The sequence below is a fragment of the Ochotona curzoniae genome, unplaced genomic scaffold (genome assembly GCF_017591425.1).
Source record: "Ochotona curzoniae isolate NIBS_2020 unplaced genomic scaffold, NIBS_Ocur_1.0 scaffold_3835, whole genome shotgun sequence".
NCBI lineage: Eukaryota > Metazoa > Chordata > Mammalia > Lagomorpha > Ochotonidae > Ochotona > Ochotona curzoniae.
Window position 1 is genome coordinate 417057 of NW_024467114.1, and position 576716 is coordinate 993772.

Sequence of the window (576716 nt, forward strand, 5' to 3'; positions counted from 1 at the left end):
GGCTGCAGGCATCTTCACTTCCTTTTCTCGGTTGCCCGGCCTCCCACATCCAGGTTCATTTGTAGGCCTGATGTTGTGCTTCATTCTCCCAGGGCTGGGGTGCTCTAGGCCCCCCTTTTTGGGATGCTTTCCCGTGAATGACACGGAGCACCAGGCTGGACTCTTCCTGTTGGAGACCTTAGAGCCAGGGCAGCCCAAGATCCCATCCCTGTATTACTCTCTGCTGTTGCTGCTCAAACAAGTTGGGCGTCTGGTACCACACGTGCCCATGCCCCTCTCCAAGCCCAAGAGTGTGTCTGTGGTACCTGGCCAGTCACATGATGTTTTGTTTTGTGACCTATCCATGCAGTAAGCAGCATGGCTTTATATTGGGAGGACCTGTGAGATGTCTTTGGTTGCAAGTGAAAGTATTTGATTATTTGTGATTTTATTTTATACAAATTACATGTGCATTCTCATAGTCAAGAATTTGTCTTCCTTGAGATGTGAGCATCTGGGGAGTCCAGGCTGGAGAGGTCAGCAGTGTAAACCCTTGCATTATTTACAGGAAGCATTCATTATTGATCCACTGGCTTAATTGATGTGAACCACACTCAGAATGAAGCATGTGGCCTCTGTGCAGGAGCTCAAGGCCTGGAGAGTTCAGTTTCATGCGTGTTGTCATGGGTGACCTTTGTTTCCTTTCACTCTGTCTGAAGCAAGCATAGCCCGAGAAAGACTTGGATATTAACTGCCAATGATTATGCTATTGAAAAGCCATGCAAAACACACATAATTAAAATCATTATTTTATGGCATCCTTAAGTGACCAGAAACAGAACTGTCTATTCATTAATCTGAATAAGACAGAATATATATTGAATAACACTCTACTAGGTCCGCTTTACTTTTCCAGATAATTACATGTTGATTATTTGCATTTTCTTTTTTTATTCATTAGGTCTTGCCTATTAAGTGGTGTATTTCCCACAAACATCATTAACTTAGGCAAAATGATAACATTAATAATTTTTTAAACCTCCTCAGGTAAGATGCAAGCAGAATTCACATGTTTTACACTTCTAAATTAAATCTGCTTCAATTTGCTATGAAGCATTTTTTTTGCAACTTCTATTTTATTGAGTACCCAATAGTCAATACATAATTTATCAAACAGTCTGCAACTTCCTTTATTAAAATCTGAAGAAAAATGTTTTATACTTCAATTTTTCTTTCAAATCTTAGCTTCCTGACGTGCCAGCCATAACACAACAGGGCAGTCAACATTGCTAGTGATCCACATCTGAATGGACCTCAGGTTGTCACCCACATGTGATACCACCACACAACACAGCCCCGTGGTCTGATAAACAGGACAAGAATCCCTATGGTAAAAAGATCCGTGAAGTAGCCTGCGGAGAGGAGAGACAAAAGGTTTACCATTTCAGCAATATTTTTGCTTGGTTTCTCTGAAGAAAGAGACTCTTAAGGATGTGCTGTCTGCTGATGTTGGGGCGAGTTCCTATGGGGCAGCCTTCTCTCGTGGAAGTGACTGCAGCTGTGCTATCATGCTGTCCAGGATGATCATGTGTCAGCTAACAAGCCCTGTGAGGGGGGCTGTCCTGAGCCCTGTGAGGGCGGCTGTGCTGAGCCCTGAAGATGCCATCACATTTGATTTATAAAATACATATTGAGCTACCTTAGGGACCCATAGAACACACACGTGCACACACACACACACACACACACACACACACACACACACACACACAGAGGGAGGGAGAGAGGGAGAGAGAGAAAGACTTCCATCTGTTGCTTCGTTCCCCAAATGCCAACAACTAATGGGGCTGCCAAGAGCATGGAAGTCAGTCCAGCGATCCTCGTGTGGGTGGCAGGTGCCCCGGGTCTTGAGCCATCCCTTGATGCTGTTCGGGGTGCACATCAACGGGAGCTGACTCAGAAGCAGAGCCAGGACTGGAACTCAGGCACTCAGACAGGGCAGAACCTGTGCGCCTGCAAACTCCTCCATAAGTAGAGATGACGTGAGCCCCAGGGGCCATCATACTGCCTGCTGGACACTTCATGCACATGGGCTTGCTGACCCTCCACTCCCCCCACCAACAGATATTGGTGTATCCTTGAATTTTAAGCTCTGTATATGATGTGATACTGTGAAAAATACTGGTCCATTGCACCATTTTTCAAAGGGTAGTTGATAGAGCGTTCAGTCGGACACACTCTTAATAATGTTTAAAGAAGATTAATAGTTTTTAGGCACAGTTGGGGCCTAGTCACAGATGAATGGGCTGTTCAACCCATATCACTGAACTAGCAATCCCTTCTAGGTGCTCAGATGTAAATAAGCATCTCTCCAGTTATTTAGAAATTTAAAAAATGTTGCTAAAGAGAATAATCACACAGAACCAATCCATCTCCAGTGCAAGAAATAATTTAATCAATATTTTTTTAAACTAGCAATTACAAGAGAGGATGTGAAACTAATATGGCCTTGGATGCAAAATAGTTGAACACGTATCATTGTGTTTCCTGACACTCTGAGAGACCTGGAAACAGTGACTTGTGGCTGATAATGTGATTATGCCGCGTGGAATGATGCATGTGTCAGCAATGTCCTCTTGTTTGCTCTGGAGTGCCGGTGGAGCTGGTATGTGTTCTCAGCACCTCTGTGATGCTTTGTGTAAGAGGAGTGGAGTTGCAGCATCCTTGTGAGGGTAAAGCAGACAGAAGAAGAAAGGAAAGGGGCAGAAGGCCAAGGAGCTAGGCCAGTTCCTGTGTGCACAGAAGAGCCACAAGGAGCAGGGACTTGGCAGAGGGGAGACAGGCATGTCACTTACGTAATTACTGTTGGTTTTTGTGTAACTCATCATTTGTAACAAAATGCTAGTTCACTTAAGAATGCTAAAAATCTATTGAGCTTATGAGAAAAGTAAGCCCACTTCATTCTCTTAACTCACCAGAGTTTGACATCTCATCCACTGTGGGGAATAACTGCTGACCCTGATAGATTCCAAAGAGTTTGAGGTCCTTGGGTGCCTCTCATCTCCCGTGTCCTGGGGTGGGACAACCATGTGTGGGTGCCCACTTCTGCCCTGGGTTGTATCTCCCACCTCGGGCTCTGCCCGTGCAGAGTTCACTGACTTGATTGAAGCTGATCTCAGGGAGGAACAGAGGGTTACCCTAGGCTCCCACTGCGTCTTCCCCATCCAGCCTGAGCCAGCCTTGCTGGAGGAGTCAGCTAGTGCAGAAATGGTAAGAAGGTGGTGAGCACAAAAGCCCCTGCGACCTGAAGAATCTTCTCAGCCCAGCTGGGGAACTGGCCTGAGCTAGGAAGCCACTGTGATAATACAGTGCGATAACACAGTGTGAGCTAGGAAGGCAGTGTGATAACAAAGGAAGCATAAGAAATCTTTCAGCCTGGTCAAGACACAAGCAGGCTCTGTGTCAAGGTCACCCAGAAGGCCAGGGGCCAGGGGCCTGGACCTGGCCAACCAGGAGAGGGTGGAGGAGCCCACTGCTGCCCCCATAGGCCCCAGGCTAGCAGAACCCACTGCTGCCTCCATAGACCCCAGGCTGGAACTTGCTGCTCCCCTGCTGTAGCCCTCACAGCCAGGAGCAGGAAAAGCAGGCAGAAGGCAGAATGAGCACATTGCACAGGACCCGGTATGAGCTTTGCAGCCATCTTAACCCCCAGGTCCCCTTCTGTCCAGGACTGATGCCCCTGCAGCAGTCCCTCCCAGCTGCTCTCCTTCCGTCCTTTTTATAAGGATCTTCTGCTAAAAGCCGGTTCCTCCGCCAGCACCTGTGGTGCCTCCTCTCTGGACCCATTTTCCCATCAGCTCAGAGACACCAAGTATGCTGGCTTTGCTCCTGCTCTCCCAATGGCCCTGGTTCACCCCGTCTCAGGAGTGACCGGCTACCTCACTGCCTTTCAAATTACATGAAAATAAATGAAAAATGTAAAATTGAATATTTCTGGAAAATATCCTGCAATAAGTTACATAGATTTCAAAGAGTTTTTCACCAAAACTTATCTTTCAATTCCATTTTCCCACCAGGTTTTTCTAGTATATCAGAATGGTGTCAGAGAGAGGTCTTGGCAATGTTAATTCTTTGTCACCTTCAATGAAGACTCCTCCTTCTATCAAACTGAGTTTTTGAAAGAAAAAGAAGCATAGGAAAGAAACATTTTCACCTATACCTGCATATATTCATATGGTCAGTGGAAAGAGAAATAAGCAGGTATATATATATACACACACACACACACACACACACACACACACACACACACACACAGACATGTGGATTGGTTGGTAGAGATACATGGGAGAGGTAGATCACTTGGTAGATGGCACATAGACAAGCAAAAAGACATTTAGATAAACTTCAGAGATGCAGACAGATGGGTCAATACAATCTTCGGAGTAAGCGATTGAATAAGCAATGGCACACAGCATGGATCATCTTGTGTCTTTAGGGTAGTGGTGAGGGTCAGTGGCATCTGTGGTGCCTTTCACCTCTTGAGGAAACCTAATCCTGGGAGAACCCAAGTGGACCCGGCATGGAATCTGTACATGGTGGCCTGGAAGGAGCAAACCCCCATACCCGGAATGCCTGAAACATGAGGTAAGCTGGTTAGCAAGCAGAACACCACTGGGGGAAGCTTGCTCAACTTGAAGCTAGGATTGAGGCAGTTACAATCACAGGTGAGCTAAAATAAGAAGTAGTGTGTATAAAGTGTGTGCACTCTTGAAGAGAGGGTCCTGTGCCGCAGGCCATCAGAAACGACAGATGGAAGTGGCATGACAGAGGACAGTGACGCTGCTCCTACTGTAACGTGGCTGCAGGATTTGTCATAACTCAACTTTCTGTATTTGTATAACCTGATAATTCTGCAAAGAAGTGATGAGTTTCCAGTTGGGTTGACTGGAGTTCCTGTCATTGTTGCTGCTTTGTAAAGAAAAGGCCCTCGCTAAAAGAGAGCAGGAAGATCAGGTTAGATGAGTGCACCGGGGCAGCACACAGGGTCCCATGCTCAGTCACGCCAAGTGCTGTGAGGAAAGATGCCTAGGATGATGGGTGCAGAGTGACGCTTGCTGTCAGCAACAAGAAGCTGTAGGGGAAATTCTAACTCCTGGGAAGCTGGAGTTTTGTAAAGCAAGGATGCATCTTCTTCCAGGAAATACAATGAAAATGCAGTTATTTACACATCTCTATAGCACATGATACAGAATTAAAAAGCCAGAAACTGAAGAATTGCAGACCTGGGAGAAGCCAAATTAGACTTAAGATCTAGGTGCCAAGCTGGAGCTTGAGTTCCACAGGTGAGTAAGGACAGTGTCCTCTGTTTCTGAATATAAATGCGAATACATGAGGATGTAGGCCAGTTTAGAAGAAAACACTACAGGGTCATTTTGAATTGAAGAAACAGGTTAATTCTAAAGGGATTAGGAGTGAGGTTGAAACAGAAAGCATTTTCAAGAGTCAGAATTGCCCTAAAAAGTGTTTTGAAATATTTTGGTGAGCGAGACTTCATGGGGAGAGTGGAGGGGCAACAGCCAACATGGCTTCCTCACCCATCTTTCCGACTTCCAGCGGACCGGGGTTCTGACTGCCACAGCCCTCTCATTCACTGAGGTCGTAGAATCGCACCCTATCGTACCTCAAGCTCATATTCAGAAATTGACAAGGATGTTTGTCCTGCTTGCCAGGGACAATGTTCTTGATGGGAACATTAAATTCATCTACATTTAACATAAATATTTAATCAAAGTTGCCAAGTGTGCTTTGAAGTGCCAAGCAACATCATTCCTCAACTCAGGTGTCTAGACTAATCAAGCCTTAAGCAAAAGAGCAGCGTTCATAATGACACCATCATTTTATTGAATCATTTCGGTTAAATTTGATTTCAGTGCAGGAATCACAACATTTGCTTTCCCCTGATAGAAATGCAGCTCAGAGCTGTAATTTTCATCTTGATTGACAGGTTTGCAGCTTGTGATTCTTGGGCTCCCACTGAAATTCAAAGCGATGTGGCTTTCACTCCTCTCACGTTCTATGACCCTTCCTTTATGCTGAGAACAGGAAGCGGAAGTGATCTCCACGCTGTTCTGCCAACTTGTTGCTCTTTGAAGATCATCTTTTTGCTAATTTTTATATTTTAAAAGCAGAGCAACAGAGAGAAAGGGAGTGGCAGAGGGCAGACACGTGCATACGGGCGCGTGCATACACACACACACACACACACACACTCACACTCAGAGCGAGCGAGCAAGAGAGAGAAGCTGGAGGGGTGAGGTCTTCCACTGGCTGGTTTACTTTCCCAGCGACTGCAGCGCCAGGGCCAAAGTCAGGAGTCTGGGACTCCAGCCAGGTCTTACGCATGAGCAGCAGCTATGTATGTACTCATGCAATTTCCTAGTCACACTTGGTGGGATGGTGGATTGCAAGCAGAGCTCCCAGGGCTTGAAGATGGGAAGTCAACACTGCAAGCTTTGATTTAATTCAGTGGGCCACAACAACTGTTCCAAGAAGGGTATCTTTTGCCAAAATTTCTAATTTTGTAAGGTAATGTCTGCAAGGTATTATCATTGAAATACTGAGGAAATTTTGTTAACAATTTTACCACCCCTTGCTGACTTCTGGAGTTGAGATGAGAACCGAGGCCCTAAACCATCAAACCCCATACGTGGGTTTGCTTTCTAAAGTGTCGGTTAACTGTGTTTAATGATAGTCCCAAGGTATTAAGGTTTGGACTCTTTAAAAATTTATTTGTTTATTTGAAAACTAGAATGAGAGTCAGAAAGGGAGACAGAGAGCCATCAAGTGACTGCTAGAGCAAGGCCAGGCCAGGCTAAGTCAGGTGGAATATCTGGGCTGACATCAGCAAATGTGACACTGTCTTGGTCTCCATATAGGTGGCAGGAACCTTAGCGCTTTTTCAGGCATAGGGATGGGGCAAAGAGCAGGATCGGAAGCAGTGAAGCTAGCTCCACATGCCGCTCAAGTACGGGAACGCAACAGGGCAAGCAGTGACTTAACTCACTACCACACCAGGTTCCTGTCTCGACTCTTTCAAGAGAATGACGACATTCACAGAATTTATTATAATACCTTGTATGTGTAATTTTTCTGTTTATTGTTAGTTATTGCTAACTGCTTGATGTCCTTAATTTCTGATAGACTTTATCATATAGAGTGTTCGTATTGTTCAGTACTGATCACTGGGTTTTAGAATGCATTCCCCCAAGGATGGGGATTCAGCTACAGGACAGAGTGTATTGATTTACAAGTGTACCTTTTCTGGGCATGCTTTTAGTGTGTGGACATGTATATACATGCGGTGACTTCAAGAAGTTCATGGAAATATGAAAGTAATTAATGCACACTTTTCAAGAAGCTTCTGGAGGCCCTTTGTACATGTAGTCCACGAAACACTTTCAATGTTCATTCACTTACATTTATTCCCTAAAGTTCCTGTTAGCAGTTCCTTGAGAATAGAATTCTTTATTACACTATGTTGGTTAATACATTTGGTACTTTGTATTTAATGCCAACCTATTTCTAACTTGTGATCTACTACTATTTACTGGAAATGAGATATGATTCTCCCCATTTGTCCACAACTTTAAATAAAATGTGTTTCTCAACATGAAATGAGAATTTTTAATGTTGGCTTTGCACCTGATCTTTATAAAATTGGGTCTCGGGATTATATATTGTCTGATAAAGATGTTGATGAATCTTAACCAAGAACATGCACCAACTCTAGGTGATGGTGGTGGAGGAAACCTTCCTGCATGTTTACGACTCCTTCCCATGGATTTTGAACATGAACATAGCAGCAGCAATAAGAATATGTGAGCATCAGAACGCTGCTGTCCCGTTGTCTGAAAGTCCACCCATTTCCTTCCTGTCATTCAACAAATAAGAGCTATACTTCGCTGAAAAGCTAAGCTCCAGAAAGAATGTTTCCAAGAAACACTGCAAATTGCTGGTTAGAGGACCTCAAACAGTGCCAAGATTGCACATTACTCTGTTTCAGCAACAACCTTATGTTTCCTATTGTCTAAGAGGCGTAAAAAATGAATGGGAAGAAGCAAATGTAAATGATAAGCTTATGTTCATTGAAATGTTGACAGAAGATGTGTGGAATCTGATGGACATCAGGTGCCGGCTGCAAAAGATATGAAGTTTATTACAGTTTTCTGAATGTGGGATATATATGTGTATGTATAAATATTATATACATGTATATATTATACATATAAACAGTTATGGTGTAGGAAATGGAAGAGTCCCAGCTTGGGCAGGGCATGGAGACACTTCCTAGTATGTTCTCTGAGCTTTGCACCCACTCTCAAAACGCCAGTTTGCATCAGGATTTGCCCTGGCTGCTCCCTCTTCACAGACTCGATAAAGTCTTCTGCAGGTTTTTCTGCCATTTGGAGCTAACTGCCAACTATAAGCCAAGCATCCCTGGCACCCCCATCTCTGCCCTTAGGCCAGACCCACATGGCTCACCTTTGTTTGCCATCTTCAGGGTAGATGTCCTCGGCCGGGCCATGTTCACAATGTAGGAAATGTAACTCTAAAACCCCATTTGCCTCTCAATTACATGATCTCCGGTCTTAATTCACCCCTTCCACACATGTACACATGTGTAATGCTGTCATGCAACTTGGATTGAGAAGGAATAAAAGTTTAACAAGGAAAAAAGGCATTCGTGTTGATTAAATTTTATTACCTACATTTGTACATACAAAGCAAAATGACCAGTCACTGCTCAAGTGACTGATTTGGATTACGACAACATTGGAGACAATCAGAAGACACTCACAAAATTCCTGTATGCTCCAGACCATTCCAGGCTTTCAAAGACTTAACGCAGAAGTTAATAGTGACTGCCTTCTCTGGTCCAAGTCTGTTTAATTTGGGAAACAGTGAAGACAATTACGGTTATGATTGTATTGAGCAGAGAGGGGCCTCAATGTGTTGTTGGCCTTAGTGCCTCCTCCTGGAGCTCACCGAGGCACCTGTGCTGAGGCGAAGGCGCACCAGCTGCACCTGGCCTGCAGGGCCTTAGGTGCCGGCTTTCCCACCAGGTTGCCTGGAACAGGAAACTCCCTCGTGTCAGTTGCTTTTGTCTTTGTGTATGTGTGAGGTTCAAAGGGTCTGGCGCTTCTACTGGACAACATTATTGGTGGGTGTAGTTGGGGCCCCCCAGTATCCTCTCCCTGGTTGTGGAGGTCAGTTGCACTTGCAAAAGCACTAACTTTGCAGTAGTTTGAGCCATTGATTCCAGTATCTTTTACATGTCGTGAAGTGGGAAGCCCCCACTGAGTGCTTCGCAGCAGTGGAACAAAGCAGGCTGTAGGGAGACTGAACAGTGAGCTGGACATGGCTTTCTTGGGGACAGATATTAACACAAACAAGCCACTGCAAGCTGTTTCCTTGAAAGTAAAACACAGAGGGGTGCCTGCTATGCCACGGACAGCCTTGCGTGGTCAAAAACAAGCATAAATATTTGAGGCAAAATTAGACTTTTGGAAAATGTATCTGTACTGGCTTTCTAAAATTTGAAGTGATACTTGAAGTGATGTTAACAAATGTGATTATATGTACAATACAACTCACATACGCTTACACATGCTGTATATATACATATACATACTTGCACTCATAGGAGACAGAGAGAAACGTATCAAATATATCAGACTTGAGACATCTGTAGAAATCTGATTTTTATTTTCAAAATTATTAATATGAGGTTATAGAATCATGAAGTGGTAAAAGATCTATTTAGAGTGCAAGATAAAAGGAGGTTATATGTAACCAAGTGTGGGATTCCATATTTCATTCATCTTTATGCAGCAACCCATGTAGTTTAAGTATAGTATCAGAGAAGAATATCTGAAAGGCTGTTAAGATCTTCCTGCTTTTCCAAGCTTTCTCCCTATCCCATGTCTAACACACCCTATGGTGACGCAAGCAGACAGTCGTGAGCCTCCAGCCTCCTCTGATGCGAGCAGATACGGATATCCACACCGTAAATTAACGGTCTCTACTGCTTCAACGTCTTTGTTTTAAAAATCAGTTTTCATAAAATATGTCAATGTGACATGTAATGCCTTTATTATTATTTATAAACAAAAACATTTTATGTACTTCCTTGTTAATTTTGACTAAACATCAGAATTATCTCTGGCAATAAATCTCATCAATAAAAGGTTATTTTAGTTCTTGATATTTTATGGTACTACAGGATTCTCGGATCAAATTGTTTGATCAGTTCTCGTTACCTAGTTGTCTCTTCCCACTGGAAAGTGAGGGTGATTAGCATGGGGTCTGCCCGGCAGCACTGACAAGCATTTCCTTGCTTTCCCTGTGGGAAAGGCAGACCTTGAGTTTGCCGTGTGCTCCAGTGCCGCGGTCACCTCCATCGACGTATTCTCTTCTGCACTACCCACAGCCTGCAGGAGAGCAGCGGAGCCATGGGACACGGGCAGGGCACATTTCGCTCTTTATAAATGTGTCTGTTGATAGCGTGTCTACATCTGAACACTTTCAAATGAAACTCATCATGAAACTCAGGCTCTAGGAAGGATTTCTTTCTTTCTTTGAAAGTCAGTTGCACAGATACAGGAAGACATCTTCCATTTGTTGGTTCACTGCTCAAATGGCCATGGCATCTGAGGCTGGCCAGGTCAAAACCAGGAGTGTGGAGCTTCTTGTAGGTCTCCCATGTGGATGCAGAGGCCCAGGTATGCGGGGCCATCTTTCACTGCTTTCCAGGTGTGCTAACCAGGAGGCAGATTGGAAGTGGAGCAGCTGGGACCCAGCTGGAGTCCAGATGAGGTGCTGGTCACGGACACGGCTTTAACTGGCCACCACAATGTTGGTCTCTGCTGGAAGGATTTCTAGCAGTCAAATCTATCTGCCAAGATATCATCTATGTTGAAGATCCTACTTGTATTTGCTACCACTGTATAGATCACGAGTTGATAATGATTGTTATTTTAAGAACTATCATTTCTCCTCAGCTGAAGCTTCACTTCTGAGATGGTGGAGTTTGTCTTATACTGCTTTTCAAGTGTACTTTGCAGAAGGGTTATAAACACAATTAATTGTTTGCAATTTGATTTGAAATCTGCAGGTGGAAAAGGTGAAATGTAATTTCCAAGTAGTTATGCTTGCCATTACGGTTTAATGACGTATATTAGCCATACAGACCCAGAGGGCACACAACCTAGGGACAGGATTCTAGTATTTTCTGCACAGAGGCAGTCAAGCGGTTCTCATTAATGCTAATAGGAGCCAAGCCCACTCTAAGCCTGAAGGCAGTGATTACAGCACATTGCCTCTGTTGTCAGAGGGAAACACCACCTAGGAGAGAGCTGTTTCTGCAAATGCATTCTAAAATCCACTCTGGCCACATGCACACAGCTCAGAAAAAGGACAGGGCCTACACCCACTTAGTGTTGGTCAGTGGTCACCAGTGAACTGGTAAGGAAGTGAGATGGAGGCATGGCTGGTTAGTACTGTTTGAAAGGCTACAACTCATTAAAGACCATTAAAGAAAAATAATGACTGGAAAAGCAGCAGTACATATTTACTGCAGCTGCAAATGAGCGCTACAATGTATTTATTTTCACTCTTGAACTTGGAATATTGAAAGAATTTTGTGAATGAAGTAAATGTGAAGGGGAAGTTGCAGTTATGGTCAGTTTCTATCTTTTGAAGCTTCAGAGCAGACTCTTTCAGAAAAGTCCCATTTATAACGTTTTATGTACTTTGAAGGAGATGGGATTCTAGCCTTTGGCCAGGCCTGTAAAGAACTTCGAAGTTGCTACTCAGTCCTGTCAATATGTGAAAAGCCAAAGACAGTGCAAGTCAACAGCTCTTTCTCCACTGGGAAAGTGAGGTAGGTGGGCAAGCAGCTACTGTTCTCTGCAGTGGAGACAGAAGTGTAGCTAAAAGGAGTCACAAGTAGGCAAAAATCCCTCGGGAAACAGGATCACAGCAAAACACACAATGTGATGAGATAGAGTAAGCATAGAACCATGTGTTGGATGTTTAAAAACAGGGCTATAAAATAATTGGGATTAATATGCCAACTGGAAACAGCCCATGCTGTTTCTCATTGAACTTTTTGCAAAATCTGAGGAATCATGTCATTGAGACTATATTTGCAGTCAATTCACAGAGAATTTGACTGTAGGATTCCTTGTAATTTTGATAATGTATCAGGGAAAGACTAAAGTGAAGTTGGGGTTTTATAGAGCAGGTGCCTTGGGGCAGTGGATTGGCTGTTGCCAGGACACCAGCGACACATGTGGCAGTGCTGGTTCCAGCCCCGGCTATCCCACTGCAGCCTGCTGCCAGTGTGCCCGGAGGGAGTGATGATGGCTCATGTGGGCCCCTGCCACCCACACGAGGGGAGATGGTGGACGGAGCTCTTGGTTCGTCTCTGCCTCCTGTGGACATCTCAAGAATAAACCAGCAAATGGAATATTTTTCTGTCTGTCACTCTGCCCTCCAGCTTATGAAAACAAGAAATAAACATAAAAACGAGAAACAGAAAGCAGTTTACAACTGAGAAACACTCGAGTGTTATGTTATTCACACACAAAAAGAAAACACGTGTTCGTGGGACAGAGACCTGAGTGTGGCTCCAGCTACAGTTTGGCCTTCATTCCAGCCAATGGGAGTTGTGCCGGAGACAGGAATCAGAGGATTAACTGGTTGTCTCTTTTCCTGCTCTTCAGCTGGCTAGACTCTTCCTCCTAAGGAGCAGGTGTTTCGGAAGTGTCAGAGGATAGCAAAAGGCCCCACGAGGGGAAGAGAAAGTGTCTCCTGTCCTGGACCTTCTCTCCCATTACACAGTGCCTTTTCATGGCGTGTCCACCTTTTGACAGCACATGGGTCCTTAATTCAAAAATGTACTGAGTGCTTCAGGAATAAATTGTAGAAAAAGAGGATGCGTCCAGAGCATCAGTAGCAGATATTCTAAGTGCACGGACTATTCTCACATGGATTTCACGTGTTCACAGGAGCGGACTGGATTATCCTCCGTGGGATCAAAGCAGAAACGCAGTCTTGTTGCCGGGACCTTTATTTCATCTTTTTTAAAAAAATGATTTATTTATTCTTATTGCAAAGTCAGATATACAGAGAGGAGACGAGACAGAGAGGAAAATCTTATGCCTAACAATTCACTCCCCAAGTGACCGCAACAGCCAGAGCTGTGCCAATCCTAAGCGAGGAGCCAGGAACTTCCTCTGGGTCTCCCACACAGGTTCAGGGTCCAAGGCTTTGGGCCACCCTCAACTGCTTTCCCATACCACAAGCAGGGAGCTGGATGGAGAGATGGGTCTGCCGGAATTAGAACTGGCACCCATATGGATCCTGGCATGTTCAAGGCGAGGACTTTAGCCGCTAGGCCATTGCACCAGGCCCCTTTGTTTCATCTTTTACAATGCCAGCATCCCATCTGAGTGTGTCGTGTCTGAAGATGCTCTTAGGTATCACAGACACCGTGACAGTAATGTTGCACATATTTTCAAAGCAAAATAGCATCTACTTATTATTTCTCTTTGGGCAAAAAAGAGTAAAGCCAAGATTCTTTCAATTCCTTCTGAATTCAGACAAACATTTAATGATTACTGCATGTATAAAACAGGACCACATACAATGTTTTATTTTTTAACTATTAAATTATTTCTTTCCATATGCTTTTACTATTAAAATCTTGTTCCATCTTCTGGAATCCACAGCTCTTTGCTTTGTGTTTTCTGCTCAGTTTTTTTCAAAAGCAAATGCTAACTGGGGCAGCATGTGGTCTCCCAACTCCACCGAACTCCCCTCTGCGAGCCTGGGGTGTGCCAGTCCAGTCCCATGGAAGTAAGAGGCTTGTGTCACAAAAGGAGGCCGAATAAAACATGGATTATCTGGGGAATGAAACATTTTACTTCTACATACGTGTTCAAAATGCTGTAAAGTTGACTTTGCTTTTGTTTATGTCTTCATTTTGGTGGAACATGGGCTTTTGTTGTCTTTGACTGAAGCAGTTAACATCTTTTTTTTAAAATTAATTAATTAATTAATTAATTAATTATTTAATTGTTGCTTACATTGTATTATGTAGTACAGTTTTATAGGCGCTGGGGATTCCCCCCACCCCTCCCATACCCCTCCCCCCATGGTGGATTCCTCCACCTTGTTGCATAACCATAGTTCAAGTTCAGTTGAGATTCATTGCTTGCAAACACATGCCTAGCATAAAGTTCAGCGTCTTATTGTCCAGATAAGTTCAGTGGCCTCTTGGGGAGACCTTGCATTATTTTTAACATATTGTTTACTCAATACTATGTCAATTAATTCCATAATGTTGTATATTGATACTGAGGCCTTGTTGGGGCTTTTAACTGACCGGATCTTTACTCTGTTAGACCTATCTTCAGACCATAGCAGTTAACATCTTAATGAGTCCATTCCCTATATTCAGTCAAAGACAACAAAAGCCCATTTAATCTCTAGATTTTGTTGGATGATATTTTATGTAAGAAAAATAATCATTTTTGGATTAGGATCTGATATAAAAGAAGGGAGAGAAGAAGGAGGGATGCTTTTATGTTCTTAAATTTTTATCTAATGTTTTAAATATTAATTACAAATTACAATAAAATATGAAAAAGCATATCTATTTACCACTTTTTAGGAAAGAATTGCAGGCCTACCAGTGAGGTGCTAAATTAGGGTAGGTGGTTTCTTCAGACCAAATGTTTGAGAGATTTTTAAAAGGCCTAGGGTAGCAGAGATCATATCTGCAGGACAAGTTACAACCACGGTGAGTCTAATGAAGTTTCAGGAAGCTGCAGCCGAACACAGGCATTAGGGTCTTTTTCAAAGAATAAACTTGTTTTCTCAATCTCAAAGAGTGGGACTAGCCCTGGAAGGAGGTGGGGTCTTCCCTGCAGGGACGGCTGTGTGCTTGTCCTCTAGGCACACACAAAGAAGGCTTGCCCAGCTTTTACCAAAAGCACTTTCAGGAAAATTAGTCTCGGGTATGTCCCAGTGAATGTCCCTCTTCAGAAGGATATGGACAGTTGAATTGTAAAATGGCAGAACAAGGAATTTTTCTGGTGATAAAACAGCCCTGACTTCCTAGATACCCCACTAAGACAGTGTGCTAATTCAGTAGCTTCTTATTCTTGCTTTCCATTATCCCAATACTCCCACCCCAGGAAACCATTGCACTGCCTTTAAAACTCGGTGGGTTGCATCCTCATGTTTGACCAGTGCAGAGAATCCCACACATGGACCCACAATATGGGCTCATCTGATGTTTTTACAAAATCCCTCAGCTGGTTCAAAGAACAACCCAGCAAAGATCATGGGTCATTATTAAAAATTATAATGGTAGGAAAAGAAGACACTTCTAAATATTTTCAGAAAAACCGAAGGCATTGTATTTAAAAGCAGTAACATCCTATTAAAAAGTGAAACCAAGAAGAAAATTATCTGCCACACTAGAACACTGGCAGTAAGAAAACAACAGAAATGTTTTTTCTCTAAGTTGAGTCAAGGATGGGCAAAATCAAACGGTTATGCTTTGGAAGACCTTGGGGTACTAGCTCGAAATTGGGAGATAAGACTAAAAAGGAAACAGCTTTCGAGAGCTTGGTTTTCAAATAAGAGAAACGCGGCAAAGGCAACCAGTTTGACCTGGTGTTAGCCTCATATTTTGGCACTGGATTTGCTTACTCCTGTGCTTTAGGCAAAGATGGGTTTAAGTTACATTAGCCGAGGCAACAGGAGTCCCTGGCAAACAGGAAGCAGCACTGCAAGCGACGTGCCTCAGTGGTCTAACACGGCCTGGCAGGTTCCGCGTGCCTCAGTGGTCTAACACGGCCTGGCAGGTTCCCATCACCTGTCTGAGGCGCTGTCTGCAGGATTCTGTTGTGTTTCTTTCCCACCACACTTTTTCTCAATAAAAGCCTTCAACATCTGACTATAGTTCTGTCTTACTTTTTGTATTAAGCCAATTAGATAATCCATTAAACAAATGGGAGGAAATAACATCAATGATATGTTGCACTTGCATTATGAAGTTAATTGGATTAGCTAAATTAGCTCTTTTACATTCAAGTCTGCACATACTTTTAACATTTAAGGTAAAAAGTCAAGAGAACTCAGATTTCTGTGATTTTCTGTTATAATGTAGAGACAGACGAGACTACCTGTTACTAATAAGCCTAAAGTTTAAGAAAAAGATGGAGGGAAAAACATAAAATGAATGAAAAAGAAACAAAAGAATCATAGAAGCTTAAATAAGACATAGAATTCTCCAATGCAATATAATCTTCCTGAGAAATAATATGACAGGGCCCAGCGTGATAGTGTAGAGGTTAAAGTCCTCACCTTGAATGCACCAGGATCCCATATGGGCACTGATTCTATTTCTGGTGGCCCCGCTTCCCATTCAGCTCTCTGCTTCTGGCCTGGGAAAGTAGTCAAGGATGGCCCAAAGCTTTAGAACCCTGCACCCTGAGCCTGCCTGTGTGGTGGGGGTTGGGTCCATGAGTCCTGGGATTGGGGGTTCCGGTAGGTCCTGGGTTGCATGACCCAGGGTCATGGGCCTACCTGTGAGGTGGTTGCTGGATCCGTGAACCCCAGGGTTAGGTGTTTCAACATGGCCCAGGTCACCTGACTCAGGTCCATAGGCATTAAGTTGATTTTGCTTCCCTGCTAATAAAAGGTACGTAGTTGCAGGAGGTTGGCTTCCCTGGTAAGCTGCTGGTTGAGACCCCAGTGTTCTGTTTTGGAGCACCTGCATTCAATATGCTCCTCCAGGTTTAAATTTCAGCTGCCAGGTAACGCTTACCAGGATGGCAGCTGAAATGGCCCAGGTGATGCATTTCCTGACACTCCTGCGGGGTACTTGGATCCAGTTCTGGTTTCTCACTCCCCGGGAGTGATCAAAGCCGTCTGTCTGCCTCTCTGTCTCTTGTACAAATACGTTAATTAGCCAATTAATTAATTAATACCTAAAAATGTGCTCACCAGATGGCCTTTTTCTCCCCTGTGTGCAAAAGTATTTTGAGATATCTACGTAGGATGGACGCTGAGAGACTATTTTCTGGGAACAAATCAGTCACACTTTCAAACTGCCTTGGAGGCCTCATTTCCTTTTTTTGTGAGTAAAGAATTTCGTGAATAAAAACTTAATTTGTCGAGACATTAGGCTGACATATTTCTTGGTGAAGGAAGCTGTAAGGACACTAACTTAATGTTTAAAATTTTATCTTAATTTCTAATGAAGTTGAGATTATTTTACATATAAACTGATAATTTGCGATTCCTATTTATATAATTTACCATCTTTATAGCTTAATTATTAATCCATATACTTTTTAGAAATTTAAAAATAAGTTTCCAGTATCCTATAATCTATTTGCCTTGAAAATATGTTACGTGTAAGTACACATACAAATGTTCAAATGGGCTACTTTTGCAAAGTTCTTTTCTTAAGTAAACTTTCTGTCCCGTTTCTCTTTTCAGTCTTTTAATATAAAACATTGGATCTCTTGGTATTAAATTCAGTAAGCTTTCATTCCTTTGCATTGCTTTTTTTTTTCTTACAATTATGTTTTCAAGTAACTTAGAGTACACATTTTTTTTCCCTCTTGGGTAGATTTCGGTTGTAACCCTGTCTTGCATTTTATTTAATTTCGGGTGTTCCTGAGCTCCAGAATTTCTGTTTCATTTTGGTTTTATGATTTTCATCTTTGTTGAACTTTGATACTGTTTATGTGTTATTTCCCTGACATTGCAGAAAAGGTTTCTGTGTTGGAAGTTCATGGAGTTTCCATATAAGAATCTAGAATTCCTTGTTGAGCAGTTAGTGGATCTCTGTTTCTTTGGGATCAGCAGTGAGAAGCCTGATGTGTTCTTTTGCTGGGGACAAACTGGCTTGGACATTGATGCATCGCATTGCCCTGGTTGATGTCTGCACAGTTGCTGGAGCAGTTCCTTGTTCCAGCCTTGTCCTACACGTGGTTGTGAGAGAGCTGGCTGCGTGGGGGTGGTGCAGTGGCGTGCTCCCTGTCCTCCCTCGCTGAGGTCTGCACTGGCGAAGACTGCAGTCAGCTGCTGCCATCAAGACAGCGGTGGGGGCAGCTGGATGCCTGCATTCCCATCTTCTTCTCCAGGGAATCTTTGGCCCAGGAGATTGCTCTTGGCACTTGGTCCTGTAAGGTGTACCCAGGAGGGCGATCATGCACAAGGCCTGGGGGCATCCAGGGAATCAGATTGCCTTGTGCTGGGAGACCCCTGGAGTAGGTTAGTGAGTGTGTGAGGTGTGTGTGCATTGGAGCAGCTGGGAGCTGCAGTTCAGATGAAAGGAAGCAGCAGCAGGGGATGGATGGGGCATCAAGGACCATTGTCTGCTGGGCTTGAGGCATGGGTGCCTGTGCTGCAGACCAGAGCACACCACAGAAGGCAGTGAGCAGGCCGCCTTGTGAAGGAGACTCAGGTGTCCACAGCACTGGCTCACTGGGAGTGACAGTAGAACTGCATTCCAGAGAGCATGGGGTCTCCATTGCCAGGGCAGGGCCAGGCAGCAGACCCCACGGCATCTGTGTCTGAGGCCTGTGTGTGAAGAATGAGGGATCCCGGGGACGGGACGCGAGCTATTCAGGCACGGAGGAGGGAGGACAAGAACCAGTTTGCACGAACATGGAAGTGCAGTTAAGACGCTGGAGCCTTCCCAAGGTGACACAGGTTGGAGAAGAACAGCGCTGCACTGCCCTGCGGAAGCAGGGTCGCACTGCGCTGCCATTGCCGCTTGGCAGCCCTCTGTGTGGCTGCTGCTGCCCCTTGCCTGCTGTGCGTGGCTAAGGAGGATGTGGGGGGGGGGGTGAGGCAGAAGCAGAGCACAATGAAAAGTAGCATTTATGGTTCTTTTAATATCAAGACATTCAGAGGCAAAGAGGTTACACTATCATCATGAAGTTTAATGCTGAACTAAAAAGCATGCCATGTTGACAGCAAATGAATTTTATTTTTTCTGTCACTCCATGTTGTGATTAACACAATTTAATAGAAAGAAATATATTCTCCCTTTCAATCATGTGTTCATGCACTTGGAAATGTTTTTGAATCACTCATTATTCTTGAATTGAGTGTTATTACATTATGAATAAGAGATAAGGCTTAACAACCATTTCAATTAGTTTGATATTAGAGGAACTAGTATTAGTAAAAATGAACATCAGTATTGTCAAAGTCTGTCCCAACAAACACTGAAGAATTTAGACGTGAAAAAAAACATAGAGCAAAAAGTTATTATTATGAACCTAAAAGCTGGGATCTTGCGTTTAAGTTCGAAAACTTTCTGACTGTCCTTTCTCTTTCTAAAATGCCAGATTTTCATAAAGCCCTGTGTTAGGAAAGTGGTTGTGGCTGTCAGGATTGTTACATATTCTTTGCTTTAGGTATTTAAACCCTTTCTGTGGGTTTCCTTTCAGTAGTAACAGAAAGCATTCTCTTCTTATCCTGTGAAAAGCTTCAAAAATGCCCTGGTGCATTGTTACCAGGACCGTTAGTATGCTGATAATGGTGGAAGAATAACTTTGATTTTGAAACTCGGTTACTTAAGATTTTCTTGCATTCCTTTAATGTGCTGAATACTGAAACATGTTAGCACAATAATTGCAAACATTTCCTTGAAGACATTTTAGTTGTCCACATTTCAAACAGACAAGGGAATTGGAATCTGAATATATATAGTACTGGTACTTTTGATTATCGTTTGAATGCTAAATTTTAAGGCAACTTTTATGAAATCCACTGGAAGCTTTTCTTTCTGATACCAATTCATTTTTATTTTGACTTGATAATGAATGCTCATGCTCTCACGATGAACTTGAAGCAAGGTGCTTGAATGCATAGCTTAAATATTTTGTGAATTAATAGCAAAGACAAGAATTGCAGCCTGCTGTTGTATGAATTTACATTTAAAACAAATTGGTACCTATTTAAAACAGATAATTATCTCTTCAATAAAAGACCTTAGTGTAGTAGTAATCAATTTTCTTAAAATATCATTCCGGGCTGCTCTTTATATCCCTGTGCCAAGTGATTTGTGACATAGCAAATGTAATTACAGGAGGTGACTTATTTTGTTGTTTTGCTTTCAAAACTCTGACTTCTGCCAGCTGGTGTCTCAGTGCCCATCCAGCCCCTGAACTTTCCCCATATAGACATTGCAACCTGGATGCCCAGCACACAGTGCAGCTGTGTGCAAACTGTGACTTCCCTCCTGTGAAGGGTGAGGAAAAAGTAGAATATCACCAAAATAAAGAACATGGAGGTGAGCATTCCACCTGCTTTCACACTCGGGGAGGGACTCCACCCAACCAGAGCAGGGAAAAAGCACAAACCCTAATGTCATCTTAGCTGCCTGGGGGCTGGACCCTCTGCAAAGCAAAAATTTCAGCGTGTAAACAGGTAAGGTATCGTCCTCTAGGCCTCCAGCTCTGCTCCAGGAGAACAAACCAGGGGCCCCGCCCTCCCATGCCGGGTGGTGCCCACAGTCGAGTCCTGTGTTCCCTGCCACACACATGGGGCCATTACTAGTGATGGTGAGGACTGATGGTGCTCAGCTGCACCCCGACGCCCAGGACAGACTCCAGGAGCACCTGGAATTCCAGTTATGTTGTTGACTATGGCTGGTCTCTGGAGAGTTGTTGGAATGAATTTCATTTGTAACCATCACAAGCTTGTAATGCAATTGTTGCTTTTTTCTTTACTTGTCCTTAATTCCAGTGCTTGCTCTCTTGTGCTGCCAGCAGACACCACCTGCCAGACATTGGCGCTTGGCCTCAGCACCCCATTTGTCACCCCAGTGTTTGTTCCTCATATTCTTTGTTACCTGCAAACACTGTGTGTACTAGAGTTCAGGGTGATGTGGTGAGGAACATGGGCCAGGTGAGGAGGATGTGTGTGTGTACATGCATGTCTGTGTAGGAAACTGTGTGTGCGCACATGTGTGTCCGTGTAGGTATTTGGTGCGTGTGCACAGGCATGTCTGTGTAGGTGCTTGTTGTGTGCACACAGACATGTTCATATAGGGTTGGTGTGGGCACAGCATGACCGTGTAGGTGCTTGCTGCGTGCATATGTGAGTGAATTTGCACATGCATGTGTTTGTGTTCACTTGTGTGTTTGAACGTGTGTATGCACACAAGAGCACATCTGCATGTGTGTGTATGTGTGCACATATTTCCTAGTAGAGGCATTTTCCATGGTTTTCATTTTGGTGGTTACATCCCAGGGTTTGCCAGGCCAGCAGCAAAACTTAGTCCACACAGGAACCTGCTCCATGAGTGAGTAATGAGGGGCTGTAGAGAGCGAACAGGTGGTATGAGAAATGACGAGCTGTTGCCAAATCGAGTCTGGTATCTGAGCTGGCAACAAGAGAGCACTTGGTGTTAAACAAAGGTTAACCTGAAACATGTGCCAAAGAAACTGTAGTTATTGGATGCAAGTCTACAGGGGCTTTGAAAGTGTGCTTAAAAAGAAGTAGCAGATTGTGTATGTGAAAATATGCACGCCTGCTGTGGATTTCAGTCAGTATGCAGTTATAGTTGATTTTCTATTTTCTTATGACTTTTTGTGGCTCTAATTTTCTACTGAAAGAATAATTATTTTAGAGGTCAGTATGACGACTCAACTGGCAGACATCTGCCTGCAAGTGAAGACATCCACCCTCCGTTTATGGCCTGGGAAATCAGCAGAGCGTTACTGGAGACCTGGGATCCTGCTCTGGCATGGCACGCCCAGAAGAGAGGTCTGGCTCCTGGCTTCAGATTGGCTCGGCCCCAGACCCTCTCCTGTAGGACATGGGCAGTGATGCCTCTGGGAGTCTAGGACAACCTTCTTCATACCCACCCTGCAAACCGTCTAAGACTTCGCTCTGCTCTGTCTTCCCTGCAACCAGCCTGGATTCCTCGTGTGTTTATAAGCTGTTCATCACTGCAGTGAGGTAGCAATGAGAAGCAGATAACATAGCTTACAGTTTTGGAGGCTCAAATGCAAAACTGAGTAGCTCTATCCTCTCGGCTCTGATGAAGCTGGCTGCTGGCAGTGGTGGGGCTCAGGTAGGGAACAGAGTGGAGGCGGACCAATTGTGTGCTTTTCTAATGATTCTCATTCTTTCTCTAAAAGATTTACTTATTTACTTTTACTGGAAAGTCAGATTCACAGAGAGAAAGACAGAGAAAGATATTCCATCTGCTGGTTCACTCCCCAAGTGGCTGCAATGGCTCGGAGATGAGCTGATCCGAAGCCAGGAGCCAGGAGCTTCTTATGGGTCTCATATGAGGGTGCAGGATCCCAAGATTTTGGGCCATCCTCTACTGCTTTCCCAGGCCACAAGCAGGGAGCTGGATAGAAAGTAGAGCAGCCAGTGCATGAACCAGTGCCCATATGGGACCCTGGCATAAACAAGGCAAGGAGTTAGCCACTGGGCTACCTCACCAGGCCCACAGCTCTCTATTGATCACCACCTTTCAGCCACCCAAGGACTTTCCACCTGCCCATTTCCTGGAGGTCCAGCTCCTCCCACCTGAGGAATAGTGTAGCCTTATTTGGCAACCAAGCCTTTGGGAGACATTGACCACCCAAACTAAGATCTGAAGCACAGCGCCATTTGAAATAAGAATGCTCACAGAGAAGGAAGAAGGGGGAGACAGAAGGAGAAGCACAATATGAAGGGCCAGCACCTCTGCTTCTTCACTCTTCACATGTAAAGGTTGATTGCTCACAAGGACTGTAGCCCTGGGGCTTGTTACGTTACAGTGGGCCGTCCACACATCACGCCCTTGGAGAGCGTCTGCATGCCCATTGACACATCATCCAATGGCACTATCATCTCAGCTCGGCTCCAGTGCAAGCTCATTGACGCTCTGAGCACGAAGCAGGTGTGAAATGTGAAGTACGTGAGGACTGCTTCAGCAGTGTTTGGTCTATCTAAGCCAACACACAAGAAATTCAGGCCTCGTCTCTCACTGCTGGGAGCATCTCGCCAATGAAGCGCGGAAGGTGGAATAACACCGTGAGGTGGGATGCACCTGCCTACCCTGACTGGGAAGTCAACTACCTTCCAGAAACAAATTTCCTCATGACATCCTCTGTCTTTGTATCTTGTCAATAAAGAAAGAAAGTGTTTTAAAAAATTCTGCTTGAGCTATCACATGACCAGTATAGCTTACACAGCTAACGCTGACAGTCAAGAAAATTTTACATTTGTAAAAGTAACATCTGAGTTATTATCATACAGTCAAAACTAGGTCTTGAAATGTTGATTTAGTCAATAGAAATTTTTATTTTGATTAAACGTAAAAATAAACAATGTGCCCAGCGCATTTAAACATCAAGTAAGCTTATATTTCTTGAAAATCTTGGCCTCCTTATCCACCTTCAGAAGTATTTCTCTGATTAGCAATCTTTTGCACTGATTTTTATTTATTTGTTTGCAAACACCTAACAATTAATCATTTCTTTCTTTTACACCTTTGTTTAGCTCTCTGCTGCTTTTGTTCATTTTTTGTGCTTGGTAAAAACTTCTTTTTACCTTGTCATGTTGCATATATGTATACATATATGTTTTTGGTGCATTTCATTGGCACTCTTCGCAAATTATCTCCAGTCACAGTAAGCTGTACACATATTTGCCCCAGTGAAAGAACGGGGCTGCTCTCTAGGGTCTGAGAATTGAACTGTGGGATTCAGAGAGTATTTGTGTGTTCACATGTCTGCATATCTGTATGTTTTCATGAATAACATGCTATTTTTAAAAGATACGTATATGTATATATACATACGCACATATATATACATATATATATATAGAGAGAGTGCAAAGGTGAGCTCCAGTTCTGTTACTCACTACCAAATGCCCACAGTGTAGGCTGAGGTCACCGTTAGAATCAGGAACACAATCCAGGTTTCCCATCTAGGTGGCAAGAATTCAGTTACTTCATCCATCACCACTGCAGGGCCTGTATATACAGTGTAATACAGTATCTATACAGTATATAATAGCATGAAGTTTCTATTAAAAGCCACAATCAGGAACTGAGTCTCTTGTGCTCTGTGGCCATTTCTATGGCCAGGCTAAGCACCCACTCACATGTTTTAATTTTTATGAAACTTTGGACGGTGTGAAGACGTAGGTATGATAAGTTTGAATAGGTAGGGATAACAGGGATGGCTTAAGGGTCTACATAGAGTCGTGGATTTTTGAGCTGAGATAAAACAGGAATAGGCAGTGACAGAGTATTCTTAGAAGACAAAAGTATCAAACGATGTAACCTTAAAGTACATCAGGTCCTGGGAGTAACTTGAGATAAGTGGAATTTGGAGAACAAAGGGTACAGATAGAAGCATGTTGAAATGCAATGTAATAATAGTAATAAAAATTATATATATATAAAGATCAAGTATTTTTGGATTACTAAAATAAAACATGCCCAAATTACAAATAAACTTAACAAAAACATGTATATTTTGTGAGAAAGCACAAAAAGAACAATAAATAACTTTATATTCCCTGCAAAAAAAAAAAAAAAGAAAGTCTAGAAACAAGAAAGACATCATACAGAAAACTAGGGTATTGCAAGTAAATTTGGACTTTGTCCAAATGAAGTGATAATTTAAACAAGGAAAATATAAAAGGAAAATATAAAATTGTAACATTTAGAAGTTCACTGTATTTGAAGAGTGCAGGATGGAAAAGGAATGGTTAGAGACAATCGTTGATAAGAGAAAAATGTGGGTTTTGACCTAGAACACGAAGTGGGGATGGATGAAGGAGCCGGGGCTAAAACATGGAGGCCAGCTGAAATCTGCCCCGAAGAGTTCCGAGACTGCATGGAAGGAGGACTCTGCACTGGACAGACTGAGAGGTTAAGATGGACACATCCATAAAGCAGTAAACTGGGGGGCAGATACGGAATTCGGTACTGAGCAAGGGTAAGGCTGATATTGATGTAGAACTCCTGAGTTTGAACCTTAGGGAACTTATAGCATTTAAACTTTGGCTTTTATTAAAAGGCAATTTCATACAGAATGATCTAAAAATATTTGTGTTTATGTTCTGAAGAACACACAAACTTAGTACTTCGATGTGCTTAGATTAGTTATGTTTCAGTGCTGGAGAGTCACAGTTCTGCAAGAATTGATAAAATGATCTAGTTAGCACAGCAGGGAAATGCATAATAAAATTATAATTCATCAGTTAGAAACAGAAATAGAGTGTAATTTGCATAAAATGTAGGAACTATTTACTGGAATTTCTGCGAAGCTGGTGTAGCTGTCGTTGTTACTATAATAACAAAGGCCAGTGGACTGTCACCACTTTTACTCAACAGAGTGTGTTATCAGGAATAATTCGGGAAGAGAAAGAAATGAAGGGCTTCAAACTTGGAAAAGAAGAAGTAAAAATATCCATTTTTACAGATGACATATTGTACATGGAAGAAAGACAAACACTCCACTAAAAGACAGTTGGAACTGATAAACTGACTCAGTAAGGCTAAAGATTATAAATGGAATATACAAAAACAGAACTTTTTAACATGCTAATGATGAACTCACTAAAAGAGAAATCAAGAAAGAAATCCCACCCACAATAGCTACGAAAATAATCAAATTTTTAGGAACAAATTTAACCAAACAAGTGAAAGATCTCCATAATGACAATTATAAAACTTTGCTGAAACAAATTAACAAATACATCCTAGGAAAGCTTTCACATTCTGAACTGTGCATCTTTGGTAAAATAAATTCCCCAGTATCAAGTCCCAACAACCCCAGAGGCAGTTGAAATTGCTCAACTACCAAATCTGAGTTGGCTCATCCTTCCTTGTCCTTCTCTCCTGGGAAAGCCGCTCCAAGGCTTCTCCCAAGTTCTTGCCTGTGCATCTCTGCCCCCGACACACTGTACCGCTTCCCTGGGTGTGTCTGTGCTGTTACTGCTGCTGCTGGGAAACTCCAGGTAAGTACCTTCCTTCATGGTATCATGCCCATGTCTGTGTCTTACTGTGTGTGATGCTTTAGCCTAAAAGTCCAGAAATAAACCTGACGAACTTGAATATTTTCATGCTTTAAATATCCAACAAATTAGGAATAAAAGGGAGTTGTCCAAGTCTTCTAACCAGCATCTGTGTGAATCTGTAGCCAATGTCATACTCGAGGTTAGAGATTCAATTGTTGTCCGTAGGATCAAAAACGACAAGGATGTCTCCCACTTTTCTCGAAATACAAACTTGGTCAGCTGGAAAGTAACAGGCAACCGCATTAGAAACAAATGAAAGTATTTCTGTTTGCAGCTGATAAGATCTCCTGCACATGAAATTACAAACGATCCACCAAAAAGCCTCAAGATAAGGAATCAAAGTGCAAAATCCTTCCTATGTCCATTTGTTATTCAGCTGTCAGCTTTCCACAGTGCTGTAACAAATCCCCTGACTTTGGAGCTTTATGGCAGATTAAACTACCTTTGATTCCGTAGGGCCCACGCATGGCCTGGGTCTCCCTTGAACTCTGCTGAGTTCTTTTCTGGAGGTTCTTCCTCTGCGAAAGTCGCTTCCTTTGTGTGCTCAGCTTCTGTAGGCTGTCCACCCCATGCTTGGACTCTTGGTTCCTTCCTGTGACTGTTTATCATTTGCTTCTGTCTGTATGTCTCCCTCTCCACTGGGGGCTTGTGATGGTGATGAGTGAGGGGGTGTGGGTCTTTGTGGAGTGATGAATATGCTTTTAGGCTCTGGAGTTGATCTGGCAAGTCCATGAACACACTGCAGACCGTATATTTGTACACTTTCAACAACTGTAGTGATATGTAGAGTGCAGGTCAGTCTATCTTTGGGAAAATAAAGGAAGAGGCAGATGTTGCGGTCCTGAGTACTTGCATCCCACCTCAGTGAGTCTAGGGTCGAGTCCTGCCTGCTCCAGTTCCGATCTAGCTTCTTGTTAAAGTGCCTTGGAAGGCAGTGGGGCGTGACCCAGGCCCTTGAGTTCCTGCCACTCACATGGGAAACTCGGATGTTTCTGAGGTGGCGGTCACTTCAGAGCTTGGATGACACTTCCCCCTCCAGGTGTTCCCTCTTGCTCACCTGTGATGCTCTCCTATCATCACCTGGAACCCGAGAGGCCGTATTGCGTTGTTGTGTAACCACTGCCCTCAAAAGCCCCCATAGAGGCCCATGATAGGGAGGACCTCACTCTCTTGGTCTTGTACTTCCATAGCTCTGGCACTGCAACTCCTGGCTTCATCAGGACCTGCTTGCTCTCTGGCCTCCTGGACAGACTCTGAGGACAAGTAGCCCCTAGCATGGCCCCTGTATGTCTATATTCCTCATTGCCTGGGAGGGACAGTAAAGACAGCAATGCTAAGATTGCTTCGTATTTCTAATTTGTGTACTTTCAAGAGCCCCAGGAAAGGTGAGACCTAGCAGTACTGGAATGTGGGCAGAGAAGCTAGGGAAAGGTGAAAGTCTGCAGTTTTGTAAATGTGTCCAGGTTGTTTGCTGCATGTTCCTTAGGATAACTTATATCGCTGGGGATACTGGGACACAGATCTTCAGTTGAATGGATGGAGTTCAGGATAATGATCGTTTGTTCTTCTTGGGGTTTTGATTAGCTGGATTGGCTAATTTCTTGTATTCTAGTCTCCTGGCATTGCCTGGCCCACTCCTGGCTTTTGCAGCCATATTAAAGTGAACCAGGAGATGGAACATCTCAATTTTTTTCTCTTCCCCTTTCAAATAAACAAATCTTAGAGAAAGAAAAAAAAAGTAAAGTAACAGCTTCTACAGATAATGAAATGATATTGTTCCTTTAAAATACTGTTTTCATATAACTTAAGTTTATTTTTAACCATTTCATTATTTCTTTTTTTCCCCAATTCTTTTATTTTGGTAATCTTTACATAGTTGATTAGGGCACAAAGGGTCAAGGGCTACAGGAAAGTGGGTAAGACCATTGTTTTCACATTAATATAAGATTTTTTCTTTATCCAGGGTAAAGGAAGAGATAAGGGAAAAGCCCCACCCAGCCTCCTACCCATCCCAGGTCCCTGACGTGGGGCACGCTCCAAGGGTCTTGCTCATGCAGTTTTGATAGTTCAATAGTTCTGAATTTCTGCCAATCTCACTTTGGTGACCGCCCTGCTCTTTGACTAAAATAATTCTGGGCTTCTGTATGGTCCATAGAAAGGAATGAAAGCCTTCCAAAAGGGTAAGAGAAGAGCTTTCACTCAGCCTGTTCCTGCCCTTCTGCAGTAATTGGACACAGAGCCATCCTGAGAGGGAACCTCATAGATCCCATGTCCTGCAGTTGGAAGACAGGGCTGGGGTATGGGGATCTGGGCTCCCAGTACACTGAGGGTTACAGGGATACATGATATGGCTGGATTCTATGAGGTCAGCTAGAGAGAGCAAGGACTCAGAGCCTGTGGGACCTCACTCCCATTTGGGTCTTGGCAGCACCCTCAGGGATATCAGGAGGAGCTGAGGGGATGGGGTGGACAGTAGGGGCAGAAGGCAGGGGGATGCCCTGGGGGGACTGGTCCTTTGGGCTGGTCTCTCCCAGTGGTTAAAGTGAACCATGGTTCTCTCCCATGGTTGTGCAAGATGTTACCACTGGGAGAGACCAGCCCAAAGTCTGGGGCCTTTGGGTTACCTCCAGCATCTTAATGCAAATTTATGATGATTTCAAAATAAAAAGCTTAGTTAAAAATCTTCCTTTTCCAATGTGTATCTACATGAGGCTGAATTTTCTTCATATGTTTCAACCAAAACACCATATGGCAAGCAATGGAATGCAGAAGCAGATATGTGAATCCAGCTGACTTCTCTCCCACTAGGCATTAAAAAGCTTTCAGACAAATAAAGCAGTAACACTTTTCTTTTTTATTTATTATTATTATTCAAAAGGTAGAAGAATAGAAGGAAGGAGGGACAGAGACCATGAGCTAGTTCACTCCCCAAGTGCCCTGAACAGCTGGGACTGGGCCAATGTGATGCCAACAGCTGGGAATTCAGGCTGAATCTTGCCCGTGGGTGACAGGGACGCACCTGTTGCCCGCCAGGGTGTGCACCAGCAGGAAGCTTGGACTGGCAGATCCCAGCCTGAACCTGGCCATTCCCACACTAGATGCAAGTGGTGTCTCAGCCACGCCCCACACATCTGCCACATGAACACTGCTCTGATTAGATATACTTCAGGCTTCTGTAGGATATGTTTTTGAGCAGTACACAATGATTTCCTTAACTTTTAAGAAATTATCAATAGCAAGTTTGAAAACATATGTGTTCTCTTTTCTAACACAGTAAATACTGACAAAGCCTGGCATTTCAGTCAAAAGAGTTCAGGTCTCAGGATTGCTAAATAAGGCAAGGGCTGGCGTTCACCACACACCTGAGGTGTGAGGACCAGAGTTCACCACACACACACACACACACACACACACACACACACACACACACACTTCTGAGGTGTGAGGGCTGGCTGGCGTTCACCACACACACACACTTGTGAGGCGTGAGGGCTGGTGTTCACCACACAGCTGTGGTGCGAGGGCCCACAATCACCACACACACACCTGAGGTGTGAGGGCCAGCACTCAGCAAACCCGCCGAGGTGAGAGGCCTGGGGCTCACCACAAACCCGAGGTGGCTTAGGCACACTCACACGTGTCATTGCTTCCAGCACCAAACAAGCGGAAGTACCAGAGGCCTCAATGTGGAAGTGGCAATTGCTTAAACAGGCCCACAAATGTTCCTACACAGAAACATCACTAGCCTGTTTTTAAGATGCTGTGTTAAACTTTAGAAATCACGGACTTCATAAACCTTTATTTAATTCTTGTGAGTGTTTGGCAGAAATGCTCAACAGCAACAGATTTTCCTGGAGGCAGCACAGAAATCAGCGTCTCTTGGTAGCAGGTATCGCTGATGAGGTCTTAAGTACTGAGAGCTTGTTTAGTTATTATGCAAGAATCCTCTATTTTCCTCTCAAGTCAATAGGCAGAGAGACTGCAATTATTCCACCCCGGGCACCAGTTTTTCTGCCTGCATGTTCCTCTGAGTATTAAAAATATCCCCATCTGTGATTTTACCATTCAAATATTTCCCCTTATCAAAGATAATTTATACAAACACAGACGTCTTAGGCACTCGGTGTGCAAGTGTTTAAGTCACAGCCTCGTCAGGTCGTGGGGAGCCCACGGGTGCAGCCCTCTCCCCTGAGACTCCCACTTGTAGCTGTCACTGCTGCTGTGGCCCCAACTGGGCTTGCCCTGTGAGTGTGCGACACCTCTCCTTTGCTTCAGGACCACAGCAACAAGCAGTGTGGAGGAGTGGCCAGGAGCTAGCCTGTTCCAAGGCATCACCCTGGAATAGCAGCCCTTGGTGAGAAAGGCCCATGGGGTCAGGAGTGGACAGAGTCACAGCTCCTACCAGGACACAGGAGAACTCTCAGGGGACACACATTCAGCTCTGGGGCTTCCACAGTTTGCCTCCTTCTGCATGTTGCCTGCTCCTAGGACACTTGGCACTTCCCACGGCACCTGCGGGAACCTTGGAGAGGAGCACCCTACGGCCCGAGCTTCTGAGCATCAGGAGGCATGTACTAAGTGGACAACGATACTTTCACCATCAGCAGCATAGCAGCCTTCAATCACCTTTTAAAAGTAACACATTAATTTTGTCAGCATAATTTCTTGAATAAGAGTTTCTATAGCAACAGTTCTGAGTGCTATGATCTATATTTTTACGTGAGATGCTGGAATAATGCAGAAACTTCCATGCACTCTTTCTTGGATTGTTGCAATAGATTGCAAGATTGGAGACACTCTATGATGAAAGTGACTACATTTTTACATTGATAATGAAACCTGCTATGCAGCTGCCGCTTCATTAAGTGATGGTATTCTCGCCCACAGTTCACTCTGGCAGCTCAGCGGGCTGTGTAATCCTGCTGAACCCCCTTTCAATGGGGGTGTCTGAAGACTTCAGAGAGATTGGAAGGAATGGAAAGCGACCCCCGTTGCTGCCTGAAGGAGTGCAAGCAAACGGAATCTCTTAGCTCTGTCTATTGTGACTTCAAACGTAGACACCGAGCAGAACATTCCTTTGACGGAGCCCTGCTCACTGAGCTCTTTGCCGTCCAGGGGTGCTCCCAATTCCTGATCAAAGAGGAAGAACACAGGCTGGGGACTGCCGGCACAGTGGCCACTGTGTACTCACTGGCCTGCGGGAAGTGTGAGAAGTCAAGGGCCAAAACCCCAGGCTCCTTGGTAAAACATCTCCAACTGTGGTGCTGTCAGGGTTGAATGTCTCAGACAAAAATCAAGTGTGTGTACCCAGCAGCATGGAGAGGGACCGGCAGATTAGCAGTAGTTACCTACCTTTATTTAAAAAAAAAAAAAGGTCAATAAGAACAGTAGTTCTTTTCAATGCTCTTTGGAAATGTGTTTACAAGTGCATCTGTGGCAGTCAAACCTACGTGGCAGAAGGCTGCTCACTGGGCTGGGCTCCAGCACTGGCTCCCTGGACAAGACCAAAGGCAGTCACTCACAATCAAGTGCCCGTCACCCATGGGAACCCAGGATGCTCCTCTAAGTCAGAAGAGAGGCAACAATCGAATCCCAAACAAGACAAAGAATCCCCGTTTTCTGTAAAGCAGTGAAGGGGTGAGCAGCCTGCAGCTGGTTCTGTGTTGCTTCCTCATTTCTGCTCGGTCTGCGCAGTCTGGCACTTCCGTGTTTCTGGGTGAGATGCGACCTCATTCTTCCATGCTGTCATTTAGCTAAATGTGCTGTAATTGTGCCTTTAGTCAAGATCAAACTATGAAAATAAAAGCAAAGCATGCTGTAGTACTGAATGACTGGATGTTCCTGATAGTTATAAATGTGTTTGTTTAATGGTTGCCAGTTTTGAGAAAGAACTTTGTTAACTCTGGCACTCTGACCTTGAAAATCAATCACCTCATTGAAAATGATCCCATCAACAAATGTGCGTCAGAACTTGGAAGTGACCTTGTGAAGCATGGTGCTTCGCTGCTGCATCCCGGAGCATGCCATGTACCCAAAGAGCTGCGTGGCACTGCAGAGGTGACAAGTGATACTCCCACCAAAGGACTGCACGTGGACACCATCTTAGCATAGCAGTGCCAACCCATGCCTTCAAACAACATCACTATTCATCTTACCGGCAAATTGTTCTATCTTTAGGAAAAACAGTATCTTAAAATTCGAACGAATTGCCCATACAAATATTCTAGGATAATGCTATGTGATGCAAGAATTTTTACAAAGTCAGCTCAAGAGAGGATAGGCTGGTCATGTGTGGGGCTACAGCACAGACGCATTGGAGCCTGTGCCTCTCTGCTGGATGCACAGGGCTTAAGCATTCATAGGTGCTCGGCTTGAATCTGTAACGACAGTGCCACAATCATAGAAGACAGAATTTTTAAAGAACTCTATAATGTTTGCTAAACGTCAAGCTAACCTTTGTATACTACCGTGTACATGGCTGAAGTGGAAACGAGTAAGAAGGAAGACCCCACCCGGACGAGGCTGCCAGGAGCACCCGCAGCTCACGGGCAAGTGTAACTCTGCATGCTCATTGCCAACTCTGACCTTAACTGAACGGTAAGTGCAAGGCTGACAGCCGCCCAGAACAGCAATTGCTTGACATATTGAGGTGTTTTGATTTGACAGATGGGAACAAGAAACATTTTCTTTAATAATAATGTAAACTGTCAGCGAACACAGGCCAGCACTGACCCCTGAAGATGCACCGTTCATTCCGAACAGTTCGGGGCAGGGCTGGGGGCCAGCAGAGGCTCCACTGACAGGTCAACCACAACGAATCTGGGATGTCTGAGGCAGGCAGTGAGAACGGGCTCACTGCTGAGTGCTAATTCCCCAGCAGCACACACGTGCCTGTGGATCGTCGGGTCCTCAGGACAGAGGGCAGGGGGACCAGACTCCACAGACACAATGCAGCAACCTGCCCAGGTTGAGAGAGAGCTGGGCAGTCTCATTACAGAGGAAAGACTCACCAGCTGCCGGAGCTTACTGTGAGGAACCAGGCGAGAAACTTAGAGTGCGGCAGGCGCTCTCCACAGTGAGGAAGAGCTCTGGATCCCTAGTGGAAGTGACTGGACCCTGAATGCAGCACGGCCCTTGCTTCCATGGCTGGCCCACTCGGAGCCTGTCTCCTTGTTTCCTGCCTCCCTGGCTTGTTGCTCCCTCTACACTGGGTGGGTCAGGATCCTGCTGGGTCAGCAGAACCCAGCTTCCCCCTTAAACCCGGAAGAGTTCAGTATCTTCTCCTTGTGAGTGAATCGCAGTGGATCCTGTGGTCACAGTCGACCCCTCGCTCACGGTGGGCCTGAGCCACATCTGTTCATTTATCCACTTCCATGCTTTAAGCAAACCACTGGTAATTTGAAGGCAACAGTGTGCTCTCCAATGTCTAGAGGTACCTTCAAATCTTAGCATTGATTGAAATGGATTTTCTTCATTATATCATGACATTGATCCTTATGAACAGGAGGAATTGAGACAATAGTCAATATTCAAACAGTAGTTTGACTTTTAAAGACTTCCTGGAGAAACAAGCCCACCTCCCCAAAAGTATAGAAAATGAATTAAAAACAAAAATAAACCACACAGAAAAATATCTTCCATAAACATTTCAAATGTGAAGCCAAACTCCCATGCACGGATTTCAAAATTGTTTTGCAGCAAAATAAATTTATCTTTTAAGTCTATTTTCTATTGACTGCTCCAATGCTCTTTGCAGGCTGGCTATCCATTGAAATTGACCATCGGCATAGTCTATAGATATGCACCTGAACCAGAACCGTCTTTCTCCCATGAACAAAAGCACATTGCTCTCCATCCAGGGAAGCCAAGCTGGTGTGTGAGTGCCTCAGGTCTGCAGGAAGCCAGCTGTAGCTGCAGAGGCAGCTGGCCTTCCCAGGCCAGTGTGACCAGATGTTACGGTTTGCTGTGGCAGATGCAAAGGAGTGGAGGCAAGCCAGGGCTCCAGGCTGAGTGGGCTTTGTGCCAGCCAACAAAACACCGGAATCTCAGCCCAGCAATCACTGTGCTTCTTTCAGACCTCCATGAAGTGGGTGTCAGGCTTTGCCCTGCCTGTGGTAAAGTCCAGAGCACTGCACCTGTGTGGTCAGACTTGTCACACCCAGAGCCTCTGGAAAATCCCAGGAGTGGCCCCTCAGCAAGACAGCAGGTTTGAGATGATGGACTAAAATTTCTTTTTCTTTTTCCCTAATTATAGGGACTTCTGCTGATAGGCATGTAACAGGGCAAAATAAGAGTAGCATCCTTCCATAATGAAAATCTGAGATTAACACGCCCCAGTCTGGCCCAGAATGAAAGAAACAGGCAAAGAAGAAAGCCTAATTGGTCAGTAACAGTTTTTAAATAGAACATTCAAATTCCACTGTAATGTTAGGCAATAACGAAGGTATATCCATTCCCACAGCCTCTCGTACCTGGAGCGTGTACAGGGTTTATGAAAGGTGTGTCCACTCCCACAGCCTCTCGCACCTGGAGCGTGTACACATCTGTGGGAGGTGTGTCCATTCCCACAGCCTCTCGCTCCTGGAGCATGTACACATCTGTGGGAGGTGTGTCCACTCCCACAGCCTCTCGCACCTGGAATGTGTGTCATGTACCCTCAACCCAGCCTTGCGCACACAGGCACTTCTGAATTAAACTGAGGAGCAAAGTGTCTGAGCATCAGGCAGTATTTGAATCCCATGAGTTAGGTTAAAGTTTAAGACATTTTCTTTCTACTTTTCAGAACCTTACAACTGTTAAAACTGCTTTCTACCCTCAGTATGCGTGGGGAATTGCTTTTAATGTTATCATGTTTCATATGTTGTGTGGTTACTTTTAAAAAACAGAATTTAAAGTTTTCTATACAATCTGATCAAATTTATATGTATCTTCTTATCATGTTAAAAGAAATGTAATTATGGAACATTCTTTTACATATTTAATTTTTACATTTTAATCTATGTTGAAGAATACATTGCACTCTGAACTAACAGAAAATCTTCAGTGGAATAGAAATTCACACAGCTAGCCCTTATTTTATCTGAAATTCACATAGGAAGTCCCTCTGCTCACATTTATGTTGAGGTAAGCCTGTAGGAATTCTGTGTCATTGTGTAGTGCTGGTTTTCTGAAGCAATAAACTAGACCCTTTTTGCTGACATGATTTTCACCTGTTCTACTACAAGGAGATCATGATTTGGGTCTCTGACCCTGAAAGTAGCCAGCAGCTGTGCTGGACTGACCACTGTGCTGAAAGTGGACAGCCACTAAAACAAAGCCACACATCTTTTTGGCCACAGTGTGGGCTTGTGTGGAGACAAAGTGGACAGACCAAACCCAACTGCTGGCCACGGTGAGTGAGCTGAGCGTGGGGCTGCGGTCTGCACAGTTGCAGCACAGGCCTTCACTCAAGGTCGCATTCTATTGTTGCTAGAGACCTCACCATTTCCAGTCTTAGGACCGTGTTGCATGTAGCGTCATTTGAAGAGGCAGCAGTAAAAATCTGTTTCTGCACGTTCTAGAGTAAAAACATTGAACAGCCCTTTTCAAAGCAATTATCTCATGACCAACATAATTTTGTTTCCACCTTCAGTTTCCCGAACCAGTACTGTTAGCTGACATAACTGGTTATGATGTCCGGTAGCTGTCTTAGTTTCTTCATTGCTTTCCAGTCTTGATTTGTCATTTATTTCACCCTTCTTCTATTGAATGCATCCTACTGAGTTAAATGTTTGAGGAGGGGAGCAGCATGCTAAGCCTCCACCTGCCATGCCAGCAATCTATGCGGTTGCTGGTTAGTGTTTCTGCTGCTGCACTGTGAGTCAGCACCCTACTTGCAGGCTGTGAAAGTAGTGGAGAACAGCTCAAGACCTTGTACCTCTGTATCCACGTGGGAGACCTGGGAAAGCAGTGGAGGATGGATGAAGGTCTTGATACCCTGTACCTGCGGGAAAGAACCAGAAGAAGCCCCTGGCTCCTGGTATTGGGTCGGCTCAGCTCTGGCTACTGCTCTCATTTGTGGGTGGTAGACCAGTGGATGCAAGCTCTCTCTTTCCTTCTCTCTGTAACTCTGCCTTTCAAACAAGCAAAAGTTAAAATAAATCCTAAAAAGAAGTTTGAGGTGCATGACAGGTTTTAAACACTTTATGTAATCGCTACAAAAGAAATATTTACGTAGAATAGTTTTACATGTGCCTACTTTTTCTTTTTTCAAAGTAAGCTACAGAGATCTGAAGACCTTCTGTGGTTAGTGAGAAGACATCTTTAGAAACTGGCCAGTCCTGCAGGCCCTGTCTTATCCACACATGTACATGGACATGGAGGGTGCACCTGTGCTGTGCTCACGCAGAGCCTCCTGCAAGGAGTATCGGCTTGGGAATGTGGTGTGCGCAGATCTGTCCACGAGTGGGAGTGACTGTTCTCTCCAGACACCATGGCTTGCAGCCCTACACCATACTTCTCATTTTAGAGACGTGTTTCTTACTTTCAACAGCTGAAAATCATTTGGTGGGAAGATGTGAATTTTTAAGCGATTTTTCTGAGATAATTGGATAACCAATTAGAGAAAATACTGTACTTCAGTTTCACAATTTAGAATAAGCCACAGACATTTTTTTAAACTTCAGAAGACATCTGCCATTTTAAAGTAAAGTGGTTGGTTTTTATCCATCCCCTAATGGACTACTTAGCTGCACTGCTGTCTGTTCTATTGTTTTTACTTCATTTTGGAGAGTATTTGGTTATGCAATCCTGTCAAGTACAATTATCAGTTTGAAAGTCTGTTTTCAAAAGAAAAAAACTCCTGAGTTTTTTCCTATTGTCTTGGTAACGCATCTAGAAAAATCAAGAACTAAATTTAGGGGGAATATTTTTATAGCCTTTAGCATGTGTGAGGTCAGTTGTAATTTTGAATGTACGTTTTACATTTAAAGGATGTGTATTTCAAATTATTAGATATTATTGAGTGAACATTGGTCCAATTTGTTTTGGAAATTTGCTTGCGTATCTGTAACTCAAATGTCTGTTTTTTTCTAATTAGGACAAAATACTTTTGTATTCATACCTCTTAAAAATAATTAATATTTGTTGGGAGATACTCAGACACCGTAAGAAGTACTGTAGCAGCGCCACCACCATCACCTCAGCCAAAGCAAAACTGTCAGAACAACGTGTATGTTTCAACTTTTTATGAAAGGTCTGCAAACATGAAACTCATCAAATATGAGATTTTCATTTTCAACTTTTTATGCACTGCTTTTAAATAAAGACTTATTTGTTAATTTGAAAGGCGGAGTGACCGAGAGAGGGAGTCTTCGTATGCTGCTTCATTGGCCAGGTGCTTGCACCATCCAGGAGTGAGCCAAGCAGGAGCCAGAAGCCCAGGAATTCTATGGCGTGTCCTGGGAGGCTGGTAGAGACTGGAAGCAGAGCAGCAGAACTTGAACTAACCACTCTTGAGTTTGACACAGGTGTCCTAAATGGTGGCTGCACCTCGTGCACCACAATTTCTACATACACTTATATTTTGATACAAGTATGTTCTGTGACCATATATTCTTCTAAATATATGGTCTCCCCTTGTCATTTACATCGTAGGTTAATGTTTCTGTTCATTGGTCTATCTTGCTCACTCTTTTAACCCAAAATGGAATGTTTATGTGGTTTCAAAATGGGGAAAAACCTCTGTTTGCCTGCTTGTCCCACAACGGTCAACATGGAGAAGGGTGTAGGCAGTAGAAGCTGGGAGTTAGTGTCCACATGAGCTCAAACACAGGTTCATTGAGAGATGAGAAAAGGATAGCAGTTGACTACAAACCAAAACAAATGAGTGCTCTCAGCAACAACGAGAAGTAGCTAAGTGGCCCAAGTCTGGATGGATTTGCCTCCACCTGTGAACATCTGGATGACACTGGGTCCCCTTGCAGAGGCTGTTCCATCCTCCCCTGCCCGAGTGCTGCAAACACTGCATGCTTATGCCTCCTCAATCAAACAGGGAATGGAACTTCTACAAAAGTGTTGAAGAATTAAGCAATTTACAGAACAGCTTGCTGACAATGTGACATTACTAATGCATAAATTAAACAAAGATCAGATGATTGGGGCTGGGAGAAGAAGGGCTACGAAGTGTGTTTTGCACTAGATAATTTATGAAATCAGTCTTGGATCACAGCAGTAAATGTCAAGACTGATAATGGAAAATAAAACAACACGCGTATTAATGGAAAAGTTGTGGAACAGCAGCAGGGCTGCCCTGAGGAAATGTTAACTCTGTGATACTATCAACAAGAATGGAGAACAGCAAGTCAAGAACTTAACATTGAGTGAGCTGAGAAACCAGAAGAAAAAGTAAACTTCCATGGAGAGAGACACAAGCTGGTTAGGGTCAGTTCAGAGACCAGACCGTGGGATGAGACAGACATAAGGGATTTTGCACCCAGGCAGGAGACCAGGAGCTGTGGGGAAGCAGCCGGCAGTAGGAGGGTGGGGGTCAGAGAGGCATGGTCTCCTCTTGGTCCTCATGTGGTCCTTGCTTGATTCGGGTTTGGCTCCATGTTGCATTTCCCCAGGGAGTTTTAGCACCATGGATGCTTCAGTCTTGCTTCCAAGATGGGCTTTGGGTGTGTCTTGTGCACTGAGTATTTTTCCTACAGTTTGCAATCAAGGTAAATACTACTGATGAAGAAGCAGGTAACTGAGGAGGATCTGACAAAGGTAATACAGGTGAACTAAGGAGAACCAGGCAAGGGTGACATTCTGCACATCAGGGGAGGGAAGTGACTAGAAAAGTAGAGGCATTGGCTGTGCCCAGTGCAACCTTGGATCCAAGAAGGTAAGAGGTGCTGTGACCACTGTCTGTCCTGGCAAGAGCTGCATGTTTGAGTGGTAAGGATGGGATCCTGGTGGATGTGGGTTCAAGGGACAAGAAAGGGACAGAGATGGGGCCACTCATCTAAAGAACTTTCCACACTGGAGGAGGCTCTGCCGCCGGGGAGAGGCGTGTAGGTGTGTTAATCCTTGGAGGGAGGGCATGCACTGTGTGTCTAGGGGAAATGACTCAACTCTAAGTACTCCAGAGACTTGCTTAGCGTCCAGTGAATGCAGTGTAAGTTCTTGGTATATGAATGCACAAGTCAAGAAAGAGGTGGAGGGGGTAGCATTCTGGAGGGAAGCTTGGGAGACCTGAGATGTGACTTATGGCCCTGTCAGGGGCCTCCCTCAGACGAGAGCCCAGACCCGTTCCATTGCTGGTCTTGGTGATAGGAAAAGAAAGAGTCCTGGGAGACATAAGGACCCGGTGAGGGTGCTGTCTCCAACTTCCTGTGGGACCAGCCAGCAAAGCCTTGTGTCCTTTTCATGGTCATGGGTCAACATGTCTTCTTCCAATGGTGAGATAGGGCAGCATGCTACAGAACCCTTCTAGTCCCCACATAGAGTTCTCCCTAAACTCATTGTAATAAACCTACATGAGTTTATTACACGAGTTCCATTACACGAGTGCACAGATGATGACTGAACTGTTTCTGTCTTTGGCACCTGGGGCAGGTATTGTGGTGCTACATGTTGAGCAGCTACTGGTTCGAGTCCTGCCTATTCTGTTCTGATTCAGCTTTCCACAAATGCATCTAGGAGGTATCATCTGGAGGTTTGAACTCGTGGGCCCTGCCACCCAGCTGGGACTCTCAGATGGAGCCCTGGCTCCTGGCTTCAATTTGGCCCAGACGTGGCCCTTGTAAGTATCTGGGGGAGTGAAGCTATGGATGGAAGAGATATTTACTTTTTTTTTTTTTTAAACAATGGTTTGTTTTAAAAGTGAGAGTTACAGAGAGAGAAGGAGACACACAAAGGGAATTAGGCCCCCTCTTTCTCTCTTCATCTCTCTCTTGTTTCCCTCACTCCTCTGCCTTTATGCCTTTCAAATAAATACACAGCCTTAGAGATAGCACAAAACACGGCATTTTTGTATTTATGCCATTGGTAATTTCGCCATGTCTATTCAGGAAGCACATACCTTGGTTTTGCTAGTTTACTTTCACTGCAGCAGAAATGCTCTCCCAAGTGGCCCCAGGGCAACAAGCACTGGGCCTCACACTACCCAGGAGGCTTCAAGCCTTCTCTGTTCCAGCCTCCCTTCTGTCACCATCCCAGGTATGGGCAGCCTGGTCCCCATGTAACAGAGACCATTCAGACCTCCATAGGGACTTCTGCTGCTACAGCTGCTGGCTGACCACCCTCCATTCTGCCCCCTTCTCACACCCCTCCAAGGTGACAGGGAAGTATGGCTCCCTCAGATACAGCCAGCTGTACCTCCTTCAGCTCTGTCAGAAGCTAATCACCATTATTTCCTCTGTAGGGGGGATCAGGGGAGAAACAAAGGGAAAAGCCCCACCCAGTCTCCCTCCCATCCCAGATCCCCAATGCGTGGTGCTCAGAGGGTCCGGCTCAAGCAGTTTTGATAATTCAACAGTTCTAAATTGCAGCCAATCTCGCCATTTCAATCACAATGAAATCTATTCAGAATCCACTGGCTGACATAGTTTCTTCACAGTTGGGGTTTTGAGACCAGCAGTTCTTTGGAAGTATCTCCAAAGAAACTTTGTCTGAGGTGATCCCAGACATGATTCCTGTGTGTGCTTGCCCGTACAGGGGTACAGGGTCAGGCACTGTCCTTCGCCCCAATCAGCCTATGCACATGTTGGTCGTTTTTCTTTCTCTCTTTCTTTCTCTCTCTTTCTCTCCCTCTTTCTCTCCCTCTTTCTTTCTTTCTTTCTTTCTTTCTTTCTTTCTTTCTTTCTTTCTTTCTTTCTTTCTTTCTTTCTTTCTTTCTTTCTTTCTTTCTTCCTTCCTTCCTTCCTTCCTTCCTTCCTTCCTTCCTTCCTTCCTTCCTTCCTTCCTTCCTTCCTTCCTCTCTTTTCTTTGAGAGAGAGAGAGATATATCTTTCATCTACTATTTCATTTCCAGAGCCAGGCTGAAGCCAGGAACTTCATTAGGGCCTCCCACATGGCTGGCAGGGACACAAATACCTGAGTTATATTCAGCTCCTTTCCCAGGTCATTAGCAGGGAGTTGAATGGAAGCGGGACAGCTGGGACATAAACTGGCACCCGTATGGGTGGAGGCTTTATCTGCCTTGCTGGGGCGAAGGCACCACACCTTCTGGAACTAAGTCCATATTTTCTTGACCAGATTAAGAGAGCAAACTACATTATTTCATCGAATTTATAACTTAACAGATGACATGGAATCTCAGGAGTTAGATAAGATAATCCTGAAGACATGACCAACAGATGAGATCCAGCTCAGATTAGGGAGTGTGCTAGGAAATCTTATTTAATGATTGAGAATATTAGATCGCTCTCATTTCCTTTCTGCTACTTACAAAAGCTTTATGGTTGCTAAAGGCTCTCACCTCACAAAAATTTGCACAACTGTGTGAAACAGTAAAACCAAACTAAAAATTGCATTCTGCTTACCACAAAACTATCAGATGGAGAAAATGGCTCCTGTGATTTCATAATTTAAGATATGCCCTTGCAAGAGATGTTTTTTGTCATTTCTCTGCTGTGAGTTCACAGCAGAGTTTAACGTGTCATGACCACTGGGGCCAGGATCAAAGGGCATGGCATTGTGTGGGAGGAACTCAGGGTGGCATTGTGTGGGAGGAACTCAGGGTCAGGTGGGGAAGCTTGGCTTCAGTGTGGTCCACTTCCTGCTTAGGCACTGGTCAGTCAGCAGGCACCTTCTGGAGGCGTTGGGTGCTATCTGGCCAATGATGGCTTCATGTTGTTCAACCTGGTTATGGGAACACAGACAACAGGCAAACTCCCTTCTTAACTTTTTTGTTCTGGTGGGTGCAAATGCATACATCAGACATATTTCTGGAGAGGGGTGGCATTTGGTGCTATGAAAAAAATATTAGTTAGGACAGCCATATCCAACATTGTTTACTTCAGGTCCTGATTCTGCTTCTGATTCCATTTTTCTGCTAACGTGCATGCTGCGGGGAACAGGTGATAACGCCAGTGAGTGGGTCCCTGTGCCCGTGTAGGGGAGCCAGTCGGAGTTTCAAGCTATGGGGTGCAGCCTAGTCCGGTCTCAGCTATTGAAAATATTTGGGGAATGAACTAGGAGACAGTAGCTCTCAATCTCTCTCCCTTTCCCTTTTAAATAAAAATAGATACGCTAATAAAACTTAGTGAAGAACAAAACCTAGGAAGAATTCAGAGTATTAAGCTTTTTCTTGAGTATCCTTCTTTTTTCCTAAAAAATTGGTTTATAAATTATTAATTACAGAATTTCTGGTTGATTCCACTTGTCGGACAGGATGATGCAGTGATGCTCAGTAATTTACAGGACACTTTACATAATCATCTCCTTTGTGTTCCCCAGTTTCCCTGTGACCTGTGTGTTAGCATTGTATATATTTTACAAGGGAAGCTAAAATCCAGTGTTACCCAACTTTGCTCATTCTAACTGTTGGACTACAATGCTACCGTTTGAAAACTCAGCGAGGCAGGTTTCTGATCTTAACCTCATATTTAGATGAGAAAACTGAAGCTGAAAGAGCCTGTACCTCTGCCCTGGGTCACGTTTTCCACTCTGTCCCAAATCTGTCCACAGCTGGGTCTAAAATAGCTTTAAATGTCAAAACAGTGATCTTTCCCTTACATACATATTGAGCCCAAAATAATCTGTTGGCTGTTTCAGTTGCATCAGAGGAAAGACCTTAATTATATGTGATTCCATAGTTTCAATTTGTCAACTGGGGCATTTTCATGTTACAAGTAACTGAATACAAATGGCAGCAAGAAAGAGATTGCCTGCAGTCTTATAAACTGTGTGATCCACAGGTAGAGCGTGCTGTGGGGTGGCTTTCACTCCAGCGCTGCAGCTTGGCAAAGATCTGATTTTTTTCTCTGTGCCCGGTGTTTCCATTTCTCCTAAGGCTGCGTTTGCACAGTGGTAGCAAAATGCATGGTTACAGCTCCAGCCTTCATGTTCATGGCTTGCAGTAGTTCTTTTGAATGACCAGAAAAAACAGTTTACAAAAGATTCAACACATGCACTTGTTTAGTCAAGCTGGGTTAGGGTCCAATCCTGCTTCCCCTGATTCTGCAAACTGAAGGTTTAGTCTCCTGATGGATATAGTAGTCCAGGCTTTAACTAGGTGCAATACCTTAATTTGTTGGTAGCAGTCATGCTCAATCATGGAGCCACATCAATCCTACCCGGCCCCACCAACACAACAGACACTAAAACAAACAAAAGACCAGAGCTCTAGCTGACAGGGCCAGGTGGTGTTATGAAGAGTGAGGAAGGTAGGGCTGCTGGTGAGACTCAAATGCCAGCAAGCCCAGCGGCCTTGGAATTCTGCTGCCCTGAGCGGTCTGTGTGGGTGGGTTTCTGTACTTTAATTGTATCTTTGAAAGACAAGCCGAGAGGGAGAGGACAGACAGAGAAAGAGAGAGACAGATGTATCTTCCATCCCCTGGTTTCCTTCCCAAATACTCATCACAGCTGGGGATGGACCAGGCTGAAACCAGAAGCAGGGAACTGCATCGAAGTACCCAGGAGGGAGGCAGGAACCCAAGGACTTAAGCTGCCATCCTTGCCACCCGGGGTGCTCAGCAGCAGGAGGCTGGATTGGCAGCTAGTCCCTGGGGCTGCAGACCTGGCATGGGCTGCAGTAACCACTGGGCTGCAATGCCTGTTCATCCTATAGCCTTTCAGCTCTACAGCCACAATTTGTACAGTGAAAAGTCTGTTCAGCACAAGTATATGGCATCATTACTCAGTGTCAGTGGGACACTGGCATGAGCTTTAACCAGGACAGAAACCACCTGAAAAACGACACAAATTTCCCCTAAAACTGTCATGTCCCTAAGGTCAACATTAGCATCACTGCTATAGTGCACACTGCCTTGCTTTTTACCACAAAAGCATGCATTTTGAAACACTGTGATTTTGCTTTGTTCATGTGTGGAATTGAAGCATGTTTTGTGGGTGGTGTGTTCTGGATTTTGTGAAATGTCTTCACATTGTGTGTGTGTAGTCTTGGCTCTGCTCTGTGTGTGTGTGTGTGTGTGTGTGTGTGTGTGTGTGTGTGTGTGTGTGTGTATGTAGTCTTGGCTCTACTCTCTCTGTGTGTGATGTGTGTGTCTTGGAATGAAAACCACTTTTTTTTTTGTTCCTTTCACTCCTGAGGGACTCTGGGGTTCTCATGACCCGTCTGTTGGTGCAGCCCAGCCTTCCTTCCCAGGGACCAGTCCTTGCCCAAGCACTGTGGCCCTGAAAGTGTAGCTGTGTCATCTGTTGGATGCTATGGCATGTCTTTCTGAAGCAGCTGCAATTCACAGCTCCAGCAAGAGCTTCTCTTTGTCCACATCTTGCGCTGACATCCCATCTGGCCCTTACAGCTGGGCTCTGCAGGACACTGCCTGTGGTCAGCCTGGCACCACCTCACATGTTTATTGGTTTCTCACAAGGTCCCCTAGGAAGTGATAGTTGGAGTCTTTTATTCTTTTTTTAAGGTTAAATTGTCTGATTGCTCATGTGTTTATCAATATTGATACATTCTAGTGTGAACTACTTGATAATTTTTTTGTATTGCAAATATCTTCTACTCTAAACTTCATGTTGACTTTCTAAATAGCTTAGTATTGAAACTATTTGTTCTCTATGTATGTAACAATCTTGAAATTATTATCTGTGTAACACATTTTTTTTTCATAAATGGATTGCCAATTTCACAACATCATTTAATGAAAAAAGGTGTTTTTATGCTAATCTGCTGTGACATCTGTTTTCATAAATCTGTTTGTGCCTGTGTCCACACACACATGTTCCTGCATGGAAGATGGAATCAAAACTTGTTCATTTTGTGCAAAAATGTGTATAAAAACTTCATACGAGAAAAACTACAAGTGAGTTTCAAACTGTTTCCCAGTGAAATGCACTCACATTTTAATTCTATTATTCCATAGACATTTTGAAGTGCCTTCACATGGAAGATGAGCTTGCACATCTTGACAATGCTCAGGGTAGTGAGATTCTTGCTGAATTCATGCATATTGCTGTAAGACAACGTATGTATATGGACATGCTCAAGGACAAAGCAGACATTATTTGTACAAGAAAACTGAGTTTCATGTTTTAGAGACTAGAAAGGAAAACCTTAAGATGCCTATAAACTAATTTAATCATCACCAGCACTCCTCATTCCTTTTCTTCTAAACTGTATGGGTGTTGTGTTTTATGCTCACTTCTGCATATGTGTCCAGGGTAGTAAGTCAGGGTGTCAGTCTGACCTGTTACATGTCAGGGGTGGTAAGTCAGGGTGTCAGTCTGACCTGTCACGTGTCAGGGGTGGTAAGTCAGGGTGTCACTGTGACCTGTCACATGCCAGGGGTGGTAAGTCAGGGTATCACTGTCATCTGTCACGTGTCAGGGGTGGTAAGTCAGGGTGTCACTGTGACCTGTCACATGTTGGGTATGGTTAAGTGAAGATATTAGTATGAGGTGCAGGAATAATGGGACCCGTTTGGCTTAGCTGTGTAATGCACATCAGATTTTCAGTCATGTTTTTCTTCCATCTTAAGAGCCATATTGAATTTGGGCACTCTTAATCAAACAAAATAATGAAAGGGTTTATTTTTAAGCTACTTCCATATGGCGAGTGTTAAAAATTTATCAAGCCTGACGTATAGAATTGGCATCACATCCCAGTTCAAAGCGAGGGAGTTAAAGATTTGCTGCACTCTCTGAAGACCATCAGCTACAACAGCTGATCAAGGATGCATGTTTGTGCTTCTGTGAAGAGTTCTCTGACTCTGGGAACTGTCCCCTCCATGAGCAGATGTATATCAAGGCTGCATGGAGGTGGTCCTCACGTCATTTGTCCACCAAAGGCCCTTCCAAAGGTGCATTCACAGTGTTTCTTGCAGCTCACCGGGCAGTAGCAGTCACAGCATTGTCCTCTGACAGTATCCATCATCATAGACATGGTGGATGTTTTGCTAGAACATCAGCAGGGTGAGACGCAAGAAAGCAGCTGGTTCTTGGGCTCTCTCACTCCCTGTGCTCTTCACGCTCACACACACTGCACTCCGTAAGGTCCCTTGCTTGTCCTTGAATCTTTTATATCTTTCTCTGTCCTCATGTCATTGCACCAGATGTTTTCATATCTGATTTTCTTATTGGGTATTTGAGTTCCTTGTTTATTAGAACTGCTGCCAACACAGCAATTTTTGGAGTAATCTTTCAGGTCTGAATGGCCCATGTGCAATTTGGACAGCATGAGGATCGTGCTTAGTGTAGACTGGAAAACGAATGCAGTTTCTTTGAAGTTAATTGTCAGCTCTTACAGCTATAGTGACTGCAGAATAGTCAGCAAAATGCTGCAATCACCATCATTAAGAAATTTTGAATGACTGTTTTTAGATGCAGCATAAAGCTTATTGATGTGGGGAAAAAAGATCATTTCAAAAAGCTGAGCACTTAGGACTGTGTATTGCCAAGTTCCTAATTATATCTTAAGGCATGGTTTTTGGAAAAAACTGCACAGAACTGAATCTACCATCAAACTCCACTGCTCTTGGTTACAGGAAGTGACAGCACAGCACAAGGTTAACATGCACATCATCGGCTGTTGTTACAGAAAATTCAATAGATTTATTATTGAAAAACCTCTCAATAACAACTCAGGAGACAGCAGTGAGAGTTTGAGTAGCAAGGAAACTGCCAGTCCTCATAGGAGAGTGACTATCCCTTCCTACTCTCAGCACCGTCTGAGTATGGGCAGACGCAACTGCTACTCTGAATGTACAGCGGGAACTGGGAGTCGGCACTAACAAGGGGCAAGCCTGAATGGAAACACTGCGTCATAAATCATACAAGACACACAAAACTTTCCTAACTTCCACATGTGCTGTCTCTAAGAAATACTGGAAGCATCTGTTTAATAAAATATGTGCTCAGTGTGCATCCTGTGACAGGGTCACCTCTTGACATATTGTCATAAGCACTGTGGTCTAAGCCAGTCAGTGACATGGATCCCTGTGCCACCTCGCACTGTGGTATTAACCGGTTACTGACATTGGCTCCTGTGCCATCTCAACCATGCTTGTGCTTTTTATGGTTTAGCTCTTGGCTCATGTTTGTTTGGTATTGAACAGACATGCTTTGCATCTGTGTGTACATTCCATTTTTATCACAACATTTTCAATACTTATTCAGATGTTGAGCATGCCAAGGTTACCTCAGCAAATCCTTTAGTTGCTTGTGACTTAGAGCCTGTTGTAAATCCCACTGAATATTAAGCTAAAACTTCTGAAAAGCTCAACTCCGGATCAGTGGGATCCTTGTTAAATGTCAGGTTCCACAATTGTTTCCAACATCTCCTCAGTCCCTGTAGCCCACACTCGTAGGAGCAAACCCTGCCTTGATATGGGGACTCTGCAGGGCAGGGGGTGGCTGGTCTCAGGTGTTGTGGCAGCGATGATGGGAAAGCCATCTATGGAAATGAATAGTGTTCATGAATTTTGCATTTACAAGTGAAATAGGAAGAACCTGTAATCTTGTTGTAAGCATTTAATCACCAGTGGTCTCTGCTTTGCTGATGAAAGTGGGCATTGCCCATTCAGGATGTCAGAGGACACCTTGAGAGGAAAGAGGACACCTGGCTGGGCTGTCCACGTCACACACCTGGGGGGCTGCCCACGTCACACACCTGGGGGGCTGCCCACGTCACACACCTGGCTGGGCTGTCCACGTCACACACCTGGGGGGCTGCCCACGTCACATACCTGGGGGGCTGCCCACGTCACACACCTGGCTGGGCTGCCCACGTCACACACCTGGCTGGGCTGCCCATGTCACACACCTGGCTGGGCAGCCCACATCACACACCTGGCTGGGCTGCCCACGTCACACACCAGGTTTCCAAAGGCAGACAGGTCTGAGCTTTCATTGTCAGCTCGGCTCCTGAGTGTGCACACATGTGACATGGTGAGCAGAAGCTCAACAGGCGAGAGGCCCAGGCAAGCAAGCAGTCATTCTGGAACCGGGTTTGAGCTCTCAAAGTTGCTGCACTTCCTATGTATTTCCTCAGTAATTAATACCTGCACCTGTACTGTGGGTTCTTAAGTTGCTGTATTATTTACTGAGCACAACTTGGTGCATCTGTTCACATACACACAGCTTAGTCACTGCTGCTGCAATCGCCTGCCCAAGTCACCTTGCATCCTTTTGTTTTGTTTGTTCTGTTGCTTTTCCTGCAGTGTGGACACAGGACCTGAGGTCCATCTTCCTGGTGAATGTGGTGTGTTCACTGAAGGAACAGAATTTCAAAGATCCCTGGAACTTGCTCAGTGAACACAAGTGAGGTTGTTGTGCAGTCAGTTTTCTCTAGCCCTGTGCCTGGTAACCACTACTGCATTCCTGCTATGACAGGCATGACTACTGTAGATATTTCGTGCAAGAGGAATTGAATCTGCTGTCCACAGCAGTTAGATTTACGGACTGGGACATGTCACCTGCATGCTTTGTGCAGCTCATGTGTCTCAATACCTTGTTAAGAAGAGATTAAATTTGGTGTGCTTGTTGTGATGATATAATGTAGCATGATAAATTTTATGTTTTTTTTAAACTAAATACTAATAAAAATTCAGTCTGCCTTGATAATTGGGCTTTCATTTGAAAGGGGATGATTTTATCTCATGGTGTGTTATATCATATCATTTCACCCTTTTTGTGTGTTGCGATTAGCTTTGGCAACTATGGGAGGATGCATATATCAGCCCCTCTCTCTGCCTGTCCATGGCTCCTTGCCCTCACCTCCTTCCAGCAAGGCTTCCACCTGCTGCAATTCCTCTCCTGTACAATGTGCTCCCTTGCAATAAAATGTGCTGTTCTTCAGGACTTGATGAACCAAGAGTTACACAATGCACATTTTTCTTTACTTGCAGGAAAACTGGCAGCTCCTTGGTCATTGCCAGGTTCATGAGATGCTGCTGCAACCTGAGCTCATCTACGTCTCTGCTCTCTAACTTGTCTCACACCTGTCATGCTGCTGCCTGCTCTGCCCTGTCAGAACTCTGACTCAATGTGGTTGACACGACGTGATTGTCAATGCTTCCGGCCAATGCCTTTCAGAGCATTTGCCTCCAGCTGACACGCCAGAACTCTTGTGCTGAGCTCCAGACTTGGGTGTACAGCAGCAGCCATGGAGTTCCACTTGGGTGAGTGATAGGTATGTTGCGTGTAGCACATCTGAAGCTGGGATTTTTGTTTCCACTTCAAATTTGAAGAGTCTTCTAAAATGTCTTCCCTGGAAAACATTTCTTCTGCAGGACAATGCCTTTTTTTTTTTCATCTCATAGTCCTTAATTTTTCCTAAGGATTTATTTTATTTTTATTACAAAGTCATACAGACAGGAGGAATGTCAGGGAGGAAGATCTTCTGTCGTTGGATCACTCCCCAAGCAGCTGCAATGGCTGCAGCTGAGCCAATCCAAAGCCAGGAGCCTCTTCTAGGTTTCCTTCAGGGATGCAGAGTACCAAGGTTTTGGGCTGTCCTCTGCTGCTTTCCCAGCCACAAGCAGGGAGATGGATGGGAAGTGGGGCCACTGAATTTAGAACTGGCACCCATATGGGATCCCAGCACATGCAAGGCAAGGACTTTGGCCACTAGGCCATGTTTTAAAATCACTTCCTTTGTGATATTCCTGTATGTGGTGATGACTGGAGAGGAAAGATCCTGCTGCTCATTGCCCTTTAGCACCTCACCCTGTCTGTGGAACCGGGAATGAACCTGTATTGTGACTTGCAGCTGTGATGGCTGTACAGGCTCGGGAGCTGCTTCCTGCCTCCTGATAACTTGGTTGCAACTGTAGTCACCTCAACAGGAGGCTTGGGTGGAGCCTTCCAGATGACTTCCAAGTGTCTGGTGCTTGGCACTACTCTGAACTGAGACATGCCTGTATTGTTCCTGCTGCTTCTCTTGGTTTGCCTTAGCTGTGTCACTGCACTTCTCCAGGGAGTATCCCCAGCGCCAGAGACAAAAGTGACTAGGACAATCAGTTCAGTACTTTACAGCAAGCCATAGGACCAATGGGCAGAAAGGGAATGGGAGCAGGCGGACTGCCTACTGGGGCAGTGGCTGTGAGCTTGCACCCACAAGTCACTCTCTGATCAGCTGGTTCCCTTCCTCCCTCATGCAGAATACTTAGCTGTCTACAACCCCTTGCAGTCTCATTTTGTATGGCACTGTGCTGGGGTTCAAGCTTATTCTCTGTGTATCTTTGCCTAGTTGTAGCAGATAGCTCCAAAAGCTACAGTTTTATGAGCAGTTGAGGTGGTTGAGGCATCTGTGTTAGGACTGGACCTTGTCAATCATGACTTGTTCTGGCAGGACAAACAAGAGCACCCAGGGATACAGGCACATGCCAGCCAGCAGGAGAAGTCACAGGGAAGACTGATTCTGCCACCATCTTGATCTTGGGCATCGGCCTTTGTAACTCTGGGACAATAAACTTCTTTTGCATGTGTCATTGCCCAAGCTCTGGTATTGCATCTGGAAACCATAGAAATCTCACTTGGGGAAATATGTGACACAGAACTGAAAGTTTACCTTGCAGGTCCTGGGGAGGAGAGTAATAGAAAAGAAATGGGGGGTCGGTACTCTCATGGGCTACTTGACAAAGCTTATTTCCAGGGTTGCAGTTTATATGCATTCAGCAAAGCAACAGTTCAAACACAATTCAGCTCAGTTCAATCTTAGGTTATAATGATCAGCTTTGTTATACAACTCATGTCATGTGTATAAGCAGGGAGTTCCAGGACAGCTGACAAGGCACCTGGGCCAAAGCCCCACTGGTGTGAGATATTGATAAGGAGCACTACCTCGGGATTGCAAAACTCTAAAATCTGTGGTTTGATACAAATGGTGAAGATTCTGAATGAGGTGGAGTAGAAAACAACAAATTACATAGAAGAACATTTTGTTCAAGATTATTTGCTTAAATTCCTGGATCCTGAAACTAATTTCTGTGAACTAATGATTGGCAGTCTTATTGCATTTAGTCTCACATTGCAAAAATGCATTACCCTCATGTAACATCTCCATTTTATTCCATTTTATTTTCACTGTGCTTTTTTCCATTTTATATTATTTTAAACAAAATTTGCCTTTGGTTTCCTCAGGAAGAATTTTTTTTTGTATAATGAGATTCTAAGATTTCTGGGAAAATGATTTAAACTGAGAACATCACATTTTATGAAATTATTCAAATCAAAATGTTTCTAATCTAGTAAATTATGATTTATGGCTGAGAGATGCATTTTGTTTTTATATTAAATCTCATTGGGAAGTGATTGAAATCCAGTGGAGATCCAGGTTAGATAGGTCCCTGAAGCACTCGGCTGCAAGGTGCCAAGACAAAAGGAGACTCTGAGTCTGCATTGCTTTTTCATTTCTGTGAACTAGCACATCTTCGTTCCTAAAAATGGAAGATGTCACAAACTGTCAAGGGGCTGGGATTTTACTTAATGCACAAAATAAAAACCCAGTGTCTTGGATTCTGGCAGAAGATAGAACAACCCTGGCTTGGAAAAAGGACCAAGGCAACAGCATAGGCAGCCTATCAGCACTTTCATATCCATCTTCCTGAGCCTGAGGATCCAGAGATGAGCAGAGGGACCCATGACACCAGTGCCTGCAGCTGCCTGCCAGTGTTGGAGAATTCCTGAGTTTAGGGAACCTAGATATTTTATTTAATGAGCAGTCAGCCTGGCTGGCTTTGCTCTCGAGGAAGACTCTCTTTCTGATTCCCCTTGTTGGCAGCAGGGCCAACATTCTCAAGAAACATTCCAGAACAAAGAGTATGGGCAACTCTACTGGCAAGGTATGCAGAGAGGCAAGGGATTCATAGAAATTATTCCCCAACAAGATGAGATTGAAGTGGCACAGAATGAATCAAAGCAGTATCTATACTTTTTCAGAATTTCTATGATTTTTTCAGAATTCTTTATGCATGATGTTTCTCTGCTTGCATCTTTCAGGAGATTCAAAACTTAGATAAGCTAAGGCCCCACTGCTACAGGAAGGTCAGATGGATTTCCAAATCCAGACGTGATCCACATCCAGTGTTCCCCGTCACCAAAAACTGCACCTGACAAGCAACTTTTTCCTTCGTAAACAGGTTATTTTCTCATTGTTCTTCAATCCTGAATCTTAGGTGCCATCTCTTCTTCCCCCTTACCATTTCCATAGACTTCTGCAGATAAACATTGTTTTATTTTTCTGAATTTATTATCCTTTAAGCCATTTATATCATTCTTTTCATCATTACATTAAGAAAGAAGCTAAACCACATGGAAAGCATTCTGTGTTGATGCTGACCTAGGAAAAGCCACCAGAAGCTGATGGCTTCAGTGCTGGCTGTGCTGCCACACTTGATCCCTCGCTACTCTCATGTCACATCGCACACCTCCCTGTCTCCCTGCATAGAGCACTGTGCTGCTCAGTCACGCTGTACGAAGTGTGAAAATGTTTCCAACTTGGGGGTTTCAATCTTCAATGAGCTTTGGGAAAGTCACCCCATCGAAAGTTGAGCAGCTTGTTGATGGGTTGCAAAATGATTTAGAAATCAGAAGACACAATTCTAGGAGCTATATTATTCCAAGACATAGTGATGTTACTGAAGCAAATCCATGTCTATTCAAATATACATCAACAGATGGACCGCTTAAAATGCAGATTGTGGAGATACATGCCGATTCTGATGTTGGGGAGGAGTCATTGCAAGACTGACTTACACAGTTCATAGGAAGCACTCGTTCATAATACCTGTTCTTAGCTACAGGTGCTCATGTGTCAGAGTGAAATGATGCCTTGTTTGTTTGTTGCTGTGGGTTTGTTTGCTCTAGAGACGGAAGCTGCAGCTCATTTGCAGTAATAGGATTCCTAGGCACTCAGATTACTGAGAATTATCAGTTAAAGATGCTTCTCTTTATGTCTGCAATTCAACCACTTTCCTAACACCATACACTATCTCACAGATGCGAACTTTTTAGTAACTTGATGTGAGTGTTCTAATAAATTACACACACAAATCCACAATGCTTTAAAAGTGTATTTTATGATGAGTTATTTTTTGAAAATATAGAAATGATTAAGAAGAAATATTCATCAATGATTATTATACTCAAAAACATATTGCAAATGCTGTGTTTCATTTCGTTTCTGTTGGTGTGGTCACACAGAAACACAGACACATTCAACATTAGAGGTGCTTATCTTTTGTTTCACTTATCAGTTTAAAAACAGAGTCAATATTTTCATTATTAGCTCATTATGTCCTCTATTATCCATTATTGGGCATGAAATAAATAATATGGCCATATAAAATGAATTTAAACAGATTATAAATGTTGTAGAATGCTTATTTCCAAGATTTTATGTCAATGAACCATTTCTGGATTAGACACTGTATGTAAATCCTATCTCAGTCGAACAGCATCTACGTTTTGAAAAGATTTGTTTACTTTTATCTGGAATTCAGAATTAATGAGGGGGAGAGATAGAAATCTATCTATCTATATCTATCTATCTATCTATCTATCTATCTATCTATCTATCTATCTATCTATCTATCTATCATCCATTGAGAGATCTTTCATTCACTGGTTCACTCCTCAAATGGCCACGATGGCTGGGAACTGGGCTGCTCTGAAACCAGAAGCTTCGTCCAGGTCTCTCATGTAGGTGACAGGAGCTCAAACACTTGAGTCTTTTCCTGCAGCTTTTCCAGCCTAATATTTAAGGAGCTGGTTAGGAAGGGCAGCTGCCAGGAATTGAACCAATGCCCAGATGGGAGCAGTATCAAGAAAGCGGAAAGTTCCTAAGTATTAAATTTAACATTTGATTGAGTTTTTGTCATAATTCACAATATGGATTGGCTCAGGTTAAGTACATGGAATTGATACTTTATGCTTTAGAAGACCATTTATTATATAAATTACCATATTGTGTTTAATTTTTGCTAAAATTAGACCAATGTGTGCATTTAAGTTGAACAAACATCCCAGTGTGCATGAGACATTGAACAGTAGCAGCGTCCTTGCTGGGATCTGTGTGTGCTGGAAGGAGTTTTACGTAATTTTGCCTCCCCTCTTTCCTAAACACAGGCTCATAATAGTTTCCCAAGATAAGCCATGAGTTTGACAAATTGTGGATATATGCTAGTATTTGGCCCATTTAAACAATAGCATTTTACACTTAAAGTAAACCATGAAAGTGAGGTACAGAAAACTCCTTGAAATTTGTATGAATAATTTGATTTCAGTAAATCAATTATGATGTTATTCTATGATTTGTGTAATGCGTTTTTCTTTAATTGGATTAGTTTTAACTTTACTATCTTTAATAAAAATGTGTAAAAACAGCGTCTTTGAATTAGGTTCAAAAGTCGACATTTTGCTTTGCTATGATGAATTATGAATCATTTTACTGGTTTAATATGTATTATAATATAGCCCAGGCTATTTATCTTCATTTTTCTTTATAAACATACCAAGGACAAAATATAGTACATCAATATATCTTTGGCACAGGGCATTTTATTTGTTTAATTATAATTGAGCTATTTCCAGGGGACAGGAGTTCTTCATGAGTTCTTTCTGACTCATCTTGAAAGTCAAGCCAACACGGAAGGTGAACAAACGTTGACAAGCAGTGGGGAGGAAAAGCCTCGAGACTGGCGTTCTCTGCTTTGGGGTGCATTTATGTCTATGCGTTTGTCATTTTTCATAATTGTTTATAAATGATTTTTTTAAATTAACAGTTAAGATTTTCCTTAGCTTTTTTTTTTTAATCCCAAATGTGATAAGCCATGATCAAATGTTAGCAGATAAACTTATGGGACAAATAAAATGCTCACACTTTCACACTATACCAGTGCAAGTGTGTTGATGGTCTCAGTGTCTTAGGCGAAGAGTGCCTAGTTTGCTTTCACTTCTCTATCACAACAGCTGTGTAAACAAACAAACAAACAAACAAACAAAAAACCAGCTCTAATCACACTACCTGTCAGGAACAACTGATCAAATGTAAGGTATAAAAGGCTCAATGGATTCCTGATGGTCCTGGGTGAACCACAGCAGGAAACTGGAATTGGTAGTGGAGTCATCATTTTAACCTTACACAGAAGCCAGTTTCAAGTACCTGGAGCACAGGGTTCCTACACTTCTGTAAGCCTGGGGTTCGTACAGACCTCACCGCTTGGTAGTCTACCGGGGCAGTTCACAGAACTGAAGGAAATACTGCACGAGCTGTTATCCCTGTCTTCTGGAGGACACCACAAGGTTGGGTGGATAGCTGGACACTGAGCGTGTCCCTATCAGGAGCTCTGTTCCTTGGGCTCCTCTCTCGGCCGTGTTTGACTCATCCTTCTGGAAGCTCTCCGGCCTTGCTATCTGGGGTTTTGTGAAGGGTTACTTACAGACGACAGATCCAGGGTTCATTAAATCCTGGGCCTCTGGTGTTTAACTCCACCTCCAGCCCCTCTCCCCTCTTTGAAAGTCTGTGGGTGAGGCTGAAAGCGCTTGTCTCCTGAAGAGGCCTGTCTCTTCCTGTGACTTGTGCTGTGCTGCCGCAGGCTAGGGCCCCAGTATCCAACCACATCATTGGCAAACAAGAGACAATGCTAGGATTTCAGAAAATCTTGTGTCCGGAGATTGAGGTTTAGAGGAAATATCACAACAGGCATTACTCACACCCACCCCGACTCAGAAAATGGAGAGGGTTTTAGAGTCTGTGCCAGTTGCAAGGGGCAATATTTGTGTTTCTCATTATGTTGAATTAACACCACCACAAAGGAAAAGTTCTGTAATCACTGTTGAATGAGAGTGAGGATGACATCAGAGTAGGTAAATGTCACATTGCATCACATTATTTCTCCTCCAGAATGTTGCCATCCATAAGCTATTTACTTACTCAAATTTATAACTGGATTTTGACTGTTGCAGTTCATTGGGTTCCTGTTGTAGTTTTGCAGTATCACCACTGACCACAGTAGATTTGGGATGGTTAGGTGCTTTTCCTTGTTATTATCGTGTCTTCTCTTGACTAAGTAAATCCACGTGGGATTATACCATGTCATGTTCCAAGTTATATATCAATTAATTAAACTAAGATAATAAGAGGATTATCAACACACTTGCATATTCCATGATTCTTAATGTTAAATTTAGTGATATTAACTTTAAATTATTTCTTCAATTTTCATGACTGCTTCTGTCTTCTATTATCATACGCTTTTGCTTCTATTTGAAGTCTAAATTAAAATGAATCTTAGTTAATTTAGAAGCAGATTAAAGTGTAATTAATTCAAGTGCATGATGTAGTTCAGGTTACAGCAGAAACTATCTTTGAACACTAGACAAAATTAGAGTAATAACTCCAAAAGCAGAACTATGAGTTGCTGTGGCTTGTAGCCCTAATTCAGAGAATGAAGATTCTGATTTAAAATTTTAAAAACTGCAAAGAATAAAAGCTCACTGGATAGTACATGAGTGATTTTCCAGGTACCATATTTTGTAAGTTGTCTGTTGTAGAAAACACTATTTGTACATTATTTTTAGTTTGTAAATGTTAGCTTTCTGTTAGTTTTGTTTATTTCCTCCAAATGTAATCCTTGCATTATTTTAAACTATGACTCGTGGTCTTGCACCTAGTCACCATGACCTGAGACTCGCAGGAGTCTTTTTGATGCAGTTTCCTTTCTCGTCACCCAATGGTTCTCAAGGCCTATTGAAGCTCAGAGTCACATTGATGTAAATGACTGATTCTTCAGTCATTATATTCTTTGTAATTAGTAATTGTTTCAACCTATGTTCTACAGAAAACAGATTCCAAAATCAGGGCTTTAAACTACTGTCGTGTTAAAAAAAAGTTTAATCTTGTGGTTGGAAAGAGGTAAAAAGGAAACATGACTGAGAGCAGAGGTAAGCCTGACATACAACCCTTTGTCCATTGCCTCCTAATGAGATGCAGACCTGCTGGACACCATGCAGTCCCTGTTCCATAATGGACACCTGCTAGTGGACTCTACAGGATGCCCATGCCTGAGAAAGCCCTGCTGAAGAATGGACAGGGCAGCAATCTTCCTGACCCATTGTGCATTGCGTCTGATCCCCTGCTCTGCGATATTCGGCTTCTTGGAGGCAGTTCATCAGAGATGTGCCCATAGCTTGCCTGCCAGACCCACTCCCAGCGCCTGATCTTGTATGCATCAGGTGGTTCTGCAGTCCTGCTTGCCCCCAGTAGATACAGTCGGTTAGCCCAGCCTGTCTTTCCCAATAACCCATCTCACATGCAGGTCAAGAGGTGTTGTAGCCCTACCCGCCTGGTCTGTGCCTGGTTCCAGTATTCACACTCACCAGTGGGAGCAGTAGCCTAGCATGGGAGTCCAGTTTTTAATTTCGTAAAATGACTTTTCTAAAGGAATACACTGGTGTGCTGGCCTAGTGGCTAAATTATTACGGGTGCAGGCCCAGCTCTGGCTACTGTGGGCATTTGAGTAAAATATATAAATCAAAGAAAATCCTGGTCAGTGTCTCCAGTTCCCCAGTCTGGCCTTTGTCTAACTCTCTAAACTAGTCTCAGAGTATGCACACTTGAGTGGTTTTGACTTTCCCTTCTTCCAATGGCCCATTCCCTGTATCTATACCACTGTCATGCTTTGTCTACTCACCTTCCAGAAGTCTGCAAATACATGCCTTGCTCCTAAAGGGGCCTTGGATCCCCATCTTGGTATCCCTCACAGAGCCTTGTTGCCCTCCTGGTCCCCATCTCAGGTGTTCTTATGCCGGGTTATCTGTTCATCCCTCTATGTGCTGGTAGCTGCCATTCGTCATTGCATCTTCAGCAGCTCAGCACTGGACACACACAGTGGGAATGAGGTTCACAGTGAGTTGAGCAGTGACTTTTGGGTGTTTATCCATGGCTGTGTTTGCCAGTGGTATAGGAGTGTTTTCCTTGGAGGATCTGTTTGTACTGTGGTGGACTCCTTGACTGTTTCTGCAGAAAGCAAGTATTTACTTTAACTATCAGGAGAGGCATGTGACAATGATTTGTTTCTGTAAGACCTGCCTGGAGACCGCAGGCTCCGTCAATGTGAAACTATTTCTGACTTTCCCAGGAGAGCAATGTCAGAGGTGCAATTGAGTGAGCGTGACACTCACTCTTCTTGTACATTCTGAGGTGCAGTATTTCATCCAGAAGATTATGAATGTTCTTCTTGTGGTACTTCAGCAAATCTAGCAGAAATTGCAGCAGCTTCGTTGCTGGTGTCTGTATTTGTAGCAGTTGCTTATAGTAAACTAATGGAAAGATGATAAGATGAGCAAAGCAGATTTCTTAGCCTAATAGTCACCGATGTAATTTCTTGTTTCACTGTCTTCTTTGTGTGTGTGTGTGTGTAGCACTATTTTTTCTGCTTCTAAAATGCATTTTTTTCTGTGTGTGTTTTTGAAGTTGCATTTCAGAAGGATATAACAAAGTGAATGAGGTCAATTTAAAATCATTGTCATGCCTCTACTTTGAGGATTGGTCCTTGTAAGTGTTCATGCAGAATCTCAGTGGCTAGACATAGTTCACCTTAAATTAGTCATTTGCAGCTAATAAAAATTGGCAGTGGAAGGAAAGGAGCCCTTGTAACTTGTGGGGAGAGTGTGGCTCATAGCTATGATTGGAAATCAAAATACAGAATTTAAAATTACTACAGCACTAAAACTAATGCTAAAACATTTATGTCCTCAAGCAGGTCATCACTGTGGCAATTCCAAAGCATCTACCCCTGAATACATTTAAGTCACTAAAATCTCATTAACCATTAAGGAAAAGCAAAAAGGCAGTTAGGGTCTGTTGCAAATTATTTTTAAGTTGTTTAAATCTCTTGACTTTTATGGATTCTTGATTCACCCTAATGTAAATTGTGCAAGACAACTGATGAAGAGTTGGTGTGCAGTGTTGTCGACCAGGCCTGCAGGATGCAAAGTGCAGTGCATCAGAGATTACATGTGTGTCAAAATGGGAGGCAGACTACACGCACTGCAAACTGCAGGCAGAGCCCAGGCCACGATCTGCACAGGGAAGGTTCAGTCGACCTAGAGAGAAAGCAAAGCCTGTGCCTGAATGTCACCCAAGTCCTGCCCAGAACAGGCTCCTGGTTTCTTTGACAGCTGCAGAATTTAACAAGTGTCTGGGCATCCCTAAAAGGGGCAGCAGAACACAGTGGCTTTGCCTCCTGTTGGCTGCCTCTTCCAGCATAGCAGCCTTCCACAACCCCGCCCCTCTGCCTCTTGCCTGATGCCTGATGGAGTATGTCTTCCACACATCTCCAGCAGAAGCTAGTCTGGGCTGCCCCCCTGCTTGTCTCCTGCATGCCAGGTACCATCTCACTGGCTCCATATGTCTTCCAGGTGTCCATAAGCATCCATGCTGCTTCATGCTCATTGGTTTTCCATCTGTGCGGGCATGCCTACCTCACCCATTGCTGCAAGTGACCTATCCACTGCTATGGTTAAGACCTGATCTAAGAATCTCTTTTCTCAGTAGAGGCTCTAAGATCACCTTGGTCATGGTTGTATTCCTAGCCTCTACCATGCAATGCGTGACCAAAGATCAAATTCTTAACAACCGTTGGAATATGGAAAGCACCAGACCAGTGCGGGCATGAATGTCCTCCAGTGACATTGGTGGCACACCTGGATGGTGTGAACTCTGCTGTGCTGAGTGTAGGCTGGGGTCTCAGATGGAGGGCAGGAGCCTGGCTGCTACGTAAGTAATCCATCCCTTAAGACCACACTTGATGAGCCGGAAGCGTGAAGAGTCAGCTCTGCAAGGCACCGCTTGCTGTTCTAACGCATAAAGCTCCTAGAGACACACCCGTCCTTTTACATTTCAGTGTGTAGAATGCACAGATGGGTTCCGGCAAGTAGCAAGTCCTAATATTGGAAGTGGATTATCATGGGTGTATTGTACACCGATGAGGTCATCGAGAAAAATGAATATTTAGTACTCAGAACTATTGATTAAAATATTTGGAACTAGTGAGACTATACAATGTACATTCAAAATAACAGCTATCTATAAATGGTATGGTAAAAGCTAAGGGTCTACTTCCAGGTTTTTATGAGATTTATAAATCAAATTTATGAAAATGTTATTACTTTGAGCATATCTTTTATCTTAATACATTTTTCTCCCTGAATAGTCTGATAAGACTGATGAAAGTAATATAAGTTTCTGAAAGAGCAAATATTTGATGGAATTATTAATATTAAATAAAACACATTTTCCCAGTGTGTCATCAAGACATGCAACCTTGAGAATAGTATTAGATTTAATATTTGCTGTCCCAGTCTTCGTAAGCATTATTGATCAAATCTCTGTATTAGTAAATTTGAATGAATGATGGGCTTGGGTTTTCATCCTACATCTAGTATTATGGTTTTTTTTTATTAGAATGTAATTAAATAAATTCCATAGTTAGTTCAGTTGACTAATATGTTGTTTTCAGAAAGTTATATCTGAGTCTAATTTCTTTGCAACAATTGTCAATTTCATTGTTGGCAGTGGCCTACTGGTCTTGCATTTCCAATGGCAACCTGGGAACCTGGAACAGTGTGGCTGCGGTGAGGCACCAGGGCAGTCTGTCCAAGGGAGATTCATAAATGATTGCCTTGTGAATGTGTGAGTTCTGTTGCTGAAACTTCCATGGAATCAAGTTACATACAGTTACATTCAGTTTATTAATTTTATAAACTAAAATCTCAAAAAGTCACCTTGAATTATCTCACGGTGACCTCACCAGTGCAGACTTCCCCCTTGTAGATAAAACACACAAGACAGTCAAACCTGAATTTGGTGAGTATGTCCAAGAGACAGGGCCCATTATTACATGACTGAGAGCTGTCTGACGTCACATTTGAAGTTGGCTTCACTCCCCACTATGGAAATGCAGGCAGAGCAGGAGTGAGTGTGGGGCTCTGTACCACCCTTGTGTGGCAGACCCCTGTGACAGTCTCCTTCGCCCACGTTGACAGTGTCCACTCATGTACCTGATGGATTATTTTTCCATATTTATCAGTTGAATTATGGCCCTTTCTTGCTCTGTTTTGATAAACATATATGAACAAATTATTTGCATGCTGACCATCAGAAAGCACACTTTTCTTATTTCCACATGTTTAAAAGATTTTTTTTCCTTTTATTTGAAAGAGATTTACAGAGAGAAGGAGACAGAGAGTAAGATTTTTTGTCCAGTAGTTAACTCCCCAAGTGAGCCGAACAGAGTCTAGGATCCAGGAATTTCTTCCAGGTCTCCCACATGGGTGCAGGGTCCCAAGGCTTTAGGTCATTCTCCACTGCTTTCCCAGGCCACAAGCAGGGAGCTGGAAGGGAAGTGAAGTAGCTAGGACAAAAACCAGTGCCCACATAGGACCCTGGCATGTGCAATGTGAGGATTTAGCCAGTAGGCCATCACGCCAGGCCCTATTTCCACACTTTAAGGGGCTGTGCACATGAGCCTGGGCCGTCTAGAGCTGGGGTGCACTGCTGCCTCTTCAGCTAGTGTCCACTGATGCAAATATGTTGACAGCACTGAGGCTCCCCCAGTTGTCACTGGGGAGTGAATCATCAGACAGAAGATCTTCCTTTCTATCTCTCCTCCTCTCTGTATATCTGACTTTTCAATTAAAAAAAAATTCAGAGTTAGTTTATCACATCACAAGTAAGTTCCTAGAATTTTTATTAAATTGGATTTAATCTATAGATTAATATCAGGTAAGAATGGACATTGAGGCTTTCCATCAACAAACACGGGGTGTTTATTTATTTACCTTCTTCTGACAGAATTCAATTTTTCATATAAATTGTCTTAGGACTAATTTTCTTGTTTTCATTTATTTTGTTTCTCCTTTTTTGTCACTAGTATAAATGCTCTTTTCTTTCTAATTTCAGATTTCAATGGTGCATTGTCAATAGGGAAGACTGATTTCCATTTCTAGATGGAGAATGGTTACTTCTGTACGTTGACCTTACACCCCACCATCTTGCTTAGTTGTTAGTTTTCTTTGCTCACATTGATGGTATCTATCAACAAGGGCTGTCTCAGTTGCTCTCCTGCAGTTTACTGTTCAGTTTACTCTCATGCTGCATTCCAGTAGCTGGATGCTGGGAGGGAGGGAACATCCTTACCACTCACAGGAAGGGCCTGTCCAGTGGGGTCTCTCCTCCACCCCTGGTTTGCTGGTTTTCAGTGTCTGTGTCTGCATCTGTGAATGTGATTGTGTGGTTCTTGATCTGCTAATATGAGGGTTACATTAATGCAATTTTAAATGCTGAGTAAGCCTTAAGTTCTTGGAATCCATTCTGGTTCTTTGTGTTACAAAGCTTTTCAGGCACTAGTGGGTTTGGCTTTTCAGTATTGTTAGGACCTTTGAGTCCAGGGGGATCATTTACCTGTTGTTTCCTTTGCTTGCAATGGCTTTGTATGGATGATATTAGGATAAAGTTTCTCTTTAGAAGATGCAAGAGATGTTTCTCACACTAATTACATTGTTGATAATTCAGCTCAGAGTTGACAAACTCCAACCTTTGTAGCAAATTATTATAGATCACATCTGAAGTGACTTACATTGGTACTTAATTTCTTCAATTCTTATTTTGTTTTTCCTTTCATCATAAAAATTCAAAGTGTTTACTGTGGGGAGATCAGAAAATTATCTTTTGTTTTCAACACTTACTAAGGACCAGCTGTCTGATCTCGATAAAGCACTGAACCTCTGTAAACACCAGCTTCTTAAAGAACATGCCAGGTGAGATAACTGTGTGGACACTGGACCAGAGCATGCAGGCTGCCATCACAGCTCCTGCTCTAGGATAAACAATCCTGAGGAGAACATCGGTAAGATCACCCCAGGCCCGAAGTTCTTGTCATTTTTCTGTTCATTGTTAAAAGGTATTAGAATTTGGATGTGGATGTGGTATTTAGGTTTCACAAGTGGTCCATGGTGAGCAGAGGGGCTGGGAGCAAAGACTGCATCTTTGCTCAGGCTCTGGGGGGACTTCTTTATAGAGGGCAGGGTACAACACTGACATTCCGCCTCTGTCACTGCAAACAAGACCAGAGAGGCGCCAGGATACTGGATGTAGATTTTAGTGTTCTCCAGCCTCGCCCTGGCATCCAGCAATAACCACCTTGCATATAGCACGTCATGTATGCACCATTTAATCCTGCGGCGTCAGGGCAATCACATGGCCTCTTCATGGTGATGTGCTGATAGAGAATAAACAGATAATCTGGCTTTGCGGAGGAAGATAAATTGCTGCTCTCAGCTCATGTTATCTGAAGAGGCGGAAGTACCAGAAAGGCCCTGCACGCAGGCCTTAATCAGAGGGATGTGTCTTCGGTTCTCCCTGGTTACACTGATGCATTGTTCTGTTTTACAGTATATCCTTGCTGTAAACAATACTATGTGCTACGAATTTCAAAATAAACTCCTTGGGACACTTCATTTAACATCCATAAAAAAAAAGTGAAACCTGGAAAATTTTTATTTTCATCACACATGGACAGATGCAACCTTTTTGCTGAGATGCAGGGGAGTAAGGTCAGGAGCACAGCCCTGAGACACAGGTGCTGATCAATTCACAGCCTGGTCCTGGTCCTGGTCCTGGTCCACCAGGTCAGGGAGCCCTTGGGATCCAGGCAGCCCCCTTGCTCTCCTTCCCTGTCCCAAATCAAACTCATCACCCATACTGCTATTCTCATGGTTATCCATGTATTCTGAAAGCTGGCAGTGCCTCTTGCATTTTAAGTTTGCACAGATTGCTCTAAGTTGTGGTTTTCTGTCTTCATTTTTTAGCTCACTGTAATGTTTTTAAGATAGTCCATTTAGTTATCTGTGACTTAATCACAGTTTGCTTGTTCTTTCACTCTTGTAATGACACAAATTTTACATCAAGATTTTCTGTCTCCAAAAAAGAACTGTAGTAGACTTGTTTTTCCATGTCTGTGTGTCTGTGGATGAGGGTTTATCTGGAGTGTGTACTGAAGAGCCCGTGTGTGCGTGTGTTCACACCCAGACAGTGAACACATGGTTTGGAAAGCCATGAATTCAGGATGGTTTGGAAAGCCATGAATTCAGGATGGGACCACAAATGAAGTGATGACAGAGGATTTAATGGAGAGTTAAAAAAGCAGGAAACAGCTTGTAAGAAAGATATCTTATTTCAATGAAATAAATGAAGCAACATCTGTAGAAGTATGTGCCCATGTTTTTTCTGTGCTATGCAAGATTCCTATATATGATTTTCAAAATCAAAACTTATTCTTAAGGTTGACAAATTTGTGATCTACTAGAATTCATAGAAAATACTTTACATCTTCATGAAAGAGCATGGTAGCTCACACAGCTGAAATACTACCAACCTACTTCATGTATGTGTGGAAGGGTTCTTAAGGAGGGCATCCTAAGGTGACCTGAGTGACAATTGTTCCCACGGGTCATCACAGACATGACCGAGGGCAGGGTGCTGCTGTGCCAGTTATGGGGGAGACACAAGGCCTTCAATGGAATGACGTTGTGAAAAGTGCAGCTGGAAAACATTTACCCATTTCAAACAAAATTATATTTGGATGTGATGGAGGCATGGTGAAGGGGAAAGTGCAGCTTGGAGCTCTTCTCAGCCCAGGGCGCAGTGCAGGTCTGTATTTCACCCCAGGGGTCGATTAAGGAGTCAGATAAGAGATTTTTGCATATCACTGCCCTCTTCCCCACTCCCAAGGGATGCCTCCTCCTATGTTGGAGGCTTAGAAGCTGGTGACAGTAGCCGCTGCCAGAATTCACCTTGAAGAGAAAGGAGGCATCCTGGCTCAGGATGACATGTTCGTTGGTCATTCTGTTCCAGAGCCTCTACAACAGCCGTGCTTCAGACAAGTGTGGTGTTCACACAGGGCTTGCACTCACTTGTACCATGAAGGAGGTATCCCTGCGGGGGGGTGGGCTGTAAAGGGACATCTTTCTTGCCCTTGAGGACAAGCCATGCTGAAGGACATGATGCTGCATTTGGAGTGAGAGCCTCTATTACCTGTCTCCTTGTCTGGGCCTCGAGGCACACCAGGAGAGAAGGGCTCCAATGTGGCAATCCACGCTGGTTCTATCTGGAATTCAGTGAGTATTGATAATGAACGCCCTTTATTGTCCTGAATGCTTTAGTCAAAGCTGCAGACATTAAATAATGAGGTGGGCACTTGAAAAGCAGAAAGAAAAAGTCCTGATATTTGGGAGAAGTCTGGTAAAACACCGTGAATAGAGTGGACTGTAGGATATACCCCCTGCTTCTTAGAGGGCCATGCAGATTACCTTGGAAATCAGAGCATCCGCCAAAACAAGTGGTCTGATCATACTTGCTTCTGGTAGTGGCATTTTAGAGCCATGTTTAACACTGGTGAACGTCAGCTGGCATTGATTATGTTGAACACGACCTGCCCTCTAGTTTGTCTTAGCTCTCCAGATTCACACTGCACTCAGAGAGGATGCTTAGCTGGATGGACACACTGCTGTGTGACACACACACACACACGATGTGAGAGTGAAAAAGTCGGACAGAGAGTTTTAGATTTTTATAATTCTTGAAGTAATGAGTCCAGGAGAGCTGTTTGACACAGACACATCATCCGTGTTCACTTCCCAGCTGAGTCACAAAATTTTAACTCTGGTAAGCTCGATAAATTTGGGGAGAAAGTAAACACCATGTTTTACTCTAGATCTCAGGATTTATGTGAATCTCAAATCTTTTAACAATATTTACATTATTGAAATAGGATTAAATGGAAACAGAAAAACATGTTGTAGGCCATACTGAAGCTTAGTCATAACACATACAAATAATTTGCTTAAGAGATACAGTCTTTAGTACTTTATAAAGCAACTTATCACCTCATACAGAATTAATGAAAGCATGTTTACCTGAAGAGCTCCATGTTAGGAGGCGTGTCAGCAGAAGGGACTTACTTGTTAACAGAACCAGGAGTACATGATCAAACTGAGCTTAAAATGCAAAGCACTAACACCAACCAAAGATGACATAGAAAACCGAGATGAGTTTAGGGTTAACAATGACATTTTAGATACATCAGAGCCCTGGCCACAGAAACTGAGTAGTCGCATGTTTGAGTAATTGTCAGAACTGGTGCCAGCCTCCCGTATGTATGTATGTGGCAGGACTTGAGACACAGCAGCCGCAGGGAATCTGTACATGCCTCTCAGACAGTGGGGAAGCCAAAGCAGGCACCGGGTGTGCATGGAGGCAGCACAGGCCTGGGTGCCCTGCCCCTGCCTATGGCTCCCGAGGTGGGCGTTTGATCTGAGCTGCACATTTCCAGGACTTCCTGCTGGGACAGCTTCTGGGGTGAGCTGTGATTGTTTTCAAACACAAGGGAACCTCCTTGGTTGTTGGGATAGTTATCCCCATACTGCTTTTGAGGATGGTAGAGGACAGTGGGTTCCTGGAAAGAAGCTGGGACTTCTGTAGGGACAGTGGGGCTCCTGGACAGGACACTGGAGCTCAGAGACTGGGTGGCTCCTGTGTCAGCAGTGGGACTCTTGGTCCTCTCTTTTTCCTTCTGTCTTATAGAATCATTGTGCAGAACCTGAAATCTGATTCTGTTTGCACTCCTATGTCTAATGGAACCAGTGATTTTTATGATTTTTCACAAATTGATTTGATTCCAGTTGTTAGAGGTACATTTTTCATGAAAGTATTGAAGACTCCTTATGTTTTGTTGTTGATCAACAACATAACCTCCTGCCACAGTTGGTGTATCCGGAACATCAGATGTCTGAGAGTTTCCTATTCTTTCCTTTTTTTGAATGTCAAGTTTCAAAGGTGAAGATTGTGGTGTCGAAGGCTAGGGCCTCTGCAGGGATGTGGGGACGTGGTGGACAAGCAGAGTATGGCAGACTTCCACAGTCCAGGTTGAGCAGCGTCTCTGCTTCCTGCCTTTCCTGACTTCTGTGCTCTTCAGAGTACAGTGCCTTAGGACAAATCCCCTGAAATTCACATTCAGGTGGTCATGGTCCCTGTCTCTGTGCTCATCTACATTCGTGCTAACACATACTGAAGTATCTCTCTGTGTCCTCTGAATATGTATGGTCATTTGTCATTAAAAAATAAAACACAACATTTAAAGAAAGAAGAAGTAAAAGGCATTGTATGGTATAGAGCATAACTGAATCACAACCTTCTGAAATACATGTTATTTTTTCCACTTCCTAAGGCAAAACTGTGATGGTTGTATAGCACTTGGGAGACTTGGCATGGAGGGGATGGGTCAGTAAAGGGGTTAAAGAGGTACTGAACCCCAGCAGCAGCAGGGGCATGCAGGCGCTCAAGGCAGAGCAGAGCACAGGGTGAAGATCAGTGTGGCCAAGAGGAAGGACCAGCTGATATCAGAAGCTCAGCACACCTCGGAATTTGAATGAAGGCTGCAAATGAGCCCTGTGTCAAACACCCACCACCCTGTATGCCCACCGCTGTGCCCATCATGCTGTGTCCATCACCCCTGTGTCCATCACCCCGTGTCCATCACCTTGTGTCCATCACCCTGAGTCCATCACCCTCTGTCCATCACCTTCTGTCCACCATCCCTTGTTCCTCATCAGCTACACATCTGTACCCATGGTCAGCCAAGCACCTGCAATTGCTGCATCCTGTGATGTGAGCTGGAGTCCAGGGACACAGTGGAATCACCTTGGTTTGAGAGGACTTGACTAGCAGGAGGTGGGCTGCCCTGGTTAAGGCTGCCTCTGCTCTTTTCTGCTCCCATCAGGTGCAATAGCCTACAAATCCACACAATTGCTCTTGCTTCATCCACTGGTGTGAGTGAAGGACTTGGGACAGGAAAATAGCAGATTTTCACACCAAGAAAACGTGCCCTCCACTGGGGTTTCCTCCCTTCTTTGTACTCTGTCCTTCCTGATCCCATATAAATCCTATATACAATTCACGGTCGTAACTGTCTGTACTGGCTCCTTGGTTCCAATGAAACTTTGTCTGAACTGCAGCATTACATCCTAAAATACATAAGGATAAATTATTCCATGGCTTTTCTTTTTATATCCAAATTCAGATCAACGATCCTTCAAGTTTGTAGATTAAGATATATTTTAAGTCATCTTTGCCATTATTGAAAGGAAAGATTCCCATTTAGGATGATTTTTAAAAGTCTTGTGGAACAATTCTAATTTCCTCTGATGTGGGAACTAGTCTAAATACTATTCACAGGGTATTTTAATGTGCATTTTTGTCCATGAATCTAACACTACATTTCTAATCATAATGTTAATGAAGTTTTAGAACAATACCACTATAAACATTTTAACAAATTGCTTTATGTTGCATAAACTCTGCAACCCTGACACCTGCAAAACATTTATTAAAACAATAGATCAGATACAATAATACAAAATTATTTGAAAATTAGCTTTTAAGAGCAAGTCAATTGATGTGGGTTTTGTTCTGAAATAAGGAAATTGTGACAGTGTAAAACAGCCCAACTCATACTTGTTTATCTCAAAGAGTAATTTTATAGTATAACTGAATTCATGATTTTAAATTAAAAGTTTGTATGAACGACACAAAGGGGTTTGATAATGCGAAGGGGAGGGATGGAGAATTCGGTAATTTTTGTGGAGCAGAGAGAATGGCTATTAGGAAAATGAACATTTTGTTATTACTGTAGCTGGTAATTTAGTGAAGAAAAATACGAATTTGGTATACACATAAACTTTCAGAAAAGTTAAAGTATTTGTGAAAACTCTTAAGCATTGCTTAAAAAAATGAGTTACATAGATTATTTTATTATAATTATCTTGAAGAATTTATTGTTGACTTCTATAATAAAGCATATATTTTCAAAGTGAAATGTCTGAAAAACAAATTGTTCATCAATTCTAGCAAGAAAAAGCTAGCTTTTAAAATTGAAACTCAGCATAAACAACCTGCAATTGCACAGGCTTTTGGATCGAACAATCATTGGGGTCAATATTCTGATCTCCTTCAGGCACAGCACAGTGTGAGAAGCGGCCGGTGTGTGGCAATCACCAAGGCAGTCGTTCCTTTCTGTCTTGGTGCTTCACTAGAAAACTGCTCCTTTGAGCCTGCAGAGGGCTGTGCCTTGAGATAACAGGGTTATCTTTACAATGCTATTCTTGAAATTGGCCTTCTGACGGGAACGTCTCTAGGATGCAGGTGTCATGTCTAAGTGTGACCACACAGACATTGAAACGCTATTCAAAAGGAAGAGCTGGCATGGCCTTCCCCAGAGCTGCCTTTCCTGCACAGGGCCTGTCAGGGCAGAGGGGCAAGGCTCCTGGCTCAGTATACCTCTGCTTCTGCAGCAGCCTTTCTCTGCAGCACTTGGTGGCTTTGACTTTGGCTCCTGCAGGAGGTATGAGCCACATCCAGCTCTCCACAAAACACTTCCCTTCCTGCTGGCAAATTCCAGCTCACTTACCAGGCCTTGGTGATCTAGCCTCTGCTTCTCTGTGGATCTTTGCATCAGCAAATCGATCCACAGCAGTGGGAGGTGATTCCTGTAGTGAATTTCCATTCCTTGATGCTTCCTGATGTTCTCAACTTCTCACTCCCAGTGTTCACTGTGTGCGAAGGTTTACGTGTCACGAAGGTTAAGGCTATCATGGTTGGAATACCCCAATAGCTGGGTTCTCTCATTGCTTCACTTTGTATGTGTTGTCTGTTCCTCAGGAAGACAACAGGGTGTTGTCTCATGCAAGAGATGGCTTGTTTACATAAACCAACAAGTAGCTATTTGACTTTATCTTGATGTTTTCCTTTGTTGAAATGTCCAGCTGTCTTATTGCTCAGAGGGATGAGTTCATAAGAACATCTGGAAGCCACAAAGGTCAGGTCTGGTTGTTTGCCTTCCAGGACTGCTTGGTGGCTGCAAACTGATCGCAGCAGGAGATTCTGCTGACAGACAAGAAGGGGCAGGAATGCTGCGTCATCCTGTGCTAAGAAGCAACTCTATCACCTCAGCTGCCAATAAGACATTGGCTTCTCAAAACTTCGTGGAAAATGTGTGTGGTGAAACAACTGCACACAGACTTCAAAACTTTTCTGGAAAAAACAAGCCATCTCTGAACACGTATTTCCACATACTTGAGTTGCTGGTGTGTTCCATATCCTCTTCAGTAAATGTATTGGAGAGAACTGTGTGGCAGTGGATGGTTTTTTTCATCATCACCTCATGCTTTACAGAGAAGCAGGTGTTATCTGAGAGAGATTGGGGCAGATGTGTGACAGATACGGATAGCAGCCACTCACCTGAGTGTTGTTGGTCCCTTCCCGTGCTTCTTCAGACAAATCTCAGTTTGATTTCTGTGATCTGTAGCAGTAAGGCCTGTGCGTAAGGGGAGCAGATGGTGGAGAGGAGAGATGGGCTGGCTGTGGCTTTGCAGGTCACTGACAGCTTCTGCCAGCCCGAAACACTGCTCGCTAAGTGAGGTGCCACTGTTTCCTTCCACACTACTAAGAAGCAATTCACAAACTACACAAGGCATGCTGGGAGTGCAAAATGCCTGCAGGTCGACAGTTTCTCAGTTGCTCAGCCTAGTCAGAGCCGTATTAAGAACTTCCCAATAGCCTCCAGGAGGTCTCCCCATCTGTGAGTCACTGAGTCACTCTGCTGAGCTCATCCTGCAGCTCCTATATGGGCAGCTGCTGCTCTTCCTAGAAGTGATGTCTATTATGGAGCAGAGTGATTATGCAGGACACGAGTGCAGAGCACAGTGACAGCAGCTGCCACAGCACTCCAGGAACCACCCTGTCATGTGATTCAAGTCAGGGGTTTTTAAGATCCCAGTGGCACATAACAGCCAAACCACCCAATCAGTGACCACATTCTGGTTGGTACATAATACAAATCAACCAATCAACTTCAATTCAGACAACATTCTAAAAAGTACATTTACTTGTTCTGTCTGAAAGGCAGATTAGATTTGCAAAAAGAAGGAGAGATAAGGATCTTCCATCCCTGGGTCATTCCCCAAATGGCTGCAATGGCCAGAGTTGATCCAATCATAAAGCAGACCGGAAATGAACTGGTACTTACATGGGATCCCCCTTAGCCCTTGGCCCATCCTGCTGGGTCCCCAGATACATCTCCAGCCAATCAGATGGCAAAGTTTGTTTACGGAGGCAGATAGCTGTGGTCAGCTGTACTTGAAACACAGTCAAGAAGCCAACACGGAGTCACATCTGCCAACTGTTATGAGTGTCATAACCTGGCATGTACCCGGTACTGTGGCCCACTCAAGGTGTGCCCAGGTGGTGAAGGCTGCTGGTGAGCGACTGGGCATAAAAGACACTTTGCCCACTCACCCACCCCCCAGGAGGCACTCCTGGGTGTTACACTATTACCGTGGAGTCCAGCTGGCAGGTCACTGTGTGATGTGTCTTTCCATTTGCATTGGATACATGATTGGGAGTGGAATTGTTGAGTCATAGAAAACTCTGCTTAACTTTAGGAAACTTGCACACGCAGAGAGACTATATGGGCAGGTGCGTATTTTAATATCACAGTGAATGATGCACTTCAATCACTGGGACTAGAATTCAAATTCTCTTTGAAATATTTTAGTTCCAGTCACTCATTGCACAAAGGAAAAAGAGCCAAGGAACATGGGATGTGACCACATTTACAAACCTAGAGGTTAATGCTGACCTGATCCTTTAAGAGTTATTGAAGTATGCATAAGAAACGAATACAGGAACTATGTAGTATCACTTAATGACTTTTAAGGATATATTTCTCTTGACATTTCCTGGACTGTCTGTCTATCTATGTCTGCCTGCCTGCCCAGTCAGTATGTTTCAGTATCTGAATACATGTGTGCTTTATTGTTTTGAATTATCTGGAGAATGAACAATTAAAAATAAATAAAAGCACTGCCAGTCTAATTTTATCTACAAAGTGCTTGTGCGTGCACGTGTGTGTGTGAGTGTGTGTTATGGAGTTGTGGAATTCTGCAGTGTCCTGGGCTGTGGGCATATGGACACTGGTGAGCAGGTGACCTGTGTGAGCTGCTGTCCCTCAGAGGTTGCTGGACCTGACCCTGAGTGTGGCTTTTCACACACAGCAGAACCAGCCCTGAGGTGGTTTCACTAATGATTCCTGTATCCAGACATGAAAATTGCATTCCAAATTAATCAGAACTATTTTCTCCTGTAATTGTGTTTAGCACAACAGTCAGCCATGGCTGCCCGTTATTTACTCACACTTCCTTTTGGCAGGCTGGCTTTTCTGACACCCTCATTGTGCTTATCAGAGGAAGCACATCGCATCAAGGCTGAGTTGGACAAACCCCATGATTTCTTTCTCAGAGCGAGCGTGTCTGAGGCTCTCTGGCTCAGCGGAGCGGAGTCGGTTACAGCACCCGTGAGAAGACGGAAGGGGCATGAACTGTATGGGAAGGGACACACACAAGTGGTAGCAGCTGTTCTGCACACAATTTCTTAGCCTGGTTCTGAATAAGCAATCAAAGGATGTGTGCTTTCATTGCTAATGACCACATAAGAGGAGACAGCGTTTTTATAAGAGGGTATAGGTGTTGAGTTCAGCCGTGTGCCTGGTCCTGCTCCAAGTTTCTGTTCCTCACAGTAAAGTTTGTGCTGTTCTTACCTTGACAGCAAGCCTCAGTGAGGATAAGTCACTTTGTTAAGTCATGCACCTTGGGAACAGTTAAGGACTGGATTCAGCCTCAGTTTTCATAGGCAGCAAATTCCTCAGCATCGCCCTGTGGCGTAGATGCCCAAAGGAGATGGCTGTGACAAATACGGCCATTACTTTGTCCCATATGGGCACAAAAATGTGTGTTGGAATTAGAAACACAGACCTCTCCGGCCCCTCCTGTTGGGCAATGGGTCTTGTGGAGACGTGGCCCCTGTGGGGTTGCTCAGATCATCCAGTTGATGCAGCCAGATCCAGGCTTGCCAGGATCACTCACCTTATCAGCTGCTTCAACACAGCCTTGTGGGAGGAGGTGCAAGGTCCTTGACGGTGATTTGACTAAAACTGGAGAAATTTAGGACAATTCCAAATGTAGGTGACAAAGATTATGCAGCACTTTCGAAGGCTGGCAGAAGATAGGATTAAATGATAAAACTATCTTGGAGCAAAAGATCTTGAAATTCATGCACGACGCATCTTTCAAAAGTTCTTGGAGGGGGCTGCTGTTGTGGCAAAGTGAGGTAAGCTGTGTCTGACTACTCCACTTCGAATCCAGCTCTCAATGGCCCGAAGAGAAGTGATGGAAGATGGTGCAGGCTACATGGGAGACCCACAAGAAGCTCCTGGCTCCTGTCTACACCTGGCCCCGCTCTGGCTGTTAGGGCCCTTTGGGGAGTCAACCAAGAAATGAAAGATCTCTCTGTCTCTTTCAAATAAATAAATCATTTTTTAAAACATCATGGAAACGTCAGTGATGATGCATTATGTATTTTTTTCAACAAAATAACTGCTTTTGTTCTATGTTCCCATGCACTTTGTGGCCCACTTTTATTGGGGCTTTGATTCTCAAACTTGGCTCCACATGGAGGGAAGCAGCTACAAGTCATTCAATATCTGTTTGAAGTGGGTTTCTTACAGAAATTTATTTTTGTGTAGTTGAACAACTTAAACCAGATGAATAGGCCATCTTCCCTCATAAGGATTATAAATGTGCTACTGCCATGGATTTATACTCCATGGAGCCATATTAATGCACATCTCATTTGTTACATATTACATAGAGATGACAGCATTGCTGAGAGCAAGCGAACGAAAACTCAGCAATCAAATCAGTGTCCTGTGTGCCAGTGATTCCTGGAGTCATTTGTTTATTTATTAGGCAGTGGGTATAAAGTCTAATTAGAGCTGCATTTTTCTCTCTGTACTAGGTTACAAGAACACACACTTAATCAGTATTTGGTACTTGTCTAAAATAGGCTAAAATGGGTGAAAAGTAAGTGATTTATCCATTAGAATCTGGTACTCAAGAATGCAGAAATGTGATACTGAGACCCCCAGTAGGCGCGTGGCAAGCACCAGGAGGATGGGTCTGTCACCCAGAAAATTCACAGTGAAGAGGCAATAAAAAGCACACACATGAACAGGAGTATCACATGAACAACTGCATGCATGTGGAGAACAAGAGCACTGGAAAGTGTCCTGAATACAACTGGGATGCAGGAAGAGTGATCATAGACAACCATGCAAAAAGGACCTCAAAGAAACACAGCAACTCAGTTTTACACATGGATCAACAGAGAATCCTTATTCCTGTGATTCACGCTCCTAGGTAAGTAGGTGGAAGTTAGCGAGCCCTGGATGCTCTTTCCAAATAAACACGAAGCAGCCCACCTCAAAGCCTCCAGAAAAAGCAAGTGCGCCATTCGCACCTGATCACAGCATACGGATCTAAATGCATCCCTGTGACATCGTGTGATGTAATCGCCAACAGCTAAATAGCAGGGGACAGCGATTCGTCAGGCACAAGGAGGAAGACCAGTGGAATTTCGGTAGAAATCACTTGGAGAATAAGAGAGCAGTACTATAAATTGAAAGTGCTAAACACAAGTAGCTAATCCAAAATGCATCTCTGGAAAAACCATCCTCACGCTGTGTAGAGGGAGTCCATCACAAGATCTGTGCCAAACTCGCAGGGATGGCTCACGTCAGACACTCGGCATTGGCAATGATTAATGAGTACGTATCACATCACTGTAATGCACACGAACAAATGCATGCTAATTCCAGGTGACACTAAGTTCAGCTGAAACCTGGGGTCCCTGTATGCGACTTGAAGCACTAGGAGCATGAAGTGTGGAACGTCCTACACCTGAGCTGTTCCATCTGTCATCTGTGTGAAGTCACTGTCAGGGGTTGCAGCCCAGGATCCATTTGGAAACACATTTGGTTTTGAGACAGACAAACCTGCGAGTTACAGTGCGAGCTTAAAGGATACCTGTGGTCACATTTAGATAGTAGGAGTTATACTCCCTGGAGCACTGTAAGGGAAAATCCAGCTGTGATTAATAGTGATTCTCTTTCTTGTTGGTTTTCTGATTTTTACATTTTTAGCAAGTCAAGACATGGCAAAAGGAGGAAAGCAGGCCCCTCATTGCATTGTACTGTGGTACTGCCAAGGTCACAAAAGGCCTCCCCCTTGCCATTTCTTAGCTCATCCCCTGCAGGATGAGACACTGAGAGGGTCCGTGCACAGAACTCCCTGGCCCCAGTACAGGAGCCAACGCATTTCACCCCATCTCAATCCAGCCAGACTGTTCCATGCTCAACACAGAGGCCACCCTGTTCCTACATTAAAAATGGGGCATGGTCCCCAGGTGGAGTGTCTGTGCTCAGCACAGAGACCTCACTCTCCCTACGCAGCAACTGGAGGAGGGAACAGGGCATTGTTGATGCTTGGTCCCAATGCTTGTTTTTGACTGTTTTGCAAAGTCACAGCATGTTATGATGTGCACTAGTTGTGCTTGGAAACTAAAGAACACACTCTACTGTCCTAAGTCCAAGCTTCACACATTTCTCCTGTGAAATGTTCTAACGTCTCAGGTACCTCGTCCCTGAAGTTCAATGTACACTATTTTGTTTAAAAGGCTATAGAATGGGGCGTCTCTGACAGCACAGCTTCTGCATGTCTGCTGTGTAGGAAGACTCACTGCTTCTACCTTTCCTGTTTTGAAACCTCTATGTATATACACCAGCAATATCCTAACATTTACAAAGCTGTATCCAGCATGGATGGAGGGCGGCCTGATGAAAGTCTTGATGGGGAAAACACAGGGTAAATGATTCTTGCATTGGACTATGGCACTGCCAAGCCAAGGCTAGGGAACAGGTGTGTGGGGCCCTCAGTTCATTTTAGCAGGGCCACTTCTGCCCCCAAAGTACCTCCTTGGCCACCCAGCACTTTATGGACATGGGCTAATAACTCCTGGTCTCCCACCAGGAATTCTCTGTTGATCAACGTGTAAAATTGAGTTTCACAAGTTACATGAGTTGTTATGCTCAATCCAGCTGTATTATAGGAAATGACCATTTGCTCCAGATCACATGAGTTTAAAATATACTTGTGGTGTGTATCACACCATGATGAAATTCTTATGCAGAACGCCTACCAGTTTCCAGCAATATGTTGTCATGGTGATTCAGTGGTCTTGCTGACCCAGCAGGCACGGTGTACATGATGGCAACCAGAGAAATGGTTTCTGTGGTGTGAATTCGGCCCAGCCCAGAGGCCATTGCTCTGGCCACAGATTATATGTTTTCAGCAAGTGGTACCCGCTGGGAATTGGAAGCAAAGCAATTAAGCAGAATGATCTAAGATCTCACATGGCTGCATTTGGACACTATGAGCTATATAAATATTTTATAATGCTAATAATACCCCTGCAGGCTCTCCATAACTCTTGCAGATTAATATATCATGAGGAAGGAGTGGGAACACAGAAAGCTGCCAGTGGTACCTGGAGTTGCTGTTGACGGCGTTCATCCTGGAAGTGGACTCTTCATGAAATCCACGCGTCCATGTGTTTTGCCGTTGGACCAGGTCAGCATGCTGTTTCTCCCCTGAAGCGGACACACACTCGGGTGACAGGGTTCTTGTTTCTCCCTCAGATGTGACAACAGGTGCCAGGAGCATGTGGCAGTTTGCCTGGACAGCAGTGCAGTCAAGGGACAAGTGATTAATGGGACAAAGTGTGACCTGCAGCATGCTAACCCTAACCCTGTGCCAGGCAGGGAAGGGAATGGCAATGAAGTGCTCAGATGAAAGTTGCTGATTGATCTTGGGAGGGAAGGAAATTTGGTCTAAAATCCTAGTTTTGAAAAGTTTCTGGATGAATCGGATGGTTAAGACATGAGAAGAACTAACAAATACATTCTCCATTGCAAGATGAGTACAAGGGCCTGCAACCAGGGTTACAGAATGCAAAATTCATGACATCTCTGGCAGTAAGAACGTGAGAGTAAACCAAGCAGGAAAAAAGGAAGGTCATAGATAAATAAACATCAACCCCAAGTAAGAGGGACCCCAAGGAGAGACACCTTGGTGTGAATGCCTGTATGCCTCTAAAGTCTTGCTTAGAGAGGCAACCTGGTCAGGAACATTGCAAAACTTCAATGGGCTGGATCCAAGGGTGTGGTCTGGGCTGGAGTGGGACCAGAGGCCCAGGACCATCCTTACCCTGAGGAGATACCACACGCAGTCTGGGCTGGAGTTGGACTGGAGGCCCAGGGACCATCCTCACCCTGAGGAGAAGGCCACACGCAGTCTGGGCTGGAGTGGGACCGGAGGCCCAGGACCATCCTCACCCTGAGGAGAAGGCCACACTCTCTGCTGGGGAGCAGAGAGCAGCTTGCATTGCACATGGAACCTGCCGATGCCCTAGTTTTAGACTTTGCAGCTTTGAGAGTGGTGAGAAATAAGCCTGAACAGAGCAAGAGAGGAGGTTACATCACAATAGAGCTTACAGAAGCGAAATGTGTGAGAGGTAATTGATGAGAAGGAAAATAAGAATCAAGAGAAACATCCCTAGCCCAGCGGTTGCCACATTGGCAGGGGTGTGAGCAAGCAGCTCAAATCTACAATTATATCCATGTCAGGTTCTCTGCAACAGCAATCTGGTTTTCTACTCTCAATATTATTCTGCAAAAACAACATTAATCCCTGAAACATATTTAGAATGCAGCAGTCGAAGTAATTAAAATCTGGGTGTATTTGGCCTGGGAGAGAGAGAAAGTGGACAAAAAGTGGAAAAGTAGCTTCTTCAAAGGACTGCTTATGGAAAAGGCTCTGACCCCAGGGGAACTGAGGGGACTGATTGCATTAAAATTAAATAAAGCTCTACTGAGAAATACTCTGAAGGGTTCTCGAAGTTCTGTGCTGTCTAATCCTGAAGAGAACCAGGAACATGGGCTCCTCGGGGGTGGAAAGGGCAAGCCAGAAGTCACCCGTGATCTTCACACTTGTTAAAAATCTATGTGATTTCTTGTGCTCCAATTGGCTGGGACTGCAACATGGTAGTTCCCTGGTCCCCTAGAAATGGAGTGTGCAACTGTCAAACATGATCTGCTGGGAATGAAGGGCTCCCAAGATGCTGTGGAAACTGGAGGTGGAACTGAGTGATTGACATGCATCTGCCCTGTGCCATCCCTCCAGCACTCCAGACTAAGGACTCCTTGAAACTCGTGCTGTGCTGTGGATTTAAAGGGAACCTGTAAATAGTAAGAGCTTACAACTGATAGGTAGACCATAAGAAAAAAAAATCCAACAATCGTTTATAGAGATTTTCTCTTTTCTCTGGCTTTCTGACTTTCAAATTTAAATATTCGACATACTGCGACATGGCAGGAGGAGAAAAGTGGGTCCAAATTTTCAGAAAGTAGGAGCACACCACCTAGTTGCAGCGAACTTTGTGCCTTCAAGTCCCACAGCCAACTTCAGCACAGCTTACTCCTCCATCCATGCACTCCAGCAGAAGCAGCATGCTTTACAATGAGACACAGCATCATTGATCCTGTCTGTTTGCTGCCTTGCAACATGACTAGCACAGCATTAGCATGGGGTGACTTAGCACAGCTTCATCGAGTCGGGTAGGGGTTACGTGCATCTACTGTGTTGGAACTATTTCACTTTTCGCTAGAGGTTGCAGTGGAATGAATGGTGGCTCCTGAAAGGTACACCTACACAGAACCTGTGAACATAGCTTCATTGAAGTGTCTTTGCATATGTGCTTTTGAGTGACAAGATCAGATCAGTCTGGGTGTTTGCATGGACACCCAGGCTAACGGCAAATGTCCTTGCTAGAAAAGGGGACGCATGCACAGAGGGCAGGGTGTAGGACAGTGAGGCTGCCACGGCTGGAGAACTGTCTGGGGCAGCAGCTGCTGACCGAGACCAGGAGGGCAGGACTGTGCTGCTGTGCTCCATGTGGTCAGCAGAACTGGACAGTGGGCATGAGCATGTCCAGTCTCTGCAGACCCAGTCACTAAGAGGGCTTATTGTGCAAGTTGAAAAGTAGCCCTGACTTCTGGTCCTGCCGCAGGTAGCATGCAGACTTACAATCTGTTTGCAATCTGCTATTTTAAACTCAATTTCTAGGCAGAGCAAGTGAAACTTAGAGTGGTTAAAATAAGCCACTTCAGGCATGTTTTCATGAAAGTGATTCAGTCAGCATGCCTACGTGTTTCAGCCCTGTGGCCAGTCATCTATCACACAGCTGTGGTGTCACTTTAAATATTAACGTGATGGAATTTGGAGCAGATGTGGCATGGGAATAGAATTGGCAATGGCAGTGGAGAGGGATGGCGGTTGATCTTGGGCATAGACTGATTTGCCTGGCATACAAATGTCAGAATGAGTAGGAAGACTGCTCCTGAGGAGGTGATGACACGGATGTGTGCATCGAATTTAGAAACATATTTACATAATATACTATAATTATATAACGTATAGAATACAAATATATTCCTAGGTTTAACATCACATTATTCTAAGTGCATGTGTAGAATCCAAAAAATAATGACATGGTGGAGACTGGCATTGTGTGGTGAGTTAAGTCACTGCCAGTGACACTAGTATCTCACATGGTTACTGGTTCAAACCCAGTTGCTCCACTTTCTATCCCGCTTCCTGAAAATACTCCTGGGAAACATGGGATGGTGGCCCGAATGGGGGACGTGGATCAAGTTCTGGGCTCCTGGCTCCAGCCTGGCCTAGTCTCAGCAGTTTCAGTCATTTGGGGAAATGAACCAGTGGATGGAAGATCTCTCTGTGTGTCTCTCTTTCTCTCTCTGTGACCCTGCTATTCAAATAAACAAATTAACTAAATAAATAGCCACATGAATATGGTGGTGAGCTCTAGGTGAGCATCTGCATGGTTTCCGAGAGTCACACAGTTTTCTGGGTGACTGTGGGTTAGCATCCTTGGGGAGGAACTTCTGAGCCTGCACCTGCCCTGTCAGTGTGGGGAACCTCACACAGCCAGCAGGGGGCGGGGCTGAGCCACAGTAAGACGCAAGGTCTTCTGCCCTTCAGCTGAGTCTTCTGCGGCTGACCTCCTGGCGCTCAAGGTTGAGGACTTGGCCAGCCTGCGGAGGATACGCAGTGAGATGTCCAGGAGCCTTTCTTTACGATGAATCTCTGTGTATGTGTACGTCCTGCTAATACCTGCATCACCTGTTCATGTGCAGACAAAACCATCTTCTCCAATACCTGTGCATGTTACATGTCTGTGTACTGTCTAAACCAAGTCTACCTATACCCATAATACCGATGCCTCTCCGCCTAGATACACCTCTGTGTACAAATGCACACAACTCTTCTTGCACACCCGAGACATGTGTACACTCTAAATCAAACCTACCTACGCACATAAACATGTACCAAGCTCTCTTTAGGCATACCTGTGGATGCAGATCTTCTCCCATATACCTCTGACATGTGCTTATACTTCCTAGAAAGTTACTCTGTTTATACATAGAAAAGTACCGCATCTATACATATGTATGTGCCTTACCTATATAAATCATACAAATCTTACATAAACTTATATACATTTATATAAATCTATTTATGCATCCAAATGTATATCTACAAATTGTACATCATCTATACCTATACAGATCAATACCTCAATCTATACCTATACAAATGTATGCATGGTGTGCATTACCTGTATTCACAACTCAATTAACATGTACATATCAATGTTTATCACATACCTGTGTCTATAAATCCACATTTGCACATACACACTGCATACAACTCTTGTTCAGAGTTTTAGTAGGAGTTTTAGAGTTCTAGATCTGTGACTAGACCAAGGCTTCCACGATTTTATGTCCAATGAATTTTTTGATAAAAAAGAGCAAACAAGAGTGCGGGAGCTTAGGTAATAATTCCACGTGAAGGTGTGAGCACAGACTGTACAGTGAAGTGTTTCTTGCAAATAAATTTTGAAATCAATTTCCCAAGATACATCATAAATAAGCCAGCATTTTGATTCACATGACATTGTTTTTATGATCGATATTTCTTTGCTTGAGAATACTTAAAATAACGAGTGGATATTGCATTCCCTTGGCTGATGTTTTCACATTCATCATAGTGTTCACTCTCACTTCTTCTCCATGAGCTGAATGGTTCCTAACCTGACAAGACACCTGCTGTGATTCCTCTAATTCCTGCTGGGATGTGGAAGGTGCTGGGGAAGAGAGCTTGGCTGCTGCTTTTCTGTTTTTGTTTTAGTTTAGGACTAGAGGATTTTTAAAGTATTTAATTATTTTAAAGGTATAGTTACAGAGAAGGAGAGACACACAGAGAGAAATCTTCCATCTGCTAGTTCATTTCCCAAACGGCTCCAATGGCAAGGGCTGAGCCAGACTGAAGCCGGGAGTCAGGAGCTTCTTCTAGGTCTCCAGCTGAATACACGGGCCGTCTTCTGCTGCTTTCCCAGGTCATTCATTATCAGAGAGCTGGATCGAAGTGGAGCAGCTAGTACTCATTCTGGTCCCCATGCTGGAGCACTGACTCCACGCTCTGCCACCATGCAGCCCCCACAGCCTTTTCTACATTTGGTCATCTTTACTACATCTTAGAAACCCACTTAAAAGGCTGACATTGAAAGAAAGTGGGTAGAACCACCACCCATGGCACTGGCACCCTGTCAGGGAAGAGCCACCATCCGTGGCACTGGCACCCCGCCAGAGTACAACTACCACCTGGCATACCATACTGGCATCCTGACAGGGTAGAGAAACCACTTGTGACTGGCACCCCAGTCGGGAATAATCACCACCCATGACACTGATAAACTATTTGGGTGCTTGTTGGACTCTCACCCAGTTCTCTTCTGGTGGTCTGAGAAAAAAAACTGAAAGATGTCCAAAGTTCTTAGACCCCTGGTACTTAAAAGTGGAGACCTCTTGAAAGCTCCTGGCTCCTTCAAGCTGGTCCAGCTCTGGTCTCTCTCTCTCTCTCTGAAACTCTGACTTTTAAATAAATAATTAAATCTAGGAAAGGAAATCCAGTTAAGTGTATACAGCAAAGAATTGAAGAGCAAGTTATTTAGGCCTATAGCTTCTAAGAATATAACTTGGTTAGGACTCTGAGTCCGGTGTCTCGACTGGGGAGATCCTCAAAGAAATTTTGAGGTATTCCCAGTCCAGATTCCTGCGTGTTCTAGTAAGCATAGGGCCCGGCACAGTCCATTGCCCCGATCAGCTGGTGGTTGCAGTTGCTGGGTCGGTTCTGTCTCCACCCGTGTCCTCTTGCAATCCGGCCTGGTTCCGCCCTGGACGCACTTGTCCCTCGCACGTACCAGTAGGAGTTGCAGCCCAGTCAGGGCGGCCCACAGTAACCCCAACCAGGCCCACCCCCTACCCTGGCTTGCCAGTATGTATGGCATACTAGTCCAGTCTGTCCCAAATACCCTTCTGTTCATATACTTGCCAACAGATGTTGCAACCTACTTCCATCCAACCATCTCCTCCAACCGTCCCTAACGGATATTGTTGGGTGTCTGTCTAGCCACCAGAGTCCTAACCAAGAAAAGACAGAACAAGTCAAGCAACAACCTCAGCTATCTGTTGGCAGCAAAATACTGGGCAAATGGAGACTCTGGAAGGGACTGTGTCAATCAATGGACTCTTCAACGACCACATCGTGCTTGGAGTGGCGAGACTGGCAGAGACCCATGAATGGTGAACTATTGGAACCACTTGATCAAGTATCTCAGAGCATGCCCCACATCCGGGACTTAGGGTGGGTGGGAAACTGGGTGGGGCTTCTTCCTCTATATCCCCCTTTAGGCCTTGAACCTTTTTTACCCCAATTAAATTTGTAAGGATTGTCAAAATTAAAAAAATAAATTTAAAAAAAGAATATAACTTGCAGAAGTTTTAATTTATTTTTTCATTTTAAAAATTGTTGTTAGGCAACTTTGATCATGAAAAACTTTAGAAAATTTGTTTTCATTTACAAAGCTTCATAATGAAAGTGATGAATAGCCAGATGGCTGTTTCTTAGAGTGACTACCCAGTTCACTAAGTAACTGACCAGAAGAACATGAACAAGGCGTCAACTCTCATTTTCTTTCAGGATTGATTTCAAGCTCCTTAGAAGTGGTTAAAATATGCATAAAGGTTTTTAAAAAACAAGACATAAATCACTCCCCAACAGTAAAAAAGCAAGCAAAGAAACAAAAACCTAAAAATGTAGGAAACAAGAAACAAGGCAGCTGTGTCTGCACAGTGAGCTAGCTGAGCAGGTGGCTGTGAGAGCGGTGTCTGACTTTGTCAAGTGTGTGTCCTGTGGAGGCTTGGGGAAGGCTGCTCATGTGAATGAAGCTGAACAGTGCAGGCAAACTCCACAACAGGAATAATTTGTTCAATCAGAATCATGTCTGTAATCACAAAAATATCATCGCCAGCACTTTAAAATGTAAGCTATATTTGTTTGGAGTGTGGAGGTCCATTGTTGCTTCATTTGCCCAACCACTCAGGCACAGAACCTGCTGATGGGATCCTGATGGGATGGAGCTGCCGTCAGGGCTCTCAAGTGCCCAGGGGATCTAGGCTCAGTGTCAGCAGGCCACCGCAGGAGTGAGCCTCAGGGCTGAAAGGCAAGGGGAGTGGAATTTCAGAAACAGTTGACATTACATATTAAAAACAATGTAGGCATCAACTAAAACATTTTTTCCTGTGTGTTAACTTGTTTTGTTCACTTTACTGAGGCAATAAGACAGCAAATGATTTTGTCTTAAAAATTCAGCATCTAGAGGCTAGTGTTTGAAGGAGGTTTAATCTGCCATTTTTGCTACAGCACATTGGAGTGGAAACTTGAATCCCCACTGCTCCCCTTCCAGTCAAATTTCCTGCTCTTGTGCCTGGGAACCAGCAGGAGACAGCTCTAGTGCCCACGTACCGTGAGGGACATGGATGGGCTCTTTGCTTCAGTCTTGCTCAGCCCCGGCTGTGCAGCCATTTGGGGAATGAAGCAATGACTGGAAAATCTCTCTTCCTCCCTCTTTATTGCTCTGCCTTTAAATAAAAAAAAATCTGAATCTTAAAGAGTATTATCAAGATTGATGTGAATATGAAGTTTCTGCCAAATAGAAGTGGAAGTAAAACCATTGATGGGAACATGAGGCAGCTTCTTTTCTCCCTGCACAAAACACATTCAGTTGCAGGGCATTTTTTTGAGGGGGGTGGGAACAACGTATATTATTTGAAATAAAATATTTAAGGATTCAGGATTGCCTCTGCTAAATGAATGAAAGTCATGGAGTTATTTGTGAAAAATGCATGAAATATGTGAACACCCCAGTACATGTGAACACATACCTCACCCACCCCAGTACCTGTGAGCACACACCTCACCCACCCCAGTACACCCACAAACACACATCTCAGCCACCCCAGGACATGTGAGCACACACCTCACCCACCCCAGTACATGTGAAGACATTCTCATACAGACACAGGTCAAAGTGTGTCAACCTGTACGCACCACACAGATACATTTCAATACAAGGTTGCAGGTGATTTTGTAAAGAACATTCAGTAAGAAGCGTTTGTTGTCATTTGAGGGTGGTGTGTGTGTTAAGCAGTGTTAAGCAGCTCTGTCTTTCTCTGTCTTTCCAAGCTGCAGAGTGCTGGTTGGAGAACCTTAGGGTCTTCATCAGTTCAGTCATCTAAGGGCAGAGATCAGTGCTTGAAAAATTCTCTCACTCTGTCTGTATTTTACTCTTTTTCTCCCTGTCTCTCTGTAACTCTTTAAGTGAATAAGCACATGTTTAAAAAAGTAGAAATATAGCTGAGAAGTCTGAGGGGACTTTGATCCCTGAGGCCCAAAAACAACTGTCACAGAGAGGATAAATTCAGACAAGACTCATTGACAGACACTGGATGGGAGGTAGGCTGTATGACAAGTCCCCATTGCTTCACATTAATTGTAATAGAGAAAATGGCGAATGGGAGTTCAACAGCAACGACGCCATACAACCGCTGTTGGATTGTCAAGTGTGATGCCACCAGGAAATGGCTGGATTCCTGCCCCTCTGGATGACACAGGGAGGATGTGGCTGTACTTTTCCAGCTGATCCTCACAGTGGGAGAAGGATCAGAACCAGGCAGCTGGGGGACAGTCCCCACAGCAGCCTCCTGTCCTTTTCCCAACACCCGTGTTATAAAAAACACGGAGAGGTTGGAATGTGCTTCTCACGGGCAGGTCCCACAGAGACAGAAAACTGCGTGGGTTGCACAGTTCTGAACTGAAGCCCTGGTGGAGCAGACTGCTTGGGGCACCAAGTTGGCCATGTGAACTCTTGCATCTGTCTGGCCTGTTCTGGCTGCAGCAGACATGTAGGGAGTCAGACAGTGGATGGAAAACGTGGGTGTGTGCCTGCATGGGTCTCTAACTTTCAAATTAGCAAATAAGAATTCTTCAAAGAATTAAGAGAACTTACATGTTCTATTATTTAACACTGGAAATAACAAAATAAAATATTTCTTAATATAACCTGGTGAGCTGCTCTCTATTCCATGTGGGAAAGTGATAAAGACAATTTTGTAAGATGTTAAATTTTGGTAAAGCTTGATAAGGGGTTGTCTGAAGTCATAGACTTTTGCAATATTAAAATTATTACAAAAGAACATATTTAATATAAGGCACAAAAAATCAACAAAACTAATCTCCAAATGTATTTTAATTATTAATATATGATGAGATTTTACAATTCATTCCATTGGAACATACTGGTAGAAAAGGAATGCATTATGAAAATGAAAAATTTATTAAAAAATTCTCAAATGTATATATGCACTATGATGATTTTTTCTCATGAAAATAAAATCGTGTAAAAATAAAGGTTTATTTTTTATCAGCATTCATTAATTATTCTTTCCTTTTTAATTGCTGATGAAATGACTTGAGCAGATTATATGTTATACAAGGTCCTTTAAGAAATTCAAGGAAAAGTAGAATTCAAAGATAGGTTTATATTGATGAAAAAAAAATAAAATTCACATGCAGCTTTTTCCATAATGTGTTGTCTTCAGAAACTTTGTGCAGCACACTGGCAGTGCTGTGGGAGCTTAATCTGCTACAAGCTTTGAGGAAAGCAATTTGACAATATTTATATGGGTCATTAAAAATGTTTATAAACTCTAGTCCATTAAGTCTGGTTCTGTAATTATATTTTAAATAAAATGATCTAGAAGGCAATCAAAAGTTTGTATATAAAGATGTTCACTGCACCACTTTAATCATGGGAGAAATGAAAATACAGTATTTGTTTATGGGTCATCTTGTTCTAGAATGATGTAAAAAGTAGAGCAGATTGTTGAGAGGTGAGGAACACATTCTTAAGTAAATTGTTTAGAGGAATACTAAGAGCAGTTCTTGCCGCAGGAAAACTACGCCTCCATAAAACAGTTGTCTGTGTTGATGGGGACAGGGTAGGCAAGCAGCCTATGCCAGGTCACTTGACCACAGTCTGGAGAAAGGTTCCAGGATGCAAATGAGAACTTCAGAAATACTCAGCAGGCAGCAAGTTAGAGCTCACAACCTCAGGTGGCCAATGAGAAATACAGCTCCAAACCAGAAGGAAACACACCCACCTGGGCACCTAATGGAGGACACACCCACCTGGGCACCTAATGGAGGACACACCCACCTGGGCACCTAATGGAGGACACACCCACCTGGGCACCTAATAGAGGACACACCCACCTGGGCACCTAATAGAGGACACACCCACCTGGGCACCTAATGGGGGACACAGATCTTGGAATCAGCAAGTGAAACAAGGAGCAGTTATTACAGCTGCATCCAGCTTGTTCTGAATGTGTTACAGAGACCTGACGAATATTCCAAATGTCTAAATTAGACAGAAATAAAAATCTGTGATGTCTGCTCTGAGAGGCAGGCTGCAAGAGTAAAGCGGATCACACATGGGAGCAGTCCACGTTAGTGACTGTGGTTGGTTAAGCACCGGCCAGCAGCAGAGCTGGACACACACAGCTCCTTCATCGAATACCAGTGGGGTGGATGTGAAGATGCCTCAGCACACACCAAAGCAGGGCAGAGTGCCCAGCATCTCCCCACCAGTGTTTCCTCTTTCCAAGCCCACACCTGGTACACACACAGCTTGTAGACTGCAACAAGCTGGGAGCAGTAACAGGAGGGCAGGTTTAACTCTGTGCATCACACAATTTTCCTTCGAAATCAGGGAAGCTTAAGCCAGGAGACACAATATGACCCAAGTGAACTGTAAGTGCAAATTGGAGTAACTTTTGGAATTTGCATTATCAATTTTATGAAAACTTATCAGTAATGGGCATCCTTGGTACAGCCTGACTCCTTTAGGATTTTCCACCCATGTTTGATCCTGGGCGAGGCTGAGAGGGGGGTGGTCTGTGTTGAATGTGGCAGTTATTTCATGGGTCATTGATCACAAGCTGAGAAACACAAATCTTCGGCCACACCAACTCAGTACTGGCCTTAACCGGGGTGTGGAGATGAGAAATCATTAAGGCTACTAAGTTTTAAATTCAGTTTTTCCTCTTTCTGACTAATCATTGTTATTTAGAATTTACAAGTAGGTTTTAATATAAATACAATTAATATCCACAAACATTTAATTTCTTAATATGGTTAAGTGAAAACTTGTGTAGCATTCAGAGATTCTAACCATGTTTTCTTAGGCTTCAGTCACTGGTGAAATAACAGCACAGGGTCAGGTGACAACGCTGCCCAACATGGAGACCCAGAAAGAAGTAGGTAAATGGTTGAGGAGCCATTGGGCCACACAGTGTTCCAGCAGAAAGCCTACGTCCCCTCCTAGAAAGCCTGCTTTCTGACCCAGTCTCAGCAGCAGAGGACTGGCTTGTTAACTTATACATCGCCGTTCACCTGTGTGTACTTCCTCTCATTATGCATGGGGTTTTAAGCTTGATGCAGCCTTTGTTTTGATCACTCTTCATTCTCCATGTGAGTAATGTCTTCAATTTAGAGACGGGAGTATCATTCGGAGTTGGGTTAATTTCCATAAAGAGGCTTTCTATGATTTCCCTACACTAAGGCCAAGCTTACAGGGCCAGTCCCTGCCTAGGAAGCAATCCCACTGGGAACCATCCACACCCTTGTACCCTTGCTGTGAGACTCAGAGCAGCTCCCTATCATGATTGGAATTCCAGGGATCTAACGCCTGTGGCCTTCATCCATGGTTGTTTCCCAGCTCCCAGTCATGGCTACTTGTCCTGGTCCTTGCAGGATCAATGCCTGTCTCCAGGGAGATGTGCTCATAGAACTGAATTAAGAGTTGTCATAGTTCAGGCTGTAATGATGTTTGCCGCCAAAGGCTCATGTTCACATCAGTTTAAAAGCAGTTTTTTATTCTTGGGCAATTGGTCAAATGCTTCTTCCGGCTATTTTCTTCATAAGTGGATTCTTTTCATTTACGAGGAACCCATACTCACATGACATACTAAGAAGCTACATTTTTATATCCATAAAATCATTATGAAACGATACCATACACACAGACATAGATTGGAATTTGCAAGGGCTCTGAATTATCAAGATGGGTTTGACTTTTATTATCATTGTGATATTTTTAGTGATCTCTATAGAAATTGAACAGATGGCTTCACATTATAATGGAAGAACAATTATCATCAAGTGGGTAATGATCTACAACATGTGAGAAGGAGGAAAAATGGACTCTTTTTTATAGGCTGTGATGAGACCTTCCCTTGGTGTGTAGATGACAATTCTGTGTACTGCACCACTACTTTTCTGAGGAGAAAAGCAGCCCAGCCTGTGGGAAGTGACACACAGCATGGCTCACTGCAGTGTGAGCTGCTGCCTCAGCATTGTCACACCCTCCGGGCCCCAGATGATGTGACAATGCAGGACAGAGGGGCAAGCAATAGCGAAAAAAAGGTTCTTGGCTGGGAGCACATCACAGAACAATTAGAGGGTTGAGTGACTGCAAGTGGCTGGACATCAGTCTCGGTGGGAGTGAGAGCAGATGCCGCTGTGGCAACTCCATTGCCAGTGTCCTCACGTGCCCCGTCTTCCGGGGAAGGTCTCAAAGCCCTGACCTCCTCTAGCCCTGACACCGCCATCACACACCAGAAATGATTCCAGAGCCTCCAAGGCTCCTAGAGCTGTGGGCTGGCCACAGCTGCAGGCTGGGGAGAATCTTTGCTTGAGGCCTGAAAGTGGCAGTGTGGTAGATGGAGATGTGACCAGGAGCAGGTGGAAATGTTTATTGCTCCCAGTGCGGGAGAAGCTCCCGGTGCTCTGGTCTCCCGCGCTGCCACAGTTGGGCACTGTCCAGGCCACACACTTGCAAGAAAACTCACAGTTCCTTCCTAGTCATCTGAGCACATGTGGCTCTTGGTCCTTGCCCAGCCTCAGTCCTCTGGGAGGACAGCTGAACTCGGAACAAAGCTCCCTAAACTCTTACCCTTCAGCAGCAAGCGTAGGAGGTGCTTAGTTAAGATTTCATTTGGATGAAGACGCTTGACTGTAAATGAGGCTGCTTTTCACTCTGGCCTCTCCTAGGAAACTCTAGATCTAGTGAGGAGCCGCTCCAGGGGGCTTAGTGGACATACCTGCTGGTCCACTCCAGGGGCCTGATACCTCCTGGTCCACTCCAGGGGCCTTAGTGAACATACCTGCTGGTCCACTCCAGGGGCCTTAGTGGACATACCTCCTGGTCCACTCCAGGGGCCTTAGTGGACATACCTCCTGGTCCACTCCAGGGGCCTTAGTGGACATACCTCCTGGTCCACTCCAGGGGTCTTAGTGGACATACCTCCTGGTCCACTCCAGGGGGCTTAGTGGACATACCTCCTGGTCCATTCCAGGGGCCTGATACCTCCTGGTCCACTCCAGGGGCCTTAGTGGACATACCTCCTGGTCCACTCCAGGGGTCTTAGTGGACATACCTCCTGGTCCACTCCAGGGGGCTTAGTGGACATACCTCCTGGTCCATTCCAGGGGCCTGATACCTCCTGGTCCACTCCAGGGGCCTTAGTGGACATACCTCCTGGTCCACTCCAGGGGCCTTAGTGGACATACCTCCTGGTCCACTCCAGGGGGCTTAGTGGACATACCTCCTGGTCCATTCCAGGGGCCTGATACCTCCTGGTCCACTCCAGGGGCCTTAGTGGACATACCTCCTGGTCCACTCCAGGGGCCTTAGTGGACATACCTCCTGGTCCACTCCAGGGGCCTTAGTGGACATACCTCCTGGTCCACTCCAGGGGTCTTAGTGGACATACCTGCTGGTCCACTCCAGGGGCCTTAGTGGACATACCTCCTGGTCCACTCCAGGGGGCTTAGTGGACATACCTCCTGGTCCACTCCAGGGGTCTTAGTGGACATACCTGCTGGTCCACTCCAGGGGGCTTAGTGGACATACCTCCTGGTCCACTCCAGGGGTCTTAGTGGACATACCTGCTGGTCCACGTGTGGTTGTCCTCAAGGACTCGGGCTTGGCCTCTGCAGCTCTACCAGCCCTCCTCTGAGGTGGTCGCACTCATCCATTCGTTATGATTCCCTGGGATACATGACCATTCTCCCAAACATCTTTTGATTCAAATTCCCCTAATTAGTTTAACCTTTTTCCCCAGTGACAGAAATTTTAAAAAATAATAATTTACCTGTACAAATAAGAAGTATCTTATTTGTACACAAGTCAGGCTGACCCAACATAAAAATTTAACTTGGTAGAGATGAAAGAAGGAAAAGCACATAATCACGTATGTCGACGTGAACAAGCATAAAAATGCAACATCCACTCATGATAAAAGCTCTCAGCTGACTACAGAGAGAGCTGGTCTCAATTTAATAAATATTGTGTATGAAAACCTCCAGCCTCATTGCACTTAGTGGGAAGGAATTCAGAAATTCTTTGTCCATGCCAGGGCCAAGGCAAGGGCCCTTAATAATCATCTCCTGCATCAGAATGGTAGTGATAGCTAATGCTAGAGGAAAAAGGAGCAATGGACAGTTTTGAAAACAGAATAATGTTTTCTTTGCCAAAAAGGTTTGATAATTTATGTAGAAAATCTGAGGAAAAAAATCAAGGAAGAAAACCCAGAACATAAGAACCCATCACTGCAATTATGTAGGTAAAAGGTTGGGACACAGAAGACAGCATCTTTCCTATACAGCCGTGCAAACAAGTGGAATTTGAAATTCAAATACAGTGCTATTTTACATTAGAACTCACACACAAAACAGTAATAAGTCTAACAAAATAAACATAAGAAGTATATGAGGGAAATTACAAACTCTGACGCAGGAACATTCCATGTCCATGGATAGGAAGACCACTGCTATGAGAGCAGTCGTTTAACCGGAATTGACCTGTTGATTCAGTGCAATCCCAACCAAAATCCCGCATGGATTCTAAAGGCCACAAAGAGCAGAAACAAGACTGACCAGGCAAAATTTCACTTACAATAATAATGACAGTGCTTGTTAACTTTTTCTATCATGGGCAATTGTGAATTCCTTTTTCATTTTGTCATCTTACACAGGATATTTTAAGATTTAGCTTTGTTAAAAAGAGTAAGATTCAAAATGTGACAGCTCAAGGGTGTTTCCAAATGGCCATGTTTCCAATGGTCATAATACATTTATTTTGGTGCCAACATTTTAAAATTGTATATACAAGGAGTCTTCAGAATTTTTATGTAACTGCATATTGTGAAAAATCTATGCAAGACATTCAATGTTTGCACCATTATCATTTAATTCCAGTTTCTAACTTTTTAAGTACCCCATGTATATTAAATTAGGAAGTAGATTAAAATTAGTTTTTCAAAAAATTTGTTAGATGAAAGAAAATATATTTGACCATTAAGAGGAATTAGCTATTAACATATCAGTGTAATAAATTGAAGAGTTGTTTAGTTGACCTGCCACATAAATGCTTAATAACTAACAATATCAAGTAATTAACTGAATAATCTTTTCATATAGTTGGTAGCAGCTGATTACCTAATACTCTAGTGGAGGACTCAGTTACCGCTCTTTCCTCACGCACGTGTTCAATGAACATTGATTTGCAGCCGAGGCTCAAGCTTGGATTCGTTCGGCATTTTTCAGTGGGGAATATGAGCCATGTGACCCTGCTCTACTGCCAGTGAAACTGGCTATTCAGCTCAGGGATGTGGCTTCATTGGCTACAGGAAAGGAGAAACAACCTTCTAAGCCAACCTGTCTGGTTCGACACATGAGTAATACTAGCTTCATCTGGATGCAGCCTTTCTGTTCCTGACAGTAATCTCTATTGCTATGGGTTAGGCCATCCTCTCACCATCACTGCCTCTCTTGCCCCGCCCTCCAGGCAACATTTGTTAAGTTAATGTTAGGCTGTCCTATCCATTCCACACCATGTCCTTGCCTGTCTGCAAATCTCAGAGTGACAATAGTGTTGGGATTTTTGGTTAACAGTTACAAGATTGATATTATGTAAGAATTAAGTTTTTCAGCAATTAGAAATTTCAGAGCCAGAGTTGTGTTGCCTGTCACTGTATGCAGATTCAGTCTTCATTCTTCGTTTTGGCATTAGCCTACCTTTCTCCTGCCCCCTTTCCCGTTGAGCTGTTCAAGTTCAGCTTATCTGCTTACTTTGATATTTGTAAACCATCACAAATCTGTCTTTTGTTTCAAGATGTGTTATAGAGCTGAATGAATAGTAGGATATAATTGGATAGATATTGTCACCATTAAATCCAGTTAAACCAGAACATATCCTAATAAGATGCCGCTAATTAACTTTCCTTTTGAGAGAATCACAAGTCACATTTCTCATCAAGTGGCATCTAATCTCACTCCCTGTGGCTATGCTCAAGGACCATTCTCTTGAACATCACAGGCTCAGCTCCTCAGATGCTGCTGTGTATGTATTTTCATTCTGCTTACATTTTCAACAGTGAGAATGAAGCAAACTTAGTGGGTTCATATTTAATTAATTAATTTAAAAGAACAACAAAAGGGGGGACAGAGATCTTTTATTCACTGATTCACTCCTGAATGGCCAGGACAAAGTCCGGAGCTGGGAATTACATCCTGAACTCCTACGTAGTGGCAGGAGCGCCAGCGGCTGGGTCAGTTCCTGCTGCCCTCCAAGGTGCACGAGCAGAGAGCTGCATTCATGGCATCCCAAATCAGCTTCTCCAGCACCAGCTTAACCTATTCTGACACAACTCCAGGACCTCCTGTTCACATTTATACATGTCAATCAAATTATTGATGTAGTAAGCAGTATACTATGAAATGCAGTCACAAAGGTGTGAGTATGGGAATGTTCATGCAATAATAAAAATGCATGATGCAATCAAATATATGTTGTAGAAGTAACCATAAGCTGACAGGCTTATTAGAGAATTTACTATAAGTAAGAATGACAATAGTGTTTACAAGCTTAAAAAGCCAAGGAGTGATAGAGGAGATGAAACACTTAATACTCAGCATGTGGGGGGTTTGCACTGCGGTCCAGTCAATGAAGTGGCTGCCTGTGATGCCAGCATCCCGTATGGGCATCAGTGTGAGTCCTGGCTGCTTCATTTTTAATCTAGCTCCCTGCTAATGTGCCTAGGAAAGAGGCTGAAGATGACCCAGGTACTTGGGCCCCTGCAACCCGCATGGAGACCTGGAAGAAGGTCCTGGACTCTGGAGAGTAATCCAGTGGATGGAACATTTCTGTCTCTTCCTCTCGGTTTCTCTGTAAGCTTTTCAAAATAAATAAGCAAATTTTCAGAAACAATAAAAGCAGCATGCAAAAAGAAGGAAAATCTGTAAGAGACAATGTTGGTGCAACCATGAAGAGGAATTCCAGAACAGAAATGCAAGTATTTTAAACCAATAGATTTTATGCAGCAGCATTATGTATTTAGCATTGCTCTTAATAGCAAATTAAGAATGCCTGAAGTAAACTATAAAAGTTTGATTAAATGCAAAAGACGGAGTTCTTTCAATTTCTACCTGTGGAAATGCTAAAGCAATTTTTAAAGGCATAACAGTGCATTAAAATAAATGTGCTCTTTGCATAACCAATTTATGTCCTAGGAAATCACCCAAATAAATTGGCTGCACAAAAATAATTTATGAAATTGGCTCTTGACCATAACTGCAAGTTGGAATCCCCTGGAAGCCTCAGATGTTGTTGATGCTTGCACCTCATTCTGATTGGGCCAGGCTCTGCATAAGGACTTGTGAAAATCCTCGTGGAAGTCCAACTCTGAATCTAAGCATACTTCCCATAAAGTCTCATTTATACTAATGAGAGACTTGAGGTGTGGTGAGTCTTGAGAGGGTGGTTGAATGTTGCAAGGTGGCAGCGTGATAAAAACAGACTGAATCAACGCAAGGTGGCTGAGACACAAATCACTGTGAATCCAGAAAGTTAGAGGCAATGGCAGGTTTGTGGCATTCAAATTCTCCAGCTGGGAAGCGATTTGCCATTGATGTATTGATTAGTTTTCAGCATGAGCGCTGCCTTCATTGGCACTGGGGAGGATGGTTTATGCTCCTCAGTTACTGCGTCTGATAAGCCGAGTGGCACAGAGTCAAACCGTGATGATGTTGCCTGAATGATTCCTTTGCCTCTTTTTTGCCTTCTAATTCTTGGGCAGACACTTTTAAGCAGCTTTAGTTTAAGTGGTCAATTATGTTGGCCTCACTTTCAAACACATGTATCTTAACCAAGTATATAGTTCATATTTTGAGACACATTTTCTGTGAGATTTTGAAAGCTGTATCAACTCAGCGGAGACTTTGATTGAGTAGCTGATTATGTATTGATCATCTGGTAAAATATTTACATTGTAATGTTATAATAATCAATCTTTTATTATCATAATCGGAAGTAATTGCTATGATGTTGGGTAATTTTTCAGCATTATTCTTAGATTTTACTTCTTAGGACATTTTCAAATTCTAACATCTGTGTTAACAAATTACATTGTCAGTAGCCTTAATTTATTGTTTTTTTCTTCCAGCATTTTTAATTTAGCACTACAATTTCATTATTGATACAGCTTATCATTAAGCTTAAAAACATGAACTTTTTTGTTTGAATAATTTTCCCAATGACTATGTATGGATCTCCACCATTATGACATTGTTTTTCTTGTCCCCTCAGCTGGGGTAGCAGCCCTGACCCCTCTCTGTGCTGCACGGATCCCATCCCTGCTGGTTTCTCAGTCCTGATTCGATCTTGCATTTCCTAATTTTCTGACTGAGGGCAAGACCTATCCTTCTCTTGGCTGCTTCTGAATCAAGACGAATACTTCAGCCACATCATCTGCTCCCAGCACCTCCAAAATTTGTGTAGCTTTCCTTCACACGATCTACACTTGCAACACCTGGATGGCTATAATTGCAAAAGTTGGTGAATTTCTCGTTTTACAACTCACATTCTTGCAGTGAAATTGATGGCCTTTCACAATGAAAGCATGGAAAATAGCTTTTCAGAGACAACTGGAAATATCCCTTTTGTTGAAGAACATGTCTGTATGAGCATGACCAAGCCCCAAAATGTTCTCCTCCACAACATCCACGAGTGATACATTTTGAGGAAGACACAGAATTTCTCTGGTCTGGATTCTGGGAAATATAAAGAGCAATTAAAATAATTGAGTTTGTCTTCTGTTTGTTTCAGTTCCTTTTTTGGTTAAAAGATTGGTTTGTCATTGTGTCCATTTCAAGTGTGTCACATAACCATTCCATTCTTCTAATTTTTCCAATGCTATCACCTGTTTTTATTTTTTGTATTTGTCTCTCTGTGTGTATTTTTTAAGTTTATTATCTTTAAACTCATTTAAAAGAGAGAGGGGGAAAAGACAGAGGTTTTCCATCCAGTGGTTCACTCCCAAAATGCTAACAAAAGGCCTGGTGGGCCAGGCTGAAGCCAGGGACTACAAACTCCTCCTGAGTCTCCCTCATGGGCCCAGTGCTGGAGCTGCACCTGCTGCGCCCGGGGTGCACATAGGCAGGAAGCAGGGACAGAAGCAAAGCCACCTGGACTCACACTGGGTACCCTGCTATGGAATGTGAGCCTCTGTGCCAAATGCCTGTCCCACCCTGCACGGTCTTTCTCTTGGATGACGTTAAACCAGAATTAACTTGATATGTGGCTTCACACTTTATCTTCTTCCTGAAGTTCCTGTATGTCCACCTGAGAACTGTGATTCTTCACAAGTACTCAGGGGGTTCTCTGGGGGCTTTGGGGTCCTGGCGCAGCAGGTGGAAGTGCCTCCTGACGTAGTGGTGTCCCATATAAGGGAGCCCAGCTGGAGTCCAGCTGCTCCTGTTAGAACCCAGCTCCTGAGAATGTGCTTGGGAATGCAGCAGAAGAGGACTCATGCCTTTGGCTTCCTGCCACCTGCGTGGGAGATCAGGATGGAACTCCTGGCTACTGACGTCAGTCTGGCCCAACCTGGGTTGTTACAGTCCTTGGGGAGGTAGGGAGGGTTAATGATCTCCCTTTTTCTCCCTCTTATGTGCCTCTCACTCTGTTGTTCTGACGTTCAGTAAGTGAATCTTTCATTGTTTCAAATAAGTTCTCCGACAGCTGAGTACACCTGATATGTGGCTGACACACTTTGGAATCTGAATGCAGTTAGCGGAATTAAAAGTTGTGTAGAGTTAAAAATAATTTACATGATTTCCTCTTTACTGTGAACAATAAAATAAGCTCTCATTCCTCTCAGATTCCTTGGAATACAATTTTCAAAGTGAAAGGGGAAGAATATTTAAAAACTGTGGGTAGTTCATACATTCAAATCGATTTTAGACTTTGCAATAAATGATGTTACAGTAAATGATCCCTTACAGGGTAGGCAGCAAGGCAAAACGAAAATGGCACTAGTTTTGTAGAGGAGTTTAGGGTGTCTTGAGTATATATCAGCACACTAAAAGATCGGTCACAGTATTTAGCTAGACTAAGTAAGTGTGGCAGAAAGGTTAGGTCATGTTTATTTAGGCTGAATTTGGAGCACAAAAGGATCATGGAAAATGTTAGCACAGCTTCAGAAATGTGTGCATCGTTCCACGCATGCTCGAGCTTGGCTGTTTGACACAAGGACTTTCTTACAGCCTTCGGTGTGTTGGAATTATTTGGAAGTTGGTGAAGCCTGTATGTTTCCACAAAGTCACATTTTCTTATTTTCTTCTTGATATTCACTTCACACTATGTTTGGTATATGCTAAGAGACTGGCATTTATTTATGGGCAATACCGTTAAAATTGGAGAGATGAACACTTCATTAATGGTAGCCTTGCGATAACCAAACGAGATTTAAATAAATACAGACAGAGAAGACCATGGGGGCACTTTGCAATCGTGTGGAAGCCACTCATCTCAGAAAATATGTAACAATTACAATGGCATGTGATTGGAGTATACATTTTTAAGTGCGTTAGTTTCCTTTTGCAGCATAACAAATTACCACAAACCTAATGAAATTGAATGCTTATCACTCCGGGCAGCTAGAAGTCAGAGGTCCAGGGATCCTTCAGGCCTGACGGAATGCTTGCCTTGCTCCCTGCTGGGTGTCAGCTGCCTGCCAACCTCTCCTGCCATCATCACTTGTTGGGCCCTGACTGCGACCTTCCTGCCTGACGCATCTAGTGAGGCTGGACTCACGCCTGTGTTCCTGGGCAATCTCCAACACTACGTTGTGGTGTGAGCTCAGGCATTCTCTGGCTCTGTAGGTTTCAGTATGGACATATTTGAAGATAACCCTGTCCCATCACAGAGCCCACGTGTATGTCCCATGCATTGTTGAATGAAGGCTTGAGAGGTATGTGGACTTGTGTGTTATCGCATTGTGATAGTTAGATGAGAGGAAAATGACACATTCATAGAACTTGATTTCATATCTCTTCCAATACTGTTTTCACATGTTGTTTTATTCTTTTTGATAAGCTCTTAAACTTCTAATTTGTTATTCACCACATGTAGATTCCTAATGAAAACTCATTATGCTATATTGATCAAATCACAAATGAGAAAAGGGTGAATTTGTGAGAATAAACAAAGCATTTATAAAGCATTCAGTGCCAGTAATGCCAGTATTCTTGTTATGTTTTTAAACTGCAACTAATCAGGTTTGCAAATCTTGGAGACACTTTTGCCTTGAAAGTGGCCAGAATCTAAATTACAATAAATGGAAAACAATTCATTGCAACATGCAAGTAAAGATCTTACCTTTTAAAAAAAATGGTATCAAGTTATTGATTCATAGTTAACTTCATAACTGTGTTGTTTTAGAAACACTCACTAAATCCCCAGTGTCTCGCAGCCTTAAGGAGCCACATTGTAGAAACTCATACTTTGAGTCCCTGGATGTGCTTTGAGCCGCCTGCAGAGGGGAGCACAGCTGCTGCCCACACAGGTGGTGCTTTGCCCCTGCTGCACCTGAGTCTGCCCCAGAGCTTGGCTGATGCTGAGACTGCTTCTTGAGTAAAAAACACTAGGTATTATCACAATGCCAAATAAATATTTCTTTAATCCCATTCTCATTCATCATTCATTTGATAAAACACTGGGAAATAAATCGGGTACTGATGAGTGGATGTACATTTCCTTAAGGAGTTTTTACTAAAGAAGTCAGTGGTATATCCAAAAGGATTCAGTATCAATGCCAACTTTAAATAATTAGGTTAAAATTGTGTACCTAATTCTGCTCTTCCTGTTGAACAAAGAACAAGTATTTGCTCGATATAATCACAATGTCACACATGTAAGCATGTTGACATATGACCAACATGCTCAGCTCACTGTATGCTTCTGGACTCTTAACTGATAAGATGCAAGCAAATGCAAAATTTGGAGCTGATATCCATGTTTGCAGATATTCCAGTTTAGCATAGATATTGTCACATGCAGCGGGACAAATCTCCAGCCCTCTCAGCTACGTGGCTGGACCTTTTACTACCAGTGAAGTAACTGGCAAATCAAGCATTACCAGTGCGTGGTGTTTGTCATATGCACACTCCAAAAATAATAACTCCAAGGCAGTTAAATAGATACTTCCTCCAAAGCCAGACCTCCGTTATTGTGACCTGCCTAGGTAATGAAGACTTTGGCATTTTGTTTCTCTTCCCTTTACACATAATGGTGCATTCTAGAACTTTGTCCTGTTGCCTCTTGGAAAAAAAGTACACACTGTGTTTAAATATGGCACTAATGAAATAAACAGAAAAATGGTACTAAATTTAATTTGTGTCACTGTAAGGGCAAGAAGTAAATTGGATGGGTCAATTTCTCCTTGAAATGATTTACTGCAGAAAGTGAGAGCTTTTTTGATTTAAGATTTAAGTTGTTATAGCATTCCAAGGACAGGAAAGTAAATAAAGATGGATTAAGTATAGAGCAACAAGTCTTGAGGCCTCACTGGTGAGTTGGTGAGTAGTGTTGCCTGCCCAGACAGGTTTTTGTCTGTGGTCAGATCCACTTCTCCACATCAGGGCCACAGTGCAGGCCATTGTAGTCTGAACAGATGGGGTTGGTGTTCCACGGGCAAGGGTGTCTGTGTGGACCTGCAGAATAACAAACACTGGGCCCTGTCAGATATTGGCCACCTGGTACTCATGAAGGCATGGGCGGAACCATGGATATCCTCCTCCCTGATGCCATTTCAATCACACCGTGTGATTACAGTAAAGAAGAGTGACAGTTTGACTTCAAAACCTGCACTTCATTCTACACTGTGAATTTCAAGGCCTGTTTGATCCGAACCTCAAGAGACTTGTCACATAAGATCTCAAAATCCATGAACCAATAGGAAGAATCAATAATTCCTGAACTAACCTGGCTTCTTTCATACTAAATATGTTGGTGTTATAGACCCAGTGGGTGATCCAGTTGAAATCCAGAGATGCTGCCCACCCCCCAGTCAGAGCTACTAAGTCAACACCAGGGGCCTCAACATGAGAAGAGGGGATGTGAGGCCTGAGGGAGCCAATCTGAGGAAGACTGCAGACACTTGTGATGGGCATGCCCATCAGCTGCACTGAACGGTCCTTTGCAAAGCAGCATGCTTGCAGGGAGGGTTGGCTGGGGAGAATTCCTAGAGCTACCACTGTCCGAGAGACTGTGCTGGCGGCACATAGTTCACATTGCCAGCTGACCCATGACCGCCTGCCAGGCCCCGACTTGTAAGCTGCTCTTTCCAGGACCTACATGGGACCTGAGAGGACACCTTCACTGCACAAGCCCAAAAGTCACTCTTCTCTCCACAAAGCCTCTCCCTTGAGTGCTCTCTGGGGGTGCAGGGGGGTGAAGAATTGGCATCTGAAGGTGATTCTGGCCTCAGACCAATGCAGAGGCCTCTGCAGGTCAGTGGTTCTTCAGGGACACTTGCCTGGGGGAGCTGACTGGGAACATGTGAGAACATGAGGTTGGCAGTTTGCCTCGCACCAGGAAGCATCCAGCTAGACTCAGCTGTTTGTCCCGATTGACATAGGACGGTCAGGACTTGTCCTACAGCTTGACATTTCGCTGAATTCAGCCTTGATCCACCGATGTCTGAGACATGCTGTGTGAGTGCGGTGCCATCCTTAGGGGCCAGGCAGTACCAGAGGAAGTGGTAGAGCCACAGGAAGGCCCCAGGCTGGAAGTAAGGGTGGCATAGCAGCACCATGCCTGGGAGTGGGGCTGCCTTGCCTCAGCCATCCCCTCAAGCACTCTAGTAGAGTTCATGGTCTGAGACCACAAAGTCCTGGGGACTGGCCCGGGCACTGCTGATCCGGCCACTGCTACTGTTTGGAGGGGTGCACCACCCCCACCTCTGACCCCAGTGTCCTCATCTTCTGTCAGTGTCCAGGAAGCTGGCCAAGGCAGATAAGCACCATGTAAATAGCTTGAACTCTCCAGTTCTCTTTTCCTATCAAAGAGGAATTCTCAGGATGGAGAAGTACATTTTAATTTTACAGCAGGAGGGTAGAGGCAATGTGGTTGACAGCTGTTTAAATTATGGTAAGAAATGTCCATCATCTGTGCTTGGGCCTACAGTCTGCACCGTGGTGGATAATCATGGGAGAGATGTGTCTATTTGGGTGTAATTCCTTCTTCTGCTCCCCTGTCCTCTCTGCATGAGCCCAGCCGGCGTTACCAAGTCCTTGAAGCACCACACAGGGTTCATTCTCTGGTGTGACACAGTACCCGTAAACATGTCCTTGCTTTCCAGCAGACATAAAGCAAAACCTCTGGTTATCAAAGAGATCTTGGGCACTTTTATTGAAGAACTGGCAGAGGAAATGAAGTCCTGGCAGGAGACTTGACACAGAAGCACAAGAAGTGGAATGTGTTCAGAAACAAGAATATTTTGAGAAAATGACTGAAACTGAGGAAGGAGAGAGCTAACCATGTAGAGAGAACATGGTGCTTAGCAGGTCAAATGCTGCAGCAAGGACAATTAATGAAGGACACCAAGGGGCCAGGGGGTCAGCAACTAGAGGTAGCCTTGCAAGTCACCTCATAAGTCAGTTAATGAGACAGAACTGTCTGTCTCCCAGGGGGCCATCGTATTGGCCCCAGGGTGAATATTACCCATAGGGTAACAGTTAATGATGGATGGTATTGCAATTAAACCGCTGTGGGATACCAGTGGGAACGTTCATAGAACCCTTTAAATACCAGCAGATCCATTAATACTCCTGAACAGACTTGCAAGAAATAGATAGTGGTTTGCAGCTTAGATCACTGTCAGATTTTATTTCACCCTTGAGGGTTTGTTGGTGTGAAATAAAGTGCATTTATTCAACTAGAGCTGGTTCTACTTTATAAGGAATAGTCATTAAGATGGGTTTACATAGAGAGAAAAAGTAGAAAATATTTAATGAATGTTATGGTTTAATTGTAAGTCATTGGTTTTATAATTTGGAATATTCTTTTTAAAACGATTTTGTTTATTTTTATTAGAGAGGTAGTTACACAAAGAGGAGGCACAGAGAGGAAGATCTTCACTGATGATTCACTCCCTGAGTGGCCGCAACAGTCAGAGCTGAGTCAATCTGAAGCCAGGAGCCAGGAGCCTCTTTGGGGTCTCCCACATGAGTACAGGGTCCCAGGCTTTTGGGCCGTCCTCAATTGCTTTCCCAGGTCACAAGAAGAGAGCTGGATGGGAAGTGGGGCTGCTGGGATTAGAACCAGCGCGCATATAGGATCTAAGCTACCGTACCGGGCCCTGGAATATTCTTAAAAAGAAGGACAGCAGTAGTTCTTAGGTGTTGCTTTGCAGTCACTTAGACGAAAGCTCATCGCAAGTGTTTTCTAGCTTAGGAATGTAAATCCATCTAATTTGGGTCCAGTCTTCTACTGTATTATGAACATGCTCTTTCTCATTCAAAACTGCAGTAATGGCCAGACTACACAGACTATCTTACATTTATTCTCAAATTTTTGGAGAATGATATTTGCTAAAACAAAGCAGACAGCAGCAAATTGTCAAATAGTGTTTGCTAACATTTCTTTACTTTTTGATTTCTATGATTTTATGGAAAACAGAATTAAAGATATTATTTTGGTGCAGAAAATCTTGAAATCTATAGTTTTTCTCATACTATGCATTTTCTGTGAATGTTTGGACTCCTCATACACATGGATTTTAAAGATACAGCTTATTCTTGAGAAACTTTTGAGTGCCTCAAAAGACTCTGTGTGTGTGTGTGTGTGTGTGTGTGTGTGTGTGTGCATTTGATGTGTTATGTCTTTAATCAAACTTGGAAAGTTTGTTATAAATGGATGAACAGCACGTACTTGCACCATTGCCAGCCATGGTTGTCTGCCACACTGGCCTCCATTGATATGACAGTGTAGGAATCAGGACAGATAAGATGTGAGTGGGCTTCACTGGGTTCTATCAGCGATGGGTTTGTAAACGCACACTTCCTGCCCAGCAGGAGGAGGGGTGCTGTGAGGAAACGTGGTTTGCAGATCCATTGTAAATAGTGGCGATTCACTTTTCACTTTTACTGTTGTGTGATTACTTTAAATTTTCATGTTATTGAAAGGCAGCAAGTGGGAGAAATGGATACAGAAGCAGCCCTGCTTGTCCCAGGCATCTAGAGACTGAAGCTGCATAGGCTACGCTCTGGCTTGAAAGTTTCTCCAAGTGTCTTGTTGGAACCTGCAGTCTCAGGGAGGTGGGGCTGGGACCTGGAGCCTGCAACCCACTCCTGTGATGGGTCAGGGCTGCTCCTGGAGGGTGGGATGTGGGTGATTAGAGCAGCAATCACAGCTTTACTTTGCTGAGGGTCGTACCAGAACCAAGCAAATGTCAGGGGTGTATGTGGGGAGTTGCTAGCCTTCAGAAATGTGAGCCAAGCCAAGTATTTCCTCTAGTAATTTAGCATCCTGGGATATTCTGTGATAGCCATGGAGACAGAACAAGACAAATTCAGGCTGAGGTGGAATGGACACTGCATTCTGAGAGTGAGAGCGAGTGTGCACATTGCAGCGTGTGTGTGAGTGTGTGTGTGTGTGAGTGTGGACACTGCAGTCTGAGTTTGTGTGTGTACACTGCAGGCTGTGTGTGTGAGTGTGTGTGTGAGTGTGGACACTGCACATCAGTGTGTGATCATGAGCAGTAAAGTCTGAGTGGGTGTGAGTGTGAACAGTGCCATCTGAAAGTGTGTGAGTGTGCACACTGCAATCTGAGTGTGTGAATATGTACACTGTAATGTGAGAGTGTGAACACTAGAGTCTGAGTGTGTGTGAACGTGCACTCTGCAGTCCCAGAGAGTGGACGTGGTTGGGAGACTGTGAGTGTCCACGGTTAGCCAGAGTCCTGCACGGAGCAAGGCTGCAGACTGCATTTACTCCCCGATACAACTGTGGACCTGTGAGAAAACAAGCTTCATGTCTAATGTTGACTTTGTCGTCATTTCTTATATCAGCAACAGGAAACTAATGCGGCTCCCAAAATTGTTTTGGAACAAAATGCTATAAAACTATTGAACCTAAAACAAAGGTGCTTAGCCCTTCCTTCCAATCTATCCCCAAATCGATTTTGTGATTGACCACATGTGGGGTTCGTGTGTTTCCAGGACAAGAATTCACAATATCACATTTCAATCCCGATTCTGCCAGATTGGCCTGAAGCCACACATCATGGTTAACATCCTGAGTTTGATGGGCATGTATTGGTGCACATGTCAACGTGGGCAAATGTGTGTTGTGAGGTGCATGCATGTGTGTGAGTGATTCTGTGTCCATCTGTGCTGAAGTGTGATTGTGCATTGTGCACAGCTATCTACATGGGCATTGTGTGTGTGAGAGTGCATCTGTTACATGTGTGCTGGAGTGTGTGTGTGCTCTGTGTCTACATGGGCATGGTGTGTGTGTGTGTGTGTGTGCTCTGTGTACAGCTGTCTACATGGGCATGGTGTGTGTGTGAGTGCATCTGTTACATGTGTGCTGGAGTGTGTGTGTGCTCTGTGTACAGCTGTCTACATGGGCATGGTGTGTGTCTGTGTGTGTGTGTGTCACTGTGCATGCTAGTGCATTGTCCAATTGTGCACCTGTGAGCGTGATTGTGCATTTCTGCCTGTGTGAGAGGATACTTGAGCCTGCATGCCTAGATGTGCATGTGTGAGTGGGCATGTATGTGTGCAGCCACTGCACGATGTGCACTTACTGAGGTGTCTAACAGAAGACCTGACCACGTGTACGCAGGCAGTGTGCTGGACCTTTCCTGGGTTTATTTGAGAATCGTGATGGAGACATCCCTTTCACCCTGTAGGCATCTTTCTCACTTAGCTAAATCACATCCTGCTGATCTCTCCTGGTCTTTCAATTACTTTTATTGCTTGCCTTATTCCTCTCTCCAAATTTTTTTGGTTCATTTGCACTGGAAAATAAGCACATGAATTGAATCTGCATCTGCTGAATTGAGAGGGATGGTGGGGCAACTTGCCTCATTCCATTTTGTTGCATCAGAGCTAAGCTTGCACTTTATCTCATCACCAAAGCTCATATGTGGCAGCCACATGCTGTCTCCTGAAGGGGGCCCATCAGAGGAGGTGCTGCCCCTCACAGTCACTGCCTGCTTTCTGCCAGCTGCATCTCCTGTGTGGCCCCCACCCCAAGGGTTGATTGCTTAAGCAGGTGAGTTTTGTTAGCAAGGCACAGATCAGCTCACTGTGTACAGGAGCGAAGAGTTCAGTCAGTCCTGACCCTGAGTCCTACATCCACATTGAGAATCCCAGCCAGGGGTATCAGGGCTTCTGATTGCCACGTTGCATTTAGGATCCGGTATTCAAATGCCCTATCTCTCTTGGGTAAAACAGGTGCTTTCCCTCACCCGGTAGGACCCTGACTCTTTCAGGGTGTTCAGGGGACCCCCCAAGCTACTGTCTCAGGCCTCTGGATGGGACTGGGTCCCAGACTTGCTCTCTGGGGCCTCTGTGTGCACCAGTGAGGGAGTCAGCAGTGCTGAGTGGTCTTGTCCCAGCAGGCTTGGGTTTCCAGCAGTGATGGACAGATCTTGGGGCTCCAAGTGGGGTTGGGCCCAAGGCCAAGAGAGGGTGGTGTACCATGCTGCAGCTGTGGGTACATGGCAGCTTTTGCCCATCCTCTACCTGCCCACAACACACATATCATGCCCACACAGTACTGAAGTCAGGATTCGAGCAAACGTGGCCCATGGTTCTCCTTGATCTGCATGTCCACTGTCATTTGTCTGAGCATCTCTCAGACCAGAGCAATAAAGGAACCTCCTAACAGATGGCGGGGACCTGTGAAAGACACACATCACTAACTGGATGCAGAAGGTTCACAGAAAGATAAACAGAACCATAATGGACAGACTGAAGGAAAGGATCAAAGATGGTAAATGCAAGGCAGGTCTTGTCTTTCAGGCTGCTAAGAAGGGGAAAAACCAGAAACTAAACCCTGTTGTTTTTGTTTGTTATTTTCATGCATGGGGCCAGGAGATGGAGGAAAAAGGTAAGTAACAGTGGCTTCTGGTTCTTTCAAGAACAGAGCGCAGGCAGCCGTGTTGGATGGCAGGATATGTCAGTGAGGATGGTGGAGACCACCGTCACAATCACCATCGGCATGCCAGGCTCAGCCTGGCGCAGGTGGAGGCTGTCCTGAGGTGCTCTCTGCTGCCCTCAGCATGCTCTTCACTCTCACTTCCAACAGGTGTCATCCGGGGACACACGTGGGGTCACACGTGGGGGACACACGTGGGGTCACAGCTTTGTCTTGCTCAGTGTGCATCTGTGGACACTGCTTCACATAAACCGCTGTTCTCAGGTTTGTTTCTTCAGCTGGCTTTTTATTTAAGGTAATATCTACATTTGATTTATAATTGAAATTTAAAGCCTGGATTTTCTCATGTTTTCATTATCCTACCCTGCTTGAATCCATTGTTTACTCACACACATAACTCATTTGACACACACTGCCTATTTATCCTTTTGTAATCGTGGGTATCTTAATCATGTGGACTTAACGTTCAGCTAATTGATTTGTTTGTGCATTGCTGCTGCTTCAGTGAATGGTTGCTCCCAATTACTGTGGATTAAGGGAGTGGGGGACTTGGCTCAGCCTCAGGAGCCTCCCTTCCCTATGAGTGTTTGCAGAAGATGGCAGAGGAGTCTGCACCTCGGCTGGCAGAGGGCGTTCTCGAGTGCTTGGGGCTGTGGAGCGAACAAGGGCTCCTGACTCACAACTCTGTCTTAGCCTTCTCCCTGATCATAACCCACAGGCTCTTGAATGGGCTTGCCGGAGCTAAGCTTTAGCCAAGAGTGTGGATTGCTCTGAGTTGGCCAATGGAAGAACACATCCAACATTGCAGGGTGGGGGCCCTTGCTGCCTTTGACCTCACTTGCTGCAAGGGTAACACTCAGCTTCTCCCCAGGCCCTGACCTGAGCGGGCTGGCTCAGGAAAGGGTCCCACTTTGGCAGGTAGAGGCTGGGAGTACAGGACACACCTTTGTTTCTCTCACCTTATCTGTAAATTAGCGTTGTGTTTACGCTCATTCCATGTGTAAATTAGCGTTTCCACATACTCACACCCCATATGTAAATTAGTGCTTTGCTTACACTCAGCCCATGTGCAAATTAATGTATTATTGACACTCAAGTCATGCACAAATTAGTGGAGTTTATCACTGAGGCTAAAGGCAAGTGATCTGGCACATTGCAGAACTCCCCTCATCAGCAAAAACTCCACCTAGCCAACAGAGTCATCAGTGATTTTCACCTTGATATTTTTATGAATGAATGTTCTATATGTAATATGTGATGTCTTGCAATATTAATTACACCATTTAAGAGTCTGTGTCAGTATCATCTCAAGAAAACCCAGAGCTTTGGTCTTGGTGTGATCTGCAATGGGACGTGTGTTTAAAAATCCACTTAGATGTAGTAGCACCCATTGCCACTTGCTCTCATCGCAAAGGCAAGAGGACACAGTCCCCGGAGAGGGTGTGATGGGTGTCTGTTGGCCTCTTGACCTGCCTGCCCCTTACACGTTCTGCCTGAGGTGTTTGCTTGCACATGGGGCTCACAGCAAACTGAAGCCATTGTTACCCTCACAGACACCTCCGGCAAGGCCTGGAAGAAGACAAATGCTAGTCCCCAGGTGCCAGTCCCCAGGTGCCAGTCCCCAGGTGCCATACTGAGCTTCCAAGCAACACAATGTTGTTTTCCTTTCAAAGAGGAATTATAAATAAGTTGTGAACCAAATCTTGTCAATAATGACTGGTGTTCCATTTCGAAGGGGGATGAACGAACTGAAAGTTGAGCTGAAGGAAGTTTTCGCAATCCACCCAGCTATTCAGAGTCCTCGAGAATTGTGCACAGATTCTGGAAGAAGAAACACATCTAGGGAATTGGGTGTCTTTTCAACTTGTTCTTGAAAGAGCATTAGCCTTCCCTGAGATGCCATGGGTACAGAGGGTTCCTGCAGACCCTTCACCTAGATCTGCTGATGCCCTCAGTTTTAACTACAGAGCAATGATCAGTCAGACCGTTAGCATGCTTTCCCCCCATTGTCCACAGGCACCTTCCTACAGTGAGTTCCTGTTCAGGCTGAGGACTCACTGGAAAATGTCATTGATACATTTAGCTTTTAGAGGCCCCAGAGCCAAACTCAGCATTCACCTTCCTGGCCACTGGTCCAGGCTGCCTGCTCACCCCTCTTTCAGAGGAGAGGCCTATGCCCTGCGCTCTCCTGCCATGGCTCTGCACCCTTAAGGGGCAGGCACCACAGCCTGTGAGTTATTGATTCAAATCAGCAAGGAAGCAAAGCCCCACCCAGCGCTCCTTGTTTTTAAAGCATGTACTTGGTGTGTGAAACCCCCGCAGGCCTTCGAAGCACAGTCTGATCAATCTCAAGGCATACACAGATGTTGATTTTTGCAAATCTTCAAGACAGAGCTCTTTCTTCAGTCTTCTCGCCAGCAGCTTCACAGCCAGTCCTCCCTGCCAAGATCAATCTCTCCGGGAAGACGTAAGTGCTGAGATCCCTGGGCGTTTCTTCAGCTGTGTGGGGCTTGCGCATCTCCTCTGAGGTGTGGGTGGAAGCTGTATACACTCCAGGACCGCTGTGTCTCCGTATCAACACTTCCAGTGTTAGGAAATGTCTCCTCAATCTATAGTCTGTCGCTGTGATCTGTTTGTGATGACATGCTGGGCACAGGTTACCTGCCATAGTGAAGCCTGCCTTCCACACTCAGTGACGATGTTCCACACACCCTGCATGTACCTAGTTCCCTGACATGGGGGTCAGGAGGCAGCAGCTGACGGCCCATGTCCTTGAGTCCCTCATACCACAAGGTTCCTTGTGCCTGGCTTCATCCTGGCCCAGCTAAATGTATCTATGACCACAGTTGTTCCAGAACTTCTGACTGTAACCAGGGGATGCTCATGTTTGCTGTGTGTTCATCACCACGTTCCTTGTGTCTCGAAGTCCCATCCTTCCTTTTCTTTGTCCTTGTCTTCTTTTTCCTTTCTTCTTTTGGGGTCAGTGACATATTTTCATAGCAGCCTCATTTCAAGTCTTCTAATCTTCTTTCTCATTAAAAGTTATATATGTCTCTATATAAGTCGTGTGTGTGTGTTTTATGGTATAAGTTCTGAGAAAGAGTTTGTTATGTATTCTTATATAATTGTGTCAATATATTTGATGTTCAACCAATGCTATATTTCTAGGAAAACTTGAATGTGCCATGATACATAGTCCTGTCATATATTGCTGCATTTGTTTTGCTAATGTTCATTAAGAGCTCAGCTTCTGTTCATGTTGGACTTTGCTGCAGTTTCAGTTCCATGTGGAGTGTCTGTCTGGCTTGACGTCAGAGACACGGCTGCAGGGTTCCCCTCGTCACACCTGCTGCAAGAGCCTGGGAGATGTGCTGACTGTCTCTCTACTTGATGTCAGCCAGCAGGCCGAGAAGCACCATGCTGGCCGACTTCTAGAGTCAAGCCATCTGGGTGTGAGGATGTGTAAGCCGTTCTGCTCTCTCGTTCCAGTTCACCATAACAATATCCATTGCATTTCCTCTCAAGCCTCAGTTTCCACAAGGTCAAAATTAGTTCTACCATTCATGAACTGGTCAATCTGTGTGCATTCTCTCTCTTCTTTATTAACCAGAATTAAGATTTTGTCATTTTTTCATTTTTATATTCTACTAATTTTCCTGATCACTGTCCTGTATTACATGTCAAATTTCATCTCAGCCACATTTGTGTCTATGTAAAATGCATTAGGCTTTTCTTCTGTTTGCTTTGGGTTAATTTTTCTCCTTTTTCTAGTTACTTAAGGTAGACGCTGAAGTTTGTCTTAAATTTTTCCTGAAAGTGGTGTTCATGGCTGTACAAGTCCTGACACAACACCTGTACCTTCTGATGAACTCTAATTTTTGCTTGAATTCCTTTTGAATTTCTTTCTTGATGCACCAGCTATTTTAAAATAGCTTAATTGTTGGTCCTGGCACAGTAGCCTAGTGCAAGGGTCATCTTGTTGCTCATGCTGGGTTGCCGCATATGCTATGGTTTGTATACCGGCTGTTCCACTTCCCTTCCAGCTCCCTGCTTGTGGTCTGGGAAGATAGCTCAAGACCTTGGGACCCTGTGCTCTCGTAGGAAACCTGGAGGAGGCTCCTGGCTCCTGGCTCAGTTCAGCTCAGCTCTAGCCATCCTGGCTGCTTATGGAGTGGACCAACGGATAGAAGATCTTTCTGTCTCTCCTTTTCTCCGTAAATCTGACTTTCCAATAAAGATAAATAAATATTTAAAATATCTTAATTATTACCAATGTTTGGAGATTTTCCAAGGATATTTGTATCATTTATTTACTTTGGTTTTGATCAGAAAACATTCCTTATAGAGCTTGAATCCTCTGCAAATTCCTGAGATGTGTTACTATAGTTAAACCATGGTCTGTTTTGGTGAATGTTTCAGGTGCTCAAACATTGTTAGAGAACCTTGCTTGAGGTTTTTAAAATCTGCAGCACCTTTGTTGATTTTTCCGCCCACTTGTTCTGCTAATTATTTAAAGAAGTTTTTCAAATCTCCAGCTCTAATTATGGGATTTGTTGATTTCTCCCAGCAATATTGTTTTTGCTTTCTGTGTTTTGAATTGGTATAATTAGACATATAAATATTTAGGATTATTTTATACTCTTGATTAATTTATCTGTTACCATCAAATGAACTTCTAATCCCAAGAAACATAATTTGCTCTGAAATCTTTTTGTATTACTAACATAAACATTTTGCATTTGTTTAGACTTGTGCTCACATGGTGTGCATTTTTCATCCTTTTGCATTTGAAATGCTTGTGCTGGTGTCTCACGGCTGTATTTCACACTGTGCAGTCTTTCATCACACCAATTCTCTGTGTGATTGGTGTCATGATGAAGGATCATGTTGCCATATTGCCATTTTTTCTATTTATTGTTTTCCCTTTATTGTATTTTTCTTTCTTCTTTTATTCTGCATATTTTAATGACTTATTTTATGATTTTATTAGTGTATTGGCTATTACTATCTTATTATTTCATTGTCTAAGATTGCTTCCTTAACTTTATCATAATTAGCATTAAGAGAATGTGATTTCACATCCTGTGAGCCTTATAAAGTCTCTTCCCGTCCACAGGTTTTTATCGTCAATCATTGCAGTCTCACATTTCACAAAAATCAAACCAATATTTTACTCTCATTTTGTGCATAATGCATATCATTTTTCCAATTCCATGCCTCAAACCTAGTAATGTGAATTTGGAAATGTGAGTAGGATCTCAAGATGGGAAGAGAATTTCCAATCAGCTGGATGGTCCTGATGCTGGTTGGGAAGGACCGAGAGGACTGCAGGCCTCCAACCAGGCTTGGAGGCAGCTCTGCTGCGGCTGCTCCCGACTGTGAGCTCACTTGCTTGGTTGATCTGCTCCCCCCGGACCACAAGAGCTGTAAGATACCACGGTTGTTTTAGAGCACTGCCTTCACAGTGAGCTTTTCAACATCAGGAAGTCAAGAAGGAAGCTCAGCTGTACTCACATAGCTGCCCTTACTGTGGTCCACATTCCCTTCAGGGATCTGAGTTTACACATAGCTGCTGGCTTTACTTTGCCTGAAGATTCCCCCGGCAGGGTTTGTGTGAATCAGCCCTGCTGTGTAGTTCTTCCAGCCATATTTCATCTCCACTGTAAGAAGTATTTTTGCTCGGCCCTGGGATTTTAAACAGATAGCTTTTCTCTTCCTTCTGGTCTTCTACAAATGTTCAACTGTCTTCTTGCTTGCAGAGTTCCAAATGAGAAGTGTTTGCCCTTGTGTTTTCCCGCATACATGGCATTCTATTTTTACTGGGTACGTTCAGTCATGGTCCCTTCAGCACCATTTTGAAGACGTTTGGTTGGTTTCTGTACACTCCTTTATGCTGTTGTCCCATAATGGGCAGTAGCCACATCAGTCTGGCTTTTCATCTCTCTTCAGTTTATGTCCATGCGTGTGCTATGTATGACCACAAAGCATCTGCATGGATTCTGTGTATGTTTGCTCTTCCTGTCTGACACCATTTCAAGGATTTGTGCTGTCGCTTTGCTGTCCACTCATTCAGTTAGCAGCATTGTTCCATTAAGTGCTTACTGCCTTTAAGTTTCTACATAACTTGCTCTCTTTCTAGTTCCTTCGTTTGTTTGTTTCCAAGAATGTATAACTAACATCTGTTATCTATTAAAAAGTTAAACCAAACCCCAATGTCCTGATAAAAATAGCTTCCTATTACATCTAAATTGAAAAACTGAGATATGGTTGAGAACTGGTCCATTAGTGTTCTTCTCTGCCACCCTTGCTTGAGTGAGTTGGCACTCAGACTGTTACCCCGTGGGTGGCTGTGGATGCCATCATTCAATCTCTTGGATTCAGAGGACAACTTGTTAGCTGCTTTCCCTGAAGTTGACACTCTACCAAGGAGCATGTTCATAGTTATCTTCACGTCAGATTCATGACTAGAGCACACAAGATTTTCCTAGCTTTCCGAGCTTTGCACTTCCATTGTGGTGCGCATGTCACTTCACAGCAGCCTGCGCTCCACCTGGTGTGACTGAAGGGCTGAGTTAAACCTCTGGGATGTGATAACACTACCACACCTGAGCGCGTTCCATAGGCGCGTTGTCAAGTCATGATGCATTTCAGCTTGTTTTGCAGTTGTGTGGCTCCACCTCCCTCTTCTGTGGACTTGTTTCACAGTGCTGGACTGGGGAGGGTTCTGTGATCCAATCCTGCGTCTTTGTGGCTGATCTTGTGATAAAGGACTTCAGGAGTCCTCTCCGTGTTCCGAAACCAGCTGCGGGGAGCTCCGACAGTGCCAGGTGGGCTTGGCTCCTTTCCAAAATTTGAGATGCTTTCTGTTCCCTGTCCTGAAATGTTGGGAGACAGTCAGCGCGTGTGTAAAGGTTGTGGAAGAGCCCCTCGTTGTGTCAGTGTCCATTTCCAGAGAGAACTGTGATGTTCCGAACCACATCACCCACCCTGGCAGCTGGTGGGGCAGACTTCACTGTGTGCAGCCAGTACAAGGAGTGTGCTTACAGTTCTTCCTCCTTTTAGTAAAAATGCAGAGAGAACAAACTGGGAACATTTGTTAACCAGCTGCTCATTTCTGCTTATGAATTTTGTCTCAGACTTTAGGAGAATAATCTGCTGTATTTATGAAACGAAGCTTAATTGAACCCACCCAAATGCTGAGGTTTGGACCTGCTCCTTCTGACCCTCAGCCAGTTATTTTTAACAGTCTCATTCCCTCCAGGGTAGCGCAACAAACAATCCCAATGATTGCTTTCCTTCTGGGGAACAGGGTGGCATACAGATACAGGAGGGAGGCAGATCAGCCAGCCAACTCTGTTTTCTCATAAAGCCCAGAGGCAGAAAGCCTTTAGAACCTCTCCAGATCTTCCAGAGGTCAAGGTTTTACGTGTGTGACCTCCTCCATTGCAGGTGTCTTACTGAACTCGTTTGTTCTCAATTCCTGTATTGGCTTTTACAATTGATTAAATGTTGTGCATACATACTGCTCATTGTGGCGCTTTGGAATACAGAGATAAATCCTGTTAGAACACAGAGTGTGGAATTAGCAAGATGACCTTGAAGGCACGTGTGTCTCATGTCTTCTCCACAAGACTTCCTCTGCTTTTGCACTAGGGTTTTCCCTGGAGTCACCCTGGCTTCTCCTCTGGCTTCCATCGCAGCCTCTCTTCTGCTCTCCCTCTTCCCTTTGCTCTCATCCTTCTTTTTTTCGTTTTGTCTTTTCTTCTGCTTTTGCCTTTATTTTTTAGAAGAAAGAGAAATTTAAAGAAGGAGGTCATCTCAAATTATTTATACAGTTATTAATCACAATGCTAGCACTCATTTTTTCTTCTAGGCTTTTACATTACCTCACCTGTAACGTGATTCATACATAGTGGGTGTGTGTGCATGTGTGTGAGTATATCACTGCATGACCCTGAACCGAGTGCTTTGCGCATTCCAGTAAGGGACGCAGTGCATTGTATTGGTAGGTAATTTGACAAAGGAAAACATGGTGTTTGAGGCTACCAAGACAACTTCTGTAACTCGAATATCTCATTTCAGCTACTGTTTACTAATGACCCAAGGGTAGTTCTCGGGTGTGCTTGAGGAAGTGTTTTCAAAGTGTCAACATCTTTGTAGGTTCCTTTCCTAGGAACCACTATCCGGTTAAGGTGTGCCTTTTCAATGAACTGTCTCTGATTTTATAAGATAATTACAAATGATGGTGAGGAAAAATGAAATGTTGTGACTTTTGATTTCATTTTCTTCTTTTAATATAACTTTGAAGAAAGAACTACTCAAGCTGTCAGTTGTCAGCTGTTACGTTACTGATCGTAATGCTTGATGACAAACCACGTGCCATTTTTGGCATCTGACTCAGAAGCAATTAAAGAAATTGAGTGATATTGGACAGACACACTCCTTGCATGCTTACCTGCTTGTGTAATCATTCAGAAAGTACACTGTAAAACTGAATGAAATGAAAAATAATAATAATTCTGGGGACACAGAGCGGGAGAGACAGAAAGAGTGAGAAGGAGCGATCTTCTATCTGCTGACTTGTCCAAGTGATTTCAACATCCAGGGCTGGATCACCCTGAAGTCGGAGGCAGAAGTTCTGTTGGGCCTCTAAGTGGGTGCCAGCAACTCAGACACGTGAGCCGTTGGACGTTAGCAGGGAGATGGATCAAGGAGGAGTGGCTGGGTCTGGATGAGAGCCTCTGCCTTGAACTTTCACCCCCACCACAGGATGCATGCAGCTGGCCCTGGAGCAGTGCACAGTTCTCAGTCAGAGGCGCATGGGAGGTCTTCGCAGTCAATGTTGACAGCATGCACCGAGATACACAGATACGGCGACATCAAATTGCATTTTACATTTAGCATTTGTTCGAAGTGGTAAAATATTTTTCAGTCAAATTTTTGGTCATGGTTAATATAATAAGTCAATGCAGATTATTCTTAATTTAGAAGTACAGAAGTACAGGCAACTTTTCAGGAGAGCAACTTCCAATACCTAAATTTGTGGTGGAGATATGTGAGAGTGATTCTTAGAATAAATCAGAGCATAAAATGCATCTCACTAAAATCTTTCAGAGAAATGGAATGGATGTGCATCAAAGGAAACAGACAGCATGTGACTACTGGTGTCTGAAGGCAATGCTGACACATTGTGGAAGTCAGGAAACTAATGCTTACTTTCTTTCAGAAACATTTCAAGTGGAAACGTAGCAGTGTTGTTTGTTAATATTGGAACCTGCTGGGCCCAGCACAGTAGCCTAGTGGCTAAAATCCTCTCTTGCATTCACTAGGATCCCACATGGACACTTATCCCAGCTGCTCCACTTCCCATCCAGCTCCCTGCTTGTGGGCTGGGAAAGCAGGAAAGGATGGCACAAAGCCTTGGGACCCTGTACCCACATTGGAGACCCGGAAGAAGCTCCTGGCTCCTTGTTTCAGAACCACTCAGCTCTGGCCATAGTGGCCATTGGGGGAGTGAACCAGTGGATGGAAGTTCTTTCTCTGTATGTCTTCCTCTCTGTAAATATGACTTTCAACAAAAAAATAAATAAATCTTAGAAAAATTATTGGAATCTTCTGAAGTCCTTGTGTTTGTGACTCCAGCAGCTCTCCGTGAAACAACATCATCCACTGATTGGAAGACGCGGGAGGAGGCGCTCACGCTTTCAGAATCCTCTGCTGAAAACAGCGGAGGTGGCAGCGCTCTGCAGTGTGCCTTTGCGTGTTTTTAACAGTCTTTTGCTTTTAAAGGTTTTCTCTTTTTAGTGATTTGTAATTTTTTTGCTGGTTGTGCGATGCTCATGATGTTTGCATGGGGTCTGACTGACTTGTTTATTTCTCTGTCATGCGGCTGGAGTTTAAAGCTGTGATACTTGGGAGGTCCAAGATAACCCACGTTTTCTGACTTTAAATCATCCACTCACAGAATATCACAAGTCCTACAAGGAAGAAAGAACACAGAAAATTCAATTCAAGTAGAGTCCAAGAGAGTGAAAAAATGGCAATCTAGCTGTAATGTCAGCAGAGGAAAGAATGAATGAATGACAACAACGTTATCAGGAACTTGGAAAGAATAAAAAGCCAACACCACAAAAGTGACATTTTTAACTATGTTTTTCAAAGTTTTGTAAATCTCTTGCAAGAGGGATTTTGAAAAAAGGAAGAAAGAGGAAAGGGAATACCAAGACTTGGAATGGAATTTCAGAGCAGTTGAGAACAAGTCAGAATGAACTCTAAGAGGCCAACACAATTTACATTCTTCGCAAAGAAGGAAAAGTGCTCAGGGTGAGCTCAGCACACTTCCTCAAGTTTGGATCCTCTGCAGATCTCAAAGGGGATTCAAGGCTCCTCCAGGAAGCAAGGACCTTGCACTGCCAGACTGCTCCGGGTTCCAGCTGCCTGATAAGGAGGTTCTGCAGAGGCAGAGTGGTGGGCCCACGCTTGGGCCTCTGGGGTGGCTAACAGGGTGCCTAGGTGGAAGACAAGTGGCAGCAAAGCCTGCTGGGATGGGGAATGGACGCCTTGTGGGCTCTGTGGGGCACACTGGGAGCAGTGTGGGTACAGTCAGCTCAGAACAGGAATGTCAGAGTGGGACACTCTGAGCCACACTCAGGATTTGGACCTGGTGCAGGTGTGGCTTCATGGTCTTCCTCACGATTCAGACTGTTGGTTTTCTCAGCTGAAATTCAGCCTTTCTGGGAAATTGACTCATAGTCTCAGCAGCTGGCTGATGTCTGTCGCTTTCCCCCAGTTTTCAGGAGTTTCCTGAGAAATCGGGAGAATCAAGACAAAGACTAACACAGACAGTATCAACAACTGAGTCTGTATTGATATTTCAGCTCAAATATCTGCACACAAATATTGCCTCAAGTTTCTAGGATATTTTAAACATTTAACAGTCATGATACACTGAGGGCTTGAAATGATTATAAGTTATTACTCTGTTAATTTAAAAGGACAGCACAGGCATTACACACCCCTAAAGATAACTAACGGGTAGTCATTATTTTCATCTCCCCTCTGGATTAACATCTTTATCTCTCTTCTGTGTAAACAACTCGGAGTTCATTATGTGGTGGTCTATCCTTCAATGCTATCATTATTATTATCCTTTTATTAGTGTATGGCAGGTTGCTTGGCTTAGCTTGTAAGAGGCTTTTGAATTATTGCTGAAGCCACAGAGAACTGAGCAGTTGGGAGTCATCAACTAAGTGACTAGAAAGAGAGGGTGTCCGGGGCTTCCCCAGCTCGTGCTGCACAGCAGAAACTGGGCTCTGCTCTTACACACGCTGAAATGTGACACATGTCTGTTCATGTTTCCACAGGTCCTAAAGCGATGTTGGGAATACCTTAGCTGTAGCATGGCAGGTGAACAGCCTAGTCAGTCATTTGCACGCTCTTCCAAACAGAAAGCTCTTTTCTTGGTCTAGCTACAGTCTCATGGATGGGGTTACCTCAGCTAAGAAGGAGTCCCACTCATCCTGGAATCTCTCACGTCAGGCCTGTTATTTCAGCTCCCCAAATATTCACAACAGATACAGAGATCAGGAGCCAAGAATGTCTTCTGAGTCTCCCACATGGGTGTGGGGTCTCGAGTTCTTGGACCAGCTTCTACTTCCTGCCACCCCCTCAGGGGTACTGAGCAGGGAGCTGGAACAAGTGTGAAGCAGCCAGGGCTCACACTGAAGCCCCTTTGGGGTGTTGGCATGACGTCAGAGCGAGCAGTTTTACCCTTTAACGCCCAGTTCTGGGCCAGGCCTTTTCATTTTCCTCATAGGACTTGGGTCAAAATTGCTGAGTTGTCTTTCGTTCAGATCCTCCTTGATTTTTCTCCTGTTTTCTATAGTTTTAGTATTTGTTCGTCTTGGTGATAGCATCTCGCTGTGCGTTTTGTGCTTCTGTCATTTTCGTCTTCTATTTTTGTCCTCATCAGCCTGTCTGTAGATATGTCGGTTTTATTGATCTTTTCAATGAAATCTGTTCCAGCTACATTTCTATAATAAAATTTATTGATTTGTACTCTGCTGTAAGTTATTCCCACTCCTCCTTTTGCCTTGGGTTTACTTTGTACCTCTTTCTAGAACTTTTAGCTGAGATCTTAAATTATTTTTAAAGGAATTTTGGTCCCAAAAATAGTGCTAAAATTTTTCTTTCCTGGTGCTGTAACTATGTCTAAATTTGATGGATTTGCCTTTTCCTTTTCATTCCTTACAGCAGCTATCTGGATTTCATGAGACTTCCTCTCTAACCTGTGCATTAATTGGGATTTTGATGTATGACTTAAGTTTGAAAGTTTTCCTTTTATCTTTCTGTTATTGATTAATAAATGAATATGATCACAGAACACATTCTCTATTATTTTAATTTAGACATATCTGTGAAGCCTTGCTCTGTGGTCTGGTGACCGAGTATGGGAGTCAGTGTTGTCCTGCCCCGGCTTTGCATCACGCAGTCTTCCTGAGAGACTGCCTGTGTCATGTAGCCTCCGCATTGTGTCTGTGTTGTCCCACCCCATTGCCTGCATCGTGCACTCTTCCTGAAGGAGCCTGTCGTGTTGCTCCATGGCATGCATGGTAAATTCTGAGTGAATCTCTGTTGTCACCCATCTTTGCATCACGCAGTCTTCCTGAGGGGGCCTGTCGTGTTGCTCCATCTTCGTGTCATGGAGCCTCACCATGGTGTCTGTGTTGTGTTGCTCCGTGGCCTGCATCCCACAGTCTTTCTGAGAGAATCTGGGTTGTGCCAGCCCATCTTTGCATCACAGAGTCTTCCTGTAGGAGCCTGTTGTCTCATCACCAGAGCCCCTGGTCCCTCCATTGATGTTTTATTTCAGTCACTGTGCTTTCACTGAAACTTTCTGTCCTTTAGTGCTTTTTTCTTTTTCACTGAAATTTTTTATATATTTTGGGAGATGCTATGTTTTCTCATTTAATAAAACTCATAATTTATTGCTGAATATTTTATGATATCTGCTTTAATGGCTTTGAGAAACATGTCTGGCCTTTTTGTAACATGGTGGTAGCATGTGGTAACAGCCATTTCCATTCCATTTCACTTTGTTTTGTTCCCGTCATGATGAGTACTGCTCTGTTAGAACATGACTTAGTAGCTTGGCTGATTTTCTCAAAGCCACAAGGACGGACCCTGGGGTTGGCCGGATCAGGTTGAAAAGCTAAAGGCTGGGCTGAGACTCACGTCCTGCAATCCTTCTTTTTTGGTAACAGTGATGTTTTCTTTGTTCACCAGTGACGTCCCGGTGGAGATTTCATGTTCACTTTTTGAGCTCTGAGCCGATGGCTCAGAGACTGTCACTTTCTTACTGCCTTTATTTTCAAGATATATTTATTTTCAAAGCCAGAGTCAGAGAGAGAGAGAGAGAGACAAAGAGAGAGATCTTCCATCAGTTGGTTCAATCTCCAGGTGGCCACAGTGGCCAGTGGTGGACCAGGGCTTCACCCAGGTTCCCCAGGTGGGTGGAAGGAGCCCGAACAATTGTGTCATTCTCTGCTGCTTTTCTCAGGCCATTAGCATGGAGAGTGACCCAGCACTTGTACAGGATTGCTGGCACTGCAAGTGGCAGTCTTTCTTGCTATACTACAACATTGGTGCTGTAACCCTCAGAGCTTGTACGTGAACACAACAGTGTCTGCCTTGCATTCTGAGGGACAACGGGGAGACCAGTTGGCTAAGGAGGGACACATTTTTGATGTGGAGACTCTTTGTTGTTTTCTGGGTCATGTTCCTGACCCGAAGAGTTGATGTGTTTATATAGAAGCTCCTTTTATGCCCTGATGTTGTTACCTGTTATTGTCCTACTCAGTGTATAATGGACTGAAATCAACTCTGAAGCTGAAAAGATTGAAATGGGTAAAACAGCACAAGAATAGGCTAAATATGCTTGACCCAGAATCCAAAATTTAGAATCAAAAATATAAAATTTAAGAGCAAATTACAGCAGTTGATATTGATGGATAATGCAATGCATGCTATAGGAATACTGCTTTGTTGTTTGATCTCTAGGAATGCTGAAGCACTTGAGATTCGCAGACAATGACTGCCTGTGCCCTGCCTCCCACTGGCATTTGACCTCCTTGCCTCAGCCCTCTGCCATGATGGTGCTCGCATGGTACTGTTGTCGTCCTTCCTACCTGGTCCACAAACATGTCTGCTGATCTTACCCAATCTAATCACTTCCCAGTTCCCCGCCCCCTTTACTACCACAAAGAGATCTAGAGAATAAACTCTGACATGAATTCAGTTTCTGTAGTATTGTGTAGTAGACCTCAGCACCCTCTGTGGCACAGTCAAAGAAACAAATTCACGCTTGACAGTGCCCCCCCACCAACACTGTGACTGGGACTAGGCCATGAATTCATTTCGACTTGGAAAGCTTTCACTCTGCAAGTGCTGGCTGAGCGGTGTGAGTGGGGCGAGCTTGGAGAGACGGTGTGAGGAGCAAGGCTGTATGTCTGCCCTGGAGTGCATCCACAACCCAGTGGTCAGGGCGGTGTGACCTGTAGGAAAATTTTGTTATAAAAACGAGATCTGGATGCACTTAGCTCGAAATGCAGAACCATTAAGGAGGATTTAATAACACTGGGATCACATGAAGGCTAGCAAAGGGGATGCATTAAACTCAATCACACTGAAGACCTAAAAAGCCTATTAAGTACCATATGAAAAGTACATTCTATAAATAGCTGTTTTTCAGAACTAGATTAGCATAGGGTACACACTTATTATTCCAATGCTATTTCAAATTAAAGATGAATCAGCTTGCACATCTTTTTCTTACTTGGGACTGTGTGAAAACAAGTGCATATTTTGTGATTTTAATTTCATTGGTTCTTGACAGTAAGTCCAAAATGCTTTGTGATTTATTCTTGATATGTGTGATGTAAACTTGAAAATGAATGATAGTATATAGCATAGATCTTATACAATTCATAAGACTTCAAATGCTGCAACTCAGCACTGTCCTAAAGATAAGGGGAAAGGCATTCCTACTCCAGGGCTTATGCATACATTCTCTGACGCCGCTTTACACTTCAACAAACAAGATGAATTCAGACCTTTAGAAGTGGTGACATTTGCATATAAATTTGAACTCTGCCTCTGAGCAGTAAGAACAAATTAATAATCCAATTTAAATTTTTGAAAGACATGTCTTATAAGAAATATGATATTGAAAAATATTGTAGAAATAGTAGAAAAGATGTTCTTCCCAATAACACTCAATTTTGCCGTTTCAAAAATCATGATGTAAAGTCCATGCCATTTGTAAGATTTCTAAAATGCACATCTCTAATTAGACACCTGCCTTGGGCAGAAGCAATTCTCTCAAGGCAATCAAGATTACTTGTTGAATTTAGTAATAGAGAAATAGCAGAGTCCTGTTTTCAAGAGAAAATTGGATAGCGATCCAACCTACAGGAAGACATTGTAGTGTGCGCCACCTGGAAGCTTCCATCCCAAGGAAGTGATAAACCACCACCTGGAAGCTTCCATCCCAAGGAAGTGATAAACCACCACCTGGAAGCTTCCATCCCAAGGCCATGTGCCTAGATGGAGTGCCACCTCTGTGTCCAATTGGCTTCCTGCCATGGCAGACCCTTGGAGGCAGTGGGTCATGCCTTGGGTCCTTGTGCTCCTGGTGGAGCTCCAGGACCCTGGCTCAGCCCTGGCTGCTGAGGAGTGGAGGTGTGTGTGTGGAAGACTCTCTCTCTCACACACACACACAAGCGCACACACACACAATACGTTGATTTTTTTCAAAAATAGAAGAGAAAGCAATGGAGAGTGGCTCTAGACAGAGACACAGTGGAATTGCCCGCTTCACATGTGCTCATCATCCAGGACAAGCAAGGCCCCTGGCCCTGACTGAGTTGGGATTTCCTCCGAATGAATCAGGTTGCATAGAAGAAGAGAGTGATGCCACACTGGTTACACTCAAGGAGACGCAAGAGACTGTGTTGTCAGCAGGCGCTGTAACAATTTGATTCATTTGTTGATGTGCTGGCCAATCAATTCTCATATCAATAAACTTGTTCACATTGCAAGTTAGTTCACTGAGTAAATGAACCGTTAAGAAACCTCAATACTATTTCTGTATTGCAGCCTGACTTGTAGCCCTGACTTTATATTGTGGTTTCACATGCCTCTACCAGTCAGTTCTTGCAGGGATCTTCAGAAGTATGGCTGCGACATGAGCTGAGAAGGGGAAAGCAAAGATGGGCGTGCAGACAACCCTTACGTGAATGCACAAGCTTTAGCTGAACTCCTGTGACTCCTGTCTGCCTTCCTCCCTGCTCTTTTCCACTTGCTTACTCAGTACCATGAGAGAATCTCTTCTGTGTCCTGTGAGCTTGGCTCCAATGCTTCTTCCGTGTTCTCTGTAGACAGGAAAACTTGGCTGTGGGACTAGTGTTTCACGAGCTTTTTTTGTTTGTTTATTTGATCATATATCCTGAACTAAGTGAAGCCATTGTGACACATGTGTATGCTTCCCAGATACACAGAGTAGAACAGGACTCATGCCATGGGTGGCTCTGCCACAGCAGCCAGATGTCACACACACCAGCGCATGGCCTCAGGGATGCCTGGGGCTGACACTCACACGCTTGAAGAACACAGGGCCACTTTGAGGAAGGTTATAAGTTTGCTTTAAGCAGCTGTTATCTAGGATCAAAGAGACACAGAGTGCACACGTTTTTAAAAGAAGACAAGAAATATTTAGGGCTTTCCATCCAAATTGTACTCCATTTTGTTATCATCTGCACTTATACAATGCAATGTATACCGTGCCAATCACATATGCCAGAGAAACACACAATCGCATGGTCCTGCCAATCATACTGGAAACCAGAAATGAGTAGTATGGGAAGTGCCATGCCCTGGAAACCAGTGATATCCCCACAGAAGGATTCGATCCTCCATGCTGTGGATTTCCTAGGAATGATGCAAATCAAGCTCAAATTATGGGGTGTCAGTGACTACTGCATCAGGGACACATAAACAACCACTCTTTTTGGTTCCAGAGACCAATATCTAACTTAGGAACTCTCCTAACACAGAGGAGCCCCAGGCTTGTTCTTATCATTAGCATGTGGAATATGAAATGATATCCACGCTGGAGCTGTGCTTGTGTGTTTCAGCCTCAAGTTGGCTGCAAATTCAAGAGCTTGTCCAAGGCCAGCGAACCCTTCTGGGAGAAGGTAAAGGCTGCACTGGATTATCAAATATAGCTTACATTATCGCTAAAAGCTGCTCATGTGTTATATTAGTGCATTTTATGCTGTTTTGTATTTTCCCCTGACAACTAACTGATAAATACACTTGCCAGTATAAAGACATGGATGCAAGCAAGTGCACCTTAATGGCTCTGTCTACCTCCCTAGTAGGGGCAATGGCCACACAAGAAAACAGAAGAATGAACCATGCCCTGGGTCACAGACTCCAAGCCAAACCCTGATCTCAGGGTCAAGGACCAACCAGCCACCAGCAGAATCTGGAGTGTGAATGAGGTTCATTGCCTGCTGTTGCCTTGTTTTTGTAATATCCGTGTGAAAATCAGGATGTTCAACGGAAAATTTAGTCCCTACCGGATCAGCATCGGCGGGACAGTGAAAATTTCCACTTCCAGGTTCTGTCACCTCCTTCTAGACAAATCAGAACCCAGGAAGACAGCGCCAACCTCCACCCCAGCTCGCCGCCCTGGCTCCATCAGAGCCTGGTTGGGGTGGTGCAGAGAGCATCATGAGCGTAACATTGTTCACAGGGTATAGTACACAGGTGGCAGAACCCCTATTCTTGAGGCGACACTGCTGCTTGCCAGGCTCATGTGACAGTAATCTGGGGTATGTGATGTGTGGTGTGTATGTGTGTAAGTGTGTAAGTGATGTGGTGTGGTGTCGTATATGATACATGTGTATGTGGTTTGTGTAAGTGGTATGTGTCTGGTATGGTGTGTATGCATTGTACCTGAATACCCATTTGTGTAACAGAGCACGGCTACTGCTTCTGCTTGGGTTACTTTCAGTGTTTCTGTGAATTGTGACAGTAGTGTTAGTTGGTGTATGTGACTGTGTCTCTGTGTGTGCCTGTGTGTGTGAGCACCTATGTCTATGTGTGTGTCTGTGCGAGCGTGTGTATATGTCTGAATGTATGTGTGTGTGGTCTGTGTGCATTTGTATGTTTGTGTCTCTGTGTCTCTGTCACTGAGTATGATTGTGTCTATGCCTGTCTGTGTGTGTGTGTCTATGTTCTGTGCTTTTGCCTCTGTGTGTGTCCATGTGTGTCTAGGTTTCTGTGTTTGTGTTTGTATCTAGAACAATTTGTGTATGTCAGCACTGGCTTACTTCTTGGCAGTACAAGATGTCCCAGGTCCATTTTCTTAATATGTTGTGTTCCTGCTGTACAATTAGTCATTTCTCCCAGAAGCCTTGTTTTACTTTGATTAAAAGACGCCAACAGAAATATATGTCTGGGTGTGAGGCATGTTAATGTCACTAAGATGCATTCTTTGTAACATTCATTTTGTTCATGACCACAGGTTCAATAATGAATGTGTACTTTGTAAGGAAGTTAAATGAATTTGTAGGGCTTGCTCACTGTTATCTATGAATCACTTTCAGGTTGCTGTATTTCTCTCTCTAACATAAGACAATAGGAAGTAGGTTGTTCTGCCTCTGTACAGGGCTGAGGCATGGACTGCAGGCATCACATCCTTTACAACAGAAAACAGATTGTTCTGTCTCTGTTTAGGAATGAGCCACCAACTGCAGGAATCACACTGTTTACTTGTGCTTTGGAACATGGTCTTGTCCAGGAGGCTCACAGCTGCTCTCAATGACCACCTATCCTCAGAGGGTTTTCCACTGTGACCAGCAACATGAAGCAGCATGCCAGGCCACCACTTGCAGTGTTGGCATCTTGTAATACCAACTACTGCTCCTCTTCCTATCCAGTCTCTCGATGACTCACCTAAGAAGGCAGGGGAAGATGACTCAAGTCTGGAGCTCCTGCCGCCCTTGGGGGAGAACTGGATGAAGTTTCTGGCTCTGACTTTGGACTGGCCCAGACCTGACTACTGCAGGCATTTGAGTAGTGACCCAGCAGATGGAAGTTACCTATCATCTATCTACCTATCTATCATCTATCTATCTATCTATCTATCTATCTATCTATCTATCTATCTATCTATCTATCTATCTCTGTATCATCTGTCTATTCATGCCACTCTTCCTATTGTTCTGTTTTAAATAAAGAAATTAATAAATGAAGAAAACAAAACAAAACAAAGCAAAGAAACAACAAAAACAAAAATGCTATCTCAAAGCCAAGGATGCTGTATAGGCTGCTGTCGGATGGATGCTTTATCCAACATGTTGATATAAAAATGTTTTTGCAGCTCAGGGACTCTACAGTTGCCAGTGTAGCTCTTTGATTGTCCACACTTTTGCCTTTCCCCAGGAGAAGACCCTTCCTCTACAAACACTAGCCTTCTCTTTTGTAAACACATTCCAAGGTCTCTGGTAGAACCATAGGTTTTGAGGCCATGCTATGTGCTCACCAGAAATCCCAGTTGTAAATGACTCACGCTCAAGCCCTTCAACGTAACTCTTTAAGGTTGCTCACACCTTGATCTTAAAAGATACATGATTTTACCAATACAGCAAAGTTGGTGAGCAGTAGTCATGAAGGCTGTGAGGTCATGAGGCTTCACCTTTGGTGTCAGCCAGCAAACCAGCCTGCCAGTGTGGCTTCCATCTGGTGAAAGTGGCAGCTGGATATGGGCATCATGGCCTTGTTGGCCCTGCATTCCACAGACGCAACAGCGAGGTCCCTTCTGGCCCTGAGTGGAAGGCAGCAAGAGCTTAGGGGTTTAAGCTTTAGCAGAAGGAGGAACATGCCTCTCTTTATCTGAGCACTTGGTTTTCCTCAAAGAAGCAAACTTAAGTTGGCCAAGGCAAGACACAGCGAAGCCTTGCCTCTGTGGGATCCTAACTATGAATGAGCAAGGGATGCCCAAGGTCACAGCCAAGTGACATCATTTGGAGAGACCTCTGGTCCCTTGGGTTGGAGAAGGAAAGGGGGGCTGGACCAAGATGGCTTTGTCTGAATTAGGGTCTCACGTTCCCTTTGTCTGGGGTGTGAGTGCTGAATGTCAAAGGAGAACACATTTCTGGTGGCCACAAGGCTGACAGGGTGAGGGAAGATGAACTCCAGTGATTTTTCCACCTGTATCGTCCAGGCCTTCCAAAAGTAAGCTTTCAATAAGAGGACAGAAATAACACAGGAAAAAAAAAAAGAGGTAGAGATGTCACAGGAAATCACCCGATGTCATTTCCACTTTGCATGTCCTCTCACGTTCCCAATGATACTCACCTAGGCTGACCCCTGTCCCAGAAGGAAAATTGAATCATTGCCTTGAAACAGTTGGCATCTTACGGTCACTGGCATTCAAAATAGTAACAGATTCGGATATTGGTGGTGTCCTGCATGTGTGCTGGTGAGTTCGCCATGACATACCTGCCATCAGGCTTTCAGGAAGGTCATATCAACCCATCAGTGACATGCTCAGCTGAATATTCTTGTTTTGTTGCTAGGTAGCTTAGAAAAACAGGGAACAATGAATCTGGCACATTATCCACTTCTAATTCCTGAAAGCAATGCTTTTGATAGAACTCTGTGGGGAAGTATCTGGTAATTCTAATCAATTACCATCAGTGTCAGCACAGGTTTCAATAGTGCATAATAATCATCAAGCTTACTCTCATTTCCTGTGCAACCAAGAAACCCTGCAACATAATTAGAGGTATTTGAATACTTGGAATGTAATACAGCTCATGTTGTTACACAGCATAGCCACAGAGTCCTGAGGGCCCGCTTTGTGTCTGGCCACTAATGCCATTTTGATGGCAAGAGCAATGCTTGTGTTCATTTTGGAAGTCACCATTGCTCAAGTTTTGCTTCTTTGATCCCGATGTGAACTGGTTGTGGCTATGGGTTTGTGATTCCTGCTGTTGATGTTCCTGGAAGTTGCAATGATTCCTGTAAGTGATGCCTCCATTCTGGGCCTCTGATGCACACTCACCCTCTCTGGAGATTTGAGTGGTTCCAAACAGATTGCGGATGCCTGTACTGCAGTCTCTGCATTCCTGACTTTGATTCAGCAGTGGAAAGCTGTGGGTAAAACCCCCCAAATAAGGAGCAGGCTGAAGTGGCGGCTGCTCTGGGGTTGTCTCCTGGGTCCCAGCCCTGCTGTCCTCTCTGCAGTGCACAGGGCCTGCCTCACTTCCTTGACTGAGGCATGTCTATTCTCTCAGTGAACACAGCCTCCTGCTGTTATCTTGACTCTGCCAGATAGCGCTCAAGCTACAGTGTGCTTTAGATGGGCAGTGCAGGTGGCCCATCTGCCTCCTTTCTGGGCAGAGGGAGACAGCTCTGCCTTGCTCTCCCATTTCTACTCCTCTCACCATTACAGAGTTTAAAATGCCTTTTCACAAATTCTTTGAGTAAAACAAATCACCAATTTGCTTCACCCAGATATCAGAAAGTAAATTTCATAAGACTTATAAAAATTTTTAAAAAAGAAGAAAGAAGAAAGCTGTTCAATCTTTTATGCTGAAGAAATAGAAGCTTTCTGGTTTTACAGAAAGCAAAATTTAAAAAAAATCACAAAGTAATTGAGCAGAATTGTTTAGCAGGAAGGAGGACAAAATTCTGTGAAGAAAGAATTTTTAAATGTCAGAGTAAAAAAATTTTCCCTGATAGAAAGGCCAGTTAATTAAAACTAATGAATATGATTAATTTCATAGAAAGGATGATGAAGTGTGTCCCAAAGTGACCAGCAGCTACTGCAAATCCCTTTCAGTTAATTTAGTAAGACTGGAAGAAGGGGGTCAACCAGATGTTTGAAGGAATCTGCACCCACTGCTCAAATGAGGCCATTGCAGTATTCCTAGGTTCCATTCTCAATCTCTTTGCAGCGGATATGTTTGGAAAAGATAAATTGTAATCTCATGGACTTCTAGCAAGTCACCGATGCTGCACAGCTTCCCAAAGATGAAGGCATCATTTGCAGGCAACTCTGGAGTTAAATCTTCGCAGAGGGGAGATTTAATTACACACAAATTGATATGCACACACACACATTTCAATCCCTGGCAATGCTGGGCAGCCTAAAGTTTGTAAAAAAGAAATCAGCATTTCTAGTCATCAGTAACACATGCAGTTGAAGGCTACACAGGAGTGGATTGCAACAGAGTCCTGGCTTCAAACATCCAGACTTGAGACACCTGCTTCTAGAGTAGAATTGTTAAAGATATCTGTCAGCGGTGTGCATGGTTACTCACAAAGGCAACGGAACCTTGGTGCTACTTAGATAGGCAATGCAAGGCTGTCTATTAGCAATACGGCAGCACGACATGGAAATGTCTAAACTTTGGTCTTACACCTTAAAGTGACGTAAGTGCTGAATTTATGTTACTGTTCTGGAAAGAAAACGGATGAGCTCACAGACTGTGTGAAGTGTGAAGCCTGATGGCAGCAAAGCAGAGGGGTCCCCTCTGTCCACGAGACGTTCTCAACCATCCACACAGAGACACATCCCCAAGTAAGATTGTCTAATAAATGCAACAAGAAAAAAATAACCAGGAAAAAAAAAACTTAGAAGTAAGATAAACCCTGTGTCCACAGTGCGGTCAGTCGTGCTGGCCTCAGGCTGTTTGGAGAGGAGGATCAAGGAGACTGGGCTCACAGAAAGATGGAGACCCACCAGTGCTGCAACTCGACCTCCTGATCTGTCACTGCGCAGGGCGCGGTCACGAGCAGCTGCTGCAGCTTGCTGCGCTGCTGGTGGAGCCTGAATGTGTTGAGGGTGTTCTCCATGAGGCTCGGTCGCGCAGGCTGGGCACTGTGGGCACTGTGTCTGGGAGCCCACGAGGGATTGAGGCTGCTGTGCACGGACACAGCATGAAATGCACACATTGGCTCTGGCAGCAACCTGAGCCGCCGTTTCCACTCTGTGGCCCTGCTTGGACCTCCGTGCTGCCTGTGGCTGAACACAGCCCAAGGTCAGAAGCTCCTTGCACTGCTCTGGGGGATCCTATGCAACTTCTGAGCAGGAAAAAGAGGAATTGAACCTGGGGAATACATGACAGAAGGGTGGTGTTTACTTGACGTATGTATGTTTCTAGTAACTTTGGACTATAAGAGCTTTCTAGGGATGTTACAATAGCATGATGATTATGCAAATTGGAGCCAAACAGACCTCCAATTTAGCATTTCCATTTTTACTCCAGCATCTATCATTGCAAGAATATACTTTCTGTAATTCTATCCCAGCCCCCTGCAACATATTGAGTGGAAATCTTTGTCACGTTTTTCCTGCTAAAGAACTCCCTCTTTTTGAAAAAAAAAATTATTTTTATTTGAAAGGCATATCAGATTTACGGAGAAAAAGACACAGAGAAAGATCTTCCATCAGGCCCGGCACGGTGGCGCAGTGGTTAAGGTCCTCCCCTTGCACGCCCCGGGATCCCATATGGGCGTCGGTTCTAATCCCGGCGGCCCCGCTTCCCATCCAGCTCCCCGCCTGTGGCCCGGGAAAGCAGTCGAGGATGGCCCAAAGCTTTGGGAACCTGCACCCGCGTGGGAGACCCGGAAGAGGCTCCTGGCTTCGGATCGGCATAGCATCGGCCCTTTGCGCTCACTTGGGGAGTGAATCATCGGATGGAAGATCTTCCTCTCTGTCTCTCCTCTCTGTATATCCGCCTTTCCAATAAATAAGTAATAAAAATAAATGTTTTTTTTTAAAAAAGAAAGATCTTCCATCTATTGATTTACTCCCCAATCGGCCATTGCAGCTTGAGCTGAACTGAACCAAAGCCGGGGATGAAGAGCTTCCTCTTTTTATCTGATGTGGGTGCGGGGTCCCAAGGCTTTGGGCTGTCCTCTGCTTTCCCAGGTCACAAGCAGGGAGCTGGATTGGAAGCAGGGCATCCAGGACATGAACTGAAACCTATCTGGGATCCCTACACTTGAAAGGTGAGGATTTAGTCATCGAGCCATCGTGCAGGACCAGGTTACAGAACTCTTTTTGTGGTCTCCATACCTGCTTCACTGTAAGGGACATGCACAGGGCATACAAGAGATCCCCTTATCCGAGAAAAGCAGAATTCCGAGGGGTAGCAGAAAGAGACAGGAGGAACGTCCTTCATGTGCCCTCCTAGCTTCCCCCCCATGACCCTGAATTCAGCAACTAAAATCTCTTAACAGGAGAAACACGGAGGCTCACATGAGCTTGGCAGCCCATACAAGGGATCTGCACACAGAAGCCAACAACAGAAGTGGCCATGTGTCTCCAGACTGAAGCTGCCCTGTGTGGGGAGGTGGAGCTTCTGCGGAAAAGGGCTAGGGTTTCTTGGGGAAGGGGCATGTCTTCAGGAGAGCAGTGTGGAGTTAGGACGTCCTCAGGGACAGGGTTGCCAATGCAGGGTCATGGATTCTTCCTCCTCCCGATTGGTTCTCTCTCCTCCTGGTTCAGGAAGGGTGGCGGTTACTCGTCTCCTGAGTGGGATTCATAGCCTCCAGAGAAGAGGAGTTCGGCTAACTGGCTGTGTGCTTGTACACATTGTGCCCGATGTGTCATGTTTGCAGGGGTTAGTATTTGCTATGTTGGCATCAGTACCTTCAGAAAGCACTTCAAACCAATCTATGCTATGAGGACCTGTAGCTAACTAGAGTCCATCCACTTTGCTGCTAGCTTAACACTCTCAAGTCTTATTGAAATAATCAGGGAAGAGGATCTTGGTCCCACCCCGAAGGTGCGCCCTCTCCCGTGAAACACTGCACAAGGCAGCAGCTGGTACAGAGGCCCCTTCACAGGAGCACCTGTTGGGGACCCCCGTCCCCAAGGATACAGATCCAGCCTGGGGTGACCACCCTGACCAGGGCCTCCTAGCAGATAGGGGCCAGTACTTGTGCTCCCACACATATCACAGCATATTCGTCAGCAAGACCTGTAATAAGCCTGCTGTGTTGTAGGTATTTAAATTCCAAATTGCCTGTCAGTGCCCAGGATCATAAATGGGTCAGAAAAGGTTAAGGCCTGGGAGTGGTCACCCTGGGTCCTTGGTGGACTTGGGTCTGGAGTATTGCCACTGGGAGGGCTCGAGGCTGGGCTCCAGTTTGGGATAGGCACACTTGCTTTGTAACAGCTTCTTGCATGGAGCCCACTTCATCCAGGTCTTCAGACCACTCTGCCGTGAAGCATCTCCTGGACCCTGAGGGTGTTGACTGCTTGGTCATTGGTCTTCTGTCTCAGTCATAATGTGCCGTGCTTTTAAAATCCCACTATAATCACACCATACTATCCCTCCCTCTTGTGTAGAAGCAATTTCTTCATGAGCGTGGTGTCTGTACTGCTGAGGGGATGCTAGCTAATGACTTCCGTAGGGAACAGTACCTGCTTTCTGTTGACATGGGCTCACCTCAAGTCTCCCATCAGTGTCAGGTGCTGAATTCACTTGAACTGATTCCTAATGCATAGTTTGTTGAATGCAGGTCTTGTTTCCTTTAAGATCAGAACTCAGGCAGAGTCTGGGTCCTGTCATTCCCCGTGCCTCCTGGCAGGATTCAGAAGACAACAGGTGAGTCCTGACAAAGGCACCTGCCATCTGCAGGAGTAGGCGTCCCCGTAGAATGGTTTTTAGCTAAGTTTCCATCTGACTCAATTCCTGGATGTTGTTCTTGAGCAATTGCCAGCCTGTGAAGTGAGCCTCTGGAGTGATCAGAACCCCTGGCAAGGGTGGGCCAGGGGACCATGGCCTTACCCCTCAAGGACAAGTGGTGGGCCTGGGAATCTGACCTTTAGGACAAGTGGAATGCCGGGGGTGGGGCATGACCGTATCCCACTAGGGCAAGGAGTGCGAGGAAGGTCAGAAGTTCTGTGGACGTTTGTCTTTCTCTGCTACCTGAGAGCTGTTATGTGCCCTGGAGACTGTTCTGACTGTGGATTCAGCTTTGTCGGCAAATCAACTTTCGTGTACTCTGGCCATGGCTCTGGGTTGTTGTTGATTGTACTGGACCCCGGGGCATTATTGATCTTGGGATTCATTAGCTGAGCTGTGTTTGGATCTGCAGGTATCCGCAGTAACTCCTGACCAGGGTTCCTTGAGTCCTGGCCTAGGTGCAGCCGCACAGCCCCTTGCAGATCCCTGCTGTCTTCTGCTCATACCCCGGGCTGAGTTTATGTTTGGATCACTTTTTGGCCTTTTGGCTAAGATCAAGTGTAGTATTTTATGTTTAGAGTATTTAACTAGTTTAAAGAATTTTTAATTAGCTGAAATTGAGTGGAGAGAGAAGACTCTGATTCACTTTCCAAATGCCTGCTAGGCTGGAATTGGGCAGGGTCAACACAAGCAGGGATTTGTGGACTCAGTTCAGGTCTTCCATGTGGGTGCTGAGAACTCAAGCACTTGGGCCACCACCAATGCCTCTTGGGATCTGCATTAACAGGCAGACAGCCAGAGCCGGACAGAAACTCCAGGAACGCAGGCATTTCAACTGGCATCTTAACTTCTGGGCCAAGAGCCTGCCCCCATTTGATTTTTTAAATTGAAAGTTAAAAAAACAAGTTAGAAACCAAAATGAAGATGATATAACCTCTGAAAGTCAGGCCTAACATTCTAAAATGAATCTAGACTGTGTCTTGATTGTAAAGGGAAATCAATTTAGAAAGTATTGACTTGGAGGAACTTAATTGCTCATAAAATTAATTTATGGATGACTCTATTTGATGTTTGGAAACAGGAATACAAATGAACTAATCTGATGTTTATGAATTTTCAAAGCTAGCCAAAAGTAACTGACAGGAGTAGAAAATTGAAATAGATGAGAAAGTGGTGGCTGTCTGTACTCCTGGATGTGTCCCTCTTACGCCATGAGCAGGGGACAGCTGTAAAGCTACTCAGCAGTACAAGCTGCAGATGAAGCTAAAATTGCAAAAAATAATCCATGAAAAATCATATTTTAATTTTTGCAGTGGATGATGTGTCTTCAAATCAGCTTAAGCACCTGTGAACTTTTAAATTGAACTAAATGGAATGCTGTCTTTTGAACAGATTACCAGGGAATTTGAAATCTATCCAAGCCTCAAGAATCACCAAAGCAGAATTTCTGTTCCTATAAATGACCGCATGGGCAGCCACCCGAAGGCAGCAGCCTACAGCACGTGTGTGTACACGTGTGTTTGTTCCCTTTCCTGGCCTACAGGAGCACAACAGTGGTAGAAAGGGTTGTGTCACGTGTATGTTTTCATTTTCACTATTTACGCTTTTCTGCATTTGCATAGTGAATGAATGCAGCTGGACATGAGAGTATCTTAGACACCTGGTACCAAGCATGCATTTCTGGTTGCTGGAAAGTGGCTGTGACTGCCCTCCCTCCAGGGCACAGGGCTTGGTGGCACACTTGTCGGGATTGGTGTGTCTGATTGATGTCTATCTGACTAGCTGCCTTCATTCCTATAATGTGAACTCTCCCCTTTTCCTGCGAAGCATGTTCTTCCCATGCCTTCAGTTTCATAAAACACCCAAGTCCCCCATTGTGAGCAGCAGAGCTGGGCCCTGCAGGTTCCCATCTGCTGGTGCAGACCGCAGGGGAAGAGGTCAATATTGAGAAGGAAACCTCTTCATCCTTTACCCCTGGTGGCCTGTGCAGTGTGCGAGCAGGTGTGACTGTGCGTTATGTCTCAGAGGGAAGTTAGGGGTCAGACAAACCCAAAGGTAAGAGTTGTTCATTTTTTAGGCAGAGACTGAAACGCTTTCTGGGTTGTTGTGGCAGTAGACAGTGTTGCATTCCCACTTTGAGGGAGTGGGGTCCATTCAAAGAGGAAGTCAGGCACCCTGAGAACGCATGGAGAGGCAGAAATGGTCACCACTGTGCTTTATCGGCTCAGCAATCTCCCTGGTCGGGCACTCGTTGCATTCACACTGAGACTCACTGAGCTAGACCCACAGTCTGTTCTATAAACTCCTACTTACTTTCAACTCACTGAGCTGTTAACACAACAATTCAGCCTTGTTTATTCCTACGATTGCTAGGACACTCTATTTTAGCGATGATTTTATAGCTAAATTAAATTGCTAAATGATAAGAACATAACTATGATTTTATGAAGCCCATATGCATTAATTCAATTATGTAACTGGGCTGCTAAATGCAGAAAATTAGTTAAAGTACTAAAAGTTTCTTCTGATTCTTCACTTGGCAATTACTTGAGAAGTGTCATTAGGCTTTGCATAGATGTTTTTAAAACTTTTTCATTAAGAAACATTACACGTTTGGAAAAGCTGGAAATAGTGTAAGCTGCTCTCTATTCTATATGCACTTCTTTGAGTGTCATGACTTCTCCATCACAAGTCGTCTTGTTCCAGCCTCACTCCTCTACATGTCTCCACTGTCTTTGGATTGTTTTGACTTAAATACCACACTCTTCAAAATATCTGTGACCTAATGAGTACTCTCTGCTTATCCTTTTCCTGGTGCCCTAGAGTTTTATGGTCCCTGCGTGTTGAGCCTGTAAGGTACTGATTGGCATACAGATTCTCGTCATCCAACTCTACAGGATTCCCAGACTGCCCCTTGGGTGATTGGTTCCTGAAGTGAAGGGCGTGTGGAGGGCAGAAGTGATGTAAACATAAATGTCCTCCCCAGAGGGGGTCTCTTTTATCCTATATCAGTGCGCATGGAGCCATAATTTAGGAAGCACATACATTCCATTTGGATTTATGTCATAACCGATAATAGAATGTTTACCTGGGGATTCCAAGTTAGAATATTTTTTCATCTATTTTCAGTCTTTATTTTGCATATTTTGATGTTACATATTTTGATGTTACATTTCATGTCTAACATTATACATATGATAATCATTTTATTAAAAATAAAATGTGTATCTTAATATTGAACTATTTTATTTAGGAAAGATTTGTGTCATCCACATATTTTTTCAAATTCCATGTATACCTTTTATAGGATAGCTATAGCTTTAAGTTTCCATTCTTTTTTATTTTTTTTACAATGTATTGTTAAAATTGGTGCAAAGCTGATATTATTTATATTTTAACTCTACAGAGGAAGATTTAATTTTTAAAAGAGATAGGATAAGATGTAGATTCTCATCTTCTCCTGTAGTCAAAAGTGCTGGAACTGAAATCCTGCCTCAATGAAAGCTCACTGTTCTGTAGAGAGAAATAAAACCTGTCAACTATTCACACTTGGATGAGCAAGTCTGGCCACGCACCACAGAGGGTGGGAGGAGGTGAGAGAGTGGGCACACCCACAGAGGGTGGGAGGAGGTGAGGGAGTGGGCACACCCACAGAGGGTGGGAGGAGGTGAGGGAGTGGGCACACCCACAGAGGGGGGAGGAGGTGAGAGAGTGGGCACACCCAGAGAGGGGGAGAGGGGAGGGAGTGGGCACACCCACAGAGGGGGAGGAGGTGAGGGAGTGGGCACACCCACAGAGGGTGGGAGGAGGTGAGAGAGTGGGCACACCCACAGAGGGTGGGAGGAGGTGAGGGAGTGGGCACACCCACAGAGGGTGGGAGGAGGTGAGGGAGTGGGCACACCCACAGAGGGGTAGGAGGTGAGAGAGTGGGCACACCCAGAGAGGGGGAGAGGGGAGGGAGTGGGCATACCCACAGAGGGTGGGAGGAGGTGAGAGAGTGGGCACACCCACAGAGGGGGAGGAGGTGAGAGAGTGGGCACACCCACAGAGGGGGAGAGGGGAGGGAGTGGGCACACCCACAGAGGGTAAGAGTTGAGGGAGTGGGCACACCCACAGAGGGTGGGAGGAGGTGAGAGATTGGGCACACCCACAGAGGGTGGGAGGAGGTGAGAGAGTGGGCACACCCACAGAGGGGGAGGAGGTGAGGGAGTGGGTACACCCACAGAGGGTGGGAGGAGGTGAGGGAGTGGGCACACCCACAGAGGGGGAGAGGGGAGGGAGTGGGCACACCCACAGAGGGTAGGAGGTGAGGGAGAGGGCACACCCACAGAGGGTGGGAGGAGGTGGGGGAGTGGGCACACCCACAGAGGGTGGGAGGAGGTGAGAGATTGGGCACACCCACAGAGGGGGAGAGGGGAGGGAGTGGGCACACCCACAGAGAATACAGGAGGTGAAGGTGAAGGACTGACAGGGGAAAAGCATCCAGGGCCACCAGGAGGGTGAGGACAGTGCGTTGGGCCCCTGCGCTCCCAGATCAGGAATGCTATTGAAGAAGTGGCCCGTCAGGGAATGCTAGGTCCAGCCCTGAGTGGAAGTGAGTCCTGCAGGAAGTCCTGCACGGTCTGTTTCCTCCCCTGGGATGATTCCAGGTAAGAATATTCACTTACTGGCTCATGTAACAATCAAAACTAGGGAAGCCAACCTTATCGTGGCCCCTTATTCACTGGCTGACCCCAAACAGAAGCGACCTTAATCCAGTTCACCGTTAACTGCATATGAAGGTCATTGGAGTAAATGGTGTGGGATGCTTCATTTAGATCGCCACACTGCCGGCTATCTTGTTCTCTTCGAATTGAGTTAGGAACTTGAGGGTGACCCCATTAAGCCAAATGCCTTACACATATTAGAAGCAACACCCAGAGCCCAGCAATGTGAAGTGCCAGAAACTGGAAAAGCCTAAATGACATTGGAAAGCCCTCCACTTCCCCAGGGACACTCCTCTTTATTGTGGAATTGGTGGGTGATCGCTTCCCATAATGTGAGGCCCAAGTCAGGGCACACACAGCGTAGAATGCTCCCTCTTTCTGATTCCTTTGGCCTGTTTTGATGACAACACTCATCACCTTCTCTGATTGTGTTACAGCTTCATGTCCTTCCTGTTTGACGTCCATGTGAAAATTGGTGCACCGCCACCACATGCTCTGGCCTGACATATTGACGTCCAGTCTTATATTTCATCATCTCCATCTTGGTGTAATATAGGCATTTCTTTTCAGCAGAAGGTTCTTTTAGCCACCCTGACAATCTTAACTTTCTGTACTTCACCTGAGAACTGGAATCAATGTGTTATACCCAGTGCCATTCGTCCCCTTCTCTGGCTGGCAGAGTCTTGGTCAACCCCAGTGTCCTCTGGTAGCCTGTGACTGCTTCTGACTTGGGCTTCTTAAATACCTATGAATGCTAACATTCCCAGGGAATTCTGCACTTGTGATTGTGTGCTGTTACTGCTCTGTTTCCCACTTCTGTTCCCTTTCACTCCCCTCCCCTGTTCCCTGACTGGGTATTTCAGGGAGATTCCAGACACACACATCTCGGTTAGATGTCAGTGCCCTGACCTGGACCTGACTGTTGTGGGGTCTTCACCATCCTTCTCTGTGATTTTGCCCTGCTGCATTGTGCTGGGATGGTTTTCTTTCTCTCTGCCCTCCCTCTCTAGCCTGGAGTTTGCAGCATACTGGCCAACGAGCGCTGCCCAGGCTGAGCAGTGCCCCAGCTCTTGTGGCCTCATGCCAGCAGTGTTCTGCCTCCCATTGTCCACCTTTTCTCCTTCGAGTGTTTCTTTGGAGCTGTCTCTGGCTTTTTCCTCCCAGTTTTGTCAACTCCATGAGATGTTCCGTTTCTTCTCTGGGTTTCCATTCAGTCGTCGTCCTGTTTTCCCGTTTGATGATTTGCTTCTTAGGTTTCCTTTCTCTAGGTGAGTCCTCCATTGTCCTCAGGTCAGCAGGCCAGGTCACACGTCACAGGGCCCCGACTGTGTGAGAATCTCTGTACGGACCCAGATTGAAACTGGCATTGGTCCAGAGCAAATGCACATGAAGATAACTCAGACATAAACTATTCTGATCTGCTCATGTCTCAGAGGCCAAGAGAGGAGCACTAATGTATATAACAAAAGTATATATGGAATAAGTAAAAAAATATATAATAAATCTATATATAAATACTATGTATGGTTCATAATTTTTTACACTATCTTGGCAGAATTAAGCCTTTTATCACTTTAAAAGCTCTTACATAGAGAATCAGTAGTATTTTATTTTCATTCACTTTATTCTTCTATTTATTTTAATGACTTCAATCTCTAAAATGATGTTGATTTTAAAGATAATCAAGTATACTCTTAACCAGCTAGTAGCTTCTAATAATACTTTTCCCAAATGTCTACTAAAATATCTGTAACTGTAGAAAAAGATGCGACAGCTGACAGAGGGGAGCCAAGGTGCCCTGTCAGATGTTGTCAAAATTCGGGAGAAATGTCTTCTCACTAAAGCCGATGAAGCTCCAATAAGAAACCTGTTCTGCAGTGGAAACAAGCTTCCAACCTTAAAACAGAAAGATGGGAGAAGAGTCTCTCTCTTTAAGACTTTTAGAATGCACTTTGAGAAACCCTGTACAAGTGTGTTCAGAGGAACCCACAGGACGTCTGCATGAGCAGAGCCCACGTGAGCAGAGCCCACAGGACCCCCGTGTGAGCAGAGCCCACGTGAGCAGAGCCCACAGGACCCCCGCATGAGCAGAGCCCACAGGACCCCCTGCATGAGCAGAGCCCACATGCAACCCTTCTATCCCTGACGTTGGAGGGCCCAGCTCGAGGGATGCTGGCCTTCTTGCTACCTCCCAGGGCCTAGTGCTGAGCTTCCTCCAGGAAACGGCACAGAGACAAGAGGCTGGGACATGAAGAGACAGACACCCAGAATGAGGTATTTCCCTTTTTTGCCATCTGTAACCTGCGAGTCCCAGAAGCTGAAAGTTTAACTTCCAAGTCCCGGGGCCAGGAAGCCTTGGGGGCATCCTGATCTCAGGGTCCACGGCTGGCATTTGGGAGAGAGGGCGGGCATGGTGTCCCTGGTAGCCAGACAAAGTTAGGGTCTCTGTCCAAGCCTCCACTTCTTGATTTTGGGTGTGACATCAGTGTTTCAACCCAAGCGACACACAAATGCCCGGTGTTCACTCTTTGTTCCTTCATTCCTGATCCATCTTCCCGAGCCTGCTCCGGTGTTCAGCTTTGGACTTCTTAACTCCTTCGTGTTGTCATCCCCATGCTCGACTCACCCACGAGCTTCCTTTCTGAGTCTTCGCTGTAATGGCTCTTGGTTTCCTTGTAGTTCTCTAATGACCCCAAGTGTAGTCTCTCTTCAAATTCACTCAGTTTCTATTAACAAGAGGGGAACTATAGCATTGCAAATATGTGGCAACCTTGTGAGCCAGAAGTCATCCTAAGTCAAGACCCCTTGGTGACACTTCTGTCTGCTGCTGTGTGGGTGCAGTCACATCTGACTGTGCCAGACATGCAGGTGTGCTCCTGCTGGGCGGTTAGAACGTGCACTTGTTTCACACAATGGCATCACGGAGCTCAGCTTAAGAAGAAGCCAGTCAACACATGTTTTGAATCACGTGGAGATGTTTTACATTTCTGGTATGGCACAGCACTCTTTATGGTAATTATAAATAACACCTTTATTATCTTTGCCTAGTTATAAACACGTGAGTTAGTTTGTAAATGCTGGTGTTAGTCACCATGAACACTGAGCATCCTTGAATGTGTCTGTTTTGCCACATCCTGCAGACTGTCCTTAGCAAAGATAAAACGATCACTCACCGAGGGGAGATGTGCTTTTAAATTTTCCCAACATGTGGGCATCTGTTTGCACAGCTGCAAGTTGAGCATGGCAGCATTCATCCTGTCTCTACATTTGCTCATATAGAACGATATCAGATGGTTATGTTTTGATGACATGGTGTGTATCTGAATTTGATTTATCAACCAGAAAGTGCTAAGAACTTCAAATTTACAGTTTACCTTTGTAGTCACTTTAAGATTTCAGAACCTTCAGAGCACCTGGTCTCCAGGTGAGAGCTCCAGGCCTACCTGACAGTGCTGTGTATGCATGCCCATGCTAGTTGCCACAGCACCAGTTCAAGGGCAGCTCCTGGCTAGTGGCCTTCTGAGTGCCTATAAGGGTTGGGGTCAGCTTTGCAGAAGCCCCCATCACCTCCTTGCGGTCTGTAAGGGTTGGGGTCAGCTTTGCAGAAGCCCCCGTCACCTCCTTGATGCCTGTAAGGGTCGGAAGCCCCCATCACTTCCTTGTTGCCTGTAAGGGTCGGAAGCCCCCGTCACCTCCTGGGAGGCTGCTCCCTCTAGAGCCCTCCAGCTCAACACCTCACTTTCTTCTCTTCATTTCTGTGAAGTCAATGAATGTGGTCTTACTGTTGCTGGTGGTACTGAGCTTTTCATTCCATTGTGTCTGCCCACTTACCTGCTTTCTTTGGAGAAGTGTATGTTCAAGTCCTTTGATTGCTCTTTAATTTATTCACAGTCATTATTGACTTATGAGACAATTTTAATTTTATATTGAAGTTATCCATGGTATTGAGCTGTCAATCATGCAAGATTATATTATCAGTAAAATTAATATGCAGGATTTTTCATAGTTCCTATTAGCACTATATATGATTCTCTTTGTTGGGCATTTTGGAAATCTCTTGGCAATGATGCTAACGCATGTTTCTGAGTGTGTGAGGAAGAGAACAAAGCTTTGTTCTTAATGAGTGTGTGTTCTATCAAAAACCCATTCTGTGCTGTTCCCCTTTCATTAAAATCTGCTTTTTGTTTTTTCTTTTCTTTTAAGATTTATTTACTTATTGCAAAGTCAGAATATAGAGAGGAGAGACAGAGAGATCTTCTGTCCAATGACTTATTCCCCAAGTGACCGCAATAGCTGGTGCTGTGCCAATCCAAAGCCAGGAGCCAGGAGCTCTTCTGGCTCTCCTGTGTGGGTGCAGGGTCCCAAGGTTTTGGGCTGTCCTCGACTGCTTTCCCAGGTCACAAGCAGGAGCTGGATGGGAAGTGGGGCTGTTGGGATTAGTCTCCGGGGCTCTGTCGCACCCCAGGGTCACCTCTGTGTGGTTATTGGGTTGGGGAAAACCTGCGTGAGTCAGCTAGTCCTTCCTTTTCTGAAGACAAACCCAAACCATGCTGGAAAAATGCTCAAAAAAATTAATGAAATGAAGATTAGAGTAATTGCATAGGTACTGAGAGGAAAGGAGTATGTCAGCATGCTGACTACAGCATCTCTGTTTACTTGACTACCTGAGTTAATCCTAATCCCCGGTGACCCTAATGGGGTGGGGAGAGAGAGGAGGGGCAGGCAGGAAAGAAAGGGACGCACACACACCGGTGTTTATCGGCCACTGCATTCTGCAAGGTTTGCGTTCTGCAACAGGTGAATTGCAGGCTTGGGATCTGAAGACTAATCTCTGAATAGGGGAAGATGTAATCCACACAAATAAAGCGGTAAGTAGAGGCCGGTGTCTGCTCTTCTCTGCTGCCTGCCGTGTTCCTCATCCCACTCATTGCAGCGCTGAGCCCTCTGCTGTCCTGTGGACTGCTTGCCTCTCTGACCCGACAGCCTTGCCTTGTCCCCTGCCTGCTGACATTTTTCTGAGCTTCACTCTTTACCCCACGAAGTCCTGATCCAGGCTTACCCAGGTCCTGTGGCATCAATTTCTGGTACTTTGGCCAACTGAGTCTAACATTTGATTTTAAAGCCTTCTTTCTCTGTCCATTCCTTGTCTGCTGTGATTTTATTCATTTACAGGAATTAAAATATTGTTTTTGTTAACATGTTTTGAGATGAAGTTATCACTCTAGTCTTGATTGCTTTCTTGAGCCACAGACCCTTTCCAAATTCCCCGCAGCTCAGCAGATGTGGCTAGGATTTCCAGTGAGCTTTGTAGCTCCACTAGCTCTCAACTGTACATACAGTCCCTGCTGTGCTGCACTGCTTTCTTCTTTCTTGTAATATTTGATACATCAATGTCATAAAACTCTACTGTGAACAGTCCTGGAAACTCACATACAGCCCCTGCAGAGGCCGGAAATAGATGAGAGGCCAAAGAGGCTGCAGACAGAAGACCCAGACAGAGGGCCCTGTGTAGTTGGGCTAGCCAGCGTTTCTGCCCAGAGCGTTGTGTCCCCTGAAGATTCTGTGCCCCATGAGCACCTCGGCCGTTGCCACAGTGGCCACCTCAACGGTCACTTTGGCAGCCCTTGTGGAGACCCTGCATGTGCAGAGCTCTCTGAGGACTCTATGCAGACATCATTCAGTCACGTGAGTGCTTTGGTCCCTATCTCGCACAGATGTCTGTATCCCAAACACCTAAGGGTAATGGCTCTGTGGCAATGCGAACTTGACGCAGTGATCCTCTTGGGCTTCTTGGGCAAGTCTGGGTCTGTCGTCTGCATTCTCCGCCCTCCTGGCTTGTCCGGGGGAACTCCTGCTGCCCCACCCCTTAATGTTTGATGCACCCTGCTAGCAAGAATGCCAGCACCAGGGCCAGACCTCACACGGCTAGCCCGGCCACAGAACATCTGTCCTGCTTTACTCAAGCAGTTTCTGGTATTTGGTTAATGGAGAAACTGACTAATAGAATGAGGAACCAAGACTCAAAGAAATTGAATATTAGCTGCAGTTTGTGCAGCTCCGAGTTACACTTAACTGCGTTCAGTCTTTCTTCAGCAATGGGAGAAATGATTATCTCGCAGTTCCATCCTCGTTTCCTGAGGAGAGATTGCCAGCCTGTGCTCTCAGTCGCACAGTCTTCTGAGAACTGGTACAGGAGCCTCATGCAGACCCTCTGCATCGGCTTCCTTCATCCTCCTCTCACATTTATTTGCCTTCCATCTGCCTTACACTAGCAAGAAATGCAGTGGAACCAACTCCCACAATCACCATGATGCTGACACGGCAGCCTGCCCACCTCGGCGTCCACACTCCCAGACGGGTAAGAACCGCAGATCACAGTGAAGGGTGAGTTTGAAAACATTCCATTGTCGTTGTTTGTTTTTCTTTTTTTAAAAAAAGATTTATGTATTTTACTTATAATTCAGAGTTACAGAGAGAAGGGAGCAGAGACAGAAAGATCTTCCGTGTGCTGGTTCACTCCCCAGACCGGTCTGAAGATGGGAGTCAGGAGCTTTGTCCAGGTCTCTCATGTTGGTGTCCCAGGTCCTAGGACATCCTGTGCCGGTTTCCAAGTCCTTAAGCAGGGAACTGGATCAAACGTGGAATGGTCAAGACTCAAAGGCTGCCACTGAGGAGCAGCCTGTGCCAGCCCTAGCTCTCTTCCTTTCTTACATATTGTTCTCTCTTCTTTAGGGTTTACAAACTGCCATCACACACACACACACACACACACACACACACACCCCTTGTGGGAAGGTGAGTACTAGCCCCAAACATTTGACTCCCCACATTTGTGGAACATGATAACTCAGTCTTATGTAACTTTTGGCAAGCAATGCATTTTCTCTGGATTTTGTGTCCTCATCTTCAAAGTAAAAAAGCAGAACATGAGATTTTAAATGTCCCTTGCAGCTCCACCACTTGGTGAACTAACCCACTGTGCGTTAGCGCTGTGTGCAGTGGTGTGGCATGTACGGCTACCACAGTGAAAGACGATAGCTGGCATGGCTCGTCTCTTGGACACACTGAAGTCAGCCAAGGTGTGAGCACTGGTGCCATTTAACACAAAAGTGTCAGAGAAGAAAGAATTGGACCCAATGTTTGATATGTATCATTGCTGCTTCTAAAAACCCAGGCCAGTAACACGAATGTGATAAATCCCTTTCCGTGCCTCTCGGATTCACAGTGGTTTCCAAGGAGACCACAGCAAAGCTGTCCGTAAAAGTAAATCTGAAAGTGAACCCGCAAAGGTCACGGGGAAAAGTCTGCTGCGTTTCCCTGGAGTCAGCCTGCTGGGGATCTCTAAACACTGGTGGGAGCAGAGGAGTGTGAGGGACATGGGCTCTGGCAGGCACAGCGTCCCTGTGGGCGAGAGAACCATGTGCTGTGCCATGAGCTCCGTCTTGAGACGGGCGATGATGCACATCCAACTAATGCTAGAGCCAGGACCAGGGCTTCAGGCTGGGGGCAGGGGAGCTGGTCTGCGAGCATTCTGCAGGGTGGAATGGGGTCCCAGAGCTCTCAGGTGGGAGCTGAGGCGGGGGCAGCAAGTATGTGGTGTGTCAGGCTCCCTGCAAAGCTGAGAAGGGAAGGGACACACCTGGAGCCACAGACATCATCCCTCACCAATACTACTCTCAATTTCCTCAATTCCCACTTGTGAGAATCCTGGGAGGTCAGCTAGGCAGTGCCCACCCAGGGGAACAGCTCAGGGATGTCCCCAGGTCTCAGTACCTGTAGGGCCTGGGGCCTGAAGATGCATGCTGGATCCCCAGAGGTGACCATGCTGGGAGCAGAGGTCTTGGTTGGCAGGTCCATAGGGTCGAACTCAGGCTCCATGGCGACCTCTCCAGCAGCAGCCATTCACTGCAGCAAGGACTCTTCTGGCATTCACGCTACGTTCATTCAGAGGGAGGTGTAGTCCAACAGACACCGCGCCTCTGTATGTGAGGAATTTGAGCACATGCCAGTGTGGCATGGAATGGTGTGTCGGGGAGGTTTCCACATGAACTCTGCTGGGGTGGGGGTCTCATTTCCAGATGCTGGGTGCTGGGAGCTGCTAGAAGCTACTTTGTGAGAATGAAAGACTGAAGCCAACTGCAACCTGCCCTGATGGGGGAGGTGTAGGTGAGTAGCCATACTGCACAATGACTCGTCCGGCCTGCCTGCCTTGCTTGCTTCCCTCCTCCTCCCTCCCTCGATCCCTTCCTTTTCTCTTTCTTTCTTCTCCTCCCTTTTCTTATCTCCTTTCTTTCTTTCAGATTTATTTGTTTTTACAGTGAGGAGAGACAGAGATAAAGATTTTCTATTGTTATGGTCTTGGGCAGCTAGTTCAGGGTCATGAGTTTGGAAGCCATGCCTCCCCCCCCAGTGTAATCCTTTCTGCCCACCTGTCATCATTTGGAACCTGAGGTGGGACAGTCCCGTGCTGTTGTATACCCACTCCCCTCTCAAGCCTTCCTCAATCCCGTGATAGCGACGGGCTCACTCTCTTGGTCACGAGCCTTTGTTTCTCCCACGCTCCACTCTAGGCCTCAGACTCCCAGGACAGAGGTAGGCCCTGAACGTAGCCCCTGTATGTCTGTATTCCTTACCCTAGTTCACCACTGGGCAAGTCAGCAAAGATACAAATGTTAAGATGCTTTGTATTTCTAATTTGTGTACTGTAAAGAGTTCCAGGAAAGTGAGGGCTAGCAGTGTTGGGATGTGCACACCGGAGCCGGGGAAAGGTGAATGTCTGATGTCTGCAGCTCTGTGTCCAGGTCGTTCCCTGCATGTCTCTTAGGATAACTTTTTAACTTTTTCCATTGTTTAATTACATTTTTGGCAATCTTTAAGGATAACTTATATTGCTGGGGAAATAGGAACATAGGTCTTTAATGTAACACATGAGTTTCACAGTAATGACCATTTTTCCTCTTTTTATTTGCTAGTTTTTGTTATGACAATGATTGCATTGTACCTGCAGCTAGCCGGAAGCTGTGACACAGAACATGCTGGCAAATTCTAGAGTAGTAGGAACAGCCTTCACCAAGCTTGGCTAATAAAGACTCCTCAGCACATCTTATGCTTGTGTCTGGAATGAGCATTTTTGCACCCCAAAACAGCAACTGCTGGTTCACTCCCCAAAGGTCACACTGGCAACAACTGAGCCAACCTGAAGCCAGGAGCCAGGAAGTTCTGGGGGCCTGCCACATGGCAGCAGGACACCAAGGTTTTAGGCTGTCCTCCACTAACTTTCAGGTAATAAATAAGGAGCTGGAATGGGATCTGGAGCAGCCAGGTCATAAACCAGTGCTCAAATGTGATGCCTGTGCTTGCAGGTAGAGCATTAGCTAGTTGAGCCATTGTGCCAGTATTTCACTCTGCTTTTCTTCAGCTCCTCCTAATGCAGTGTGGCCAGAGCAGTGACTCAGCACCTGCCAGCTCCTCCTGATGATGCAGTGTGGCCAGAGCAGTGACTCAGCACCTGCCAGCTCCTCCTGATGATGCAGTGTGGCCAGAGCAGTGACTCAGCACCTGCCAGCTCCTCCTGATGATGCAGTGTGGCCAGAGTAGTGACTCATTCCCTTTTTTTTTTTTCCTGAGTTCAAACTACTAGTCTTTAACTGGAGTTTGTTTCTTCTCTGTTGTAATTTCAAAATGCCACATTGCTAATTTAATAGTTCAACCCACTTTTTATGTCAGCTGATTGTACTTTTCAGGTTTGATCAATTTTTGTATAGATTAAACAGAATAAATATGTAGAATCCTTTGTGAAAATGCACATACTTTATTTAGTTTTTACATTATTATGTGTTATATAAGGTTAATAACTTTTACATACTTGTTAATAAAATAGGAAGAGCTGGCAGGTGCTGAGTCGCTGTGTGCCCTGGCAGGTGCTGAGTCGCTGTGTGCCCTGGCAGGTGCTGAGTCGCTGTGTGCCCTGGCAGGTGCTGAGTCGCTGTGTGCCCTGGCAGGTGCTGAGTCGCTGTGTGCCCTGGCAGGTGCTGAGTCGCTGTGTGCTCTGCTCACACTGTGTACATCAGGAGGAGCTGGCAGGTGCTGAGTCACTAACCTCCTGGTCACACTCAAAACCAATGTCAGGTGACAGCAGCATCATTTTCTGCAAGAAGGCTCTTGATTTTCTTTTTCCTTTCTTCAGCTACATGTCAGTCATTTAGTAGCATGTTACTTAACTTCATGGTGTTGCTAATTATTTTTTCTTCCTGATGTTGATTTTGTTTTGTTGCTTTTCATTTAAGGGGATGTATAGTAGCCATGTAAGGGAGACTGTCATATCTAGTAGCATGTTATTTAACTTCATAGCATTGTAAATTTCTATTTTTCTTTCTATTGTTGATTTTGTATTATGACTTTTTATTTAAGGAGATGTATAGTAGCTGTGAAATGGAGACTAACATTTCCAGATGTGACAATACAATGTAGTATGCATTTCTACTTCCAGACAAAGCTGGACTTACAATGAAATTGTTTACTATTTCTTAACAGTAGGATGCTGGACTCCGCCATTGTCCATTCTTGCAATGATAAACATATGACTGTGTATGAAGAGCTATACTTTAGTAATGATATAGAGGAACTAGGTGAGGGAGGGAAATTGGGATGCAGATAAGGGAAATACCAGGAGCCTATGGAACTGTATCATAAAATAATAATAATGATAAATATAAAAAGTAAAAAGAAAGAAAAAAAAAGACACAAGGGAAAATCAGATGTAACCCAAAGCCCAGGTGCTTCCCAGAAAGGTTGAGAATAACATTTGCAAAGAGATCCAGCACACAAAGGGGACACAAGAGAAGACTCCATAGAAATATGTCCAAGACCAGCCTAGGATGACACCAGTGGAGAATGTGTTTAGGACATGACTGCAAACATTTCAGAGAAAAAGAAGGTACAGTGTGGGAAAAAAATCTTCACAGTCACAAATAATGTCTAGAGCTTTCTCCCAGAACAAGGATAGAAAAGCAAAAAGTTAAAATAAAGTAGAACAGCATCAATCCATGAGACTGGTGTCGAGTGAGGGTGTGCTATGTCGTATCTGTCCTGCAGTATGCAGGGGTGGGGCTGTGCTGTGTCATGATCCACCTGCAGTGTGCAGGGGTGGGGGTGTGCTGTGTCATGATCCACCTGCAGTGTGCAGGGGTGGGGGTGCCTGTGTCATGATCCACCTGCAGTGTGCAGGGGTGGGGGTGTGCTGTGTCATGATCCACCTGCAGTGTGCAGGGGTGGGGGTGTGCTGTGTCATGATCCACCTGCAGTGTGCAGGGGTGGGGGTGTGATGTGTCGTGATTCACCTGCAGCAGTTAAGAGCTGGGAAGGGAACACTTGGGGAAAAGATATTTGCAAGTTTGAAATTAATATGAAGGTCTACCAGAAAGTCTTTAACATATAATTAAATTGCAACATTACAATTAACTTTTAGGATAAGAAAGAGGAATTTTTTGGCAGTTAATTATGCCTTGAATTTAATTTAGGGAATTATTGAAGTTCATTAACTCTTTTAACCACATGATAATATTACTGCACTTAACACAAAATAAGGTCTTCTAAAACAAATATTGTTTCTTGCATTAAAAAAATCTGTGCATTGAAAAGAATAATCCAAAGATTACATTAAGAATAGACATTTCCTTGTGTCAAACAGTATAGTATGTGTTTATACGTATACATATACATATATATACATATACATATACGGGATGACTATCAAAAAATGTCACTGGACATTGGCCCTGCATATTGTTGGTCTCTGCTTAAGCATTGTCTATTGTGCATTGTGCATAAAGTAACAATTTCCTTGTGTGTTCAGTAATGGTTTCTCAACCCATTTTACAGAGCTTGTACGCAACCAGCAAATTCCCCAAGGAGGGCACTCAGCTAATTTGCATGTCAGCTACAGGCGACTCTGCAATTGTGGAGTAGAGTGGTCTTCATGGTGTCATAGTGGGAATGAAAGAAAAGCAAAGTTAGGAAAGCTCCATACTCAGAGTGACTGTGGTCCATGTTCTGGGAGCTGGCTAAGAAATTCAGAGGTCACAAGTGCCCAATAATAATGAGCCCAGCAGCCCAGGCAACCTCAGCAGGAGGCAGACTCGAAGCCAGGCAGGCTGTGTGGGACTTGCTGGGGGTCTTTACAAAGCTTTTTTGAAATTCAGAATTATTAAAAATTATTGTGGCAAGGATACTGACTGGTTTAATTTCAGGGACCTGCTGTATTCTCAAAATGCAGGAGTCTCTGTGACCCCATTCTCTCCGTTACTGAGCACAAGTAGATTTTGTGTTGCATTCCTGAGACTGTCCTTTATGGAAATATGAGCATCCTCACCAGCTGCAGTGACACTGGTGCTTTCTGAGCTGTAGATGCAGCCCTGGTGCCTCTTTCATTGAACATGACTTGCGAAGAATACATGGTGCTGTGTGATTTACAAAGCAATGGCTGAGCATGGGATAGTCTGAGTTCCCTGCTGGCCACACTGCTCAAAAGCAACCAGAACCATGGACAGCTCCCTGTGCCTGTGCCCTTCCCCTGTCCTGCAGCACCAGCCTTTATCCTCAAAGCGATAGGTTGGAGCTGAGCTCTCCAGAGAACCCTGGGGTGAGCCAGAATCTGAAAGAAGCTGTGTATGTGCCCTTGAATATTCACTGAAGTGGAAGATGTGCCAAGTGCACAGCAGCTGGAGCCAAAGACGTCAGAATGCATCAGCGACAGAAGCATGAGTAATGCGGAGGTGAGGACTGAAAGAAAAGCAGCCTTAACCAAGACGTTGGTACTTCTGCAGGAAAATGCATGAAATGCATGCATTGAAGACAACTCCATTTCATTTTGCACCGGAGTTTTCTATCAATCTGGTACATACATGACTGTGTCACACAGAATGATGTTATCGTGCCCTTCTCTGGAAATCAGAGCCTGATGAAAATGACCACTCACTGCTGACCCCTGTAACCACCACCTCTCCCAGCCTAGTCCTTGGTCACACAGAGAATGACCGTGTGCCATGGGTAGCTGCTATTGAAGTTGGCTTCTGAGATTAGATCACACACTAGTTCTCTTGTTCTTAAAAATGTTTCAGATATATTGTTTGATATGGCCTCTAATCCTCATGAGATTTTCTGTTTTAACTCACTGCACACTGTAGTCTGTTCTTCAGCTAAAGCAATTACAACAGAGGGCGACTCGCTGCACGCCAGGTTCCGTTTCATCAGATGTGTGTTCTTGTTGAACATATTGACCTTGCTGGAGCAATGTCAGCGATGCCAGAGAGCAAGGTTCCGAGTTGGGGACACTAAATCCATGTTGGGAGCTGATAATCACTGAACACATAAGGAACATGGAGATGCTGTGGAATAAAATGATTGTTCCAGAATCAAGTAACAAGGCCTGCCTAGAAGCTCAGGCTGTCTTCCAGGGGGCTTGGAGCCAACGACTCCTTCCAATCAATTCACCTGACCTCTCTCCTTGTTGCACTCACATTAGAAAAAGTGAGTTTTTATATTGCTTGTGGTTACTAGATACTCAACTCTGTATTTTACATGGTACATACAAAAATATAATTTGACAATTCTCTGATTGTTAAAAACTATTATTTAATCATTATATAAATGTTATTTCTCATTAAAAATGAGTTCAATATACTTACGTATCTGTAAATGATAACAAAAAGCACATATGTCAGGAAACAAAATATGGAAGTAGACAAATTCTGAAGCACAATTAGGAGTGCGTGAACCAATACCATTATCTGCTGCGTGCACCCAGGTTTCTCTTCATTCAGTAATTGTCAGTGTCTAAAATCCTTGTCTCCCTAACAGACACTTCGTTAGCGGCCGGTGGGCGAGGTAGATGAGGAGCAGCCAAGCATCGGTATCGATCTCCACCCACGTCCATGTGAGTCCTGTGACGGCTCCGGAAGTGGCCTCCAGGGTCACTGTTCCCCACTGGGATCAAAGTGAGAGTGTTCTTCAGCAACAGAGATGGCCTGGGGCCACAGCCACGTACATCCAGGCACACCCCATGATGGGGCACAGGTACGTATGTGGCCACGCAGCTTTTCCACAGACAGCAGCTGATTCAGCAGGAGAACGTGCACATGTCACTTGAAAGCCCAGTCCCAGTGCGAGAGTGACAGCCCAGCATTCACAGACTTAACCCGGGGCCACACAGGTGAGAATGATACAGCCTTGTCCTCCCAGCTGAGAGCCCAGTATCCTTTCATGACCATTAACAGGAGAGATGACTGATGACACCTACACAGCCATAAAAGGGAAATTCCCATGAGCTGGAGAGACACCAGCAAACGTGGCGGACAGGAATAAGCTGCTTCGGCCACATCGCGATGCTCACAACGGTTATACAGCATCAGCAACAGCACACAGCTTAGCAGTCACATCTGTGCATCTTCACAGCTGTTCCCCGGCCCGGCTTCAAGCAAACCATGAGTGTAATAAACAGCTATCCTGATGCGGTCCCTTCCAAATCGTAGCTATGCGGTTACCAGGGAGACAAGCTTGTGAGGCTACATGCTGGCTCACCTTGCACTAGGGCCAATTGTTTCATGTAAGAATCAATCCGTTCCTCATTTTCACCCAGTCTTTTACAAAGATTGGAAAACAATTAAAGTATAAGTAATCATGGCCCATGCCCTTAAGAGGTTAATTCAGGCATGTGGTTCAATGCTGACAGTGTAGTTGGCATGCCTCTGCATTTGAGTCCTGGCTCGCTTCCTAGTGTCAGTTTCTGCCAGTGCAGACCCTAGGTGGAAATGTCTGTCGCTAGAGTGATGGGGTCTCTGCCCCCCATGAGGAAACATGCATTTCCCATGAATTTTTGATTATTGTTTACTTATATGGATTTCATTTTTTTTGTATCAAATAAGCTTTTCATTTAATTTCCTTTCTTCCTGAGGTTTGAGGGCACATGCAGATGTAGTGACTGAGAGGAGCAGAGAAGAACAACAGTAGAAGTGCAGCCACAGCTGCTGCCAAAGGCTCTCAGGGCTCATGTGGGTGCTTAACAGACCTCACAGGAAGCAGGTGGACACCCAGGGTACCTGCTGACTGCAGCAGAAGGGGTGGGAGCAGCAGTAGCTGCTCCTAAGGTTACAGTGTGAATGGACAAAGGAGAGGAGACAGCCTGGGGGTGGAGAACCTGCCTATCGGAAGCCCAGTGTGGTTTCTAACAGGATGTTGGGCAGGATTGCATGTGTCCACATAGTTCCAGGTACCCCTAGATGCCAACTCTGAAAAAGCAGTAGAAGATGGCCACTTCTGTGCAAGAGCCAGAAGTTCCTCATCCCTGGCTTTGGCCTGGCCTAGCCCAAGCCATTGTGGCCATCTGGGGAGTGAACTTGCAAATGGAAAATTTCTCTCTGTGTGTCTCTCCCTCTCTGTAACTCCGAGTTTCAGATAAGTAAATATTTGGAGATGAGAAAAGTACTCTCTGTGGATGGCTTGATACATGTAGGGAGTTGTTCTTTTAGTAAGATTTATTTGTGTTTATTGGAAAGGCAAAACAGATTTGCAGAGAGGAGAGATAGAAAGAAAGGCCTTCCATCTGCTGGTTCATGTCCCAAATGGTTGCAATGGCCAGAGCTGTGCTGAACTGAATTCAGGATCAAGGGGCTTCTTCTAGGTCTCAAGGGTGGATACAAGGTTCCAAGGCTTTGGGGCATCCTCTACTGCTTTCCTAGGCTAGAAGCAGGGAGCTAGACCGGAGATGGATCAGCTATGGCAGAAATCGACACCTATATGGGATCCTGGTACTTGCAAGGTGAGGGTTTAGCCATTGAGCCATCACACTGGGTCCATAGAGTGCTGTTCTGAGCATGCTGATTGGCACGTTGTGAAAATATCATCTCCAAACTGGTGGATTTGAGGCTTGGGCCCTCTCAAGATCATAGATAACGAATTAGACACCAAGGATAATGTCTCTGCCAAGTCAAGGAGAACCAAAGCCACTCAGTACTCATGTTCACTCTCTCGCACTGGTGCATTGTCTCCTGTGTCTGCATCCTGTTCGGTTTCATTTCTGCCTCTGGGGGAGGAGGCTTACAGAAGCATCCTCGCCCTCATGGGGTGGAACCTCCATTGTTGGGAGTACTGCCTGTCCAGGTGCAACAGGCCTGTGTGAGCTCTGTGAGAATATCAACTCTAATCATGTAATATCTTCACTCCTCACACAGCTCAGCCATATTAAAGGACCCCTGAGGAGAATACATACATTGTGTGGGGAGCATGTTGTCATCTGAAAAGTGAAATTATGTGGTACCCATCAATTGCACATAGACGTCAGTATGCCATTTAGAGATAGTTGAATCTACTTACCCAGTATAGACAAGTGAGCAGAATCCTGGAGTCCGAATTCAGAGGTTTACCTACCCCACCCTGTTGTGTTAGCAAAGCAGGGTCCTTCCTTGGTGCTATTGACAACACTTTTCAGCATGAACAAAGTGATGAGTTGTTTCCTTACATAAATGCAGTCATCCAGGGGACGTGATCTAGAAACACACAAAAAGCTGCGAATTTCATGTTTTGCGGGAATAAACCAGAACAAACTGCTGGCTGGCAATGGGCAAATACTGAAAACCATTCTTCTTAGCAGTATTGCATTCATATATTTTTAAAACTTCATTTCTTTCTTTTACTGTAAATACATCTAGAGGAAGGGGAAATTGCTCTGCGATGCCCGTCCGTTACTTCTCTCATACTTTGTCCCAGAAGCATGTTTCCATAGTCATGGTATAATCGCTCGCCTGTAAGCAATGACAGAGTCACCGTTTAGGATGCAGTAATGTGAAGAAACAAGCAGGAGAGCATGATGCAATGTTTCCAAAAAGTCAAGTAGGAGATTCAGTTATGTCCACAGACCCCCAGTGTGGCCAACTTAAAGTGTGCTTTCAAATTGTCCTGTAGCAAGATACTCAGTGATGCTTGTTGGGAATGAAGGTTTATCCCGAGTCGAAGTGCAGAAGATCCACGTGAGCCCTTATATCAAACCCTTCTCAGGAAACTACCTGCAGTTCCTGTCTTAAGGTTGGGATTCCAGCATAAGCAGCCGTGGACTTTGTCAAAGAGGTTTTTTTTTTTTTTTTTAAAGATTTATTTTTACTATTTTTTCATTGGAAAGGTGGATATACAGAGAGGAGAGACAGAGAGGAAGATCTTCCGTCCGATGATTCACTCCCCAAGTGAGCGCAAAGGGCCGATACTATGCCGATCCGAAGCCAGGAGCCTCTTCCGGGTCTCCCACACGGGTGCAGGTTCCCAAAGCTTTGGGCCGTCCTCGACTGCTTTCCCAGGCCACAGGCGGGGAGCTGGAAGGGAAGCGGGGCTGCCGGGATTAGAACCGGCGCCCATATGGGATCCCGGGCGTGCAAGGCGAGGACCTTTAACCACTTGCGCCACCGCGCCGGGCCCTGTCAAAGAGGTTTTGCAGAGAGACATCCACTCCTCCACTCTGGGATAACACCCCTGTCCCCTGGATCCACTCTGTGACATCACCCCTGTCCCATGGATCCACTCTGTGACATCACACCTGTCCCATGGATCCACTCTGTGACATCACCCCTGTTCCCCAGATCCACTCTGTGACATCACTCCTGTCCCCTGGATCCACTCTGTGACATCACATCTGTCCCCTGGATCCACCCCGTGACATCACATCTGTCCCCTGGATCCACCCTGTGACATCACACCTGTTCCCTGGATCCACTCTGTGACATCACTCCTGTCCCCTGGATCCACTCTGTGACATCACACCTGTCCCCTGGATCCACTCTGTGACATCACACCTGTCCCTTGGCAGGCACCCTGTGACATACCCGCATCGTGCCTCTCCCCATCAGGCCCATGTTGGTAGAAGGGTCCTGGGTTGGCCAGTCTCCTGGACCACACATTTCTTTTCTGGGTTATTTCTGATATTTCAGAACATGAGATAAAATTCAAATTTGCACAGCTCTGCAAACTCACCAACAGATTCTGATTATTGTTCCCTATGTAACGTTTCTGACCTCTAATTATTTGCTGTATAAGATGAATATCAGGGCTTAAATGCGCTCATTTTCAAACACTCTATTTTTCTGAAAGAGTGTTACTATGTGACACCTCACTTTGGGTTGCAACAGGTGAAATCCACCAAAAGCTGTGACTGGTGTAATGATGTTGCTTTTAAGCACACTGTCAACAGAAACCCTGAATCAGAGGTGTGAAACCCTAGATGCAATCCCTGTGGGGCCTTAAATGAAGGCAAACCTGAACCAAAGCAGCCCCAGAATCAGGCTGTAGGCTTGGAGTTTTGTGCAGACAGGTGGGCTCAGGTGTGACTGCATGCTTTGAGACATGGCCACTGGATTCTGGGTAGCAGTTGAAGCTGTCCTGCTGGGGTGTCTGTTGTTTATGGGGCCATGGATTCTGGGGAGGAGGTGGGAACAGTCAAGAATGAGTGAAGAAAGGCCTGTGGTGAGGGCTGTGACATGGTCAGTGCTGCTGGAAGAGCACACGTCCACCATGGGGAATTCTGGTGCCTTTAAGACACTGGCCAGCACAAACATGGGTGCAGCTCAGTAGCTGGGAGTGGTGGTTAACAGTAGAAAAAAATGGAAGTGACATTAAAGTTTTAACAGAAGCAAATGTGTAGCACAGCAGTGACGTCATGAGCAAGCCAATCACAAGAAAGAGTCCTGGCACATGTATTAAGAAAAAAATGCATAAAGTGAAGTCCACAGAAATGCATGGGAAATGAAAAAACCTGTAGTGTAACCAAGGGTATGTTAATACACCTTTCTCAGTGATTAATCAATCAAATGAGAAAACATTAGTTGCATGATATGCAATTTGAAGATGAGAGTAATTCAATTAATTTAATGGAAATACAAATACACACTGTCTGCTTCCCAAATCTGCAAAGTAGGGCATTTTATTGTAGATGTCTGTTGTAGAAGGGAACATAATTGAATTGAATATGTAATGCATTTCCACCTATACAAACAGGCAATGCTACAGGGACTATTGTTTAGAATTTGTGTTTCCATTTTCTATAAGTTATATTGAATTATTCTGTGAGTCTTACGTTTATAGACATTTGTATTCTGAAAAATTCCAAGCATCAATCTCATTTTCTCATGAAATAAAAGTATTTTATTTAAATGTCATTGAATTTTTAAAACACAGTAGAAAGGAAATCCAACAGCTCAAGAATGAGCGTTCGGCGCGACAGGAACGAAGCACTGAGATTCAAGGAGCACTTTTGATACAGCAAACGTAATCTCAGGGCTGGGGTACTGAAATAACTGAATAGATGCATGGTCAATAATTCCTCAAAGAAACCATGATGCTGATTGTTTTAGACAAAACAAGAGACCCACTGAGAGGAAGACCTGCTCCCATCACCAGTGCCTCCAAAACAAGAGCTATGTCCGAATTTGAGAACTTGTGATTTGTGTGGCAATGATCACCGGTGTTACCAGTTACCCTGTGTGACACCACATGCCTGTGAACTCAGACCTTCCGGCGTGGTGCCCGGAGCTGTAAGAAGCACCCCAGAACCTGGCACTTGGCCAATGTTCGCCCATCTGGGTCATGCATCTGGAAACGACACAAGGGAGTAATTGATGGTGTGAGCACAGGCTTGAGCAGAGCCTAGGTGTGAGTGCAGGCTTGAGCAGAGCCTAGGTGTGAGCACAGGCTTGAGCAGAGCCTAGGTGTGAGCACAGGCTTGAGCAGAGCTTAGGTGTGAGTGCAGGCTTGAGCAGAGCCTAGGTGTGAGCACAGGCTTGAGCAGAGCCTAGGTGTGAGTGCAGGCTTGAGCAGAGCCTAGGTGTGAGTGCAGGCTTGAGCAGAGCCTAGGTGTGAGCGCAGGCTTGAGCAGAGCCTAGGTATGAGTGCAGGCTTGAGCAGAACCTAGGTGTGAGCCTAGGTGTGAGTGCAGGCTTGAGCAGAGCCTAGGTCTGTGTAAAGCAGACACCTGGGCGGCCCTGGGGAGATAACAGAAGCTGTCTTTACTAATCCAAGCTCAACCACGGGCAACTTGCTTTCACCACCGATACGAGGCTGACCACGGGGGTCACACTCATCTCTGATAACACATGACTGACCTCTGGGAAAATACACTCATTTTTTCTAAATGCCAGGGGACTCCTCGCTGCATTATAATATCTCTGACCAAGGCTAAGGGACAGTGCAGCAGAACCCCGCCCGCGGGATCGCAGCAGAACCCCGCCCGCGGGATCACAGCAGACGCACGTGCACAGGTGTGTGCAGCTGGGTGGACAGTGTGCATGCTGATGTCTCCCCAAACCAGAAAACGGACACTTTGCTAGACTCCGGTTAACTAAGTTGCTTAACTGAGATGCTCAGTTCTTTTAATTTAAAAGTCCACAAGACTTGGCTCAAGGGGACAGATTCCAAGAGTGAGGACTGTAGCAGCGCCATTTTCGTTAACTTACCCTTTCTAAGGTCTCCATAGGAAGTTTTACTGTTATATTTTGAAAGATCCACATGCTTCTGTTATATGCATACCTGCAGATTACCTTATCTTTTATCACAGGCAATTTCAAAATGCAAATTCTGCCTGTGCATGTGACACCATCCACAGATGCCCAAGGCCATCATGCAGAATGTAGCATTTGCACGGATCTTAATGCACATCTTCCTGTCATTTCAGATCATCTCCAGATTATTTCTAATACCTGATGCAATGCAAATGTTATGCAAAGAGCTGTGATAACTCATGTTGTTCAGGGAATAATGACAAGCAAGGCAAAACTGTTTCTTTCAGGATTTCTTTGCTTTTAATCAGAAATGGTTATACAGGAATTTATAGAAAAGAAGGAAGGGCTATATTTGTGCATACACAAACTTTTAAATGCAATATTTCATTAATATGCCAACGTCCTGTTAACCCATAGTTAGTGTTTTAAGTCTGAAATCTGCAGCCAGGTATGTGAAAGTATGAAGTCTCAGCGAGCTGGGACACAGAGCTGCGCCTCCTGACTCAGGCCACAGACCACGTCCAGGGAAGACCATGCAGCAGAAAGCAGTGAGAGTCCCCTGTTCCCCCAGCGCAGCCTGGCTGTCCCAGGGACTGACTCACTTCCAGGCAGGGATGCAGGGGAGAGGCACAGCGGACTCACCAGCAGAGTGACATGCTGGAGGAGAGGGGACTCAGCATTCTGAATGCGATGGACCTCCAGTGCTTAGCTTCAGGAAGTGAGCCCGGGAGGCTGCCCTGCTGATAGGGTTGAATGGGAGGTAGAAACAGTAATCAAAGTTTCCACTCATTTAGTCGTGGGAAGAGACTCGTGAGACTGGATTTGAAGGAGTAATTTTCTGGAGGGCAAAATGAAAACCAGTTCTATAGTTTGAGAATTTTTCTGCAATTTTAGAGTTGAAACGCAAAGCAAATTATTAAACCCAGAAGCCACACTATACTTTTTTTTTTTAAAAAAAAAGATTTATTTATTTAGTTGAAAGGCATAACTACAGTGCAAGAGGCAGAGATTTTCCATTGTTGATTCACTCTCCAAAAGGCTGCAACAGCCAGGACTGGGCTGGCTGAAGCCAGAAGCCAGGAGCTTCTTCTGGGTTTCCCATGTGGATGCAGGGATGCAAGTACTTGAGCTGTCCTCTGCTGCTTTTGCAGGCCATGAACAAGTGCTGGATTAGAAGCAGAGTTGCTAGGACACGCACTGGCACCTGCGTGGGATGCTGGTGTGATAGGCAGCCATGTTATTGGCTGTGCTACAATGCCAGCCCCCACACTACTTCTGTATCTGGGAGTGGCTGCTGGTAAAATGGGAAAGCTGTTGATCTTGTGCTGGGAATGTAAAGGCACAGCCAGCACCATGGCATAGTCCTGCCCGGCTGCCTCTGCCGGGCTCTATTATCCAGCTGGTAGCACAGACAATATGACTTCTAAGAGTCTCAGGTCAACAACAACTAAATGTATCAGACTGTTGTATGTGCTCAATGCATAATCTTTTCTATGCATAGAATCTTTCATTTGAAATGAGATATAACAACAAATCATACATTCTACCCAAAGTATTTATGAAATTAACAAGACAAGGATCCAGTTTTGCAATAACACAAATAAAGCAATCTTCTTAATGGCTTCCATGTCCACAGAATCCACAGAACGTCTGCAATATAGTCAGTCCTGGGCACAAACACAGGGCCTGTCTAATAACACTCCACAGCGAAGTTAGAAATAAATGTGTTTATTCTGATGGAGAATACATCATTCTTTTCATTGCAGTGCACAAACTGTCTATGGGAAGGCTGACACAATGGGCCCTGGTAGCATGGCTATGTTCTGCAGCTTTTGAACACCTGTGTGTGAAACAGAAGGTGAAATATCCAACCTTCACTTCTGAAGTCATTGTGTAAATGTGTCCTTCCTTCTGGAACAATGTCCAGGTCATGGCCCTGGACAGGGCCTAGGTTTCCATCTTTAGAGATCTTGTGTCTTGACGTAGCAGGAAGCTCACCTCCCAGAAAGCACCATCAGAAGCTGAAGCCCATGGGCACGTCCTGAAGGAGTCACTCAAGGGGTTTGCCAGGAAGCGTGATGTGCAGGTGCTGCAGTATAAACTGGTGGCTCCTATTCTGAGCCCTCTCACTGGAACACTGCCTAAATCAATGACCTCTTCGGTTTTGAGTGTCGTGTTATCTGTCTGTCTGCTGTTTGTACCTGAGCCATGAATCTGCCTTATGATTTAAAATGTGTTGCAGGATATTAATATCAAGATTTCACAGCTATAAAGGTATTTCAGAAAGTTCCTGGAAGACGGAGCTACAAAGAAAGTTTACTGTGACGCAAAAGCCCTATGAAATCTATGTGACGTTTTTACTCTTTACCAAAATATATTTTATAATTTATAATTGTATCTATATGTGTTTTCAAGAATATGAAAATTTGGCCTCTGGTTTCATACTAATTACTCAAACATTTTCATCAAACACCATTTGTAGTGTTCCATACAGCTGCTTTCTCAGAACCCATGAAATTCTCTCCCTGGTGATCAGGGCCCTGTGCCTGTGCTGGGCATTGCCACAGAGCCGCAGCAGACACCCACCAGGGTGGCACTTGCAGCATGAGCAGGCGACTCTCTGTGGTCACGTGTCTGTGAGCAAGATTCAGAACTGCAGACCTTTGGTTTCTAAGCAGCAAACACAGTAGGGACACCAAGGTCGTTTGTGGGAGACACTTGTCACTTTCCCAATTTATCAACAGACCAAATTGCTTAATCTGCTCAGTGCTTTATTTATTTATTTGGTCATTATACCTACTACATTATTGAGGCAAGAACTGCATAGTGTAGAATTACCTTGTGTGATGCGTAGTCTGGCAGAGGTTGGGGAGTTTGCCATCTGGCTGGACAGCCCTCATGAATGCTTCCCCCATCTACCCTTGGAATCAGTACTTTTCCTGCACTGTAGCTATGCCTTTTCTGGATAACGACACAAACGGAATCAGCCATCTGCAGCTGGGCAGAGTGGAGCGTCTGGAATGTCTAGGGCCCTGGGAGTGTATTAGCTGATTCCTACCTGGTGAAGACGGCTGTTCTGGCCTCCCTGGACTCATTGCGTGACTTCAGATGGTCTCTGGAAGCTCCCGTCTGAGTACAGCCCACCCTCCTCCACGCAGGATGCCTCTGGATGCTGCTTCCTCTCCTGGTGGCTGAAGAGTCTCAAGCCACTCTTCATCATCTGCGATAATTATTCACAAATCAAAACTGAAATCAACGGCTCAGCCATAAGCCCACTCAATGCCACTCCACACTGGAAATGCTACAGTTCCATTATTGTCCACAAAAGCACCAACTTTTATACCCTTAACTGTCCACAAAATTTTCCTTGAATCTATAAAACATTCATTTTTTATAAAAGTCAAGTTTAGAAATCAGGCAATGTCTCTACTTTATATTCAGTGCAATCATCAGTTATCTACTTAAGTCAAATAAAGAAAATGAGATAAAGGAAATAGATACCAATTTATACCAGCTATTAACTCTCCCAGGGGTATGCCGTTAGAACCAAAATTAAGGTGTGTTGAGATTGTCCTTCAGTTTAATTTCATTCAGTGATATCACTAATGACCCCATTAAGTTCAATGAAAGTTTCCTTTTCTGATCAATCTTCAGAATATTGAACTCCATGGAATATCTACTGGCTAACCAGTTAAATAAATCAAGGTTATTTTTAAGATGCCATCTCATGCTAATTGGGGACAAAGACGTGTGGGTCTGACTCTCATCTCAAGGTAGTGATTTTCTTTAAGCCCTGTAATTCCGTCAGCAGAATGATTGCAGGTTGCGGCCTGTTGAGCAGTCTGTTCTGAGGGCAGATTGACTTAGGGAGAAGGTCAAGATGAGGGTACAGCTTCTTCGGTAACACAGATTGCCGCAGCGGAATAACAGCCAGGGTTTGTTGGCATCTCCCTGGCTGACAGCACGTGAATAGTAGGCATTTCCCGTGTTTTCCCCTGATCATTTTCCATGATTTTCAGGTCGGGGGGGAACTGGGATAGCCAGTTTGGCGGTGTGCTGGACAGTTCTGTGAGTGACAGAAGGTCGATCATGGTGCTGAAATTCAGACTGCTGTTCTTCTCAACGCAATCTCCAGGTACCCTCCCTTTTCTCTGTCTCACAATGATCTTTTATATTGAAACTTTCTCTCTTCATTTGTTTCTGTGTATTTTCAAAGACTGAATATTGCATAGCTTATGGGTCTGAAAATATGCACTGTTGTGTGATTAATTTCTGTGGCTCAAACACTGCCATTTTTGAATCGCTAATGTAAAGAAAACAGATTCAGCTCTAACAGCATAGCAAAGCTTCCCTCTGTTCCCCCCTCTCCTATCCCTCCTTTCCTCCCCTTCTTTCCTTCCTTCCTTCCTTCCTTTTATTATTACTTTTTTGTGATAACACATTTTCAACTTCTAAATTTTTTTAAGCATAGGGGATCCACCTATAACCACAGGGCTAGTGCTCAACAAGTTAAAAAGTAGAGAGAGCATTGTTCCACAGGAATGCATGTCAGGAAGTTTTGCACGAACCCACACTCCAGGTGCAGTAACTCACAAGGAGGTCCTTATTGCAGCTAAGAAAGGTGGCCCTGGAGAAGAGAGAGACTGACGGTTTGCTCCCTGGTGGGATGCAGCCTGGGACCACTTCCACATGGCAGAGTGACCACATGAGGGAATGGCTGATGAGGGCATACCGCACTGGGCTTTTCACGTTTCAGGTCTGGGGAACAGGGAATGCAGCAGCTCCTCAATGTGCACATGCTTTTGACCTTCATGCATCATCATGGTGGGCACTGATCTGCACAGACGGCATTCCAAAGATTCCTGGCTGGGAGTGTGCTTGACCTTGGCAAAGACAGCACTGGGGTTAGAGATGCTTTCTTCTGCTGTTTATGGCCAGGGGCAGGCAGGAAGGGGAGACTGGGACAGTCTGCTCTGTGGTGTTCCAAGGTTCCCAGGTCTTATTGTTTGTGATAAGTTTCCTTTCCCTCCAGTGCACTCAGCTCCTTCAGGGGTCACTCACGCTCAGCCCAACCATATAGACAGGGCATAAAAACAGTAATCAAATTGTAGGCTGCCAGCTTCATTCTTATATACTCTTCTTTTCTCATGCTTTCTATAAGCTGCCATCCACCAGAGAAAGCACGTCTTTGTGATTTGGGCTCTGGTGTGCCTCACTCAGCATTTTATAGACACCGTCATATCCCCCCATAGTCTTGAGCGCAACTCTGCAGTAGCACGGACGATTCTGCAGGCTTCCCTAGGGACCCTCAGAACACAGGGACTCCCGGAGTACTTCCTGGGAGTATCAGCTGGAAACTGCATGCTGTAACCAGAGGCAGAGGCCGAGCACTTCCTGTGTCAGCTGGGAGCAGTGTGCTGTATCCAGAAGTTGCAGTAAGGTAGGGACGCGTGGACGTGGCCATTCACAGTCTCCCTGGAAATCGAGCATGTGAAACACAAAATCTAATCTGCATTCCAGCTGAGGGTGTGATTCTCACCTGGACAATTGGATTCAGGACGGCCCTCCTGTCTAAATCATTCTCGCTGGGGCAAATGCTAGACTGAGTAACAACATGAAGAAATCATGTGAGCGAAGACAGTGATGTAGTTTGGGGATGTTTTTTTCTGAAAAAAAAAATGTTGTGTTATGCTATTTGAAAATCAGTGATGCAAAATTTCTTGAAATAACATGAGGGCAATTCCAAGTGAATTGCTTTTTCCTGTAAGAAGAATTGACTGTACTAGTTTTGTGTAAAGGTGGTGCTGACTGGGGCCAGTGGAGAGAATACCTCAAATGCCAGTAGAGTTGGCTCCTGCGGAGGCCAGGGGACGGAATAAGACAGGTTCCCCTCCCTCCTTGCTTCCAGCTTCTGGGGTCTGACCCACTCCCATCTCTCCTGTTTTATAAGGAGGATGTAGCTTCCACGACCAGGATCTCACCTGTCCTCAAACCTGGGCTCCAGGTCAGTGGCACTGAACATGGTGGGATCTGTAAGGAGTGGAGGGTTTCTGTCTCCCATGGAAGGGTTTCTTACTGCTCTCAGAGTGTGGTTAGGTCTCCCAGGAGAGAGTGAGCTGTTAGAAAGATGAGCCTGGCCCCTCCTTGGTCTGGCCATGTGATATCTCTTCACACACACTCTTGGGAGACCTCCTACTCTGCAAGGTCACACAACACCTTGTGGTGTTTCCAGAATACCCAAGAATGCCAGGGTGCATCTGCTGATCTTGGACTTGGCTTCCATGTTGGGAAAGAACCCCTTTCGTGACAAAGTGTTGAAATAACTTGAAGGGGCACTGGGACGCAGACATATGGGACTACCTGCGCCAGGTGTGGCCCTGACCTAACACATCACATCCACAAACACGTCGTCCCATGAGATGCCATGGGGTCCCATGGGACATCAATTCTAGCAGGGGCTCTGCAGCCTCCGGTATACACATTTCCTCTTCTGCTTCTCACAGCAGCTAGTGAAAAGAATCAGCAGAAGACATCAGCTTTTCCCCACGAGTACATATTTATACCTGAGGTTCATTCTTGACCATATGCTTATGATTTCTGTCTCACAAATGCTATTTGTGTCTGCCATTGTATCAGATATCATTTCAGAAACGTGTGGGCACAAAAGGAGAGAGGAACTTGCATTTAAGTACAATCGAGGTTGTTTTGTTTTTTCTTTTGCCCTGGAAATATCAGAATCTTAGAAAATGATTTAAACGAGTCACAGCTCTCTAGAACACTGAATACAGAAGTTTGATGCTGTGTTATCCTTTTGTTTCTAAACATTTGTTTATTTTTTTTCCTCCTGGAGCAGAGGAATTCTAATGCATTCCTTTGACCTCAGGGTTGTCTCCTAGTGATCTGTGGACATTCTCTAAGTGCTTGCTGTTACTTCTGTCCCCTGAAGATGATGTTTTTAAATGTAAAACGCGACCTGGTGTGTATGTCCTTCCTCGTTCTCATTTCCTGATGTTATTCAAAGCTGACCTCAATAGCTGACCCTGGAAAGTTACTAGGAAACTGGTATTTGCCTGTATGGATTGGTGACCCAGCCCTGGGTAAGACTCAAATGCCTCCACAATTAACTCTTGGATATCAGGGTAGAATTTTTTAATTCTTTAATTCTTTAATTCTTTAATTCTTTAATTTTTTAATTCTTTTTAATTCTAATTTGTCAAATTTTTTAATTTGACAAATCTGACACAGAGGCCCATGTAGCCCAGCAGGAACACTCAACTCACCCAACATATATTTACTTGGAAATAGAAAGCCCTCCTGTGACTTCAATGAGTACATTTTTAGCAGAATTTGGGTTGGCTGTTGGTTGGATAAGCCTGTTCTCCCATTATGTTCGGGGATTCTTGAGGTTGCCAAAACTGTCAGCTGAAATTTAAGTGGATTACTTCACAAATGGATGTTACACTCATTCCTCTGTGTGTGGATACACGGATGGATGATGGGTAGATGACAGATTGGTGGAGATGTCTGTACAGAAGGACTGATGATGGCATACAGGCATATGATATGTGGATAGATAGACGGGTAGATGGGCAGATAGCAATAGATGACATCTCTGCGGAGGGGTCGATAGCAATAAAGAAGGAATTAGGACACTAACACCAGAAACAACACTTGAGCAAGATCCTGAGATAGGCATTTGCCTTACTCTCCTTGACTTGTGAGAAATTGAAGGAGACCAGAACTATTGAGCCAGTGTGTGAGTCCTGATAATTAGGTGATAAAATCACTTGGGGAAATGGCCTTGTGGTTGTCTTGAGGTAAATAGAAGTTGACATGATGAAGATTGCCATGTTTGAGTTGAAAAAGCACCCATTGTTAACATGAACAGTAGAGACATCAAGAAAAGCTAGTCAAATGTGGAAAATATCCCCTGGAGCTCTGCGTGCTTGGTGTTGGTTATCCCAGCTGTGGAAGTCGGTGGAGTTTGCATCAGACCTCCAGCCAGAAGCAGAAGAGGTGATGTGGATCCAGGACATCACCAGCGCAATTGCCCTGGTGGACCAGTGATGCACTCGGGCTGGCATTTCCTCTCCTAAAAAGGACCAGAGCAGCACCCGCTCTGGGTTCCACGTCAGGAGAGGTATAGAAGTCTCCTACACATGTCTTTGTGCGCCTTTTTGTCCGCATGGACTTCCCCCCAATAAATGGACTTCACCCCAATAATTGGACTCCCCCCTCCCCCCCGATAAATGCCTCTGTCAAACAACCGATTAAAGTCTTTCTTTCCCTGGTGAGTTCCCACCTAGTTTGTGTTCCCAGGCAGGGATGCCTTCCTTGTAGCTGAACTAGTCATGAGCCCCTCACTGGGGACAAAATAGACAAAATAGACAATACAGCATCCCAATCCTATGACACCTAGACTCAATTAGTGCCTATTGACCAATATTAAAACCTGGGTCTGGGCTGGGTCCTCTGCCACAAGCATCTTGTTTTTTACTCGACTGTGGTGTGCCCTCAATATTCCCTAGGAATAATTCGAAATGGCCAAGGAGGATATGTTTAAGTTTGATATCTTCACAGAGTTGGAACATTTCTATGGCACAAGGGCAAATGCTGCGAGTTGGCTTATGTACTGGCCTTTTGGGAGCTCTGGTCTTGCCCTTCCCGTGGTTCCTCTTGCTCTGTTTCTCAAGTCCTCCCGGCTAAGGCCAACTCTTCCCGTACCTCTGTGGATTTTCCAGACCCGGTGCCAGACCACACTTTTCTGAGCTACCTGAACTCCTGGGGACTCTCTCCTGCTCTCCCTCCTCCTCCGACGTCATCACCACCCTCTCTCCTTACTCCCTGTCCTTATGTTAACTCAGATTCTAAGATCTGTATTAAAGAGTTAAGATACCTTTCTCAGGCTTTTGATTTAACCTGGCAGGACATTCACATCTTTCTTACTTCTTCGCTCAACTGTGAGGAATGGGCTCACATCCTGCAGCCAAAGATCATGTGAACCAGCATTGCCTTTTTAGTACTAAATAAAATCTAATTATTTGCATGTATCCAGGCTTACCTGGATCTGTAGAATGGTTTGCTATCTCCATGGTTGATGTCTGATTTTGGTGATTAGGAGTACAGGTTCTATAAACATCCGTATTCAAGTTTCTTTGTGAATGCAAGTTTCAACAGCAAGCTATTATGTAAGGCATTTTTATTCATTTCACACTCAGAATCAAGAAAGATGAGTATTGAAAATGGCATCTTTGGTTATTGATCTGCATGCTGCAATAGGTATTTTTGGGCTCACTGAGTTTGTGAAGAACTGGAACCTGGGGAACTTGGCTTGGGGCCTCTGCAGGCAGTGTGTCCAGACCACATTGGTTTCTGCAGTTACCATTTCACTTCCCAAAGTACACCGTACCTGTGAACACACACACAACACACACACACACTAACCTTTTATACTGCTTTTTAAACTTTCAAAGTACACTTGTTCATTGCTACCATATGTGAAAGCAATTGACTTTTGTAAGCTGACGTTGCAAAGGACTGGTGAGGAGATAAACCTACTCTGGGATTTATTTCAGTGGGAACACTCTATTTCTCCCACGAAATGCAATGTCAGTTCAGGTTTCTTTGTATCAAAGCTAGAGAATTGAGGCAAAGGAAATACAAGCATGTTGCTTGCCTAGTTGCATGGACACGGATGAGGATGCTGCTTTCCATCACTCAGCGGCCCTGGCAGCCCTTCATGACTGTCACAGGGTGCTCACTAGTTGTGCTTGGGCCAAGGGGAGCTCCTGCTCTAAAGTTGATCTTTTGCATATTCCTTGTGGCTGTGCTTGTCACTGAGTTCCCGAAAGGAGAGAATCTTGTAGGGACTTCTGAAATACTCAAAGGTTCTGCTGATGGACTTTGCAGTATAAACATTTAATGGTGAGAGAGTGTGAAGAAATAGCGGCACAAACAAAATAAGACTTAAGGAAAGACAACATTGAAGAGTTCGTCAAAATACTGCTTACAATGAACTTTGTAGTGATGATTTTAGAGACCTGAATGATCACAATCGCCAGCTGCGTGACTCTGCGATGTAACACGTGCCAGGCGCCATGCTAAAATGCCAGGTTAGCTTCTGCTGGAAAAATCACAAAAAGTCACAGGTTGGTAAGATGGCTGTTTCTGTCTTAGACATAAGCCATGGTTTGTTTCTTTCCTTTTTTTTGTTGTTGTTGGTTTTCTTATTCTTTTTGAATATTTCTTTATTTTTATTGGAAAGGCAGATCAAATTCATGGAGAGAAGGAGAGACAAAAAGAAAGGTCTTCTGTCTGCTGGCTCACTTTCCAAGTGCCTGCAATGACCGGAGCAAAGCTGATCTGAAGCCACGAGCCTCTCCTGGGTCTCCCACACACGTGCAGGGTCCCAAGGCTTTAGGTCATCCTCTACTGGTCGCACAGGCATAAGCAGGGAGCTTGATGGAAGTGTAGAAGCCGGGATAAAACTAGTGCCCACATGGGATCCCGGGGCTGGCAAGGTGAGCCCACAAGCCATGATTTAGAATGGGCAGTTGTGCCATTTGTTTAGAATGCAGAATTGGGGTGAACTCACAATTCAGACCAGAGACTGAAGGCAGCTAAGAAGATGTCCCTGCAGAGTGTGAACTTGTGCTTGCTTCTTGTCTTGGAGGAGAGCATGAACTTGGAGCATGAACTGGGCTGCACCAGTAACTTGTGGCAGCAGCCAATGCTGATGAGGCACATGGGAACTGTCAGGGTCCTTGCTGTGTGTCTTCATTTCCAGATGGGGCCGTCTGGGCTGCAGTGATTGTACCACGGCCATCAGACGGCAGCAGGAGCTTCACTCTCAGGTGGGGGAAGCTGGCTGTGCCTTGCTGCTTGAGGCCCAGGGCAGAGAGTTGCACTGTGAGCAGTTCGTAGAGGTTCCCCAGTACAATCCCCAGCAGAGGCTGACTGCCTGGCTCTGGGACCTGCAGGCCGCATGTGCCCCTGGAAGATGTGCTTTTGCTGCATGGATTGCTGGTTATAGGTAGCTGTGCATTTCATTTCCATTTCATGGATGGTAAATTATGAAATCTACAGAGAAACAGGTGATGTGATGTTGTAACTACGAGTGATATACCAGTTATCATTGCTCTTGTATTCCTCTTGCTGAAAAGAATACTTTACCATATTCAGAAGGCATGCAAAAACTCCGTGCCATAATGGGCAAAAACGTCCTTTCTTCAGAACAAAGAGAATCAGTGAACAAGATGATTTTTGATGTGTGTTTTAGATTTTTATTTGAATTTGATTGTCCTCTAAGTTCTTGTGGGAAAAATCATATGCTCAGGTCTTGGAGAGGCAATACAGATAATGCATTTTGAGACAGTGCAAGGAAATTTCACCTAACAGCCATCTTAACAACCTCCTAAAATTCAGCCTCAGGAAACTTCTGAACACAGGTAGCTGCATCACGCTGGTGTTTTACAGGCTTTTCAGGACATTTTCAGCTAAATGATCCATTCTCTGACATTTCAGGAATTGTAAATTAATCAAATTTGTAACAAAAATACCTTTGTGGAAGAACTACATTTCTAGAAATGTCCCAGCAATTATTAATGTGTACATTTCAGTTCCATATAGAAGCATTAAGTGCAGAAAACTTGCATCGGCCATTTAAATCTGGTTTTACACCCTTGGGACACCCAGCTCAGAATGTACAGTGTGACCTTGATTACTCCAGGGTGTGGGACTAGCTCAGAGCATGTGCATCCACAGACTGATGGCAAAGAACCCAGGGTCGCAAGCCCATGCACTCCATGAGCAGAAACCCGGGCTTCCCACCAAGTCTCCTAGACCCTCAGTGATCGCTTCTCAGCATTGAAGTTGTAAGTGTTGTGGGAGGAGCCACAGAGTCAGGCCCAGCTGCGCTAACACAGCGTGGCTGCAGACCCTCGGTGCCTGGACACCCCCAGCACCAGAACTTCCTCACTACCTGACCTCTGCTATGACTTCCCAGGACTAGAACCTCCTTTTCAAGAAAGCTCTTGCTCTTCAGTTACCTAATGGCAGGGTCTGCCGCCCAGAGCTTCCCCGGGAAGTGACTCCATCAGCTGACTCGAGAAAGGACAGTGCCTGGAGCTGTGTTGCTCTCTCAAGCTCTGCTCCGACTGCAGCTAGCCTGATGCTGCACTTGTTTTTCATTTGTTGCAGTTTCTTCTTTGAAACATGCTTTCAACATTAATTTATTTGAAAGACAGGGAGCTCTTGTATTTCCTGGCTTTCTGCACAAATGCTCTCAACATCCAAGGTTGGACCAGGAAAGTCAGGGGCAAGAAGGCAATGCACGTTTTGCGTACGAGCAGCAGGGAGTTCAGCCAGCACCTTTCATCTGCACATTAGCAGGAATGTGGGGTTGGGGGCTGAGCCAGGACTTGAAGCCCACCAGGGACCCCCGAAGTCATGCGTGTCCTCTGATAAAGCTCCCTCATCAGTTTCCACTTGTGTTGTCCACACCGGGACCCATTCTTTCCTGTCATCTCATAGAAAGCTGCCATCCGTCAGAAATCATCCTGTACTGCTCTTCTAAGAAGATCAGGCCAGTAACCTGAATGTTAATAATGGAAATAAACCCATTTGTTTTTGGTTCTGGACATCAGTAAGAAGTAAGTAAGCTGTTAAGAAATATAATTACTGAAAACCATGATCCAGCCTATGAAGAGAGAAGCTGAGGCTGAGTTATATCAAGAATAAAGAACCACAGGAATCTGTAAAGCTGGGTAGACTGAGATCAGGAGCATTTATGGGGATTTTCCAAAGTCTCTGGTCCCAAGATGAGCTCCAGAGGTGCCAATCCCAGTGTTGGATCCTAGTGGGAATAGTAGAAGTTACTAAGTCCTTCTTTTTAGCCATTTGAAGTTTCAATTCAAGCAGAGCTATGGCTTAAAGCAGAGAAAGAATAGACTCTGAAGAAATGTCACGTTTGCAATCAGCAAGGAACAGGTCTGAGTCGTATTTTCCTATTCCAAGACACAAGTGTGCCCTGCGAGAAGGAGTTTCCAACAGCCAGACCACACCTGGCCTGAGTGTGGACCTCTAAGCTCCAAAAGTGCGGCAGGCAGGTGGCTGCTTTTCACATTTCAATACCCTGAAGTGGAAAGATCCGGGAAATTTCTGGACCTCTGACCTGGTCTTCCTGGTCACTTGTTCTAGAGCAGCAGAAAAACAGCATACTTCTCCATTTGTTCACAAAAGCAGAAAATACTAGTAGTCCGATGATTCATCTTATAGTCAGTGCTGAGAACACTGTGGCTCCATGCAAAGCAGATCTCAGCTATGCGTTTGGAGAAAATTAATGTGATTTGCTCCATTTCTCCATGGTATGTTTAAAAACAAAGCACCCATACATGAACATGGATGTAACACGAACACGTGCATAAAGTGGCCATGTATGTGAATGGAGCATGTATGTGAATGGAGCATGTATGTGAAGTGACACATGTATGTGAATGGAGCATGCATGTGAATGGAGCATGTATGTGAACGGAGCATGTATGTGAACGGAGCATGCATGTGAATGGAGCATGCATGTGAATGGAGCATGCATGTGAATGGAGCATGTATGTGAATGGAGCATGTATGTGAATGACGCATGTATGTGAATGGAACATGCATGTGAATGGAGCATGTATGTGAATGGAGCATGCATGTGAATGGAGCATGTATGTGAATGGAACATGCATGTGAATGGAGCATGTATGTGAATGGAGCATGTATGTGAATGGAGCATGCATGTGAATGGAGCATGTATGTGAACGGAGCATGTATGTGAATGGAACATGCATGTGAATGGAGCATGTATGTGAATGGAACATGCATGTGAATGGAGCATGCATGTGAAGGGAGCATGCATGTGAATGGAGCATGTATGTGAATGGAGCATGCATGTGAATGGAACGTGCATGTGAATGGAGCATGCATGTGAATGGAGCATGTATGTGAATGGAGCATGCATGTGAATGGAACGTGCATGTGAATGGAGCATGCATGTGAATGGAGCATGTATGTGAATGGAGCATGTATGTGAAGGGAACATGCATGTGAATGGAGCATTATGTGAACGGAACATGTATGTGAATGGAGCATGTATGTGAATGGAGCATGTATGTGAAGGGGACATGCATGTGAATGGAGCATGCGTGTGAATGGAGCATGTATGTGAAGTGATAATGTTTGTGAATGACACATGTATGTGAAGTGGCTGTGGATGTGCCGTGAACATGGATGTGACATGAACACGGATGTGGTGTGAACACAGATGTGCAGGGCCCCTGCTGCACGAGGAAACGTGTGCAGGGAGGAAGGCAGGCCCCAGGCTCTAGCTCAGTCCTCTGTGTTTCCAGTTACAAAAGCTTTGATGCGACAGGTGGCTGTCAGCAGCAGCTCAGGCGTGACTTTCTGCAGGTCCTGCTCCCTGGACACTGAGTCAGAGACACATCCAGGCCACTGCACAGAACAGATCTGACGCATCTTCCTGGAATGAAGAGGAGGCTGAGGGGTGGGGACAACTGTGCAGCTGACAGTGCTGTGTGTACTTAAATGTGGCTGCAGCACTGATCAAAGCCTTAAACTTTCCACTGATGCCTGTGACGCACGGGCTGCTCTCACTCCTTTGTAACCCCAGCAGTACGACTCAAGAAGGGGACAAAGGAGGTCTGTGGGTGAGCAGCAGACACCCAGATGCCCAATGACTCCTGTGGCATCCGCCGTCCTCTGATTGGGAAATCTGGCCACCATTCAGAGGGACACGGGGTTTGTTTTCATTGTTTGATCAATCTGGCCAGGGGAGTTTCTGTTGGAAAATTTTACTCAGCTGTGTCCGCTGGCTAAATATTATAAGCCGTCCCTTCCAGATGAGCACCTTGGGACAGGACACACAGTTCCAGCTCCGCTCTCTGCAGCTTGAATCAAGGTACGCTGGCTGAGTAAGGCTGAAGGTGTTAACATCATTCAGTTCATAGACAGTCTACCCGCCAGGCATGCGTCTCTTATACATCACCCCCAACAGTTAACTTTCATTGCCATCACCTCAGGAGTGGGTGTAAATAAATCCTAGGGATCTTGAAAAATGACAATTTTAAAATTCAGACAAGCTACAAATTGCAGTAGCTCCTAGAGTTTGTGTACATTTCTTGCAAAAAGATGCAGAAGTAAAAAAAAAAAAAAAGGCCTGTGTTCAGCTTTCGTTTGAAGACCTGGACTAGAAGTGGATTCACTACTGCCTGGCTACACTGCCATCCCCATTGAGCCTCGCAGCCTCAAAGGGTTCAGCTGTACTGCCTTCTCCAGTCGGCTCCCTTGTTAGCAATGCCTTTGTTCCTCCTAGCCTCTTGACACCGCCACCACCACCACCAACAACAAAAAGAATTGGTGTATCAACAGCCATTTTTAAGGTATGTCTCCTCTTTGCCTGGCTCAATGGTGCTGCATTATTAATTTAAAATGTTAGGTCATATTTCTGTATTTTGTTATCACTCTCAATATAATTCTTAATCTGAAGTCTCTGTTTAAATTTATACTGACTTATTTACTTCCTCCTGAGACAAATGGGTACGCTTCTGTTGGTGCAAAGCCCAGGGCTTTACACCTCTTGAGCTGGGGAACTGAAGCTGTTAGGATGACCGTGTTATTTATTAGGGTGTGTTATCCAATTGCACCATACCTGTCTGGATCAGAGGTTTGCAATAATGCAATGAAAATGATTTGAATGGGTCACAGGTCTAATGTGTTAAGCACATAAACAAAGACTGCCCGGGAGAGTGTTAATCCATGCTCATTAATTTTTGAATTCACATTCTGCAAGTTCATCCAAAAAATTTATGATGCGCGTCACAGTTTGGCTCCAGCAGCAATCAAGACCCACTGGAATCTGCGGCCTGGAGGGCAGGGGCCGGGGAGGGGGAAAGCGGAGTCCTTGGATCCTGCCAAGAACTGGGTGAGGTGGAACCCATTAGACCAGGCCGGAGGAGTCATCCAAAGTCTCCTAAACCATGAAAGGCAAAGCAGCCCCTTGAGGGACTCCCCAGAGAGACGCCCTCCCTTGCAATGAGGGCCTTGTCCTCACAGCTCGGCATTACGCCCTGTCACCTGAGGAAAGTGACTTCAAGGACCTGACTTTTCCATGTTCTGTGTTAACACAAAGATCACAGACACAAATACACACACACACACACCAACCATTACTCTGAATTTCTGACGATAAAAACATGTTCAAACTGACCTTTTTCACAGCGGAGGAGCGGCACGAATGCTTTCTTGACACCAGCATATTTTCTCAAGGGAAGACAGCACACAGAGAGACAGGAAAACATAGTTTTTCTTTCATTTGCTGATTTGAGCCCCAAGTGCCTGACATGGGGCCGGAACAGGTCAAGCCATAGGTTTGATTTGCACATGAGTGGTGGAGCCAACATCCACCGCCTCCTGGCTTATGCTGTAGGAGGGGGCTGGAATGAAAGCTGGTATCTGTCCAGAGCAGCAGGTGCACTCAGAGGCCCAAGAGGATTGAAGAAGGCTGTCTCCTTGGGTGAGGGCACTTGATGCATTCTTTCTGAATCTCTACGGTCCTCAGCACCGTCCTGACACAGAGTAGGCATCTGGTAGCATTCATTTCATTGAGTGAGTGGATGAGCTATTCTCTTCCCAGAAGAGAAATATCCAGCTAAGAATGAGCCCCAGATTGTACTGCTTTGTTCTTCTGGGGATCTGTCTGTAGGAACTGGCATATAAACTGTATTCTAATTATGGTTACTCGATAAAAAGATATGAAAAGCATTCGGCTATCATGATTTTTACACGTGCTGCCCGTGTATTCTTAGTGGCCTACAATTTTGTGTTTCCTTTGTCTCACACAAAATGTGTTTGGAAGTATGCTTTCCATTTTTATTGTAAAAATTGTTTTTAAAACTGTACTTATTCCCATGTCTGTGTAACTCACCCATGAAGCTATCTGGTCCTGGACTTTTGTTTGTTGGAAGATTCCTGATTCGTCTGGTTACACTTCTTGTTTCTTCCTAGTTTGCTTTGGATAGGCTGCATATTTCACGGAATTTGTGTGCTTCCTTCATGTTATTCAACTCCTGCATCTCCTGATTGTCACATGAAATCCTTTCTACTAACTAGGTACATGTAAATTCTCCTGCTTCACTTTTTTTGTTTGTTTATCTATAGTGTTGTTTTTCTAGCTGAAATTGTGTCACTTTCCTTTATTCTTTCAAAAGAAACCCTTTAGTTGTGTAGATGTTATTTGAAATCCCCTGTTCTCTGTGTGCTGTGTTTGTGCCCAGAGCTTTATGACTCACTTCTCTTGTGTACGTGGGGCTCAATAGTTTTTCTGGTTCCCTGGTATACAAAGTTGGGTGTTGTGAGATCTTTTTCCTTCTCATAGGTGTTTACTTTTCTATAAACTTCACTCAATACTTCCTTACTGTCTTTCATAATGTTCTGTATGTTGTGTGGGAAAAATTGAATCACTCTATAAAATAAATAGAGTGACAGAAGTACAAATTGCACAGGACTACACATTGGATCATGGAAATATGCAAAGTGGATGAAGATTCAAAGCATATAGAAGGATAAGATGGCAGCTTGGACTTTTGCCTCCAGTAAAATAATGCTTTATTAGGGCAAATTAAAAAAAATTAATTTCTCAGATGAATAAAAATTGAGGAAATTTGTGATAGGAGGACTGTCTGAAAAGAAATTTTCATGGAAATCCTTCAGAAAGAAAAAAAGTTGTATAGATTCTAAATTCAGACTTATCTAAAGAATGAAAATACATTGGAGAATAAATCAACAACAGAGAAATGAATTGTTGCTTTTCATTACTCTTAATCAACAAACAACTAATCAAAATAATAGCAACAATGCATTGAGTTGTGGAGTGTTGGATAAGCAACGTGGATGCGAGCAACATTATAAGGGATGGGTGGGAAGAACTGGGTATTCTGTTATTTGGCACCTGCATTCTACTTGCAATGGAGTTCTCCTGGAGGAGTTGGACAAGCCACCGCCCTCCTCCCCAGCTTGTGTTTCCTGTGGTTAAAAGTACAGGGGCTTCAGTCCTTGTGGTGTCCATGTCCTGTCCTGTAGGAGAGTGCCCGGTTTTGTGTTCTGTTCTGCTTCCTGGTTGCCTCCGCATTAATCTGGGACAATCACCATCCTTGTTTTGTTGGGAATTTGAATACTATGACCTTGTGTGTTATGATGACTGCTATCATGCAAGGGAATCACACACTTTCCCTATTCTTCCTGGCTGATTTCACTTAGCAGAATGCTGTCTAGATGCACCCATCTGGCAGTGTGTCTGAAAATGCTGACTTGAGGCTGTCTGCAGCTCTTTTGCTGATTCGTGCATCCACCTGTGGGCACTGGGGTGTTTCTGTTTAGCTTTGATGAGTAATGGTGCTAAGGATCACAGAATATGACTTTCCAAAATATACCAATGTGGCACTTGCTTTTATTTATTTATTTCCTAAAGATTTATTTATTTTTATTGCAAAGTCAGGTGTGTGTGTGTGTGTGTGTGTGTGTGTGTGTGTGTGTATGCATATATGAGAGACAGAGAGAAATATCTTCCATCCGATGATTCACTCTCCAGGGACCTCAATGGCCAGAGCTGTGCCAATCTGAAGCCAGGAGCTTGGAGCCTCCTCCGGGTCTCCCACGTAGGTGCAGGGTCACAAGGCTTTGGGCCATTCTCGACTGATTTCCCAGGCCACAAGCAGGGAGCCGGATGGGAAGCGTGGCTGCTGGGATTAGAACTGGTGCCCATATGGCATTCCAGTGCTTTCAAGGCAAGGACTTTAGCTGCTAGGCCACGGCGCCAGACCTGTCAATTTGCTTTTAATTTGAAGGCTACTGAAAAGAAGTAGACATGGAAGCAGGTGTCTGTGGCCCAGGTCTGTGTTACAAGTTGTAGGCTTCACAATCTTGGAATGGCAATACTCATGACAGTTTCCAGTGTACTCTAAGACTTCTCCGTTCCCTGTGTTGGTGTGGTCAAATATCACATAACCACACTGCTCTCAACAGGGAGGTAGGCCTGGGCTGAATTCTTCTGCCATTTAGGTGGGTTAGGGTGCTACTTCTTTTTCCTGTCTTAAGCCGTTCTGGGGGAGGTGACAGCCATAGAAGGGAAGAACCACCTGGCCGAGCACCATCCAGTACCAAGTACTCACTTCACTGCAGAGCTGCCTCATCTCAGAGTAACGACCTCTAAGATAACCGCAACTATGGCATAAAGACACAAACACCTCACGGTCTGTGCTCCAGACGTGTTACTCGCATAACCCACAATCTCAGGCGTGTGCTCGGTACCATGGAGATCCTCTGTTGTTGCCATGCTTTACCTAATTTCTTTTAGAACTCTGTGCTTCTATTCAATGTCTTAGTTTGTAGATTATTCAATAGCCTATGCAGCTGTAGCTTGCAAAAAGAAAGCTGTGTTAAATAAAAGGAAAGATTTCACAAATGTTTGTGAATATCTGCTTAAAACCCGTTAAGAATTCAAATCTTGTAACACAAAGGCTTTGAGAAAATTACAACTTAAGAGCTAATAGGAAGTGGACTCAATAAGAATTTTGAGAATTGGCACATTACTGCAGCCTCTATAGGCTAGGGGTTGGTGAGGTGCAAGAAGCTAAGAGTGATGCCATCTTGACAGAAGCCTTCTTGAGCTGGTCCTTTAAATGCAACTGTTTATGGACAGAGAGAAATGAGAATCATCAAAAACACAGCTGGAACTGGAAAGGCAAAGCAGAGAATCCATTAGCAGTGACAGATGTTGCTGGAAGTTTCCAGCAGTGTGTGCACAAAGGTTCTGCATTCAGCGTAGCGATGTGTGATGTGCTCTCTCGCATTGCAGCACATGCTGTTTTGAGCAGCAATGAGGATACAACTCATTCATGTTTTGCAGGTAAGCAGTTAGAGGGTCCCATGTGGCCTGTTAGATCCCTGCACACAGCTTTCACTTTGGGAATCTGACATCTTTCAGTCTTAACCTCATCGAGTCTACCGACTTTAGACTTATGACATCACATTTGTATCTCCCCATAACATCTTCTTCTGCATTACAGATACATATTGGTAATTGACATTTTGATATAGCAGTCTTGAGATCTGTAAAAAATGAATGTTTCTAAAAAAAGTCCAGATTTCCATCTGAATCTGGCTCTTGCCACATTCTTCCTGTTTCAAGGAGTGTCCCAGTGTCCATCACTGCATGGAGCACATCTCGGAGTGTCCTCACCGTTCGTCTGCTTCACCTGGCATGCTGTGACTTAAACTAGTTCTCCAGATTCTGATATTGTGATTTCTTAATTCTGTTTCTTCAGCTCAAACTGCTCCCATCTCTAGCATCGAAGAAGCAGTGGCCTTGTGATTGTTGTCTCGTTGTCCATTTGGGTCTCTTTATCTGTCCAGAGTCTGCTTGAAGCAGTGTTATCTCTCACTGTTCTCCTTGAAACGTTTTGATGTTTTACTAATCAAGTGTGAAGGACAACGCTGTTCACAGCCACTTCAAGTTCTGTTACACTAACTATGGACAGATGTCCAGCTTACCTGGACACAAGCCCACACATATTCAGCATACCCATGTAAGATTATATAACCTGGCTCTAGCATGTCTTGCTTCTTAAGTTTCTCATGTGTCTCCCCTTTGGTAATTTCCAGTTCTTAATAAACATTATCTCCTCATCCTCTTTGCTAATGTTGCTTTTTTCATTCTTCAACAAACATGTTACATCTTAGCTAAATTCATTTCCTTAACTACTCCCTCCTTCCATCTCCCCAAATCACTTAAATTTATTAAAATTATGTTTTTCTTCCCACAGAACACATCTTCCTATATAGCTGCCTACATCCTCTGTTGTTTCCATATCTTGTGGATCCATCCACATGTCTTTATTTGTTTATAAGCTCTTTGCTTTCTTCTGACAGAAGAAATTGTTCATTGGCAAGTGCCTAGCCACTGGGATTGGATAAGGTGAGTGACGAGATGAACAGAGAACATGAAACAGCAGCAGACATTCTGGTTCTTTGGGGAACCATGGAAGTCAAGCTCAATTTGATTTCTGGGCTAATATATTCAAGAATATGATTTACTACACATGAAGCAAATTATAGTCATGCATGAAGGATACTCCGTCCTAGTTAACAATGCCCAGTGACATTAAAGCAGCTTGCAGAGCCTAGAAAGTCACCAGGGTAACGAATCCTTGCATTTTATCTGCCTAGAATCCTCTGAGATCTACATCAGGTGGCTGTGTATTTCCTAATATATATCAGGTTTGGATTCAAAGAACTACTAAATCGTACTGAGGACCCAGTGCTAGTAACACCAGAACTAACTTCAGTAAAATGATTCCACAAAACATCAACAGTCCACTGTCCTATGTGTCCCTTAAAAATCTCCATAGGAAGTGATCCCAAGTACAATCCTCAACTGACTGTATGTTTGCTTTTTAGTGAAATCTGCAAACCTACGCAGGCCTATAATTTGCAATGACATTAATTTTGTACATGGTAAGTAAATATTGCATAATACAGATCACGTTTGACTTTAAGATTTGTGTATAAACCCAAAAATGATTTGGTTTGTTCCTTGGTCTTCAAACATATCTAGAGGTGTGTCACGTGTGAATAAGTCATTATTTATTCAACAAAATCATTTAAATGAACACTTGTGTATGCATGGACGTTGAGCCATACAATGTATATACAATTATTACGTGACTATGGTGAGTCTAGCACTAAAGTGCATGAAGCAGCGCTACTTTCGCTGTCAGGGACTCCCGGCTCAGGGAGAGAGGTGGCATCAAAGTGGGAGAGGCACATGATGGGTTGGAGACAGCTCAGCTGCATTTTGTGAAGGAAACAGAAACCAAGTCGGGACAAAACAAACCCCAGGCAGAGCAGTAGCAGGCAAGGAAAGGGGCTCAAGCCAGAAGCACTGGAGAAGGGTGCCGCATACTTGCTCCTGAGAAATGTGGCAGCAGAGAGGCAGACCAGCTCTGGGTCTCAGATGCCCCTCTGTGGCTCTGGGCTTGACCCCTTGGCTAGCCCATCCCAGGGCAAAGTCAGTAGGGGCGAATCCGAGCAGAGTGGAGTAAGACTGCATCCAGGGTACAACGGGGGCAGCGCTGAGCCATGCTGTGTGCAGCAAGAGGTGGCCACAGGCACCTATCCAGTGGTCTCAGCAAGCCCCGTGGGGGCTGCGGGAAGGTGTGTGTTCTGTCGAGGAACTCTTCGTCTGCAGGCTGACGTCTGAGGGTGAAACTCTTGTCAGTATAGTTAGGACACAAACTGATGACCATATTTTCTTTGATCTCAAAGAATTATTAATGCACAGTGTGAAACTGACATACAACAGAATGATTCTCCCTTAAGACTCCTTTTTATTAGCTTCTTAGTTTAGAGGTAAGAGGGATAGTTAGGTTAGGATATGCAAAACGTATAAGAATAGCATCCCAGTAAACTCGCTAACTTGGTCTGCCAAAAAATGTAAATGACTCAGGTCGATTTAACCCTGAGTTTGATGAATAACCTCTATGTAATAGTTCCAGCCTTGTGCATATCACTCACTCAACCACTAACCATACCAAGGGCCCTGGTGGCTGAGACCGTGTGTGGGGCTCCTGCTCCCTGCTTCCTGCTTCAGCAGACCTTGGGAGTCAGTAGTGTCGGCTCAGGCACTGGAGTGTCTGCCACCCAGGTGGGGAAGCCAACTTGAACTCCTGCTTCTCGGATGCAGCCCAGCCCTAGCTGATCACCGGGACATTTATGAACCAGAGAAAACGCGTGGTCTGGGGGGCAGACACATCTGTAAATGAACGGCATCTGCGAGTTCTACACCGTCTGTTATTTAGTTTGTTAGAGAATCAGGACTTATCCTGAGGTGTCGTGCTCATTTCTTCCAGATATGTCCCTGCTGATTAAACCAGTTTCTGCCTTTTGAGGATCTTTTTGCATAACTGATTTTATTTAATTACTAAGTGATAGCTTTCTTTGTTTTCTCTGAAATTTTACTGATTTATTTGGAAGAGTTATGGAGACACACACATATACAGATTTTCCATCTATTGGTTCAGTCCTCTGATGCTTGCAATGGCCAGTTCTGGCCCAAGTGGAGGTCAGGAGCTGCATGAGGGTCACCCACATGGCTGTCGCGGCCCAAGCACTTTGTCCTCTTACTCTGCTTTTCCTGGTCATTTGCAGAGAGCTGGATTGAACGTGAAGGCGCCAGGACATGAACAGGGACCTCTATGGGATTCTGGCATCCCAGGCACTGGGATTTCTTACTAGTCCACAAATCAGGTCTCAACGCCTTTGTTTTTAATAGGTCGATTATGGCAATCCAGAGCTCATTACCCTCATCAAAATGTCTTCCAGGATCACAGTTTTCCATGCTCAACGAGGAGGCTCCGGGCTGCAGGGAAGTGGCTACGGTGACTCCCTTGGTAGCTGGTCATTTTCCCACACTTGTTTTGGTTGTTTCCATTACTAAATTGAATTAGGCATTATTAAAAGCAAGGCCTAATGAGAATGTAGGAAAGAAAACTAGTTCTTATGCTGCCTCAGTGCCAGCAGCATTACACAATGGGGTAAATGTGGATGACTGTGTTAGTTCAATAACAGTCTTAATTATAGTAGGCTCTCCTTTAGAGCTTGTGGAGTTTCCTGATGCAAAATCAGCAGCCTTGTGGCTCTCAGGTGCCTGGGTATAGGGCAGAGCATTGATAGCCTAGCTGAACCTTTAGCCATATAAGCTGCAACCCAGAGCTGCACTGTCAAGGGCATGGTGCTTTAAATGTGGCACTAACGCAATCATACTTGTGTCTTCTATGTTGATTAATGGCTACTAAGCAAAGAAAAAGATAACAAAAGAATGTGTGACACAAAGTATCATCTGTTTACCCGGGATGTTGGACGATGAAGAGTTAACAGCTGTTTTCTAAATCAATTTCCTCCAAGTCTTTCCACTTTGAATTCCTTAAATTTCATTCTAAGATGAACGTGGGAAGAATAGCTGCTGGGTAGTGCTTTCTCAGCCTAGTCCTGGTTTGTTGAGGGCTCTGTGGTATCACCAGGCTGGGTCCCAGCTCTCCAGCATCCACCTCTGCTTCCTCCTCCAGCCTGGTGCTGGAATGACACAGGAAGGAGACATTTTGCACCCTCATTTCCCTTGTGTTTTAAGGTTTGGGATGCAAGTACCAGGAACAGACACAGGGTTCTTCCTAGGCCGTGAGCTCCTGACCTTGAATAACAGAACATGCCCCTCCTGCCTGGGCTCTGCGTTTCCCACGCAGAGTGACACACAGAGCTTCTGTTGCTGAGACCTCACTTTTGCAGTTCCTTCTATTGTGGGCACAAATGGACAGCTGGCAGATGTCTGTCCAGACGTCCTGGGCAGCCAAGCAGCATGTAGGTGGGGCCAATAGTGCTGGGGTCAGCAGCTCCATCTTTCCTAAGCTTGAGATGAGCAGGACCCCCTCAGTGGCCAGGGTCCTCTCACAAGGCCTGGGGAAAGGGACAGAGAGCTGCCAGTTCCTTGTCCCCGACGTCCTATTCATTGGTCTGGGGACCACACACTCTGAAGACGTTGTTTCTGAGTGACACAGATTCAGAGTTTTGTCTCCGTGGGAGGAGGATTAGGCACAATATGTAGAACAGGTTTGCAGACAAAATCAGAGTCCCCGGAGCTGGTTAAATTCAGATGCTTTCTTCTGCAGCACAAACTCACTTTGTAAGGATGGTAACCTACCATCAACAGAGATTTCAAATGGAGGCTTTGCTTTTCAGGTTATAGTTCAAGGGATTCAAGAAATGCATCTTCCTGATGGTGTTTGCTTTCGCATACATTGGGCTACATATCGTGCTATCCTAGTGTTCAGGCGTTCTATGCATTCTTTGTTCCTCCCTGAGTCCAGGAAGGCTCTGCATTTCAGTGTAATAAATAGAGCACTCCACATGTGGCTCGCAGCACAATCTGTTAAGCTGTCTGAGCGAGGAAACAACTGCGCAACTGTGAAGGGGGAGAGCACACAGCAGAAATCCAGGGCTTAGCTGAACCCTTCTCACCCCAGACAGTTCCATCACAGCACAAAGGAAGTGTTACTCACACGGCCTGGTCCGGCTCAGTAAGCCCAGGAGCCACATGACACAGCATCTGGCCTTGATGGGGCAGCCTCAGAGAAAGGCTTCTAGCTCAGGGTCACAGTTGCATCCCCCTGTGAATTGCAACCCAATGAAGCTGGGATTGTCTGATGTAGGGGATTCAGGGGAGTAATGCCAAGGCGCCCTTCACATGGGGACATAGGGGATATCCAGAGATAAAAGTAGGCCGTGAATCAGTAGCCAGGTCAGCAGGAAAGCCAGCTCTGGAGCCAGGAACAGGGATTGGCAGCTTCTGAGAAGAATCCTTTAAACCTCGGCTGCCACAGTCCAGATGTCCTCTTGATGAAACCTCGGGGCTCACAGAGAGCGCGGTCTGCACACTGCGTCACGGAGTGGCCTGGTCTGCGAGACAGGGAGGGCATGGAAAAGATGCTCTGCCAGAAAGGGTAAAGAGGTGTGTGTGTGTGTGTGTGTGTGTGTGTGTGTGCGCGCAGAAAAGTGAGATGGGACAAAGAAGGACAGGAGAGAGAGAGAGAGAAGGAAAGGAAAGCTCAGAAAAATAACTGCAAAAGCAGAGGACAAAAGCAAGAAAACAGGGGGCAAGGACTTGAGAGCTGATGTCAGGGCTGGCACAGCGGAGGGGGCTGGAGAGGAACCTGCCGCAGCACTCACCTGCAGAGGAGCAGTGTGGCAGGAACAGAGCAAGCAGGGTGCACTGGAGATGGAAGAGCACATGCCCAGCACGGGCAGAGATTGTGCGAAAGCTTTGCTCATCTTTGCTGCAGTAGAGAGCTGGGATGTTGCACGCCCTCTTGCAAGGTACTCAAAGAGGCATTGGAGAGGCACTCAGACAAGCTAAATAGTTCCCAGTCCACACTGCGGCTCAGCAGGCTCAGCCCATGCGGAGTTCTAGTGCCTGGGTCCATGAAGCAAGTGTGATTATGTGGGTGGCAGAATAGCAATCACACTTCCTTCCTTACCAGAACATCAGCTGCAAAAGGCAGGTGGCCATTGGAGTACGGAACACTGAATGGAGTCCCATGATGGTTCAATGTGTAGAGTGAGGCAGCAGTCAACTTATGCACAATGACATAATGGTGACATGAGTTGGACAGTAAGGAAGAGCTCAAGCTGCTGATACAATGATGACATAAAGGGAAATGGTAGTAAACCTGCAAGCTGGTGACTCAGTGGTGACAAAAAGGGCAATAGTAACATGAAGATGCGTGCTGGAGGCACAAGGCTAAGGGATGTTTATGGAAACAAGCACAGGGACTCCGATGCTTCCAACCTTGGCAGATCCCATTCCTTGCTTTCTAAGAGTTTTGTTCTATGGTCTTCTATTTCTGTTTCTTATTAAATATTAAGTACATGCCAGACTGCTCAGTTTTGGCTGTTCCTTATGTTAATCCTACAGAGACTTCCAGAACCCATGCCTACATGGTAGGAGGAATAGCATTCAAATTATACTATTTCAGAACTGAAATGTAATGACACAAAGGAGGCTAAACAGAAAGAATGAGCCAAGAAAAAAATCGCATTTGGACAAAAGCACAATATGTGTGGCGGCAGGACTGGGATCAGTTTCCAGTCAACCTGTGAGATAGACTGTGAGACAGAGCTGACATCAGCAGGAAAGCAGAAGTGTGGGCAGTGTGCAGGGAGCTGCACTGTGTGAGGGCTGGATGCTGGGCCAGGGGTCGGGGGAGTGCGGGCAGTGTGCAGGGAGCTGCACTGTGTGAGGGCTGGAGGTTGGGGGGCAAGGGTCGGAGAGTGCAGGCAGTGTGCAGGGAGCTGCACTGTGTGAGGGCTGGATGCTGGGCCAGGGGTCGGGGGAGTGCGGGCAGTGTGCAGGGAACTGCACTGTATGGGGGCTGGAGGTTGGGGCAGAGGGTAAGGGGAGTGCAGGCAGTGTGCAGGGAGCTGCACTACCTGATATCTAGTTGCTGAGTAGGATTTGGAGGTTGGTGAGGTCTAGGAATGGTTTGTTTGCATATGCAGAGAAGGTGGGTTTTGACTGGCACAGGAGTCCTTCCTATTTCTTTGCCCCTTTGTTGAAGACTCAGAATAGACATGGCATTGGTGCATGGTGGTGGTGGGTGTAATTTCACCAGGAGCTAAGGCAGCCATACTCCTTGGTCAAGGTGCCACTTGTGAGCAGCAAAGCCTGTAGGGAAGGGAGGAGACTGTCACCTCTGGGCAGAGGATGCTCCAGTGTTCTTGTTGCTAGAGAGACAGAGCTCTGTTTGCTGATTCACTCCCTGCAACAGCCAGGGCTGAGCGAAGGCCAGGAGAGGGATTGCTATCCAGGTTATGAAAAGTGCAATGGGCAGGAAAATTTCCAACACCAAAATAGCCTTACCTTTAAATTTTGTTTCCCCAGACATTGGAAGTACTTTCATCATTCCTTACAGCCATCTAGATAGGAAAAGAGAGTAAAGAAATTGCTGAAACTTTACAGTACTTTTACAGAAGGGATCTGATACAGCTCATAATTGTAATTTTAATAGGTATTATATCTTTAGGATATATCATGGTAAATGTTGCCCAAATAAATGTGCTTTAAGAGTCAATTTGAGCTCCAGTGTGATACTGTTCAACTCTTGCTTATGCTCCTGTTGTATGCCAACAAACCTCCTCATGTAACTTATTTCATAAATGCTGGAAGTGAGGGTAACCATGCATCTCACTAGAAGCTGATGGGCTTAAAGGATGTGCTGAAGGGAGTGTGCTCAACAACAGAAGCCTGTGTCAATTAACAGCATTACTTAAGGACGGTGTGTCTGAAGCTGATAACAAATAAACTACCCAAGGTTTGCATCAGAACCTCAAGGAATCCAGGAGGGAACACAGAATTTCCTGTTACTGAACAGCTCTATGATGCACAGCAGGAAACATTCTCCCCACATTACTTCGACTCACAGCAAAATCTGACCAAAAGACACTGAGCGGATATGCCAACTCACTGTCAAGGTGGTAGCGAGTTGTGTAGACTGTCCCGGAAGAATCCTTCCTTCGCCTGTAACTCACGAATTAGCTGAGACAGGAGTGCGTGCACAGTCCCCTTTCCTGGACAACATGAGATGAACAAACCTAGTGGCTTAACTCTTCTCCAGAAATCTTGGAGAGGCATGGGGTGGACTGTTTAGGGCAAAATCCATGAGGGACATTTAGTTAGCAAAGAGTTGGTGAGGGGACCTGTGGCTCTGCAGGTGACATGGCAGAGCTGAGGCGACACCCTCAGGAGCCTGAAGAACTAAGGCACCTCTGAGTTTGACTGAATTTCTTTGGAAAAGATAAAGTACAATTTTAAAGCTCACCAAGTGGAGCTCCTGATCGATAGTTCATTAGAGGGATGGAAAGAGGTTCATTTTGACTTGTGGGTCTGAGGGGCATGTTTGGAGCTGGGCTGCTCGCCTGGAGGGTGGCCAGGCGACATTGAGCGGTGCAGTTCGGGGTCATCCATGGTTGCGTCTCTCCTTACGCTGCTCTCTGCACTCAGCCGCAGGAGCCACCAAGCTCCGCAATGGGACTTGGTGTTGCTTCCTCCTGCACGCACTGTCAGCCCAGGACTCGGGGCTGGACACTGCGAATCTGGGGAAGGAGTCCTGGGAAGGCCACAGCCAAGGCCTCATAGTCCTTCTGTTTCTGTTGGTCCAATGGGAGGTTTACCAGTAACACCGAATAAGAAATCACAATATTTAAGGTTTCACTGATAATGCCTTCTTTATCCTCCAGCGAAGAGAGAAAATAGCTGCAGAATTTGTTTTTAAGCGGTTTTTCATGGCAATCACAACCGCCAGCTTGCGACGTCTCACCTCCTCAGAGCTTTGAAGCAGGGGGATTCTGTGAATATTCCAGTCCGTTCTCTCCTGCAAGGAGAAAAGGAACACTGATTCCAGATTCAAAGGAGAGGATCTCAACTCTGATCCCACAACCAGCTTCCGCGGCTGAGAATCGGGTACAAACGCATGGGTCTGAGGGCAGGGCGGTGGCAGCAGTGTGAACCTCCGCCTTGAGGTCAGTCAGCTCAACGTGTTCCAGTGTCCCGGGTGCAGAGAGCCGACCTCGCTGGCAACCCGGAGACGTACGAGGATGCTGGTGGCTACTCAGGGAGCGGTTCGTCTCCATTTTCTTGTTCTTCATTGAGCTAGTCTGAACCCTTGCATGAAATGTAACACTGGCAAGAAAAGAATTCTGTATATTGAGATACAGAAAAAAGATCAAGAGTGAGAGGAAGCCACTGTGAGGCTGAGCTTTGAAACTGGGTTTCAGCTGGCTGTGGACTTGCTGGGCCTGGGGTAGGCAGTGTGCCTGCTCAGCACCCGTGGATACTCCAGGTCGATAAGCAAACACAGCCTGGGCCTTGGATCGCAAGCTTCTGGAAAGGTCCTGGGCTGCGGGCAGAGGCGCGGGTTGCAGCCAGGGAGCGCGTGTTGCCTCGGAGCAGCAGCGGCTGGACTTCAGAGGAGCTGCATCTGATTCTTGAAGAGCCGTGTTTCTTAGGATACCACTTTGAACAGCTTCCTTCAAGGAACTTGCAAAAACTGTAAGAAAACAATTCGTCACAAAGATTTGTGTTTCTGTTTTCATAAATCTTCTCTACTCTGAAAAAAATTGCATGCTTTTGCTAAACATATCATTGGTAATAAATAAAAGCTAAATGAAGCCAGAGGCAACTGCAGTGTAAAATTTTCTTTCCCAGCTAGGGTTCTTGGAATCTACCCACACCTTCTTAATCCGTAACATCTATAAAGTGAAAACTCAAACCCACCACAGCTTCGACAACTACCAGGGACCCTGGAACTCCATATTAGAACACTGGATTTGAACCATAGCTTTTCTGAATTTTCATGCAACTTCTAGCTACAGCATCTGCGAGATAGCAACTGATAAGATGAAAGCGGAGCTTGTGTTTCTGTCACTCACCCTGGGGACCCAGAGGGTGTTCAGACCCCTGACCTTGGCATGGCCCACAATAGCTGATGTGGGCATTTAGAGATTGAGGTAATGGGTAGAAAGTCTTTTTCTGCCTCTCCCTCTGTTTCTCTGTCTTTTGAACCCATTTTTAAAAATAATTTTTAAACAAAGAAATTTATTGAAATGGGATATATTTTGAGAGCCACAAAATCCAGCATTTAAAAAAATGAACCTGCAATAAAAAAGCAGAGATGGCTGTTTTCATAATTACGGTGCCATTTACATTTTCATGAAATTGTTATGGTTGGCTAGGTCAATATGCATATCTTAATCTGATGTAAATCTGTCTTGGTGAATGATGGTAAACATTATTTCCAAGGGAGTAGGTATCCGTGAACGCAATCTACACCACTGCTTGGCATGTGGGCATCCCATATTGGGGTGCCTGGTTTCACCCCTACTTTCCAGTTCCTTGCTAATGCACCCAGAAGGGAGGGGAGATGGCCCAGCTACTTGACTCTGGACACTGAGGTGGGAGATCTGCATGGATTTCCCTGGCTCTTGTTGTTTGGGGCGTGAAGCAGTGCATGGAAGCTCTCTTTCTCTGTTTCTTGGTCTCTTCCTCTCTCTGTTACTCTGCATTTCAAAGAAATAGATGAATAAACAAATATTTCTGCAAAGAACAAAGGAGTAACAGGTATGTGCATGATCTGAGGTGACTGATGCTTCTGTAAAGTGTGGTTCTTGCTGAGTGCACATCACATTGATCCAACAAAATGAAATCAAAATGAAGTTGATGCCAACGTTTCCATGAAAGTCATAAAATTGGTCACCTGTTACGTGAGAGGGTGACCTTGGTGTGGTGTGGCTGCCTGGTGCCTGTGCAAGTGTCTGGTTCAAACTCGGCTTCCTGCCACTGGGGACCTTCAGAGCCAGCAGGGCAGCTCAAGCCACCTGTGTGGGGAACCTGCCTGGATTCTAGATCCCCAGTTCAGGAAGGTGTTTGGGAGGTGAAAGAGCGGGTAGAAGACGCCTGTCTCTCTGCTTCTCCAGTTTTTAAATAAATAATATAAACAGACTTTTAAAAATTTACAGCCAGGGACCAGCGTGATAGCCTAGTGGCTGAATGCTTACCTTGCATGTGTGGAATTTGAGCAGAGGGGCCCTGGGAGGCTCTGCATGCTTGTTCCTGTCCCTCCTTGCCCCTGGCATTGCCACAGTATAGAAAACTGAAGTCATCTGGGAAGTCACTTGGGGTTTGACAGGCTCTGTGTCCCAGTGGAACATTCTCCGCAGGGACAGCATCTCACCAGGGTGAGTGTCAGCGTGTGCTTTCCAGGTGGTCCACGGCATCCTTAAAACCAACGGAACTGTTACATATGTCCCGGCAAAGGGACACTGGACTTACTCCATCCCCTATACCTACAATGTCAGGATACACTTAAACAGCAGAATGGAGGACTTGTGACTGTTGCTGAAAGACTAAACTGTTGTTACAGCATAGGGGGAAGCAGTGGGGGAAAGAGGGGGGATGGGAGGGGAAATCCCTGAACCTAAGCAACTGTATCATGAAAAGAAAGAATTTACTTTAAAAAATAAAGCCACACAAGGAGGTTGGTTATCTGATGAGGGAAATCCTGAGAAGAAACTCAATGAAAATAGAGGGATTTCCTCTGATTTGTGGCATTGCTGGTGCCTCATGCCAGGACCAAAACTTAGGAGACACAATGGAAAAGGGGGAGGAGGTGTAAATTATATTAAAACTAAGAAATTTTTAACAAAATAAAAAGACTTGGGTTAACCAGATGCAGTAAGAAATACACAGAGAAGTAACTAATGTGCAAACTATGTTAAAAGTCCTTTCAGATTCGTAAGAAAAAATGTAGCAAGCTCTGCGTGGATGCGAGACAGGGCACAGTACACAGAGGCAGTCCAGCTGGAGAGCTCAAGATGAATTCTTCATTTCTGCTTTAATCAAGGCTCTGCCAGTAAAACAATGAAAATTCAGGCTTTCTGAAAATTTAGTTAATTTCTAAAACAGATTGATTTTGTACAGCATTGAAAAGCAAGTGTGAGGGTCCCTTCTTTCTTGAACAAAATGCCTCCATTGGAAATGTGCTTTTTCAAAGCACTGTGACATCTGACAAAACAAAAGCAGCTATGTAGTTGGAACCAGTAAAACCGTTTCCCAGGGATTTTTTGTGCTTTACGATCAGTCGGAAGACTGGGAAGATGCAGTAAATTACTAATTACTTTTTGAGAACAGTTATTTTGATTTCAACAAATGGTACCAAACTTTTTGAAGAAATAGATATTGTAATCCAGTTGGCCTTCTACCAAGTCAGATATTAAAGAAACTGAGAATTTACAAAACTCATTCCATTTAAAAGCATTTAGTTAGCTCAAGGAAGAAAATAAAGAGACAGGAAGAAAAAGAGAGAGAGGCGGGGGGCCTCTCATCTTCCTCAACTTGGTACACACAGCTGGGCTTGGGCCAGGTTGAAGCCAGGAGCCAGGGGCTCCATTCTAGTCTCCCTTAGGAACCAGGGACCCAAATACTTGGGCCATCAGCTGGTACTTTCCCAGACACATCTGCAGGGAAAGCAGATCAACTGTGCCTGGAACCAACACACTCCTCCCATATATGGTTAGAGTGCAGGCACAATGCTGGGCACAAAAGGATGCCTACTGGAAGCAGTAATGGACATTAACGGCCACAGAACTAGCCCTGGTGGCAGCTGGAAAATGTGGACAGGTTAGTATTTGCCCGTGATGGAATTTGCAATCTTGATGAATAAATCAGTTTTCTGGCAACACACGAGAAGGCACCGGCTGCATTCATGAGTAATTTCTGAGGAGCTGGTCTGAGGGCATCGCAGTTTCTGGATCCCAGGAGACCCTAACTCATGAAGGAGTGAGGATGTGGCTCCTCTCAGAGCTGCCCCTTCCTGGTCTGCAATGAGGATGAGAATGGAGGCTTGCCACCAGCCTCAGGAAGTGTCTGGAACGGATGCCCCGGTGACCATGAGCTGAGGAGTCAGAAAGCAGAACAGCTGGTTGTGCAGCAGGGGTGGTGGTGGGGACGTCATCTGTCCGCAGGTGTGGAAGTTCCTGTGGTGGCTGGTATAGACAGACGATTGGCCTGACCGGCAGGCAGGGACCACCTAGCAGTGAGTGCCTCAACGTGATTGCATCTATTTTAGAAATTGGAGAATGGTATGCATTCTTATTTTTCTAAAAGAAAGAAAATTGCTATTATTTGTACAACATACTGTATATTTTCTCAGCATTTTCTCTTTTTTTGGCTGGGGTAAATGATTTTTTATTATTTTTATTTTTTCTTTAGATATCATTTTCCTTTTAAAATTATTATTATTATCATATTATTATCATTTTATGGTGTAGTTTCAAAGGCCCTAGGATACCCCCTACCCATTTCTCTAATCCTCTGCCCCTGCCACTGAGTTCTCCCATATCGTTACAGCAGCAGAGTTCCTCGTAGACAGTCATAAGTCCACCATGCGGGCATGGGCAATGGCAGAGTCCAGCATCCCAGTGTGATGACACATCCGACAGTTTCACTGGGAGCCCATTATCGATCTGGAAATACAGATGCACACTGCGCCGTATCCTCCTTAATCTGGACATGTCAGTCGCTATTACACAGCTACTATACATCCCTCCAAGTAAAAAGTCATAAAACAAAATCAATAACGGAAAAAAACCCAGAAATTTACAATACAATGAAGTTAAACAACATGCCACTGGATAGGAGAGTCTCCACTACAAAGTTACTGTACATCCCACAAGTGAAAAGCCGCAAAACAAAATCAACAACAGGAAAAAAATTAGAAACTTACAGCACGATGAAGTTAAAGAACATGCACTGAAGAAATGAAAATCAAGAATCTTCTGGAAGAAAATGATGCTACTGTATGATCTATGAGTCATTAAAGAATTTAATCAGAAAAAAAAGTATTTTGAAGAAATGAAACTAAAAACGAAAGCATCAAAATTCACGATATTTGTTGGTGAGATGCATCTCCTGTAGCCAACAAGCAGATTGGTTTTGTGTTTTTAATCCAGTCTACTGACCTATGACATTTGATTGATGAGTTTAAGCCATTTACATTCAGAGTTAGTACAAATAGGTGGTAATTTGTTCCTGTCATTTAGCAATGGGTTGTTCATTGGTTTAGGCTTCTGTTGTTATTTTGCTGGGATGTCTTTCACATTTGCCTTTGGTTTTGGTGGGCGTTGTTCCTCTTCTCTGTCAAGAGAACATCTTTAAGTATAATTTGTAGGGCAGGTTTGGAAGAGGCATATTCTTTCAAATTTTCTTTACTGTAGAGGATTTTTATTTCATTTTCAAAGACAAAAGAAATTTGACAATTTCTTGCTTTTAATCTGGAATGTGTCGCTCCTTTCTCTCTGGCCTGTAGTTTCCTGTGAGAGGTCAGCTGTGGGGTTTCACATGTAACATCCGCTCACTCCGCCCATTCTACAGTGAACCCCGAGAGCATTCGGCTGCTCGACGTGGAGCAGCGTGCCAGCACACACCGGGTCAAGGGTGGACAAAACCCCGGGCCCTCAGAGGTCAGTTCTGGCATAAGCAGCAGCTTCTGGGAGTTTGGCAGAAATGCACGCTTTGGTCCCGTTCAGGACTACTGAGCAGGGAGATCTGGGCTTGGGGCCTGGGAGACTGCATTTTAATATGTTCCCGGGGTTCAGCTTACACATGAGCGCCACCACAGGCTGGTGGTAAAGCATGAGATGGGTGCCTTTCCAGGGAACACTCTACTCCCAGCCACAACTCTCCCTGCTGCCCATGAAGAGCCAGGTCCTGGCAAAGCTAGTGACCCAAGCCAGCTACACAGGGAGAGGCCAAAGCTCTCAGGGTCCCAAAATGACTTGTGCAGAAGTCAGGGTTCACCTGGGGAGAACGTGTAGACCGGACATGCAGGCTGGGCCGGGACAAGTTGGACAGGAGAGGAAGTCCTGAGACGGAGTACCACTGTCCTAACACAACACTAATAAGGTGGAAAAAAACATCCCCTCACACAGCCCTGCTGCTGGACTCCATCCCCTCACACAGCACTGCTGGACTCCATCCCCTCACACAGCCCTGCTGCTGGACCCCATCCCCTCACACAGCCCTGCTGGACTCCATCCCCTCACACAGCCCTGCTGCTGGACCCCATCCCCTCACACAGCCCTGCTGCTGGACCCCATCCCCTCACACAGGCCCTGTTGAGAGCCCCACCAGCCTTGCTGGCTGATCTGGGGTGAAGGTGCTTTAATAGGATATTTCTCTCCCTTCTTGGGGCGCCTATCACCACATTTGGGAGATGGTGTTTCTCACAGGATGGGGGTGGGTGATTAGTTATCAGGTTAGGCGTACATCTACAGAGGCAGCTGTTAGTTCAGGGGTAGGCCTTACAGTCCGTGCTTCCCAATGGGGGTCTCAGAAGACCAAACCCTATGCACATATGTGAGATCTTTAATTAGCCTCAAACTTGTATCTCTGTTTCTTACTTTTATCATATTCTGTTCTAACTCAGAAGCTCCTGTGCTTGACAGAAGCATGTGTGATGTTAATAAATTGAATGATTGGGTGTAGGCAATTGGAATCATGAATATCAGGCAAGCCAACACTTTCTGTCTGGACACATTGGCCTACACTCAGGGTTTTTGATGTCTGTTCCTCTTGTCCGCTCATAGGTGAGACTGTGACCTCGGAAAGCCCCTGTGCAGCCCAGTTTATGCGTGTCAGGAAGAAACCGGAGGGCAGGGAGCAGCACAGCCCACATACGCTTGGCGTCAACTCCTGCTCTTTTGGCTTCAGCAGGACCCAGGCAAGCATGGTAAGGGCTCTTCTGGAAGCTGTCCACCCCCTGGATTCCTCCTTTTCACACACATTGACTTGCAGCCAAAGATTTACTCCTGTTGGCCTCAGTTACCCAGGAATTAATTTTACTGGCATGGTTAGTCGGTGCATACTTAAGGTCTAATACTCCAAGATTTGGGTAGTAATTCATTTATACTGTGTCTATTAAATAGACCTAAAGCTATCTTGAGTTTAATTGCTAGGCCAATTTTTATACTACTGACCAGGGAATCACCATCTCCTTTCTTAACAAGTTGAAAGCTGTCACATCTGTTACAATTATGGATGTTGTTCTGCACGTCCACAGTAAGAGGGGATGATCCACATCCTGAGGCACTGAAAGGGGTCTCTTCCTGAGCACCCCACTGAAGAAGGCAGAGCAGGTTCAGGTGGAGCTGTCCTCAGGCAGATGTAAAAGGTCAGCTCTCAGGCACCTGCCATGCCTGGACCGCAAAGGGCGATTCCCAGCCAGGGGGGATTCCACGGCCGCTGTCTCGTCTTCCTCTAGAACTAGCCTCTGAGGCTAGCCTGAGGATGGCTGGAATCTGATTGATTCCCAGGCATAACTGCGTGTGTAAGAATGAGGGCACACATGGTTCTGTGCTGTGTGTCACAACAAACCAAAGAATGAGACCTCAGTGAATAACACTTAAGGAGTACATGCTGACAGCATCACCAAGCACATGGCTGTTTGCTAACTTCAAGGGCCCATATAGATATAAACTTCGATTCATTTATTGGTGCTCTGGCTAATTCTATATTTTTAGGTACTATTAGAGAAATAATTAGTATATGCTTGCCACACACACCAATGAGTCCAATGTCACATACACATATTAACATTAGTGTGTTTTTATCAACACATTTTAAACACAGGGTACACATATTTTACAATAAAATAGAAAGCAAATTGTTCAATCAGAATGTGGAGATGAATTAAAGCTGAAGAATTTAAATCTTAAATAAAAGATTAAAATCTTAGAGATAACTAAGATGCAATGCAATATTTAAAAGTTATCAGGCACAGCAACCTTTCTGTGAGTCAGACTTGAAAGTAACATTTATCTGAAGCAGTCCAGGGTTTGCAGATGGATTTTTCAATGAGGAGGCTCCCTGAGAGAGAGCTTGAATCGGGGAAAGATTCTGTGGAACCTGCTTTGCCTGGGCTATGTGATGCACATTGCAGCTTGCAGCATCCAAGCTTTCTCAATCCTTGCCATGTCCAACTCCTATCATGTGGTGTCTTTTTGTTAAGCGTTGTTGTTGAATATTTCAGAGGAAGGCTGTCTGACACAGACAGCTAACTCTTTCTGGGAAAGGCATTGTCGTAAATGGGGAGCTCTTGGCCTCAACACACACTCTTTCTGGACATAGACAAGGACACTTCGTAAACTCATGGAAAAATGGGATTTAAAGATTGATTTATTTTGGTGCCAAAATTTTTGGAATGCATGAGTGAGTTTTTCATGTGATTCATTTTTCATGAACCTCCTGATGGTCACTCATATTTTTTCACTGGTTAAATTGAAAGGACAGCCATTCTAACATGAGAAGTGGGCATGCCTGTGGTATAGGGTCAGGGGGAGGTCGGAGCATATGCTCAGCCATCACTAGTGCTTCGACTCCACTGCAGGTCCCTGCTGTGCATCCTCAGAGGGCCTACCATGACTCCACTGCAGGTCCCTGCTGTGCATCCTCAGAAGGCTTACCATGACTGCTGGGGGCATTTGGAGAGTGAAGATTTTCTCTGCTTTCAATAAACACATATATGTCTATGAATATATGCATATGTGTGTATGTATATATATAAAGGTGGAGAGTGTTTGGGTTTGAACTTCCTTGTGTGTCTCTACAAACTTGTCAGGAATACCAGGCTAAAGCCAACTTGGCTGCATGGCTTTTGAGCATCTCTGGTCTTTTCTCAGCGGGAGAGTATGTTTACATCCAGACAACAAACAAAGCAGTGGCAGGTAATCTCAGTGTCTCCAGCCGAGATGAGAGCATAGGACAGGATACAAGTACAGCAAAGCTGCCTCGGAGGAGATGTGTTTACCTGGAGCAGGTGTGGTTTCCTGGCAACAGCCCACCTTGCTTGTCTCCCTCCTAAAGACAAGCACCAGTTGGGGGAGAAGCATCATTAGAAGTCAATGCTGAAGAAGATGGGCAAACACAAGTCAGGGTAAGAGGATACGATTGGGGAGCCCAAAAGAGGCACAGGATGGGAGCAAAGCAAAGAGCTGTGTTCAGACCTGGCTGTGAGGTGTCCTATGCAGTTATGGACTATGACACAACTTGGACCAGTCTAGGTGTTTCTGTGTAGGCTCCAGCTACAATTCTGGCTGCAACATATTTGATCTGGTTTTGTTAGAGACCTAAAAAATATGACCCAGCAGGTTTTTAGTAAAACATAACTATAATGAAATTATACGTTACTATGCAATGGGCAGGTGGTGATGTCATGGGCCACTAAAATGCTCAACAAAGGAAGAGGCAGACTTTCATCACCCAAGACTTCAGTGTAGCAAATTGTTCACCAGAGAGGGTTATTGTGTTAAAATACGGTAAATTCCTTGAGGCTAGAAGTGAGACAGAATGACAGACTAGAACCTCAGGCCTAGGAGGCAGGTGGGCAGCTAGCTTGGAGAAAGCATGAGAAGTGCAGGGTGGAGGGGAACGTGCATGGGATCCCCAGCTCCCTCTGGGCAAAAACCTAGGACCTTGCTCTCCTCACACTAAAGCCATTGGCTGGTGGGCAGGGTCTGCTGGACCATTCTTCCCACTGCAATTGCAGGAAAGTCTTCAATGGATGTTACAAAGGATGCACAGGTTCTAAACATTTTTTACACCAAAATAAATGTATTCTTCCATTGCAGTTTTCCAAGAACTGGAAGTTCCTGTTATTCCAGCTGCGGAACGAACACTTGACCACCTGCCATCTGAGCAGCCTTCAGTCTGGAAAAGAGGACACACTTCACTATCACAGCCAGTGGAGTAAGGAGCCACGGTACTCAGAGACACAGTGACACAGGGTGACAGGGACATCAGAGCCAACTTGTGCCAGCTTCTAAGCTCACACTGCTTCCTTCTTTCAACTGGACTGTCTGCAACTTGTCCCCTGCACTTGTCTCATTTTAAAATGAGTTTTATATAAGAAAATGGCAGGGGGTGGACATGGAGTCTCATTAACTCTGAGGCAACCTGGCAGACCTCCTTCCCCTAATCTAGGAAGGGCCTCTTCCATAATGCTGACCATCCAGATCAACTCTCATCCTTGGCCTCCAAGCTAATGGTGGTTCCTTTTCAGGTGAGAGTTTGTTCATGGCTCAATCTCAGAATAATGACTGACTTGTATTTGCTATTATCTTGTATCTTAGTCATGAATGCAAGAATTAATGAACCTGGTTAACTGAGAAATGATTCTCCATTTGCAGAGTGCCCTCCCCAATTGATCCATTTATCAAGCTTGGTTGTGGGGCTGTTCACATTCCAATCACTGAGAAGCATCATTGGGGGGTTAACCTTGCCTACAAGGAGGGAAAAATCTTACTAGAAATAGTCTCTGGATTATTCAGCATGATATATGCTAACAAAAGAGTGACGGCAGTAATAGCACTGGTAGGTCATGAACAACAGTGTTAAGTCTTGTTTTCTCCCAGGAATCAGGACCAGGTGAGGTTGTGCAGTGGCCCTAGTTTACTGCAGGGTCGGTTCTGTTGGCTGAACTCAGGCTGCCTGCTGTACAGTCCTCCGTGTTTGCTCTCAGCTTGTTACCACAAAGTACAGCAGTCACACGGCTATCTTGTTGGCATTCCAGAACTGAGTCCCCAAACTGTGAGATATCTAGGAGGCCATAATCAATAATGGGCTTTTACATGATGAGAAAACTCCCCATCTAAAGCCACTGGAACTGGGATTCTAGAACCATGAGAAGCTGCATTCAGCCAACACTGAGTCAGTTTGGGAGAAGACCTGAGCCTGAGAACAGCTCTCAGTTTTGCCTGCACCAGGTGTTGTTCGCACGGTGAAGCTGCCTCTGCGCGGTACCAGCGTGCATTGCCTAGGGCCCCTACCTTGGTGGTGTCTTGCTCGGTAGCACAACCTCCTGTGCACTCGGTTATGCATCCCAGGTTGTCCAGGCCTGTGTCTAACACGTGTAAAACAAAGTGTGCATTGTGAATTAGTACTTTTGTGAAAAATCCATGTGCAATATAGAAGTAGGGTTTCCGTGAATCTTAAATATTTAGGTAACGAGAACTGAGTTGTAATCAGTGATAACTGAGTACTAAATATGGCAATTTGTGTGGTACTTATTTTCTCATTTGATTTTCATAGCAGCTACCTACCCGGTCTCAACTACTCCAGTATGACTTCTGCATCTTTAGGATTCAACTCAAAATATCCTAACTCAAGCAGAAAAGGACAAAATCAGCACTACCTATTCTGTTGAAATTTCTCAGAAAATTTAGATGACAGGTGTAGAAATTGCATGACTAATACAGAGGGCCTGAGATTGAAATGCTGTATACTGGCTGGCACAAAATATATTTCCGTCTCATTTGATTCAGAGTGCATAGCCTTTAGTATCACCTTTTATTAGCAAAATGTTTGAGGACTGATACAAATTTGAATAAGTAGCAAAGCAATTTGTCATGGTTCAAAATGCCTTTCCTCCATTCCTATTAAAGCATTTAAAACGCTCTTGGATGTTTGTGCTCATCACTCTGCAGGCATACTGCAGCATGATAAAGCACCAGGAAACAAAAAATATATTATTTGATAAGTGCTTTAAATTTTTACAAGCTGTAAATTGAACTATTTGCCTAAGCAAGTGTGTCTGATTACAAATGAAAATAAATATTTACCGTGTGGAAAGTGGAAAATAAAGATAAATAACATAAAACAACAGAAGTGTCTCTAGAACTCCGTTCTAAGCATTTTAAGTAATGTACACTATAACCACAAAACATTTGAAAATTAACAACTGATAGGATTGAAATAAAGGCATTGTTTCCAAAACAACTATTTGAAAATAAAATTGAGAGCATTCCCATTCCAATCAAATAAAAAATAACAAAATACTGAAGAATAACTTGACCAAAGAAATGAAAGATTTATACAACAAAAAGTACTGAACAATGAGTGCAAGGAACTAAAGAAGTTGGAAATAAATGGCAAAATGTCTTGCGTTGTTGAGGCGGGGGTTTAACGTTGTCTCGATGTCCATGACACAGGAAGGTACATATCAATGCAATGCACATGAAGGTGCCGAAGGGTTCTGTTCTGATGACAGTGCTATGTTCCTAAGATTCATGTGTTGACACACTGACCTAGTGCAGGGCAGCTTTGGGAGATAAGGCCTTTGTGACATGATCAGAACAGGAGACAGGGCCCTGTGAATTATCTGTCTGTGGAAGAGATTCTAAGCGTAGGATGGTCCTTTGACCACCAACCTTCTGGGTGGCACATGTCGGCTAGGGCGTGATCTAGGCAGGGGCTTTGGTGTCTTCACACTGCTGAGACTCTGCATGCCCTGAGTGAACCAAGACACAGTTCTCACAGCAACAGAACGCAGCCTTCCGAGGCCACAAGGAAACCCTTTGCTCATGCCAAACACTCTTAGGAGGGAATGCAGAATTGCAGACAGCACAGTTTCTGGTTTGCAAATACAGATGAAACTATAGTAACTACAGTGAATTTACCCTCAGACATACACATACAGGTAAGGACAGTTGGACACATGGCACCGGAGGATGACTAGCCCCACTGCTCCCCCTTCCGATTCGTTCTCAAGGCCTCTCTCTGCACCGAGCTCTACACTTGGTGTCCTGCTAGGGCTCCTAGGTGTTGGCCTTGGGTGTCCACAATGCGTTTTCCATGGGATACTTTTGTTCCTGGTGATGGCCAAGGGCCAAGTGACCAGCCCAGGACCAGGCTCCCTCTGACGAGAAGCTCCACGTGCTCACCTGGCTGTGTGTGGTTCATCTTGGGGGATCCTGAGCAGGTCTGCATGCACATGCAGATGAGCCCCAGGAAACACAAAGTAGCACATCTCCTGGAGCAGAAGCAGCTTGTCGTTTGCAGACAGCAACTGGGAGAATGCTTCGAAATGTCACTGCTTCAACAGGGACATTTATATTGTGGAGAATCTATACATCGACTTAGAAGACAAGCTAATAATGAAGCAGGACACACGCAGGTAATAAGGAGGCATCATGTAACAGATGCATCACTGTGAGAAAGGAGAATGAGGAAACCAGACACAGGCACCACTCAGATGAGACGCCTTGCCTCTGGAAAGGGGATGCAGCACCCTCTGGTGCCTGGGGTGTTATGAAGGGGTGTGGACCAGAGTCCTGCCCCACCTGGGCATTGAGAGAACTGCTACTGGATCACTTGACTTAATCAGCAACCACCAAGTAGACAAAACTCCAACTCAGTGCTTATGTATGTAAGTTGTAAGGCACAGCAGAAGCTCTCGGGCACTAACGGGCAGTGTGAGTGCCAGTGAATGAGGAGACACCGTGTCTGAACTCAGTTACAAACCTGCTAACTATCTTCTTTAATGTTTGTTGAAATCAAGAAATTATACTCGTCATAAAAAGCGTGGACCTGGACAGCAAACTGCAAGATGGAATCAGTAAAATTTTGCATCTTCAAAATTGACGAAGAACTGAAAAACGAAACTAAACCAATGAAAAGAAAAGACAAGCCAAATAATAAAAAAAATAAGTTTAACCCAAGAGGGTTCCAAATTGATTGGAGCGGCCTGGATCAGCTGGGCGCTGAGAAGGTGCTGTAATGTGTTGTAGCCCTCAGGCATTTTCCAGGGAGGGGGAATGGAACGCCTGAAAGCTACCAGGAGTTTGATGATTGTGGTGGGAATTGCTAGGCATTGCCTTTCCTCTGACCCAAGCTCTCCCATCTCCACACACTGTGACGTAAACGATGTGTGGAGATATTAATGGCAGTGGTTTTTTGTTTGTTTGCTTGGTTAGTGGAACGCTGAAAAGACTCACATCCAATTATTAAGGAAGCTGGGGAATTAAAGGAAAGCCTCTAAGGGACAACAAAAATAAGTTTTAAAATTTGCTGTGGGGAATTTGATGCAAAAGATGACAGCGACCTTGTTTCTTGTTGCATAAGAAAGAATTTTCATATGGATAAATTCAGTGTGAAAGTTAGATTTATTTAAGAGAGAGTGAGAGAGCGGTCTGCTACTGCAGGGAGGAGGGGGCTCTAAGGGAAGAAAGGCTGGAACATTTGGAGAGTTGAAGTTTTTAAGCACTCTGGGAGGAAGAACAAATGAAACATCAGAAGGGTGGAAAAGAAAGAAGAAAAGAAAACACATTTGCCTTGTTCAGAACAAAAAGGACATCAGAAGGGTGGGACTGCTGGCTTCCTCCCTCCATTACGGTGATAAACCGGAAACTCAGGACCATGTCTTCGACAGCAACTCGGAGGTGGGGGTTGGCATGGGCTGTGTCTGCTTGCTTTGGTCATGGCAGCATTTCTAAGTGAAGCGAATTGCTGTCCTAGTTTGTCCTACTGCTCTCCCTTAAGGGGACTGAGGGATAGAGGTAGAGAGAAAGTGTTCTTGGAAGAGTAAAGATGAGGAGAAGTAAGATTTTATACTTGAAGCAGTAACTTTACCAGTAACCAGAGATCCCAACTGCCTACTGGCCCTTCTGACTCTTGATGCTTTCACAGGAGTCACTATCTCATTCATAAAGGAGAAGCAAGATTTCAGACTGAAGAGCACAGGAAGGGAGGACGCCTTGTCCAAACACAGCAGAGAGGGACACTGCTACTGCGAGGAAGATGAGCGGCTGTCAGCCCCACCTGGAGTGTGCCGGGGCTGGTGACACCTCCTGCTTTTCGTGGAAGTTAGGAACATGGTATTTTCTTAGTGGACTCTACACTTCATAGCTTGCACACCCATGAAGAATTTCATTTGAAGAATAAAGCAGAAAATGTCTATAGCGATCACACAATTGTTGATCTTGAAGTGGAAATTTTCTGAACAGAACTTTGGGGAAGTAAGGGAACTGATCAAGTTGTGCCCGTGGGAGGGGCATGAATAGAGAGAAGACTTCCTTATTTATCTTGGTTATTATCTGTTCAACTAGATGTTCAGTAACTTGGAAATCGAATGAAATGACAGAAACATGAAACAGAAGACCTAAGTATTAGACATTCAGGAGGGCAGAGTACTCAGAAATGAACATTTTGTACATGAATGGAAGCAAGAGGTTGATCTATGCTGTCTTAAGTTTATTGTATGTGCAAATGACCATGTTTTCACAACTCCTGCAGAAGGAATAGTTTGCTGAGGCTTCTAATGCATCCTTCCACATGACTCCCTCGTGAGTGGCAGTCTCTGCGCATGGCTTCTGAGGATGTGGGCAGCACCTGCTGAGGGCACGGACCACACTGCCCCTCCTTGTATTCACAGACTCTCGGACCAGCACTGCAGGTCTCCGCGTGTGCTCTGCCTTCTCACATTCCCAGGGATCGCACCTGTCTCTGAAGTGTGCTGACACGTTTGATCCACCTGTCAGGTACCCATCCTCAGTGAGATGTGAGGATTTCTCTCCTGCTGACCATCCTGGGATTCCTTGTATTATTCCAACTCCTTATGCCATTCTTCTTGCATTTCTGCCATTTTTCACTTTTTGCCTTACTTGATAGCCAACTTGATTTTCAGCCTTCTGATGTGTTAAAGACGTGATTTTAATTGTAACAGTAGCATTTACATCAAAAATTCAATATGTTTTCCAGTTTGAAATGATGCGTGTTCTCATCCTGGTTGGGTGGAGGGCCAACCTGGTGCTTTTTGTTTGTTTGCTCTGTTTTGGGGGTTTTTTATTTGTTCATTTGTTTAGCAGCTATGCAATCATCTAGAAAATGTCACTGCAGAGAATGAGGTCATCAGCTTCCACATCTTCTGCTCAGAACTGTTCACAAAATCCCCCAGACTCAGCTCCTCAAGGGCTGATGTGCACCACGGGCTGTTGCTGTCTGGGGTTCACAGTGAGCTGTGACCTCAGGGGAGACTGTGCGAGCTGTCAGGGAAGCAGAGTCGCCTTGGCTCAGGGTGCAAAGGGCTGTGGGAGAACGGTAAAACCAGGGAACCTCAGGTGTCTCCGGGATCTGTGCCTGGGCGGTTCATGAGTTGCTCCCTGAAGAGGTAAGCCAAGTGAGGCAAAAACAGAAAACCTGAACTTTTTCAAGACCCTCATATGCATGTTTTCAAATAATTCCTTTTCAAAGATTTATTTATTTTAATTGGAAAGGCAGGTTTACAGAGAGAGGAGAAATGGAAATATCTTCTATCCACTGGTTTACTTCCAATGTGTCTGCAACGGCCAGAGCTGAGATTCTTCCAGGCCTTCCATGCAGGTACAGGGTCCTAAGACTTTTGGGTCATCTTGCGCTGCTTTCCCAGGCCATAATCAGGGAGCAGGATGGGAAACAGGTCAGGGGATAAAGCAGCATCCGTATGAGACCTTGACTCTTTACAATGGGAGGATTAGCCAACTAAGCCATTGCACCAGGTCCCAGATATTTCTTGTACCATGTGTTGAGTGCTTGATATAGCAGGGGAACTACTGCCTGGTGCTCTGGCATGCTGTACCACGGTGCCTAGGTTTGAGTCTGCTCTACATCATGGGGCAGGAGGTTACAGTTCAGGTGGTTTCCTTGAATTCTTGGCTTCTGGTTTCAGTCCAGCCCAGCCCAGCCCAGCTGTGTCAGGCATATGAGTGTGTACTACAGAAAAGGAGATCTCTCTCTCCCTCTTTTTCCATTTCTATTTTTCTGTTGGTATTCTTTTTAAATAAATAAAATAAACATTGAAAAAGAGGCTAAAATATGGGTATATATAATACAAATATGTTGCTACATGTTGATTATATTAATATATATATCTCTTCACATATATTACACATAAAATATTATTTAAAACATATTGTTTTGTTAGTGTATTATGGCATGAAAATGGAAAAAGTAGTAAAAGTTAAAAATTAAGTAACAAATTTCAAAATACAAGTATTCTTTCAAATACATAGAAATAGGTGAGTCACATGGAATACACCGAACAGTCCACTGAGGGCAGCTGGTCCTTCTCCCCAGGAGTCCTGGAGGAAAACAGGTCTTCCTAAGCTAGCATGCTGGGTGATGTCAGAGTGCATCCCACTGCTGTGCACGTACAACATTCGCACTTGTGCAGAGGGCGGCTCCCACCATGGCCACTGCGAGCAGTGCCCACGCACCCTCATGAAAGTCGAATTCCCAGTGATCTTTGAGTCCACTTCCTGCCGGTATGAACACTCTTGCCCACATGTGGTCATCCATACTGACCTTGGATTGTGTAGTTATGTACCTCCCAGTATCCGCATTTGGGATCCTTGCCATTCTTCCTCAACACAGGCTACAAACCCCTTTACTCGCTCCTCTCAACACTGGTTTTTTTGTTTATTTGTTTTCAGTAAGAAAATCTATATATTCATATTTATTGCCATGTGTCTCATTCATATTTCATTGCCTTAGTGTATATCTTACTGTTTTAGGTGCTTTTTGTCTGCACAAGCTTTTAGAAAATGAATGAATGTGATGTCAGTTTTGTATAGAGAACTTGCATTTTGTGTTCTTAAAAATAATGAGGTTTCACTGGATACTGGGGAAAGAATTTCCAAAGGAGCCAGTGTGACTTTGTCCTCTAGTCAGCAGGATGCTCTCAGTGTCGTCTCTCCTTCTCAGAAAGCCCAGATACTTGCTCCTTATATTATTTCTTTGATTTTTAGTTGAGTAGACCTATAATTTTCAAACTCCTGTGTCTGGTTTAGCTTTTCTTCCCCATTTCTGATTGCCCAATGGGAGTCCATGTAGAGCTCTCGTAGCCTCTGCATACATTTGAGATATGTCCTAAGCCGCTTCATCCCTGAGTTCTCCGTCACAGCCAAGGACAACCACCTGGTCACTCTTCACTCGCTCAGAAGCTTCAGGATTAGCTTTGGGTAAGACGAGCTGGCTCTACTCTTTGCTGCACTCTCAATTGAAAATTAGATGAACTGTGAGCAGCATTGGTCTTCACTTAGGGGACAAGTGCCAGGGCCACACTACCCAGTTCTGCTGTGCATAAGTGCTGTAGCCTTAGGAGCATAGCTAATCTCTCCCTCTGTGTCTCCTCACTTGTAAACAGAATGGCAGGGGAAAGGCAGTGACTGAGGCAAAGTTGAGTAGATGCCGCAAAGACATGTAAACTTGGAACTGGCAAAGCAGAATGAACAAAGAAGTGCTGATTCAGATGCACGCTCACAAACACAAATACGTTTACTTCATATAGGTTCCCACTGCCAACGCCTAAATTCAAAATTGACATATGTACTTTCATTAATACAGTTACTAATATGGCACAAAGCCTTACCTGCTTTTTACAAATTTGAATTTTCACTAATATTTAGTGATTCTATTTTTGTAAAACACACTTTTTGTGACTGTGTTTGTCCATATCCCTAAACGCCTGTTTTCTTTTTATATTGAACCACTTTTTGCTCTCCAACCTTAACTGCTTCCACGCTTTCCCTATTCTTTTAAACCCAACTGTAGCTCTTGTGCCCACCCAGTGTTGTGGTCATGGACTCCTCAACAATCAGCTCTGCTGTGCAGGTGCCATGATGCCAACTGCAATACAAATGTGCCAGTGTGACTTCGTGCTTAGTTCACTTCACATGGCATGGCTTTTATCACTAAAACAAATGAAGTTCATGCAACTAACTGGTTACCAACCTTTTTCAAGGAAACATGCATGCTTGGGCTTCTGGGTTTCATTTGTTTTCTTAATGTTCGTGTGATCCATACAGCCACAAGGCTTGCCACTGCCTCACAGACGCTGGCCCAAGACGGGACACTTCATCCAAAGACAAAGGTCTTTCCTACCCACAGTCCTGAAGGCTCCAGGAGCTCATTGTTCAACTGAGCCATGACTGCTGCCTCCCAGGCACTGGAGTCAGGACCCGGATCATTGCTGAACACAGGGACCCCAAAGTGGGATGCAGGATCTTGAGCAATGTCCAGCTGCTTACAAGTTCTGCACAGAGAATGTTGTAGACCATTTTAGCCTGACATATCAGATCATTATAAAACCAAAAGCACATAAAGAGAGAAAGGTGCAGACACGATGTCCTTGGCATCCAACCACACATGCAGTTCAAAGAAACGTGTTTTCCATGTTTCACTTAATTTTTTATTAAAATCCATCAGAATTATATGTAAAGAAAACCTGGTTTCATAGTTTTTCCTCCTATTTGCATTATATTTCAAAGGAAGACAAAACAACTCTTTCAATAGTAAAGCATTTTAGAAAACCTCTTTCACTCAGAGTCTTCCTCCTCTAAAAGGTTAGCAACTCTTAACATTTCAGAAATAATTATTATTTACTGAGGGTGTTTGAAACTAATTACTTCAACTTCCTAATTGCTTATTTTAGGACTCGGTGCTATAAATGTTTCCTGGCTTGGGCAGACATTAAAATGCCAATAGTGTTTTGAAATTTAATGGGAAAAGGACATTTCTATTATGAATTCCATTTCCATTGATTATACAGTGGCTATTTTGAACTTTTAAATGTGACCTTAAGTCAACTAGAATAACCTTGAAAATCTTACACATTTTAAAGTTGAGGGACATTGAATTAGATAATCCTGTAATTTATAAGTAACTTCAGTGGAAGTCTGTCTTTGGATTACTTCTTTACTGACCCACTTTAGAATTAAAGCCAGGGTTTTCTCTTCGTAAATGTGATGCGTGATCTACCTTGATTCCAGGCTTACATGCTGTTCTTTCTCCTGTTAATGGAGAATTGGCTGGACTTACTTAGACACTAAGCACCCACAGGTCAAGGATGCCATAGGAACAGTGAGAGTCCATCATTTTCCTCTGAGAAACTGCAGTCCAGGAAGGACTCACCTAGCTTTGAGAAGCCATTGATCCTTGTCTTTGCACCGTTGTAAATTTGGTTGACAATCTCATTCTTATCAAAACTCTTTCCTTGTGTCTCTTAGCTGTCTACCCGATAGAACCGTTTGTGGTTGCTGCCACAGTCACTCCTAACCAGAGACAAGTGCGTGTTCCTACCTCTTTTTGTTCCTCATTAGGAAACAGACAAAAATTGCATTCTTACATGTTGAAACAGATCGGCATTTTCAATGAGATTTTGTTAGAGATATGAGTTTGATTTCATTTGTGGTCTCTCATCCCATCTCAAAACTACAGAAAGTTGACAGCAAGGTTGGATATTATGAATAATGATTCTACGTTATTATCTTTCTCAAGATGGAAACTAAACTATTAATTATATAAATGTAAAAATAAGAACAACAAAAATAATAAATAGTTACCTTAGCATTTAAAAAGTGATCAAATTAGTGCACACAGTGGTTAAGGAACCTGTCCAGGTTCACGCAGTTGCTGTGCTATGCAAGTCACTACAGATCTATTTGCATGAAAATGAAATTGGAATTTGACCTTGTGAAGGCAGTTGGCAGACCCACATGTACCAGGCTAATACCCATGAAGTACTTGGATGATTTGTGCATTACTTTTGCAATGATGACTTTATATGGTCTTAGAATATTTCATCTTATGACAATACACTATTTCATGATAGGTAGAATAGTCAACTTTTGGATTAGTTCCATTACTTTTCTATCATTAATAATGCTTCAATTATACATCTATATAATTTTAGATGCATATTTCTGGATCTCATATGCATTCTAAATCACGGTACGGATTGATTATGCTCATGTGAACTCTAACAGAAACTCAGGAGCATTTTTATTTCCCTCATTACCTTTACTTATTAATTGCCTCATATATTGAGGACAGTTCTTTCATGATAGCGTTTTCTATAATATTACAGGAAATTATTTTTTCTGTGATTTCCCCACTTGCCCTTTTATTATTGTGCCAATCCTTCATAAAGCTCACAATGTGCATGTGCTCTAATTTAGCATGGTTTTATTCTCTGCTGTTCATATTCTGCTTTAGAGTTACTATAAAACAAAATATTACAAAAAGAGAGAATTACACCTTTCTAAATAAACTAATGCTTTGACTGAATCCCATTCCATGGTGTCTATGGCGGCAACATTTGTGGATCTGACCCACTGCCCACTGTGTTAAAAGAGGTTGTCCTCATAGCTGCCCTTGAGTGGATTCCCAGTTTGTTGCCCTGTTCAGCTGACCTAACAGTTTTTCTGACTATTGTTGCTTCATGTTGAAGATTCAACTCTGATTCATTCACTTAAGGGTCAAGCCAGCCCAGTACTGTCCCATAAATGCATAATTGAAACCACATACACAATTTAAGATTTTGCAAATAGTCATATTTCAAGAAGTAAAAAGACATGCTTTGCTATTGGTTATGAATTTTATTTAATATAATAGACCAAAGTTTCATCATTTTCAAGTTACAATCACGAAGGAGATTATGAATGAGACAATTTATCCTTTTGTTTGGTCTTGGACTTCCTAGGGGGGTGTGCCAGCCTGGAGGGTTGGAATATGCACATCACAGGCATTTCACCTGCTCAGCTGTCTAAAAAGGTGAGGCTAAAGCAGTCTGTCCTGAAGACGAGCTGTGAAATGATTTCAGCAAGTATTATATGCTGTGCTCTGCCTGGTTTGGGAAGCTTTTGCAGCTCCAGAGTATTTCAGCATGGACCCATTGGCTCATTAGAGATGAAGACTGGATGCTGATAAGCAAAGCTTCCCTCAAGATGGTTTTTATATTCTGAATCTTTTGCAACTTCAATATTTTACATAAAGAGGGAAGTAGAATGTTAGGTGAATCACCACTCTCCTGGGGCTGGTTTTCCACAAGAGCCTGATTAATGGAGGCAATGGTTAAAACCTTCCAGGATTACCTTGATCTAAAAAACAAAAACACATCAGGTGTCAAAACACTACTCAGGAGGCCTCTCCTTGCCCTGGGACAGGGTCACTCCTTTGCCATCTCGTTGGGCAAGGAAGCGGGATGTGCTGTGGAAATTTACAGTGTAAGGTTTGGCTTGGCATCAATCGCCTATGAGGTGAAGAAAACTCTGACTAAGGCAGGGGCCGAGTGTGCTGAGGGGTCAGTGCTGTGTCTGAGCCACCCATGCTAAGGGGTCAGTCCTGTGTCCGAGCTGTGAGCCAGCACATGCTAAGAGGTCAGTCTTGTGTCCGAGCCATGAGCCAGCACATGCTAAGGGGTCAGTCCTGTGTCCAAGCCGTGAGCCGGCACATGCTAAGGGGTCAGTGCTGTGTCCGAGCTGTGAGCCAGTACATGCTAAGGGGTCAGTCCTGTGTCCGAACCATGAGCCAGCACATGCTAAGGGGTCAGTCCTGTGCCCGAGCTGTGAGCAGTGTGTGCTGGGGGCTCAGTCCAGCATCCTAGCTGCGTGTGCTGGGGGCTCAGTCCTGCGTCTCAGCCGCACAGTGATGCTTCAGAAAGGAACCTGCCCCTGATGATGACCTTTTCCTGGGGTGCTTCAGGATGGTAATGTAAATAAAATGGTTGGAATGAGAGCTTCCCACTAGGGCGCTATTGGTCCCTGTGCTGTGCTCTTGAGCTGAAGGGTGATGCCTTGTCAGTGTATGAGTGGAACTGTTGATCCACCAAGCACGATTTTAATAGTGTTTCAAAACTCTGAATTAGTATGTCTGTAGTGATCATTTTCAATTGTTATGTAAAAATGGAATTGGAAAATGAAGCTAAAAGACAAAGTATTTTGGATGCATCTGTTTATTTTTCTCTTAGTTCTTTGGAAATTTCCAATCCTGCCACTTTTTCTTATGCACTGGAGACATTATCCATGGAAACATGTGCCTCAGTGCCACCCTCCCACAGCCGGATGCTCTCACTGTCTACACCACTGGTTGCCGGATGCCCTCACCGTCTACACTGCTGGTTCTCATTCAGCCCCTTGCGAGTTCATGTGGTCAATGGAACGAAGGCCAGGTGATAGGCATGAGCATCAGAGGCACATTTTGCTGGCCTGTATTACACGTAGGTTGGAGACAGGGATGGAGCTGCTCCCTGCACGTGGCTCCATTTACCGTCTTAGGATTCCTCACAATGAGAGATACTGTGTGTCTGATCGCCCTGATCTCTCAACCCATATCAATATTGGCAGGTCCACACAGATCTTTGCAGCTACATCATTGTTCATTTTTCAGTGTGTTCATATTGATACCTTTGTTCATCTAGAAAATATCACCCTCCATTCTGTACCCTGATGCTCTAGCTCTGAACCCTGAATACAAAAGATGCCAAATGTATGCTTTGAATGAATACATGGATCAATTAATGAAACAACCAATTAAAGGGATTTTGTTTCTAAAAATGATGCAGCACTTCAGACAGCCCTGGCAGCTGGTCCAGCAGGCAGCGGTTTCTGGTTCGTTGCACTTGAGAGCATGAGGTGCCATCCGTGTCTGCTCTGAAATCAGCTGTTGCTCCCTCCATTTCCCAGCCCCCCTGCTGCAGCGCCCCTTCCCCACAGGTGTGAGCTGTGACTCAGGGTGTCATCCTGAGCTCATGATTGCAGCCGCTGACATCACATGGTGCAGGGGCTATGCCTGCTGCTCTGCCTCAGCACCCAGTGTGCACCTGCTCTGCCGCCGAATGCCTCTGGGCCCTTCACCTTGGCACAGGAGCTCCAGCATGGAGTCCTTCCTTCTTGGGTCCCCCTGATATCTGGAGGGGCTGATGAGCAAGGTCTTGGGTTGACGTCATGGCCAGCTTGTCTTCTCTTCTGTTGAATAAATAGCATAATCATTAGTCTCTCAGGAAAACAGTAGCTGATATTTTGCCCTTAAAATGATGCATCGTATGCCAAAAAATATATTAATTCAACTACTTATTCAAAATACAGTCCTTGCGTGTCCATTTTGTGCCACAGAAATGAGAAGAGGGTATGGGGCAAAGCTGATGGCACAAGGACTAAGGACGACTGGGGAACTGGACAACGCAGCACTAGGGCAGGCAATGCTTCTGCTAACACACAAGTGGGGTTCTTGGGATGCAGAGGCCACAGTGCGTTTCCCCAGCAACACCCCACACAATGTTTTATAGGAGCCAGGAGGGATAGGAGAAGGCCCTGGCTTGGGGACCAGCAGCATCAGCAGGTGCGAAGACAGCTGTCAGGGCCATATCACTGGGCGATGCCACATGTTGTAAAGGTGCTCACAGATGAAATGCCACAAAGTCATCCCAAGGGCAGGGTGCCAGATCTGTCTGGGGACACCTGGTGAGGATGTGACAGTGGCAGGTTCCGGTTGCTGGGTTCCATGCTGCACCCTGGCGATCATGTGGAGAGGCTGCCGCTTTGAGGTTTGCTGCTGCTTTCTAAACTATGGTTTTCATGAGGTTTCTGGTCTGCTCACCCTGAGGACTGAGGACGAGGTGGAGCAAGACTGAGGGGCCCAGGAATGGTCATCTCAAGCCGGAGCGGAGGGACAGCCTGCTATCTGTACTCAGGCCTGCCAGTACAGTTAGAGGGACAAAGGTGACACGAGTCATCTGTGAATGACCTTGAGCGAAGGGGCTCTCTGTGTTTCTCCCAATGTTGTGTGTGTATACATATATAATATATAAACATATATAATATTTGTGTATAATATATTTTACACAGATGAGTTTATAATTCAGCTTTAGAAATTCATGTACACTCAGTGAAATAAGTTAACTCATGCTGTTTCAACTAGTTTTCAAGACGGCCCGAGGACATCTGAGACCATCCTGAGTTCAGTTTCTGTGTGGGTTCCCATTGGGTGATGTAACCATGTCCAGTGCTGCAAGGAGCCTGCCAGGGAGGTGAGCTGGGCACTCGTTTGCTGTGGTAAGAACACCAAGAACAGAAAAGGTGAAACACACTCTGTCGGGCCCCTCTTGTTCCAATTTTATCTGATAAACTGTCACCTGCAAAAATTAAGCGATAACCCTGTTCCCCTCAGTCAGAAAGAACGTGTATTTTTACACATCTTCCTGCTACGAGTGCATGGAGAGTCACACCAGTGGAAATCCAATTAATTTCTAACAAGCCTTTTGGAAATGATGCCATTCAGCCCTGACACATTGATGCCGCCCTTCCAGCACCTACCGATATTTTGCATCAGTAATCATTTCATGACAAAATGGGGCCTAAACAATTCCATGTTAACAGAAACATCCCTTAGGATGACTATACACAGTTTCCCTGAGAAAATGTTAACCGCCTAACCCTGGATTACAAAGACAGAATGTGCTGCTGACACGAGACTGGCTCCCTGGAAGGTTTACTATTATAAAGTACAAATTTCAAAGGTCAGAAGGACTAGAAGGCCTGCTCCAAGAAACTCCAATTCTTACCTCACACATGTCAGTCTGTTTCTTGAAAAGCAAATGTGAGTGGAAGGCAAATGCAGAAGGAAATTTAGCAGCAAACCATGCTCTCACTAATGGAGCATCTTCTTTAAATTAAATCCTGACACAGCCCAACTGTCAAAAAATTGTCAAAGTTCTCCTCAACCAGTGTTTAATATCTCGAATGACTGACTGCTTTGGTTCATTTCAAATTCAACTTAGATGTTTCCATTTCATTATTATTAGTTTTAGTGACACCAACAGTAGTAAAAGAGAACAATATTTCACTAAGTTTGTGATGTTATCAGAAGTTCTAAATGAGGACATCTCTTCCCCAGAGGCGGCGTGGGCTAGATGCTTGTCTTGTTCTTTCCCGAGAGCAGCAAGGGCTTGGGGGCTTGGAAATGCACACAGGGAGGAGAAAAGGCTGAGCAAGTCTTGCAACGGCCTCTGCATGACAGGCACGCTTGTGCTTGAAAGAAAGGTGTTAGCATCGAGTGTTGTGAGTTCTGAAATGCTACATGTCTGATGTCAGTTCTCTCAGGGGGAACGGATGGCTGTCTCGCACAGCTAACGTGATGGTCATGATGAAGCCCAGAGTCCATAACCAGGCACTTTCAGCCAGCACAGTGCCATCCACCTCGGGGCCTTAGTTTTTCTTTCAAGTATCCATGGTGTTGCCTCCTTCACAATGCACTGTTACAGTATGGTCATCTTGGTGAACAAATATAGACCGTAATTGAGAACTTTGGCTTTGTTGTCAAGAGAAAGCCTTTGCAGTCTGAAGTCCAGGCCCCCATCCTTTAGAGTGACTGTGTGGTCAGCCACTCCCTGGACAGTCATTTGGTTCCCCTGGACAAGTGTGTAGAGCAGGCTGGTCCACAGTATGTGTGTGCACCTATGTGTATGTGTGTCTGGGGGGCGGTGTGTGTATGCACGTTACCTATTGTGTAGCCTATTTCAACTTTGGGTTATTGCTGAATTGACTGCTAACTCCTAGACCAATGTCTTCACTTGTTCTACATCCAGAGTCTAAGCCACACAGCCGGCCTCCCTGAGACAGGAGCCGGAAGTATTGAGTGCCTGTGAAAGATGCAGACACTTGAGGAGGGGAGATGGCCCTACCATTCATGCCATTTTGCTCGGTGAATGCCGGTGCCACTAAGGGGCACAGGGTGTGTGCATGAGGTAAAGCGTGGCAAACTTCAGGGCTTATGATAAGCTGGTGAGAAAGGTGGGTGCCTGTGTCTGAGCCTGCTCTAGCAGCCAGACTCAGCCTCCTACTGTGCTGCCAGCTGCTTACACTGGAGAGGTGCCTGATGTCATCCGGATGCTTCTACCAGCATTCCCAGAACCTGCCACTGCACAGGCTGTAAGAGATGTAGACAGAGGAGCACCCACCATGCAGGCTGGCTTGGGGAGCACTTGCTAAGGGCCCTGCTGCGCACCAGGGCAAAGCAGACTGAGCAAAACTAGGTGAAGGCACCGAGAGACCCTCGTCTTCCACTTTAAGCTAATCTGAGAAAGTGGGGATCCCCCCACCACGATGGAGATGTCTACTGACTGCCAAAGATGATTGATGCCATCCCCTGGGCCAGAGCACCTGCCCTTCCGCCCCCAGATGCCATCTTCCCCTCATGGCCCCAGGCTCCTTATCATTCTGGGTCTTTGTCTCTCAGTTTCCCAATTTCTTCATCTCCTTCTATCAGGGTTCTCTTTCAAAAGATTATTCAAAGTAGCATTTGAGAAAGATTGATTAATTTTAATGTCCATGATGCATCTTCTCAAAGAAAAACAGGTTGCTTCAGGAGCAAATGGAAAATGCCAGTTTCAGGCTTGCATTTGCCAATTGGATTGTTATCAATTAGTATTGCTCATTAACATTTCAACGAATGCATTATTTTCTTCTTTTTGCTATTGATACAGGGAATTTGGATTATCAAATTTCCAAAGTTGAAATAATCTTGCATATTGCATTCTAAGACGGCATGTAGTTCTTACGCAGTTCTTCATTGATCTGTTCATTTTGGTGAAGAAATTTCTTCACGTCTGTGTCAGCCGACTGCAGCTTTTCTTTCATGAAACATCTTTCTCTGAGCAGGAGATTAGACTAATCTTGGCTCTCTGCAATGACTCATGCCGTGAACCCCCTGCTTTTGTTTCCTGAAGGAGATTATAGAGAATGGATACCAAGCGTGTCGTACTGATTTACTGCCTGAGTTATTGACCACTGCTCAAAGAGATTGAATTGGTCTTAACTTTTCTTGAAGTTCTTTCAGTCACAGCACTCACATGGTGCTTTATTGTTGGATGTGTAATTAGGACTGCTGTGCCTCGGAGAGCTGAACACTCTGTCAGTCTCGCTACGTATTATCTTCCATCACTTCCCTTTCTTTACATCTAGTTTTGGTGAAGTTTTCACAGCTTCTCCAGATTTCTTCAGGCCAAGGGTAGTATGCTGTGCTGTTTCCATACGCTTTATTTAACCTGGCCAAGTGTTTATGTTCAAATTGTATTCCTAGTGGATAATGTAGAATTTGCTCTTGGGTTTGATTCTCTTTGATCATCATTCTTTTGATTGCCACATAGATTATTCAAAGTTTAACTTGATTGTTGTGATCGAATTAACACATCTCTTATGTGTTTTTACTTCATCACTTTTATTATGTTACTCTAGTCTCATCAGGCTCACATGCCTCTCCTTTCTATGCTTTTAATTTTAATTTCCGTTGAGAGGCAGTGGGAGTGGGAGAGACAGAGAGGTGGACAGAGAGAGATCTTGCGACAGTTGTGACTGGGTCGAGCTGGAGCCGGGATGTGGTGCGTAGTCTCGGGCTTGTGTGGCAGAGGCCCTGCTCCTTGGGCCCACGCAGGCGGGAACTTAGGTCAAAACAGAGTCAGGACTTGAGAAATACTATGATTCTGAATCCTCTTTCTAGTTGCAAAGCAGGCAGAGACTGGTTTTGTTTCTTTTTTTTCTCCCTGTACTCCTAGCTCCTTCAGCATTCTCTGGATTTCTGCAGTTTGGACAGGGTTGAACACAGAGCAGTTCCTTACTCTGTTGTTGTCTGGCCTTGCTGCATGTGCAGTTTTGCCCGTGTCGTTCATTTGGGAAAATTTCAAGAATCTGTTGTTGAAAGAGCCAAGAACTCAGAAAGCCTCGTGACGCGCTCTAGCTGCCCTTTGCTTTATGTCTGTCACTGATCTTGCAGCAATCCTGTTATACTTGGCTAGTGAATGGTTTTGGTTTATTTGTCTTCATTCTCTTCTGCTTTCTATATTCAATACGTGAAGCTAGTTCTCCCTTTTGCTTTAATATCAGGAATCTTCAACACATCATGGAAAATGAACACCATCAAACCTAGGATAGGTTCTAAAAGCATTCTATGCAAAATAGATTATGTTTTAAATACATTGTTGAAAAACATTTTGATATATCCTCTTCTAAAAGCTTTGCTGTACTTCATGTCCGTATTGTTGTATTTCTTATAGATGATGTCTGTTTTCGTTGTGAGATTATTTTCCAATGATTTTAGCTTTTATTTTTTATGTGTGGATGTATCATGTATAGGGCTGTGGCTTAATTTTCACATTTTAGTTTGATAATCAGAAGGCATGTTCAAACAAACCCATCATGAAAACATGCAAGTTTTTACATGGAACAATTTGATAGCACTTTCCCAATGAAAAATAACTTCATGATTTTAAACAAATTAAGTCTTAATTTTTTCTCAAAGCTTGATTTTAATGTTCAAATGATTACACATGACCCTTTTGAGGGAAAATTGAGTTCAAAATGGAGATGAGTGTTTTGTGTACAATATGAAGTAATGTACATATAAAACTAGAAAAATAAGATAAAATGGAATTGAAACAGTTCATAAGATGTTGGCAAATTTTAGAAATTACCTACTTCCTCATTTAGCACACGCTCTCCCCAGTAGTAGCATGGCTGCTCCCTAAAAGGTTAATGGGGTTTTGGCACCAAACAGGAAAAAGTCCATTAAGGTAACAGGTGTAGAGTCACGTGGGGTAACAGAGGGAATCAGAGAATGCAGCATGTAAACAATCGGATAAAGTGACAGAGGAGCATTCAGATAAGGTAATGTAACAGGGAAGAGAGAAGGCAACCGGGTGCAGCGCAGGGCGCCCAGGACGGGCTCTGCACGTGCTTAGCGCTAAGCACACACCCTCCCTGCACCGAGCACCTTTCACGTGTTTGTTGTCTTTTGAGTCATCTGCTTGTAGCCTTCGTCCATTTCGTGCTTTGTGGTGGAGCTCTCCGGTGTTTTTAGGTTCCACATGGACATCTTGGATCTCTGCGTGCTGCCTTCCACTAAGAGTCGGTGCCGCGCTGATTGTCTCCCGTGGTGTTCAGAAGCTTCTTAGTTGGAGAACACTCTGTTTTTTCTCCAGCCCGGGGTGTTGTCTTGCGTTGTTTTCCCCGCATGTCTGGCAGTTCTGCAATTTAAGGTCTTACACTTAGATTTTTGTTTCATTTGGTTGGTTTTGTTTGGAAGGGGACGCTTCACTGTCTCAGTCTTCCCTGTTTGGATATTCTTCCAGCATCACTTATTGACAGCTTTATCTTTTACTGAAGGTACATTTGTCAATGATGGTTGGCTATAGGCATGCGAATGTATTTCTAGAATTATTCTTCCGTTTCTTTGTTCTGTGTCTGCTTTTGTGTCAGTGCCATATTGCTTTGGTTACAACAGCTTGTAGAATATCCTGAAATCTGACATTATGATGCCTCTAGCTTTCGTTTAAAATTGCTTTTTGTTCAAATCCATTGTGCCTCCACATAAATTTTAGGGTTGTTTTTCAATCATTGACTACAGATAATCACTGGTAGCTTGTCAGGGAAGGTGTCCAATCTGTAAGTTGCTTCTGGTATTGAAGACATTCTACTACTATTAATTTTTTAAATTTATGAATATGAAAGATCTTTCCCCTTTTGCCTTCAATTTTTTCCTGTTTTCTAATTATGTCTTGTAATTTTCATTATAGAGGTCTTTCACATCCTGGCTTACATTTATTCCAAAATAGTAAAAATAAAATTGCCACCAACGATATGGAAAAAAAGGAAATTCCCACACAAAGTTGAAATGAATGCAAATTAGCACTTTCATTATGTAGAACAGAAAAGCTATTCCTCCAGATCTGGAAAGGATCTGCCAGTTGTCCCAAATATCTCACGGCGGATGAAGCCGAGGGAACAGAATCAGAATATGAAAGACATCTGCGTGCTGCTCACTGCAACATTATTCACAATCGTCATGATATGAAATGAAACCATGCCTTTCAAGGGATGCATGAAAAAGAGTGTATTTACGTAACAGAATATTATTCAGCCATAAGCAAGAATAGAGTCAGGAGACTTGCACTGAAATGGATGGAAGTGGAGAATATTATGATAAATAATATAAGCCAGACAAAGAAATAGAAAATCCTTGCCCTCTGTCTCATATTCAGAAGCCAAAAATAGAGTCAGTGTGAACTTAGAATGTTGGTTAGCGGGGTCTGGGAGACAGGAGGAGGCCTGGGGCGGGGAGGTACATAGCAGGAATTGAGCCAGGCAGGTTGTGGCTTCTGGGGCTTCTTAGCACTGCGTGGCTGGAGTTCCCAGGAATGTATTAGAGATGCTTCATAAAGAGCTAAGGGAGGGCAGCTGATGAGCCCCAAGTACAGGAAAGCAAGCAAATGGCATGATCTATTTATAATTTGCACAGGGTTGAGAGGTCACATGTACTCCATAAAAAGTATAAGGTATACGCTATTTAAAATTGGTAAAATTAGCAAAACACAGCAGCATTTGTATCCATGGGACACCAAGAACCCTACACAGCATTCTGCTATTTGCCTTAACAGGTGTGAAGCCATCCAGAAGACAAATGTTTCATTTTGTTTGTTTTTCTAAATTATCAAATTATGTACAATGTGCTGCAGGAACAATGCTCAATTCGCAGAGGCTTTGTAAGATCAACACTTGCTTCTTGCTCATTAAACAAGCATCAGGGAGTCCCACATGCACCCTTGCTGAGTTGCCAGGAAGGCTGCAGGGGACAGCAAGGGAGAGGACTTCACTTTGTCCCTGCCTAGCCTCTTCCAGCTGGCTCCAGGGATCCTGGCCACTCCCTGAATGCTGGCCCCACAGTGGTCACCACTGTGCACACCTTCCTCAGGGAGCTGCAGCTACTGGAGAAGAAGCTGTAAGGGTAAAGCTGTTATTCTTACTACTATTATTCGAAACATTTTAAAGCCATGCTTTTCTCTGCCATGCAGTCTGCTTCCCACATGAAGTGGGATAGATCGTTCTGACCTCTGTTTATTCATGGCAGAGTAGTATTTATCTTTCAACATGAGACCTTTTATGGCTCATGAATTATTTAAAAAATGTGTCTTAAGTCTTATTCCATTTCATAAAAATCATCATCATATTCATATGAATATACAAGAGTAGTTTAATTTATGAGTAAAAAGAGTTTTAAGCTTTCTGGTATAAAAATGTTAGAATAACTACACTCATTCTAACGTGGCTCAGCTTTTCAAGACCCCCAGCTGGGATGAATTTTAACATTTTGTACCAAGGTATAATTATCTTCATTCCCTTCCTGTGGTTTTCCGGTGTCCCCTCTGCACTCCCATGTATGGCAGTCACATGCTAACACGGAGTACAACTTGTCTCGGTGCCACTGCTGGTGCTACCGGCTGAGAAAAGAATGCACTAGGAGCTACAAGAATCTGTGTTTTTTCCTTGTCACCTCCATCAACATGGATTAAATATGTTCTTTCTTTAAACTTGCCTTCTGGGGGGCCTGGGTTCAAGGTGAGCGAGCTGACTCCACTTGGAAAATGGGCACCTGTGGCGCCAGCAGCCCTGGTTCTGCTCAAGGCACCAAAGGATGGTAGAGCTATGAAGTTTCTCTCGCCTCTGGAACCACACTTACACCACACTGACACATTCTTTCTGCATTACTGCTGAGAGAGATGTTTTGTTTGAACTCTCAAGTGGTTGTTTCTAAGTTGCAGATTCCAAAGGCACTTGCAGAGGGCTTACTCATGTGCTGACTTTCTGATGAGCTTTGCTCATTGCTTTTGGTGCCAGGAGGGTCATCACATTTTAATTTTCACTGTTTTTTATCTGCTTTTATTTCATCAATAAAACTTATTTCACAATAAGACATTGTGTCAAACTATTAGAAGGAGCAATCCAGGATATGGTTTTCAATTTATTAGTCACTTAATTTTGGCATGACAAGTGTTATTTTCCTAATGGAATAAAAAATGTAGATGTCTTTCCAATCTATTTAAAATGTATTATTTTAGAATAAGTCACCTGCAGTGGAAGCAGAGTCCTGTTGGCGCAGAGAGGCTCAGACAACTTTTTTTTTTTTTTAAAGATTTATTTTTATTATTTTTTCATTGGAAAGGCGGATATACAGAGAGGAGAGACAGAGAGGAAGATCTTCCGTCCGATGATTCACTCCCCAAGTGAGCGCAACGGGCCGATACTATGCCGATCCGAAGCCAGGAGCCTCTTCCGGGTCTCCCACGCGGGTGCAGGTTCCCAAAGCTTTGGGCCGCCCTCGACTGCTTTCCCAGGCCACAAGCAGGGAGCTGGAAGGGAAGCGGGGCTGCCGGGATTAGAACCGGCGCCCATATGGGATCCCGGGCGTGCAAGGCGAGGACCTTTAACCACTTGCGCCACCGCGCCGGGCCCAAGGCTCAGACAACTTTTACTTAACACTCAGTGTGGAAGGCACGCAGCTTGGCTCAAAGAGCCCAAGTCGAGTTCACCTCATTTCTATTATTCATGGAACGGTGTTTTAGCATTTCACATAGATCCCTGGGCTTGGGGTTTAGTTCAAATTCATAAAGTGGAAGGAAAGCATGGCTTTCTCCATGTGTCGAGATCGTGCCTGTCCAAGTCCCTGTTTGTCCTCAAAGGATGTTTGATCCAATGTGAAGACTAACAGGGAGTGCAGTCAGCACCCAGGCCTCATGCCCTCTGCTCTTGTAGTTTTCATTCCACTGAGTCCTTATCACAACCATAGTTCCTGCACCTGTGGATCCTTTTGACCTTTGGCCCAGGAAGCTCTGTGGCCATGCCTGCCAAGGCAGAAGGCAGGTTCCTGGATTGCACGGTCATGCTGTGCCAGCATGTGCCCAAAGGCCTCAGTGAGGAGCAGGATGGCTACTAGCACCCTGGGACACCCAAGGTCAGCCGACTCGTCCTAGAAATCCCCCATCATCATGGACACCTGTCCTGACGCAGGGCAGGCACCTTGGTAAGGAGAACAGAGGAGTGGAACACCTCTGAGTGGAGAGCTTGAAGCAAGGCAAAGCAGTTCCTCACCTGTAGAGATGAGCAGAAGCGTTACAGCACAATAGCAGGAAATGCCACAGCTGGTCATCTTTGTAAGCAGTGTACTCAGAGCTTTCTGCTCAGCCTTTGAAAAGCAGATGAAGAGAGCTTCCACTCGGTCCTCACTGCAAGGAGCATAGCAAGGAACTGTCTCCATCACTGTGGAGATGTCAGCCATTGGTGTTAGTCAAAATTACCCTGGAAACACTGGTGTGTAACAACACCCGTGAGGTCCCTGCACCACCCAGTGGTGTGCAGAGCTGGGAGGCAGCAGGAGAGCTTGCTGGGAGAATCCACAAAGGTAGCTGAAACTAGATTATGATCCTTGTTCCAGAAAGTTCTAACTAAGAAGAGGGTTCCCACAACTTAAAACACTTGCTTTCTGCAGGTGTAGGCTTTACACAGTAAAGAAATGAAAAAAAAATTTGTGAAAATAAATTTTTAAATGTAAAAACTCACACCCCCTGTGGTAACCACACAAACAAGCAAACCAATGTGGAAATGAACAAACATTAACACAGCATCCTTATCTGAATTTTAGGATTCTTTATTGTAGTGATTTTCCTTATCCAACATTAAAACTTCAGAGATATTTTCAGAGAATTTGCATTGCACATCCAAGATCGCTCATGCTTTTTTCCTAATGTCTGTATAACTGAGAAAATGAATGCCTCAAAGTTAAGTAATGGGCATTTCTGGAAACTTGATACTTTTCCTTGCTATTTATCTTCAGCATGTCATTAAAAAATTAACCCCATTCTAGGGGTGAACGTGAACGTAATTTTCTCACAAGATCAAGAAGAAAACACGAGTCACAAGACGAAGCTCAGCCAAAACAAGTCTGCGAGAACAGCAGAGAAGGGAGAAGCCCATAGAAAGGATCCATCACAGGAACGCAGCAGCTCAGGGGGAATCATTCCTGTGATTTAAATTAGTTGTTGCCTCTGCTGCTGTCTTCAGGGCTGAGCATTGAGAGCAGACTGGAGCTCATCGGCAGTGATGCAGGAAGCTCAGGCTTTGAGACAACAATTCATGGGACCCATGTGCCACCAATTCTGCATGCTCTGTCAAGGAGTGGGCTCTTGCCACCTCCCAAGCTCCTGCATGTGTGAGAGAGGGTGTGTGTGGCCACCTGAGCCAGCACCTGGGCACTGCCCTCTGCAACTCTTCAGTGTAGCTGTTGATGGCCTCACTCCTAACCATTGTCTTACCAAGCAGCTGCGACTTTGTAAGGAGCATCAAGGAACATGGGACATTCTTTGGAGCATCGATGCCCAAGCTGCCAGAGCCCAGCCCTTCCCCCATCCCCTCAAAGCCCAGCCCTTCCCCCATACCCCCAAAGCCCAGCGCTTCCCCCATGCCCCCAAAGAGTCTTGATGGATTCAGCCAAGCTCCTCCAGTAGCTGCCACAGGTCATCTCTACTTGTGGTTCTGCATTCCAACCCATAGTAGCTGGATAGCTTTGTAAAACACAGTGACTATCAAAGAAAGAGTATTGAAGATATACAAATTTTTTTTTTTAATTCAACATAGTGCTTTACGTTGAATATATTTCCTTCTCTGTTCACAAATCAGTCAAAACTGGGGCCCATCTACACTGAGATGAATCAATGATATACTGGGGAGATTTCTGCATATGATTTCTCAAACCTAAGTAGTCATGGAATTCCAGGGCTCCTTCATATAGATTTGTAGGGTTGTGTCAAAGTAAATTTTAGTAGCTCTCACTCAATGAAGGAGTAAGTTATTGTTCAAAGGAACATTTGTTAATTAAGCAGCTTTAATCTAATGCTAGAAGTTGAAACAAATAAAAATAAAATAATGTCTACAATATTTCAGGAGCACCTTAGGAATTATGTCAGGAAATTGCTTTCAAGCATTATTTGTCCAAAGTCATCGTCAACAGTGATGCAGGAGCAGGAAGGTCCAAAAGGCCAGGCGAGGTGGATTAAGACAGAACCAGAATGTCAAAGATCCTTACAAAATTAATCCATGTACACAGACACGCTGCTGAACTGATGGACGCCTACAGTGCAAAGAATGAGAGGAGCAAGTGAGGAAATGGCCATCGCTTCACCAGGGAACATAGGACTAGATTATTCGCAGCAAACTGAAAATGATAACTGAGCAGCAAATATTTCACATTACTGATTGAGTGTTCAGTAGCATACTTCATAGCTTTAACTGAAATTGTGCATTGCAGCCTAACTTAGCCACAAGCAGACTAAATCAAGATCCAGGCATTGGAATTAAGTATCTTCATTTTCTGTTGAACCACAGGATGAGTTATTAGGTGCCGTTAGCTCCAGACAACTTATGGATTTTATATATTTTATGCACTTATTGGAAAAAAGCCAGTTAAATATTGGATGACATCTGCCAAAATAAGTATTATGGTTTAAACATCACTGACATGTTTCCGTTCTTCCTGCAGTTAATAAGGATGCCCTACTGATGAGACAACTTCTACAATTTGAAAATAAAACTTTAAAACTTAGGCATGAAGAAAAGTCATAAATGCCCTGCCTAGCAGCAGGAAGGGTCACTTTAAATTCGTTCAGCCCTGGGTTTAAATTATTAACGTGATTTTAAGCCATTAAAATGTATAGAGATTATAGAGTAGGGCACAATGAATTGTGCTTGCAGCATTAACTCATGCATTCTGAAAGTATTAATTCTGGCAATCTATTTTTAATTTTTTATTGAGAAACAGTCCTTTGTCTATAAGAGTGACCTAGAGGGTCGTGTTGATTAGTTACAGAGGCTGAATGAAGAGTGTCCCTGTGGATGCTGTAGATCCCCACAGTGACAAGGACTATAGTTGTCACCCGTCAGGGAGCTGCTACCCCCGGTCCTCCTGTCCCACGAAAACGGTTCTTCAAGGATTACCCTGGAATGCCTTGTGGTATAGTTAAAACAATAGATGTTAGTAGTGAGTGAAAGCTCTGTGGTTTCTACTTTAAAAACAGGGATGGGAGACATTGCTTGTGCCCAGTGTGACTAGGCCTTGGTTGGCTGACGTCACTTCTGTCTCTCTACTAGGCTTTACTATGGGAGAGTGCTCGGCCTGGATTAATTCACCAGGGAACCTACCAAGGAAGAAACTGCACCAATTCTTCACACTGTTTTCCGGAAACCAAATCCAGGGAAACGTTCCCTAAACCACCACAGCAAGTCAGCATTCCCTTAAAACACAGAAACGGTAAACATCACAAAACAGGAAAAGTTTACTTTTCCAGCATGTGTCATGGGCTTGCTTGCAAGAATAATCAATTGAGAGTTTAAATTAAGTCCAATGATATGTAACCAAATGAGGCTCAATTTTGGCATGCAAATCAGGTAAAGCTCTTGAAAAGCAATCACTGTAATAATATAGCACAAGAAGAGGAGACAATTACAGACTCGTATCAGCTGATGCAGAAAAAAATTGGCGAAAAACTAACACCATTCGTATTCGTATTCAAACATTAAGCTTTAAAGAATTTTCTCTTCAGTTCCATAAAAACCACCTGCAAGGGGCAGACATGGCCTAGCAGGAAAAGCCACCACCTGCCACACGGGGGTCGGGAACCTACTTCAGTTTACTTGTTTCACTTCTAATCCAGCTCCCTACTTATGTGCCTGGGAAGGCAGTGGAAGACTGGGAGACCCAGAAGATGCACTTGGCTACTGGCTTTGATCTGGCTGTTTGGAGAGTGAACTAGCAAATGGAAGGTATCTTTCTGTCTCTTTCTGTATAAACCTTTCACATAAAAGATTACAAAAAAAAATGACTTGTACATGCAACTAACAGCACAATCAATCAATAATGAGAAAATAAAATTTTTCTAAGATCTGGAAACATACAAGCTATGGTCTTGCCACTCCTACTTAATGTTACACAGGAAATGCTGCCTATTCAAAAATATATAGGCAAGGAAAAAAAAAGCATACAAATATAAAAACTGCAGCAGAGGGCAAGTTATATAACTCCTGTTAGCTTGTTTTCCTTGCTCAAATATTATATATGATTAATGATAATCCCTTGGAACTAACAAGTGAAAAGAATTTGTTCAAAACAATAAAGTAGTAACATGCAAAATTCAATTGTCTTCCCAAATACTGACAATGACAACTGTAATTTGGAACTGAAAGAAAAAAAATCATTTGCTATGTTACAATATAATATTATATTATAATATATATTATTATATATATACAATATATTCTTGGGAAGGAAGACCCGCCTGGACATGAATGAAACAGTAACGACGATCATAGGGTTTGAGTGCAGAAGCCGTGAAGTCTGATGCAAGAGGTTAAAGGAGCACAGGGTTACTCAAAGTTGGTTGATGGCGATGCCAGCTCTTCCCTGAAGTTCTATAAATGCAGTGTAGTACCAAACCAACCCTGCATGTACTGACAAAGTGATTCTAAACTCTCTGTGAAGAGGAACAACTTGGCACAGCCAACACAATCCTGAAGAGGACAGAAGAAGGTCACAGAGTAGAACGGGGCACAATATGCACTCCTAATGTCAGGACACCTTACCAAAACAGCTGGCAACAGCGAGAGGACGGCATGTGGATTCACAAGAGGGAGCCCAGGAAGAGACCACACGGAATGAACCAGCACTTGAATACCCACGAGCGCCTATGAATCAGCGATGATTGGATAAAAATGGGTGATGTAGTCTTGTATGGAAATGAATTGGATTAGGGGGGTATGATTTAGGGGAAGGAGGGGTTTGGGGAGGAGAAATTGAAAATGTTGGAAATGGGGGGGTACGGGTTTGAATTGAGAGGGTAGAAATGTGGGATGAAGATAGAATGGGGGGATGGGAATTGTGGGGGGGTGGAGGGAGGGTGGAATGAATGGAAGGGTTGTTTTAAGGGGGGAATTATTGGATGAGGTGAGGGGGGGATGTGAGGTATGTATATTGAGAAGTGGTAGAAGTGGGGTTGGGGTTGATTTATGAAGTGTTGGAGGGGGGTTTTGGAGGTGGGTGTGGGGTTTGGATTTGGGTATTTGTTTGGTATTTGTGTTGTGTTGTGAGGGAGAGGAGGGTAGGGGGGATAGAAGAATGGGTAATATTAGGAAATGTGAAAGTTGGGGTGTTGTGGATGTGGGGGATTAAGATGGGAGATTTTGGGAATGGGGGTGAAGTTATAATTGATGGTTTGGGGGGATGGTGGGATGGAGGGATGGGGAAATGTAGGGTTAGGGGGGAGTTTGGATTTGAATGGGTTTGAAGGTAAGGGTAGGAGGTGATATAATGGGGGGGGTTTTTTGGAATTATGTGTGTGGTGATGTGGAGGGTTTGAGGGGGTTGGAGGGTTTGTAAGAGGGGGATTAGTTATGAATAGAAGTAATGGTGAATATGATGTGGAGGTGTTAAGTAGAGTGTGGTTATGTGGGTTTGGGGAGGTGGGGGGGGGGAGGAGAATGGGGATTATGATTGGAAAATAAGTGGTGGATATGTTGGGTGGTTGGGGTAGGGGGGTTAGAGGGATATGGAGGGGAAGGGGGGAGGGGAGAGTGGAAGGATGAGAAGATGAGGTGGTGTGGGGAGGATGATGGGGTTGTTGGGAAGGATGGGGATCGGGTTGAATGGTAGAAGGTGTGAACGATTATGGTGGGGGGGGATAGGTTGAATTTGATGTTTGAGGAGGTGATGTTTTGTGGGTATAAGTTTGTATTGATGGGAAGAGGGGTGATATGTGGTGAGATGTGGATATAGGTGGGGTGGAGGGGTTGTGGGTTATGAAGATAATTAATGGGTGAGGAATGGGGGTTTTAATATGTAGGCAAGGACAGTAGAGAACTGTGTGCACAAAGAAAAGGTTTTGTTATCAAAGTGCTTGAATCGAAGGGCCGGAGCCACAGCAGCAAAATACTTGGGACACACTAGCAATCTGCCTTTGAGGGGGCTGCAGTCCTGGCTGCTCTATCTGCATCCAGTTTCCCACTGCTGTATGGTGGGGAGAGAGGAGCTTCTGACCGGGCCTTCCATGCAGGGGAGAATGAAATCATAGGGGAGGCATACAGCATGCGCGCACACACACACACACACACACACACCATAGACCACATACATGCAGCCTGCAATACGCAGATGCATATACACCACACAAAACACACATGTACACACAAACATTATCCTACATACATACCCAATATATATTCTATGCACTAGAAGCACATGCCATGGAAAAATTCATAAATACATCACACGCACACCACAGAACTCACACACAGTCCTCACATATAAACCTCATTCATAGACCTGCCCTTACACAGTACAGAGAGCTCCGTGGAGTACTATGCTATTAAAACTAATCAGCCTAAGAGTAAATGTCTTGGACTTTTACAAATCAACCAATTATGTTTGCTGTTTGCAATACTGGCATCCTGTGTGAGCTCTGGCTCCAGTCCGCTGCTCAGTTTCTGGCCCAACTCCCTGCTAGTGTCTGGGAGAGCAGTGGTGACTGTAGCATTCTCAGAAGCACCTGCGAAGATGTGAGACCCCCCTGTCCAGCCCAGGTGCAGTAGAGTTACTCTCAAGCTCCAACTCCAGAAATTGGTGAAAATGAGCATCCCATTTGCTGTGTCTGCTCCAGTACCAATGACTTGCATTTCCAACAAGGGGATCCGGGCCGTGACTGCATTCCCTCAGGTCTTCACAATACAGGGTGACATTTGCCCTGTGACCTCAGCTCCTTGACGAGTGCCTGACACATCCCCAATTCTCAGTGTCTTAAGGTGTGAGCTTCCTTAGTGTAAGAGTTGGAACTGAACTGGGCCTGCCACGTGGGTCTGTAGCAACAATCCGTTTCCTCTGCAATGTTTCCAGTTCATGCTTTCTCCATCGTCTACAAGCTTATCTACACTCATCTTTACTGTGACAATCGAATAGTCCAACTGCATTTTGATAAAATTTTGAGTACCTTCCAGATATTTTTAAAGAGATTTTCATACATGTGTAAGAATTTAAATCTAGAAGTGAAAAACAGGAGCTTACGATTTTGAAATCACATCAGATTCAAGCACTGATGAAATGGTTCCCAAATGGGTCCAACAATTCCTTTCTTCTCACTAGTACGCGAGGATACATTTCATGCAGCCCCACAACCACACATACTTCGTAGGGTTTCTTCAGTTTTGACAGCACCGTGATTACGAAGGGCCCATGTAGTTAGAGTGTAATGCACCTTCCTCTGCTTGCAGGAAGATAACTACAGATCACCATGGAAATCAGTGCTGGTCCTGAGCCACACAGAGGGCGGGTGCTGAGTGTCCTGCAGCCCAGAGCCCCGTGGACGCACAGGAAGGTACGGCACCGTGACTGTCGCAAGCGCACCCCACAGTCTACACTGCTTGTAGTTCTTCCAGTGCCAGAGCTGCCTGCATGGCATTGGCATGACCTGTATTTGTGTGCAAAAGTTTGGATAAATGAAAACTTTTTGTGCTATTATTACTTTTTGTAATAAATTTGTGTGGAGTTTATGGTAGAAATTGATAAAATAGACTCTTACTTTACATGTTTAATGCATTTATGGCATACTAAATTTTTTAATGTCTTTGAATTTCCAGATTACACAGCTTGCCTGCCAGTTTTATTCAAACTGTTCCAACTGTCAGGGATAAAATCTACATATATATTGCTTCACACATTTTAAGCCCATGTTGCTCAAGAGTCACCCGTGTGTGCATGTGATCTATGTGTGTGTGTGTGTCCAAACACTAATTCTTTGTCTCCTTCAGGAGGTGAACTCAGTCTCTCATATGCACCATTCTTAAAACTTGCATAATTGAAACTGTGGTTGATGAAAGATGTTTTAAACTCTCAGAAGTATGACAGTATCATGCTTAGCAGGATACATAGAAGTAGGTACTCCAGCATATGAAAAGGCAGATTTACAGAGAAAAGGAGAGACAGAGAGAAAGATCTTCCATTGCTGATTCACTCCCCAAGTGGCTGCAATGTCCAGAGCTGAGCCAATCTAAAACCAGGAGCCTGGAGACTCTTCCCAGCCTCCCATGCAGGTGCAGGATCCTAAGGCTTTGGGCCATCCTCCATTGCTTTCACAGACCACAGGAAGGGGAGTAGGGTATCTGGGACATGGTCCAGTGCCTGTATTGGACTCAAGAACTTGCAAAGGAAGGATTAGCCAATTGAACTATTGCACTGGGCCCGTTGATATTTGACTAAAATGTTGGCGCAATCTCCAAAGTTTATTGTGTTGGTGTTGAATCTCTGTCTACTGAAGCATGACTGAAAGTAAACAGATTAAATCTGTTGAAAGGGACCCCTTTATGTCTTCAAAGCCACTTCTTTTGCCTCTGTCTACATCCTGGACTAGCTTTCTGTGCCCACTGGGTAAGCAAATGGCACAGGATAAAGATGAGTGTGTGCCCGAGACCACGGATTTGACAAGATGTGCGACTGCCCTGTCCACCAATGTGAAAACGAGGATCATCCATCAACAGCAAATTGCAATGAGCATGGCCTGGAAAAAAGACAAATTCTTCCTGTTGGCAAACCAACGTTTCCTAACAAAAAGAAGTAAACACAAGACGTAGTATATCTGGAGGGGCAAAGCAGAATTGCCAGTGTCTAGCATGAGTGAACCATAGTTGGAACCACTGCCACACTGATGTGTACATCACACCACACTGAGGCAGCAGGTTCACCTTATGGGCAGCAAATATTCTGGAAGTGGCATTGAATTCCAGACACCCTAACTGGCAGTCACACAGCAAAATCTGTGAGGCAATGCTGCTAGAACAGAAGGTTAACTGGAAACAGGAAGACAAGCTAAGTGCTTGGCGCTCGAACTGGATGCTCCTGGCGTGTGCTTTGGCTTCAGCTACTGCCCTTCCTTGGAGTGTTCCGCAGAGCCAGAAGAGCAGTTTGGTGCCTGCTGGCTGGTGCCGGCTCCTTTGCACAGCTGTGGACACAGAGGTGTTTTGCTACATTTTGCCCGCAGCCTTAAATTATTTTTGGTGTGTCCATGTGGAAACCATCTTCATTCCCGTTTGACATCTATACTTACAAGAAATAGAATGCCTTTTGAAGGAACGCTTGCATTTCACATTGCACACATCTAACAAATAAGACTCACAGGTGATGGAGATATCCCAGCAAAGAAAACTGTGTAAGCCTTGTTGAAGCAGAAAGTGTAGGAGAGGTGGACTGGTGGAATTGTAGCTAAATTGTTATTTCCAGGCAGGAGAAAATTTGCAGATGCCCTCTTTTTCTTGTCTTTCTCTCCGTGATGTACTTTGCCCCAAACCCAAGAAACGAGGCCTATCATCCAGTACTAACGAAAGTTACTATAATCAGTCAAAACCCACTTACATGTAAAATCAGCAGAATTTATTCCTATTACACTCAAGAATTCAAAAGCACAACATCCCTATACTAAAATTACACTGCTTTTGTATTCAAAAGTCATCGCAGGTACAAGCAAGGGTTTATTTTAGGGGAAATCACACACAAAGAACTGAGACAGGCAGTGATGTAAGCCTACATCTCATCCATCACACACTCGTTTTAGCGTCAGGATCATTGATTTCTGAGAGCTGAGTTAAACCATGTGACACGTGCACCATTTGTAGAAACGCATGAAGATCCATCTCTGCTGAGGCTCAGCCAGGTACCTGGAGAGCTGTGTTTCAGAAGCTGCTGGAAATTAGCTCCGATGTAGTGTGCAAAGGTCTTCTCCCATTCTGTTGGTTGCTGTTTTGCTTTGTTGATCATTTCTTTTGCTGTGCAGAAGCTTCTTAGTTTGATGTAATCCTGTGTGTTTATTTTGGTCTTGTGATTTTTCTAGGAAGTCAGTGCCTACACCTATATCCTGCAGAGTATTTTCAACTTTTGCTTCCAACAGTTTGATGGTTTTTGGGTGTAGGTTTAGATCTTTTACCACTTAGATTTGATCTTTGTGTATGGTGAAAGGTGCGGGTCTTTGCTTCTTACTTCTGCATGTTGTTAACTGTCCCAACAGCATTTACTGACGAGATCTTCCTTTTTCCCTGATTGTTTTCTGCTTTCTTGTCGAAGATGAGATGGCTGTGCCTGTGTGGGTTCCCTTCTGGTGTTTCTGCTCTACTCCATTGGTCTTCTTCTCTGTTTCTGTACCAGAAGCAGCTATTGTCTGGGTGGGACCAATTCCTGTTCTTAGGGAAAACCATCGTGGGACTAGGTATTGTATTTGTTCCAGATAGATGGAAATTTCTTTGTGTCAACAGTAGTCAGGCACTTTATTTCCTTATTTATCAACAAAATGACAATTTTACTTCATGGTATGGTTTATTTGCCACTCCTAGTTAGTGAGTAAAAGTGTTTTTGTCGACTGTGCGTTTTAGTGACTTGGCAGTATCATTGATTCATTCATTAGAAAGTCAGAGGTGGATTTTCACCTACTGGTTCATTCTCCAAATGTCAGCAACTCTCTGGGTTGGACCAGGTCAGATCTGGAAGCCAGGGATTTTTTTTTTTTGTCTGAGTCCCCCCGTTGAGTTTATGCAATGTCCAAAGTATTGTCTGCTGTCTGCTGCCTCCCAGGCACCCGAGTAGGAAGATGGATTGGATGCAGAGGGCGACTTGGCTGCAGGAATGTCCCAGCAGAGGCTGCACAGGCTGAGCACATTGACAGCCTGTGCTGTAGGCCTTCCAACCTGTAACGTGCAATGAAAGACCAGGGAGGTACACTAACTTTGCTTTTCCCTTACACTACCCACCAACCTGGAGAGACCACTCACATTCTTGTGTCTTTTTCCTTCCTTTCTAAATTTACAACATAAATCATTTCAGAGATTATTACATAAATAGAAAACCTTGAACAGTATGTTGGTAGCATTTTGTTATTATAAACCTTACTTGTATAGAATATCTCAGTTGGCTTATCTTCCTTCAAGCACCAGGAAACCATCTCAGTGCTGGTTCATGTGCCAGCTTCTCCACTTTTCATCCAGCTTCCTGCTTGTAGTCTGGGAAAGCAGCAGAGGATAACCCAAAGCCTTGGGATCCTGCACCTGCGTGGGAGACCAGGAAGCAGGTCCAGGTTACGGATTGGTTCAGCTCTGGCCATTGTGGCAATTTGGGGAATGAATCAGCAGATGAAGATCTTTCTCTGTGTCTCTGCTTCTATCTGTAATCCCACTTTCTCATAAAAATAAATAAAACTTAAAAACAGAGAACATTTCCAACATTTTAACACTGGAAAGGAGAGATGTTGTTTTATAGTGGAATTTCTTGCTTGCGTTTTAATTAGATATCTGTTTTTGCTGTGAAAATATGGGATTGATTTCCTCCTACGATGGTGTGTGCTTTGTGTGGACTCGGCTGCAGGAAGCAAAGGCCCAGGGTGCTGTTTGCTGAAGCATGGCTCTGCACGGTCAGAAGATGCCAGAGGACAGCAGTCCTGTCCAGCATGGTCTGTGTCACAGAAGCTATTCTCAGCAGGGAGAAAAGGTGGGAGACAAACGAGCTGTGGCCAGATACCAACCAGTTCACTGAGACAAGAAACATAACCTCTGTTCACCAGGCTGCTTGGTCCAAAGTTTATCTACAACATGGCCTAACCATTCCTCAGCATTGATTGCTGGAGCTTTCAAACAGTGGGAAAATCCTCTGGAAGAAAATTCATTCATTTTTCTTCTAAGTTTCATATTAGAAAATGGAAATTTTTCCAATTTTCTTCATCGATTGACATTTTAATTAAGCTTCACAATGATTTTAGCTAATAACTGAAGTCAATCCATAATTAAATAACAGCAACATTGATTAATTTTTTTTTCTTTTGCGGCTAGATAAAGTCATAGTAGTTACAGATTATTTGACCAAATTTAAAATGGACTACTTCCAGAATGGAGAATTTTGAAACACTTTATTCAACATCTTGAAGAATTTTTTATTTAAAAAATCTTTGTTGTTGAAACGGGATTTAACTCCCCACAGCTTCACTTCATTTTCAGTCGTTATTTTCATCAGAAATACTTGTTTCAAGCTTATAATCTCTACCTTGTATGCTAGGCTAAGCTCAGGAACCCTGGTGGCTTCATTTTTTCCTTTACTTGCACGGTCTTCCATGTGCACCTGCCCCACCTGAACACATGCTAACATGTTGAAAAGGGTTCCAATGTACGGTTCTCTGGTTGGGGCAATCAACATGCAGGCTTGTGCCACTCCTACAAGCTTGGGTCAAAGGTGACTGCAAAATGACTGCCCTCCATCTGGTTCCAAAATAACTCAGGCAGCCTAGAAACTCCCCTTGCAAATGCTGAGATTCCGTATACGTGCTAATTTGCATCCTGGCTGTTCCACTTTCCATCCAACTCCCTGCTTTTGACCTGGGAAAGTAGTGGAGGATAGCCCAGAGCATTGGGTCCCTGCATCTGTGTGGGAGACCGTGAGGAGTCTGCTGGTTTCCGATCGGGTCAGCTCCAGCCATTGTGGACATTTAAGTTGCACGAATCTAGTAGGAGTGCCATTCAGTATTTTTGTCTAATTTAAGAGTAGGCAAAATTGCTTTGTGAAAGGAAGAGAAAAATAATCCTCCCCTTATTAATGAGGTTATATGTAATTAGTTTTGATCCTTGAGGCCCTGTTTTAATCTATATTGGGCTTAACATCTAGTACAAATCCCCATTTACAAGGTCTAGTTTTATCAACACCATCCGTGATCATCAAAGGTGCCCTGCATTAGCCTGTTTGCTTATTTGTGCTGTATTTTGATTCACAGATCACGACACACACATTTACATGGCGGGTAAAGTGCGAGTGACTCATCTGGCTTACCGCTCACGTTTTAAACAGAGCCATTTGAGATGTAAACTTTGGTATTTTGAAATAGAGAATGCATGGATATTGCTCTCAGACAATAATGCCAAAGATCTCAAAATCTACTATTGTTGTGCATCTGAAACTTTGCAGAGGTATTCTGTGTAATGTTAGAATAGCTGTGCCAAATAGAAACTGTTCTAGGGTGGTGGTCACAGCAGCGGGAACAGGAGACAAGGACACAGTGAGACACGCCAATGCCTTCTTCCATCCATAGTTAGCCTGCCAGGAGTACAGGTGCACGGTGGCCAAGTGTGCTGGGAGCCCAATGGATGGCTATAATGTGGATTACAGTGTTGATGAGGATTGTCAAGGAAAATCAGTGGCCTAGGAATTTTAAGTTTTGAATTTTATGGCACAGTTTTGTTTTTTGTTACATAAATTCCTTAGTGCATAATTAATTCTTGGATTTCTGATGGGGTCAGATTATTGAATTTCATTTTGATTTAATTCTGGGTTCTACAAATATGAAATATATCAATTTATTGTATACATGTATGTTGAAATAGTACAGACACCTAAGTATGATTTATGGCTCTAATTTTAGGTGCTCCCCTACTCGAGCAAGCTTTGAAAAGTCGTAAATACCAGTTTGAGGAACTCTTCCAGAAGGCAGTAGAAAAACAAGCAAAAACCATAAAATATGGATTTTTAACATTCTAAAAGAAATCTGTGGCTGGACGAATGCTTAGGTGATTGTAGTAATATCCCACATTTTGCAGCAGACCCTGCACAGTGCTTTACCCGCTAGGCTGATTTCAAATGTGCTTCCCAGCACTGAAGGACAAACGCTCTGCTGAGGGTCCAACGCCAGTTTCTGGGCAACACAATTCTCTTTTAGGAATAACTTTTTAATGGAGAGGAGAAAAATCTATTAATAAAGAATGCAGATAAAGCATGCAAGTTTTATAGAACTTAATGAACATGTGGAGCTTCAGGTCCAAACATAACAGCTAACACAGCAACAAAAACAGTGATGTTACTGGGTTATAGACAAGATCTTGCTTAAGTCTAAGGTATTAAAAATATTCATCGATGAAATACCCAAGTCATAAATGTGCAGATTAAAAAATGCTACCATGTTGCACGGGAACATGTTTTGATCACATCCTAACTGACCCGTCTGTCAGTGGTGCAGCCCCCTGGTCACTTACTCCGAGTGATGACCCATGTACAGCCTTCCGGCAACATCTCAAAGTGAAACTTTAAGGCTTTTAAGTTGTTTATGGAGATCTTTTGGAAGATCAATTGATGAGAAAGGATGCCTGACTCTTGAGGAAGCATGCGGTCTGACTCTTAATAGATGTGAGTGTTGGCAGTGGCTGAAAGCTTAGCGGCCCCCTGGATTCATGAATGGAAAAGTGTGATGGCCAGACACAGCAGTGTGCTCTCAGAAACAGGGCACAGAGAGACACCTGCCTGGGAGAGGAGCAGAATGGATGCACATCAACGCTGTGGCTCGGATACAGAATGGAAAGGATCCCTGTCAAATAAAATCTGCCTTCAGTGAGCAGCAGGGGCCACACTAGGGCACCCCCAGACCCTCTGCTCACCCCTCAGGAGCCTTTACCTCAGTTAGGACAAGCATGAGCCACTCAGAGTGTCCCCTGCAAAGGATGTGTAACCCAGGTCGTCTCTGCTGACCAGCCACACATACTTTCAGGTTCCACTTGTCAACTGAGCAACTATGCTCTCCCAAGTGTCTGTCATGCCATGCGGCCATTCTCACACAGTGCCACATTCTCAGTTACGCCTTTCCTTCCATGTAATTCTGAATTTTAATAAACAATTTTTAAAACGAGAACTTCCTTTAAACTCTTACCATTTAAGTGATATTCTGATTCTGCACTGTGGACTATTCACTGTCTCTTAAATAAGCAATCAGTCAATCTTTAAAATAAATACGTGTTACAAAGCCGTGAAGTAGCTTGCTCTGCCCCATGATGTTCTCGTTCTTCTAAATGTGGGCTGCTGATGCTGGGTAGGTTCCCTGGAGGAGCTGACAAATGCCCATCTGAGAAGGGCAGGGCGGCAGGCACGGCCACTGGCTGGCTTCATTGATGACAAATCGGGCATCCACTGGGTAAATGCATGCGGAATGAATTCGATGCACACCGACTGCCTACCCTGCCAAATGGTGTTGGCCATTTATCAAGGAGAGAACAGACTTGTACTCAGCCACCTGTGTGTGCATATCTGTAACATTCCTGACAGTCACACGTGAAAGGCTCCAGCCATGTTCTCTAGTCCTCTTGCTGGGTTTTGGCCATTTCTCAGGACTCGATGATGCTTTTCATAGTAGTCTTTATGAAGGGACATGTGGTAATTTTGGAATTTAGTAACAAGAATTATTTCAAAGAATTTGTTCTGCCAAACTGCCAGATTCACTAATCCTAATGTTATTTTTATCTTTTGTTGAAAATTTGCATCTAGGATAAAACTTTTTGACAGACATCGTTGTTTTTTAATATGCATGGTTTTCTGTCCTGTGACCGTTGTCTTGAAGCCCTGGTTCCCTCCAGAAAGTGAGGACACAGCAAGGACCTTGTTTGGGACTGCATCTGTGACTTTCCGGACTTCAGCCACAGAATTCACCTCTGCCAGGCTGTGGTGCTGTGCCAAAGATGGCATAAAGGCAAGCATGCGCTTAAGTCGCCTTTCCCGTAACTTGTCTGTTATTTGATTTGATGGTGTTTGCTTTGCTCCACTCTGGCCTCAATCATTTCCGGTGTTGTTGCCCTAGTGATCCCAAAGACTTCATTGTCCTGTTGAAGGCATCGGCCTGTGCTTCCGCACAGCAGGAAGGAGAGTTTGAAGACAATCAGCCTTCAGCGGGGAGAGACACTGATTCCTTTTCCTGCATCCGTGGGGAAAGTATCCAGCATGAGCAATTATTTGGGTTCAGTGCTTGAATTCCCAAAAAGCAAATACACCAAACAAAAAAAGCCTGATATATATGATACAGTGCTGTTTGTGGCCTCACAGCCTATCATATTTGTCCTATCTCAGTCTACATCAATATTATTTCTTCCCATTTAGCAAAGGCCACCTACCACAGCCAGAGGCCGGCCCCTCACACTGAGAACACGGTCCTGACTAACTCTGTATGCGATCACCTTGTCAGTCACTCTGGTGCACACAGCCAGAGAGGCCGGCCCCTCACACTGAGTGACACCATCAGCAGCGTACATTAAGGAACCAGCTTTCTGCTCCCATTACCTGACCAGAACATCTAGTTAGTTCTTATGAATCAGCTTAAAACGATCAAAAAATTTTTAAAGAAATCTACTTTTTCAGGTATCTGGAGAGACTGAGAAGTTTAATTGATGTCCAAACTGTCATTCCCAGCTAAGAAGTGGTTATATCCTCAACATCGTTTTGGAAACGAGATGTTTTCTCGAAGCTGCTTGCACCATTGCGCTGCAGGAATCATCGAGGCGCGGTCTGCTGCCATGTGCCATGTCATGTGTTTCTGTGAGAGAACCAAGGGAGGATGAGGGACAGCGCCTTCTTCCAACCAAGAAGGAGAAGGTGGGACACTGGGGCTCTCACTCTCCAGCGGAGACCCTGAGAAGCAAATTCAAACCTGCTCCCAAACCAGAAGACAGCAGAGAAGGCAATGTGGTCTTTATTCTAAATGGAACTCGAGGGCACGCTGTGTTATCATTATTTATTGTTATTCTAATTTACTTAATTTTTAAACATTTTTCTTTTTCTTCTTTAATTTCCATGATACAGTTCCATAGGCTCAGGGATTTTCCATTGCGCTCCTACGATCCCTGTCCCTGCAGTGTTTTTTCTCTGTAGTTTTACTGTCCTTCAGCAACAATCACAAGCCCATCATTCTTCCACGTAAGTCCATCCCGACATTGAAGCTATAGACAACGGCAGAAAGCCAGCATCTCCATTGTCAAGATACATGTATCAGGGCCTGGCGCCGTGGCACAGTGGTTAAGGTCCTCACCTTGCACCCCCGGGATCCCATATGGGCGCCGGTTCTATCCCGGCAGCCCCGCTTCCCTTCCAGCTCCCTGCCTGTGGCCCGGGAAAGCAGTCGAGGACAGCCCAAAGCTTTGGGACCCTGCACCAGCATGGGAGACCCAGAAGAGGCTCCTGGCTTCAGATCGGCATAGTATCAGCCGTTGCACTCACTTGGGGAGTGAATCATCAGACGGAAGATCTTCCTCTCTGTCTCTCCTCTCTGTATATCCGCCTTTCCAATAAAAATTTAAAAAATAATAATAAAAATAAATCTTAAAAAAAAAAAGATACATGTATCAGTGTCGTTGGGAGTCCCTCTTTGATTCCGCAGTTAAGGTGCATATTGCAATGCACCTTCTCTTCCTGGAATGCTAGTCTCCCTTACAGAGTTTCCCTAACAGAATATATGCATATATATGTTTACTGTGTCTAGTCACTGTGTATTTTGCCAGGAGTTTGCTTTATATCGTAAAGAACATTTAATGTCTGTTATTTTTGGATTTGCTTATTTCATTGAACATAATGTTCTTTAGTAAGAACCATTTTGTAAAATTTATTTAGTATTCTGGAAAGGCAAACCTACAGAGAGAGGAAGAAACACAGAGAAAAGTCTTCCATCCACCGGTTCACTCCCGAAATGGCTGCAATGGCCAGAGCTGAGCCGATTCAAACTCAGGAGCCGGGAGCCTCCTCCAGTCTTCTACGTGGGTGCAGGGTCCCAAGACTCTAGGTCAACCTCTACTGCTAACCAGGCTGCACGTGGGGGCTGGATGGGAAGTGGGAGCACCCGGGACACAAACTGGCCCCCATCTGGTATCCTGGCATTTGGACTTGAAACATTAGCCAATTGAGCCGTTATGCTGACTCCCAAACGTATGACTCTTAAGGAAGATTTACAAAGCCTCAGAGCAGGTCGCATCAGGATTTACTAATCTTCCTTAATTGAACTTTCATTTCCTATCAAAAGCGGTTCATCATTTCGCCTCTCTCAGTCCACCACAACCAACTTTCTACTTTGTTTTCACAAGTGTGACTGTGTTAGAAACCTGGCCTGAGTAAGGTCAGGCACTGTCCGTGCCCTGTGGCTGTTCACTTAATAAGTATCCTCTAGTTCCACCTTCATTGTGGCTCCACTGTATCTCTCTCTCTCTCATACACACACACACACACCTTGGACTCTCATGTGTGAGTATTCGAATAGCATTCCATTGCATGTTTGCACACACACATTCATTTTCATGGAAGTTCAGTGTGATGTCATGACCTGCATGTTCTGAATAATGTCCTAGTGAACACAGAAGTTCAGATAACTCTGGAGGTGATGATTTCTAATTATTTTCTAATATAACCAAGAAAATGTTTTGTTTTATCTTAGCACATAGGGTAGTTTTATTTTCAAATTTGGGCAACCGCCACACCATTTTCCAGAGAGGTACCCATTTACATAGCCACTCCAGGAAAGAAGGTGAAACTTGGCCACCTTCACAGCAACATTCACTATTTGCTCTTTTGGCAACAGTCATTCTAACAGCAGGAGGTGTTATAGTGCAGTGTAATTGTGGAGGCCTGCTTCATTAGTGAAGTTGAACACCTTTTTAAAATGCACCTTGGGGATTGTATTTCTTTTTGGAGAGTCATTTTAGCCGTGTATGTGTGGCGGGGGGCGGGGGGAATAATGGAAGGCAGAGTGACAAGGCCTTTTGCTGACTCATGTTCCAGATGTCACAAACCCCTGGCAGCTTGTGAGCATTGTGACTTTGGCTGCCCCCATTCCTAACGCTGCTCTTGAGTGCAGGGCTGTTTTGTACATGGGCCATATTCCCATGTGGGACATTTGCTTGGCAAGCATGTTTTCCATTGCGCAGGTCTAGTCCCCCCTTCACTCCACTCTACAGAGGTGTTCCCACGTGGCCCACTTTGCTTGGACTTCTGTTATCAGATCCAAGAAACAGTTGCCAAGATTACTGTCATGCCATTTTCTCCCTGTTCTACTTTAGGGATTTGAAAGGTTGTGTAGGCATTCTATTCTGAGTTTATTTTTCAGTATTATGCAAAATGATGTTTCAACATCATTCTGGATGTAACTGTCCATTTTCTCATCACGGTTCCAGGAGAAGATGGCCTTCCCCATTGGTGCAATCTTTAACGCTTGCTGAAGATGACTCCATTTCATGTGTATTGGTTGATTGTGGACATTCTAGATTTATGAGTAGAAATAAGTGAAATGAGCAACAAAGAGAGAACCAATCAGCAAAAATAAAGCTGTTTTTCCAAGGATGCGCCGAGTAGAAAGCATCTAGCTAGGCTCAGGATAGAGAATATTGAAATAAATGACATGAAAGGTGATAGAGGAAACACCACAACTCATGACACAGAAATAAAAAGGAAAATACCAATCAACAAATGAAATGAATTAAAAAGGTTGAATTCTTACAAAAATACCATGTGCCAAAATTAAATTAGGAGGAAATTGAAACTATGAAGGAATGTATAATCAACATTGAGTTAATAATTTAAAATCTTCCAACAAAAGGCAAAAAGTAAAACATTTATAATGGAAAATAAAGTATTTTTCTTTGTAGATGAAATGATATTAAATATAGAGAATACTAAAATACAAACAGAAATTGTTATAACTGGTAAATCAAATGAATTTAAGAAAATTTCTGCATGCAAGCTAAGTTGGAATTCTGTAAGTAATAATGAACTATTCTTAAACATAAAGCAAAATACTTATTCACTGAAACGTGCATACATAAATGAGATAGGCAATAAATAAAGTGGAAAGATAAAACTTAATGACAAATTGCAAAACTTAACCTTGTTAATATGCCTGCAACTCGAAGACCTCTACTGAAGTGATGAAGTTCATATGAAATTCCCAATGAATTTTCTTGAAAGAAATAGGAAAAGGAGTCCTAAAGTTAATAGGATGTTGGGAAAGACCCTAGGTAACCAAAGCCACCATGAAAAAGGAAAGAGACGGAGTAGTGTCCTTCCTGGCAGTAACATGACAGCGTGGGGCCAGGCTTACTTCAGGGCTGTGAAAATCGCAAAACACTGCACTGCCCTGGAATACAGAATAGGGGCTGTCCCAAAGTTAACATAAAGCTACCCAAGAATGTTACGCGACAATTATTCCTTGGTGCCAACAGAGTATTGGTTGCAGGTCTCAGATATCAGAGAAGGAGCCAGGGCCTGGACAGAGTTCCACGCTCTACGTCCACCCCACGTGAGCGACCCCACGTGAGCGACCCCACGTGAGCGACCCCACGTGAGCGACCCCACGTGAGCGACCCCACGTGAGCAAGGTGATGCTGTGTGCAACACCATTGCGCCTCACCTTACGTTCAGATGGTACCCTGACCACCTTTTAAAAAAACTTTTTAAAGATTTATTTATTTTATTTTAAAGTCAGAGATACAGAGAGGAGAGACAGAAAGGAAGACATTCCGTCAAATGATTCACTCCCCGAGTGACCGCAAAGGCAGAAGCTGATCCAATCCAAAGCCAGAAGCCAGAAACTTCCTCCAGGTCTCCCGCGCAAGTGCAGAATCCTAACACATTGGGCCGTCCTCGACTGCTTTTCCAGGCCACAAGCAGGGAGCTGGATGGGAAGCAGGGCTGCTGGGATTAGAACCAGTGTCCATATGGAATCCTGATGCTCTCAAGGCAAGGACTTCAGCCGCTAGGCCCTGGCGCTGGGCCCCTGGCCGCATTTTCAGGCTGGGTTGGGTAGAATCACTGAAGTGGCCCTTTCAGATGCAGAGTCCAGAGTAGGAAGATTCTTTGTTCTTTATTCGTCTACCTCCTCAAATGTTTGACCTTAATTAATTACTGTGATATGGGCAATAATGTTTTCAATTAGGTATAAATAAGTACAACTTTCTAACAAAACAATCTCTTTTAATCAAAAGCCGTTAGTACAATTGCATGTTTCAAGTAAATCAATAAAGAAATTGGCGGAAGTTGAAAAGGAGTAGCAAACACAACAGAAACTTGAAGAGACAGCCTAAGATACTGCAGTGAAACTTCAATTACAATCTCAGATTTTTCATGAGTTCAGAGAATGACATTATTATGTTTGTGAAAATATGAAAAAAGAGCTCTGCTATGCGGAGTTGGCAGAGGTAGTCATTTTCATGAATACCTTGGAAAATGAGCACTTGCAACATAGTAAATTTGAGGTGGACATGTCTGTTAAAATAGCAATTCCATTTCTGGATATGTAATTTGAGCATCGGTTTTCAAATTAACTGTGGCAAAGGATCATTTCCTTTTTCAGATTCTCATGAGAAAATATTTTCATAGAATACAGTGAAACATTCTTAGAAACTGAAAAGTAAAAGCACATCTCCAAAAATGTCTATCTGAAGAGCACACACTCCTGTGTCAGGTTGCCGGGACTGCTCTGAGCAAGCACACACTCCTGTGTCAGGTCCGGGACTGCTCCGAGCACACACTCCTGTGTCAGGTTGCTGGGTCTGCTCCGAGTGATTATTTAGCCGTGGGCGGATGATGCTGAGCACGGAGACACTTCCCAGGCCATTCCCTGATGCCAGTCCGGTGTCCAGGAAGCTGTCTGCCTGGCATTTCCTTCCTTGGAGAAACACAATCACAGAGGCATGGTTTCAAATACACAATTCAGCGAGAACAAACGACATTTGTCCTTTTGCGACTGTCCTATTTCACTGAGAATAATGGTCTCTAATTGGGACCATTTATTGCAAATGATAGCATTTCATCCTATTCCATGGCTGATAGTGCTCCATGGAGTAGATGTGCCACCATTTCTTCATCTACTCCTTTCGGGTGGATATCTGTGTTGTTTCCAAGTCTTTGCTACTGTAGATCGGGTTGCTGTAAATACGGGATTATGGATCCCTTTCTCACATGCAGATTTCATTTCCTGTGGACATATTCCTAGGTGTGGGATAGCTGGGTCATACATCAAATCGATTTTCAGGTGTGTTAGCACTCTCCGTACTGACTGCTATGGTTGTATTTGTCTGTTCTCCCACCAATAGTGAAGAAATGGGTGAAGGAAATGAACAGACAGTTTAAAAAGGAACAAATTCAAATGGCTAATCAACATGAAAAAATACTCAGGGACCCTAGCTGTCACAGAAATACAAATGAAAACCACACTGAGGTTCTACTTGACTCCAATGAGATTGGCCAACATTCAGAACTCCACCTAACACCTGCTGCATGGATGGGGCAGATAGGTGCCTAACAAATTTAAACTCTGGTGTTTTTAGATAGACTTTTGCTTCGATTTTTCAATAGCTAAGGAGAAAGGGCAGCCTCATGTGCAGACAGGACCCTTGCCCTTGCTGGGCCAGGACATGTGTGTGAGGCTCCGAGGCATCCTGAGGACGGGGCAGATGGGGCTGCAGTCCTGTGATATGGGGCACCACTGTGCAGTCAACACTGGCACTAACACATTTCTGCGATTTTCTTCTGGTATCAAGGTTGCAAACTATCTGGATTTTTCAAAATCATGTAATTTTTTTGTTTGTTGGCTTTCCTTCCAGATAGAAGATCTCCTTGCATTGGTCTTGTGTGTGTACAAAAGTTGAATATAATCTAAATTTTGTTAGACTTCCGCATTATGTGCCTTTGAGAGTCCTACATGAAAAGAGCAGAATGAAATAATGCTCTGTTCTTTTTAGTAATTTTAAACCTGTGTGCCAGGAAGGGATCTGTATTTTATATAATAGTGTGTCTTTGCCATAACAAGTTCTCAACTTTGGGAGGCATTAAGCGTATAGATTCATTTTCCATGCATATATACATATATTACTGCATATGAAATTAAACTGCAGATGTCACCAGAGCGAGTCAGCAGGATCTTGACTTAAGAGACTGTCTCCAGTAAAATTTACTTTGAAAAATATAGCATACTTTAACGATGATGAAAAAAATGACTATAAAATTAATTTTGAAATTTATTCTACTTGACATTTACAATATTCTCACATTTGCAGCTAAAACCTATTGTGATTTTTCTTAGAATTTAGATAAAAAATGTTTCAGAAGTTTAAAGAGAAGCACTTTGGCCAATTTCGAGTTGTTCAAGCATGAAGAAATGGCATTTCATTGACATTTAGAAAACTATTCAGATTCTTTCTATGAATTCAAGGGTTTCAAAAATATCTTATTCTGAAATGCCACCCCCGGAGGAGAATAGGAAGGGCTGAGTAACGTGGTAGGCTCTTCTGAGTGCACTGGCTCAGGACAGCACTCAGAGTACACCTGCAGCTCCAGGGATTGTGTGAGCCGCGGCCCTTGAGCCAAGTCCACACCATGTCCATGTGCACTGGCCATTGAGAAACCCCAGCAGTTTCCAGTGGTTGAAATGCACATTGATACAAATTCCAGTGATTAGATCCATAGTACAATTTACATGAGGAACAAAGGCCTATTGAAAGTACACAATTTGAAACAAATAACTGGAGTCATCAATCCATTGCCAGGGTCTGCAAAATCTTTTAAACTTTCCAATGTTTTGAAAAGACTTTGGGATTTTCAGGCTACTTGCTTCTCTGGTTTTCTAGGTGATGGGGTCTCCATATGGGAGACATGGAGGGGGGCTTCTGGCTTCTGAGTCTGGATTAACCCAGGTCCCATATGAACAGTAAACCAGTAAATGGACGATTTCTGCTCTTCTCTCTGTAAATATGTTTTTTCCAATACGAAAGGAAGGTAGAGAGACAGGTGTGTGTGTGTGTGTGTACGCAGAGAGAGAGAGAGACAGAGAGAGAGATTCAGTCTTGGGATTCTTTCCTCAAATGTCCAAGAAGGCAGGCCAATGCAGAATAAAGGTAAGAGCTCTCATATCAACTCAGCTCTCCCTTGGAGGTGGCAAAGACACAAATTCTTGTGCCATGACTTGCTGCTTTACAAGATGTAGCCAAAAAAAAAAAAAAGCCAGAATTGGGCGCAGAGCAACAACTTGAACCCCAAAGCTTCGATGTGAGCTGTGGGTGTCCCACGGGGGATCTTAATACCATGCCTTATGTCTGTCTTCACATTGTTTTTTCTACTCTAGATGAAATTAGGACAGAAGTCAATCTCCTGTATATTAGACACAATATAATAAATTCAAACATCTAGTCAAATCCAATGATTTTAATTTGATCACTAAAAAAATCTATGTTTTAATTAAATTATAGTTACATCTTATAAATTTCAATATAGGAAAGGCCCACTTGCTTACCATTGGTGATAAATAACCTTTATTTTGATTTATAAATATTGAATGAATAGTTATATGCCATGCATTATGATGTAACTGTCAACACAAAAATATGACTATTCTTCAGGTGTATCTGCCATTGTTCTTAACCCTGAGAAATAGAAGCAGAGCCGCAGTTTCCAATCAAGGTGTAGGCGGCAACATCCCGTGCTAAAGACAGATGAACACTTGTGTCCTGGGTAGCAGGGACTCCGGAGAACAGGTAGATCATCTGGAAGGCAGTGGGCATAGCGTGCTTCTTTTTGTCATGATCTGTAAGTCATGAAGACACCTTTCGGTCAGATTCAGGGAGGAGGAGCTGATGGCTACCAACCAGTTAACCATGGCAGAGAGAGACGCAGTGTGCAGCTTGTCAAGAGCTGTTAGGAAATGTGCAGAATTCACTCTGCTCCACCATCTGCAACGTAAACGTGTCTTTTGTGAACATAAATTAAGATAAGGGTGGTATTTGCCCACAAGCTGAGCAACAAGGGGACATGTTGGAGATTGTGTTCACTCTTCTCCACTTGCTCCTTCTAATCCTCCTGGCATCTAGTTGGCATAGAATGTGCCATTTCTGTCAGTTTATTCCCACCTTGAAAGGAGTTTCAATTTTCCATGAACTGGGTCCTGCCACAAGGTAACAGCTTCTTATATTTATTGTTCAACAAAACCCTGCTCCACAGCTTAAATTCATTGTAAAGAAAGAAAATTGATTGAACATATAACACACACATAAAAATCAGACAAATACAAGTGAGGGCAGGAATTAGAGTTTTACAGACTTTGATGCTGAGTTCTGTGTCTTTCAAGTTCCTTGCCTCACAGAAGCTCCCCTTCCCGACACAAACCGCGGGTGCCAGTGCGTATCACGCTGATTCTAGATTTAAGATGACCCCATGAAGTCTAGTATAAGCCAAGATTTAAATAAATGCAGCAAATAGCTTACTAAATGAACAAGCAGTTTATTAAATTTGTATATTACATTCAGAATAGGGGATGCAAAAAGCACAGCCATTGTTCATGAGCAGCATTATACCACCATTTTGAATACAAGTATTAAAACATATAGAGTCAGTGTTGTGACAGCAGGTGGAGGCACCACTGGTAACGCCAGCATTCCCATTGGGCACTGTTTCATGTCCAGGCTCCATTTCTGATCCAGCACTCTGACAAAGGCCTGAGGAAAGCTCCTGGTTCCTAGCTTCTAATGGGCTCATCCTTGCTGCTACAGACATCTGAGAATGAGTTACAGACTAGAAGATGTGTGTGTGTGTGTGTGTGTGTGTGTGTGTGCGTGTGTGTGTGTGTGTGTCCCTCTCTTACTATAGGTCCAGACTATCAAATAAATAAATACACATACACTTTTTTTTTTCCCAAAGAACTTCCATCTGTCGATTCACACTCCAAATGACCTCAACCGCTGAAACTGAGCTGATTCAAAGTCAGAAGTCAGGAGCATCTTACAGGTCTCCCATGTGGGTTCAGGGCCCAAGACTTTGAGCTATCCTCTGCTGCTTTCCCAGACTGCAAGCAAGGAGTTGGATGAGAAGTGAACAAATGGGATACGACCCAGAGCCCATATAGGATTTCGGCACTTGTAATGGGAGAACTAGACAATTAAGCTATCATGCAAGGACCAATAAACACATCTTTTTAAAAAGTTGTTTTATTTAAAAGATGAAAAGCATGAAGAAATGCATGAATGACAATGATTTTTGGCAGTTTGTTGGACCTCATCTGCATGCGTGCACACACACACACACACACACACACAGTTCCTCACTACTTGGTCCGTTACTTTTTTGATCAATATACAATTAGCAACATTAGCTGATCATCCCTGCCACTCTTCGGGGTGAAATCTACTGATGAGAATATGTCTGTAACACTGTGATATAGTAACCAGCATCAGTCTCCATAGCTATTTTTATTTTGTAAACCTGAAACCCCGTTTCATCCTTTCTCTAGGCTTTGACACTGACTGTTATAATTGCTGTCTTGGTGACTGGTTACTGATCACTTCTTATAAGTGGGCTGGCACAGTCTTAGTCCTGTGAACGGGCTATCTCACTTAAGCTAGTGAACGTATCCTGGTATTATTCAACCTCAAGCACAAGGAGGCAACAGGTGCCATTTCTCCATGTAGATCTCATGTACCCATGAATGCGCCACATTTGGCCTGTCATTTACCTGTTGATGGCTGGTGGAGGTCACTCTGTTTTTAATCTTGGAGGGAACCCTATCATTTTGGCCACAGCAGACACAGTTTTAGGCTTTCTCTAGCTGCCCAAGACTCCCTATCTCTTTGCCTCTGAATTTTGTCATCTGCTCACCCACTGGTCCTCCTCTGGGGTAGTGGTTGGTTTATATCCTTTCCAACATGTGTGCTGGGCTCTCACACCTATTTTGTGTTTCTTTTGGACTGGGAAAGCTTCCTGTAGCCTAGTTCAGACAACGGCTGACAACGGGTTCTTACCTGCCCTGACCTTGACCCTGAGTAAAGGTAGCCCGTCAGAACTTCCAGCTGAAGCTCTCATGCCCACGGGCTGCACCCTGAAGACACTAAGGGCTGTCTGTGAATGTCATGTCCAGCACACACTTCGTCTGTGCTGTCCACCAGGCCTTGAAATGACCATCCAAAGGGAGCTGGACAGTGAACGTGTTGTGAAATCCAGGGAGAGACCAGCTGCTGGGACTCACAGGAAGGAGGCGCATGCCTGGAGATTGCTTGGCTGTTTGCTGAACGTATTTGACCTTCTCATGACTTTATTTATTTTCTTTTAAATCTGAGCTTTTCCTCTGGGTGCTGCAAAGCAGTTTGGTTTTAATGCATGTAGACTCATTTTCCCAAGTTCTGTGCTGTGTATTTACTCTGATAGGCCAAGGCCAGTGACTCTCTTCACAGCAATTGATAGTATTTCTACAAGAAGCTGAATTGTGTTGAACTACAGTCTTTGCCTTAATAAAAATACGGAAAAGCAGCACCCTTTTCCAACTATGTTCAGAAACTGATGTTCTCTCACCTAGAAGGAGATATGCAGTCACACACACACACACACACACACACACACACACACACACACACACACACACTCACTCTTGTCTACATCTCCATTTCCACAGCCCAATGCATTGTCATAGTGTAGCCTCAGTCTAACTCTCCTGTGTGGGTAATTGGAGATGTTCTATTTCCAAGGGACCCCAGTGCTCTAGGGGCTATTGTGTATTTCATTATTTACTAAACACGGAAAGAAGGTAAGATTTTATGCATTGTTGTTTAATCACCAAAATAGGTGGCTTGTGGTATTAATTACAGCAAAGACTTGGAGTCTGCCTCTAAGGATCCAATTCTTTTATCCCACAGTTTGAAACCTCAAAAAAACATCTTCCTATGGTGTTAGTTTTGTGGGATTCTTTAATTTTTACAGAAACAAGTTGTTATTTTCCAGTGAGATATCAGTTTCCCTACCAGTCATATTGTTATCTACATAAATTAAGAACATGTGGACTCCACTTTCAAAACAATGGAAATGTCCTTAGAAATTAGCTCTAAGAATAAATATTAAAAACAAAAAAACAAACAGCCTGGAGCTTGGTAGCCAGCCAGCCTTTGGGGGGATTGGCAGTGAGACTGGGGGCAGTGGAGCCAATCCTAGCAGGGAGAGGCAGTGAGCACCACAGCCAGTCCTTGGGGCAGGAGAGGCAGTGAGCCTGGGGCACCACAGCCAATCATTAGGGAAGGGGGAGAGGCTGAGAGTCTGGGGCACCAGGCTTGGTGGTGGGGGGGAGACAGTGAGCTGGGCACCATATCCAGCCCTAGCCAAAAGAGGCAGAGTGAGCCTGGGGGCACCACAGCCAACCCTTGGGGAAAGAGGAAGTGAGCCTAGGGGTAATGGAGCCAAACCTTAGATGGGGAGGCAGTGACCCTGGCAGCAGTGTAGCCAGCCATTGGGGGTGCATACCCCAGTGAAAAGCATTGGCTAATAGAGTGTGAACCATGGGAAAAACCAGCAGTGTGCACTGGTGGTGTAACACCCATGGTACCTTCCCTTCCAAGGTGAGAGGGAACATAGTGAGCTCAGTATGCAGGCAGCATAGTCAAGACTTTGGCCCCAGTCGCAGCTCTGTCATCAGTGCAGCTGTCTTTCCCTGCCTGGTGTCAAAGCCATGGCAGTCACAGGATAAAATGATCTATCTGTATCCACAGACCAGGAAGTGAATATACCCTTCCCTTTCCCAGAACCAGTTATCACAAAGTGAGTGCCTTCCATGGGATCCTCCTGTGTCTTATCTATAAACATATTTAAAGAGACACAGAGGCTGAATTTGTGTCTCAACAAGACTAGAAGGTATTAGCTACGGCAGTGAGTCAGCGTGGGATCCCACATCCTGTATGTTGGAGTGTCTAGATTCAGATCCACATCTGCCTCCCATGCTGGTATTCTGCTAATGCCCACCCTGGCAGGCAGATCAAGTGCTTGGGGGCTCTGCTGCCCATCTGGACCGTCCTGGCAGTCCACAGCTCCTGGTTCGTATGTGATAAAACCCTAGATGTTTCAAGTATCTGAGTAGTGAACCAGCAGATGGACCTGCTTGCTTGCTCATTCTGCCTGTCTCGGGCTGTGAGGTCACCATGGACCCAATGCCTGCAGTTGTTAGATAGAAGACAGCTTCAAAGGAAACTGCCTCATTCAACAGAATTGCCAAGAGTAGGACCAATCCCATCGCTCCCCAGATGCGGTGAAGTGGCACCAGGACACCTGTGTTTGTGTCCCAGTGAGAGAGGGGTTTGCCTGTATCATTCTCTCACTGTCTCTTTAGCTTTTCTACAACCCACAGTCCATCAGCATCCACTGTATGTTCATAAATTGGCAAAAAATTTTATACATATGTATGTGTTAGCTACCCATTCATCCTTCTATCTACCATTCAAAAAGCTGTCCCTATGTTTATAAATAGGTGGTCTGAGAAGAATATTTATTTATACTACTCTGCAAGACCATTCCAAAGAATTTCAGATGTTATTATTCTTTATTAATGAGCAATTTTAAGTTATACCATAAGATCGGTAATCCCAGGTGATGTGCTGCTCACAGCAGAAGTGCAGGTGGGTATTGGTGGCATGGAAAGGACAGATAATTACACACAGCTATTTATAGATAGATATTTATAGGTAAACACGTTATATGCATGTGAGCTATTGGACACAAGTAATGGTGTTCATCTTAGAAATATGCAATAATATCCTGAAGAAGTATCACATAACCAGTCTTGTTTTGGTTTTATCTTCAACTTGGTGTTCAGAATTCAGTCTGAGCCAAGTACTTACTATATACTTACATTTCTCTACATCCAGATTAAGAGACATGCAGATGTTGACAGTCATTCTGTTGCAGACATCCTGACTGTCTTTCCAGCCAGGCACTAGAATGTTGTGTTCAACAATTCCTGTTGCATCATCCCTCGAGTGCCCTTGTAGCCAGGTCTGCTTTTGCTCTGCATGGTTTAAGGTGTTTTGATGGCAGAAAAGAAGAGCGGTCACTCATGTGCGGATGTACTCTTGAGAAAAATCCATTGCAGGGAATAGAACAACGCGAACGTGGATCATTCTTGCCCTGTTCCCTTCTAACCACCACAAACGGCTCGCAGGAGTTTCATTACAGGGCGGTTTTGTATGCTTTTAAGTTTCTATGATGTGCATGAGGGTAAACGACCTTTCAGTTGATGCCTTCGTCATTTATTTGTTCCAACACTATTACAGACTTTTTAAAAACATCTTTTCTCTTACTAGTAAATATAATTGACTGAAAATGGCTGCACTGGGCTCAGTGTGGTAACCTAGCAGCTAAAGTCCTTGCCTTGCACATGCCAGGATCCCAAATGGGCATCAGTCCTTTGCCCGGTGGCCATGCTTCCCGTTCAACTCCGTGTCTGTGGCCTGGGAAACCAGTCGAGGATGGCCCCAAACCTTGGGACCCTGCACCCATGTGGGAGACATGGAAGAGGCTCCTGGCTCTTGACTTTGAATCGGCTCAGCTCTGGCCATTGTAGGCACTTGAAGAGTGAATCAGCAGGTGGAAGATCTTCCACTGTCTCTCCTCCTCTCTGTATATCTGACTTTGCAATAAAAATAAATAAATCTTTTCTTTAAAAATGGCTTCATTTACAATTTTAATTAAGTAATATTATCAAGTCATTCCAAATTTAAAGAAAAATCGAGCATTTCCCACATAGCCACATGACTCTCCCACTGTTAAAATTTCTCATGTTATAAATGGTGAACCACTACTGGTAAGTTGTAAGTAACTTGTACATTAGAAGTCAATCTTTACAGCACAAATTCCGTAGGTTTTGACCTGTGGAATTTGTATCATCTCCTATCCACCATTACAATGTTAGAATAATTTCGATGCCCTAACTTACCACTCCTTGACCCTGGACACCTCCTATCACTGCACTCTGCATTTTTGCCATGTAGTCAAAATCATGCAGTAGACAGTCTTGGCAAGTCAGCTTATTTCACTGAGCAGCCTGCCTTTAAATGTGTTCCATGAAATGCAAATTGCTAATCAGTAAACAGTACTCTGCATGCCCACCCCATGCTCTGCAGGAGGACATCTTGGTTGCTTCCAAATTCATGTTGTGAATATGGATGCTGTGAATATCTAAGCGACAAGGGTGCCTGTGGTCTCCTGGGAGGAGCCCAACTGCTCTGACTGGCGGAGACCCAGCCCTGTGACACAAGAAACACTCTTTTCTTGCTCAAACAGAATATAGTTCACTGCCTGTGGGTTATTTTGACTTACCTTAGTTTAAAGCAAAGCCAAGACCTTCTGCTGTCTCTGCCTTCCATGTAGACAGCATAAGAAACCAGAGACAGCTCTGGATAGACAGTGAATCCACACAAGTCACTTGTTTTTCCTGGGAGTCACATGGAACACCCAATCCCTTATTCCCTCCTAAGTCCCACACTCAGTTCTGACAGACTCAAGGCAGCTAGGCAGCTGGGCTGTCCATCTGATGCGAGCACCCCTGGGAGGAGGGACTGGCACTGTGCCCTTGCACATGTGACTGGTGTACACTGCAACTGCCAAGGGTTGAAGAGCTTGCATGCTTTCTCTTTGTAAGACAATACCCTGCAAAACACATAGAGAAAAATAAAAGTTTGTTATAATTAATCAGAAGACAACTCTAGATGGAAAAGGTAAGATTTTAATTTGTTCCAAGTTGAATATAACTATATTGCTGGTGTTTTAAGACACATAATGAGCAATTATACCACACATGATAGATTTGGCAGTAAAATATTATCAGCTCACAGCTGGAACTCATAAAAGCACAGCACAGTGTGATCACGGAACTTACTAGAACAAGCCATCTGCCAAAAACCACTATTCTGAAAGTTTAAAAAACGAAGTTGAAATGTTATTTTCCCCCATTTGATTGATCCATGCAGATCGTGAGGGATATTAACAGTCAACTTCATAATCGACTGGCTGTATCAGACCACATTGACCTCAACACACAGTAAGGCGTGATGTTTTCCAGATAAAAGGTGTTATCCCAAATCATCTGAGGACAAATTCCACAGAAGAGTGAATGTGCGTTTGAACGGCTGTCTTTCTAAAGGACTCAGTGCCACATGGTTTTCAATATTTGGCTTGGCTTCTGCAACACATTGACAAAGAATGTTTATTGTGCCTTCAGTTTCCAGTCATTTGCAGGGACAAGATTGGGGGCAGTTGAGCGTGGTAGTGTGTCCTTGGCCCTGCTGCACTTTGCATGGGTCACGAGGTCCATGCTGCTCACCTGCTTGGGACAGGTGTTCTCCCAGGAGGATCTCCGAACGGGAGCATCGGCCATTCATCAACGTGGACCAGGATATCCTGCAATACTTCTTCATGTTATTAATGTTCAGTTATTACTCCAGTATACTGAACTGCAGTTTTCAGTTAGTTACCCTACTATATTGCATGAATTTTAGTAATTATTTTGTTCTCTCTCAAAAAAAATGTTTGGATTGTCTGAATTTGAAGCTACACTAATAAAGCTTTATGTGGAAGGGATTATATAGACCGTAATATACATCTTTAAAATTGTTCTGATTTCAGTTTTAATTATGTAGTTAAATCCAATGCAACTTTGACATATTCTTATTAAAAATTATCTTTGCATTCTGTCTTGACTAACCTGACTGTTTTATAGTGTAAGATGAAAATGTGAGGGGCTTAGCAACTAAGTCCTCATCTTGTATGTGCCAGGATCCTATGTGGGCACAGATTCATGTCCTGGCTGCTACACTTCCCATCTAGCTCCCTTCCATGGCCTGAGAAATCAGTTGAGAATGGCTCGAAGCCTTGAGAATCAGCAGCCACATGGGAGGCCTGTAAGAAGCTCCTGGACTGTGGCTTTGGAGAGCTCAGCTCTAACCACTATGGCCACTTGCGGAGTGAACCAGAGGATGGAAGAGCTTTCTCTCTGTAAATCTGCCTCTCCAAGAAAAATAAATATTTCAAAAAATAGCAAGAAAAAAGAAAAGAAAGGAAAGGTGTGGATGTTATAGTAAGCTTTTGGTTTAATGAATGGACTCCATCTGGCATACTGTAGTGCGAGGTTAATTTCTGGCTGTACTCTGAATCCCACTTCCTGCTCACAAAAAACTTCATGGTCTGCAGTGATGCCTCTAGGGATTGTGACTCAGGTGGAATGGCTGGATTGGACCCATTCCAGGGGTTCAATTGCTGCCATCTGGGACCCAACCAGGGGATCAAGCATCCCTCTGTCTGGTCTCTCAAATACCTAAACATAAATACAAGTTTGCAAATTGTCAGTGGTACCAAGACTGAGAAAACTAATTTGGAGAGCCATGGCCATTTTGGCTGTTTGAAATGTAGAGGAAATACATCAATATCCACGGGGGAAAGTCTGAACATTCTAATTGCAACGTAGCCCAGTAAATCCTTGTGCATCGTGAGAACAACGAGAAGAAAAGCAGATATTTGCTAGGATCAAGTAAGTGGAATGCAAAACAAAACCCATGCTGACTGGAAACCAAAGGAGAGAAATATAGGTTGCAATGAAGTACTCTTTAAAAACAGATATTTTTGTTTTTGTATGATTACAAAATACAGAAAATATTTATTAAAATTTATCATAAGCATTAAACATTACAATGATCACAAATCTCGGCAGGAATTGCAGAAAAAATACACAAATCACCAAAAATATTTACCAACCCTCTTCACTATTTACAGATGAACAAATATTCTAAAAAAATTGTATTATTAATGCAAGAAATTAGTAAAATTATACAAAGTTCCACAACAGGTATGTGAGTATGATTCTGTGTCATGCAGTGTAACTGTAATAATCATAGCAAAATAGAAAATAAATAGATTGACCCACGTGGGAGCCGCAGGTGTTTGGGGTCAATGCTCCTAGGACCGGGTACCTGCCACCCCCATGGGAGCCACAGAGGTTCAGGGTCGATGCTCCTGGGACAGACCTGCCTCCCTGCATGGTGTTTGCTTCAGTGTGGCCCTCTGCACACCTTGGACTGTCGGGAGTAAATCTTTACGTGGGCTGTTCTCTCTTTCTTGCTCTCACTTTCTTTTCTCTTCTCTCTCTTTGTGTCGCTCTGCCTGTCAAATAAGCAAGTATTTTTTTTTAATAAAATGATTAAAAGGCATAGGGATGCAATAATCATCATCATGGATAGCAGAGATATTTAGCAAGCAAGTGGTTTAAAATTAGTGATATAAATGTGTGGATGTCTTCATGAAATTGCATAGGAAGAATAGTTTCTGGATTGACGGGATGGGGGTGATTCTCATAGCTACATGAGAGGGGCGATTTCCTGGAGGCAATTTAAGATGGGAGTTAAAACGTAGCTGGTATAAAAGAGAAAGTGCAGGAATTAATAAATATTTTAGCTGTAAGATAAAGGAGAATGTCAGGTGTGCTATGATAATCAGCCATGGCTGCAAACACAATATATCAGATCAGTGTTTGAATTAGCTTCTGAATTACAAGGACAAATGGATCAAGTCCTGAGTCTTTAATAGATTAATCTTATTATGCCGAGATGTTGTTTCCCCTATTTTTCCACAAGGAGATTACAAATCTGCAAACCTCAGCTGCTCTTTCTTTATGCTCTGGCTAAGCCAGGAACTATTCAGTTCATCAGTCAATGTCTCGAAATGTTCACTAGTTATACACTATTTTGTAGCATAAGCTATCTCCCCAACTTCCTAAATTATCATTCTCATTTATTATTGCTTTCTTCTGCTATCCCTACCTTCTTGTCCACATCATGAGAATGAAAAGCAAGTTCCCATCTCACAGGTGTTTGCTTTCATCACAAGTAAGCAAACTTTAGTAATGCTGATATTTAACTTAATGCCCATAGATTAAGCCTAAATATAATTGAGTATGTGGCTTCTCTATACATTATTTGACATTAGTTTTCTATGCAACATTCTACTCAGAAACAAAGACCGTATCCCTGCCACTGTTTTCAGATATTCGAAGCATTGGAGATATGTGGTCTTCTAGCCACCATCACTCCGGTAAAAGGCCATGTTGGCCAGGTTTTCACACAGGAAATGGGCCCACTCATTTGGACCTTCTTCTGCTGTCTTTCTCTATGCATTTGCAGAGCACCAGATCAGAACCAGAGCAGCCAGGACCCAGAGAAGCGCCTTGATGTGGGGCGCTGGCGTTGTGAGCAGCCACACCCCTGCTGCACCACAGTATGTCTCTGCGCTTGTTTGCACTTGGGCACCACTTTATGAAGCAGCAGTCTCGCTCTTCTTTCTACGGGTGAACGCGGTCCCGCTGGATGGACTGACAGTTGTCTATGTTCTGTCTCTCCGAACGAGATTACCAGCAACATCACATCTGAGCCTCTGCTTTACCCTGTGCTCCTCTTTCTGCCTGGTGCATTATGTTGCTGAATCCCTACCTTTGTGAGAAGCCGATAAACTGCTTTGGACATCAGTTACACTGCATTATATCCCCCAAACTGGCATAGGAGAGTTGCGATTTCTCTGCATCCTCGCTAATATTTGTCATTTCCTGTTCGCTCAGAGACAACTGACCATCATCGCAGTGAATGTTTATTTCCAGTTGTGATGTCAGTTTAGTTCATCACAGATGGTTGATGATCCTCCCACGTGTTGGCTTTTGATATATCTCTTTAAATCAAAGCAAAGTTAAGATTCCTTCCCCTCCCTTAACTTGGGCTTTGCCTTTTTATACTGTAAGAATTCAAGGCTAGAATACTAGATTGCATAATTTGCCAATATTTTCTCCATTCTGTGAGCTGCACTCACTTGCCAGTGCCCACCGAGACATGGGAAGCTGTTTGGATGTTGTTGTCAATGAAGTATGATTTATCTGTTCTGTTGCCTCTTGTTGCTTTTGATACCAGTCTTGATTTAAGAAACCGTTTTGGAAATGTCTCTGCTGACTAACCCTGCAGGGATCATGAGAAAATACATTATCATAATGTGAAACTTCTGAAGTCTCCGTGTCAGAAACAGCACACAGTGGAACATCCGAGAATGTGAGGTGCAGGAGCGGCCATACCCCCTCTTCTCTCACTGCACCCCAGCTTGCTGTGCTCAGCAAGTGGAGCTTTCTGTTCCCACATCACTGCTTCTACTGCAGCCCTGTGCTGGGTTCAGTGGTGATTCACCACTCTAAGTCAGGGCTGGGTGCTCCCTTTCCCACACAGGAGGCGATGGTCGAATATGGACCCATGCCTGACCGGGCTGTGTTGCAACTTGAGCTGCAGTCAGTCCAACACCAGCTCTGGTTCCACGCACAAACAGCCACAAGGCTCTGAATGGGGATGGCAGAGAGAGAGCTGCCAATATGCCCTGTTTAGCTCAAAGGAAATGCTGTACAGCATTCGCTCCTGAATCCCTCCAAGGCAACTGATGCCACATTTGGAAAATTCTCAGAAACCAGGAGAATTGTTACGAACTCGTTTCAAAGGCAGAAGTGGCAAACTGTACAGCTCAGGGGAGATTTTGAAGAGTCAGGACAAAATTAGTCACCGATAAGCTGCACTGTCTTAAAAGATTCAGCCTTTGATTGGATCGAGCTTAGAGTAATTTGTAATTTGCATCAGCCTGACATTTTCTATCCAGTCAATTGGACTTTCGTAGCGGAATGTGACAAAAGACATGAGAGAGAGAGAGTTCTGACAAAGCTATCATTATGTCTGAGGTTATCTGCTCTGTAGAAGCTTGTGGAGTGTAGATGCAACAAGGCACATCACTAAACTGATCCACTCTGTCCATACAAAGAAAGAAGCATCTAGCAAGCCCAGGAGATGTGCCGGAGTAACTGGCAACCAACATGGCTACATCTCATGATCCACAATGTAGAATTTCCAAGAAGAGCAAAGAGCACAAACCAAATGCAGATGCAGGAAAGTACGGCCAGTGCAGCCTTACAGACACAGTGCTTATGAGATATCAGGTGCTGGAGTCAACAAAAAAATAAACAACAAGACTTGTGAAGTCATGCTATAAACAGCTCAACAAACCACAGGGAGTTAAAATAAGTTCAGGAGCTTCTGACTACCATGATGCACGACAAAGAAATTAGCAAGGACCAAGATGTACAGAAAAACAAAAGACAAGCTACAGAAGCCTCTGAAACTCATGGGAGATGCTAAGCACCGTACCTTGATCATGGCAAGGAAGCACGGTGAGCAGGAACATGCGAAATGCTGAAGAAAAGAAATAAACCAAAGCACAATAGATTTAAGGGGATGAAGACGCCGCTGATCCTTTCAACACGCATGTAATTGGAGACCTGGAGGAAAGGCGAAGGGGCAAGAACAGCACACTGATGCAACACCCGACCACCAACTTTGGAACTCAAGTAGGACTAAGGCAGGATGGTCCACAAGAGGATTCAGGACAACAGCGATGCTGAGAATCACGCTGAAGTGAGCCAGCGGGGGCAACATGCTGCTCAGAAGGGCATGTCCTCCTCAGAACAACTGGGCAGCAGTGGCACAAGTCCAGTACCTTCCAACGGTAGAACAGAGGGTGCAATGTCCCCTGGGACTCAGAACCCAAGAGCTCCTGCAGGGCTTTGCGCAGCACTTCCATGTCATAACCAGAGAGCAGACTGAGAAATCTCCAAGGATGATCCATAAAGCAGGTGCTTTTTGCAATATTCATGCTAATGAAATTGTACCTGCATAAAGTCAGAACGTCTCAATGCTGTGACACCCTGCAAAGCTGTAGATAAAACAACCATGAATATTTCTAGGGTTTCTTTTTAAAAAGATTTGGTTATTTTTTATTGGAAAGTCAGAAATACAGAGAGGACAGACAAAGGGAAAAATCTTCCATCCACTGGCCCATTCCTCCAAATGGCTGCAATGGTACATGTTCCAAGGCTTTGGGACGTCCTCAACTGCTCTCCCAAGCCATAAGCAGGGAGCTGCATGAGAAGCAGGAAGGCCAGGAAATGACCACGTGCAAATGTGAGATCCCAGCGTGTGCAAGGCAAGGACTTTAGTCACCAGGCTACCCTGCCAGGCTCTGGGGTTTCTCATTTGACGGGGTGAAAGGGCAGATGTTTGTAGGTCTTCAGGGACCCTCTCAGAAACTCAGATGCTTGATGTTAGTAATGCAACGAGGAGAGCACTGTGTGCTTTCCGGATGGGGTGAAGAGAGGCCATTGGCATTGGACAGGCAGGGGTCATGGGTTTGAGAGGGAGCAGGGTTTTTCTGAGTCTCCCTTTTCACAGGTGGTTGGTTTTCTGATGGCTTTCACTCTACAACCCTTCAAACACAGACCTATCTGGGGTCAGTCTATTACATACATGTTCATGTGACTGTTCTTTCCCCAGGCTTTAGCCTGGACTCTGCCAAGGAAACAGCTGAGTCAAGTGTGCAATTGTAATTTTCTGATGGAAAAACATCCAAAAATGAACAGAAACAGTAGAAACCAACTTGTGGCATCTTTTCAAATTATGTGCGTGATAAGCACAATTGCTGTACTCTAAACTTGTACTCATACCGAGCATTGCTAACGGCCCATGCTGCTGAAATGCCGTGTGTGGCTGTCCCCACTCCCTGCCCCTCAATCAAGTGCTTCTCAGCCAGAATCTATCCTCCAGGCAGAGTCACATGTTTGGACTCCAGCACATTTCTGTTCTGAATCTGAATTCTGATCACATACAATTAAGAGCTGTAATGAAAGACTCATGACTAGTTTGTCTCAGTGCTACTTTATAGTTTGCTAGCAACCAAATTAATGAATGTTCAAAAATTAACGAAGATTTAGTAGAGTGGCTGCAGCCCCGTGGAGTGTTGGCTGCTGAGCAGGACAGGCCAAACTGCATGGTTTTCTTTCTCTGCCTGTCCCCCTCCTCCTCAGCTGAAAGCAGTGCTATGTTTTGTGTAAATGGACACAGATCAGAAGGGGCATGGAATCAAGCTCTGTATGAGCACAGAGTTTGCCATTTTTGCCAAGTGACAGTGGGGATGCCTCACTGTGAGTGTAGAGAGACAGGGGCTCGTGAGGCACATCCTCTGCAACCAGGCATTTCTTCTGCATCCTTGATATTCTGGAGTTTTCTGTCTTACACAATTCAACCTCGTCATACAGCCATCTCCGGAGCAGGCATGGAGAGAAGGCACATCACAGTGGCATCTTTGGACCTGCAAGCGGCTCTGCTCAGAAAGCTGTCCCTGCCTGCCCCTACCTGAGGGCAGCAGCAGTAAGTGAGCTGCCGTGAGCAGCTAGGGCCAGTGTTGCAACACTGAGGGTGGCCACCCTCTTCTTCCCTGAGCAAGTATCTATGTGCCAGAATTGGCCCTGCGTGCAAGCTCAGAGGGAGGCCACCAGGGCTCCTCCAACTCAACTTTTCATCTGACCAAGCAACCTGTGAGGCGATTCTTGATCCTATTGCTGCTGCCTGCGTGACCTGGCAACAGTGGCCTTCACCTCCTTCGTTTTTTCTTAAAGATTCATTCATTTTAGCTGAAAGGGCAGATCAGATTCATGGAGAAAAGAGGAGAGAGAAAGAAAAATATTCCATTGGCTGGTTCACTTTCCAAATGGTCTCAATGTCCAGACCTGAGCCAACCAGAAGTCAGGAGCCAAGAGCTTCTTCCAGATCTCCCATGTGGTTCAGAATCCCAATGTCAGAGGCCATCTTCTGCTGATTTTCTAGGCCATAAACGGGGAGCTGAATGAGAAGTGGAACAGCCAGGACATGAAACATTTTTGGGATCTGGTGCTCGCAAGGTGAGGATTTAGCCATCGAGCCATCACAGCAGGTCCTGTACTTCCATTCTTCCCTGTGGACTCTCTGGCAAGGACACTTTCCTCAGTCTGTCTAATGTTGTAGCTGCTGACCACAGAGCTAAACAGAGAAGATACCATCCAGTCTGAGTAGAAAAGTTAAGCAAATTGCAGCATTTAGGAGGAAGCTCTAAAAATCCACAATTTGAATCCAAATAATAAAAAAAGCCATCATTCTCTTTGGGAAGAAAAGACAAATACATCACAGACAATCAGAAGAAAAGTGAGTTCTTGTCTATAGTGGGTGTGACTCAAGACTTTTAATTGCATGCTGCTCGTTATCTCTAGATTTGCTCAGTTATCTGCATAAGCAGTTATTATGTAGCTCAGTGTAAGTAGCCTTTTCAGAGGGAAACCATCTTGAAGCGGTAATATTTTCTAATATCAGGGCAATTGCATCACACCTGCCTGTGAGGATGAGATGGTGGGCTTTGCCTTAAATGGTTAACGATTAACACTAGAGCAAGCAGCACCACCAGGCTTCCAGGCACGGCGGAGTGAACAGCAGACCTGCTAAATCGACTCTGCTGAGCCTCGTGTAGAGTGAATTGGTCACCATTTGTAAGATGTGAGGACTGTTTACTTTCAATTACTGAAAAACACATATTCCCTAGAAATCTTTCTTCATCATAAAGCACATAAAACCTGCACGTTTACATAGATGGTGGACTCACCCTCTTCTGTTTCACTTCCAGTTAATTGCTAATAGCAACGGGAAACGAGCCCTGGGAGACCAGCCTGCTTACACGCCCTCCTGGGACTGCGTTGTCCATTTCTCTTCCCCAGGATGGTGGTCTGTGTGTGCTGTTCTCAGGTCTCGCTATGGTGGGTATTGCAAGGCTGTGGCAGCTCGGTTAGGATCTCTGCCCTGGGGATGAGGAGGCTAGCCATGTGTGGAGGGCATAACAGGGCATGCTCTGCCAACGAGAAGGCCCTGTGTGTGCAGAAAGGGCCCTTGTGGGATCAAGCATGGCCCTTCCTGGCTCCCCTGTGCTCTGGCCTCAGTGACACCCAAGAGCCGCTGCACCACATCCGGAGCTCTAGGCATCATCGGTATCCCTGCTATTTTCATTGACATTTCATTTCCACAACACATTTTCCACATGAAACAAGGAGGGCTGGGGGAGGCTGGAGAAGCTGCAGAGCCCCCTGGCTGGGCTCACCAACGTGGCTCTTGATCCTTTGTCAGGAATAAGAGGATTAAGCGGGTGGGGCTGGTTAGCCCTGTGTCTCTCCTTCAGCTGGGGGAACTGGCAACAAGGAGACAGTTCTTGGCTCTGGGTTACCCTCCTGGATGTGTTAGAAAGGTCCCTTAGTATTAAAAGCCCTTGGGCCTGGCACAGTAGCCTAGCAGCTAGAGTTCATCTTGCACATGCCAGGATCCCATATGGGCGTTGGTTCTAATCCTGGTTGCCCTGCTTTCCATCCAGCTCCCTGCTTGTGGCCTGGGAAAGCAGTAGAGGACGGCCCAAAGCCTTGGGACCCTGCACCCACGTTAGAGATGTGGAAGAGGCTCCTGGTTTCTAGCTTCAGATCAGCGCAGCTCTGGCCGTTGTAGCCTTTGGGAGTAAGCCAACGGTCAGAAGATTTTCCTCTCCTCTATGTATATCTAACTTTCCAATAAAAATAAATAAATCTTTTTTGAAAAAGAATTTAAACCCCTCAAAATGGCAAACACCTACATCAAACAAACTAACTTCATAGCCATTCCCTAGCCCAACAATGCCAAGTATAACAATGTCTCTTTAGCTGGTTACAATTGTATTTTCATCTTAAGATTCCATATGAGAAGGAAAGAGAAAGAAAGGAAGAGAGAGAGAGAGAGAGAGAGAGACGAAGAGAGATTCTGTTCACTGGTTCACTCCCCAAATGGCCACAACTGCCAGAGCTAGGTTGATTCCAACTGAGAGACGGGAGTTTGTCCTGGGTCCGCCACGTCGGAGCAAGGGCCCATGGCCTCAGACCACCCTCTGCTAGCTTCCCAAGCACCAGCGGGGAGCACCTGGGACCTTAACTGACACTCATACAGGGTGCTGGCACTGCAGATGGGAGATTAGCAGGCAGTGCCACTCTGTCGGCCTAGAGAGTTTTGTTATTGTTTTAATGACAGGTTTGGACAATGTCAGTTCTCAGGAAAGTCTGTGTGCAGTGGTTGATCTGGTTCTGGGTAGAGGCACTGTGCAGAGCCCTGTCTGGTTACACAGCAGTAGGAAGACCCGTTCCACTGTAGCGTAGAAAGGAAGAGAGGCAAACCGCAGGAACCTTCTGGTTGCTCCTGCAGTGATGATCAGTAACTGGTGAGTTGGGGCTCACAGCCAGGCCTCTGAATGCCCACCCTGGCAGCTCTGGCTTTCAGAGCACACATGGTATGGAGAAGTATAAATCAATAACAGCCATGAACACTCTAGAAAATCTCCGAGCTAAGCCTTGGCAGCTTCCTGTGATAACGTTTGGTCTACCCAGAATTCCAATGTGAGTGACTATTAGTAAACAAAGTGAAATCAAACCATGATTCCACAGCTTATGTAACAACAACACCACCCCCAAAAAAACCCCACACGGAAGGGACATCATTATAGAAAATCAGACAGAATTAGCGCCGTTTTTAAAGATGTCTGTGATATTACAAGCATGGTTGAAAGATAATGTCCAATGAGATGCAATGGTAAAAACGAAATCACTGAAGTTGTCTTCTGTTTCATATCCTTAAAGAAGATACATCAAAGGCCTTTTAAATAAAGCAGCAATTTTAGACATTAACTGCCCTTCCTTTTGCAAGATTAAACATTTTAGATCTAGAAAGTTATCTACAATTGCCAGCAACACCAACTCAAAAAGTTAATGAGAAGACGTGTTCCTAGCACCTGCTTCTTTTTCCTTATTGCTCTTACACAGAGCTATGCATATGAGCCCTTTACATGTCTTATTATATAACAAAGCTCGGGGTTTGGAGAGGATGGAGCATCTGGTACTGGTATTCCTGTGGCTTTGTCAGAGAGAATTGCCTAAATTGACAAAGTTTATCTAATCTTTATAAAGATGACCTATTAAGTTAGTTTAAGCAACAAAAAGTTGAATTATTTAAACATTATATCAATAGCTACATGGTACCAAACTTTGGAAACATCCCCTACTACTTAGTTTGTAAACTTTATTTTTTTTTTAAAGATTTATTTTTTATTATTTTTTCATTGGAAAGGCGGATATACAGAGAGGAGAGACAGAGAGGAAGATCTTCCGTCCGATGATTCACTCCCCAAGTGAGCGCAACGGGCCGATACTATGCCGATCCGAAGCCAGGAGCCTCTTCCGGGTCTCCCACGCGGGTGCAGGTTCCCAAAGCTTTGGGCCATCCTCGACTGCTTTCCCAGGCCACAGGCAGGGAGCTGGAAGGGAAGCGGGGCTGCCGGGATTAGAACCGGCGCCCATATGGGATCCCAGGCGTGCGAGGCGAGGACCTTTAACCACTTGCGCCACCGCACCGGGCCCTGTAAACTTTATTTTTGAATAAAAGAGAAGAATACTATAGTTATCTTCTAATTATTTATCCATAACTTTAATAACACCTGGAACTGAAACAATCAGAAATTACAGAATCTCTCCCCTGTAGAGGGGCCTTCATGGCAATGCGTTGATGCATGGGGAATCAGCCTTGTTCTCATCAAACTCATAGTAATGGCAAGTCTGAATTTTCATTCTGTGTGTCTAATCTCAGGGAGGGGTCAGGAGGGAAGTAGTACTCAGGGCCAGTCACTTCTTTTAACTTGCGTGAGTGTAAGAGTGTCTGAATAGTGGCTAGTGCTGTACTCAGAAGGCTTAGCCTTAACCTGTGGTGCTGACACCCTGTATGGATGCTGGTTCCTGTCTCTGATACAGCACCTTGCTTGTGGAAGAAGGCTCAAGTCCCTGGATCCCTGTGCCCACATGGGAGTTCCTGGCTCAGATCAGCCCAGCGGGGCCATGGCGGCCAAACGGAGAATGAACCAGCAGATGGAAGATGCCTCCCTCTCTCTCTTCCCTACAAATCTGCCTCTAAAATTAAATTAAGAAGTCTTTGTATGTTATCAACATACATCTTCTAGCATTTTCTAATCTTCATGGAGTAGACAGTGTTAGTGTTTCATATATAGGTCATGTTTTAATTGCAATATAGACAAAACGAGGCCTGATGTGGCACTGGTGCGGGTCTAAATCTGCTGGCCATTAGGTCTGGACCTATCTTGGGCTGAACCCACAGGATGCCACATCCATACTGTGTTCCCTGTGAGACAAACACAATGAGTTCAGGAAGAAATGAGCTTGCGCCTGGCTTAGTACATGCACATCTCGCTGTTCCTCCAGCCAGTGCCACTTACCGCCAGGCTTTTCCTCCGTGCACAGCATCACACCAGATGTGGCACTGGCAGAGGTCTGAACTGTGAAATCCACCCTTTTCCTGCACCCACCTGCTTGGGCTCTGCCACACTTTTTCTGCTAATTAAGCTAATCAGCAGGACAGGCAGTTCTATGCCTGGGTTCACCTCGTGAGCTGCCAGTGAACTGCCCTTCCCACCTCACCTCTGGTGGAGCTCTGATGGCCAATCGCAGACTGCCACTGGGGGATCTGGTCACTGCAACACTGCTCTGCTTTGTCCAGGTGTTGCTCGGAAGCCCTCCTGTCCTCTCCTGCTCCCTGGGGTTGTGCCCTGTCTGCTTCACCTTGGTTAGTGATTCTCTATTTAAATGTGTTCGTTCTTACCCTACTTTGCCATCCTGTTTCTCTTTAATAACAATGCATAAAAACAGTTTGTGGGCCTGGCCGGTAACCTAGTGGGTGAAGACCTTGCCATGGGTGCCAGTTTGTATTCCAGTTGCCCCATTTCCCATCCAGCTCCTTGCTAATGGCCTGGAAAGCAGTCAAGGATGGCCCGAAACCTTGGAACCCTGCACCCGTGAGGGAGACCTAGAAGAGGCTCCTGGCTCCTGGCTTTGAATTGGTTCAGTTATGGCAGTTGCGGCCTCTTGGGGAGTGAACCTACAGATGGATGATCTTTCTGTCTCTCCTTCTCTCTGTAGATCTGATTTTCCAATAAAAATAAATATTAACAAAAGCAATCTGTGGAGATTTCTACCATGTATTCCTCTACATATTTTTCTCCTTAATTTGTCATTAACATTTATTACTATGTTTTGTGCTAAATTAGCTTTTCAGTATAATATGTTCGGGGCATAAATGCATACTGGTGCCCTCAGGTAGTTAGTTCTCCCAGCACCAACTACTGAAAAGATCCTACTTTACACATGAAAATTCCCTGTGATATTGGTTGAAATTAGTTGAGCTTCACGATGCTTTCAAGGCTACGTGTGTTTCCACCAGCCTGTTTTCGCCGTGTGCCACAGGCTCTTCAGTCTTGCAGTCCAGGCTGGTGGACTTGGAGATGTGCCTTCTCCAAATCTGACCTTCCTTTCCAATGCTTTCAGTTACTCTCCGCACGTCCACACAACACTTGGAATTAGCTAGTCAACTTCTAGAAGAAAAATCATGAGCAGCCCTCACCCTAAGGTCAATGAAGGAAGTCCTTTTGCTATTGTTTCGTTTTGTCTTTTAATAGAGGCTCTCAGTGCATGAACAATGGAAGTCTCATTGACCTTGTCCACCTTGTCCCTGCTATGCTGTGTAATTGCAGTGTGTGTTCTACACCTTCTGTTAAATTTATTCTTTTAATCTTCTTGATGTTATTATAAGTTGAATTGTGTTTTTAATTTCATCCATGCTGCTCATTGCCAGTACAGAGAAATCGATTTTTACATTGTTGCTGAATTTTGAAGGTATTCTTAGCTTACTTAAAAATTCTGTTAAGCTTTATTTTAAGAAGCACTGGTGGGGGTGGATCGGTTTCTAGCAGTGGGTTAAGAGACCACTCACGAGGCCAGCACTCCACAGTGGACCACGGGTCCTAGCCCAGGTGGCTCCACCTCCATCAGCCTGCTAGCACTGAGCCTGGGAAAGCTGAAGGAAATGGTCCAGATTCTTGGGAAACCAGAAGAGACGTCTGTCTTCCAGCTTTGGCCCGGCTGTTGTAGTATCTGGGGTGTGAGCCCATGCATAAAAGAATGTTCTCTCCCTATCTCTGCACCTCACCCTAACACATGCTTTTCAAACAAAAGAAAGAAATGCATAGAGCTTGGAAAAAGAAGAGAATACCTGGTTTACAGTCACTACTGCAGTATTATTATTATTATCATTGTCATTTACCACCTGGCTGTGAAGGTAGTTGTCAATTCCTGCTGATGCCCTTGTTAATCTTGTAAAGATTTCCTTTTTATTCTCCTTTTCATTGTTAATTTCTATTAATACTTCCAACAACGTAGGCCACAAGCAGGGAACTGGATGTGAAGTAGAGAAGCTGGGACATGAAGTGGCTCCCATGTTGGAATCCTGGACAAGCCAAGGATTTAGTCACTAGGGTATCATGCTGAGCCTGCTTCAAATCTTATTTTTACATTTCTTTAAGTACATCTCATATTATCAATATAAAATTAATACTAGCTTAAAAATTATTTTGACTACTATACCCAAAAACTAAAACTGTTTGGTTATAATTTTTAGCAGAAAATATTTGTGTACCTGCATATCACAATTTAATGGGATGGCCATTACTGTAGATTTCTATGCAACGCGTTAGTTCTCGGGCCTGGCTTGATGGCACAGTGGTTAAGGTCCTCGCCTTCACGCCCAGGATCCCATGTGGGCGCTGGTTCTATCCCGGCAGCCCGCCGTTGCGCTCACTTGGGGAGTGAATCATCGGACGGAAGATCTTCCTCTCTGTCTCTCCTCTCTGTATATCCGCCTTTCCAATAAAAATAAAATAAATCTTAAAAAAAAAAAAACAACGCACTAGTTCTCCACATAGAATAGGTGTCACAGAAGGTAATTCTATTTCATGTAGTACAATACAGACATAGAATTTGACAGAGATGCCGTGAAAATTATAAAGCAACTGTTGAGAAATGCATTTGCCGTGTACATAATCTGATAAAATGATATAACCCTTATAGCACATACAGACTGCATACACTTCACTCTGGGGCCTGCTCATCACTAAGAATGGACAGCGGCATGGAGTCACACGGAGGTACACAGGACAGAACGTGCGGCTGTGCACGCGGCTCACGGGAGACAGGACCTGCTCTCACACCTGTGGGTAAGCTCCTGGAGACCTGTGTGGGGTCAGGATGCTCTCTTTACTTGTCACATTTGAACCAGACTCCGGAAGACAAGTGGGCATCCTGTAATTCATCCTGTGTTCAGTGATCTGCAGCCGCAGCCCACCCCAAGCCCCCTCAGGGTCTCAGCGAGCGCCCCACTGTTGCCACTCAGCCATCCCTGGAGCTCCTCTGGCCTCACTCAGCTTCTCCTCTGGCTCGATTCCTCCTTCCCCTGCTCCACCTTCACACCCAGTGGGAGTTGAAAGAGAGAAAAATCAAAAGTATGCTCCAGTTTACCAAGTTTTGAGAACATGAACAAAATTATATCTGAAAAGATATTTAAAATGCGAAAAGTATTTCATGTGCTAATATATTCTTTGTGCTACCATTTATAATAAAAATGTTAGAAACACAAAAATGTCTAAAAATACAGGCATGGCTAAGTAAATTACGGTTCCCATATAAAGTTCCATATTATAAAACCAATGAAAGTGATGACTCTGTAAGAGTTTCTAACAGAATAAGAATGAATTATACTGAAAATTAAATGCTAACGGCGGCTGGAAAGTTAAAAATACACCATTCTACCTACATGAAATATGGAGCTTAAAATTATTAGAAAGGAATATGTTGAGAAATTAATGGCTGCATAGGTTCTTTCTCTTCTGTTGCATCAGTAACGTGCCAGCCGCTGCTGGAAAGAACACTTGGAGTAGTTGTGGAACAAATGGAATGCGTTCCTCAGGAGGCAGGGAAATGAGGAGCCGCCGTCAGCCCTGCTCGAGGCCTTGGAAGATCCCGAAACACACAATGGGGGTGATCTGTTTCTCTACCTGCCAATTAAACTGAGGGTTGTATGGACACATACCAGTGAGTGTGGGACAAGGTGCAAAGCAGATGTGCAAGCACTTACTGTATTCTATTTATGAAGTGTCACCACTCTAAAAGTACAACGAGGTTCTATCCAGTGATGCCACCTACTATTTCCCAGGCTTTGGTGTGAACGGGAATTGGTTTTTGTCGGGGGGAAGAGCAAACTTCCTAGCCCCAAAACCACAGACGAGGGGTGGTGGGTTCCTCATCTCCCCACATTTCCAGGGAGGTGAGGGCTGCCTTCCGAGGAAGCTGGGCCCTTTCCAGAAATCAGTCATTCCGTGCTTTCCTAAGGTGGTGGCATGGTAGGGTTCCTCCCATTAGAACCATGGAGTTTCACAGCCCAGGCCTGCACACACCTGTGGGCTACAATAGCACGGATGTGGGCTGAGGCTGAGCGCCCTCTACTGGTGGATGTGGAGTGTCCATCACTGTGGTCGATCAAGAAGGCGTGGGATGAAAGCAAGCCTAACTCTGTCCAGCTCCTGAGTGTAGAACAGCGTGCTTGGCTAAACCCTGACGTGCTTGAGCCCCACCACCACATGGGGGATCTGAATGAAGCTCCTGGTTCGCCTTCCGCTTGGCCCAGCTCTGGTGAGTGCAGCCGTCTTGGAGTGAACCAGCAGATGAAAGACCTCACTGTGCAGGCGACTATGTCTCCCTCAGCAACCTGGCTTTCCAATAAATACACGTTTTGTAGTTTTGCAGAGTTTGCACATATCTATTTTAAGTGTGTAGTGCTTGTTTAATTTGACATGTCATGCCCACCCTGTACAGAATAAACAAAGTAAAACCTCATGCAAACTTAAAGTTAGTACAAAACAATAAGCATTTCCAGCCCAAATCATTTAACATGTGTCATCACTGATAGCTAGTTTAACTACATTTTTAGGGAAGATTTTAAGTGTAAAAGGAAATGTCAACTTTACAATTTTCAATAAGAAGACCAATATAATTCATAAATTTAGAAATATCTATCATGGGTGAGAAGTTTGCCTTTATATTCATACTCACACACGTATGAAGTATATAATTCCTGGGGCTATGGCCAGTGGCGGTGTGTGTGGTGCTTCATGGATGCCCAGAGGTCAGCTCAGCCATCACCCTCTTCTTGATCGGTGTGCTCGCTTTCTCTGTGGAATGTCCCATGGCCCTATAGGAAACCTCAAAGGCCAAACAGGGCTATGTCATCTCCCCCATAACATATTCATGATAAAGTTTGCTTTATGAAGTAGATAGAGTAAGATATTAACAACTGATAGCAAAATACAATGATTATAATTGTATACTGTGATAAATTTCATTTGACTGCAGACTTGAAATGTTACTGGGCACATGGTATAAAAGACTGCCAAATCCAAACTAGAATTTTGGGAGCCTTTATTAGCCAGCTGGGGACTGCCCCCACTCAGAACAGGAATTAGAGACAGACCTGAGCTATCGAGCAGTGAGACCGTAAAGGAAATGACCCACGTCCTGGTGGCCTTTAAGCCAGCAAGCAAGCAAGGATACAGAGGCTACAGTCAGTAGGTCAGAGTCAAGATGAGCAATTCTACACTTACAGTTGGTTTAACTCCTTGGAAACTGATTCTACCTTCCGCAGAGTCCAGTTCCCAGGACCTGGCTCATCCTTAGGCTTGGGTGTCAATCTATCCTGACTGGTTTCTGTTGAATGCTCTAGCTACAATTGTCACCCTGTCACAGGAAGATCTTGGTGTTTTGCAAATAAGGGCCTGTTTCATAGAAGACAGTCATTAAAGACATTATAGTTATTGAATAACAGATTCAAGTTTTAGAATCCTACTTGATAACTCTGAATTTTTTCATATCTTCCCCCCTCCCATACTCGTCTTGCTCCATCTATTCACAGGGAAGTCTAAGACTGGTGAACACAAAGCTGGGGGAGTATTCGTGCTGTTGATCTCCATCTGAAGTTTACATGCATGGTACCCATCGGCCACATCTGTAGTTCAAGAAGCTGCAAGTCTTTGCTTGCTCCTGACAAGGCCTACTTTCAAAGAGGCTAATGTTACTTTCTGCCCTAAATATGAAGTCCTTCAATGGCTTCTGCTCCCTCATCAGCATCAACAGCAGACTCAATTGAGAGTCAGGACCACAGCACACATTCTATTTACAACATTAATTTCATCATGAAACAATTGCACTTAATTGTCACAATAATCACTGGCTATAATTAAATATGCAAATGCCATCTCTGGAACTTGATGACACTGGTCAAGTTGAATTATCTGCCTAGTGAATGGCATTGTCAGGATCGAAGAGAGCTTAAACAGCACAAATGGGGAAAAAATTGAAACAATTCAAAGCATTAGCAATGCCATGCCTTTCGGGGCTAAACTTAGACTTCTTTATGGCATGAAAACCTTTTAAATTCCACAATAAATTTTCTCTCCAACTCCCCACCCCCAGAAAGGTCTGATGATCACAAGAGACAATAATGCAATTGAACTCTGCAAGCTCCGAATGCTGCAGGTCAAAGAGCTCAGGGATGCATCTCAGGCTGTTCTGAACTTTGCTACGGTGGTTTGGGAACGCAGCACACTGCCTGAGGACGAGGGCGTTATGATCTAACACACTTGTTTAACTGCAGTTCTGGCAACAACTCCAGCACTTCCAAAGACGGATCATCTCCAAAGTAGAACTTGCAGGAGCTCCAGGTGCGTCACTTCCCCTCAACGAGGCAGCTGCAGACTCCATCTTTGTCGTATGATTCATACAAATGAAGCTGCCTGGCAAAACAGACTAATGGAACTCCTGAGGCAGCTGGCAGCCATAGCCCATGCTCTTGGGCAGCTTTGGAGGCAGGCGAGTCCAGAGCAAAGGGGCAGCTGACTTAGCATTGTGAGGATGGCATTTCTGGCACACAGGCACCTGCCAATCCTGGATCCTCAGGAACTGGGAAGAACTGGGGGCTCCCTGGGTGCCACTATCCCAGTAACAGTCACCCTGTTCATGACGACAGAGTCAACCTGCTCCTGACTTTCAGTGTGATGACTTTAACAAAGGAATTTTGGGGAACACAGCACCTAGAACTCCTCAGGGTGAACTCTGTACCAGAATGCAACACTAGTTGTGCTGATGGAAATCTCCAGCGGACACTGCTTGCATGACCCGCAGTCTCCAAGTTATCCTGTCAAATCTTCATTAGGGTTAAGGAACCAGGTGTGGCACAACAGCATAGTGTCTAAGTCCTTGCCTTGCAAGTGCCTCTATCCCATATGGGCGCCAGATCGCGTTCAGGCTGCTCCACCTCTTGTCCAGCTCCCTGCCTGTGGCTCGGGAAGGCAGTAGAGAATGACTCAAAGTCTTGGGACCCTGCACCCATATGGCAGACCCAGAAAAAGTTCCTGGCTCCTGGTTGTGGATCAGCTCACCTCTGGCCATTGCAGCTACCTCTCTTTCAATAAAAATAAACATATCTTTTTTAAAAGGATTAAGGAACTACCATATTGATCTCTTCATGTGTGTTAATGAAAACATGGTATTAACATGTCATTTTGGTATTGTGCCGTAGCAGAGTAAGTAGCCACTGATTGTTCCAGCACCCATGCCTGAGTGTATGCATTGAGTCGTAGAACCTGTGCTTCAGATTCAGCGTGCTGCTGATGCACCCGGGAAAGCAGCAGAAGTTGGCCCAAGCACGTGAACACCTGCAAATTATGAGTGAGACTAAGATGAAACTTTGACTCCTGACTTGCCTGGCACAGCTTCCTCTGCTGTGGCAATTTGGGGGACTGAACAAGCAGATGCAAGATCTCTTTCTCTGTGTCTTCATTTCTCTGCTGTTCTGTCTTTCAAATACATCTTTTTAAAATAAAAAAAAGGAGTCATCATCATTCTCCATAGGTAAACACTGACATATTTACAGATAAAATCAAATCTCCATGTTTGTATTTTGCAAGTGTGGAAACTGTGCAAAGAGAAGAGGCAAGACTCCTACAGTGGGGCAGGTAGACCAGCTGTGATCCGGCCCTCAGCCACATACCCTGTCCTCTGTGCCAAGCAGGCCCTGCTTTGAGCCCGCCCTCAGCCCTGCCCCTTGTCCTCTGTACCAAGCACTCCTCTCTGGGGATTTACATATAAGATGCTGTCAACTCCCAGGAGATTCTCTTGTTTCCATTAGCTTCATCGTGAGTATGAACTGCACAGAACGCCTAACTATGCAGACTTTGTTCACCCAAGGGAATGACAATCGAATCCCAGGATCCACGAGTTAACACTCAACAAAGGGGATGGATTGGGTGTGTGATTGACCCAATGGCTTCCTCTGAAAGCTACCACCAATTATTGCTATGTGCCAGGTACCATGATAGGACTTCAAAAGTCTGTAGAAAAACAAAATTAAAGCCAAATGAATTCTGATACAAATAAGAAAAGAGAAAAGAAAAGAAAGGAAAAGAAAGGAAAAGAAAAGAAAAGAAAAGAAAAGAAAAGAAAGGAAAGGAAAGAAAAGGAAAGAAAAGAAAAGAAAAGAAAAGAAAAGAAAAGAAAAGAAAAGAAAAGAAAAGAAAAGAAAAGAAAAGAAAAGGAAAGAAAAATTCTGTTCCCTACTTCTGCAGTCCTGAAATGGCAAGGGTTCCTAAAAGCGAGGTAAGGGCAGCATTTTTCAAACATTTGCAAACGATAAAAACCGAGACTGTTCTGTTGATTGTGTGGATTTTAAAAAGTTAAAATGGAAACATTGCTAGTGACAGCACCCCTCTGCGATGCACCTGTCCCCTTCCAGGAGCTCCTTGCTGTTCACTGTGCCTCCTTCCCTCCCTCCTGGGGTCTTGGAGCCCACAGGCCTCTGCTCTGCGCAGCCCTTCTTCTGTAACGCCTTTCTCTCTCGTTCCTCTCATGCTCCTGTTAAAGGAGAAACTGGTGAAACCCAGAAAAGGTCTCTGGCTCAGTTTTCAATATTATTCTACCACTTATTTAGATTTTAAACTTTCACAGTAGTTTTAGAGTTAGGAACAGTGATTCCCTGCATGTTTTGCCCACACAGTAGCAGCCTCCCCAGTGCCAGCATGCCTGAGTTAGGACAGGAACTGAGCGAAGCTTCCAGCAAGGCAGCATTCTACAGTCCCACAGTGGCACAACACTGTCTCAAATAAATAAAAAGGAAACAAAAATGGTTACAATAAAAGATAAATGTATATGTAGAGATGTGAACACGCTTCTGTAAAGCCAGCATATATTTTATGTGTACATGTAACATGTAAAAAGTCAATCAAAACAGAATAATAAAAAAACAAGCAACTTGAGTAAAAACAGGCCACAGACCTTATCAGGCACCTCACTAAATCGCTAAAAATAATACACAGACAGAAGACAGGATGCGAGAAGATGTTCCACTGAGCACACATCATCAGAGAAGCTCCAGTTGAGCCACCAAAAGCGGCAGAGCCCAGCGAGGGCCCGACAGCACTGTCCTGCCGAGGCTGTGCAGCCAGCCACAGGAAGGCAAGCCTTCTCCCAGAATGCACAAGTGCACACGTTTCCTGCTAAATTAAATACTCCCACCACACTCTGACAGACACACTCCGTCATGTTTACCCACGCCCCTACAAACAGGTCCACACTGAACGCACACGATGGTGGGGGCAGCTCCATCAACGACTGTGGACCCCCAGGAACATCCCGCAGCCCTTCAGTTTCTTTAGAGTGCTGATATTCTGTACACAAAGTTTGAATGCAATTATACCTTCACTGTTCAATAATTCTCTTCATTAAAGCAGTGGTTTATCAAATCCAATGTTATCTCACATATTTAAGTATTAGTTTAATCGCACATATGAGGACGCTTCAACATGTTTATGGAAAACATAATTTAAGTAAATTTATTTTGGCATAAGATTTTTGAAATTTTGAGTCTCATGGAGTTTTTTTCTTAAATGCACAAAATAAATTTATCTTTTCACTTCATTTCTGCATAAACTTTTTGAAGTACACTGGCATTTAGGGTGTTCACTGTGGTCATTCAATACATGTATAAAGCTGATAATGCTTCAATCATGCTGATTAGCATAAGCATCTCTTAGAAGTATAATTTAAGTAGTACTTAATAATTGCACAGATCTATGGAGCATGTAGTTCTGTTTTAATAAACACACTCAATGTGCACATCAGGTTACAGACACTAATGTCTTCAGCTGTCATCGTTGTGTTGACTGGAGATTTCCAGCTCTTCTCTCCTTGCCCATGAAGGCGCAGTGAGCTCTGGTCACCCGCTGGGCACTGCAACGCTGGAACCTGCTTCCCGTATGCCAGTACCTGGGACCATTGCCCTCTCCCATTCCTCTCCCACCTTCCCTGCCCTAGCGATCTCTGCGTTACATTCAGGCCAGTGTTTTCCTGTTAGATTACACCTACGGGAGATGACATCTGTGTTCCTGCGCCTGGCTTACTTCATTTTGCCCCACATCTCCTACAATGAGATTTGCAGCAAATGTCAGGGAAGCGTGTTTTGTCATGACTGAATGGTTTTCCTTGGCTATAGGGGCCATCTGAGCGAGTCTATCCCAGCTGTTGTGAGTCGTGTAGCCACAGGCACATAACTGGCTCCAAATGACCCAGCTGGACAGAGACACAAAACCAGCAAGTAAAATACATGGACCAACACCCCATGTGTGTGACTATACTAGCTACTGCTTTCAACATTTCTGTACTTAAAATGCCACATTTTCCAAAAAGATGTCACAGCAATTTTCTTTGCATTTTCAAGTGTGCTGCATGTTTTGCCCATGTTTGCTTTCGCGTGCACTGAGGCACTGTGTGTTGGGTGTAGCTCCCATCCCAGGATACACAGCAGCCCTCTTACTGTTGTTTCCTGTGGTTTCACCTGCGCTTGGTCAATTATGGTCAGAAAATGCAAAGTTGAAAGACCCCAAAGTAACTTGTTTACTGGTCTTTGTTACCATCACTGTTTTAATTGTTGCCTGTTGCAGCTGTTGTGGGAGTCCTGCTGATCCTCAATTATAAATTCAACTCCACCCTAGGCAAGTATTTATGGGAGCAAACGTGACATGAGTACGGCTCAGGCCGGCTCTGGGAGTCTGGGAACGTAACTTCCACAGGGAGATATCTGCATTTCCATTTCGATATGTACCTTATTAAATTAACTTTATGTCATTGGTAATTATTATGTCAAGCACGGTTGGCTGACTTCTTAACTTTGATAAATATATCATGGTCCTGGAAAATGTTAAATTTGGGGATGCTGAAGAAAATGTATGTGGAAATCTTCTATAAATCTAAAATTATTTAAAAGTAGAGTTAAAAATACTAAGTCACGTTTCTGTTTCCACATGGTGGATGGCCATTCCTGGGCTAAGGATGGAGTTAATTACTCCCATAAAACTGGTCAGAGGACAGAGGATGATCTGACCTAAGTCATGGGATGAACAGGGCCAGGGAAGGTCAGCAGTAACCAGGGTGGAGTGGGTGGCAAGGCGCCCAGGCAGGAGAACAGCTGGGACAACCTGGACCCAGAGGCTGACAAAGACGTGGGTGGGAATGCAGGCATGTGGGGAGAATTCCCTTTTGGATTCCGCTGTTGCCTGGAGGAGATAAGTTCAGCTACAATCTGGGGACTCCTGGTTCCATTTCAAGTCCTTTCCTTCCCTCACCATGTTTTCCTCGTCTCTTATGCATTGCATAAATTGACTCTGACAAACACCAGTCTGTTCTAAGGACATTGAATGGATTCTGAGAGAATGTGGAGAGGAAGGAGATTGACAGCTGGGCACTCTGGGTAGAAGGAGCTGAGCTGGAAACATCCCTGTCCACTCTCACTCAGCAGCCACACCACGGTTGCTGTTGCAGAGGGCTGTGCCAGGACAGAGAGGATGAAGCAGAGACATCCCCTGGGATGCTCTCAGGTTTGACTCAATTGTTCCATGTGTAACACGTCCTGCCATGCTCTCACAGATAATCCTTCTTCCCTATTTGAAGATAAAATACTTAGGTTATTGTAACACAAGATCGCAACTCTGGGATGTCAGGTAGTATAATTATCACTTTTCCAAATCAGGAAATGTTGTAGGCTATAATCGCTTGAAGGAGCCTAGCTGCTTTCTCTATTCAGAACAATTATTTCACAACACTTCGAGAAATGTCATATATTAACCTAGAAATAGGAAGTTTTAGGTGCATGTGAAAAAACTCCATTTTGGTAAAACCCAATTTTTACATTTTATAAAGTATAGCATTGCTATCCTTTTTTAGAATGTCTGGTTTCCAGACATGGCCCAATGGCTGCAATGTTAATCCCCACCTTGCAAGCACCAGGATCCATGTAGGCACCAGTTCATGTCCTGGCTGCTGCACTTCCTGTCTGACTCACTGCCTGTGGCCCAGAGCTTTGGGAACCTGAACCCGTATGGGAGACCCAGAAGAAGCTCCTGACTTTGGACCAGATCAGCTCTGGCAGTTGTAGCAACTTGGGGAGTGAACCAGATGAAGGAAGATCTTTATTTGTTTCCCTCTTTCTTTGTAAATCTGCCTTTGCAATAACAACAAATAAATCTTACAAAAAGGGAACCTCTGGTTATTGAGATATTGCTGAAACTGAGATATTAAAAAAAATCCACAGAAAAGGTCAACTTCAATGTATGTTTAAAATCTGATGTCAATGCTTCCTTGCTAAGCAGCACGCATGGGAAAGCTGGACGAGATAGACAGGGTGAGCACAGCCTGTGTACAGGCTGATGGGTATGCCTGTGAGGTGCCCCATGCCCCCTGTGTGACATAGTGATGCTGGGGTCACACTGAGATTGAAGACATCGCATGGTGGGGGACAACTTCTAAAAAAAACCCAAATCAACAATTAAGGGGTTGGTAATGCTGGGTCACTTCCAACATCTTTGCTGCCCCATGGTCTGTGCTGGTGAAAACCTGGGATTAGGAGCTGGGACAAGAAGCCAGGACCAGCTGGCTCTGCCTTCATCCACTTTGAAGCAGTTATTCACTCATTCATTCCTGGGAGTTTCCTGAAGGGTCCTGATTCCTGGTTTTTCTCTCCTCCTCTCCCTTAAACTCCCTCCTTCTCTCTTCTCCCATGACATCAGGCACCACACCACATGATGCACACATTTCTGCAACATTACTTCAGGCTCTTCACAGAGGAGCTCAGGCTCAGAAGCAAGGTGGAGCACCCTTGTGGGTCCACCTCAGACTAGTACCATTCCTGCGTGAACCTTGAATTAGCACTGTCCACATGTGGGCACTGGAAAACGCTGTCCACACATGGACCCTGAACCAGCCCCAACCACATGTGGAGCTTGACCCAGCATCATCAACATGTGTGCTCTGAACCAGCTCTGGTCACATGTGGGCACTGAATCAGCAACATCCCTGAGTGGGCCTTTAAACATCATTATCTTCATGTGTACCCTGAGCCAGCAACATCCGCACGTGGACCTTGGACCAGCACCATCAACATGTGGGCCCTGAATCAGCAGCTTCCACTTGTGGACTCTGAGCCAGCACTGTCCTCATGTTGGCCCTAAGCTGGCACAACATGTCAGCCCTGAATCAGCACTGTCCATACGTGGGCCCTGAACCAGCAACATCCACACATGGACCCTGTACCAGCACCACTCCCATGTGGACCCTGAGCAGCCTTGCCCCTTACTCCCTTATGCATCCCTGTTGGAGAGCTTCTGCATCCCTTTCTGCTTCAAGGATTTCCACATTCTCTTTTCCTTTGGTTAATTGATTGACAGCTGGCTTTTTTCCACCTTTGGATTTCTGTAACTAATGATGCTACAGACATTCACACACAAATATTTGTGTGGAAACAGGGTTCACACCTGGAAGAGAATTCCTGGTTCCTATGATTACTGTATTTAAGCGTTTTGGAGTCTTCCCGACTGCTCCACAAACTGGCCACAGCATTTCACAATCCCACGGGCAGCGTGAAGGGGTGAAGCTTGCCATCTCTGCCCCCTCCCTAAACCCAAGGATGATCTCTGGCTGCTCTAGTTTGTATGAGGCTCCAGCTTGCTCTGGGGCTGATTTGCATTTCCCTAATGACCAATGGTGTGGAACATCTTTTGATGTACTTCATTTGCATCTCTTCTTAGAGAAATATCTATTCAGATGCTTGGCCCATTCTTCTAAACTGGGTTATTTGTCTATCACTGAATTGTAAGCGTTCGTTAAATATTCTGTATGCATGTGTCTTATCAGGCATATGATTCAGACATTCTTGCATCCTGCAGAATATCTGCTAAGACTCTTTGAAACAATAAGGCCTAATTACCATGACATCCAATTAAAAATGTTTTCTAAAATGAAGGACACACACGCAGGGATGCAAAGGGTCTTCAGAATGTTGAAGAAAAGCATGTATTTTGAAAAAGCTTTGCACAGGTCTCCACAGTTTTGCATTAAAATTAGCTTTAACTCATTTTGCATGCAGTTTGAAATATCCATTTGTGAGTTGTATCGACTTTAATAAATCATAATTTTGATATGTTTCAAGTTATCCACAAGAGTTATTGGCAAAAAGCACCCCTGTTTTTATGCTTTGGGGGCAGATTTGATATGTCTTTTTGCTTTGAGATCTGTATTGCATGATGGGATTGAAATTAGCTCAAGTATTTATGCATCCCGCCCTAAGTGTTAACTTCCTGACTGTGTAAGTTATCTGCCAATCCCACTTGGTCTCTATTTACATAGGAACTGGAGGTTTACATTTACTTAAAGGGGCATGAGAAGAAAGGCTTCTGCTGGTTCTGAATCTTGGAATAAATATTCTAATCATTGTAGAGTTTGACATAGCTCTCCATACAGGTTTTTATATGCACCCAATGTGAGATTTCTCCAGATTTCATTTTAATCCTGACGTGTGTGTGTGTGGGGATGTGCACACGCGCATGTGAGTGTGTGTTTAATGATCACATTTGTGTTCTAGCATCTAGGGGCTTCTTTGTGCATCTGTTTTAACTCTGATGCACTATGCCATTTTCACATTGTCATTCTACTGCTTCCTTGGGCATGCATTTTGCCTGGTGACTAAGATGCCCACTTCCTGTGTGGGAGGACATGGGTGTGAGTCCTGGCATGCTGCAAATGCAGGCATTGTGAGCGAACAATGATAACGATAGCTTGTGCAGTTGGCTTCATGCTACCTGTGCCAGGCCTGACTTTAGTTCTGGACCCCAGTTTCAGCCCCAGCCAGACAGTATTTAGAAAGCAAACCAGCAGTGAGAGCATTTTTTCTCTTACTGTCTCAAGTCAATTAAAACTTTAGAGACTAATAGTTACATGAATTGGCTTTAAATGATGTTAAGACAGTTAATATCAATAGAGTTGAAGTCATGTGTTCCTCAGAATTTTTTAACTACTCGTTGTTGACATAATATTTTCAGCACCTTTCAAAGCTTTAACTTGCACTTTCTACTCATGAACTTTGCTTCCATGCCCAAGCTTTGGACATGACTCGGTGAGTCCATGCCCTTGCCGAGTTTCTCGCTGAGCACCTGTTGTGCACTCAGTGGCTTGTCACATAAGCATGGAGAGAGTGTGCTCTTGCTAAAGTCCCATTGAGATATACTTCTCAAACGAAAAGCTTGAAACCAAAAAATTAATATAGAAGTGATATTTCAATCTGTAGATTCTGTTGCTGAAAACCAAAGCTCTAAGGGCAAGGGTTGTGTTTCTTTGGCATGCTGTATCTGATAGCTTCCTGCACGTTTTCAGTGAGAACGCTGCCTAAGTGCAGTGAGTGAGAACTGTGATGCAGTCGCTGAAATGAATTCTGATGGCAGAGCCTATGTGGGAAGCAGGAACAGCACAGTGGGGGCGCTGGAGGTGATGACCTTGGGAATCATCCACGTGCGTGAGACCTGTAGGTAGAAGGCAGTGATCACAGCCACGTCTTGAGGCCGTGCTTTCCAGAAGAGCTCTCCCAGGTATCGGAGAGGAATGTCTGCAGCTTCTAGGAAAGATGGGCACTGCAAGCACTGGTATGCAGGGTGTGGGAGAGCCTCTTCTGGAACAGCTGATTCCTCTTTCTGTAGCGCCACTTCCAACCACCTTGCATTCAAATGAGATGGGAAAGTTACGCTGGAAAGTTTTCAAAGTCACATCGGCCGAGCAAGACACATCATCACAGTGTGCTTGCTTCCTGTTGACTTACCAACAAACACTGACTATCAAAATACTGCCGGGGTCAGGGCAGCGGGGCCTCTGTCATGACCATGCTGGACTGGGGTGCCAACAGGCTCAAAAACTTACCATTGAAACAGAAGGATGTGGTTGTCGGTGGCAGGGATGCTTGGTCATGTTCAGTGTGATTGTACACATAGCAGTGGAGTGAATGGGTTATCAGTTTGAGGGGTTTGGGCTGTCTACATGTACATAAATTGGGGCTGAATGAGGAGCCTTGCCCTACAGGCCTACTTTGCTACTTTGCTACAACCTGATAAGTGTCACACACTTGAGTCACCCACTGACACAGGCATGAGTTTGGTAGAGGTGTGGATGTTCTCGCTGTTGTGTCACACACTTGATGTCATCCACAGGTACAGATATGAACACTAAATGTCGCAAAGTTGCAAAGTTACAATCTGTATTTTGACCACTTGAAAGTTATGCATATTTTTAAAACAGTAGATGAAGGGTAAGGTTATGTTTGAACCTGGAAACATCAGCTATTGCTTCTTGAATGGAAAATCCATGACATTAAAAATAACAAATCTAAGTTATCTCCAAGAAGCTTATTTACTAATATACCACAGTTAAAGAAATTCAAAATTCAAATGAACTGATATAGCAAATATTATTTATGAGGTGTCTTCAAAATCTCCCTAACGTATGATTTTATATTATATCACCAATATTAAATGTAAATAAAGTATTTACCAGTGAGCACAACAGTAGGAAAAGCAAAACAGCTTTATCTTTATACTGTGTGTCATCATTTCTAAGACCAATTCACACACTCCACACAGTGATCCTATTCCAGAAACTGAATGTGCAATCATGAGTGCGTGCTGTACCATGTATAATGTCCCTCAGAGCCCATAACCAGTGTCAAGGACATGTGATAGAATACACAGCAGATAAGTGAAGAATGTGGAAAAAGCCTTCCAGCACCATGAACTGATACTTCTCTGTCTCTGCATCAGATGTGAAATCTCCCTGCAGGAAACTTTACAGATGCGTCTCTAACTTTGTAATATCCCTAATGTACTAAAACTCTGATGTCAAAACTTAATTCCAACTTCTGCCATTTTACATTTGCTGGGGCTAAGAAGTGACTCCTAAAAATGCTGAGTGCATTGGAGCACAGAAACTTATAAGCCAGGAATACATGGTAACCTTGGAACACCAAGCACCAGAACAAGTCCAAGGGCTATCTGTCCTTCCTGCCTCCCTCTGGCCATAAACAGCAGAAAAACCATCCTTTGCCTTAGTGGTCTTTGCCAAGGTCAAGCACACTCCCATCCAGGAATCTTTGGAATGTTGTCTGTGCAAATCAACACATCAATCATTCCAGGCTGCATGTTAGCTACCATGTTGAACAGCTGCTGTAGTCTATTCTCTCAGAAAAAGAAGAAAGATGTGTGTGATCTGGTAATGTCACAATCCTTCCCCCACTCAGGCTAGGGTCCGGTGATGCCACCATCCTTGGGGCTGTAATCTGGTGATGTTGTTCTTTTCCCACTCTGGCTTCTCATCCTAAGGATTCACTCTCAGATCACCAGACTGTGAACAGTAGCTTCCTGTGTGACTGTGGGTTACTGCTGCCACGAGGAAGTCAGCTGTCCTGAGGCCATGGTACTGTAGCAGCCTAGCTCACCACTACGTCATGCTGTTCCATCTATCTCTCCCTTTCATTCCCCTATTACCCCTTGAACCTTCATGCTGTGCTCTGACTCACTCAAGGGTTTATATATACATTATTTTTAATTCACCCCCGTGGTGGTCACTGACATTTTCCAGTGTAGTTGTATACTAAGTTATTGTCTCTGCCCTCTGCCTGCATTGCCAATACTATTTCAGAATTCAACAGAAGTCACATTTAGAAGATGAGTTTATTTTGGTGCAAAAAACGAGACCTTAATGAGTAATTTGCTTCATAGTAGACAATACCTGTATCACTCATGGTGATTAAGTAAATCTTATGTTTTGTTCCCTTCTGGTGTTCACCTTATGCTGTTGTGAGCATGCATGAGATGATTGTCCCCTCACAATGTCATGCTGGCTGAGCCTGGCCAGGAATGGGGAGGTGGCTGCTGGTGCCCCCCGCCCTGCCCCACAGCACTAACTGGGTCATTAAAATCCTTCTTTTAGCAGATGTTCAATTTCCTGTCCATTGCTTCCCTGTCCCAGTCTGACATCCACACCACACTCTTGGGCATCAGCTCTGATCCCTGTTTTGCGATGAAGACGGATGCTATCCAGCTACGGACCATCTGCCTCATGCTGTTGAAATACCAGCAAAATCCGTCAAATCGCTTCTCAGCTGGAGCGTGGCCTGACTGCTCTGCCTGGCTCCTGTTACAGATAATGGCTCCACTTTGATTGTAACTCTAGTTCCTGCACATGTACAAGCTTTCTCATCCTCCCTTGCTCCTACTTCCCCCTTCTCCACTGAGCTCCCTGCACTTGTTTTCAGGATGACTATCACCTTCTCTGGGATGGTCCCCAGGCTGGTCACTATAGATGCAGCTCCATCTCCATCCAAAGTCTCCCTGAGACATGCAGGCAGCTGGAGAGCCAGGACTGTTTTCCTTTCTGGAACCTCCGCTTTAAGCAACTACACTGAGCTTTGTGGTAGTTTTGCAAAATCTCTTATTGAACCTTCCTTTGTTATGCATATTCTTTATTCTTCATGAACTGCTTCATTTTATCGCATGTCTTTGTTTCCTCCCATCACTTTAGAAAAACAGATGCTTGCTTATGGCCACAGCCAACTTGATCTCTAGTCTCCACATAGCCAACCCTGGCCACGTATTTGTTGTGGTTTTGGTCTGGTGGTACGCTCCCCTCCCTTAACATTAAGAAGATACATTTTTATCTCCTTCTGGCCAAGGTGTGTTTCCCATTTTCCTCTCCAAATTATAAAATGTCCCTCTGTTCCTTTTTCAAGTCTCTCCTGTGGCGCTCCCTGCTTCGGCCATCCCCACTCTGTCAATTGCATGGATTATTTTAGATGAAAAATCCTCTTTCTGGGCTTTATTTTCCAGCTCTGCATTCTCAGCATACCCCAGTGTTTATTCTCTGTACATACTCAAATGATCATTTAAGCATCGAGGGTGTTGGTTTTATTGGTTTATTGATTTAACAAAACAATGTTATTAGTTTATTGATTTAGCAAAGCAGTGTTGGAAAAATAAGCAAGTAGATGAACTGATACACGCAGAATTCATGGTGACTTACCAATTTCTTACTTTTAAATTACCATTTATATTTATCTGAGAAGCAGAAAAATGTCAAGCACAGAGATGGGCAAAGAACGTTCCTCAGTGCTGGTCCACCTTTACTGACCACAGTGGCCAGGGCTGGGTCCAGGCAGAGCCACGAGTGGGGAACCGACCCACACACGTGGCAGGAACGTAACAATTGAGCCATCACTGCTGCTGCCAAGGTCCGAATAGCGGAGCCAGGGAAGGAGCCCAGGGACTCTGGCGCCCAGCTGCTTCCCACTAGCTATCTGCTTCACTGGGAACAGTTTTCCATAAAGCCATGCATGGGGCCCTCAGGACACGCTCTTCCTCTTCTCAGCTAATTCTCTGTTGACATGGAACAGTATCTCAGACCAAAAGCTGACTTTCTCTTGTGCTGAATCCAGTTTCCTCCATGGCTGTGGCTGCCGTTGGAGTGGTCATCCCTGTAAGCCCTAGGGTTGGAGGCTGACCATTCCATGCGCACATTTGTCTTCTAATGCGACTCTTTCTTGCTGTTTTCGACATCCTTATGCAACACAGACTGTCTCTATGCTCCAATTAAGCATTTAGTTATATTTCAATTTTCTAAGTCTGCATTTCTTTGCATACCCTCTAAATGCACCCCCAACAACACTTTTCATTTGGAATGCATGTTTAAGGCAGTCCATGCTTGAAAGATGCTCAGGTTTCATGAATAATCCTGCACAGCTGTAGCCATTATCTTGATTTTAGTGGTATAGAATGAATTTCCTATTTTTGGAACATTCTATAATTAAAAACATGAAATGGTCCAGCTCTTACTTTATTTCTTTCTCAACTATTCTCAATCATGAAAGAATTCTTTTGGTTACATTGCCACCAATTATTCCGTGACTTGATTGCTGAGAACAGAGTGAGTGTCTTTAGCTGGGGTGATGCTGGGAATGCCCCGCTTTTGTGGGCCTGTGGAGTTGGCAGTTGTATTCAGTCCTGGGACAGCAGTCTTGTTTGCAGGAGAAAATCGAAGGAAGCTCCCCCGTTTGCCATGGGAACCTGAGCAGTTCCCACCATTTCTAGCTCTGGTCCTGGGGTGACAGGCAAGAGTGTGGTCTGTAGTGAGAGACCCTCATGTTGCCATCAGAGTGCAGAGTTCCAGATGAACCATGCTGTCTGGAGTTGCAAGCAGCACTATGCCTCCTGCACGGTGGGTCCCACACAGCCATTCTCTTTAAATGGTTAACCACTGCCATGTGGTATAGCCTCCCAGGCAACCTAGGACCCAGGGGTCAGTAACTGATACAAACTGCAAGACTTCCTTCACATAACCAACTTGCTAAAGGCTCTTGTTCACAAATCTGTGGGACTGTTTCAGATTGTTTCAGTTCAAGAATACAGGGTTTTGTTTTTTGTTGTTTATTGTTTTGTTAACTTGTTTTACTTTATATACTTAGTTTGCTATTCATGAAGCAGGCAGGTTGCCTTTGGACTGGCCTATTTTGATGATCAATGCCCCTCCAACACAAATATCACACACATAACACGCGCGCACGCGCACACACACACACACACACGGCAGAGCCAGGACCGCGCACACACACACACACACACACACACACACACACACACACACACAGTGTTACTAAAATATAAAGTCTACTCCAGTATGCTCTCTTAAGTATAAAAGTCAAGTCCATGAGAACCATCACAATCAAGTTCATGACTAGATTATCTATGAAAATTGAAAAAAAAAAACAACCCTGTCATGGTTGTGCAGCCTCTACCCGTGGCCCCGGCATCCTGGAAGAGCAGCTTCTAGACTTAGCTGCTCTTCCAGTCTGGTGCTGTGCTAACAGACTGAGAGCGCAGTGGAGGAATGTCCAAGTGTGCTGCCTGTCCACATGAGAGAACCGGATGACACTCAGCTCCTGGCTGCCACCTGGCCCGGCCCTGTTATGAACCTTCCGAGAGTGAAGCAACAGTCATCTCACTTTCCTTCCCCCTCCCTCTCTCTCTGGCTATAAATTTAGGTGAACAATTGAAATTTTTTTAAAAGGCAAACGAGAAGTAAGTAAATGGACCCTCAAGCCCTCCATGTCCTTTTGTAAATGGTGTCGTGTGTGATGTTCCCTGGTGGTTCATTGTTGACATTCCTTCCTGCTTTGCCTGTATCTGCAGCAGACTCCTCAGTCCCTCAGTCCCTCAGTCTGCACGGTGTGGCATCAAGGCAGTACCGTGGGCATCTTTCCCCAGGGGAGAAAAACTTGGGCCATTGCCAGTTTTAATGTTACTAAGAAAACCCTTTTACATATTTAAGAGCAGAATTTTTTTTTTTTGATGACCACAAAATTATTGTTCACCATTCACGCAAGTAAACACCTACACCAGAAGAGCTGAGCCTTTTGGGAAAGGTTAAAGCTTGCAGGGACTTAACCTTACAAAGAACCATCAACTTCACTTTCAGAAACCCTGGGCTGCTTTGCACTCTCACCAGGAAGGCGTGAGGAAACTCTCCAGACCGTGGTGAGCTCACGTTATGATTCATGTCAAACAGTGCAGTATTCTAAATGACAAAACCAGCAGGGCGTTGCTGCACGTCTCCTGACCCATCTCACTTTCTCACGTCGTCTTTGTAATCAGACTCTGGTTTGTAATGTCACATGGATTCTGCAGCCTCTGCGCTGTCCTTTGGGGTCAGGTGGGTTCCCCCAAGGAGCTCCATGGGGCAGGTGTCCCCAGCTCTGTTTTCTCAAATGGCTTATGGGCACCGGGTACCGCGTTTGTCACACACAAAAAGGAAGTTCTTGGAAAGCACACTGTCCAGACGTGCATTTGTGGGACTATTTCCCAAAGTTTGTTTAATTTCACCTGCTTTTATCTCTCAAGCTGCCATCTATTTGTTCCAAACTTAGTCATCTTCCTCCAGTTAATTTCTGTAAATGATCACTTAAAGCAAAGTTCAGACTATTCCAAAGATATGTGTGTCCACTTCAAATCATTCTGTCCGTTGTGATTTGAGGAAATTGTCAAATTTGCAAATCTGTGGCTAGTCCCGCCCCTGCTCACCCTCTCACCTCTCCATGTGTAATAGTGCGCTGTCATATCTCACTATGTCCAAATATTCCTAACATCGTTTCCACTTCTTGTCAGCCTGAGTTTTACTCAGACATTAAGCGGATGTTTTCTAATTTGTTCATTTTATTGTTCACTGACAAACTTCTGTTGTGGCTATGGATTCTTAAGGTTAATTTATTCTTTGTGACATTTTTAAAGCACATCATACATTTTATCTCCCTAAGTATTTTGTTCATAAATGTTTATGTTAAACCCTGTCTATATTCTAGAACAGTTGCATTCCACTGCCTGGCCTGCATTTCCAGCCTTCCAGTTTTTATTTTGTTCACCTCTGCTTTGCTATGTGACACTCAGATCTGCTTCTCTTGTGGCTTAAGTGTGCCTGAACATGGACCCATGTGGATGAGGCTCACAGTGGCCAACGATGGACCACATGGACAGGGCCATGACGGTCTACCATTGACCTACGTGGACAAAGCTCACAATGGCTGACCACAGATCCATGGGACAGGGCTTATCTAAATTCAAGGATAATGTCCAGTTTGTTTATAAACTTTCAAAACAGATTGAGCAATGAGGTGAGCTTGTAACATATATATTTTCCCCATAGACACAAATCAATCAATGGCCCTTCCTACTTGGTGCCGTATGGTGGGAAAACAAAGACAGATCACTGAAACAGCTGATCCGTCACTGCTGGGCAGCCCATTAGCCCTCCCAGCCCTGCCCACACACGCATGGACCCTCCTCTGCTGTCATACAGGTCACTGGAACAGCTGATCTGCCACTGCGGTGCAGCCCATTAGCCCTCCCAGCCCTGCCCGCACACGCATGGACCTTCTTCTGCCATCATAATCTTAGCTCTTTCAGAGCACTCAGCCCTTTGTTCCTTTGAAGTCTCATGCATTAATGCTTCCCACTCTTCAATAATTTCCACTTGCTTATTTTTCATTTTTTATGACAAGCCAAGACATATCCAACCCTGCTCCTGACTTAAATAACAGTTCTCGTAAAACTTTCCCATGCATTAAATATCACTGGACAGTACTACTTTTTGCTCTTCTTTGAGAGCGTTACTTTTCTTTGACTCACTTAGTTTTGCTCAGTTGTATGAAGTTCATGTCTACTTTGTGGCCAGCACATTTGGAAAACCCAGTTCTTTGGTTAATTTAGCTAGCATTTTAACCATTTGGTAAAAAACAGGCATGTCTGCATGTGGAGTTATGTTTTAAGTAAAGAAGAGCAAGATTGTTAAAGAAGTCCATTTGTTTTTGCAACTAGAAGAAACCTACTAGCAGTTTGTCCACTGCAGGAATCAATGCACAGATATTCAGTAAAAGTAGCTGGCTGTTAGTTCTAAGCTGTCCGGGACAACCATCAGCATCTTAACTCAATGTGCATAGTTTGTAATTGAATAAAATTCACACATAAAGAGGCTGAATGGACTCAGCATAGTTATTAAATTATCAATGGGGCATAATCATGTCAATTCTCAAGGCTAAAAATGTTCTAAATTATTTGATTTGAGCTAAAACCATTTTCCACTTTGAGTTGTTTAAAACAACGTGTAACATTCTAAAGAAATCATAATAATTTTAGCATTATAAATTTAAGGTGGCTGCATTTGTGCAATACATTTTTATTTATTTGACAGAGGAAGAAAAAGATGGAGAAGACGGAGCAGCCACTTTCTGCCCTCCTACCCAAGTCTTCCCAGCAGCTGGAACTGGAGGAGCTGGTGAGCCATTCAGGGAACTCTGTGGGTAATCACAGCTAGCCGCTGGGGTCTGCGCTGGGAGGAGGCTGGGAAGCCTGGGTTAGGAGCAGAGGGGGCCCTTCCGACAGGCAGGACAGCTCAGCCAGATGAGGTTACGGAAGAGAAACTCTTTTAGAAACACAGAAGAATACCTTTCATTATAAACTAAGTGTAGTGCACCTTGTGTGCAGAGGACATACTCATCCAAATTTGAAAAGCTCACAATACATCCCTGAGTAAAACGCATAACCAGCACAGTAAAACCTGCATGTAACAAATGACTGAATTTGCACTTATTCTATCACAAATGTCATCAAGGCTGGATGTTACAATGTGTGGTCATCAACATGTCAACATATTTCCTAACTTTATTAATGACACATAAAGCATTTTTATTATAATTTGAAATGTATTTAGAAAGTGTTTGTTGGATATGCAATGACACAGTGAAAACGTTGTAGCTTCCATGCTTGCTGAAAATATCAGGCCTTTATCTTAAAACAGATGCAGGGGGACCTGAACACAGCAAATGAAAACAAACAATGCTGAGTGCTGAACTTACTGTGGATACAGCAGTGAGAGCTCTGGAAGCCTTGTGACACAGTGACAACACCCCCTCCCAGCTCATCACAAGTTCAATGACTTTGTCAGAGAGAAATCAATATTTGTTTAGCCAATGTTGAACTTTGGTCAAATACATAGATTATCATAGGAACATGAGGAAAAATTAACTCACAATAGAGCAAGGATCTAAACATAAGTTTTGAAACCAGCAAAATATAGGGGAAACCCGCAGGAAATTGGCATAAGCAAAGATTAGAAAAGACTCTGTAAGTACAGACATTAAATCAATCAAATGTGATTATATCAAAGTAAGAAACTTCTGCAATGCAAAGGAGCCAATTAACAAAGTGGAGAAGCAACCTAAAGAATGGGGTGAAATATTTGCAAAATACACAATTGATAAAGGGTTCTGTAGAGAGCTATAATATTCAACAACAACAAAATAAAAAATCCAGTTAATAATGGGAAAAGCCCATTAACAAGCAGTTTTCAAAAGATGAAATTAAAGTGGCCAACAAACAAAAAAATGTTCAGGGTCACTAGCCAAACATGAAAATGCAAATAAAAACAAAATAATTCTTCACCTACCCACAGCTCCAATGGCTATCATATAGGGGAAAAAACACAAATGCTGGTGGAAACGCAAGGTGAAAGGTGCCCTAATGTTATGATTGGAATCGAATCTGCTACCTCCATTCTGGAAGGCAGCATGCTCTTCTATAAAGCTGAAACTACATCTGCCATGACTCACTTTCTCACGCATGACAACATACCCAAATGCAATGAAATAGCAGATCAAGGAGCCGCCTGTACCCACAGGTTTGCAGCAGTGTAACATAGCTAAGACAAGGGGTCACCATTTATTTCCATCAAATGATCACTAAATAAGGAAAGACGTGGATAGCTACACATAGTCCATTCCTTGCTATTACATAGTACTGTATTAAGAAGCTTAAAATTTGCAATTTAGGCCATTAAACCAATTACCAAATGATTATTTACTCCCTTAGAGGAAATACTCGATATCTTGTGAATTCCTTTTGGTCTCCTTCAATTTCAATGTGCATGGGGGATCTGGGAGCCTTCAGAATAGATTATTTGTAATGTAAGTCCAAGTGATTTAGACTTGTAACTGTTTAACATTTCATACAAGTCAAATTACTTTTTTGATCTGAAATACAACCCCAGCTTTGAGGCCTGTTGTATTTCCTATTAACTCTGACCTGATGTTTCCAAAAGGAAGGCTTGAGAAATGTGCACGCTCTTGCCTGAGGAACCTTTCCCTGGCTCAGAAACAGTGTTGTTATCAAACAAAGGAAACCGCAAGCCACAGGGATCCCGAGCGAAGCCACAGCTTCTCGGACTCAGACAATGACAGCACTGATCCTGTAACCGGGCCGGGATATTTTCTTTTCCTTTTCATTTTCTGGTGAACAAAAGCAAGCCACTGAGTTGGTGACTGACTATAGACAAAGCTTGTGTGTGAATTTCCGAAGCTGCAGCTGTTGCAGAGAGAACACCCTGAGGATGAGAGCCTTGCGTTTCAGTAACACATGTGAAAGCGTAGCAATGCGTGAGGGCATGAGAAGCCTGGGCTGCAGCCTAGCGTGCATCGTCCTAGCTAATGGGACACTAATCTCGTCACACAACACTTTGCCTCTTTTAAATCTCACCGAAATAATGTTTTGAACTACTCAGGTGCCCTGCAGTGCCATCCTCGCAATACAGTCCAGCCTTCATGTGTGAGCTGTCTGGCACCTTCCCTGGTGCAGCACAGGCACCTCTGCTTCCTGCTTACAAGCCCAGCGTGCCTCACTCTGCAAGACAACTAGAGATGTCAGACTGCCATTTTCCTCATCAAATTATCCATCCAACAAATGATTAATTATCAGACAATAATAGAAAATGATGAATTTTTTTTAAAACTGGCCTTAGGTCTCAAAATAAGAAATCCAAATAGTCCACAGGTTCATGAAAACATGCTAAACATCAGTAACCGTCTGGGAGCACAAGTGAAACCACGGGAGGTACCACCCACTCACGCCATGCTGGCCAGTGACCAAAACAACACCAGCAAATGCTGACAAGAATGTGTTGAAAGCTGAATTCCTACACACTGTTAATGGAAATGCAAATCAGTACAGCCAATATGGAAAACAGCATGGAGATGTCTTCAAAAAGCTAGGAATGGATCTACATGGTCTGCTGCAATATGAGCCAGCAATCCCAGCAAGACATAAGCAAGATATGAATACATTGTATCAAAGAGATCCCTGCACCCCCAAATTTATAGGGGATCAACTAAAGTGTCCTTCCTCAGATGACTGGATAAAGAAAAGCTGCTTATATAGATACAGAACATAAACATTATTTATTATGGAATATTACTCAGATATCAAAACAGAACTTCTCTAATGTACATAAACACAGTTGGAACTGGGAGACCATCACATTGACAGAAATGAATCAGAAACAGAAGCTTCCCCATGCTCTCCCTTGTCACTCGGAACTAAACATTTAAAAAGGCCACATACATCAGATTTGTTATAAGTATGTGGCTTTGTTAGCGTTTGTTTTAAATACTTAAAAAAACTATGAGAAGTATACACAACTGTAGTTTTAATAATGTTGTGTCCTCACCCTACACATGCCTGCTGACAAACAGGTCCACGGAGAGCTGTTCCTCGCATGATTCTTCTGCAACAAGCTGTCGTGGGCTCACCGGTTTGGAGCCACAGGGAGCGACTCTCCTATGGCTAGGGAGACCAATTGCAGGTCTTCCCAGCTTCAAAGGGCTGTCCCTGTTGTGGGCCATGGCCTCTCTGCTGCCGGATGGAGCTGTCCGGTCACCGAGCTTCCTAGCTCAACCAAGAGCATTCTGTGAGGGTTCCACATGAGCTGTCCATGTTGAGGGCCGTGGTCTCTCTATTGCCAGGCAGAGTTGCCAGGCCTCCTAGTCCAGCTAAGACCACTCTGAGAGGGTTCCACATGGGCTCTCTGTTTTGAGTGCCATGGTCTCTCCGCTGCCAGGCAGAGCTATCCAGTTGCCTAACCTCCTGGCCGAGCCACCTATGTCTCTCATGGCATTCACAGTTCTATAATTTTCACAGTTGATGGATTCTTTCACATCATTTAAAGTCAAAGGGCTAACCCACTGGGCTTTGTATGCATAGTGATCCAAGCAGGGGCTGCTTCATTGTAGGCACAGAATATGCTGGGCTTGATCCCAATAAGCTTTGGCATTTGTAGATTTTCGTTTTTTCTTATTTGAACATTTTCTCTTTCTTCATTGTGCATTTCCAGGTTTTTCCTTCATAAAATGGATAGGAAAAAATTACATTTATTTCTAGGTGTGTTTTAGTGGAGTGCTGGCGGTGTTTATACAAATGAAAATATTTCACAGCCTATTGACTTGTAAAGTCAAATGTACAAATATGTTTTAAATGCTCCTGGTTGCCATCTGAAGATAATTTTGACATCTGCAACTTGGTCTACAATATCAGGTTACAGGCATGTTGTTCTGCTAACAAAGCAACAGGAATTGATGACAGTATTTTGCACAGGTCAGGAAGGCTCCACCTGGGACCCTGATTGAGCTGTGACTGGAATGAACTCAGAACAGAACCCAGGCCAGTGGCATTCACAGCCAAAGAGCAGGGTAGGAGCCAAGGCTGGAGAACTGGGAGGAACCATCAGGGTAGTTCCAATCAGTGTCCTGTGAGGAGGGCTCTGCCACTGTAAGAACTGGGACTAGGTGCCCTGACAGAACCCTGAGAGCCCGTCTGTGAGCTAGGCACCCCACTAGTGGGCTTCAAAATGGACACAAGCCTGAATGTTGGATAAGCCCTGGCAAGAGTGAACCCTGTAGCCTGGGAGGCCTCTTCTGACATCCAGCTGCCTGGGACACAAGGGCGTTTGTACAAGACAGGGTCCCATCCTCGCTGAGCCAGGGGACCACGAGGCCAACACCCCTTCTATGATTACCGTGTTTCCTCCCTCTGCAAAAGTGACCACTGTCAAGTCATGCTGTGACTTGTTTTTTTTTTACCTTAAGAGCTCGGGGAATTTCTGGCTGAGCTGGCCTGCACACATTGAGGGTGGACAGGCTCCTCTGGAGATGGACCCTGCACAGATGCTCGGGGATTCCAACAACAAAGCTGTGGTTTCCTGCTGAACTGACTTTGCAAGGTTCTCTGTGAACATTTGGGTTTACTGGAGAGGGTCCAGGAGCCCGAATAAAGGCAGCCAAGACTGCAAGTCTGCACTTAGAGTAATTTTCACATGTCGGATTTTCAACAATTTTCTGGAAGGAGGGAAGATGAATGAAGCAGAGGGTCTCCGGAGACCTGGATACTGTTTGCTATTAGCATTAAAGGAAGTCAGAAAACAAAGCTGCCCTTGTACAGTTTCTCTGAGCACTTAGGTTTAAAAGCCTTTGTGTCTCCATATCTACACTCACTGAACACCATCCTGCCTGGGCATTACATATTCATAACACTTGTAGGTCTTACCAACATAAATGAAATTAGCTTCAGTCCTCAAGGAAAAACACCACGAAGCAATGTTCCTGTGGTAAAGGATGAAGACTGATTTACATGACAATAGGCACAAAGGGAAGAAAGCAAAAGCACTCCAGGTTCCTGGACAGCTAGAGCTCCCAGCACAGTGTACTCGGGCTCCAACCCCCAGTGTGGAGTATGGCTCACACCGGTGGAGGCACAGCACCTAAGGGTGAAACCATGGACAGCTAGAGCTCCCAGCACAGTGTACTTGGGCTCCAACCCCCAGCGTGGAGTGTGGCTCACACCGGTGGAGGCACAGAACCTAAGGGTGAAAGCACTGCTCAGGTCACTGGATTCAAGAACCGGGACTCGCACACGCTCCACCTCCAAAGTCCTTCAGCTTCACCTGCCTGTGAATCCGTAACATGCTCTCTTGCATTTCATGTGATTCATCTGTTCATGCCTGATGCATTGTCCACACCCCAGGGACTTGAGGAATTCACAATCCTGGATGGTCTCACTCAGTCTCTAAGTGTGTACCCAGGGTCGGCAGTCATCTGAAGGCTGGGCAGCAGGGAGACTTTGGGAAGCTGGTGAGTACTGAAGGAGGCTGCTCCCCACAGGGCCTAGTGTGGACATTCATGGAAGCTTCTTCAACCTTCCACAGTAATGATCCATCCAGGGAAACCACGAGCAAGACAGGAAATGTCAGGCCTAGCCTTGGAAGTCAGGCGGAGGAGGTCACCTCATACAGGCAGGACCACCATGGCTAGCAGTCACTTCCCTGGCTCCTGGAGTCCCCTCACACTCAATGCTCACCACAAAGCTTCCCAGCCCAGGGCCAGTCTCATCCCCCTCGCCCCCAGCAGAGCTGATGGGAGAACTGGGCCCTGCAGTCCCGCATGTCTGGGAAAAGCCAGCTCTTATCTGCTGCCAGCTGTGCTCTTGACTCGACAACAAATTTCCTTTGTCCCTCTCTTCTCCAAGCTGATCGTATCACCAGCGCTCATTCCATGTGATTGCCATGAATTCTTTATTTTCCATTAAGGAAATGCATTACATTTCCATCTGTCCCATGATAACTTACCTCTGTTATTTTGAATAATGCTTCACTGAATATGGGTGTGCAGGCACCATTTATGCATTTTATTGCCTTTGGGATCTGCTGCCCTCCATGAGCAGTGCTAACTCACACCTCAACCCACAATGCCTGCATTATGGGGTTGTCATCCAGGAAGCCACAGATTGTCAACAGTTAGTTAGTCATGGATGTGTGTGATCAATACTGGTTGCCCTGGTCTGTTCTGCTACTCGGTGTGTACGGATACACATCAGGGTGTGTGTGAATGAACACAGCCTGGGACATGTGTGTGTGGGGTAAGTGTCTGTAAACACACCTGGAGTGTATATGTGCTATAAAATATAGAGTTCTCCTGTTAATATGAACATGGGTAGTAATTGATTCTCAAGAAAGCAATTTTAATCATAAATAATACATACTTTGTATATAGCAATACATTATGCTTATCCATTTTTGTTAATACTGTATTTATGGCAACATTGGACTTGCTGTAAATTAGACTTCTTTTCATGCTGCTTTTAATTAATACATATTCTTTTTCCTTGGTGTTATTATTGACATGGGCTTGTTTATGTTATTAACAAATTTCAACTATCAATTTTAATTCATTTATTATTACCTCATTTATTCTCTTATTATCTCTCATTATAGGTCAATTCATTCTTTGTGAATCTTCTGAATTTTGTGCCAGGGGCTTATTTAATTTCTAACAATATTTTAATTTATTAGTTTTCCAAATATTCTACATATTGCATTCTTCAGTTACACATTTAAATGTATTTTATGTATTTATCTTAATGTGCTTTGACATTTAATTTATAAAAATCACTTTTTAAAATTTTTTATTATTAAGTCTAATCTCGTGTGATTTTGGCCATTTTATGTTTCATATCAATTTTTCCAATATGCTGAGACATAACTTCTAGAAATGTTTTGTAGTTTACAGTTATAGGAATAAATTTTACAAAGATGGGTGCATAACACATATCAGCCACATGCAGGATGTGGCACTTGTTCACACGTTCTGTGGATTCCAGCATTTAGGAAAGCCCGATGGTCATACTGGCTCCCTGGCTCAAGACAGGAATCTGGACATGCTCAGGCCAGTAAGTGTGGGTCTTAGAAAGCAATTATGGATAATAGGAAAAACAAATGGATTTCTACATTAAAATAAAATACTCTGAATACTTGTATTTGTCTACTGAGCATATCATCTTAGTAGGCACCTGTGCTGCTCTTACTCCCCAGCCTCATGTCTTCTCCCTTGTGCTGTGTGCCCATTGTCAGTGAGATGCAGAATAGAACCAGTGGATAGAACTCGGGGACTCAATAACTGCTGGAGATCTCGGAGTGACTTACAGCTTATTTTTGATGACTTAAACTGTCAAGCATTTCCCTAATCATGCTACTGGTCTGAGCATGTCCAGATCCCTGTCTTGAGCTTAGTGGGCATGTCTTTGAACCCTGCACCTGTGGAGGACTGAGAGGGGCTGATTAGCCACAGAGGCTGAGCAGATGAGGATGTTAGTGCAGAGATGCCCACACGTGCCTCTCACACTGACGTGGTCTCCATACTCGAAGGACTTGAACCCGTGTTGAGGTGAGCCTTTATATCTGAGGGCACTTCCTGGTCACGCACAGACCCTGGCAGTGAGCAGCTGGAAGAATGAAGGCTGCTCTACTCTTCCCTCAGCAGATGGGAAAAAATGGTACAGGCAACAGCTAGTGGACCATATCATCCAGTGCACAAGACTTGGGACTGTCTGTGCATCCTGGAAGAGAAGACCCAGGGCTAGCAGAAGAAGGGTCTCCAGTCCATGGGGCGCGCATTCTCCAACATTAAGGGAAGTGGAAGTGACATGAGCACCGTCAGTGTAGCTGATTTTTGGTACAGTTGGGGAAGAGAACGTGGAAAGGAACAATGCTAGATAACTCAGGTCCTAATGCACCGAGTGCTGGGTGAGATGAGCCAGGAAGCTCACAGAGGAGCGAAGCCGTCTCCCATTGCTGACAGTGTCTCCTCCATGCCTTCCTCATTGGTTTTGAACGTTTGCATGTAGTCAGAATGGACATTTGTAGGAAAGGATGGCCCTCTAACACCTCTTACCTGGTCACCAAGGCAGCGATGATGACACTCTGAGCGTACTTTCAGGATAGGCTGATAGAGGACAGGAAGTAGCTGTGACATTGGCTGGAGGCCTTTTTAAGGAAAGTAGATACTTAATAAGGGGAGAATCATGTGGGGGCATAGTCACCAAAAGAGGTGGGTGGTAGAGGATATGTGACAATAGCCCCTATAAAAAAGTCCCTACATTTCTAGAAAATCCAGCATTGTCTGTGACTTCCCTGGAGTCATGGTCCTTTTTTCTTATCCTTCATTTGACCCATCCATCACTTTAACCCATCTGTGGGTTAAAGTAGCAATATGAATGTTTCTTATATTTACCAAGGGCATAGTTCTTCCCATTATGAAACAAGAGTCCCACCCATTTGCTCTCCTTGTAACCTGGAACCTAAGGCATGGCACACACTGGGTTGGCCCAAATGGAAGTCTGGGGGTAGATCCCCTCATTGGGAGCAGCGTGCAGTAGAGCTGGGATGATCGGAATTCTTTCTGCCTTCAGAGGAAGCAAGTCTCCGAAGCCGGCAGAAATGTCCAGGCTGGGGCTGGGGTGAGTGGGAAAGTGGCCATCTCCTGCCTGGGCAGTTCCTTTACTTGCCAGGATTCCCAGGATTCCTGGCCTGTTTTCAGGTGGGGTCTTCATTTCTCCATTTATGGTTCTCTCACAGCCTTAGCACTGCAGGAATCCCCATCTTGGTTAATGTCACCAAGGATTCTGGTGTTTAGAATGACAGCATTGCTTAGGCTCAGACACTATGACACTATTTGCTCTTGTAACCATAAAACAAGGTGAGGCCTTGCAACGTCTCTGTGTGACAATTCCCAATTTGTATTCAAAGAAAGAAAAATATTTGTTCCCATATCAAAGATGGGGTGTGCACCAAAAACCTGTACTCCCTTAATTCTTTAAAAAGTTTTGTCCCCATATCAAGGAAAGAGTGGGTACTTATAATTGTCATTCCCTTAATTATTTGATTCATGAAGTATGATTACTCTCTTTTTAAATTAAAATTTACAAATGCTACCTGAAAAAGACATCAGCTAGTTAGAATACAAACCAAATGGGTGAATTACAAACAAAGAATATTTTTGAATTCAACATTTTAGGTTAAAGTTTTCTGATAAACATGGCATAAACTTTATTCCATACTTTTTTCAAAGATAACATAATAAGACAAAAATAAGCAATGCAAGAAGCTTTGCCACATGGGAAGCGCATTTCAAGATCATATTATTCAGGTTTGGAGTCATTGAAAGACTGAGAAACATTCCATCTTGATTATAGAACATTACTGTGATAAATGACGGGAGACAGCCATGGGACAGGAAAATTATTTTGAAAACCAATTCAAAACTCCAAGACGCTAACTATATTTCACAAACTGAAGTTGACACAATAGAAAAAAAAGACACAGACCCGTGAGAGTACAGTTACAGTAAAGTAAAACTGACACGCAGGCTTCTGTGAGATCTTAAGTGGACATCACACATGATTGGTAAACACACTCTGAGCTCTCTGCAGTGGTAGAGAACACAGGGCCTCAGGTAATTGCTGACGTTTTGCTGCTCAGAGGAGCAAGTTTGTTGGGAACAAACTGGGTGCCTTGGTGCATGACAGTGTACTGATCTTGTGATTATAAAAGCAGAGAAAATGTTGATAGGGTGACAAATTTTATTTTGAATTTCTTATTCCCCAATCTCACAAGATTATATTCAGTAGTCATACTTTATGGATTTACCAGTTAATTTAAAGCTAGTCTGGACTTAGAATTTACCACCCATCCTGGCGTCTATCTCTTTAAACTCAACCATGGATTTCATTTTTTTTTTTAATTTAAGCAGTGGTAAATGTGTAAAAAAAAAAAGTTAAAATTAAAGAACTCCCTCATTCGTCCTCTTTCTCTGCATGCATGGACAAATCACATCTGAGCAGCATGTGTGTGTGTGTGTGTGTGTGTGTGTGTGTGTGTGTGTGTGTGTGCAGGCGCAGGTGATGCTCCAGATGGTGAGTGCTTGTCTTTGCACTTATGTCTGTGTGGACATTCAAGTTGTTATTACTTAGAGTTGCTTTGGTTTGCAGAACTCTGACTTGCCAAAGCTGCACCAAAGACAAAGCCGGGGCCAAGACCTCATCAGGGTCTCCCGCAAGGCCCAGGGTGTACAGCCCAGCACACTCTGTACAGGAATATCTACACCAGCTTTGTCCCTCACTGCCTCACTGGAAATCAGCCTTCCTGTCCTACAATATTTTGGAGGTGGCTCAGCTGGTAAGTGCAGACAAAACAGAGCCAGCTGTGTTGTTTGGATGGACTCAAATGCTCTCAGAGGCATAATCCTAGGAGATACAAATCATTGTCCAATTCACTTCAGCAGATGCATGGAACGTTTATGCTTATTGTCACTTTCCATGACCTTTCCGATGTAACCCCTTCACATGGGCCATTCTGTGCAACAGTGCTTGGGGCAGGGTGTGGCTGAGGCTGGCCTGGTGGGGAAGACGCCAGGGCTGGGGACAGGGCTGCACTGCGGGGGCTCAGTGTCTCCCCACCCAGCACTGACTGGACACACAACACATGGGGCCACTGCAGGCTAGCTGTGCAAATCAAAACATTTCTGAAAGAGTTGCTTTTCCCTTGTTACTTAAGACTTCTGAGAGGTAATCATTGGATGCTTGTAGGTAAATATTGGTAAGTAATGGCTATTTTGCATTTTTATGTATGTTCATGGAAAAGCACGGTTAGAATCTCATGTATAATGATTCTAAGCAGTACAGGGCTTGAATGGGGTCACCTAATGCAAATGGGTAGAGTCTGGAATAATACGATTTTACTTTGCCTAATGAAACTTCTTCTGAAGGCTGGGATTTTATTCATGCCCTGTTCTGATACTCTAATGCCAAGTGTGAATTCTGACTCAGGTCCCAGAACACTCTTCTCTGGATCCCATGGCTCTGCTGATGTGGTAGGCTCCACCCACAGCACCTGCCGCTCCTGTGGCTCCCAGCATGCAGCAGGAAGGCTGTGGCTGCCTTTCTTGGTAGGCAAATGGTGGAGCGTCATATGCGAACATCTCTATTTCCTGAGACAATATCTCCCCCTCAGATATGTACACCAACTATTAGTGACATCAGACAAGTGTTCAACAAGGCTTATACTCACCCTTACTTCTTTGTGTCTCAAAGGATAAACCCACAAATTCCAAAACTGCCTTCAACTGCAAGTGTCCCAGGAGCCAACAACAAGAAAGGAAGGAAAGATGCCATGGGAAGTCCAGAATGAGTAGCTGCAGCTGTTGGATTCAGGGGCCAGTGCCTTCTCACTCCCTAGCTCTGCATGCTTGTTAGGGCTGTGGGGCATAGGAATCACCCCAGGCCTCCCCCAGTCAAGGTCACTACCAAATAAAATGCTCAGATCGGCCCCCAGGAGTTCTTCCACTTGGTGATAAATAAGAGCAATATTATCAATATTAAGCAATGTTATTAATATTAATGAGTTAAACTGTGTTAGCATAATGAATCATTATCCTATTCAACTTACCTCAGCTGAAGGTCATTTTATCATGCAGACCACACAGCTCCAACAGAAACATTTTAATACGGTTCTGAAAGCTGTGGGTCCCAGGCCAAGGCTCCAGAGGACTGACATGCTGCGGCTTGCCGACAGCCTCAATCGGATTGTGTGTTCCCAGGAACTCATTATGGAGAGAAAGGGGGCGTCTGTAAGACCCAGTCCTACAAGACCAGTGTCTCACCCTCATGACTCATTTAACCCCAACTACCGCCGCACAGACCCAGTGTCACTGGGGGGAGGGGGTAAGGGTTGCGCCATGAACTCCGTCACAGCAGTTAATCCTGCCCCATAGGTGCACATCCCCAAATCCCAGAGATTAAACATTCTCCAACATCACCCACTGAGTGTGAGCCAGAGTTCCAATCAGGTGGGGACTGGTGTCCAGCCAAACCATGGCACTCCACGAAGAGTCCCAGAACTGGTGAACAGTCATAGTAACTGTGACCTGTTCACCAGATCCCAGCGATCAGCTTCGGGGGAGGTGAGGGGTCCCGATCTTCTCTCACCAATAAGAATGGAGAACTGGGAGCAGATAATGAGTGCGTTCTGGTGGAAGTGGAGAGAGCAGCTGAGGATTTTTGGACCCCAGGAGTCAGGAGAAGTTCCACTCATCACACCAGCCAGGCCCCCCTGGGAACAGTGAGTGTGTCAAGTGAGCAATGATGAAGCAGGGTAGGAGGAAGACAGTGGGACAGCAGCGGGCTTCGTGAGAAGGCAAAAGAACAGACCCCTTCCCTTAGGAACCTCCAGCTTACAAACGGAGCACATAGGTTTGCTGCCAGCCCTTTCCAACCTGCCTCTCTTCTGCAGGAACCTTCATTCCTGGGACGTGTGAGCCATGTCACCGAGGGAGTAACTTAGTGTTTTGTGAGGTTCATGAGAATTATCCGGCAGCCTGAGCTCCGGTCTTGGCTGAGCCTCATGCCTGGGAACTCACCTCAGTTTCACTTCACTTTGCTCTAAGGAAGGACCCCCATGACTGACAGGAAGATGGCCTGCATACTTCTGCTCCTCCTCTCTCTCCTTCCTTCTCTCCAGTCCTCCCAACTTTCTTTTCCTCTCTCCTCCCTCCCTCCTTCCTTCCTTCCTTCCTTCCTTCCTTCCTTCCTTCCTTCCTTCCTTCTTTCCTTTCTTTCTTATCTTTTAACTTACAAGCTTGAATTTTGCCTCACCCTACAGGTGGCGATCTCTCTCTCTCCCTCCCTCTCTCTCTCTTTCTCTGTCATGCACACACACACACACATACACATGATGGCTTCTCTCTCTTTCTCTCTCTCCCTCTCTCTCTCTCACACACACACACACACACACACACACTCACACACACGATGGCTTCTCTCTCCCTCTCTCTCTCTCTCTCTCTCTGTCACACACACACTCACTCACACACACACACACACACACACGATGGCTTCTCTCTCCCTCTTTCTCTCTCTCACACACACACACACACACTCACACACACACACACACACACACACGATGGCTTCTCTCTCTCTCTCCCTCCCTCTCTCTCTCTCTTTCTCTGTCATACACACACACACACACACACACACACACACACACACACACACACACGATGGCTTCTCTCTCTTTCCCTCTCTCTCTGTCACACACACACGATGGCTTCTCTCTCTCTCCCTCTCTCTCTGTCACACACACACATACACACAGCACACAGCATGGGCTTCCTCTGTGTGACCTGATCTCATTATTTGAAGTATTCTACAGCACAGCTGAAGGCAGCTCTTACGTTGAATCAATGCCTACAATTGAAGGTCTAATTTTTCTCCAAAGCCAAATATATATTTGCAGAATTTGTTGAAAATTGATTTAAATATTTAGTTTATGGAAGAATTTATAAGCTGTGAGAGCTTCACACTTGGCATTTTTGGTATATTCTTTGCTATTTTCTAAGCCATAAGATTAGTGGAAACTATGTCCAGTATCTCTGTGACAGTGATTCATGGATTTTACAGAAAACTAAAAGGTAAGGTTATTTTGGTCCAATCCATTTTTGCAGCAATTGCGTGAATCTCTCCCTATATGAAAATAAATTTTCAAATATATTATTTAAAAACTATTTACACATTTTCCTTTACAAGTGCCAATATATTATTTCCTTTATTTTTATTTGAACTAAAATTGTGATGATTATATACCCGTTAGCTATATATTTAAAATCACATGCAAATAACTGCATGAAGCTCAATATTTAAAAGCAGACACTTGAACATGTGCTGCTGTGTGGCCAAACCAAGGTGCTCACTATGTGCGGGGTGCCCACTTCCCTGACGGAGCTGAAACTTGTGGGCCACATAAGACTGACGAGGTACCAGTCTGTTTGGGTGGGTGCCAGCTTGTCTCCAGGGGGCTCACTGTGCACGACGGTGCCTGCTTCCCTGATGTATTCCTGCAGGCCACGCAGGACTGAGCGGTGCCAGCCTGTCTCACCTGGAATCGCTATTGTGAGGCAATTCAAATTCTGATTGTTTTCTCTGCTCATTCTGATCCCAGAATGTAGAATGTAAAAACATAAATGAGGAATTATTTACCCTCCAGAGAGAGTTCATTTAGAGCTTCAATATAGTAACTGCATATGCAGTGGTGGGTATCTTCCTGAAAGATTTGTGAATAAAATTATAATGGGATGTAATTTTTCTACACATTTTAATGATTTGGTTGCAGATTTTGTGTAGGAATTTTTATCTGTATCATTATATTGTGTAATAAGAATGAGTATGCTTGATTATTGCCATTAAATATAAACCTGAATAAAATAACAATGATGACATCCGTGGACAAAGCAGCCAATTTGATCAGAGGCTGAGTCCAAAGACTCAGGAACTGTCAGAATCTGGTCAATCCTTTGCAGGTCACATGAGGCAGAACTTGATTTATGCATTTTAAACAATTAAGGCAGAACTACAGAGAAAGAAGGAGGGATCAGAAGATCTCCATCTGCTTGCTCCTCTCAGATACCTGCCCAGCTGAAGACAGAGCATCATCCAGGGCGCCCATGTGTGTCTTCATCTGCTGTTTTCCAGTCGTGAGGGAGCCGGGCTAGAAGTGCACTGTCTCTTTTCTGCTCCCTTCTGCTCGTTCAGGGCTGTGACATCCCATGTCTTAGTAACTTCCCCAACTACTTCTGAGAGATGGTGGTGCTTGTCGTGCAGTCACTGAAGCTTGTCTTTGTTGGCTATCTTCAGCTGTGGCTGTGATGGACATTTCCTTGAATGGCCCTGTACGGGGGGTCTTCTCTCACGTCACCTGTTCACCAGATCCCAGCGATCAGCCTGGGGGGAGGCGAGGGCTCCCGATCTCTCTTCTGCTTGTGCAGGTGCCTGAAGCCTCCATTGCTTCCCACTAGGCACAAGTGCCTTCCTGAACAACCACCTCCTTGGTGCCTATCCCCAAGGCTGCTTTGCTTTGTCGTACATCCTGACTATAGTCTTACACCTCAGGCTCAGGCAGATTGTTTTTTTTTTTCTGCCTTAAATGTTTTTTGAAAAATGATCACTGCTTTTCTTGCTTGTTATTTCTGAGGTAGAGATGTACGTACAGGTGCATCCACGAGGTGACCATTGGCCCATCTAACCGTCGGGTTAGGTGACCCATCATGACCCAGGGACCAAGGTCCGCCAGAGCCACACTGGCAGCGCAGACTACTGTTCTGGGGGCAGCTCCCAGAACAGAGATGCTAGTGGCCAGAGCTAACCCTCAGCCTCCATTATGCTGGAGATACATGGAATTGGCTGAGATGCATGCGCAAACAAAATGCTCCTGGGTTTCCTATGTGTTTTGATACTTGTTGATCCAGGCTCGCCATGTGGCTGCCTCGCACATTTAACCACACTTCAGCACTCTGATGTAACATGGCAACTGCCACCTCCATCTTGGGAATAAGGAGCTTGGAGCTGCCAGCCCTGATGCTTTGTTGACATGTTCCATTAACTCCTCTTTCGCAGTAAATACTTTGAGCTTTCAGATCAATGTCCTTGAGGACTAGGGTCTTAAAAATGACGATTTTTTACAGCCCCTTATACATAATTTAAAGTGATTCATAGTAACTAGGTAATGGAGACCATCTTATCTAATAGCACGTTATTTAATGCCATGGTGTTATAAATTTCTGGTTTTCTTCCTGTTGTTGATTTTTTTATTGTGAATTTCCATTTAAGGAGATACATGGTACTGTGTAATGGAAACTAGCATATCCAGATGTGAGGATATGATGTACTATACATCTCTACTTCTTGATCAAAGATAGATTCACAGTAAAACTGTTTACTATACCTTGGCAATAGGATGCCGGACTCTCTGACATTTTCCATGCCTGCAATGATGGACATATGACTGTTTATGAAGAACTATACTATAGTAATAATATAGGGAAATTCAGTGAGTGGGGGAGGGGAATGGGAATGGTAGGGAAATCCCAGGGCCTATGAAACTGCATCATAAAATGATAGCAATAATAAGAAGACAATATTTTTTTTTAAAAATGAATATTTTTCCAATATGGCTCCAATGAATGTTTCTTACCTAAATATGTCAAATCTACTAAATATCCATTCCAAAAGCCAGTAACAGCGTGCCAGGGCCCTGCTTGAGATGCCTACATGTGATGCCACAATGCCTTCGACGCTAAAACATCACTAACTGTCACCGATGTTGCAGGAGCGGGTGGGATGATACTGGTCAACTGGAGCTCTTGTCTGCTGCACACTGGGCAAGGCTCCAAGAGCCTCGTGGCCTGTGCTGGGCTTGGCGTCCAGTCCCTCACCCTGTCTTGCAGCTTTTTCTTCTTGTTTACTATTATAATGTAAAACAGAAGGGTTCTACTCAAGTATGTCCTAGGAGCAATTAGTTTTGACTAGAATAAAACAACAATGTTCACCTTCATAAGAAAAATAAGGTAAATGAAAACAAAAATGCAAAGTGAATTCAGAACAAAAATGGTATAAATCTGCCAAATTATAAGCAGATGAAGACCAGCAGCACCAGTGTGCAGTAACAGGTGTTAATTGCAAGGACTTACATAGAAAGTCAGGATGGCAGGTTGCAGCTGTGTCCTGAGGGGTGGAGAATGATGAAAGGTTATCGGAACAGTCTGAGCCGGGATAGCTGAGAGGGACAGGTATTCGTGAGGACAGTCTGAAACGGGACCATTTCTCCAAAATGCATGGTTGTGCTCTAGCCCGCGTCAGCTACTTCTAAACCAGGAATGGGAGTTGGATGTTACCTCCTACATCGAGCAAGTTCGCAAATGGAGATGTGGAGCACAGAGCTGACCCCTGGCCCCGCGGAGCAGATGACCCAGGGACAAGCCTCGCAGCACTTTCAGAAGTGAATTCTGGGCTAAATGTCAGGTCAGGTGCTAGCCAGAGCCACTGGATATTCCTGCTGACAGCGGAGATATCCACACTCACAAATTCCCAAGCCATCACCACAGGCCCCAGGCTGTTTCCCAGTCCAGGCGCCTTACAGCGCCCCCCGCCCCCTGCTTTGTGCTCAAAAGATGGGTTAGCTGGTTTATTTCTCTTTGTCCCAGGCAAAAGCAGGCCCTAACTTTAAATATATATATATATATATATATATATGAATTTCTTTGCTGGTACACTCCTTAAATTGCTACAACGGCCAATGTTGAGTAGGTGCAAAGCTGGGAATGCATTTCAGATCTCCCATGTAGATGCGGGGGTTCAAGGCCTTGGGTCGTCTTCTGCTACTTTTGCAAGCCCTAAGCAGGGAATTGGATCAGAATTGGAGAAGCTGGGATTCCAGCTGGTGCCTGTTTGACATGCTATCACTACGAGCAGAAAATGAGCCTGTCACTTCACTGTGCTGGCCCTGAGACAGGCCTTACTTTACTAAAGAATCATTGCTTAGGCCTATCAGTGGCTAAAGTCAGACCAGCTGAGTTACAAACAAAGCACGTTTCTCCCATGTGCAGACACAGAGCAAAAGGCTGAGAAGACAGCACCCTGGGGTGCTTGGAGCAATGGCGCAGTAGCTAGGTCTTTGCCTTTTATGCCCAGCATTCCGTATGAGCACTGGTTCATGTCCTGGCTCCTCTGCTTTCCATCCAAGAAGACAAACAAAAAAACAAGCACCCGAGGGTGGAGGTGAGGAGCAAGAACCATCAAGCAAGGGACTCTTCCTTGCAGAAAGCAAGACCAGTAAAGGCATTCATTTTTAAGGTAGCATTTCTTCCAAGTGAAGATACAACTACATTAGGAAAAGTCCAATATAAATGAGATGAGTAGAATTGCTAAAAGGATTTACTTGAAAGGTCAATATTCAATTAATATAATTGCCTAGATACTGACATGAACCCTGATTTATGAGTATTTGTAGGACTCAAATGTCCTGCTTTTAGGAGCCAAAGCAGTTTTGTCATTTACGTCATAGGCCACAGCCTCATCTATTAGAACTGGAATTACTAGCATGTTCTCAAAAGGCTAGACACTCCCACATGAATGGACGAGAGACTGTGCCTCCCACACAGGTCCCCGTCGAGGCCACGAGCATGTCTGCTAGCCATGGCAAAGAGCAGCATGCTGTCAGCCGTGGAAAGACCAGCATGCTCTCAGCCGTGGGAAGGACCAGCATGCTGTCAGCCATCTCAAGTGCATTTACCCACTTCCTATAATGGCTAGGATTTAAGTTGGAGTTGTGAAATGGTGACTTAGTTGACAAGTCTTCAGTGGGGTGTTATCCCCACAGATGGACAGAACAACCACTGTGCACTACAGCTATAAAATAAGTTACACTTTTTTATTCCAAACCGCTGTACTTACTGGCAACAACCTGAGCCTTCAGCTGGGGTCTCATCTTTTCCTAACTTTTCAGAGTGTTTGATGATTCTGGTGTTCCAGAATTCTTGGTAACACATCTGAGTCATTCTATTGGAGTGGTGCCTTCACTGAGTTTCTGACCATCAGACCCCCTGGGACTCAGTCCTTCCTCTTTAATTCTCAATAAACATACACCACACATATACACATCTATATGTAATTTTACAGTTCAGGGAAAATGAAATTTAAGCTCAAGCATAGCTTGGTATAAAACATTTTTAAGATGCGTGTGTAGGTTTTCTATAATACACATTTTCCATAAGTGTTTAAAGACTATGTCTATATAACTGTTGCCACATTTTAGGATTAGAAACATCCAAAACTGATGATCCACATCATTTTGTGAGGTTAGGGAAAGGAACTGGGGTAGCTGCTGGATGGAGGGAAACACACGTTTGTGTTTGTCCCTTGGTAATCTGAGATCACAGTGTGTAAGAGAACTCCCCAGGAGCGTGAAGGTGGGAGAGCTCTCCGACGCATTCAGTGCTGAAACAACTTGTTCAACGTGGTGTTGTCGAGTGGTGAAAGCTGCCTCCAGGGAAACGGCCCCTGTTGGCAGGCCTCTGCTGCTCAGGCATGGCAGCTCCGTCTATCCACTTTGCCCATCAGAGCTCGGTGCCCTCTGGGGCACATGGTTCATGCAAGTGGAACTTTCTCTGAAATTGGCTCCTGAAAGTCACATGGAGTGAGTTCCTGGGAACCAGCTTTTCTCTAAGATGTGTATCTATTTTTAGAGATGAACAGATTTTGGCAAGTTAAGACACATCTGACCCTTTAGCTGTCACCAAGTTAAGACATTTCCTGTGATTTATGCAGAGAGAGGGTCACAGTGCTCATGTTCCACTCACAAGCATCCAAAGTGTGCAGTTCACCAATTTTCCCAGAAGAAAGGAACAGGTGGACATTTTGTTGCAGGGGTCAAGCTGCAGCTTTGATTACCTATGTCCCAGATTAGACTGCCTGCAACAATGTCTCTAACTCTGCTTCCTAGCAATGCATTTGGGAAGACAGTGGGTGGTGTAGCAAGTGCTTGAACCCCGACCTGCTGGAAGGAAACCCAGATGGAATTCTGTATTCCAGCTTTGGGCTACTCAACTCCAGCTATGGCATTTGAAACCAAGCCTGACAGACCTCTCTCTCTTTCTCTCTCTCTTTTCTCCCTGCATTTCAAATAATTAATTTGGTTTCTATAAGCTACCACTTGTCACTTTTTGATTAAATAAATTCAGCACTAAATTTTCTTCCTTTGATTACTAAGTGACACAAATGCAAGATCAGCTTCATTCTAGAGCACATGGGGGAGAGTTCACCAGGGTGTCAGAACCTGATGCCAGGTCACTGGGTGGGAGAGAGGTCGCCAGCGCGTCAGAACCTGATGCCAGGTCACTGGGTGGGAGAGAGGTCACCAGGGCGTCAGAACCTCATGCCAGGTCACTGGGTGGGTAGAGGTCACCAGGGCATCAGAACCTCATGCCAGGTCACTGGGTGGGAGAGAGGTCACCAGGACGTCAGAACCTGATGCCAGGTCACTGGGTGGGTAGAGTTCACCAGGGCGTCAGAACCTGATGCCAGGTCACTGGGTGGGAGAGAGGTCACCAGGACGTCAGAACCTGATGCCAGGTCACTGGGTGGGAGAGAGTTCACCAGGGCGTCAGAACCTGATGCCAGGTCACTGGGTGGAAGGATCAGTGAAGAGTGGTGGCAACCACTTGGAACACCCAGTTGCCAGTAAGACTGGTCAATGGAAACAGCCAGAATCTTGGTGGTGCTTTGGAAATGACCACTGGCTCCCAGCTCCAGAGAGATAGCAAGCTGGGCCAGTTCACCTGCGGGCAGCTGTGGGCAGCTGTTGGCAGCTGTTGGCACTTGAGCAAAAAAGCATCCATTGTCCTCCTTTGCAGAGAAACGCCTAGATCATAGCTATTCAGGCCTCAGATCTGAATAAAGATCTGACTCACCTGGATACAGACGCCTAGGGCGTGTGTCATCCTCCACCTCGTACGTGGAGCAACCAGGACATAAACTGGCAGCAATATGGGTTGTCAGTGCTTGCAGCGGGAGGACTAGCTAGATGTGTCATCGTGCAGGCTCCTGTACGCATTTGGAATGTTGCATTTTGGGGCCATGGTGGTGGTGTCCCAGGCTAACCCCCTTCTGTGACACTGGCATTCCATATGGCTGCTGCTTCATGTCCCCACTGATTCGGTTCTGGTCCAGCTCCCTGATGATGGACTGGGAAAACAGTAGAAGACTGCTCAAGCTCCAGGGCCCCTGTATCCATGTGGGAGATTTCTAACAAGCTCCTGCCTTTGAACTGCTCAGCTCTGGCCATTGTGCTCATTTGGGGGTGAACAGGCAGATGGAAGAACTCTCGCTCTTCTTCCTTTTTTTTTCTGTAACTATATCTTCCAAATAAAAGTAAATAAATATTTTAAATGTTGTGCTTTTTATTTAAATATAAATTGAGCATGGAAGTGTCTGTGTGTGACAAGAAGGCGATTCTCTCTGAGGAACATATCATTCTGTTTGTTTTGCTGATTTGAATACGTTAAAGTTGCTTCATTTTACAAAATGAAAAATGACATTTTTAATGTAATAGGTCCCCAACCATTCAGGTAAATGATGCATAGCAACTATTTAATCAAGCAATTAACAGTGATTTTAGAATATGTAAATGAAGTAACTCTGTAACACCAGAATGCATGCCTTGTTAAGTTGGTGATTGCTTTCATTTTTTTCTATTTAATTTTCTTTGTTACCTGTCAATTCATTCTTTAACAGAACAGATCAGCTAGGACTCTAAGCCGAGTTTGCTGCATTTTCATTGATTGTCAAATAGAGCTCCTTCGTGTTTCTGCTTGCTGGACTGCTCAGCACCCCAGAACGCTGTGTTTGAAGGTGGTTTTATGTTTGTAAATATGCACGTCACAGATGTTAAGCTTCAGTGCTGATTACACACATCCCAGCTGGAAGCTCTACAAGTCACGTGTGCTGCCCATATCTTCCTTGCAACACAAAACCTGCTTTGGAAAACTGCTGATGGCTCAAGTCTGCTAAAATGCTCTGACACCCACCTGGGTTCATTTCCTGCTTCTTCGAAAAACCATCCAACTCCTGGATCTGGTTGGGCATCAGTGCACATCTGCCTTGGAGCTGTCTTCGCAATTTCTTCTAACAATCAAGAGGGACAAGTGCACCCCCAAATACTCTTGATTTTTAACATAATACATAAAAACAAGAAAATGGAGACCTCCTCCTGGGTCCATACATTGTCAGGTGTTCACTTGCATCCTGAAGTTTCAGCGTGGAAGCAAAGCTTACTGTTGTCCTGGAAAAGAAATTGCATGGCAGTTGTTTTGTGGGAGGTCCCCCTAAAGTTGTGTAGAACTTATGGAACTATCTAGGAAATGGTACATACCTGAGTGGCCATTTCCCCACCGGGCACAGATGCTTGCTGTTTATCTGAGGTCTCAGCACAACATTTGAACTCTAAAGGACAAATTGATGTCACAGAATTTAGTATCATTTAATAGTCCATGAGTTAAATATGTGATGTTACGTATTTTTTTCTTGAAGAAAATGTGTTTGTAGTGCATAATTCTCATGCAATAGCAATTTGAAAACTTAAGTGTTGTACAATCACTGCCTCTGACAATGACTGTTTCCATCCACAGACACGCAGGTGGATATTCGGACAGAATGATGCTGTTTCCAAGACACACTCACCAACGGATTTCCTCTGTGGTTTCAATGGGACTGAGTTACAGGGGCACCCAGAGATGGTGCCATGCTAAAATGACCCAAGTGTATTGTAGATGGATTCCCAAGAGTAACATGGGGCCATGGTGTTTCTGCATCCTTAGCTTTGCTGCCATGTGTGCCGGTTGGTTCCACAGCACCCAGGCCCTCCATGTTATGGTCTCACCTGGCCTTAAGGGTACTTTCTGATTCTAGATGCTTCTGTATGTACAGCTTCAGTGTGTGATAGCCACAGCTTTTCAAGGATGGACAAAGGGGCCCAGCCTGTCTCCACATCCACTGTGACACCTGTCAAAATAAGTCAAGAACCCAAACTTCAGGAGGAAACTTTGATGTTGACTTTTTAAAAACCCACATCCACATTCTTTTAGAAATATAGGGAACTTTGTGGAGTATAAAGTGTCTCACTGTCCACACGTCTTAGCTGCAGAGGCCACTCTTCTCTGTGGCCAATGATCACAGCTGGGCTCCTAGCACAGGCTTGCTCCCCTGGGAAGACTTCACCAGTCTTCAGAAGTTCCTGATGACCACGCTCTGGTGGCAGTAGCAGTGTTTTATGGGAATCTACTGCCCTGAGTCAAGTGTTTGATGTCAGCATCCACACTCAGTGGCATGAGACCAGACTTGTGCCTGCCGTGCCTTCGCATTTGCATGCTCACGCCTTGGGTTTTTGATTCAGTAGGGTGAGGACTAGGTGCTCTCATTCATCCTGTTCTGTTACTCTCCATCTGCTGTGACCCTGCAGACTGCTGTCTCCTCCGTTAGAAGAAGGGGGTTCTCTCTTCTGAGGCTCGCACTGGTTTCACACACTGCCCCCAGGTTACAACAGCACTGTTGTCAAGGGGTTCAGCTACCTCTCAAGGAATTTCCTCTTCACTACCATGACTCAAGCCATGTCACACTGACATTGTGCTTCTAAAAGAGCCTCTGCTTACTAAAATTGACTGGAATCATGTGGAAGCAGCAGTCATGACTTCTATCGTCACTGGGTGTGCAATGCCTCTGCTTTTGATGTGTTAGAGGATATTCCCACTAGCCCACAACACACATTGGGTGACTGGGAGGGAACTCCACAGGAGAACTGATTTTGTATAAACTCAGAGCGATTACACTGTCTCCACTCACATTTATATGAAATACAATGCAGGTAAGTACAAGAAAGCAAAATAGGAAAGCACAAAACGTAGGTTCAACATTTTCATTACCAGATGCAAGACATACAATTACATTTTAATAAATACAATCAAAATCAACAATGCAGTAACATAGGGAAACATTTATCAACTTGTATACTATTGCAATGCTATTGTGTACATGAATGACAAATTTAGAGAACGATTATTTGAATTTTTTTCCACAACTGCAATTATATAAAAAGCTAGGAAGAAATTAGCAGTTGCCATATGAAATACCTCTACATACTTCATGAATGAATATCATATGTATAAAAAGTTAAGTTGTTAATGTGAGGGGGAATATTGCCACTTACCAGTTAACTTAATGACTTAATACTGGTGGGTGGCAATGTTCTTTTTTGAGCAGTAATTTGTGTCTAAATGACTCCTGCATTTTGTTGTAATGAGATCCATAGTTGAGAAACCAGTCTCCTATACAAGTTTATTAGAATGGAAGAATAAATTTAAAAGCCATTCTGACAAACGCAATATATTAATCTATTCAATTGATCACTATTGAGTGTTACACTGCCAAGATTCAGCTTTAATTTTCTAGGTAATTTCAGTCATTTCCTCTATGAGGTGGAAGTTGTCTTCCTTTTTCAGTGCTTTTATGGGTGCACTTTTCTGTATTTGACAGGTGAGCAAGCAGAGGCCTACGTGAAGCTTCTCTTGCAGTAAGGATACATCTCCATGGTCACACATTTCTTGTCTGCCGTCTCTCTCAAGATGCCGCACCATTAATGCGGTCCTACACAGCATGGCCATGTGTGTGTCCCTCACTGCATACAGCTGACCACTCGCATTTAACTCAGCTCCAGCTGCTGACCTGTTCATCTGACAGGGCCACGTCATTGCTCTGCAAGTTCTCGGTGAGTCATTTCCACTTCTGTGTCTCCTCATGGAGCGCTGGCATCTGACAGATGCTCATCAAGTGGATCCTCCCTGCAGCTCTGCAATTCACACAACCTGGTTCACTTAGTTCTGCTGCTACGCAGTTCTCTACCAGGAACTCTTCATGGTTGCCCCAACAGAGAAACACCTGTCTCCCGAGGTACGTGGGGTCCCTTGATCTACCTCTTTCTTTAATCCCTTCCTTTCTGATTAAGGATCCCATTCTGATCTGCAGCTCATGCCTACACACATTGGATGCATGGAGCCTGAGGTTTTCCAGCAGAGCCCTGGCTCACACGGGGGGAGCTGCCACCACCCAGGGTGTCTTTCAGAACTATGGAGTCAGACATGGCATGAATGATTACTGCAGAGCTGGGGAGATGACTCCATTATCATCTCTAGCAGACACTTAATTGGTTTTCCTTAGGCCAGCCCAAATAGCCATGTCCACCATTAATCAGAAGTGGCTGCTGAACTAATTGTTTTAATTTCAGGACTGCCAGAAAACATCTCACCCCCAAATCTTTTCTCTGATCTGTTAAATAGCCTCTGAAAGCAAGTACAAAAGCTTGGCGCTTATGGAGTAGGGCTCAGGATGTCTCATAGGGTAGGGCTCAGGATGTCTTATGGAGTAGGGCTCAGGATGTCTCATAGGGTAGGGTTCAGAATGTCTTATGGAGTAGGGCTCAGGATATCTCATAGGGTAGGGTTCAGAATGTCTTATGGAGTAGGGCTCAGGATATCTCATAGGGTAGGGTTCAGAATGTCTTATGGAGGAGGGCTCAGGATGTCTTATGGAGGAGGGCTCAGGATGTCTTTTGAGGATGAACACAACTAGAATCTGCAGAAGGACTTTCAAGTTTCAGAAAAGAAAACAGACAACACAGCCTCCTGCAGGGAGAAGCCCAGCTTGGCTCACTGGACTTCTGCTGTCCAGTTTGCCTGACCACCAAGTACTTCCAGACAGAAGTAAAGGAGGCGCAGAGGTGGAAACCACCGGGCATCTGTCCTCCATCAACCGCTGCAGAAGCCAATGCTGCATTTCCTCTAGGATCCCTTCGATGTCTGCCCCTGTCCTAACTTAGCAAACTTTGATTTGTTATTTTCTTCCAGGGTGGCAAGTGGTAGCTACCTGCCTCTTTTTGGTGTTTGAAGCAAGCTCCAAAAATAACCCTGCCTTAATTAAATTGCAAATGTAATCACGGAGATTTGATCCGATAAAAAGCAACATGTGTTGTTATGTAAAATTTCTCTGTTGGCACCAAGGACTGGGAGAGGGCCTTGCTCCCCAGCGTCAGTCAGGTCTGTGAATGGGCGGGATGAAGGGCTGGGAGAGGGCCCTTCTCCCCAGCCTCAGTCAGGCCTGCTAGTAGAGGTTTCAGGAGCAAGGCTGTGTCCACATTCAGGGGCAGGTGCCTCCCTGAGTTTTATGCTCAAACCAGCTCTCAGCCCCTCCTCCCCACTGCTTCCATGAAGCCTCTGAAGGCTACTGTCAAATTTGAAACTTCTTGAGAAAGCATGGCAGCTGCATGCGACTTCAGAGAGAGAGCCAGCACTGCTTGGGTACACAGGCCACTAAACCCTTCTCCAGCACATTCTTTCCCCAGTTGCTTCCCCTCGCTTCCCATTTTGTCCCTCATCTACTCCGGTGTGGCCAGTGGCCACAGGGACAGCAGAGACCTGCAACCAGCCACACCACACAATGCTCATGACTGAGGGCTCTGGAACTAAAGATTTTTATGTGTGACTCCAAATGCATCCTGTCACAGTGGTTATAATTTTGGTAAGGTATAAAAGTAATCTGTGTCTCGTCTCTACTCCTGTACGTGGAGAAAATAACACTTGATTTGTGGAGTTGTTGTTGACTTCAACAAGATAATCAGTGTAAAGTTCTCAGAACAATCTTTTTATATTATGAATGTATTCATAACACAACACAGTGTGAAGAATTTGGTCGTCTTAATTTTTACAACATCTTCATGATAGAGGTGCTATATCTCCCATTCCTGGTTAATTTAAAAATAAAGTCAATCTGGTTTCTCAAGTTTACCTCATTTGTGAGCCAGTAACAGAGCTTAGACCAAAGAGCTCCAGGAGGAAATCTAAGAGGCAAACAAGTGCTGCAGGTGCAACAACCAAGCCACTGAAGGAGGGGCTCGGGATTCCTATCGCCCACACACGCTGAAGCGCCTTCACACCTGCCTGGGAAAGTAATTGCTTGATTGGATACCTAAGTTGTCAAATGACTTTATAAATTATAAATTATGAAAAGATGGTTGGAAACATTTAAGTGTTCACTAATTTTATTAATCGTCTATTCCAAAACCCAGAGCGAGAGAGAAAAATTATTTTACTTGTTGGTGTTCCTACAAGAAAAGCAAGTGGGACTGCTGACACAGCGAAGGGAGGCTGCCCTGATGGGAAGGGCTGGAGACCCAGCACCTGCCAGTGTTGTTGCGCACTGTGGAGGGCCGTGCATGGCCTTTACAAAGCGTAAAAGAGAAATGATATTAGAGGCACTGAAAGTCCTCTTAAAGCCCACTTTTTCCAGGAAGTCCCAAATATATCTTACATTTTGATCTCAGAAACGTAGATTCCTCAACAGACTGCAGCATGATTCAGCCAAAATCAAGGGCAGTGTGTTTCCTGCAGTCCAGGGGCAATGTCAGGGACTACCAACCACAGCTCCAAAGCCCTGGTGCTGTGCCATCAGCATATTGTGCACTGGCATGCCGTCTGTGCTCTGGAAGCTGCAGAACCAAAGAAAGGTACAGTCAACACACTGTGGGCGATCTAATGTATTTTTGTTATTCAATGATTTTTTTTTAATTGTACATCTGATTCACAAGAAAGTTGAATTGGACTGTGATTCCAAACAAAGAAGGGGCATGAGTTAGTGTTTTTCTAAGGTGAGTCATAAACGTCCGGATATGGGAACATGTGGCCTGCTACGGCCTGCGTGTGCTGGGCTGCGGTTGCTAGGCAGCCTCTTGCTTGCAAGAGAAGTGAATTGTCCGCCTGCAGACTCGCTTGGCAGTGCCTCTATGTCTACACTGCCTTCCAGCTGCAGTAGCAGGGGCAGGGGAGCTCAGCAGCAGCGAAGCACAAACGAGCATTAATGAAGCACACCGATGCTTCCAGAAGGGTAACAGGAGCCTTGGACCCACATCACAAATGCTTCCATTTTACTTAGTTTTACTAGTGTAAGGCATGTAACAACGCTTCAAAAGTTAAGTACAAGCTGAGATGTTTGAACAGCTCTTGGCTGCAAACCCCCCGCCGTACACACTTGCCTCTTCAAAAGCACCCTCAGCTGTCTAGTATGAATAATTCTGAATTGGATGAAGAGATGGTCATCACTGGGTGGGTTCATCTTGCTGTCCTTTGTAGCCCGTGACAGAACATGAACATTTGGGTTTCTTTCATTGCCAAAGTGTTTCTTTTGGCTGCCTAATTTTACTACAATAATTTTGTTAAATTTGGAAATGAGAGCATCAGTCAGGGTTGACATTAATAACTGTCAATGTATTGTAACAAGACTGTGATGATTTCCCCCAAAATTTGTTCTGAATGTGGGATTTCTTATTGGCTTGCTTTGTTAATAATCTTAAACATTTTTTAAACTGCAAGTAATATTGATTTATTTGAGAAGTAATAAGCCAGAGGGGGAGAGAGACCTTCATCATAGGTTCACATTGTGAATGCCAACAATGGTCCATGCTGGGCTGGGTTGAGTCAGAACCTAGGATCCCGCCAAGCACTACACATGGATGTCCGGGTCCCAGGCACTGGGCACCCACCTGCTCTCTCTGGGTGAGCAAGGGCAGCAAGCTGGAATTGGGAGCCTCAGCTAGAGAGGAAATGCAGACACTCCTGCTTGTCTTGTCATTGTCTTTGTCATTGTCTTTGCACAGACTGCTCACCGGCTTTCTTTTCTCTATTATGTTCCTGGTGTAGATCTCAGGGCAGAAGTGCGATGCAGCCAACCTGAGTCACAGGGCTCTTACACCTGTACTTTCAGCCCTGGGCAGTTCCTCAGGTCCCCTTACCCGCATTCTGGGGCCTTTGCTTCCCCGGCCACCTTGTGGTGGAGCAGACACACAGAGATCTTTGCAAGTTAGGAATACGGTGTGAGGACAGGACTGTGGAGTACAGCAGTCAGTCGTCCTGTGGAATTGTTCCCTGGCAGGGGCGCCATTATCTGCTGCTCTGGTGTCACCTGTGGGCGCCACAGGGCGCTCCCACTCACTGCCTGTGTTCCTTGTGCACTCTGTTGGGGAGGAAATCTCACTCACCCATCTCAATAGCAGACAGACAGCAGGAGGAAGGCTTACAGCTCCATTGTATACACCAGAGTGCCCAGAAAAGCAAAATGAATGTCCCAACCACAGTGGGTTCCAGAAGGTTCTCCACCTTCTTCTGCGGGTGTACTTCTGGAAATGTAGGGGGTTTCTGGCCAAGATGGATTGCTTTCTAGGACAACAGGTGACAGACTGGAACCCAAGAGTCATGGGTGTTGTGTCCATCCTGTGATTCCCATTCCACATTCTTGCTTGAGGAGATTTCCAGGGATAGGATCTGCAGTTACATTCCTCAGAGAGGGTCTCCGTGGTTGGGACTGAGCTGAGACCCCTCTCCCACACCGTGTGCTGCATCCCTGGTGTTGTCCTTTGAATCTGTGGGACACCAACACAAAGCATTTGCTCCACTTCTTGATCCTGCCAAGAGTATGGGGGACTGTCCACAGCTGAACGGAAAAGGGAGCCAGTGGGGGAAAGTTTCTGAGCTTGTGCAGTTCTGCAGATGCCTGTGGTGACTCAGGCCCACCAGGGATGTGAAAGGAGCAGGCCGTTAGCCTTCACTCACATCCATGCCCAGGCTGCTGTGCGAAAGCTTGATGCAGCCTCTCCCTGGGCGTGCAACCAGATCTCCACCCCCACTACCAGTGTCTCCATAAAGATTCCATGTGCTGAAATGTGCTGAAGCAATGTCAATAGCCATTATATTCTTGTCAACCTCAAAACAGATGCTGTAGCAGATCAGACATGAAGTGTATATTGCCTTCTTCACCGAGTTGTAAGCCTGCAGTTAAATATGAGCTGAACTGAGAACCAAAGGTATCATGATTTAAAAATGTGGCACATGTTTATTTCATTTATATGGAAGGTAAAAAGTGCAAAAGGAAAAGTGATGCACTCCACGCAGACACACACACACACACACACATATGCACACACACACATATGCACACATACACACACACATACACACACATATGCACACACACACACACACACACACACACACACACACACACAGCTCCTGAGGGAGGAGCTGGGCCATGGGACACACACACACACACACACACACACACACACACACACACACACACTCACACACACACAGAGCTCCTGAGGGAGGAGCTGGGCCATGGGACACACACACACACACACACACATATGCACACATACACACACACTCACACACACACAGAGCTCCTGAGGGAGGAGCTGGGCCATGGGACACACACACACACACACACACACATGCACACATACACACACACTCACACACACACAGAGCTCCTGAGGGAGGAGCTGGGCCATGGGACACACACACACACACACACACACACACACACAGTGAGAGGAAGAGAGAAAAGGGGGAGGAGAGAGAGACTGACTCCTAGAGACAATTAGGCAGCTCTATGCTGGCTCGCTCCCACTTGCTGCTTATGCCCACTTGCTGCCTTTCCCTTTGCTGCTCTGCTCCCTAGAATGCTTTGCCATAGCCAGGGGCAGGACGGACTGAAGTTGGAGCCAAGTTCAGGCGCATTGTTTAGGGCTGCTGACCAGATGTGCTGCTCACCCAGCTGCAGGCCCCTGGAATCAAGTAGTTGCAGGGAACTGATTGCCACAGACAAAGAAGAAAGTCAGCAGTAACCCCACCAAAGACAAACTGAATATCTGCATGAGCACAGTTGGCACAAACCTGCTCCTGTTAGTTAACATGACAAGCTACCACTGTTCACAGTCATCAAGATGAGTAACTTACAGATGTCTTGAATTTGGTTCACCGAGTACCACGCTGCTTGATACAGTAAAAAACATGCTCACTTTAAAATGTATAAAATGAGGCATTTCACAATTTGGGCTGATATTTCTCTCATTACTCCTTGGTAAGGTCATAGAATTTCTGTGTAGACTTCCTGAGATGTTTACACAAAATTCTCTGTGAAGGGACGAAGTCTGAAAGCAAAGAACGAAAGGCTAAACTGGCTGCCGCTCCGAAGCAGCAAGTCCCACTTCGCAGAGCCGAGATGACCAGCACGATGCTTTCAAATGCGTTCCTCGTTGCTTCGAAGCAATCACCTTGAAATTGCCTGACAGCAGCGCATAATTCACAGTGTCATTAACAACTGAATCATATACTTCCACTTCTTTAATATGCAATCAATACAAACCCACCTTTTACAAGACAAATAGATCCGAATGGTTATAATGGCAATCGCTCTCGTGTGCCCGCTCTCCCTCTCTGAAAAGCCAGGGTGACATTTCCATTTGCTATTATATTATGAAACTTGAGAAAATCTTTAACAATAAATTGATGACCTGACAAGTGCATTACAGTCTGCAGGGTTCTGCTTCCTAGACTGTTCTCTACAGCCAACGACGTAGACACACATAATCCCGGAGACTGTATGCCAAAGCACAGACACGTGACTGTGAGCGTGGCGCACCTCTGAGCACAACATTCTCTTACCGTTGCCTCAAATCTCACTGCCAAGTGTAATCCGTTTCTTATTTTAGTTTCTATCCAAATACGATATGACAAACAGCAGTATTACAATCCTGTCCTCATCTTAAAGAAGAATTCAAGGCATAATATAAAAAAACCAGCATGGCACACAGTAATGGGATTATCTTTATCGATTATTTTGGGTAAACTATGGCTGTGTTCCCTTCTGTCAGCATAAATAGTATGAGTTTTTGTCCCTAAAATCTGTTACTTTTTGTTGATTCAGAAAAACAAACAACAATAACAACAAAAAGATCAGCCGTCCCATGGGATGATAGAGGACTGAGTGAATTCTGAACTTGATCCAGCACTGAGAATCACATAACAGTTCCGTCAGAAGACCATATGCCTACCCTGTTCTCAAGAATTCTCCCTTTAAAAGGAGGATGTGTTTTCAGTGGCAAGAGCTGTCACAGGAAAGCCTCGGACACAGCATATGCCCAGTGACTGACCTGCCCATGTCAGGGTTGAAGTGTGCAGTGTCCTCAGTGCTCTAAGAGCACGGCCTTGTGGGTGCTAATCCTCCTGGGTGCGAACATCAATCTTCCTGGGGTGTGAGTAAAAGTGCTCCTGGGACGTGAATGCCAATCCTCCTGGGGTGTGGGTGCCAATCCTCCTGGGGTGTGGGTGCTAATCCTCCTGGGGTGTGGGTGCCAATCCTCCTGGAGTGTGGACACCAACTCCCCTGGTGTGTGAACACCAACCCTCCTGGGGTGTGGTGTGCCCATTTTCCTGGGGTGTGAATAATGCTGCTGGGTTGTGAGTGCCAATCCTGCTGCAGTGTGGTGCCAATTCTCCTAGGGTGTGAATGTCGAACCTGTGGGGTGTGAGCACCCATCCTGCTGGCATATGAGTGCCCCTGTTCCTCTGGTGTGAATGCAAATTCTCCTGAGATGTGAGTACCAATACTCCTGCAACTCCTGCCTAATTTTCCATATCTTATGTTAGTTTTTCTTCTTTGTGTATGGACCTGCATTTTTAATATTGAAAATCTTCCATGGACAGGTGTTGACTATTAAAAAGGAAGGTTCGATTATTTTATACACACGCAAACACACGCATGTATATATTCAGGGGAAAAGAGATGGGCAGTATTTCCATCCACTAATTTACTCTCCAAATGTCCCCCAGCAGCTGGGCCTGACATTCTCACGTGAGTGACAGGGACGTGAGTATTTGAAGCACCACCTGCTACCTAGCAGAGTGCACAGCAGGAAGCTGGATCAAGAATGAAGCTGACTGTAACCCTGGACATCCACTTGCTGTCTGGCCAGACCAAAGCCCGCGCCGTCTGAGTTTCGATGCTGCCAAGGTTCACACCAAGGATCTATTCCTTTACGACTTTCTCTGAGATGTCAGTGATTTCCACTTGTGCACTGAAGTCTTTCTGTTTGAACTGCAGTTTGCATGCAGTTTAAGATGAGACAGCATCTCACTTCTGCAGTTCTCACAAGGTATTGATTGAGACATTCTTTTCCTCAGAATTTAATTTTTGAATCATTTTTCAAAGAGAAGTTGACCAAATGTGTATTGATTTGCTCCTGTGCTCTCTGCTTTGCTTAGATTATCCGTGTTTCTCTGCGCTATGGACATGAGTTCTGAACACTATCAATCTATAATGTTTGTTTGATATCACACTGGTATGTCACGGCTGGGTTTTTTTATTAAAATTATTTTGGCTATTCTGGAATTTGGGGGCAGATGTTGATGTAGAATTGTGTATGTGATTTGATGAAAAATGTCATTAGGATTTTGGTAGATTTTTATGGCATTTTTATATTAGTTTACAGGAATGGACACTCAAAAATAATTATTTTCTGCAGGAAGCCATGCAGTTGGGACAGATGGAGCAAACGTGTGACTAGCACCACTCCTCAGTAAGCCAGCTACATTTCTGGCTGCATGGCAAGGCCCAGCAGAATGTCTCTGGTCACCTCATTGTATAGACACTCGATCACCTCTCTGATAATTCACAGAATTCTCCTGAGCGTGCTGTTGGTGTTTTTCTGCTAATGTGAGATGATTCCTGTAACTGGCACAAAACCTCAAACTGATCAATAATGTTATGGTAAAAGTGTTTTTAGCAACACAAGGCAATGAAACACAGCTAAAATTATACAATAGTACAATTGAGCCCACAATATCTCTAAGCATCCTGTTACGTGTTCACCGTTGTCCTGGAGCTTGCCCTAATGTAAGTAAAGTTCTCCCTGAAAAATGGCTTGATAATATCTTGGATTCGGATGGCAATTGTGGGGGTACAAATAGATTATTGACCACGCAGTCTGAACCTGCTGCATTGCATGAAATGATGCACTTTGGCTTCCCACCATGTAAACCTGAAAATATATGGGGCATCTTCTTAGGGAAGCAAATATTGTGAGCCCTCACAAAAAAAAAAGGCTTGGAACTTCCACCATTGGCACTTGTGTTTAGGAAAAGAAAACAGTTCATAAAAACGTCTACCTTATATTGACACTCATGTTTAGGGAATGAAAGCAGTTTATAAAGATAAAAAGAAGTTTCTTATAAATTCAGACACATTTACAAAATGGAAGGCTATTTACCCATAAAAAATATGTGAGCATAAAGATTTTGAGGAATCTCACAGTCACAATATTGAGAATGAACTAGACGAGCGTGTGCAATTTGTCATTTCTTCGGTGTAAATGTCAATGTCGAATCAAAATTAATTCCCTGTGAGAAGCCACAGTAGCAGCTCAGTATGGTGTGCAAACACACTGAACTTCTGGTCCATGCTTATTTTCAATCTTGATGCTCATGACTTGGATGGATTATCTTTGCAAAAGTTATAAAAGTTAAATTTGTGTACATTTTTGTTACATTTCACTGAAAATATTGTACTGTTGTGAATATCCTCGTATATAATGTACATAATGTTTTGCCACCTATGATCTCATGGCTCAATTATGTATCTTAAAATATTGTATAGATACATTTACTTACTTTTTCTAATCTCAGAATCCACTCAGACTCTTCAAACTACAGATGCTCAGAATCAGATGAGTGTGAGCTGTGGTGTCTGCTTTCAGACACGCTCACGTAGTCCTGTGATCACAGCATGGTGGCTGGTGCTTGCAGTTCATGTGTGTGACACGGCCTATCCCACTTCTCATGCTGCTCAGATCTCCAGGCGACCACACAGAGGCCTTCTCTCAGTCTGCCTTGCCCCGCTCTCTGTTAGAAGCTTACTGTTTACACACAAACTTGGTCTGGATCTTGATTCTGAAATGCTCACAGAAAGAGAAGGGCTCAAGTTGCAACTCTTTTGCTTACTGCTCCTCCATGGACTGCCTGGGCGCTCCTGATCCTGTGTCCTGTCCTGCCCGGAGTGCATGTCCCCTCCTCTCTGCCTGCCTCACCGACCATACACACTGCACTATCAAACCTACTGCTTCCTTTTCCAACAAACCTAATCATCCATCTGTCTCTGACTGCAGAGGTTACTGTGTTGAGACGGCCATTCTTTGTTGAAAACTGCTGTAGAATTAGTGTATGAGTAACTACTGGCCATTTAACTGTAGTTCTGCAATTTCATGACTAATGCACAACTTCAAGTACCGCTCATTTCAGCAATACCGGGATGCCAAAAGTTATGTCTTAATTTGAACTTTAGCATACATGCACATGTGTCCTCTTGCAGAAAAAGAAGCACTCAGCACTATGGGAACAGACTGAGCCCCAAGAGCCAAACCTGGGTGGGAATGGTCGACGAGATGAAAGAGTTAATGCTGGTCAAGATTTCACTCTTTGCATTTTATCACAGCTCCCTATACAAAGTTCTGCAAGCATTTTTATTTTTAGTGAGTAGTTTTGTTAATAACAAGGAAACGAGAACTCAAATAAATTATGTCTATTCTCAGTTCTTCAACCTTCATAATAGCTCGTTCAACACTAATGATTTTAGGAAAAATGTTCTCAATTATTTTGTCACGAACAAAGTTGGAACTTGTGACTAATAGCAATTAATGTGAATGATCCTAAATTGCAACAGAGAGCTCCTGCTTTAGACACCAGTGAATTGTGCTGTCACAGACATCCTCAGAACCAACAGCTCTCCTCCAAGACCCAGCGCTGGGCTGCTCTGTTTGACTCCAGCTGCTGCCTGGCCCAGTTCACATTCTTGCTGTGTGGCAGTCAGCAGAAAATGTGTCCCAGGCTAAAAGCTGCCCTGGGGTCACTGGGAGGAGTGCCAAGGGTCCCATTACATTTATTCATCAAAGTAAGTGGTTTATTAGCCTTGTTTTGTACCTTACACTTTGCCTCATGATGGCTCCTAACTTTGATTTTGAATAAAAATTTGCTTCTGTCTTGGAAGGTATCCTGCCTCTTCCACCTGTCAGGCGGAAGCACAGAAGTGCTTAACGTTTCCTAGCAAACTGGTTTCCAGCTGGTTATTAGCGTTCGCCTCAAGACCAAGCATTTTTCTGTTGCTTCACAAAACTAAGGGAAAGGATGTTTATTGGAATAAATCCTGACAAACAGCCACCCGTGCTGCAGCTGCTGTAGAGACCTTTGCTTGAGTGAGCAGGTAACAGTAACCTCTCCTTTCTCAATGTGTTTAACAGAAGGTCTCCAGTCATTCCCCTGCCCTCACACCCTGCTCATGGAGTTATATATGCTTCAAAACTACTACAACATTCAAGGGAGAAGTCACCAAAGTGAAGAGAACTTTCCAGCCGCTGGGAGTGGGGCAATGCTGAGTGCAAGCAGCTTCCCCTTGTCACAGGGGTGCAGCAGTCAACAGGCCCCAGCAGCCAGTTCCTCCTGTTTCCTGATATCAGTGTGGTGTATTTGAGAGGATTCTAGAAACCACAATTACATATCAGCTTGCAGATTTTTTCCTCGTTGGAAATACCATCAGAGAGTACAGGTTTGTTGCCACGTATGTTAGTCTCATGTGTTTCTATCTACCCCAACTTTCTGTATTGACATTCTTTGCATGAATGCACATGTCACCAACCATTATCTTTGCTGCACGTTTGCATGAGAGAAGTATGTCCTAAACTTCCAGGACAACCATTGCTTGGCAGTCACTGCTCTCAGCCAAATGTGCCCGCTGGTGTCTGTGCGACAGTCAGAACCTGCCCCGCGAGGGAATGTGCGGTCATCACTCTGCCTGGAGATCACAGTGCATCAGGCACTTTGGCCACTGTGGTATTTCGACAACCCACATCTCTGCACCAATAACTCAACAATCCTTCGCAGAATCTGTGAACGCCCCTTCTTCCTCATCACCCAGTCACTGTGTCACTCAATGAGCACGTGTACAGTGCTAGCAAAGAGAGGAAGCAGCGAGTGCGACCCACAGGATTCACCTGTTGACTTTCATTCCAGCCCCGGCCCCTCAGATCCTCCCACAGAACCAGAGGGGAGCTTCCCCATGCTCCTGCAGCTTGAGGATATAGTACTGGACCTGAAAGCCACAATTCCTTAAGCCTGGAACACTGTGAGATGGAATAAAGATGTCCAGAGCACTGCCTACGGATGGATCTGGAGGTCAGCCAACAATGGTTAAATAATTAATGATTAGAGCAACGGCATTCATAAATCAGATGACCTTATTGTCACTCTGCAACATTCACTTATTACTGTCACTTCAACACATTTACTCGTTATGTGATTATAACTGTTCACACGATTTTTTGTGACCTCATCAGTCATGATCCAAATAACTCCAAATGTAAATATAATTGCATTTAAAATTACGACAATTGAAATATAATTCCATAAGAATAAAATTAAAGGGAAAGATAAAAGTTTAAAAATCCATATGCATTTTATGCAACTTTTTAAATTCTAAAACATTCAAAGCTATCTGTTGAAATTGAAAGGCAGTCTTCTGGGCCTGGCAAGATAGTCTAGCAGCTAAAGTCCTCACCTTACATGTGCCAAAATCCCATACGGGCACAGGTTCTTGACCCAGCAGCTCTGCTGCCTATCCAGCTCCCTGCTTGTGGCTTGGGAGAGCAGTCGAGAACGGCCCACAGCCTTGGGACCCTGCAGCCGCATGGGAGACCTGGAAGAAGCTCTTGGCTCCTGGATCAGCTCAGCTCCAGCCATTGCGGCCACTTGGAGAGTGAATCAGCAGACAGAAATTCTTCCTTTCTGTTTCTCCTCTTCTCTGTATATCTGACTTTCCATTAAAAATACATCTCTTAAAAAATCAGTCTTCTGCTAGGACAACATGGTGTAGTTTGTCCTGGCTAATGGCCTCTTCCTCCATCAAAGCAATGAAAAGCAGACGGAAACACTTCAGGTGACCCCAGGTGATAAAGGCTGTAGCTGCTAAGAGGTGGAGCAGAGCCAGGCTGTCGCTGCGGTCTCTGGCTGTGCGCATTCCAGACCCACGGGGCTGAGGAAAGCAGAGGGCAGGCTGTCACAGGGAAAGGATCATGGAAATGCATGGAGACTCCTGAGAAAATGACATACACAGGGTTACAACCAGACAGCCCTACTGTGGACAGATGCCTTCCCGGGATACAGCTCAGCAACACAGCGCAGCTTGAGCCCTGTAAGCCTCCTTCTCTGCAGGTGCATGACCCAGGACCTCAAACTGGATAGAAGTGAATCCAGCACACACCACTCTTATTCCTATACGCACATGTCTTAGCAGGGCCAGTGGCCATGTTTAGAGTGCAGCTGCCCACTGCATCCTCAGCCACGGCAGGTTCTCTGTGTCAATGCTCTGTCCATTTTCCCTTGAAAAACCAAAGGCAAATGCAAGTCATCAATCAGTATCTGTGTTTTAAAATTTTGCATATTGCCAAGATTGAGCTATATTCTGAAAACAGTGGAACTTTATGAAAAACCTCCCCAGGACAAATCTCTAGAATCTGTTAGCAGGTTCACAATTAGTGGAGGTGAGACTGCAGCTGGCACGCATTTGGAAGCCATGGGAAGGCATGCAGGTCTACAGGCCCAGCGGCTGCTGTCACAGCAAGCATCTGCATCTCACCCTGCCCTGACAGTCAGGGCGAGAAGCCAGGGTGCAAGAGACTCCACATTCAGGGACCAGACCATGTGCTACAGGACTCGGGTACAAACCAGACGACTTTGCTCGGGGCCTGTCTGGAGCCTTGTACCACCTGCGTTCTCCCAGCCTCCTGCAGCAGGGGCAGCTGCACAATCCTGGCCTTCATCCACTGCCTCCCACTCCTAAGTGCAGGGTGGGGATGCAGAGAGACAGAAGCCCCAAAGGAGCTTGAGGGAGGCTGATTCTGTGACCTGGGCCCCATAAGGGTTCTCAGATTCTCTTCTGTGAGTTATGGAGTCAGATCAGCGGTCCCACTTGTGAGGGACACAGTGGGGAAGATGGGAGAGTTGTCAGAACCCAGAAGCTTGTCAGTCATTCTCAGGGTGTGCCTGGACCTCCCGACCTCACCAGGAAGAGGTTTATATTTAGCTCAGTACTTGAAATTACCCAAATGATGTTTTTACTTTAAAACATGATTTCACAGAGGGCAGGAGTTTAGAGAGTACCCTAACAGAGAGATCCTGAGAGCTGCTTCCTGATTAAGGAAATCCATTTCTGGACCCTCAAAGGAGTGCAATTATGCAGATTTATCTAAATGACATGCAAATAGCCCTGTAAATAAAGTAAGCAGAGGATGAGAGCCCTGCGCCCAGCTGTGACTTGCTCCTGGAATAGGATGTGCATCCCACTGGTGCAGCAGCTGAGAGCTGAGCTGGGGCAAGGCCCTCCCTGCTCTGTTCCGTTTGGAAACATCAGGCTTGGGAGATACACACAGTCACTTAGCTGGAGGAGATGACAATGCCTCCATGCAGCTTCCTGGCCTGTGGGCCTCACCAGGCATCCTCAGCTCAGCCCCGTGGGACGCTATCTTGAGAAAGGGGACTGGCACCTCGGACACACAGATCAGTGGGAGAGTAAGCAAACTGAGTAAGAATTTGCAAGATTCATCCGCTCAACTAGGACAGTTGGTGTGCAGAAGAGCATGGCATTACCTCAAAAAAAGAAAAACAGCAAGGGGACCACATATACCTGAATGTGTGGCAACCCCACTCCTGGGAACAGGTGTCCTGGACTGGCTGGCATCTGCTGCGAAGGTGGAGCAATGCACACATGCGTACACCACCTGGGGATTAGGCAGTGCTAATGACACACATCACAGTGGCTCGCGCACAGATGCTAACCAAGTGTGAACTCCTTCCCCATGGAAAGAGCAGGAGGCAGAGGTGACCCTGGAACTCAAGCTGTTCTTGGAACAGGATATCCAGGGGTAGAGCTTGGTGAGGAAGAGGTGAGAGCAGGAAGGAGCAATTCTTAAGTAACTCATTCTAAGTGTAGTCCTGAGACTGGGCAGGCATAGTTCCCATGTTTTCTGGAGAAACAAAAGACAAATAGCAACCATAGCAAAGTACCACTGATGCTGGTGCATAGAATATTAGCTTTCAGATCACCAGGAATAACAATAATAATAATAATAACAACTTAGAAGCTGCTGGAAGGAGGAAAGAAATGAAAGTTCCACAGAGGATGGCTGCTCTGACAATGTCAGATCTTCACCAACGCTCCAGCCAAAGGCAACAGGGTGAGCTGCACCAAAACATAGTGGTGAATTAGTGCAAGTCCAGAGTGTTCACGTCTTCTGGAAATCTCCGCGTGAACTACCAGAAAATGACCGTGCCCGCTCACCCTGTGCCCAGTCCAGGAAGTGAGAAACCTTATCCAGAGGGAAGCGAGAAAGGTGGCTTTCCGCTAGAGGCCCTTGGAGGTCTCAGCAAGGGGTGCACAGGGTGCAGTCCCAGTAGCTCCAATAGGGGTAGGATAGAGGGTACCTGTTTCCAAAGAGAAATGTACATCCTAGCTGCAAAACAGCTTGTTAAACCATGAGAGCCCCTGACTTTACACCAACAAAGAAAGGATTCAACCCTGTGCATGTGTGTGTGTGTGTGTGTGTGTGTATGCATGCGGTGTGTTCCTGTTACAAACACACCTCAGGGGATCTAAAAAAGCTCATGAAAACAGGACTAAGACAGAAGTTTATTTTCGTTCCAGAATTTAAAAATTCATGCTTCAAAAAGTACATGAAATATGTACATTATAAAAGTTATGCATAGATTTAAAAATCTGTACTTATATAAACTTGCCATTTGAGCCTGTTTCTTCATGGACCTTTTGCTCCTTTTAGAAGAACTACTCATTTAGTTAGCTGTAAGGCAACACACCTGAAAAAGGTGGGCGTAGAGAGTCAGGAGCAGAGATTTGTTTTGTCTGTCAGTTCACTCCCTAAATGGTTGAAACAGCCAGGTCTAAGCCAGGTGGAATCCAGAAGCCAGGAACTCTCTTCCGGTCTTCCGCCTGGGTGCAGGGGCCCAAGCTCTTGAGCCATCTCTGCCTTCCCAGGCACCTCAGCAGGAAGATGAGTCAGCAGTTGTGTAGTTGGAGCACCAACTGGCACTGGGATGTGGCTGCAGGGTCACAAGCTGTGCATCTTTTGTGACTCTTATGCTTCCCTTGGATGCAGTCTAGGATATGTATAACCAAGCTTAAGGTTAGCTTATACATTGCATGTCCAATGAAACACGCTAAGTACCAAGAAGTGTGGAGTAGAAACATGGATGTAAATAGCAGGAGCACTTAAACAAGGTCATGGCAAGTTAACCTTCAAGAAGTGGCTGGGAAGGAACAGAACAGATGGTGGCCTTCTGTCAGAATGCAAGTAGCATTACTCAACTTCGGAGAACAGTATCTTCATTATATTTAATTTCATTTTGGATTTAATTTTTTATTTTAAAATAAAATAAAATAGATTTCAGTTGTATAATTAAAACTGCTTAATCCTTCTTTATGAAAATTTTGTTTGAACTTTAGATAAAAAGCAAGTTTCCTTTCATGCATCCCCCCTTCCACTTAAATCTCTGTAAGAGGAAAGAAAGAGGAATACAATTTCTACATTTCCAGAAATGTAGGTTCACCTGTTCTCCAGCCTTGTGCAAGGACCAATGTCAGTCTCACGAGGAAGCTGGTATCATCTGTGCAATGGAGCGTCTGTGTTGTAAGAAGTAAGCTTGTTCTCCATGTGTAACTATTCCCTGTTGAGTTCTCGAAGACAGCTGGAGACGATGCATCTGGCTGTTGTCTATGGACCAGTTCTCCACATTATCACCCACCCAGGAGCAGCTGTTCTAGAAAGGACAGGCTGCAACCCCACCCAAAGTAAACAGCACATCCCAGACAGCTTTCATCAGGAAACACAGGCTCACAGGCATTGAAAATACCTATTCATTTCTTTATTTGAAAGTCAGAGCGAGTGAGCAAGTGCTAGCGAGAGAGAGAGAGAATTTTCCACCTGCTGCTTCATTTCCTAAATGGGCACAATGACCAGGGCTGGACTAGACTAAAGCCAGACACCGGGAGTGTCTTTGGGTCTCCCGTGCTCAAGAGCGCCGACACTTTGCACATACTCCACTGCTTTTCCCAGGCATGCTAGCAGGGAGCTGGGTAAGAAGTGGAACAAACAGAGCCGTCAGGGCTGCTGGAAGTGCAGGTGGTAGCTTTACCCACTGTACCCCAAGGCTGGCCCACCCTTGAGCACTGACACAAACACCAATGGACATGGGAATGGAAAGCAGAGAGTGAAGGTCAGGGCCAAGCTCAAATGCCCACGCCTGGATCGTCTCCCTGTTCTACCTTTCTCATAAAAGCTCCCTGACAAGATACAGCCAAGGACACAGCACAAAAAGCCTCATCAGTGGTACTGAGAGGCCCCACACAGGGTGAGCCATGTGCTGTCCACAGGCTGAGACGTGCACAGGTATTTTACTAATAAGTAGCACATCTGAGCAAAAGTCACTTGACTGTATAGCCTTGTGATGTTTCCGTGAAACATGTGATAGATGAGACATTGTTATTTTCAATCTGAAAATAACTCATATTTTCAATATTGTGTTGTCAATGACAATGGATTATAATGTCCTAAGAAAACTTTTCTCTGTTCTCTATTCCAGTGAAATTTCATTTCCAAAACTAGAGTAATTGTTTCTAAATATACTTTTGATTGTATTGACTTAGCTTGATCAAATATATTGTTCATAGCATAAATCGATGTTTTCTTAAAAGAGCCAATCCACAATGTGCCTAATTCTTACTGACTCTTACCGAATCTCACAGGGTAAGCTCTGAAGAAGTCAAGCTCCAATGAGAGAATGAGGCCCTGAGAGTGGAGGTGGTTAGTCAGGAGCTGGAGGGAGTGACACTTTGAGATTCCTTCAGAATATCCGGACTCGGCTGAATGAGGAGGAGGGGTTGTTATAGACAGGAAATAGGCACATGTTTCAATAGAAACTTGAATAGACCCAGTCACATGCGGAAGTGATGTCGGCGAGCTCTTGTCTGCCAGGCAGGTTCTTCATGAGTCCCGACTGAGCTCACTCTTTCTCCTTCATGCTAACCGGCAGTATTTTTAAAGAAAAGAAGATTCTTAGAAAGTGGAGCATCCATGCTACCTACAAGTAAGAGAACAGAAGTTTTCAGGGCAGTCTTAGCCCCTCCAGGAGCAACTGATATCACTGAACACAGCGCTGACCGGCTCTCCTTCACTTCCAAAAGCACTTAGTTGCTGCTGTCCTGTCCTGTCGTGGATGAGTGACCACTCCTGTATGTTGTATGATCTTCACATTACACAAGAGCACGTGCCCACCGTGTGTTCCTGTGTCCATGTTATACAGACACATGCCATCTATGCCCTTGTGTCACACACACGCCATCTTCATATCTGCATGTTCTTCATGCTGCTGACTGATAGATTCTACCTTCCATATGTCTCATGTTCTCTTTGTTCTTTCATATTGCACTGACCACATCTTCATGGGCACCATATCAGTTTGGGAGAAGGTCAGATATTCTTGAAGACCAGGCTTTATTGTACCACATATTATCATCAACTTCACAGATGGCCTTTAGTGCATTTGTGGACTCTGTTACCGTTTTACTGTGCAGTGGCACAAAGCCCATGGATAAGCAAGGACAGGGAGTACTCCACAGGATGTAGCAGGACTTGCAGCTCTTCCACGGCTGCCTTACTGAGCCCTTCCCTGGTGGACGTCTGATGCACTGCAACCTGATCTGCAATGCTGAAACCATGCATGGGTTTCCACTATCTGTTTTACATGGGAGAGTGAGAGGACCTTGAACTTACTTCTTTTTTCTGACAATCTTTTGTCTACTTTTTCTATCCAGATGGTGTCCAACATGGATGGATTTGGGAAAATGAGGTCCATATACAAAGCACTTGAGAATGGCCTTGAGAGAGCTCCCTGCACAGCAGAGAGAGCTGCCTCATTTTCTGATCACCCTGAGCCAGGATGTCGTGGAAGACCTGGATTGTCTCAGATAAGACAGAATGAATGGCCCACAAAGGTCTGTATCTGTTCCTTGGCATTCTTCTCATTGCAGAGTCCTGATTTTCCCATGTAATCATCTAGACGTATTGTCATTTTTTATCTTTTTCTGGTTATAGATTCTTAAGGCCAATCGGAAATGCCTGCATCAATGATTGTTGCTTAGATCCTGTCCTGGTGAACCGCTCATTGCTGGATGAGTTTGAGACGTGCTGTTGACTTGGCTTTTGTCCTCTGAGACTTCGTGTTGTACACTGCTGTGTGCTGAGCTCGTGTTTGGTCCTATTGCTCTGTGTGACTCCCTCTGACACACAGATAGGGAGGTGACAGCAAAGCCACGTCTGTCCCCAGCTCCAATGATTCCCAGGCTGATTCCATGGCCCCGTGGTGCAGCTGACCAACGCAATGACCTTTATTAGCTATCCCCCACACTGCCACCTGCGGGGCACCTTCCCGAGTGTCATCACACATCTAATAGGAAAGGATGATTGAGAGTGCGGGCATTACCTCCACTGCTGGACTCACAACGCCTTGGAGCCTAAAGTGACGAACAATGCTGGTCTCACCCAATTTCCACACTATCTCAGCACAGGGTGAATTTAACCCAACTGAACTTGAGAGAAAATGTCTCATTCCACTGATGCATCTTTTGTGTAGAAAACAGAATCCTCTGAAACATGTTAATAGTTCTTTCTCAAAGGTTATAATTGATGAATTATATTTAAACGTGCAATTTCCAAACACACTGAAGGAAGGCAAGGAAGCTATTTTATGTTAATGATCACACATTTGCATAAAACAAACTTCAATTTGTCACCTCATTACCTCCTTTCTGATACAGAGCGCCTATGTTGATACTTTTAATACATCATTTGTTCTGTGCCTATATATTTATCCGGGTATTTAAATATTTCAATTATTTCCTGGATGTCTGAGGCCCTTCAATACATCTCAGTATATGCTTAATATTTCATGCGGAACTGAGAGAATAGATCTGAAACTACTCATTGTCTGACTTGAGTCCTGCCATGACAGCTCCAGCAACATGGGCTCCAAGGGCCAGGTGAGGAAAGCACCAGTTCCCTCCACAGGAAGCAGGGTCCTAAGGTGTAAGTTCCCAGAGCCTCCTGCACACTGCGTTCCTGTCTGGGTTACACCCGATGCCTAACACAGTGTACACACCATGGAAGCGGCCTCAGCAATGTACTCACAGATGACTGGGAGGGAAAGTTCGTACATGTTCTGAACAAGTGGATTTCCACCTTTTCCCTCAACTCTTTCCTGTGTGTGATTTGTGAAGAGCAAACTCTCTCATCAACTATTCCAGCTCCCCTATTTGACATCACTGAACATCCTTGCGTATCAGCTTGCTATCAGACAGGCTTCCTCATCCTGAGGGTTTATCAATGTGTCCTTTGTTCCACTGTCCCACATGTGAATCTTTGCTGTATGTGAATCTTGCATCTCCTTACACTGCTCTGTCCTCCTCTTCATTTCCTCCACATGGCTTCAAGTTACAAAGTCGAATTTTACTGCACTTCATTGAAACCAACCAACCAACCAACCAACCAACCAACAACAAAACTGAAAGCTAGAGAAAATGAAGGGATATGGCCACACCTGCACAGAGAGAGAATACAGAGAGAGCTGATCATTCTTGAACAAGATTTTCCATGAGACAGCACTGGAGACACATTTCTGAGACTCCAGCAGAGGGACACACCGTTGCTGAGAACAAAAATGTGGACGGGAAGAGAAGCAAATCAGCAAATTCCAGGAGTCACAGGTTCTGAGGTGCACTTAGGTAAAAAGAGGTAAAAAGCAGAACCTTTGTCAGAATGCATCCACAGACGCTGCACAAAAGAGGGTGTGAGCGTGGACCACTGCCAGAGGTGAAAAGGGCAGTGCTGACACCGAGTCGGAGAGACCGTGGGAGAGGCTAGCAGAGCTCTGTTCACTGGGCAGGACAAGGAGGAGAGCGGGAACTTGAAGTGGCATGACAGGGGCTGTGCTTCTCAGAGTACAGCCCGATGTTGGCGACCTTCCCTGGACTAGGTCTATAGAACCAGGAAGAATGAGACTGCAGAATCCTGAGTGAGAGTTCCAGTTCCAGCTGCTCCACATCTGAGCAGTTCCCTGCCACCACCTAGGGAAGCAGCAGGGAGGGCACTCCCAGATGGCCCACTGAGGAAGTTCCAGTCTCTTGACTGTGGCCTGGCCCAGTCAACACCTCCTTCTCCATGCTATCCCATCAATACACAGCTAAATAAATAAATCTCTCCCTCTTATTTTAAACACACTGCCTTATAACCTAGAGAGTAATAAATGGATAGAACAAACCAGTGCATAGAAAATGGGGAAAAGTCATCTTTTTCTGCAGCTGGGACTTTTCCCTGTTTTGCTTTATTTTGTTCATTTCTGTAACTGCATGTAAAATGAGTGTGCATTCCGTGAGGACTGTTTCCTTCAAGCATCTGAAGTAAACAATTGCCAAGAAAAAGCTGCCACTAACTAAGCTTTGTTCTTTCAAATTTGGATTCATGCCTTGAAAACAATAACTTGGGTTGTCAAAAGACGAACGTTAAATTTGTCTTAGAGGATAGCAGTGAGCACAGGTGGGAAATCCAAGACAATAAAATCAAATGTGTTGGCCAAGTGTATAACAGACTTAACACGTTTCAGTTAAAACAAGATAGAAACATGCTTTGAGGACAATTCTTAAGTTATGAGATGAAATATAAGTCTAGCTATCAAAGAACTGAAGCAATCTAGCACTGCTTACTGGCAGTCCCTCCTTCCTGGCTCTGCAGCAGCTTCCTCCGCTCCTTTGCGCAGCCCTCTGCACGTAGAACTCACTTGTGTTGCAGTTGGTTTGTGTTTTTCCAGACACCATGCTGAGAGTCCCTCCCTCTGGCTGCCGAAGGAGAAACTCCCCTCCAGAGACTTGCTTCCTGGACTGGTTCATCCGCACAGGAGAAGTGAGGACGTTCCGAAGCCAGCTGCTGCAAGGCATGTCCTCCAGTGCCTGCTGGAACAGGCTAATATATTTCGATTCATGTAGACGTTAGAAAGCCCACGCAGCTGTGCTCAGTTTTCAGCTTTGGAGATGGGAGGATGCTTAGGCTTATAAATAAATACATGAAAATTGCAGAGCAAAAGCACCGGGACAGATACATCCTCCTACGGAACCAAAGGCTGCTGCTCACGGGAGTGGTCTGACAAGTGCTTGGCAAATGAGTGCACCATGGGTGTGGAGCCCTTGTCTCCAGCTCGCTTCCCTCAAAAGCACAGAAGCAAACATCAAGAAAATTGACCCAGTCCCCACTGTGTCTCCTACCTGAAGCCAAGAGAAGAGATTTGGGCTTCCCTCAGGACTCAGTCAGGACAATGTAACCAACAGCCTCTTCCGTTCTGGTCACTTCCCAAGTGTGAGTGTCACACTGGGAGCAGAACTAGGTTGGGTCTCTCCCTCAGCTCAAAGAACACTTCACATTCAGATCACATATTTTGTCAGTCAAAACTGCTACTGATTTAGCAAAAAGGCATCAGTGTCTACTCCCTCAGGACGCATGAGCATTTTCACCAGAACCACACATTTACGGAAAGTGTTAAAGCTCAAGATATATCTGAATGAAGCAGCCAGAGAAATTAGTATTTGGACTCTGACTTTACCTATTATTTAAGGTACTTTAGACTCATAAATTAAATCCTTTTACATTATAATTCAAGTAAGAGAATAGACAAGCATTCCAACCAAATTCAGTTTAAATTCCAATATTCTGGGCTTTTTAGAAGGATTTATTTATGTACTTGAAAGGGAAAGCAACGGAAGGAGAGGACAAGTAAGAGGAACAGGGCCAGTTTCTCGCCTGTGGGCTCACTCAGAAAGGGTTGAGTCCTTAACTCCAGGTCAGCCTGAGGCCAGGGCCTGGATGCCAGAGCCTTCGGATGGCCAAGGACTTTGTCCTCTTCCCTCGCCTTCCCTGGTCCGTGACTAAGAAGCTGACTCGGAAGTGATGTAGCTGTGACCCACACTCCAACATTGGCATTGCGCAGTTTACTTCTCTGTGCCACAACACCAGCCTCTTCAGGAGAGCATTCACCAAGTGAACAAATACCAGCTGACATACAAGAGAAACTGATCAGCCATGCCTGGGAAGGTCAGAGGTGGAACTATGCGAGGGTCTGAGAGGCTCCTGATTGACAGGGCAAACCCCCTCGGGAGAGGCGCCAATCCCACATGGCTGTGGCAGAGAAACAAGCTCTAAGATTTGATTTCAGAAAACATTTTTTTTTTCAATCACACAATGCATATGAAAGAAACTTATATACAAAATAGCTTGAAACCTGAAGAAAAATGACTCCCAAATCTACCTATTGGAGAGTAACATGACATTCCTGAAGAATTTTCCTGGTAAAATTGTCTCAAAAATAAAATCATGCAGGATAAAAAGAAGCTATGAAAAAATTCTTAACATAGCCACTAGTTGTAAAGCTCAGTTCTTCAAAACCAACACAAATGGCATGAGCAAATTTCTGTCCATTAGTAAAATATAATATACAAACCTTTGAAGTACCTTGATTACAACTGCGATCTCTGAAATAAAGGTTAGGGCGTTTTTTCTTTTCTGGATTAAGTTGTTTGGATTCTCACAAAAATAACAATAATTAGTCGGGAAGAAGCAAGCAGTCATGAATCACATTAGATTTATACAAATATTTATGATAATCTCATAACCATGAACTTTCATGATTTCATGAGGGTTCATGATAATCTCAGCAGATTAGTAGGGTGTCCATTTTATGAAATATTCTGCACTGGATTCACTTGGACATTATCCTGAATTTAATGTAATCTTCAGATAAAGTGGAAAAAACATCAAAGAAATTACAGTGAAATATCTACAATTTTTACTTCCATGTTTGACTTAGAAACGATATTAGCATTTTGCTTTCTAGGAGGAGCAGACTTGAAATACACATCCTCAAGTTACAGGTTTTGTCAGGAAGGGTCCAAGTTATCGTATCTGTTTAAGAGATAATCTCTGAGCAGAGACCCTGGCAAGTGCAAGAATGCACGCTGGATTTTTGAAGTGATTAGAGAGGAGGCATGCTCCGATGCTGGTGAGGTATGCCCCGTGGGGATGGCCATGTGCACCCTTGTCCAGTCACTCCCTTTGGTGGGTAAGGGATGGTGCCCACCGCTCTGTGAACGGTTTCTAGGTAGAATTTATGGTCTCTCCATGAGGAGCTTGGCATACATGGGGTTCATCATGGTGCCTCATGGGGAAGCGGGTGTTGTAAATGGACATGAGATGGGTGAGATTTTGTGCAGGTGGAGCTAACAGAGGCTACAGAAGGAATCGTCTCTGTCCTGTCTTACTAAGTGCCTGCCTGGTCCAGGTCAAACTCAAAGTGTTTTTATCTAAATGTTACCACATGAACAGGTTTTAGTTGTGCCCTAATGAGTCACATGAGGTATGTAACAAGCACGATAAATTCCAACTTTCCCTATGGACCTGTAGCCCCATCACCCAGCATGAGTAACTTTGCTTAGCTATGCCAGTTCTACTGACAATGCCACATGGCAGAAAAGTTTGCCTTGACCTGGCTTTCATTTATAGGTCTCCTGATCTTCACAGTGCGTATCAGTTGTAGGCCAGACATTCTGAGCTCACCAGTAAAATGTGATAACCTCAGATAATATCAGATTAGTTGTCTGATAAGCTCCACAGAAACAAAAGCAAATGGGGTGGCAGTTGTTCTTACTAAGGTTAAGGACTCACTGGCTAATGTGGTAAACCAAGTGTGCGGTGTGTGTGGGGACATGCCTGTGCTTGCGTGCATCATGTCTTGTGCATTGGTATGTCTAGTGCCTCTCCTGTGTCCTGGGAAAGCATTGCATCATCTCTACTCTGAGTGACCAAAACTACAGGAGTCTGGGCCTTGGTGACATCGGGTCACCAAGGGATCCAGGCTCCAGGGTGTCATGCCGGCTTTGCGGCCTGCAGAGCTGCGTGGCTGGTACTGGTAGTTTTAACCTTTCCCATTAAGAGTTTGAATTCAGCTTTGTTCTCAACTTCCACATCATCAGTTCTGACACGGCGTTCGTGGACTATGGGTCAAGCCCATGGGCACGCCCTCTGCGATGCAGAATTCATGTTCAAGCATATGCACCTCCACAAAGTTAAACTGTTCCCCTTTCTTTCTTGTCTTTTTTTCATCACATTTCCCTTTCTTCTTAGTAGGGCACAACTAGATGTGTGGCTAATTGCCTTAGTTTGAGTTTGGGCCACTCATTCATTTGCTAAGTAATTGCAGGCATATTATGTCATCTGTGATCATGATTACCCATGAAGATAATGAAAGATGCTACCAAGGTGGGCTATTAGGAGGATTAATGGAAGTATTACATGCTAAGCAATTAGAACAACATCTGCTACTGTTGTTATTATTATTAATGTAATATTACACTGTCCTGACTAATTTACATAGTATGCAGTGAGTGGTAAGTGGATTCTAACGACACTACCCTAATGATGAGAAATTGTGAGGGCATGTACAGCAGGTCTCAAATCACACATAACCTGAAGGAAGCTTCCTAGAAAAAGACAAAATTTCCAGTGCTACTCCACAGAGTCCAAGAAGCAAGGCACGAACAATGTGTTATCCAGCATGATCATGGCCTCATAGACAGAAGACAAAGTACAGAAGAGATGAAGGAGGGAGGTCTGCCAGACGTGGACCTGGCCAGGTGCTGGACTCCGCAGGACAGCACTGTAGAGTTTTCCAGATGCTAATGAGTGTGGTTCTTCAAGAAGGGAAAGACAATCCCAACAGCAACTTAGAAATCATCTGAAAGAGTCCTCAACTTCACTAAACTTTGATCTGAATATTCGCCCAACAAATTGATATGATATATTGCTATAGTATTAATCATTTTGTATTTATTTTAAAATTTACTTCATATGAGTGAAATTGAGGATTTTTGTGGCTTACAGCCCTTACCAATTTTGTTAAACCATGAATTTTATTATGTTTTAAGATATACTTTATTTATTTGAAAGATAATGTGGCAGAAGGAGAGAAAGGGAAGGACATACAAAGAGAGATCTTCCATCCACAGCTTTAGTCGTCCAGTGGTTGCAATGGCGAGGGCTGGGCCATGCTGAAATCAGGATCTGAGACCTTCCGCTGGATCTCCATGTATGTACAGAGACCCAAGCACTTGGGCCATCCTCCACTTCTTTCACAGGTGCATCAAACGCAGGGTAGCCGGGACCTGACATTGCCGGATACTGGCAGGCAGGGCTTTATCCTCTATGCCACAATGCCACCACGGTCATTCTGTTTTTCCCTTGCTGAACTCTTCTATTAATAGGTTAGGTCTTTAACTCTAATGCAAATTTAAAATGTGTCATATTAAACAATAGACAAAATCAGAAACATGGTGTCAGATTCAGCAGTACAATCAACAGACTCGGGTCACAATAATGTGGGGTCTGAAGCTGGCCATGCCACCCCAGACAATCCAGAAGATAGAACACCTAGAACTAGGGGTGAATCTCTGACTGCAGAGGGGTAGCCACGAGTGGTTGGGAGGAGAAGGGAGGTGGGGGGAGTCTGGAAACTGAGTCAAATTGGGGAGACAGGGAAGGAGAAGTTTCCGGTGCTGCAGTGAACAGAGAATCCACAGGTCACATTGACCATATTCTGTGTCAGGAGCAGACCAGAGCTCCAGTCACATAGTGACACAATTACACAGTCACACCGTGACATAGCCACATGGCCACAAGTCATACAGCCACACAGCCACACAGTTACACAGCCATACAGTCATACAGCCACAGAGCCAGCCACACAGCCATACAGTGACATAACCACACAATTACACAGTCACACCATGACATAGCCACATGACCACATGTCACACAGCCACACAGTCACACAGTGACACAATTACACAGTGACACAGTCACACCATGATACAGTCACATGGCCACACAGTCACACAGCCACAGAACCACACAGCCACACAGCCACAGAGCCATGTTCAACAAGGGCAAGGCTGCTTTCCCTGACCTTAACAGGGTGCATTCCACATGGGAATGTTGCACTCAGGACATGCATGTGTGCAGTCCCTGTCAACAGTTCAAAGGTCTAGTGGGATGGATCTTACTGGTCTTTGATGTTATTAAATTAAAATTGTATTTGTCATTGTTTTCAATGGAGCTCTTGCCCTATGCTACAGGGATCAGACTGTAATTCAAACTGCTGCCTCTGAACCTGAAACTAAGTGGCTGTCTGACCTTCCAATATATCAGAAGGAAAAAAAAATGGCAGCTTCAATTTTTAAAGAAATTTAAATTTATTTCCTTCCAGCTTGCAGGATCCTAGAAGCAGGCCTGTGTCAGCTACTGCATGTCTGCCTCCTGCACTCCAGACTAACCTAGCAGGCAGGTGGACTATTTCTCCTCCTTTTATATTCTGTCTAGTTTCTCCGGGAAACATGTGGTACAAGGTCTCCTCGGGTAAACCTCTACAGATGCTGTGTTCTCCTGTCTCTACTGGTGCTAAGGAAACAAGGAAAATTCAAAATTGGTTTTACCCATTGTTTCTATGATTTTTAACATCACACATACACATCTGTAATAAGAAAATTATGTTCAGCAAAATATACATGCAAATAGGTACAGTTTCTGCAATTAATTTTCACCAGAGTATAATTTATGCTCTGGGTTTTACAATCCACTTTTAAATTACACAGGTACAGCCATTTTTTCAAAATGTTCAACCAGGGTTAGCACGCGTCCTGGCATCATTGGATGATTACCAAACACACTTGCAGTCACACCTAGATCGTGTGTAGACCATGACCAGCTGAGGTTTGCAGAAACAGAATCAAGTGTACGCCTCAAAGGAACATTCTGCTCAGAGGAGGATCTCTGCTGTAATTCTCTCTCCCAGCTAAGACATAAACATCTTCCTAATCGCTCCTTTCTCAGCTTTCTGCAGGCTTTCCACATTGACTACAGAAGAAGGTGCAGTCCTGGAACCTCCACTCACCTTGGTCCTCCTCTGTTCCAGCCTCCACTGAAGACTGCTCTCCCAGCTCCTTCCATTGCCTGGAGCCAGGCCACATGAATAAGTGGGCTAGCTCACACCTCCCAATCCTCAGAGTAGGATTACCAGGTCCGACATCTAAAAGTTCCCCCATCTTGGAGCCAGTACTTACTGAGCCATTCGAGGATGGTTTGTGAGCTTGTCTTCAGCTGGCTTCTCTGGACTGAGGACAAGATGGTGGAATGTAAGCACAGCTGGGGGAGGGAGTACTTCATGGGTCTGGATGTCCCTAGGCATCCTGTGTTCAGGATAAACTCACAAGAAGGAAAGACTTTGGTCTTCTCTTTCCAGATGCATTTGTTAGTTCTGTCCATGAACCAGAATGTGAATGATTTGTGCTTGTATTTATCCAAAATGGGGCACTGTGTGCACGGGCCAGTGGTAGATTGTCAGGGGATCAACAGGAAGCCACAAGTGCCATGTTTCCACCGTGGTCCCTTTCCTTTAGTTTTATGATTGCTTCTATACCTTGTGAAGGCTGAGTGAGATCAATGTTGCAACACACCAAACAACAAAACGGAGCAAGGGACAAGAGCCCCATCATCACACAGAGGGAGGCCAGACTTCCAGTTCTTATGTTCCTTGTACTTTGTAGTGGAATTCATTTAGTATTGGCCATTACGAAGTACTAAGAACATTTTGAAAAATGTTAATGGAATAATATGATTTTTGTGTGAAATTTACAAATTAATACCCAGAGAACCATTGTAATTCCCGCAAAAAGACTTAATTGTCAAGTAGGGAAAGATAACTTTGATAGCAATGACTCACACCGTGACTAGTCATAACAGTGATGAAAGTTGAAAGCAAACATTCAACAAATTTTCTTTTCTCTGTTTAACCACATCTTCAACATGTTAATGCCAACTAAAATTACAAAGCAGATTCCCCATTTGGATTTGCCTGCTTCTTGCAGCACAACTGTGGGTGTGTTGAAGACCTGTGCACACCAACTGTCCTGATCCTGGACCGTCTGCCTTCCTGGATAGCGGAGGTCAATGACAGGACATTCAGGTCCTGTAGGCATGCCCTCTGCCCTGACCCTGGACCACCTACCTTCCTGGCTGATACAGAGCTGGTACAGTGCACACAGGTTCTGAGTACATGCCGCTCTGCCATCTGTAGGCATGCCCTCTGCCCTTACCCTGGACCACCTACCTTCCTGGCTGATACAGAGCTGGTACAGTGCACACAGGTTCTGAGTACATGCCACTCTACCATCACCCTGACCCTGGACCATCTGCCTTCCTGGCTGATACAGAGGTCAGTACAATGCTTTCGGGATCTGTGCACATGCCCTCTGCCCTGACCCTGGTCTGTCTGCGTTCTTGGTTGATACAGAGACAGCTTTAGCTTTGACTTACCCTTCACTGAGCCCTGAGCTCAGATGCCTGACCCCCACCAGGGTGCTATTTCCTTCTAACAGCAGTCTCCCCAGGACGGGTGTTGAGGGGGAGGAAAACCATGTCCTAAGGGTGCCAGAACTGCTTTGAGATCCCCTAGGGCACCCCCAAGAACCTCATCTCAGCACAGCTCAGGAGTCTGAGGACATTACTTAATGAATACACTGTAGAAACTCACCCAGGATGCATTCTTCATATGCTACTGCACCGGGCCCTGATTGGAGCTTTCGATAGAGTAAAAAAACTCATAGGTTGAGAACTGTCTACCATCACCGCCTCAATTTTGGAAGCTTAAACAAACCTAAATAAACAATTTTTTAATTTTTCTCATTTTTAATTAATTTTTTATAATCTTACTTAGTTGATTAGGGCACAAAGGGTCGAGGGCTACAGGAAAGTGGGTAAGACCATTGCTTCCACACTAATAGCATCATTTTTTCCCTGTGTCTGGGGTCAGGGGAGAAACAAAGAGAGAAGCCCCACCCAGCCTCCCACCCATCCCAGGTCCCCAATGTGAGGCATGCTCCGAGGGTCTTGCTCAGCAGTTTTAATAGCTCAACAGTTCTTAGAAACTAACTTTATGGTTTAGCAATCTAGCCTGAAGAGATAAGGTGATATGCCCAACTCTGAACTGTGTCGTATATGACTCTGGAACCGTAGGCAGAGGCCCATGGAGCTGTCCTCCCTGGCGTCGTCCTTGGAGAACTGTGTCTCCCTGCTATCCTACCACTTACCTGCTTGAGTGCAGTGCACCTCAGTGTCTGCCAGGTTCCTAATGGGTTCTTACCCCACATAACTTCAGAGCAGGAGGGTTCTCAGAACCTCCCCCACTGTGCATCGGGGGTCACGTCTCTGCCAGGTTCCTAATGGGTTCTTACCCCACATACCTTCAGAGCAGGAGGGTTCTCAGAACCTCCCCCACTGTGCATCGGGGGTCACGTCTCTGCCTTGGTTCCTAATGGGTTCTTACCCCACATACCTTCAGAGCAGGAGGGTTCTCAGAACCTCCCCCACTGTGCATCAGGGGTCACGTCTCTGCCTTGGGGACAAAGGAGCAGGTACTGTCCCTTGACATAGGAGCACTTGAGTCATATGTCTTGACCTGAGACTCTGCCTCTGCTGAGGTCTCCCTGCTAATATGCACACTGCAGGGTCTCGGTACCTAGAAAAGGCTACGCTGAGTCCACAGTCTTGTTGGATCAGGGGCTCACTTGTGTGGCATGCTTGAACCTTAACTACAGCCTGTTGGTCTCATAGGAAACTCATCAGCACAGAAGTCTCCGAGGATCTGCCCCATGCACCTGTCAAACCACCTGAGCACTGTGCTACAGGCTCAAGCCCTTCCTTCTTCCTCCCCATCTCTGTTCCCAGTCCATCTCTGCCTTAGTAGACAGGATGCAGGTATTGCAGGGCCGTCATGGGACAGAAGCATAGAAGACAGGATGAGCAAGCTACAGCACCATGGACAATCACAACAGTGATTAGAAGGAGGCAGACAGAACGGAGGACACACAGTGTCACCCATGAACATGGAATCCATAAACAGGCAGGGTCGCCTGTGCTGTGCTGTTGGGGTCCATGACTGGACTGGAAGTGTCCACACGGAAGGACCATGTTGGTGCTTGGACACAGAGCATCAGCAATGCAGTGACAGAACGGCATAGAACAGAGCTCCACATCTTGCTATTTGCAAGTTTAAAATAAAGTCTCAGATTTGTCTCAAGACCAGGCTAATAGATAAATATTATGCTTACATTTCTTCAAGATTAGCCTTGACGTACCATCAGGCATACCATGGTGTGAGCACAGGTTTATATCATAATTGCATTTTGTATACTATTTTGGGGAAATCTATTGCATATTTTTTATTTCCAAAGACAAAAAGGAAAACAATTCACTTTGCATTTAACATAAATTGCAATATTTTGTGTTTCAAAACATCTTGTGGCTATCTTGTAGATGTAATTGAAATATATAATTACGATACTCTAAACAGAGGATATTGTCCTTAACATGGGCCTTTTCAAATTTAATGGATGATATAGTGTCTTAGTTCTTATTTTATCTGCATCTTGACATGTTTTGCTTTCATATCTTAGGAATTAAATTATTTTATCACGACTCATAAATTATTCCCAACTATGGTAAAAGAAGACCAAAATAAATTTGAAATTGAATCATCTAGAATGATGCAATGCTAAAACAAATCATCAATATTACATCATCTTTCAGTTTTTTAATTGAATTGTTCAAAATATTTCATCATATTTCAAGAAGTTATGAAATAAATCTGGAACCATAATCTTACAGCATTCTGTATAATGAAATTTATTAAACACGTTTGGGAAATCATTTTTTGAAAGGAAAAATCTAACAAAATGACAGAGAATAATGCTAAGTTTGCTGTAACTCAAAGTGCCAAGAGATAAACAGCCAGCTTGTAAGAGCCTGTGGCAATGACGACAAATCGCTTCGTGTTTGTGAGCTTTCAGATTCTTTTTGAAGAATAAATGTGAAATGTGGCATCCTCAGACAGTTACTTAGGAGGGATTTTATATATAATATAACATAATATAAGTATGTATGTATACATACTTATACACATATGCATATTTGAGACTTGTGTATGTGTATTTGAAATACATACACACACACGAGAGAGAGAGGGAGGGGGAGAGAGCGCAAAGCTCTCGTTTTGTTCATTTCCCCAAAACTCTGCAGTGCCTGAGCCAGGCAAGACCCCAGATGGAAGCTGGAAGCACAATCCGTGTAGCGCAATTAAGCGCTAGGAATTCCACCACTTGCACTTTCACCTGCTTCTTCCCAGGGGAGTGTCAGCAGCAAGTGCAGTACAATGTGCAACTGGATCCTGAGCCCAACCCGTCCAACATGGGCAATATCCCAAGATAACTGACCTTGGATTTGGTGATGATATTTAAATATACCCCAAGGGCATAATTAATTTAAAAATTAATTAATAATCTATGCTTCATCAAAATTAAAACTTTCTGCTATAGGAAAGTTACCATCAAACAAATGACAAACAAGCCAGAGACTGGGAAAAAAAATATTTGCAAATGACACACCTTATAGGTGACTGTTTTTTAAAATATACATGGGAATCATGGGATTTAATAATAAATGGTGAACAACCACGTTTGAAAACATGTGTTAAGTGCCTTGTCTGATATCACATGGATGAAGAATCGATGCCAAGGCTAGGAAAGTGCTCCGTGCCCTGTGTGTTGGTGCAGGCTCATCAACGGTTCAGGAATCTCACTCCCATGGAGCCTGTAGGTGTGAGGGTGGGAAATGCAGGAATTCTCTTGACTTTGTTTTTTAACCTAAAACTCCTAAAATTGAGTCCTCACACCGAAATATGTGATTGGAAGGAAGCATATGGCATGGAAATAAGTGGCAATAATAATTGATTATTCTGCTTGGTTTCTGCAAATCTAAAATGACAAATAATGGTCGTTTATGATCCATTGAGGACAGTTGGCCTCTAGAGCACAAAATTAGGAGCTAAGGCCAGATGGTGATGGGTCAGCAGCAACCAAAGCCACCATGTACTGGAAGCCAGGAGTCAGCACTGACAAGCCGAATTTGTCCCATGCTGCTTCCTAGGCCCTGGTAACGATGACTCATGATGAGTCAACAGCAATCAGAAGCCACTGTGTACTGGAGCACCTGAAGCCAGCAGTCAGCACTGACATGAGGTTTCCTAGGAGCTGGAAACAGGGACTTGCATTCCCAATCACTGCCTGCTGCAGGTGTGCCTGCCTCCTTCTCCCGGAAAACATCAAGCCTTCCGTGAGGATGCCATGTTACAATTTCCATTAAAAGTGGAAAATAGCTATTTCCACTATCCATTTACTTTCAGTTACACAAGTTATTAAAAAGATGTATGGGGCCGGCACTGTGGTGTGGCAGGCAAAGCTTCTGCCTTCAGCCCCATGTGGATGCTGGTTTAAGTTCTGATGGTTCCATTTCAGACCCAGCTCCCTTCTCCTGCCCGGGAAGGCAGACTCCGAGAAGGACTCAAATCCTTGGGCCCCTAGGTACATGTAGGAGATGTAGAAGATGCTGAGGACATCTGGCTTCAGACGGACCCAGCTCTCTCTCTATCTTCCTCTCCTCTCCTTCTCTTTGGAACTCTGCCTTTAAAATAAAAATAAGTAATATTTTCAAAAGTCAAATGTAATAATGTCATCTGTATCCAAATGTCCAGTGTTGATACCTGCATAGTGCAGGGCAGTGATTTGTTAGAGAAACAATTCGAGGAAAGTGGACCACATGTTTAATTCTCCTGATGATGCCTGACAGATTCAAGCTCTCCAGAATGAGCAGAGGCAGATCTTATGCAAATTGGCACATGGAGTTCACTGCACTAAAAGAGGTAAGAAGGCTGTGTTGGTGTATCCAGGGCACTACTCACAATTAGATACTAGATTTTACAGTGTATGCTTGTTGGACCCTCTGGGGACACATTCTTCTTGTGGGTACACTGCAGACCAAAAGACTCTCAGATGAGCCTGGGCAAGGTCTCAGTCAGGGTACCCCACACTGAGAAGCCAGGGCGCTAGCAGATCTGTGGAGAGCATAGATCCCTGGCAGGAAGCCTCAAGAGGGAGGTTTACCAACAGCATCCACCTCGGTGCTACCACAGCCCTGAGCCTGCACAGCTCCTTCCACCGTGCAAGTGGCAGTACTTAATCCATGGCTGCTCAGCTCACCTGTGACACCAAGTAGGCAATGTACAGTGCAAAATGAAGTCCATGTACTGCCCTTCCCTTCTCCTTCCCTGACTGCCCTCCTTCAAGCTGAGTGACTGGGCAGCACTACCTGGACTACCTGTGATGCCTACAGTTTCTCACCCCTGCAGTGCCCCACCCCTTTTAAACAAAGAAAGATTAGTGGAAAGGTAGGATGAGACAGAGAGAGAAAGAGAGAGAGAGAGAGAGAATATGTCTTCCATATGCTCAAATGACCACAATCACAACGGGCAGGCAGAAGCCAGAAGCCTGGAATTCTGTTGAGGCCTCCCACGTGGGCTGACAGGGACCCAAGAACTTTGACCATATTCTGCTGCCTTCCAAGTGCATCAACATGGAACTGATCTGAAAGGGGAACAGCCAGGATATGCCTGGAACTCAAGCACCCACTGTCAGCACGTGCTTCTCTGTTCCAACCAGTCAAATTCATTTCTTTTTCTGCTGTTGCCTAAACAAGAAATACATAAATTATCTGGGATCCTGCTGTTTACCCTCTTCACCTTTGATCAGCTAGCTGTGGGACCCTTTTCTAAAGCCCCTCTCAGTGAAAGTGGTAATTAGGTTCCCCCACCACCAAGCATGGCAGAGTTCCCCAAGTCTTTCCCCCTGTCCGTCACAGGCATGGGAAATATCCTCTTCTACCTTGTGCAGCCCATTCACTGACTTGAAAAAGTCAACCTAGGATAATCTCTTGGTTTGGATGATTACACAAAGCCATTCAGCAGCTTGGCTCAACTAACAAAACCTATATTACATAACTTCGAGGAGACCACCCCCTCCCCTGCCTGGAAAGCCTTCCCTTGGCCATCCTTCCAGCTTGCCTGTATTCTGGACACACCGGCCTCTGTCTCCAGTTCACAGAGCTGGTCCATTGTCAGGTGCCTCCTCCATCTTTCCTTCCTCTGCTCTTCTTCATGCACCTGCTGCTCTGAGACACAAGTTAACCCAATAAGAATTCGTCCACAGATGTGGCCCCAACGGGGAACAAGCCAAAGTAAACCTCTGGATGTTGAACGTTTTATTAGAGGGACATGAAATGGACTTGAATGGCTTGGAAGATTGTGTTGAGCAAGTTCTCTGCTTCCTCAGTGCCAGCTGAGCTCCATGAGAGTAGAGCCTGATGCAAGTTCTGCCCAAGGCCCACCATCATTAGAGAGGGCAGGGTTGCTACTGGGTCGCTTGTGTGCTTGGCTATGCTGCAGCTGTAAGCCAAAGCAAGAGGCACAGACCACATCTTAAGGAAAATGAATTGTGCTTCTCAGAATATTACTAAGTCAATTGTCCTTCTCTCTCCTACAACTTTGTCATAAATGAAGTAAAATGTAAGGAACAGTAAAACATGTTCCTTCCCTGTCCATTATAAAGGAAAAATCTTGTTTATAGTACTGTAATTAATTCTTTGCAAATTCTTCAATTGAGAGCTTGTCCACATATGAAAAGCTATAAGCCAAGTGATTTTATACTCTTAACTAGACATAAGGCAATTTTTTGCCCCGAGAGGGGGTGCAGGACACAAGCAAAACCCAAATATAGGCAGAAGATCCCCTTGCATGGGGACACAGGAGCCTGTCGGGACCGTGGGAGAAAGGCTGCTTGGTTCCGGGACTCTCCCTCCAAGACGTGGCTGACAACAAAGAGCCTCAACCGACTCAGTGTAAGCATTGCTTTCCTGCCCACCATAGCAAGCACAGACACCACCACGAACTGTGTGATTTAGCACAGAATCACTTTCACTCCTTCTAAAATGGAAACATAAACATTTCTAAATTATGTGTGAACACATTAAAAAATAGGTTTAAGCCCCTAGCCATTGCAAAAATGCTGCACAAAACCATCCTACAAACTGAGAGTCCACATCTACTTTCTTTTATTCATCAACATGATCTACATAAAAAAGATGTTGGGGAATTTGAATAGTTTATACATATATAAAATGAAATTATCAATACATATGTGTGTAACTTCCTTATTCCACTATTGCTGTTGTTTTCTTAATCTTTTATGCACCATAACTTCTCACAGGGTTCTGAGAATAATATATACCCATGCTTCCTGAGAAAATGTAATTAATGGATTGCAAATTTGCTTTTCAGCTGTATTTTTCAAATGCATCAGCAGTGACCTGAACGAACACCATGGAACGAAAGCATCGTTGCAGCAAGATCACAAGATCGGAGTCTTGGAACGGCTCACGCAGCTGAGTTGTAACTATTGAAACTACGTCTATCAGATGTAATCGAGTCATGAGTGACAAACCAGCACTGAGGACCTGTCCACGGCCACCTGTTTCAGCAAACGGGATTCAGCTTGGCCAGGGGATACACAGCTGTGCCTCTCAGGTCCTTCACTGAAACTCAACACTCATGGATGTCCTTGTACTGGAAAGCTGGGTCCTAAGGAGGAGCTTAGCTTGTGGCGCAGCCCCAACTATGGACCAGGAGGCACCTGCTTAGCGATTGCAGGATCTCAGCCTGTAGAACTGGGGAGGCATCAGGATGTGTTGACTAAAGGATCGGCCCACAGTACTCTTGTACCAGCCCAACCTCTGAGATGATGCCTCTGCCGGGTTACTCTGAAAATCACCCAGGTTTTCCCATTTGCTGACTTCAAGTATTTTTAATTTTTAATTTGCATTTTAATGAAATATTCAGGTCTTGCTATTTCTCAACTGTTCTTGCTTTGGGTTGATACATAATGTGAAGATGATTGAATTCTAACTACCACTAATATATCTTAACTTATTTTTTCTAATTATTATCTTAGATGATGTTCACGTAGTCAATCAGGGTGGGAAGGATCTAGGGTTAGGGAGAAGTGGGTGTGATCATTGTTTCCAAACTCTCTATTTCTTCTTCCCATTTCTGGAGGGAAGGGAGAGATAAAGGAATAGGTCATACCCACCCTCCCAACCATCCTGTACCTGAGGATGGGGAAGGGCCACCTGATATCAACCAGGGTCACAAAGTGGAGCATGCTCCAAGAGTTCTGCCCAGGTAGATGCCACAGGACTGAAATGCTGTTGATCTCTCTGATCTACAAATGAGGAATCCCTTCCAAGGTCCATTGGCTGCGTAGAGTCTCTATTCACCCAGACATTTGTTGTCATTGTTCATCTGGGGTAGTTGTCCATGTGTTCTGTTCTCCATTCTCTGCTATGGTCCCAGATGTCCTCTGCAGGTCCCAATGAGCACCATATCTTCTATGTGCACCATGTTCGGCTGTCCAGCTCTCCATCCTCTACACTGAGGGGCACCAATTCTTATAGAATGAGTGGGTCCAAAGACGTAGGTCAGGCAATCCAGGCCTAGCCAGACCCCCAACCCTGGGATTCAGGACTCTGTACCCACCCTTCAAGTGGGCCCAAGAGCCTGGGCCAGGCAGCCAAAGCCCCACTGGACACCCCCAATCCTGGGGCTCACACATGCTGTACCCACCTCACAAGCAGGCTGAAAGTCCTGGGCCAGATAACCCAGGCCCTGCCAAAACTCCGCCAAACTCCCTATCTTCAGGATTTATGGACCCAACACCCACCATGCAGGTTAACCCCAGGACCTGGATCAGGCAACCCAGGCCCTGCCAGACCCTCTATCCCTGGGGCTCATGGAACCAGCATCCACCTCGAGGTGGGCCAAAGGGCCTCTCCTTCACTGGACTCACAGACAGAGAACCCACCGCTCCTAGACTGGCATGAAAAAAGTCATTCTTTTCATTTATTTATTCATTTATAATTAAAACAAGAGTATATGGTCATTAAAGGGATCAGACTACAAACATTTGGATTAACAATGAGAGTGAAAACGGACTCATCTCAAGCTGAGGCCAGGAGCAGTGTAAACAGCTGAAATGCACTTCCTTGGTCTTTGCTCTGAACTGTGAGCTCTCCAGCTGCCTCAGCTTATACCACTGCCTGCCAAAACTTCTACAACTTCAGAACTACTCTGCAATTTTTGCCTATATAGAGGTATTAACCATAATTCTTTACATATCATAAAATGAGACATCGACCCTTTGTCCTCCTGGGCTGGTAGTTTAATCAGATGAATCTTCTTAAGCTGTGATATTAAATTTTTCTAAGAGTTATTATGAATGCAGAAAGCCCAGACTAGTGGCTAGAGTACAACATTCCACTATACCCTCGACGTATTTTCTTCCATGTTCATTCTTTTTTGTTTGTTTCATCTTCCTGGACACTATGCTAGGGTCAGAGTCAGGAGTGGGTTAGCTATAGGGTAAGGGATAAGATTTTATTTGGGGCACAAACTTGAAATAGCTTGTCCCACGTGTGAAAACTGTCTAGTCATATGAAAAGCAGCTCTCCCAAGTACAGGGTTCTCACATCGTTGTGTTTTTATGTCTTAACGCTATCTCTGAACTCCAGCATTTGGTTCAGATCTAGAACCCGTGATAGAAGCAGCAAGTTTTATTCCATGTATTTTTCTTGCCTATACTGCATGTATGTATAATGTTAGGTGAAACCTTAACAATTAAACCTCGTTTTCCAACACTCGCTGAGGCTGGCCCTGCCTGCAGTGGTACTTCGCTTCTCAAAGCGGCTGCCCTGGCTTCCATGGTAACTCCAGAGCCCAGGATTCTCCTCCACCACTCATTTTCCAGATTGTTAATCATGTGCGTGGTTCTGAGTCAGAGTCACAGATAATTTTCTCTTCCTCGGATGTCTTTAATTCCCTGAGTGGCTTGATTACTGTGTTAAGAAATTCGTGAAATGGCCAATGCTTCCTTCCATTCAAGTGTCAGGCCCAGAGCCACAAGGCAACAAGCACTAGTTTCTGGGCAGATGGTCACTTTCTGATCTGTTATTTCACTGACACACACGTGACACCAGGCAAGCTCTAGACATGGTAGCTGTGAACCGAATCCATCACGGTCTCTGCCTTGGTGGAGAAGTCTAGGGGCGCAGCAGACACAGCAAATCAAATGAGGACATGCTGAGTAGAGTCGGCAGTGACAAATGCTGACTCCCTTCACAGAGAGGACAATTTGAACATGTGAAGCAAAAGGGTGTGGTTAGGGAAAGACTAGCCTTTCTGGCAGGTAGATCACTCCATGCAGAGCCCCAGGCATGAGCACATGCATAGGGAATGTGCAGAATGCTGTGCAAGCCAGTGTGACTGGCCCAGGGCTGGTGTGGCTACCTCTCTCGGGCAGCCATATCATGCACCTGGGAGTATATCTCATGGATTCTGGAGTTTTCCAGAGTGTCCTGGTGCAGCCCAAAAGTGAGGCTGAGCAGATGGGAGTTAACAAAGGGAAGATGATGGAAATTAATCCTCAGGAGTGCGAAGGTGGTTGCATATTCAACAACAGGTGAGTTAGTGTTTGTTGACTGGCCAAAGGTGGGTAAGAACACAAAGAGTTTCGTGGCCACCAATGGGAGAAGCAACTCAGGTTGAGAATGTCACCTTGGGAATGGCCAGACCTGGATGTGATTTGAGTCTCAGAGCCTGAGTGATGTCCACTCCAGCATGAATGCCCCTGCAGGGAGAGAAAGTTGGGCCCTTGGACCCTAGTGACCCCCACACTCAGAGGTCCTGGTGGGAGCACAATCCAGCAAGTGCTTGGGGAGGCACATTCAGAGGCAGGGAATGGAAGCCATTACTGGTGCTGTAGGATGATGAGGGGAGCATTCCACCCGGCTCAGAGCTGCTACCCATTCTGAAAGGCAAGAAATACAACTTTGCAAACCACAACATGTGTCACAGGAGAGAAGGCAGAGCTCGGGGAGGAGATGCTGCCTGGTGCAGAGGCCCTAGCGGGGAGGTTGTAAAGTGCTCTGACTGCTTTAACACTCCCATCAAAGAGTGAGGTTGGGAGTACTGAGATGAGAATAGTAAACAGCAAGCAGCCTGGAAGAGAGGTAGGACACAGATGGGTCATTGGAGATTGCTGGGCAGAATGAGAGCCTCGTTCCCCTGGACATCTTGAATTTTCAGAGGGACACTGCATGGCAGACATACTCTCTGCTGCCACCTTTGCCTGCCTGCACCCCAAGGAGCCTCTGCAGGCACAGATCTTTCCCAGAGTACGCAAGTGAAGAGCACTTGACGGAGAAACAAAGGTGGAGATGATGAGCTAACATGTATGATCAACGTGCATGATCAAAAAGCAACACCCTTCCCAGGAGTCAAAGAGAAAGCAAGAGTACAGAAAAGAAGAATAAGCAGAATTTATAAACAATGGGTTGAATTTCTCCCCTTGGTCATTCTAGTTCTCAAAATGGATCCTAGCATTGTATTAATTTGGGAAGGCAAGGGGCAGTCTTCTTGGCCTTCTGCGTCTTATACTCATTACAGGGCCCAAACAGAACGCAGTAATGGGAAATTTATTCACCTTGGCCTGAGTGCAAGCGATATACCACTCCGTTTCCCCCTTGGCCCCCAGTTCAGCATAAACATTAGCCTCCAATGATTACATCTACCTATTAAAAACAGCAAAACTTACTGGCATGAGGTCGAGAAAAATAACTGGTATTTACTGATAGTTTTAATTTCGTATTTTCCTTTTAGCAGTCTTCCAGCATCCTTAATGCAGCTTTCATCTTTATCTCCATTGATCTAAGATCCTGTACTCTCCAGTAAAAGCAACCATTATCTTCTCTGCAGTCTCTGACTGATTAAATTGTGATCCCTTTTTCGCAGTGCAAATGTCTGCATGGAAATGAAGACGCATTTTCTAAGTCATGTGCCCAGGGCTGTTTCTCTCCTAATCAGTATATATTCAGCTCTCAGCCAGCCTCTGCCAACGCTGAGCTGTGAAGGGTGGTTCAGCAGATTCCAAATCAGTCCCTAACTCTTGCAGAAGTGCTGAAGTCACTCTGCTTACAAGGTTGTTCCGTTTGACTGCAGACACTAAATGGAGGTTGAAGAGAAGAGGCAGCTCACAGAGTATAATTTGAAACCTAGCACAAGTATTAAGCTAAAAATGGGTCAGAATACACAACAGGATTATACTTCCCTACTAAGAATAGCTGTACAGGGTGTGCGGGTTACATTTGTGCAGTAAATGGAAAATTAACCATCAGAAGATAAGTCTGTGTTGTGTAAGGTGGCGATAAAGACAACGGAATCGTTGAAGGCTGTGATATTTATGCATTCAAAGCATGTTCTATCTTTTTATTCTATGCCCATAAGCCACAAGCTCTCACTGCTAGAAGCCAAAGTGTCATCATTTCCCCTGAGGTTCCCTTTGTGGAGAAACGAGGAGACACAGTAAGGATACAAGGCACCGTGAAGCCACCTGCGTCACTGTTCCTGCGTGTCACCACACATTCAGTCCACACAAGCGCCCACCAAATCCTCCAAGTGTGATCCGAGCCACATGGATCATTCACAGAGCTCGTTAGGAGCTGTGCGTGTTTCTGTATCTCCTGTGGCCGACGAGAACAGGTGCACGGATTTGGTCCACAAATGTGTGCACCCCAGCAGAAAAGCTGCCATTTCTTCAATGTTATCTAGTCAATTCGTATTTGTAATATTGCTTCACTAAAGTCTCTATGCTCATGACATTAGCAAAAAGTATTTCCTTTTATTGAAATTCTAATAATTCATTTTAAACATTGTTTTAGCTTTAATTTGAAGAGAGAAATAGGGGAACAGATAACACCTCTATCCTGGTCCACTCCCCAAACACTCACCACAGATGGGACAGAGCTAGGCCAAGGGCAGGAGTCTGGAACTGAACCTTGCTGTCCTACAGAGGTTCTGTGAAATCAGCTGTGTCCCAGGGTGCACGTCACTCATCCACTTCACGCTCTCCCAGGGAGCACATTAGCTGGAAGCTGGAACAAGCGACCTCGACGATGCTGTGGGGGTGCCCATGCTTCAGCTAACCACTGGCCAAACATTCACCTCTATTGTGATTTCTGTTGCAATGTCCTTTATAATTTTATCCTTGTAGTAATATTTTCAATAAAGCAGGTTCTGAGGATATTGATATTTTTAGATTCTAGTTTTCAGTTTCAGTTGTTTTGAATTGCATGTCATTTGTAATTGTTTGCTTTTGCCACAAAACACTCTGTTTTCCAGTTTCCAAAGGTACATCTTTCAATAACTGATTTTAGGTTTGGCTCATATAATGCATGACTTGATCAGTATATATTTGCCTCTGAGTGTTACCTTCACTATATTCTGCAAATTTTCATAAGTTTTACTTTCATTAGAGTATTTGAATACTTCTGGCATGTCTATGGCACATGTATTAACACAAAAAAGGAGTTTTGGGTCAAGCACTGGGCGGGCGGTTAAGAGATTTGCATGCCTTAGTGGATGCCTGGATCAGTACCTGCCTTTGGCTCCTGGGTCAGCTTCTTGCCTTCACAGACCCTGGAAGGTCACACATGTGGCTCAAGCAGGTGTGCCTCCATCACCCATATGGGTTATCTGGGCTGACTTTTTGTCTCCCACCTTTGGTGCAGTCCCGGCTTCCTTCAAAGGCCATCTTGAGAACGAGCCTTGAATGGGAGCTCTCCCAGTGTGTTTGTGTATCTGTCTTCCTCTTTCTTTCTTCTTCCCAAATACTTTAAAATGTATCTGTTTAATTGCTATACATTTGATGATTTTCCAGCTTAACATTGCTGTTGATTCCTAGTTTTATTCTATTGAGCCAGCTTCAGTGCATTCACATCTGCTCTACGGCCCAGGACAGGGTCCACCACGGTGGAGAATGCTGACAGACTTGGGAGCTCTTGGTGCCCTGGCATTGTCGGACAGAGCATTCTGCAAACGTCAGCTGAAGGCGGGTGACTGATGTGCTGCTCACTTCGGCTCTGCTCTCACTGATTTTCCATCTGCCTCACCTGTCCATCAGGGGAGAGCAGCAGTGCATGGCTCCGTTTCCAATAGCACACCTCACTCTTTCTGCTGTCAGTTCAACTGAATTTTTCCACCTGTTTTGACACTCGGCTGGGGAGTTTTGTCCTCTTGGAGAACTGGCCTCTTTATCATGATGCAATTTTCCACCCCGTACAGGATGTTTCCCTTGTCCCGCCACCACCTCTGTCTGAGGATAACATAGTTCTTAGCTTCCTAAAACATTAGGGGTTTTTTTTGAAAATGCATTTATTTATTTGAAAGTCAGAGAGAGGAGGGGAGATACAGGAAGAAAAGAGATGTGAGCCAATAGCCTGGAGCTTCTTCCAAGTCTCCCCAGGGGGTGGTGCAGGCTCAGACACTTGGACCATCTTCTGTTGATTTTGGCAGGCCGTTAGCGGGGAGATGGAGCAGAAGTGGAGCAGCAGTCGGGACTTGAACTGGTGCTAACACGGGACGCCAACGTTCCATTCAGGGGATGGATTCAACCAAGTACATCACAATGCTAACGCATTTATGTCCTTCAACTGAGACTTTAAACAATAATTTAATATTGTTTACATTCGTATAACTTATACAATATATGTAAATTTACATTGTTTGCAGTATGCAGCACTTGCTCTGTATTTTTCCTTTTCCGATTTGTTTAAAATTCAACATTTTTTTCAAGATTTCACATTATCTAATAATAGTGAATGTTAATTCTACTTCTTTTAAAAAGTGTTGTAGTGGGTATCCTTTTTCCAGTAAAGTTTTTCAACTAAGTTCACCCTCCAATAGCACTACGTAGTTTTGTTTGCTTGTAAGTGTGTTATAACAGAAGCTTCCCAATTGTTTAGCCTTAGGCTTTTTGCTGTTAATGTAGTTTATTTTATTCACTCTGTTGCTCATGTTGCAGATATTACGGCTTCAATAAAACACATCTTTTAGATGACTCAGCACTTGTTGTTTTTCCAGACACCCTTTGGATGAGTCAGCACTTTCCTTTCACCCAGACACTCCTTGGGATGAGTCAGCATTTGTCGCCACTCTAGGTGAGTCAGCAGGTGTCCTTTCCCGAAGTTCCCCTTTCTTTCTGTACATTTGGGACTCTGCCAGGCACCGTTGTCCTCTTGAAGGCATCTCACCAGAGACATCATCCAGCCTTGGAGCGTATTGGCTTCCCAACAGCGCAGAAGCTCCACTCCACTCTCACCTTGCTGGCCTGGTTTGTAGGGAAAAGTCTTCTGTGAACACAACCAGATCCATCCACTCCTGCTGAAAGTATACACAGCGCATCAGGACAGCTCTTCCCAGCCACACTTGCACACACACAGGACGATATGGAGCCCCAAACATTTTTCTGGTTTCAAGCTGTGCCATTGTATAAATGTCATCTTTTAAAAATCAAATCTTATGAAGCAGCCTGTATATATTTAAGTTTTACTCGATTAAAATATATGTTCATAAAATTTTGAGTTTCCATTGTGTTGAAATTCTGCAGCATGTTTGGAGGGGGAGCAGAAGTAAGCTAGGATAGAATGAGACATTTACAGACATATTACCAGATTGCAAGAAAGAGCTGTTTGTGCAGAAGTACCTTTCATGGTGTCTAAATTTTTAAACAGCTGTAAATTCAGAATTTTTCAGCCTATATGATGAAAGGAGTAAGAAGCGTTGGTTCTATGTTTTAAAGTGCAGTAGGAATTTACAGGAAGACAGAGCACAAAATGTGTTTTAAAGTAAATGAAACGTAAGAACGGTGCGGTAAATTGCCTCCTTCCTTGAAAGTGAACACTGAATGCTGATGTCTGCTATGCTGTTGTGTTCCCCACAGACTTCAGGTTGCTGGAAAACTTGACTTTTGTCATAAGAGATCTGTGTTGCAGCTTCCATAAGCTCAGAGCCATCACTGCACAGGGACTGGGGGAAACTATCGCAGCCCCACTAGTCGCTTCTAGATTTTCTTTTGAGAAACTTTCACTTGGATTACATCAGAATGCTTCTTGCTACCGAGCTGCTCCAGTCGTGTGAGCATTTGGGGTCATGGCTGGCTCACGTCGTTTCTCCCACGCCTGTGCCTCACCTGCTGGCTGGGCCGGCTCTCTTTGGTGCCGTGCGGAAGCACTTCCATCTGATGGAATCCTGCTTCTCTGGCTTTTCCTTCGAAGCCTGTGCTTCTGGAGTCGTATCCAACAAACTCCCTGATACAATCAACTTAGTGTGTCTTTTTGCATGTTTCCTTTGAGTGCTTTTATGCATTCAGGTCTTAAACTTATGCCTTTCACTGTTTGAATTGATTCTGATGTGTTAGGAAAGGGTTCACTTTCTGATTTTGCAGCATTTGTTGCTCAGTGCCATTAATCATCAGTGGAACAGAAATCAAAACCCAAGGAGACATCACTTCACAATCATTAGAAAGGATAATAAGAGAAAGATGAAAGACAACCAGTGTTGGCAGGCGTGTGGGGAAACAGCTCACACTGCATACTCTTGGCAGGGATGAATATTGGCACAGCAAATAGAGAAAACCACGGACATTTTCACAAAAAAAAAAATTTAAAGAAGTGTTTCCTTAAGATTGAATAATATAACTGCAAGGTATAAGACCAGAATAAATGATACAACTTTCTCCAAGAGCACCTGCAAGCTCATGTCCCTCACAGCATAATTCGCCATCAAACCACACAATGAGCCTTTGGATCCATCAAAGGATGAAGAATTGAAGACAAGACAAGCACAGAGAAGCAAAAACAACAGCATCTCACTAACATAAGAAGTCCCACAAATGTCAAACCCAAGGAGGCAGGAAGTGGAATTGGCGGCTCGTTGAGGGCTGGGGAAGGAGGTACTTGTGCTGAATGGTTGAACAAGGTGCTACCCAGAGAAAGAAGTATGTGGACAACTTCTTTGTATCAAGGGCTGCCATACAGATCTGACTCTCTGCTCAGCTACCCTGCCCTTGACCATGGCTGGGTCACCTTCACCCCACCACCAAGTCGTATGATGAACACTGCACACATGTGCAGCTCAGTGGAGAGAATGAAGTGCCTGCTCCAATTGGACTACAGCACCTTTCACATCTAGAAGTGGACATTTGTACAGTAACATAAATGTGATCGGGGCACACCGCCTCGCACATCTCCAGGTGGACATATCTACAACACGTTCGACATGTGGTCATAGCCCACCACCTCTCACATCTACACATGGACATGTCAAATGCACATGGGTCGTGTGAGTGAATTACACACCTTCTTTATGTCCAGGGAAATCCCAACACACAGGAGGCTGAGGGGAAGCCGAGGCAAAGTCCTTTTCTGGCCACAGCTATGAAGAAGTTTGGAGAAATCCTGAAAATCTAAGATTTCTTTGAATTAGAAGAAGGAATCATTGAGTTTGGCGCTGAATAAAATGCTGTGTTTGAGTTAGCTTCATTGGTTTACACTAGAAACTGCAGTGACTTAAGGATAGTAGAAGACTTATTGAATGTGTTATCAGAAAAACATTTTAATCATATTAAATTCCACAACTTTAAAAGAAGCAAGGCAAAAATAAGGAAGTTCACCTTGATGAGATACTTTTTATACTTGTGAGACCTAAAAATACTTTTAGAAAATTAAAATATTTTAATGACTTTAAGAACTTTAGGAAATTATTTGCGTCTAAAGGTTATTCTTATTTCAACTGAACAATGAAGCAGACAGCTAATTTTCACTAAGGGCTCCTAAATGTCAAGTGCTAAAAATTACAAATTACAAATAGAAGATATGGGACTAGAGAGACACAGAAAAGACACTAGGCACGTTTTCCAACAGAGTTAGGAAGTTCAGTGACACAACTCAGAAAACAGATTGCAGTACCTTTGAAACTGGTGGTGTGCACAAACGTATAACTAAATGTGGAGCATCAAAAGGATCCCTGGGGATTCTGGCATTGAAATCAAATCCACAACCAAACAGCATCTTCATTGTTGCAGCCTCTTTCTGAGGAAGTAGATCATTTCTCTCTCTCAGTTACACCTCAAATATAATGTATCAAAAAGCAAAGATAGGGACTTAACACTAAGAACTCACATAATTCTGACTCCCAGGGAAAGATCCACTGCACAATGTAACTACAGGCCAAGAAAAAGGGGAGGAAGGGAATGGAAAGGAAGGGAAAGGAAGGGGAGGAGAGGGGAGGGGAGGGGAGGGGAGGGGAGAGGAGGAGAGGGGAGGGGAGGGAAGGAGAGGGGAAGAAAGGGGAGGGGAGCGGAGAGGAGGGGAGGGGAGAGGAGGGGAGGGGAGGGGAAGGGGAGGGAGGAGGGGAGGGAGGGGAAGGAAGGGAAGGGAGGGGAAGAAAGGGAAGGAGAGGGGAGGGAGGGGAGAGGAGGGGAGGGGAAGGGAGGGGAGAGGAGGGGAGAGGAAGGGAGGGGAGAGGAGGGGAGGGGAGGGGAAGGGAGGGGAAGGAGGGGAGGGAAGGGGAGGAAAGGGAAGAGGACAAGAAGGGAGTGGATGAAGTAGGCATCCATGTGACCCACCCTGACAGATGAACACTGTAGAAAAGACCAGAAAGACTGCAGGAGAAGCATGTGGTACTCAGTGCTGTTAAGGGGAGAATCCGGCAGACGGAAGCCATGCTCCAGAACTGAATCCATCCACACAGGGCTTCTAGAAGTGAGCTACTCATCTCTAAAAACCATGGCTGAACACGTGGATCATATTATTGATTAGACCAAACAGAATATTTACGTATATAATATCAAGATAAAATTACTGTCCGTCTCAATTTCTGTATCTATCACATGATTTTTTGAGGAACTGGGACAAATGAAGATATTTTCAGATCAGTTTAAAAAAAACAATGAACGAATCTGTGCCTAATTGTCCTTCAGTAAGCATTTTCTGGAAGTTAGAGCTCTGAAAAGCTGAAAATGCCTTAAGGCAAATGTCCCAAGTCCCCCCCTCCCTCCCCAAAAAGAAAAGAATCATGGGAGCCAGTCTACCCTCACAGGAGTCTCTGAGATAAAACTGTCAGGATCTCATTAGCAGCAGTAAGCAGGTTTCAAAGCAAATTTTATTTAAAACAATGAGTAGTACATGGTTTCAGAGAGCAATCATCAAAGTTAAGAAGTGACTCACTGTTCGTTGATAGGTAACAACTTAACTTGATTATGGAATTAGCGTAGTGTTGGGACGCTGCTCACAGGTCCAATGTCCCACACTGGAGTGGCTGGTTACAGCTTCAGCTCTCCTCCTACGCCCAGTTTCTCTGTCAGTGTGATGGCCCCAGTATTGGGGGTCCCTGCCACCTGCATGGCAGGCTTGCATGGAAGCCCTGCGTCTTGAATTTGCTCTAGCACCATTCTAGCTAGCCCTTGCCAACGTTTGAGGAACCATCCACTGCATGTATGATCCTTCTCCGACTGTGTCTTTCAGCATCTGTTCTTCTGCCCTTCAAATAATGATGGTCTTCTTGGGGAGACCTTCTCTGGTCTGAAGGTGGAGCTAAGAGTAAAATCCCGGTCAGTTAAAAGCCCCAACAAAACATCAGCAACAATATACAGTGTTGTGGAATTAATTGACATAGTATTGAGTAAACAATTTGTTAAAGATAATGCAAGTTCAATTTTTCAAGACACATGTGTTGAGACAGTATCAATGACAAGTTCAAAAAGAGAAAAAAAAAACAAAGAAACTCAAATAATGATGGTCTGATTACAATTTGCACTTTATAAAAATGCAGAATAAGCCACTAGACTGAACCAACTCATGTGGCCAGTGTGCTGATCTTAATCAGTAAAGACAGAATCTCAGTGGATCTCAAGTTTTCGGTAAGGACTGTTTACTCGTTTGGGGGGTGATTACTTATTTTGGATTCACATTTTCCAAGAGTCTAGACCTGATGAGTATGACCTTTTGGGATTTCAGCATTTGGGGTTGTGATGACCAAGCTCTGGCAGGCTCCGTGAGAGCAGTCGGACTTTCCAATCCCTGTGGGTCTGGAAGTGCAGGCTCTGCTCCTGGAACACTCACTGCCTGGGTGTTGCTGTAGGGTTAGAGTTTCAAGTTTCCTGAACATTCCGGGGTGAAACATTATATATCTAAATGTGTGGGTACCTGTTATGGGGGAATACATGCTCAAATGTATCGGAGCCTTTGTTGTGCCAGTATGTTCATATTCTTCTGTTTCTTTCCAAGGGTATTATTTTATTCTCATATGTAGATAAACAGTATAGCCAGAACTATGCACATTAGAGCTCATTTTACCATGCTTACAATTGCTTTGCAACAGAGCCTTCCCTTCAAGAATCTCATCCATCCCCAGGGTACCAGGTTCCCAGCTTCACACCACTCATGGCTCCACTTCAGATCCTCTCGCATCTGCGTCTGCCCCTCGGCCCTCGAGGCCATCTGTCTGAAGGGTCTGTCTTTGAGTTCCTCAGTTCCGGAGCCATATTGCCCCTAAGACATGAGCTCTGACAGCACTGCAGTGTGAACGGCACAGACTGCGTGGATCAACTTGTAAGGACTTGGGTGTTTTTACCATTTGGTACTCTAATACTAAATATTCTAATGTTGAATATGAAGTGCCCTCAATTATTACCTTTCTTAATTTCTTCATGTTTCACCATTTTCCGGGTGAGCACTTTCTGCAGTGTTTACAGCTGTGGTTCTGATGGATCTTCATCTTGACGGTCTCTTCTCCCGTTGTCCCGGTGTTATCATCCCATAAAGGTTGCACTGACCTTATAAACCGAGGTGTGATGTAATTGTTCATATCCCTGGAAGGTTTTGCGAAGGCAGTATCATACTTCCCTGAAGTATTTCACAGAATTTGACACTGAACTTTAATGTTCTCTTGTAAGTGCTGGTAAATTTTCCTGAGACATTTCCAGAAATCTGAGAAGATGGATAAGTGATATATTCACATAGCGGAATGCTGCACAGCGCAAAACTATGCAAGCACTAGGCATTTTTTTATTTTCAAGATGTATATTCTGTTGGTACGTTATGGCTCAAAAGAAGTTCCTGGCTCTAGGGGGAATCGGTGAAGATTTCTCTTTGTGTCTCTGCCTTTCAGATGAAACAAGACTGAATGAATATAGCACTGCAGAAATAATATGCAGATTAGCATGACTGTATCAAACCTAAGTGCTGAGGATGACCAGCCCTCTGCACAGGCCCTCATACCTGTTAGACTAGAGTCCTGATTAAGGCCTGGGCGTCCCCACAACAGACAAATGGGTGCACACGTGCATCCATGAGCCATCCAGTTAGACAAACATAAGGTGGGCATATTTGTGTGCACACACACACACACCTTACACAAACCTTACACAAGGTGTTTCGTCAGAGTGAATCAACTTGTTTTGATGCAGTCACATGCATTATGTCATAGAAAACAAAGCAGTGTATGCAAAGTTCATTTCTTCAGAGTTTGACACAGTGGTTGAGACACCACGGTTTCAGTTGCTGACGTCAGCTTCCTGCTAATGGAACCCGTAACTAGCAGCTGTGATGGCTGAAATGCTTGTTTTCCCACCACTCACATGGCGCCCCTGGGTGCTCTCTGAGATCCAGCATTCCCCGAGGACACACACAGTAGGCGTTTGGAGAGGGAATGGGACAGTACAGCAGTTTTGTTTCTCACTGTGTGTCACTATCATTCACCTATCCAGCTTTCCATTGATCTCGCTCTGTTTCTCTGTTTTTGTCTTTCAAATGAAAAGATAGAAAAATTGTGTAGTGCAAATCTCCTATATGAAGTTCAAATCTTGCAAATCTGTAAATGGTTAACTTAGCAATACAATGGATGTGGTATACATTTACAAAAGAGGGAAGGGTGTGAGATCCACATGATTAAGGAGAAGCGGGATCAAGTCAGTAAGTGGGCAACAGAATGAGCGGTTGTGAGCATAGTTCTTGCTTTGTGAGAAAAGGATGATCCAGGGAGTTTAATGCAATCATCGAGAACTGAGAGAGAGAACCCAGATGCAGATTGTGTGCATAAAAGGTGTTTTCAAATGGAAATCGCACTTCTTCTGTACTAAGACACTGAGTTGGTTCTCAGGGATCCTACTGCTGCTGCTGAAATTAGCAACTTAGTCCAGCGGCCCTTGATAAGAGAGATTTAGGAAGATAATGAGAGTTTGAACGGAGGCCGTGGGAGCTGAGGGGCGAAGGATGGGTGTGGGGGTGGCAGTGTGGACCCAGGCAGCAAGGGCTGAGGAAGACAGAGGAGCGAGACCAGAGTCTGTTGCACTGCTTGTTTGCGGAGGGGATGACTAACGTGGTGCAGAGGAGGGTCCACGGACCGTAGGCTCTGGAAAGAAGGTGAGAGATGCTGAGGTCCTCTTCCCAAAGTGCTTGGACTCTGTCCTAATGGAACATGAGTGAGCTGTCTTGGCTGCCACAGCTTGGGATGCACCTCCTTTGAGACCATTTGCTGGGGTGTGAGCCTGAGAAGTCTGTTGCCATCTCCCTGCCCCCAGAATGTGAGAGATCATTCTGTGTTAGCAGTGTTTCTGGGCGATGGCCACCTGAAGGTTTTCCTGAAGCTGGGGGTACACTCCACCCCAGAATGGTACACACATGCCACCTTGGCAAGAAGCTTTCCTGTGTCACCAGCTGGGCTTCCCATGGGGCTCTGGGGCGCATCCTTGGCAGGAATTATCCTCCAGAGTCATGGGAGTCAACATGACAGTACCTTGTCAGTGGGGATCCAGTGATGGGCCTGACGCAGCAGTGCAGGCTCATCAGGCCAAATCATTAAAGGAGCCAATACTGGGTGTGTAGGGGGAGAGATATTGCGGAAGACAACTGAGTTCTGCCTTCTGATGAATTTGTGAAGAATGTGTGAAGGTACCTTAAAACTTTTCCACCAAGGGAGGCACCACATTGCCCTAAACATCTCAGAAGCTGAAGGGCTGAGGTGAGATGCAACATCCTGCAGCCAGGCACTTGGAGCTACTCTTGGTCTGGAGATCAACAGCAACGGTGAGGTGCCTGCAAGTCTCTTGTCCCACTGTGACACTCAACCAGGAAGGACTATAGGTGTCCCAAGGCACCCAGGCCAGGGTAAATGCCCACTTCTCCTTGTAGGAGTCTCTGCTTTCCTTCTCTGCCATTTCTTCCCCACCTCTTGGAGCTGTTTCCCTCTCTGCCAACATCAGAAGGGTGTAAATGCACCTGCTGTCAGAGGGCTCTAGAGCCATCCCAGCTCATTCCTGAGCACAGGTCATGCAACCAGGCAGTTTCAGGAGGATTTCCTATGCTTAGATTGCTTTGAAAGCTCAATTTGCTAAAATAAACCACAAGGGAATTTTTATTTCTCCACCTCCTGTTCCTCATCCTGTGAGTAAAACTTCCCTCTGTTTCGCACTCACTCCTCATTCTCAGGGCAGTCATTTTACTTCCTGCTTTCTGCACAGTGAGATTCTCTCAGCATACTGAAGCAACCCTGAAGCTCATGGAGCTGGGGATGGTTGATTGGAAAGCAGCACCCAGATCAGTGGTGACAGCCACGGTGTGAGATGCACTGTTAGCCCCACTTTTAACCTAAGGCCTTCTTGTTTCCAGAAATATTTCATGTTAACTTGAACTCTAACTATTGACCTTTTCCATTCTCTAAAACCCTCCATTCCTGAGATTTTTCTTGAATTTTTCACTTCTGCTTCCACCTTCACTATTATTTACAGAACTTATGTATCTCTGTGTATGCCTGTGTGTTTCTTTTTGTGTGCATACGTGTGCTGTGTCTATGGGCACATATGTGAATGTGTATGCACAAATATACATCTGTGCATGTGTGAATGTGTGTGCACATGGCTATGTGTGTGCACACATGATGTGCGTGTGCACATGGCTGAATGTGCATGTGTGGGTGTGAGTGCTTATGTGCACACATAACTGTGTGTGTGCAGTTGTGTGCACACATGGCTATGTGTGCATGTGTGTGCATTTGTGTATACACTCAATTTTACACAAAAAGCCATACCTAAGAAGTTTGGAGTGTTCTGTTACTCAGCTGCTTCCTCACTGTTCCCACACGTTGCATAACTCCTGCCCCAGGCACTGCAATGACAGTTGCCACATGTTACAGTGCTTACGTGTCAAGGCATGAACACTTGATACGATTTATGGCAACTTATTTCATCCTGGATCATTGTGCCTTCTCTGCCATTTTTTCAAAACCCTATCCCATGTCTCCAAAAATGTTCAATTGGCAAGAATGATATGGAGCTGATGCCAGCATCATGATCACAATAGGAATGTAGCCTTGAACTCTAACTTCAATCTCTAGGGAGGCTGTGTCGTAACAGCAGACAATGAAGCCGCAAGCACTATATGGAGGATTTGGGGATGTGCTGAACTGGGCATCTCTCAACCGCATACGGTCCCATCAGAATAACCACATTTGGTTACTGGGTGGTCTTCAATCAGGTGAATGTGGGATGAGCATTACCTTATCAATTTTAGTTCTACACACCCAAGATTTTGCACAAACTCAACCACATGTACACATTTTTTTCACAGCAGTTGCATCTGCATAGCCACAATGAGCTGAATCTAGATGTGTCTCAAGGGGTGCAGCACACAGGCTCATTGCACAGACCTGCAGGGTGGTTGGAGACTGTAGTCAACCAAGACATTCCTTTTTCAGCTATGAAGCTGTTCTAAAGCTCACAGAAATGTGGGATGCAAAACAATGTGCATATCCTAAATGTCACTAACTTTTCACTTTAAAATGGCTGCTTCTGTATCCTCTATAGATATATGCTAAATAATTCCTTAAAATTACAAAAGGCGTCAGCCCAAGACAAGTTAAGTTAAACCAGAGCTGAGGAAGGTGTTGTCATAGGCTTCATCTGCAATGGTTGATCTAGGTGTCTGCGAAACAGCGGTGTTTCCCTTCAGGTGTGATGCCAACATCTGTAATCAGCAGTTGCTTGACTTGTCTCCCCATCCCCATCATTCAGCTTCCCACAGGGCCTGGGAGGCGCAGCAGGAGGCAAGATGATGTGAGACAGCCCCACTGAGGGTGTCACCTGGGCAACCTCGTGACTGACAGCACCACCTCCATGTAGATTAGCAAGGAGCAGTCACTGGAAACACGAAGGACAAGGAGAAATCATGCAAGAAAATGGTAGCCATAATGAGTGCACAAGTTTTCCTAGTTTTAATCTCAAAAAACATATAGACTGGAAAATGAGACAGAATGTAAACTTTGGAGATATGAGTAGACATACATTAGTGTCACCATCTTAAAGACGACTACAACCCTTCCTCTTAATTGGAAAGAATGATGAACTCTTTCATGTTTTATCAGTTTAAGAAATCAGGCAACTTTGGTGTACAAATTTAAAAATTACCAACTAAAAGCAATATGGGAAGATATGAGTGAATCACATAGGTGCATGTATTATAATAGTTAACCTATAACCATGTGACTACAAGTTTAGTTAAAATCTCTTTCCACACTCTAAAGATGCTTTTTAAAAATGTATACATTTCTGAAATGTACCTGTATCATATCACATACTAGCCACGGCAGCCTGGAGCTTGGTGGTGGCTGAAAAGTCTGCTAAAATAACGATGAGCTCACACAGGAACAAGAGTAGACAGTGACAGAAAGGGGGTCAAGTGCCGCAGTGTGAAAATGTGACATCTGCTCATGCTTTTCCTTAACAGATCACCAAGGACATTCAGAACATCTTGAATCCCTTCCTGCAGTGAAGAGAGGGCTGAATTCCTCATGGTACACTTATCTTTCAATGACAATCACACTTTTCAGAATGATAGTTTTTGGATGGGGGCCTGAGCTTCTCAGCTGTCACTCCACTTCGACTCCTGAGCACCTGCTGTGGATTATGGAGACACATCTTCCTGAGCCCCCCGTAGGTTCTGGGAGCACATGTTCCAGAGTCCCTGCTATGGGTCCTGGGAGCACATCTTCCTGAATCCCTGGGCATGTTGGCTGCCTAGAGGCCTGGGACAGGCAACTGTTCTTAAAGCTGTCCTGTGGCAACTCTGCTCGGGACCGCCAAGGTTGGGGCTGGCTCCGAGGCTTGGCCTCACCCTCTTTCCACCTGCAGGAGTGTCCCATCACATTCAGAAGGCTTTCTGGGTCTTTCCAGCCATGCACCCTACACAGCTCTGCTGGAGAAGTGTGGATTTGAGATTCTCAAGATCTGATCCAAGGTTCTCCAAGATTCCCACAAACATTTAATTTTCCAATTTTCTTTGCAATTTTTTGTTCAATTTCCTGCTAACCCTAACCATTAGCTGCTGCCTCCGACCACCTACAGAGTAAAACAACTGCTGTTGATTTTGTTTCAGCTAAAGCCCAACTTGTAGTAAGTAAATTCTAAATCACATCAAATCGACACAAGGCTCGCAAGAGTTTCTAAGGCTCTGCCATAAATGTTGTTTAAAAACACTTTTCTTGGGAGCCATCATTATGGAATAGCCAATAAAATAGCCCCCTGTGACACGAGCATCCCAGATGGGCACCCGTTCATGCTCCAGCTGCTCCACTTTCTATTCATTTCCTGTTGAAAGCCTGGAAAAGCAACAGAAGATGATCCAAGTATTGGAGTCCCCGTCACCCACTTAGGAAACCTGGAAGAAGTTTCTGGATACTGGTTTCCCTCTGACACATCCTGGGATTCTCTCTCTCCCTCTCTCCCTCTCTCTCACTCCCTTTCTCTGTCTCTCTCTCAATCTAACTTGCAAAGTAAAAAAAAAAAAAAATTCTCCCAAGTAAAGGAGACCCTCCTCAGTAGAGGGTTTGGAGCAGAGCACGGGCCGGCCACGTGTGGCTCGGAGGCTGTGATGCCCATGGCCTGTGGCTTTGGAGCACAGCACAGGTGGGCCACGTGTGGCTCGGAGGCTGTGATGCTCACGGCCTGTTGGCTTTGGAGCTGTGACCTCTCAGATAACAAGGGCTGAGAGGGGACAGGCTGAAGCCTCGCAGAGCTCACTCTTTTCAGCAGGATTCAGCATTTTACAGGAATGAAGACTCTTTCTGATGTTGTAGGTCTTTGATTAATTTCCAAATTTCTGAAAATAACCTTGCCTATGTTTGCCAAAGGTCTCATGGCTTTTAGGGAGGAGGGCATGTTGAGAAGTCTTTCCCTTTGTGAGATTTTCTTGTGAAAATCTTGACAAGTGGTCCATACGCTCTATGAAAAAGCAGCAATTATAGTGATCCTGCCTTATTACCTATTATCTATCTGACCAATTGACTGTTGTCTTCTTTCCCCATCCCTCAACGTCCACCTGCACTCTGCTCACCATTCCTGAGCAAGATGGACAGAACTTACCCCAGACTGTTTAAAATTCACTGAGCCTCCTGCCTGGAAGTCAGCCCCCAACACATGCCACATGTTTGGGTGACCATCTCAAGTGGTAGTCATCACATGTAGCTGTGGTTTCCTCAAAGGCCGTGCACCTGTGGTTTCCTCAAGCGCCGTGCACCTGTGGTTTCCTCAAGCGCCATGCACCTGTGGTTTCCTCAAGTGCCATGCACCTGTGGTTTCCTCAAGCGCCACGCTGAAGGGTGCAGTTGCCAGCACTCTGCTTCCAACCTCAGCATCACTTCCGTATATTGATTTTCTCAGAGCAGCCTGCCACTGCTTAAAAAGAAACCCCTTGACAGCAACATCAACTCAACGAAGCAAAAATGGGCTGATCACCTGCACTCCTGACTCTGCTCCAGGATCAGAGTACCACGCAGAGCTGGCGTTTCTGTTGCTGGTCTTGTGGTGTGCTTTCCTCTGATTCCCAGAGCTGCAACCATACTTAGCATCATGACAGTTAGTGTTGGATGAATGAAGCAATGACAATGGTCTCTTCCTGTATTGCTTCATTGTATACAATTGATTAATCACATTAGGTTTAAAAGAGGAAATATTACTGAATTCACCATTAAGCTATTGTGTCCTTAGTTTTTTTATATGATCCATTAAAAACATAATTATACATTTTTGAACAGCATAATACAGTGCCTCACTATGATTTTCTTACATGTTTTTCAGGAACTTTTTCACTAACATCTGTAGTTTGGTTAAATTTCAAAAATCTTTTGTCTGTAGCAAGCAAAGATCTGCAAGTCTGCAAAGCAATTTGACAGGCTTCCATTGACTCAAAACTATAAGGAATTATAATTTGAAGTCATGTCAAAGTCTGTTGTTTTTGAAGTCTGAGCAAGAACAAAATCTGATTCTTAATTTTCATGGACACTTTTTCATTTTATTCAAGTACTTAGAGTTTTATTGTTGAATAAAGAACAATGCATCATGGCATCTATTCATGTATTTGAAGTTCTTTTCTTTGTAAAAATTTTAAATAGTAAAATGGATATTGCACTTTTACTTTGTAGAAAAGAGCATTTTTTCTTTTAAAAAAAGCATCATGAAATAGAATTAAATAGCCAAAATTTCAGTCTTTCCCAAAGCTTATTATGAGCTAAAAGATCAGATTATTGTCAGGTCAGACATTCTGGGTACAATCAATTCAATTAACAAGTCTGTCTTTAATATGTCAAATTTATAAACTGCTGTCAACTTAAAGGCACAGTGGCCTTATAAAAAGTAGCAAGTTTTGTAAGGAAGTTTCCTCCATCTAATGATAGCATATTTAGGAAAGACTGAGATGGGATCAGAACATGTCCTCCAGCTGACTGCAGTTGACACTCTGCCTGTTGCTGTCTAATCTCACCTGAACTTTGTTCTTTGTGTTGAACCAGGGGTACAGAAGTGCACATGGCTGGGAGGCTGGGGAATGCTTGCCCACTGTGTGGTGCCAGACCGGGACCCTGCATGCCCATGGTGGGGCCCCAAGCTGAGGCCCTGTATGCCCACAGTGGGCTCCAGGCCAATGCCCTGTGGGCTCACGGAGGGGCCCCAGACCGGGGCCCTGCATGCCCACTGGAGGACCCCAGGCGTTGTTTCAGGCCTTGCTTGGTCCAGCTTTCCACCAGAGTGTTTCTGTTGTCCCACATTCTTAAAAGGCTAAAGCAGACTCCCACCTCTCTTCTACTTAGCTACTTAAATATCTTCTTGATTAATCAGAATGTAAAATAACAGCTTCTGCTACCTTCATTCATTATTAAAGCCTCCACCTCCTGGAATAAATGCACTTGATTCTTCAATCAAATGGGGAAATGTTTATAAAAAGAAACACATGTCAGGAGGATTTACATCGATATTATATAAAGGTTGTGTATATTGACAGTGAATTTCACATGAAACCAGTTCAAACGACAGGCCTTTTACAATGATGGAATTTTTTTCTTTTTGCTGGTTATGTTATAATCTCCATGATGCCTTAGTCACTGTCAGGTACACGTGTGGACAAGCTTCACACACTGTTAGACACGAGAGAACATCTTTACATGACCCCAATGACCCTGCCAGACAGAAACAGCACTGACCAAAGAAGTTCACACGCCAAATATCTCATACCATCTCTCCTCTCTGTGAATAAACCCACAGAGACTCACCAAAATGTAGAAAAATGGCCATACACACATTTTCATGAAAAGTGTAATCTGTAAATGAGCTGAATTTCCAACAAGAATAAGATTATTAAATAAAATTCTTGCATTTTTGAAATACATGAAGTATAATTAGAGTGAACAAGTGGCTACAAGTGGCAGTTGTAAGAGTGATCAACATTGTAGAATCCTGAGCAAAAGACGCCAGATGCAAGAGTATGTTGTTTGTGATCCCATCTATGTAAAGGTCAAAACCTTTCCTTATGAACCTGCTTGAGTGTGTGGGGGGACAAAAACAAGCCCTGTGAAAGGCAGAGGGGGAATGTTCAGATCAGTGCAAATCCCTACTCTCTCACGTGCTGGCAACAACTGCTCTTTGGCTTATAACAAATGCATTAAGAGGTCAGTGAGATGACTGGGACATCCCTGTTGTCATTGGCAAAGACAGAGGAAGATGGAATGCTGGTTTTTCCCAGAGTAAAGATCTCGAGCATTGACTGTGAGCCTGAAGACGGGGTAGTGAAAGCCCAAGGAAGCTTCCAGGCAGGTAGAAAAAGAGGGACACTGCCCATGCATCAGCACAAGTTTATAACTGACTCCCCGAGAGGCCTCAACAGGTGTGCTGGATCCAGTTGGAAGCAGCTCTGGTATGCTGGGGACAACGGCATCAGGGCCATGGCAGGTTCTTGGGTGGCGACAAGAATCGGGCTGAGATGAGGTAATGGGATGAGGTGATGAAAAAGAAGTCCACAGAATCAAAGCAGTCCAGAACCTCAGAAGCATATACCTCAGTTTTATATGAGCATACAATAGACCTGGTCCTGCTCCGAGGCCAGAGCGGGAGGTCCTTCAACTGGCAAATGTGGTACACATTTGGAAACTCCCTCTGTGTGCACCTCAGGAAGAGCCTGCGTGCAGTCCTGTGGAATTCCTGGCTGAGGGTTGTGACTTAAGGCAACCCCTGGGCCCCAGTAAGCTTGGAGACCCATATACTTGTCTGGTTCAAAGAAGGAGTTGAGGCAGGAAAGGGCGCAGCACACCCAGGGACTGCATGGCAGTGAGTCTGAGACCTAAAGCCCAGCTTCAGGGAACTCTGTCCTGTTCTTGGAACCCAGTGGTCAGAGAGATGGAGCATGAATGTGGACGTTGGACCTGGGAGCTGTGGTCAATGGGCCTGCTGCTCACGCATGCGGGGAGCACAAGCAGCTTGCACTCCCACTGTTTTGTTTCAATTTTCATTCTGTAGAGTCTGAGCAGTTAAGAAGTGAGGATAAATTCCCTTTTAAGAATGCTACTTCCAGTTCTTACCACCAGAAAGATCCAATCCAGGACAGACCCAGCCCTGAACCTTTTTCTTATACATACAAACATCGATGCCAGGAACTCACTCACACACACTGAAGCTACGAGAACCGGGGCTAATTGGTGATCCTCTTGCAACAGCAGCCGCAGTGACAATGGCCACGTAATGGAAACTTTTCAGAGTGAAACTGGAGGTGGCCGTGGGGAAGTAACACAGTGAGGGAGGAGTGCTCTTAGAGACGGGACAGAGTGCTTAGAAGAACAAATATTCAGGTGTGGAGTCAGGTACCAGGGCACACTGTGCGATCTGAAAACAAGCAGTGTGGTGTCTTCTGATGTGTGCTAAAACAGCAGGTTGAGCTACCACTCAGACGCCTGCATCCATCTTGGAGCATCAGTCAGGGTCCTCACTGCTCCACGTAGGATGTAACCCTATTCAGGCACCTGGGAGGCAGCAGATAGTGGTCCAAGCAGTTGAGCTGCTGTCACTCATGGGGAGGTGGGCACAGATGGAGTGCCTGGCTCAATCCTGGAGTGAACCAGTAAATAGAAGAGCTGTCTCTCCATCTCTGTCACTCTTGTCTTATACATAAACAATTTAATTTCAAAAACAATAAACACAATGCATACCAGCAAGATCCTATGAATCAAACTCAAGACTCAAATACGCTCCCTTAACCCCGTGCAGTTGGTACTCTACCTGTTCTTTCCTGGCTTCCTGCGATGGCTGAATGTCCAGGCATGACAGACCTGCCCTCAATCGTTGCTTCTCCTCCTGGGTTTCTCCTGTGACTTCTGCCATCAGTGATGAAGACAAAATTCACCACTGGTGTCTTGTCTTTGTCCTTTCTGTCTCTGCCTTTCTCTCTAATTCAACCAAAGTGATGAAGACTCTGACAGCTGGTAGAAAGTGGGGCACCCTGTTGGGGAGGACAGTGTGGGTTGCCTGCCACTCCCAGGGGATCCGGATGTGACTGCAGTGGTGGGGTCCCCTACTGGGGAGGACAGTGTGGATTCCTCATTATGATTGCCTGCCACTCCCAGGAGATCAGGATGTGACTGCAGTGGTGGGCACATGCTTGCACTCAGTCCTGAGAAATCATTGCAGGCCCACCTCAGCTCAAGCAGAAGACAGAGGCGTGCTTCCATCACCCAAACTCAACTCCAACGCTGTCCAGTGCTGTTTTCTCTTTGGTTTCTGCATGAAGAGGCCAGCACTGGGAGACAGAGGGCATCCCCACCCTTTCTGATCATACACTTACAGATCCGCAGCCTCGTTTGATTCTAGGCATGGCATTTGTGTTGCACAATTCACCAGAATGAGGAAGTGCAGCAGAGCATCTGCACAGAACAAGAGTGGATTGGACAGGCTCCCGTGGTTAGGATAATTGCATGCATCTATGCACATATTTCCCTGCACTCCGCATGTCACTTTAATGTAACATTCGGGGTATATAAACTGCCAGTGGGGAGTGTTTGACACTTGACCTTCCAGAACTTGCAGAGCTGCCTGGCATCTCCCTGGCAGTGGCTGAGGAAGGCTGCACTTGCTTGGAATGGGATTCTGTTTAGATTCAGTATATGAAAGTCTCTCTTAGGAGGCCAGTCCTCCAGGCAGAGAGGGGAACGAAGAGAGTCCACAGACGCTGGGTACCCCATGCTCTGCTGTGTGAGCTGCTAAGTGCCAGGCAGCTTTAGCCGTGCCTGAATCCAATTTCCTTAACATTAGCTCATGTCCAAAGGCTCAGAGGAAGACCAACCTTCCCTTAGAAGGGGAAAAGGATGCACTAAGAGGTGCAGTAAATTTGGAAACAAATACTTGATTCCCTCATGGGAAATTTCTATGTTGAGGTGCCCATGCTTCCTGACTGTAGAGACACGAGGCAGTGGGCCCCTGTGGCATGCAGCAGAATGCCCCAGCCTGCCCACGGCTGCTCAGTTGTGCTCTTCACTGCGCTCTAGCCTAGGTGAAGAGAGAGGGAAGACTCTGAGGCTGCTGGGGCTTCTCCTGCCTGTCTGCTGCCACCCCAGGGACATGGCACACAGAGACTACAGGGATTTCCTTATAGTCTGTCCCAAACACACAGGGATCCTGGGCTTGTTGCATCTTCTTCGTGTATGAACAGTGTTTCTTCTCTGTGCAGAGGTGTTCTCCCATAAGACATGGTTTGAGTCAGACTTTCTCTCCTAGAATGACCTCACTGTTTGAGCTCAAGCTTCACCATGGCTGCCATAGTCCACTTAGCAGGGAGCCATGCAGTGCAGCCCAGAAAGATGCAGGCTCAGGAGGGGGTGCACACTGGCTGCGCACTGCCATGGCCTCCCAGTCAGTCCACCGACAGCCCTGGAAGCTCTGCACAAGCGCAATTGTTTTGTAAGGAAGTGGGATGAGAAAAGAAATTGTATATATATATATACATAAAACTAGAGAGAGACTGAGTTAGTGAAATATAACAATTCAGGTCAGAAGCATAGGCTAAACTAAACTTTCCTCACCTCAGTTCCCAGATAGTATCTCAACAGTCAGAGAAACTTTCCATCCAGCAACGAGACCACTATGTGTTGCCTCAGCCCATCTCTGAAGGACCCAGCACCCACCCAGAAACCCCTACCAAAGGTCTTTGCATGATCTGGGATTCCAGGGGATCCATCTTGGAACTCTCGGGTCCAGTGGCCAGAGCACCTGGGAGGGCTGATGTCCAAGGCCAGGGAAGAGGGTGTCGGCTCAGAATGCAGGGATCAAGCTCAGCTTTCCTGTGCCTTCATGCTCCCTGGGGGACAGAAGCTAAGTGGACAATGTCCAGCCACATGGAAGACAAGTGTGCAGCACTCGACAGTCAGCCATTCAATAACCAGTCAGCCGACTCACCTGGCACTTCCTCCCAAAGCGTTGCCCATCCACAGCTGTATGTTTTGATATTCCTCGCCCCTCGGGCTGACCTGAAAATTAACCACTGCACGTGGACTTACCCTTAAATTACATAACAGCATTGGTTGCTTTTATATATTCTTTATAAATATAATCTGTGGATTCCTTTGAATCTTTTCTCATGTGGAAAGGTGATTTAACACATACATGCTTTTACTGATAGATCTATTTCATTCTTTTCCATTGCTATATTATATTCTATTATATGTATGTACAATATGTGAGTTTTCTTCCATTTTGTGTAATGGTGAGAGTTGTGCTTTGTTATACATGTAGCATATCCCTGTGAGGTGTGTGTGTACAGCACATTGAGTGCACTGGCTCCAACAAGCAATGGTGCCCCATTTCCGAGTGGCACGGCACCCTGTCCACCTTCACGGCCACAGGACAGCCCAAGTGCTCACCGCCAGTCGCTTTTTTCCCAGTGTCTAATCTTTGAGGTAGAGTGTATTTGTAGCTTTCATTTGGAAATCTGTGATTAATGTGACATTTGCAGGCTTATTATTCATCTGGATTTCTTTTTTGTAAAGTGCTCAAGTTATTAGCCTGTTCTCCTATGGGATATGCTGACTTTTTCTTACTGATTTATTGGTATTCCTTTTTATAGGCAAGATTTGAATTAGCATCGGCGACATTTATCACAACTTCATTCCTTGGCTGAGTAGGTCACCTTTCACTTTACTTAATCCATATTTTTACAACCTGATGTTCGTAATTGTTTCAGGTCTATCTGAATTTTTTTATGCATTTTGTATTTTATTTAAAACCTAAGCTTCTCTCCAATGGTGGAGAATTTTGTCACTTATGATCTGCAAAATGGTTTTGGAATTTCCATTTCTGTCTGGGGAATAACAGAACTGTTCCATTCTCTCTTCCCACCATGAGTCATAACTAAGAACCTGCAGCTGAGCCCCAGAAGCATAACAATGACCACACACACAATGCCTTCCTCCCCATATCCCAGTGCAAGAGGACTGGGCAGCACAGAGTCCACCTGGCAGGATGCAGCACGGCACAGAGCCTGCCTCCCAGCATGGCGTGTGGGCATTCCAGCATGGCCTCCGGGACATTCAGCTCCTCTCGATCACCCTAAATGCCACAGACCATGGGAGTCACAGAGGCAGCATCTACTGCAGCAGACCAAGTAGAGGAAGGCATTGGGGACCCCGCTCCTGCCCCACGGTCCAAGGATCTGCTGGATTCAGCTCCAATCGGTTTCTCTGAGGACCTCTGTGCTACTGCACAGGAGAGATGAAGAAAGCAGACACACACACACACATCTAATGCGTGAACACACACTCTTATACAAATACAATACACTTACACAGAGACGCACAATGGCTCTCACACACTGACGCACACACATACATATACTCACACAGACACACATGTTCAACTCATAGGAACTCACACACATGACACACATTCACATTCATACACACATGCACAGACACTGACACATCACACGTGCTCACACACATCCATGCACACACAAAGACAGTCACCATCACTGTTCAGTAGCTTTGCCGTGGTTTCAGCCTGAAGAGTGAATCTCATTCAAGCTTCACCATGATTTTACTTCTGACTATTACTGCTTGTTCCTAAGCACTGGGGCCTTTAGCTCATTATCAAATGAAACATTTTTTAAAATGACACAGGTGGTGCTGAGATGATGGCCTTTGGCTAGATCACCATCCACTCTGCTACGCTCTGTGGGTCGAGGCTGAGTCCAGCTGGCTTGTCGCTGTCTGTCACACTACTGCAACAGCTGGGAGTGCAGTCCCCTGCCCATGGTTTTTCTTGACTATCTCTGTGACTGCTGGAATTTGTACTCAGTATTTCCCTTTATTACAAGAAGGTCTTCACGGGGAGCAAGGCCTTTCCTCCGTGATGTCTCTCTCTAGTTCCTAAGGTGATGCTGGACACAGGGAGTGCTGGCGAGATCAGCAGGTTAACTAAAAGCCCAAGAAACTTTGCTGTCTTTCAATTTTCCTCCACAGGGAAAGACTTGGTATATAATAAATGTGATTTAGTATCTGTAAGAGCCTGCTCTTCAGAACTAATGTGACTAAGGCCATGGACGTTGTCGGTGTCACCACTGACAGAGTTAAAGTCCAGAATCCACTCACTGATCTGCAGCAGCAGGCACAGCCGGCTTTGGGCTAGGGTGATGCGGCTCCTGCAGGCATGGGCTCATCACTCTGTCTGAACAGGGATTAATTCTAAGACCAAATGAGAGAGATGGGCACCCCTGTGTATATGCACTGACTGGGGTGAGTGGCCACGTGACAGATCACTCACTGAATTTCATGCACTGACAGGAATAAACGGGTCAATGAAATTTGAGCACCTGCGTTAGAGTTTGGGATATGTCTCCTGGCCCAGGCTTTCAGAGTGCAGATCTTCCTTCATGGGTGACAGAACACCTCCAGAAGTGGCTGCATAAGGTCTCACAGAACCCCAGGTGTGCACCCACTCCCATCACCAACACGGGAGGTGTTCATTGTGAAGCACAGAGTAGGGAGACAAGCACTGTCACTTCCTCGGTGTTAGCTTTGGGTTGGGTGTGAAATCTTGCTGGGAGCTAATTTACTTTATCCTTATGATTGTCAAGAGTATTTTTTTTAGCATGAAACAATGTTTCTCCCCGTATCTATTGAGATGATCTCCTTTGTTTTGGTGATGTGCTGGGAGGATGCCTCCTACTGGCTGATTCTCATATGTTGAACCACCTGCTCAGCCCCTGGGTTAGGCGGATGCAGACTGTGCTGAAGGACCCATTGCGTGTGTGGATGGATCGGTACATGCTTGGCGTGTGTCTGTGTTCCTTTGCATGTTAGCCTCTGCATTCCTTGGCTGTCACTTCTTCATCTGACTTTGCTTTCAGGATAGCGACTACTCTGTTCCTCCATGCGTCTGGAGCTTTTGTGATGCTTGGCCGTGGCTAGCTGCTGGGTGGGACTTCTCAGTGCCTGGATGTTTCACGAATCAAGGGCATCTTTTCGCTAGAAGGAGGATGAACAGCAGAGCCGCAAGAACGCCCCAGCTTCTTCTGACGGTTGAGTTTACACTGTTTATTAATTTTGGTAAAAGGGAATATTTCACAACTGTACTGGGAATCAATTGAATAAACAAACACAAGTTCATCGTATTTGGTGTAATTCAAACTGTGGCCCATGTCTCAGCAAGCCATTTTCATTGATCTTATGTCAACCTCTAACTCAGTTTATTGCAAATCTTTTCTGATGTAATGCCTGTAGCAGTCTTGATTAGCTTGGGACTCATTTTGCTTAAGCATCGGAGCACAAGCACTCAGTGGAGTCTTCATTCGCTCCCTCGTCTGATCCTCTTGGATATTGCTGCTGTCAACATGAGGTTGCAAAAGTAAGACTAGTACACTTCAATTGAACAAACGAAATCTACATTGTGTGCTTGGCAAGTTTCATAATTCCTCACTCTGCACACATAATTCACAAAGGTATTTTTGCAATGAGCAAATGCTTTAAGTTGTAGGAAAAATACATTCTCAGGGTAAGTTCTAGAACTCTAAGGTGCATTTGCAATTATCCCTCCATGACGGTCACATTGCACATGTTTCATGGAGCATCCCTGTTTTCGATGAAAAAATGTCTGGAGGCTCTTCCCAGCCTGTTATCTGCCTCCTGCATGTAACAGCTGTGTGTGCCCCACACTGTCTTAGCGCCCTGTGTGCATGGCCCATCCTGCTCTCTGCAAGCAACATCCAAAATGTCCCTAAGAGCCTTTGTAGCTTGATGATGACTTTTCTGGAAAATGTACTCTTGATCTCCGGAAGCGTGGAGATACACTGAGGATATTGTAGGGTTCTGGCCACATGCTTGCTCCTCTTGCAGGAGGGTTCTAGATAATGAATTTTATAAGTTCAAGGGACTCAATTTTGGAATTTTAAATGAGACTGATGAGGCAGAACTTTATCCAGCATTTATGGGACATGATTAATCCAGCATCATGCAGTGGAGACCTCACTCTATAAACAGCTCAGATCACAGGCAGTATTCATGTTAACGTCACAGACGCAGCACCCCTGGGATACTCTTCCTTAACCCATACCACCAGTCCACTTCAAAGGAAAAGCAGAGACTGCCAATCAAAATCATGACGAGATGTGAATCAAGTCTGCTGTTTGGATTGCCCCGTTGCTGCCCTGTGAGCCTACACACACAGAGCGCGGTCTTGTAAGACCTTCACATTCCTTTGCCTTGATTCGTGGGAAACATTTCATCAAAATGAGATCAGACCGATCATTCTCTTATGCAGTCTGTGGCTTTTCCTTTGCTCTTATAGATCAATGTTGTAAGCGCTTATATAACTTACCTTGATGCATTTTAGTTGCTAAAAAGTCTTCCTGTTGAGCTCTTTAGTCTGGCATACTTGTAAAAGTATCTTCAGTTCTATAAAGCAGGAGAAAGAAATGCAACACGCATAATGCAGACAAACATCAGTGATTCGCTGATAAATTAAGACGTAAATTCAAACAATTAGCAACAAAAGAAAAACTATTTAAAATGAAGATATGTTGATAAATATTGCTTTATCTCTTTTAAATGTAACAGGATTTACTGCAAGCCTGCATGGCCCAGTATGACATGGCTGGATAAGGAAACAGAAGTCTCAGCTTTGACCCCAACTGTCATGTCGTGTGTGGAGCCGCTTGGGTGGATGCCTGGCTACGCCAAGGTGACTCACAGGGAAATATTTCAATTTGGGTAAGAGACTACTTGATGCGCCATTACTTTTATTGTTACTCTTTCAGATGAATAAGTTGAAGTTCAGAGAAAGTCTAAGCAATTCAGGGCCACTTAATTAGAGAAGATTGGAGGCACAAATCTATAATCTACCCTGTCACTCTAACTCTACCTTTGCCATAGCAGAGTTGCTTCTCATAATGATGAGATGTCTCTGGAACACACCAGCACCAAGAAGCAGATCCGTGTGGTGTGCCAGACCCGACAGTTCCTGCAGGGTGGCCTCCCCAGACCCGACAGCTCCTGCAGGGTGGCCTCCCCAGACCCGACAGCTTCTGCTGGGCGGCCTCCCCAGACCCTCTTCTTCCGGCGAACCTTGAGCTCTCCTGCATCCGAGTGGCATGCTGCACAGCTCCTGCCAGGTGGCTTCCCCATACCTGCCTCTTCGGGCAAACCTTGAGCACTCCTGCTTCTGGAGCAGGCTGCTCTGAACCACCTGCTTGTCAGAACCAAACACTCCTTATACACATTAGAAACTGCCCAGCCGACTGATTTCTGGGTTGTTGGCTTTGGTTCAAATAAAGCTAATCTAGCATGTTACTGAGGAATAAATCAAGGGAAACAGCTTGGTATTTTGTTTAACAATCCCCCAGCTCCACACTTGCGCTTTTCTACTGAGAAACACAAGAGCCCCACAGCTGCCTCTCTGTGCTGCTGGAGGAGTGACTGCACGTCTCTGCAGATAGATTAGACAGGGATTGGTCTGGACAGCCCTAGAACAATCTGACCCACAGCATCAGTCTTACAGCCAGGAGCATACCATGATGACAGGCATGGCCATCGGAGCTGTGGGGTGCTGCACTCCAGGGCTTGCCTTTAAATCTGGTTTCTCCACACAGAATGCAACAGCAGGATCAGGTGGCCCTGAGACGCGGCCTGATGCTGACAGTAGGGAGAGCTGTGGATCACTGAGTGTGCACAGACACCGGGCCGGGAGTGCCACCTTCTGGGCCTGTGAGCAGGCTGATGGAGATAGGGCAGGTGTGGAATGAGGCACTGGCTCCCACCTGCCTTCCACCCCAGCCTTCCTAATGGCATCACTGGGACTCCACGAGACCCTTGCCTCCTTGTCTTCCTCAGTCCTCATGCTCTTCTCACAGGAGAGGCAGCCCTGTCCCCAGGAAAACCTGGAGGGCTAGACATTCACTGCCAGTGGCTTTTTGCATACTCCTGGAAGCTGTTTATGTAGCAATCTCTGATCCCATTGTTAAAATGCCATTTTCTGGGTCCAGAAAAATGACCGAGTGGCTAAATCCTTGCCTTGTATCCATCGTTATCTCCTACAGATACTGGTTCGCAACCCGGCCGCCCCATTTCCCATCTAGTTCCCTGTTTGCAGCCTGGAAATGCAGTAGAGGATGACCCCTTCTCTCTGTAAATCTGACTTTCCAGTGAAAATAAGTATTTTTTTAAAATCCCATGTTTCTTCTTTGGCTTTCTAGGGACCTTCTGAGGACACACCTTTGCAAGGGGTCCTCCCCAAGACACACCTGACACACGCAAAGATGTGTCAACTGTGCAAGAGGGAACATGTCATCTCTGGGAGTACAAGCACACTGGATGACTGACCGCCGGGTGACTGACCGCTGGGTGACTGACCGCCGGGTGACTGACCACTGGTAAACGTGTCACTGAAGTGAGACAATGGCAGCGCAGGTTAAGCAGCAGCACTCTGAAAACTCCAGAGATGTAGAAAAAGTGTTAAAAACCCATATTGCACTACAGACATTGGTAAGAGCAATGGAATTGTTCCTTAAATATCATCTTCAATAATAAATAAAAACGAAAAACTTCTGGAAAGTTCTCAAGTTCAAAATTATTGTATCTTTCCATAGGTCATGTCCTTTACTTTCCCAAATTGAATGTGGCCTTTGCTGTTCAGGATGCATTTAAACTTTGTGCACCTCCAGGTTTGTCTTCCTGTACTGCCAGCCCTAGGGAAGCCAGGGGTTACTCCTCTTTTCCTCTTTCAGGTTAAAATGAAGAAATCAATGAATCAGCTCAAATTCTCTTTACAGAATTGACACATAGTTATTTTCACATAACTATATTATCATTCTAGCAATCAAAGTGTCTGGTTCATCTAATCCACAGCATTTCCTGATTCTCACATTTGGCTGGCACCCCCCCCACTCCCAAAATCTGCTTGCATAACCTCTTCACACACGTGCTCCATTTTTCACCAGATGGCCTTTATATACATACATATATATACATGGTTTATTTTGCACATATATATACATGGCTTATATTATACTTATTCTCAAGTCTATTATTTTTAATATGCTGGTCACATAAGTTGTCTTCTTAAAGACTTTGCACTTGCCATATACAATCATTTCCTAAATTTTGAGGAACCTGGGGCAGGTTACATGAGAAAGGCTGTGTTTTAGTGGAAATAGGAGGTCTCAGGGTGGAAGTCTAGAGACAACATTCCTGTGTTCAGCTTTATAAAGCACAGGTTGACACACTTCCTTTAAATCATGGTATATTGTATATTATACTCAGCAATAGATATATGAAAATATACATTTATATCTATAATTCTCTGCATGTCTGAGGTAGGGGGTGAGGGCATTTGCAGAAGTTAGGACAGTGATGCACGTCTGGCCTGGAAGTTGGGACACTGGTAAAGACACCTGGGTCTCCTCCAGAGTCCTGGGCTGACATCGGGCTCAAGCTCCCAGCACCTGCTTCCTGCAGAACAGACCTTTGCTGGCTCTGGCAAGTGGTCAGTTTCCTGCCAAACATGGGGGAGATTTGGATGGGTTTCTGGGATTTGGGGCAGTTGTGGCAATTTGGGCACTGAGCAGGTGAATTGGAGCCCATTTTGTCTCTTTGCCTCTCAAATAATGGACTTAAGTTGGTGGAGGATGGAGTTATGTAATTACTTTATTAAAAATTGAATAGAGGCCCAGCATGATAGCCTAGCAACTGAACTCCTCACCTTAAACATGCCAGGATCCAATATGGGTGCTGGGTCATGTCCTGGCTGCTCCATTTCCCATCTAGCTCCCTACTTATGGCCTGGGAAAGCAGTCAAGGACGGCCCAAAGCCTTGGGACCCTGCACCTGCATGGGAGACCTAGGAGGAGCTTGTGGCTTCTGGCTTCAGATTGGCTCAGCTCAGGCTGTTGTGGCCACTTGGGGAGTGAATAAGCTGACAGAAGATTTTCCTCTTGTGTCTTCTCCTCTCTGCATATCTGATTTTCCAATAAAAATTATAAAAAATCTTTTAAAAAATTAAATACATTCAATTTTTAAAAAGAAGTCAAATTGAAGCAAGAAACTAGTTCCTTTTTCATAGCACAGATTTCCAAGAACTTTGTGCAGTACCCTGAGAAAAGGCAAAGCCCGGGAGATGCTTGCTGAGCTTGAGTGCAGAGAGGCCTGCCAAGTAGCCTGCCTGACTGCTCAGGCGTGGGTGTGCGATACGTGATGGCCACTGTGCTGCTTGTGTGGACATGGCATACGAAAGCCTGGGCTCATTGTGCAAAACATGCATGTGGACTGGCTTGTGTCCTTCATGGAGAGACCCGCCCAGAGGAACAAGCGAGCACAATGATGAGGTGATCTCTTCCAGGATGAGAAGGAGGCAAGGAGGGAGAGAAAAGGAGCCAGAAAATATCAAACAAAACACTTTCTGTAGTCAAAACATCACCTCCGTCCCCGTCCTCTGGGCTTCCTGGAAGTTGGGGTACACACACACACACACGTGTACATGTGACACACATAACGACCATACACGTATACATGCATGACACAGATATATGCATTTACACATGAACACATACAGACACACATACATGCATATGCACACAGACACACATACACACACATACAGCCACATACACACACAGATGGAGGAAGAACTCTGACCCAGTGTCTACTTGGTGGATGAGAGCAGACATAAGCTTTGAATAACTGTCTTAGGCAATTTTCCTTCCTTGCGCAGTGGTGGAAGAGACGGTGGGGTTCCCATACCTCCTGGCCAGTTTCCCAAAGTCCAATTCACTCTAATGCCTCTTAGGAACAAATATTTTAATCAAATATATTTTATGCTTCATCCTTTTTTATAACTATCAAATCCCTGTTAATGATTTCTCCTCTCAGTACAATTGCAAGAAAGATTAATCATTTCACTCTCTATATAACACAGCAATCAGAACCTGAAATTAGTTACTAAATTAAAATTTCTCCTGGATTCTACCTTTATCATGGAAATTAGGTCGAATTATTCATGTGATTTTGTAGTCCTAATCTCTTTCTTCATCTATTTAAAGTTTTCTAATAAAGCCAGCAAGAAATACGATCAAAGAAGAACAGAAAACGATGGTCAAAATGCCATTGCTTACCAGTACACTACACCTCGCTTTCTGAGCTTGCCTCCCGTGCTGAACTTGAAGGTGTCAATTCCTTCCCATGAAAGCAAATGTTCAGACATGAGTCTTACGCTCCCCGCAGCCCTAATATTTGTTACTAAATGAAATGACCACAAATGCAGTTCCATTAACTGGTTTGTTTTTACTTATTTAATAAATTCTACCCTCTGACAACTGGAAATATTAAAAAAAAAAAACCCTATCTTGTGATGTACAATAGAATCCTGCACCATCACCAGTGGGTCCACTCCCCACTTGCTGACTGTGGCTGTTGCTAAAACAGGTTCAGCTCCCCAGGGTCTGAGTAATGCACACTTTAGCTCTGTGACCAGAGGCATCAGAACTGGGACATGGGCAGCATGGAGGGAAAGATGGACAGTGACCACCCTCAAGGCTTGCTAGCCAAGCAGGTTGAGGATGTAGGTGTGTGTGGTGTTGCTGGCACCTTATGCTGACTCCGCCCTCCTGCTCTAGAAGCAGGTCTTATTCCTTTATCTCCTTCCACAGCATGCATTCCAGTAGAACCTCGTGGTTTTTAAATCAGATGTGTCACTCCCAGGCGAGCACGCTCTGCCGTGACCTGGAGGCTCCTTGAGACAACACTGTTGTAGAATGTCTGAGTGCTGAGATAGTGCAGGAACCCTCCAGGTAGCTTGCATCCTTCTGAGAGCTCACAGAGCAGGCTGCCTGCTGTCATTACATCTCTGTGCATGTTTACAACCCACTGGGTTTATGAAGAAGGAACCCGTTTAGCGAGAGGCAAAGTGGTGCCACAGACAGCTCCCTACCAATTGCTCAAGTTCTGCAGCCACCAACATGGAGGGCATAGGCAACAGGCCTGTTCCACATCTGCTCTGACTCATGACAGATAGGAAACCCCCAACAGCCAGGTCCAACAGACAAGCTTGACCAAAGGACACACAAGGCACTGCCGCGCATGCACAGCAAGTTCTGCTCACTTTCTCACCACCTCCTGCTTTGAACACCTTCTGAGACTTAACAAAACCTATTGAGTTAAACAACAGTAAATTTGGCATTGTGGTATTTCCTCCTCGATGGTCATGTGGTAAACATGAGCAGCGGCAGCTGTTTGAAGCTGGGTTTTTATAACTTTCCCTATTGGAGCATGTAGAGGGCTTTTCTGTATGTAAAATGTAAGAGTTCCTGGGGTCATTATGCTCATCCTTCCACAAGAAAAGCAACAACTGATCAAGCAGCTATCTAAGAATACGTTTGCAACCCAAAGGTTCACGGGCAGTCTGAGGTGTTGGCATAGTGGGTATTACCAAGATGCAGCAAGAGAGTGGCGATGCCTAAGCAGTGGGGAGATCTTGAGGTTACTAAGGCATGGAGATGTGCTCAATGTTTCTTAGCTGTTTGGGTCCTTCATAAAGACGACATGAGATTTGACGTGTTTGCTCTGGCGAGCAGGAACAGCTCACCGGCATTCACATGTAGTTAATCCAACCCCAGTAGCTGCACATCATCACCGAGGAAGGGCTGTGTCTGTAAAACTTTCCATGCAGCCCTTGGGAGGCATGGGAGTGCCCATGACAGCATATAATAGATAAGAAAGAAGGAAAAACGAGAGAGAAATAAAACTAAAAGCGAACGAGCCTATGGGCTGATATGATGAAACACTCATTACTTTGTGGGAAAGCAGCCAAAGTGATTTATCCTCATTTCTCCACACGGAAATCAGAGAAAACAGGGTAGGGACGCCCCTGCTGCTCCGTGCAGGGAGATTTGGAAAGTGGGGGTGGGGGCGCACAAAAGCGTATTTTGATTGAGACACTGAATGGCAATTCAAACAGACTAATTATGAATTTAGGTGCTGCAAATGTATGTGATTTTGCTTCTGAAGAAACAGCTGAATTTTTATTTCTAGATGCAATATTTGGCTACTCATCACAGTATGATTGGAAAATACAACATCATTATGTAGGTGATTTTGTGCCAACAATATGAAATCTGAGTTTACAAATCTGCTCTGTACAAAATGGAACACATTCAAGAGAGCTGCTAGACTCTCCCAGTGCCTCCGTATGTAGAAACAAATAATACAAAACTAATATTGTTCAAGTTTTGCTAAAAATATTGTAATTTGAGAAGACTGTTCTCAAAAGAACCAGATGTACATGAACAGAGCACCCTTTGTAGGAAGGCTTAAACGCCATCACACACCAACCCTACAACAGCAACAGAACACAAGTTAACTTACAGTTCCATGGTGTCCTTTACTTACACGTAAGAATGCAGAAATACACATCCACATACCGGATTGACTTAGTTCCACCATCAACTCAAACCAGTGAGAGAGAGTTATCTGTATGAGGTTGGAGGTTATCTTGTGGAGGTTTATTTATTTATTTATTTATTTTATTCAAACTACAAAGTGACAGAGACAAATGGAGAGGCCGAGAGAGAGAGAGAGAGAGAGAGAGAGAGAGAGATGAGATAAGGTTCCATCTGCTGGTCCACTCATCAAGTGTGTGCATAACCAAGGCTGGTGGCAGTCAAAATCAGCAGCCGGGAGTCCCGTCCAGTGCTCTGCTGGGCCAGGAGTCCCATCCAATACTCTCATGTGGGTTCAGAAGCCCAAGTACTTGAGTCATCCTCTGCAGCTTTCTCGGGCCAGTAGCAGGAAGAGGGATTGGAAGCTGGGCAGCCAGAAGATGGACATGGAATGCTCTGACACGGAATGCTTACATTACAAGCGGTAGTTTAACTCAGCGAGTCAGCGAGTGCTGTTCTCTGCTATTACTTACTGGTGAAAGGACCTTTGATCACTAGTTCACACTAAAGGGACTACTAGGAGCTTTTATATATATAATATATTACACTTAGCATATATAACATATTACATGCATCACTCTTGATATTACTTTGTATTTCCCTGTTTTTTGGTGATGTCCTCATCTGTCTGTAGTAAGTCTTCAATTCTTCCTAAGCTACAGAATAGAAAATACCCAAAATCACTTCCTCTCAACTGCTATTTCATTGCATTATTAATAGAAAAATGAATCATAGGTTGTGAAGCTCTTCAAACCAAATAGCAAAGAAACAGATGTCTGAAATTGGTCTATAACACTAATTTGACTGAATTTTCCCATTAATATGAAAATAGAAAAATCCATCCCAATTTGGATAGTGAGGTCACATTGAATTGAAAGTCTGTATGCCACAGTCTCCTATCTTCTTAGGAAAATGCCATCTGTGGCGCAGCATGAGTCACAGTGGGAGATGACTCCAACACGGGCCTGCTTCCTGGCAGTAAGTACCAGGAGCTCATCACCATTCCAGGTCTCAGGCTCTTGTAAATCTGTTGTTGCATGTCAAGCTGACATGAATGTTGAATTTCAGATGATATTTAAATTATTCTTTCCTGATAATGCATGCAACCTTGTGTCACAACCTTACAGACATAGAAATAGTTAAAGTGCAATATTTCCATGGGGAAGTAAAGAGTTTATTTATGTACTGGCAGCTTCAAGGGACTTTGTAATTGCCTAATTTATTAAAGAATGTGTCAAAAAGTGAACATAGCAGAAGCTAAAGGTTTAAACATCCACCTTGTCACCAACAAATGCTAATTTATTAATACTCATTCCCTAGAACATTTCTTTGGACTGTCCCTGAAAATGAAGACTAAAAAAAGAGAAAGACTGCTTTTTTTGGAAAGTCAGATATACAGAGAGAAGGAGAGACAGAGAGGAAGATTTTCCATCTGATGATTCACTCCCTAAGCGGCCACAATAGCCAGAGTTGCGCCTGTCTGAAACCAGGAGCCAGGAGCTTCTTCCTGGTCTCCCACCTGGGTGCAGGGTCCCAAGTGTTTGGACTGTCCTTGACTGCTTTCCCAGGTCACAAGAAGGGAGCTCGGTGGGAAGTGGAGCAGCTGGGAGGTAGTGCCAGTCCAAGAGAAAGCCTCTTGAAGAGCATAAAGCACTCAGGTGTAGACAACAGCAAGTGTGCTCAACAAGCTTGACTCGGAACTATGGCACAGATCCTTACACTGGATACCCCACAAAGACATTTTGTCACAGCAGAAAGCCACATCTGACGGCTGTATTCCCGGACTGCAGGCATTCGCTCTTACAAAGCAGAAGACACAGAGGCAGAAGAGAGGAGAGACTGGAGGTGGTAAAATCACATTTTGTCCCCAGTCTCCAAATCTTCCAAGCTGTGCAAAGTTTTATATAAATGGGGGAATACTAAAACATTTTTGATAAAAACACACCTTTGTGTCATGTCTCTTGGCCAGCTTCTCCACATGCTGAGTTGGAGACACACAGAATCTTTCTCTCAAAGCATCTATAAACAGGGGCAATTCCCTCTGGGGTGCCAACTGTCACTGGCATATGGTGTTGTCGATGAAGTGGTCCAGAACGGCCTCCTACACAAATGAGTTCACTTATAGCTGTCTCGTTATTCCAGCTTAGTAATGTGTTGGCTGACTCCTCGGATGTTTCAAGCAGGACAGGGAAAGGACGAGCCTAATCCTGCTTGTGAACATTCCCAAAACAAGCAGATTGCTCTTCATTCCAGCTGTGGTCACCATCCCCGTTGCTGCCCAGCCGTGCAGGCCAGCTCCTGTCCGCTGGCACTAAGTCCAGGAGGCAGCTGTGGTCACCATCCCCGTTGCTGCCCAGCTGTGCAGGCCAGCTCCTGTCTGCCAGCGATGAGTTCAGCGTTGAGCTCACCCACTAACAGATACACAAGAATCTGCTCTTGCTTGGCATCTGAAGACGCAGCAGCTTCGCCAGCAGAGCTGAAGCATCTCTTGATCTGTAACAACTTAAGTTACAGATTTCTTAAATGATGAATTTACGGAGCAAACAGAGTGGCTGGTAGGTGCTGTTGAACACTGTCCCGCTGTGGGCTGACTGCAGGTAGCCACAGTGGCGCGGCCCTGGACCTTGCATGGTGAGCTGACTGTGCTGAGCACAGTGGGAGTGGAAGGCTGATTCAGCCTTCCCATCATCCAAACAAGCGGAGGTGCAGCTACCAGCTGCATCTTATTAGTGAGTAAAGTAAGCATCCGAAACCTCTTGTCGGTGGTAGACCCAGATTCCTGGCTGCTCCAGTCATTGCAGCCCTACAGCAAGTGAGCCAGTGGATGGAAGAGCTGTTTCTCTCTTTCTCTCTCTCTAAATCTATCTTTCAAATAAACATAAAGCTTTTTTAAAAGTGTATGTGCACCAAAATAATACTACCTACATTTTCTCTCTCCGTGTACTTCTCAGATCCCCTTCTAATGTCCAACATATGCTGCCTGCAGAAAACATGTTTTTTCCAGTGTGAGACACTGAATGCACTTCTGTGATCACTACTGATTCCAACAAGCTCAGTGGCTGTCCAGGTTGGCCAGTCCTTGCAGCCGGGTATTCAGAAAAAGCCCCTCTGACGCCGAGCTGGAACATCACTTCTTCCCTTCCAGGTGTTTCTTCTAAGCAATGGGTGACAACGAGATTTTCCTAAAATCCTGGTAGAATTAAAGGTTTAACTTTAAATAGCTCATCACTTTAGAGATAGCATCTGAAATTACCTCACCTGCTCTCCATCAACACGAGATAAACAACTGGATCTGAATGTTTGTCATTTAGATGTCTAAATCCAGCACGCAGAGTAAGTGTGGTAAAGCTGAACGTGGAATAACTCAGAAGATGCACTGCTGATCTCAGGCATCATCGGAGCCTGCGCTTCAGTAGAAAGAAATCATAAAATGTTCATTTCACATTGATAACATTGGGTACTGTTTTTCAGGACAAATTATTGATTTTTTTCCCCAAATTTAAGTTGTTTCAAACATACCAATTTTATGTTTATTTGAAAGGCAGATTTACACAAACAAGGAGAGACAGAAGGATCTTCCCAAATGGACACAACGGCTAAAGGTGATGCTTTCCAAAGTTAGGAACCAGGAGCCTCTTCTGGAACACCCATGTGGGTGCAGGAACCCAAGACCTTGAGCCATGCTCAGTTGTTTTATCAGGCTACAGGTAGAAAGCTGGATTGGATGTGGAGCAACCAGGGTATGAACTAGAGCCCACAGGATGCCAACACTGCAGGTAGAGGATTAGCATGTGATTCTGCAACACTGGCCCCATGCACAGCTCTTTAATAACTCATATGTCTGTCAACTACTGGAGGAGCCCTAGTGAGGGGAGCTAGCAGCTTCTCTGGGGAGGGCACCTGCAGACCAGCATCCTTAGGTGCTGGATTCTGTGTTCAAATTCTTCAAATTCTCAGCTTTCCAGAGATGGAGACGAAGTCTTGTGAGTGCTGCCATCAGCAGGGCAGAGGCCGAAGATCCTACGCAAAGGCAGGGTGCCCCCTGGCTTCAGGCTAATGCCACCAGGAAATCAGAACTACCCAATTGCCTTAGTAATCAGAAGCCATTGTGTGCCTGCAAAGTAATGTGTAAATAAGAATGCTGGCTGAAGTTCAATATATGCAATATGCTGGGTTGTGACCATCTTTCTCTGGTCAGCAGTGATTCTGATGCAAATGTCATTTTTTTAAAGCCATGAGTTGTGCAATCATTTTTCCATTTGTTGGGAAATTGCTTTTACTACCTCTAGCAGGTTTGTATTTCAGCAGAATCATGCCATTACTGCAAAAGTACACAAAGTTTGCTCTTCCTTTTCGCTTAAGGGGATTTGTTTCCCAAATCTCAGACATGTTAGCACACCACTGTAATTACAGGAGCCACAATTGCAGTTTAATAAGCTGCAAAACACCCACAGGCCCTCCACGTGGAGTTGTAGAGACAGCAAGTGCAAGCTGGCATAGCCATGTACGGAGTGCAAAATCACAGCGAGCGTTTGGATGACTCGTATTAGCAACAGCTCAGTGCACATGCATCTCATTCAGGCGGATATATTCAAAACCTGGTTAGCGCTCAGATAACTGCTCATCTTCCAGGGACGAACATGGCCCCGAGTTCCCCGAAGCTCTTCTCAGGGTTTCTGTACTACAAGGCAGAAAACTCTTGCACTTATTTATCAAAGTAAGAATTGTCTTTGCAATGTGACAGGCCTGGAGTCCATTCTGACTGCACCACCCAAGCCCACACACCTGGGAGATAAGGAGGAAGTCCTGAGACCTCAGCTTCCCTGCACGTGAAATGAAAATTCCACATCGGCGTCAGGGAGTTGCAAGAACGCACAGATTGAAGAGCACGTCCTGCAGCTCTCAGGTGTGTGCTCCCGCAGCCCACCACGGGAGGCAGAGACTTCGGGGCTGGGCCTGCCCTGACTTTGACCAGAATGGGCATGTCCTTGTGTTACTTCGTGGGTCACTAGAGCTAACAACCCCTGTTGCTGCACGCTGCCCTGCCAACCCCTGCCAGAAGGATGTGCGTCTGACACTGCCCATCCACTGGCCTCTGGGTGATTTCTTCGCTCTTGCCCTGGGTATGCAGGGAGTTGAGGTGTCTGTCAATATGCATGGGACAGTAGGAAGGAGTGCAAGGCACTAGTGACTGAATCCAGCGTACCCACTACGCCTTCACATCAGTGCTTGAATCCATAAGCCATGATGTCAGGAAAAACATGTGGCTCTCATTCTGATTGTTCTGAAGCAAGATGGCCATGATGCCTCTTCCGGATTATTAGTCCTTTTATTATCTTATTTATATAAAATGAACAAATGTCATGCATTTCATACATGCAGATCTAAGTCCATAATGACGTGACCTGCCCTGTGCAACTCCGCCCACTCTAGTCTGTCTCCTCCTTCCTTGCTTACTCATCACGTTTTACAAAGACATAGTTGTAGTTTATTTTGTAATCCCAAGCTTAACCCTTTGCCAGTAAGTCTCAACAAGCAAAAAATAGAAAAATCACTGTTCCTTAGGAATATGTACAAGACTGTAAGAGCAGTGAAGCAGCCCTGTTCCACGGGCTTGCCGTAGACGTTCAGGCTGTGCACGTGGCTGCTTGCTGACAGAGGCATGCTTTCTCAGGCTTCTTGCATCAATGTTTTGATCACCTGTAACTAAACCTAGTCAACATGTGTTCAGTGCAACTTGGTGCAAAAGTAGCTGTCACTCCTGGTGTAGCATTTCTGCTGGCCTAAGAGCCAGCTCCGGGTACATCATGTGGCTCATTGCTCGTACTTTATCAATGAACTGAATAACAGGGCCTACGATCTCCCAGCAAAGCTCTGAATTCATTGTTTGGAAAGTGTGACTATTTCCCATGAACATTCATCCAAACATTCTCTAAAATCACGGGCAATCAGAGACCCCTACATTTTCTTGTAATGAATTGGGTCAACAGTACACCTAAATTCTGCTTTTCTGGGAAGAATTAAGTGGGATTCTGAACACAGAATTCTGTCATTTGATTTGGATAACAGTGGCCAATAGCACCTTTCAAGTTAAAGTTCTTGAATTATTATCATAACTGTGCTCACGGTTTCCCCAGAGAAGAAGCAGGTGCTGTGCCTGGCTAGTGTGGTGCTCGGGGTAGGTTCTCAGTCCATGCAAAGTTGTTCCATAAATACCTTGTCCTTGATTGGATCACATGGCTGCTCTGGAGCCGCTCTGCCCTGTAATCACGCTTTGTTTATTGCATTATGCAAATGAGTTTTAATTTCCTCACTGAGTAATGGAGAAAGGTCTCCCAGGAAGCGATCCAGGAGTAACCGGAGCAGGAGGAGGCACCTGCAGTGCAGGAAAATGTCCATGAGCAGCTCAGGGCACACAGCAGAGGGCCTTGTGGACCTAGTCTGCAGAAAGCGAGGTTTTATTCTCTCACATACAGGTAGCCTCTGTCAGTACTGTCAGTATGAGGGGACTTCACCATGTAACCCCGGCACCTGTGACTGGCTTTGTGGCACTTAGGCACAACATGCATATGCATTCACATTTAAATTTTGACTCTGCGTTAAGTAGAGGTACCACAGACTAATCACTTAGCCTGGAAGTCACAAGTACTTTTCTATAGTACTAATACTTGAAAAGTTTGATTCTCATTAGGATATGCAGAGAAACTTGCTTTCAGCATTCTCCTGAAAGGTCAGAACAGTGTAAAGGAGACACAATATATCAGAGAAAGTATGGATAATGTTATGGTTCAGGATTCAACTATCAGGGAAAAATGCTAACAGATCTTGAGAGAAGATCAGTGGCAGTTGGGAAAGCCAACATGCATGGCTCCAGTGTTACCGAGCTGGGTCAAGCCTAGCAGTGTACCCCGGATGCCCTGGATAGGACTGCCCATGCTTGCCCTGACCTTTGCCTCCTCACCTGACACACACACATCTGCTGAAAATTAAATCAAAAGGTAAGTTCCTTTTGGTGCAATTTGAATTCTCTGCACCAATTGTTCATGAAACATATTTCTCATTCACTTTGAAAGCCTCCCTCGTGTGTGCCAGCGAGTGTGTGCATACACACCTCCAGTTTAGAGAAGAGCAGGTTGCTTGCTGTAGAGCATGGCATTACCTTACCATTTAAGGCAGTGTTTAACACAGCTGGCCTATAGACTTTATTTCTTCCCTTAATGTTTCGTTCCATCAGCCAGCAGGTACAAAAACCATCACTCCAAAACACAAGGAAATCCTCACTGGACTTTCTGGATATCCACATTTTTGAGGAACAATTGAGTACATACAAAAAATGTGAACATTCATCGGTTTAATTTAGGATGGGGGTCAATGAGGGAAACAATCCCACAAAGGGTCGCTGTATTATCACGTTTGATGCTTTTAAACTGCTTCATGGTTAACAGGTAACTTTAATTTGAAGTAAAGCATTTCTGTGTCTTAATTTTAACAGATACAAACACTAGGCAATTATAATTAAGTTTGTTTTCTTTCTTTCTTTTTTTTTATGGTTCAACCTATGAATTCTAATGCATTACATTTATTTGTTCATTTTTTAAAGTATCAGTGGAATAATTAATGTCCTGCAAACAGTGGCTTATTTTTAATCTCTTCTCGCTTCTTATCCTTTTTCTCACAAAAACTCAGAAATCTCCTGGTAAGGGTTCTCTCCATACTTAGTGGATGCATTACCAGCTTAAACCTGATTTTGTGCATGATGAACGCATTGCACAGTTGTAGGATTCTCTGAGTATCACTTCTCCTTTTTCACTAAACACAACGTTCAGTGGGAAACATGCAAGCGGTATCCATGACTTTCTTGGTGACTTGGTGATCAGACAACGCCAGGGCGGCTTGCTGATTCAATGTATTTCCATTTGAAGAGCAGTTAGCCATCATTTGATTGGAGGATTTACAGCAGATCAGTGATCAAGTCCCACTCCCACCTGCAATGCAGAGGATGGGGACCCCATTCTCGACCATATCCCCTCCTCACTGTCTGATACCTTTGCTGGTGGTTACTGTTCACTCCTGCTCCAAAGGCCAAAGGCAGCAGAGCAGAGACAGATGGGGGAAATCCCAGCCTGCATCCCAGCTTGGTCCTCGTCCCACCTGCATGACCTCAGTCCTCACTCTGCAACCTCAAATACCTGGATGAATCACGACAGCACTCGGACATGAGAAAACTCAGAATGCAAAGATAAAGTGCGCTCACGAATCGTACACAAGAAGCAGTGAAGTTGGACCTACTACAACTGGTTATTAATCGTCTACCTGTTTAAGCAAACATGTCCCTTGAGATAAATGGACATGTTACGGTGCCAAGAGAGTCATCCTGTCAGCACGATTCAACAATTGCAAACCTGATTCCCGCCAGAGCAAAGCACAGATAAACAAGGCAGACACAGCTGAGAGAGGGTGACAGCTTCACTGACAGGATTGGAAAGACCAACAGAGAGACTCCAGCACGCAGGATAAATGATGATTGCACAAACGGAAAACTAAACACTTTCTGATTTTCTAAATATTTGCAAACTATATATTGGCACTTGCATATACAGCCATTCTTCCTTTCTCACATGGATGTCTTGATACATTGTCTTGCCAAATTGCCCAAATGAATACTTTCAGTATCATACTGAACGCTGAAGGACATCCTGTTTTTCATGTGTTTGTTTTTGTTTTTTGTTTTGTTTTGTTTTTTAGCTAGGTGATTTCTACCATCATATCTGATGCCAGTTGCAGGACTTCAACAAATTTCCTTTCTCCGTTTCAGGAGCACCGTTGCACTGCAGGTTTGTTCAGTGTTAGGCAGCACATTTTATCAGGTCTGCCTTCTACAAACGACCTTTAGTAGGCTTTGTTCGTCACCAACATGGTGTTACACGGTACTTCACTTCTGAATGTTTAAGCCAACATGATATTCTTGGTGGATTTCATCTGACCATGATGCAGAATGTATAATCCCTGTCTGATGTTTGATTCCATTTTCTAGTGTTGAATATAGACAGAGAACATGCTGGTTGCATTTCTCACATGGTTGAGAATTATTTGAATTAAATTCATAAATAACGAGCATTTAGAATCTTTCACCAATTGCTAGAACTAATCTGTGAGATTTTGGGGTCTTGGCTTAACGTGGACAAATTGTAATAATGAATGCAGTGTCTTGTCTTTAGGTTTTGTTAGATTTCCTACTTTTTTATTCAACTTTATCAGCTTGTGTCACTCCTAATATTTGTCTGTACTTGTAGGTTTCCCAAGTTGTTGGAACACAAATGTTCTTAACATTTCTTTATAGTGCTCTTTAAATTTTTATGTAATTAAAAAAATATTTATCTTTATTGGAAAGGAAGATTTACGGGGAGGAGAGACAGAGAAAAAGATTTTGCATTCACTTGTTGACTCCCCCAATGGCCACAACAGGCAGATGAGCCAGTCTGAAGCAGGGAGCCTGGAGTTTCTTTCCTGGTCTCCCAAGAACTTGGGCCACCCTCTGCTTCCTTCCCACGCACACACAGAGATATGGCCTGACAGCGGAGCAGCTGGGACATGAACCTGTGCCATGGAGGATGTGGGCACATTGCCCCACTGAGCACCCACGTGACCCTTAAAATGTTCTGTAATTTTAAAAGCTTTCTGACTTTGAATTTTAGTAATTTGAGAATTCTTACTGTTTTGGATAGACTTACTGAAGAATTTCCAAATTTGTTATTGCTTTGAAGACAAAATTTTTACTTATAGGAAATCCTGAAGATTCTGTTAATAATTACTATAGAAAAAAGTACATTAGTAAGATAGCCAGCTATGAGGTCCACAGATAAAAATTACTTTCATTTCTGAATAAACATGAAAATGAAATTTTAAAAACTCCATTCACAATGAGATTTTTTTACAAATCATTTTTTAAAGATTTATTGATCTTCATTGGAAAGTCAGATAAACAGAAAAGAGGAGAAACAGGGAGGAAGATCTTCTGTCCACTGATTCACTCCGCCAGTGGCCACAATGGCCAGAGATGAGCCAATCCAAAGCCAAGAGCAAGAACTTCTTTTAGGTCTCTCATGTGAGTGCAGGGTCCCAAGGCCATGGGCCGTCCTCAATTGCCTTCCCAGAGCACAAGCAGGGAGCTGCATGGGAAGCGGGGAGCTGGGGACACAAGCCAGTGCACATATGAGATTCTGGTGCGTGCAAGGCAAGGGATTTTAGCCACTAGGCTTTTGTTCCTTGCTCCCACAATGAAATTTTTAAAATATAAAATAAGTAGGAACAGATTTATCAAATAAAATGTAATATTTTATCTTGAAAGCTACAAAACATTTTGAAAAAAAAATAAAGATATAAATCCTAATTTACTGGAATGTTACCAATCAGTCATGTGCTCGAAAGTTGAATACTGCCAACATTTACCTAAACAATCTACAGTATGAGAAATCCTTAAAAAGCTCAAGGAAAACATTTGCTATAAAAAGCTGTTCATGCATTTTGATAGCCTTTTGTATTTCTGTTTATCCATGAATTTTCTGAGAGACCTACTAATGTTTCAGTGAACCTCAGGTTTTTTTTATTTACTTTCTGGTTTGTTGTTGTTTACTTTTTTGTTTTTCCAAAATAGACAATTTACTCTAGATGGTCCATCAAAGCAAGGCCCTTAGAACATCAATATTGTTCTATAACTCACATGTCTGTGGAAAGGAGCCTGCGCGAGAGGACAGAACCGTGTCTTCCCCTTTTGCACATTAGCAAGCATCTTTGCTAAATTCTGGACTCAGGGAGGCTACACACAACAGGCTAAGCCAGCTCGTGAGTGCTTGGCTCATTTTTCATTCAGGACAGTCATTGAAGTTATGAAACCATTGCAACCCTTCAAATACTCCAACTACTAAATGATAAGTAAGTTGACTCTTACAGGTTATGAAAAAACTTCAAAAATTCTTATTGACAGAATGAAGCAAAGAGGAATATTAAAGGAGATACTTAATTTGTTTTGATTTTGCTTACTTTTTTGTTTTGTTTTGCTTTCCTTTGTTTAAACAAATATGTGAGATAAGAAATTACTCAATTATACACCTTCCAAGTTTGACCTGTCGTTGTTACTATATTTCGGTTCTACCCGAAGGCAGGCAATACCTCTGCCATTACACCTCTTGCCGGTACAGCGGCAAGTGCCGACACGTGCACAGTGTGGACAGTTGTGTGGATGTGCCTGAAGGCGGTGCAGGGCAACAGGGCCGTAGCAACACCCGTTGCAGTCAAGCACTGCCTTTAGTAGTAGAGCCAGCGCACTGTTCTGTGTAACTAAACACACGTTTTTGTCTCACTTATTTTAAAAACTCTGAGAATGTTTCTACTGAGTACTTTTACTCTACTTATATTACGACAAATTTAAGCATCACAGAAATAAAAGGCAATTTCACAATGAAAATAAGAACTAAAATACAGAAACAGAACATCATCTATGAGTACCGGAGTGCAGGAAAGAAGGAAGGCAAGGAAGTCTGGGGTGCAGGAAGCTGGTCACACCTCCGCGTGGAGCTGGAGACCCCACACGTGTAAGCAGCGGAAACATCCCACAGAACTTGTGCCTAACTTTTCTCTACACAAATTGCAAAGTGCAAAGACATTAACAATGACATAATGCAAATTTTTTCTAGAGAAGAAATGCCTAGAAGTGATCAGCAATTCATAATTCTGGAATCATTGCATTGAATTCTATCCCAAAGTGCAGTGGGCAGCACCTGCAGCCAGGCCTCACAGGGGCATTCCATGGTAGACATGAAGGTCAACAATGCTGGCACTCACCACACAATGTTCTGATTTTTCTATACTGTAATTTATCACATAACCCAATTAACTGGCTTTGTGTGTAAGTATGTGAAGCATATCTAAGGTCGTGCAATTATGGGTACATGAGATGTGGTTTTTATATAGCAGTCGATGATTGAAAATATAAATGAATATAGGCTCCCTCTGTGACTACCATAAATATTATTCTGCTAAATTGAATTAAAACTAAAAGGGAATATAATTTATGCCCTTGGAATTAAGCTGAACAACTATAAATCATCTAGCAAATTTTTTTCTGCAGCAGTGCTCCTGGTTCACCTAAGAAGGGAGATCTTTCCCCCTGTGCTTTCCAACATAGGACGGACAGCATTTTCACTGGACCACGGGCCTCCAAGGTCTCTGTCCTGTGCACCCTGGTCACCATGCTCACACATCACCAGCTAACTTCACAGCTGCTGGACACCATCCAGACCACTGAGTCCCTCTAGCAGAAAGTGTTTATCAACAGCTGGCTTAGAAAACTGTAGCTCTCCTCACAAGAGACACATTCAAATGGAACTTCTGCAGTAATTAATTAAATCTTTCAAAGAAGACTCCGCATCAACCATTCATTTTCTCATGCATTTTGGAGGGTGTCTTTCTAAAATAATAAGTGAAATTTTATGGCTCAAATTTTGTATAGCTATAAAATTGAGATAAACACTTGATTTCATATTTAGACTAATTTATTTAGATATGTTGGTGTTTAAAGCCATACATGCCTCCCATTATAGAGTTAACCTACTTAAAAAAGAGAAATATTAAAAATGTTTAAGCCTGTGAATACAGATATTGTCTCTCAGTATTTGTATTTTAGTTTAGTAATATTTTACAACGTGCTGTTATTATTTAAAACTTGGAGATTACTTTTCCTCTCTTGAAACACAGTAGAACTTGCAGTCAATGCATGGATTATCTTCCAGCGTCAGCTTCCTTTTGCAGCTGTTATCTGGATAAGACATGGAGGCATACTTGAGCAGCTGAATAGCACCTCCCATTGGAGGTTGTCCTTATCCTAGCACAGCAAGATGATGGCTAACGGACTAATTCCCCAAGGCCCTCAGAACAGGACTGTGTGTTCAGCGTTGTTTTGCATCTGTGTTCACTCTAAGAAGGACGTGAACTTTGCCTCTGAAGGTAACTGCCCTGCAGATCTGTGAAGCAGACCAACAGGCTCGTTGCATCACTCGCAGCTCTGCAGAACAAGAGAGTCCATTAAAGTGATGCTGGTGATGATGCGTTGTGTGCATGTTTGAATGTTTGCGTCTACACACACACACACACACACACCAGTACACAGAAATGGCCCCAGAGATTTGCCGTGAGTAATTGGTCAGTGTACCCTATAGCCAATAAGTTCCATCAGCATCAGTGGGGCTGATCAGTGCAGCCAGGCTGCAGAACAGAGAGAAACAACACCTGGGAATCAGGAAGGTACACACTTCCAAGCTGAAGAGCCAAAAGATTGTTCTACAAGAGCCAACCTTTCTGGTAGAATGCCAATATCTCAACCCAAAGGCCGCCAGAGATGAAGAGTTCTCTCTGCCAGGTCCACCAGCCGCGCGTTCTATCCGAGCCTTCAAGTGACTGGATAAGGTTGACCCACCAAGAGGGTGTAATCTGTCTCACCCACTCTGCCTGGTTAAAGGCTTATCACAGCACCCAGAAGGACATCACATCCTGTGACCCAGAAATGTCGACACGTACAATGGACCAACGCAGACACACTGAACTTGACATTTCAGACCTTGGGTTTACTCATAAATCCTCGAGCAGTGCACTGTGTGTCTGCCACTGAAACCTCAAGGTCCATGCTCTGGATAGAGGAGTGACAGGGCTGTGTCCTGGCCTCATCTCTTTGGATTCCTCTGGCCGCTTCTCCAGCCATTGGATCCCCTTACTTATTGTGGCCTACAGGACGCCCCTTCTAGAGGCAGGCTTGCGGTTGGCAGAGTGATTTTGAAGCTCACTGGATTAGAAATTTAGAAGAGCATGGGGACTCTATCTGCCCGTGCAGCCACGACAGCTTCTGCGGGCTGCTCTAGTGTGTGAGGGTGGCAAAGCACCACGGCTTTCACCAAGGTTCGGGGGCTGCAAGTCCAGACAGAATTCAAGCTCTGGAGTCCCAGCGGGAGCAGACACAGTCTGAGACACCAACATGTGTGTTGTCTCCTTGTTCCCCTTCCCAGCCACTCTTGCCCCTTCCCTGTGCACACGTGAAGGCATGGCTTCTTGAGTGAGAGAGGCTTGACTTGCTCATGAAAAGGAGCGAAGATGTGTTCTTTTTGCGCTTAGTCCAGGCTGAGTTTGTGAAGAATTCTTCAAGCATTCAGAAACTTATGTTTGCATAGAAGCCCTAAGTTTTTTTTAATATTTATTTATTTTTATTGGAATGTCAGATATACAGAGAAGAGGAGAGACAGAGAGGAAGATTCTCCATCTGACGACTCACTTCCCAAGTGGCCACAATGGCAGGTGCTGAAACAATCCAAAACCATTGGCAATGAGCTTCTTCCAAATTTCCCACAAAGGTGCAGAGTCCCAAGGCTTTGGGCTGTCCTCGGCTGCTTTCCCAGGTCACAAGCAGCGAGCTGGATATGAGGTGGGGCTGCCTGGACAGGAACCAACATCCATATGGGATCCCACACTGTGCAAGTTAAGGACTTTAGCCACCAGGCTCTCATGTAGGGCCCAGGAAGCCATAGCTTTTAACAGCTGAATTTCTCCCAGGAGTTATTCATCACATTGAATCTCCACATTAATCCTGTTTCTTTTCTTGCTTCTCTGAGATCAGATAAGGACAAGGAGAAGATGTTTTTCATTTGAAAATTTAATTTTATGCTGAAGAATTCCACGTGGGACACATGCTCATGCTTTAGAAGCACAACATCTTTCACTTCTGTAATCCGTCCATGCAGCAGTCATGAAAGGGAAGCCCTCTGTCCCCCATGGTGGACACAGACACCATCAGTGAGAGGTCAGCACGCTCTGGCTGCTAGTTCCTAGAACACTTGGTATTCAGAGTGTGTGCTTGTGCAGTCTCATGCTCAGCCCGGACACTCCTGCTTTCAGAGTTCTGATACCCACCTCTGCTTTCACTCCACCTCAATTGCCACACTTCGAACACCCACTCAGTGTTCATATCCTGATGGAAATGTAGAGAACAGTCGAGAGTCTAGAATGTTAAGCACGGGGGACATGAACATCTATCCAATTTTACACCTCATTTCACAGTTTGTTGCAGACATGGGAAAATAACTCACTGATGGAATTAGGCATCTAACTTTGGTCTTTGCTAAATTATGGAAAATACCATTTTGCTTAATAAAATGAATTGCTACAGGCTCACACATATAGAGGGAAATGATGGTGCTCTCCTGGCCCTGTCTGTGTCAGCTCTGAATCCAAGATGGGCTGAGTCCTCACAGCTGATGTCAGAGGTACAATTCAGGTCGGAAAGACCGAGCTTCCAGAAAGTCATCCCTGGAGGAATGTGAATGGTGAGCAACGCAGGAAGCAGATGCCCTGCAGCAAGGTGAGGGGTCAGACTGCACGGAAGACATCTTTTCTGGTAGGGAGAAAATAAGAAAATCTTCAGAATGGGAAGGCTCTTGCCCCTGGTCTGGTTGATGAGGAAGTGCTAAGATGTGTGCAGCATGAATGAGAAGAACCTTCCTGGCCTGCCTTGGGTTGGGGTGGTGGGGAAGGCTGGGAGCAATGAGGAGTCCTGTGGGGCAAATTCTTGCCAGGCTTCACGCTGATCTCCTAGGTAAGAAAACCAAATTGGGGCACAGTACATTGGCTCAGTTGGCTAATCCTCTTCTTAGTGTTTTTAGTTGCTTTTTTTAAATTTTAGTCCCTGCTTTGTGAACTTTTACATTTCAATGAGTTTTCACATTTTAATTTTAGCAGGATAACAATTCTTTCTTTAATAACATGAAACTAATATTGTTAGCCTTTGAGGAATAATAACTGATTCAAGACTTTATTGCTAAAATAAAACAAACTATCACATTCTATTTGCTTTTGTGTAGATGATCCCGTTGAATTGCAGATACATAACGTAAACAAATAGGTTAATGGCTGACGTTTAATTCATTTCACCACCAAGTGTGTAAGTCATTCCCCTTTCCTGAATATGAGATTTTTAAAGGATGTCTCCATTTATTAATTCTGTGTTGGAGAATGTCAGCAGCCAATAGAATTTGAAAATGACAACTAAGAGGAAGGGTTTGAACAGAAAAGCAGACGCCCGGGTGTGCTTTCGTATTTACGGAATTACTGACACTCACTCCCGGGCGTCAGTGAAGAAGCTCATCTGGTCTGTGGAATGTTGTGGTTGGGAGCTACTGGGTGAGGTCCTGAAGCTGTTGTGACGAGGAATCAATGTGAAACTGCAACAGTTGAGATGAAGCAGACAAGCACTGCTCATGGTTTTCTTGAATACTATCCACAGGTTCTACAGGGAACTTCTCAGAGCATATGCATCAGACAACACTGCACGTTTAGTGGGTAAATGTTGCCATTTGATGGTTGCTACTCAGTATAGATTGGGGTTAGTAGAGGGTATTGGTCCACACTCTCTCTCTGGCCTTTGGCAGTGTGGCTGCTTGCTGGTCCACACTCACTCTCTGGCTATCGGGGGTGTGGCCGCTTGCTGGTCCACACTCACTCTGGCTATCGGGGGTGTGGCCGCTGGCTGGTCCACACTCACTCTCTGGTCACTGGCAGTGTGTCCACTTGCTGGTCCACACTCACTCTGGCTATCGGGGGTGTGGCCGCTGGCTGGTCCACACTCACTCTCTGGCTATCGGGGGTGTGGCCGCTGGCTGGTCCACATTCTTACTCTCTCTGGCTGTTGGTCTCTAGGTGAATTACTGTGTTTTAATAAAACAATGATCATAGAGCAGACCAAAAAACACAGTGAATGTTGTAATGTTTTGTGAAGCCACAACTAACAGTGACAAATCCAAGTTTATAAAAATAATGAAGAGCAACTAGTGCATACCACAGAACCTCAATGGGCAGAGAAAATGTAAAGTTATTAAAGGATAGGGTGAACAAGTCAGGCAATGAGTAATCACAGAATAGATCAGAATAGATAAAACACATCCAAGTCAAAATCTAAGCACAAAATCAGGACTATTGAAAGGTAATCAAAATAAGAAGACCTCAGCAAGTCCCACCAAAGCAACTCCACATTGTCCAGAGTCTTGCACATGAACACACACTCATGTGGGGAAGGAGTTTTAAACGTTTGTGGAAAGTCTTTTTTTTTTTACTCCATTTATCCACAAAGTTCTTGAGGTACACAGACATACATGGGATTCTAAAAGCTCATGGAAAACTCAATTTGGATTTAATCCCAATTTTCTGTAAATATTTTGAAGATATGGGCTCCTACAAGTTTTCAAAAATTTCATGGGAAATAAAAAATAAAACACAAGTTTATTTTTGTACAAAATCATTTAAATCCATGCAATATTTCAATGTTTAAATATTTCCAAAATTCTTTGCTATTCAGCTCCCATCCACAAGAGCCTGTAAGGGAGACAAGATAAGGTGCCAAGGGGAAAGCTCAGCTTTAAAGCAGAGGAGAAGGTGGGGGACAGTCTACTGAGCTGTGAGAAACACAGCAGTTCACTGGCTGAACGGTGACTCAACACACCATTGTAGTAGAAACTGTTTAGAAACACAATGAAGATGTGAATTCTATTTAGGATGAAGCTTGTGACGTCAGTTGGACTAGAAAAACTAAGGAGGAGTGTTACAGTAATTGGTTCTCAATGTAGTAGATTAATTAAATCACATTTCCATTGCATGGAACACACAAAACAAATTCACAGTATATTAGAGACTTGCAAGTTAAACAGAAATCCGTAACCATTGGTCTTAGAGTGTGAGGACATGTAACATACTTTATTTCAAACAATATGAATCATTAAGGAGATTACTAATTTTAACCCCATAAAATTATGCATTCCTGTTCATTAAAAGATGTCATGATGAACAGGCAAAATAAAAACAGAGAGTAAAAATGCAAAACAAAAGCAATTATTGTCCAAACTAGTTATGGAGTAATTAGAAAACATAAAAGAATTAATCCATTGGAATGAAAACTAATGATTTAAATGGAATTTATCAAATTTATCAGGGTGTTTTTTTTTTGGTTGTTGTTTTGCTTTAGCTTTGGTTTTTGTTTTTGTTTTAAATTAATACCATACAGACACAGTGGTCCACACATAAAAATTCTAAAAGAAAAATAAATTTAAAATATTATTAAATTTTTAAATGCCAAGGTGAGATTGCTGTAGCTCTCTGATTCTGCTTTCCCATGATCAGAAAGTATGAATTATAGCCACTGCCTGTGATAACTGCATGTAATTTATGGAATACTGCACAGGGGCTGTCTCATACCCCAGCCAGTGTGCCCTGGGAGTGCCCCGGAAGTGCTCCTGGGAAGAGCGGTTCTCAGCAGAGGCCCTGCTACACTTCTGGACACTGAGAATCTTGGTCAGGATGACTTCTATACTATAAAATGAAGAGTTTCTGGGTTGGGGACAGCTGTTGCTGAATTGCAGGATGCTGGGCTTCCTGGCTGGGGATAACCTGCAGTACTCACTGGATGCCAGGAACACACACCAGGCAGAACAGTCTGGAACAACCCTGGCCAAAATGAAACTACTTTCACCCAATCGCTAAATTTCCAGAAACCAACAGTAAGTCAGCAGAATAAAGCACAGAACGATGTACGTAGCATGGTTTACTTTTATGAATCAGAAATCTAAATGGCTAGAAATCATATTTCCAGATGAGTAAGTGTGCAAAATAAATTAAGAACAAGTTGTCATGAATAAAATGAAGACAACAGAATCACAGAATGCACAAAGTCAATTTCTTCCGACTTCTAGGCAAGAGTAGGCGGAAGGGGCTCGGAGACGGATCAAACAACAGTCATCCTGACGTCCAGGCTGGAGCCGGTGGGCAGACACACAGCCCCTCCCATCGTTCCCCTCGTGACAGGACGCGTGTCTGTCCCAGAAGTGGATGCTTGAAGTGCCTGGGTTGTCACACTCAGGAGGAGTGTGCAACTTGCACCCCATGGAGGGAGCTCAGGCTGCTACAGGTCGGCCATGGTGGACGGCATCAAGAACACTGAGGTTCAGAATCCTCTTTCTGATTTTACAAATATTCCCTACTCTTTTGTTGAAAGCAATCATTTCATTACAAATACAAATGAACTTACTGATTCATTTAAAATATTATTAAATTTTTAAATGCCAAGGTGAGATTGCTGTAGCTCTCTGATTCTGCAAGCGCATTCATAACAGTGACTGCTTCACATTTCAGAGGCAGAGAATGGACAGAGAGGATTCCAGCAGGAAAGCGCCCACGGAGCCCAGAGTGTGCCGCAATCGTGGTGTCTGCTCCTGGAAAGTTGCTTCGACGTATAAAGAAGTGTCCTTAGATTACTTGCGTTATTCTGGTTACCACCTGGGCATTTCAAAGCCTGGAAGTTGAGAAAATATTTTCATCGGTGAATTTTGCAGGTGTGTCTTGTAAATGCTGTTTCTACATGGGAGACCTGCTGTTACGTGGAAGCTCATGCAAGTTCAAATGAAGGCCATGATGAACTGAGTCTCCAGCCGATGCATGGGCCAGGCACAGGAAGACGGTCACTCTGTCGCCTGTGTCGTTACTCCACCATTCACGAGATCCCTGGAAGCTCAGATCTACTTTCCTCCCACTGAGTCTCCTTACATATACTCCTATGATTAACAAGCAACTGAAGCCACCACACCACACAATCCTCCTGGAATTCTTTAAAAGGATCACATCGGGCTTGAAAAGAAGCTACTCAGCGAGCCCTCCTCCTGGAACTTGACCAAGTCGCCATCCTGCAAGTGGGCATACCTGAGCACTGAGTGGGCATACACTTGACTTCACCCCTAAATCGCCAGGCCACCCCAGGTTTCACCGAAACAGCTCCCTTTCATCTTCCGTGCAGTCGGGATCCTTTCCCTCGACGGTGCATCTGCCTGCCACATCCCCTTCTCACATCTGATCCCTTAAAGGCAAGAAGGGATGCACGCTTACATTTATGTGTACCTTCTCTCCCATTTGTCCATTTTGCCATTGCAGTCTCTGTCTTGCTCTCTTGATCACACATATGCCCCGCAGTTGGACCTGACCACGCTGTGCTTTCCTTGATTTCTTGTATGTTCCAGAACACGGAGCACCGGCGGACTAAAATACGCCAGGCTTCTTCACGCTCAGCTCCATCTCCACCTCCCTTCAGCTTGTGTCTGCCGCTTTACACACATTTTCATGGAGCTCTCTGTAGAATTCAAAAACCTAAAATGTAGGTTTTTGAAGAGCATTTTTTAAGCTTCGAAAAATGTGTGTGTGAGAGGGTATAAAAGCAGAGAGAATGAGGAGAACGAGAGCAGACAGGGAAGTCACTGACATCCACTGATTCATTCTCTTAATGTCCAGTGTTCAGACGTGTGCTGGGGCTGCGGTTTCCCGCATGAGTGACAGCTGCCTAAACATTTGAGCCACAACACTGCTTCCCAGCATTGGGCTAGACGCTGGGAGTGAGACCTGGAAACCAGAATGTGGAACTTAGATGTCTTCGTAGGCTAATGTTCAGCCCCAGCTTGCTACTCCTGTCTTTGACAGACACAGTGCAACTGAACCTGCAGGACAGGATGTGGTGCACACTGCTAGAACCCAGCATCCATGCAGAAGTGTGATGACTACATTCACCAACGCAGTTTTAGAATCTAACAGCATATTTTATTCAAGTCAACACTCAGTGAAGATTTATTGAACAAATGAGGGAACAAATGGAAGCTCTGAACTAGAGAATCAATTTAAAAACACACTAAGCCTGTGCTAATGAAATTGGGAAAGGGGTGTGTTGTATTCTAGTGGATATGGGGATGTCTTTCTGATTCTGAGTTCCAGAAAACTGAGTAACCTGGGCAAAGAGCTGTTGCACCCCATTGTCACGAAGATCACAGATTTTATCACGTTTGAGGAACTCCCTTCATGTTCTGACTTCCTGCCAAGCATGTGCTGGAGAGTCATTCTCTCCCCCTTGGGTCGTGACTTCACGTTGTCCATCTCTTCATGACACATTCTGAATAATTCTCTAATAATTTCTATTCGGTTTGCTTTCTCCTCACTGCTGATTAATCCTTTAACACCATAGATTCAATTTACTTCTCTTTTTGTTGTACTACTGACTTGAGGAGCATAAAATTCGGATATTTGAGATTCCCTTTCTACTCACATGTTTATTACTGGACCAGAGATGGCTTGTCTCTCTTTGGCTTTGCTGTTTAATGTGGAATGCTCCCGTGAACCCCAACTTAGAGTGAAAACACTTCAATGGCACTGTCCCGTGCACCTGGAATAGTGGCAGCAGCAGCCTGAACCCACCCTCCCCTCATTCCTGCTCTATCCTTTGTTCTCATTATATGCGACAGGTGCAATGCTTCCTTCTCTCCCCGCTCTGTTAGGGAACCACTTCTCTCAGCTCAGATGGATGTGCGTGTGCAGCCCTCGGTGAGTATTTCCTTCAGTTAACGACCCCTACCCCTTCTTGCACTTGGTTGTTTGAGGTGTCAGTTTTCTTTCTCCCCAAGCTGCACTCTGAGTTAACAGAGGAGATGGAGCTTGGCATCTTAGATGTCATCCTTCCTCTCCAGGCACTCTCTGCCCTTGGCAGGAGGCACTGCATGGTGTACCAGGTCTAAATACTGGCTGGCTCTGCCAAGTAGATATGGTGTCTTAACAATGGAGCATTTCTCCTCAATAAGCATGATTTTCTTTTCTAAATGTTGTGTTTCTAAAGGATGGCCTTGAATAGCTGATGTAGGGTGTTATGTATGTCACAGAGAACTGCGACCATGTGGTGGACTCAGTGAGATGTCCCAATGTTTTCACTGAACTGAAGTTATAGTGAAACAGAAGTGTTGATGCAAATTTGCATTTTGAGCTCTTACAAACACTAAGGACATTTTCTCTTTACAAACAAAAACACTGATAAAAATGGTGATATGCAAGAAAAACAATCCATTGCTCCTTGTATCATCATTCTGGTACTGTCTGTGAGTTAGATACTTTTTTTATTGCTAAGCACATTGGCTGACTTCCATGCTCTGATTTTCGGGGAACTTAGATTTTTACTGACACTGAGTGTATTCTTGACAGCAGTATGCAAACCATCAGGATCCAGAATGCTAAAAGGAAGTTGGACATTTCTATTCTTATCTGGATGCAATGCCTTTGGCTGAGATTATTTTAAATGTGCATGCTCACAAAATCATGAATGCGTTTATTTTTAGTATATGTGGTGGTTATGCAAAGAGGTGATGTTTGGATAACAATCCTCAAATTTGCATTGAAAAACAACATGGTTTGCACCTGTGCACTTCCCTGGAGTAATTTAATGCTACAATTTCTGACAAGGAGATTCCATCTTCACTCTAGTTGTCTTTGCCGTATGCTCCTGGGAGAAAGTGAATGTGAGCCTGTTCCACGCAGGAAAGGTTGATTTAACTGAACCTAGCACCTAAGCCAGAAGATCACAAATTGGAAAAGGTTGGCCAAAGGAAATACAAAATTCAAGTCCTGATTTTGCCTTCCGCTCACTGCACAACCTGTGCTGTACATGCATGCATAATTGGGTCTGTGTATATACATAGGCAGCTCAGCACAGCTAACAAAGAAGGGACTCTTCCACAGAGGGAGAGTTTTGTAGCAGCAAAGCAGCATTTTAGGACTAAAAGAAGGCATGGCACAGCCTTTGTGAGGCACACATAGTGTGGTGAATGAAATGTGGATTTTTTGTTCAAGGAAGCAGAAGAGATAAAGGTTATTCTTCTCTGTCAAAGCACTTGGAATGGATTTACAGCCAGGCACGCGGACTTGCACTTCAACTGTAGCCTTTCTAAACCTTTAAAATCCATTTCCATTTTCTCCTATGCATTTTCACTGAAATTCAATGGAATCCATCACCTGTGGCAGGCAGGGATGGGGGGGAGGGGACCAGGGATTTCTGCCTGAAATTTTTCTCAAGCTTTAACCTATGCTTATTTCCCGGCCTGCTGTGGTCTCTGCTGATCCAAGGGAGCAGCAGTACGGCCATGAAAACACGGACATTTTCACATTCACAGAGCCAGGCAGGATCTAATACTCAATTTGTGGCTCTGCTTTAAGGTATCCACAACGTGGAGTTAGGGTGGGAGCAGATAAATGAATAAATAAATAAAATATGCACAACAAGACCGACACAGCGACTGGTCTTCCATCTTGCAGCATCTGTATCCCATGGCCTCAAGTTCATGTCCTGGGTGCTCCACTTCTATTCTAGCTCCTTGACTGTGGCCTGGGAAAGCAGCGGAGGATGGCTCAAGTCCCTGAGTCCTGGCACCATGGGAGACTCCTGGAGGAAGGTCTCAGAGGGGAGTGACCAATGGAAGAAAAATCAATCAATCTCTCTCTCTCCATGTAATTATAAATCTGCCTTTCAGATAAAAGAAATGAATCTTTAAAAAAATATATGTCAATAGCAAGAGCTGTGAGGAAGGCAGGTGATGTGCAATGTATGTCCAGGTTTCTTTCATGTGCCTAAAATGTCTAGTACAAAAGCCACTATGAGTTGAAAGGAAGTCAAATAATAAACAGGTTGACCAGCTGAGGACACCAGGTGTAAGTACTCAGAAGATGCCCTCTGCTCTTCCTCTTCTTTCCAAAGCTGTGATTCAGATAAGTCTAATGCAGGAGAGTTCGGGATTCACTGGTGTGCAAGTTAGAGATTAACTTAACAACCCAGTCAGCCCTCAGGAAAAGAGCTCTCAAAAACCATGATCACCTCCACAGACCAAAGTTCTACCTTCCAACTCCCGCCACCACCATGATCACCTCCACAGACCAAAGTTCTACCTTCCAACTCCCGCCACCACCATGATCACCTCCACAGACCAAAGTTCTACCTTCCAACTCCCACCACCATGATCACCTCCACAGACCAAAGTTCTACCTTCCAACTCCCGCCACCACCATGATCACCTCCACAGACCAAAGTTCTACCTTCCAACTCCCACCACCATGATCACCTCCACAGACCAAAGTTCTACCTTCCAGCTCCCGCCACCACCATGATCACCTCCACAGACCAAAGTTCTACCTTCCAACTCCCGCCACCACCATGATCACCTCCACAGACCAAAGTTCTACCTTCTAACTCCTGCCACCACCATGATCACCTCCACAGACCAAAGTTCTACCTTCTAACTCCCGCCACCACCATGATCACCTCCACAGACCAAAGTTCTACCTTCTAACTCCCGCCACCACCATGATCACCCTACCCCTGGTCCCTTGTGAAGAAGGCCATGATTTCCATTAATGAGTTTGAGTTTAAGGATGGCCACTTCATGTTTATACAATCACAAACTCTGGTAGGATTTGGTTATTATTTCATTCGGTTCAATCAAAGCTTAAGTGTCTCTGGCATTGTTACTCTCTTAGGTGCATATGTTGACACTAGGCATTTTTTGCCTGTCATAATATACACGTTTTAACAGCTAATATTATATATGTATATACATATACATATATACACAGATATTTATTTATACACAGCAAGGATGGTTCTAGGGAAAACAGATTTGATAGATTAGATAGATGGTGGAAAACAGTGTCTGAAACAAATTATAACAAGAAAAAAGAAGTGATTATGGAAGTTCAGCAAAAGTCAAGGGTGGCAGATAGGCTGACACAGATCCTACACTGTGGTCTCCTTCCAAAGCCCCACAGCCTGCATGCCCAACACAGGAGACTGAAGGTTCTGCTCAGAGTGAGAGCACTCACCTGGAAGACGCAGAGGAGGAAGGGTACGCGGAGGAGAGCTGAAACGGGGTGTCACAGAGGCATGTGTGTGAGCCTGGGGATGAGGGCATGCTGCATGTGAAGACAGAGGCCAGCAGCAGTGGGCATGCGGGCAGCTCTGGACGCTGCTGAAGACGTGGTGCAGGCGCAATGCTCATGCAGGAGGGAACACACTCATACCTTGTTGGAATGTCCATGTCCTTTGTGCAAACAATGGCAGTGGAAAGGTGATGACTTGATGGCCTGGGAACAGAGAGTGGTGTGGATTACTCAAAGGGAGCCGTGCTACTACAGGTGAACTGCAAGGATGCTGTCCAGGAAGGAGCTACAGCTCCCCCGACACTCCTCTCGCTCTGTCTTCCCACCGCACTCTGGCCCCTCCTTGCAGTCACAGTGATGGAAGGCATGCTGTCCTCTGTGAGGTCCAGTGTCAGGGCTGTTGTCCACAGGCAGTCACAGTAATGGAGCATGAACTATAGTCATGAATCACCAGATGTGAATGTGGAAAAGAATAGATGTATAGAGACATACATCCAAACCCACCAAGCTAATCTAATTTACCTAATACATTATCTTGGGGAGTATATTATATTTGCATATGAACTTTTTTTAGGGAACAGAAGTGAACAGAAAGAACTTCAACTTCTCTTTGAGGGTTAACAGCCCTTGGCAATTAGTGATTTCTGTCAATGCTAGCAAATTCATTCACTCTTCCATATATGGCAACATGGATTCTTCCCAGGAGGTACACAGCTTTCTGCATGACTCCCAGTGGATTTTAAACTGTTGATTGACTGGGGATAGGATAAATGATGAGGCCTAAAGGGAGGACGGCCTGTGAAATACCACGCACCCTCTTCGTATGCCTCTGGAAGGAGCCAGGGCACATGGAAGAGGACTGTTAGCTGCGTGTCACTGTGGGACCTGGAGTGGTAGGCAACCCTTCTGCCCTGTTCACCCAAGGGTGCCTGTCCCTGCATCTGTCCTTGAGGTCCCTTCTGCCCTGTTCACCCTAGGGTGCCTGTCCTTGCATTTGTCCGTGAGGTCCTGTCTGCCCTGTTTACCCAAGGGTGCCTGACCCTGCATCTGTCCTTGATCTGAACTAAAGGAGAAAAGGAAAATTTCACATTTTCTATTCTCCTTTATCAGTACAGTTAATCCATGTGAACAATCCCTTGTTCCATCACAGGCAAAGCAGAGCCTTCCATCGGACATTTGCCTGGGCAGTGCTGTTTGCAACCTTTCACAGTGAAAGCACAGACGCAGGTGAACAACGGGCAACACTCTTCCTGCTCTGCCTAGTCCAACAACCCATCTCAAGCCCCTCACATTTTTTAATTAGGCTATTCAGGGAACACTAACCCACAATGAAGAAGAAATCACACAATACAAGAAAGAGGGGAAAATAAAGCAAGAAAGCCCTTCTCATCTATTGGAAGGCACCATGTCCTCACTTTAACATCTTTACATTCTGCAGCTTGCTCTGCCATGGCTTTCTTCTGAGAGACTAGAAGACAGTTCAATTGCAGCTGGACCAACACATGGGCTCACATTTTGTGATAAGGTGTGAAAGACCGCATGCATACCAACAGATTTCTTTTCCCTATGACATGTTTCAACAAACCAGGTGCTTGCGAAATGCAAGTGTAAAAGCAGGTTGACTTACCTGCACATTTCTGTTGCAGAACACCAGCATTTATGGAGGTCCTGTAGGCACCTATTTATTAGCAAGTAGCACTTCTTGGGAAGGTAGCACCAGGCACCCCGAGAGCCAAGGAACTCCACTCAGAGGAGTGAGGACTGGAAGAGAAGTCACAGTGGGTACTGTTCACAAAAGCATTAAGAATTCCATAAGGACAAACAGAGAAAGAGAATGCCTGCCTTGCAAAAGCATCTCTGATCATCACAAACACAGTTACATGAAGCTAAATGGCAACATGATATTTCAGAAGGTTAAGCATCAGTTTAGACAACAGTTCATTCATCTGGTGAATTTGATGATCTGCTTTGTTAAAGATGAAATGAATAGCTGAATTGATATAGGCCTGGTTAGAAATTTATCTAAATTCTGTTGGCAGCTGACAGAATCCAGCATGGTAAAGTCATCAGATCAAGATCCTTAGAGAGAATATTCATTTTTCAAAGTCCAGTATACATGTACACCTGTGGGGAGATCTGCTCACCTCTGCCTAATCCCCCCACTAAATGCATGAGACTTGCTACTTAATAAGTAGAAAGCATTTTTTTCTGCCTTAGAGTTCAGCATACACTCTCACTAACCCCAAAGAATTCTTTCTCTGAGATTTTTCTGAGAATGCGTACCCATTCTATTTTAAACACTCAAGTATTTGTTTGAAACTGACTCCTAGGACCAGCACAATACGTCAATTGGTCAGTCCTCCTGCTGCATCCCATATGAACAATGGTTTGTATCCGAGATGCTCCATTTCCAATATAGCTCCCTGCTTATGGCTTGAGAAAAGCAGCAACAATGGCCCAAAACCTTGGGACTCTGCACTTGTGTGGGAGACCCAAGGGAGGTCCCTGGCTCCTGGCATTAGATTGGCTCAGCTCCGGTTGTTGCAACCGTTTGGGAAATGGATCTCTCTCTCTCCTCTCTCTCTCTCCTCTCTCTCTCTCTCTCTCTCTCTGATTCTCTTTCTCTCCAAAAATATCTGCCTTTCCGATAAAAATACTTTTAGTTGACTTCACAGCACAAACTCCTTTGAAGTTTCTCCAGGTGGCATTACAGGGAGCTTATTTTCCCCATAGTTCATAGAAGATTCACCAGCTTAAAATCATTTGTGACGTGACCCACAGGCTGTCTAACTGGATGGCACGGTGTTTCCCCAACACAGTAGCTGACACTACCTGGAACAGAATTGAGTGCTACCCCAATCCACTCACAGATGGTCTTATTGTAATAGTACCGATGCATTGCTATTTTAAAGTATTGTGTGCAATTTGAGAAAATATTTAAAATCCAAAGATTCATTCAGTTTTTCTGATTGTTTCCATGGAGTTGATACATGGACCAGAAGAAAAACAGAATTAAAAATGACTCATGCTAGAAAAATTATTCAAATCCGATTTGTTTCCTTCCACTGTAACAAACAAGGGGGAGGGAAGAGGAGAACGAAAGTTGTGTGTGTAGAACTGCGTCCTTTTCTAGATTGCCAAGCTTTCTGCACTCTCCCCTTTCCGGCTTGGCCCGAGAGCTGGGAAAGACCTAGCCGGAAGCTTCACTGTTCCTTGCAGCCGTTCATCCTTTGCCTCAACCTTAAAGTGCAGAGGTCCGTGGAGCAGACCTAACTTGCTACTCTACCGTCTTGAAACTATGTATATAAAGAGCCAGTCTGCTTCTCTTTCTGTTTTCTATGAAAGGTGATAAAAGTTCATTTCTGGAAGCAACAGAGAGGAACTGTGATTTTCATTGCCAAATACAGCAGAGTATCTTACACAGATGTTAGATGAAGGTTCTCATACCTAGCATATGGTGCAACTAGTCATTTTAAGTTTATATCCCATTTTACAAATATCATTTCAAGAAATTTGTAACCGTTGTTATCAATGATGCTTTCAGCTCTAACTTTTGCAAACAAAATAATTTTAAAAGAGTTATTTATTTTTATTGGAAATGTAGAGTTAGAGAGAGTGAGAGACAGAAAGAGGGACAGATCTTCCATTCATTGGTTCACTCCCCAGATGGTCACAATGGCCAGAGCTGAGCCGATCTGATGCCAAGAGCCAAGAGTTTCTTTAGAATCTCCTACACAGCTGCAGGGCTCAAGGACTTGAGCCATCCCAGCTGCTTTCCCAGACATATTAGCAGGGATCTTTTATGCACAGTCAGCACTTTAAAACGTTAATACTATGAACTGTTTTAGGCCAGTTCTGGTGAAATTTCCCAGTTCCTAGAAATACATAATTCCTCAAAATCTCCACATGATTTTAAATGAAAAAGCTTAAGGATGCCTGTGTGGATTTTGTTTCCTTTTGCCCCTTAATTATAAACAACAACAACAACAAATTGTCATTGTCGTTTCTCACTAAAGGTGGAAAAATTCCTTACACATGGTCACGTGTTTTGGTCCAACAATCCCACTTCTAGGAATTGTCCTAAAGGTTCATTATTGTGTGTGCCCAGACTAGCGTTCAATGCTGCATCCTCATGGGTGGGACAAATTGGTTAATAAAGTACAGAGCATTCCCTCAGAAAACAAGAGCACTCAGCCCCAGTCCCCTTCCCAGGTCACCTGCCAGGGGAGCCACACTTCTCCAGCAGAAAAGCAGGGAAAGTCGGGTGTGCAAGCAGGTTGCATTCCTCAGACTTCTGGATGCCCTAACACCCTGGCATCATCAGGGGTTAGCCAGGTGAGGCCAGCTACCTGCCCATGTCCTAGGGGTCAGTGTGTCTCCACTTCTACTCTCTTCTCTCTCGAGCCTAGTCCCACCTGCACAAGCTCCCATTGGATAAAGGCCTTCTCTACCTTAAGGATTCAGGAGGAAGCTCAAGATTGAGTGTCCCTGGACAAGTCAGACTCTTCCGTGATGTGGCCTGCCTGTTGCCCCCACTGGCGCTGTCGCAGAGGTGGGCTCAGCAGGAGCACCGAGGTGAAGGTAAAAGGCTCCCCAGAGTGCAGAGGCCCTTGCAGGAACTGGGTCTGTAAGGGCAAAGATAGCCACACAGAGAAGTTCAGACTAGAATCCTTTGGGGTATTATTTCAAGATGGGAGAAAGAAATCATCACAGTTCACCAAGTTTTTCAAAGTATAGAAATAAGGAGGACATGTGTTCATATCATTTATAAGACAAAATTCAGTGCCAAAACCTGACAAGGATATTACAAGGAAGGAAAACTTACAGATCAGTGTCCCTCAGAAACTGCAATTGAAAGAATTTGGGATATAATATTGAATATTGATCGGTATTGAATAGTGGTCAAGATATATACATTTATACACAAATCCTGATAAATGTCTACATATGTGTATACATATGCATATATACACACCTGTAAGTCCATATCTAAAAAAACACAGACTATGTGAAAGGACACAGCTCAGGAATGTCAAATTGCAACATACAAACTGAAATTAACAAAATAGTTCCCTCTAAAGAAACAGAAAAAAAAAAGTGGTTTGGTTCACTATGTGCAGAAAATATTACCTGACAAAACTTTTAACCACTGTAAACACTGCTATCAAACTGCAACTATAAAAAACCTTTCTAAACCTCATAAATGGCACTTATACAAAAGTTTCTTGCCCTGAAACTACAAAATACAAACACAATATTCACTATCAATTCTATTCAGCAAGATTTTGGAAGATCTAACCATTCCACTAAGGCAGGGAAAAACTACAACACTGAAGAAGTGTAAGCAAGCCAGGTGTTTGTCACTGATTGTCTTAACTTGTATTGAGTGCTTGAGAAATAAAAATGCACACATTGATAAAATAGTATGTATATTTAAGTGATTTTACATGTTTGCTAAATAGTCCATGCCACAATTGAAAATGGCATATTGAAAATACTGTTTATGGTAGTTTTAAAAATACCTCCATTTAATAATAAATCTAAGACCTGTACAATGAAAACTAGAAAGCATCACTTGTAAAAATTAAAGACCAACATAAATTAAGGAGTGTTTTTAGATAAAAGCATGGGACAAACACTTAGTACTAAAATGTAGCATCCCCTCAAGCTGCTGCATCGGTTCACAGCAGTTCCTAGACAATCCCAAGCAGATGCATGTCTGTGCGTGCACAAATCGACGAGCTGGTTCTTAACTACACAAACAGGTCAAGATATGCAGTAGGGAAAGCAATATCAAAGAAGAACGCCCCGAGCCTCCATCTCGCCTTATAAAACCTCCCTGCAACACTGAGGCAACCAGGACAGCTTGATGCTTGTCAACAAGGATGAGCAACAAAGGACGAGGGTGAAGAATTCATAAGTCAATGTAGACTTACAAGAGAAAAGCCTTTTCAATGAGTGTCCCTAGGTCAGTTCAGTTTGTATATGGCAGGAAAAAAATCTCATCCTAATTTTAAGCATCCCAAGTAATTATTTTGAGATATTACAGAATCTAAGCAAAATCTCTAACAAGTAGTACAAGAAAATGCTTTCATAATGTGGTTGTGAGTCTTTAACAGGATGTGAAAAAAAGGCTTAAATGAACCCCCACAAATCATATTAATTGCATTAACTTTAAAAACTAGAATCTTTGCAAAAATCATTTAGAAATTGTTTATATCTATTTGAAAAACAGTTACTGAGAGAAGAGAGAGCTCTTCCATCTACTGGGTCACTCCCAAATGATTATAATAGCCAGAGATAGACTCATCTGAAGCCAGAAGCCAGGAGCTTCTTCTAGGGTCCCATGTGGGAGCAGAGTCCCAAGCACTTTCCCAGGTCATTAACAGGGGTCTGAATTGGGGTGATGCCGCCAGAGTTAAGACAATGTCCACGTGGAGGCTTCACCTACTACAGCCAGGCACTACCTTCAAAAAATACTTTAATCTGGGCCTGGTGGCATGGCCTGGTGGCGTGGCCTAGTGGCTAAGGGCCTCGCCTTGAATGCACCGGGATCCCATATGGTCACCGGTTCTAATCCCAGCAGCTCCACTTCCTCTCTATATCTCCTCCTCTCTGTATATCTGACTTTGTAATAAAAATAAAATAAATCTTAAAAAAAAATACTTTAATCCATAGACTGGAAGAAAGCCTCAATTTGCATGTTTGTTTAAGAAACAACTCATATCTTCACTTTATTCAGGAAAAATCCTAGTTCACTGTTTAAAAGCCTTTACCAGATAAGATGAAGGGATAATGATATCAGTAGTCTCTGCATAAATAGGATATCACAATGTTGAATAAATAAACAAATAAGATATTTGCTATCATTTGTTCTCGGAGACTCTCAAATGGAGCAATGCAAAACAGGACCCATGACTTTAGTGGCTAAAACTAAAAGCTTTGATCTTGCCAAGTTTCAGCGAAGGAAGCTATGCAGGTTCTGGAATCTTGCATCGCTAATGGAAGGTCAGGCTTGGAAAAGTATAGCTAAACATGCACACACCCTATGACCATATAACTCAGCTCCTGGCCTGTGAGGGTTAGACTCACTGAGACACATTGAAAGAACCTAGACTTGCCATTGCTCCAAACTGAAAACAGATGAATAAGCCACAGTTCCAGACAGGGTACAACAATCGGAAACCCACTGGAACCTGCCCCACTACTTCAGAGCACTCCCAAGGTGCAGAGCAAGTGAGCACGCCCCTACTAACTTCAGTGAGCACTCCCCAAGATGCAGAACAAGTGAGCACTCCCCACCAACTCCAGTGAGCACTCCCCACTAGCGTCAGTGAGCACTCCCACACATATACAGTGTCCTTCACAGCAGCACTGCGCTGTCCTTCCTTTGCTAAATCCCCATTTCTCTGTGCACAGCAGAGAAAACAACAGGATGTGGAGTCCATGATTCTTCCCTTTTAACTCCTCACATAGAGATGAGGCCATCCACCCAGCCACACTAGCCCATATGTGTGACATAATTTCCTGCACCACACCTTCGTGCAGACCCCAAGTTCTAAGCAGCAGCAATGCACCACACAAACCAGGCCACCCCTTCTAACACAGCCCAGAACTAATCAACCCATCTTTTGATGAAATTCTAGAAAACTCTTTGCTAGCAAAATAAAGCAGTTTCATCTGGGAGTGATCTGGGGAAGGCAAATCTTTCAGTTTTAAAGCACTACACTCCATCATGGGATCAGTCTCACTGTCCACATCGACAGTCAAGTAGTCATGTCCGTCCAGGATGTGGTTTTCAACCAGGTCACAGAGCTATTTCTTTCTGTCACCATTCGGGGGCCATTTCTCCACTGTTTTCCAAATGGCTCTAATGTGCCTCTACCGTATTAGGGACAGGCTGCACCAGAGAAGAGCCAGTGACTGGGAAGCTGAACTTGGAAGGTAGTTAGGGTAGAGAGGCTTAGGGAGGTGTGGGTGACCCACCCCAGCCTCTGCCTGACCTCAGACGCATACACGCAGTGAGCAAGGCGATGTCCACCTGTGTGAAAGGTCAGTGCTTGTGTGGAGATAGAGATGCTGTGATGGAGACAATTTGCTACCGAGACTGTTAGCGTTCTGAACACCATCTGTCGTGTCATTTCTTTGCAAAACTTGTCGGGAACACGTAGTTGCTGAGCCATTGTCTTTCCACACTGAAATACAGCACCACTTGTAGAGCTTACAAGAAATTATCGAGGCGCTAGCTTCAGAAGTCTCACTGTAATTAACTTTAACGTCGCTTAACCTGATTTGTAAAATGGAAAAACTGGAGTTTTTCCAGAGCCTAGCATTTTCCATTAAGTATAAAAATATCTGTGTGCTGTCCCATTGTCTTTTGGATGGTCATGTACACACATAAGAGGTCTAGCTAAACCTTCAAGACTGGCTTAGTGTGTGTTTGTGTACAAGAGGAAAGTGTACACAACCTTTGAATTCAAGAAGTCTCTCCTTAGACATGGAACAACCACGCAGACTCTCTTTCTGCCCTCAGCTCACAGGGAGATAAGTGGCCAGTCTGAGGTCCAGGGTACCCATTAGTGCTGGACACTGTGAAAGGCAGGCCTCCTCTACTCAAGTCTGCCACACTTGAGGACAGGATGGCAAAGCTTGGGCTCCACCATTCAGTACTGCATTATCCCAACCAGTAAATGGCAAGGGCCACCTGTGTCACTCATGTCCCTCTTGAGTCTTCCCAGTTGACCATGTCCCTTCTGAATAGCCAGTTCCGTTATGTCCATTCTTTCATTCTTCTTCCCCATGATGTTGAGCTGCGGCTGGCGTAGTTCTTAAAGGTAATTATGAATAGCTTTCCACTTTAATCCATGTGGCTGAGCTCTGTTTCAGATCTCAGAAGACATGCTTGTGCCGACATCCTTGCCAGCACTGGGGGCAGTCACATGCACCTGTTAGAGATTTGCAGTCTTCACTAAGATGCCAAGAGTGGCTTTAATGGCGGGATCTAATGCTGGGCACTGCTTCACAGCACAGGGCTCCTCTTCAATCTATTGTCCAAAAAAGTAGATACTTGGGGATTACTGTCTAAGGTTATGGTCTCCATTATATGAAAATTCATCCTCACATCTTTGAGGATGTCATTATACAGTCACATGCTCTGGTCAGTCTTGACAGCAAGGCCGCCAGCCCAGTCTTTTAGGTACTAAATTTGCATGAAGACAAGATCTGTAGGTAATATGTCATCTTCTGGGAGTCCTGGGCATTTTAGGGATAATTACTGAGTCTCCTTCAGCTCCCATCCTTTTTGCAAAATGTCATATGAGTGAAGCTGTCGACAGCACATGGTAAAATCTATAACACATGGCCATTACCTTCAACCACCATGTGGCAGATAGCAAGTGCTGCCCTACCACAGTCCTGCCAGTCTCCTGTTTGAGGCAAGTCTAGCATGCTCAGCATCAACATTTAGAGAAGGAAAGTTTACTGTGCCTGCTCGGCTCGACTCAAGCCTCTCATGCATTCACTTTCAGAAGCCAGGTTTCAGGATGCTCACAAAGGTCCGTAGATCAAAGCGCCTGCTGACACACCGTCCAGCCTGAGCATCCTCGTCGTGAGCGCATCGTGTCCCTGTAGTGCTTTCCTTAACTGCAGCTAGCCCTACCTCTTGGTTCCTCCACGACAGTGACATCATGGCCTTAACAACAGGATTCCAGAGCAAGAGAAGAGGTTTGTGGTCGAGCAATGGCTCTCCTGAGTGTCCTTTTCTGTTTTCTTAACTGCACGCATTTCCAAATCCCACCAATTGCTGCAATGTCATCAGTTGCTTTCTGTTGTTTTTTTTTTTTTTCTGGGATTTGCAATCAATCCGATGTGACAAATTATGTCAGTGATGTTGCTTGGTATAAATCCACGTTAGGCATCGTTCGTGCTGTGTGCTGATCAACCCACACCCAGGGACCTCTGCCCTCACACAGAACACACTGTTCTTTCCTTTAATGTTGTTCTAAGCATCATTTGGAAAACACTAAGACTTCATTAACTTGAAAAATGATCTTTGCTTACAATCATTTTGTGAAAAAAGTTTCTTCTTTGCTGCAAAGGCTTTGGATAATTTTGATATTCTTTGAGAACAAAGCCTTCAAACTATGGCTAAATAAGGGCTGCTAGGCAGTTGGAAGATATTTTTAAAAACTCATTTTAAGTCCAGAGCATGCACAATCATAATTAAATTGGATTTATCACTCAGAAACTGGAAGTTATTCTACCATATTGCATTGTTCAATTCAAGACACCCTGTACTTTAATACTGAATGAATCAGCATTAGAGTATTATGAAATTTATGGTGTATATTTGTGCAAGTTTTCTTTTTAAATAGCCATTTATCACCTATTTTAACCAGGCCAGAAAAATAATACGTTTAGGAATTATTTTCTTATTGTGCACCACTCTTTCATTTTCATTGCAGAATTTCATCTTTTTCCAAGAGGAGCTATTGAAAATTTAATGTAGTTAGTGTGACTAATCAAACAGATAGCTTTTCTCCTCTTGGAAAAAGCATGTGACTCATCGCTCAGAGCTGGACACCTTTGCAAATGTGCTCTCACAAAAGCTTTGTTCTCCTAAATACAAGTTTTAAAGGGTCCTCCAGATGTGAGCAGAGAAAAACTGCCCGAAAAAGCCAGGTGGGCATGGATGTGCAAAGGGAATGCAGCTTTGCAGGCTGAGCTTCTTGGAGGAGAGCCCCAGCCCAAAGACCCAGACCACCTCTTCCCAACACCACAACCCCAACGTGGAGACTGAGCCTCTCGGAGGAGAGCCCCGTGAGGGCACAGGGCCACCAGGCCCAAAGACCCAGACCACCTCTTCCCAACACCACAACCCTAACGTGGAGGCTGAGCAGCTCAGAGTGGTGGCAGAGCCCAGAACGAAACATGAGCCCAAGGAAACCCATGTGAGGAAACAAGGGTGGGGACCCTGAACACCCACAGGCCTCTGGTGCTCCCTGGAGGAGGGTGGGACTTGGCACACTCTGTAGGTGGCGTGTGTGTCACCAGGGCAACCTCAGGAGCTGTCCCCTGCTGCATTCTGTTCCTGATGACCCTGTCAGGAGGACTTGGGATGGCTTCTTCCTGACAGAACCAGGGGCGGTACGAGAAGGGCTGGCAGGGCCTCAGAGTGCAGGGATGCCCTCGTGGTGTTTGCTGTCACAGAACAAGGCTGAGGTGAAGAGACAGGGCCTGGCATCCCTCTGGCAACAGGACTCTGCCTTCAGGGAGAGGCGCTGGAGACCCTCTTCCATGGAGAGCAGGTGCTGCTGGCATGCTCTTCAGCTCCACTCTGTGGGTCAGCCTCCTGCTCGCCTCGGTTTGCACTTCCTGTGCACATCAGAAACTGGATGCCAGCATTCCTTTTCTTTTCCTTATTTACAAAAACATCCAGGCCTTCCTCGTATAATGTAGAACCGTGGGCCAAGCACCCTTCTCACTCCACCCCACGCCTGTTGTAAATGCTCCCCTCCCAGGAGACCCAAGAGGCCTCCTGGACACTGCTCAGGTAGAAAGGGCAGCCTGCCTCCCCTCAGGGGATTGATCACATTACACACAGTCACACATATGCCAGAATGTTCACCGAACCAACTCCGTTACATTTCCTCTGCTTTGATCTCATTGCTAAATACCTGTACACTGTTCCGGCATGAAAGGGGAAAACCAGCAACAAAAACAAAATAAGAGAGTCTGTGGCTCCCAAGAGCTGTGTGGTTCCTAAAGCTACTGAAACAGCTTGCTCACCATCACAGTGTTTTTAAAGTAAACAAACCTGACTTTTAATTTTAGAGTTTGCTTTCTGTTTGTCCATTGTTCGCTATTTGCCTTTCAGACTCTGAAGCCGACTTCAGTACAAATGCCTCTAACCCAGCTCGGGCTGTGCTTGTCCCTGCCAGGTGCAGGACTGCCTGTATCTTTGGAGCCAACTTCCTCCCCGTCCACTCATGTACTCTCTCCTGGGGAGTCCCACCTGGCCAGGTTGAGAGGCCTCAACAGCGGATCACTCTGCCACAGCTGCCCCGCCTGGCTTGAGTCAGTCCGGCTTTGCTCACCCCCCCTCAGACCCAGGAGGCTGTGGTCGTGGTCCTCCTGCGGCAGGATCCTGAGTTCACAGATCAGACTCATCCATGAGCTGAGTGGCTCCGGTTCTTCTCTAGCCAGCAAATGATTGTTTTTGATATCAGGATCTAGCCCAGGATCCAAATTCCTGGGGCTGGACAGGAAAAGGAACAAGATCCTTGCTGTCTCTCCTGCATATCAGCAAGTTTTTTGTGCATGTACATACGTGTGTCTGCATGCCTTTGTGAATGTGAACAAATGTGTGTGCATATGCATGGTAGCATTCCTTCTCTATATACATTTGTACTTGTGTGAACATGTGTGTGTTAATTTCTTTTTTAAGATTTATTAATTTTTATTGGAAAGGTAGATACACAGAGAGAAGAAGATACAAAGAGAAATATCTTCCATTCACTGGTTCACTCCCCAAAGCAGCAACAACAGCCAGAGCTGAGCCAATCTGAAGCCAAGAGCCAGGAGCTTCTTCTGGATATCCCACATGGGTGCAGGGTCCCAAGGCTTTGGGCCATGCTCCACTGCTTTCCCAGGCCACAAGCAGGGAGCTGGAGGAGAAGCAGAGCAACTGGGATTAGAACCAGCACCCATATGGATCCTGGCAATCGCAAGGCAAGGACTTTAGACATGAGGCTACAGCGCCGCACCCTATGGGTGTTCATTTTCATACATACACATGTGAGCCTGTGCATCTACGGTGTTCATTACTGCATGCTTACACAGACGTGTGCATGTGTACATATGCAAATATGTGTTTGCAAGCACATGTGTATATGTGCCTGCTTTGCGCATGCACAAATGTCTATGGTCGTGGTTTGTGTAAAATCATTATACTGTGTGTTCATGTGTGTGCCAGTGGAGGCCTTCTGCCACCATTATAGCAGCTTGACTTTAACTACAGAATGACTGCACCTTCCCTCTACCCATCTTTCTATTCCCTGGAAGTCCTCCTGTCTTACCTTCCACGTCAGTGACTGGTGCCTGTGTCAATGTCACAACGGCCACGATGCAGGTGCCCACTTTTGGTGCTTTATTCTTTTTCCCGGTGTGAATGATCACTGGGGATTTTTTCCTCCACTTACAGACCGTCCTTTGCCTTTCAGGTAATGGTGCCGTTAGCCCATAAATGAGTCAAGCTTAAGGCAATTTCTGTCTTCCTGTTGCCATTTGTTCCAAGGCAACTCACAACATTGTGAAGGAAGACTTTCTTCATGAACTCACATTCGGGACTCTGAGATTGATGCTGTTTCCTACAAAAATGACTTTGGCTGATGTCTCCACTTTTCTGTAGTTATCAGCCCACTCAAGGCTCCTGCCTCACTGGGGTTCGGTGGCACTTGTGTTGCCCAGGTTTCCTTTGCTGTGGTTTGCATGTGGTCTGCAGCCTTCTGGGCTGGATATGCCTGCCCAGGGAAGGGAAGAGCAGAGGAGGATGGAGGGGACAAAGACTCTGCTCTCAGAAATGCATGAGGGGCTGACTCCATGGCGTGGTGGGCAAAATTCCACCTGTGGCACTGATGTCCCGTATGGGTGTTGGTTCGTGTCCCAGCTATTCCGCTTCTGATCCAGCTCCATACTGACAGCCTGGGAAAGCAACAGAGAATGGCTCAACATATTGGATCCCTTCACCCATGTGGTAGACCCAGAAGAAACTCCTGCATCCAGGCTTCAGATCGAATCAACTCCAGCCATTGAGGCCATTTAGACAATAAAACAAAAGATAATCTCTCTCTTCCCCACCACTCCACCCATCTCGCTGTGTTTCTGTCATTTTCTCTATGTCTAACTCTTCCTTTCAAATAAAAAGTAAAATAAATCTTTAAACAAAGGATGGATTCAGACCCTTGACTTGGGAGCGGATTCTTGATTTTGAGGGCTGGGCCGTCAGCCATGCTATGATGCAACAGGCAAACCCTCACCCCATGAGGCCCAAATCCAGAGTCAGGCACCAGAATGTTCTAGTTATTTCCTCATTTCTATTTTTGTGAATAATTTCTGCCACTCCCAAGTGGAAAGGATCCTACCACCTTGGTTTGTGGAATTACTGGATCTCTCCTGCCTTCGAGAAATCAGACTTACCTGCCCCTGCGATCCTGGCACTCATTGTTACAACTCAGAAACAAAGCCACTGCTTAGCCCCATTGGGAATGTGGCTACTGGACGCCACACACCAATTGATCCTCCTCCGTCCGACAGCTCCTGTGGGTCTCACCAAGCTCACAGCTCCTTGGCCTTCTCCCATCAAGCAGGATTGGTTTCTACGGGGGTTTGTTTACAAGATCTTTCTGCTGTTGCTTTCTCAAAGACATCTAACTGCTTTCTGTCTACAAAAATATCCAGAAATCACTTAACAGTTTTTTAAAAGAAATTCTGTCTTATTCCATGTGCACTCTATTGGAGAGAGAGAGAACGGTAAAACAAGTGATTGGTTCCGCCTACTGGTTTACTCTAAAGGTCTGTGGAATCCAGGAACCCCATCAGGATCTTGCAAACAGGCAGGGCACAGACCCCAACACTTTAATAACCATCTCAGTGCCTCTTGAGCATGCCTTAGCAGGAGGCTGGGCCGGAAGCAGAGCCAGGACTCAGCCCACAGACTCTGGTGTGGGTTCAAGTGACCAAGCATCTGCCCCAACTTAGCATCTTTTAAGATGTACAGAAAACATCGATGTGCATGTGTTATTGGTTCAATAAGATAAGACACCACATGAAATCGTATAAATCACAGACAATGTTGAAAAAGAAACTCTTCAAAACTGGATAAAAGCATATAGTGGATAAAAGCATTTACTGGCATATTCTTCCCAACCAACACCATAATGAGATGCCCTCATATGGGGAATAACACAGATTGTCTTTACAAATGGCCTCAAATGTCAACATTTTAGGGCTTTTAGGTAGAGCAAACATGACATTACCTGCTTTTGGAGTAATTATAATAATTAAGAAATGAAAGATTCTATTGAGATCATCACATTTGAGAATTTTAGGGTAAAGAAACTAGAAATAAAAGGGCAGTGTTATCTCGAGAGGCCAAAGCTAAGTTAGCATTTATTACTTCTACTCAGAAAATTGTTACTTTGGAGTCTTGAGTATTTCTCAACATGATTTAATGAAAAAAAAAAAAACAAAATCTTAATTTCTTATTGAGCACCTGCAATGTGTGGCCCTCCGGTTGGCCCTCAGCCCAGATCACGTTGATGGCGTAATTTTACTGTCCTTCACAGAGTACTCACATCATTAAAAGCAGATGACTTTTTTTAAAGTAAAAGCTTGCATGGAGTGGCTGTTTATACACCGACATCCCATACAGGTGTTGGTTGGAGGAACTGCAGCTGCTCCACTTTAATCCAGCTTCTTGCTAATGTATCTGGGAGAACAATAAACAACAGCCCCCAAACTTGGGTCCAACACCCACACAGGCAACCATACTGTCTTCCTCTCCACCAAAGAAAGTGTGTGATTAACCATCCCCGAATCCACCCCATCTTGGAGCATCATAAAGAGACAATATATCCCAGTAAACATCAACAAATCCTTGCTTACACTCATAGATGAGAAAGAAAAAATCGATGGCATGCTTTGTGTTTGCCTTTTCATCTGCACTGGAATATTGCTTTGGAATCGCAGCAGGTCCTTTCCGCTATGAGTACACACAATCCCAGGCAGCCAAGTGTGCAAGCGGAATGGAAATTGAAGCTGTGGTATGTCCTTGAAACAGAGTTCCAGAGAACAACGAGAACAGGTGCACGCTTCTTCCACACAGACCGCGTAGATCTCGCAAGCATGAAGTAGGAAGGAGTCAAAGCATGGTATGCAGGTCTGCTGTCCCAGTGAGGTGACAAACAGCTAGGCTGAGTCTGTGCCTCTGAGTGTCAGGTGCACTGCTGGGCTTACCCCGGAGCCACACCTCAGGCAGTTTGCAGACTTGTACGTGTTGGTTGCTGTCCTGGAAGTCCCAGCGTGCATGGGCACTGTGTGAGAACTGTGGCTCTGAGAGCTTGTGTGCTGCTTTCAACCCAATGATTCGTTTTTAAACACACTGCAAGGAAGCCGACTGGTGAGCTGCACCAAAACGGCAGTGAAAGTAATTGCAGACCTGTCAGCCACTGTAGATGCCTGAGGCAAGGAAAAGAAAATATCCACGTTAATGAAATACAGCCAAAGGAAACCACAGGAAAAAACAACACAAAGCAAGCAGACAAAAAAAAAATCAATAAAATCTCTTGACCTGGAACTCCACATGCGGCTTCAGCACCATGTAAGCACCATTTTAAATGCTGTGCAGATAATAAGAAATGGCGTCGTTAACACACTGTCAAGAACGACTTACAAGAGAATATAATAGGAAACGTCATGTTGGCATGTGGCACATCTAGAAAGACATGGAATGTATCTACTATTGCAAGTAACTTGGGAGTTCACAAGCATATAGAACATGCAGATGTCTCAGAATCAATGTGAGACAAGAGGATGAGTTCTGATGAAACACCAAACGGCCTGTGTGCAGACAGAGCAGAAATAATGAACAACTTCAGACTGTGATAGATTAAATCAACGGTATGTGTTGAATTAAGTAGAGAAGCCAATTAATATAAAAAGTTGTTAAGTAAACAAAATGAAAAAGCAAATGAGGGAACATATTACTATTCTAATGAGAAGCAATTCATTGTGGCAAGACCATAAAGAAAATACAAAATAAATGGAGAGTACAAACAGAGATTACAGCAAAGTGTACTCATCACAAAAATTGATGATTGATGAAAATTTATTTGAGTATAAAGCAAATAAGAGAGAAGAAGCAATATTTTTGACAATAAAAAAGCGAATGCCAATTGAGGACAAATAAATTCAAGACAAAGGAAGTTGTTCCGACACATCAATGTCTGAGAAAAGCTGTACTTAAAATACGTCACATCTAAGGAAATATACATCTGAGAAAATGGGGTTTTGGAAAAAATCATGATTATTTAGTTAAAAATGCAGTCCATTAAAACAAGTAAAATTTGTCAAAATCATGCATCAGAATTACTGGAATTTAAGCTAAAACAATTATAGGCTGAGTTTAAGTAATTTCTAAATACTACAGATAATTTCATATGATACTGGCATAACTAATAGATCTGACAATGAGCAAACTAATTTATTCAATGTGCATGCCATATCTTTCTGTCAGAGTTTATCGTAATTACAGCTAATACTCAGTGAATACTTGCGATGTAGCAAGAACATTTCCACATGCTTTGAATATGCAATTCCATGTATTATTCACAACAATGGTATGGCAAAGATACCAACACTGTCATTATTTTGTATATGCAAATGTGAGTCACCTTGGAGCTATGGGAGGAGGGAGGTGGCCTACCACTTTCAGCTGCTACGTGGGATTCACGCATCCCACCTCAGAGCACCCGAGTGAGTTCCAGCTGAGCTTTGTGTCCTGGCTTCCCATGATGCACGCCCTGGAAGGCAGCAGGTGGCAGTCAGAGCAGCCTGGCCCAGGTCCTGGCTCCTGACCCCGCCTTGGCTGCTACAGGTATTCAGCTAATGAATCAGTGCATTGGAGATCTCTCTCTCTCTTTCTCTCATTCTTACTCTTTCACTCTTTGTCTTACATATAAATAAAAATAATAAAAATTAAAATAAAACTTTGCCAATGTATTTAAGTAAAGCTCAGCACGGGGGAGTTCCTACAGTAGGAATTTCCAGTGTACCAGGTGCTAAATCTGCTTCCAGATGTTGAGCACTAAGAAGGGCCAACGTGCCCTGCTATAAAGGCTGGCTCTAGGACTGGGACAGGACCTGCAGCATGGGTCTGAAAGAGCTAATAATGTGACAGAGCTTTTTAAAGATTTGTTGGTTAGGAAGGCAGGATTACAGAGAGAGAGATCTTCCATCTGCTGGTTCACTCTCCAAGTGACAACAATGGCTGGAGCTGAGCCAATCCAAAGTCAGGAGCCAGGAGCTTCTTCAGGCCTGCCATCCAGGCTCTGGATCACCCGCTGCTGCTGTCCCAGGCCAGAGGCAGAGAGCTGGATGGGAGGTGGCATAGCCGGGACACAAACCGGTGCCCATATGGGACCCTGCAACACACAAGGCAAGGACTTCAGCCACTAACCTACTATGTCAGGCCCCTTCCTTCCCTCTTATGTAATACATTATCCTCTGCTGAGTATTCTCCATTTTTATTGCCGTCAGCATTGGAGGGTGTCAAAGATACTATCTTTAGAATAGAGGTATTGTTGGAGTCATCCAAGCTTCTTCAACATTGCTTTCATTAATCTCCCTTTGTTGAAGTGAAATTCAGCACTGCAGGTGTGTTAGTCTGTCTGGGCTACCCCAAGAAACATATAGACTTGGGTGACTCAGGTTTCATAAGGCGTACTTCCAGAGGGTGGAAATCCAGGAGCAACAGGCTGGCTTGGGCAGGTTTTGGGAGGACCTTCCAAAGGCTGCTGTGCCAACACTCAACCCTCCTTCCCTGTGGAGGGTAAAGAACTTCCTCAAGCCATCTGTTCTAGTACATTAGGGACCCAGGCCTGTGAATGTCTTAATATTTAATTGTTTAGAAAAGTCCTATCTTCCAAATACTGGGAGTCTTGCAAAGAAAAATTCTTAGAAAAATTCTTAGAAATTCTTAGTGTGAACTTCAAAATATTTGCACAAAAACAAACTTACGCTTGAATCAAAGTTCAGCAAACTCTTGGAAGTCACACTGGGCATTAGCGTTTAGATTGCATTAAGCAGATATTTAATATAATCCTTTTTTCTATAGAAATGTGTTCATCTGTTTAAATTTTTATCTAAAAGAGACTTCTGGAAATAGATTCATCAAATTTGATGAGTTATTTCCATAGGTGTGACTGCTTTGCATTTCTTCTTTTTTTTTTTTTTTCAGTCTCTGTATGCATCACTTTCTCCTCAGTGCTGATTTGGCTCTTTCAAATTAGTAATTCAAACCAATTGTAGATGTCAAGAATGCAAAAGAGTTTGTTGTTAAAATAACCATGTCAGATATACAGAGATCACTGATGCTGTCTTTTACAAAGTGGGGATTATTTTGTCTGTCTGCATTGAGTTTCTCGTATGTTAATCTCTGAATGGAAAGGATCCGTTCCCACTGGATGTCTGGGGATTGAGACAAAAAAAATACCTATGAAAAGTACAAGGTACTAAGCAAGAAGAAGGAGCACATTTAGTGAAGGAGAACTCATTCTGTAGGACGGAGAGCAGGGGTAAAATCAGCCCTGTGACAGCTTTGCTGCAAGCAAATGAGCAGCAGGGGTCTCGGCAGGAGAGGTTTCCAGGCCAGGCACAGCCTGAGCTGGAGCTGAGACCCAGAGCAGCGTCAAGGCCCATGGGAGAAAGCATGTGGAGACAGGACAGGGAGGAGCTCTCTTGTAAGAAAAACGGGAGTGAGTCCTGGCTGGTTTACAGACGCAGGCATCAAAGAAGTACATTAATCAGCAAATGCCAAATGGGGGGCTTTAAAAAGTGTGTGGAAATAGAATTAAAAGACAAGTTTATCTTTGGTGCAAAAAATAATAATTCATTTATATAAAGTGTATTTAAATGATTCATGAAAGATACAAAAAACTACACGGATTCCAAGATCTTGTACGTTTAGTAAATTACCTTTTAGCTTCACTTCAGTATGATTTTAAGATCAGAACAGGAGGAACAGGAATCCTAACCAGTGTCTGTCATCCTAAGTTGGAGAGAGACACCAAGTGCAGAGCTGAGTTATAGGATAATATGAAGGGAGCCAAGGAAAGCTCAAGGACGTTAGAGAAATTCATGCTAGAAACTTGGGGAAGCCCCAGCTCGGTGCCAGGTCTGCAAAGGCAGGAAGGAGGGAGAGAATCTGAGACGCAGAGAGGTGCAGTCCTTTCTTAGCCTGCCGTCCACATTTTACTGTGATTTAAAACGATATAGCATGAGCTACTCTCAGGGAGCTCTGCTAGCACTCCATGATCTGGCAGAAAGACTCAGACTTGAGACCTGTGGAATTTTGCTTTAGCTGGTCTATTTTAACTGACGGGGCAGCCATCACCTGTTCAGGCACTGACTTACCGGCACCGTGCTTGCCAGGAGTAGCCCATCAGTCAACAGCTCCCAGCAGATACTAGCAAATGACATTGAGAGCGCCAGGGCTCAGCCTGGCTTCATTTGCTGTCCTTGGAATGGGGAAGGTAAGCAGAAGCCTATTCACTCATGAAAGCTCAATTATTTCCTGATGCATTCTAAAATAGAGTCCTTTCCCCTCTGACAGTTTCTGGTGATTACAGTGTAATTTTATTTCTTTTTGAAGTCCCAGCCTCCATACAAAATGCAGAAGTCTCCTGGAGCAGAGATCTTGACCTTCAGAGTCCATTCCTGGAAGACATACGCCTCTAGCGAAGATAGATTTAAGACAGAATTGTGTCATCTGGAGACCTTGCTCTCTGAAGTGCACTTGGCAATTTCTAAACAGGGTAATGAAATTGTCATAGATTGACCCTGATGACCTCATTATTGGGAAGCATGGCTAAAAAGGTAATCAGACCTACACAAGACTGATGGGGGATATTGGTTGCAATGTTACTGCGTTTGTTCCGTGACTAGAAATGATGCAGTTTACCAACAAGGTTTAAATATTGCCTATAAGATCTCAACTTTATAATAAAATAACCTATGCATAAATACGGACAAAGCAGAAAAGGTTAAAATGCTGTCACTGGTCTAGAATTCCATGTGATCTGTTTTCTGTTCAGTAGTTGCCGGCTGCCCAAGTGTCAGAAACTGGCACACTGAACCCAGTAGTATGGAGTGAGGATGCTGCACAACATTGTGCTGCAGGAATGTGGCTGTAGAACAGACCTTCTGCAGCGGCTCAGATCCATGAGCACATGCTCTCTGCAGACACTCCGAGTCCAGCACAACCTGGAGACAGGAAGTGAGGCACACACTGGGAAGTTTCTGTAGTGGGCCCATTGAGGTTGCTTAAAGGACTGAATTTCATTCATTCTGATTTTTTTCCGTTGGTGTTTTTCCACTCAGTTCCTTCTCTTGAATGATTACAGTTAAGTGAGAACAAGCCTTATAAGACAGTTCAAGCACTCGATCTTCAAGGTTGACTCTGAGCACTGCATCCTGCCGAGTGGACACTGGCATTAGCGCTCCTCGGATGTTTTCAAGGGTGAGATGTGGTGTTCCTGGAGTCAGCCCTCTGCTTGGCTCACTCCTGTAGAGCACCTGGAGATATTCCTGCCTACCAAGATAACTAATTTCAGCTCCTAGGAATTTCCCAAACTTGATTTTCTTTTTGGTATAAATAAGAAATGCACTCCTTGTGAAATATTGCCCAAAACATCCAGACTCTACTTCACCGAAATATTTGTTGTTGCTACTGGGAGCACATTTCCAATGGCCAAGGTGACAGTTTTAGACCCACCCTCCCCCAAACACACACATGCACAGTATGGTTACTGCAAAAATGTATTTATCCACTGCTTGTCTGGCTTCCTCCTGGTTGTGAGGGGACATGCCGGGAGCCATTCCCCACAGCACAGCACACCCCGAGGCCTCCGATCCTCCCACCTTGCTTCCTGGGCCACCACCCTGTTCACTGGGATCTGCTGCTCTGTGTCAGGGCAACTTCTACCCAACCTCCTCGCAGGTTCCCAACTGCCTTGTTTAGCGTCCTGGGATTTGGTTCTTGACTCATGCCATTTTTTTTTCATGAAAAGGGATATTATCATGCAATAAAAGATAATTTTGAGTTCATGGATTTTCATAAATGTTCAACTTATTAAAATACAAATTTAAAAATGTTACATATTGCAGCCTTGATAGGTCAAATTTTAAGCTTGTAAAACATTTATTTTTCAAATTTAGGGTGTAAAATGAAGTCACTTTTGCCTACACAGCAATTAAACTAACTTGAACAGATTAAGCTTCTCATAAGCTCTTCTAAATAATTGTTAATTAAGTTGCATAATTCTTAAATTGTATTTTAAAAATTAAGGAATTTTAGTTCATTTACATGTTTGACAAAATCTGCACATTTGGCCACAAAACTCATCAAAACCACTTAAATTTGTAATGCAATCTACTGAATCTAAAAATGAATTAAATCAATGTTAAATTTCAAAATGCAATAATGTGTTTAATCAATTTAATCATAGTATCTTGTATTTTGCAGCATAGAACTAAAGATTAATTTCTAAATTTATCTTAAATGTTAAACTTTTCTCTCATTTAAAATCTTGAAGTGTAGGCTTATACCTTAAAAAATACATAGTTGGGGCCCAGTGCAGTAGCCTACCAGCTAAGTCCTCACCTTGCACATACCAGGATCCCATATGGGCGCCAGTTCTAATCCCAGCAATCCTGCTTCCCATCCAGCTCCCTGCTTGTGGCCTAGAAAAGCAGTGGAGGTCGGCCCAAAGCCTTAGGATGCTGCACCTGCATGGGAGACCCGGAAAAGTCTCTGGGCTCCTGGCTTTGGTCAGCTCAGCTCTGGCCGCTGCAGTCACTTGGAGAGTGAATCATTGGACACAAAATCTTCAGCTCTATCTCTCCTCCTCTCTGTATATCTGAAAAATACTTCAAAAAATTTAAAAAGTATACTAAATCTTAAACAAACATACAGTGCTGCAGACTTGTATGGTGGCATTACAGGCTAATCTTGTGCCTGCAGTGCCTGCAAGCCAATCGGGTGCCAGTTCTAATCCCAACTGCTCCACTCTCATCAGCCTCCTGCTAGGGTCCTGGGAAAGCAGGTCTGGCTATTGTAGTCACCTGAGTAGTGAATCAACCGATAGAAGGTCTCTCTCTCTCTCTCCCTCTCTCTCTCTCTCATTTTTCAAGTAAAAGTAAATGAATTTTCTAAAAATTCTTTTTAAAAAAATATAGGGCTGGACACTGGACAAAACAAGCTATTCCTGGAATAGTCAGCTTCATGCATCCAAGTGCCTGGATTGGAGTTCGGCTCCACTTTCTATCCCCGATTCCTGACAATATACACTCAGCCAGCAACAGGTACTGGTTCCAGACCCCGTGGTGGGAGACCCAGACAGAGCGCCTGTTTCCTGACCTCAATACTGCCCATGCTGGCTACTGTGAACATTTAGCTGTGAACTGGCCCTAACGCACAGAACTAGATCCCAGTACAGTCAGGGACAGAGACACGAACCTGGGATGCACTGAGGAGTTAGCGGTGGGACAGAGGATGCTGTAACCAACCTCAGAGGGCTCTGTGTAAGGTGGGGTCCTTCAGGACGGCCCTCCCTCTCACTGAGGAGTTAGGCATGTTCCAGAGGATGCTGTGACCAAGCTCAGAGGGCTCTGTGTAAGGCGGGGTCCTTCAGGCGGCCCTCCCTCTCACTGAGGAGTTAGGCATGGGACGGAGGATGCTGTGACCAAGCTCAGAGGGCTCTGTGTAAGGCAGGATCCTTCAGGATGGCCCTCCCTCTCACTGAGGAGTTAGGCATGGGACGGAGGATGCTGTGACCAAGCTCAGAGGGCTCTGTGTAAGGCGGGGTCCTTCAGGACAGCCCTCTCTCTCATCTGGTGAGCATTTCACTGGGCTAGTTCTCAAAACACATACCCTAAGATTGAGACATATCACAATCAATTATTTAAACTTATATTTAAATTTTTATCTCCTTACTCAAGCTCCTCACAGCTTCAAAGGCATCTATATGTCTCCCTATCCTCTCTGGAATCACTTTCAACTAAGCCTTTTGGATCATAACTCCAGGATCATTATCAAAAGTCTCCCAGGATAACTTAATTTATTCCTGTTTTTGAGAGCCAGCTAGAGCTGCACCACTACTCCTCCCAGTGTTTCACTTTCTGCAAATTTCTTATTTTCATAAAACATCAAACGTCCATTTTCCTTCTTATCTCTATCCCTCCTGCAAATCTGCCTATCAAGTAAAACTAAAGTAAATGATTTAAAACAGTGTCTTCCCAGCCTCTACCCCTCAAATGCCTCAAGTCCATGCATCTGTCTTTGCACAGCTCTCCTCAGCATCACCACAGGTCATTGTCACAGAATGGAAACAGCAATGGACGAATGATGACCCTCAAACTCATCACCAAAGTGAAATCGTGCTGTGTTCTAAAATGTTATAATGTGGGACAACAGAACATTCCTTCTTTGCAAAAAGTTAGCCAGTCTTTCTAAAAATTAAGAACTTCCACTATGCAACAGTACCCGATATAATTTTTTTAAAAATACTATTACAGAACAAATCTTTGTTCGTTTTGTATACATTCTCTCCCAGAGAGCAAGCTTGTAAGCGTGCAGAAGCTGTGTGTTTGATTCGAGTCTCCTGGGTCAGCTGCTGCTGAATGCTAAGATTGGGCAGAACCTCCGCAGAACAGGGCTACAGTACCCACAATGGCCAGTCACCATGCATGGCTCTGCTGAGTAGGACCTGTCAGTGGGAAGACTGGCTGCAAACACCTGAAAGTGTGGGACTCCTCTCCCACGGGGCCTGTCTGCCACATGCTCATTGTCTTCTCGCTGCTTTGGGACTAGGAGGGAGTTCCTAGACTCTTGTTTGAAGCCCAGAGTAAAGAGGCATTAGGCTTCTTGAGGCCCAAGTTCAGAAGCTGGAACAGCCTTCAGTCCCGCTTCATTCCAACGCGCTGCTGTGGCCCTCCCAAGGCTGGGCGGCACAGTGACATCACCCAGCAAATGGCGTGGACTCGGGAAAGTGGAGCAGCAGAGGCGGCCTTCCACATCCTCAGGACACACGCCAGAGCCCTCTCCAGAGGTTGGGGTTTTCTCAGGCATGCCTCCCTTCCAGAATCACTGCAGCCACTCCTTCCTCCTTGGCATCCCAGCCAAACTTAACTCTGAACTCTCAAGTTCATGCTTGCTTCAAACTTGCACTAACCTGTTCCCCTGGGTTAGAAACACCCTCTTGTCCTGGGCTGTGTGTTCTGTCATCAGTTTAAATAACACCTGTTTGAGAGTCCAACTGGGAAGGCCTGCATTGACTGGAATGTTCCTGCTGAGTTCTGTGGCTCCCTAAATGTCCTTTAATTGCAATTACTTTGTTAATATTTCTGTATCTTATAGATCATGGACTTTATAATTGCAATAGCTATGTATGAGTGTAACTTCATTAACCAACTAATTTTGCTAAACTTTCCCATAAACATTCATCCTTTATCCTTTTATAATTATATTTGGTTATCTGTTTTCTGATGAAACCTTCTAATCATGAATGATCAATGAGAATGAGAAAACAAATAGTAATGGTTGTTTATTAACTGTTTAATGCCAAGCTGTTTCATTTTTTCTTGTCAAGATGCATTGTTAGTGGCCAACCGACATTGGTATGGCAGGTGAATCCACCACCTCTGACACCACCATCCCATAGGGGCACTGTTCATGTCCCATATATCCCACTCACAGTCCAGCCCCCTGCCAATGCACTTGGGAAAGCAGCAGAAGATGGCCCAAGTGCCTGGGTCCCTATACTCATACAGGGGACCCATTAGAAACTCCTGGGTCTTGCCTAGCACAGTCCTCATCATGACAGCAATTGGAGAATGAACTGGAAAATAAAAGAACATTCTCTCTCTCTCCTCCCTCTCTCTCTCCCCTCCTCTGGCTCGCTCTCTCTCTCTCTCCCTCTCTCTTTCTCTCTCTCTCCTTCTCTCTCTCTCTCCCTGTCCTTCTCTCTCTCTCCATCCCTCTCTCTCTCTCTCCCTCTCCTTCTCTCTCTCTCCACCCCTCTCTCTCTCCCTCTGGCACTCTCTCTTCCCTTCCTTCCATCATATATCTTTCTTTTTCTATCTCCTTCCTTCTCTCTGAATATCTGCCCTTCAAATAACTAAAATAAATCTTTCCTTTAAAATAAACATCAGAGCTCTCTGGGTGCCTATCTAGTTGATTTGAAATTAAGATCTTGAAGGGCTAACTCACTAATGCAAACAGTACAGAATTAAACGGCCAGCCGAGAAAGCAACTCAAATTGAAATGCTCTTTTTCTTTGCTCAAATTCCAATTTCTGTAACTACCAAAGAGATGCATGTTTACTGCAATTCCTTGATGCCTAAAACTAAACCAGAGCTTTTCCTCCAGAATTCCCATAGGCAATTTGATATTATCCCGACACGGTTCACCGATTAGTCAGCTTTTTGCTCTTTGAGGAAATTAAACTTGTATACCTTGCTTTTAATCAAAGTTTTTAACCCAGCCAAAAAAAAATGGGTATGAAATAAATGCAAAAAGCATTATTCCCGTGAATTAATACAGTTCTCTCAAAGTCATTGAAGAGATAGGGGAATTTGAGTGCCTTCAAATAACACTCCAGTGATCAATATTCATAAACCAACCTATAATCAACTTTTAAAATTAATTTTTCACCTCAATGGTATTTGCTTAATTGGAAAGAAATTCACAACTCTCCAAGAGGTAAAAAAAAATGGCATATTTGTCAGGAGACACAAGTAACTATTAAAAACAGTGGTAAAATTTCAGTAGGTAACGCATTTTGTGCTCACTTAGAGACTAACAGGAGAAATTAGAATTGTGCAACTGGCAGTTCTTCCCAGGATGACTTCAGAACTCGGAGCCCCTTTGATCGCTTAGCATCAACCCCAAACCATGGAGAGAAGCCAGGAGACCCAGCAGGTCAGGTGCAACTACTGGCAGAGTTTAACATCTAAGGGTGCGGCAGGAGACGGGCGGTGTGGAAGAATGGAGCAGTCAGTCCTTGCGTGTGAGGTGACGACATTTGAAAACCTACAGTATTTCTACAAGCTGATGTATGTCAGCAAAGTCTGAACTGAGGAGTTGGCTTGATAAAGATTCCTCACATTTATGTGGGCAAGGTTTGCCGACTGCCCCCAATCACCCACTAAATTACCCACTAAATTTATAATCACTTAATCTAGCTTAAAATGCGCAATCATCAGCAACCGAGCAATAATTTCACAAGATGCATCTTTGTGTGATATTCCGACACACACATTTGCATATTTGATGGATTTTATAATAATGGCAATTCTCCGTCCCTCCGAGAGTGTGTGCATTGTGTGTGTCATGTACTTGTCAAGCCATTCATTGATGTATTCTAATTTAATCCTCACGGAACACTTATGGAATAATTTTGATTTCTGTTTGGGCTAATTGTTGATTGCATTGAGAAGTAAGGACTAGAACACAGCGTTGGTCCTCAGGTGCTGAAGGCCCTATGGCCAGTGAGTGATGGAGCAGAGACTCGATGGAGCAGCCAAACCTTGCAAATCTTCCCTTGATCCTTCATTCATGGAAGTTCTGCATACTAGAGGAGTAGCTTAGGCCTACAGAGACCATGCACCTACCAGATACTAGGAGAATAATCTTAGTGAGCAAGTCAGGTGTACTGTGCAAAAGCTAGGCTATGAGCAGGTGCACAGTGTAAAAGTCGGGGATACGCCTACACACGCGTGGCTGTAGGCAGGTGCACAGTGTGGAAGTTGGGCGTACACCTACACAGCATGACTGTGGACAGGTGCACAGTGTGGATGTCAGGGATACCCCTACACAGGCGTGGTTGTGGGCAAGTGCACAGGATAGAAGTTGGGCGTACACCTACACAGCATGACTGTGGACAGGTGCACAGTGTGGAAGTTGGGTGCACGCCTTTACATAGTATGGCTGTAGGCAGTGTGCAGTGCGAAGTGTCATATGAGGCCTCCCCAAACTGCTGCTATTCAAGCTAAACACTTACTTTGACCTAGATAATAAATATACAGACTCAGAAATCAGGACATGTGGTAGCCATTGTAAACTTCTTACTGATACCATACACCTAACAAAGCTATTGCATCTAACCCCTTCTTTTAGAACCATACCATCTCTTGCATATGCTGTAACTATCACTGCTGTGAGCTCTGTGGGTGAAAGACCAGAGCAGTGATGTGTTGGGATGAGGAATGGACAGAGGAAGACCAGCCTGAATTAGCCAGCTTTGAACCCTGACTCCTTTAAACACACTGAGGTCCTAGTGGCTGAATTAAATGCATGAGCTCACTGTGCTGCGAACGCAGCTCCAGGGAGCAGGTCCACACATCCTCTGAAATGGGCTTGACACCGTACGCACCTCCCAGCCTCCACATCAGCCTCATGCTCTTCTTCCAGGTCTCAGTGCACTGTCTTGCAGCATAGACTGTCTTTCAATCAGGAGCTCTGTAATTTTTCCTCACATGTACACTGCTTGTGTTTCTCGTCTTCCAAAATCACTTTCTCTGCCTCCATACTGTGTCAGCTCAGTGACGTGCATGTTCCTGCCTTTTCATTGCATGTATTTGTTAATGTACATACGACGTCCTTAGAATGGCTCCCATACTGTGCTTATCAGCACACAGAGTCCAGTGTTAGTGTGTGGGTTTTAATTTATCATGTTTAAATTTGTTTTGGAGGCCAGAGAAGAGCTCCCACGCAGGGGTTTATTCAAAGCCCACAGTAGCTCAGTGTGGGCCGGGGGGAAGGGCAGGTCTTCAAACTCTGCCCAGGTCTCCTACATGAGCGACAGGAACCCCACTTCATAGGCCATGAGTGGAGTGGAAAGCTGGGAGCAGGAAGCCTGAGGCAGGGGCTGGAGCTGGAAGCCGAACCTTGGAGCTCTGGTGTGCGATGTGGGTGTTTTAACTGACATCTCCACTGCCAAGTTAAATGTCTGCTCCAAACATTCTGTTTTCTAACATCAGGAAACTTGCCTTAAATTACAACTTAATTTATGTTTTTCTACAAGCAGACCTTTAGACTGGGACTTGGAAACAGGTAATTCATTTGCAAGGTGACCCTGGGAAGCACAGGTGAGGGGGTGGAGGGATCAATTTATGAATTGAGGACAAACAATAAAGTGTGTGTTAATAAGCAGTTTGCCGTTGTTGACAACTGTGCTTTAGTTCTGCTAGGAATTCTCGGGGAAGCCAGAGAGACGGAGGGATGCTAGGCTGACACGGGTATCCATCAATGCCAGACTCATTGCTGAAGGGCTGCTCCTGGGGGTGTTAATTACCCAGCAAAGCCAAGTGGTTCCAGAAAATGACTGAGCAGCTTCCTCAGACAAGCTCCTAAGCCTTCAGAAAAAGGAGCAGAAAATACAGGGAGTCAAGCCAGCCCAACAGCAGCTGAAGCACCAAGGATCCTCAGTATTGCAGAAAAACCAGGGGGTCCCGGGGCGCGCATCACAGGGTCCCGGGGCGCGCATCACAGTCCCAAGGCGCACATCACAGTCCCAAGGCGCACATCACAGGGTCCCGGGTGCATCACAGGGTCCCGGGGCGCGCATCACAGGGTCCCGGGGTGCATCACAGGGTCCCGGGGTGCACATCACAGGGTCCCGGGGTGCATCACAGGGTCCCGGGTGCATCACAGGGTCCCGGGGTGCATCACAGGGTCCCGGGGTGCATCACAGGGTCCCGGGGTGTGTATCACAGGGTCCCGGGTGCATCACAGGGTCCCGGGGAGTGCATCACAGGGTCCCAGGGTGCATCACAGGGTCCCGGGGTGCATCACAGGGTCCCGGGGTGTGTATCACAGGGTCCCGGGGTGTGCATCACAGGGTCCCGGGGTGCATCACAGGGTCCCGGGGTGCACATCACAGGGTCCCGGGGTGCATCACAGGGTCCCGGGGTGCATCACAGGGTCCCGGGGTGTGTATCACAGGGTCCCGGGTGCATCACAGGGTCCCGGGGTGTGCATCACAGGGTCCCAGGGTGCATCACAGGGTCCCGGGGTACACATCACAGGGTCCCGGGGTGCATCACAGGGTCCCGGGTGCATCACAGGGTCCCGGGGTGTGCATCACAGGGTCCCGGGGTGCATCACAGGGTCCCGGGGTGCATCACAGGGTCCCGGGGTGCATCACAGGGTCCCGGGGTACACATCACAGGGTCCCGGGGTGCATCACAGGGTCCCGGGGTGCATCACAGGGTCCCAGGGTGCATCACAGGGTCCCGGGGTACACATCACAGGGTCCCGGGGTGCATCACAGGGTCCCGGGTGCATCACAGGGTCCCGGGGTGCATCACAGGGTCCCGGGGTGCATCACAGGGTCCCGGGGTGTGCATCACAGGGTCCCGGGGTGCATCACAGGGTCCCAGGGTGTGCATCACAGGGTCCCGGGGTACACATCACAGGGTCCCGGGGTGTGCATCACAGGGTCCCGGGGCACATCACAGGGTCCCGGGGCGCGCATCACAGGGTCCCGGGGTACACATCACAGGGTCCCGGGGTGCTCATCACAGGGTCCCGGGGTGCATCACAGGGTCCCGGGGTGTGCATCACAGGGTCCCGGGGTGCATCACAGGGTCCCGGGGTACACATCACAGGGTCCCGGGGTGCTCATCACAGGGTCCCGGGGTGCATCACAGGGTCCCGGGGTGTGCATCACAGGGTCCCGGGGTACACATCACAGGGTCCCGGGGTGCTCATCACAGGGTCCCGGGGCGCGCATCACAGGGTCCCGGGGTGCATCACAGGGTCCCGGGGTACACATCACAGGGTCCCGGGGCGCGCATCACAGGGTCCCAGGGTGCATCACAGGGTCCCGGGGTGCATCACAGGGTCCCGGGGTGTGCATCACAGGGTCCCGGGGTGCTCATCACAGGGTCCCGGGGTGCATCACAGGGTCCCGGGGTGCATCACAGGGTCCCGGGTGCATCACAGGGTCCCGGGTGCATCACAGGGTCCCAGGGCGCATCACAGGGTCCCGGGGTGCATCACAGGGTCCCGGGGTGCACAACCGAGGGTCCCAGGTGCACATCAGAAGGTCTTGGGTGCACATCAGCCACAGGCACTGGGAAGGCACACTTGCAACCCTGCAGTGGTCCTATTCTGCGCCTGCCTGTGTGGGAGCAAACCCAAGCTCTGGAAACAAGGCAGGGAGGAGCAAGGACCACACCTAGGTGGGCACGGGGATCGGAGGCAGACCCTGCAGTGTGTCTGCATTGCACTCTGAGTCCCTGCTGCAAGCCAGCTCTTCCCCTCACTTGGGGCCAGCCCAGACATTTTCCTGGTGGATTAGAGACCCCGCCCACCTTAATTTCATCAATCTCCTGTTTTGTTGGGGGTTTTTTGTTTTGCTTTGTCTTATTTTTATTGTAAAGTCCATTATGCAGAAAGGAGGAGAGACAGAGTTGAGGATTTTCTGTCCGTTGATTCACTCTCCAAGCAGATGCAACTGCCAAAGCTGTGTTGATCTGAGGCCAGGAGCCTGGAGCCTCTTCCAGGTCTGCCATGTGAGTGCAGGGTCCCAAGGCTTTGGGCTGTCCTTGACTGCTTTCCCAGGCCACAGGCAGGGAGCTGGATGGAAAGTGGGGCCGCCAGGATTAGAACCAGTGCCCATATGGGATCTCGGTGCGTTCAAGGTGAGGATTTTAGCTGCTAGGCTATGGCACATGGGCCCAGCTCCATTGTTTTAACCTTTGTTACACTTTTCTGCCTGCCATAGAAGCAGAAACAGTTACCAGGCAACTCCCAGGGCTATGCAGGAATCCTGCAGTGCTAAGCACTCTGGCTCCTTTGTGCCATGGTTGGTCTACCAGTCAGACAGATGGTCATCAGAATTCACTGGGTGCTGACAGCACATAAAAGCTAAAATGAAGATGTCTAAGAATGGATGAGAGATTGACAGATAATAACAAGCAAATCATGTGGTCAAAGTAAAATTACAAACTGTTTTTTTTTTTTTATCCCAAGGATATTGCAGTTCTTGGAACACACCAGCGGACCAGCCTCACTTAGCTGTCAGGTTGCAAAGCCAGATCTTAACTCCACTTGGTTTTAATGTGTCACTCCTGCATTTTTGCTTTCAGCTGGCATCACACAGTGGAGAATGACACACCGAGACATGTGAGGCCACGCACGCCCATCAGCATGAGGTCTCCATCCTGGCCTGGGTGTTCTCATTTTCAGAAAGTGCTGTGTTGGCTGACACCAGCAACCATGTGAGATGAGGACAGCAAGGTAGCAACAAGACCTACGTCTTATGTGCATGCCTTCCACATATGTGGAAACAAAACTTCCACATATGTAAATTAAACCATAAACTATAGTCTATTACCTCCCAAAAAGTAAGTGGAAGGTCACTGATAATTAATCCATAGCAATGTTTGAAATGTTAAATTGAAAAGTGGTGTTGTTTGCCAGCTCAATGCTTACCAGCACAGCAGATAGACAAACTCGCGGAGAAGGAGGAGCCACCACCATGGTTGGAGTCTATATTGCTGGCAAATATCAATATTGTGTATTCTCTCAATCACCTGCTACACATTTTATGCTTTCACGGCTTACGACTTGACGAAGGAGGCTCTGGCATGCTACAGGTCTCTTATGTTCAGGACTAGGACTGGCTGAGTGAAGTGCCTGCTTACGTTGGTTACTATGGCTCTTCCATCGAGCTTCCTGCTAATACAAGCCCTGAGATGCAGCAGCGATGGCCCGAGCCTCTGGACCCTGGTCACCCACGCTGGAGACTGAGGTCGTGTTCATGGGTCCCATCATCGGCCTGGCCTCACTCTGCATGGTGCAGACAAGTGAGGGAATCTCTCTCTGTCCCTATCTCTATCTTTCTCTCTGTCCACCTGTCCCTGCCCCCATCTCACCGCTCAAATAAATGAAAATATCATGATTTTTCAACAGCTGTTCTTGGCTTTCAGTTAGAGTATGTCTGCGGTGACAACTTCAGAGCTATCGTCAATCATGTTTTTGCCCTTTGCACTTTTCCATGCTAAGCTTCTGTGGGCTGAGGTGCGAATCAGGGCGGAGAACATTTTCTCGTCCAGTATCCCAGATCTATTCATGGCTGTGCCGTCTAATCTCTCCACCTCGTTGGGAGGATTACCGAGAGGTGATTTAAGTGTGACATCGCTTTTCAGTTATTGGACTGAAAATCAGACTTACTTTTAAAGAGCCTCTTCTCTCATTGTGGAAAGGTTAAATTGCAATTGATAATTCAAAATCAGGTGCTACTGACACCAATGTATTAGCAAGGAATTAGGCTGAAAGGAAATGGAAACAGTATCCACTACATATCTTCTGAATAGGGGAAAGAAGACCAAAAAAAGATGATGAAAATAATAAAATGATTAGAATGAGCCAAAACTCAGAAATAAGAAGGAAAAGCCCACTGAAAGAGTGGGGTGGCACGAATGCTCAGTTTGCACACATGTTCATTACCCAAGTTCAGAAACGCTTCCAGACAAAGTTTGTCTCGGCAGTTAGAACCTGCTTGGGGTGACTGCACCCCACCCTGGAGTGCCTGGTCTGAGTCCCATCTCCGCTTAACATGCACCTTGAGAAAGAGCCAGCGATGGCTCATGCAGCTGGGTCCCCGCCCGCGCATGGCAGACCTGAGCGCAATGATGGCTCTGGCTCAGCCTGGCACAGGCTGGTGCATCATTGGCAATGTGAAATTACAAAGGGAAGATTCTCTGTGTCTGTGTCTTTGCCCTGCCTCATATTTTTGCCTTTCAAATATAGTGAAAATAAATTAAAAATTTAAGAAGTGTTCTCAAGCTCATCACAGTTCCCAATTTCATTGCTTCCTTCCCAGTTTCTCCAAATCCTCATCAATTCCCTCTCACACCTGCGAGTATTCGTTCTCCATAAAACTTCCCTGCCACCTGTGGCCTTCTCAGTGGGAGCCTGAGGCTGACTCAGTGTACCTTCCCCTCAGCAGCAAGGCCACCTGCTTTGCTCCCCTGGCCCAGGGAAGGGCTACCCCTGCAATGGAGAACAGAGTGAGCCCTGAAGAAGGGCAAGACTCAGAAATACACCACTCGTACCAGTCAGGCTGATGGCTTCAAGCTGCTAGAGAGAGGGGCATCGCAGGGGGAGGGGTTGTCGGCAGAGCCACAGCAGTGAGCACAGAGCATCAGACTGGGCATTCATGATCTGCAGGAAAAGCCAGGGGGGCAAAATTGGGTGCAGAAGAACAGTTAGGTACAGAAGAGTTTGGGAAGGTATAGAGCAGAGGGAACTGGGCGAGAACAGGAATGACAGAAAACTCACAGGTGACAGCAGACAAGGGTGCTGCATGGCCTGCTTGATGACAATGGAGCGCCCTCCCTTCCTTCCTCGCCCCTCCATCAATGGCCGTCATGAAGGGGAGTGGGCTGAGGCAGTGAGAGTGGACACTTTCCTGGCTGTGACGTCCCACACCCACCAGTGGTAGATCCATAGGCAAGGGCAGTTGTCCAGTGAAAGCCATAGCATGACCATGAACCAGGCAAGAGCCAGAAACTGCTTGGGGAGCAGGCTCCCATTACAACAAGGAGCTGGACCATCAGTCCTGACTCACACCCTATTTGGGGCTGTCTAATGGCCTGACCTCACAGGAAGCAATGATCAAGCAGTTTGAATGGCAAACCCATCATGTCCTATGTACACATCTTGACAGGCTGTGAGCAAATTTGCCAGGTCTGGGAGGTGGTCAGAATCTCATCCCGGGCAGCTTCCATGGCCGGCACCTGCTGTGCAGTGCCAGGATCCACAACTATTTCCCAGACCATGGTCATCACTGTGTACGTAAACCTTTGCCAGACTGAACTGAAGCAGGGAACATGTATGAAAGAGATGAGGATGACAGGGCGCACCCAGCAGGAGCCACAGAAGCAGAGTGGGTGGTAGTGGGCACCTTGAGATCATCTCACGAGGCTTCTGTGGAACTGAGATGCCCCATGAGCCAGTGCTTGTTCCCACCCGGCTTCCTCCACCATCACCCCACCCCCCACAAGCTCAAAGGGTCAGAGAGAGGTGAGCTTGCCTGAGACCCCTGCACACACAACTTCTTCTCAGCCTTCAGCTCCTGGAGGTGACGTCCCCTTATGACATTTAGAGGGAGCATGGAGCTTGGGACAGGTTCAGCCAGTGTGCACAGAGACATGCAGAGGGAGGCTGGCCTGGCTTTGTGAGTTGGCTGGCCTGGCTTTGGGAGCTGTATCTGCTGCTACCCGAGAGGGCCATGCAGCACACTGCCTTCATGGCAGCAATTGCCTGGCCACTCCTGAGCACTGGCCCTCACATCTCACAGACCCAGTGAGGGCAGTAGCTCCCCACAGTGTGTCCCGGCTCTGCCAGCAGACAGAACTGCAGTGGGGCACCCACATGTCCACTTAAATCTCTGTTCTGGCCAGGCAGCCTCCTGGTCCCTTGGACCTGGCTGTGGGTGTGTCCTTCTGGTCTCCCACCTTTCCACAGTTCACATCAAATGCTGGAGAGAAGAGTTCCCTGTGTTTTCTTTGCTTTCCAGTATTTCACACCCACTGTGTGGTTCAGCTCAGAGCTGCTCATTTCCTGTTTGCAGGCATCAGAAGAAGGAGCTAACCATGGCAATAAAGACAGGAAGAGGAGCTAAGACCCACTGTTGGACAGCTCCCACCAACTGCAGGGCAGTATGAGTAGCTGACAGTTCAAGGCAACTGGTGGCCTAATGGTGCAGCTGATCCAATGTGAATGGCCTGGCTCAGTTGGTGTAGCAGCTGCGGTTCCACGCAGCACATAAGCTCCCTTCCTGTTCTGTGCACCACCCAAGCCCCCAGTTCTAACTCCAGGCCCACTATGTTGAGAACCTAGAAGCAAGGCCAGCTGCAAATACATCACACATCTGCAAGACATTTCCCTATGCAACTGACAGGTCACTATATCATCATTCAGAAAACTACAGGGTCGCAGCCACGCCCATCCGGCACGGGGCACCACGACACTCCCGGTGTTTATACCCCGCCTTCCTCTGAATATGCAGCCGCAGAGTCTCTGCCAGAGAGGGAAAATCCAGGCTTCTTCATGGGGCCCTTGCTTTGTTGAGGACTTCCCCTGTTAGGACCTTTTTGCATCTTGACCTTTCACAAAAGAGGGAGAGAACTCTGTCCCTCTCTCTCTGTCTCCCCCTCTGAGCAAACATTTCTTCAGTGTGTACATCCCTTGTATAACCCATATGCCTCTGCCATTGGATTCTTTACAAGTGGAGGGAAGATTCTAGAATAAGCCCAGCAGGGCGCTCCACCACCCACCACAGTAGAAGTATATTTGGGGCCCATCAAGCCCGAGTCAGGAGATAGCATTTCTGTGGCACCAGCCATTTGCTAGGATGGAGGCATGGCAGCTCTGCACACCCTGGAAAGCAAGGGTCCCCAGTCCAGGGCCCCATATCAATCAGGTCTGCCCATGGTCTTCCCAGAGCTCAGTGTTTCGGGGAGTTATTGCAGTGAAAGGAGGACCCCAGAATTACCCCTGGAAGCCAAAGGCTGCAGTTCTAAATATTGGGTGTATCTCCCCAAAATTAAACAAATCAGCAACTTTAATTATTCACTACTGTTCAGGTGTCCAACAGGAAGGCTTATTGAATAAATGTAGTTCACAGTATCAACAGCTGAACACACCCAGACTAAGTATACCCTCTGAAGTGTGTGGAGTGCATGGGAAATCAATGCATGCATGCAGAGTGTGAGAGAAAGAGGAATGGAGTCAGCCACAGAGCAGCTGACGGGCCCTGTCCTTCAGCTCCAACCTGGCCCTGAGCTTTGCTTCTGGACCCTTGACCCACTTTGCTGTTGAAGTGACTCAGCTATTACATTTATTTAGTTATCACCTCTTCTTTTGGATCATGCACTATTTCTGAAGGCCATGATTACCATGATTCAAATATTTACTTTCAAGATGAATTTTTGCAATCATTTTGTCAAGAAAAGGAAAGGAAAGAACAAGCTGCTGAAAGCTGAGTGGAAAAGTGACACAGGAATAGAAATCTAAGGTGGGCTGGTGTGTTTGCAATAGTGATGCCCTCTGCCTGGGGACATGATGTGTTTATCATACAACTCTTCAGCCGTTGTCAAGGCCTGAGGCTCCGATGCAGTATTGCTTTTCCACAGTCTTAACAGCCCTGCTCTGCCTGGAGCATTGCAAATCAGCAGAAGAAAGCTTTCTTTGAGCATTGTGTCTGTCCTCTGCAGATCAGCTGCCGCCTCCCAGGGAGTCCTACAAGTGGCTGGGCTCTTCCACCTGCCCTCCCTCCACTGCAGAGTGGAGTGGGCACAGCTGCACGTTGGCTATCACTGCAGACTGCTTGAAGGACACCTCACATTTCCCCAAGATCTTCCCAGGCACTGTCCCAGGTCTCATGCTCATGCACTCCGAAGGGCTGCCTGTGAGGCTGGTTTGCCATGCCGGGCAGAAGCCCGGAGCTGTCTGTAGGCACCTGCCATTTCCACCTTGTCTCCGTGAAATGGATGCCCATCTCACAAGCCAGTTCCATCACATACTGATGGAACCAGAACTGCCTTCCCTCCTCCTTCTCCGATGGATGAGCTGTCCTCCAGAAGCCCTCTCTGCTGCTTGGATGGACGAGCTGCCTCTCAGAAGCCTTCCCTGCTCCTCTGAGGGATGAGCTGCCCTCCAGAAGCCCTCCCTGCTTACTGCCTAAAGGCGCATTAGCTTAAGAAAATCAGAACTGTATTTGAGATGAAATATTCAGGAGCTTCAGTTTGTTATTTTAATCCCAACACTTAAAGGATGACTTTGTCCAATTATTCTTGCAGTTGTTTTCATTTTCACGTGGCCCAGTGGCTCAGCCTCGGAAGGGTTTGGGGATTTGTCTCAGTAAGAAAAACACTTGTTCATTTTTTGGTAAATAAACACTCCATGATTCTAAACACATGCATTTTCATTTATTTTTGCTCCATATGTGGTACTTCATAATTTTGTATATGCTAGCATATGAGCCGCTTCTTTTTTCAAGATCAAACATAACCAGATATGCGTGAATGCTCCTAACACACACACACATACACGCACACACATGCACACACACGCACACACACACGCACACACGCGTACACACACGCACGCACACGCACGCACACACGCGTACACACACGCACACACACGCACACACACGCACACATGCACACACACACACACACACACTGGGTAGCCACTAGACTCTAAATGCAAATGTACATGCATTGATGAACATGTTTATGATCTTTCATTCAGTCCTGTTAAATAAAGGACAGATACCAAATTTATTCAAAAATGTTTTTAGGATTTAAGATGATCAAATGTTCCTTGTTTGATTATGGCTACAGCAAACAATTGTATTAACGTTATTTTCAGCCTTTCTCTGAAAACATTGGCGGCATGTGTTCGTAGGGAGTTAAACCTCTGATGTCTGCTTGTCTATGCAGCTTTGAATCAGTGGCTGTGGCAGTGGCTGGGCGACGGTGTCCGTGGGCTGAGCTGTGCGTGCATGTGGCTTTTTCTGCCACAATCAGCCGGAACCGGAAGCCACACGCCCTGGTGCAGACCACACCTCCTGCCCTGTGGGAGACACAATCCCTGGCACAGCTTACTATTTCCTCATTACTCAGCTTGGCGTTTCCAATGCAGTTTTTGATCATGTCCATGTTGCCAGGGTCTATGTGGAAAACTGAGCCATTCCACCAGATTTTGAATGATGTCTAAAAAAATATTATTTTCATATCCAAGTACTAAAACATAAATTTACCTTTTTTTCTCTGTTTTGCTTCTGATTTTGAGTATTTTGTTATCTGTACCTTAAAAATGTTTTTTCAGTAGTTTTAAAAGCTTATTTTAATTTTCAGAGACACAGCTCTAACATTTATTGGCTTTTGTTTCTAAGAATGAGATCCACACATTGTTCCAAGGAGAAGCAGCCTGGGTATGAACTCACAGAGCCCCAACATCAGGCTGGGGCTAGGACGTGAAGTTACTCACTGCCATTTCCCTCACAACTCCCCTCCCACCGTTACACAACTCTCTTACCAACAAGCTAGGTCTTTCTCAGGAAAATTCAGGAGTTACTGTCAGCTCTACCTTCAGTCTCAGAATGACTTTAGAAAGAAGGAAAGGAACAGGCCGGCTACATTACTAGCGTGGAAGCACTCAAGGATTCACTGGAACGATGACATGCCTTGGCATCCAAGCTGGCACTAAACCTTAGCAAACTGCACATGCTTGACATTCTCTAGATAAGTTTATATCCTGAAATGATCAGGTTCCTGCAGATTACAGTCCTTCCTCTATAAACCTTAATCTGCGAAATGTACAACCAACACCTTACATACTTAACAACCCCTCATTTTGCATAGTTCATCTTGGAATATCATTGGCAATTTACATCCATCTAGGATGCTATCATTTAAAAAAACAATACACACAATTAAAAATGAAATGCATATGCCATGTTCTGGCTCAATCAAGACTCTTCTTCACTTCTTGTCTTTAAAGTAATAGTAACACCATTAAGAAAATACTCATCTCTAAAACAAACATAATTGCACAGGCCCTCCGTGTGTGAAAGATTTATGGAAAACTCAGGAAATAGAGCATAAGAAGGACTTACAACTGGAATAGCAGCAAAGACGGGAAATGGAAGGGTGTGTGGCTGCTGGGGGAAGGGTCAGAGACAGCTGTCAGACACACGTGTGGGAGGAGGCATGCGACCGGAAGCACCTGGCTGCTCAGTGCCACACGCATGGCACAGCACACACATGGCCCTGGCTCCACCACACTGAGAAACGGTGGACTGCCACCAAGTGCTCTATTGCTTTGCCCACATGGTGGAAGATACTTTTCTTTGTCAACTTCTCAAAGAAATTGAACAGTCCGTTAGTGTGATTCCTAGGATACACTTGGAAGGCCTGTTACCCCAGAGAACAAATTTTCATCCTCAAGTAAAACCAACGCCAGATACTGGTTCAAAGTGAGAAATATATATTTGATGTAATAAAACCCACTGCAATAATGGCCTGTGCAATAATTTATTATCACCTGATCAGTTCTGTGAGAACGACCACTGGGAGAGTTTTCTGGTTCACGGACATGCCGAAGGGAAGCACCACAGCCCTGGGTGGAGTGGGCCCATGCCAAAGGGAGGCACCACAGCCCCTGGGTGGAGTGGGCCCATGCCGAAGGGAGGCACCACAGCCCCTGGGTGGAGTGGGCCCATGCCGAAGGGAGGCACCACAGCCCCTGGGTGGAGTGGGCCCATGCCGAAGGGAGGCACCACAGCCCTGGGTGGAGTGGACCCATGCCGAAGGGAGGCACCACAGCCCTGGGTGGAGTGGGCCCATGCGGTGAGATGATCCAGTTTGCTTTTTCTTGCTTCTACTAGAGAAAACTATTTTTCCCACTTTTATGATAGGACATGGGCTAGAACAAGGTGACCTCTGCGGTTATATCCTTCCCCTTCCACTGACAGAGCTGTCTCCTTGAACGTCTGGCTGCCACTCAGAGGGTTCTCAGAAGGTGGAGGGGACAGCACTGCATGCATGCTCACAGCCCCAAGAGGCAGAAAGTGGGCAGACAGCTGCAAGCTTTCAACAACAGCCACTCCACCAGGCATCCCTGGCCCAGATGCCCACCACTAAATTCTGAACAGTCAATTCCTCCTGGCAAGGTTTACAGCAGAGACTGATAGAAAAAGACCTTTAGAGAGGGACAGGTTTCAAGGCTACAGGTCTAAAACAGTCTCTCAGAGTCCAACAAAGAAAAAGAAAAACCTTGTGGACGTAGAATAAACAAATCCTCAACCAGTCCCAGTTTCAGCACATTTCTGTCTCTTGAGAATAAGGGAAATAAAATGTTTCAAATAACTGAACTTTAATACTCTAAGATGTGACAAAGCAGTAGCCATTTAAATTTGAATGAACAAGGTTTTATTAATATCCCAGAGGTCATAACTCTGGAAGAAAAGTGCAATCATGACATGACATGTGTTTATGCAATAGGCCCTGTCGAGTGGTGGTAATTATGTCCCAGTTGTTTAAGTTTAGATTCTGCTGCATAATAACAGGAACAGAGCAAGGGAGGTGGAGGTGCTGGGATGGGCAAGACAGTTCCGCAGGAACTGAAGGGAGAACTGAGGGGAACGTGTCCCCGGTCACAGCCAGAGGAGTGGACGGCAGGGCCTTACCACAGTGTCTGGGGATGTGACGTTTATTGCTCCACGTGTGGCCATGGTTCATGGACTGCAGTGCAGTCATCTCTGGGGTGGAAAGGAAGAACTCCCCCACCCTGTTAGAGTGAGGACCGGGCACAGTTCTGCACAGCAGTGATGGGTGACTTAGGGCTCACCACACAAACCCCATTTTGCCTGCCTTGCTGGTGCTAACAAGCTCGGGTCTTAAGCAGCTGAGGGCTGCTGCACCTTCCGTTGTTCTCTGGCCAATGTGGAAGACTCACATTCAAGAATCAACTTGCATTACTAGCATTCTAGACACAGCCTCAGACTGGTAGAGAGAAAGAGAGAGAGAGACCTTCAAAGTTTTCCATATCCCCCTTGTCTTGGTCTTGTTTTTCTTGCATGAATACCTACCGCACATGTTTCCATTTTGTCTTGACATTTATGGAATTATCTACTTATAACTACTACTTATGATTATCTACTTATAAACGACTTATAATTGAGTTATAAGTCTTTTTCTACTCAGGTGCAAGGTGTTTGTTGCCATTGCTGACTAGTTGCCTGTGAGGGCTTCACCCTGTATTGGAGTGCCTGACTTTGCATTGTAGCCCTGCTTCTGACTGCAGCTTCTTGCCACTGTGCACCCTGGACCAACAGTGATGCTCAAGCAAGCAGGCACCCCCACTCACACAGGAGTCTTGGCCCAGCCTCAGCTTTCATGAGCACTTGGGGAGTTAATCAGCCGATGGTAGATCTCCTCTCTCTCTCCCTCTGTCTCTCTCTCTCTCTCTCTCATTTCCAAATAATAACTTTTAAAAATTGCAGCTTAGAAAAGTCTTTAGCAATTTTCAAGTTTTCAATGGTTGCACTTATTGTAAAATTTTAATTAGTCCTGCACAATCCGTACTTCTACTTCTGAGCTTCTCCACGCGGGGGCTTAGTGCCATTTCTGGTCTGGTTTAGTGGAATACAGTCCCACCTTCCACTACACCCCGCCCCCACTCCCTGCTCCTCTTCCACTCTTGTTCAAAAAGCACTAAGTCAGACCTCATTTCCCACACTGAGCCTTGCCCTTAATCCTGATGACACAGATCTACACCATCAGATCCAGGTCAGCCCGTCCTGTCTGGGTGCTCCACTCTGCCGCCTCTCCATTCCTGCCTCTGCTTCCTGCTGCCAGGCACCCTCACCTGGTGCCAGGCCCCGCTGGCACCCAGCTGCACTTCCATTCCTACCGTGCTTCCTACACCCATGCTGCACACACACCAGTGAAATGAGGACACGCACAGCAGGCACATCTTGTCTCTGCCACTGCATTTGCTCAAACTCCCAGTTCCTCACAGCACTTTACCTGGTTCAAATGAGGCCTGCCTGATTTCAAAGTCACTCCTCCGACTCTCCCACTCACCACTCAGGGACTTCTGCTCACTCCCTCCAGTCCAAAATGTTCCTGCATCAATTCGCACCGCTAGTTCTTTTTGTCCCTTGGTCTGGATTCAGGCTAAGCACCTCAAGGAGGTCCTTCTTTGTCATCCAGCACAAACCCCAGCTCCTCATGTCATGGCGCTCTATTTCTTCCTAATTGCCTTGTTTTCTACCTTTTGATACCAAACAATGCACACGTAATTTGAAGCATTAATCCTGCTTTAATTACACTGTGGGCTAACTTTGTTAATATTTAATTGAGTTATAAGTTGGAAATTATTAGTATCATTAAGCAAAGAATGTCTAACCACATCTCCACTGGTAATTTTAGTAATTTATAAAGGAACCGAGTGAGTCTAATTAAGAAACGTCAGATAAAATCACCCTCATTTGCTCAAAGGTTCAAAGACATTCTCAAAAGAAAGTAGAGCAAAGGTTTTCTCTTAAAGCCACAAAGACCTGAGCGCCACATCGGGGATGCCACTCGTCTCATGGCTAATGTGGCAGTAAAAGTTTCAAGCCAGTTCTACACGGAAAAAATGCTTCATTTTAATGTTAAAATGGATGATATTTGAGGCCAGAACAAATGCTCTCTTTCCACACAAAGTTAGAGATGGAGAAATGACAAGCATTGAGGACTTCTCATAACTTAGAGCTGAGCCATTAAAAATAATAAAAATGTTCCATTCCCCCCTCAATTTATATGACATCACTACTAATGGATGACTTTGGCACTCTCCTTGCAGGAAGCCTGAACCCAGGTTAAGGCTTAACCTCAGCAGTAAGGTCCAGAACAGTCAGCATCACCAACATGATACTAAGACGGGGATGTGCTATGTGACCCGCAGGGCACAGCTAGGATTCCATTTGCAGAAAAGCAAAGAGTAAACGCAATGGTTGGCAATCCAGAAGTCGCCAAGTAGGGATTGATTCCTGCACTTCTAAGAGAGACCCCAGCCTGGCACAGTCACACTGCCAGCACTCCAGGAGGCCTGGAGAAGCATGTGTGTGCTGGCAGACAACCCCAGCATTGTGCTTCCCCAACAACAACTGGATCCTCTCACTATCTCGTCTCTGGGGATGCTGTTGCATCCCTCACACAGCCAGTACCAGAGCCACTGCCAAGGGCATGACAGGCTGGTCCTGGCAGGCAATCTTACTCTGGGTGGTATTTCTCAGCGAACTTGTATTTGTCAAAGGCAACTGTATTTTGTCTTCATCTTTGACGGCTTATGTATCTGGATAGTGCAACACGAGCACCAGAGAACTGGGTCTCCTCTCTGTGACTTAGGTCTATGAGGTTGTCACCATCATTTGTACAGTGTCTACCTGGGACATTGTTGTCACAATTGGAAATCGAGACAGTCAGGCTTCTGTAAGTCCCATGAGAGAGTCCATATATGCTTTAATTGACTTGGAGCAGATTCTATTTTTGTGTGTGTGTGTGCATATTTAAGAAAGTTCAAATTAAAAGACTTTTTAAATTATCAAACAACAGGAAAGACTGGACCAAGTGAAACATTGACACAGGTATGATCACCAAGAGCGGCAGTGCCAGGTCAGCCTCAGCATCAGCCTAAGCACTATTGCCCAGAGGAGCGATGCAAATAGAACAGAGACCAACACACATCTGGCCTCAGGCTGCACGTCCACACCCAGGTGAGATTTCTGGATACTTTGTCCCTTGGAAGCAACCCCATTACAGAGCAAGCCATCACTGTACACGGTCAAAGACAGACCTTGAGGTCATTGTGTTGGAGCCCTGTTTAGACTAAAGCTCACACATGGTTCAGTGTGGTGCTGAGGTTAAGGAAGCAAACTTTGGTGTATAGAATCAAAAACAGCCACCAGGGCTCATAGGCACTGTTTAAGAATTGCAGTTTCTGACCTCAAATTCACATCCTGTTTCTAGAATCCCAGAGCTGCACTTGGTCTTACCAACAGTGCCTAACAAGAGCGCAGACTTGGCTATCCTAAAACAGAAAACTATCTTCATCTTTATCTGTGTGGCATAGAAGTGTTGGCCAACATTCACTCTGACCCAAGATTACTTAGCTCTAGACACTTTCAACTTGAAGCTGCCAGGGCGTGCGTTGAATCTAGCAGAAGCCAGATCCGATAAATGCAGGCAGGGGGTGTGTCAGGAGGAGCCTGCCCCAGCAGCTTTTCAGGGATCTCAGATCCCTTCTCACCCAGCACCTGGTACAGACAGTTCTCCCCACCCTGGCGGGTGCAGAAGCTCTGCCAAGGCTGTGTCTCGTTCTGAGAGATCTCGCCAGCTCTAGTTTCACAAGTGATTTTAGCTATTTTATGTGAGTTCATGGCTGACTACTGCACAGAACAGTTTTCTGTATCATTGCTCGCCTGTCAGTCCAGCTACAGGCTGTGGTTATTTTGTTGATTCACAAGGAAAGAAAAAAAAAGCCAGCTATGTGGCTGGCTGGAATGCTGGATAGTGGGGTGGATTGGGGGGAGGTACAGGACAGCCCATAGGCATGCACAACAATTTGCCCTGGTATCTAGGGAACTAGAGGGTATCTGTGAGGGAAAAAAAAGCAATCTTGTCCTGTATCTCAGACATGCTCCTGTGCTCAGGCGTTGTTCAGGGGTCACACAATCCCATTTCCCAGGGCAGAAAACACCACAACTGTAGCTCCCCATGAAGCCAAAATGGTTGCTGGTTGGCTTGTTGTAGTGTAGGCATTTACACCATGGTTAAAGCATGTTGTCTGGGCTTCAGTACTCTTGTAGCCTAAATTTCTAATTCAGTGGGCTAGCCACCACTTCTCCCAACCTTCAAAGAAGAATCCCTTTCACCAAAATTCCTTGTTACATGAAAATATGCAACTGGATGCCTGTTCTCATCCAGGTAAGATTTGGTGTAAGCTGCAGGTGTCCGTCTACAATGATAGAAAACCCAGAAGTTACAGTCATCGCCATGGCCATCATGCCATGCTTGCTGACTTTGACCCAGTTCTGTGGCTTGTTCAGAATTTCATAGCAGTCGAGGTTTACATTTTCACTGGACTCTCCATCACTGACAGGCACTCTCTTTCCCACGTAAGCGCTAGGACTCGTTGCCTACGATGCAGTGTGATGTGTGTTGCCCTCCAGCAGACAGCACCCTCCACGGGTCCAGCTCCTAGAGTCACTGATAAAATGGCCAGGGGGAGTGCAGTAAGACTGGTGGCATTGACAGAAGGGTGAACAGCCTGAGAGACTACCCACACATGAGGTAACGTAGAAATGGCTGTTCTCCTTGCACTTTCTATCCCCTGTTCAGTTTTAATGCACATATTCATTATTATTTCAGTGTGAGCATTCCTTTCAATTAAATGGTGTTGGAAGATGTCTGGGTTTGTGGAAAAAAAAACAAGCAAACAAAAACATCTCAAAAAGTAAACTGGACTCAACAAATGACATTCACTTTGAAGATGAAAATTCAGAGGCTTTAATTTTATAAAATATTCACTTTTTAGCCCAGATTTTCAAAGGCAGATGGTCAAAGCAGTTCACATGTTTTTTACTTTAATCCCTGTAGTCACATCATCTAACCTGCTGAGATGATCAGTTCCACTTATCCAAACATCAATATCCCTCATTCCCACAAATCTTAACTCTGTGCTTGCACCATGTCATGTTCCCGGAGATACTATCTTGTCCTCCTTAACCCCTGGGGCCTTGTCTATCTCTGACTGACCCTTGCAATGCCCTGGACCATCAATGCTCTGTAAGCAAACTGCAAGGACACACTTTGCCACTCCAATGCCTCCGTCACCTGTCCAAGGCTTTCACAAGCAGAGATGTTCCCATCCTGTGCTGGGAGTGGCTGTAGGACATCTCAGCCCTCAGTGATCTGCCAACGTTCAGTGCTGGCCATGCAGAGAAATAAACTCATCTCTCTGTTCAACTCCTGCATATTGAACAAGTGATGAATAAGGTTCTGCTTGCTGAGTTGATGATTTTTCAGGATAATGAAATATGTCAACTTTTCATGAACTTTCATAGAAAAGATTGTGGGGGCCCAGCATGGTAGCTTGGCGGCTAAAGTCCTCACCTTGCACACGCTGGGATCCCATATGGGTACCAGTTCTAATCCTGGTGGCCTCACTTTCCATCCAGCTCTCTGCTTGTGGCTTGGGAAAGCAGTCGAGGATGGCCCAAAGCCTTAGGACTCTGTATCTGCATGGGAGACCAGCAAGAGGCTCCAGGTTCTTGACTTCAGATTGGTGCAGTTCTAGCCATAGTAGCCACTTGGGAAGTAAATCAATGGATGGAAGATCTTCCTCTCTGTCTCTCTTCTCCTCTCTTTATATATGACTTTCCAATAACAATAAATAAATCTTTTTAAAAAAATGTTGTGTACTTTCTCCTTGTTCACATCAGGCAAGAAAACAGTCTTTTCCTACAGATCTACGCTTTGCAGGAATCGCTTGGTAATAATTTCGCAGGGAACATTTATTTTGTCCTATATATTTCTGAGGACAGCTGCTCTGATGCGGAAGTGAGTGCAGCTTCCCTGGGATATAACAGCCCATGTCTCATGGCCTCGTGTGTGATGGAGCCTGGGTAAGCAGGAGCTCAGGACAGTGTGCCCCTGGGCACTTGGGAGAATGACTTGGCTGTGCCTTCACTGCAGGACCACAAATGGGACCTGGTGTCTTCCTGCCTCAGGGGCTTACGGCACTCGGTGTGTCTGTGCACATGTTGGGACAAAACACAAACACACAAGTGTTTGACTTCAGTCCGTGTGCTTCGTGCTTCCCTGGTGCCGAGCCTCTGACTTAGAGCAGCCATCTCATGCCTCGTCCACTTGCTCCCAAACAGGCCGGGGATCCGGGGCCACTGAAGCTCTGGACTCCAATGGAGCAGCTTCTGCTGACTTCCTCCTTATCCCTCCCCGTAAAACTTGACCTTCAACAGTATATGACAAATGTTCACCCAATTCATTTCCCACTGTGTCTATCACTTGGGTATATATTATAAAATGGTAAAGTGGAGCATAATAACCGTTCATGTTTATGGTCGTCAGATGACATTTCAGTAAATGCAGGCAATGGGCGTGAGCAGACTATAGTACTGAACTATCCATCATCTCAACCGCTTATCACCTCTGTGTTAGGAATGCTGTGGCTCTGCCCACTAACGGCTGTGAAATATACAACAAGCTGTTGCCAACCCCACGTGTCCTCTGTGGCTCCAGGGCATGGGAGACAGCTCCTCCAGCAGCACCCGATACCCACCAAACACTGTTTCAGTGTTCTCTAATCCATCATCCCAAGACGCTACTGTTGACTCTCCTCCTCTCTACTGCTATGAACCAATTTTGTGGCTTCTGCATGTGACACTAGGGGAATGTTTTTGCTCCTGCACCTGATTTCTTTCACTCGACACACATTGTGTCTATCAATTTGACCAGCATTTCCCAAGATGACTGCTAGAAAATGAAACATTTTAATGATTGGCTTCAGCCGCCATAAGCAAACAGCAAGCTTTCATTAAAATTTCAAGACCTCTCTGACACTACCTTTTCCACAGTGCTCTCAAGAGGGCATGTGAAAGGCTTGGGACAAGGTTTTACATATTCAGAGTTTATATAAATAACTGCTCAGTTCAAAAACACCTCCAAATATGCTCTTCCAATTAAGTCACGTCTTGACAAACTCATCTTTGGAAATTAGCACCTTCCTCCAAACAACTTCATCAAGCCATCAGGTTGCCTAGCGCCTAACTGGGTCCCAGTGCAGCAGATAGGAGTTAGATAAAGTTGTAGAGCCCTGTGAATTTTCTAGAATGAACTCCAGTGGGCTTCCAGTAGGATTTCTCAGAAGGGTTCCAACACTCAGATCCATATAAGGTGTCAGCCCTGCCTGTATACTGCACAGCTACTTTGAGGGAACAGAATTAAGAGGGCACAGGTCCAGACAGGTCCCAACCCTAGTGTTCTGGGGTGCTGATCAGGACATCTGGTCACTTGAAGACAGCAAGGCACTCTGCACTTAGATCAAGAGGGCTCATGAAGTCCCTCCTCCTACATGTAGCCATGAGCATGCTCCTACCAGAGCCAACCTCCACCTTAGTCGGCTTGCACAGCTGTGACCTGGCAGGTCAGGCAGAGAGGTAGGGAGAATCAGGCTGGGGGTGTTCATTTTGCCACACTTTCCTATAGGGGAAGGACTCCAACTAGGCACTCTGTCGTGGGATGCAGAGTCCCAGTGGCATCAGAAGCACACACATGAATTTGCTTGAAACAGGCTGAGTTCAAGAAACTGTACGTGACAGGACTTTGGAGTGGCTCAAAGAACAGAGGTGGGCTTACTGCAACAACAAAGCTCCATGTCTTCCTCACTGCTAGAGTTCCCTTCCCAGCCTTCTGCTGCAGGTGGTCAGCACACAGAGTCCATCAAGTTTCACATCCGCCTGTTAAGCAGTATACATCACACAGAAAGCAAAGTCTGGGATAAGCACAATTTGATGTGATCTGTCTCTCAAATGTTCACCTAGTCAACACTCAGCCCCTGTTTGATGGCGGAAAGGATGTGGTACTACAAGAAGTTGGGGCTATGGGAGATACTGGAGGCCTCTGGGGAGCATCACCCTTGAAACGGGTTGCAGCAGACCCGTGAGATCACAAGTTTGCTCCCAACAGGGCAATTACAAAGAACACGACTGCCTCCCGTGTTCCACTGCGGACTGCCTCTCTGTGAAGTCTCTTCTCATGTGTTCCCATCTGATGCCGTCAGCCCCGGGACCTTCACAGGAGCTGGCCACGCTGGTTGGCAATGCAGACCCCATGTCTATAAACAAGTCACTGCTCTCCTTTATAAGACACCTGGCCTCAGGCATTCCTCCACAGTAACAGAAGGCAGATTAATGCATAAAGTAAACTTAAAATGATGAACACATTAGATCAAAGCATAAGGAATGCAGTGTGTATACACAGTTTCTATTGGACTAAAGACATACACAGAGCCAAAGTGGAAAATCTGCCTTGAAGGAGAACTCTAGATGCTAAGTGTCAGTCAGAGCAGCAGGACACACTGCTCGGGAGAGCTGCAGTAGGATGTGCTGCAGATCCACAGCCAAGGCTGGGCGGGAGCGGCGGGATACACTGGATGCTTGGCTGCCCTCGTCCCATGCCAGGGTGCCTGGAATGGAAGGCCATCTCTGTCAGCTAGCAGCCAATAGCGCACGTCCTGGGAGGCAGCAGGGTGCCTAAGTGTGGGTCCCTGGCACCACATGGAAGATCCAGACAGAATTCTTGGCTACTGACTCCAGCCCAGCCAAGCACCAGCTCTTGTGAGCAGTTAAGGAGTAAACCAGCAGACAGAAAACACTCTCTCTCTCTCTCTTTCTCTGTCTCTCTCACACACACACATGCATTGCTGTTCTGCCTTTCAGATAAGAATTAATAAATATGTAAATAGATAAACTTTTTTAAAATGGTAAGTGAATCTTTAAGGAGAGGAAAGAACAGTGCATAGCCTCAGAGTATTTCTCTGCATCCACAGCTGCTGAGAGACAGACCCTGGTTCTTGATTCTTGTTCCTGCAGCAGTTAGATCTCAATTCCCTCCACTAAATGTGTTGTACCGATATATCTGACCTCCAAAATGTGCTTCCATTTCCTCAGGATACTGTAACACACTTTTTCTGGCCCATTGTGCATGAAACAGTACAACTAAATGTCACCCAGCAGGGTTCCTTGGAGGCAGGAGGCCCTGGTTCTTGCCCCTCCAGAACTCACGAACTGAATACTGGAGAAATGTGTGCCATGGATGGCAGCACAGATGCAGCCCTGCTCTTGGTGTCACATCAGGGAAGGGAAGGGCTGAGTGGCTTCTCTGAGAGAGACAAAGAGACTTGAATTGTGTTGGAGGAGAAGTTTGGGGTGTCCCTTTGGAATCTGATAAATACAACGGACACGCATGATAGGGGCTTTAATGAATGCATAGGCCAAAGAGAGATTCGTTAGCACTGCAGGGTGTGCATACGACTGCATCCCTGGGCACTTGGAATCAGAGAGCAGAGGGAGGCAGACTCTCCCAGGCTCAGATGTACTGGGGCATCTCAGAGGAGTAAGTGAGCACCGAGAAGTGTCTTTAATGATTAATGTAAATTAAAATAGATAGGAGAATTGATAGAGCCTCATGGGATGGGACTTAATTTAAGCAAAAATACAGATCCAGAAGAGCATAAAATTAAACTCAGCTAGAAGAGATCTGGCTAGTGTCATTACCTATTTGTGTAGAACATGAAAGTTTGAAAGCTTTTCAGGTATTGGATTTTAATCTATGAAAAGTCACTGAACGTTTTGAGCAGCAATTTCACACAGGGATAAATTTTAGGTACATAGAGAAACAAAATGTAACACACACCCAGTGGAATATCGTTCACCTTACAAGTAGAGCAACACTAAGACGGGTTACAAGGCCCTTGAGGACAGAGCACAAGGTGACCAAGCTGTCGTCCAGTCAAACCACCATGAGATTCTGCTCATCCGAGGTCCCAGAGCATCAAACTCGCGGTACGGAAAGAGGGTGATGGCTACAGTGGCTGTGGGAGGGAGTGGTAGTTATTGTTTCACTGGGAGAGAGCTTCTCTTTGGAAAGAATAAAACCAATAGAGCTTTGGAAACAAGTGCAAAATTCAGCGTGATGCGTGCATCTGACTGCACTACCAAGGTGGTGATTCAGAGTGAGACTTGATGTCTCTACTGAAATTTAACCATGGCATTTCAGTGGCTGCTCGAAGTGAAAACATTGAGTGGGTAAGTCCTCAACTTAGGGCGATTGTAAGGATGAAAATATCATGCCTTTTCTGTAATACACAATTATAATGAAGCTGTCATCACAGAGAAGCGAGTTGAGAGTTGTGTAGGTAGACAAAGCAACATGTTCTTTTCATTGCTATATTTCTTCATATGGTGCTCAATTAACCTCTGGGTCAATCTTCTTTTCAGCTTGACCACACCAGGTCTTGGCAAGGAAGAGGTGGACTCAGCCTGCAGCCTGCATCTGCAGCAGACAGTGAGTGGATCTGCACGTGAGAGCCAGGGGGAGGGAGTGTGCCACCCCGGTGAACCTCTGACCAGTGTCTGCAGAAGGACATTGTGGATCTTTTGCCATGCAGAACCAGAGCTAGCTGAAATTCCTCTGGAAGGGCCCCAGGAACAGTTAATATGGGAGTGAACAGACGGGAAACTCCCTGGCCCACAGGTAGATAATAGAAGCAGCCTGCTAGACAAGGCTGCAGCTTTTCCCTTTCAAAGCTATTGACACTCCTTCAGTGCTGCTCAGATGTCAGACCCAGAGCCAGTGGCTCTCTGTTTTAGCAGAAGCCTTACCATGCCTTTTGATACCAGAGGCAGACACAACAAAAGCACACAAAAGAGCTGGGTTTCTTGGCATGAGAAAGGAAGAAGAATTGACAGCCAAGTGAAACCAAGCAGCAGTGGAATGAAGAGTTAGCTGAGCCGAGCGACAGCCAGGGAACAGATGTGCTCAACGGACTGGGTCAGGGAGCCAACTTGATTCAGCCTGCAGAAACGAGGGTGTCCTCAGCTAATGCTGGGGTCACACAGTTGAGCTTACTTACAATGATTATACTAGCTGAAAATATTTTTCTCTCCATAGAATTAAATAAAAATGATTATGTGTCCAGTGCGACTGAGCTGATCCTTCACTGCTGGTCAGTAGGTCTGGGGATGCTCAGGGCAGGGCCTGGAACTTGGAACTGCAGACCCCAGTATCTGCCCAGGGCCTCAGCTTGGCTGCCTGGTGCACGGGCAGCACGTCGAGCCCGGCCATTCCCCACCCAGGTAGCTAGCTGCTTCTGCATCTCTATTTGCTGTCGGCAGTGCTTGCAGAAACCCTGTTCTCATGTTCGTGCATCTCTTCTTGTCCCTGCGCAGAATGGAGGCACCCTCCCCTTACACTCCCAAGCCAGTCACCTGCTCAGCTCTCCATGCCACTCGTGATTCCATTCCAGAAATCCTGCTGTGATGTTTGATTAGTGCCCTCCCAGCACACTCGTGTGCCGTGTGGATTTGATGACGGCTTGGATCACTTCCGCTCCTGGTCACTCGGTCTGCACATGATGATTTCCTCACTTTGCCACAGACTTGGCAGTCTCGTCATCTTTGTAGGAGGATGGTTCTAGTGGACAGACAGACCTTGCTTCTGGTACATTTGTTTCCGGGGCAGTCTCAGAGCCCGAGGCAAGCACAGTGTTGCTCCATGTAGTGTTGTTTATGACGAAGATCTGTCTTGGTGCTGTCTGTGCCGTTTGTCCCGAGTTGGGCTCTTCCACCTGCCCAGAGTGTCTGGCTATTGTTTGTGTGACTCATGAGAAAGAACAGGAAGCTTGGATCTGAAACCCAAGATACAGGAATGCTTTCCTCCAAATCTAGCTTACTCTGAATTTTTCTAATCCAAACCTGAGTTTCTAACTTCTGTCGGCTGGAATTCTGTGTCTTACATGAATTTACACCGTCACTTGAATGTTGGTGACAGTCCTTGGAAGCAGCTTAGATTCATTCATTCCTTATTCATTCATTCATCATTCTACTTCAGACTAGAACTCCTCAATAACAGAGCGCAGGCGTGGCTCGGGGAGGCCATCAACCTGGTCCCACTCGGAGTGGGAAGCTGAGACCTCCTGCAGCCTAAACAAGACACACACACACACACAGACACACACCACAGAAAGACACACACACACACATAGAGACACACATACACATACACACACACCATACAAAGACACACAGACACACATCCCATACGCACAGAGGCACAGACATACACACATACACACACACCGTACAAAGACACACACACACCACACACACACATAGAGACACACACACATACACACACACCATACAAAGACACACAGACACACATCCCATACGCACAGAGGCACAGACATACACACATACACACACACCGTACAAAGACACACAGACACACACCCATACACACACACCACACACACATACACATACATACATGTGCATACATATATGCAGACACACAAGCACACACACATAGAGTCACACACACACACACACATATGGTGTCCCAGACATAGCTACTGGGTCAAATACGATGCCTTCACATGTGAATGTGAAACTGGAAGTGTGAGAAGGACAGAGAGAGCAAGAACATGATGGAAATGTGAAGTGAAAAGATTGTGTACATTTGCATACACGTCACGGGTCCAGAGAGGTTTGGAGTCCTGAGGGCAGCAGACGCTATCGGTCACACACTACACCTCTCACACACCGCACTCCCTGGAGGCTCTTCTTTCCAAACGCTTCCTGCACAGATGGGTCGGGCACCTATCCTACTTTCTCAGCACTAATGACTTCTCCAACAGCTCATAGAACTTTCCAGATTACAGCATGAACCTGGGTGACCTCAGCTGTTTGCTCATTTGCTGTGGGAGACCTTGTAAGCAGCAACAGAGCATAAACAGAAAGAAGTCCTGCTGCCTCACAGAACAATTGGATAGAATTTATTTTTTTTTTTAGGACAAATACCAAAAGCTAAACAAAAAGGTAAGACCTAACAATGTCCCAGTGGCATTACAGGCAGGACAATCGGATCTCACACACAGAATCATACGGGGCTGTTGGATAAAAACACTTGTTAAATGCTGCACGCAATGGAAGAACAATTGCCTGACACCAGCTGAGAAACGAAGGCGGGGAATGAAGTGGGTGGTTAACAAAGGTTTATCATTCCCCTGAGAAGGAAGCAAAGTTCAATTTCATATTTTTCCTCAAGCTCTCAAGGGGAATTTTCTTTCTATAAGATAGCTGTATTGTTGTCTCCTGCAGAGCTGGTGTGGGCCCTGACCGACCAGCACCCATAGCTCAGCTGCACAGTGCTCACCTGTTCTCCCTGTGGCTGGGACTCCCATGCCGGTGGAGCCTTCAGAGCAAGTGTCCCTCCAGGTACATTCTTAGCAACCTTGCACAGTTCGAATGTGCAGTTGTGGCTAATGTGGATGGAAATTTCAGCATGCCTGTGTCCTAATTCAGTATGATTTGAAGATCTACAGCAAGACCTGGATGGTGAACAGAAAGCCGGGAAGCACTGCTTCAGCAGCACCAGCGGCTCTGTACTGCATTGTTCCACAGCTTTGTTCTGCTTTCTTCAGCATTGTTTCAGAGCTGATTACCAACAGTTATTTGATGTTTTCTGTGAAGTTCAGCAGTTTATCTGAAGCCGACTCAGGCACCTGCCTCTCAGTGACTAAGTCAAGACTACAGAACCTCAAGTCGATCTGAGTAGGCGTGGATGAAATAGTGCCATTTTCCAAAGATGAAGTGACTGCCAACATGAATTCTGCCTCACTACCTGCTATCTTACCTCAGGTGTTTTTTAATTACTATTTTTTCAGGATAAAACGCTTTCCTAAAAAGTCTCAGTGTTCCTACAGCCTGCTAGATCATTCATATCCCATTGTTTTCTAGATGACTTACAATAACTTAGATGTCTTCTTGTTCTCAGTGGCTACTGCAAACAATGAGTCCACAACTTCCCCAGTCTCATGAGACTGAGATCACAAATTCAAGGTCATTGAACTTCCACAGGACCCGAGTGTGAAAGGTGCTCAGATTCACCTTCAACTTCTGCTCCCATGAAAAGTCCAAGCTGACCCGCATGTCTCAGCCTTTGGGATCAACCCTTGATATTTCAATTCAATGCCAAAGGCATCTTGGTAGATCAGTTGCTCACTTCAGCCTCTCTATGAATCTGAGGGCAATGTTGTATTTACTTTATTTGAGATGGAAAGCAGCAAAGAGGCAGACACTCTGTGACTTCATCAGGAGATGTGGTCTGGTTTGTGACCCTGTCTGAAACCTGCAGCTGAATTTTATTCTCCTCACATTTTCAAATGCTAACCGTTCTTATGCCTTTACCCAGCAGGATAAACTCTGATTCCCCCAACTGAGAACCAACCATGCCCCCAACAAAGTTATCAAATGGATCCCAAAGGCTGCAGGCTTGATCACTGGCTGGTGAGTAGATCTTAAAGAGGACGTGGAAATGGCAAAGCCACTGCAGCCACCAGAGAGCGGAACAAGCAGTGCACACTCAGAGGAAGGGCAGGGCATTGGTCCAGGGAGTTGAAACGCCGTGGAAATGGAATTCAGACCTGACAGGAAGCACACTGACATTTCATCATTACTGCAGGCAACAGTGTGAGGGGCTGGTCCCTGGACGTGGTTGCCTCATGTACAGAGAAAGCTTTAATAGCATCAGCACTGAAGGGCTGTGGGCTTGGAGATGGGAAGTAAAGAAGCAACGTCCTTCAACGCTGTCTCCTCGGCACAAGTGTTTCACCTAAAGTCAATGGAAAGTGACCCAAAGCTCTCGACTCACAGACTCACATCAGAGTTAGGGTGAGTGGGACACAAGACCTATCTCTTCCTTGCCTTTTATTTCTTCAGTTACAGTCCAGGGTTATAAGCAAGCATTACTCAACCTTGTTACAGTATCTTTACCCTTAATAATATTTTCTGCACTCACAACCATTGTTTCATAGAAGTTCAACATTTGGATGTCATTTGCTGGTGTGATGTGGTTAAACTAGTACTGACGATGTGTCAGATAACATTTTCCTCCAGTGTCCAGCAACCTTTGATTTCACTGATGCTTTACAACTAGACATTGAATTTCCTCAGTGAGATACTTTCCCTGGGCTGTGCTAGACTGTGCATGTTAAAGATCAGAATTGTTCTCGCCTCGCTGGAGAGGAATGGTCCCTTAATCATGTTCTCATCCCATGCGGTTCCTAAGGAATCATCTCACTCCCCGGGTGGACAGCTGGGACCCTTCTGTGGACCTGCCTATGCCTTCTACAGTGGACACTGGTGTCGCAAGAAGAAGAAAACTCCCTGGTGCCTTTGCTTAGAAGGGTGGTGAGCCTACTTAAATAGTCTAGTTAGGTGGCAGCACTTCGCAGGGCTGGGCCAGTCCTCTCCATCCCCCATGCCATGACCCTCAGATCTAGTCATTAGGGAGTAGGCAGGTGTGTGGTGCCCGTTAATGAGGGGGTGGCCAGCTTCCTGTTTCTGGAACTTAAAGCTCTGAGGCTGGCTTAGAGTCTGGTCCCAAAGAGCGGACTGTGTCCGCCAGGGAATACAGCGAGGAAAGAGTGCCTCCTTCCCCCCTTGCTGTCATCCAAGGGTTTGGGTTTGAAACCTGGCTGCAGCTGGGAATACATGGAGGACACCTACTTAGTGGTGACATTTCCACCTCCTGTTTCCTTTCCCGTCATCAGTAATACACACGGCCATCCCCAGCTCCCACAGTGCCAAAGGATTTTTATTTGGACATATGGACAAATTGCAAAAAGAGAGTTGTGTATTGACTAAATCACGATGTAAAAATCTAAGCCACAATTCTCATTAGAAACACTAATTGCAACATCTTTCCCTACCTGTTATTTACAAATAAATTCTATGAGTGGAAAATTAGTAATCATTATAAACTGGAGCTCATTAAACAAAGCAATAGCATTTTAAATACACTTTTCAGTAATTGTGTACTACTAGTTACTATAGGTTTAATCATATTAAACAGTCTTTCTCAAGCCCTCTGGTAAAAATTTATAATTAAAAGATGTATAGAAATATTTGCTTGTGATTAACCAGTGGATGTCTCTTTCAAGAGGTCTGATGGTAAACTTAGTTTTATAATTGTATTCAACTTGGTAGATTACATCTGAAAATATAAACACCTCCTGTGGACTTTGAAAATGATCTTAATTAAGTAAAAAAAACTAATAAATAGTATCTTCATAGAAAACAAAAAAACAAAGTAGAATAGAATGTGACCGTGTATAAGGCAAACATACCTAAAGATACGTTCATAATTATCTTCCACTAGGGAATTCCAAGTGAACATCACTTTCCACATTTAAAGTCAGTAAAATGGTGTCTATCACAACACATCTGTCATGACTAACAGGTAAAATATTTCGGTGGAAACACCAGTGTTTGCAAGAATGTTGACAAAGCTTGCCGCTGGCACCAGGATCACAGGCTGTCTGAGGCAGACAAGGCTGTGCCCAGGGGAACAGCGGCCCCGGGGCCACCTTACGGCATGTGTCCCTGGGAAATGAGAACTGACACCTGCACAGAAGCCTGTGGCTGACACAGCCAGTGTGTTTGGGTTGTGTAGCTGGACACTGGCGAGGACAAGGATCTGCAAACAGCCACCAGGGCTCATTACTAGGAATCAGGAGGGAGGGGCAGAATTGCAGTTCATACACAAGCACTCCAATAAGAAGGGAAGGCAGCAAGCACAGCGTGTTAAACAGTTAACTGCAAGGGCAGGATACTGCTCGGACACAGCGTTCTTAGATGACGCAGTGACGATCCCCGAGAATAGGAAGCTGGATTGCAGGTGCAGAGGATGAGGAGGAAGGGAGAGGTTGTGGCTGTGGGGGGAGTGTGCAAGGCGCTGTATGTGGGGGGATCTGTCTCCAAGTTGCTTGCAGCCACAGGAAGTCAAACAACTGCCAAACTTCAGAGGACCACAAATGCCCAAGCACACACATGCTCACGCACACGTATGGCCACATAACAGCACACACATGCACAAACACAAGAACACTTGAAAAAGTGGCCCACTACAGAAACGTCAGCACAGTGTAACAACATCAGCTTCTTGTCTGTTCTATTGCATTATAGCGTGCAAAATGTGGCTCTAGGAGGAACCAAGTGAGGGCCCTATGGGCTCTCCCTAAAATTCTTTTAACTGCATGAATCCACAGTTATCAGCATAAAACCAGACACACACATCAGCTCCTTAGGGGCTCCTCAGTGGCTTTGGCTGGCTGTGAACCGGCACACTCCAGGCTGGGGAAGGCCCTGTGTTGCACAGAGCTGCAGCCTGCAGAAGGAATCACACAGCTGCCATGATTGCACGAGGCCCCTCATGTTTTCCAACGCAGCCATGGGATGAGTTAGGCCATCCCATTCAGAAGCTTGCCACCACAGACAGCATGTTGTGTTCCATGAACTTCTCTGCCATGGATAATGTCATGAAGCATAATGATTTTACACAAATGGGGAGGGGGCAGTTGCATAAGTTAGGAGAAAATGGATTCAAAGTCACAACTATTTTGGTAGACACGAGTTTTGTACCCCATGTATGAAGTTCTTTCAAGGGAAACATTTTCACAAACATTTGAGAGGTTCTGAGTAACTGTAGAGTCATGTATTGATTAAATAATCATAACTAAACCTTTCCACTTTCAAAGATGTAGAAACTTTAATTAAAGGTAAAAAAAAAGAATGTCTTCATGGTCACAAATAATATAATAAATGGTCGCAAATACCAACTGGCCTCTATTTGGGGAACCATCTGCCTAGTTCTTCTTCAAAGTCAAGATATAATGACCACACCACAGCAGTGGATAGTCACCTGCGGTTCACGTGGACACCTACCACATCCTTAGGGAGACATGAAGAGGACGCGAAGGAACAACAATTGTCAGACTCTGCAACCCAAAGGAATCATTTATCTGGGTTTCATAAGTCTTCATCTGGGCCTGGCTCAACTGGCTAAATCCTCCCATTCAAGTGCCAGGATCTCACACAGGCACCTGTTCCCATCCAGCTCTCTGCTAGTGGCTTGAGGATGTGGTGGAGGATGGCCCAAATCCTTGAGACCTTGTACCCATGTGGGAGACCCAGAGGAAGCTCCTGGTTTCAGATGGGGTCAGTTCAGGTCATTGCAGCCACTTGGGGAGTGAGCCATCAGATGGAAGATCTTTGTTTTTTCCTTCTTTCTATAAAATCTGCCCTTCGAATAAAAATAAATAAATCCTTTTAAAAAATCTTCCTCCCTTTATCCACCCCAGAGCAGTTGCCTTGATTTCTGACGTGGAGTTAGGATTTCTCCGCACAGTAAGGGCAGTCTGACAAGTGACATCACTTGCAACCACTGACATAAAGGGCATTGTTGACAGAAGTGACTTGATGCCAGGGATGTTAAAAATCAGATTCTCATTCCAACTAACAAGAAGGGAGAAGCGGGCCCGGCGCAGTGGCGCAACTGGTTAAAGGTCCTCACCTTGCACGCCCGGGATCCCATATGGGCGCCAGTTCTAATCCTGGCAGCCCCGCTTCCCTTCCAGCTCCCTGCCTGTGGCCTGGGAAAGCAGTCGAGGACGGCCCAAAGCTTTGGGAACCTGCACCTGCGTGGGAGACCCGGAAGAGGCTCCTGGCTTCGGATCGGCATAGTATCGGCCCGTTGCGCTCACTTGGGGAGTGAATCATTGGACGGAAGATCTTCCTCTCTGTCTCTCCTCTCTGTATATCCGCCTTTCCAATGAAAAAAATAATAATAAAAATAAATCTTTAAAAAAAAAAAAAGAAGGGAGAAGCAGGTACCAACATCTCCTCAGTTGGAGACAAAAGAGGACTATCTGAGAAGAGCCGGCCAGTAAGGAGCAATACTGAATGTACTCCAGGAAGCCAAAAGCGAACTATCCAAGTGAGAATAGAGGATCACCCATACACTCAGCTGGAGCCTGCCTCTGCCAAGCTCGAGTCCCTCCTGACATCTCCCAGCATAACCCCTCCTGTGCTCTGGTCCTTCCAGGGTCTTCTGTGCTCTCGATGGAGCTTCCTGCCCCCTTTGAGGTTACAAATTCCTGCTTTTTACAGCGCCCTGTAGCCCTAGCTATCTGTGGTGGGATCCTGTGGATGTAAGTGTTTGGGTGCCTAACATCCTCACTCAAAACAAAGACCAACACCTGGCCCCTAACTGGCCTCACTCTCACGAGTCACACCTGAAACCGCCTTGCACACCTGCAGTTAACTTGCTAGCTTCTCCCGTTAAAATTGAGCCCCACCAAGGTCTTTGCTCAGTTTCTGAAAAACTATTTCACACACTGTAGGCACTGGGTAAACTCGGCCGAATGAAGCAATGAGTTGGAAGAGTGATTGCTTTCCCTTCCTTGGCATTTTCTCATGCATCTTCAGGCTCCACACGGAGCATCCTGAACCCAGGGTGTCCTCAGCTATCTTGTCACGGGGGGTGATTTACAACGCAAATGAGTGGATTCAGAACTAAACTCTAAATATTCTTTCTTCCTGTTTCTTTATTTTAAACTATTTTATTCATATGAGAAACAAAGTCGTACAGAGAGAGAGAAATCTGTAGCTCACTGGCACTGGCAGTCCCTAAATGAGCTCAACTGCCAGGGCTGGAAGAAATTACAGTCTGGAGCCTGGAGCTGCTTTGGGCCTCCAGCATGAGTGACAGGAAGCCAAGCAGTTGGGCTAGTTTTCACTGTTCCCAAGGTGCATCAGTAGGAAGACGAATGAGAAGTGGAGCACATACCACTCAAATGGGTGCCTGTGTGAGACGTCTGCATTGTAGGCAGCAACTTCACCTGTCATCACAATGCCAGCCCCTAAGTCAGCTTTCCACAGAATGTTAGTGATATTTCAGACTGATGCTGGAAATATAAATCATTTTAATGTTTTAGAGCATATTTTTGCTAAACAAAGAATATAATTAAAATGATCATGATGATAAATGACTCAAATATGCTACTGAAAAGGCTTTCATAGTGCTTTCTCATATGCTAATTTTATGCAATTACTTATTTTGGAATAATTATAGATTTATCTAAATGTTGCAAAGAGCACACAGTACCGTTATATTGCTGCCCAGTTTTTCACACTGGCCGTTATGAATTTATCAAAACCTCGAGTTACCGTGAGCCTGTCAGCGGGGGCTAGCTTGGGGCTTTTGGACTCATGCTCTTGTTCCACTCCAGAGGCCAATCCAGCGCCCCCAGTGCACTTGCTTGGTTTGCATCTGCTCTGGTCTGTGATGGCGACACTGGTGTTCTTGAGAAAACGTGCTGTGTGTTCCATAGGATATCTACACCTGTGCTTTTCCTGTTGTTTCTCTCATGCTCAGGGCAGTGTTTGCCACTCAAGGAAAGGGCATCTCATCCAGGCGTGCCAGGAGCCCCTATGGAACGAGGAGTGAAATTAGCCTTTGTGGGCGATGGAGTCTTTAGTGAAGTGGGCTCTGCCAACTCAAACTCATGGTGCACACCATCCCCGGCCTTCTATCAGCAAAGCAGCCCATTGCTGCTTCAGCAAGGGTAGTTGCCACCTCCTTTCCCAAGGTGCTCAATAGCTTCTCCATGCTCCATTGTCACCACAGTCCTTGACTGCAGTCTCCCCTGTACTGGTCTCCCTTTCCACATTGTATGCTCTCGAGTCAAGTGGCTAAAGCTAGGGCACCCTCTTAGCAATCAAGCTGGTGGTAATTTCTAAATGACTTCTGTTTTGCTGTGAAGAAGAAGGAGGTGGGGAGTTGAGATTTGGGTAATTTATAGGAAACTATTTGGTGGCAAGTAACTAAAATATAGCTCGAAGTAGCCAAATCAGTGAAGACACATGACCCCTCATGAGGAGTAACAAGCTACAGCTGGGCTCTGGAAGCAGGGAAGGCCAATCAGAGCAGTGCCATGGTCACCCTGCCTCCAGCAGGTGTTCTTGGGCAATCTGAGCTCCCTGCAATAGATGGCCCCATTGCCGAGGGAGCCATCTACATCCTCTGGGTTCTCGTTGACAGATGTCGAGGCCATGTTGTCTCTGGCCTCCAACCCAGCACCCCAGAGAAGGAAGCTGGTGCTCTCAGTAACTGAGCTTAGATTATACATGATTGAAAGATAGAAGAATTTATAGAATCCATCAGGCAAAATCTGAGGAAAGATCACAGTAAACAGATGAGAGGCTGAAGTCACAACAGCAAAGGCCTGATCTGGGCAGATCTGGACAGTTCCTCCACGACCCCCAAGTGAGTAGCAGGGGTCCAAGCACTTGGGCCATCTTCCTCTATTTTCCCAGGTACAGTGGCAGGAAGCTGGATCCCAAATCAAATAAACTGGGACTTGAACAGGCATTCATACAGGATACCAGCATGGCAGGCAGCAGCTTTATCAACTGCGCCACAATACAAGCCCAAAGCTATATTTTCTATTACGAAGGCTTCAGAGAGGTATGCTACTGAAAGGAGCATGTGGGCCCCACTGGCCAGGCAGCCAACATGTGGCACACTCAGTGGCTGGTGATTGTAGCAGGAGCTGGACCCACACTGGGCTCAGGTGATGAGCTCAGCATGTGGGGAAAGCTTCCTGTGTTCTGGAAGCTTGACACTTGCTGATTTTCCCACCTCTAGTCTTGACAGTGGCATGTACAACCATGTAACAGCACAGAAATATTTCCCAAATTATTTGTAAGAAATGAACTTGCCTCTTTATTTCAAATGTTTTGTTTCAAAATAAATGTTATTGCTTAACTCCATTTTCTGCAGATGTTTTGAAATATCCTTGTACATTTTTACATTATGAGGATGTTTTCAATGGTGAAGATGTGTTATTGCACAAACAGGTACACTACTTCAAAATGCCAAAATGCAAGCAAAAATACTCAACAAATGCTCAACTCTACCTTTACCATCTGTCATCTATCCATCCCAAGCTGTTGTGCTGTCACAGAGTATAAGCCCAAAATCTAGTGGTTCTGTCAGAAGAACAAGTAAGCCAGTCCCTAAGAGAGCATTGAGGTGTGTATGGGAGTTCTGTAGTTGGAGACATGATTCCCCGGTTATGGTGGCTTGTCTTGCCATGGCCATTGCCACTGAGCAGGACGTGCGGCTGGGTGGGCAGGAGTGTCTTACAGCCTGAACTCTGGGCAGGCTTATCAGATAAAGAGGCAGGAGCAAACCTTAGCAGTGGACTTGGCTGTGGCCTGGTCACTTTTTCCAGTCCACAATGCTGTCCACAGACTCTAAAAGTATGTTTAGGAGTACAGTGTGAAAGTTGATATAGAGGACCCAGTGTGATAGCCTAGTGGCTAAAGTCCTCATTTTGCATCTGCTGGAATCCCCTATTGGCTCAGCTCCAGCCACTGCGGCCACTTGGGGTGTGAATCAGTGGATGGAAGATTTTCCTCTTTGTCTCTACTCCTCTCTGTATATCTGACATTACAACAAAAAATAAATCTTAAAAAGAAAGAAAAGCTAATGTAGAATCTCAGAATGTGTTCTAGACTCTAACTTCCAATGAATGGGAACTTATAAATCCCAATTAAACTGCTATGGCTCGCTCTTTGTTCTAAAATGCCACGTTTTAACACAGCTTTTCACAGAGGGTGCTACTTGATTTTCACTCGGTGGTGACACCCACATGAAATGCCATTCTCTGTAAGTTGTTCATTGGGGAGATGCTCACTGTAGCTTGTCACCTGTTGACATGGAAGGATGAAGAAAGTGCCTGGCTGCTGGAAGCCTGGCCCAGGCGCACACCATCCTGGCAGACACAGGCCCTGAGGATGAGATGCCATGAGAATCCACATCCCACTAATTGTACCAGGAAGGAGTACAGGAAGATGGGACGGTCCTTGCAAGTTACTTTAGAGATCTAACACATTCCCAGTCAAAAGCCTAATGATTCAGGTTTATGAAACCTGACAAAGAATTCATTAAAATAATAAATAAGACTGCTTAATTTATTCTGAAATAAAAGGGATAGTGATGAAGGCATAAAGATCTCACTAGATATTAGAGCCTACCATACATCAAAAATAATTAAGCTAACATAAAACCATGAGAAAATATAAAATGCTTTAAAATATACAAGGAAATATATATATATATATACATACCAAATGCTTTCAAAAAATGCTACACTGGAACGAACAATCCCAAAATGCAAGATTTGTAGTGATTATTTTGGTATAACCAGACAGGAACACAAGCCAAAAATGCAGTGCAGTTCCTAAAGCAGAACTTGTCAATTCATCTTCCCTTCCTGGAGCTTTAGGCTTTGGTCTTGCTCATTCTTTAAAACGACTAGCTTATGGTCAAAAGATGTGTGAACTGCCAGCGGGACTGTCTGTTCACTTGTTCATGTTGCTTACCAACTTACCTACCTGTCACTTTGCCTATTTGCCATCTGTCATCCATCCATCCCACCTATCACCTATCCATCCATGGCGTCTGTCATCTGTCCTTCCATCCATCTATGATCTACCATCTATCCATCCATGGCGTCTGTCATCTGTCCATCCTTGCCATCTGTCATATATCCATCACCCCATCTATCAACTATCCATCTGTCATATATCCATCTATCCATCATCCCATCTATTATCTTCCCATCCATCTCTCCATGTATCATCTATGTTTAGCATCTATCTATTTGTCTACCTATCTATCCTTTTAACTATAAAACATGTTTTGCTATTTTCTGTGCACTAACTGAAAAGCCACTGTGGGTGACAACAACCCTGAATGCCTGCACTAGTTAATGGCCACAAGGAAGTTGAATTACCCTTGGTGGGTTTCAACAGCAGTGTGGGTTTGCAGTCTTCATGTGCATTGTATTCAGTGGTGATCCACTGGAGAACATCAATGCATGTGGATTCAATCAGTGCACCAGAGAAAATAGCACTTCTTATAAAAATGCTATATTTTCATTGGAGTTCACATAAATCTTTCTCAATGCTTACTTTTTTCAGAAAAATAGCCAAATGGAAGAACATGTACAATACACCCTCCATTGCCATGTGATTCCTGGCATTCAATTAAATCAGAGATAATTGAGAAGGTTTGTGACATGGATCCTGAGTGCTTTGAGGCTGGGGGGCATCAAGGACAGTGAGGCAAGCAGCCAGCAACCCACATCGGCTGCATGGAAACTCGTGCCAAGCCAACCCTGCTTATTTCCATCCCACCGGGATCACTTGCAGTTTATGTTGGTTCCCAGCCCTCTTCGTCTCCCACCACCAGGTCTCATCTCATCCAGGGAGGAGCTGTTTGTCCCTGCAATCCCCTGGAGCCAAGAGTCTCTGCGCATGGCTGGTGCTCTAGGTGAGACCACAAGTGCAGCCACTCGGGGATACACAGGACTGCCTGTGTTCAAGCAACTGAACAGCTGCAGCTGTCAAGCAACAGGGAAACCCCAAGGCTGGTGCCACTGTGCATGTGCCTTGTGTCACTCTGTACCAAAGTTCAGTCACATACATGTCAAGCCTCACCTAAATTCCATAGGATTCATAAAGGAAATGATGTCAGGAACATGGACAGAATGAGGACGGGCAAAAAGAAGCCGCTCTACAGGACTGGAATGGCTGGAGAGGGCAAAGGGATTTTATCTTACCAGCAATGCCCAGTTGTCCTTGCATGAACCCGTGGCTTTCCCACACACACACTGTCATGAAGAGTCAGGTAGTCTCACCCAGCCCACCTGGAGTGATCTGGGATGCTTTGTGCTGGTCACTTTTGTCACCACTTCTTCCCAGGTGTCCATCACAGTGCCAAGCATTCCCAGAGGGACCACTCCTGCTGCCCACCAAGGCAGCTTCACCTGGCCACACTCAACTGCCACTTGTACCCCTGACAAGAGTGATCTTCAAAGACCAAAGCAGACATTTCACCTACATTACACTCCTGTGAAGATTCCCGTTGCTTTTGTCATTAAAAAATCATACAGCACGGACTTCAGAATTCTGAGGACATGGGCACTTTACTGTCCAATAAGGATGAGGCATTTCAGAAATGAAATAAAGGAACAAGACCAAAGCCAGACCTCTGTGGACAGCAGAGCAAGATGCTTCATGTGTGTGTGTTTCTGTGGGAAACTTAATGCCTCTTTTACATGCTGCAAAAAAGGCCCCTGGGTTCTCCATTCCAAGGGCTGTGGCTGTCTCCCACTGCTCGGGTTCCTCCCAACAGCGTCCTGACCAGTGTGTAAGCACAGTGTCTGCCCTCAACAATCAAAGGCATGGGCATTACCACACATCCTACCATGTTGACTTATGCTCAGATTCAGAACTGCTCCATTTCAGAACTTCTGACTCTCCTTTCATCTGGCCAAATGTCCAATCACTTCACAAAGCGGATTCTAAGCTAAACTGCTCCCTGGCTGAACGGCGTCTGGATATCACTTACAAAATTCTGCCATTACAGCAGCAATGCAGCACGCATCCCGGAGCATTCTCAACCTTGCCAGAGTCCTCCCTCCTGGAAGCATGGCCAGCCTTTTAGGCATCAGGTTGCCCAGGGCCCTTCCTTCTGCAGCCCATCTTCCTAGAGGTTCTCAGTCCTTTTCGTCTGCTCCTCAATACTCAATTGTGGCCATTCCCTGACTGCTCTGCTCCCTGTCCTTTCTGTGAAAGTACCATCCCCCTCTCCTCTTCTTCCAGCTTTGAGCAGCTGTATCAATTGGTCCTTTGGCCATTCCGTCTCTGTCTCCTGGCTCCCGGAGATAATCACCTCTCATTATTCAAGCTGATTTTAATGGGGTTTCTTAGATTCATTTGAAACCATCCTGAAATCTAATGGTAAGAGTAGATGTGAGCTATATGAAATGTGTTCTCTTTGTATTCATTTGTAAAAGCACAGAACTAGGATTTGAAAAACCAGGACCACTCAAATGATGTTGTGGTGATACGACCTTCACTTGCACTGATCTCTGAAGTGAAGTGGACACTGAGCAAGCCAGGGAGAAGAAGCACACAGAGCCACAGGAGGCTTCTGCATGGGCCAGAGGACTGGTCCCAGGGCAGTTAGCAGGACCTGGGGCTATGCTGCACAAACTTGGCAAACGAATCAGCTGTGAGAATAGCAGCAGAGGCTCAACTCCAGGAGTCACAGTCTTGTGGCTCCTAAAGAAAGGAAACAGCAGCAACTTGAGGAGGAGGAGATGTTGGGGACACCGGACACAAGAAAGGTATGACTGCAGCCACAGAAGCTGGCCCTGAGACCCTGTCCAGCCTCCTGGAAGAGTGGTGTCCCACAGCACCCAAGGAAGGCAGTCTGCGAGGAGAGCAGAGCTTGCTGATGGCAGCAGAGTGCAGGAGACCCAGCTATCCTCCGGTGAAGCCCAGCCCTCGTGTGGCCCTGCACTGCGGCATGATCCCCAGGGGCATCTGAGCACAAGCAGCAAGGGTGTCAATCATTTCTGCTATAACCAACATCACTTTTGGATTTTCCAGAAAAGAGACACTTGGCAAAACCCATAGCAATACATATTCTGGAGTTTAATGAAGGGAGAATATGCCCAAAAGAATCATGGGCAGATGATGCAGAAGCAATGACAGTGTCATCAGCTTTAAAAAAAAAATTATTGATTTTAATTTGAAAGACAAAAAGAGAAGGAGAAATGGAGAAATGGAGAGATTTTCTGTCCATCAACTCACTCCCCAAATAGCCACAGTGGTCAGAGCTGGGCCAGAGCGTAGCCACAGGACAGGAGAGTTTTCCAAATCTCCCAGGTGGATGCAATAGCCAAAGTACTTGAGGCATTTTCCACTGCCTTCACAGGCCATTAACATGAAGGTGGATAAGAGGTGGAACAGCTGAGACTTGAATCGATCATGTGTGATGCTAGCACCACAGGCAGAGGCTAAGCTTGCTACGCCACAATGCCAGCACTAAGTCCTTAGTGCTTTATCAGCATCTGAGTAGTTCCAGAGCCAGGCCACACGTGATGTGCTGCCTTTCCACGTCAAGGGCCAGATTCCTGCTTTGGTTACTCATCACATTTAAAAATCACAGTTGGGTGTGTTAAGTGGCAGAACCTGCTGTGTCCACCTTGGCTGTTCTGTGACTGCAGATCTAGCACAGGACAATGAGGCCAGGGCAGCAGGGCAGCAGTGTCTCAGCTCTCATCCAAAGGCCGCTCAGCCGAGACCTGGTAGCTGAGAGCAGCTGCCTTGCAGGAGGCAGAGGCTGGGAACGCTGACAAGCATCAAGCTGTGACATCCCCAGTGCACAGCCCTCAGCACTGCAGTACTGGGAGATGAGATGTTTAAAGAGCTCATTCAGGGAAACAGAGGACATGGGTGGGGCCCTAATCCACAGGACCAGTGTCCTCAGGGGAAGAAGCATGTGGGGGAGGTCAGCCGACCATGCAGGAAGGCCAAGTGATGACATGAGCAGTGGTGAGAGGGGAGGCCAGACTCACGGACAGTCGGCTTTGGTTCTGTGGGTTCCAGAATGGTGCACAGTGGCTCCGCTGCCTACCGCTGGCCTGTGCTCTTGCCACCCTGACTACAGCAGTGCCTCCCTACCCAGCCACACGGGCTTGTCTGACACATGCAGGGCTAGACTCTGCAGACTCAGTGGGTCAAAGAATCAACTCAACGTACTTCCGGAAGGAGCTGCAAGGACCCAGGAGGAACTGTTGCCTAGCCCCACACTGGGGCTCTTGGACCATCCACCAGAGTGGCTCACAGGGGAACAAGCCCTGCTGGCTCTGGCCCCAGTCTCTCTGGTAAATGCTTCCCCTCTGCATCCATCCAATGACCACTGAGCCATGGATGCTGTCTCCTTTGTGAGGCCCAGCTGGGCTTGTTCCCTTAGGGACAGGTGCCTTGGTCTTCGCCTGGAATCTTCTGCACCCTTGACAGCTTCCTGCTTTGTCCTCTCAGCTTCCACTTTGCTCAGGGGCCCTGCATTCATGTAAGAGTTGTACAGTACCCTGCTCACAGCTCCAGCTGCACCTCAGCCTGCTCACAGCTCCGGCTGCACTGCACTCTGCTCACAGCTCCAGCTGCACCACACTCTCTATTGAGAAACTTCTTTTGAGAGCTTTTAGGTGAAACAAACAGCAGAATTATCCTTGGAAACACCCACTTGACCACAAGGTAAAAAGCCAGTGCCAGAGCTTGTGATGCTTCTGTATAAATAAAGGGGACAGCTTTCTCGTCCATTATGATCCTGAAACTGCAGTGGTCTTCTTCTTTCCTCTTTACGCCTATTCCGCACACCCTGCACAAGTCCCAAGCTGAGCTGGAGCTGGCCCCCGGCACAATGCTTCCCCAAGCTTTTCTCTCTCTGTAAAGAGAAGCAATCTTTAGGCAAGATTTTTTTTTTTTAAATTTGGGGAAAGATTCATGAGTGAGATTGTGTTCGTCAACCCAATTATTTCTCTACAGAGCCCTCTTTTCCCTTCATTTATATCAAGTGTCATATCACTGTAGCAGCAGGGAGACAATTTAATTCACAGCAGAATGTGAGTTTGACATAGAAAGAGACTGACTGGGGAATCTGAACTGAGATGTCATCAGATTTTTATGTTTGTAAATTTATACTCTAAATTCCTAAATGAAAAGAGGAGTATTACATAGTGATGTCAGTTGCAAAGTGCCAAACATTCATAGTCAATAAAACAATGCATAAGTAAGTTTTCACAGAAAGAGGTGAAATGAGGCACAGGTCCCCTGAGTTCCCCAGGCTGGTCCCCTGGGATGAGATCTGCTACGGTGTGGGTGTGTGTGAGCTGCCCTGGGAGTGCTGGTGTCAGTCTCAGGTCTGGGGAGAGCCTGGCGGGAGTCAAGCAGGTGTTCTAGGGAGGGCAACTGGATGGCTGCACTGGCACACCAGCAGCTACAAACAAGCTGGCACCTCCCAGAATCCCTATCCTCACACATCCAGCCTTGGGATCCCCTCCATGACGGGGCCCTCAGCTGGGTGGAACAATGCCAGTGCAAGGCTCTGTGCCTGCCAAGCTTGAGCTAAACAAGTTTTTTCTTTAAAAAGCAGCTAGCCTCGGGTGCTTTGTTGTGGAAACAAAACAGATTAAGACGCATCCCTAACCTCATTTGCTGCACTGTCTGCCTCTGTAGAAGAGGAACAAGAGTGTCCACTTGCTGAGACTGTGATGAGGAAGCAAAGCACCTGGAGCAGCATCCGGCAGCCGGCTCTGCAGAGTAACGGGAAAGCCCCTTACGCACAGTAGCATCTCATGTGACCACTGGTTAGCTCCCTGCCATTGGCCTGAGAAGAGCACCAGTCCTGAAGGCTCGCCGTGCAGATTGGGTCTTTCCACAATTTGCTGATTCTCACAAGGAACATATGATGTGATGGACTCATCCATGCACATGTCTCTGATACCCCCAGAGGCACTGCTGGAGAATTCCCGGTGGCAGTTTCAAATGTGAGCATGTATTAACTGTCCGCTTCCATGTAGCACACAGCCCTCACATTGCCCACTCAGGCCTGTGGATCTGGAAATTGCTTTGGATTCATGAGATTACATTAACGATGCTGGCTATGCCAGCAGGAGCTGAAGGTTGACTGGGGCTAGGACTCCTTTTCCAATGCAGTGCACATGCATGCTTGAAAAATCATACTGGTGAATTTCAGACTCCTAGTTTCAATAGCCCCCACCAGGCCCACCCCCAGGGGAACCTCCCCCCCGGTTCCCATGCTTGCCAATATGTATAGCTGACTGGTCCTGTCTCCCATATCCCATTCAGCTCTCATACATGTCAATGGGCATTGAGGCCCAGTTCATCCCAACTAGTCCCACTCTTCAGTCCACTCTGGTGCCAGCGGATACCACCATTTATCTAGTCATGCTTGCACCTAACAGAATATGCCCCATGCCAGCATCTGCCAGCTGATGCTGAGGCAAAACCCAACGTACCCACACCCACTCTGGTTTATGCATGTACCAGAAGGTATAGTCAGCCCAGCCTGGCCTTTCCCTGATCCATGTAGGCCATCAGATGTTGTGGCCCTGCCCAGCCTGGTCTGCCTCCATCCCAGTTCTCATGCTTACCAGTGGGAGTAGTGGCCCAATAGTGGCCCAGAGCCCAACCACCACTGGGTCCATCCCACCACCCTCCAGATTTGACATGTGCTGGTTGGTTGCTACAGCCCAGTTTGGCACAGCCTGCCTCATCTTGGCATTTGCCAGTGGGTGTTGTAGTCAGGCCACCCCCAATTCCAGCTCACATTGGTGGAGGCTACAGCCTAGCCCAGCCTTGCTACCCCCCAGTCCCGGCCCTATTGTGGACTGGCTGGTATTGCATTCCTACCAGGCCTGACCCACACTCCATTCTGGCACTGGATTTGACAGCAGGTGATATGAACTGATCCAGCCTGGTCTGCCCTGACTTGCACCAAATGTAAGCCAGTGGGTACCATATTTTGGTCTGGGCTGGGCTGCTCCCCATGTTGGTTCTTGCACTCACCTGCAGGGAGTGTGTCCTGACAGAGGAGTTTTCCAAGCTCCTCCATCAGGATCTCTCCCAGTTCCAGAAGTGGCTCATGGGGTGAAGAGTCCCATTTGCACTCCCAGCCCTCCAAGCCCTCCAAGCCAGAGCCAAGATAGCCCCAGCTGCTCCAAAGTAGCCAGACTAGGCCATGTCCTGAACTCACACTTTAAAAATCAATTAATATAGACATGGACTTCAACTCTCAAAGATGCAAAAGCTGATTCATAAATACCTATTTCCAATACAGAATTTTTCCCCCGAACCTATTCCTATTGCAGGTGACCTCACGGCATTTTCCACATGCTGCTGGCAAGAGCCTGATGGTTTTCACACTAATATGGTCTTTTAAGAATCTCTGGCTAAGAAGTGAGAAAGAAGCTCTTTTTTGAATGTTCATGAGGAACGTTTAGCTTATCAGGCCAAAGGCTACAGGACCCGGAGTTAGGGGGATGGGAAGAACTCATTCTCTTGTCTCCTACACCTTCATACCACCCACCGGCCAGCCAACACTGGAAATCCAACAGAAGTTCTGCAATGAGAAGGAACAGACCTGTGCCATAGAAAGGACAGACACATGGCAAAGGCATCAATGTAGATTGCTGCCAGCAACAACCAACCTGGTGACTGCTTCCCTACACAGAAGGTGCTGCAAGTGAGTGAGGCTGCAGCTCACACCAGCTCCTGCCAGCGCATGCAAGTCTGCAACGTTTTGCTCCCCGCCTTTGCAATGCTGGTGTTTTCCCTTCTGCATCCGCACGTTGGAGCACATCACAGAGACACTCACTCCCGCCGATCAGCTTGTTCCAACTCTCCAGCTTCGTGATATCAGATTTACTGTTGTCTAAACAACACATGGCAGGCTGCCCAGAAAGGTGTTACCTGGGCGGTGTCCTGAGAATCAGCCAGGCTGCCTGGTATAAGGCTACCATCAACAGCCTCTAGAAAACAGCAACACTGTAGCCATGCGGCAACTGGGCTTACCATGAGGCAATGCAGCCCGATGCTAAGAAAACAGATACTTCTTGAGTGGCTTCTACTGGGCTGCTGATGTTCTGGGTCGCATTGCTGCTAACACGGGGGTCCAGCAGTCAGGTGACCATCGCAGGTGCCATGACCCTTCAAGCTTGAATCCTGGGCACAGCAAGCCTCTTCCAAACAGACTCACATGTCCAAGGCATGGTCGCTGCTGTTTTGCCAGACCTGTAAGTAAAGAAGAGATTTGCAATGAGGAAACTTAAACTGGCTCAGGAATCTTTACCAAGATAAGACCATGAAGCAATGGTCATCAGCAGGACACACTCTGCACCTGTGGGTCAGGCCAGCCACACCTGGCCCAGCTTTGCCTCATGTTCCCCCAACTCTCCATCCACAGCTTTGCAGCCGCCGCATGCAGCTAGCTTGGCTGGAGTGGTGGGAATCCATCCTTGGGAATCTCCTATGTTTTGTTCCCTTTATCTTGCCCATTTTCTCCATTTATCAGTGGTGAAGGCAGTCATTCCTCGTCTTCGTGAAGCTCAGGGTGAATATTAAGCATTAATCATTTTGCCCACAGAACTCTGGAGATGCCTGTCTCGGGGGGCTGGGGCTGTTTGCTATTTTTCAACAGCAGATTGACTAGTCAATCTCCCTCCCCCTTGTCGTTTCATGATTTATGATTTGATTCTGTAATGCATTTTGAATTCAACATCTCATCAGCCATGTTCTGCTTCTGGGTCCCAACAAGCACTGGATTTGCCCCCTCACGGCATCACAATAAGCATCCATGCTTTACCTCTGGGAGAATGGCAGTGGCTATGCAAGGGCGGGAGCCGTGAGCTCACCTCCTCAGAACCCCTGCTGCAGGAGGCACTATGTCCCCAGGCCCAATGTCACCCTCCTCCTCACATTGTCCACTCTCTGAGAATTTGGACAGGTCTGCCTGGCCCTGCCTTCTAGCTGGGTGCCCTGAAGATGGGAGTACCAGCAGGAAGAGCTTCTGTAAGGAGGATCTGAACATTTGGGGCACAAAGATGGACTTGTCTGCTTCCGCTGCTCTGTTCTCACAGATGGGCTGGGGGATCCCTCTCTCCTTGGCTCCATGGCTTAGCTCGGGCATGTGAGCTTGGAATATCCTTGAAACATGTCGTAAAATATATGTTTGTTTGTTTTTAGAAAATAGGTGCAAGGAAAACCTTGTCTTCATCTTGGGGCACAGGGAGTACCTTGACTTATCCTCAGCTTTGTCTGCTTGTGGCAGTGGGATGCCCAGGAGGACATGCAGCGTTGCCCCTCTCCTCCTTCGCTTTCCATGGCCTCTGTCTTCTTTCTCGGCCAGGACCTATCCTAGCTGGCTGGGCCTTCACCTTGACCGTGACATATCCTGGGTGGCTGGGCTGCCGACACAGAGATAACGTGAGCTAACCTGCGCCCTCTACTGGCATAAATCCCTCATGAAATGAAGCACTGTGCAATGTGCTCCTTGTGTCATGTACGATCCTACACTGACGCGTATGCCAATTCAGTGTCGGAACTTCATGGTAAGAGTTTGCATCCTGGAATCCCTTCAAATGACAATTAATATTAAGTTATATTACTAAATTTGTTCCATATAACATAAAGCAATGTAATATAATAAATTATAATGTAATGTAAGATAATATAATAAAATATATTACATTATCTTGTATCATATTGCATGACATCATATTTTATTAGGTTACATTACATTATACTGCATTGCATTATACTACATCATATTTTGTTATGCTACATTACATTCTATCATATGCAACAGGGCACACAGCACAATAATGGGATGAAGGCTTGCACATAAACAGAGTCCTCATGAGGCCTGGCATACAGCAGAAGCCCAAGTGACCAAGTGGCCACTGGAGTAGCCGTGAGGTCACTGCCAGGCTCAGTGTCAGGCATCACAGGTGGGCACAGAGAGCGAGATGCCTGGTCAAGCATCAGCGACCACACCTCTTGCTGGAGGCATCTTCCAGATGAGATGAAGCTGCAGATTTGTGGACAAGAGGAAAAGTGGACAGCAGTCCCCCAACTGGGTGTGCTTCGTACAACAAGCTGAGGGCATTGAGGAAAGGAGGACAGTCCTACCTCCAGAAGGACCCAGCCTCCCAGGCCCCACCTCGGAACAGTAACATCTTCTACAAGTCACTCAACACCCTCCCTCTGAGAGCTCTCATAAAATGCATCACATGTGTCACATTTCACGTGTTCTTATCAATAATCAGGATGTAATGTAATATCATGTATAATATATAATCTATACAAATGCAGTATGATTTAAATATCATACAATAGGTCATATAATTATATAATAGAAAGGCTTGAAAAGCTCATACAAAATGCATATTATGAGAAAGCATGTATGCTTTCAAAATAGTATACACAATTAACATCACATTTCATTTCATTTTCCACGACATTTTTGTGTAAACTCTTGTAAATAATATTATGTAATATTGTATAATATTAAATGCCATGTATCTCATATATGAAATACAACATACAGCATGACTGTCAATGGTATGCATATAAAACCGAAGCATAGAATGTGTACTGTATATTGAGTATTCACTGTTTAAAGCAAGGATCCCTAATCCAAACACCAGAATCCACGGTGTTCCAGGATCAGAGACTGGCCAAGCACCACCTCGATGCCACCATGTGGAGACTTGCACTCCTTGTCTCACCTGCAGAATCGCAGGATGCAAGCACACTGAGTGGCTCTTGTAGATGGTGAGCCTGGGGGACTTCTAGGCCCAAGGCAGCTCACCGTACACGGGGTCAGAGTAAGCAACATGAGTGCAAAGCATGGAGCTTGTATTGTAGTGCTGAGACACAGTTAACTAGGAAATCAAAAATTGCACAAAGACTGTATTCCCTGGAGACTTGTCGTTCAGAGTCTGAGGATTACCTGATCACTGGAGTACTGGGACCTCCCCTCACAGAGATGTTCATGAGGATGTAATGGCGCTCCAGGGAAGGCAGCTGGCAGTGGGGAAGCACTGACAGGAAAGCCCAAGGCCAAGATGGGAGGAGGCAGGACAGCAGGGAGCCACGGGAGGACAAAGCCCTTGAGACATCACTGAAGGACAGAGTGGCTGGCGCACCTACAGCAAGGACTGACTCACTCTGCTCAGTTAACCAAGGGTCTGGTGGCCCCAAGGGAGACTGCCTGTGAGATGGGCAGGAATCCAGAAGGGACACAGCGATGCCTGGCAGCAAGGGAAATGGCGAGATCGCACTGGGAAGGATTGGTGCTCCGAGGGCTCCAGAAGGGATCACCCTTCCCGGACTCACCACAGCTGTTTGCCCCATGCACACATGAGGGGGCTGGGTAAGAGCAGACTCCTCTTTCCCAGGTCACGACTACCACATACCCACTCTTCTCTGTGGGACCAGAGCCCAGCACAGCATCCATCCCCCACCAGGTCCTGAGAATTCTGCAAGCTGTGGCACTCACACAGCTATTCCCTAGCCCAAGTTCTCAGAGAGCGGAGTCATTGCACAGGAAACACAGGGCTAAACCATTTCTGATGCATGAACTGTGCCAGTGGCCCTCATCCAATCAGAGTTATGTCAGTCTCCTTACTTCACAATACATTAATTACATCACTTCCTCCTAACAATATATAAACATACCTCATAAACCACTTCAGCCATTTTCCAGGTTCCAACATAATAGGTTTCTTCCCCACTTTACAAGCAACTATTGCTTGGAAAACTGCCCAACTCAATCCGCCATTTTGTCATTTCTGCAGCCAGTTTGTATTTCCCATCTTATGTCAGCACCACCCCTCATTGCCTCCTCAACATGTACTGGGAGCTCTTCCCTCCAAAACATAACTAATGAAGACGTTAATTAACACCAGCCACAGTGCCGGCCTTTGTGACACCTCATTAAACACTTTCTTCTCAAAGACGCCATCGTCTATCTCAGCTGTTATTAATGGTCTTCTGACTTCAGTTCCGTTTAATGTCGAAACTGATATTCAACCCATATGGAATTAATTTTGCAAGTGAAACGTCATTTGAGGCGATTACATTAATTATGGATTCAAAGCATTGCATTGCAAGCTGACATCTGGAGCTGAGGTGGCTTTCCCAATATCCAATTCCAGACCCAAGAATGGCAATTCAAAATTCATCAGTGCCTTCTTCCTCAGCTCTTCTTACATGTTTTAAAATTATTTTTAGGTAATACTGAGAAAACTTCCTTTCAGTCCTGACAGGTTTACTGTACATCCCTTACTGCTTTACTCCTTCCACCATTTTACAAAAACTTGACCAAGTGTAGGCACACTGCTTTTACAAACTGTCCCTTCTATGCATCTTGCTCTCTCACATGAGCCCCCTGCCTCTGGGAACATGGGCAGTGCCCTGCCTGCCCCCTCACATGAGCCCTCTGCCCCTGGGAACATGGGCAGTGTCCTCCCTCCCCCCTCACATGAGCCCTCTGCCCCTGGGAACATGGGCAGTGCCCTGCCTGCCCCCTCACATGAGCCCTCTGCCCCTGGGAACATGGGCAGTGCCCTGCCTGTCCCCTCACATGAGCCCTCTGCCCCTGGGAACATGGGCAGTGTCCTCCCTGCCCCCTCACATGAGCCCTCTGCCCCTGGGAACATGGGCAGTGCCCTGCCTGCCCCCTCACATGAGCCCTCTGCCCCTGGGAACATGGGCAGTGCCCTCCCTGCCCCGTCACATGAACCCCTGCCTCTGGAGTGTGGGCGGCATCCTCCCTGCCATCTTCATGAGAAGCAGATGTAGCAGCACCACACTTGCTCACACCTTCCAGGGGGAGGGTAGCTTGCAATGGCATCCTCCTCATGCTTGTGTACAGGGGTATCTGGGATGTGATTTTGGTGAACCTGAGGGCAAGTTACACTAGGACTCTGGCCTCAAGAAACAGAGCCACAAACCACCAGCCCTGTTGACATATGCATGACTTGGTGTTCAAATACAAGAGTCTCCCAAGAGGGTCTAGGACAGTCCCTGAAGAAAGGGTGGCCATACCTGTGGCCACCTGGACCATCTTTCTATAAGGAAGCTTTCAGTCAAAAAGATGGTCTGGACAAAGGTACTGGGTCAGGCTGTCCCTTATGTAGTGTTTCAAGATTTACTTATTGGAAAGGCAGATTTACAGAGAAAAGGAGAAACAAAAAGAAAGATCTGCCATCCTCTGGTTCATTCCCCAACTTCTTACAATTCCTGGGGTTGAGCTGATCCAAAGGTAGGCATCCAAGAGCTCCTTTCAGATCTCCCAGAGGGGTGCAGAGGCCCGAGGAGTTGAGTCATCCTCCAATGCTTTCCCAAGTCATAAGCAGGGAGCTAGATCAGAAGCAGAGAAACTGGGACACAAACTGGTACTCTTATGGGGTGTCAGCACTTGAAGGTGGAGGATTACCCTAATGAGCTACAGCACTGCCCCCCTGCATTATTTCATTTTTAACCTCATGCGAGATCATGTGCTATTTCTTTTTCTGAGCATGGCTTATTTCAATTAACATAGTGACCTCTGGTTCCATGTTGTCCTGTTTATGGCTGAGTAATATTCACTTGTGTATGTATTTATTTCATTATCCACTCATCAGTTGCCAGAACTTAGAATGGCTCCATTGCCTGACTGTCGGGAGGAGCACTGCAATAAACACGGGAGTATAGATTTGTCTTGAACCAGTGGATTTCACACCAAGAAAGGGGATCCCCACACCCCGTAGGGTTCTACTTACGGCTTTGGGAGCCTCTAAACTGGCTCCCACAAGAGCCTTCCTAACTGATATTCCCTCCAATAATGTCCAAGGGTTCCCTTTTCTGCACACGCCATCCTACCCTCATTATCTTGTGTCTTTTCATGATAGTCCATCCCCCCAGTCCATGTAATCTCATTACACATTTGATGTTCCTCTCCTTGACAAGTCGTGATGTTCAGCATTCTTCCATATAACTGATGACCATGTGTATGTCCTCTTTTGAGAAACGTCTGTGTGGGTCTGTTACATAATTTATGGTGCATTGTTTGTTTTTTGCTATTATGTTCATGAGTTCTTCATATATTCTGGGTATGACATTTCCTTGTCAAATATGTGGTTTGCAAACATACTTTCTGATCCCAGGGCTATCTCTTTGCTCTGCTTGTAGGAGGCACAGGTACCACACAGATGTGCAAATGTAGGCCTTTCATTCGGGACTTGGGGCACAAAGAGGCCCAGTTTCTATCATGTTTCAGTGCTATCTTTGTGTTCCTGTAACTCGGCTCTTCTCATTTTACGCAGAGCCTCGAAGCATGCATGTTCGTCTTTTAAGTACAGTCACCCCTCATGCCCCTGGGTTCTCCATCAGTGAATGGAGCCAATTGAACACCAAAAACATTCAGAAAACTGATTGTATCTGCTCTGAGTGTGTGCATCGTAATTCCTAAGCAATGTAGTAGCACAACTGTTTCCACAACATTTACAAAGCATTAGTCATTAGAAGTCACTTAGAGATGATTCACATGCAGGGAAGAGTGTGTAGGTTCTATGTAAATATTATGCCACTTTGTGTAAGACCTTTAGCAGGCACAGCTTCAGCTACTGGCAGGAGTCCTTGAATCAACCTCCATGGATACAAGGACAGCTCCAGATCCTTGCTGATGAAATGGTGGCATCATACTAGAAACCTGGTGAGAGCTAGCCTGCCTAAGCGTCAAACGTCGGTCAACATTGTAGGGCAACTGCAGCAAGCTCTGGGTTCCCACAGTGATCGCAGGGGCTACGGTCACAACGGACCGTAAACAGCATCAAACAGCAGAAATGCATTCTGTTAGGGTCCTGAGGGACAGACGTCCACATGTAATGGGGGCCACCAGGCTGTGCTCCCCCCAGAGTCCTCTGCTGTCCACTCCTGCTGCTGGAGCACCAAGGGCCTAGGCCTTCGGCAGCTCTGCTGCAGCTTGGCCTCAATCCCCCCTCAGCTGGCTTCTCCCTGCAGCCTCCAAGTCTCTCTCCTTGAGGGACACCAGTCCCTGGATTTCAGGCCTACCAAGTTCAACACGGTCTAATTTTGACTTGATGACATTTGTAAAGACCCAGTCTCCCAAAGTGGGCAAATAGCACGGCTGTCCAGGACTTCCATATCTCATGGGGAGACCCCGCTGACTTCACAGCAGACCCTTCAAAAAGAGGAAGCACCCAGGAATGCAGACTCTGCTCTGCTATGGAAAATCCTCTCTTTGGGACTTTCTTTAGCCCATCTGCGATCCCTCCTTCACTCACAGCAAACAGGACTCGTTGCTTATAAGAAGGTCCAGCGACCTCATCTGTCCCTGGCAGTCTCAACCTCAGGTTTAAAGACAGTCCAGAGGAAAATCTGGACAATCCTGCACTTGCTTTCTCAGCTTTAGACTTTGAGATGTCAATTTATTTTGCAAATATACCTGAACAGGGAGAAAAACAATTGAAGGAGAGTGTGCACAAATTAGGAAAAGTATCAAAATAAGGGAATCTTTCAACTAGAACTCTTCAAAATTAAAGTATAGGAAAACCTCGGAGGGCTAAAGTCATGGCAGTCACACCTGAGAGCCTTGCCTGCACTTTAGCTGACTCGGGTCATCTTGCCTTTTAATTGTTGAACTCTGTGTTTGTTGGAGAAGCTACCTTTGAGTGCATGTAAATTTAAAATACTAATACATAACTAATAAATAAAACATTTTACATAAAAATAAAACTGAAACTTTATCTTGGTACAAACACATATCAAAATTAACTTAGAAATTTTTCCATAATATTCATTTTTCATGACATTTTTGAAGAAATCACACATGGATGAGTTTTAGAGGTTTCTGCACCAAAAAGAAAGGTATTTCACCTGCAATTTTCATGAACATTTTGAAGTATTCTTACATGCCAGGTGTGAACAGGGGAATCATAGCCAAGCCCCACATTTACTGAGAGCAACACAACCCAAAGCCCCATACGGGACATCCCACCAGGCAGTGGGGCCAACCCGCCTCTCCACCCACCGGGCGATGGGGCCAACCCACCTCTCCACCCACCGGGCGATGGGGCCAACCTGCCTCTCCACCTGCCAGACACTGGGGCCAACCTGCCTCTCCACCCGCCGGACACTGGGGCCAACCCGCCTCTCCACCCACTGGGCGATGGGGCCAACCCGCCTCTCCACCCGCCAGACACTGGGGCCAACCCACCTCTCCAGAGCCCGTTTTCCTGAGGAATGCTGAGGAGGCTGCAAAGGAGTGCTCCAGGGCCTCCCACCTGTGACAAGTGGCAGGCCGCAGAATGAGTGCCCAGCTGCCCGACCACAGCACGGAGCAGAGGATGAAGCAAGGTAGACGAGCTCTGAGCTGCCAGCAGCAAGCAAGTTGAAGTGGAACAGCACGGTAATTACACCTAAGGTACAGCCAAAGGAGACAGCTCAGCAGGCTCCTAACAGACAACCCGCTCGCCAAGAAAAATATGCTCCAGGCACACAGAGACCATCTCAATAAGCACTTCTCAATTCAGAAGTCCTGAAAAGACATCAATCACAAATTGTAAATGTGAAAAGCTACAACAGCCTATAGAAACCAGTAAACAGTTCATGAAAAAGTAGCTTGAGGACTACAGCAAACACCATGAGGCTGAAATTATAGAAGAAACTTTCACCCACAGACTGGACAGCAGTGAAAATAGAATTACTTTCATGCCTTGGATTAATTTCACTGGAGAAGGAAAATAGAAGTCGAGAAAACAGGGACAGGGTATTTCAGTATTTTTTTTTTCTAAAACAAAGAAGTTATACCTCCAAATCAGAATGGTCTCGTGTGTTTCTTGAACAAACAACTCATCACTCATTACTACCATAGTGAGTAAACGGAAAGCAAGCAGGGGCAAGTCTGTGCACACTCGGAGAAGCCTCCACTGTGTCACCTAGATCCACATCGGGATGCCGACCTGAGACGCGGCTGTGGTGCTTGCCTTGTTCCTCCCTGCGGACAACCCTGGGGAGCAGGTGGAATGTGACCCAAGTGCTTGGGCCTCTGCCACCCAGGCGAGAAAACGTATGATGGAGTTCATGGCTCCTGACTTCAGCCTGGCCCAACCCTGACCGTTGCAGTCACTGGGGAGCAAACCAGCAGATACAAGATTCTCTCTTTCTCTCTCCACAAAATACAAAATTAAGTTTTTAAAAATAAGTCTTGAATTCTGCAGACTTCCAAATGCAGGTAGCCCCTCCTCTGGGAAGATGCTCAGACTGGGCAACTGCAGAGACACTGGATATGGGGTCCGGGGGCTCCTGCAAGGGCCCACAGTGAGGGACACTGGATATGGGGTCCTGGGGCTCCTGCAGGGGCCCACAGCGAGGGACACTGGATATGGGGTCCGGGGGCTCTTGCAGGGGCCCACAGTGAGGGACACTGGATATGGGGTCCGGGGGCTCTTGCAGGGGCCCACAGTGAGGGACACTGGATATGGGGTCCGGGGGCTCCTGCAGGGGCCCACAGCATGGGACACTGGAGATGAGGTCCGGGGGCTCCTGCAGGGGCCCACAGCGTGGGACATGGCCATTTCCGTTCCTGGACTAGCTGCCTTGGACAGCCCCTCTTTGTAGCTGAGCAAGTGCTGTGTCAAAGTTTTACCTTCACTCTCTGCTGTTCTCTTTGGTGGCCACATTTTCATTTATTTCAATCAACCCATCTACTTTACCTGTGTGTCCAGATGCATGATCCTGCCACTTTGACAGGGAATTAGGCTCAGGGGCACTCCTGTTTCCTAGCCCTACACCCCAGGGGGTTCCCCCAGTACAGTGGCCCTGTCCTCAGGGTGGCCCCGTCTGGGTCAGCCCAGCCCCTCAGGCATCAACGCACCTTTAGTTTTTTCTGCTCCCTAGTGCTTATCAAGCAATGTCTCCCCCAACCATTTCTCTTCCATTCTCATCTCCATTTCACTTGAGGCTGCCTTGAGCCAAGATAAAACGCATGAGAATACCTCATCTGTTAGTTCTGGGCTCAACCCACTCCCCCTCTTCAGAAGTCCAGCTCTGTTAACTTTTACAGCCTGGTGCCAGGACACAGCTCCTTAGAAGCACTCTCCACCCCTTACCTGAACGCCCCTCTTCTGTCCTACAGCCCATATGCAGCCGTGGAAGGTTCGTTTTCACAATGAATGGCACATTTCACCTTCCATGGACACCTGCAGGCCCACAGACCTGGGTCTGAAGTTATCTGATTCCCCACAGAGGCAACCTGGGGCAGTCCTGAAGTGCTGGCTGAGCCACTCAAAGGAACTACATGATGATGATGCCGGCGATGCCCGTCAGACCTTCCACCAAGGGTCCTTTCTGCTGCGTCGTGGGACCTACGTGCCCAAACACAAGTCAGACACAAGTGGCATGTACCAAAAAACACCCAAATGGCCCTCACTCCTGGGCAGCGGCTCAACTTGCCCCGAGTCGAGGCCTTCGGGCCAGGCACAGGCCTTTCAACTGAGGAGTAATTCTTATTTGTTTTTCTTCCCAAAGGAAAAAGTATGTGTTCACATGCTTTCCAGTGGGAATTCACAGATGTCTTATTGCTTGTAAGTGGAGGAAAAGCAGTTTCCGTGAAAACTCATATCAATATCTATTGAACTATGAGCCAGGAGCTAAAATCTCCATCTGAGGAAAACCAGGGCGGGCATCGAGCGACAGATATCACAGTACTCAGAGTGTTTGTTCAGCGAAGATTTGCTTACAGGGAAGGTAAGGAAATGAATTCAGAAGGAAGAGTGAGAATGCCTGCAAGAAGGCATCTTGACATTTGGACAATTGCTCCCCGTTTATCACAGATAGGTGGTACTGTTTCTTTCCCTTTCAACGTCTTTTGTATTTCTTACTTTTGTTCCTACTCTGTGTCTTTCATTTATTTCCTTACATTTTTCTTCACCGCACAGCATCTTTCATCACTGGATTTCCAGGCCAGCAACACAAGGACCCACAGCAGCCTGATACTACTGCAGGGGCATTTGTTTTCAATTCTTGCTCACTGCCCTTATGCTCTCCCTGTGTTCGATGGACTCGGGTTGTGAAGAGCAGATCTACCCTGGATGCGGACTCTCCCTTGCAGACTCGGGGATCACTTCCTGCTGGGATGCTCATGCCTTAGCTGCTGTTGCAAAAGGGGTTTCGGCAAATCTTGGCTTGAAGCTAGGTTTGCCTGCATGGATGCTTGTAAATCTTAGGTTTGTACACACTACTGAGTCTGACTTTCTCGTGTATAAAATATTTATGAATTTTCTTGAAAGGTGGAAAGCTAGAAAGAGGCAGAGACAGTGAGAGAGATCTGGTATGCCCTGGGGCTCACTCCCTAGATGCCTTCAACAGCCAGGACTGAGCCTGGATGAAGCCAGAAGCCATGGGTCTCCCACACAGGTGGAAGACACCCGCACACCTGGGCCAGCCTTCATCGCCTTCCTCGTGCACTAAAGGAAAGCTGCAGCAGAGGCATGGAGTAGCTGGCCCGAAGCCCTCTGTGGCACAGCAAAGATGTATCTCAGCATGAATTTCTGAGGACAAAAATAATAACATTGGAATAAGTGAGTAAGATATACAAAGAGGAGGAGAGACAGAGAGGAAGATCTTCCATCCCATGGTTCACTCCCCAAGTGGCCGCAATGGCCAGAGCTGAGCCAATCAGAAGCCAGGAGCCAGGAGACTGCTTCCAGGTCTCCCACACGGGTGCAGGGTCCCAAGGCTTTGGGCCATCCTTGACTGCTTTCCCAGGCCACAAGCAGGGAGCTGGATGGGAAGCGGAGCCGCCAGGACTAGAACTGGCGCCCATATGGAATCCAGGCACATTCAAGGCAAGGATCTTAACTGCTAGGCTATCGCACTGGGCCCATGAATAAGATTTTTGAGACTTAAGCTGTTACCAGTAACAGACTATCTCTTAGGTGCTCCATCAATGGCTACTAAGTAAATAAGTAGTAAATAACCACACACATTGAAATTTTACAATGATGTCTGTATGGGGAAAATCCATGACAAGAGTGGTGAACCATCAGCTCATGAGTGGCTCTTTGTACAATGGGAGATGTAACCAGGAAGTTATGACAGCGTTAGTGCCCATGCTCAGAAACAAACAAAACTTCTGTGCTCATCTCTAAGCCAACACAATGGTGTTTGCAGGAATGATCAGACACAACTATAGCATCCACATCCCACAACTCTAGGAGACATGTTGATTTCCATGTCCCAGGGTGACATCTGGCATAGCCCAGTAAAAATGTCACCAAGATGGGTGCAACGGTGTGAACCTAGGGAGACACACGATGGAGTGGCTGATTCAGACGTGAATGGAGCAACATGTACAAAGGAAGCTGCATGAACCACCAGGCGAAGCTTATAGACCCTTGCATGTCACTCTTACTTGTTCAAGCAAATGCTAAATGGGTTTCCATGTGCCTGGAATGCACTCTTGGGCCTGGAGAGTGTTTCTCTAATAACCGCTCTCATTATAAAGCTGTTTGTGACTCATATTCCTCACTTACTTCCAAGTAATGAAAGGCAGTCTTTTATGTCTGGCCATTCCAACAAAGTAAACGACCAGTTGCCGGCAACTGCATCACCACCCTCTCCCCGGAGGACAGCAGTTTGCTGGTGTTAGCTTAATTACAAACTTCTGAAGTTGACTGAATTCTACAGCGCCAAGCAGACACTTGTCTCTCGGACTTCACCATCAGATATTCCTTCCTGCATGCTTTGACTCAGTTGCAATTTCATGTCTAAATGTGAGTATGCTATACTTACTGATCGTGAGTATATCCGCTAGCCTGAGAAGTACTCCATGTCCATTACGTCATTCAACCCCTCACACTGTAGCTTTGCCAACTTGTGAACGCCATACACGGGCAGGGCACATGCTTCTGACTTCATGTCCTTGTATCTGCTGCACCATGCTCTCCTTGCCCTGTGAGCACGATGGCCCAGCATGCAGGCACGCGGGGGTTCAGCCTGGGGCCCTTGGTTCACAGCTGGACACAGCTACGGATCTCCCAGTGGCCTTCTGCCCTATGCCTTTCGTGTACAAACCAGTCTTGATCACTCTAGGAAACACGTCCCGGTGTGCACTCATGGGGCCCTGTGTGCATGTGTCTGTGTGTGAGGAACAGCAGCCACTCCACGCCGGAGTTCTGCAGCAGTGATGGAGCCGCGTGTGGCATGGAGCCGCGTGTGGCATGGAGCCGCGTGTGGCAGCACTGCTCTCAGCCTTCCGGCAGCGATGGGTGGTGCACGTCAGTCGGCCATCTGTGTGTTCTCTGGGATGAAGCTTCGGCACGTCTTTTGTCTATTTCCTAATCACGTTGTCTTTACTGACAAATCCTCAATCCTCCCTACATCCTCGAGACATTATTTCTTTGTCCTGAATGTTGTTTTCCAAAACAAGCTCCCAGTCTACAGCTGGTCTTTTCACGTGTGTTTTCCCAGGGGAAAAAAAAAGCATCTTTTAAGTAGTCTGCTTGGCCTTCCTCTTGTGCTATGCTTTGGTGCAGGATCCAAAGTGTTTTGTTTCGTTTGTAACTAAGGATTAGATCCCCAAACCGTCTCGACCTCCTCTCGGCAGAGCTCTTCCTCACACATAGACCTTGGCCCTGAGCTTCTTGAATTTTTGCCTGCTGTGTGTAGTGAGGGGGTGACAGCTCAGTTTGGAACATGGATACCAGCAACTCCAGCACGGTGTGTACCCACAGTTTGTGGAAAGGCTGTGCTCCCCGCATCAGATCACAGCAGCACCCTTGTCCAGCGTCAGCTGGGCATGTCCAGGAGGGTCCCCCAGAGGCTCTGCATTCTCCACTGCTCCGTGCGTTTCTTTCTGTACAGATGTCAATATGTGTTTAAAGTCCATGCATAATGATTTTTTTTCTTAATACTGTTTCATGAACTTTTAGAATACCTTTGCGTGGATTTTAAAAATGCAGCTGAAATAAACAGACATTTTTCCTCTGTTTCCCACAAACTTTCTGAAACCCTTCCAGTGAGCATTCAGAAAGTGTTGATTTCCTGAGTTGTCAAATGGTCTATGTCCTCGCTGGGTCTCTATTCAGTGATCCTTTCAAACAGTGAGGCTGCCCCGACAGCAGCTGCAGTGTGGCCTTGCTCTGTCTCTCCGTCTGCTCGGCCCTCCACCCACCTGCGTAGGAGAGCAGTGTAGGTCCCAGAGCAGTGGCTGTGGCTGGAGATGAATTAATTTACTTGGTCTCACAAACCCCGAGCTTTCCTCTCTGCATCCACTCCCCACAGCACACTGGCTGGAGACAGCATCCAAACAGCAGACTCTGCCCATTCTGACGTCCTTCTGGGAGGTCGGGAGATAAGCAAAGACAGGTTCCTGGACACATAGAACCATCTCCCTCTCTGCACTTCTCAAGTCTTCCTGAGCCAGTTTGCTGCACTGTGTCCGCTGTTTCTGAGCAGGCAGCTACTCCACCGTGGATTGCTTTTTCTTTAATTCAGATTAGGACAGACACAGTTCTTGCGGGGAGCTCTGCTGTTCCCTTCATGTCTGACATGCTCTGTTCCCTTCTGACCCTTCCTGTAACCTGCTATTCCCTGTGCTTATTAAATATAGCTTCTATTCCATGGTAACACAGAGCAATCTGCTCATGGCACACATGTGCTTGTCCGCTCTCTGACGTGCAATTTGAGTACATTTTCTGCCTCTCCCAAGACCCTGCAGGCCAGAGTTGTGGCCAGTGTGCCCTACAGAAGAGGACCACCACATGGCCTCCTACAGAAGAGGACCACCACATGGCCTCCTACAGAAGAGGACCACCACCACACAGCCCCTACAGAAGAGGACCACCACCACACAGCCCCTACAGAAGAGGACCACTGCACGGCCCCTACAGAAGAGGACCACCACACGGCCCCTACAGAAGAGGACCACTGCACGGCCCCTACAGAAGAGGACCACCGTGGCCCCTACAGAAGAGGACCACCGTGGCCCCTACAGAAGAGGACCACCGTGGCCCCTACAGAAGAGGACCACCGTGGCCCCTACAGAAGAGGACCACCACCGCACGGCCCCTACAGAAGAGGACCACCACATGGCCTCCTACAGAAGAGGACCACTGCACGGCCCCTACAGAAGAGGACCACTGCACGGCCCCCTACAGAAGAGGACCACCACACGGCCCCTACAGAAGAGGACCACCACACAGCCCCCTACAGAAGAGGACCACTGCACGGCCCCTACAGAAGAGGACCACCACACGGCCCCTACAGAAGAGGACCACTGCACGGCCCCTACAGAAGAGGACCACCACACGGCCCCTACAGAAGAGGACCACCACACAGCCCCCTACAGAAGAGGACCACTGCACGGCCCCTACAGAAGAGGACCACCACACGGCCCCTACAGAAGAGGACCACCGCGGCCCCTACAGAAGAGGACCACTGCACGGCCCCTACAGAAGAGGACCACCGCACGGCCCCTACAGAAGAGGACCACCACACAGCCCCCTACAGAAGAGGACCACTGCACGGCCCCTACAGAAGAGGACCACCACACGGCCCCTACAGAAGAGGACCACCACACAGCCCCCTACAGAAGAGGACCACTGCACGGCCCCTACAGAAGAGGACCACCACACGGCCCCTACAGAAGAGGACCACCGCGGCCCCTACAGAAGAGGACCACTGCACGGCCCCTACAGAAGAGGACCACCGCACGGCCCCTACAGAAGAGGACCACCACACAGCCCCCTACAGAAGAGGACCACCGCACGGCCCCTACAGAAGAGGACCACCACACGGCCCCTACAGAAGAGGACCACCGCGGCCCCCTACAGAAGAGGACCACTGCACGGCCCCTACAGAAGAGGACCACCGCACGGCCCCTACAGAAGAGGACCACCACACAGCCCCCTACAGAAGAGGACCACTGCACGGCCCCTACAGAAGAGGACCACCACCACACAGCCCCCTACAGAAGAGGACCACCGCACGGCCCCTACAGAAGAGGACCACTGCACGGCCCCCTACAGAAGAGGACCACCACCACCACAGACCTGAGCAGTGAGGCAGAGGCACTCCCAGTTCAGGCTTCTGCTACAGAAACCCAAGCCATCAAGAGCCAACTTCTAATCAGGAAAAAGAAATCCTGAAGACTCTATGACTGAAAACAACAGAGCTGCTTCTTTGATGCTGTACCTGCAGCTCAAAGCCCAGAGCTGGGAGCACCGGCCATGTCCCAGTTCACGAGGACTCCACAGTGGGATGCATCTGGATTGCTTCCTTCTCAATTTCACCTAGTCAACCATGGTCCCTGCAGGTGTCTCATTACACCCTGCACTGAGCTCCTGTGCTGTTGGGTGAGAAGCATCATTTCAAGTACTCTGCTCTTGGCGGTATTTTGCTTCCCATACCCGACTCTGTCGTGAGTGTCCTTTGGCCTCAAGAAGAAAGGCCACACCGCTGCTCCTCCTCCAACTCAGACCTGGCTCAGATCCTGTGGTCAGCCACATTGCTGGGAGACACTGCAAGAAACTAAACAGGCCAATCGAACCCAGCACATCTCTCCCCTTTCCAAGTCACTTTCTCAGCCAGGATGGGAAGGAAAACGGACCTCACAGCTGGGTTTCTGCTGCAAGACAACTCTACGAACACCTGCACCCACAAAGTCCAAGTCCCCCCTGCAATGCAGGAGACCAGCCCACAACACCACAGTGAAGGCGGCCCTGGGCTCACCAATGGGGCATCCCTCCGCAGGAAGCCTGCCTGTGCAGACCTTGACCTTCAGACGCGCACACCAACGGCCCTCTCATCCTCAGTGCTGCTCACAGGACATGGACCACTTCCCTCATCCTGTCAGCGTCCCTGAGGGTAAATCAGCCATCTTGCCCCTGACACGGTGATGGTTCAGAGTGACCCCTACATGTTACAGGACAAAGCTGCACTTGCTAGCTACCTTATAACCAACTACAAGGCCTATTCCTCAAACGTTTTTTTCCCTCCTAAGATTCTTTCTCCTTCACTTAAAATTGCCCACACATGAAAGGGAGCAATAAATACCGGGAGCTATAATAAAAACTTAATTTGGTCTTTCTAAATGTAAATTTACATAGATTGCCGAGACAAAATTGACATTTTAATTATAGATTGCAAAGGGAAAAGGCCATATTTCACAGAATATTTTCGAGTTACTGCATTTCAGTGGCATTACCCATAGAGTAGTCCAATCAGTCATTCCTAAGGCTTGATGACTACAATAAAGGTGGAAATCTGCACTTCTAAATGATTAGTTTAAGTGTCATTAAGCCTTTTAAGCCCCATTTCTGCTTATTATAGTTTACATACTGAAATATATTTACTGAGGCATTGGATCATTTCAAGTTTGAGAAAAAATGTCCAGGCAATAGACTGAAGCCATATGAAGCAGCCAGGGACTTAGCTGGGGCACACCTTGAGGGGCCTGCCCAGTGTTGCCAGCATTCCCTCTGTCCATGAGGCCACTCTTTGCTGGTCCTGGGGAATGCTCAGCTTTCATCGCTATGTCCAATACCCAAGAGAATCCACTTGGAAAGGAGCAAGGTGCTTGGCTCACTGTTTTGGACACCTACAAGCCTAAACTGGGCAGCCCCTTTTGTCTGGCACTGGACAGTAGACAGTGCAGAGTGGAAGTGAGAGGACCCACAAGGGGTGAGGAAGCAGAGTGTGGTCTCTCCTTGCCATGCCATAGTGACTGGAGCATGGGTGCCACCACAGGGAGCTGAGGCGTTCTGGTCAGTTCTGCTCTCGGTTCACCATTCCTCCTCTGACTCAGATCCAGTCCTGTGGGCAGGATGTCGCACGGGCAGCATTTTCAGATCCTTTTTCCTCCCATGCCTAACACAAGATGTTGCTATTGAAATGTCTGCATGTGTCAGGAGCCGAATAGTACCCCTATGATGTGCAACAGTGGAGAACAGTAGAGCGTACACCAGAGTATTTCACAAAGCTGCTGAAAAATGGAATTAAAACATAGATAAGTGGGTCTGGTGTGATGGCTCATTGGCTAAATCTTCCCCTTGCAAGTGCCAGGATCCTATATGGGCACCAGTTTATGTCCCATACTCCACTTGTCTTCAGACTCCCTGCTTGTGACCTGGGAAAGCAGCAGAGAATGGGCTAAAGTCTTGGGACCTTGCACCTGTGTGGGAGACCCGGAAGAAGCTCCTGGCTTCAGATTGGCTAGTCCCAGGCTATTGAAGCCACTTGGGAAGGGAACCACTGGATGGAAGATCTTTCTCTCTGTATCTCCTTCTTTCTGTAAATTTGTCTTTCCAACAAAAATAAATAACTTTTTAAAATAGATTTATTTTGGGTCAAATGAATTGAAATCCACATATCATTTTCTTCATACTAAACATGTTTCATGGAGTTTTTGAAAATTACTTCCGAGTTTGGTTATGTGTGATTGAGGGGGTGGGCTAATTGGCATACCGGAAAAATGGGGTTTGAAAATGCCAGTCCTTTAGCTTGGTTAGTATTCCCATACGTGGTAAATGCTGGCTACGTGTTGACACCTCATAGTCACATTTGCAACCAGAGTATGGCTGCAGTGTTGCTGGTGGCTATTGGTGACGTTTGTAGGTTGTCTAGGGGATCGGCGTAGTCCTCATTGTTGGGGCGGGGCGGAGGGGATCCGGAAATGAACTCGGAGCGGGACAGGTGGGGTGAGTTTCAGGTGGGGGGGGCGGCTGACCGGGTAGACAGGACCTCTTTAGGGGGTCTTAGGAGTTAGTGGTCATTTTCAAGGGAGAGGGGTTGGCATCGTTGGTTCCAGGGTTTTATGTAGGTTGGGATGTGGGGATATGTTACTTTTGTGTGGTGCTTTTGGTGAGGTATATAATTTTTATATTGGAGTGGATTAATGTTTGTTGGGGATTTTTATGGGGGGAGATTTGGTTGGGATTGGATATTGTGTTTGAGTTAGGGTGTGGTTAGGTATGTGGTGAGGTGGGGAAGTTGGAAGAGAAGGGAGATATATGGTGAAATGTATGGGGGGAGAGGCGTTTATACGGAACAGAAATAGGAATGAATGTTCACTTGCGGTGTGGATTTTAACCACCCCCCCCACACCCTATACCCCTAACCTAAACACACCAACGCAAAACCTTGGGAGATTGCATACACTTGGGAGACCTAGAAGAGGCTTCAGGCTCCTGGCTTTGGATCATCTCTGCCCTGGCCATCACGGTCACTTGGGGAGTGAATCATCAGATGGGAGATCTTCCTCTCTATCTCTCCTCCTCTCTGTATATCTGACTTTTCAATAAAAATAGATAAATCTTTTTTTTTTAAAAAAATACACACCTTTAGAGGAAAGTAATGATAGTTATAAAATGGCTTTCATACACCTATCAGGAGTGGTGTGAATTTGAAATTTCAGACAAGTATCTATCGGCAACTTCCAAAACACCACCCTGAGTTACCGGGGACTCCCAGAACTCTGAAAGGGTCATGACGTGCAAGCCATATCTATATTAACACTGTGACACCATTTGCCATTTTCTCTGATGAAACCAAGCATTTCTGTGAGATTTGCCCACTTTGTACAAATTGAGGCATTACCAAAACCTCTACAAAAATTTTCTTGACTACCACCAACTTGGAATTTTAAGAAAAGAAATGCTGTTAATTCAATTAGGTTATGTCTTTGTTCCTGAATTACTGAATTAAAACCCTCTGAATTACTTCTTTAAAACACACTGGGGTTTCTGCTTTGGAGGGGAGAAAGAACAGCCCAGGGGAACGCTGCCAACGCCCTGGGCATCTGCACGGAAAACGCACGAACCAGCCTCTGACTGAGACTACCTGCTACTCAGACGATAATGCTTAGGCAAAAATTTCCTGAAAAGAAAAAAAAGTGAGAATCTCACTACTATGAGAACAACATTTTTTGTCTACTGATAAGATTCAAGCTTTCCAAGAAAAGTTGCAGATTTAAAAATTTGAATTATCCACCCCAACAATTCCCCCAACGTGCAGACATTCCCATGAGATAGGTGATGAAGCCAATGGATGTGCTGGCTTCATATTGTATCCAAAATGTGGCAAAATTCAGAGCTGAGTGAATCAGCAAACCAATATCCCTAAATCCCTAGAACGTGAGAGAAGAGTCCATTCAGAATGCAAATCAGGCCAATGAATTTTAATGGAATAAGAAAAAGAACTTGGTGCTATGCCTTTAGAGTCTCCATTGCTCAAAACCGTTGAACAGTTACAAAAGTTTAAGTTTTTGTATAATCTCAAAGAAATACATCATGAATATCAAAAAGAGCCAATAAAATGTATTTTTTTCAGATACAAGCAAGGATACTTCAAAAGGTTCATTATAAAATGTAATTATAAGTTAAGTTTATTTTGGCACAAAAATTTTTAAATCCATATGGATTTCTATTACGAATTTCTGTGCACCATTGTAGACCTTTCCCATACATCTATTTACAATTTGGTGGGGGGGGGGGTAAATTAACTTAATTTTTAATTCTATGTGCCATTAAGTGTTTAAAACCCTCTTTTCTTTAACTTTCTTCATAAGCAGCAATGAACACAGTATGCTTCAACACTTGGATGCAACAACAGATATCCAAAATCAGCCCTTCTACTTAGCCAAACACTGGAGAGATTTGCAAACATGTAGTTTTTAATTCCCATGACTATTTTTATATGTTTACATACAGTTAAAATATGTTCATATTGATGTTTAAATTGTAATTTTAACTCATTAATATAAAATTTTGTGTTATACTTTGAAATACAGTTAATATCAGATACATACATGAATTTCACATAAAACATTTCTTTACAAATGCTAATCACTTTTAAGATTTTAGAACTTGAAGACTACCAGTATATAAGAAATGGTTGGTCTTATGCACTAAATCCCCAACTGAAAGCATATATCTGTTGTCTGGACCGGATTAGATGTTGTGTCAACATTTGCTCTTATGCATAAATATTGGTAAAGCCTGTAGGCAATCAAATAATCATACGATGAGTATAGCAAAGACATTCTTCTACCAAGATCACACACACTTTGCTTTTGCTTCTGCAAAAATTTCACCAAGTTCAACTAGATGAGAGTGCAGAGGTGGAGAGGGCTGAGTCCTGATGGGTGCAGGACACTTGGAAAGCACAGAAGGGGTACTGAGTGGAGGACAAGCGCAGGCTGTTGTGCCCGACTCCACAGAGCAACCAGCAAAAAGGAGGGTCAGGGCACTGCCTCGGAGGCAGAACAGCTTCTTAACTGGGGGAAACTAAGAGCGATGAGAAACATGAGTGTTTGGGAGCTAGCATGCCACAGTCAGGATGACAAGGGCAGAGCACAAAATCTCCGCATGCTTGTTCTCCCTCCCTCTGTCTCTCTCTATCTTCCCTTCCTTCTCCTCCTTCAGATATGCAGGTGTCAGTGGAAAATTCCCAAACCTGACATGGGACTAATGCAAATGTGTTCTTTAGAAATAAATTAACACTTTTTTAAAATCAAAGATAGCTTAAAATTGAGCATTTATCTTCAGTGGAATGGAAAATGGCGTATGAGATCTAAAAATTCCCACTTAGAAAAATTTTATATAACAATGGCTCTATATATGTAACTTGAAATGAAAATTCTAGTTAAAACTGTGAAAAAGAACAAAAAATATGAATCTCCTTTATTTTGTCAGGAAGAATCCACATGATAAGGACAAGCAGAAAAAAATAGAAAGAATGATCTGGAAAGAACACACGTTGATAACAATCTCAAAGTATTCTCTACATTTCACTCAACTCTGACCAAGGTAACAGCAAAGAAAACAACTAAAGGCACCAAGAACACAGAAAGTAAATTTTGAATCAGGTAAGTCATAACAATTAAAAGATAAAAGAGTAACTTGGTTTAAAAAAAAAAAAAAGGTTTTTTATTTTCTTTTTCATATCTCCAGTGACACATTGGTCATTCAGCAGCCTGTTATTTAACTTCATGTTGTTATAAAATTACTTTTTCTTCTTGATGCTGATTTTGCCTGTGGCTTTTCATTTAAGGGAATTACAGTAACTATGTAATAGATATTATCATATCCAGATTTGAAGAACCAGCACAGTGTCCATCCCTACTTCCAGATCAAATGCAGACTCTCAGCAGAACGTTTAAGCATATCCAGGATGCTGTACTCTGCCATTGTCCACACCTGAAATGTCAGGACACACTCAAATAGAAACATGATGGACTTCAACTGCTGATGAAGGACTACATTATTGTAATGGTATAGTGGAAATCAGCAGGGAGTGGAGGACTTGGGAACAGCCGGGTGAAATCCTTGAGCCTATGGAACTATATCATAAAATAAAGGAATGTAATTTTAAAACTTTTCGAAATTTATCTTTCTCCACATAAGGATGCCCAATATTCTTGTCTAAGAAGAAATCTAAGAATAAGTAAGAAACAGTACATTCTCCAACAGCAATAATCAAAAAATATACTGGTGATTCACAAAAAAAAAATTTTAAATACTCCAAGTTACATGAGAATATGCAATATATTTAAGTGGGGATGTAATCAAAATATAAATTATAATCAAGGATTTTTATTTTTGCTGAAATGATCAAATTGAAAGCAAAATGCACAATGCTATTGAAAGCTTAGACAATCTATCTAATTGCTGGAGAGAATATGAATTCACCAGGGAGAGGCTGCATCTCATGTTGAAAGTCTTTAAATGCTGCTTGCTGTTGACCCTTTAATTACACTCCCAAATCGTCAGCCCACCCGATAGTAACAGAAATGTATTTCATTTACATGTAAAAAGTCTCAGTGAATTTTTTAAGATTTATTCATTTTTGCTGGAATTTAAAAGTTACAAAGAGAAAGGATAGAGATTTCCACCCACAGATTCACTCCCCAGGTGGTTGCACCCACTAGGACCTGGAGCCAGGAGCTTCTTCCAGTGTCCCACTTGGGTACAGGGTCCCAGGAGCTGGGCCATCCTCAAATGCTTTCCCAGGCCATTCGTAACGTTAGCTGGATTGACAGTGGAGCAGCTAGAATGTGAATCTGTGCCTATATAGGATGCCACCACGCCAACCCCAGCGTAATTGTTTTATAACAGTAATTTTGGAAAAGTTCCAACATTCACCAATCAAGAAAGGAAAAGTAATCCCATTCTTTCTAACTGAGGTGTCATTCACTTTAGAAATGTTTATGATATTTGTTGCTATGCCTCAAATTTAGAAGCAAAAAAAAAGTGCTATTTTGAAGGAATATGTTGAAACTGAAAAGGAGGTGTTAAAATTATTCCTGCTTGCAGATGACATAATCCTTTATACAAGGAAATTAATAGACTCCGTCAAAAGGTTATTGAAGCTCATAAGAGTCTTGCAAAGTTGGCCGGTTATAAATCAACAGGCAGAAACCAGTGGCATTTGCATGCACAAACAATGCCATGGCTGAGAAAGAACCATGGACAATAGCTACAAAAATGTAAAAATCTTGGAATAAATTTGATCATTGATATGAAAGATCTCTTTAATGAAAATTATAAAAAGTCAAAGAAAGAAATAGAAGAAAAGATACGATGCAAAGCATTGCATTTTGTGGTTGAAAGGGTTAACATAATCAAAAACAGACGGCATTTGAAAAAGTGTTATATGGAGAAAAGGAGAAACGGTAGGTCCGTGGAGACTCAACGTCAGATTTCTCTAAATGATCAGCTGGTTTAGGTGTACCCTTCTTCCTTATCGTTAGTGTGATATTCTTCTAGTATTAGAAACTAAAGGTTGTAATAAGAAAATGACAAATTACTTTTTGAACATTTTAATTATTTCCATTTTAATTGAAAGACAAGGAGAAGGTTGTTCACTTGCCGATTCCACAAATACCCATGCTCGTCCGAGGTGGGCCCGGCCGGAGACAGGCCCAAGGAGAACCCTGTGGGTCTCCCTCTTGTGGGCCAGGACTCGATCCCATGAAGCCTCTACCGCCTCCAGGAAGTGCATCGCAGGAAACTCGGGAAGGCAAGTAGCCAGGACTCAAAACAGTCAAATTTAACTTTGCTGTTTTCGATTCAGTATAAGGAAACTGTGACTGTAGTGCTTGAAATAAATTCTTGAATACCTAGAACGGCAGAACACACTCCTGTACAGGAAGAGATAGAGACGCATTCCATGCCAGACACAGGTGAAGCTTCCGAGTCAGTCTCATAGCGGCACGTGGAAGCAGTTAACAATGTTGATATCAGATGTCTTTTAGTCTCACATAAGTTATTCCTTTCATTTATTCATTCTGACTTGCCAGACACTCCCACATTACATTGCGTTACGATGCCAAATTGTCTTGCAGAAAACAGAAGGGAAGCTCTCCTTCAACTTCCTCAACAGACTTTATAAATCACGCTTTCTTAGTATGTTCATTTCTGCTTAAAAGACCTGTTATGCTAAATATAACTGAGTTCTTAAGTTATGCTCTTATGTTCTCCTGATATGAACTCAGAGACAAAGTTCTATCATTTTGTACCAAACTAAGGAGAAGTTAGTCCTTCATGGAGCATGGGGAAAAAATGAGTATCTAAGCAACCTTAAATAGGCTCTAAAAATTAGTCAAATTTTTCAGATTTCAAAATACTCAACTACTTTGGGAAAACATTCAGGTATGAGGAAATGAATGTAGAAACACACAAAACTAATATTTGGTCATAGTTAGAAGACAGAGCACACTTGACATGTAAGACTTGCACATTTGGACTCGTCTTTCAAGCTCTGATTTTCTGCATTGGAACAAAGGCACGTAAGGCTCTTAGCAACCACAGAGGCAGAGCATCTCAGAGGAAGCAATGAGCTGACATTCCAAATACCTAACACAATGCACAAAATAAGAGAGTGTGTTTGCAAAGCTCACAATTACATCAAGCTTGAGGAATCAAACCACATAGCCAGTCACGTGACACAGTGCCCAACACCACTCCACACCATCTCCTGGCATCACTGGGACTTAGTTTCATGTCACATCTGTGCATAGTTTCCAGCCTTCCTGGACCATCTGGATCCCACAACACGTCTACTTGACTCCAACACTCCATTAATGTGGAGCAGTTTAACTTAACACATATGTGTTGGTGCTCATTGCTGTTATCTGTACAATGCCATTACCATGTGACATCCATGTAAGTGTTGCTGTAGATCACACTACATTCATCAACTCTGCTCATTCTTAGAAATACTGTCAGAGGGTCCGGTGGCGTGGCCTAGCGGCTAAAGTGCTCACCTTGAACGTGCCGGAATCCCATATGGGCACCGGTTCTAATCCCAGCAGCTCCACTTTCCATCCAGCTCCCTGCTTGTGGCCTGGGAAAGCAATCTAGGATGGCCCAAAGCCCTGGGACCCTGCACCGTGTGGGAGACCTGGAAGAAGTTCCTGGATCCTGGCTTCAGATCGGCATAGCATCAGCCGTTGCGCTCACTTGGGGAGTGAACCATGGGATGGAAGATCTTCCTCTCTGTCTCTCCTCCTCTCTGTATATCTGACTTTCCAATAAATAAATAAATCTTTTTTTAAAGAAAAAAAAGAAATACTGTCAGAACTACCTGTCATATGATTGTCTTCCATTAGTAATTCAATAACTTAAATCTAATTACAGTCCTGCAAGGTAAGACTTGCTAAGTATTTAATTCTTTATGGTATGCAATGAATCACTTTTAAAAGGAAATGGATAAAGCTAGAAAGATCAAATTATACCTTTTTCCTTCATTTTCACAATGATATTTTATGTGTATTTCTAATGCTTATGGAACACTTCCAAAATAAAATCACTCTCAAAAAAGCAACCCAAATTATTGAAGCTGTGAAGGAACTGTGCTCTGTGCATTGCTGGTGGAGAAATAAGATGGCAAAGCCACTGTGGAAAACACTAGAACCCTGTCTCAAAACTCAGCAACATGGTCCAGCTGGTTTCGCTTCTGTTTCCCTTGCTAAGAGAATCAGCAACAGGACCATACTTGGCCTCACGGCAGCAGTGCACACAGTAGGACCATACTTGGCGTCACGGCAGCAGTGCACGCAGTAGAACCATACTTGGCGTCACGGCAGCAGTGCTCACAGTAGGACCATACACGGTGTCATGGCAGCAGTGCTGCTCACAGTAGGACCATACTTGGCATCACGGCAGCAGTGCACGCAGTAGGACCATACTTGGTGTCATGGCAGCAGTGCCCAGCAGACACAAGCATCTTTCTGTGAGCAAATCTGTGTGAAATGGAGTGTGTTTGTGCAGCAGAATGTTCTTCCCCATGACAAGGAAGGAAGGGGGTGTCAGAGCTAGCAGTTCAGATTGCACTCACATGCCAGAACACGAATCCTGACTCTGCCCCTAATTGAAGCTTCCTGCTAATACACACCCAGGGGGTGGAGACAGCGTGTGACAGCTCAGGCCCTATAACCCAAATATGGAACCTAAACTGAATTCCGTCTTTCCACTGCTGTCAGAAGTCACAGGAATTCAGAGAGTAAAGTACCAGATAGAAGCGCTGTCATCCTCTGTTTTTCTGTGTCTTAAACAAACACGTAAAAATATGTTAATAAAGAAAAGGAAGGGAATTCTGACACATGTGTTACATGGTGAAAGCCTGAAGGCATTATGGCAGTTGAAACATGCAAACCACAGCAGGACATGTGCTGTGTCCACCTGCCTCCGTGAGGAAGGTAGACATGCTGAACTCCGGCACACAGGTCCGCTCCTGGGGCCTGAGTGAGGCACTGGGTGAGTGCAGCACTGACGCTTGTGTGGCTGCGACAGAACCAATGCACTTAAAAATGTCCAAAATGGATGGTTCACTGGTAATGCGAATTCTACCACAGTGAAAAGCTGAATTTAGAAATCTGAAGCAAACATGAATTAAAACATAAAATAGATTCACTGGCTTATTGAAGCTGTTAGTATCTCAAGAAATGATGAACCAAAATATTAAGATGTGAGCATCCCGGGGAAGCAACGTGACACGTGTGCCTGCCACAAGCGGTGTCTCCTCAAGGCTTGGAGAAGTGAGTTTTATGGTACCTGGACCACAAAGTCACGACAGCTTCAAATAACACATGGCGTGTTCTTCAACCCAACTATATTCAAATACAAATGAGTGATGCAAAGACCATAGCTGCTATCTGGGCACAAAGTGATAACCTTCAAAATAATAAGTGGATGGCACATAGTTGTCAATTTTATGATTTTATATTGTAAAGCAAGTTAGGGAATATTTCGAAATTAATGTGGACAAAACAATGGCAACTCAGAGCAAACAAATGTTGGTCATTCTCTCATCCTCTGCATGTCCCTACAGGGGCCCAAATCAACTTAAAACTCAGCAGAGTTGAGGAAGAATCATTGCCTTTTCCTCCTTCACAGTGTCTGTCTCAGGAATATTAGACAAGGGCGCCAGACTGACGCAAACTAACAATAACCATGTATAGATTGTATGATTAAAACAAAACGCCTGAAAGGATCCAAAATGTGTTGTTTGATAAATATTTTAAAATATCAAGACCCATAGCAAGATTGATGAGAAAGAGGGCAGGAGGAAAGCGAAAACAAGTTACTAAAACTGTAGGCAAAATACAGGCTATCACTATGGAAACTATAGGCATCAGAGTGAAAAACACTATTAGTCATTACACTAGAAAATGTATCTAAAAATGTGAAAATGTCAAGAAAAAGTCTAATTATGGAGTAATCAATAAGAATCAGAAGTCTATAATGTACTCAAAATATTAAAATACAAACATACATATTCAGAAATTCCTCAGAATAAAAGGCGATTGCTAATTTGCATTTGTGCAAACAATATAAAATATATGTTCTAAAGAATTTCCCCAGTTGATCAGATACACTTAAAAGAAAAGAACATTGGCTATAGAGCCAAAACACAATTTGCAATTTTTTATAAATGTGACTTATAATGTTAGCAAACAAATTTAAAAAAACTTGAAAACCTCAAAGAATTACCACCTGCTTGAACCATAAGCCTCAATGAAAATTACAAACATTGTCACATAATCACCTAAAATATCTATTAATTCACATGATCATCTCAATCTTTTATATAAGCTGACCCAGATGTCCTATAAACTATTCACAATACTTCCAAAAAGAGAAGTAATGGAGAGGTGACAGCTTCACCAAATAGTTTTACACACACACACACGTATGCATACAAATATATGTACATATATATGCATATATTAATTTAATATGCGCACATACAGTAAGGGTCAGGGTTAGACAGCATAGAGTAACTAAGACAGTGCATCTAGAATGCACTAAACAGGAATCAATAATACGCCAATGAACAACAAAATGCCCATACAAAAAACAGAACAGTTTGTTTTGTGTAACACTTATTACACCCGAGTGAATTCCAGAAAATTCAGGATTCTAATTTCTGTATTGTACAATGGACTAATGAAGACAGGAGCCATCCAACATACAAAGAGAGTAGGAACATGTACTCACAGCCAAGAACCCTTGAGCGGTTCTGGATCACCACCAAGTTTTGCTCACTAAAAGTGGAGATGCACTAAATGCCCCTGGAAATCTTTTCTTCAATTGCCACGTTGGCAGGTGCAGCGAGCCCAGGCAACGCGTTGCTGGCCATCACTTAACCAGCCAGCTCCCTGTCCTTTCTGTCTCTAAGTTGGGAGTAAATTTGCAACACAATATAGGAAGGACGACTTAACAATAGAAGCAGACCACCCATGAAAGCTAAAATCCAGCTTTCATGTCTTTCCTGCAAATGTACACCTGCAGCACCAGACACACTGATGGCAGGAGAGATGACCAGGCACTCCCCATGCTCTGCTAATCCTCGCCCCCATTCATTCCGCTTCCTGTAGTTACCTGGAAAGAAGAATGCGCGCCTTAGTCTAGACCTTACTGTCAGTAGCCATGAAATCACCTAGTTAAAATACAGGACTCCTACAAAAATATGCAGCCATGGAAAAGAGTAAAAAGAATTAAGCATTCAGGTAAGAAGATTTCAAAAACACGTATGCAAAAACAGCAACTTACAATGAAGACAATAAAGAGAAGATACAGAATAAATTATCCTACTCTCCACTGAAGCTAGTTTTGCAAATTGAACTTCTGAACTGTTTTATTAGCAATAATGGTACACATTGCTTGATTCCTGTGTGACCTTCCAATGCATGCATACAGATAATTCCACATTTCCTCTTCCTTGGTGCAAAGCTATGGTTTGGGGCTTTGAGTGTCTTTCTTCTGTCTATGCAATGCACGTTTGGCTATTATGAGCCATTGGTTCGACTATGATCAACAAATTATCAATAAACTAAGAAATATCCCCACCATCCATCAAAAACTCAGAAAAGGAAATAAAAAAAATCTGACGTGCTAGCAAAATGTGAAAGAAATACAGATGGAGTCTCAGAATGTTTATGGCAAGATGTTATATGTGACATTCTGTCATTTACTGGAGAATATCCTGTCAATTGGAGTAAGCTGGATACAGAAAAATGCATACTGTATTTCTCCCCTACCAGAAACTAAGGTCAAGAGCTGACCACCAGCACCAATCTTTCCCTTTAGCTGTTTCAGAAGTGAGAAATGATACTGCTAGTCTTGAATAAGATGACTCCTCTGCACCTGCATTTCACCTCTGTTTTATAACAGATTTCTGCATTGAATAGGCTAGGATGTCAGCTTAAAGTGTAGCAATCACAGTGAGATATTTACAAAAGCAAAAATGGGAGTGGAGCCTCAGCACGTGCCAGCCTTGCCCTCCGCTGACTTGCGGTCAGCAGCGTCTCTGACCTGTGCCTGTCATTTAGAGCGGAGTACCTCATGCACATTCACGGGTCATCTGCAACACCAGGCTGGGTCATTCCTGCTTTCTGCTTTATATGTGCATGCGGAAACTGCTCAGCAGGAATAATACTGGCTTGATTATTGTATAAAGAATATATTCAAATACTTAACTAGAATATTTTGTTGTCTTGATTAAAAAAAACTTTTCCAACAGCAATAAACACACACACACACACACTCATAGGAGGCAAAAAATACTTTTGGACATAAATTTTATTTATGTCTTTGTGACAAATGTCGAAAGTCGAGGATGACCTGAGAATTTTTTCCTGTTAAACATTTTGACTAACTGTCACACCAAGCTTTTTCATTTCTCAGGCGTATTCTCCTGGAGAATATCAGAAGACATTCATGACGTGGTTCACATGGAAGAAGTGCTTTCAATTCAATGTTCAAGTCTCATGCAGTGCATCATTGCCTCTGTGCTGCCTTTTCTCTTAAAAGCAGGCAAAATATTATGAATCATTTCTGAATTGTACACTTAGCATGTATTTTAAACATTTCATGCATTGTTACATTAAAGGAGATTTATTATCCAAAAATATGCCTGTGTTGTTTAATAGCAGGCCCAGAACTCAGCTGTGTGTGAATCCCTCTTTGGCAGTTTTTTCCTGAATATCGGTTCTTTGTATCTGCCTGCCTCTAGGGGAGAAGGTATACCTTTCCCCAGATCAGCAATGATTTTATCATTTGTATCATTTCTTTGAGGTTTGCACCCTGAGCCAAACAGGAAGACTTCTTCTTTAACAGTCATCTTAAATATAATCTTATCAAAATGTTATAAAGTACAGAAACCTTGCTGCGATTCCTAAGCTGGTCCATAGCTAGTCCCACCTACATCTCCCAAGTCCTCCCTCCCTCTGGTCCCCACGTCCTGTCCACCTTCAGTGACATCTGCCCTGCCCTTTGGCACAGCCCGGGAGTCCCCAAGGAAGCAGCAGGTGCTGCTGTCCTGGAGTGGGTCACCTCTGCTCCTCTCTCCTGACTCTGTTCTTGGAAATCTTCCCAAAATCTATCAGCACCTCTCTGCCTGTTTCACTCCACTTGTTCCTCTCATAAACTTGTGCTTCTGTTTCACAGAATTAAAGTTATCTTACATTCTCAGGAATCTGACAGGGTTTTTTTTCCCCTCAAATTTGTTCTCATGTTTCTAAAATTTATCTTCGAAGATACTCATACAACCTGGCTCTTCAGAATACACTTCCTTTTCTCCTTGCACAATATTTTCTTCTTGGCTTCCATATGGACACTTTGCATCCTATCCTGGAAAGAACCTGTCCAGCCCAGATTTTCAAGACAGAAAATAGCGTGTGGCTCTGTGCTTGTTAGAGCTGCAACACACAGGCAGACACAGTCCAGTGGGGCAGCCTGGAACGCACAGGGGCAGCCCTCTGGGTACTGACTGCACTCAAGAAAACCATAGACAGACAGGCACAAAGAGGCATTCCCTGGGGGCTGCTGCTTGGTTGGTGTTTGTGAGGTGAGAATGGTCCTCCAGCAACTTCCGTCTTCCAAGCTCCATATTCACATGTGTCAATCAGAGAGTGAGCCAGCTGCTATGATATGAAGGTGTGATGATGTGCAGGTGTCAGATCACACAGGACGTGCAGGTGTGATCCATATAAACAGTGTTATGTTGCTCCCTTTCTGCCATCAGAGTGCTCTGGATTTCCTCTGCGTTATAGGATTCCAGCAAGTAGGCCACTTGCTTCAGCAGCCGGCCTTTTTCCCACTGCTTCAAGACAAGTTCAAGTGGTATGCGATGGCAGCGCTGTGTGTGCACATACCATGTGTGCAGTGACTTGGAAGTGATTCACAGGTGATGTCTTACAATGGCTTTGGAATGTTTGGTATCACTATGTACATGGGAAAACTCGGTGAGCCCTGACAAACAGTGAGCTAGTGGCTTGATACGTGTACTTGTAGGGTCATAGACATTCACTAGGGCAGGCTAGCTAGCACAAGCATGCTCTTCTATTTGCTAATACTGAATTTGCTAACTATTAAAAGAATTTCACTTCTACACTGTAAATTGTAAATTCAGATTTAGGTCTTATCAGAAAGAGCGCCTTACTGGCATGGCAGTGTTGAATCTAAACCCTTACTGCCAAGGAGATGCAGAGCAGGGAACGGTGTATCCACCCCAACATGGTTACATTGTGAAAAAGGAAAAAAAAATTAAAATAATACAAAATATTAAATTAAATAGTGTATTAAAAATATGCTGGCACAAAATGTACAAGTGGGATTTTGGCTAGGAATGCACAGATAATATTGTGGCCTGGAATCTATTTCCATAATACATAAAGCATCAGCCATCATTCTTGATCTTAGATGTCATCTAATAAACATAAACACCCTCTTAGTGTGAGAAATACTGTACAGAAATCTTTCTAACGCACAACACAAGAGTACTTTCTTTTCAAAACAAGGAACATATCCCTAAGCATTAGTATTTTCTGCAAATTCTCAGGAGTAACGCTTTCAAAGTATAGCACCACTGATGGTCATTCATATCGTTATTATCTGAAGTGCTGCTGGAAGATAGCCAATAAGATACAAGTGAAAGTAAGACACATGACGCTTAAAAGGGATGGAGAAGTCATAGACTCGGGCAATGCAATTGTGAATCTGGAACCCAAGGAAATTGACTACAAATTTAATAGAATTCAAATGGGGAAAGTACACAAAACATAAAAATTATTAAATCAAGGTTTATTGTCTGTCAATAGTCTTTGTTAGCTGTGAGTTCCAAAACTTTGCTACTTATATTATGGCTCTGACCCATTTCTGCTTTCAAATTTGGCATCAGAAGAATTCATGTAACTCCTATGGCCTGAGGCCATTCATGTCCTTAATGAAACTACCTTGGGTACTTTTTAATAAGATTTTTTTTTCAAGAGCTGGGGCATTTGGCTCCATTTGCAAGCTGTTCTTTCTTTTACTACTGACAATAAAATTATTTGAGGATCTTGAACTCAATATATGACATCATTTCTAAAACTTTTATAAGTGCATCTTGAAATACAAGCTGCTCACTTACATCCCTCACTCCTTGTCCTGGGGTACAGCACTGGAATTTTGCTGTTAACGATGCTTGGTCAGCCAAGCAACAACTCACACCATATGCTTTGAAGCTCTTCCTATTATTCTGATGCAAATTAACACCGGCATACAATTATGTCAAATCAAGATACGCCTGTGGAAGTACAATACTAAAGAATATTTTTAAGGCCTCTATTGACATGAATTGGACTCCGGTATTTAAACCATTTCCAATATGGCATGTGGTTTGCTTTATAAACCAATAGGTTTGAGTTGAGCTGTAATAGATACTTAAATGCATGACAGAAATCCCATATGTAGTGGCATTCTGGAAGCTGTAAATGTGGTCAAGAAAAACGGATCAGAGGTGGCCACTCTGCAGCCACTTGTGTGGGAAGGGCACTGTTGGGGTCATGGGTAAGGTCAGGTGGACACTGAGAACTCAGCATTTCACCAGGGACAAGCAGGCCATAGGAGGCCGGAGGTGAGCAGTGTGCACTCCAAGTTCACAGCTGGGGTGATGGTGAAAAACACAAGATGCATGCAGAAAGGACCTAGGCTGTGCCCGAGCCAGCGGCCCTCTGTCCATTCCTGCCTGTCTATGCACTGCTGTGCAAATGGCAATTATGCACAGACACTCCACTGTCAGGATTAATCAGGTATTATCAAGTGTGGCACTGCTCACTTGCTTATTTTCATATTGACTTGTATTTAAATATTTCTTTTTACTCACGTTGTGAGAGGTTTGGCCATCTGAGGGACTATTGTTATGATACCATGTCCCATTAGTATGTGCCCATTGTGGTTTGGCTTGTTTTACTGGCTTGGTTTGATCACCTCTTCATTCTCCAAACTGTAAGACTCAACAAGCTGACTCTACTTCCCCACCACAGGTTCAGACACAGCCGTTACTCCATGCATTGGAGAGTAGATTAGAATTAGGTTAGATGAGATCTGGGTGTCAGGTGTGCCCATTGCCACTGGGGATTTGTTGTTTCTGCATGCTCTACACTGAGAAAGCCAGGAGCTGCTTGAACAGAAACTCGCCGTCTCCGGGATACACCTGTGCTGTCATGTGTGTAACCATGATGAGCTCAAGCCCGAGCTCCGGCATTTGATCCTAACCCCTTGCTGTGCTAACTCAGCCTTCCTGCCAGCCTTCCTCCTAACTGTCCACTGTAACAAGAAGTCTGACCAAGCCAGCACCATCTGCTCACTCACGATACCTATTTCCTTACAGGAAACATTATTTACTACAGAACAGTACTAATGCACAAGTGTGGATTTATACAGAGGCTCTCAGTGAGCCAATCTAGATTCCCTCGCATGTGACATTGAACAGCTCTTCTTGCCCACACTGATTTGCACATTTGTTGAGCTTTGTTTATTTATTTGTACTTCTTTGGAAGTCCAAGAAAGAAAGAGAGAGGGGAAGGGCAAGAGAGAGAATGATAAAGGAAGAGAGATGGACAGAGAGAAGGAGAAAGAAGAAGTTTCGATCTACTGGTTCATTCTTTGAATTCCCATAACAACCACAGCAGGCCAGTCCAAAGCCCAGCACCAGGAACTGGGGCCAGCCTGAAGCCATGTCTCCCTGGTACTGGATGCAGGTCCCACGTGGAAGCCGTGTCTCCCTGGCACTGGATGCAGGTCCCACGTGGAAGCCATGTCTCCCTGGTACTGGATGCAGGGTCCAGCACCAGGAACTGGGGCCAGGCCTGAAGCCATGTCTCCCTGGTACTGGATGCAGGTCCCACGTGGAAGCCGTGTCTCCCTGGTACTGGATGCAGGTCCCACGTGGAAGCCGTGTCTCCCTGGTACTGGATGCAGGGTCCCACGTGGAAGCCGTGTCTCCCTGGCACTGGATGCAGGTCCCACGTGGAAGCCATGTCTCCCTGGTACTGGATGCAGGTCCCACGTGGAAGCCGTGTCTCCCTGGCACTGGATGCAGGTCCCACGTGGTGTCTTCCTGATGTTCACATTCATCTCCCCACCCCCGCCCCACTGTTGTAAGTTAAGAAATTTTTTCACATTTTGGACAAAACCTCATACCTCATCAATTTTCAAAAATCTTCTTCTGTGTCTTTATTCCTGTATGTTCATATATATTGTTTTTATTTTTTATTTTTCAAGATACAGTTACATAGGCTCCGAGATTCCCACCACCACCCTGTATTATTGATATGATCCTTTTTTGTTCTAACAGACAAGCTGCAGTTTCTCCCAGTTGCCTGCCTGCAGGACCAGTCTATTCCAAGTTCAAGTCATTTACTACAGAGCTCAGTAGATAAGGGGGGTAGGAAAGAGATTACTACAGTTTGTGGAAAAGGAAAATTAGAGATAAGATTATTTTCATTCAAAAAGATAAAATTCATAAGTTATTTTTGATAGTAAACCTTTACATGAGATTTTTGAACATGCTTATATTTTGCAATAAAATAAACCTACTTTTCTGCAAACATTTTCAAGTCTGGGTGTGTTGTGATAAAATGTTTGCGTTATTCTAAAGGAAACATGGAAGAAGTAAAAGCAAATTTGTGGGCCTTTTTAAAAGAAGTTTAAGCAACTGTATGTGCTAACAGTGCAATTTTTAATCATATAAATGAAGAACTCATCATGTTAATGCTAAAATATTCATTAGCGGGTGACTTTAAATAGTGCACTGAGCCTAAAATATGTATTAGTCTTCTAAATTAAAATTGACATCTGATGTTCAGGATGAAAATCCTTACATGCACATGGCATTACAGCGTAGATACATCGCAGAAAAGCTTGAAAAAAGGAGCTTTCCTGTGTCTGCTCCAGCGCTTGCCTGAGTGACTGCAAGGCACAGTCATCCGGGAACATCGAACACAGGAAGGGAACACGGGGGACAGCTTTGGTGGAGATTCCCAGGGCCTGTTGCCCCGAAAGTAGCCAAACAAGCACACACCAAGGGCTGTGTCTGTGGTGCCACACACTGGGTGTGGCCTAGCTTGGGCTATGCACCACAGACACAACCCCAGGGTAGACTAGCCTGGGCTATGCACCACCAGAGATGGGCTAGCCTGGGCTATGCACCACAGACACAGCCCCAGAATTGAGCTAACATTCAAGCGCAGAAGCTAGGAGGCAAACACACCCACTCTTCAAGCAGAACCACTTCATACTATAGACTACTGAACACTTCGTTTTTAACATGGATTCGGAGAAGCAGAAGATGACCTGAGAGTGACCAAAGATAACCCATCTCTTTAGGGATAAAGACAAAGGGGAGAGGACAACCTTAGGGCAAGCAGCCAGAGGCTTCACAGCCCCCCTTGCCCCAAACGCTTGTTGGGCGACAATCCATCCAGAGCCTCTGCTGTGTGCATGTAGGCCACCTCCAGTTGCTGCACTTGCAATTTGAGGTTAATTTGTGCATTTTTTTAATAGCACTGCGTTCTTCTATTAAACCAGTTTTTCTCCCTCTGCTAACAAAGGTGCTCCAGCTGTCATTTGTAGCCTATCCGATTGTATCTCTCTTTTTGTTAATTTTAGAATTTTTTTTTACTTACAATATAAAGTTAAGATAAATCTAGCTTCACAAAGAGTCCATGCATAAATACTTAACTGCTATAACTGCAGTGAAATATTTAACCTATCATTGGTACAATTTAATTACTACAAATTATTCCTGATATGACACCTGCTATAAAATTTATGCACTTCAAAACAAATTCAGACTACAGAAAGTCTTGAAAACATTTTAAAAATTTGATATCAGAAGAAGTGCTTAGCTTATCGTGACAAACAGATATGTCAGCCAAGGCTGTGGCTGAAGAGCACTGCGTCGCCCACGTCCCTTCCCCATGATCAGACCTGGCATTTAGGAAGCAGCAGAGACATCTTTCATGCAAAAACGATGATCACAAGAATCTTCTGTCATAAAGCAAGAGTGAAGTTGACATTCTTTGCTCCCAGAGGAGGGAGGCCAGCTCTCTTTGGTGGATCAGCCAATGCTAAGAGAACAGCAGGAAAGGTGGAGCACCCTCGGGCACGCTGCTGGGAGGTGAGTCCCCACAGGCGCTCATAGAATGGGCTTGTTGTTTGCAAAGTAACTGTAAGACAACCACTAGTTCAGAATCAAGGAGTTCCTTCTGATGAGGAAGATCTCAGGGGTGCAAAGAGGCAGACTTTGGAGCAGTTTGTCATGGTACCCAGACTCTTGGAGTAGCCCCAAGAAGTCCAGGCACAACAGGAGTGCATGAGCTGGACAGTCCACTGCTCGCCACCACAGCACTCTGTTCATTCCCAATACGGTTTGTTTCTGCGTGAGTTCTTTTGTCTGCCCGGCCCCTGACATCTAACCTTACCTATCACTGAGACTTCCAGCCAGAACTTTGCTAAGGGGCTCTACATACAAGTCTGCAAGGAGAGAGGATGAGCAGGTGGAAGGAACAGCCCAGAGAACAGAGTGAGCAACAGCCAGTGGTTAGAAGCAGCTCCAGCCGTGGTGCGGAGCTGCCTGGAAAACGCTCCTGCTCAGGAAGTCCGCCTTGTTGGCTGAGCTGTCGGAGCACCAAGGAGCCTGCAAAGGACCATCTGGGACTGCAACACTCACTTTCTTTGGTCACTAGAAATAGCATAAATCTACAGTGTAGACACATTTATGTGAGTAAATACAACATGTATAAGGTAAATTCACTTGCCATGGGATGGCGCCATGGCAAACAGTATCTTCACTCACTCTGCCATAATGCTTGTCCCCTCAAATATTTTTCTTATTGAAAATGTGAACTTTCCAGCCAAAATGCATTCATATTTGCATTGTTCCTTTCCAGCTAGCTTGTCCTCATACTTATAAGACACAAGAAAATTTGTGAGAATTATACATGTGCTTTTCAGTTATGCTAATGTGTCACCAAAAAAATAATAAGTGCAAAGTCCCAGGCCCCCTCAACTTCCTTCCTTGGCTGCAGGATGCAGACTATAGGAAGTCCTGGACGTGCCCTACAGGCATTCCAGTGCCGTTGTAGAGAGTGACACTCCTCTCACTTGAGCTACTGTGACTCAGTTTGGTCAGCTCTTCACTTTTCCAAAGAGAGTACTTTAGTGTATTCCTGCTTGCAGAGTTTAGTTCCAATTAATTATGCTTTTCTAAATAGAAAACATGTTGGGCTTCCATTACTGAGAGGCGGACTGCGGAATTCTGGCGGAACACAAGTAGCACACTGCTACAGGAGAGGACTGCTAGGATAGAGCACTGGCGTTGGTGAACACTGGGTTGCTTTCAAAACAACTCTTTGGAAATTACAGACTTCTGCATTACATAATTGTTCATTCACAGTAAAGAGAGGAAGGCTACTCTGCTGTGGTGGCAGGCACACATGTGGAAACTCACAGACAGGTCTGGCTGTGCATCTGTTTGTCCAAGGGGCTCTACTCCAGGCACCTGTGCAGGTTGGAATTCAATTCTCGTGCCTTTTGTAGACAAGATGCAAAGTGGGCATGAGGATACAGAAGATTTGTAATAACAGCACCTTTTCTTAGTGGTTGGAATGCAGCATGACTTGTGCCTGTACACCGGCTAATTCCAATGCATTCCTACCTCTACATAGTAGCAATGGCGTAAGAACATAGGAGGAACACAATGCATTCCTACCTCCACATAGTAGGAAAGGCGTAAGAACATAGGAGGAACACAAGAAGGGCACCAAGTTCCACAGAGCAAAGCCTAATGGCGAGCTTCTTACCCCAATTCCCAATCCCGACAAACCAGTTCACACAGCCCACACCAACACACAATCTACACAGTCTACTCCCACAAGCAAGACCTGCACTGAGGCCCCAAAGCTTGGACCTGGTCTGCCCCACCCCAAAGGATTGAGGTGTCGGGAGAAAATGAATCCAATCTCTCTCTCTCTTTCTCTCTTTCTCTCTCTTTCTCTCTCTCTCTCTCTCTCTCTCTCTCTCTCTCTCTCTCTCTCTCTCTTTAATAAGTTTTTTTAAGCAATGATAAGAATGCAGACCTGGGGCAATGGACCAATGGCTAAATCCTCACCTTGCATGCACCAGGATCTCATATGGGTGCCAGTTCACATCCTAGCCCATTGTGAAATCAGATAGGCCAAGACATAAAGGGTGCTGCCAACATTTCAAGAGAGCTCTCCTGAAAGGGTCAGGTACAAACACCACTGAAGGGACATGGCCCAGGGATCAGGGTGGGCAGAGGCATCTTCCAGAGCAGAGGGCTCCAGAAAAAGAGGGATGGAGGTGCAGCTCAGGACGATGTGCCCACTTTTAAAGGAGTGTGCACTGATAAACCTGAGCACCCCGTCATTCATCTTCAGTTCTTTGATTTCCAATATTTCTCATGTGCTATGATCATTTGCCTTTTGATTCTAAAATCTCTCTTGACAATCTTGTCTTTTTCTGCACTTAAAGCAAAATGTAAGCTTTTAATCCAACATCCAGATTGAAGCAGAGGTGAATGTTTCTGAGAGTTTAGGGTCGCCTTCTTACCCTCAACAGGCAGGGACCAGGAGAGAAGACGCTTCTGGAAACTCAAGCAAGGGTTTACCAGTCAGATGGTGAGTTGATTACATGGGACAGGTCAGGAGAAGGGAGGAGCAAATTTGCCTGAAAGGCCGGTCAGATGAGGACATTTAGCCCTAGCATGGGGACAACACTCAGAGTGTGGCACCTGGCACACTGAGTGGACAGTCTTGGGTTGGTGTGCAGCAGTCCTGCCTCTCGCGTCACAGGTGCTGGCATTCCCTTCTTGGAGGACAGCAGGCAGTGGTCTCCAGCTGGCTCCCTGGAAAATCCCATCAAGAGCCAGGACAGATCAACCAAGGCAAGCAAGGAGACAGGGTCGCCCCAGGGCGGCCCGAGAGCCTCTGTCTAACCAAGGAGGCAACTGCCAGGAGAAAGGCCCGGCAACCTCAGAATCAGAGAACTTGGGCTCATCTGTGTCTCCTGGCACCTCCAACCCTCTAATCCACATGCAACCCTCTCACTTCCCCTCCAGCCTGAAAGAACCCTGTCTAAACCTAGGCCACCTGACCCTTTCCTTCAGCTCTGGCTTTTGCAAGGCTGCCCCACCCATGTGTGTATTGAGCCAACCATTCATTGCCTCTCCCATCCTGCTGTCTGCTGTCAGCTGAGCTCAGAATGCCTTCAGAAGGTCTATGGCACACCCCCTACCCCCACAACAGTGAGCTAGGCTCTGAATCTACTGTGATCACTACTTCATTAGCTTTGCCCACAGAGAGTCCCAGAGCCCATCACAAATCCCAGCTGTACAACATTCTTGCAGGAAATCAGGAAATACCACAGCATTGCTGCATGAACCCTACTGCGTTAAGACCCTTCTTACTGGTTATTTATGATCCTGAGACCAGTGATGAAAGAGCTGGCTTTGCCCAATCACCATGTGAACTTACTGAGAGTCTCACCATTTAAGGCACGAAGCTGGGTCCTGACTCAGACAGTACCTAGGAAGTGCTGAGAGCCACAGAGTGCTACCAGTCAAACCAATTTATAATGGTCATGGAATTCAAAAATGGCTGTTCCAGGGCTTTCACCAATTTATTTGCTTGACGTTTGTGGTTGCATTGGAGATTGAAAGTTGTCCTTAGTGCCCTGCCCTCCACCCTAAAGCTGCCTCACCTTTCCCTCTGCAGCTTTTGAGCACCTTCTGCTAAGACTCTGGGGAGACGTGGCCACATCTGCTTGTGCGTTGGTTCTCATGGAGAGCTCTCTCCTTGGCCGTCCCTTGGCCTCTCTTCCCCATCACTCTTGGCCCTCCTTCTCTAGCTTCTCTGAAATGCAGAGCACCCTTCTTACATTCAAGGTCAGCTCCCACAGAGATTGTGCGCCACTCCACATACTCCCTGTGACCTTGTCTCTTGTGCTCCAGGTTAACAAACCTTACTCTACAATGCTGCTCATGAATTACTTCTTGTCAAACTTACTGGATGCCGTGGCTGTCACCAGAGCATCTTCTTGGTGAGCTGTGCAAATCTCTAAAAGCAGCATTCATGAACGTTCATTTGACTTCTTGAGATTTTAGGAACACAGCCTTACATTTCAATGCCTGGCAACAATGAGCTGTGACCAGAGGACATGAGAGTGTCCTCTGCATTCGTTCCTCAGGTGCTTCCTGGACAAAGGAAAGGAGGACACACTCATGTTGGTGAAATGACCATGAACAGAAGAAAACAAGTCCTTCTTCCAGGGTCTGGACAGCCTCCTGGGAAATGGATTACAGATCTGGTAATACTCAGTGAGCATAATGTATGCCATGTGTGGTTGGCAATTTTTAAGTCATTATCTTGTTTAATACTGATGACAACGGTATGGCAACTACCAAATATATAAGAGTACCCTACACCTTGTCCAAGCTCGGGTGTGATGGGGCTTGCTGTGTACACAGGCAGGCATCTAGACTGCTTGACTCAAGCAGGGATCATCTGGTCTATAGCTCCTCTTTCTGAGGGAAGCATTGCTCATCAAGAGTCAGACTTGCTGCTGACCCATGGCAGGTTCTCTGCAAAGTTACAATAGAAGAATGGACGAGGGTGTACTCTGTCTTTTATACCATTTACAGAAATAATGAGAGGCACATAAACAGAAACATAATAAATTAAATTGTATTTGTAGTAAAAGATGGTATGTGGATTGCATTGCAAGGACAAAACCTCATCAGGAAATTAGCAAGCTCCACCCTGCTGCTAACAAGAGCTGCTGAACCTTGGGTTGGTGTCAGCCAAGTGCCTGGGCTCAGAGGGAGAGAAGCGGTTTCCCAGAGGACAAGAGGGTTGGTTTTGTGATGTGCTGGCACCTGCAGAGGCACATGATGATTTTCCTTGGCTGATGCACCTCTAAGAGCTAGAGAGATCTCCCAGCAGGGGTCCTAGAAACATGTCCTCCATTCTGGCCACCGATGGGCTGGGTTGCTGTGGTTAAAGCCTTGTCCTGGGCTGCATTTCTCTTCTGCATGGCGATGAATTCCCACTATCCTAGGAGGTGCCCGAGGACTAAAGAAGCACGATCCTCTTCCCATCCCCTCATACCGGAGCAATGAAGAGCCATTCAGGTTAAGACTCAGTCCTCCACAAGCTTCTGGGGGCTGCAGGGCCACAGCTGTGTCCACAGTTCCTTGTGCTACAAAGGGAACAATACTCAGCCAAGGGTAATGGCCTGGAGTTGAACGGGTACTTCAAAGGCAGTCTCACAGTGAGGATGCGGCCCCCGTGGGTGGTGTGTGGGGTGGGTGGATGGTTGGTGAGGTTGATGTTCAGTGCAAGGTTTTAGAGCTAAATTCCCTATTGAAATTGCATCCTGCCTGCAACATCTGTGCCCAGCACACTCCCTGGCTGATCACTGAAGACCACTCCTTTCCATGGGCACACGATCAAAATGGTCAGACTCCTTTGTATTTCAGCTCACACTCACTCCCACAAGGCTGGGTAACAGACAATGTTTGCTATTTGCTTATTTCTTTGTTATTTGTGCTATTTGGCAATTGGTTTCCAGGTGTTGCGGACAAAACTGTCAGGATGCTCGTGTCAGGCCACGGAATCCATATCATCAAACCAGACAGTAAGAAGCCAGCTCAGCCTTGATGACTTCCAGCTGCCAGGGGAGCCAGAGGCCAGAGTGTATTTGCTGAACAACTTTACCTTGGTGAACTCTGAGGTCTCTGGGTAGATGAGCATGGGCTGCAGCTTCCAATTTTATCTCAAAATTGATTAGCACCGACTTGGACGCTTCACTCAGCGTCTCACTAACTTCTAGTTGGATTGCCATGGGACTGCCATGTTCCAGAGACTAATTGCCTGGGATCATTTAATATACAAATCACCTTGAACAAATTAATCTGAATGCATCACATCTCCAATACCTAGAAGCCAATTTGCAGAGTTCTCAGAAGTGAATTTCTAAGTGCCTAAAGGTGAGAAGGTAGACTTGACAGTCAAGATGCAAAATGTTTAACTCATTGTTTCACCTAGCATCTTCAGCCTAGTGCAAACAAAATCCCAGGAAGGCACTCCAAGCTGCAGATTGAGCTGAGGGCCTCCGGGTAGTGCTTGGGGCTTGCAGATTGAGCTGAGGGCCTCTGGGCAGTGCTTGGGGCTCACAGACTGAGCTGAGGGCTTCTGGGCAGTGCTTGGGGCTCCAGATTGAGCTGAGGGCCAGTGGGCAGTGCTTGGGGCTTGCAGATTGAGCTGAGGGCCAGTGGGCAGTGCTTGGGGCTCATAGACTGAGCTGAGGGCCTCTGGGCAGTGCTTGGGGCTCCAGATTGAGCTGAGGGACAATGGGCAGTTCTTGGGGCTCCTAGATTGAGCTGAGGGCCAGTGGGCAGTGCTTGGGGCTCACAGATTGAGCTGAGGGCCAGTGGGCAGTGCTTGGGGCTCACAGATTGAGCTGAGGGCCAGTGGGCAGTGCTTGGGGCTCCAGATTGAGCTGAGGGCCTCTGGGCAGTTCTTGGGGGTCGCAGATTGAGCTGAGGGCCAGTGGGCAATGCTTGGGGCTCACAGACTGAGCTGAGGGCCAGTGGGCAGTGCTTGGGGCTCCAGATTGAGCTGAGGACCAGTGGGCAGTGCTTGGGGCTCGCAGACTGAGCTGAGGACCAGTGGGCAGTGCTTGGGGCTAGCAGATTGAGCTGAGGGCCAGTGGGCAGTGCTTGGGGCTTCAGATTGAGCTGAGGGCCAGTGGGCAGTGCTTGGGGCTCACAGACTGAGCTGAGGGCCTCTGGGCAGTGCTTGGGGCTCACAGACTGAGCTGAGGGCCTCTGGGCAGTGCTTGGGGCTCCAGATTGAGCTGAGGGCCAGTAGGCAGTGCTTGGGGCTCCAGATTGAGCTGAGGGCCAGTGGGCAGTGCTTAGGGCTCACAGACTGAGCTGAGGGCCTCTGGGCAGTGCTTGGGGGTCGCAGATTGAGCTGAGGGCCAGTGGGCAGTGCTTGGGGCTCATAGACTGAGCTGAGGGCCTCTGGGCAGTGCTTGGGGCTCCAGATTGAGCTGAGGGCCTCTGGGCAGTGCTTGGGGCTCCAGATTGAGCTGAGGGCCAGTGGGCAGTGCTTGGGGCTCCAGATTGAGCTGAGGGCCTCTGGGCAGTGCTTGAGGCTCACAGATTGAGCTGAGGGCCTCCGGGTAGTGCTTGGGGCTCATAGATTGAGCTGAGGGCCTCTGGGCAGTGCTTGGGGCTCATAGACTGAGCTGAGGGCCTGTGGGCAGTGCTTGGGGCTCCAGATTGAGCTGAGGGCCAGTGGGCAGTGCTTGGGCTCTCAGGGCTTGCTTAACAGTCACTTCTCATGCTTCATTTACCACACCTGACACTTTCAGCCAGGTCAGCTCCTGGTTCTCTTTCTTGATGTCTCTTTCCACATCCAACTCAACAAGGTGTCCTTGGGAATCTGCTTCTTTCCGTCAGCATCAACACAACGCAGAATGCTAGTGCCATCCTCCCAGCACTCAGCCCTCTGCGGGCCCATTGTCTCAACTCTGCACTTAGGCTCTCCCATCCTGCTATATGCTTTTAATGCTTCCCTCGATTACCTGTATTAAATGCATTCTCCTCCTGAGCGCCTGAAAAAGGATGAAACTGTACATAATAGGTAATCTTATGCTTAGTACTTAAAAATACACGTAACACCATGGCCTTGCCTGCAGGAGCTCCAGAAATCTAGAAGGCTCCACCCTAATTTTGCTAAATTAGACTCTGCATCTTAACAGAATGTTCAGACATTTCACTAGCACCTAAAGTCAGGGAGGCACTGTTTATCTCCCCAAACTCAAAGTCTAGGGTACTGATTAGGGGAAATCGTTCTAGACAGCGAGGGATTTTACAGCAGACCTCTGCTCTTGGCTTGCAACACTCCCTGAGTACAATGGGACTAGCACCTCGGTGCTACAAGGGGAAGCCGTTGCTATGACACCAGCATCCCGTATCAGACTTGCTATTTGAGTCCCACCTACCCACTCTTCTTTCAGTCAGGCATGACTGGAAACCCAGGTACAGATGGACCAAACAGTTGAGACACTGCCACCCAGCTAGAAGACCGGGACGGGGTCCTGGCTCTGGAGCCAGTGGGTGGAAAATCTCTGGAACTCTCTCACTTGCACTCTGCTACAACTTAATTAACTAATTAATCTTTTTAAAATTCTGTGATATTAGAGGATATTAGACAAAATATAGAGGCAGTGGGACTAGGACCATCAAGCACAGAGACAACACCTGGTCCAGATTCCCAAAAGCATTCAGAGATTTTGACATCGGTTTGATCCTGCATAGAAATCAAAACCCAACTGACTTCCGCTGGGAAAAAACCCAGCCATCAGTACTTTGCTTCCACCCTTTCAGGAATTGTCAGCACATTCATTTCAAGCATGTTTCTGATCATAACAACCAATGTTTTCAAGATTTCCTCTGTGACCAACTTTGTCCAGAGCTCTCAGCACTCGCCTGTCCCTGGTGTGGAAGCATGTGCATCTCAGACCTCTTCCTACATCTCTGGCCAGATGCAAGAACCAGCATGGGTTCACTGTGCACAGCCGTCAGCTCTCACGTGATGGGCCTGAACCGAGGGACTGGGCACAAAGAGCAGCTGCATGCTTCACGGGCGTGGGCTGACAGAGCACCCTAAGACCTAATTTTCTTATGCAGAAGCTCAAGTTTTGTTTGTCAACATTATCAGAACCACATTAAATAACAAAACTTCTTGTCACAAAGAGTGTAATAAATCATCTAGGATGGGCTTAAGCTCTTCAGAGTGTCTTCCTGTGTGGCTGGCTCAAAAGTTGGAAACGTATTAAGAATTCACCTCCTCCCTCCTCCCCCCACCAAAATAGGGTTAAAGGGAAGCTTGGAAAATAGACTTGAGTGTTACAATACAATGATACAATGTGCAGCTCAGAGAATTAAACATTGCGTACTTGTTACTCCACAATCTGCAGCAGGTTCCAGCATGTGCAATCCTCCGTTCTCGTTGCTAAACTGTGTGGTTCACTTTCTTGCCCTGTTAACAACAGGTTCTATGACTAATGTCTTCAACACAAAGCAAATTAGGCAACTAGGAAGCAGGAGACCCACCTTTGTCCTTCCACACCATGTCCATTCCTTCATGAAACCTGCCCCACTAAGAGGGTCAACGGTTCTCAGGTCACCAACTGGCAAAAGCTGAGCTGAAGGCAGTGTGTGTCTCATGGAATTCTAGTCTCCAAACCCAGGCAGGTTTCCTTAAGGAAGAGTTTGGTAAGGCCGTCAAGTGTGCACAGACTGCCTTGCACTTTCACTGCCATGGGTGGTGCCATCCCAGGCCAGCCTTTGGTCTTTTTAGAGACCTTTGCTCATGGGGTTATACATATTTCAGTGTTCATTCATTGCAACCTTTGCGGTCCAGTTCCATGCAGGAAATGTCACTTTGCTTGAAGGAGCTGAGCTGGCTGGTTGTTGATGGAAGCACTAAGGACTTGGCCAAGTTTTGCTGGATTCTTGAACTTTGCACATTTGAGAATGGCAATTTAAAAATCAATATGGGTTTGGGAATGCTAACCAAATTAACATTGCACTCTTGTTCATACCCTGCCTCTAATGAGTCTTTTTTATTTTCTACAAGAATGATCATTATAATTATTTATGCCCCAATTAGACAGATAAAACAAATTGCTTTTGTTCTTCTAGGCTGGGTGTTGGATTCAGCTTGCATTCCTAACACATCACAAGCCTGATGTTCAGTTGCAAAATAATAAAAGGTAGTGGGCTTTGTATTCTAGAGTCTCTATGTTTGATGTTTAAGTTTAGTCTTTACCACTTTTTCAAGATCTCGTCAACATTTGTGAAAAGCACACTCTGAGGTTCACAGCTTTGACTCTCACCATAAAGAAAGTGAACGTCTCCCATGCAGTAATTGTGCTCCACATCCGTTTGGTGTTTCCACGGTGGTGAAACGCAGAGAGCAGGGGTGAAGGGTGAGGCAGGCACTTCCTGAGGGCAGCGGCTGAGACCTCCAGCAGCCCTGCACTGGAGCCTGGCACCATGAGGATTCCACTTCGTTCCCTACTGATTCCACACACCATTCACCCATGATTCACCTGAGCCTTCCCTTTCAGCACAGCAGAGCTCAACATACAGAGGCTGCAGACACTCCCAACACACGCACATGAGAGACTACCCAAACTCGACGCCGTTTGTGCATTCAGTGAGGGCACATCTCTCTGGCACACCTTCTGCCTTGAGGCTATCCCTTCTGAGTGTGCAGGGTCCCTCTAATCCTTTTAAGACTCTTTCTCTGGTTCTGGTATTTTATCCGTCTCTGCCTGGAATTCCTCTCCCATATGAAAAAAGAAGTGGAATAAATTCCACTGGGAAACTGCTCACCTCCACAACAGGAAGGGATAATGTGCTGACATGCAAATATTTACATCCCACAGATAATATATGATTGAAAGTTGTTCCTCTCAAATTTTGCCCAGAATCTCTACTGAGCATGGATCTAGTCAGCCCTGACCGGCCCCACCTTCTATTTCAGGCAGTAATGAATTGTCCAAAAATCTCAACTGGGAGGAGGAACACGTTACTATTCCTCGCCTTTGCATTCTTCTTTAGACACTTAAATGGAAAAAATAAGCCAATTTCATGTTTTTATCTTAAAGAAAAAAGAAAGATGCACAGTTGTCAAGACAATGATTCCCAAATTCCAGCTCATGTCACAGGACCAGACATGTCACAAGCAGGCAGATGGGGATGAGCCTCACCCTGCTGGCTCCACTGCATTGCCAACCAAAACAAGGCCACTGTTGAAGACAGCAGACTCCCTATCATGGATCAGTTACACATAAGCTCCTGGATAAAAGTCCTTTAAACCGAGACTGGTTGGATGCATTTTGCATGTGATACACTGAAGTTGTGACATGCTCCTTTTCTTCCCGGTTATTGACTAAGTGATATGCATGTGCACCTGTGCCTGGGCAGTGTGGACACACAGATTCCACCCTCTGAAGCAGTGAATCCCCGTAGTCAGCGACCTGCCTGCTGATTACAACGCCATTGCTCCCTTTTGGGCCCACCTCAGGAGTTTGACGAAGGAGTTAACCACCTGAGAACTTTCTCTGTCTTATGACTAAAAACAGATGTGTTGCTCTTTAATGTTGGAGCGTCCCTGAATAGGCTTTAAAACCGACCCACATGGTCCCCGAATCCCAAGCTCTGAGCATGCCCGATTGCAATCGCCTGCAGGCTCCCTGCTGTCCAGTGCCCAGCACAGGGAGGCCATGGCGGCTGAGCCCTGGGACCTTCCTTCTGTGCATCCCAGGAGCTTGCACCATCCACCGTCTCAGCCTTATCATGCCAGAGGTTCTTGCTCAGGGGCAGTGACTTTCTGGCAGCCTACTCTGGGCCTCCTCACTCTTGCTGGACACATGGGCCTGCAGGAAGGAGCCCGACACACCACGAACCATCTTTGCCACTGGCTTGGGAAGGGGGAAGGAAGCCCCAGCAGAGAAGACCGGGGCTGGCTCACTGAAGAGAGCTGAGCTGGCTCGGGAATGGCACTGTGTTTAAAGTGTAATTCCGCAGAAGTTTTTAATAGTGTTTTCTGCAATCAAAATCCATCATATAGGTTAATATTTAACTTCTGCAAACAAAAACTCACGTGGAATTGTTGATGTTTTGGTGCTTGAATATTTTGTTGTCAGTTGGCAAATTAGGGTTGTATAAATGTATAGAGTTCAAAGTGCTATAATGATTTATGAAAATAATGTGGAGCATTTAATCTAGCTACTTAACATTTCCATCACCTCGAATATTTACCTTTTGTTTTTCTTGTGAGTACATTTAAGATTTATCCCCTTGGCACTTGCTCAATACACAATGCTGTGTTATTAATTGTATCACCATACTGTACAATAAACTGAATGGCATGCTCTTAATGCCATTCAGTTGTTGGCTTTGAACAATATTTTAATGTAATAATGGTTTCAACTCATAAGAGCGACTAAAGATTTCTGTATTTTTATTGGAAAGTCAGATTTACAAAGAGGTGAAGTGAGAAAGAAAATCTTCTATCTGCTGGTTCATTCCCCAAATGGGCACAATGGCTGTAGCTGAGCCTATCCAAAACCAAGAACCAGGAGCCTCTTCTGGATCCCCCATGCAGGTAGAGGTTTCCAAGGTTTTGGACCATCCTCTGCTACTTTCCCAGGACACAAGCAGGAAGTTGAATGAAAAGTGGAGCAGCAGGGACATGAACCAGTGGCCACATGAGATCCAGTCCTTAAAGGTGGAAGATTGAACTGTTGAGCCACTGTGTCAGCCCAAATGCCTGTTCTTTCACTCCCCAGAAGCAGATATTAAATTGGATGGTTTTCCCTAGGAGAATAGAGATTACTCTCTGTTCCAGCCCTCTCAGAAAACAACACACACTCACACGCACACACACTCATGAGAGAGAGAGAGAGAATGGAAGGGAGCTCCTGGCAGGTGGACAGACAGTGAGGCAGCGACAAGGATCTGAAGGTCCCGTGACACGGGAGGATGCCCAGAGGCGCCACCTGCGTGTCTGGCAACTTCACCTACAGGGAGCCCCCAGCATGGGCCTCCAGCTCAGAAAGAGTGATGAAACTTCAAGGAGACCTGCCATTTTTCTCTTGCCCCCAAAACTGAAGGTTTCCTATTAACCCTAGGATTGGGTGCTTCATAGTGGGTTCCTCTCAGCGCTCGTCTCACAGGGCTCCTTGAGATGATCCACCTGCCTGACAGGAACCCAATGCCGTGTACCACTCACCAACACAGTGTCCTTCCACAATGGCATTGGGCTTTGGGAAGGAAACGTCTCCTCCACTCGACAGTGAGAATGCACCTGCCACGGCACGGGCTCCTGGGCATGTGGATGTTCAAGCCTGTCCTGGACACTGCACCCTCAACAGTCTCATCACCGTAGGGTGGCACCAAGGGTGGCTCCACTCTGGAATCTGGAAAGTGTTCTTCACAAGACTGGTGTAACTCCCGGGGCAATTTGGAGTGACTAAGTGTGGAGTTGTAGCAAGTTTGCTCGCACACCCAGTTTTTACTGTTTGCCCTGTCCAGCAGTGCTCAGGTTCCAGGGGATGCTGAAGGGGAACGAGACGAAATCACGGCCTACTCAGAGAGTAGCCCACAGCAGCTGAGGTGAGGCAGAGTCCCATGAAACAGATCCAACAACAACCTCTAAGCTTCCATTTTGAATACAGCTAGAACAGCACGGCTCACACCACACCAGCCCTAGCTTGCAGACTCCGCGTGCTGCAGGGAAAGAACTTGGCAGGAGTTCAGAGGCACCAACAGCACCTCCACCTGCTTTCTTCGAGTGTGTGGATCTTCCGCATGTGTCATTTTGCCTGCATCATCAGGTGTTCTCTTTTCCACAGGCTCAGGAATGAAATCAGATCATTGGATATTTAATGCATAACTTGTGTGAGCGTTGGCAACATTATTTAGGACTATGAGTGCCTCCCAGGGTGGGTTAGAGGTTGGTCTCTGTGGACTTCAGTGGGGCTGTCAGGAAGAGCTCCTGTGCGCCACCGTGACCCAGAGAGCCAGGGAAGTGACAGGCTTTTAAAATGCAAATTAGATGCAAGTAAAAGAACACTGTATTTAACATAGGAAACCGATCTTCCTCGAGTCTCCATGGCAACTGCTAAAATGTTGAGCATAAATTATGTGATTAAAGTGATCAGATAGCTTTCTTTTGGCCTAAGCAATTCCAAACTGGATGAATCTGGTCTTTCAGAGAGCGCTCCCTGGTACACCTCTGGAAGGTGTACATGATCTGTGATCAGCAAACGTGAGTAATCATTATAGAAATGGCACATGCAGGCTTACCAGCAGCAGGATCTGGTCTAATGGCCACCTTCAAGCAGGTGTCTAGTGTCTGAGGACCCCGGTAACCCCAGGAACAGAAGCCTCCTCGACCAGGTCAGTGACAGCAAACAGGGTGCGGCTGGCTGCGTTCTTTATGCTGTGGAGTGTCAGGTGTGTGTGTACTCACTGTGTGGTTGCATGTGTTATGTGTAGATGTGTGAGTGTGTTATGAACATGTACATGAGCGTATGTGTGTGTGTGACTGAATGAGCGTCTGTGCATGACTGTGAGCGTATGTATGTAATTGTGACTGTGTGTGAGGATGTAGGTTTAGTTAGTGTGTATATAGCAGAGTGTGGTGTGAGTATGTATGAGAGCATACGTGTGCATGACTGTGTGAATGTAAATACGTATGTAAGAATATGTACAGATGTGCATGTGTGTATATCAAAGTATGTGTGTTGGTCCAGCACAGTAGCCTAGTGGCTAAAAGTCCTCACCTTGCAGGTGTTGGGATTTCATATGGGTACCAGTTCTAATCGTGTCAGCTCCACTTCCCATCCAGCTCCCTGCTTGTGGCCTGGGGAAGCAGTTGAGGACAGCCCAGGGCCTTGGGACCCTGCACCCATGTGGGAGACCTGGAAGAAGCTCCTGGCTCCTGGCTTCAGATCAGCTCAGTTTCAGCCACTGCGGTCACTTGGGGAGTGAACCATCAGACAAAAGACCTTCCTCTCTATCTCTCCTCCTCTCTGTATATCTAACTTTCCAATTAAATTAAAAAAAGAAATGTGTGTGAGTGTATGAATATGTGGGGGGGTGAGTGTATGTGAGCACGAGAATGTGTGTGTGTGTGTGTGTGTGTGTGAAGGTGTGGGTGTGAGTTTATGAATCAGTGTGTGCAGGTGGCATCCTGGCCTGCCTTTGTTCTGAGCTTTCCCAAGTGGATCACCCTGGACAGCAGCCAGCTGGGGACTCCTTAGAGCTGGGTGCTCAGGAGCTTGGTGCTACCCCTCTTGGTCTGGGCTCAGAGCACACAGAGCAGGTAGCAAGGTGCCCCTCGGCCCCTCGGCAGTCCTGACATTCGCCAGTGGAGAGGACTCGAGCCTGCATCTACAGCAGGCAACATGGAGGAGCTCCTGCACCAGCTTGGGGGCCAGCTCCGCCTCTGGCCGTCCCCGCTCGCATGTGTCCTCGGCGCCCAGCCCGAGGCCCTTTCCTCTGACAGCCAGATGTTCTCTATGCAGTCCTCCTCCCGGGGAACTCCTCACTCCAGTGGGCTCCTCCTGGGTCCTGAGAGCATCCAACACGTGCTGAGCAGCAGCAATGTGTCAGGAATTGGACCTGCCCTGAGCTGCCAGCTCGAGCTTTGAATAAGTGCAAATAAAACAGAATACAAACGTATTCAAAGATTTCTTTGCTGATTTGTGAGAGGGAGTGAGAAAGAGAGAAAGTGCTTCCATCTGATGGTTCACTTCCAAAGTGGACACAGAGCCAGGGCTGTGGCAGACCACGGACACAGTCCTCACACCCACGGGGTGGGTAGGGACTGAACACTGCGGCCGTCAGCCTCTGCCTTCCCAGACACATGAGCAAACATCAGTACTGGAGGCAAACTAGCCAGAACCAGAGCTGCCACTGTGCTGTTGGATGCCAGTGTGGCTGTTTTGAAATACCCTTCTGGTAATTCTGACATCTGATCGCCTCGCGGAGTTGCTGCTGACTGCTGTCATACTTGCCCGTGTTTCAGCCTTTTCTCCTCAGGACTGGGCAGTGGCGACCTTGTCATCGCTTCGTCTTCAGGGCAGCTGTGGCTGCAGCTGCAGTCAGCCTGAATGGACAACATGCCCAGCAGGCTCCCTGCGGCTGCTCCTCCAGGCCCCGCTGCTGGGTTCCAGGCGTCTCCGGCTGCTGATCTTGCTGCTTCCTGCCCCAACCGTAGCCTCCTTGGATCCGCAGCCCGACTCCCCAAACCCCGATTCTTCTACAGGTGCAGATCTTGAGATTCTGCCAGTCTGCTGCCTTTCTTCCCTGAGGTTTTCTTTCGCCAACATGCTGGCACATAACACTTTCCTCTTGTTAAGAGGGTTTCCCTGGGCTTGCTTCTTTGCAATGACTATGGGATGCGGGGTTGGCTGTGGGGTGTAATTCTGGCCTATTTCTTCTCTTGCATGCAATTCCACTTGTGCCCCTGTGCTTTCCAAAGGCCGCCTCCACCTGAGGACAGACTCTCCAAGGTGCACTCCTGTCCTCTGGGTGGAGTCTGGTGGAAGGCTGGGGTCTGCTAGGCACCCAGCTCCAGCCCCACAGTCTGCACTGAGTACTGAGACACTGGGAAGCAGCATCGAGCACCATCCAGGGAGGTCGGCGGGGCCTGAGTGTGGGAGCTTGGAGGCATGGCAAGGCCTCAAGCTGAGCTCTGAGGGGCCTGAGAGCCCACCCCGTGTTACTGCTCCCTGTGCATTTCCTTCAGTAAATGTGTCTTCACTTAGGACTGTCTCCCACGTCCTGAATTATCTTGTTGTAGCCTGCTCAGTTCTCAGCTGTGTCCCGTCCACACATCAGCGTGTGAAGCTGGGGGAAGTGACGCACCTCACACGGCTGTGAGTAAACCCCGCCGCCTTCCTTTCCTGTCTGCCACAAGGCAGGTCAGCAGCCTCCCCTGGCAGCTTCAGGTAAAGGAAGAGGCTGGACACAATCAGGCCGAGCGGAGGATAGGTCCCCAGGGAGGGTCTGGTAGCTGAGAAGCCAGCCCGTGGATGACACAGGACAGTGAGGAGGCCCTGGTTGCAGTTGCATCTGGCCCGTTCATAACAACCTCGGAGTGACGTGTGACCCGAGCACCTGTGCTGCAAGCAGCTACCACTCTGTGTCTCTGGTTAGGAGTGTTCTCCATGGAAACGGAGACTTGTGTGCTTGTCATTTCCTTCTCTTTCTTTTTTGTTATCTCCTATCTCCTCATATTACTGCATTATCTTATCTAAAAAGTAGGCTGTAAGTGTTTGTATTTTGGGAGAATTTTAAGATTTCTTGATGGTCATTTTATGGCTTGAATGTCTATCAGTATCCTGTCATGGAATGATATGGGGATTTCTGTCTTTCTCTAGAGGTGAATTTAATTTTGGAATTCGTGTAAAATACACATCAGAGATTCTTTATGTCATCATAGATGATATAATTAATGTAAAACAAAGAAGCGCACAGCATTCACATGCCTGAAATTGTAAACTGTGTTCCTTTTGCCTTCAGTGGTTAGATCAGCATCTTCCCCTTCTTCCCACTCGAGCTCTTCCCATCCTGTATGAACTAAGTGTGAGCTCAGAAGCAATGAGATGAGCCAACATGCAAAAGCCACAGGCAGTTCTCTGCCTTCTGCTGCCTGGCCTGGCAAGCTTATGGCAGCCTTTCTGCTCCTCTGTGGCTTCAGCGCTTGCCTCGCACAGAGCCAACCTCTCCCCTCCATGGGTGGGCTAGCAAAGAGCAAGCCGCTCCCTCCAGGGGTGGGCTAGCACGGGGCAGGCCTCTCCCTCCAGGGGTGGGCTAGCACGGGCAGGCCGCTCCCTCTCCGGGTGGGCTAGCACGGGGCAGGCCTCTCCCTCCAGGGGTGGGCTAGCACGGGGCAGGCCGCTCCCTCCAGGGGTGGGCTCGCACGGGACAGGCCTCTCCCTCCAGGGGTGGGCTAGCACGGGGCAGGCCGCTCCCTCCAGGGGTGGGCTAGCACGGGCAGGCCTCTCCCTCCACGGGTGGGCTTGCACGGGGCAGGCCTCTCCCTCCAGGGGTGGGCTAGCACGGGGCAGGCCGCTCCCTCCAGGGGTGGGCTAGCACGGGGCAGGCCGCTCCCTCTCCTGGTGGGCTAGCACGGGGCAGGCCTCTCCCTCCAGGGGTGGGCTAGCATGGGGCAGGCCTCTCCCTCCAGGGGTGGGCTAGCACGGGGCAGGCCGCTCCCTCTCCTGGTGGGCTAGCACAGGGCAGGCCTCTCCCTCCAGGGGTGGGCTAGCACGGGGCAGGCCTCTCCCTCCAGGGGTGGGCTAGCACAGGGCAGGCCTCTCCCTCCAGGGGTGGGCTAGCACGGGGCAGGCCTCTCCCTCCAGGGGTGGGCTAGCACGGGGCAGGCCTCTCCCTCCAGGGGTGGGCTAGCACGGGGCAGGCCTCTCCCTCCAGGGGTGGGCTAGCACGGGGCAGGCCTCTCCCTCTCTGGGTGGGCTAGCACGGGCCAGGCCGCTCCCTCTCCGGGTTGCATTGCAGTTGAATATTTTGATCATTCCAGTTTAAATGATTGAAGTGCCCCATCACAGCCACCTGACACAACTTTGCAACTTCTCCAAATTAATTTTGCATTTCTAACTTGCTTGAGTGCCTAATTTGGATTTCAAAATGAATTTATGTTAAACCACAGTTTACTGCCTTATGAACATCTCAATGTTTTCTATCTCTAAGCTATGAATAATATTAATAAATCACAAACTCAACAATGACATAAAACCTGGAGATTTTCTTGAGACTGCCTCAATTTCAGAAATCTAATTAAATGTAACTATCATTTGAAATACAATTCAACAAATTTAATAGTGCTTGGTGTACATGCTGAGTTAAGAAATAGATGCTTACAGTGTAATAAAAGTTGTGATAACCCAAAAGCTTAGTGTGAATAGTTTATAATCAGGTGGAACAGGGGATCAGAAAGTGGGGCACTGTTGGAAACACCCCCAAACACCGAGACCCTCAAAGCCCCTGAGCTCAGAGGGGCAGTGTGGCCTTCCCCAGTGGGGTCTGCTCCCTGTTCTCCCTCCCACTGAGGCCAGTCCACACCCACAACTCCCGGGCACCTTTGCCCAGCCTCTCCAAAGGCTCTTCTCTTATTCATTCCAGATTCCTGACTACAGGCTTTTGGATAAGAGTTAAGAGAGTTGAAACCCAAGTTCCGGGCTGGACCCCACTGCTACGACCCTTCAGCACTGACCGGCCTCCACTCTGCCCTTCGGATCTGGAGCGTTTTCAAGCATCACAAATGGCGGGTGCTAAAGAGATCACTTCCCAGGGCTGTAGTGTGTGGCCCAACCTCATACACTGAGGGTTCAGGGGGAAGGATGGCTGCATCAATATTTGATTTTTTTAAACAAGAGACAGGTGTGACAAGGAAGGAACCTTGCCATGCCAAATTGGCAGGGCCTGGCCAACATTAAAGTGTTAGACTTGAGTCTTGTGTTGGAGGTTCCTGCTTCTGCATACAATGGTTCCATTCACCCCAGCAGGCTTCTGACCTCCAGTATGAACATCCGGGAATCTCCTGCAGTGTTTAAAGTGTCTCCTACTTACGGCGCACCTAAGTGAACAACAAAAGGGTTTCAGCCACTGCATACGTCCTTTAAATTAAGTAGTAATGATAATTAATGATGGTACAGCTATTAGAAAGTCACAAAGCTCTGACAGAGATATCTAGAAAAAGAGCAGATTTTTCAAACTCTTTTTCTAAAGATTTACTTAGCTATTTAAAGGCAAAGGAACAGGGATGGTAGGGAGAGGGAAAACAACATAGAGACATATAGATAGAGATGGACAGAGTTACCTCTTCCATTCCCTGGTTCATTCTCTCAAAATGCCAGCAACAACCAGAAGTACATTAGGCAGAAGTCAGGAGCCAGGGTCCCTAGGGACCACATCCCGGCTTCCCACATGGGTGCTAGGAGCCAGGGTCCCTAGGGACCACATCCCAGCTTTCCACATGGGTGCTAGGAGCCAGGGTCCCTGGGGACCACATCCCAGCTTCCCACATGGGTGCCAGGAGCCAGGGTCCCTAGGGACCACATCCCAGCTTCCCACATGGGTGCCAGGAGCCACGGGATCCATCAGTTGCTGTCTTTCCAGGGGTATTATCAGAAAACTGGATAGGAGACAGAATAGCTGGGCCTGGGACTCAAACTCCAGTATGGGATACTGGCATCCTCATTGGTGGCTTAACCCACTATACTTCAATGACGGCCCTACAAATCCTTTAAAAAGTAAATATTTATCTGAAAAAGATGGAGAGAGAGCGCAAGATCCCCCATCCACAGACCCCGTCCACAAATAGTCGCAGCAGATCAGGCAGGGAGGTGAAGTGCAGAGGAAAGCAGGGAGCCAGGAATTCCATTCTGGTCTCCTCCAGATGCAGCCGAGTAAGAAGTAGAGCTGGGAATTGAACCCACGCACATTCATACCAGACACCTGTTCCCTCCCTGGCATCTTAATCACGATACTAAGACCCCACCACTGCAAATTCTTTTTATTACTTCAGTTTCTTCTTTGAGTCAAACTGGTCTTTATGTTTGGGATTTACAGGAGAGAGATTGCCCATGTGACTCTATTTGTTTTCCACATTTTGCTTCCAAAGTTACCTGGTGATATGCATACTTATATTTAACTAAGAGAAGCAGGGGTTGCTCAAGAAACGCAGGTGTTGACCTGGGAACACTCCTAAAATCACGGGCTTTCAGGTACACACACCACTCATGAGCACAGAACTGTGAGCAGCACACAGCTGCTCAGGGAAGCCAGACGCAGCAGCACCAGGGGCACTTCTGGTGATGCAGCTACCTGCTGCCCATCACACCCAGGCCTGCACCCTTCCTTAAGGGCCCCCTTGCCTTCCCTCTCTACATTAACGTGAGATTTTCTAGTGCCACACTGTACACCTGCCCCCGCATATGGGAGGCCTTAGAGCAGCATTTCTCAGCAGCCAATTTCATCTAGAGCAGGTCTCCCTAAGAAGGAACAACCCAAGAAGAAGCACCACGCACCCTGGCAAGGCCCCAGTAAGTGGTCACAGGGCTCAGCTCATGCAAACCCCACACAGAAGGAAGGCACAAAAAGAAAACAGTGGAGAGAAAAACTGAGGGATCTGATGTGCTCCCAGAAATGCTGGAACAAGAACAGCAAATTGCAAAATGGATTGAGAGAGAGAGAGAGAACTGCAAGCTCATGATGAATAGATTCTATTGATCATGCACTTTTAAGGTAGTAGACGCCAATAAGCTGCTCCACTATGACCTGAGGATTGTGTTTGAACATTATAAACATAGGCTGTCGAGTTTTTTCTTGAATATGACGTAAGTGCACAAATGGTGTTGTCTGTTCAAGATGTGGACAGACAGTTCAACCTGCATCTCGGCAGCTCCCCAGTGAAGACTCTGGGCCACCTGATTAAGCTGGGGTAAGGGCCAGGGTGTTTTCCATCAGCAATGCTGTCCTGACTCTACAGGTGTGCCCAGAAGTCCAACCTGCCACTTTGGAGATGCTTCTGCACAGATCCATTAAATAAATTACTTTCAGATTTTTACATTCTTGTGGATGTTTTGCTCTGCCAGCTTTATCACTGTCCAAGTGTCAAAATCGCTCACAATGATTGTGATTGTGGATTCTAGGTGTGCTGAACCACTGTGCCGGTCTGTTTCTCTGGTCCCTGTGGGGGAAGCCCACCCCTCTTTCCCTGAGGATGCCACCTGTGCGTGGCTGGGGACTCTTTTGACAGGCCTGCGGGCAGGTGTTCCGTCTGTTGGAAGCGAGACCCCCGAAACTCTACCAGGCTCTGAGCCTCCTAGGATGGGAGCAGGTGGCTGTTTGGGGAAGCTTGCTTTCTTTTTTGGTGATTTATTGGGATTTTCTACACAACTAACTGTCAACCTCAGCTTAATTTTTTTCTTCCCAATTAGCACATCTTTAACTTTTCTCTAATAATTCCATTATCTGTAGCCCTTTCTTTTCCAGTGAACCTACATTCTTGACTTAACAGAATCACTTTACAAAGGAATATCTTCACCAGCACCTGAACAGTGTGAGAACACTCGCCCTCCTTTTGAGTAACTGCTTTCATCTTTTATTTATTACTATTTATATTTTTTCTCTTAAAGACATTGCTGACATTATTTTGCATAAATGATATTTTCTGTGCCTCAAATAAATGCTCACCTCCTTGCCTTTTCATGCTTTTCATCTGCCCCTGCATTTACAGACTTCCATTAGCACCCATTTTGTTCCGTCTGGAAAATTCCTGCTGCCATGCCTCTTAAAGTGCAGATCCTAACAACCTTCTCCCAGTGTTTGTCGTGATGTGTCTGTGTTCACTCATTTCCAGGGAGACCATCGCTGAAGGAAGACGCACTGCTCCTGGTCCAGGGAGACCATCGCTGAAGAGAGACCCCACTGCTCCTGGTCCAGGGAGACCATCGCTGAAGGAAGACGCACTGCTCCTGGTCCAGGGAGACCATCGCTGAAGGAAGACGCACTGCTCCTGGTCCAAGGAGACCATCGCTGAAGGGAGACCCCACTGCTCCTGGTCCAGGGAGACCATCGCTGAAGGGAGACCCCACTGCTCCTGGTCCAGGGAGACCATCGCTGAAGGGAGACGCACTGCTCCTGGTCCAGGGAGACCATCGCTGAAGGAAGACGCACTGCTCCTGGTCCAGGGAGACCATCGCTGAAGGAAGACGCACTGCTCCTGGTCCAAGGAGACCATCGCTGAAGGGAGACCCCACTGCTCCTGGTCCAGGGAGACCATCGCTGAAGGAAGACCCCACTGCTCCTGGTCCAGGGAGACCATCGCTGAAGGGAGACCCCACTGCTCCTGGTCCAGGGAGACCATCGCTGAAGGGAGACCCCACTGCTCCTGGTCACCTAGGTTCCCCCGAGGTGCTGTCAGTGGATGTTATACTTGTGGTGTTTCACTTGTTGCGTTTTTCCCCCTGAAAGCCTTTAAATCTCTCCTACTATTTAATCCTGTTTTCTTTAGCTGAGAACCAATTACGTGTCTGCTAGGTCATTTTATTTTATGCACTGCTGGTCAGTCTCACTCCTTTTTTCTCTCTGTTTTCCTCTAAACATCTGCTAAACTATTTTCAAATCAAGTCTTCTGCAGTAACATTTTCTTTCATTCATTAGTTCAGCATTGAGTTCAATTAGTATACTTTCTGTCCTGTTGTCTTATAATTTTATTTTTTTATTAGTAGTAGTTTTATGAGAATTTTAAGTGTCACTTTAGCCATAATTAATCACGGTAAGTCTTTATAAAGCCCATGCTTACATGACTGTTCCCCATATTGACTCGTCTCTGGGTTTGCCCAGTAATTATTTTCTTGAAAGAGAATTCTGGGTGGCAGAGGGTGCACATTACTGAGGGCAGTTACTAAGCAGATTTGAGGAAAGATCTACAGTGCTGAAGTCCTTCGGGGGAACGAAATCCCTAACTGGATGGTACCAGACCCCTCTCTTCTGCTCGCTCCTGGGTGGTCACTTGCCTTCTCCTCCTGCACGGCCGAATTCTTCCTTGTCACAGAAGAGTGGCTGGAATATTGGACTTCACACAAACATACATGGACACTGGTCTCTTTCTACCAGCTGCCTTGGTAGAAACCAGGCTTCTTCCCTCATTCGGTAGCAATTTACAGAAAATAGGTTGGTCCTCTCTCGGTTATTGCTTCATATTTGGAAGCAGATGTTTAACAGTGCAATTTCCCCCTGAAACCTGGCACCGCTGCGTAGGGTGAATTCAGCTGTATTTTAAGATCATCCAATTATCCTGCTTCATAATTGCATTGCACTGATTTTCCGAGTGTGTTAAAGGGCTCATAGCATTTGGTCAAAAGTACAGCGTTTAAATGAACACCAAGGACTTTCACTTCGGGAAAGTCACAGGGAAGGATCACTTCCCTACAAACACGAAAACAGACGTGCCAGTCCGTAAAAGTACATTCTGTATATTTTGAGCATAGCAAAGAGCTGAGGCTTCAGAGTTATTTAAACAGCTAAACATAAATGGTGACAAGCCCTAAAAATAATTTAAAATCAAGACAATTTTAAACTCTTGGTATAGCAGCAAGCCCAAGGGCAGTGAGCTGTGGACAGGAGGAATCAGGCTGAGGAGCTGTCACTGATGAAGGCCGACCGTGAGCTGCCAAGTGCCACACTCCATTAATTCTCTGGGTGTGCTTGTCCAGTCCTGGGGACCTCATGGACAGTGTGCACTCCATGAATGAAGATCTGCCCCTTTGCCTAGGACCCAGCTGGTCCCACCAATAAGGACAGCAGGCTTGTTCTCTGGTTCGTCTGACTCCTTGCAGCTTCCCTTTCTGCTGAGGCTTACCTGATCTTGCATGCTGGAGATGCTTTCCATGTCAGCTGTATAGGACGCTTGACCCTTTCCCGCTTGCCAGTCTCAGTTGATGGTCCTTGCGTACTTATGCGCCTCATAATTTCCCCCTGCAATCTGATCGCGCAGCCAAGTCCACACACAGACACTTACTCTCCGACATGAGGACACATTTGCTCAGTGCGACTGTGCAGATCCATTTAGGAACACAGCAACAGCGTAAAGTCTGCTGTTACCAGAATCACCTTCAGTCCACCAGTGACTTCACAAGTTCCAGAGACAGAGCCGATCCTCCACCCCAACTCACCGCAGGGCTCCCACAGGCCCTGCCCTGGCCTTGGGATTCCCATTTTGGGTGTGTGTCGGGGCCGAGCAGAGTTCTCTGCTGCCGTCAGTGGGCCCAGATACAGGCAAATGCCACCATTGTGGGCTTCCAGCTCCCAGTGGTTTCTGAATGGTCCAAGGACTGGTGCACACCCTGACCCCAAGCTCACTTCTCCCAGCTGCAGCAAGCCTTCTGTGCCCCCACCCCCACCAGCGTTCTCCTGTCTTTGCCTCCTCTCCTGGGCAGAGTTTGAGCTGATAGCGCACAGATGCGTCTGAGAAACATGTCGTTCGTGGCTGCGGCCACCCTCACCTCCGTGGCACCTGTGTGAGCTTCTCTGGATTCCTCCCCTAGTCTGGTCTGGGAACACCTTACGGTGCAAACCCACATGGAGGAAATCCTGCAGGAAGGAGCAGACCCCATGTCTGCAGATGACAGGGGCCTCACACTTTCCAACATGCAACCTTGGACATAACACCTGGAGTCTGTGATCTGTGCAGGCGAGCAGATGTTCTCATTTCTTCTCCAGGTTTGGGGTTATTTACTGGCTCTGTGACATCATTCTTTATGAAAGGTTAAGGAATGTGGGTAACTTGCGGCTTGATCTGTTTGTCAACAGGGCAGGAATTCAGTTCAAAGCTTTTGTTGGTGGTGCTTCAGCCTTGGCTTAGGAAGCCTGCAATGCTAAGAGTCTGACAGCTCAAGGTCAAATCCTTAGGAAGACTTACACCAGCTGAAAAAGCCGAATACTGACAAAGGAACTGTTGCTTTCTGCAGCCCACGCCTGTGGACACCATCTGCGTCCCAGCCTCGTGTACGTAGGGGCAGACCTCACCTGGCACTGGTGAGGGAGCCAGAGAGCTGTCACGGGCTTCATCCCTTCGGGCTTTGGATCACTGGTCACGTTCATGGCTACTGAGCCCAGCTGCGCACCCGCCCCCTCCTCTTTTCCTTTCTAATGCTCGGACGCTGAGGTGTCAGTGAGTGTCCAGGTCGTGCCGCTGGGTGCCCCCGCCACAGTACAGAGATGGTAAAAGCTGATCTTGCCCCTTCCGAGTGCCCTGCTTTGCCTCTGATAGCCCCCAGCTCGCTGAATCTGTGGGCTGACATGGGAATCCTGGATCCCACTGTGTGCCTCTGTGTGCTTGGGCACAATGCTGTTAGCTTACCAGGTCTCCAGGATGGCGTCCCCACCCCTCCAGAGGACTCAGCAACCCAAGACCGGAGCTGTGTTTCCCAAAGGTTCACCTCACCCAGCAAACGACCGGGACTGAGCTGTGAACAACTTTGTCTCACTCTGAGTCATCCACCTTCCTCATCGTTCGTCCACAGTAAGTACTGAAAACCATTCCTGTGTGTGATGCCAGTCATTTCCCAGGTAATGCAGAAGAAAAGGGAAGCTTCTTCTTTCTGGCCCATTAAAGGAAAATGGTGTTTATTTCTTTTGGGGATCTGTCAAATACAGACTTCCAACCCAATGCAGAAGCATTGCATTTCTCGGCACATTTGCCAAGGGCCTGCATGTCATCACACACCAAGACAGTGGTAATGCAATCCAGCAAGCCACACACACAGAACGGAAAGTTCAGGGAAGTCCCCTGAAATACTACAAGCTGACACAGTGTGTCTGCTGCTGGAATAGGAAGCTAAGCAAAGTATGCTGGAGGGCAGCCTGCTGTGCTCAAATGGCGCCCTCCCTGCGCTGTGCAGTGATGTGTCTGCTGCCTCCACCGTGAACTCCAGTTTGTAGCTCAGTTCCAGGGCTCAATATAGGCTCCTATCTCTCACCCAGGGGCAGCATTTCATTTGCTTGTACTTTTACAGTGTTCAAAGGCAGGGGTGAGGGGGCGGGGAGAATGGAGGCTTTCCTGTGTGTCTATATTCCACGATAAATTTCCTGGGTTGAATTTCCAGTGCCAACTCCAGACTTCAGAATCAGTGTAAGGAGCAGCTCGGGAGGTGTCAGTTGTGGCTCAGGTCATCGGGCTCCTGTCGGCCACGTGCAAGACAGGGATTCCAACAGTGGCTCCTGGCTTAGGTGCCAGCAGACCACAGCCATGGTGGAACCCCCAAGAGGTGAACACTGCAGGGGACTGCTCTCCAGCTGCTCTGACTTTCAGATAAACACAGAGTTTCATTTCTATGTGCATCCGGCAGCCAAACAAGCCAGCTGCTTTTGCCTGTTAGGTTTTTGATATTCCAAGCTTTCAATTTCTTTGTTGACTAATTTATATCGAAGCATAGCTTTGATATTCTTTTCATCTTTCGGTTTGTTTCATCCAGATAGAGTCTATTTTAGAGAAATCATATGAATATATTTCAGCTCTCATTGAAATACATACTTTGTAATCCCAGCAAAAATAAATTGGTTTATTTTGGAACTCAGAAACAACTACAAAAATGTATGTGGATTAATTTTTCTTAGCACTGACAGAAAATCAAAATTCAGAAACTGGAAGCCACTACCAAAATGGTGCTTTCCTGGGAAAAATATAGAGTTCAGTGGTTAGAACAGAGCTGGGCATTTAGCCAGTGAATGGGCTGTGGGCTGCAGCGCACATTCTGCATTTGAGCTCCCAGCTGCAGCTCCCTGCTCCTGCAGCAGTGGTGGCTCCAGTGATAAGTCCCTCACCCAAGCAGGAAACCTGATTGAGCTTAGGCCTTGTTCCAACTCCTTGTGGGGCCTTGTGGGTACAGGGGCGAACTGTAAAATGAGAGCTCTACCCGTCTCTGTGCCTCTGTCCTCAAATAAATACTTTTAAAATTAAATCTTGAGCAATTGGTCAAGGATATGGCAAGAATTTTGGCAATAGAGCACACTAATATTTTGTTTATTCATTGCATAAGTAAGCAAACATATATACATGCATATACAAATAATTTTGATTTTGGATATTTAGGTAGCTGGATCATTGCTATAATACTGCAATTTAATTTTGAATACTGCATATTAACTAAAGACCTAACCTTATCTTCTTTTATTTTTAAAATATGTATTTATTTGTTTTCATTGTCTAATTTGCGATTCAGAGGCAGAGAGAGAGAGCAGAAGGAAGCCCTCTCTCCTTTGTCTCACTCCCCAAACACACACAACAGCCTCAGCTGGCCAGGCTCAGTCTGCAGTCGGGAGCCCAGAGCCTCTCAAAGTTTATAGGTGTGAAGCTGGAATTGGTAGCTGCAGGAATCACCCCGGGTACCACAGTGTGGGACCTGGGCACTATAAGTGGCTTCTCACCCCATGATCACCAGCCCCTTTGCTAGAACTTGAAAGGAAAATTCTGTTGCTTGGAATTGTCTCTAACACACACCGTGCTCTCAGGAACCAGGCGTTGCTGCACCTATCCAGAGATTACTTCTGTAACACGTGGAAGAGCATTGCGAGACACCCCCGACGGTGCCTGGGAGAACCCAGAGCAAATGAAGCACAGTGAGAGAGCTGGTGTCCCAGGGCCCATCCCATTTCCTGTTCTGAGCCCCTTTCAGGCATGTCCACTGCCACCCATCACAGCCAGGCAAGGAGGATGCTCTTTCCACACAGGAGAGGGTTTCCCTTGGTTGACTGCCTGCTCAGCTCTCCATTTAAGCAGAAATGCAGCCTTAGGCAAGTGTGCAGGCTCATCCCCTAGCTGCAGTAGTCGCCCAGAGGCTGAGCTGACACAGCAGTGACAGGTGCATTGCAGGCGTGAGAGCCTCCCTATCTTTAAGATATCTCACCTTTTCCTGCAGAGAGGCTCAAAGATGCTCCCTGCCCCCAGCCCTACACTCACACAGACCTCAGTAGGTAGGGCACCCTGAGCAGGAAATCCGAATGCCTCTACCTGCTCTCAGATGCACACTGTGAATGCCTCATTTGTTCTCTCCACCTCTTCATCTCCCACCTTTCTGTCTGCACTGCATGGAGTGTGTTCCTGGTCATGGAAATGACGCTGAGCTCAGCTAGCACAGCTAGCAGTCTGTTGTATTGAGACGGGGTTTTCTGAGTTGTGGAACAGTTCACTGTCCACTGAGCCCAGCAGGTTCACGGTGCTGTTCCTGCTCATGCAGACTTGAGGAATTCGGCTCAGCGACCAGCTCATTCAGCCTGCAAGTCAGCAGGCTCCCCACCTGCATGGCCATGTTCTTCATGCAAAGTCTCTGTGCTGGAGACCAGAGACTCCAGACTACTGAATCTTGGTCTCTTTATTTGGAACCTGAGAGACACAGTTCTCACATGGGGTTTGTCTTTTCTTGGTGGGAAGATGGATGAATGTCACCTGTCCTGAGCACAGCGCCTGGGGCAGAACAGCAGACCTCTGAGCAGTGTTAGTGTCACTAGCCCCTTTGGTCTTTCTCATGCTTTAATATTTGTTCCAGAGAACTTAGGGGATGGCAGTTGAAAGACACATTGGATGAGTTTAACCCTTCATGAAAACAGTTGATCCCTGACGTCTTCACCCAGCTGTGGTCCTGCTTCGTCCAACTGACAGTGATAGCCAGAGGCATTCTGCTCAAATGTTGCAGGCTTCAATCTTTAAAACACATCATGAAGAAAAAAAAAAACCTGGGGCCCTGCACCTGGTATCTGGTCTCATGTGCTACTGCTGCCCAGACATCAGAACACAGTGGCAGCGTGCTTTCATCCACCTTGGCAGGTTTAGAAGCCTCGACCCTTGCTGTTGCTGCTATTTCTGTTCCCCTGGGATGGCGTCCTGAGAGTGTCTAACAGAACCAGGAGTCCACCGGGCAGGGCCCAGCACTCGGGGTCTAACAGAACCAGGAGTCCACCGGGCAAGGCCCAGCACTCGGAGTCTAACAGAACCAGGAGCCCACCGGGCAGGGCCCAGCACTCGCGGTCTAACAGAACCAGGAACCCACCGGGCAGGGCCTAGCACTCGGGGTCTAACAGAACCAGGAGCCCACCGGGCAGGGCCCAGCACTCGGGGTCTAACAGAACCAGGAGCCCACCGGGCAGGGCCTAACACTCGGGGTCTAACAGAACCAGGAGCCCAGCAGGCAGGGCCCAGCACTCATGGTCTAACAGAACCAGGAGCCCAGCAGGCAGGGCCCAGCACTCATGGTCTAACAGAACCAGGAGCCCACCGGGCAGGGCCCAGCACTCGGGGTCTAACAGATCCAGGAGCCCACCGGGCAGGGCCCAGCACTTGGGGTCTAACAGAATCAGGAGCCCACCGGGCAGGGCCCAGCACTCGGGGTCTAACAGAACCAGGAGCCCAGCAGGCAGGGCCCAGCACTCGGGGTCTAACAGAACCAGGAGCCCAGCAGGCAGGGCCCAGCACTCGGGGTCTAACAGAACCAGGAGCCCAGCAGGCAGGGCCCAGCACTCGGGGTCTAGCAGGCCACTGAGCAGCTTGCCCACTCCATCACCCTCAGCCCAAGGTGTGTATGTCTGATGTGTTAATCAGCTGCTTCCTTGCTAGCCAGGGCTCCTCAACTGAAATTTCCCAGAAACAGTGTGAGTGTGATGGGCGCTAAGTAGGAAATTGTATAATTTTCAGAAAAATAAAAAAGGATTTGGAGGCAAGAAGCACCACTGAGAACTGCCTAGCAAACTGACAGTGTTGAGGACTAAGTGTGTCTGAATCTTGGGCACAGTCGATCGCATCAGAAGTGACTCATTTGCTACTGTCCAAATCACATGCTAATGGAGACACTGTCTTCATCATTCCCAAAGCACTTCTTTCAGAGAAAAAAGCATCACTGCGTCACTGCCTGAAGGGCCCTGTCTCCAGGAGTGAACCTCAGGGCTCCCACCAAGCCAAGCCTGGATGAGTGATCTACCCACGGAATTAAAACCAAACCATTTTCCACTCGGTATATTCTTGTCACAGCAGTCACTACTTTACATGCAAACTGAGGCTGAATCCTTTTAACCGTATCTCCTCAACAGGATGCCACTTTATAAACAAAACCAATACAATTGTTTCAGAAAGTCTGTTTTCCTTTGACCAGCCAGGTGCAGTTCAAGCCCTGGAGCTGGCCAAGGAGAGGTCGTGCCGTTTGAATTCCTCACACTGGCAGTTCTGAAAGGGATGTGGCAGTGCTCCCTGCTTCTCCGACGCCCTCACTCCTCACCTCCAGCCGACACAGTCCAGCACCATTACAGCAGCTGTGCACTCGGCTGGCTACAAGATGGGGTCTGTGATTGGTGAGAGAGTGGTGGTCTCTGGGTAGAAAGCCGTACCAGGAGTCAGATGGGATGCATTGGCTTATTTCACTAAGCATAAAGGCTCCAGTTATACCCATTTGTGCTGCCAAAGTCAGGACTCCATGATTCCTAGGACTGAGTAGCATCCCATGGTACATAAGCTGTGCTCTCTTGAGCCAGGCACCAATTGGTGGAGAGCTGGGTTAACTGCATAATGAAAACTGTTGTGAATTGGGATAGAATAGCCATTAGCAGAAAATGCTAATTAGGAAGCAAATGGAATCAATGCCAAAAGCAAGAAAGCACTGCAAACTAGATATAACTATTCTCATGCAAACCCCTCAAAGTTGCATGAATAAAACATGGTCTGAATCTGCAGTCCAGCTTTGCCTTCTTTGCCCATATGCACCTGTGTATCAGGAGGTTGAACGGGCCTAGAGGGAGTCTGGGCCTTAGAGCTGTTGAACGCAATGTGGAACAGGAGAGCTCGGTTCCCACCCTCTGCCACCTAGAGTTTGTGAGATGCACTGGAAGCTGGAATGCTGGAATGTTGGCTGGGACCAGGAGTGTCTCCAGAGTTCCTCCACAGGCAGTCCACGGAGACTATTCTGACCCCTGTGGGTCACAGAGAGACGTCAGACTTCAGTAAACAAATGCCAGCTCTCTTTACCATCCATGCATTTTTGTTGCATGTTTATCACTATATTGATTGTAACGACATGTCACATTCTTCCACGTCATTTTCCAAAAAGGGGGTGGGGAAGAAATGTCACCTACTAGTTGTTTATCACTGAGAAAGGAGCGACGCACAGCCACTACTCCCATTGCACGTGACTTTCTCACATCTCCGTTTTGCTTCCCAAACATATCAAAGGGCTTAGGTCCACAATAGGAAAATTTTATCAGAATTACATCTGTGGCTGTAAGAGCATATATGGGGAAGAAACACCAGCCATGAACTCTCACTTCTGCCATGTTGGGGGCTTGCTTTGGTTTTTCCACATTGAAGCATACCTGCTTCTGTTGTTCCATGAGTTTGTGTTTATAAGAACAGCTGATATACATGATCTGGAAGGATCCAAGCCTCCTTCCTGAGCTGAAGGGCAGCAAGCGCACCTGCAGGGGCATCTGGCACACAGCCCTCAGGGTATTCCCTGACTTAGGCACCTGCAGGGGCAGCTGGCACACGGCCCTCAGGGTGTTCCCTGATGTAGGCACCTGCAGGGGCAGCCGGCACACGGCCCTCAGGGTGTTCCCTGACTTAGGCACCTGCAGGGGCAGCTGGCACACGGCCCTCAGGGTGTTCCCTGACTTAGGCACCTGCAGGGGCAGCTGGCACACGGCCCTCAGGGTGTTCCCTGACTTAGGCACCTGCAGGGCAGCCGGCACACAGCCCTCAGGGTGTTCCCTGTGTTAGCTCAGTGAAGTGTGCAGTGTATGTGAAGCAAGTGGACAAAATTAATTACTCTAAGTTTGAAAATACAAAATTACCACGTATTTAACCTCCTCCAGGCCCTTGAAATCCCCCTAGTGTCCCTTTCCAACCACTACTCCAAACCCCATGTAGCCTGGAGTTTTCTAATGATTCTTTTTTCACTTTGCTTTTGAAAACAATGTATCACCCACACGTGCTTCCTGTAACAGCATAGTAGCTTCTTTCTTTCTTGTATGATACAATACCTTGAGTGATATTCTGTGTGTTTATGTCTTGCTCTTTGCATGAAACTACGAGCGTACACTGTCAGCATGCGCTGCAGTCGATTGTGCCCGACCGTGTGGAAGTTCAACAACGCGTTCATCAGTTCAGTTCACAGTGGGCTGTTACTGTTAGATTTCCTTTCCTTTTCATGGCCACAGGCATTCTTACACACATGTCTGAAATGCACATACAGACATTTCTTTAGAGGACCTCTGCAAATGGTAATGAGAGGTGAGAAAAAGACATTCTAGCCATAAGCTTTACCAGAGATTCCATTTCAGAGTTTACAGCCCCAGTCACCAGGCCGTCGTGTCGGTTTAGAATCTTTATACATGTTCATGAGAAACGCTTGTCTGAAACTAACCTCTTCTGTCATATGCAAATCTAGTTTGTTCTGCCCCTCAATAATCTGAGATGTATTGCAGAGTTGGTGTGTAACTGATGGGATTTTCCCCTGGCCATATCAAAATAAACCAATGAGCTTATGCAGATTGATCACTTCAGTTAGAAAATTATTTTGAATTTCAACTGTGTGAGACACAGATTCGGGCTTTCTCTTCCTTCATGTCATTGTGGAAAAGCTACATCTTCTCAAAGGACTCACTCATATCCCTTCCCCATGACTCAATGTTTCCCTTTCGCTAGCTTTTTAACATTCACAGTTTCTTAATGCGTTCCATTTCTGGAGTAACTGGTATATAATCCGTACTTTCCTTTGTTGGTCATTCACAATGTTTGTTAAGTTTGAAATCATCAAGAGACAATATTTGGGGAGAAATGCTTCTGTATTTACTCCTGCATTTTTACATGATTTCTTCGCTTCTGATTTTCCACTTGCATTTTGTTTCTAGTTGATTTGCTAGTCTTCTTTAGCTTCTTGACAGTGAAATGCAGATGCCTGATTTTTACCTGCTTTCTAATAAACGCATCAATTTATTCTTACCTGCTGCTTTAACTGAATCATTTTACTTAATTGTAACATCATTATTACTGTAGCTCGAAATAAGTTTTCTAAATTCCCATTCTGATTTCTATGCCGGCAGACCATTTAGGATATGTGCGTGTTACAACACTGCAAGCAGTGGGGCGTAATTCAGTCATGCTTTCTTTCCCCATAATTCTGTTCTCATGTACAAGTAACAACTTCTAAATGATTTACAGCATTGGAAATTGGTTGGCGCCTCTTCTCTTATTTTTAAAGCATCTCCTGTGTCCTTGAGTATAATACATCCTCAACCACCGCTTCATTATATATTATGTCCTGTGTGTCAAATAACTCTGTTGGTAGCCACACTGTACAAAGCCTGTGAACTGTCACTGACCTGAGTCTACTGTTTACATGGCCGGTGATTACAAGGTTCTGAAAATTCAGGTGCCCGTCGTCCGTTTTTTATTGCAGGTGTCTGCGGTTTAACTTCTTACAGAATTCTTCTATACTTGGTGATTAAAACGAAATCGCTCCCTTGCTGGCCCGGCTCCAGGGGTTGAAGACCTGCCTGTGGTCGCTCCCTTGCTGGCCCGGCTCCAGGGATTGAAGTCCTACCTGTGGTCGCTCCCTTGTATCTCACATGCAGCCTTTCCCCAGGCCACCCAGGGCTCTCAGTGTCCCTGCCTTCCTTCCTCAAGGTCTTCTCTCCCTGTGTCTGCACCACGTGGCTCTTGAGTAGCTTCCTGCTGATCGCATCCCCCAGGACGAGGGGGATGTTCCCAGCGGCCTCTCAGGGTCAGGCCAGCGAGCAGGTCAGGTCAGCAAGCAGGTCAGGCCAGCGAGCAGGTGGTCAGCGAGCAGGTGGTCAGCAAGCAGGTCAGGAGGGTCAGGCCAGCGAGCAGGTTAGGCCAGCGAGCAGGTGGCCAGCGAGCAGGTCAGGCCAGCGAGCAGGTGGCCAGGATCACAAAGGGCCTTTTCAGTCTCCAGTACCGCCCTCCTCAATGTGGAGCTCAGCCCACAAAGTGTGAGGAATGGCGCCCTCGCCTCCCTTTTTCCAGAAGAGCTAATGAAGATAATTGTTTCAATTAATTGAATTGAATTTCCTATCTAATTGAATAGAATTCACTATTAATATCATCTGTTCAGAATTTTCTTTCTGGCTATTTCTTATTACAAATTCAATTTATTTAATAGTTGTAAAATTATTATTTAATTATGGAAAATATTACCAAGTCCCCGACAAAAAAAAAAAAAGTTTTCTACAAAGGCAAAAATGCCTGATTCAGACTAGCAGAAACCTGAATATTCCTGCTTCGAGGCATTTTTTTTACTGTGAGACAAATATTCTGTCCTCAGACAAGCTATCATTTATGTGTGGGAACAAAGAGACGCCGGCAAGGACAGAGGAAGGCTGACACCCACACATTCTTTCTAAAAAGCTTGTGCTTGAAACTTTCTACAGCTTGGGAAATGAATGAACCTTCTACACCAGTGACTGCATGCTAAATCGGCCAAGAATAAATATAGGGAAAGCAAAATTAGGCAAAATGAGCCAAACTCTGTGTAAGCTTCAGTAGAGAACCACCAAAGAACACGATGGAAGTAAGGCCATATTTATGCTCATCTGATTTTATATGATTTTCCATATGGAACCCTGATTTCAACTCAGATTGGGTCTAAATGCTGATTAGACATTTATCTAAGTCAGTCCAATGGCACTTAAACTCAAGACATGGGCAAACAGCCTCCTGGTTGCTAACCACACGAAGTCACCTAAATCACACTACTGCCAAGGCTTGGCACAGCTGGCTCGGCACCCGACATGCCCTCCCTTCCCCATTTCTAGACTCTGGGCATCTCCAGCGTACCTCACACTGAATGTGTGCTTGCTGTAGCCAGAATGAAACAGACCCTGGGAGAGCAGTCATTCCACAGGAGCACAGCTGAGTTTCTTTGCCTTGCCCAGCCTGGACAGCGCCTGTGGTGGGAGAAGTCTTCCCTCCTGACTCCAGCTCTGTGAGGTCCCAGCCAGCTGAGAGCATATGGCACCTGTCATCTTGCCCTCTCTGATCCCAGATCAAGGCAGGTGACTGCAGCCAAAGAATATAGCAAAGCAGAGCAGTGACGAGGGAAAAGCTCGATGGTGATTACCCGTATTTGAATCCATCCTACTTGTGCATGCTGTGTCAGACACACGTAAAGTGTGGTATTTCAATATGAGTTATGAGTCATACCTTTTAGATCTCATTCCTGAAACAGAAGAAATGCTTGCTCTCTAAATGAAAGTGCCTGAAAAAGTGTAACCAGGGAGAAAAATTTAACTTTGAGATATCTGATTGCACATTATTACTGTATTTGCAATATATAACTGCACTACTGGCTTTAATGGCTGCCATTTTTGATTCTTATTTAGTTATTTTTCATTTATTTGAAAGCAGAGAGAGACCATCTGTCTGCTGCTCGACTGCAGATGCTCCTCCCACCCAGGGCTGGAGCAGGTCAGCCCAGGCTGGGACACCTGCTTCACCATCACACGCTGCAGAATGGAGGACAACTGGAAACTTCTCAGTGTGCAAGTGTGAGTGTAGACGGGGAGGAGAGTGGGACAATGGAACATAAGACCCTCATGTGCTTAAATTTAGCATAGAACATTCCAACACACTTTCCAAATAACTCATTGCTCTGCTTTTTAGGTTAAGTCCTGATAACTTTGAAATAATAATGAAAAGTTTGCACCATCTGATATTACTGGCTTCAAAAAGACATTCAAAGGTTATTCTAACACACAAGGCTGCATCCACCACAAGTGGCCCTAACCCACAGCCCCAGGCCTGGGCCCTATCCCACAGCCCCAGACCTGGGCCCTAACCCACAGCCCCAGACCTGGGCCCTAACCCACAGCCCTAGGCCTGAGCCCTATCCCACAGCCCCAGACCTGGGCCCTAACCCACAGCCCTAGGCCTGAGCCCTACCCCACAGCCCCAGACTTGGGCCCTAACCCACAGCCCTAGGCCTGAGCCCTATCCTACAGCCCCAGGCCTGGGCCCTTAGCTCAAAGCCCAAGGCCCAGGCCTGGGCCCTATCCCACAGCCCTAGGCCTGAGCCCTATCCCACAGCCCCAGACCTGGGCCAGACCTGGGCCCTAACCCACAGCCCTAGGCCTGAGCCCTATCCCACAGCCCCAGGCCTGGCCCTATCCCACAGCCCCAGGCCTGGGCCCTATCCCACAGCCCCAGGCCTGGGCCCTATTCCACAGCCCCAGGCCCTACAGGGGCAGTGGTGAGCAGAGTCTGAGTCCTGGGAGAGGCTAACAAGATTAACAGGGTCAGATTTCAAAGTCAGGGAGGTGGAGAAACCACAAAGTGGCAGCACTAAGAAGAAACCTCAGCATCAATAAACAAAGCAAGAGTTGCTTAAATGGGACTTTTTAAAACAACAATGGAGTTAATTTTCTGTAATTTTAAAATATTCATACTTCATATTTTTTCAGTGTAAAAATAAAGGCAAAGTCAGAATGAGAAAGCTGTAGAATGTTTTAGAAGATTCTGTTTTAGAAAGAGCTTCAGAGTAACCTGTGGTAACACATGCAGGACAAGTTTCACAGAGATTTACAAAACAATTAAGGAACAACTACTATATCAACTGTTTTCTGTGTATTCAACATTTTAACATGAATGAAACAGCGATTCATTTACTGTGATATCATGTCTTAATCTTGAGGCACATAAATATGCTGTGTATTTTACAACCAAGATACCCTGATCATAATGAAGACTGGTATTTATGGGTGCAGGTGATCAATTAACAGAAATGAGAAAAACCTCCAAGCCACATGGGAATTCTCTAAAAGTGCAACAGCTCGGGCGAACCCCCTTCTCCACTGAAAGATCGCATGGAATAAGAACAGGAAAATAACTAAAAATCAAATTTTGCAAGGTAAGTAACATATAGTAGATTGCTATACATTTTTTTTTCATTTTATGTGATTTCATACTTAAGAGGAAGTTGAAAGACTAGAAGAAAAAATTCCAGAATGTTCTTCGCATACATTGCTTATGTATCAGCATTTAAACAATGTTGACAAAACATTTAAGCAAAGTTGGCTTGTTCCTACAGAAAGCTAGCTTCACAGACCTATAGAATGAGTTTGATGGTGACACAGGTGACCACAGGTGGCCCTGAGAACGCTCAGGAAGAAAGGAAAGGATCACCGAGATCCTCTTAGATTCTGGGATCTTTCCTGAGGTTTTCCTTATCTTCAGCGACCTTAACACAGTAGGGGGCAGAGGCAAACTGTCTTCTAATCTGTCATTGACTTCACTGTGATCAACTCCCCCCAGTGGAAGCCATCCCACCAACAGGGCCAGGCTCCCTCCAGCACCCCAAGTGAAGGCATGGAATGCTTCACTCAACCCACTCTAATGAGGGCAGTGACGTGATGACAAATGTCCACACTGTCAGTGGCGTCCATGTGATGACAGGCGTGTCCACCCCACGTCCACACTGTCAATGGCGTCCATGTGATGACAGGCGTGTCCACCCCACGTCCACACTGTCAATGGCGTCCATGTGATGACAGGCGTGTCCACCCCACGTCCACACTGTCAGTGGCGTCCGTGTGATGACAGGCGTGCCCACCCCACGTCCACACTGTCAGTGGCGTCCGTGTGATGACAGGCGTGCCCACCCCACGTCCACACTGTCAGTGGCGTCCGTGTGATGACAGGCGTGCCCACCCCACGTCCACACTGTCAGTGGCGTCCGTGTGATGACAGGCGTGCCCACCCCACGTCCACACTGTCAGTGGCATCCGTGTGATGACAGGCGTGCCCACCCCACGTCCACACTGTCAGTGGCGTCCGTGTGATGACAGGCGTGCCCGCCCCACGTCCACACTGTCAATGGCGTCCGTGTGATGACAGGCATGCCCACCCCACGTCCACACTGTCAATGGCGTCCAAGTGATGACAGGCGTGTCCACCCCACTTCCACACTGTCAATGGCGTCCATGTGATGACAAGCGTGTCCACCCCACGTCCACACTGTCAATGGCAGCCAAGTGATGACAGGCGTGCCCACCCCACGTCCACACTGTCAGTGGCGTCCGTGTGATGACAGGCGTGCCCGCCCCACGTCCACACTGTCAGTGGCGTCCGTGTGATGACAGGCGTGCCCGCCCCACGTCCACACTGTCAGTGGCGTCCGTGTGATGACAGGCGTGCCCACCCCACGTCCACACTGTCAATGGCGTCCATGTGATGACCGGCGTGTCCATCTCACGTCCACACTGCCAATGGCGTCCATGTGATGACCGGCGTGTCCATCCCACGTCCACACTATCGATGGCAGCCAAATGATGACAGACCTGTCTGTCCCAGGTCCACAAGGTCTATGGCAGCCCCGTGATGACAGGCCTATCTGTCCACATCAACATGTAAACCCGGCTGCACATGCTGAGGGTACCCCCTTTTGCTCACACATCCTCCCACTGGGTTTAGTTCCTGTTGATGGTCTTCACCTACTGCTCTGCTACTCACCAGGTCTGATTCTAGGCGACTTCTTGGAAATGCTATGGGGACCCCTTGGTACAGAGAAGCCACCACTCCCAGCACCACTTACTTCTGCAGCTACTGACCTGCCTAGAGAGAAGCAGGTTCCTGCATGCCTGGTTTTCAGATAATAATCAACAACAGATAATAATCAACCAACTCAGTTTATTTTGATAGAAAAAATACCAATGTTTTATGCAGCAAGAGCCCCTTAATCCAGCTCTGGGGTGTGTATGTGTGTGTGTACATATGTATGTTTGTGTCTCTGTGTGGGTGTGCATGTGTGTGACTTGTGGGGTGTGTATGTGTGTGTATTGCTGTGCGTGTGTGTGACTTGTGGAATGTGTATTGTGTGTGCCTTTCTGTGTGGGTGTGCGTGTGTGTGCCTTGTGGCGTGTGTATGTGTGTGCATTGCTGTGTGGGTGTGCGTGTGTGTGCCTTGTGGCGTGTGTATGTGTGTGACTTGTATGTGCACGTGTGAGTATGTGTGTGAAAGAGAGCCTTCCCAAGTGCCTCTACTCACTTTCTTGCAAACAGGAATGTTGCAGATCTTGCAGATCTGTCTCCTTTCTCTGTTCCAGCAATTTCCCCAAGGGGTCTTGATTCTTGCTGGTGGACGTGGGCACCAGGCATGCTGACTGCTTCTGGTAGATCATTCTAGTCTTTCTCGTGTGTGTTTACTTAGATGGCAAACACGTATGGACGTGGAGATAATGAGAGAGTTGCACAGGTCTGCTGTTGTGAATAGCTATCACAGGTAGGTACTTGCTACATTCTCATGCAACCTGGTTTTCCGTGCGGGTGACTTTGTGTTTGCTTCATGTGTGTTTAACTGTAGGTATGCACATGAAGTTATGCCTTTATATCTGCTACATAAAACTGCAGCCCATCACAGGACTCACTCTAGCCATTCCTCAACCATGACCCTCGCCTCGACAGTGAGAAATGATTCCTATTACCCACAGGAGATTCACTTTGCAATCGCTCAATATTGGAATACCCAGGAAAGTTCTTTTCATTTTTCTCTCCGTGGCTGTAGCAAGGGTCCTTGGACTTGATCCTGCTCCTCTCTGTGTTGTGGCTAGCACCAGCCCCTTCAGTTACAGTGAGTTCCAGGTTTCCCAGCCTTTTGACCATGGTATGTGCAGCAAGAACCGTGTGACCCCCAACCATGCACGTACCACTCAGGCCTCAGTTCCTTTGCACTCTGACTCATGAGTGGACACATCTCTAGGTGTTTAACTTGAGTACTAGAGGGGTCAGAGCGGTGGTAGAGCAAGCTAATCCTCTGCCTGCAGTGCTGGCATCCCTTATAGACCCCCTGCTCATGTCCTGATTTCTCCACTTTCCATCAAGGCTGCAATGTCCTGAAAAGCAGTGGAGGATGGCCCAGGGTCTTGGGCACCTGCACCCATCTGGTAGACCCAGAAGAAACTCCTGGCTCCTGGCTTGGGATCAACTCAGCTATACCAGTTATGATCATTTGGAGTGGGAACCAGCAGACAGATGATATCTCTCTGTGTCTCTTTCTCTTCATATAAATATAGGCATTCCAACTAAAAATAAATACATTTTTAAATGAACCCTAAAAGGCACAGCTTCCATGTCAGACCATATCCATCACTGCACGTGACAGCTCAGTGTAAGCTTGCAAGGAAGGAGAGCCCAGGGCACTCACTGTCCACCACTTAACTTATTGAAGTGAAATACTCGGCCAATATATTAGAAGGTGGACTTGACATAGTGTGTGATGAGTAGCAGTAAATGTTAACTGTCTTTCTTGCCCTTAATCTCAGCCTAAGTCACAGAGTTCGATCCACTGACTTACTAGACTGAAAGCATACTGGAAGACAGGTCATAACATGGCTTGCTAGGTAAGACATGGCTAGATTACCTAAGTCCCACAAGCAGAGTAGCCATCGTGGGTCCAGCTTCTTGCCAAGGGAAATCCTAGACATGAAATCAGTCTAAATCTGGACTCTGGTGCCACAGTGGCTGCTCGGTGGTACGATGCAGTTTCTGGCTACGTAGCTCCATCATGCATGGCGGGGTTAACACTTCCATTCACCACATACACTTCCTGCAAAAACCAAACAGCAAAATCCACACGGGACCATTTTGCTGAGCTCTAAAGTAACATAAAAGAGGATGGGTTGGTATCACTTTCACTCTGATATACCAGGGTACTTCCAAAGGATCACAGAAACATGGAATGAAGACATTTGTTTAGATCAATATAGATATTTTTATACTGTATATGTTAGCTACACCAGTAAGAGAAAAGATGATTTTTGTCTTTGGGGTATTATTTGTTTCTCTAAGTGTTATGATCTCTGGCCAGATCCTTTCTGTAGCAAAAGGCAGGGTCTAACTTGATTTGAACTTTAGCTGTACTCTCATCCTGTGTATGTACCACGTTTCCCTTATCAAGTCATCCAGGTTGATTGCATATCTCAGCATTGTGAGTTAAACTGATGGAAACATGTGGGTACAGATAACTTTCTCATGCTGATTTCACTTCCTTTGGGTAAATTCCCATGACTGGGTCATACAGTACATCTTTCTTCAGATTATTGAGGAACCCCAGATCATCTGCCATAACAGCTGCACTGGTTCACTTTCCCTCTGACAGTGTGTCGGAGTATCTTTCTCCACTGTCACCAACATGGCCCACTCAGGGATGATAGCTATCCACACTGGGGGGAGGTGAAACCTCATCATGGTTCTTATTTGCATTTTACTTATATCTAGTGATCCCAAGAGCTTTACCGTATGTTGGTTCACCACGTGTATTTCATCTTTTGACAAAAGCCTGACCGTGTCATTTGTTCCGTAATAAAAATCGACTCACAATGGATCAACGACCTAAACCTAAGACCTGAAACAACCGACTAATTTACTAATGGGAAACTCTACAAGATATTGGCATGAGCAAGGATTCTTGGATAAGATCCCAGAAATACAGATAGTCGAAGATGTTATTTTTACCCACAAAGTTTGAAATTCATATGTACTGCAGATATTCAAAAAGTTCATGGAAAACGGGTGCTACAACTTTGCAACTAGTGTTGTGAGATGAGGGGGCCACAAGGAAAGAGCCTTTGGGCAGCCTGGAGAAGCGAGGGGCCAACCACCAGTGAGAATGCAGGAGCCGGAATCTCACGGCTGCCAGGGGTGCCCTACCCACAGCTGAGGGTAGGAAGCACAAGTGCACAACATGGAACTTGCAGGGCAATGGTCCCTGAGAGATGAATTGTTGGATGGCTGAAGTCCAGAGAGCCATCGTCAGGACTGATAATTCAGGTTATTCATGAATAGATGACTGGATGTGCTGCAGATTGTGCAGCAGGCTATGCAGCAGAGAAAATACCTTTGGATCCCTGCCTTTTTCTCAAACTTGGGGGTCCCCTTGGCAGTTGGGAACTGGACTCTGAGCCAGCCTGCCCAGGGAGAGTAGACTGTACTGGAAATAGCGTACCCTGGTGCAGCTAATCGGGAATTTGACCAACCAGTGGTCCAGACAGCGTCAATAGAGATGACTCTTGAAGGAGACAAATCCCAAACCTGATCGCACAGCAGGCCTAGAGTTGAGACAGGGAAGGTTCAAAGTCCAGCTTGTATAGCAGAAGGCAGCTGCCCTGGATAGTGCGTGCAGTCAACCCCACCCTATAGCTCTAAGCTTCCCAGGTATGTCAGTGCTGAGTTCCAGTGGGAATGGAAACTTGTACATTCACAATGCACATCATAGGGTCAGACAGAGGAACACGGCTCTCTATCCCTCAATAATTAACTGATTATTATAATAATACACATATTATGCTATGACACTTCACTTTTCTTGAAGAATGAAATGATGCAATTCCAAATGCCATGGTTTGGATTTTTGAGTTTCAATCCCTTGATTAATCACCTGCAGTAAACTGATTCATTGCAGGCATTAATTCAATCCTGTCTTGTGCTGTCAGATTGTTAACAACACAAGCATGAAGGCTGCCATTAAAGCACTTATTGTCATCACAAAATTTCTGCAAAGATTATGGGGATTTTGTTTGATAAGAGGAAAATAAGTCAAGACTGATGGGGAATAGTCATCTCAAGTGATTAAATTCAACAATCCATATTTTCAGGGGAACTAAAGCTACGTTACTATTCCCAGGTCTTCTAAAGGAGAGTAGGCTCGCCCAAAGTTGCTTCATCTGCCTCTTACCCCAGGAACTTCTGTCCCTTTATGACTTAAAGATGGCTCTGAAAAGATTTAGAGTTGGCCATTTTTGAAACCAAGGGTAATACTCTGATTTATTCTCCTAGTTCCTCCTTAAATAACCTTCAAGTGCTGCAGGTATTAAGTAGTGTATAATTTTGCCTGGTGAATTCTGGAAAATGTGAAATTAATCCCACAAAGTGCAACTGTTCTACTTGAGCTCCGACTTTAAGCACCCAAGAACAAAAACGAATCACTGATGACAAAGCAATTACTCCAAACACCGTAGTTCATAGTTAAGAGGGAATCAAAGCAATTCCATTTCACTAAAATAAATAAGCCAGTAACTTGCACAGGGAAGATCTTCATAGAACTTTCTTTGTATTTTTACAATCACTAACTCCATTTTCTTCCTACAGTTCAAGGAAAATAAGAAGCAGAGAGGAAAACGCTATTGGCAGAGCCTCAATCTTTCCCAGGCTGAGGACAAAAGGGCACCTATGTCTTAGCCCTTGAACAAAAGCCAGTCTTCTCCCAGAGGTGTTTGAGCTATAATGGGTGAGTGATCCAGGGCCCTTCACCGTGAGCCACAGCACCTGCAGACAGCAACCGCAGCCCCTGCTTTGGAGGGTTGGAGAGATCTTGTTCCACAGGACAGAAGGGTGGACTCTCCTTCCAGAGTTTAGTCCTCTGCAAGCTGCAGCCAAGCTTGCATGCTCCACACTCACTCTCCTCCACATTCTCACATCTCATCCTCCTTGGGCAAGAGTTCAGTGGTGGACCTTATTCTCAGAAAGCCAGAGAGTAAAACATTGCATGCACTGAGGAAGAAGGTACAAAGAAGCAGTCATGCCAGAGCTGCAGTGTGTGTGCACTGGAAAAGATGGCTTACAGACCACAGTACCCCCAGGAGATGGTGGCTCCCAACAGCAGTGCAGATGGCCATGGGTCCGCATGGGTAAGGACTCCCGTGCTCACACTGGTCATCTTCATTCCAAAGCTTGCATGCTGCTCTTCCTGAATACTAGCAAACCAACACAAAGCCAGAGTAGAGAACAGCTCAGAGCCTGGGAATACCCTGAAATGGCTCCAACACACTGGAGAGTTGAGACCTTCTGTGTTAATTAAAGACACTAGTCTCCACTCCAGGCAATGGGAGTGGTGTGGGGCTGGTTTGAGTGCACCCCTGAACATTAAATGGTTCATGTCAGGTCACAGCCAACCTGAGGCACAGTGTTCAAAGAAGTGGCCAGGAGACTGCAATCTTTACTAGCACAGGTATTACAAACTCTGTCCCTACATGAGAATGCTAAAAATCTCACACTCCAATGAGGACTAGCATTTGACTTCATTTCTAGATAGAACCAGAAGCTTCCAGAATGATACCAGGCTGAGGGGTGATGCCCTGGGACTGAACAGGCTAAGCCATCCTTTCCAATCAGAAGAGTACGGCTGTGGGCTGCTAAGCCCCTGGACACATGGTTCTGACCTTCCCACCACAGCTTCAGCCCACCCCCAGGCTGTACCACAAGGACACAGCTCAGTCCTGCCTAGGACGCCAAGACATGCTCACACCCTTCCCCCTGCATTGTCCACAGCACTGTCACACACCAGCCCAAGGGACTCCTGGTTGACTGTACAGGAAGATTCGGAATTGTGGGATCACAGAACGTGGTGACTCCAGGGCACCACCGTGGTACACCTTCCCACCCATGGAAATGCACAGGCAAGGAAAGGCAGAAGGGACTATGTGTTGACAGAGCCTCAGCAACCCCAGTCATAATTTGCTGGCATGGGGAGGGAACTTGGTTGCACAGCCATTCATTCATGCTGGAGCCCAGTTGTCCCATGGGTTCTACAGTTCTTCAAGCCAAGGGAATTCAAGGCTCAGAGTTCTCCAGACACCCACATTCTGTGCAAACCAAGGACTGCACACAGGTTAGCTGGCTGGTTCATGCCTTTGAGCATCTTCCCTAGACATCTATGCCAGGTGAGGACCTTGCTGGGGCCCACAAACCCTCCAAAATCTCTCCGACTATCAGCCAGAAAGAAGATATTGCCTCCTGGATTCACACAAGCAGCATTTGACATACATGATGCTGTCTATGAAGGAAAGGTCAAGTTGCAAGACAATGACACGTGGTCTTGTGGCTGCATGGCCCCTTCTTTGCAACTTCCTCAGCAAATTTCCCAACCCTTCCTGCTCTAGGGGAAGGAACTCAGACACGGAAAAATAGTGCCAACTCTGGACACCCCAGCCCTGCTCCCTACCACCATCCAGTTGTCTCCTTACACAGCGCCCCCATGCCCAGCCACAGAGTGGCTTCTGTGTATGCCATTCACATTTCTCAGGTGTGCAGCAATTGCTGTTGTGTTATCCAGTTCAAGAGGTATGTGCCAAAGTCCCCAGCATCCCATCACAGCCTGGACTGAGAGCAAGGTCAGCAACACAGACTAATGTTCAAGCACTGCTGGAGGACAAGTGGATTTTACATTGGCTTTTCTACTCGGCAAGCAGATGGCACAAGCCCGATGCGCGTGCCAGGAAGAAACATCTGCAAATGGAAACACCCAGCAAGTGGTTAGTGCTGCTTATAAGCATTTGAAGAAAAGAGCATTTTAGAAAGAGGGGAAAAGTTCAAGGCACACTTAGCATGCAGAGACGAGCCTACAGCAAGAAGCAGGATGCTACCGACACTGTGCTCAGTGGCATAATATCGCCTCACTCCCATCCTCCTCCTCAGACCCCTGCTTGGACAGGATGCAGGAAAGGACGTAGCCTCAAGGAGAGTTGACGCAGAGAAAATGAAACAGTGGGAAGGGAAGAAGGTGCAAGAACACAAGGAGAATCAGGAGAGAATGCAGAAGTCAATAAGAGAGAAGGGCTAGGTGAAGAGGGCACTTGTGACGACCCTTAATCCAAAGTAATGCCATGTAAGATTTCTGCAGCCCACGTGTGATTTCACATCCCAGCATCATGACCCTCTCAGCCTTCCAGGCCAGTTCTATCCTGTCTGTCATGATTAGAAGGCTTTTCTTTAAATCAAAGAGACTTGCCTCCCTCTGTCTGCACCTGCTGGAGCTAGCTCCACCCCTGGACAGCTCTCCTGATAAGCACAAGTGCAGTGAAGCCCCTGGAAGCAGGGCCACCACAGGTGTTCAGAATGCACCAAGTGTGGCTACTCACCTGAGGGCCATGAGTGGGCAATTCCGGCATAGTCAACGCCACAGGGACATTCATCTGTCTGCCATCTGCCCAGTCATTCAACGATATGTACTTATTTATTCTTCCTTGAGGACCACACGGTCTTTTGGGTGCAGATTAATCAAAAGCAGCAAGTGAACAACCACCACCAATTCAACGCCACTTTACTGAAAACCGACACAGTGTGTGCTGACACACACTCTCAGTGTCAGTGTAGGGCTGCTGTGGCATGGCCCACCTGCTCACTGTGCATTTGGGTGGGGCATGCTCCCCACAGCTGCCTCCCCAGTTCTCGGTTTTTGTCTCTCAGACCTGCTTTGCAGATCCCCACTGTGTTAGTTGGTCTCCTGTGACACACCTGCCAGAGCCAGAGTTCAAATGGGATTGAATCCTCTGGAGAGGCCATCCTATCTCTTGAGTTCTCAGGGAACTGAAGGACAAATATGGGAGTGCAAATAAGAAAAGAGAAAAGCCAGCGGGCTGTGTCGAATGAGCTGAGCAAACCAGTTCTCATCATAAATTCAAGTTGTGATACCTCCCTCCAGCCTGGACAGCTCAGGACTGTCCGATGGAGTCTATAGTAACCCAGTGGCGAGTATGCACCACAGTCAACTCTACAAATGTACAGGCCCCTTGTGTTCTGAAAAACAGATGACAATTTAACATTCAGTTTCCAACACACCATTCTGTCTCCAAAAAGCATGAAAATAAAATACATTTAAAGTTTAACCTGTCAGCTATGCTTAGGGGTGAGGGGTTCCCAAAACATCTCTGAATGCTCCCCTTTGAGGCTCCTTCCCGCAGGCTCCCTGGGCTGGGGTTCCAAGCAAAGCAGCCAGAGGGTCAGCTGACCTCCCTCACTGTGTTCCTAGAAGAGCACTCCCATATCCCCATGCATCCCAACAGCTGGGCCACTTTGCTACTACTTTGCTACTCATGTGTTCCTCAGATGCCTTTGGCCCCCTCCTGCTCTTCCCTGCACTGGGACAGGGACACATGGGACACAGGAGGCTGGTGTAGGCTGCTGCATGCACGCGTGCCTGCCTGCTGCATGCTGCCTGCTGCATGCTGCCTGCTGCCTGCCATCTCCAGGACCCGTGCTCCAGAGCACATTTTATAGCCTTTAAACATCACCATAATCATGTCCTTTTGGCATTTGTCTCACTACACTCTGCTTGTCCCACCTGCACAGCTACCTCCACTGTGAGTCCTGCACCACCACCCCCAGTTCAGGTCACAGTAGCTGTGGTTCTCCACCACAATTTCCTAATCACAAGGCAATCAAAGCTCCCTGTGTCACCAGCAGCAGCACCAGACAAGCCACAACATGAAAGTTCCCCGGTAGGACTACTGGAGACCAAGTGTCCAGTGTTGGCAGATCTGCAGGTGATTCAGACAAATAAACAAAAAAGATGCATTTACAATGACTTCAGCTTCTCAGCAAATATTGAAGCCAAAGTCACTGCCTTTATTCTCTTTTCATGGTAGCCAAAAACCTATTATAGATCAAACATTGGGTGATTTTGATGGTCTCGTGCCCACTCCAGCATGGCCTCACTGTATTTAAGGAAACACATTTTTAAAATCAAGCACTGAGTCCTACCGGGCCTAACTGTGGTCCCCACTTGCTGAAGAATGAAGTTCCCCAGGCAACCTAGAATGGCACCTGCCCATTGGATGACACTGCTGGTTCTCCTGCTGACTGTGTGTGGGTGATCAATATTAGAACAGCATCCCAGATGAAACCGCAGATCCTGATTATACATTCTAGGGACAAACACTTCATCGGCCGTATGACTTGCACATAGTTCTCTGAATCTTGATTCTCTTAACGTCTTCCACAGAGAAAACCTTTTCAATCTGATGGACTTCAATGCACTCGTGTTTTCATGTACTAAAAACCAATCGCCTAAGCCTTATTCTAAGAACGTGGTGGCAGGATACATGGGGACTTCAGTCACATGGGTTTTGTCTTTTGACTTTTCAAATATCGACTGACCCATGCAGCTTTCTCTTGAGTGCTGTCGTTTTGTAGAAAAGCTCAAAATCAAGGACTGTGAATTTTCCAGATGTACTCTTTCAAGATGTTTTAGCTGTTTTTATTCTACAGCCTTTCCTACAAATTTTGAAGTCAGCTTGTCTGTTTCAGAAAAAAAAGTTGAAGTACTTTCAGAGTTTTGATCAATATCATGTTAAATCTACCGACTAGTTTAGGGAGAACTGATGTCTGCGTTGCCTAGAGACGTTAAACCCCAGTTCTCAAAGTCTGCATTTAGGCAGCTCTGTTTCCGTTTCCAAAGCTCTGGACTATCCTTGTCCTGGTGGTGCGGGATGTGGGGCGAGTCTCCTGCTGCTCCTGCTGGTTGTATTTTGTGCCCTGTGCCGTCGTAGCAGCTGCAAATCTCTCATCTTCCTTCTTTCTATTGCTTAAGGCAGGTGTTTTCATTTTCTCTTTTCTGCACACCCTGGCCAGTGTCATTCCTAGAGCACACAGTACTGGCCCTCTATGACATGGGATGTTGCTAACACTTGGTAGAGGACCATGAACTGTTCCCTCATGAGGAACATGGGTTTGTTTCCTTTTATGTCATGGTGAATGGCTGGCTCTTGTCTGAGATAGCTCCACCCTGGTGATGAGGTGGGTGAATTATTTGGTAGGATATGCTAAGATTAAAGTGCCTGGTGTCAGGGATTTCTTTTTCAACTGCAACGTTAACATTAGTGGGGGAATACATGCATGTCCATGGGACACAGATGAACATCAGCAGGTGGTGGCTTTGGAAGGACCACTTTGTCTTGCCTAAGCCATCACATTCATGCTTGTATAGGGGCTCACATATCTCTGTCCATGCCGCCAGAGGCAACAACACTTCCATCCAACTCCTGATCCTGATTGCCTGAGACTTCCGTGCTTTCTGCTCAGCGCTCCCACCAATCACTGTATTGTGATTGATATAAATGCACAAAGCTGTGCTGATATAAATGACTCTTCATGTCCCCTTTGAGGTGCTAACCCTACAATAGACAGAAGGGTGATCTCATTAGCCTCTATGTCTGACCTATGTCCTGCAAGCTGTCCGTGCAGTGCCACAGCTTGGTTCAATGACCAGCTGGTGTGACACATGAGACTCCATCTCACGTGGACGTGGCTCAGTGACCAGCTGGTGTGGCATAGGAGACTCCATCTCATGTGATCATGGCTCAGTGACCAGCTGGTGTGACACAGGAGACTCCATCTCACGTGGACGTGGCTCAGTGACCAGCTGGTGTGGCACAGGAGACTCCATCTCACGTGGACGTGGTTCAGTGACCAGCTGCTGTGACACAGGAGACTCCATCTCACGTGGACGTGGCTCAGTGACCAGCTGGTGTGGCACAGGTGACTCCATCTCACATGGACGTGGCTCAGTGACCACCTGCTGTGACACAGGTGACTCCATCTCAGGTGATCATGGCTCAGTGACCAGCTGGTGTGACACAGGAGACTCCATCTCACATGGTTGTAGCTGAATGACCAGCAAGAGAAATGGAACCTCTGGGTCCTTTTGGCCATTGTGCAGGCTGGTCACAGACCTCACATAATCTGGAAAAGTGGTTGGATACTGTCCCTCCAGCCCTGGCTACCATGCCTGCTCCCATCACAGTCCTAGTGAAAGTATCATTGATTCTTAATGTGGCTTATGTGAAAGCTGGGGGCTCCAATCCAGCTCTGTGCATCTGAGCAACACAGTGTTCTCTGCCTAACAACGGGAGAGGAAGGCTTCACTCATTTTATTTGAAAGGCAGAGAGTCAGATAACAGAGCTTCCCCATACACTGTTCCACTTCCCAATCACCCATAATAGTCAGGGCTGGGCCAGGTGAAAGCCAGAAACTTAGAACTTCACCCAGGTCTCCCATGGGAGTGGCCTGGACCAAAGAACTTGAACCATCATGTGCTGTCTCCCAGGGTGGACACCATCAGAAAACTGGATCACCTGCCATGGGGGCACAGGCCTCACAAACAGTAACTTGGTGACTGTGCCGAGCACCCGTTGTGTTGTTTATATCACATGCTGCGATGACCTTAATGATCTTTTCATGAATGTCACAATATGTTTGGGAAGTGATTAACCAGGTTAGCAATGAATATATTCATTTTCACCAAAAATTATTGTTTAATACCTTAGCTTTAATTTTGCAGCTTTAGGATTATTTCATTTGTGGGATATCAACAGCCAAGTAAGTGAGCAGACATTCTAGTAAGATATGTTGAGAACTGATTTGCAAAATCCCATGGTCTGTGGTGATCCAAGTGAGATATTCTCTTGAAGAAAGCAGGGACTCTCGGTATAACGTAACTGTTTGCAGACATCGGGATTCTTTTCAGAAACATGACAAAATATGAAGTAAGAAGTGGCCTGCCTCATTTCAACCATCTCTTTGTAGCTTTATCCCCTTCAATTTATGTTCCTTTTGTTATGATTTAATAACAAGTTCAGGATATCCCACTTCAAAAAAAGACTTCTTTGTTGTCAAATAGCGTATACTTCTGGTATTTTGGTAACTGATTTAGAAAACAAAAGACTAGATGAGTTCACAACACCAATGCAATTATCTTTTTATCCAAACACGTTGGCTTTGCTGCACTTGTAATAAAATTTAATAATTTTTCTTGTGGAGATACCTATAACTTCACAACCAGCTGTGATATTAAGAAGAGGCATAAAATCAATCTTTTCACAAGTCTGACCTTTATTACTTTGACCATTAGCAGCACATAAAATAAATGTCTTCTAAATGATTTCACTAACTCTATTATCATTCAATAGATGAGATTCCTGGGACTTTTTCAGTTTCATGCTTTGTCAATCTTCATGTAAGTTTACAACACTCACCCAGTTCACATCAAATATTCAGCACCTACCCACACAGCCTCAGACATTCCTGAATTTCTAGGCTTTCTTAGAGTTTCCAGATACCATTAGCAGGCATTTTACCACAGAATTTGTATTCTAAGTACAATTGGTCTTCCCTATGCATGAATTCCCTATCTTGGCTTGGGGAGCACTTCTGAAGTGACAGTGGGAGCAGCAGTATCTGGATTACATCCTGACTTCAGTTCCTCAGATGATGTACTCAGACTGGGATCACTGCACTATATGGCCAATGTCTTCCGCTGTGCACCAGGATGCACGAGAGCTCCCTCTTCCTCTCTGGAGGGAGCCTTCCCAGCAGGTGCACAATGATCACGCACCATGATGCTGGTTTCCCTTCCCTCAGTGACTGGGGATACCTCATTGTTCCACGTGTCTGTTGTGTGTCTTCTTCCAAGAAATGTCAGTTGGGGCTCTTTGCTAGTTTTGAAATAGGTTCTTTATTTTCTTGGTGCAGCAAAGCAACAGAGATCTGCACGAGATGGATTTGTGGTGAAATTTCTGACTGGGAGCCAGCCTTTCACAGCCACTGGGCTTGGTGTAAAGTAAGAAGGCAAAGCCAGCCTTTCACAGCCACTGGGCTTGGTGGAAGGTAAGAAGGCAAAGCCAGCCTTTCACAGCCACTGGGCTTGGTGGAAGGGAAAAAGGAAAGCCAGCCTTTCATAGCCACTGGACTCCTTGGAAGGGAAGAAGGCAAGCCACATGCTTCCTTCAGCAGCACAGATACTCTCAGTGAATTTCAGTCCACACTGAGGACTGGGGAGTGCAGGGAGCACGGCCTTCAAGGGGGGGTCCCCCAGGGAGTGACCCTCACTGGCCTGCAGGGAAGGCCATGGAGGGTGCCCCAGGAAGTGCCCCTAGCCTTGAGACCCTGGCTATGCCTTGGTGTCTGAAGCACCCACTTTCCCACATGGGGCAGGACTGAACATGCTTAGCTGTGTGCCAGCCACATCAACACGCAGGGACAAAACAAAAGTGGGTTTTATTTGTTTGTTTGTTTTGTTCTGTGCTTTGTTTGCTCTTATCTTATTCTTTATCTTAGAATATTTGAGAATGATTTGCAAGCAAAGAAAATGGTCCAATACTGCAAACTTGATGTTTTTCAGGCATGGCCTCCCTCGGAAATGTGGCATTCTGGGCAAGTCAGTGAAGTCTGCATGTGCCTGAAGTCCCTTTCTTAAACGTCAGTGACTCCAGGCAGGGCCGGCAGCAGACACCAGCACCTGCCGCACCCCAGTGAGGGCTCTCAGAGGGAGAACCACAGCACACAGTCCTAGTGCTGACTGCAGCCCAGGGGCGGTGGCAGCTGTCTCACCTTCAGGTGAGGAAACTTACGGACAGTGGGGCTCAGAGATGCAGTCCGATTAGCAAAAGAGTACAACAATCCCGAAACTCACTTACTGACTTCTTCCCACGTGCACCCAGTGGTAGACAGGGTTTCTATTTTAAAAATCTTTGATTGGAGCTCTCTCATGCTTGAATGCCAACTCTCTTCAAACACAGGTCTGAAGGTAGGTCTGCCTGAGATTTTAAGAGCTTGTAGCCTGGAGTAGTTAAGCTGCTAGGAAGTTTTCTTTGGTAATTGGGTAGTTCTTTTCGTACGCAGACCTATGCATACATATCCACCTATCTGGCCATTTAAATGTTTGAGTTTCATCACTGTGAATGTCTCACAGTGCCCTAGGTCTCTCCTGCCAGGTCGGATGACACGGAGCTCCAGGATGCCCCTGATCCTCCTGACATTTGTCTCAGCCAAGCTAACAAAAGACCATGAATTCTGGATGAGCGAACCCTGAATTGAAATGATAACTGTGCCCATGCCTACCTATGGGACCTGGGACAAATGCCCTGGTACCCATAAGGCCTGACCCCTCTTCCTGGGAGCAGGGCAATGGCCCTATTTACAGAGTCGATGTCAGTGCCAGAGGCGCACTGGGTTTTGCAGCTGTGCTACTTGGAGCCCGCCCTGGGGTGATGAGGCTGGAGAGGAACAGAGCTGAGGACTCCCTGGGAGACACACACAGAGGGGCTGAGAGCCCGTGAGCTGCAGCATCTGCAGGATACGAATGTCAAGATCCACCAGAGATCTGAATGACACACAGAGTCGGCCGTCCTCTATAGTCATCCTTGCACAGTGATCCCCTCACAGAAGTGTTGACTGCACTGGAGTGGACACTGACCATACCCTGGGCTCCACAGTGGCAGAGGAACACCTCCCAATCTGAGCAGTGACTTCCATTCCTTGTCTGTCTGGCTGTGACTGAGTCCCTGCCTGTGGAAGACACGGTGCCCCTACAAAATTATGGGAGCTGCTATTCTATTCCGCCATCATTGGCAGTCACTCAGGAACTATTATAAGCTGAGATTCTTAAATTGGTTTTCAAATGGAATAGGTGAAATTTTTAGAAAGACAAAAGATGCAGAAAGTCATTTGGACTTGCGAAGACATGAGACGATGCCGGTGTGTCCCCGTGCACCCTGGTTAGAGTCATTTACGTTTCCTGAGCCCAGACGACTGAAACGAGGTGATGACGTTTCTGTGACCCTGTTCCAAGGATATTTCCAATGGAATATTGGAAGGATATCCCTGTTCCAAGGATATTTCCATCCCTAGGGGTGCCTTCCACTATAGATCATGACACAAATGCACATATTTCTTACCTGTCCAGACAATGTTCAATTTCAAGCAATTTTTCTATCACCCCCCCAAAATTGAAAGCTTGCCTTACACAAAGTATTAGGAGCAGACTGCTTTTATTCTTACTTGGTATCCAAATCTAATACGCAGCCTTTATATTCAGAGAACACGGTTGGGACTTGTTTGGATTGGTAAGTTAACTTGGTAGAAAGTGTAATAACGCTTGCTTTAATTGACACTGTTTTTGTTTTGTTTCTACTGTACTCTATTAGCACTGTGGTTGAGCAGCTCTTTTTTCTAGGCTATTATAAAAAAAAATCACTCTGCTGTGGCACTTTCTAAAAGCAAGAGAAAATGGAGCTTGCTTTTTCAACTCCTGTATTTTTATGGGGTGATTATGACAAGAACGTGTTTCTGGACACTGAGGAGAAAGGGATTTGAGGAAACAAATTGCTTGTTTATTTTAAGGTGGATAGAAGAATTATCTTTGTTTTAAGTTCCTAACTCTTGCTATTGTTCCACATACTGAGCTTTTATTTCTAGCATAAAATTTAATGAAAGTTAATTCCCCTCTCCAACTCTCCCTCGTCATGACCTAAATCCTCTTTGTCAGCCGGGGTCTGGAACCCTGACGTTCAGACGGCCGCTTTCCACAGTAAGGAGATGGTGTTTGAATACTAGCCTTATCTGAGCTCTGAGCTAACAATACATTTAAAAATAGCACATTGACTGTTCAGAATTCAGGAAAAAAAGTCTATAATTGTGCTTTCTTTTTCTCCTGGTATCATTCAAATTGCCCTGCTAAGTAGACAAAGCAATCAACTTTCAGTTGTGCGGGACCATCTTAGGGAAGCACAGAACTCCATTTGGTGAACGGTGATGATGCAGTGAAAACAAGACTTGAAATCCCATTCTGAACGTCAGAACTGGCTGGTGAGCCCAGCATGGCTCCCCAGGGCTGCTGGCGTCCCTGGGACACAGTGAGCCATCTCAAACCAAGGGTCTCAGGCCTAAGGGTCTCCACTGCCAACAGGCATCTGCTGGTGTTGTCACTTGGGACAAGTGAAGAAGAGAAAATTCCACTTTGCACCAAAAAAATTTTTGCAGAAATACAAGATATGGGGACCCATGCAAGAAGCATTCTGCAAGCACAGGCTCAAGAGAAAACAACACATCACAACTGGCCTAATGCACAAGACCCAGCATTGCTGTGAAGGCAACACCAGTCATTTACTAGTTACATGGTCACAGGCAGGGCCAGTCATGTGCTAGTTACACGGTCACAGGCAGGGCCAGTCATGTGCTAGTTATACTACATGGTCACAGGCAGGGCCAGTCACGTACTAGTTACACGGTCACAGGCAGAGCCAGTCATGTGCTAGTTACACGGTCACAGGCAGGGCCAGTCATGTGCTAGTTACATTACACTACACGGTCACAGGCAGGGCCAGTCATGTGCTAGTTACACGGTCACAGGCAGAGCCAGTCATGATGTGCTAGTTGCACGGTCACAGGCAGGGCCAGTCATGTGCTAGTTACATTACACTACGGTCACAGGCAGGGCCAGTCATGTGCTAGTTACACGGTCACAGGCAGGGCCAGTCATGTGCTAGTTACACGGTCACAGGCAGGGCCAGTCATGTGCTAGTTACACGGTCACAGGCAGGGCCAGTCATGTGCTAGTTATACTACATGGTCACAGGCAGGGCCAGTCACGTACTAGTTACACGGTCACAGGCAGAGCCAGTCATGATGTGCTAGTTACACGGTCACAGGCAGGGCCAGTCATGTGCTAGTTACATTACACTACACGGTCACAGGCAGGGCCAGTCATGTGCTAGTTACACGGTCACAGGCAGGGCCAGTCATGTGCTAGTTACACGGTCACAGGCAGGGCCAGTCATGTGCTAGTTACACGGTCACAGGCAGGGCTAGTCATGTAGCCTTCTGATCCTGTCACTACAGCTGGTGCAGACCCCTGTGAGGGTCACAGGGTCCACACTCGAGTTAACCTCCAGCGTCTGTTAACTACCCTCTCTGTGCAGCTACACTTGCCTGGAAAGGATTGATGCAGAGTTATAACTCATAGCCTGCCTATGATTTCCTTGAAGTTGGATTCTAGATGCACAGGGTGAGCGAAACCCCAGAGTGTCTTTAATTCTGCGTATGCATGTTTTACACGTGAAAGTAAAACAGGAGCTGATGCCCCCACAACGCAGGGCTTGCTGTATTCTGCTCACGGAGTGATTCATGC

General features: G+C 45.3%; 1 pseudogene; it reads left to right on the top strand.

Moving 5' to 3' along the window:
- Positions 1-132630: 132630 nt before the first annotated feature.
- Positions 132631-132788, top strand: LOC121145941 (annotated as a pseudogene).
- Positions 132789-576716: the final 443928 nt, after the last annotated feature.